General features: G+C 37.7%; 2 protein-coding genes across 3 annotated transcripts; one reads left to right on the top strand and one right to left on the bottom strand.

Annotated features, from left to right (window-relative positions):
* The first annotated feature begins 37,194 nt into the window (after window positions 1–37,194).
* On the top strand, window positions 37,195–199,399 carry ESR1 (estrogen receptor 1). Its single transcript, XM_005150080.4, has 9 exons — window positions 37,195–37,226; window positions 85,301–85,805; window positions 114,286–114,476; window positions 128,293–128,409; window positions 144,010–144,342; window positions 175,503–175,641; window positions 190,080–190,213; window positions 196,894–197,077; window positions 198,379–199,399. The coding sequence occupies exons 1-9, from the start codon at window positions 37,202–37,204 to the stop codon at window positions 198,632–198,634; spliced, it is 1,884 nt and encodes a 627-aa protein (XP_005150137.2). The 5' UTR covers window positions 37,195–37,201; the 3' UTR covers window positions 198,635–199,399.
* An 18,934-nt stretch (window positions 199,400–218,333) lies between these two features.
* SYNE1 (spectrin repeat containing nuclear envelope protein 1) lies at window positions 218,334–462,053 on the bottom strand. Of its 2 annotated transcripts, XM_034060451.1 has the most exons (146): window positions 461,975–462,053; window positions 459,239–459,300; window positions 453,513–453,608; window positions 450,303–450,386; window positions 447,268–447,288; window positions 446,902–446,994; window positions 445,048–445,226; window positions 442,910–443,106; window positions 442,673–442,782; window positions 441,071–441,118; window positions 436,101–436,208; window positions 435,172–435,309; window positions 433,989–434,153; window positions 431,326–431,438; window positions 430,627–430,795; window positions 427,072–427,168; window positions 425,113–425,315; window positions 422,065–422,229; window positions 420,734–420,886; window positions 420,150–420,293; window positions 419,657–419,830; window positions 419,058–419,216; window positions 416,985–417,149; window positions 416,127–416,261; window positions 415,058–415,216; window positions 414,605–414,813; window positions 414,219–414,327; window positions 412,893–413,057; window positions 410,852–411,019; window positions 409,180–409,356; window positions 407,773–407,913; window positions 406,611–406,771; window positions 403,676–403,826; window positions 400,140–400,367; window positions 399,517–399,615; window positions 397,695–397,882; window positions 397,465–397,588; window positions 396,297–396,463; window positions 394,952–395,105; window positions 394,037–394,665; window positions 393,175–393,354; window positions 391,501–391,651; window positions 389,602–389,760; window positions 388,648–388,830; window positions 387,486–387,587; window positions 386,766–386,969; window positions 385,607–385,814; window positions 384,769–384,881; window positions 383,884–384,089; window positions 381,456–381,611; window positions 379,991–380,282; window positions 379,121–379,293; window positions 378,083–378,392; window positions 375,538–375,702; window positions 373,672–374,028; window positions 369,652–369,788; window positions 368,568–368,745; window positions 366,312–366,494; window positions 364,688–364,831; window positions 364,212–364,367; window positions 362,271–362,435; window positions 361,671–361,843; window positions 360,925–361,078; window positions 360,645–360,788; window positions 359,287–359,451; window positions 357,924–358,241; window positions 356,752–356,907; window positions 355,948–356,118; window positions 355,073–355,399; window positions 353,627–353,779; window positions 352,119–352,286; window positions 350,890–351,066; window positions 349,855–350,001; window positions 349,258–349,383; window positions 347,626–347,802; window positions 345,625–345,890; window positions 342,742–344,902; window positions 342,018–342,355; window positions 341,213–341,357; window positions 339,517–339,735; window positions 338,406–338,668; window positions 336,690–336,855; window positions 334,980–335,135; window positions 334,617–334,769; window positions 333,531–333,713; window positions 330,855–330,992; window positions 329,353–329,538; window positions 326,463–326,585; window positions 324,174–324,356; window positions 323,237–323,380; window positions 319,795–319,989; window positions 318,578–318,718; window positions 313,219–313,386; window positions 312,401–312,562; window positions 310,954–311,148; window positions 307,389–307,562; window positions 305,353–305,544; window positions 300,897–301,031; window positions 300,206–300,312; window positions 299,276–299,426; window positions 298,332–298,460; window positions 298,018–298,173; window positions 296,933–297,142; window positions 295,494–295,595; window positions 293,678–293,797; window positions 292,930–293,130; window positions 292,084–292,257; window positions 291,603–291,734; window positions 285,506–285,702; window positions 284,679–284,811; window positions 284,115–284,297; window positions 282,284–282,433; window positions 281,123–281,299; window positions 279,344–279,499; window positions 276,079–276,234; window positions 275,342–275,512; window positions 273,744–273,877; window positions 272,398–272,602; window positions 271,035–271,217; window positions 269,862–270,008; window positions 268,657–268,811; window positions 268,165–268,312; window positions 264,479–264,573; window positions 263,234–263,468; window positions 262,323–262,517; window positions 259,296–259,421; window positions 258,418–258,573; window positions 256,856–257,014; window positions 255,695–255,861; window positions 248,501–248,663; window positions 244,486–244,673; window positions 242,587–242,737; window positions 239,253–239,435; window positions 238,702–238,839; window positions 237,819–238,010; window positions 236,611–236,944; window positions 235,631–235,699; window positions 234,316–234,458; window positions 233,343–233,469; window positions 232,021–232,232; window positions 230,423–230,623; window positions 229,960–230,088; window positions 229,426–229,638; window positions 228,284–228,376; window positions 226,325–226,383; window positions 218,334–219,450 (listed from the first exon to the last, which is right to left on the bottom strand). In XM_034060451.1, the coding sequence occupies exons 1-146, from the start codon at window positions 462,051–462,053 to the stop codon at window positions 219,210–219,212; spliced, it is 26,496 nt and encodes an 8,831-aa protein (XP_033916342.1). In that variant the 3' UTR covers window positions 218,334–219,209. The 2 variants fall into 2 exon arrangements, with proteins under 2 accessions (XP_033916342.1, XP_030905633.2); XM_031049773.2 differs by lacking the exons at window positions 226,325–226,383; window positions 235,631–235,699; window positions 279,344–279,499; ... (111 more) ...; window positions 459,239–459,300; window positions 461,975–462,053 and having other exon boundaries at window positions 276,079–276,177.
* Between the last annotated feature and the right edge of the window lie 62,626 nt (window positions 462,054–524,679).

Genomic DNA, 524,679 nt, shown 5'->3' with positions numbered 1-524,679 from the left:
CCTTGTGTTTTATCTTTGAGTGACAGGAATGAAATGAAGTGGGAGTTGTCCTGCTGCTGTTCCTTTTGCAAAATGGGTTGTCTCTACATTTTTACTCATAAGGGACTTCAGCTTCAAGACAGTTAGCTGGAAGCTAGACAGAGGACTATCACCATTTTGGAGCAAGAGTATTTTGTTTTTAACTTTTTCTTCTGTTGTTTCCTTAGTCTGCTCTCATGCCAAAACAAAAAATTATGTGTTTTCAGCAAAGGGTCTTTCACAGAGCCCAGTCATGCACCTGGTATAGATACATTTGGTAAAATAGCATGTTGTCCCTGGCCATGATGCCTTGAAAAGTTTTCTTCTGGCTGCTGTGTTCCTTGGGCATTAATCCATACTCCAAATAAGTGGCAGTTCTTCTGAGCTAATGAAAAGTTATTTTAGAATGCTTACTTGCTACAGAAAATAGCAGAATTACTAAAGTCTTTATTTTCAGAAATCAATGATGAGGTGTCCAGAACTAATCTTAATCATAAAAGCTTCTTGCCCATCACCCTTTCTGAGTGTTGTTAAAATAAATGATTCTTTAAAAAAGAAACTTGAACAATAAAACTGTTTTAGCAACACACACAAAGATGTTTCTGTGGTTTTAGTTGTCTCTTCCAATTATATATTTTGTATGGATGTGTAAAAAAGATGTGCCTATTTATGTCTGACCATTTGTGGACTTTCTACAGTATCTTAGCAAATGATAGCAAGCTCACAAAAACTGAGCACACTATTTTAAGAAAAATTAGACTTTTTAAAGTAAGTGTGGTAATTTTGGTGTCTGGCTAGGGATTCAAAGTGTTATAGCTTGCTTTTATTTCACTTGCTTCTGAAGAATCATTTCCCAGTGACCTGGTAGTAAAAAATCAAAAAACACCTAAGCTTTTGCAAAATAAGTTATTTGAGGAGATATAGCAAATCGTATATCTTTATGCTCCTGTGGACACTTGGATTAAAATAAATTTTCTCACTTGTTTTATAATGAAATGTTGTTCTTTTGGGATAAAATTTAATAAATGGAATTAATGGAAAAAGATAATATTAAATTATATAGACTTAAACTTAGGAAAGCACACAATTTCAAAGTCAAGATTGAAATGTAAATATTTTTAGGAATGATATGTTGGTTGGGAATTTAGAGGGTAGAAAAGGATGTAATAATTTTTTAATTCTTTATGAGAGTACAAGTAGTTTCAGTTTGTGTTTTGCTGGCTCTATGGGCACTTTTTTCCTGCTTGAGTTATTCCTAAATAAGAAAACCCATTTTCTTGGTCTAAATTATTAAATATTATAAAAAGCATATTGTACCTTATTTTGTAAGTTAAATATATTGTCTTACAAAATTAAGTCCACTAAACCAAGACAGTACATTCATAACTTTAAGAAATAATCTCTGAGAGTGCCAGTCATAAAGCAAGTTTGCATATTTGGCTATATTTTATAGTTGTGAGGTGATTTCTTAATGTCTGCCAGGACACTTAAAATCTCCTTCTGTGCTCATCAGTCCTGTATCCTGCTGCCCATGACCAGCCATTGCACCAACAGTGAAGTTCCAGTTCCACAGCAGAAGCCACCAGCAGAGTTCTCCAAATTATTTCAGAGGAAGCAGGTTTTCACATGAAGTTGATAGCTAGCAGAGCTTAATTACTGTTTTGCATGTTAAGCCAACAGAGACAACAGGTAGTAGAATAAGCGGTTTGTAACGATGTTCTTCAAGGAATATGACTTCCTGGCTCACTGTTAATATTCCCTGAATCTGCTTTACTTTTGGAAGAGTACTGATATCTTTGTCCATTTAACCAAAACAAATAAATAAACAAAAATATAAAGAAGTAATTTGACATGAACAAGTCTCAAGGGATTTTTGACCCACTGACTTGCAATCTTTTTTTAAGTTTGTTTCATGCAGCATTGAACATATTTTTTTCCTTATGGAAAAAAACCTCAACCCAAACAAACCCAAAATAGAACAGGTTTATGAATGTTTTCAAAGTTTGTTTCAAATGCTTTCTTTTTTCTTAAACTAAGCTGCATTCAACACAGGACAGATAAGATAGAAACCTCAAAGTATGTATTAAGGCTGTTGGCAGACATCTCACCTTCAGCAGTTTGTTTTTACAAGGTTTATTTGTTTTAATAAAAGGTATGGAATGAAGAGTTTGTTATTGTTAATAATTACTCTTTTACTGTGGTAAAATATTTATATTAAAAAGGTAATACATGTGAAATCACAGAATGGTACGGATGCAGGGCTAGATTATTCTCCAAATAAAAGCTGAACCAGCTTCAGTGAAGAAAACTTCATCATTTCAGATATTTCATTTATTTCAGTGTTTAAAAAGGCAAAACTCAAGAAATTAAAATGTTGCGATTGTAGATATTGAAATTAATTAATTTACATGCCTTAAACACTGCAATAATAAAATAACAATGCAAACAGAAAAATGAGCGTTATACCATTATATTAAAATATATGCAACTGAATTTTTGCCTGTACAGTGTGTTGCTGATAATACAGTCTGTGAAACACAGTAGAACCATGATTCCTCAAAGAAATTTGGTGCAAAAGCATCTAAATGTTTTGCTGAATTTGAATAGGAAGCATAAAGGCAGATCACAGAGTTTATTCTTGATTTTCTGTTGCTCTAGTTTATTATTACCGTATTAAGCAGTTTTCTTTCTTAGCCACATGTTCTTTCTGTGGATGATGTGTGAATCATCCACATTTTCCTAGGACTGTTCAGTTAATGGATTATTTTGTGCATTATGATGGAGGGAAAATATGGATGACCCAAGTCATAATAGATTTTAACTTAATTAAGACAAAAAACAGCACGTGAGGAGTCAGGCACATTTCTAGAGAAAGAGGCTAGACTGGATCATGTATTCTCTCAAACTTTTTAATACAAAATAGGTGTATTTTTTAAGACTACAGGTGCTGACCATTTCTCTTGACCATTAAAGAGAAAAAGGGGGAGGAATGGAATAAAATGAAGTAAAATTCTCTATGAGGTTGGAGAAAATATATCTTTGATATCAGTGAAGAACAGAAAACAAGTGGTTAACTGTATGGAAAATTAAAAAAAATATATGATAGCTTGCCAGAATAGAAATTGGAAAGAATGTTCAAACATGATCCTTTTCAAATGGAAGATTTCAGTTTGGTTTGTTCTTCTGTCAAAACAAGTAAGAATCCTCTATGACAGTGTTTCCTTATTTTCCTGGTAGAAAAAGTTTAGTTTATTATACTGTACTCATAATTAGTCAGGAATAACTGAGTCAGAAATTAAAGAACTACAAAACAATTGGCTTGAATGAAATAGATTATTTTCTGACAGTTTTAAAGTCAGCTAATGAGTACCGAGCCAAAGAAGAACACATCTTTTCAGAAGGAAATAAGTAAACCAGTTATATTTTCTTATTTGTCTGTCTCTGTGATTACTTATACTTCCATTAAGTAGAAGAAACAAGGAAAAGAAGATTGTAGTGTGAGCAAATGTTCATTTCCAGGAGTTCCAAAACAGAGAAACCATCTATCAGATGGCTTTTGGTAATGGTGGGGATGGGACTGGAGAGCAGGAAGTCTAACCAAGTCCAAGGGCAGCTGAATAGGATCAGGCCCCTGGATATGTATGTATGCACAGGTGTCTTTATAAAATGGTGATTTCAGCTCCTTTTTTTTTTGGAAATGGCATGATAGTGTGTTGGGTGGGGAAGATGTACGCTTGCTTATAAACCAAATATTCAATTTATTGGTAATATTATTTTAAAGTAGGCCACTGAATGTAACTTAATCTGAAAAAGAACCTTAATCTACAAAATACTCCTATTATCACATTTTAGTAGTGAGAAATGCTCTTTAGGGCTCTGATTAAGAGGACTGAATTAAATCCAAAAATGATAAGCTTAGTTTCCCCTTCCAAAATCAGGATGATGCCTGCTGGGGGCAGTTGCTTCTGCCAGGCAGTACAGCCAAACTCTGCCCATGGCATGAGAGCAGCCCTGCAGGCAGCAGAGCAGATCACCAAGGGCTGCCTGCTGCTGGGTGTCTTTGTGCTGCTGCATGCTGCCTGTCCATCAGCTGCCATGTCCCTTCCTCAGCCATGACCCTGGCTGGCTGGGATGCTGTGCTGCTCTTCAGGCTGTGCACTGGGAGCTTGGACTACAAAACAAATACACGGTGGTAGCTGCAGGATGCAGGAAGACCTTCCCCAGTATTGCTAGGAAGGCACAACATGCCAGCAGAATTGACTCAGCCCTTTCCCCTTCTGGTCATGTTTTCATATTGGCTGTCATAGGGCATTAAGAAGAACCTTGCCAATAGGGCTGTAAATCTGGGCAGATCAAATAGCCACCTATGGTCCCAGAGAGTGTCTCCAGTCTTGTAACCTATGCTTCGATTGATGGCCAGACACCTCTTGGATCAAGCTGGGACAGTGGAGAAGTACTAAGACAAGTGTTTCAAAGCATTTCTTCTGTACATCCTTCCTACTGCAGTAACAGTGTAAAACTATGCAGTATAAATTATAAAGTAGCAGTATCAATTGATATGACCAGCCACTTTCACTGCCTTCTTGCCCTTAGGGGTTGGTTCAGAGACAACTTACTCAGCAGGCATCCCAAAGGGCAAGCAGAAATACGTACTGGCAGATAACTCTCAGTCTTTTGTTTGAAGGCATTTGTTGGTTTTTATTAGCCTCCACATGCTTTGTTAAATTTGCTGTCATTAACAATATCTTTCTGACCTTTATCTTTCACAGATCATCTATCTGCAGTGAAAGCTCTGCAGCGAACCCTGTTCTTTATCCAGTGAAGTTTCAATTCCATCCCTTGCAGAGAGCCCTGTTGTAGAGCTGCTGCAGGAACCTGTCCATGCTCTTGCTCTTCTGTCACTTTCTGTCTCTCAGCACTCGCAGGCTCTTCCTGTGCTAGGCACCTCACCTCTAGCCAGGGTGGCATCAGACCTTTACAGCATTGAGTGGAGTTCAGCAGACATCAAGATACAGTTCCCTTTCTTCTGTAAGACTGCAGAGTCTTTTAGACTGCAACTATTAGCAACTATTCATCTCAACAGTTCAAGACAGCAGGCCATGGAGAGGATAGGAATCAAAGAAGAATAAATATTTGAGAAAGCAATCAGTAAACAGAGATGGATTTGGACTAATGACCTAAACAAAAATTAATGTCATGGGTTCAGAGCTGGGTAGAATAATTCTCTAGTGATAAATCTTAAGCTAAAGGCTTTATAAGCTTCTCCTGACTTGTGGATGAGCTTCAGGATAGAAACAAGATGAGGTAGTTGCCCTTGGAAATCTGCCCATGACTTGGAGGGGAAAAAAGGAAGCTGAAGCATGAGGAAGGGCTGATTAGAGTGCCTGGGGACTGCTGCCCAGCTGTTTTTTTAATCACGGTAGGTAAGCTTCCTTTCAGTCTCATGAAGCTCTACAAATGGTGGCAGTTGCTGTACCAACAAGTGACAGAGACACAAAATCTGCCCAGTTCGGACAACATTTTTTATAACAGCTTTTTATTTTATTCTTAAGCTGCATGCTTTAAAATACTCAATACAGTTCTTTAGAGCGGCTTCCTGGCCTCAAAGTCAAAGAAGAGGTTGTATTTCTCAAAAACTGTTCCCTCTGTGGTTTTCCTAAGACACTATTGACTGGTTTGGAAGTTCAGTTTATGTATGTGTCTATCACTGGTATCATTCATTGCCTGTAATGCAGTGTGGTGCTTTGCTTTTACAGGAGAAGTGAAGTCTCCCATGCCAGCTGACAGAATTTATTAGTTTGAAAATCCAAGCCAAAATGGTTCAGTCCTTCCTAAAAACAAGACTAATGGAAAAAACATTATTTGCCTACACCCATAAATAAAAATCTGGCACTTTGGAGTAACTCAGGTTGGAGTAAAAAATTACCTTCTGTATAATGAGTGTCCCTGGCTGCTCTGGGATGGAGCAAAGGTCTCCTCCGCTCAGTGCTTTTTTCACTAGAAACAAGTGGGAGTAGAAAGAGTGGCCCAGCTTAAAGCCACAGGGAGAAGACACTCTCTAACAGAGATTGTTATGGCAGGTTTCACAGGGAAGGGAAGAGAGGAAGTTTCATGGCAGAGACAAAGGGAAGGTGAGCTGTGATTAAAAAAAGAGGGAGAGGTGTGAGTAGCTGGGTAGGGGTGTGGGAAAGTGTGAGAAAATCAGCACTCACCTCTCCGAATGAGGGAGGAAGAGTGGGAGGAAGTAAAGTGACATAGGATGGAATTATCTATACAAAACAGGGTTTTGTTGTGCAGGGACTCTCTTGTTCCATGTGCATCACTGTGATTGCTACATGTGCCTTTATTATAGAGGCATACTGCTGGACTGCCGTTTGGCAAATGCTTTTGGCTTCCTTATCTACCTCTCAAAAGGACTGTCTTCAGTCAAATCTGTTCAAAGAGCACTAATTCCAGCTTTTCACACCAGCAGGAGACTGGACGTGAAGTCTTTGTGAAGCTTTTCCACAGTGTTTATGTACATGCATTCTGCATATTGGAAGGGCTTTAACGTCTAGGTTCCTGAGGTGCAGGGAACCCAGAATAGCTGTTAAAGATCAGCTGGATTTATGATAGTGAATGTTCTCTGAAACTCAGGGATGTGATTTTGAAAAACAGATAAGACCAGAACTAAAATAATCTGCTTCCTGACACTGACAGAATTCAGCAATACTGAATGAAATGTGAATACTGAATGAAATGAATGGAAAATGAGGGAGAAGAGTAAAAAGTATGAACAAAATGTTGGTTTGAGAATGGTCCAAATGCAAAGTGAAAAATAAGTTTTTGAAATGTAGGAATTCCAAGACAGAAATAATTCTCTTTCTCCCACTTAGCACTTTTCAGTTTTTTGCTTACTGTAATGACAACTGCTGCTTCATTTTGAGAAAGAGAGAAATCAGTGGGAAACCTCTCCTGTTTCTCACTGCCACCATCAGATCCTTTCCCCCATTAATATTTAGCAGTTTCACCTCCTGGTGTCTGGGTGCTGTGGTTTGACTCTCCCCAGCAAGGCTTCTGGTCCCTGTCTGCCCTCCACTGCTTGGCCCTTGCAAGACATGAGTCTCCCAAGGACATAGCCAAGATATTAATGAATCTATTTGAAGAGATGCAAAAGGTTCAAAAGGTGGCAGTTTCCATGAAAAAGAGTTAAAATGAGGAAAAGTCCCCTGGTAGAATTTTTGACCCTTTCCTGTTAGGAGAATGTGGGTAAAAACATGAGCAGAAGGATGACACTTTTGTCTCGTGTCCAGTGTCTCCATGAGTTTGCCCTGTTTCAGCTGGATGAAACAGTTCACCAAAGGGTCTCTGCTCAGTACATTATTAAACCCAGAAGATCAGAGGAACAGAAGCTTTGGATAGCAGCTGTGAATCCCGTGTCTCCTCCATATGATAGAGAAATTGGGGTTATAGCTTCTAAATGAAACAGGATTTTAAAAGTCTTTTCCATGTGTATTCAATAAAGGATCATTATGGTTATACATCACCAACACTACTCAAGAAAAAAAATAGTTTAATAAATAAATGAAAAGAAAAATTAAAAATTGCTGGTGATTGCCACACGTCCTTAAAAGCATCCATGGTGCAGTTCACAAAATATACAATTACTGTTTGCACTACTGCTTTGAAAAGGGAAATTTCATGAATGACAAGTATTTTATTGTTCCATTTTACAATTCTCAATGCTCTATATGTTCCCTTTGCCATCCTGCAAGTTTGACAGCTGTTTAGTTACAAACATGTTTTATAACTTAACACTTTTACAAATCAGATTCTGCAAAACTCTCTGAATATCAGAGGTATTTTACATTTTAGAAAGTGTAAGAATATAGGGTTTTATGTACTTCGGCCTTTATCACTGTCATAGTTAAAACCCCAAAATACATTGTAAACTTTTTTTTTCCCTAGAGAGAAATGTATTTTTTTTAATAACAGGAGAACATTCCTTTCTGCTCATGGCCTAAGTCTCCAGTTCTGGAAAGGTTAATCACCAAAGTATTTATTCTCCATTTGAAAGGAAAGTAATCACAGTTGCCAACCCACCTTGAGAAAGTTCTTTAAAATGTTCATAAATTAAGCACTAATGTATTATGCTTTTATACTTGGTTACATGAAAGACTCCCTATAATCTTCTGTGTTTTTTCTTTAGAAAAAAATGGAAATATTTTATGTTATTTGCGTTTAGTTTATAATAAACTGTATTGACATTTATTTCTAAGATAAGACTGTAATTTTCACATCCCCCAAATTGCAGCCTTTTAATGTTAGAAGAATCTTTGCTTGAGCTGTTCTAAAAAGTCTCTTACAGATAACTACTTTCAGTGGCCAGCTGAGCTACTTTGGAGAATAAATTTCTCAACACAATACACTTTAAATAAATATTCCACAAATGAGACAATGCTTGCCTTTACAGCTGCACTCAGAAATTAACACTTTATTTGTTTTACCACTTTGCCGTTCTTCAGCTGGGCATGGTCGACCAGTGACCTTGTGACCTTGTTACTCCATTTTAAACAGAAAAAGCTTTCTCACAATAACATTTATATGTCATCATGAGAGTGAAATACATGATAATGTGTTCATGATGTGTGTGAGTGAAAAATTGCAGCAGCAGTGCAGCTGCCCAAACCTCTCTTGTCCTTTAGGAAGCTGTAATAGTGTTTCTGGAGAAGAATAAAGGTTTTTAAGGGACTGAGATGTGACACTAGCCAATAAGTTTCTCTTAACCATCTTGATTACTTTTTGAGTACCTACTGTGAGAGCAACTCTAACTAATGAACACCATGGTAATGCACTCTGTTAATTGGTGCCTATCCTGTAGACCTTAAGTGCAAGTTTAGCATCATGGCCCATATATAAATTAAATTAACATTGTAAAGAAAAATATCAGAATACAAAAATAGGTGACAAACCGAAAATACACCCCATGTTGTCCACCAAATAATAGTAATAATAATAAACCAACAATAATGCTGACTTATTTCCTATAAACACATTTCTTTGCAAAAGTTTTAATAACTTTCTAATAATTGCAAATATAATTAGACTGTATTAAATGCCAATAAAATAAATCATTGATATTTACTTGTGATTTATTAATTATTAATAATAAGACTATACTCTGACATAGTAGTTTCTATGGCAGGATCTCAAAGTGCTTAACAAAGGACTGCTTGCCCATTGTTTCTGCTTTTACAGACAGAGAAACCACAGCAAAGTGAAGTAACTTGCTGAAAAATGCAGCAAAGCTCAAGGCAGATCGATCTCCACGTCCTCTGATTCTGTGCTGCTGAGCCACACATTTGCACTGCATCTGGACATGATACTTCACTGCTTTTCCTGGGCTACTTTTGCTGTTGCATTTCCTGAGATGAAATTATCACAGAGCACAGATCTTCCTGCAGTACAATAAAACCTCCAATTTAACAATTTCTAAAGGAGCTACAAGTTTGCTCCACTGAAATGAGATTCAGTTCTTCATGAAACATGAGAAAAGTAGTTCAGCTCAGTTGCAGTCTAAATGTCAACACTTAAACTCTGGGCTCCCTGGTAGACCACAAAGTAAGGGGATTGGAATTACACAGGGATTGCATTTAGCAAATTAATACTGTTTTAATTATCCCTTGTAAAATATCTGAATAACATTACCACAAACGTTTGTAAACAATCCTAAATAGAGGGTGTTTACTGACCTCAGTAGGACCAGAAGAATTAGAACTAAGAACAGGATATGATAAAATTCAGTTTATTAAGAAAAAAAAAGTATTTATGCTTCTAAGAGAAAAAAACTGAAACAGGATTTACAGTTTGCTGAAAAGAGATTTTTTTTTGCCACAAGCAAGAAATGGGAAACCACATAATCGAGGAATATAATTTCTAGAAAAGCAAATATATATTGGCAAGTCGATACTATGTGACTCAGTATGTATTGATAAGTGTAAAGAGTCTGCAATACATCTGAAATGAGTACAAACTTGCATAAGGGATTTGCATATGAATATCATGAAAAACATATTTTTAAATTTGTGATTTCATTTTTAAATCACAAAATTTTTGAAAGCTTCATATTTATATACAGAAGTGCCTTTGAAAGAAGCAGAACCAACTTATATTTCAAAGAGGAGTTTATAGGCTGTGTCTGGCAAAGAAGGGGTTAATTCAGGCAGCAATTAATCATGAGATGATAATGGGCCAAGCAGCCGTGTACAAGAGAATCAGAAGAGGAGAGTGAAGAAGTAAAAGCCAAACGCATTGGAAGAGATGAGCACCTCGGGGACCTGATCTTTGGTGGGAAGGGGAAGATGCTCTGGGAGGGCAGTGTAGGTGAGCCTTGCTCTCATGCCCAGCAGTGGCCACTCTCAAAGCCAGTGCTGCTGCATGGCACCGTGGTAGAGAAGAGAAAACTTCCCCGCATGGAATGGTCTTAGCTGGAGCCACCTGCTTACAACCTATATTGTTGAGGGTCTTTGAATTTATAACTAAGAGTAGTCAAAGTATCAACATCTCAGATCTCCTGATTGCCTCAATGTATATTTGGTTTTGTCTCTCTCAGAAGCTTACTGTAATTTTCCAGCTGGACATGTTGGTTTTCGCAGTTCCACATGAAAGCCAATGTAATTTTAGTATATGAACACTGAAAAGAAAAAAAAAATAAAAAGCAAAAGGCCCAGTAACTTCAATTTAAAGAAAGGGTTACGTCGTTCTGCACAAAATATGCCTATGTAAATTAAAAAAAGAAGACCTGTAAAATCCCTGAAGCATGAGCAAGCAGGAGGTAAGTGAATACTGGTTCCTCTAATAAGTGCTGTGGGATGAGAAGAATGGTTGGCCTGAGGAATCAGGGTGTTGGTGGCATAGAGGTGTGTGGTGGGGGAATGGGATCAGATTGCAGAGTGATAAATTGATGCTGGTGTAGAAGACTCGCCTGAACTACTGAAGGTTCCACATGGATACAGAGTATATTCCTTATATATATACAGTCATATGATGATCATTCTTTTCTATAAGTTATGATTCCCAGTCATAAGACTGTAATGTGTGCTTATTGAATAGGGTAAAGGGATGCTTGCCTTATTGAACTTGTTTATAGTCAATTCACATGTAAAATCAACCATATGGTGTTATATCATTTCTGAAATCCAGATAAATTGCCTGCTAGAAACAGACTACAGTCTTCAGTAATCTGTGGTGCCTTAAAATGCTAAAGCCATTTAGGAGTGGTCAATTCTTGTTTCTCTTTAAAAGGCTAGTAGTAGAGGAATGGTAACAGCTTGCAGAAAGATTGGCAAAGAACATACTGTTAGGCCAGTGACAAACAAGCAGAAGAGGAGGGGCTTATTTACTGAGATGGTCAACAGGCTGGGGAAATCTGTCACATGAACTCATCATAGTGGCTGTGATCGAGATGTGACAGGACCTTCAGTGAGACAGATGTGTACATGCCTGGAGAGAATCTGATCATTCCTGTCACAAGAAAGGGACTGGAGTAGATGGATTTCAAGTTTCTTTTTTCCATCCAGATGCACATAATTATGTATTAGAGATCTGTCTAAGGTTGGTAATATTTTCAACAATATAAATAGCCATAGCAGTGGTTTTGCCATATTGTTTTTATCCTCAGTTTTGCAGTTAGAAGCTATAGTTTACTGTTTTACTGATAGTTATTTTTAATGTCTAACTCATAACAGAGTAACACCAGCTTTTTAAAAAGCCACAAAACAAGCTGACAAAATAAGTGGAGGAAATTATATTCTAGGAAATTATATTCTAGAAATAAGTTGAATTGTTTGGCTGCTGTGGAATTTCTTATTAAACTGCTTCTAAATGTTCTTCCCTTTGCTAACAGTCTAGGTAGTCCAAAATAAGTGGAATACAAAATCCCTTAGATTTTCAAGTGTGGTTTCTTTAACAGATTACATTATATGTGTACATGTATGTTTTAGGCTGTACTAAATACTAGCAGGAGACTGAAATCGGTGCTTACTCCAGATGTCATGTTTTACTGACTAGGCTAGTGTAAAGAGCTGTTGTGGAACAGGGAAACATGTTACTAATGTAAGAAATGTAGAAAGATAAATGCAATGCATAATGCAATTTAGAAGCTGGCTGTGTAGGAAAAATTCTGGTATGATTTCGGGGGTGTTGCACACATTTGTGGGATTTTTCAACCTTAATAAACCACCTAACAGGTACAAAGTCAACATGATTTGGGAAGCAGGCAACAGCTGTCAGTGACACAATGCAAGTTCAGAACAAGTGTCAGGAAAATACTTACTGCATAAAGAATAGCCAGAAGAATCAGGAGACAAAATGACAGTGCTCTCTATCATGCAGAGAGACTTGGAGGCTGCTGCCTAGCAGTCTCATGTCGGTACTCCCAAGGATGCTCAGTTGGTACTTCAAAAGGTTGCTGAACTAATTCAATCAGTTGGTCATTATCAAAGAACTACAGGATCAACATATACTACATGATATATCAACAAGCTGCTTTTTCCACTGTCATCAGGTGCAAAGAACTGAGCTCAGCATCATTAGCCATCAGTGGCTGGAGACTTAGTGCATGTATCTCTGGAAAGAGCAACGTCCTGAAGAGCTGAAGGGATTAAATCCCAAGGGTAACAGAAGTGGCCCTGTTAAGGTCAGGTGAGTTTAACCTAATGAAAACTTCAACCTATGTAGGCATCAAAAAGAATTCAGTTGTGGAGTCTCAGTCTGTATGCTAAAAAATGTAGGCATTAATAAGAATAGAGTAAGAATAACACAGTTATTAGTGGAACAGAGATTTCCTTTGTGTAGCCTGCATTTTTTTAGTCCCTTTTGGAAATAGGAAAACAGATGCCCATAGGACGGACCTCTATTTATAGCTTTGGTATAAATCTTCTGATTTAAATCTACTTTAATTTTATCACTAGAAATTTAGATAAATGCTGAGATCAAGAAACTTGATTTTAACAACAGCAACAACAAAAGGACATTGAACTGAAATAGGGTCTGATATACTGTTAACCAATTAACATTATTCTTTTTCTGGGGCCAAGATATACACATTTGCCTTTAACAGAATGACCGACCAAATTGCTGTCAGTCAGCCAATCTGATAAAGGTCAACTACTGAAAGACTACTGAAAGTTTGTGTACTGTTGTTAATACACAAACTAAGTGACCTGGGCAGTCATAAGTTCATTTGTTGTTTTGAAAGGAAAATACACACTATTTGCATAGGTGCATCTGCTGTGCATCAGTTACAAAACCTTTAATGAAATCTTCCGTGAAAATATTAATATCAACCTTGCTAGTGATACTTCTTGTTCATAGGTGATCCTTTAGGTATCTTGACAGCACAAATTTGGTTTAAATAAAGTGATATGCTTAAAATGTTGTTTACTTTTAATTTAGTCAAACAACTTTTCCTAACATGTAAACTGGCTGAATAAAACTGACAGGGACAGAAAAGAGGAATATGGAGACTATTCCTAAGATAGGCAATTATTTTATGTAAAGATTTACATTTCAGATTGTGGAACAAAATTTTAACTGCTTTATGTCTACCTAAATCTGAAAAGATTTTGAACTGGTTTAACTTTGTAGAGGGCTGAACCAGCAAACATAACTGTGGGAGCTGCAGCAGCAGAGCTGATTGATAGCTACTCATAGCCAGTGTTTACTGAAGGAAAGGGCCATGCTGGGCACCACAGATGGTGGACAGTTGTAGAATAACTTTCCTACTCAAGGAATTTTGCACAGGAATAATTTATCAGTACAAAGAAGTTCCCTCATGTTCCTGGTTAGGGGTTTCCTTTTAAGAAAAGAGTTAAAACAGGTCATCCTCTGAATGCAATTGTCTGTGATACCATCAGCTGGACACATGCTTAACTCCAGTGAATAGTTGCATCACCACACTTATCTAAATCTCCCCATGCCATGTCTGCCCTGAGGGAGTATTTTGTCGCAGCATTCTTCATGTCAGGGAGCAAATAGTATTTCAAGATGTATGTAGCTCTTATTATTGTAGAAGTTTTGGGAGCCCAGAACTCCCAGATAAAGCTATCACATAAACTAGATGCCCTGCCAATAGGTAAAAGAGGTATTTATTCTTTTAACACCCATTTTTCTTTTAAAAAGTACCTGAAATGTACATTTTTTGTTGGAAAGAGTGAAGCTGCTCCCACTGCTAAGCTGTGGGTGTCTTTAGCCATGTCTTTTGTCCTTACTTTCCACAGTTTTGGCATCCTTTATCTGAGTCACTTCTTTTGTAAGGAAGGTGTTTTTTATATCCATGCTCTCCTCTTCAAATAAAGGTGAAAACCACTGTCACGATTTTACAAAGATCTTAAAGGACTGAAGATTTATCCTGCCTGTAAAGTAGGATATAGTATTATTTGTAATAGAGATGGGAGCTTAATGTGTAGTTTCAGAGAATAAATTACACAAATCCAGTGTGAAAATACTGCATACAAATCCTCAGTAATAATACTGAATATATCTGCTTACATGATTCTTATAAATAAGTGATTACTTGACAATGCCTGCTAATTCTTCCATTGCTCAAATGGTGCCAGCTTCAGCAGTTTGAAAATACAAGTTTAATGTCATTTGTTAAATCCTGATTAGTTTGTTTTATTTTCTACTTCTGTTTCATTCTTAAGCTGGAGAAAACCAGAAGTGTTTCTGGTTTATGTGCTTGTTTGTGAGCAGAACCTTCACTTCAGCATTACTGTAAAGAAGATGTTGATACCTGTAGGCTGCCAAACAAGCAAGGCAGTTTATGTTGTGACACAGTGCTATGAATGCATACAGGAGTATACATGCACATGTTAGTAGTACTTGTATATGTATGTGTGGCTCTGAGGGAAACGTGTGTGAAGCCAGATTTTTACCTAAGTTCTCTAAAGTGGTTTGATGGGAGTGAAGCTGGCAGTGTTTTGGGGCCTAAGACTGCAGTTTTAACTATCATCAATCACTTTCAGTGTCACTGAGGCTTACAGAGGATGTTTGGTAGCTTGCTCTACCCTTGCTTTCCACTGTCTGCCAGACCTTTGGGGTTTTGTGCCATCTTTGCTCCTTTCTTTCCCATCTTTGTCCTTAGAGTTACCAAAGGGATGTGGGGACAACAGCTGAATGTTTGCATCCTGATAGTTGTCTCATTAGGACTTGCCTCATGCAGCTGTAGAGGAAGGGCTTTATCCCCCAGGTCCACCCAGAAGTTGTTTTCTTGGACTAACACATCCTCCCAATTGCAATTATGTCTCCCTTGCCAACCCCAGCGGCTCAGGGATGTGGAACATGTGGCCTACCCCCAAGCCCCTGAAATGAGAAAGAAAAAACAACAACAGTGCAGAAGCTCCTAATGATACATCTCTTTTTTTAGCCTGGTTTCCTTCTGAATGCATGTGTGTGAGTGATGATGACTTGCAAACTTTCCTCAACCTGGAAAGGGGAAAGACACAAACAATTCTGGCCTGGCATCAGGAAATCTTACTGCCTGCTTATGGTGTGGAGTCTGGTCATTTGCAAACCCCAGACATAACTCATGGTTTTCTGTTTTGCGGCCCCTGTATCTCTTGTGCATATACACTGAGTAGTTTTAAAATGTGCTTTCCACAGCTGACTTGTACCTCAAGATAGTCAGAGTGCAGTTGTTGAAGAGAAGGGAGAACTACAGAAACAAGAGGTTAGAAAGAAGAAACAAAAAATATACACCACTATACCATATTTGTATGTGTCTTGCCTATATGGAGAATATATATGTGTATGTGTGAAGGAATGGAGCAGGGAGACTCATTGTATGATGCCTGCATGGTGTTTGAAGTAATTTGGGTCTGAAAATACTTGGCAAGGATGTAAAAAACTAGTCAGATTGGGAAAGACTACCAATTCTTTCAGTCAAAGTTTGGTTAATGTGGTTGTCAGCTTTGACTTGGGGCAGGGGATGAAAATTTTGGAGACATTTGAGAAATATGGTTTAAGGATTTTCCTGCACTATAAGAGGAATGAAGGCCACTCATGGTGAGGATGTGTGTCAACATGTAATTGAAAGCATGCAGTGATTTTTATTTGTTTTGGTTTGAACTGTGTGAATACAATTTCTGAGTGAAAAGGATCTAAAAGAAGAAGAACTGCTCAGCCAACAGGACCAGGGGAAATGGAATTATGCAAAGACTGGAAAATGTGTTTTGTATACTGAAAGAGTTCATGACAATGCGGAGTCTGACAAGTGCTGACAGTACTTCTCCAAGAACTGGACGGTTTTTAAGGTGGCTTTAGAAATGATTACACAATAGAGAGAAATCTGAGATGGAGAAAATTTCTGAAGAAGGCAATATCTTTAAACCCATTTTTATGCAATGGAACTGCACAAGTTACATAAAAGACACAAAATATTTGAAACCCTCTGATCCAAAAGATCAGTTAAAAAAAAAAAAGGCCGGTGCTTGCCTACTTTTTTTCCACTGTGTCTCTATAAACAGCATAAATATTTGTCTGTGTCCTTTTGTGTATCTAATGCAAAGGCTTCAACTTGTGCATGTCAAAGCTGTTTCAGCTTTGGGGTTTTTCCACAGGGTTTTGCTGGGTGACACCAGTTAAATAGGAGGCCATAATCAACAGTTCTCCTTAAAGAACTCTTTTCTCAGCTTTGTTCTGCATCACCTAATGTGCACTTATTTTACCTCTCAGTTCTGTAATTGAGAAATAAATCTTCGAAATAAATGTAGATGATGCTTTCTTAACCCAAGTAAGTTGAGGCTGTAACAGTGAGAGATTTCTTGGGGAACTTGAGATGCCAGGGAACCAGTATCCACACTGGTATGTGGGACTTAGCCTGCTTGGTAGCTTCAGGTATCCACTTTATGAAGCATTTGGAAGATAAAAGTGTGCTCTTTGTGGAAGTACTTTGTCAGAAGAAGAAATTAAACTACAGATTTGCAACAATAACCTCGGGGTGGTGAGCCTAGTCTAAATAATTTCCAGGAAACAGTTAAAAAGTGGAGGAAGATACACATTAGTTTTATTTCCTCACCCCCTTCTGAACTTACCTTGCATCAATCAATGTAACCTTAAAAACTTTGTAAAAGGGACATTCACGGGGTCATTTGGACCAACAGCAATGTCTTGATAACAGAAAAGTTTATCAACATATTAGTGTGATAGAAATGTTTTTACTAATTCTGAAAAAACACAAAATAATAAAAAAACCATTGTAGAGCTATTTTTTGTGCACATTAAAGCATTACCTCTCCACAGTTGCTTTTCCTTTAAACAGTAAAAGGTTTAATGCACCCATTTTTATGGATTGATTTGATAGCTGTCATCGATAACAGTTACATCTGTTGCTCAAGAGGAGCAAAATGACACTAGCAGGCAGCACAGCAGGTAGAAGCAAATTAGATTTTAAAAGTCTACATCAATTCTGATCTCATTTGCACTTTGCAATAAAGGTTTTGAAATCTGTTTCTTAAGTATCTTTTAAAATTGGACTGTGCTCTTTTACATTGTTTAAATAAGATTTGTGCTACTCTTCTGTTTCACAGGCCACCTCTTTCTTAGAAGCAAACTTAAATCACTTCGGGAAACAGGAGGCAAAAATGGAAACACCATGTGACACTGGGAAAGGCCCCACTGGCAGAGGGAGAGCTTATCCCTTCCAGGGTTAATTTGCAGAAACCCTATATTTCTTAGTGTTAGGATGGCAGGAGGTGACTAAAAGATATGTGTTTTCCAGGGGCACAGTGATTGTCTTGAACTGTTTCAGATGAACTTTGCCAGCCACTGTATGTTCACTGATTTACTGCTTAAATGTCAGTAATATTTTTGTTTATCTCAGATAACTAAAAAACCCCACCCTTGTATGAAACTGTTTCTGCGCATGAAGATTTATAGTACTGGGAATAAAAATCATCATCTGGATGTCATTAAGATTTTCCTGGCAAGTAATTAATGCTTGTTTTTATCAAGCATCTCCAATAGCAGCAATAGCGAGGGAGTTAAAAGCATCTGTCACTATAGAAATAGGTCTACGTGGTCTCTTAAAGTTTCTGCTAGTTTTTCCAGCCCTCAGCAAATGGTGGTGCTAGTACCTCATTTTTCATTCACTGTGTTTCCTCATTTCATGGTCATATCAGCCTCTTGGTGACTGCCAATGAGCGGATCTCATCATAGCTGAAAATTCAGGAACATGTGCAAAGAAACCACCCAAATGGGCAAGAAATTTGAATATTCCCTCTCCTGGCTTTTTGCTTTAAAATGAGAAGACTGCAGGTATGAATCTGTCAAAGTAGGTATTTTTTTTGTTTGTTTCTGTTTTGATTCATATCTGTTGTGACTTAATTGCATGTCTATGTTTATGTATACAGTAAGTCAATGTATGTTTTGTCTGTGCTGTACCCATTGTGCATTCATGTTCTAACTATTGAGAGCAGGACTCTGTCTCAGCCTGCTTTTGGGAGAATTGGCTTCTGGAGCAATAATCAGTAAGATGTAGGGTGCCCTTTTCCCAGAGCAGCAATGACAGTTTGTCTACTGTACTCCAAGCAAAATCCATTGTGTATAGCTCCCTGTGGAGTTCCATGTTGCAGAAATACCCATTGGCATCAAAATAGCCTTTTACATTGTGCACTAGGTTATGGAAGTGCCTAGGAGATAACCCTACCTTTAGTAATACATAATTACTATTGTCTCCATTCAAAGTCTGTTTATTGAATGTATCAGAAAATACCTATCAGCTACCAGTTCAGGTTTGGAGAAATTTCCAGAAATTACTGATAACTTACAGCATTTAATGTAGCAGCAAGTGTACAACACTGTTAATTTCGCCCATTGAAAATTACAAGCTGGAAAAGCCGTTATGAGTTGTTTTGAGAGGTTCATGTTTTATCATCAGCTTGAAATTGTGCCTCTGGCTGTTAGTTACTGGGCTGCCAAAATTCAAGTGGCTTGAAGTGTGGGAGCTACTGGATCTGCAGGGCAATAACGGGAAGGAGGTTGTTTTAGGGCTGATCTCCTTGCATATGTAGTGTGTTTCCCCATGATAAAGTGGTTATATCAGCTCCACCTATTATTAAAGTTGTCTGACACTTCCCATTGCAGACTGTTTTCAGATGTTTACCATGTAGTCAAACTATAACTCAGTTGAAATCTGACTTCCTCTTATGCTGGGGTGCATAACTGATGCAGGTCTGTTGGAAAAATTCTGGCTGAAATGCTTCATGTAGGAAAGAAGTGCAATCAGTCCCTATCTTATTTTGTTTTCATAAGACTAGAGAAATTGCTTTGCACAATAAAGATAATCTCTTGTTTGTGGAACTCTAAATATAGCTGTGGGATCTTTGATCTGCAGGTCATTATTTCATGATCTCATTAGTGGGAGGAGAGTCAGTGTAGGCTTTGTATTAATATAGAAAATGTGGACCCTAATGGATTTTTCACATATACTGTGTGGGCTGCCCAAGGTTTTTTCAGTTCCTTCTTGGCCCTCATTAAAGGAAACTTTCTTGCCTGAGTGCATCTGTGCTTTCTGAGTGGAGACTTCACACTTGGAAGAGAAGTGGCCATTGGCTAAAGGACAGCTTTTATCTCTGTGAAATCAGCCCAAATCTGGCAAAGTTGTAAGCTGCTTAAAGAATGTGTAATTCAAAAGTGCTCACGCTGGCTAGATGTTTTCAGCCTTATTCCCTGAAGTTTATCTCTGCATGCCCAAGCTGGGAAAGTGGAGGGCTGGGCTGATCTTGCCTGTAACTGAAGTTCCTAGAGTGTTGCTGCTACACTGGCTCTAGGCATCACTAGGAAGACAAGGGGCTCTGTCTCTTTACTTATGCTTTATAAAACTATAAGATTATAAACCTGAAAAGAATAAGAGGAGAGCCTGACCTTGGGCAGGGACCAAGGCAAGAGGCTATTTTATAAGGCTTGAAGAGAACTGGGACTGGCAGGTCATACAAACTAAGCAGGTGTTTCCTGAGGGAGTAACTGGAAAGGTGAAAAAGCCATTCCACTCTAGTGTCTATCAGAAGATGAACTCTCATCAGAAGGCCAAGCAGTAAGACCAAAATTGGCTAAGAAAGATGAAATGGGAAGAGTTATATGAGGGGAAGCAACAGCTCAAGAAAGTCTGTCAGAAAAGGGAGAGCATGTAGTTTTGCTGTGGATCCATAGTTCTTAGTTCCTCGCTTGAATTGAGGGTGTCAGACAGCAGCATGTAATTGAAGTTTTGATAAAAGAAGGGTATTAGTTTATTTTTCAAACCTGTGCACAGCACCTGTTTTAAATGCATCAGCAATTCTGCAGTGTCAGGAACTTGGAATGAGTAGATTCCAGATACAAAGTATCCCATGCAGCCTTAATTTTGGCCTTGTTTGTTTACACCCTGAAAACATTTCTCTTTGCCTAATTGCATGGACAAAACAGTGGGATTGAACAGCCTGAACTTCATGTCACAGTTGTTTTAATGTTATTGTAAGGCCAACAGCAAAGGATTTTAGTAAATGTGGCACACCGGCTGGTGCTTTCGTGAGAGAGCTACTGAAGAGGACACCTATTTAAAACATGTGGAGGGGAGAAGGTGACGAAAACCCTATTGTAATGACCTTAACAGTAAGTCAGATTTTAGAACAAATTATGAAAGACTGAGTTATTCAGTTGGAACTAAGAGGAAAATGAAATTGATGTTAAGATGTATACAACACATTGACAATGCAAATGTAAAAATGAAAACAAAGACAACAGGTTTTAGCTTTGATGTTCCCTTACTTTGAATGCCTGACTTTGCAACTCTGCTAATGTTCTTTTAATTCTTGTCTTGGAGAAAATTAGTTGGTTTTCCCCACAAGGCATTCCAGCAATATTATAGTATGCATACAGATTGTACAACAGTGAATCAGTACACAGGAGAGAAACTGGCAGTCACTAAACTGTCACTTCACACACCACTTAAAGGTGTGTAAAAGCTGTGTATAGCTACCAGGTGAATTTGAATTACTACCGCAATGTCTGAGTACTTTTTAACCACAAGATCAGTAATTAATTGAAGCATATTTAAACATGGTGGTTTTTTTTCTCCCTCACAATATTGGCAGGTGTGTGTATAGTTTTATTTTACTGCTTGGAAGAGTGAAATGCTTTGTGTATCTAATTTTTTACAAGTATTTACCTAGATATTTATTAATGTTTCTTACTGGGTAGTTTGTATCTGGTTTTGTTAGAAGATTTTGCCTCCTTTGTAGAACAAAACCCTTACATACTACAATATTCTTTACCTAATGCTGGCAGCTTGCAGCAAAAGAAGGTTCATGCTTTACCTGTTAGGCATCGCATGTGGTTGTCTGCCCAATGGAGAGGGTTTAGTTCATAGTCTAGGACTTGTTTTTTTTTTCACTAATTATATAGGAAGCTAAAATGACACATGCATATCAAGAATGAAGCTAGATTGTCAAATTAAAGTTCACCAGTGTGATACATTTCAGTAGTCATCTGTTAGTATCTATGGGACAGTATTCACACTTGCCACTGCAGAGGTGTCATGAGAAGGCCTTAGTGTTGAGCCTTGTTTTCATTAGATGTAGGTGCCAGTGCTCATGTACTTCTGCTTGAGATATCACAGCAAATTCTGCCACACACAAATGGAAGGTGTGTGACTTTTACAGTTCACGAAGAACTGGAATGTTTACAATTCTGGGGAATATGCTGAAGCTTGAGTTCCCATTAGGTCATGCTAATTGTAATGGGAAGCAAAAAGAAACAACAACCCAGAAATATGTTTTAGCTGGAACAAAGTTGTGATTATCCCTACTCCTAAGACCAAATTCTGTTTGCACTGTGCAGAGAGCCCCCTGATGCACTTAGCAATTTGGAAATTTTGAATTCATAATAAGAGATTCAATGTTATTTCCCCACTTTGTATGCCTTAAACAGACAGGATTGGCAAAAAATGAACAGGCAAGATTTATTTTTTTGAAAGAGGTAACATACAAATAAAACCATATGACTACAAACAATAGCTCTTGTGTCCTATTCATGATATTTGAAGGTCCATATATTGGCTCTTTGGCTAGCTACCAGAACTCATAAAATGCTTTTAGGCAGCTGTGTCCCATTAACGCCACATGTTACATCAATAAGAAACCATAGAAGTGCAGAGCTGACAGGGATTTTAGACTATCATTTACTTATCTCCATAGAATGCGAAAGTATCAAGTATGCCACCCTGGAAGATATTGAAAACACTCAGAGCAGGAGATTACAGATCTCTTTAGATTATTTTGGCATTTCCCTTCCCTGACTGTTAGACAGCTCTTCGCAATATCCAGTCTAAGTTATTCTGCAAATTTTCTTTCTCGTAATGGACACTGTAAACTACTGATTACTGTCCTTTTATAATGCTCTATTACTTATGATAAGATCATTGTCATAACTGTTCCCAGCCTCTGCTTCAGCGAAAAAAACCCAATTAGTACAGGCTCTTTTACCTTTTCACTATCTTCTCTGTTTAACTCCTCTAATGCTGTTACAGTCCCCTGGATTCTGATTTGTTTACATTTTTCTAGAAATTGAAATTAATTCTTCATCTGAGGATCCATCAGTGATAACTTAGCAAATTAATGGCTTTTATGGATACATGGGATGCTCTGACTGCCTACCCAAATATTGTTTTGTGTGTATGCATTTGATTTTACTATATTCTTTAGTATTTTATAGTTTAGTTTTCCTTGTGAAATTAATATAGAACATATAAATTAATATCTGCCTCTTGGCTACAGTCTAAACAAAATGAACCGTAAAACAAGCATGTCTGAGTACTGAAAGAATCATCTTTTGTTTAGAAAACAGAATCATGCACCTGCAGGGAGGATCTTTGTTAGCAGTGCCTCTTAAGTGTGACAGGTTTCTCAGTTTTTGTTCATGCGTGGTGTAGGTTAAGACTCATCACCCTGAAAACAGATTAATTAGGAGGCATTTGATAGAAATCTGCAAAGCTGTGAGTGTCATTGACTGTTTATCGTTTCTTTCACTACACCAAGTCTAACAAAAGCCAGGTTCAAAACAAACAAATTTTTTTAATTATAATTATTTTTTCAAATGCAGCAGTCAATAGATTTCAGAAGCTCATGTCAAAGCCTCCTATGAGTCATTCACATGTATGATAGTTAACAAATATTCAAGGGCAAGCAGATAAGTGGTAGTAGAGGATCTTTAAGGTTCCTTCCAACCCAAAACATTCTAAGTATATGGAAAAGATTATGTACATGGTGAGTAAGTGAATAAACGAAGGTCAATAAATGGATAAACCAGATCCATTTCAGGAAATACCCCAAGATAACAATAGCCAGAGTGTACTAATGTGCTCAGAAATATCCTATGTACTTGTTCCCTGAGCATCTGCTTGTGATCAACGCTGGAGATGAGACACTAAAAGAAATGGACCTTCCATCTGAACCGATGGACAAATAATTCCAATACAGTCATACTACCAGAAGCCAAGACAATTTCCTAACAGCATTGTCTTTCCTCAGAAAGCAGGTTGGGTGTGTCTCCTTCCACCCCTGCCAGGAAGAGGAGAAATACTATCTCCCTTCCTGTGACACCTCTGTGTAAGTTATTTCACCAGGCTCTCTTTTGACCTTCTTTCAGGAGATATTCCAGAGTGAAGTGTTTGGGCGAACTGAGTGGCATAGAATGAAATCAAATATATTAAATACTGTTATGACTAAGTGGAAGAGGAAAGAAGATGGTCCCTCCTTCAGAAACAGAGCTAGAGAGGTATCAAGAATTATACACTAAACACCAAGAGAAACTGAAGAGAATAAACATACCAGTTTATTCTGTGCAAGCTTCATTCAAACCAAGGACAGTATTTCAGAGTTGGGTGTAACTGATATACATACCATACATGTAAATCCTAATCTGTTTTCCCAAATTTTCTCTTTAAAATATGGATACAATGACACAGGAAGATAAGGGAAAGAAGGAAAGACAAGGGAAAGAAGATTGTGCTTGAATTAGAAAACTTTGAAATATTAAAAACTGAAAATAAAAAGAAAATCAATGTTTCCTTTGTCACTAGTTAAGATCCTTTATAATCTGACAGTTGGTTGTATCTTTGTGTATAAATTGTTGAAAAGAGAAACAATATTAAGATCGTCTCTTTAAATGAAGGTTGGAAACTGAAACTAGCTTCTAAAAAGAAAAAAAAAACTGGCAAAAAGAAATCCAACCCTTACCTAGCAAATCATGTCTCGAGGGTGCACCAGTGGGAGACATCAAATTTGCGGTAAGGTCAATAGCATAGAGCATTACCAAAAAGAGACATCTGTGTTTCAAACCTTGGAAAACACATAGCTCTTTAAAGCATTTGTCTGCACTGGTTAAGCTTGTTCATGTGTATGGAGGAGTTGCATTCAAAGATTCTATAAAAAAAATCCAGAGAAAGTAATTTCTGTGTCAGTGGATACTTGGAGAAGGAGTAAATCATTCAAAGAAGCAGTCTGGCATAAAGGACTAACAGATTAGGCCTGCCATACAGCACAAAGCAGAGTATTTGGACAGATTTGTGGAAAAAGGTGTATTTTTAAATTGAGGACAGCAGGCAGAGCTCAGGATGGCTGTTCCTCAGCAATCAGATAAGTAGAAGGCTGTTCATGGTTATATGGAGGTTATGGGACCTTTTGAATTTAGAACTCTAGGTCCTAGAAATAGCAAAGCTCTTCTACAGAGCTTCAGTGCACATTATATTTCAATCCTGCTTATAACTGAACTCAAACTATTTAAATTCATAATAAAATGGTGTACCTGGGCCATTGTTTTGTTAAGGAGTAACATAGCACTGTTTTAAACAAAACAAAAACTAAAGAGATTAAAAACTATTTCAAGTGATTTTTAAAGTATCTTCAGGCATGTTTTCCATAGGTCTGATTATTTCTAAATGTCTGACCTGCTCAAGAGTTAGAAATCTCAGGACACTGGTTGATGACTGCTTTGGAAGACTTCTTCAGAATCAGGAATATTTAATTAATTCCTAGGATTATTCCTACCTTTTCCTCTTAATTTCACCCCACCCTTTATACATATGCTTTTTTTCATGTTCTTAAATATGTTTTCTTCTTTCTTGGTATCTTTTAAATTTCTGAAGGCCACTGATGTGGTCTCAGACATCACTTAGACAAAATAGCTTATGTGATTTTTTTTGTATCTTTCCTTGAGGGTAACCCGTGACAGTAAAAAGGGTTCCCCCAAATGGATATAATGCCCAAAGTCCTTAAGAGAATACTGTCTCATGACAGATGTCTGCAATATAATGCAGCATTTCTTCATTTAGTTGCTGCATGTTTCAAAATATCAAATCCTTCTCCCTGCAAGCTCACAGCTCATCAGAAGAGAAATACTTGAGCTATATGGAAGGCAGCTTAGACCATGCAGTGAAATAATCTCTTTACTATCTGCCTCTTAAGTTAGTAATTCTTGAGTTAACTAATTTCTTATAGGTGTCACAGACTTTCAGGGGACATTCCTCAGCTGGTCTGAAAGATCAGACCTCTGAACAAGGTCAAGAGGTTATTGAATAGCTCATAGGTTCAAGGAAGAACACCACTATGTAGCGGGAAAACTGCAGCGTGCAATTGAATTATGTCCATTCACCAGGGTTTAAAGAAAAATGTTTTTTTTTTATAAGGTTGAAAGGACATTAATGCAATAATTGTCCAGGAATGCCGTCTTCTCTGTCTTGTGGATGTTAAGTAAGACATGTCTTAAAACTTACCCTATTACGGATTGCATTCTTTGTTCTTTCCAAATGTTAAACGTAGCTTTAGATAACTTCTATAGTCACATTTGGCAATGATGCTATCCAGGTCGCCTGGAATTAATCTTTCAGTTATGATTTTTATAATGTATCAGATGCCGTTCTTACTGTCACATGGTAATTCACTTCTTTCACTAATTTTATAATTGATTTTTTGGAAAGAATCTTGGATTTCTGGCGAGCTCTTTCTTTTATGATTTATACTGTTTGATTCACACAATCGTATTGCTAGCCAGTAAATATATTTTCTTTTAGTACTTGTTCCATTTGTTGTTTAACAGTAAAGATAAATTTACAGGAACAAACACTGTCTTGCCTTTTTTCTTTTTTTGGAAAGGAGTGCTTTACTTCTTTATCCTTTCTTCCCCCATCTCCCTAGATATTAATTCTTTTCTAAAGACTGGCAGCTCTTCTCTACAAGATAATTCTCCGAATTTGCTGTGGAGTTCATTGTCTCACTCATATACAGATGTTATAATATTTCTGCTTACCTCCAACTTTCCAACAGGCCTTTCTTTCTAATTGTGCAGCTAGAGAACCAAAGAGTCTGCAGCCTTAGGAAAAATGTGGTCCTGCGTTCCTGGGGAAGGTGGGATTCAATGTGAGTTTTAAGACTGACACAGCCAATTACTGCAGTCTCAGATGCTTTGCTGGATAGAGGGTCCTTATCCCTGAGGCTGTAGCTAAAAACCCAGAAACACATGTAGTGTATTCATGCTGTTGAGACAGGGCGAGTTGAAGAACAAGCTTGGCTATGATAGTGGATGCTTTAATACCAGGTGCTTAAGTATGGCTGGTGACAGAAGTTATAGAGTGGTTTGAGTCTTTTCAGAGTAATTTTGGGATAAAGGCATCTCTTCAACCACAGCTGACCTACATTCCTAGATACTTTGCATTGGCTTTCAATAAGCCTGAAGTAATAACATCTGTGAAGTGATCCAAATGTGTGTATAATGACCAGTCTTTAAATCCTCTGCAGATGTTGTCCTCTGAGAGTTTTACTTTCCCATCTCTGATGAATAGGTGTGATCAGGTCACTGTGGTGTGCACAGATCACTGTGGAAATTCACCAAGAAGTGCCAAGAAGTGCCAAGTGTCCTTTGGAACTGCTTTGCTGCTACATTAACAAGCCAAAGATTGCTTGTCTGGCTCAAACAGTGCCCTACGGTACAATCTATCAAATGTTTATCTCTAATAGTTGTTGTTTAATGTTATCCCCAGTGACTAATGGATTTAAAAATTCTTTGTTGTAACCAGTTATGCAAGCACATAATTCTGGTTTTTCTCCTAAACTGTTCTTTTCTTCCTAATTATCACTTCTATCATCTCCAGATACATTTGGAAGGCAAACAAAAAAAATCTGGCAATAACCCAAAGGTTTTCTCCTGAAGTCTTCAACATTTTTTTAACACTTCTCTGCTCTTTCCTCTCCACGCAATTAATTCTTTCCTCTTTGTCACTGTTTTCTAATGCTCCTGGGAGGAGTGGAAGGAAGGGGAGGAGCCAAGAAAAGAACAAGCACTGATTTTTTTTTTTTCTTTTTCCCTCTTTCTGCTCTTGCTCCTTTCCACTTCATCTAAAATCCTGGCACATTTCTCACTGATAGTCAACCGTTAGTTTAAAGTAAACAGAATTCTTTTCATCCTTTTCATTCTTCCTTTCCCTCTTCCCAGTCCCTGCATCACCCTTACTGGCCTTTTTTTATCACAGTGGAGAAAACTCTCATTCATATTGCTTGGCCTGGGTGGCAGCTTTGGCTTGGACATCCCTGCTGCTGTGCAACCTAAATCTGGATCACTAAAACTAAATCTTTTAACTGTAATTGAATTACAATTAATAAATATAATTAAGTAAATTTAAATTAATCTCTAATTTTATCCAGGCTCTTCTACTGGACACTACTATACACTTACTAGATTTTCAAGCCGATCATGTTTTGTGCTTTCAGCGCACTGATGGCATCTTTCCCATGCAGGAGGAGCTCCTTTTTTTCCAAGAGAAATCTAAAAAACTGCCTTGCTGCAGTGCTTTGGGATCTGCTTTGAAATAGCCTCTCTTCTGGGCCATTAACCCAAATGTGACAGCAAGCAAGTGCTGACTCCCTGTCTGTGTGTTCCAGGAATTAGAAGACAAAGCTTCTGGTGGGCATCACAGGTGCAAGGGGTCTGGGCTGTCTGCCTTGTCAAGGGGCAGGATCATAGAATTATTTAGGTTGAAAGAGACCTTTAAGAGCATAGAGTGTCAACCCAGCATCGCCAAGTCCATAACTAAACCATGTCCCTAAACTCCATGTCTACAAGTCTTTTAAGTACCTGCAGGGATGGTGACTCAATGGCTTTTCTGGGCAGCCTGTTCCAGTGCTTGACAACCCTTTCAGTGAAGACATTTTTCCTAATATCCAGTCTAAACCTCCCCTGATGCTTCTTGGGGCCATTTCTTTTTGTCTTATTGCTTGCTACTCAGGAAAAGAGATCAACACCCTCCTCACTACAATCTCCTTTCAGGTAGTTGCAATTGCAATAACGTCTTCCCTGAGCCTCTTTTTCTCCAGGCTAAACAGCCACAGTTCCCTCAGCTGCTCCTCATGAGGCTTGTGCTCCAGACACTTCACCAGCTTCATTGCTCTTCTCTGGACACACTCCAGCACTTCATTGGCTTTCTTGTAGTGAGGGGGCCATAACTGAACACAGGATTCGAGGTACAGCAGGACAACTAATTCCCTAGTCCTGATGGCTACACTATTTCTCATACAAGCGAGGACGCTGTTGGCCTTCTTGGCCACATGGGAACAAGCTGGCTGATGTTCAGCCAGCTGCTGATCAACACCCTCAGGACTTTTTCCACTTGGCAGCTTTCCAGCCACTTCTCCGAAAGCCTAAAGTACCAAATGTTGTTGTGGCCCAAGTGCAGGACCCAGCAGTGAGCCTTGCTGAATCTTATACAATTGGCCTTGGCCCATGGATCCAGGCTGTCCAGATCCCTCTGCTGAGCCTTTCTACCCTTAACCAGATCAACATTCCCATCCAGCTTGGTGTTATCTGCAAACTTACTGAGGATGCACTTAATCCTCTTATCCATATTGTGGATGGATATTAAGCAGAACTGGCCCCAGTACTGAGCCCTGGGGAACACCACTGGTGGTGAGCTGCCAACTGGATTTAACTCCATTCACTACTACTCTTTGAAGTTCTCCATCCATTCAGGTTTTTATCCAGCAAAGAATACACCCATCCAAGCCATGAGCAAACAGTTTCTACAGGAAAATGGTGTGTGAGGCAGTGTCAGAGGATTTCCTAAAGTCTAAGCAGACAACACCCACAGCCTTTCCCTCATCCACTATGCAGGTCCCTTTGTCAAAGGAGATCAGGTTCATCAAGCAGGACCTGCCTTTCACAAGCCCATGCTGACTGGGCCTCATCACCTGGTTATCCTGTGCATGTTGCATGATGGATGGCACTTAAGATTATCTGCTCCATTATGATCCTGGATGAGCCAAGGATGCCCTCTGCCTTTAGTAAGGCTGGGAATAAGGGGTGGCAGAGCACTGGGAGGATTTGTGAATGCTGGTCAGGGGTAAGCAGGCAAGCATATGAGTGCTGGAGGCAGAGAAAGAAGGCTCATTGATGTGCTTTGACCCCTCCTGGAGGGGGAATGAGGCAGCTCAGGTCAGGAGAGATGCACAATGAGTGAAGGCTGCCCAGTTCTCCAGGCTACTGATTCTGGAGAAAAATTGAGCACGGGTACATGCTGGAGCGAAACAAAGAGTATTGGAAAGGTGAAGAAGGTGAAAGCAAGCAGGCAAGGGGCTTGAGGAGTATGGTTTGGGTATAAGCCTGAGATGGGATGTGGAGGGACTGGGAGGAAGACAGGACTTCTGGCAAGTGGCAGACATGCTGTGTGGTGAGCTGCCTCAGGCTTTTAGTACAAGTTACACAATACGGGAACCTTGTTAATTAAATGCAAAGTCATGCAATTACATTACAGTCCTCATTTGTTTAAGATGGGGTTCTGTTCTTCACAAATGAAGAGTTAGAATTTTTTGCCAAAATGTAAAAAAAGTTAAAAACTCCCCAACATCCCAAATCCTAAGCCATGCCTTTTTTGAAATAGGACATGACTTTTGGGTATTTAGGATTGGCAGTCAGAAGGAATGACAGTTCCGGGAAAACACACCCAAAGACTGGAAGCAAGGAAAAATGAGGAGCTTGTTTGAAGTTGATAAATATGCTTGAAGGGAAGGAAATTTGGCATAAGAACCAAGTTAAATCATGTAACTGTGTGTGCCTCTTGCTCTTTGTTAAGTCCTTTGGCCCGTATGACATATAAACTATGGTAGCATTGGGGAAAGAGCCTATTACTACTAATAAAGATTTCAAAGACAGTATTTCTGAATTCTGTACAAGTTAGGTCAGAGGCTGGGCAGCTTGCTGATCTGTAGTGTAACGGTTTGTCTAAATAAATGTCAGGCTCTCTGAGTTTATGCTGCAGTAACTGCAGCCTTCCTGAACTCTGTACCTGACTTTAACCTGTAAGGTCACACCGAAAACAAAATCACATTAGGGCTGGCCTAACAATTCCTTTTTCTCTTTTTTTGTTTTCCCATTTTTCAGGCATTTCCTTCCTACCTTTTAGGTAAAATTTAGTCACAGATTGCAGTGCAGACTTGCAAGGGCAGAAGTGAATCACACTATTTGTTTTGCCAGTGCCAGAGCCCTGCAAAGGCAGGGCAGCTCCTGCAGCTGCCGCAGTCACCCACCCATAAGAGAGGGAGTACCCAAGTGGGCAGAAGCTGCTGCTGGAGGAAAATCTTGCAGCTGGTGCTGATCAGGCTCCCTGAACTGTTTTGGCAGCCAAGGAGCAACAAAGCTGGTTATTTAGGGCCCTGGGTCAGCCTCTCTTTACCTTATCCTTTCCCTTCCCCTCTCTCTCCCTGCACTTCTGTCCACACACTTATCATCCCTCTCACAGAGCAAACTTGCCTTCCTTTCTGAGAGGCCTGCAGGCAATTTTGTTACAGGGTTAGGTGTGAAAAGCAGGTAACTGGATTTGAGAAAAATGATTTAAATGAAAGGGGCAATGTTATGGTTGAAGTGGCATGCATCAAAGGATTCACTGACTCTGATAGATTCCTGTGTAAAAGTAAGTATATCAGTGTTGCTGTCTGAGTAAATTTGCCCGAGTTGTGCTTCATTGTACCGGTTTATCACTCAGAAGCCTAGTGGGATTGCTGCATGGACAGAGATGTGTAACAAACTCAGAGCAGGATGGCTATTATGTCCATATAGTTTGAATTAACCTTTTAGTATTTAATAACCATGATGCACTCTTTTTCCCTCTGCAATTCACCTTCATTTCACACACAGAAGCACAAATGAAGAACAAGGATTTCTTTTCCATCAGCAATGACCACTTAGGGCACAAGGTTTGAGCAATGGTTTTGGTTTGTGTATTGAAGAAGTAGTCATTGCATAGGTAATTATACAGGAAACACAAAGACTACCAGAAAGCAGTAGCTTTTTAATACATCCCTGTGAACTTTTAAATATAAATTTGTTTCTCTACTTACAAATGTAAGTAGAATTTTTTGCTTACACGCATTCTCCAGCTATACACCTGTAATATCTGTGTTCCTTAATGTCTGATAATTCTTTTATTGCATCCACCAGTGCATGTCTCGAAAACCACATTTTGATTAGAGATGGCCTCTAGTAACATGGAGGTATTGAAACAGCTGAAAAGACCTTAACTCGTTACTAGTTTGTTACTCCTGACAACAGCTAGCTTTGGCAGGAGGTCAACAATGTAGGTTTGAACTTCATGACTACAGATAGCTCCTAATATTAGAAAGATAGATGCATACAAAGAATTTCAAGAAGGTGGATCATCTTTGCCTGAAATTTTAAACTGGTCTTTTTTTTTTTTTTCTGCAGTGGTACACAGGTTTTTATTAACACATTCTCTCTATTTATTTTTTTTTAATATCTTTTAGAAATTGAGGAATTCACAGTTAAATAATATACTTTGTGAATATTAATGAAACCCTAACTCTGCTCTGTAATGTGCATTTCCAGTGTAACATTTTGCTCAGCTTTGTAGACTTTCCTTCCTATATCCCTTCCAAAGACTGCATGTTTATAACTGTATGAAAACAAGATCTGTTTAATCTGTGCCTGATTGTGTACTCAGATTTTGAAATATTAAAACATCACAAGTGTCTAATACCTAACTAGGTAGACCTCTGGGATTTTTCCATTGGTGATAAAGCAATTTCTAGATTTACTAAACCAAATGGGACTGTATTTCCTGGAACATTAGTTTAATGCTAAGAAATGTTTTCAGTTTGTACCTAATCAAGTTTCTATGGAAGACAATAAAGTTGATTCTGGTCTGAACTAAAGTCTTGGCACTAAAGAAAAGGAAATACCCTGTAGCTGGACCCTTCAGAAGTGAAACCCATGCAATTTAAATCATGCTGATTCACCTCCTTCAGGCACCTGTTTTTCTGATTTGCTATTAGGCACTCACCATCTTAGTGTTAGAGGACAGAAAAATGTAAAGAGCTTCTGGGTACTCTTGAGGCTGTTATAAAGCCCATTGAAGGAGAATCTGCCCACTGACTTGAATGGACCTTGCCTCTCTTAATGCTCAACAGCTGTAACAAGGAAATTAATTTGTATAACCTTTTGATTTAAACCATTTCTAATATTATGTTTCTAGGAATTAACTTGTTCATATAAATCCCGACCTTTCTTGAACAGATGGTGATAATGATGACAATGAGATTGTTATTGAATGGCATATGGGAAATGTGAGACCCAAATAATATATTTGATTGCTGGTGATCAAGCAAGAACCTAATTTAACTGCAAGGACATTTTATATAAATCAACCTGTTACAGTCTGAAGTTTTCTGTAAAAGTTTCAATGCTCTTGACCACAGCTAGGCTATTAGGTATGTAGTTGCTTGGTGCATACTCTTTTGAGAATATTTCCCTGAACAAAGGTTTTTAGTGTTGTATTGAAGGCTGAATTCCAGTTGTACAGAGTCTAAACGGGCTAGCAATATTAGGTGATAGAAAAGAAGTGGGTAAGGAGCTTCCTTATTAAAAAGACAGTTTGCAGGATTTACTACAACAAAATAATCTCATGGAGCTGCACTGTTTCAAAATAAATCAAAGTTAAAGTCTTAATTACATTTAAAATACTTATGGCATATGCATATTATTACTTTAAATTTATTTGAATTGAAAAATAATTTGGTACCAATCTTCAGAAATAATATGTAGAGCTTTAGTTTTTTCAACAATTTGGTGGAATAGAAGGTAGTGGTGACATACTGATGGCTGACACAGCAGGCAGCAGACAATACTATAAAACCTGACATTTCCCAGCTTTTTAGTATTTCTTTTAGCAGAAATAAGGAGTGGATGAAAATGGCATCTCTATTGAGAACAGTAACTGAAAGGTTAAAAAAGCTATTGTTTGCTATGTGAAACATTATTATGTATGCAAACAGATTAAAAAATGCTCTTATTTCCATTCTCTTCTTGCAGCACAGAATTACTCAATTAGCATTTGTGTTTCTATTAGGGATTGTGTTATCTGGTAAGGATGGGAATTCGGAATGAATGTTTCTCAAGGAGAAAAGAAGCTTTAGTAGGAACAGTCATCCCTAGAATAGGAGGGATTGGTTTTATTATTCCATTAGAACAGGTTGGATTTATTTATTTTTTTTCTAGAGGGAAGAGATATGATCTCTAAGTTCTGTGTTGCTCCTTGGAGTCTTTAATCATAGAAGGTCACTAAATGGGTTTAAGTGTGTTACATGAGGATGGTGTTTTCCAGGAGTTTGTGAGTTGCATATGTATGTTGGTGTTTAAATCAGATATATTGCCAAATACTAGTAAATTCACATAGATGTGTGTGGTGAATTTAAATAATTAGGGGGGGCATCTGTTAGAGAGGATTAACTTCAGACTCTTTAGAGGCCAATTTTAGAACCACGATTGCTACAGTTTGTTTAAATGGCTGTGGATTGCAGTTATACACAGGAGAGATTAAAAATGTGTGATATAATTTACTTCTGTTTGTATGTTAGTTAAGACTAAGATGTGTAGTAGATTCTTTTTCTTTCTAATGAACAGCTATAAACTAAGTGCATAAGGAAGGCTGAACATGTTATTAATCCATTTTTTGTGTACTTGTACTGAAATTTCCCACTTACTCTCCCTTTAGGACATATGGGAACTTGATAGCAGTAAAATATAGATTTTTTTGGGGATAGTGAAGAAAATTTTTTTTTAGTGTGTATTAGCATTGTGAATAGAAAAGAGGTGCAAATACTGTGTTTAACGACAGCTGTGGAATAACCTGCTGGACCTGCTATTTTGCTTGTTAAGTATTCAACTAATCTATGAAGAGACTCTTTCAGAAAATTGGTTCAATGTAGTCATACTCATGGGACATAGTGAGCCCACAGCATGAAAATAAAAAGAATTGGTTTCTTCTGGCTCAGGCATTAAACTGCCTACCAAGAAGGTAAAATTGGGATGCATGTTCCTACCTATTTAAAAAGGTAAAACTGTTCTGTAAAAAAAGGTAAAATAATAGATGTATATTGGACAGTATTCGAGTAAATAGGTTGAGTATTGAAATGCAGTATTTATCAAATTGCTCATTTGATGAATTCTTATTTAAGCAACCCACTTCCAAGTGCTGGGTCCTGCACTTGGGTCACAACAACCTCATGCAATGATACAGGCTTGGGGAAGAGTGACTGGAAAACTGGCAGCACTGGAGGTGTTGGTCAACAACTGACTAAGCATGATCCAGCTTATGCCCAGATGGCCAAGAAGGCCAAGAGCATCCTGGCTTGCATCAAAAACAATGTGGCCAGCAGGATCAGAGAAGTGATCGTCTGCCTGTACTCACCACTGGTGACGTCCATCTCAAATCCTGTGTTCAGTTCTAGGACCCTCACTGCAAGACAGACTTAATGGGTGCTCACACTTTCTGTTTCTACCTTAGGCTCTTTACTCTGCCTGGTAGATAGTGTACTTCCTCTTCACCATGCTTTTCCCCTACAAGGGTATGTTTCTTTCCCTATTGTGGCATTCCTTTAGCCACTTGATCTACCATCTTTGCCTGTAGGTTTGTTTGTCATATGATTACATTTGTACCCCATTGTGTGGTGGAATATTTTAGCACAGCCCCCACCTAGTGTGTTTTGTAGATTTCATAATTTCAAACTGAAAAAACAAAATGTGGTACAATATGACACAAAACATACAAAATAAGGTATATGTTTGTCCACAGACAGGTTACTGAGATGATTTGCAATTTGTTTGGGAAGTACAGTGAGAATACTGTGAGAAAGGTATTAGCACTTGGCCTTCTCTAAAATATGATGAAGCATGCCATTGTTACATTTAAAATCGATCCAAGAGATCTCCTCTTGGGTTCTTATATCAATGAACAGTATAGCTGAAGCAAATTTTCTTCAGTAATTTTAGGACAGAATCCATTGTTTTGTGTACTGATATCAGTGCCTGGGTACGTCTCTCATAATGGTCCATGGTAAGCTTCCTTTGGCTTCAGTTCTGCCATATTATCTGTAAAATAGCATAATATAAGTAATGAAAAGCTTTTCCTAAGAGTACAGTGATAAAAATCATGTACCTGGTAGATTTTTTAATTTTTTTTCTGTGAAAAAGCTCCAAATATTTCGGATTTAGTAGTTTTGGAAAGATTTCCTTTATATTTAAGTAATCAATGGCAACATCTCTGGTGTATTTTCTACTATTACTTGCGGTCAACAATCATGTTTCATTCAAAACTGTTAATAAGAACAGGGAAAATATGAAGGGCTTTCTATACGACCGTGTTTATGTAGACTAGTACCTCACTTTGTGAAAAATGCAGTGTAAGTATTGGGCTATCTTGTAGAATAAAACAGACTTTGGTTTCGTAATATCAAAAGTATCTATCTTTATTGGATTAAATATCTTCTAATTATGTATATCTTTTGATACATACATATTTTTTGGGGGGGGGGGATGGAAATTTGAGGTTTTACTATTACAAATCACCTTTGTAGGTTTCTTTTTAATGAAAGGAGAATAAATTGGTTTCTTGACTTCTTTCCATGTTATTTTTGTTTTGCTTTCACACCATTAATCTGTCATGCAGAAATTTTGCATTGCATTCTCTACTCCCGTGTTTATCCAAAAGCTCTTGTGAGACATTTGCACTGAAAGGGTGGGTATTTCAATATTCTTCCTTGTAACTGCAAGATGAGGGAGGGTGACTGCCTTGAAGGTTTAGAACAAGAAATTATTTCCTGCCATTGCCCTGTTAACATACACAGCACATTTCTCTTTTCCTTGATCATTTCTTTTCCTTTTTTATACTGCCATTTACATCTTTCAGTGAAGTCTTCTGCAATAACTGCTTGACATTCGTTTCTAAACAAGGAAAAGCTTGACATTTTATAGAACATGAAACTGTAATAATCTGTTTCCAGTAAACTAGTAAAAGGTGAAAATTTATTTTTTACAAAAGGTAACATGTATCCTGTAATCCTAACAACAGTATTTTGCTGGAACTTATTTTCTACAAGTTTTACAAAACTGGAAGGGCTGCTTTCTAACAGTGATATTTAAACAGCAACATCAAAATCAGACTGTATTTGATTGTTGTATCGAGCTTGCATTTTGTCACTAATTCATCTGTTCAGTTTTTGCCTCAGTCTTTGAGCCTTCTCTTTATTTATAATTGCAGATTTACAGTGCATGTTTTACTAATGTACAGATCTGCATCCATAATTTTACTTGTGAAAAAACTGAAAGCAATCTTGGAAATGTGTTTACAGCTCTCCCAATTATCTTAAGAGCATATGCTTTTAAAAAAATTGGTTCCTCTTAAGAAACAAACTACTAAAAGCTTTACCCTGAACATGAAAATGGTTCCAGTGGTGGGAGTTTATTTCTAAACTGTACTAGATTTATTTTTAAATTTAACAGATTGTATTTTTGGTGATTTGTTGAGATTTGTTTGATCAGTTACCAGGTTTAGTTACATACAGACACGGGCTGAGATTTATAGCACAGAACATTTCCCATGTATTGAAAAGGTGGCTGATGCTGGGCTGCAAGGTTCAAGACATTGCTTGTTTTTCAGTACAGTCTAGGTTATTGTCTAAATTTATCACCTTTTGCTGCTAAGGGCGTGTTATTGTGCTTGCAATACGTCTTTTCTCTCAAATGTGCTTCTGGTTCAGCTTCCTTGCTCCCGAGACTTTTCTATTTTGGTTCCTTGAGTCATGTGATTCTCCTGGCCAGTGAGAGCCCCACAGAGGGAATGGCAACAGCCTGCTGGGATCTAAGTAAGTCAGAAAAAGCTCTCGTTTTTTTGCAGTTTTTGTCCCTCACACTCAGCTTGAAATGCCGCTTTTACCCCAAACCTTTGCTGAGTGCACATAGTAATACCTATGGCAATGCTTAGAAGTTAGGGTTTTTTGGTTTGATTTATTTTTTTTACTCTTTCTAACATTACTTTTCTTACTATGTTCCTTTTTTCCTGTGTCCTGGAGTGTAGTTGAGAAGCCTAAAAAAGAAACAGAAAACAAACCAAAAGCATTCCAAGTGTTGCCTAAAGTATGTTTTAAGTTTAATAAGGAATATTTCAGCTGTAGTAGTACTTTGTTTAACATGTGCTATAAACAGTGTCAAAAATCATATGTTGTATTTGAGGAAGAATGATGTGACACTCCCCCCCCCCCCCCCCCCCCCTTCCCCCCTGTTTCCCTCAGGCAAAATTGATCATATAGGAAGAAGGACAATAGTAAACAAAATGACTGAAATCCCATGCTTATGCCTTGGCCAATTGACTGAGACACAGTAGTGAAAGGGCTTAATTCAATTACAGGGTAATCATGTACCCGAGGCAGTATATCATTTTTCTGTGTGAATGAAATGAAATGCAGTATTTCGATCTTGGCTGATGCTGAGCAATGCTTTTACTATATGATATTGAAATAGCATTTGGTGATATTTGTTGTTTTATTGTAGAAGCTCTTCCTGGTACAAAGTGAGAGTCTTTTTTTTTTTAAGACAGGCTTTAAACTCTGTAGGCAAAATTTACCTGGTAATTACTACTGAGTAGTGGCTGTCTAACTTAACTATATTTTGTTTTTTCCTTGTAAAAAATATGATTTTACAAAAATCCTTCCCCCCATAGTAAGATATAGGTATGTTTCACTTCTATTTAAGCTTTTTTGTTTGGTTTTGGTTTGATGTAGTTTGATTTTTTCTTTCTTTCAGATTATGTGTGCTTTCTTTGGAGTTTACTTTTAAATTTCAATGCTTATTTTAAATTTGGATCTCTAAGTGATATGCCTTGATATCATAAAAAAATCTGAGAACAGATTCTCCTGATTTCCCTTCATGGCTTGTAGCCTGGACTGTGTGTGTCATCATTTGGAGGTGCAAGAGGCCATAACCCCACAGTGCTTTATTTTCTCTGTGTTGCTGGTGTATACCCTAATGACCAGGCATTAGATGAAGGACTGTTTTCTTTCTTCTCCTCCTCCTCTCCTGTTTCTCCCCCCATAGATTTCACTTAATGACTGCAGTGAGATGCAAAGAGCAGTGTGTCAGCTCTTCAGCTCAGTTCCTCTCATCATCATAGACACTGAAAAAAAGTTATGTCCCAAATTCTGTGTTGAGTTGGTGCAGTGTCAGAAGTGCAACAGCATCTGTGTGTAAATATGTGACTCACAAGCTGAAAACAATTAGAAAAATCCATCCTTATCGTGCAAACTGGATGAATATTAGGAGCCAGTCTTACAGACTTTAAAACCAGTTTGCATTATTGGGTTTGTTGATAAAGTGAAGCATGTGTAGGAGATATTTTTTATACTCAGTAAAAAAAAAAAGTGTTTGTTCATTAGATGGGACAGCAAATACTAATCCAGCATTGCCCATTTGCCTTTGCTTCATGAGTTTGCACAATACTGACACACACATAATGGGAATTCTGAGACCTCTCAGAGTTGAATTCCCTGGCGCTTTGCACAACTTAACGCTAAGGCTCGTGAACATGAGTCCCCAGTTTAAGAAATGTGCCAATCTCTGTGGTAACCAGAGGAATTGCAATTGGTAAAATACAATGAGTTAAATTAAAGGATCTGTGTTGTTACAGATTTTTTTTTTTCTCCTACTGGTTTATTTATTTAACTTCATCTGCACTCAGCTGTTGTCTTTGTTTCTGAAAAGGATCATAAGAAAATATGAAAAATAAGAGAAAAAGAAAAGTGGGGGTAAGGAAGGAAGCTTTCTTCGCTGTCCTCAGAGGCATTCAGAACCCAACAGGACACAGTCTTGAGAGACCTGCTGTGGATGACTGACTCAGCAGTTGTCTCTGCTAGATGAAAGGGACCCTGAGGTCCTTCTCAGCCACAGTGATCCTGTGCATGTCTGAGAATTTCCCCCCCAACAATTCAGGAAGTAGACAGCACTGTTACTTTGGGGGGAGATCAGAAGTCACATGTGGATTTTAATCTTAGACAGTCAATCTCATATTTTAGACCTTGTCATTTCGCTGTCTCTGTTCAGTCATTAATCATTCATTTGGAGTGATGGCTGTGCATGTCTTGCTGGCACTGCCTGATGCATGCCACCTGAAATGTCACGGCGGAGAGTGAGCAGGGTTTCTTTTTCACCTCTTCCTCACACCTACTCAAAGTTACCTCTGGCAGCAGTTTCTAATCCCATCTCTTTTTTTGCACTGCCTCCTGAGGCACCACAGTGAGCACAGTAGTGAAGGACACATGATGGAAAGAGAATGAGAAAATTAAGAGTAAAATTAATGAGTGCCGGGGACTGGCCAATGAGAGTGTCAATGTGGACTGGCTTCCTACACATCTTGCTACTCTACTTGAATATTATTGTAGAATCTTCAGAAGTTGAGGGAGTGGTACAGGAGCTTGCAAAGGCTGTGCCACGTTGTGTGGAAGGAAGGAAGAGAGGAAAAAGCAAGCTCATAGGAGTCCTTGGAGGCTACATTGAAAAGGAAGTACAGTCCCAAACACTGTATGTGGAATTGCACTCTAGAGGCCTGGTGAGTGGTGCAAGGAAACAAGAAATCACTTGGTAGGAAATGAAAGTACAAAACTAGTCAAATGTGAAAACAAAAATTTATTATTTTATATATATATAAACATGTACACACAATGCGCTTACCAAACATTAAAATGTAGAGAGTTAATTTAATGGCTTTCACACTAACATATGATATAAATTTTAAATAAAAATAGCAAAAGGTAATAACTCTGCATGTGTTTAGGAAAGATGATTTGAAATCTCTCTGCCATAATGCTGTAGGTGATCATTTTGCTTAAATATTGTTTCTCTGGATGAGACATTAATACTTGTGCTGAAAGCTAGTGCTGACACAAAACCAGGCAGGTATGCCTGTGAATAAATTCAGACCAGTGCTGGAAATGCAGATGTGTTCAGCCTTCCAGGGGAATGGTAGGCTAAGACATGTCCCTGTTTTTAAGAAGCACAGAGGGTTGCCTGCTGGAGGTGAAGGCTTGGTTCAAAGTATTACACTCAGTGACTCAGAGGCTATTTCCATTTCTGGCTAAATAGTGTAATTGGAATTTAAACACAGTATTTTTCCTGAAGAAGACACAGTTTAAAAATATGACCATATATTTTCTTGCCAAATTATTCTTTTTTATTATTTTATTTAAGAAATACATGTTCTGCATATATGTACTGCAGATGTACATGAAAAAAATTGTGCAATGCTTTCTTGTAGATGGATATGAGCTAAGGTAGATTAAAAGGACAGAATTTTGTCAGTTCAGCATTTTAGTGTGTTCTAGAGCCCAAATGATAGAGTTTTGTTGTTTTTTTAAAAGTGAAAACAATCTTCTTGTTTGAAAATGTGCTTTTATCAGACTTTTCTATACTTTCATTGCTGTGCAAGTGAAACCAATTGTTTCAGTGTAAAATCCTACAGGTTATAGAAATACCATTGGTCTTGTGTATGATTGTCCTAAAACCTGTAATAGTTAAAGGAGAGTAATCTATAAAGAAGTAAGTTTGTATTTGCATGGATATGTTTCATATATTTTGTTTTTCAAGAGTCCAGTTACCCTTCTATATAGAGCTACTGGTTTTGGATCTATTCAGTTCTAAATAGCTTTAATTTACAATTTTTATGGCTTTCAATATTACAGCACTTACAGGTTAGATGTGCCAAGATAGCCTGTGGACTGTAACTGTCTATTCAGTCATTATATTATGTGTGGCAGCTAATCATAAACACTGTCAAACCAGAATGGGTTGGATTTGAATATTGTAATTTTTTTCAAAGCACTTGGCTTGAAATCCAGACCAACAGAGAACTAAAATGTTCTTTAGATTTTGCTTGTTCTCTGAAAGTTTGGGGGTAACTTCAGTGTAATTGCCTATAGTTTTGCCTTGTATGCTCTTAAAGTGGAGATAAACTAGCTGTATTTTTACAAATAAGATCACTGAGATTTTGCTTTGCAATGATACATTAGAAAAGGTTTCATAGCAGGGTCTCATTTTATGGGCATCACCAATGTTGAGGTAATGGACCTGAATGTTATTTGTGGGCTTATCTTACTTTATTGTTATAAATCAACAACCTGCTTATTCATTCCAAAATACCATTAATCTGAGACTGTGCTGCTGCCCAGTATGCAATTACATTCACAACTGATGCCAAGCTGTGTCCCCACAATCCCAAGAAATCATTCAGTTTCTGCTGGTATCGACATCTTCTGGCTTTGTCTGAAAGCCATTTTCTGTAAAGGCATTGATATTTTGCCTAGTCACTTCTGGATGTGAAAACAACCCTAAACCATTGATTTCATGTGGTCATTACAGAGCTGATAGCACACATCAGAGTAAGGAGTGACAATATTTCTGTCCCAGCCATTATGATTATTCTGTTTTGCAAGCCCAAACTCTTCCTGCTATTTAAATTGGGCACATTTCTTGTGGACTTCTTGCTCTGTCATAGCTATATCCTGTTGAGCAGCTGTTTTGCATGAAACTTTGCTGTATTTCAGTATGTTTCTGTATATGTTGGTGTAGTAAACACACAAGAGCTTGCACATCCATACATGTGCACACTCTTTAAAGCAGGAGGACATCAAAAGCACTACTTGAATGAAATTTTGTAATCTTATGACATATGAATCATATAAGTTCATAATTATATCTTTAGCACCTAATTTTTTTTGGGGTAGTCTTCCTCTTAACAAAACATTTACTGTTGCTCGCTGGCACAGTTTTTTATGGTAAGTGTCCATCATAACCAATGAAAATGTAAATTTAGGGAAAAAGGAAGGTTGGCACATACATAACAGGAGATTGTTTCGCACTTCCTTTTGAACTTCTGATAGAGAGCTCTTTTTAAAAAACATTGATTTGTTTTCTTCCTTTATTTCTTTTCTCTTGAAACCTAGCAACATGAAGCATATACTTGTAGAAATGTCTTTAAAAATAAAACAGAAAAAGCTAGAGAAAGCAGAGTCAAGAGAGACTTAAGAAACTTTATGAAGTAGATGGTGAGTCAGTTATGATTTATTTTTTTTTTAAGGAGGAATAGGCACAAGCAGCTAATCTTTCTTCTCAGAGATTAAACTGAAGCAAGAAGGACCATCCATCAAGCAAATTTGATTTTTTTGTAACTTAAATGATTGAAAAGTAGATGAAACATTAGACATCTCATATTTGAGGTAAAATTTTTGTGCTTGGGAAATATATATGAAGTGAGCCCCTAACAGCTGCCTGGTGTTATAAGACCCTTCAATCCAACCTGTTTTTGTCATTGGAAAAACCCTAGGGTCTTCCTAGTTCTGCTGAATATTGGGCTGGTTTAGGTTCTCCCCCTAGGGTGTCAGGGTTGGGGCAGGACCATGCCTGTGTGCTCTGCTCTCCTGGCATAGCCTTCCTGTTGGGTTTCCAGCCATTGGTGTCCACTTCTGTGAACGTCTGGCAGTGCTGTGATAGGACAGTGAGGTTCTGATGTCACTGGTGGCATATAATGCCAGACACATGGCTTGAGAGTGCCAGAAGGACCAGTCTTGTGTTCACAACCCAATTTCCCCGTGAGGGGCTGTGGTGCATTTGGCAAGCTTCTGGAGCAGAGATTTCATTTTAGTTTTCCCTGAGAGGAATCTGGGTTTTTTTTTTGTACACCCCAGCTGCTCTGCAAATGAAGCCAATGCAAGGTTTGGGGAAATCACTTCAAAACCAGTAATGTAAACAAAACTTATTTTTATTCACTAATTGCCTTCCCCATGCTTGCTAATTAACCTATCACTCAGCACTAGATCTGCTATGGAAAAGCAAATAACTGCTTGCAGAAGACTGGACCTTCACACTTACCTCTGGTGTCATACATACTTAACCAATGGAAGAAGCAGATATTTTGGATAAATCATTTCTCTCAAAAATACTTTAAGTCTAATTATGTCTCAGTAACAGAAGTCTTGTTCATATGCCTGAATTACTGTTTGTTACTTCCAAGACTTCCTGCATGCCAAGCAACTCTCCTCTCTTGATCTAAAGAGAAGCAGAAACATAGAATGGCAGTAAACAGAAACGTATTTCTGCATAGGTAATGCACTAAGACTTGCTTCTTCATAGACACAAGTCATAGTTCATCTGCTGCATGTTGGTAAGTTTTTGCTTTAGTTTCATTTATTGAATCCAGCGTAAGTTGGATAGCTAACCCAGTACTGAGCTGTCATAGCAACCAGATTGTGTAATTTGTTCACAGTGCTTATCCACATTTATCTTAAAGCCCAGTTAGGCTGTTTTTCCTCTTTTGGACAGGCTGATCTAGAGCTTCACCCCTCTGGCAGCTGAGAAGCTTATAATTTCCATACTAAATTTGTTTGCAGTGCCAACTTTCTTTCTTTGGCCTAAATACCTTTTATGTCTTGATGTTTATGCCTTATGTTGTATTTATAGAGAGTAGTCAGATTTCGTCTCATCTTTGCTTTTTATTCAGTCTAAAGAAGCCAGATTTTTAGCAGTCATTTATTTAATATACTCTTCAACCTTCAGGTCTTTATTTAAGCTTTACTCCAGCTGCCATTACATCACTTACTTTAGTTTGTGAAATCCTTTTCCAAATTGTCACAGATGGCCCTCACCCCTTCACCCTTACCCTAACATAGTCACATCAGCAGACTTAGTTATGTCACTGTTCACCCTCCTTTCCAGGTCTCTTATTAAAATATTAGATAACAAAGGCACTAATGGAAAACTTCCTTTGTGACCTCCTTTATGCTCCATCCCTGGCGGTGTTCAAGACCAGGTTGGATGAAGCCTTGGGTGATATGGTTTAGTGTGAGGTGTCCCTGCTGATGGCAGGGGGGTTGGAACTAAATGATCTTGAGGTCCTTTCCAATCCTAACTATTCTATGATTCCGTTGAAAAAAAAAAAACAACAGTGGGCTTCTTTTTTTTTTTTTTGTGCCCAAACTCTAAGGCGATTGTTTATCCTCCCATATAAAGATAGGATGAGAAAGTTGGGGCTGTTTAGCCTGGAGAAGAGAAGGCTGCGTGGAGACCTCATAGCAGCCTTCCAGTATCTGAAGGGGGCCTACAGGGATGCTGGAGAGGAACTATTCATTAGGGACTGTAGTGATAGGACAAGGGGTAATGGGTTAGGGGGAGTTTAGATTGGATATAAGGAAGAAATTTTTTACTACAAGGGTGGTGAGGTACTGGAATGGGTTGCCCAGGGGGGTTGTGAATGTTCCATCCCTGGTGGTGTTCAAGGCCAGGTTGGGCAAAGCCTTGGGTGACATGGTGTAGTGTGAGGTGTCCCTGGCCATGGCAGGGGGGTTGGAACTAGATGAACTTAAGGTCTTTTCCAACCCTAACTATTCTATGATTCTATGATCCCCACAAGACCTGTCTGCAGCATCTTGGCTTCTTTGAGAGCTCTCAGAGAGAGCTTGTTGAATTCCTTAATTTGGTATAATTTCACATTTGTATTGAGTCCAGAATAAAAATTCTTATAAGCAAGTTCCCATGATGACACTGCTACAAACATTGTATTTATGGATGCTCTAATTGTGTTCCTTGTAGCAATTTCTGATAATTTACCTGGTAGGGATATCTGGCCGCTTGCTCTCAACTACATTAGGTTTACCTTTCTCTCCCTCCTTTCCCAAGTCCTTTTAAGATTTGATGTCACATTTTGTATATTTTCTGTCCTTTGATACTGAGGAATTCAAAGAATTCATGTTTGAATTCCTTTAAAATTCCTCTGCAGGTCCTGGTGACTTCTTATTTTTCTCTTTGTGTATTTTTCTGTAGCTTCTTTTACTGGCACTTTAACTTTCAGACAGACCCGTCAGCAACACCCCCCTGGCCCCCATACTGCCCTTCCCCCAAGAAAGGTTCAGTTATTAGAATTTCTTTTAAGGTCCTTGTTATGAGCATGGATGCAAAAAAACTTGAAAGTTACATCTCAAACCTTTTTTGGCTTGACCTACTACATTTTTACTTTTAGTCTGCCAGAGCTTCATTTTCTGTTTCATTGTCCTCATTAAGACACCAACTTGTTTTTGAAGAGCTGCTTCAAATAACCTCTTGCATTGGTAGGTAGATGTACTGGTTTTCCATATGTTTGCCCTATATTAGTATATTCTGTCCACTTGTTAGTGCCTTTATAGCAACTTCTTTATTTCTATGCCATTCCTATTTTCCAATCAAGCAGTATTTTAAGGGGGGTTATTAGCTTTGCTTGCTCATACACAGATGTTTAATTTAAGGGCTTATTACAATAGCTTTTTGATAGCAAAATTCCTACATATGTGGCCTTGTCTAATTAATATTTACATGTCTTGTGGGTTATGTGTTTATCTGCTTCCTGAAACATTCATTAAGAATATCTAAAAGTTTTGTTTTGTGTCATTCACAGCCTTGATATTTACTTGATTTTATGGGACCATTTTCTACCAGCATAGTTTGTCTCATCTCTGAGGTTTGTAAACAGCCAGTCAGCAGCTACAGTGTAGTTGCAGCAATCAGGCATGGTAAAAGCACACTGGATGTTTTCTTTCCTGTTCCCCTTATTGTAGATTTGTGTGAATCTTCAAGCTTTTTAAGAGTACCATCAGTGAGTTTTCCCTCTCCTCCCTTCGCAGTCATGCATCTGAGCTAAGGATGTTTTTTGATAGCCACATCTTGTTTCTTGCTATTCATTCTAACTGTGTCTTCATAAATTGTGCTGTACCATGCATCTCCTGTACTCTCTTCTTCTTAACGGTATGTTCTAAACTATAACAGCTAAATGTACCCTAGAAACATTATTAATTGCTGATAAAGTACTAGCTCAGATGTCTTCTTTTCTGAAAACCCTCCAATCTGACAATATCTTTCTGATTTATGTGGTGACCAAGTTGATGAATTTGATATGCTGGGATCGGGATTCTGCATATTTGAGGAAAGTGTAGGCAAAATAAAGTCACTTTCTTGCACTTGCAGCCATCTGAAGGAGCTGGAAAAGTCTCAGCAGATGTAGGCAGCTCTGAGGGGCATGCTGCTACTTAGGTTTTTCACATCACTGTGTCTTTCAGTTCATCACATTGTTCTCTTGATTCTGATTGCTTTTGGTATCTGGATGCTGTGCGGATTTGTGAGGGGGCCTTGGGGAACACACCTTTCTGCTGTAGTGTTTCCCTTATAAATGATTCCCTGAGCATGAGCACAGTGGCTTTACAGTCCTATTTTCAGAGCTTGCATGACTGCAAAGTTCTGATCTGACCATCCTGGCTGACTTTCTGTGTAGCACAACCTATAGGAGCTTTATGAATTATTTTCATTTTACATTATAGATAGTTTAAGAAGGCAACACTTTGCTTCATTGTGGGATGACTTTAAATCAGTCTGGACAAGCACAGAATAGTTTTCCAATGGGTAATTATCTGTACTGTTTAAAAGTGCTGTTTGTTTCTGGCGTTTATATGTGTTAGCCCAGTGGATGTTATGTCAGTGGCAAATAGAGAATGCGACTGTCGCTATTTAATTTCTCCCTACTGAGCTATATATTACATGAGGATTACTCTAATCCTATGGGCACAGGGTAATATTGGCAGCTCCTGTTCACATCTCTGCTAGTACTCCAAATGTTTGTCCTCGCTTCTCCTCAGGACAGAATACTATTTCTAGGAAATGGCTTGCTTCGTGTGTCTGACCGTTCACCCACCCCTCCCTCCCCCATATACATGCTTTTATGTTTAGCTATAATGGAAGCATTTCCATTATAATTGAAAGTGCATTGTTTCCCTGAAGGAAGGTTATACACATTTCATGTTGTACCTTTACTTAAAAGTAGCATGGAACTTATAATTATTTTTAAAAACACTGTATTTTTCTGCACATCCTGTTAGTAATACTATTATTGTTGCATTCATGACCCTGAGGAAAATATAAAGTCATACAGCCGCCGAACACAACCTGTGAATTGCAGTAGGACATGCTCAGTTGTTGATGTTTACCCATTCACCACTGCAGGTTTTGAAGTCTAATAAACAATTTTCTTTCATTTTAATAAGTGATAATTTGATTTGTTTCATACTTTAATCAAATTGTCAGACTACTCTATCAAATGTCTTACAGAAGCCAAAATAGATTACACAATGCTATTCTCATTGGCCAAATAGCTTGAATTAATAGTTATTCAGTTAATTTGAGCGAAATCACTATCTACTTATATATAGTATACCTATATGACCTTATTCCTTATTTGTTGATGTTATTATATTAGTCCCTAATTCTTAATTAAGCCCATGATTTTCCAAACCAGAACAGGCTTACTCAGTGCTGCTGTGTTTCGTTTTTTTTTTAATTTTTTTTCATTACTGTTATTAAGAATATGAATCTTTCATTTTAAGGATTGTCTGATTCCAATATTAGGATTCCTCTTTGTTCCCTAAATACTTTAGAAAACTGCCTTCCTTGCCTGAGTTTCTGCCTTATTTTTGTGTCCCCTTGTTATTAATATTCTAGAATTCCTGAAATGCTGTCTTATATCTTTTTTGCTTTATGAATAAATTCTCTGCACATATTTAAGCTTGCACTATGTTTGAGAATCTAAAGTTTAAGACTGTTATTAAATTTATAATTTTTCACTTGTTCATCTTCTAAACCAAAGGTGAACCAAAATTTATTTTCCTAGTAGCACTTTGATGAATTGTAGCTTTTCCTAACAGCCAATTAAGTTTGCTTGAAAAGTTTTCAAATACCATTCATTCTTTCTAGGCAAATGTTTGCTCTCAAATAACTTTAATCCTTGTTGCTTTTAAGTCTGTGAAACCGTCCCTTTAAAATTAGAAGCGACATCTACCTATTAATCAAGTCTCTGATTGGGACTTGATGCTATTTACACCTTGTTACAGTCAAATTGTTACCAGTTGCATTTATGTAATTATAAACTAATTTTGTTAAATGATTATCTCTTATCAAGTGATATATAACTTCCCTATGTTGGATGCAGCAATTCTTGATTTGAGAAATTACCGGATGTGATTTTTTTTAGGCTATCCAATGTTTCTTTAGACTTGAAAACTCATAAGAAAGCCCTTGTGATGAGGATGGCTCACATTCTGTGTTTAGTTTGACTCTAGTCTTTTTTTCTGATCTTTGTTCTTCTTTCTTCAAATACCATTGCTCTTTGATTTGTTACTTTTCTTTCCTTGGTCGTTAATTCCTCTGTCTTGTAAAATATATCATTAACTTTATTGGTAGTGTGCTTCATATATTTAATAACATGCTTGAAGTTAAGAGCATAAGAGCTTTTCTGGATCTAGGTCTCTGTTGCTTTCTTTTTTTTATGACTGCTTTTATCTTGCTTTTCAATTTCTCATCACTCATTCTTCTTTTTGTATTATTTCCTTACTTTGTCAGTGCATCCCACGTCTCTCATACAATTTCCTTTCTTGGCTTCTCTTCTCCTCAGCCCTCCTTTTTCAGTCTTTAACATTTTTCCCCACAGTTCATGGCTCTGAAGAATGACTTACATTATCAAAATTACTATTCTTGTCACCTTATTTATTTACACTGCCTCATTAGTATTAAAACAGACTACCTTGAGAAAATATCTGTACTTCTGATGTGATCTGTACATCTAGAAATATTAGGAATGCAGTCATTAACACCCAAGTTTTTTTCTTTCTTGTTCTTATTTCTAGTATAACTTCTGAGTTATTGTATTGGAATTAAGAAAACTCTGCAGATACAGTAATTGATAACGTTTTTGCGACTTGTTCCCTTTCCCTTCATGGAACTGTTGATGGTGCTATCCTGAAAAAAGCAGTCAGTGGGGACATGAAGAAATACTAAGGGTGAAATGAAGAGTTAATAAAAAATGCATTACTGTTCTGCATTGCCAAAGTTCATAGATTCTTGCAAAATCATTGAGACTTATGAACTTTAAGCGGTGAACCTTACTCTTGTTTGGTAAATGACATTATTTCCTGCTTGATGAGTGTTTCTTTTCCTTCTATTTCTCCTTCTCTTCTTCCTCCCTTCCCTCTTACTCCCCAATCCCTTTTTGTTTTTTTTTCCTTTTCTTGTAACAGAGGTGCACTGTTCATAGGATGGCTGTTAAATTGAAATAACAAAATAAGTCGCCTAAGTTGTTTGCTAACTTTGGAGGATGTTAGCCTGCTCTGGGAGTCCTAAAGGAAAATAAAATAGTTATAAAAGAACATGGTGGATTGGTTTCAGCAATTTTCTTCATTTTTGCCTGACGACCAGAACAGGAAAGCTAATTTTCCATTCTGTTGATGGTATGCATTTGAACCAATGATTTCGTTGTCTTGGTTGATCCAGATGTTTCAGCCTGTGAGGTAGAGAAGCCTCCCCCATGTGTTGTGTTTTGTTTTGGTTTTGACCTGTGGGTCACTTTATAAGGCAATGTGATGCACAGCTTAAAGGAGACACGTAGGCCTTCTCCATCCTGGTGAAGGATTTCTTGCAGTCTGCTGACAAGACCGTCCTTTCTGCAGGATGTTACATAACAAATGCTTGTAATGAAAACTTGAAGCAATATTGTCTTTGTAGCTGCCTTTGTTCTGTAAGCAGGGGAAAGTGAAGGAGTAATTCCCCACCAGCCCAGCTGCACTGCTCCCAGTGCCAGTCTAAGGATCCCCTGGTGGTGCACACTCTGGCTTGGCTTAGGCTGGAAGGTGTATTCAGCTTTGCTGTTGCAACTTGTAACACACAGGCTGATGCATTTAGCTGTGGGCTTCCATGACACTTTCCTGACGTAAGGTTGCAGTTACCACTTAATGCTTGTTTCAAGTGGAAACTCTTAGTCCCTTTGCTGATGAACTTTCTACTGGTTGACAGTCACTGCTTCTTCCCTTTTGCTTCTTTCCTTCTCTTTGTCACCCTCTTTTCTTTTTTGCTGTCTTTATTCTTTCCTCCAGGCTTTAGCCTCTGCACTGTCCCTCCATTCTCCCTGCACATTCTGAGCTGGTGAGAAGCATAGCCAAAACAGTGAAATGTTCAAATGGTTCAGATGTGGAAGAAGTTTTGGACTTTTTTTTCTTAGTCTTGAATGGATTAGGAAATGGATAAATTTCATGGTTCAAAGATTGGTTTGGTTGCAAAAGTGTTTTCAGACACTACAAAGAAGTAGAAAGGAAAATTCAGCTGAATTTAACAGCCTTCAATTTCTGCAGCTTATTCTCACTTCAGAGTAAGTCAAACTGCCACAGAACCTGTGTGAAAGAACTGAATCACAAAGCTGCAGTTTTTGCAATTACTTTTGAAACAACTTTTCTTTTTTTCCCTTTGGGAAACTTCTGCTTCCTCCTCTGAGTTTGAACAAGTATTGTGAAAGCCTTAAGCTTCATTCTAGAATGAATGTGTTGTATATAGGTGTGTGTATAAGCACACCTGTGTATTTACATATTTCTCTCTCTAATGAATATGCCACTAGCACAGAGTTAATGTTATATATCAAGACGTTCATTTTAGAGAGATGTTGCCTGGCACTTCCTGCCCTGCTGTCTCTCCAACATCTTTACGTTCAGGCCAGAAAGTATATTTTGCTTTTGTTCTGAAAACTATTGCTATATTCAAATTATCATATTACTCAAATGTGCATTCAATGTAGATTTCTGTGTGTTTTGCTTAGGTTATTAAAGGGTTGCCCTGGGACCTTTGAATCAAGCTTGTGCTGACAAACTATATGATTTAAGCAAACAGTAAAGATACTTGGATGCACATGGGAGCTTTTTCAGGTTATTTTTCTTTTTATATTGGCAAATAAGAGGTTTTCATATTTTGCCTGAATTGCTTTTCAAAATTTCATAATAATTTGTTTCTTGTGAAGGTAGTTGGTGGCTGAATTCTATTTTGAATAAATAGCTGAAGTATTTATAAAATGTGGCAACTGAGACATGCACTCTCTTCAGGTATTTCCTACTTCTAAGTGAGTCTGCCACAGCTGGAAAATTGTAAATAGCAAGAATATAAAAGTGAAGAAATGGAATAAACACCATTTCACTACGGACAGTAGAGGAAGTATTACAAGGGCACAAAATAAAATTTGGGAAGGAATAGCAAGCATTGCTCAAAGTTTAGAGGACAAAATGCTGGTAAAAAGGGGAAGCTTGGTCTAGGGTGCTATGGACAGTTTGATTAATTTAGTTTAAATAAACAATTTATGTTTTATTTATGCCATACAGGGTGATTGGTCTGAAGATAAAGACTGATGTATTGTGGATGTGTCCACATTAGGAAGTAGTGCAGCAGGATAGCAACAGGCTCAGAAAACAAGACATCTGGCACTGAGGAATCTCACCTCCACACTGTGTGCTTCAGGGGATTTGCCTTTAGCAAAGCTGTAGTCTGGTGCTGTGGAGTAAACTGACCCTTAAGATGTAGGAGAGCTCTATCTGGCTTGCTTTCAACCAAATCAGCCTTATAAATGTTGTGGTGATTTACTAACTTCTGTTTATGAATAATAGTTTCATGATAAAAAGCTCCTTGAGATAGCAGGTGAAAATATACTAAGGTCAAAACCTTGGAAAAAGTAAGTGTTTAAGAAGGGACTAAATAACCATTGGAAAAACATGTAAATCTCCTAGCAATTTTCAAGGCAGAGATTATCTTTTAGAAAATCCATTCAGATACACAAGTCATTGTACTTTATCATGATTTGTGAAAGTGAGCAGTGTATGAGAAGAAGATAAACTGACTGCAGTGCAGGGCTTGGAAATGAATATTCCTGGGTGCATTTCACATGTGCAGGTTTTGCCTAGGTAGTAGTCTTTACTACTCCTGGCCCCTTGTCCCTTCACTCTAATTCTGGCTCTGCTGATAATTCCTTGTCTGACACTGGAGCCTTCCCCTTTGCTATTTCTTATTTAGGCAGGTGTAGTGCTAGATGGCTGTGATATGCCTTTAATTAATTAATATCACTAGATTTCTTGAAAGCTTCATGCTGGTAATGCTCTAGTTATGAGAAACCTTGTCTGAGTATTAGTGGGCACAGCTGTTCTATTCACTGACATATCCTTGAATGTTTTAACATTGTCTTCTGTTTATCTTTATCTTTAAAAGGCCATCTACTTTTTCAAAGATTTTTAGTTGCTTGGAAAACAGCTTCTGTATCAAATTCCTCTTCAGATGAAAGCACCCTTTATGCACCTTACAATATTATTTTTTTATTTTGTTATTTTATTTTATTATTTCCAACCATCCTTGCTTTGGTTTTCATGTTTTTTATCTTCCTCTCTTCTCTTGCTTGTTTGTTTGTCTGCGTCCCCTTAGCAACATCTTTTATTAATGGAAAAATAGCAATGCTTTCTGTAGCCTTACTGTGATTGAATCAGAATTTACTTGACAAAACATTTAGGTTCTCAGTCCTGTACTTCCTTCTGTTATCCTGAACATATAATATATTAGCATGGAGATCTACAGATGCTTAATTTGTCTTTTTCATAGATGTTATTGCATTCTTATCTGGAATTACAGAGTGGAGAATAGTCAACTCTGCATGATAGGATCTCTGGATTGGATGAAGAAAGTTTTTGTTATTATTATTTGTATAATGGCATATTATGGCTTGCTGTCTCCAGAAAAATCACTTTGCAGAGTTCCGGTATAGAAGTAAAATGGTCACACAATGAAAATTCACTGTTATTTCATTTAGTTCCTGAGGAATTCTCTGTATGAACTGCAGTCTCAATTTTTGCATCAAATCCCTTAATTTTGGAGGCCAGGGGGTGCTATAGGTATATGCATTATAATCTATGTAGGTTTAGTAATCAATCTAAAGGGGTAATGAAACCTATTACATCTTTTTACTTTCTTGCTGTCCTGAATTCTGAGTCTTATTTGTTAAGGAAATCATTTCAGAATGGGTGTGTGTGTGTGCATGCCCTGATTTGGTTTTAGGCAGGTCCTTGAATTTCTAGTACAATTTGTATGCATATATATCTTATCTGAGTGAAGGAAGAGATAAAAGGTGCTTGGGACTGGGAGTTCAGCCATGGGAAATGATGAACCTTATACTGAAATTACTTTTCTTTTTTAAGGGAAAAGAACTTGCAGCATGGAATGATATGGGAGAGCAATATTTTATTTCCTAGATAAACCCCGCATATATAGATATGTGTAAATAAAAAAATATATATACTTATTTGTGTGTTTGCATTGTTTTCACAGTGGGGAGATTTAAAAAAAATAGTTACCTTTAATCAAATATTTAATATGTAAAAAGTATTTTTATTACATTTAAACATTAAGCAAAACTAAATTATTTGAATTGCGAATTCTCGAACGTGGTTTTGTGAATCAAACACCTGTTATTCCTTTTCTCCTGCTCTAACCATTCAGACATGCCTAAACAGCAAGGAAGTGAACAAATTTTTCAGAAAGTGGTATTATTGCTTACATGAATGTTCATAAGGCCTGAGTGCGAAGGAGACATCAGTAAATTCACACAGAGGATATCACACCTGGATTTGTTTGTGTGGTAGAGTTTCTAATGAACTCATAATTAATTAGATAGATGGTCTGTAGGTAGCAAGACCTGGGCCAAATTTTTTCAACCCCACATTTTCCCACAAGTGGTTATTTGAGACTGCCCAAATTAAACCCTGGGCCTCTAGGTTTTAATTAGCTTACACTATGATTTCTGATTTTCTGGTTCTAATGTGCTACATTATTTTACTGGCCTTTGGAAAGCATACTGTCTGGTTTGAAAAGGTGGTGTTAAAATCAGAATTTATTTCCTACTGCCAATCCAGTTCAGGATTAAATGCCTATATAATTCCTGTCTTCAAGGTAGGACATGAGCATGTTCTTCAGGCATGTATGATGTCTGCTAGCTTTGTGTGTACATACAGTTTATGTATGTATTTATGTAGAGGTGTTTGCAATGTTTTGCATCTTTTTTTCCCCAGGGGATCTTAACAGACTTGCTTATCTTTCATATGCATTTGAAAATCATTGCAGGTGTGGAGGGGTTTGGAGTTGACTTTATATTTAAAAAATAATAAAAATAAGAATTATATGCTAATAAGAATATCCCTTCACATACTAAAACTGATTTACCTGTTTAAAAATGAATGGACTGCAACCAAAAAGGCTGTGAGTACAGTACATGGATATTGACATTGCACAAAAATAAGGGAGTGGTTTCATATGATAAAGAGTTATTAAAGCTGTCTTGAGATATTCCCACCCTCCACAGTAACACAAGGTTACTGTGTCACCCCTTTCATAGAGCAGACCACAGACTACACTGTCTGCTGAACTGTACTGCAATCCAGATGAGGCAACAGATCTAAAAAATACTGGGTTAAAGTGTGTCAAGTATGTGCATGTGTTTGTTTTAAACTTGGATAAGAAAACCATTCAACCTACCAACAGTTCTTCTGGTCCCACTGAAGTAGTGGTTTAGGAAGGAGCCACCAGAAAATGGAAGGCCAAGAATGTTGTTAATCAGAAAATAAGTGTTCTAGAAAGGCAACACATTGTCTAAATCCCACCTTGTGCTCTGTAACAGATGGGTAACCTGAAGTGCCACTGAAGACAGTGGGCCTGTCTGTGCATTAGGAAGTGCTGGCCACAGCACTGCAGGTTAAAAATATGTCAGTAGTGCATGCTGGACTTGTAAATCTAAACCTTTAGTGTCTTTTTTCCCCCCTTTTTAACCTTTCAAAGGAAAAACAAAGGTGCGATACTTCTGTGTGTAGAGTGCCTAGGCTGATATCTCTAGCAATGAATGGAGAAAAGGTTTTGGAAAGTTTTTATATTAAGGCACTACCAAAGATCAGGGAGACTTTTCTCGGTTGATGTGGGTATAAATGGTTTGTGTCTGATTTGGCTGGTCATATTGGCATAAAAGGGGGTTCTAGTATGCAAACTCTGACCTGGGATGACTGCATGTCCTTTTTCCCTGAAGGCAATCACTATTAGCTACATTCAGTGACAACTTAAGTGACTTCAGCTGGAATGCAAGTTGCTTCTTATAGACCTTTCATTAGACAAAATGTGTGATTGTTATTATATCCAAAATTATCTTTCTTTGAAGGTCAACTTTAAGGCACCACCACCTTATCTGAAAGCTGCCACATGTTGTTAGCTACTGTATGTATCTGAACACAGTATAAATACTATACTTTCCTGCAGAAATGATCTGCATCATCTGGGTATCTTGTTTTGGAGGCATTTCTTTTTTTATTCCTGACTTGACCCAGGAAGAAAAGAGGGAAACTAGACAAGGCAGTTTGAAATAAATTCTTGGTGCTGTAGTTGTTTTCAACTGAAACTCAAGAGGAAGATATAAAGACATTTTTGAAGGTATAGTGTGTTGTTATTCTGCAAATGTTGCTCTTTCCTCTTTCCATTTATTTTTGGAATGCTGCTTTGTATGAGAATAAAGAAAGATTTTATTTTTCTTGTCATCCAATTTATTATTTAATGGCAGACATCACAACACTCCTTAGTGTGTCAGACAATGTCTATTGGCACATGTTCCAGCATGTTGCCTGGGACACAGTGTGTTTTCTCCATTGACATTAAGTATTCTCCCAGCTGTGAAACTGCTTTAGGAAATAAAAAACAAAGTATGCATAGATGCTTGTATTTTATGCCTTACTGATAATGTTTTTCATTACATTTTCGGTGGTGTGTTCACTAGATAAATATGGAACATCAAAGCAAAAATATGAAGAATGCAAAATTTGCAAAAACTGTTATTTCATTCTTAAATCAGCTTTAGTGTGTGTGCATATTATATGCTAGAATAGTAATTACACAATTGCATTATATTTCTCATAAAATTTCTCTTCTGGCATAAAATACAAGATATGTAAATGGTGAACAACTATTCTAGGTTTCATCACCATTGGGCAATGTCTGGTAAAATTCTTATTTTAAAAGTTGTATGAAAATATATGGAGACTTACGTTAATTAATTTCCTTATTTCTCTTTGGTGGCTTATTATAAGACAGCATTTCAAAATCACTGAGGCCAAGAGAGCAGTATTTTTTGTATCTTAGGGATCATGGATGGGATAAAAATTTGACTAGTAGAACTTAATGACTTTTGAGATCTTATTTTTCTGAGCACTTAACATTATCAAGGACTTCTTTAAATATTCATATCTAAACCTGAGGCATAAGTGGCATTTTTAAGTTTTCACTTTCTCTGTAAATCAGACATGGTTTCTTAAGTTAAGATTCTGAAGGCGAAGACATTACTGTGAATAATCTAGATATAATTACAAACCCCTTCTTTTCCTGTGTTTTTAGTACTGATTTATGAGACAGGGCAGCCAAAACAATGAATGTATGGACATGGAAATGACCAAGTAAATGTGAAATTAAAACTTAGTTGAGTGTATTTAAATTAGCATGATGAAATAATTTGAGAGAAGTTATTTTTAAGATTCCAAAACTGATATATTTATCATCTGTCAAGTGGTAAATATTTTGATTGTATATTGGCGAACACAGTATCTGTTATTTGAAAAAGAAAATGGCGAATGGTTAAGTACAGTTTGACTTCAGTTATATTGTAAGCTTTAGACAATATTTTGAAAGAAAGAGAAATTCAATACTAGATGGTAAAGAGAAAAAGTAAAACACTTATCTACCAAAAGTTGATTGTGCCACAGTAATCTAATTATTTGTTCGATAATAGATTTTCCAGATACAGAAACCCCAATTGCTTTGATCAACATTAATTGAAGCTTTTGGGGGAAAGCCACGGGGAAAAACCACAGGAAAAACTATTAACTAAATTGGAGAAGGTTAAATTCCCCCAAGCATAAGGTATAATAGCTGAACCATACAATTTACCAAACTCTACAACTGAATTATAATGGTATAAACTGAAAGATCACATATGCAGCAAGAAATATTGTTAGCTGCCTCTATAAACTGAGATCTCCCTGCCTGAAAACAACTCGAGTATTCTTCAGTTCGAGTATACTTAAGTATGTTTAGATATGTAAGCATACATCAATATGTTAGTTGTTAATTGGATGGTTATAAACTGACACTATTAATGCATCTGTAATCAAGGTGAGATGCTCAGTTGTTGCAGTGGATGTTTCAGAGTACAAAATAAAATATGAATATACAGGAGTTGGTCCAGCAAAGGATCACAAAGATGATTGAGGGACTGGAGCATCTAAGGGGCAGAAAGAGCTGTGTCTGTTAAGTCTGGAGGAGAGAAGTCTCATGGGGATCTTATTGATATGTATAAATACCTGATTGGAGGAAGTAAAGAAGACAGAGTCAGACTCAGTGGTGTCAGTGACAGGACAAGAGGCAATGGACACAAAGAGAAACACAGGGAATTCTACATAAACACAGAAAAAAACATTTTGCATTGTGAGAGTGGTCAAACACCAAAACAGGCTGCCAGGGAGGTTGTGGAGCCTCCAACTGTGGAGATATGCAAAATTTGTCTGGCCATGATCCTAAGCAACATGCTCTGGCTGACCCTGTTTGAGTGGGGTGGTTGGGCTAAGCAACCTTCAGTGATTCTTATATCCCTTGATATAGCGATATTGTATATGAAGTTGTATAACATTCTATATTATATTTTATATAATCCTAGTTAGCCTTCTTCAGGTTACATGTGTGCTAGAAAACTGGTTTGAACTAGAAGATGAGCAAAAAAATATAAACTGTAATTTGAAAGGAAGAGGTCTGGAATTGGTCTGAGGTATGTGACAGAACTCTGTAAGTCAAGGACTGTAATCTTCAGGTAATGGATAGTGCTATTTAAGTAAAAGGCAGTGCTAGAATAATTGAGCTGAAAGTTGATATGAAAGTAGATGATGTTCTTAAAACATGTGGAATGAGAATCAAGAAAAATTTTCCTCCTAGACTGGGAGATTTTAGCTTTTTAGATTTTGACCAGATTCAAGTAAAATTACACAGAGACACTGAAGAGCCTCCTAGCATATAAGTCAGCCTCTGTCACATTTTTGATCTCTGCTTCAAAGTATAAAAGTGTGTCACAAGAAAGTGGCAATGAAGTTTTTAATTCAGGCAGAATGTTATACTTTCCTTAGCGCTTTCCTTGGGAATGTCACAGATTATCCATAGAGAAAAATAACCTGTGTACAGCACAACAAATCACTCCAATAAATTCCACTTCAAACTGTTGTAAGAAGCTGAAAATACAAAAAGAACTGTTGCACAATCTTAATTACTGGCAGTGTCACTGAACTTCCTATAGTGCAGTTCTATAATGTTTCTTAAATCAAATAATAATGTTTTGTTAGAGCCAGATGCATACATGTATGAAGTGGTGAGAATTAGTCTTCAGCAGGATAGAACTATTTAATGTATATCACTGCTATTCAGAGCACTTAAGGAAAATAATCGTGTTTTTTAGAAGGCCTTTTGATTATCTAAACCCTTGTGCTCAACAGGACTTGCATTGACAGATACGGATTTAGAACAGTTATCTGTACACGATAGTATTTGCATTTTAATGTTCCGAGACAATCTGCTGAATCTAAAGTTCATTCTGGTGCACTCTAACCAAGTGCTTCTAAAAAAGGCTCATCTACCCTCTTTTGCCTTTCTCATTTTGTACTGAAACTGTGTAGCATCCAGACAGACTTCAGCTATTTGCACATAACCAACAGCACAGCCTAATTGGGGCACATAGCAGTAACTGGAAGACTATGGGATGAAACTGAATAGGTGAAAGGTGTGCTGTGGCACCTTATTTCTACACATGTGCTAGAACCCCTGCTTCAAGTACTGTGGGAAGGTACTCTGAAAAAGCTCAAAGGCTGAGGACGAGAATGCACTTTCACTTCCCTTTAGCCCAATTCTGTTGCTAGCAGGGAGAAAGATAAGAACCATGAAAGAGTGAAAAGTAAAAGCATTTGCTCAGTCTAATATTCTCTCTGCCTTCAGTTAATATAAGGATTTCTTGAGCCAGGTGGAGCTTTTGAGTATTTAGTGAACTTCAAGGGATTGATCTTCTAAGTTTGCTGTGTCCCTTTGAATCCAAGTGAATTAACGATATTTAGAAAAATCCTTTAGCAATCAGCTGTCTGTCATAAGAAGAATTACCTCTGCCTGTTTTAAACCTGGCTCCTAGTGGCTTCATTGGTTGCCTTGTGGTACTTGTATTGATAAACAGACAAAGCCCACCCCTTTTCTCCATGTTGTTTATGATGTGATTGATCTCTATCATTCTACCTCTAAGTTACCTTTATTTCAGAGAGCAATCCTAGTTGCTATACCTTTCATCCCTCATACAAAGGAAGCATTCTGCATGTATTCCAGACCTTTGGTCATTCTTGATTACCTTGGAGGAAGGGACCAAAACTGTACTGGTATTCCAGGTATAGACAAACCATAGATTTATACACAGATTCGTGGCAAAGTTCTCTGTTCTGTTCTCTGGCACTTCCCTAAGAATTCACATTTGATTTGCCTTTTTTTTAACCTAAACTGAGCACTGGGTTGATGTTTTCATGGAACATCCATCATGACTCATGGTAATGATAAGCTGAGTGTATATTATTGTGGCATTGTACATAGAATCATAGAACAGTTAGTGATGGAAAGGACCTTAAGGTCATCTAGTTCCAACCCCCCTGCCATGGGCAGGGACACCTCACACTAAACCATATCACCCAAGGCTCTGTCCAGCCTGGCCTTGAACACCGCCAGGAATGGAGCATTCACAACTTCCCTGGGCAACCCATTCCAGTACCTCACCACCCTGACAGTAAAGAACTTCTTCCTTATATCCAATCTAAACTTCCCCTGTTTAAGTTTGAACCCATTACCCCTTGTCCTGTCACTACAGTCCCTAATGAAGAGTCCCCTCCCAGCATCCTTATAAGCCTGCTTCAGATACTGGAAGGCTGCTATGAGGTTTCCACGCAGCCTTCTCCAGGCTCAACAGCCCCAACTTTCTCAGCCTGTCTTCATATGGGAGGTGCTCCAGTCCCCTGATCATCCTTGTGGCCCTCCTCTGGACTTGTTCCAACAGTTCCATGGCCTTTTTATGTTGAGGACACCAGAACTGAACACAATACTCCAAGTGGGGTCTCATGAGAGCAGAGTAGAGGGGCAGGATCACCTCCTTTGACCTGCTGATCACGCTCCTTTTGATGCAGCCCAGGATACAGTTGGCTTTCTGGGCTGTAAGTGCACACTGATGCCGGCTCATGTTCATTTTCTCATCAATCAACACTCCAAGTCCTTCTCCGCAGGGCTGCACTGAATCTCTTCTTTGCCCAACCTGTAGCTGTGCCTGGGATTGCTCTGACCCAGGTGTAGGACCTTGCACTTGGCATGTTTAAACTTCATGAGGTTGGCATCAGCCCAACTCACAAGCATGTCAAGGTCCCTCTGAATGGCATTCCTTCCCTCCAGTGTATCAACAGAACCACACAGCTTGGTGTCATCAGCAAACTTGCTGAGGCTGCACTCAATCCCACTGTCCATGTCACTGACAAAGAAGTTGAACAAGACTGGTCCCAAAACCGATCCCTGAGGGACACCACTCATTACTGGCCTCCAGCCGGACATTGAACCATTGACCGCAACTCTTTGCATGCGGCCATCCAGACAGTTCTTTATCCATCAAGTGGTCTCTCCATCAAAGTGATATCTATCCAATTTAAAGACAAGGATATTGTGTGGGACAGTGTCGAATGCTTTGCACAAGTCCAGGTAGTCCAGATTTGCCCCTGTCCATCAGTTCTGTAGCCCCATCGTAGAAGGCCACCAAATTGGCCAGGCAGGATTTCCCCTTAGTGAAGCCATGCTGGCTGTCACCAAGCACCTTGTTGTTTTTCATGTGCCCTAGCATGCCTTACAGGAGAATCTGCTCCAAGATTTTGCCAGGCACAGAGGTGAGACTGACTGATCTGTAATTCCCTGGGTCATCCATTTTCCTCTTTTTGAAAATAGGAGTTATATTTCCCTTTTTTGCAGTTGTTGGGAACTTCACCTGACTGCCATGATTTTTCAAGTATAATGGACAGATGTATATAGCTTTCTCATTTTTTCTCATGTTCATTCACCTTTGCTTACTATGAGCTTAATTTGATAGTCTGTGGCCAGTCATACATTTTTGTAGAGGTCTACAGCAGTTTCTCATAGTTGTGGCAAGAGACTTCAATAAAAGGCTTTGGAAAACTGAAATAGATTGTATTAAATGGATCTCAGAATACCACGAAGGTATTAAGGTGGGTCTCTAGCAAAAGCATGTTGACTTTTCCTAATGAAATCACGTTTATGTAGGTGTCTATCTTAATTTTGTTCTCATATGTTCTATTAAACTGGCAGTACAGCCTGCAACTTCACGGACCTATCCTGCAATGTTTTTAAAAAGTTACCATATTTTCCATTCTCATAACATACATACAATCATAACATACAAACATACAATCATACAATCATAACATACAAACATTCATATATACATTCTCATAACATACAACAATCATAACATACAAAGGCAGACTTGAGAGTGTACCACTAATTATTATAACTTAGTTATTTCATTCTTGAGTCCCTTTAGATATTCTGGATGAATACAACCCGGTTCTGACAATTTGTTAATATTCACTTTGTCAAACCTTTCTATAAGTTACTCTACACTCGCCTAATTTCAGACAGGTCGTTTTCAGAGTCCCTTGCAAAGCAAGTTCAGGTTTCCTTTAAAAAAACACAGTTACTTCTATGTACTTCTGCAAAGGATTGTTCTTTTTGGTTTTTTGGTGCCCTGATATTCTGTTGGCCCTACAGACACCTTGGAAGGCTTCTGCTCCTGATGTGTTTCAAGAAAAATATAGGATTAATTTTGCTTCACTGTTTTTTCCTCAAACACTTTTTTGGCCTTCATCATTGTGTGCTTACACTTTATCTCCCAGTGTTCATCAGCCTTTCTGTTTTTTTTCCTTTAGACACAAGTTCAGCTTTGGAAGGTTGCCTTCTTGCTTCTAATCTATCTTCCCTGCTGACTTCCCATTGCCCTTTCCCATGCGTTTCCTAAGCAGCTTTGTGCTCCTGTCATGATGTCCTCAAGCAACCACTTCTAAGGATTTCATTCTCTCAGCTCCACCTTTGAGTTTTTAATATGACTGTCTATGTTTATATCCTTTTGAGGCTGAGGACAACTGTGGGGCATTTAGAGTTTCATACTTCTCCAGAGATTTTGTATCTAGGCATGTATGGTTGCTGCTATAGAAAGGCTCTTCTGCTGTGCAAGACTTTGAACCAAGTACTGAATTACATCTTTTATTGTGGACTATTTGCTCAATGAAAAAATAATTAATGTTGTCTTTTATTGGGTCATTGTATTATATCCTGATATATTTTATATACCTGCGTAGAGATAGCTCACATCTGACATTATTATCACATATTCTGTGCATGTTTCCTCATGTCTCTAAGCATATCAGAAATGATGTAATCATTCTACAGTAGACTTGCACTCATCCTTTCCTGTTTAGGCCAGATATTTCAATCCCTACAGAGTCCAAGCTACTTTTTGAGGTACTTAGCTCATTCATTTGTTTTGATTAGGCTCTCTTTAACATAAAGAGGTATTCTACTTGCTTCTGATAGACTTGATTGCTCTTCCTTTTCCTATGTATTTTGTATGCTAGTATCACAGGTGATTCACTAAGTTTCTGATATGTCCAGGATGTATATCCATGCCTTCATTTAGGGCTAGATATTGAAGTTCTGTCGTCATATTTCTTATGACTTCCAACATTTATGTGAAAGCAAATGTATCAACTTTTTTATTCTCTTGGCACTCTGTTTAAAGTCACAGCTTGGTTGCTGTGCTTGACTTGTTCTTGACTTGTGCTTGGTTGCTTGCTTGACTGCTTCCATCTTCTGATACTATGTTGAACATTCTTGTCTTCATTTGTAACAGAGGTGTTAACTTGTATGGTGTGATCTCTTTTTCGGCATTTCTTAAGTATAAATTTTGGTGCTCCACCTCTCTTTCTGATTCTGAGTAGAATACTGCTAGCATTCAGAAAACACCAACATTGAAATCCTGGTCCTCAAATTGTTTCGTAGAAACCTATTTTTTTTTTCTCTGTCTCAGTTCAGCTATTCTTGTTTCTTAGCATCATGCATTACCTGCATTGTTCAGATAATATGACACTATTTATATGACATGCAATGAAATTAATTAGCTCAATGATTACAAATGGGTTAAAATGTGAAGGAAGGCTCATCTGCTTTTGTAAGCCATTATTGTCCCTGCCCATGGCAGGGGGGTTGGAACTAGATGATCTTGAGGTCTTTTCCAATCCTAACTATTCTATGATTCTATGATTGTCTTGGGCATTGTGATCTGGTGAAATGTCATTTCATCCTCTTGCATGGAGAAATTGGTAAAGGGAAAAAAAAAGGATCAAGCCCAATTAGTTTATAGGAAAACTCTTGGGCTTTTAAGGAGAATAATATTGAAGTGCATAAAAATGTGCATTAGTGTTTCCTAACTACTTGATGTCTCAGAAACACTGCTCTGATTTTCCATGGATCCGTGGTTTAAGAAGGACATTTTAAGGAAAAAATACCCGAAACAAACCCAACCTTTTTTTGCCAGTTTAAAATACTGAAATAAAAGTACAATTCTCTTTCCTTTGGTAAGCTTTAGTAACCAAATAGTGACTGTAATTCTATCAAGATTCTTTCCAAAATTGCCAGTGCTGCCTGCAGTCTTTTCATCTTAACTCTTCAATACTTCCTGATGCACAGTGACTGGCTTCTCTTTTCATGACTCGTAGATGTCACATGTGAAAATTATTTACACAAGCTTCTTTCTGAATTCCAGACAGTTATACAACGTTATGTATTGGTAGATAGAAATGTGGATATATTTTTAGTTTCATTTGCACCTGTGTCTTACTCATGCAAATAACGTGTTCATTCCCAGTTTTAGCTAATCTGTGGGATTCCCTGAGTAATTGGAAGGAATTCACATGGGTTCACCCTGTGAAAACTGGTGGGATAATGGAAACTTTACTGTGTGCTGCTGGGTGTCCCAAGAAGTTATCCCCCAGGACATATATCTGTGGTCTGTCATTTTTCTCAATCCAATCCCTCTTCTTTACTTCCATTTAAACAATACAGTTAGTTCCCGTCTTCCAAGAAGAAGGTATAAGGTTTCTGCTAACTTTTATACTTTACTTCCTTACCCCTTTTTTTTTTTATTTTGGGTAAGGAGCATACTGCTGAATGCTTGGGGAAAAAAAAAAGTAATGTGGAAGACAGAGTTATCAGACACAGGAACTAAAATTTAGGACAAAGACTAGGTGACAGAGAAGTACAAGTATGGCTTGGGTTAGCACTGACATTTAAAGAGAGGTCCAGGTATCAAGATAGTGAATATAATATAAAAACTTATTTAAATAAGTCCAAAAAGACAAGTTGTGGATTTTGTAGGAGCCTTTTGGGGCTAGATCAGCCCTTTTAGTTAAGAGGCATTTGTGCTCCTGTCATGTGGTATGTTAATGGATGAGCAGACCTCAGTTTAGATCTGTGACTAGCCTGTTAGCTGTTTAAAGGGACCTTTTACAATGGGTTGTCATTTTGCTTTTCTGTCTCAAAGGCACATATACCTATGTATTGTTACGCTCCTGATTTCTCTTAAGTTAGCACTTGCCCTTGTTATATTTTACTCATAGTGTTCAGCACTGTTTGCAAACATGAAGCAGTTATGTCTTCTGTCCTCTTAAATGTGAGTATGTCGTTTTGACCGTGGGTCGCTTTGGGCTGCCTGTCACCTGTAGCTGTGGAAATGACTTACTGTAATCAAGACTAGGGTTAGATCGGCCCTCAGAAATCAAGTCTGTGTTGAGCAATACTCTTGCTTTTGTGGCATTGTTTCTGCCCTTTATAGTTGCACACAAGTTTTAGCTACTGGTAATGATTGCTTGGAAGTAGTTTGCAGCTTTTAACAATTTCCAGAGTGATTTATTGATGCTTGGTTTAGAGAAGATTCTCTCTAAGAAATGGCTGAGGACCTTGTGCAAATTTGTCTGTTTTTTATAGAATAAGAAGCTAGAGGGAATATTCTTCCTATACTCCAAGAACAGTGGTTACAAGTGTATATCTGCAAGACTGAATTCTGTGGATGATACAGAGGTTTTCTGGAATGCTTCCCTCTAGTTTGACTTTTCTCTGGTTTTGATAAACTAGTTAAAAATTCATCATATAGGCTTGTTAATTCTTACAATTCTGTGTTTTCACCAGTGGGCATAGAACGTTTCTAAACTACTTCTCTCACATATGTAAGATGCAGTCTTCTTACACCTTTCTGTCCTATAATCTGTGAGATCAAAGACATTTAATTTCATCCATGAAACAGAAGTAGTGTATTAGCCTAAGCAAACAGTTTGTTACGAATAAACTCCAAGAACAAAAGAATGGCTACACTGGGTCAGACCAAATGTTAATGTATCACAATGTCCTGTCTTCAGCAGTGGTAAAACTGGATGCATTTTTAAGGGTATAAGAATAAACAATGAATATTTTCCCAAGAATACTCCTCCAGTATCCAGGAACTTTGCAGCTCAGAGCCTTCCTGACTTAGTGGCAGTACCTTTCTTCTCCAGCGTATTACTAGCAGCATGGATAATGGGTGGCCTGTAAGACAAATAGGTTAATGAAAAGCCAGGTGCCAAGCTTTAGTAACTAGTTGTCAAGGAAGCTAGAAGATAATAGAACTGCCTGATTTTGAACTGAAGGAAAAGGTAACAGTACTCTCTGCTACCCAAAACATGGTTTGCAAGAGAAACAAGTTGTCCTGCCAGGCTAGAACTCTCATTGTGTAATGCCATTCTTAAACCACTCTGAAATGCTAGATCTGTGCGAATCAGAATAATGGTGTTGTTGAAAAGGTGCTATATGTGAGTGGAGAACTTATTTATTTATTTATCTATTTCTTTATCTATTTATTTATTTATTCTTCTACCTTAACAAATTTCAGAGGGGACAAGTTCCAGGGTCTGTCACGGCAGTTTGTACCCGGTGACTTTATTTGCCAGAGGCCAGTTAGGCTAGTGCACTTGTGCCAATTATCTTTCTCTTTGGAGCCACAGGTGACGGCCCTGTTTCCCTCTAACCCATAAGATTGACATTTCTGATAACAGCTGTTATTACTACTGTGCTTCACAATTCAGACATTTATTTCCATTAAAGAGGCAGTTTCAAAATAGTGTTCACTGGTAAAGAACAAATTCCAAGTGCTACTATAGATGATTTTATTCAACACTGTCATTGGGCAGAAGTATTTGCCAAAATCCGCTGAGTGAGAAAAAAGCTTAGGCTTCAGTCAATTTCAGATCAATGGTCACCTAATGCAGAAAATTCTGATTTCATTGCTCACTCAACAGCTCTTTTCTGTACAAATTCACACTCTTCATTCTTTTTTTTTTGTTTCAGTCCCCTGGCACATATCCAAATGCTTTCGCTGATTACCCTCTTCTATGAAGTCTATGTTTTTATGCTTGTTAATATTTGCTTTCTCTTGTTTGAAGCACTGGATAAGAGTACATTACGTAGCATATTCACTAAGGGTTTTTTCCCTTCAAATTTGTTGATGCTTCAGACCAATGTTCCTAGAAGTTTTAATTTATTTATTCTTTTAGTAAGAGGCTCCTTTTATAAACCAGACTTGTGGTTAGTAAGTGGTTGTCTATCACTTAACCCCTCCCATAGCAGACCCATAGCAAACACAACTCAAAGTTACCCCTCTGTAGAGTTTCTGATTGCATTCATAGCACATAGTGCGGGGACTCCTGTCACTCATGTGGCAATGAGGCACAGTCTAAATATATTTAATGTCCTGGATAATGAAAGTTTTGTGTTAGTATACTTAAGTGATAAGACCATGTATATTTATGCCTGGTTGCAGGTGGAGAAGATGCAATTTCTTCTGGGTTCAGAGAAATAAAACTGCTCTGGAAGGTGAAAGCTCAACTGAGTATGTATACATATTGTCTATCCAAAGAGAACCTTTCAACAAATGGGGCTATCAGTTGTGCTTGTGTTTCCTGGAATTCAGCAAAAAGTGCAGTCTTTTCTCTGAGCTGATTGAATCACTACGGCAGTGATCCCAGGAAGTTAAAAGTATGGCAGTGCAGCCACTCAGACCTGAGTGCTGAGTGTGAATCATAGAATGAGTCAAGTGTGTTGTATTTGCACATTTATCATAGTCTTTTTCTGTCTCGGGAAACAATAGCTCTGGGAAGAGTATTGAGAGAACAAAGCAACTGTGGTCTGCCTGTGCAGTATTGTGACAAAACCAGCTAATGTAATTCTTGGATGTTGAAACAGAGAAACAGCATGAAGGATTGAGAAGAGTGCTCAAAGTATACCAGCAGAGAAAACACAGTTTCGTTTGTCTATGATTTTAAAAGAATATTAAAAGTTGAAAAACAGAGACAAAAATTACTTGAAATCTGGGAAATCTCAGAGAATGCAAGTTCTTGGTTTTACCAAAATTTCAAACCTTGATAACACCTTTAAATAATATTGACAGAAGCTTATACGCATGCTTAAAGATCTTCTGAACTGTGTTCATAGTCATTACGCAGTAGCAATGCATCTTTCTTTTTTCCTATACCCATATTAATCAGATACCCATCTTCACAGGACATGACTTACTCTTGTGGCTATGAATATTCCAGCCAATTTCCCAACAGGGTAAGAGAGGAAGAGAGAACAGATGGAGCTTAAACAGTACAGCCAGATTTTAATTAACACCTTTGAGTAACCACAAAGCTACTAAATTACAATGAAATAGAAATAGATTTGATCTCACTACAGGTACATTTTGATGTAGAAGTGGTATGGCTCTGTCTGCATGAAGTTTTCTAAACAGTCAATATTTGTTCCCAAAGTACTAATGCTGCTGGTATCCTTAGACACACTAGGGAAGGCAAGTGTCCAGTATTTTTTTTTTGTCAAATTGCTTATTCCAACTAGGATTGTAGAAAAATGTTATTTGAAATGGTTACAGAGCTATTGAACTGCATGCTGGCTCCCAGTGTGGCTAAATGCTGTGGCAATGGGCTGATGTCAGTGATTTGCAGATTTTCAGCCTTATTTATTTCTAGTGATAAACACCAATTATGATTAATAATTTAAAATCATGTCTGGAATATAGGCAAAAGATATTTTGTAACAATTGCCAAACAAGAAAGTGTTATTTTGAACTAAGTAAATGTTTTTCTTTTTTCTTTTTTCCACTTGAGCATTCAGAATAATGAATATTGTATATGGTAGTTTGCCTGGGGCTTTTTCAATGTATCAGGAGGATTTCTGTATAAAAAAATGACTGCTGTTGCTAAGTAGCTACAAGAAGAAAATTGCACAATTGGAAAATATGTCTTAGGGGAAAATATTTTTTATTTATTTATTGAACCACTTAGAGTGGCTCTTAGACTATTTTGACTAATCCTACCACTTAGCAGTTTCATATGGTTCAGTTGCAGATCCTCTAGTGAAATGCTGACACAGATGAGCAGATTATAGTACTGTGTTATCCTCTCTTATGCTTTCATTTCTGTTTAACAAGAAGTATTTCCATTGATACTTACTTTTTTTTTTATCATACACCAAAATATTAAAGTTATACTTGTAGTTTAGGCATGAAAATAACCATTAGTTGAAAATCTGGCAGGAACTTAGTCATTAGTAAGGATAAATATTCTAGGGAAAAATTATTTCTGTTTTTCAGTCAGGAAACTGTAATTCATGAAAATGTAATACCCTAACCCTCTGGCCAAAACTTATGAGAACACTTTGTAATCACCTTCCTATGTTTTGAATGGAACAGTTGCATATGTTAGTTACCATTGTCATCTAGGACCATACTGAGAATGTGGAAACTCTTTCTTTGACCTCACACTTAGAAATGTATTTAAGGAAGGATGAGTGCAGATAGGGTTATCAGAAGTATAAATTTTGTTTTCTACATGAGAGTTTTGATCTAGTGATCTAATGAGCATTTTCCCAGACTCTGTTTCACAGGCAGAAACTTTGCCTTAATGCTAGCAAGGGAAGACTACATACCCTGTCCCTGGTAGGTTTCTGAGCCTATTTTTCTCTCCTGGCACAATGGGCTCCCCATTGGATGTGTACTTTGCATAAAGCTGTTTGAGCTTAAATAGACCCCAAGAGAAATTATTATTCTTGCATTTTTGAGATTGCACATTACAGTATTCATCTAAACCTTATTTTGTGAGTTTTACATGAAAGCAGACTTTGAATAAAGCACAAAGAGTTCTGGGAGGATTAAAATGTAAGTTTTCATTTTCCCTAGTGAAATTTCTAACCACCAGGCTACAGTCTTGCTTCTACTCATACTTTCATCTCTTAAAATAAAATCAAGGAAGTAACTAACTTTTGTTAAGCTCTCTTTTAATGTATTGCTGTAAGTGTTAGACATGCTCAGAGTGCTCCTTCCAAATTGTCCATACAGAATTTTAGTACTGTTCTGTCTCTTCTTGCGTATCCCAGCCTGACTTAGTCATGAAACTGGGCACCTAGCTGCTAAGGGAAGACTGCTTCAGTTCTGTACCAAAGCAGAAAAATAATCATACATAGGACTTCTGAATAAAGCAGGGAAATGATTAATGACTTTAAGTTCTTCCAGGAGTCTTCACAGTTGATTTGACTGGTCTTTCTGGTTCATGGTCTGGACTTAATGAACAGAATGGATAGGTGTCAAGTAGTTTTTCCAAAAAGAGTATGACCCCTAGGTCATGCAGTGAAGCTTCAAGACATAAGGTTCAGAACAAGCAAAAGGAATTAATTTCTCACATAGCAAGGAAAAGTGATATTCCATGACAAAGGTCGTTACGGATGCAAACAGCTTGTACAGGTAGAAGGAAGAATGAAGAAAACTTGGAAGACAGTTCCATTGAGGATTGTTTACTAGATAACTAGATTATGCTCAAAAAATCCTGTGAGCAGAAAACAGAAGTTCGAAGTTTTAAAAGTATGAAAAGAGCACGAGTAGAATTTATAGCCTTTGTCCCCCAAATCAGAACTGAGTGCTACTATTGATATTCACATACACATACTGTAATATGTATTCATATACATGTTATACATGTATGTGCATATATGCGTATCAGTATAAGCACAGTTACCCATGAGATGTGTCAGTTGCCCACACATAGCTATGCCAGAGATCATAGGTCTCCTCTACTTGGTTGTAAATGCCAGCCTTATGTAGTATTTGGGTATACTAGAGTGACCCAAATAATGTGAAATTACTATATTCGGGCTATAGATTTGCACTCAAAGGACTGTTGTTAAGTATTATGTATAACAGATTGTTAACTATACGGACTGAATGGTAGTATTTCATGGGTCTGAAGAAACTTCTGTAATCCCAAAAGCAAGGGTTACTAACTTGACCCGGTATTAGACCCAAGGAAGAAACAGTTCTGAAGTCTTTGCAAGAATAGAATCATAGAATGGTTTGGCTGGAAAGGACCTTAAGATCATCTAGTTCCAACCCCCATGCCATCAGCAGGGACACCTCACACTAGACCTTGTCTCCTAAGGCTCTGTCCAACCTGGCCTTGAACATTGCCATGAATGAAGCATTCACCAATTCCTTGGGCAACCTGTTCCAGTGCCTCACTACCCTAACAGTAAAGAACTTCGTTATATCCGACCTAAACTTTTCCTGTTTAGGTTTAAACCCACTACACCTTGTCCTATCACTACAATCCCTGATGAAGAGTCCCTCTCTGGCATCCAAATATTTGTAAATCAGTAAAGAAAGTTTACAGATTGGCAGAACTGTAACTCTAAGCAATGTTGTTGAAGCTACCCATGCAGCTGGGTCTCCTCACTTATTTCTTCAGACTTATCATTACAAGACACTGATGTAACAGAGTCAAAAAATTTGTAGATTCAGAAGTCTATCTTTGGTATTACAAGCTGTCTTCAAATTTTGAAGAAAATAAATATTTTATTTGTAAACATTTAGATATGGAAATATAAGACTATTGAATAACATTTTAACATGTTCAAATTGCTCTAGATGTTCATCACAGAAGTTTTGTGATGTTTTTTGACTGGTCATATCTGAAAGTTCTGATTCTGATTTCCCTTAAAATGTGGGTTACTCAATTGATTAATTTTTCTACCCACATATTTGTAATTATCTACTGACAGTCTGCAAATGAAGCAAGATCTGACTACACAGCTAAAATTAAAAAAAAAGAATTCATGTGGAATTCAAATATTCCAGAAAGCAAATAACATGATGCAGTGACAGGCATTAGTAACCACATAACTGAAGATACACATCTTTCCGTTCATTTGAAGAGACAGTAACTTTGCCAGTGTTTTCAAACCTTCAGCTTCCAGGAGATCATCAGGCCTCAATTTTGATCAAAATTATTATTCCTTCCATTTCTAACTTGAAGGCAGTAACCTCTTCTTCTGAAAGCTGGTTTCTGTGATGCTGCCTGTGCTTCCCTCTCTTCAAGATTATAGTATCTAAAGTTTCACACCAGGATTGCTCACACTGTTCTCTTCTGATTGCTTCTTTTGAGTTATGTTTTTAAGCAATGTGAGCCTATGAAAGTTTGCTTGAGAAAACCATTCAAGTTGATTGTGCTGTACTTTTCAATCAGGAAGGGCATGTTAATGGAGCTGCTTTGGCTTAAGAGAAAGGCAGCTGGTGACATGAAGCTATTCAGTAACTTACCTAAAATATGAAATGGCTCAACTGCTTGAATCCCATTTCTCATATCTGTCCTGTGTAAGCCAGATGTATCGACTTGCAAACACTATTTCAACATCAGCATGTTTTGAGGGTTTTCAGAAAGGCTGAAGTGTATTAGTTAGTTAGAAGTATGTTAGAAGGCTTTGGCTATTTTCACCATTTTTGTAGAGTGCTAACACAGCTTCAGGCTCTATTTATTTATTACAATGTTTGTAGCTATAAATCTTTTAAAGTACTCAACTCAATGTTGGTGCTATCTAACATATTTAGCTAAAAATAAAATGCTGTAGGATAGGTATTTATTGTCTCTGAATCTTCTCTTAGCATACAATGGATTTTGATACAAAGCCTATTTTATTTTTGCCAATTGTGATTCTAATCTTGCTGTATCTGTTAAAGAGCATGAAGTGCAAGTGGATACATTTTATTGCTGCTCTGTAAAATCAACAAGTTTATCTAGAATGTGTTTAAAAGGGTAAGGTTATTCTGTTTTCCTTCATGAACTTCTGTCCATGACAACAAAAGTAAAATGTTCTTGGATAGAGGTGTTACAACATATCTCTGGCCAATACTCACAATGTATGGGCGAGTAAATGAAGTGACAGTTTATTCCTTTAAAGAAGAAAAACTGAGGGCTTGAAAAAATAAAAATCATTCAACTTTGCTGGAGTTCAGATACTGGTGATGCAGTATCTTTTATGGTGTTTTGTTTTGTTTTTGTCCTCATTTTAATAGCGTGTAAAGAAGCAGCAAGAGATTCTTGTCACAAAATCAACTGCTAATTCTGTCTTACTGTAACAAAATTTCCCTGTATTTCCTCAAAACTAACATTTCAAAGCAGAAATTTAGTAAAGTGGTATTACTTAGCAGTGGATTTATTTTTTTTCTTTTCATAAAAAGGACCATATTATGTTGACGTATCATTGTTGAAAATGTAGTTGTGGATAATCTTATTAATTTTACAAGGAATATTTATTCACTGATTTAATTTAGGACACAGTCATGCTCATCATGCAAATTAGCCAATTGCTTTTTAAGTTTTGATCAAGTCCATTCAGTTCTATCAAGGGCAGTTTTATGTGGATTGGGTACCTCAGGTAAAATATGTAGCAATCTGCATTCAGCATACATTTGTTTTGTCACAGAGCAAATGCAGATTTTTAATAATGCTTTTATTTTTTTGTATAAAATTATGTTATTTGACAATGAACAATGAAGGCTAAGTTAAGAACACTATGTGGGGAGAAGTGGGTTGAACTGGGCTATTAAGCTGTGTCTGAAGTCATGATACGTGAATTTTCATTGGTAAAATTATATGCTGGAAATTTTTGGAGCATGTATCCCACACAGTGAACTTGGGAGATATATTTACAAGTCATCAGTGTTCAATACATATTGTGGACTGATAAGCAACAGGTTTTGTATATTGCCCAACATACAACCTGACAACCATTGTGGTCTCTGAGCACTACACTTGAAACTGCTGTAATATTGTTAAGTCTAGTCAAATGACATAATACGAACAAATGTAAATCATGTCTCATTTCTAAAACTGATTAAACTGATTTATTGTATAAGTTCAAGAAAAACACCTGTTCAAGTTATCTCTAGGTTCATCGCCTAAATCTTTATCACAGCAAATGTATTTCAAAACCACACAGAGACATTCAGTGGGATCAGTCTCTCAAATGGTTTACTGAAACTTTTATAAAAGAATACAAACTAATTTTCATCCAGACTAGGACTGTGAATATTGAAGGATAAAATTTTGAATGGAAATAGTAATTTTTACATCTGCTTCAAAATGATTTATTGATGTATACTGTTTCAAGACCCAGACCACATAAGAAAAGATAATTTTTGAATGTCTGAAGACTGAAATGTAGGGATCTTTATTGGAGTATATTTCAGCGTCCAAGCTGTTATTTAGGTAGAATGCTATCTAAAGCTCATTCTGTTATTTGGAATACTAAAATTGCAGGGACTGCTGGTAAGGGTATGGAAGTGAGAAGTCATGGGTGTTATGCATGCGCTTTCTGGGTGGTGCAGATTTTGCAGACTGGAATTCATCCTACAGCTTTGGAATTCTTTTGGTTAATAAACCATGTAATAGGTATATGTAGTCATTGGTGTATTTGATTTAATTTTATTGGGCCCAGTGTGAATGTGTGGTGGACAAATGTCCTTTGAGCCATTTGTATCCTTTCTGCTTTGGCTAGTTTTACTTGACTGTGCTGTTAATCAAAGGGCTAGCTATTGCTGAACAAGGTGGTCTCCTTCTTCATTCTGACCATGTGCTCCTGCTGCTATGCCTGAGCTGGCTCAAGAGCTGCACTGACATAATACCTTTCTGAAAACAACCAAAGCTTTCTGCTAATGTAGGTCTCCAGTCTGGAAACATGGAAAGAGGTGTAATGCAAATATGGGAGGTGGTATGTCATCCTTTTGTCAACAGTTTGCTGCTAACTCACTTGAGCAGAACCACAAAACAATTTCTTTTAAATCCTGACAAGTGTAAAAGATTTGACTTTTCAGACTGGTTTCCAGGAATTAGAATTCCCTAAACACTGAAACAGGGATGTCTTTCCTCTGTTCCTTGTGAATTCTCCCTTGACCATTTCAAGGTCAGAAACGCTCAGCTACTCACTGTATATGCTCCTCATGCTTAAACTGCTGGGAGTGAGATATACTCAGGCTTTACCAGTCTAGATATATCAAGATATATCTAGATATATCTAAGATATATCAAATACAACCAAGATTATTTCCAGGCACTGAGACCAATTGTCCTGGAATAGCTTGCATCTGTGCTAATAGTTTCCATGAAGTGGTGAATGGATGCAAGTTAAATAATAGGAATAGTCCTGTAATTTTTTTAATGGCTCAAACAAGTTTAGGAATAGCTTGAGGTAGTGCTGTTTACCACGTGCCAAACTTATCCCAGGAAATATTGCAACAGTTAAAAGTACAATTGCAGAGTCTGGTGGTATGTGTCATATTTTCACTAGAATAGAATCAGCCTAGAGTTTCATCTACCTGTAACTTACTAAAGGCAGTATTTCCCTGAGGAGGAAGCTTTCAACATCTTTATTGTCACCTCTTCATTGCTCAGCCACCTCTGATGAGGATGGCTGACACTGGCCTCTGCATGCTAATCTCTTTATAGGGGCTCCAGCCTTCCTGGTGCCATTCGCAGTGTCACCACATTGGCTCTGGGTTTTAATGTGTCACTAGTCCGTATAAATCTGATGATGCCAGGGCTATTTGTACTCAGGGGAAGAGAATCAGTACAGTGGAGAGTCTACACTACTGTGCATTTTTATTCCTGTCAAGAGGCTTTTCTAAGTGTACCTATCCTATTTGAAGAAGTGTGGTAGAATCATGCAGTATTACTGCCTGAATTAGTGCATATATTACACAGTAGAGAGGTAGTAACTTGCTATACAAAGCAATGTAACCATATTAGTGTTACACTGTCTGTGAAACAGGGGTTAATCATCCAGAGCATAGCATCATGCTAGCAGCAGTCTTTTCATAGTACAGATCTGCCCATTCTCTGTGTTATGTTGTACAAAGGATGCATTGCTGAGGCTTTGGTTATGGCAAGATCTCAGTTAGGAATTTTTAGGAATAACCCTACCCCTTAGTTACATAATCAGAACTTAAATTTCTCTATATTTCTCCAGGAAAAAAAACCAAAAACCAACAAACACAACCAAACTTAAAAAAAATAAGTTAATTTACCACATGTGTAAGAAGTCTGTAGTAGCAGTGTTTGCAGCTTTTAAAGGATTCGCAGCTCTAAACTTACTTCCTTAGAAAAAGTGGCAGCTAGTTAATACCAACTGTGGTTTTCCTACAGTTTCAATATTCTTATCAAATTTCAGTGTCAATATTCTTTTATTCGACATCTCTAATGCCAGTGACTGATGTTCATTCTTTCTGTTTTTCTAATTTATTACTAGTAGCTAATAACTTCTGTGGCTTTTAGAACATTGTGCTAAATGAGTGTATGGAACTGTGTGTTTCACATACCCTTAGAAATAGGAAACCTATTGCTCTGATGGGTTTCTGGGCTTATAGGAAAGCCTGTATTGCAAAAGAACCATTGCATTAAATTATTGACTGTTCTGTTTCAGGAAGACCTCCATCTTGTTGCACAAAACAATGAAAATGGTAGAAGAACAAATAAAGATAGGGGAATGCTGAAATAATAAATAACTTTGACCTTTTTTCATTTTTTTTTCTTTTTGTTGGCATCCAGTTCCTTTCTTTGATCTTCCCTGCCTTAAACAAGCTAATATCTGCCAAGAGAGTACAACTGTTACTGAATCACTAAGGTCCTATTTGTTCCGCTTGACAGATGACAATGCATTTTTGTCTTTCTGCAGAAGCACAGAAGTGACTTTTAAAAGCTTTCACCAACCAGAAGCCTATTTTTTTCCATTTTCTATTTGATGCTGGTTAGACAAAACTGAAATTGTACTATCTTGTTGTTGCTTATGGTCGTTCTGTCAAGAAGCAAAGTCTTCAGCAGCTGTAGCATATATTGATGCTTCAGTATACCTTATGGGTTTTTTTTGTGTTATTTTGCAGTTGCTTACTTCGTAACTCCCTGATTTTTTTGAGCAGTTGCTGTAAGTTCCAATTCTGTACAGGTTTCTTGTGTTCGCAGTTGTTGAATGGTTTGACAGCTTGATCAAAAGATTTTATATTTAGAGTCTGGAAAGCAGACTTTATTTCTGTTAAACAATGCAACCTCATAATGGAAGCAGGAGATACTTTATCAGGTCTTTTTTGATTTTGTGAAGAAATAGAGAAACCCTTCCTTTAAGGATGCTATTTTCAGTCACTAGCGTAAGCTTGGATATTTAAATCTGGGCTAGTAAGTAAACATTCTTTGTTCTAAGTATACATTGTACTTAGTGCAACAAGAACCTAATTTCTGATGGTGCTTTTAGGTGCTTCTGAGTACAAACAACAATCACTATAGAACTGTTTTGCATTGCATTTTGGTTCAGGTTCCATTGGCCATGCTTTTAGGCTTAAGTCAGTTTTAAATTTGGATTCCTTGTCTGGAGTAAGGAGAACACGTTATATCACAGAAACAGAATTTTGGAAAGCTTGCAAGTTATTCCCAAAGAATGAGATATAACCCCGTGTCTGTTAATTTTGGGCTTCTCTGATTGTTAGTGATGATGTGTGTGTGAGGATCAGAGACTTAGGCCTTGATCCAGCAAAGCACTTAAACTCATTTTTGACTTAGCTCATCATGATCAGTTCCACTGAAGACAGTGACAGATTCATATTGTCAGAGAAGACGTTATTTAGAACTATATATTTAATATAATTAATATAATTTTCTTTCAAATAAAAAATGTAGATGTATCAGAATATGTCTTATATGGATTCATTTCAAAATCTTCAGGGTCCCACATGTCTTCACTATGGCTCTTATGGAAGAAGCAGCTAATTACTTCCAAAATACACCTTTTAATAAATGGTACATTTCTGCAACTTAAATGGAATTATATCTTCTGAAGGAGCCTTTTACTGAGACTTCTTTCCTAGAAGGGCTGAATTGTTGTTAGAATTAAGAAATATATTGTTAATTGGTGATTGAGAATTTTAAAAAGTAAACAAGAACAGAAAACACAGTTGCCAGTTACAAAGGCCTGGTGAATTACATTAATAACCCTATACCATCTACCACAATTTTTCTATCTAGAATACTGAATTTGCTGTTTCACTTCAGGTCTGCACAGGATGACTGAAGCCAGTATTTTCCCTGCTGGATGTAATTTTATAACTAACATTTGCTATCTGACCATGCTTTCTAGAATATGTGCCAGAGAGATGACCAGGGGTAGCAGTGAGCCATTCAGATGTGGCTGTAGCTGTTGCTGCACGGTGGTGGCAATAAAAAGTGAGTTCTTGACATCAGGGAGAGAATACTTATAAATGTATAGCAACACCGATTAGTTCAACAACTGATACCCCTTGTGGATTTTTCCTTTTGGAACTGAGGTTTGTGAGAAATAGGCCTAGAGGTAAATTGACACACCTTCCTTGTGTGGCACTGGCAACAGCTCAGTGGCTCTATGGTAATCTCTAATCAGATAGAGAGAATTTAAGGTACAGAAGAGGACTTGATGTGCTGGCTGCAGATTATTCACAGGTACATGTAACCATGCTTGCAGTAGCAGAAAAGATGGATTGATGGTGATTAGTGGAATAACTAGAGAAAATCCAGTTCTCTGAAGATGCCCAGAAAATGGGGGTCTTCTGCTGGCAGTAGCTGGTAACAAGAACAGGTTGCTGAAGCATCAGGACTTTTTTCAATTTGAGGGCTGGAAGGCTCTACAGAGGAATCCAGACAGGTTTTCACATCTCAAATCTTGTAAACAGAACTCACAATTTCTGCTAAAATCACCACATAAATGGGATTAAACATGTGGCTGATTTCTGGCTATTTTTGGGAGCCCAGACTTCGTAATATTTAATAATTTTGAAGATGCAAAAGCTTTAAGTGAATCTCAATAGATAAAAAACTCTCTTCTTAAGATTTTCAAAGCTTTCTTGCCAGGCTGTTTTCAGAATGCTAACTCATTGTTATTGGTCACTTAATTCAGTTTGTCTTTGATACAAACAAGGTAAATGAATATGAACATGGGACATGAAGCTCCACTTTTGCATTTCAGAGCTCATTCTTGGGTTTAGATGATGCTAGATCCATGAGGAATGGTCTGTTAAGTTGTTGTGATTAAGCAGGGAATGTTTCTTAATTTGAAATCATGCTATTGTTTTTCTGCAGTTAAACATCTTTGTTTATAAGGAGTTAACATTCTGTGTATGAGAGAAATGTTTTTTTCTCTCTTTTTTTTCTGCATCTGTGAAAACATCTGCTAACTTTGAATCATCAGCATTTGCTAATATCTTTTGAGTTTGTCCAGAGTACTCAGGTATTTTGGCCCATTTTATACATGTAGTAAGTAATTTATTCTGTATGAGCTGGGCACAATTATTTAGTCTTATCCTCTCTCATCTTTCTTAGGTACAAAAAGTGAAGAAATGCACAAGCTAGTTATATTGCAGCATGTCTTCTACACCTTTAGGAAAAGGTACATTTCTACATGTTGTTTTCTAATGCTGAATTGGAAAGGCAGATGGTGCTCCATTTTGGTGAAGGAAATTCAGTCTGTACATCTTGTGACTGAAATTCAGTATTATAACTGCCACAATAATCTGCATTTTAAGCCCGTTACTCTTACTCTGCCATAGAAGAGTAATTAAAGGGAAAAACTTTTTGCATCTATACTAGTCTGGACGGTAGCATTCCATTGGGAAATTTTGTGCCCAGTCTAGTCAGGACTAGAATTTGTGAGAGGAGAGAGCAGTCTCAGATAGGACAGAGCTTTTAGAAATCTTAACTCTTAAAACACTGCAACTTTTCAAGGGCTGAAAAAATTGGCCAAATGTGGAGGGAATTTCAGAAGAATAGCAAAAGGCAGCTCTGTGACACACAGTTTCAGCTCCTTGCCAGATTCATAGCTCCTGCTCCAAACCCTTGATTTGCTGCAGCCAAGTGTTTCTAATTTCAAAAATGTGTTTCTTGAAGGAAACAAAAAAAAAAAAAGCAAAACATTTATTTCCAATTGACTCAGATACTTCCAAATTACTCTGAGCTCATCACTGACATGTAAAATTTCCACCTGAGAAGCTGATAATGTCATAAATAACTCTAAACAAAGCATTAAAATTTAAAACATCAGAAAACCAAAAACCTATGATAATTTCAATGTATCTCTTAGATATTTTCACACAAAGTATAGGTAAAATGAATGCATATTTGAATGTTGTAGGTTTATATACATATGTGTAGAGCAATTGTATTCCACAGTTCCCTGTTTGGAATAAGAACTATTTTAAGCAAATATTCTCTAATTCTCCTCTTCCACTTGACATATGAGAACAGAAGCTCCCCTTTTAACAGTAAAACAAACACAAAATATAAATTTAGACGTAAAAATCCTGGGCCCAGCTTTTTGGTGCTGTCGCTGGTTTTGGTAAGTTATTTGGCATAGGAGAAAAGTAAAAGGTATCCATCTTTGTATCAACTTATAAAATGTTAAAACTCCCAATAGCAGGGTGAAGCACTTATCTTTACAGAGATGCAAGGAATTTTTAAGCATAGACCTTGGTTTGCATAGTGGTATCAAGGGGGGTGGGTTTACAGAGAAGATTTATAAAGTAGTTGGGTAGATGGTGCTGTTCTCCAGCTGTCTATCTTGACGAGCTTCCTCACTGGACTAAACACAACATAATTTTTCTGTAATGTTACAGTGGAATCTTGGAAAAACATAATGTTCCTCCTGTTATGTGCAATAGATACTTCTTTAATTGCAGCAGCTAAAAAAAGCTTCTATCTTTATAGCTGTGGAACCAAAGCGACGAAGTTTATGGTCTCTTACTGTCAGCAGGTTTATGGAAAATTTATAGTATATGTTCTAAGTTCTGAGTTTACCATTTTTTTTGTTGGATTACTTACTAAAACTAGTGCTAAAAAAAGCCCATTATGGGATTAAGAGTTTTGTTATCTTTAAAGATTCTTGTAATTTGTATAGTCTTTGTGGAGTTTTTTTTTACTTTCATCTCTTTTTCCCTCAAATTGTTTTATCTTGGCCAGAAACAAGACTCTGCTCAGGCTGTTTCTTCTTCCTTTCCTTTTTCCTTTCCTTTCTTTTTTTTTTTTTATCCCCATAAACTGAACTTGTTTGGTTATATCATTCTCTGACTGACTTTAGGGACTTTCAGTTAATAGAAAATTGCTGATAGCACTCTCAACCCCCAAAACTTCTTTAGGTTTTTTAGATAAGTTAGAGGAATATTTTTTATAACTTTTTATTATCTATCCTTTTAATGTTTTTGTTTCTGAGTCCATTTTGCTGGTGATACTTTATCTGCAATCAGTGGAAGGAGGCTTTTTTTAGTTTTGTTTTTTTTTTTTTTTCTTTTTATTAAGCTGTGTTCTAGTTTTGAACTGAAAACACGTTCATGTTGTCTGTTATGGTAAGCATCCTGAATTTGCCTCAGTATCCTCCTGTTTGTAGCTGGTAGGGGTGTTGGATTGATGGTCCAGGTGGACTGAACTGCGTTATGCATGACTCTCCTTGATTGAACTCATCACTCCGGTAGTTTGTTAAGCAAGAGAAAAGGAAAAAAAAGACAGAAATGTAAAATCTAGGAACAAACCATTCATCAATGAATCCAAATAAACAGAATTTGCCTTTAGAAATGTTTCTTAATACTCTTCAGCTGTAAATGATGCTAATTTAACCACAGAGCCACAGAAATGTGATTTAATTTTAAAATTACTGTATTTGGTATTTTATTAGTGTAAGTCAGAGTAAATTCATCACTCTGGAAAATCTGAGTTGAGCACTGTAACTCTGACCGATCTAGAGAAGGAAAATAGAAAGGTTGACGTTTTATAAAGGGGAACACAAGATTTAATCAGTCACTTCTGTTCATTTAATCAGTTTTTTTCTTATTTCCATGAGGATAGTGTCTGAATCATCACTGTTTCAGAAACTCATCTCTTGATTCAGTCTCACTAAAAATCACTATGTCTGAAGAAGCAATTTCTGCTTTGACCCTCCTTGCCAACATGCCTGTTGTGTTCCTCAGGCAGAGTGGACTGTCCTTTCCTGTTTTTTCAGTATTAATTGTTATTTTCTCTTTCCTTCCTATTTCTTCTGTATTTTAACATATGCCCATCATGTTTGCATAAATCTGGATGGATCAAAGCCAACTTTATAATTATTTATAGATTCTTAAACTTTTAAGGTAGATTTTCCATTGACAAGTATTTGTCGAACACTTCTGTCTAGCACTGAAAATAAAGATGCTGCAGCCAGTTCATGTTTCTGTTTGCTCTCTGTCATTACTACATGTGATTTAAAAAAAAATACACAACGAATGAGGCAAGCCCTTCTGTATGAGATCTGCATATTTTAAAAGGCATACATGAAGTGGGATTTAGTGAGGCCAAATTTTTGCTTAGACTTTGTGTCCACTGGTGAAAAGTACCAAATATTGCTGTTATAGCCTGTACATGTTTCCATATTGTGCTCACAACCTGTAAAACCTGATGTCCAGTAGATGAGTGGTGAAATGTGGTGGTGGAGTGAGTCCTGATCTTTAAGCACAAACAGCAAGATTTAGAAACTTAGGTCTAATTTTTCTTGTGGGTGAGCCCATAAGCAGACACATGTAATGCCACCTCTAAAGCAGAGTGAATTACCAACATGTGTTAATTTGGAGCAAGCAGAATAGTTATCACCATGCGGGACAAGAAAAACACCCCTCTGATGTTTTGTTGCATTTCATAGCTTTTTTTTATATCTGAACAACCCACATATAGAGTGAAGAATCAGAAATTGATTTTTTGCAGTATACACAAATAAAATCCAACATCTTCCTGGAATCTGGCTTGACTAACCCCTTGCCTCACCCTTGCTCTTTCTTGCCCTCTGGCTCTTCTTCTGCAGAAAAAGTAAGCCAGATATTCTAGGATGCTATCACAGGGATCCACAGCCAGCCCCTAAGTTCTTGGTGGCATTCACATTTTTCCTTCTGGCATGTACCAGAATGTACACAGAATGCTGCAGGGATAGTGCAGCTATCTACTGCTGAGCCCCTTTAGGGGGCAGGACTGTAACTTTCCACACTGGCTTGTGGAAAGCTGCTCATGGGGTCCTTAGTTAAACCATATGGAGCAGAAGTGATGGTGCTTTTACTTAGCCCTACACTGTGTTTTAATGCTATTTGCACATGGTGGGAATTTTAAAAATATTTGTTTCCCTGAAAATACACTACCCTCCCAAAATAATGAATGAGGTTTTAAAAAACTGCATGCAAGGAGCACTGATATGGCACAGGACACACTCGGAAGTTAATTCCATGCACACTTATATCATCCACCTTCCACGTAGCTGTTATTCTGGAGCATTTTGTTGTGTGCCAATACAGTAATTCTAACGTAGCATGCGTGTTGGATAATGCTTTAAATAAAAAATTAAAGTACATCTTGTAGCACACTGCAGAAGGGGATACTTCTTATGTCAAGGAGATTCATTTTTTCTTGGATTATGCAGTTTAATACAAGATGATGCTTTTTCTATGTATTACTGAAGGACGGAATGAAACCTGTAAGAGTGACTGACTTAAACTCGTACCTGCCACTCATTTCAGTGTGTGTGTAGCCCAGCACACTGGCTGCTGAGAGCTAAGCTTGCTTGCCGTTTTGTGAGCCTCCGCAGACGCACGTTCGCCCACTCTATGCAAACATGCACACACTCTCTTTTTTTTCTCTCACACTGTCTGGCATATTTTCAGAATAACTCTTCGAAGACTTTCTGAACTGCTGGGTATGACAGTCTGATTATTATTTTTTTAGCTGGGGACATGCTTAGTCCGGTGTTATTTAAACAAGCTTATCTTTTCGATCAAAGTCTACAATCTGAAATTTGAACAGGGTAGGGAGGGTGGCTGGGTGGGTGAGGAAATCTATCAAGTACATATTTATGTGTGTGCTTTTTTGTCTGAGTTGTGTGCCTGCGGAGGTACGAATGTATATTGCTTCAGAATAACCCTGCAAGTATAAATAACTGTCTGTTATAGTGGAAGTTCTGAAAAAAATATTATTATTACTAAAATAAAACCATTTCTAGTAAACGTTTCTTGAAGCTGTTAGTAACCTGCATATTCTGGTTTTCGGTTTCTTGGGGTTTATGAAGGTTGAGCTGAATAACTGTAGAGTTGCTTAAGCATAGACTTTGCTAGTATTCGAAGCATACTAACTGGAGCCCATATATTAATGTGTTTAGAGTTGGCACTAACTTATTTCGCTGACTGAACCACAGACCGCAGCAATAAAGCTAGAGATCTTGAAACAGTTTATGGAGGTTTTCATTTAGCTGGTTCAGGAGAACTGGTTTGTGCAAAGTTACAATTATATGGAATGAGATTGCAAGATGAAGCATGCATGCCACACCTTTTCATTATGTTCTCTCTCCTTTTTTTTTTTCATTCTAAATATAACTTTGAGAGGCATTTCAGTTTATTTTAAGGATGATTCCATTTGATTATTTTAGATTAATTTGCTTTCAAGTCTTATTTCAAATTTTAAGTTTGCTGAGCTTTTGTTCACAGGACTGGGGAAAAGAATTTCCTGTATTCAATTCCTGTGTCATGCAATCAAATAATTTTTTCCTGACTTTTAGGATCTTCCTGTGGCAAAGCTTGAATAATGCCCTTTTTCATGTTTTTACACCCTAAAATGAAGCAAACAGAAATTTTTAGGCTAATCTAAATCTTTTTATCACTTTTTAATGTTGTTATTGCAGTCTAGTAATGTCAAGTTGCTATTACTGACCAAAGTATATTATAAACCTTTTCTTCTACACAGATAACATACATCCTTTAATTTTTTTAGTTAGTTTTATTGACTGAGGCTTGTTATACTCACACAGACACATGTGCTTGCACACACACATTCTGCTTTGCTTTATCTCAGTTACAGCATAGTCCTACCCAGGGTCATTACAATGTACACATTACATATTTCTAGCAAACATGAAAATGAATCAAACAAACAGGAGGAGACATAAGCACAGATAGATTGGAGCCTGCTGAGGAAATAAAAGGCAATAATACTCCTGTCTACCAGACTACTCTTCCTGGTTGGATTTAAGTGTTCTTTCCCGTTAGTCGCAGCGGAGCGTTGCAAGTCTGAAGTGAAAAATTAAACTACCAGTAAGAATGAAGTAACATTTAGAGGGACAATTATTTGGTATAACTCCAAACCTAATTGTTTCTGAAGTGATGTTTAAACCAATGTCAGTACAAAGCAAGAGTTCCTGGCTTGCAGCCAGCACCTTGTAACACATATTAGCCCAGATGAGGAGTTCCTAAAAGTTAGAGAGAGAGAGAGAGGGAGGGAGGAAGAGAGAGAGAATGTGTGTTTTCAGTGCTCCCTCTGCATCTGTTTGTATCCTCCTCCTTGCCGAGATTAGAGGAATACCTGTGTAATGCTGCTTTATCATGATTTCTGCTGAGCCTCAGAATAGGTTCTGGTATTTTTTTTAGGTGGACTGCCAGCTGCCGATCTCGCCGTTGAGAGTAAAAGCAGATATGTTCCTTGCTCACTGCCATTAACACTGACCATGACCCTTCACACCAAAACCTCTGGAGTTACCCTGCTGCACCAGATTCAAGGCACTGAACTGGAGACACTGAGCAGACCTCAGATGAAGATTCCCCTGGAAAGATCGCTCAGCGAAATGTACGTGGAGACCAGCAAGACAGGAGTTTTTAACTACCCGGAAGGTGCCACTTATGATTTCGGTACTACGGCTCCCGTGTACAGCTCTACCACTCTCAGCTATGCCCCGACTTCTGAATCTTTTGGGTCCAGCAGTCTGGCAGGATTTCACTCACTGAACAGTGTTCAACCAAGCCCAGTGGTGTTCTTGCAAACGGCGCCCCAGCTCTCACCCTTCATCCATCATCACAGCCAACAGGTACCCTATTACCTTGAAAATGAACAGGGAAGCTTTGGGATGAGGGAAGCTGCTGCTCCAGCCTTCTACAGGTAAATGTTACAGATAGATAATTTTTCTTGATACTTTAAGCAGATGAACTGGGAGAATTAGAATGTGGAAATCTGCATGCCCTAATCTTTTCTTTTTGTGTAAAGGACCATGTGATTTAATTGAATCATCTATGATATCTAGATGATAAAAAATATTGTAGAGCAAAGCAAAACTGTAATTCACAGCTCACTGTGACAGTAAGCTGTAAATTTTGAAAGCTGTACAGAAATGAGAAACAAATTGGATAATGAATGCAAATATTCCCTGGGAAAACATGAAATCAGAATTGATTCAAGAATGGCAAATGACCTCCCTGTTGTAATATATTAGAATTGCTGTCTGAAGTATAGTAAAAAAGACTTCCACCATCACATGTTTCTGGGTGTGAGTGGGGGTTCAGCTCTTAGCTGAGGGTACGAGTATTTCTCTCCTCTGGTTTCCTTTACAGTGTGAGAAGTGGCTTGTGTAGGAAGTAGTTCAGAAGCACAATATCTTCCCTAATCAAATGGTTAGAGTTGACTCTGTGTCAGTATTTGTCTGTAATCACCTTCATAAGCTATCTATCCTAAGAGCTGTGTACATATTAACCCAGACTTTTCATTGGAGGGTGATATATATTAACCATAAACTTGGCATGCTGCATTTAAAAAGATAAGATTTTGAGGAGTTTTGTCCCTCAGTAGAGGGTGGTGTTGTTTGTGGGTTTTTTTGTTTGTTTGTTTTTATTTTATTTTCTAATTTTGTACGTAATTTGTCTAGAATAGAATGATTAAAATATCTTGGGAGGAGGGAATAATTTTCTTTGTTTTATGTGTTTATTATTAGTTGTTAGAACCTTTACTGTTTTTTGAAGGAAGTGGTAGAAATTGATAGAACTGTAGCTTCTAAGAAAACATGGTCATACACACCAGTACCCAGCATTGTTAATATTCATGCAGTTTCAGTAGCATAGTTTTGCATTAATTTATTACACTGGGCTTCAGTGAATCAAAGTGAACAGTTAGGTGTCATTTTATTTTCCTAAACTTTATCTTTTTATTTGAGAGATATAGGTGAGTTTGCTAGAAATTGAATGAATTTTGGAAAATGAAAGCAAGTTATTTTTTCCCTCTTGAAGGTCAGACTCTGTCAGACTTATTTGCAAAAATATAATGTGCTACTGTGAGCGGCAGCATATGTTCTCAAAGACAGGCTAACTCAGCCTAAGAATCTGGTTGCAGAATCTGGTCCAAAAAAACAGATGATGATTACACTTTTTGCAAATGATTAATCGGTTTTGGGGAGCAGATGGAATAAACACTGGTGAAATGCTAGGTAACAGTTATGTCAGACTGTCCAGTACAGTGTTAACTGAATTGGTGCAAACAAAATGCATTTTAGTGCAACCAAATACAAAACCTCTAGGAAGAGGGAATACATGTCAGAGTATAAAGATCCTGAATGATTACCAGTGACTAAGAGTGAGACTGACTTTGTGCTAGATTAAAGGGATCTTTTTACATGAATGTCCGGTGTAAACCTGTGGTGAAAAGTGTGTAACTGACCTTTGGTGTGTAAACAGTGGAGTAGTGAGTTTGTGAAGCTGAAATGTACAGATAGAAAATGCACTATAGTCTGGGTATTTTACTTTAGGAGAAATAAAAGCAAGAATCACCTGGAACTAGAAGCTGAACTATGGAATTAATGTTATTGTATTTTTAAACAGTCAGTTGAGGGAGACACTTAAAAATACAATTAACATACTATTAAAGTTCAGCTGCTGGGGCAAATATGTAAGTCCAGCACTGGATTCCCCATTTCCTGACATTTTTAATGAAGGATGGGTGTCTCCCTTGAAGATGTGTTTTAACCATATGCAGCTGATGAGGCTTAATGCAGCAGTAGTTAAGTGAGTATATGATCTTGGATATGCAGGATGTTTATCTGCATAGAGTGTTATGGAAATGATTTAATGGCCCTTCCAGTCATAATTCTGTAAACAACATCTGATATGGTAGTAAGAAATGTGTATCAAAGCAATTCCTAAGATTATCTTCTGTTAGCAGGCATAGTACTGTTGCAATTATACTGATAAAAGCTTTAATTTTTAAAAAAAATCATTTTTCCAAGGTTGCATTTATAAAGTTATTACTCTCACAGTTTTAAATATTAGGTCTTTATTCTTGTATTTTGGCACAAATTCAATCACAGATAGTCTGTTAAAAGTAATCTGAATAGGTGTTCAATGTCTGAAAAATATTTGAATATCTACTAAGGGGGTTTAAGAATATGTTATTTTAAAAATATTGTAATGCATATATCTTCAATTTGCTTTATTCGTTTGGCTTATCTCGTTGGTATCAGTTGGATTATGGGACGAAAGAGAGCACGGGACAGTGTAGTCTGGCAATGAATAGATTGATGCGGGAGACTGGAAGATGTCTAAGTACAAAAATGTTGAGTTACTGGAACAACCTACCAGTAGGAGTGGTAAAGACAAAAATTCTCAAACTTAAAAGCCCTAACAAAACTTAAAATGGATCATGGTCAGTTTATTATATGGCTCCCTGCTCCTATATAATACGTAATGTAACCTAAGAGCCAGAAAAACTCCTCTGCAACTCTCATTTAGCTTTCTGTATAATAGAATGGTGCTATGGCTTGTAAGACTGAAGTATTTGTGTTGCATGATCCTGTTGTGCTCCGGATTTGAGAGGCAGATGTTGCACTCAGTGATATAAGTGGCTGGGACATCAAATTATCAGTGTAGGTTGGAGCCTAAATTACAATATGTTAATATTTGGATAAAAACTTGTAAAAATTCTCAGTCACAAATCTCAAAATTTACTGTATGTGATAAAACTTTTTATGTCACTTGATTTTGTTAATAAATATTCAAAGTCATGTTCACTCTAGGCACATATACATTAATTCTGAAGCTATATTTTATGTCATTCAAATAGTGTTTCCTTTTTGGAAAAGCTTTGTCTCTTATTGCAGTGTGATGACAGGCCTCTATATCTAGCTGAAGATCATAACAATATATAAAGAAAAGAATGATTTTGTAAAGAATTAACTCTCCCTTACCCTCCCAATCTCTTCCTTTCTGGAGTCCCTAAATCATGGGACATCAGAATCTGAGAAAAAAAGAAGGGGCCTATTTAATTTATATTGTGCTGCCTTTAATTTGACCCCTTTTATCTCTGACCTTGTGGCTGTTTTTATAGAGAGCCAAACTAAAATACCTTTCTCTTGTCTTACAATGTCTGTATCTTACAGTGAAAGGGAGAAGACATAGTGCTAGTTATGTTGTTAATTCTCCTCAAATTTAACTTGTATTTTTTCTTGATTATTTTTATAGTATTTTTGTTTGTTTTATAAAATGATAACTAATAGTTAATTATTATTACAGAAAATCTTGTACTCATGGATATTACAGAAAATTAATGGCAAGGTTTGTTTTGTTTTTAACTATTACGTTTGAGTTCTGGTCATTTCTGGTTATTTTCTTGTGATTCTTTGGGAAAAGCCAAGAAGCCTTTCAGTAGGATAATCTATGTCAGTATATTCCTAAAAACAGCAAAGATTAATCCTTTTTGTTCTGCCAGTATGTGATATTCCTGTGTCATACCATTGAGTTTGCACTTCTTAGATCTAAAGTAAAATCATGCCTGTACTTCAGGCTCTCTGCAGCCTGTGTTTGTTGCTGCTTCCAAATTTAGCCAGAAAAATCAGGTAAAAATGGGCTAGCACCTACCAGTTACCTGATGAGGGAGTTGTCTGTCAGTCTGTAGTGAGTGTCAGAGGCAGAGCAAATCAGTGTATAAACAGAAATGCTGCATGAAAAATCATTCATTGCTCCCTGAGTTTTAGTGGCTGGTTTGTAAGAAACTCCTAGTACCTCAGGTTCTAGGTTTAGGTTAATACAATAAAGTATTTATTTAGCTTTAGGTCCAATTGTCATTCTGAAATTGACTTTAAGAATTTTAAACTTGCTTCCAATGAATATGATCACAGCTTTAATTTTTAATGCTTGTTAAAATTCAGATATATTGCAAATGTAGATTGATTCCTTCTCCTGCTGTAAGTCATAAATCCCTCAGTCCAAAACCCAGTGACATAACTCAATATGTAATTTTTTACCTTGTTTGATTCATTATGAATCTTTCTAGTTGTTCATGTTGAGTTCTTAACAAAGAGTTTTTTTACAAATGTTAAAATTAAAATAATGTTACAATGAATGCAAAGTTGAAAAATAAGTTTTCTTTTTTTTATGTAGTATGAGTTATTCCATGAGATGAGGAAGTACTATGCAAGGTAGTGTTTTAGGGAGGTTTTCTGGCTTTGTTTTATAGGGGTTTTTAAAGCTGGGTTTTTTAATTTTATTTTTTCTCTAAAGCATCAAGCTGTTCTGAGGTCCTCTTCTGAACAATTAAAGTGTCCAGGCAGTTTCTTAAACACTTGGAGTGTTCCTGTTTTCAGAGGCTGTGCTGGTATCTCTGAAAATTTTGTAGCAATAGCTGACTGTAATGAAAGACAGGGAAACACAGAGTTGTACTATCTTATGGAAATGTTGAAAAGATAAACCTGTTAAAAGTTCTGAGATACTTCCACATTACAATTATGAGGGACTTGTACAGTACAGTTTTGTTGTTTCTGAAGCTCTTCTTAGAGAATGTGCTGATGTGGATGGATCCTGCTGCACGTGTGCTTGAGTTGAGGAGCATGTTTTCTGTGCCTCTTTGTGACTCTGAATAAGGCCAGGCACCATTGGAAAAGGGCAAAGGGGCTGTTATGCTTTCTCATTATTCTCCTTTCTTCCAAGGCAGGGAGATGGTACTCACCCCCTCTCTCTGAGCTTCCTTTTCAATGTTTTCTATTTATTGAAGAAAACTTCTTCACTTCTTTAACAGTTGATTTTTCACCTCAACCACAGATCAAGGAAATGCTTCATATACCAAGTCGTTGCCATGTGGATCTGAAGCCTGTGCCTAAACCACATGTTTGTTCAGGTAGCCCATGTGGATGGGGTTTATTTAATCTAATCTAAACACCTAGGTCTTTATTCAGTTTTCTACTCCTTAGGCGCCATTTGAAGGCCATGAAGTCAGATGGGTCAAGTGGATATTGACACAGGACTTACTGTGTAGCTATACCTTTTTGGAGTAGGAGCTGGATGTCAGTCAGGGTCATCACTTAGAACACCTCAGTTGGCCTACAGCATGGACAATGGCATCAAACCCTTACAGGAGTTCCCTTTATAGTCTGTGGAGGCACAAAAAGAAACACACATTATACCTTTCTAAGGTATCCAATTTAAATAGTTCAGGTGCATTAGGCTCTGAAAGTACAAGTTTCTCTTTCTATAGTATAAAAGATGGCTAAAGTGACTCATTCTGGTATAGATATCTACTGGATGAAGATAGATGCCCAGTGATGTCCAAGTTTCGCGAAATTAATCCCACCCTTACATCTCCTGTTTCTAAAGAGTCAAGTGGTCACCATCTGTAATCTCCCTTCAAACAGATACTGCAATATATCCGTTTAGAGGAAGACATGGAATTGACTCTGTTTCATTGGCCTTGATCACTCTTGCTCTAAGGCTATTGAAACGACAAACACTGCTGGCCATATCTGCTCTGATAATGCATTTGTTGTTGGCATCACTTCCTTCAGCAACTGCAAAGTGAACATCAAATGTCAGCATTTTTATTAAATTAACAAGAAAGGCTGATCAGAGCTAAGGCATAGCTCCAAACAAAGATAGGGGAGAAGAGTCCTGCAACTGAAGTGCATCCAGTTCTTCTAACAAATGGAAATTTAGGTAATTTTCGTAATTTGATATTGTTGACCATGAAACACTGAAACTAATCCTGAGCACCCTAGTCTGTTTGCGGGGAGTTTTCTGTTATCTCTTCAGGCATCAGAACTCAGATTAGAGTGGAGATGCTGTCCTTCACCATTCTTATTTAAACTGCTGATTTCATTGCATTCATTATGGGGGTTGTTTGTAAACTTTGCTGTACAGGGAGAAGTCACATCCGAGGTTGTACACTATCCCTGTCTATTTGGGTGGCCTTTTCTGTGAATTGCAAAAGGTCATAACTTACTGCATCTCAAGGAACCCTAATCAATGCAACACTGGGCAGGGCAAGGCAAGGCACTTCTGCTTTTCTACCAAACTTGGATTACAGTTGCTTGGAGGGTTCCTACATCATCTGGCTCAAGATATTTCTTCTTCTGGTATGCATCTAGGAATATCTGAAGTACTGCTTGCCAAATTTATCTTACCACATACTTACAGCAGTACCTGTTAAGAGACAAGATCATCAATTTGTATACTAATCTTCTTCCTTGATAAGATATTGATAACAATATTGGATTTAGAAGTGATCTGGGCATTTTATTTTAACCTTCTTCTAGTCCTCAGAAAACACAGGGCTTAAATGTAACTGTCTAAATACAAATCCTGTTTGATAGATATACATAACAATTGCAGTGGTCTTCCAATTATTGCAGTGATAGTGTTAACTACTGACACAATATCCAAATCCAACATCTATGTAAATAAGATGACTCCCTTTTCCTCAGTGCATGGAAGCCATTATTAAAAATAAAAATTAACAGTAAATGTTGAAAGCCATAATTAACTAAAAGGACTTCTTACACAAGCAACTGGTGACTAACTGCTACCAGCGATGCATGTAAACACTTCACATCCAGTGGGTGGAATTTCAGTCTGCAGCTATTCAGTCTACAATGCTTCAAGAGTGCAGTCTCTCTTGAATGGGACAACATGGGTGGAATTTGTGGCATTCTGTTTTCATGTGCTCCTCCCACAGAGTTGCCAATTGTCAAAACCTTCAGAACCCATGCAAATAAGGAAGCTGCTTTTAAGCAATTTCCTAGGGAAAAGCTTTATTTCGGCTTAGATTTTTTTTTTTTTCAGAGTCTCATCAACTTGTAGTGCAAATGTCCAATTTGATTGCTACTTCTAGTCTTCCCTTCCTCTTATTTTATTACTTGCTGTCATGCAGAAACACTGCTTTGGTCACTGCAGCCTACTTCAGTACCGATTTGCTCTACTGGGACATGACTATGGAAAACTTTCTAGGATGCTACAAAGGGGCATCCTAGGTAGGGGTAGGGAAATTTACTGCAACACAGGAAAAGTCTCAGCTCATGCCAAATAAAAGGAGTTAGAAAGATGCTGTGCATCAAGCAGCAGCTGCAGAAGAAGATGCAGGATAAAATTTAGAACCCAAATCTTAAACCACAAGACTGGAAACTCGTAATATGCTTTTGAGATAGCCTCCACTGTGGTTTTTACAAATAGCCCTGTTAAAATTGGAATATGTAATACCTACAGCTTTCTTTCTATTTAACTTTTTCTTTTCTTTTTTTTCTTTTTTTTTCAGTTTTAATATAGTTAAGGTTTATGAGACAAGATCTATTATTTCATAAATCCATTAAATATTCCAGGTTTTAGAAGCTTACCTTTTCTCTTCAAGTTGATCTGTAAACAGACAGAAGCTTAGAAGCTGCTGACTCTAAAATCATCATTTAATTTCACTGTTGAAGACAAGTACTATAAAATCGGATCTTTGGCAAAAATAAAATGTCACATAATACTTTGTCATCTGTGTTTTCAGTTTATAAAGCTGGTAAACATTTTTAGAACGTTTATTTTGCTCAGCTATCTTGATCAAGCAGCAACTAGTTATTTTTTAATGACATGTATCAGCTAGCGTCTAAAGAAAATGAATTCAAATAAGTGTTCCCTGCTTTTGCTATTAGTTACAACTTGGACTTGACAGCAAGGTCCCTGTTTCAAGCTGCATACCAAATAATCCTTGTATCCAGGAAGCTGTAGCTGTGCAAAGCACAGCATGGCTGAGAGTGTGCACCAAATCTAGATATCTTTGGAGAGCTAAGATGTCAAAGAAGAGCTTTATTTGCTTTCATTCTGCAGTATAATGATACTCCTCCTTCAGTCATATTGATAAACACAAACAAGAAAAGATGTGTATGTTTCCAACATATGAGCCACTGTAGCACATTTATTACCTGAAATAGTTTTGCATGGTTTGGATTATTTCAAATGTTAGCGTTGAAAAGTATTTATAGCTTTGTCTTGCCATGCTGTGAGAAATATAATCCTAATTTTCATCTACAAAAGTATCAATAAGAGAAAAAGCGTGACAGTTCTGAAAATGGTGGTTTAGCGTAATATTAAATACCTGAGAACACTCTAATTAGGTTCATGGAGAAAGGTGGCAAGATAGTAATCCATATAAAACAACACAGCTGAATGTTTTAATGGCAAAAATACCAGCACAATTGTAAAAGGCATGTATTAAGAATGCCTACCAGGCATATTGCAGCTGGAGTCAAACTTGCTAAAGCATGTTGCACATCAATAAGTTACGACTATTTCTTCTTGGTTCAAAAAATAATAAAAAAACCCAAACAAACCCAAAACCAAACAAAAAGTGGAAATAAATCTGATTCTAGTGAGAAATTTTTAAAAACCTCAAAAAGCAAAACTCCACTTTATTTACGCACAGTTCTAGTAACACTACTTATTGCTAGGTCTGCCTAGTTTCCTCTCTTTTTTAGCTACTTGCATTGTTCAGCTTTGGCTCACATTTTCACTGTTAGGTGATCGTCTCAGGTAAATTTTTTGACAACATTTTGACAAAAAGGGTCACAACTTTCTAAGTATCCTGAAGGGAAAAGAATATTTTGCTATACCCATGCAAAAAAAAAAAAAAAACAACAAACCCAACAACAGACCCTCGCAAACACCTTTTCCATATGACAGCCAAAACACCTTTGCTATTCATGGTGGGGCATTTTGTTGCATTTGATAGCTGAATTATATAAGATTTCATGTGCCATGCATGTTCCATCCTCTCCTAGTGATTATATATTGACTTGATTATAAAAGCATCCTTCTTTGACAAAATATGTGAGATTGCTTCATTGCACAGCTGCACAGCTTTTCAACAAGACTTCCTCTGCAATTATTACTGTGGGCTGAGGCAAGTTACTGATAGATGAGAATCACAGAGTGATGCAAGTTTGAAGGGGCCTCTGTAAATTATCTGTTCAACATCCTCATCAAAGCAGGCCTAACTTCAAAGTTAGATCAGGTTACTCATGCTCTTATCTAGTTGTGTTTTGTAGATACCAAGGAATGGAGACTTCATATCCACACAGGACAATCTGCTACAGTGCTGAACCACTCTCACTGTTAAAAACTTTTTCCTAATGCATAATCACAGCATTCTTTGCCCAAAGTGTGTCAGATGTCTCTTGTCCTTTCACTGCGTGTCTCAAGAAACATCTGCCTCTGTCTCTTTAAAGTCTCCAATTATGAAGTTGAAGACAGAAATAAAATCCTGCCTTGGTCTTCTTTTCAGAAGAATAAACAAATTCAGTTCTCCCAGCATGTCCTCATGTCTTTTGTTCCAGCCCTCTCCTCATCTTGGTGGCTGTCCACTGGACTTACTTCAGTTTGTCGCAGACTCTCTTTGCTTGGAAGCCCCAGACTGGAAGCAGTCTTACAAGGAGAGGAGAACAAGCACTGCCCTCAGCCTCCTGTCTATGTTTTTATTAGTACAGCCCACGATGTGTTTGGCTTTCCTTGCTTCCAGGGCACACTATTGACTCCTGTTCAACTGTCAACCAGCACACACAGATCATCCTCTGCAGAGCTGCTGTCCAGCCCCATCTGTATTTCTTCAGGGAGCTGTTCCATCCCAGGTGCATGGTTCTGCATTTTCCAGTGTTGAACTTGATGAGATTCCTATTGGGTCACTTCTCCAGCCTGAGGAGGTCCCTCTGATTGGCAGCTTTGCTTTGCAGCATATCTAGCATTCTGCATATCCCCATCCCCTCCCAATTTGGTATTGCTCATTAACTTGCTAGGGGTGCAATTTGTTCCGTCATCGCTGTTGATAATTAAATATTCCCCTTGGCATTGATTGCGCAGGAGTGCTACTAGTACCTAGGCAAATCTGAACTGCTAATAAAACCCGTTGAGACTAGCAGTCCAGTCATTTTCCATTCAACTTATAGTTTGCCTGTACAACTCATATCACACTACACTGGGAATGAGAAAAATGGTCTCTCTTCTACTTCTAGGATCCTGCTTCTTCTGTGTTAGTTCTAAAGAGTTTGTCAAAAATCACACCAGCAAACCTTTATTAAAAACTAAGCTGGCAGAACAGGAATATAGAACTAGAAGTAAATAAAGGTGGTCTTGTTGAAGAACAGAATGGGCCCGGTGAAGGAACCTGGTGAATCGGATAAGGCAGATACTTCGAATGAAGGTGCTGCAACAGGCTTTTGTGAACTGGCAGACAGAACAAGAATGAAGAGGGAGTGATCTAATATGAGAAAATAGATACCAGCAGGTCAAAGGAGGTGATCCTGCCTCTCTACTCTGCTCTCGTGAGACCTCGCTTGGAGTATTGTGTGCAGTTCTGGTGTCCTCAACATAAAAAGGCCATGGAACTGTTGGAACAAGTCCAGAGGAGGCCACAAGGATGATCAGGGGACTGGAGCACCTCCCATATGAAGACAGGCTGAGAAAGTTGGGGCTGTCCAGCCTGGAGAAGAGAAGGCTGTGTGGAGACCTCATAGCAGCCTTCCAGTGTCTGAAGGGGGCCTACAGGGATGCTGGGGAGGGACTGTTCATTAGGGACTGTAGTGACAGGACAAGGGGTAATGGGTTGAAACTTAAACAGGGGAGTTTTAGATTGAATATAAGGAAGAAATTCTTTACTGTTAGGGTGGTGAGGTACTGGAATGGGTTGCCCAGGGAGGCTGTGAATGCTCCATCTCTGGCAGTGTTCAAGGCCAGGTTGGACAGAGCCTTGGGTGATATGGTTTAGTGTGAGGTGTCCCTGCCCATGGCAGGAGGTTGGAACTAGATGATCTTAAGGTCCTTCCCAATCCTAACTATTCTATGATTCTATGATATTGTATAAGACCTAGAAGATTTTGTGGTGGACCAGAAAGGTAAATATTAAGGAGAAACTCCAGAAGTTTGAACTGGAGATAAATGTGGAATTTATAGGTACTCAGGGGCTGAGACTTGGACTGGGGCAGGGGCTATGTACAGGACTGAAACAGAGCAAGTACATGTTGTAGAGCACCAGGAAAAAAGAAGGCTGACAGGGAGAAGCAGGATATATAGAGATGAGCCTATGTAGAACAAGCTTCCCCCCAGTAGATGTATGCAACTCTTACATTTTATTCCTGTCTATTACAGATTTACCCGTAAGGTAATGGATTAGCCCCAGCTGTTGGCTCGTTCCGGGGTAGAAGAGGTTGGTAGAGTAGGTATGAGCTCCCAACCCTTCTGAAACACTGCCACTCAGAAGGACACAGAGATCCTGGTTTGGGTGTTTGTTTAATTTCTTTAAGGCCTTCATATTTCTAATGCACCTAGAGAAAATATAACGTTTCATCAATAAGATCATAACATCAGCCTTCCCAAAGGTGGAACATGCCATAATTAATTTATGTGCATATGTCTTTTTCTGCTTGTGTCCTAACATGTGAAATGAAGATATTACTGCTTTACCACACAGTACCACTATGAATAAACATTCATTGGTGTCTGTGAAGCACCCAGCTGTTACAATGAAGAATGCTACTGAAAATCACATGTGAAAAATAGGTTGTTTTTCAGAGCAGGCTCGAATAAGAAAGAAGACATGAGGCTACATATGAGCAAGGGTGAAAACATCCAAAATATTGAGTAGGTGCTCAGTCAGTGAGTATGATTTTGGAAACTGACACTGGTATTAATAAACACAGTATCTGAAATGGAAAAAAATGGTTTACAGGCTTGTTAAACACACATACCCAGCATTTTTATTTCAGAAAAAATACAACATAAATATATTTTTATTTCAGTCCTTTTATGGAATTGTATGTTCAGCTGCTTTGCATTTATTTATTTCATAGGTAGATAAAGGATAACTGCACAGAAGCAAGGAGTTAATGCACTGGTTTTTCATGTATTTAGTTTGCTTCTGACATTAACTCTGAGACATGACCCTTAGTTCATTGTACTCCTTACTTAAGATGAAGGATTTTGCTGGTTTTATTTCAGCAAAGCACCAAAGATCTTAATCTTCAGAGTCAGACATGTGTTTCAGTATAAAAATCAGTACATAAGCAAATATTAAATGCTGTCTGTACCCCTTTTCTATCAATAATACTGAAGAAAATTACACAGGCCAAGACTGCCTTTCCCAAAAGATCTGGAATGTCACTGTATGTCTAGCACCAGATTCTTTATTATTTATTAAATGGCAACTTTAGGTATTAATAGCTTCAAGCTGTTTTCATGTATGACCCATTTTATGACTCATACATGCCTTGTTGCCTCTCTAATTCACTTTATTGTCAACAAATGTGGATCTGCCTGGAAATGGCAAGCAACCTGAAAACTGCATTGCCCAAGAGACTGGCCCTGCTTCTGCACTGTTCCTCCAGGTTGTACTAGAACTGACACCCAGAGAACCAGAGCAAAGTAAGTTGTCTTGTTTATTACAGGGGAGATATGGTAAGAAATAAGTGAGAACAAGTCTCCAGCACCCCACTTAATGACTTCTGACAGGAGCCGTGTTTAAGTCACATAACAGTCTAAAATGAATGGAGCAGATTTGATACCAGAACATCTCCTTTTCCTAGGGAAATTCCTCAGGTCTGTGTCTTCTGGTGACTTGGTCCTTTTCTGATGATATCAATGGTGAATTTTAAAAAAAGTCTGTCTCCTTTTGTTTTTTGCATCTGCACACATATTTATTAAGGGTTTAGTTGAATTCCATCTGAGAAGTTCAGAAAAGTATCTCTTGTCTCCCTAAACAAAAGAGAGCCCAAACCATTTCTTAGAAGGTGCTTTAAATAGGAATCAAATCTAAACCAAAACCTACTTGCAGATACCTATTAATACGTTGTAAGTTCAACTAAGAGTTGATGTCTGTTTTGTTTGGTGGATATTTGTGGGTCTCCAAAATTGCATCATACCAGAGATTGGATGCTCTTTATCTCTCTTTCCTGTATCTTTTTCTCATCCACTGAGCCACTAGCATGTGCAGCAGTAACCTTTCTCTTATGCACCATGATGCAGAGTTGCAGGTACTTACTGTTTTGGAGCTTGCTGCTGTCTGTATGCTTGCACAGTTCAATTCCTGCAGGATGTGTGCTCCAGAGTGTGGAGCTGGAGAAGAGCTGAGCTCTTGGGTAGGAATGGAAAAGCTTTTCCACATTTTAGTAGCAAGTGAAGACAGGAATTGAGACTGTATCTCATGCGGCAATTTGTACTGGGATTTGTGAAGCAATGGTGAGGCTGGAGTGTGATGACACAATTACTACATCTTCAGCAGATTCTCTTTCTATTTTGCATTTTATACATTGCAAGATAATCTGATTGAAACTGGTTTTGGATTCTTTATTTCACAACAGACTTGTGTTGCTTAGAATTATTTAGCTCTGTGATCTGTAAATCTATATAAATACATATGTGAAATCAAGTGACTATGGTTTCAAGTTTGGCTATCTATTTGGCTACATGCTTGAGTTAAAAAATAAGTACCAGAGATGCTAGATGGAGCTATGTGAAGAAAGACAGTACAATTTTAAAACTGTTATTGATATTTAAAAATATTTTTATTAAAATTTGAACAAAATTTAAACCAAAACAGAAGTAAATCAAATAACAGAGGCCTTTTGACCTATTTGCCTTACAGAATACTTTTGATATACTTTTGATACGTGGTTTGTTTGAAAATCAAGCATTAATTTGGTCATATTTATACCACAGTAAGCCTAAACAAGAGCCTGGTGCTGTAACCTGCTGTTCATTCAGATAATGTTCTGGAAGAGTTATGTCTGAAATAGAGTGTCGGAAACTTTTGGGATCACTTTGGTGTGAGGAAAAGCAAAACCTCTTAGGTTATTTTCAAGAAAGGTGAGTCATAGCTGCTGGCTTCTACTCAGTGCTAATGCCAGGAGGGACTGTCTGTGATCAAATCCTGCCAGCCTTCCTGGAGTGGGATAAGGAGGGTTGTGCTGCAGTCAGCTACCAGCCTCAGCTCCACTGAGCTGATGCTTTCCTGTTGAGGTTTGGCTGGACAATGGTAGGTTTGTTGTGTAACATCCAGTTTCAACATTCAGCTATATGCAACAGAGAATGTTTTTTGCTAGAAATGAGTACATAGATTATTTTTCTACTATAGGTAGCTATTAAAGAATATTAGGCAACAAACAGAAGTTGAAGCCTGGGTGGGGTTTTTATTAACATCATTTATAAGAAGTGTACATATCTGGTTCCTTGTGTCTAGTGCACTGGTATTATATGTGCTCCGTATGAACAGGTCATAATATGTTTTTAAATGTCACGTTTTAATGACAGAAGTGCAGCTTCTGTGTCCATATTACTGTACATTTAATTCTGCATGAATTTGTCTATTTAATAGACTTTTTCTTTCCTTTGGAATTTATAGGGCAGGGAACAATTGCAGTCTACGGAAAATAAAAAACAAGAAGGCTACTAAGGTCCTATATTATGGCACCTTTGAAGTATGTCAGCTTATTGTCTGTTGCTGTGAGGAATAAGAAATGACACAAATAGATAAGGTGGATTTGTCAAATCAAAAGGCAACTTCTTAAGGTCTTGAACCAACGTTATTACCAACACAAAAAAAAACATAGATTTCTCACAAACCTAATTTCTCACACATTGCTGCACAAGTTACCCCCAAAACACGTCAACAAGCAGTTTTGCAAACACATATTATGTGCAATTTGCTGCATTTCCATTCATAAGCTGTGTTCTCTTTGTTTACTCTTGAGTACATAATCAGCATATACAAATTTATTTATGGATATTATCAGAATGAATAATTTAGATACTTTGAGATAGTGTAATTAGATAATTACACTATTAGATAATTTAGATAATGTAGATATGTAAAACTTAGTGTTTACTATTTGGTTACTACTGGTGATTGAGACACCTGTACAGGAAAGAAGACAGAAAGAAGATAGAGAAGAATGGAGAAAAGATCACAGTCCAGTTTTTTAATCTGCTATTTTAATGCTTTATACTGTTGCGATGTAACCAATACTCTGATCAACTGAAAGATGCCACTGAAAAAGATTTTTCCCCTGTCACATTTCTGGTCACAATTCCTGTGGCTGAATTAGTAAGCCAGTGTGACCACACAGCTGGGATCCTTCCTTCTTCACCCTGCATTATTTGGCCTCCTCCCCTGCCTCAAGTCTTGTGACTGTATGTTGAACAGCATTAATTTGCTACTCTGGGCCTAAGTGCCCATGGCCAGAAATGAAGGCAGAGCAAGACTGTTTGGTCTGGCAGCAGTTTGAAGTTACTACTTCTTGGACATAAAGAAAAATTACAGCCTTTACAGTCTTTAACGCAAAATTTCTAGAAGTGATGTCTAGGGATTACTTAGAGAGGTGCTGAACATTTACAGTTCTCCTTGAAGGAAAGGAGAGCTGTAGGAGCTAAGAAATCTAAAACTTTGAAAATCAATTTGGTGGTGGTGTCTTCAATGGTATCCTTTCAGGAAAAACCTTTCCAGGCTCTATTTCTCATTACTTTTGTTTTCTATTTCTTACACTTTCACTGTTCTGTTTCAAATTCCAATATGCTTATCACATAGTTTACTGTTCATTAATATACAAAGAATGAGCTGGCATGCAGAATTGAATTCAGCACTTTCCAGCTCTGCAGGTGATATGCAGCGCATCTTATGTGCAATGACTGCTCAGTATGATTTTCATTTTTTTAAGTTTTCAGACTGGTTGTTTGTGTGCATTCTGTCATGCTTTTGTCACCTTTCTGTAGTTTGGTAACACTCAGCCATGTGCTTTTGTCCCATCTGTAACACTCGTGCTTTTGAACATATGACTTTCAAGTCATATCTGAATTTTTGGGATGCATATTCCTTCGTCCGTCCACTGGCTAGGACTGGTGCCTCTGTCTTTTCAGCTGTCAATCAAGTGTTGCACCACAACATGCAGTGTACCAGTCTTAGACTGGCTTTTGTCTGCAGCTGATACTGCAGGCTTGCAAGGAAGTTAATCTGCTTGTATTACTGGGACTGTGGGTTACCCTGCTCTTGCAGGGGGGTTGGACTAGATGATCTTTCGAGGTCCCTTCCAGCCCTTGAGATTCTGTGATTCTGTGACTGTGCATGTCCCAAGTACTAGTTTGGTTTGATGAAACTGGCTGAAGCAAAAATGGGTCAGTATGATTAGAAACTTTTTTTCTTTTCACTGGGCACTCTTAGTCCAAGGACTACAGAGGCTATTTTCCTAGGGTTTACTATTATGGTGTAAGAACAAGGGGCTCTGGATAAACCACAGCTTCTTGGGGAAGTACACAAGCATTCTTACATGCAGGTGTCAGATTTTCCCAAGTGCCTAGTTCCTTCCCTGCTGACCATATTGTGTCTTTGGGCTTGAAACTCTGCCTAGCCTTTTTCCTATATTCCTGCCAGCAGCTGGCACAGAATGGCTTGTATGTGGTCTGGGTGGTAAACCCTTTGGGAAAATATTTTTGTCTCTTTGTGCTTTATATCAATTGGTTCAAGAGGTCTGTATACACTTTGAACTTAAAACACTACTTTAAGTAGTCACCAGGGTTTATATTCCTGTGGCTAGAACCCTCTGATTTCTTTGTTGGGACCATATGTGGCTGTAGCATTGTTTTGTTTCAAAAGTTTATTTTCAAATGCAGTGTACCCCTTAAAGTTATATTTTCAGTTTTGAATGCAATTTTAAAGAAAAATAGTCATTTGAAATGATAGATTGGAATTTCTGAAGCAATGTTATCTAAAGTATAATGTTGTGTTATACAGTCTGAATTTCTATTTAACATAAGACTTAGGTTGGTGTGAAGGAGAACATTTATATCTTTCAAGTGTTTTTCTTTAAGAATGTCTTGTTTAGTGTTGGTCATTAAAATATTACACTAGGAATTTAATGAATCATTGGGTAATTGGTTAAACTGCAGTCTTAATGCGTGCATCTGAAAAATTTGGAAAGAGGGCTAGCCCAAGATTAAAAGGAACTCATGAGCCCATAAAAGTCCAACAAAGGCATGGTGAAGGAAGATTTATGACTGATTCATGTGTTTTTGCTGGCATTTACCTTTAAAATAGTATGGAGGTAAGAGTAAGAATCTGACAGCACTTCCTGAAACACCCTTTTCCAATCTATTGAGTGCATTTAACCTTTTTCTGTCAGATGGTAGGATTGTGCTAGTTATTCTGAAGTTAGAAAAGAAATAAAAATGCCTAGTGACTGCATAATTCTCCAGAAAGTTCAGTAGGAACAACAATACCATGAGGAAAGGACCTTCAGGTGTGTTACATTCTCATATGAAAGAATTTTTTTTAAAAAAAGCCATATTTTAATTCTAAGACTCATATAAGAAATGCAATTGTACAATTTTTTCAGCTTAGTTTTGAGGCTTAGGAAACTTTGATGGAGACAGATATTCCTAAAAGTGTAGAAGCTGTAGAAGATAGATATACACCAAAGATTGTCAGCTGGAGCTGGCCTTTTGTTTTTCTTTTCATGCTTCCAGCTTTTCAAACATATTTTATTCTTCAGATTGTTTACACTAAAGTGAGATGTCCTGTGTCCATGGTCTCAGAGTGTTTGCCCACCAGGCCTTCAACTTTAACACACTTGTGGGCACAGCTGATTTCCAAACTCAGGCCCCTGTTTCAGAGTCATACAACCACACACCAACTTGGTATTGCTGCCAGAAAATCATATCTGTGTAGTGCCTAGAGGCACTTTGTCTGTCAGCAGCTTTTTAATCAATTTTGGCATGCTTTTAGACAGTGGATTAAGGTTTTTCCTCAGATTATATTTATAATATTATATATTTATATAAACTATAATATATTATGTGTAATTATATATAATATTATATATTTATATATTATATGTTCACACACCAGAGTCTGTGGGATTGCCTGAGTGAGAGAGATAGTGTCAGAGAGAGTGCACAGGCAAAACTGTGCCTGGCAGGAGGTAGAAATGAGCAGAGTAACCCTGAGCAAGTTGGCTGGTCATTATTTTGGATCCTGGGGAAATGGATCAAAATACTTACTTCACTGGTGTTGTTCCTTAAAGAGTAGGAGGATCATTCAGTGATCAGAGATTCAAAAGATGCATCAAAATAACAGAGAGAGCTGTAAATGAGCCACTTGAAATGTAAGTACGTAAGAGGTGCTGCTTACCAGAACAGAGTCTGAAACATTAAATATTTCTCAAATTCACTAAGGGTCAGTGCAGTGCCCAGCCTTTGGAAATAAAAAATGTAATGCACAAGTAAAATAATTGGGGAATTACTAAACAGGGAAACGGACTGCAGAATAAAAAAAGTTCTAAGGGTTAGAGAAGATCATAAGCTAAATATAAGTCAATAGAGTAATCTTTTGCAGAGAAGGCAAATTTTATTCTGTGATGAGATGAGCAGGTCAATATGCTGGTATAGAACAGACTGTTAAGGCCTATTTCAGAGATTTGTGCTCACTAAGGGGCAAGCAAAGTATGACAGCAGCAAGAGGATGTGAGAATTTCCTTCTGAAAGGAAGGCTGGAGGCTGAGAGGTGTAGAAGGAACCTTACAAAGGGAAAATTTGTACTAGGAGAGCAAGGGATGAATTGTTCTTTGGACTAACTGGAAATAGCTGAGGACAAATAAGCTTAATTTCCAGCAGAGAGTACTTAGGCTGGACATTAGGTACCGAAGCAGCAAAGAGTCCACAGAGACAGTAATTGCAAGTGTTATAACGGAAAGTTAAAGCAAGTTCTGGTTGGGCAGGTCTAGATAAATAGTCTTTTGAGCAACACTCTGTCCCTGCTTTACTAGATGCTAGTGATTGTGGAGTATGTATTTCTGTAGGTCTGTTTACATCATTCACATTGAGACTGCAAGGCAGATTGACTACTGGCAGAGCAGAAAGTTCTGCTCCTGCTTAACACTGCAGAACTGTGCCTGTGGATTTATCCATAGATTCTGTTTGCTTATTATAATGATTATTTGTTTCTTTGTTAATGTGTATTGCATAAAAAGAAATGTTTTGATGTTTAAATATCTGTCTGTTAAAACTTCTAAATGTTGTGATTTGTGCAAAAGGAAAATCCTACAGGAAATATTTTTTCCTTGAAAATTTTAAAAGAGGAATTTTCTTGCCTGAACTTTTACTATGCAGAGACTAGATTTCTGTGCTAATTTTTATAGTCTTAAAAATATTAATAAGAGAACAATGTTTTTTTCTTACTTTAGAAGTGAAATTCTGGTAAGAAATATTATGACATTTGTCTTGTATTATGGCTTGCGTGGCATCTCTCAATTAGTTTTTCAAAGATGTGCTTATGACCCCCATGGGCAAAAGTGTGCTGGCACACAGAACCTCAGGACTTCAATGGGAGTGGTTACTGTGGTGAAATCTTGCCTTATGAGAGGTGCAGTTGCATTCCAGAGGAGAAAAGATAGAAGTACAAATAATATAAAGCAACACATAAATAAAATTTTATACTTTTAAAGGCATTATAATGGAATATTTGTGTTGTTTCTCTGGGGTTTTTTTCTGGTTTTGTTGGGGTTTTTTTAACTTTATATTTTTTTAATTCTGTTTGGACTGCCTTGAAACAGATTTTCTTATTGATAGTTCATAGACTATAATGAGATGCTTACCAGAGGATTTCAGAAATGTTAAGTTCAGCCTTGGTAAAGAACGTATAATTTGTCTTTTAATGATTAATAAGTTATATGTGATCAACAAATGGCAATGCTAAGGTCCCTCAATCCTCCTTTAGTTACAAATTGCAGTATGCACTTGTGGAAATGGTGGGCAAGTCACAGGGAAGTAGGATGGTATATCAGGATTAACAGGAGCTAAGAAACAGGCACCGGAGGACAGGAGGTTGTCCTTTCTGGATAGAGGAGACTGAGACTGGAAGGAAAAGCCCAGAGGTGGAAGTGAGGGTATGAATGGGATGAGAGGAGATGGGTGGATCAAACAAGAGCACTTGATAATAGCTGTGGGAGGACAAAGCAGACATTCCCACTGACAGCAGTGGTAGCAGCCTCTGTGTATTTACTAGCTTTTGCTTTTTCTCATAAACCAGATTAGAATAAAGGACTCGTAGTGTCCCTGTTTACAGCTGTTAGCAGGTATCATTGATAATAGCCTTCTTCTGCTGCTCAGGAATGAGAGTGTTCTGTGATTCTGTGATCTCCAGACATCTCCTGCTGTGTTAAGGCAAATAATAAGAGTTGTACCAATGTGTCCCAGCCCTACTCTCTATGACTATAAATATGAGACAGAAAGATAATACTTTTGGTTTTTTAGATGTCTTCTTTAGAAAAAAAAATATATTATTTACAAAGTTGTATTTTCTATAAGCCCAAATTAAGGTGAGCTGTGCTAATCTTGTTTGGTCCCTTTCTGTCTTTGTGATTATTTTAATAATTATTTTTATAATTGTAAGTTAATCAGAAGTGGGCTGCTCTTTCAATATTATAAAATGATCAACTATGAAATGTGCCATTTCATACAGTGAAATATGTTCCTGTTTGTAAATTCTTATTTCTTACAGAGACCATAAGTTAATAAAAGGAATAAGGCAAAAATTTCAAGAAGTATTGTGTGAAGGCGGCTGATTGCTGGCCTGAAGAACAATGTTCTCTGTCTAATTCTGACACAAATGCTTCTGTGAAGTTTGAAAATAATTTAAATCAAACTCCTCACAAGTATTCTCATGTTGTATTGTAATTTTCTTTGTGCTGAATGGAAGTCCTACAGGATAATTTATGTAAGTGTTGAATATTTACCCTTGCAATTGTAGACAAGGGAAGTAGCACTCTGAACATTCAAAATGTTATTTAATGGTGGGTACTTAAAAAACTCAGGTTGCACATAACTCAGTATATACTTTTGACCTCATTCTCTCTCAGCCACATATTTATCCTTTCAACTCACTAGAGTATTGGAAAATACATTCATTAGCACCTGTCAACCATGCTCTAGTGGCATGGAAATACTGAAAGGAAATTATTTCTGATGTTATAGCTGAATTTGTTTAGTGTGCTGAGAGTAAGGTACCACGCACAGAATAGCCAAGAAGAAAAAAAAAAACCCAAACAAAAATCAAAAAAACAAAGAATGGCTGCTCTTTTTATATATATATATATTTTTTTTTTTTTTCTGTGCACTGATGAGCTGTTACCCTGTGGAAAGTATGGCTGTATAATTAAAGATAACATACATACACGCACAAGAGGTGAATGAAGGTTGCAGCTGCATTTGCAAGGTGCCGTTCAGCCATGTGCTATATTTGAAATCTTAATCTTTTTTTAATGTGTATTCATATAAAGCATCTGTGTGGGTGTTTCTGAGTTCACCTTATGTACAGAAAGAAATTATTAACCTTTTGCATATAAGGGGAAAAAAAAAACCAAAAAGCCAAACAGGAAATTTCCATTACTTCAGAAATGATTGAATTTTGGGCTGCCCTCTGATGTACAGCGACACCACCACTCTTGACTTAAGGGTAATGCAAATGACTGTGAGTTGTAGTTTAGATTGTGAGAAATAGTAGAGAGAAATAGAATGTAACAGAACCAATTTCTCAGTATTTATTCAAATTTTTTTTGTATGAATTTAAATTTCAGACCTTTTGAACCAACAAATAGTTTGAGCTCTTTCCTCTTTTAAACCCACCCCCACCTCCTTGCCATCCCCAAGAAAAACTGCATTTTCAAAAGCTGGATAAACTTCTATGGTGTCAAGGGGACCAGCAGCAAAATGATCAGCTCGCATTTGAAACCATGGAAAACCAATCCCAGGAGTGGAAGTATGGGAGAGGGATATATTGAAAATGCTCAAATTCAGGTATTGTGTCAATGAGGAGCCTGGGGTCCCTTCTTCTCCCTTCAATAGAACCCCCAGAAAATGTGGCTGGAGATGCTATAGACCACATAGTGACTGTAAATAGATGCACCTCTCCAGACTTTAATATTAGTGACAGATCTGAAGAAAAAAAATTGTTAGAAATGAAGAACTGAAAAGGACTGAAAGGATGTGAGAATTTACACTGTCTTCAGCAAATAGGTTTAGGGGAGATTTTTCTTCACATGTGGCATCGTTTTGTTTTGGCATATCAAAATGTAATATTTCAATCACTCATTTTAAAATGAATCAGAGTTAAGGTTGAAGGAAGCTGATAAAACTAATGCCAAAGGAAATGTTTAATTTCATGTTGAATAAGAAGGTTTGATGCCTTAAGAAGATATGCTTTTGTTTTTATATTGACAGAGCCTGTCCTGAGCACTACCATTTCTTGGCCAATACTGAGTCATTTTTCTAAGCTATTTAACTTTAGTTACCAAATAAAATTGTATTTTATTCTAGTTCTAAAGAAAACATTCCAGTCTTCTGACTATAAACTACATTTTCTGATACCTTGTGAAATACTGTTAATATTTTGAGATTATTTAATTATTCAACTTTCATGTTTTCATTTTTTCTTAAATGTCTCTTTGATCACTTATCTTTTTTCCTGAACTTAGACTTGTCCTGTTTTTAGGTGGTTTTCTTGCCATTTTTTTCACTTGTATCTTCTGTTCATATCGACTCTTCTTATTCCTTTATGCCAATTATTTCTTCACCTCATCCATTCACTACACTAGCTTAGGGTTTTCTACACAGGTAGTCCTGCTAAGATGGCCCTGCACTAACCTTGAGGAAGAAGATATGAGCTAAATCCATGAAATGAATGAGATGAAGTGACCAGGGGAGCATTTCTCCAGCATTAAGGTCTTCACCTGCATTGTTGTCACAGCTGCTATGCAGCTCTGCTGTGGTGGCCTTCCTGGTTCTACCCTGTATATCCCCTAGTGGAAAGACTTGTGAAAGCACAGGCAGGTGTGCAAGGCTACAGGAAAGGGAAGAGGATAGTCTGGTCCTGCAGTCCATATGGAAATCTGAATTACAGGCAGCTCCTTCTCATTCTAGAGCTTATTTTCACTCAGGAGTGTCAAACTCTCACAGATATGTTTATGCTTAAATTATCGATGACTTACATGTCACTCTTATTGAGGTAGGCACTAAGCTGGAATGGGCAATGCCATTGTCTACGGGAAATGCTTATTACTCTAATTTTTGGTGCTGCAGTCAGGGACATTAACTTGATGACAATGAGGAAATAAACTGATGATTGTGGTGCAAGAAAATACTGTGTGTATATTGGTTACCTGAACAAGGCCAGGACATTGGTGCAAACACCAGCACAGTGGTTCTCACTGCTGTATAGCTTCGCGTTCCCAGGCACAGTGTGGCCTGGCTGCTTGAACCTCTCCCAGCAGGCAGGTCCTGTGCAAGGGTCCTTCTCCCTTGGCAGCATAGTTGAAACCATCCTGTTTTGGGGAGGAAGAGTTTAGCTCAATGAGTGAAACATGCTTAGAGACATGGATTTGGAATTGTTATCAGGTCTCAGTTTGAGCGCTAGCCGACCTTCACACTGATAGTGGATTAGCCAAGGACTGATGCCAGTTTCTGGCCTCACTGCTGGAACTTGCCTTCATTGCTGTAGCCCATCTTGTGCCAGTGCTGGCTCAGCATAGGTCCTCCTACCAATGCACCATCTATCTTAAGATACCTTGTGATTCTGTCCATATGATATACAACTCTCTGTAAAAGTTTCTCTCTACATTGTCAAGTTGTATTTAGCTTAATTACAACCTTAAGCTTTTTTGAATATTTGTTTAAAGCCAACATTTTCATTCTGATGGTGTATAACTTTTTTTTTCAGATTCTTTAGACCTGTTTTCTGAGAGTACTAGTTTTGAGGTGCTTAATGTACTTCAGAATTTTCTGTTTATTTATATATTTAGTCATTCTTATTGCAGTACTTCTTGAGATGTCTCTTAAGTATTTCCAAGTACTTAATTCTGTTCAAACAGTCTTTCATAACTATTTTTTCCCATATGGATATTCACATTCTAGCAGCAGGTTAATTAATTTCATATTGAATAGTAGAATGGTGTTATAATAAATCAAATCTGTGGAAAAACATTCCTGCCTTTGAAATGGCCATTTATTTTGAGGCTATTTATATTGGGAACTGCTATCCGTTCTGGTAAGAGAGATTTAGCAGCTGCAGATTAAGATTTCTTGTATGAAAGTAAATTCAGAAAACTAGAATATTTCCAGGTGTCTCCTTTAACTGCTTAAATAACATTTCCCTAAACCCTCATCCCTGTGAAATCTCTTTATTTCAGATAGATTGCAATAAAAATTTGGGGTTGCAAATAAATTGGGCCTTACCTCACTGCTGGGTGGATTGCATATTGTGGGTTATCCTATATTCATCCCACCTGCCACTCAGATTACTGTGATGTAAAAAGCAGATTACATTACAAAACTATAATCCCCTTATGTAGATATTCTTTTTATTTTAGTCAAAAAGGGGTTAATGATCTCTTGACTGATTCAAAGCTGCAGGTGATGAGTGAATATTTAAAGCAGAGTTATCTTGTTTGCTACCACATTTATTGAAGAGAAACTCAGCACAGCATAGGTGGAAAAATAAGAAAGTGAGTGTGGAAGACAAGTTTGTCCTACTATGTGGGTTCTAAAATACTTTTCACTGTATGCCTGCTCTGTTATTACATTTGGAAATGCGCAGTAAATTCTGAGGTTTTTTTTGCTTTCTAATCTGTTCTGTTTTGGTGCGGGACTTGGAAGGAGGGTTTTGTCTGGGCTTTTCTTTCTTTTTGATTTGTGTTTGTCTTTGGTAAACATTGTTGACAAGAACTTTTGCTCTTTTTTTTTGTCATTGTTATTGTTTGCATAGATTACAATGGAAATTGTTGAAGAGGTTCTGCTATTGTATTTTGGGAATGATGATCTTGCCAAAGTTGTTATTAAAGTTGGGTTAGGCTGTTGCACTGTGTTCTCCAGAAGGCTAACCCTTGAAGCCTAACTGAAAACTGGATGAAGAACAGACTTCTATTTTTTGTTAGGACATGGCATCAGTGGTCTGTGATATGCACTAATTAACAGCTGATTTCTGGATGAAATTTGAGATGTTTTATTGTTTAGCAAGCTCTGTGTTATTGGGATACTATTTTCTCCTGAAAATTTCCTCTTCACCTACTCTAATATGGACCACAGCTTATTTATTACCAGATTTCATTTCCATTGTATAAATGGAAAGGGATGGCAGGATGTTGTATCTGGGGTGGATAGTGTTAGGGGTGTGATCCTCCTGTGATTCACAAAAGCCTGAATGCGGTGACTCTGCTAGGCCAGTTTGTAAAACCTTGCTCAAGTGACACTGATTATGGGGGTGGGAAGCCAACAAGGCTATCTTTAGATTCATTTTGCTTTGTGAAGGTCTGTTAGAAGATTTATAGTGCTCTTTTAATGCAACGTTTGTGTGTAATAGAGATCTAAGTTGAATATGAAACGCATGGGCACCATGGGGACGTTTGAGCAGTGAAGTTGCTTCCCTGTCTGTGATCCCTTGCACCATGGATTCTGCATGTGCTTACAGTGAGCACACTGTCTAATTGCCCCTGCCTGAAGGTGCCCTCTGGAAAAGTGGCCTCACTGTGTGAGTGAGGATGGACAGAAACTGACTCCCTGCAAGCAGTGTGGCCAAACATCTCTCTCTTTACTGCATCTTACTTCTTAGTGTTTATGTATCTTATTTTCTTCGGAGGGTATATTTTTCATGAGATTTCTTATCTATTCTAGATAGAAAAAATACTGCTTTGTGTTTTTTCTGTTTCAGTCTACTTTTTAGTCATTTTTTATTATTTTTAAATATAATTTTAATAGTAAAGTATTTGTGAACCTAATCTTGATCTGACTGAAGCTAGCTATTCTGAAAAGATGAAATTTAATTTATTTAGGCTAAGTGGTGACTGATAACTTTTTGGTATTTCTTTACTCTCTTTTGCTTTTTTTGCCTTTGCCTGTTAGTTGAAGTGTTTTCTTTCATATCCAGCTAGAAACACATTTACCCAGAGAACTGTATACGTGTGTGGTGCTGGAATTCTACTACATACCTTCAAAAATATGTAACTGTTTTGGTACCTGAATTTTTTTTTCCTTCTACTATTTTATAAAAAGAAAACTTCAAAGTTAGAAGTTTTAAAAATGTAATTTATTTGTACTTCTTTTTGATAACGAAAATTTTGGGAACCTTATCTTGTATGACATTGTACGTGTGTAACAGTTTTGAAAAATACAGTAAAAAATTATAAATATTTATCAGGTGACCATGTACACCTAACAGAGTAGTCTACTGCTGTTAAAATTATATTGGCAGTTACTGGCTTGCTGTTTTACTTCAAATATTTTGAACATCCTTGTTCATGGTTAACTTAAAGTTATTCTGAGAGGGTGGATAAGGTGATCTAGCTGCAGGCAGGGGAGAGTGGCGTGGAGAAGGTAAGAAACAACAGCTTTGATCAATGCTCCGTACAAAAAAAAAAAGTAGTCAATTAAATGGGGCACTGGAATAAAGCAAATTCAAAGGAAGATTCAGGACCTGGAGAAGAATAAAAAAACCTTCCTAGGTTTGGTGGGCTGGAAAAGGCAGTTACATGAGCAATGTATGTGTTGTGGTCATAATGATTTATTAATGATATTGTTTCAACTTTTCATTTTTTAACATCTAAAATATGCAAGTATTTTTCCCCCCTATTTAGTTTGTTAAACTCATATTGTCAGAAATGTGGCATTTTCCAGTTTTCCCATCTCACTAAAAAGCCAGAATTGAGTCATGTCAGCACTTCACCATTTGTGGTTTCTTGTGTCTTGCACAAGTCCCAGGAAAACAAAAAATATTTAAATAACTGTTCAGAATCAACCTGTATATAAGGCCTGGTGAAGTTTGGGCTTAAAAAATGCAGTTTTCCTGAAGGATGTCAGTACCAGTTTCAGGAGCAGTCTGTCTAACACAGCAAAAGCATCATGTTTCTCTAGTAACTGATATTCATTGAAATATATTGCATCTGGGGACAGGAATCATATATAAAAAGTCTCTAGGGGATGTGAGAGCGTTCAGGTGGCTTTCACTGGTAGAAAGCTTTTGAGCATTGAAATGGACTGCAGCAGGAAATGTCAGGGTACTTTGGCTAGATGAAAGAGGATAGGTGAGTGTATGTGGAATAATCAGAAAGCTGCTGGGGAGTATTTGTTTGAAGCAGGAAGGTGCTGTTGGTGCCAGATGCTTCAGTTCATCAAAAAAAAAGAAGTTTTGCTGAGCTGAAGAAAGGTATAAGGCAAAACAAGGTATGCAGGAAGAAATCTGAAAGAGAGCCCCTAGTACCCTGGGCTCAAAACCAGGATATGTTTGTTTGAGAAAATGTTAGGATTCTGAGGAGATAAGAGCCACCTGTTTACTAACCAGCAATTAAAACATGCATAGCAAGTGAATTACTATAAACAGTAGGATTCTTCATGCATCAGCTTGTCTGCTGCTGTCACACCCAATTGTATTTGTCTCCTGGACAATTTGTAGTGCGGACTCTCACTGGAAAACATGTTGTGCAAGAGCTGTTTGCCTTCCAGGAGCAATCCCAGAGTTCGCTGCTGGTTCCCTTGGTAATTTCACATCCTCTCATCTTTTTGAATATTGTTTACTATACCTGGAGCAGTTACTCATAATAACCTCTTACCAGATTCAGCAGATGTGAGTTCATTGCCATTTGCCTATAGATGCATTTGGTTTTCAGCAGCATATTGCACACCTTCATAATGTGCATTTCTGGTGTGTCTAATAACATGTACATTACTAGAACAAAAATTCTTCAGGAACATTTTTTAATACCTTCTGGCTTTTCTTGTTGTGCTAAAACCACTTATTAATTTTAATTAAAGTGATGTTGTCATGAGAATAGGGACTGGTTTATGCAGTATTTTATCTTTGAAAACATAAGGAAAGTTTGTATCTCTAATTAAGCAATAATACTTGAAAATAGCCTGGTTAATAATTTAAGTGACTTGGAAATTTGGGTGCAACAGTAAGTGATTTTTGCATCAGATTCTCAAACTACCTACTGGTACTGCAGTCATGCCAGATGCTTTGGAAAGAAGCAGGTACACAAATAAATGTTGTTTTTTTTTTTCTTTTTTTTTTCTTTGTAATATGTGGAGAAAATTGATAATTTGTCAAATAGATTTTGAATTTTTCAAAGTAGAAAATCTAATAACGTGAGATTGATTTGTGAGAAATTCCCCTGTACCTTACTTGTTCTACACCTTTTCAGCTGGAACAGATCAGAGGGTGATAAAAGATTGGTTTTTGTCCACCTGATGTTTCAAAACTAGATCTGCTCTTCTTACAGTCTGCAGGAGTGGATGAGACTTAAGCTCACTGAAAGAATTATGCTTGGTTTTTTTGCTATTAACAGGCCAACCTCTGATAACAGGCGCCACAGCATGCGGGAGAGGGTGCCCGCTACCAACGAGAAAGGGAGCCTGTCCATGGAATCCACCAAGGAGACGCGGTACTGTGCTGTCTGCAACGACTATGCTTCAGGCTACCATTATGGGGTCTGGTCTTGTGAGGGCTGCAAAGCTTTTTTCAAAAGGAGTATTCAAGGTAATAAACTGTTCAACTGAATCACCTTTACTCTTTACTCTTGGGGATAATGTGGAGCTACCTGAGATTGCAGCCTGAGCCACCGACAATGACATTTCCTGGGTTTTAATAGCAGTTGCTGTGCTTTCCTATGTATTTTTAGCTCTGTATTAGGTGAATGCTTCTAGCACATATCTAATACATTGTTACTTAGTCCAAGATTCATGAGGGAAATAAAAGATTCTCTCTGTTCTACTTGGCTTAGGTATGCCTGGCCATGGAGGCAATGAGAAATTTAATTTAAAAATCTGTATTAGACCAAGATGACCACTCTTTCAGCCTATGTCTATCTCTGTTCTGAGATTAACTTCTAATCCAAAACAGTTTCTTTTTTTTGAGAATTGCCTCTCAGATGAAGATTGATTGATGTTGATTGATTTACAAATCTTAATTTATTTCTCCATTAGCAGGATGCTTCAATCTAAATCCCTACTCCTTGAAGATACGTATTTTGAGAACCAATATTGAAAAAGAATGTTTCCTTGATGAAATAGTATCTGTATCTGTCAGCAAAGCAGGGCTTTGAACTATACACAGAGTGGTTTAGTTCACACTCTTGTTATGGCTAAAAGTATACTGTGCAAGGTGTCAGGTGGAGTAAAGGTCATCTAACAGGAACAGTGTTAATTACCATGACAGAGATAATTCTTGATTTAAATACCTGTGGCTCTGTAGAATTAATACTTTTTAGCTTTGTTCAACACTTCCTAAAATGAGTAAGAAGTAAACAGGATTCTGATGAAAATATGGGCATTGTTCAGTATCTAAGTTTTTTTTTTTTGTAGAAGAAAATAAAACAGGTTTCTTCCTTTCCAAACAGAAAACTGGTAAAGTGGTATGCTTTTGTTAAGTTTCTATAAGGTTTTTTTTTTTTTTAAATCTCTGGGTGATATGTGGGCACAAAAATTCCTGTTTTCTTTTTTGAAGTGAACATAGTGAGGAACAGTTTTTACCTCTTAGCAGGTGTGATTGTTGCCTATTTTGTTGCATGACTACAACTGAAGTGAATTAAATAAGACTTCCAGCATTCAACTCAGACTTTTCCCCACCTTAAAAAAAATAAGTGAAAGATTGGCTGTGGTGTAGACATGAATGAAATTATTTTCATGTCAGTGATTATCTAACAGTTACTTATATTTCTGCTTTTTCAAACTCATTAAAATGATTTTAGAACAGAGAGTGGTTGCAGCCAGAGGTCAATAATAAGCAACACTGAAATAAGAAAGTGTGATATGCTTTTGTCTTAACATCAGAATGATTTACTTACACTTATGTGATGGGTAGAACAGCTCCCTTATGGAATGATTTTCATTATTTTTCATTTTAACTTTCCCTGACTAAATAAGAGTTATTTTTAGAATTTTAAAATTCTGTTCCTGACTTGAACTGAACTAAGTCAGCAACAAAGTGAAAATTGAAATAGTCATAAGAAGAATTAAGAGTTATCAAGTAGTTGTACAGCACAGATCTTCAGCTTGTGGCCATTATGAAAGAAGGAATTAATCTGACCTTTTAATTGAATTCCACACCTTCGCTGCTAACACTTAGATGGTTTTGCCTTAATCTTCATGTGGACAAATGTTGTGGTCCTCACAATGTTATCTATTCGTGGTACAGTACATGCTAATTAGTAAATTTAATTCTTGCTATAAGCATAAGTTTGACAAAATTTTGTAATAGGTAAGCTTTAAAAATATAGATCTTGAATTTTCAGTATCCCATAAAATGACTTTCTTGATCTTTAAGTAATGTTTGCTCTAATTTAAGAACATTGTTTCTTGTGCTGTCCCTTGTGGGCATGAAGAAGGCTTATTACAACAACCTTTTCCATAGTTGAAGGCTGTTATCATATCTTTCCTCAGTCTTCTCTTTTTTAGACTAAACAAATACACTTCTTTGCAGACTTCTGATCTTGTTTATTGAACTCCTCTATGCTTTCCCCAGTTGATCCACCTCTTTTGTGGTTAACAGCTATCATAAAAAATTACATCCACTAATATTAAGAAAGTAATTCAAGAATGTGAGTATTTATGAGAGAAATGTGGTCACTTGATCACAGATGGTATGAAAAGTCCTCTAAAGAACTTTTGAAGTCATAGGTATACAGTCTTGATGAGTTAAGGGAGTTTCTGAATTTCCCACTGGATCTGGAAGCAGTTTCTACCTCAGCAGTTACATGTTCTTGTTGAACATGTGCCCAATTTATGAAAATGACAGTGTTTTTAGATTGAAAATATATGAGAGAGCATCTCATTTGCCTTGTACACAGTAAAAATCTTAAATAAGCTGTGATCAGATATCTAGGAATGAATATGACTAATGTGTAAAAGTATATGTAGAAGAATATGTGAACTAAATATTATTACATCTGCATTATATATATGATATGCATTCCTAAAAAAGAGTAAAAAATTTCATATGAATCATATAATTAAACTGTAGTGAGATGCACAGGACTTGCTTATATAAACAAAAGCAACACAGAGTGCTTTCAGCAAAGGTTTTTGTTCCTCTATATAATGTGCCTTCCTTTGAATGCAAGATAACCCAACTTTTGTGCTTTGCTGTCCTATATTTTACAAGACATAGTATTAGGTGATTGGTCATTGTTATACTTCTCATCAGAGATTTTATAGGAGGATTGCTGTAATGAAGTTTGATGCTCTTAATTGACTGTAGTCAAACATTCTATATGGTCCTTAATACAATCACAGGGAAAAGTGGGTACAGTCATGAGCAATGAACAAGCTGTAGGGGGTAATCCATTTCCTTCCTATGTATCTGTTATTGTCAGTGAAGGTATCTCTGCTTACTTGCATAAGTATATATTTAAATTTTGGAAAAACTCACATCTACATTGGAGTCCCTTACTTGATGTGGAGATGAGTAGCTTCATTTTCATCTAGGGGACCTGGAATGGTTTTGGAAATATTTTATGAATTTTAAATGCTGAGTTGTTTTTCTTTGCTGTCAAATGGCTAAAGCTTAAAAGGCAACCTGGATCAGTAACTGTCTTTCAATATGTGTAACTGCTCAATTTAGTTTAAGCAACAGATGGTTGACGGAAAAACCCAACTGCCTCCTGAAGCTGCCTGTGTCAGCCTATTTTGTTAGTTTATGTCCCAAAAGTGATTAGGGACCTTGTTTTGAGAAAACTCTGTGCAGACTGATATTAGCGTATAATGTTTCATGGGAGAAAAAAATCATGACACCAAGAACACTGTGTTGCTTGGTGATAGAAGGGTGCTTTATTCTTTGTGCAGCATATGTAGCCTTCAGGAGTGTATTTGGCCAACTGATTTGAATCTAGAAGCATAACAAGCAGTCACAACTACAGCACATTGTAGTTCTCAACTAAAGTATTTATGGATTTTAAGACCAAATAGGTCCATTATGTCATCAAGGCTGGTCTTCTTTCAATATAAGCTTTGTATGTTAACCGTGTACAAAGCCCACTAGCTTCTTGGAGGTAAATGTTTTAGAGGATGTTCTGCCTTTATCTGTGGGCTCAAAAGCTTTCTTACAGTGGTTGCTTATTCTAATGATTTGTTGTTGCATCTGCTAAAAAATTACATTTATATCTTGAATTACTTTGGCTTTTACATAGTTCTAACAAACTAGTCTTAGCACGTAGTGCTCTTGTGGGAAGTTCTTTAAGTTAAGTTGTTACAATAACATCACCTTGGTACTGTAAGTGAACTAAAATGTTTGTATCACCTCCTGCTGTATATCTTTCTGTCTTCTGAATCCTTTATTTTTGCACATTTTCTGATCCCCCACACACCCTTAATAGCCTCTTAAAAATTTGGATGTAAGGGTTGGATGAAGTGTTTCAATACCAGCCTTAAAAATGCCATTTACAAATTAAAAATCCCCTTGTGACTCACACATTCTTCCTCCCTCCTTCCAATTCTCTTGTTTCTTGGATAGGCACCAAAGGGTACAGGATAGGCGGGAATTACTCATACCATCTCTGACAAGCATCCAACAAATGCCTGCATATGTGGAGCTAAGAACCCCCAGTGGGATCACAAGGGATTCAGAACAAATGAGTAGTAATGCTTTACACTGGGGTATCTTGATCTCAGAATTGCTGAAGTATTTTACAGATCCCTAGTTCTACTTCCCTGCCTCCTTCATATCCCCTTCTGATCTTTTTCAGGTGTACCTTCTCTGCCTTTTCTTACAGCTGTATGCTCAGCAAATATCTGGTATATTTCACAAACATTCAGTTAAGAATTACTGCATGATCGAGGAAGTACCAGTCCAAAAAGAACAGATTGGCATATGAGAATGGATGAATAGGCATGCTGAAGGATTCCAGAGGCCTGCCATTAATGTGCTGATCACAGAGATATAGCAGTCTCCAAAGTGCAGGAATTCCTGAAGCAGGGAATTATTTTAGTTTTGTAGCTTGAACACGGACTTTATTTAACAGCTATGCCTTTGTCTGATCATCAAGTTGGAGAGTTTTGGCAAGAGACTTTGAGTGTTATTAATTGTTTTAACTTCACAGTGATAGAGCCGTACTTTGTCAAAAGTATGTAGTTCAAACTTTGATGCTAGCAGTAGTGGTAATATATATATGTATTTTAATCTGATTTAGAGAGACTTTAATGCCTAATAATTGGGTGTTTAGGTAATGCTGCAGTGCAGCAATTCCATATGGTCAATTTAGGAGGTTTCTGAGATCTTCCCTTTAACTTTCCATTCCTATTTTCTGCTTTCATGGTATTTTTGTAATCTCTTTGATAACAGCTGCAAATATTGCACAGATCGGGCAGCCAAGAAGACAGAAACTCCCTAATAAGACTGCTTGTACACTGATTCTATGAGTTGTCAGCAGAAAGATCAAAACTACAAATCATGAACTCAAGTGAGACTAACAGAGGACATCACAGCCAATAAACATGGTGGTGCAGACCAGTATCTGGTCTCAGGGTGGAAAACACACGATTCCAGTTCAAAAGGTTAGGTGACTGTAGGAAGTTCAAAGGCTAGAAAATCTGTGTCAAAAGTCCACCAGGGTTTAGCCACAATTGGGCTGCTCTAACAGCCTGTGTTCAGACAGGTTCTTCTGAAACTTCTTTTGGGTTATTTTTGTGGTTTAGTAGTTTTTCTCTAGAGTTCCTTGAGTTAAACACATGCCCTGATCTTTGCCCCCTAATGCGTATTTTTAATGTCAGTACTCTAATTGATGGTGATCTTGTTTCAGAAACTTGTGTGTTATTGGAAGGCGGTCTAAGCAAATTCAGGTTAAGCAAACTTAGGGCTGCAGTGGGCCTTCAGCCATAGTCCATCTTTCTGTCCTGTGATAGGATTAACTGTTGCCTATTCCTTACTTATGTTTATTGAACTACATCTTAAAACCCAGTAGCCTGATCCAATGTTTTCTTTTCCTTATCCTTGAAGGCTACTATGAAATCTGAATCTTCTTTCCTGTGGGTTAAGCTCATCACTTATTTTCCTGTCTATCATGACACAGAAATCAAATTGTTCTCTTTCTGTCTGCAACAGCCTTTAAAGCATGGAAGATTGATATCATACTTTAAAAAATAAATTATTCTGGCTTACCTAATCTGAAGAAACATGTTTTATTCAATTTTTCCCCATAAATTTTGTATTCTAGAGTTCTAATCTTCTAGTTGCTGTACTTTGGAGGTTTTATACTTTGTCCTGGTTTTGGTTTTGTTTTGTTTTTATCTTGATTTACTTCTACATGCTGCTTTATGAGTACTGAACAGAGCAATAGTATTACCATACAAGCCCAGTCAGTGGTAGTTGCCTGCATCTATTATGCTGTAGTGTTTGCCTTATTTACAAAACCATGACACTGTTCACTCATAATCAGCGCATGATGTAAGTAAACATAAGTACACTTTTCTAGAGAAGAAACCACTTCTTTCCCATATTGCTTTGTGCATCTGATTATTCCAGTTTTAATGCAGTGATTTTTATTTTTGTGCTTTTTTTCCCCCATATGCTATCTCCAGTTTGCCAAATAATTTAGGATTCTTATCCTGTAGACTTCTACTATATATTTCAGATTTATTTCTCTCTGACTACTAGAGTAGTCTGGTCTTTTCTCTGTTCTTCTAACTCATATAAATGTCATCTACAAATTAATAACATTTAATAAAATAAATACTCCAGTCCATTGCTCATCAATGAGGAAAATACTTTATAGGCCTGGATCCAGGACAGACACTATGGAGCCTCATTCAATATCAGTTTCCATGGTAAGAGTGAACTCTGATAGCTCTTCCTGAGACTGTTTTTCTGAAATCATCTAAACTATATATTCCTAGCTGACATAAGAAATGTCACCCCAAGCAATGCTGAAACCTCTCTCAAGTTGGGCAACACACTTTACTGGAAGGTAGAGAATAAGCACTGATTGTTACTTGGCACTGATTGTTACCTGGCACTGATTGTTATCTGGAACTGATGGCGTCAACCACTATGCAGCACTCATGGTTGCTCACACTTCCTATGGCCATTTAAATCTCCTATGCTTGCCCCTCTCAATGCCTGAGCTGTGTCAGCCTCTCTCAGGAGAGATGCTGGCTCCTGGCAGGGCCTTAGGCCTCACTGTTGTCTTTGCTATCATGCCTGAATGACTGGGTATCACTTCATAGCACCTCATCACCAGATCAATCAGCAAAAAAACCCCTGAAAATGGTATTTTGTGTAACAAGTGTTTAATGAGTATTTCATTTGGAAACTTGTGATATTCCCAGCTTGTGATATTCTGAGCCCAGCAATATTTCGAAATATTCACACAGGAAAAAAAATAAAAAAGGAGGAAAAAAAAAAAGGAGGAAAAAAAGAGCTTTTTATAAATTACAGGAAAACACGTTTGTTTGTCCCACAGGAAAGTACTTAACTGTTCCACCAGGTTTTAGAAAATGTAAAGGGAAATAAATACCTTTTTTGTAACCTCATTTAGCTCAGGTGAGTATAGTGACTTAAACTGCCTCTGTAAGCTCCCTCTGTAAGCTCCCAAAACCTTACAGAATTTTTGTAGGTGAAGTTGTCCTTTGCAGTTGCATTTGAAAGGTGTAAATCAAACTAGAGAGTGCTGTGTAAGACTGCTAAAATGATATACTAGAAGTGCATGAAGTGATCTTTGACATGATTTATTTCTAAAAGGAGACTATTAGCAAAATATACTGAAGTATGTATACTAGTTCAGAGTAATTGTAAGAGAAGTAACATGGCAATTAATTACTGGTAACACTTAACAGTTTAGTAACAGACATAGTATATATCTTGTCTGAATCCTTTGAATAAGATTACGTATTTTTCTCAAATATTTTAATTTAGACAGAAATTGTTGAAATAGTTGGACTGCCTTTGTTACAAATACGTTACTCCCCACTCTAAAATGTGATAGGAAATATGCAGGAAAACAGACTAAGATCTCTTCTTTGGCCCTTTTGATTATAAAATGGATGAACCTTATATAAAATATGGATCATGTTAGGGTATAAATAATCAAACCAAAGAGCATACATCCACACCAATAATTGCCTGAAAAGGTTTTGCATAAGCATAAAAGAGGCTCTTTTGTCAAAATACTGATATTAGATATCAGTATGTAAATTTAACAAACCATGAGGTGACTGTACTGCAGTTTCAGTTTCACAGAGGTCAATGCAGAAAGCTCACTGTGCTTAGAAATAGAATCATAGAATAGTTAGGGTTGGGAAGGACCTTAAGATCATCCAGTTCCAACCCCCCTGCCATGGGCAGGGACACCTCACACTAAACCATCTCACCCAAGGCTTCATCCAGCCTGGTCTTGAACACTGCCAGAGATGGAGCATTCAGAACGTCCCTGGGCAACCCATTCCAGTACCTCACCACCCTAACAGTAAAGAATTTCTTCCTTATATCCAATCTAAACCTCTGCTGTTTAAGTTTCAACCCGTTACCCCTTGTCCTATCACTACAGTCCCTAATGAAGAGTCCTTCCCCAGCATCCTTATAGGCCCCCTTCAGATACTGGAAGGCTGCTTTGAGGTCTCAATGCAGCCTTCTCTTCTCCAGGCTAAACAGCCCCAACAATGCCCATGTGCACTCCACGCTCTGTGCAGTGAGAATCCTGTCCCCTCCATTCCCCTTTCCATAAAATATAGATACCAGCACTTCTTTTACAAGGATACTGTGTGGATATATTGTAGCTTCTTGCAAGGTTTATGATACCAGGAAATACTCAGGTACCAAAGATCTACATATAAGACTAGCTAATTTTATTCAGTATGTCTCATCACAATCCAAAACCCTAAAATTATACCTGGAAGGAAAATAAAGTTATCTTAATTTTCTTATTGCTAACAATTAACTGGGTTTTAAGTGCACAAGAGTAATCTGCAATATTTTAAACTTTCTGGCCTCTTTATATTAGTTGTATGAGTTTTCAGTAATAAAATTCCACCCATTCCCATTTTAGCTCAAATAAACTAGGAAGCTAAAAATACAAGAGATTTCATTTAAAGTCTATGGGAATAAGGTAGCCATGGCTTGCCTACGACTCTGAAAATGCTTGTTGTCTCTGGAGGGATCATATTAAGATGACTGTGAGTAATATACTGTGGGAGTTTTTTCCTTTAACACAGCTCTTGATTTAATCATGTGCCAAGGATTTAAAACAATTGTGATTTATCAGATTGGGAAACAGAAACTGGATGTCCCACTCCTTGCCAGATTTTGTAGACTGGGATCTGGATTGGCATCATTTTTTTTATTTGTCATGAGGAAAAAATATGCTTCCTATTTTGCCACCTTGTCTTAAATTAAAAAAGATGAGAATGGAGTTGTGGTAGAACATAGTATCATAATCTGAAATAGCAGATGAATAACTAATTGAAATCTTAGGACTAAGGTCAGAAATAAAACCTTTGAAATTATCTGTTGGAGGACAAAACAATTTTATATTTGTAAACTTAAATAGTGGTTTACTTTCTGTATATAACCCTTTCTCAATGTATATGTTAATGTATTATAGAACTGGTGAGATGGAAGCAATGCCCGTTCTCATTCTTCTGTCTTCATCTTTCCTGTTAGTTGAAACAGTATATGAAAAGGTTTAAGGAAAGGGTGCTATCATAATAATTTGGCTTGAATTAACTGCTCATGTGAACAGTGCCATAGATATGAGAAGTGAAGAAGATTACACTAGAAGCTGAATGCTCAGCATGGGAGCTACATGACACAGCTCAAGGGCATAATACAGGGCACATAGATTTTAACCTTTCCTTCTTTCTCATTCTCCAGTGGTTGTATGATCTTTATTTCTGAAGTACGTGTAGAATGAGGACTTGCTTACTGCATGCAAATGAAGTATATTTTACAATCCTATGTGCCCTTTTCCTTATTGTTATGTGTAGCAATGTCTTTGTAGTTTAAAATCAGAAAAGTATTAATCTTTCCAACAGTGCTGGGTAGTTGCTAAGAAAGCCAAAGTTTCAAATCCAAAGACCTTGTGTGAGGGTAATTAGGCTATGAATTTGAGCATCTGTGCTTATAAGGGGCTTAGACATAACCTTCTGTTCTACCATGAAACCTTTTAGGAAAATTGAGATTTTAGAATCCATAAATGCAGTTTTACTGGGGCACTTGAGCTTTAAATTCAACATTTGATCATATTGGGTTGGTGCATGCAACGTCCAGATGCTTTTTTTTTTTCTTTTTGCTGTTGAAGCTCTTCTTTTCAAGGTTTTGTTCTTTGCAGTCTTTTCACTCATCATTTGCTTGGCATCTTAAGGTGTGGATAAAGTCTACACGCATGGGTAATGGCTAATGTGGCAGATGCCGCAAAGAGATAGATGAAGGATAGTTAGAGAGATTCGTGTGGCATGAGGATTGAAAATAAAAGAATAATTAAAGGAAAAGCATGTATTAGTATAAGGATGATAATTATTACCGGTTTTGAAACTTACAGTAAGTCAATTCACCTTCATCAGTATGTGTCATGCAAAATTCACCCTACGAAAATTTTCCTTTATTGGCTTCTTAGAATTGTCATTAAGGATTCTTAAGCTGCCATGCTGACATGTTGATTTCTTCTGTTCATGTTTTTTGAACAACTTTTGTACTGCTGAAACTGATCATTCCCTCATGTTAATCTTAATGGTACTGGAATATGTTTACACATTTAAGAAAGAAAAAAATTCTGTTTTATGTTAATTGCTGTTGATATACTAATACGACCCCAGTTGTTATCCTTACTCATCAAGGACAAAAGAACTCAGCTTTTCAAAGCTGCAATTCAGTGAAACACTCAAGCATGTACTTTAACCATGTATACTGTGTTGCTACTACTTGCTAAAAGTACACAGATGCTTAATGTTCTGCTGGATGTAGTAACACTTAACTTTAAAGAAATATGGAATGTTTTGCTGCCTGAAGTCCTCACAGATAAATCGTCTGCCCACTATGATTGAAACATTTGCTGCTGTTGCATATACCATGGCTAGCCTGAGAACCCTTGGAGAGCGATGAGTCTCTGATCATAAATATTAGCCACATGACTCATGGTGACAAAAATCAGACTGCATGTGCAGTAAGAAACAGCTCTGATTATGACAGGCTGGGTTGGAATAAATTCCGAATGAACCCAATATCAGCCATTATCTTCTTGTTGACACTTTGCTTTCTCATCCTTCCCCCTCCACTGTTGGTTGTTATCATACAGATTGTCACATCTAAAATTAGTGCTTTGAGAAAAGAGCCAGATCTTCACACCCTTAGCATATAATAAAGTGTTATAAAAATACTTAATGTTAGTTTTACTGTTTTAAATAAAGTGTAAGATGTGTAACAGATTGTAAGAAAAAGACCACCCCTCCTTGGTCTCCTCCATTCGCTCCCTTTAACTGTTCCTTTTATAGCTCATGGCAATGTAAGTCATAAAAATGGAGGAGGTTAAAATTAGGAGCTCTACTCCATTGAAGTCACTACCTTTAATTTTGTGCAGGTTATCCAATAATTTATTTAAAAAAACAAAACAAGTCAGTAAAACAAAACAAAACGTAAGTGTCCAAGGGCATGTGCTTCCCTTTACCACTATCAGTGACCACTAAAGACATTTTTTACTCTCAGTATTCCTGATACTGAGATTCCAGATACCAACTACCTAATTGGCTTAATTAACCTCTTTTCTAGCATGTATTACTCTTGGGATATCATGAAATGAGAAGCAGGGCAGCTGGGCACCTGTTGATATGTCCCATTTTGATGATTCTCACCAGTGAGAAATCCCTTGTAGTAAGTCAGATTGTTCAGAATCAGCTTTACAGAGGGATGAGCTTTAAGGATAAACTACAAGGCAGAATAGTTAAAAGACAATTCACTTTACAACAAAGTTATTGAGTTACAGTATTTAACTTTAAACCTTGGTTTTGTGTGTTACCTATTACTTAATTCATGCGAGAAATATTGCATTATCTTCTTCCTAGATTTACAACAAATATGAACTCTGAACAATGATGTTACTATGGCAATCGCAAGCTGAAGAAGCATGCCCCTCACACATAGATCTTTTTTGCATTCAAAATTTTACCGGTTTTATTCTGTGAAGTCTGTCAAGCACTTTGAAAGAAGAGTGGATTGTCTAAGGTGCAGGTTATATACATGAGACAGACTAATTTTGCTAACCTTTAAATATTTAAGATAAAACTTTTCAGTGTAAACATATGAACCATGATAATCTCAATAGGGAATGGAGCTCTATCACAAATAGGATTAGTTTTTGTACTATCATACAAACCAAATGCCTATTCCCAAGTGCTTGCTGTCTGTACAAGGAAATCTAGTTTCAGAGAAAAGGAAAGGTTATCCTTTCTCTGAAAGGATAAGCACTGTGAAAAAGGATGGCTACCCTGCTGATACTGATCCCACTCGAATTTTGACTTTTGCATACTGCCACTTTTCTTGAGAGTTGAGCCTTATGAACATCAGCCGGTCAGCAAAGGTCATAAGCATTTGTCCAGCATTGACCTAAGTGGGAACATTTATCTGCTTATTTTATAGAGAGCTAAATGCTGTTCTGAATTATTTGCTGAACTCAGAACCTGCACTCATTCCCCTTGTGAATTTATCTTTTAAATTCATTAGGAAGAAGATAAGATACTCTGGTGAAAGCTTTTGTTTTTAAAAAGAGTAATTAAAGTTTTCTGTCTTTCTTTCATGCTGTTTCAGAACTTGGTTTACAAAACAAGGCTGGCGATAGAGGTCAGCTGCTGCAATCTTTTGCTGCTGTTTAGTGTGATCTAATAAAAGTGCATTTTCTAAAAATCATAGCTTTCCCTTTTCCCCTATGTCCTGAGTTACCGGCTGGGATTAAACCATGACACCCCATAGATACTGCATTTTTGTATGGTTGAGGCTGGTTTATTTCTGACTCCTTTTTTTTTTTTCCCCTTAGATATGAAATGTTTTAAATCAGCTATAGAACAGTCTGTGTCCTACCAGAGTAACTGAAAATTAAAATGGTCTTTCACACTGAGGCTGAGGTAGTGTTTCTGTTCTACCTTTTTACCTCAGTCCTGGAGCAAAGCCTGTGAATTCAGATTTATCCACTGTTGTACTGTTCTGTTGAGTAGAGCTAAAAAATAATAATTTTGGCTATTTGAGAAAGTGTGTAGTCAGCCATCACCATATTAGCAAGTTTACAGTTTGGGTGCTTATTTAGATTATATCCCAGTTATGTAGAACTAGAGAGCAGATGTTCCTCATGTAATCTGATAGTAATTTTTACTCTATTTTCTAATTTCTAGTCAAGGATAGATGATTTGATGAGACCAAGGCCTCTGTCAAACCTCAACCATACTCCACCTCAAACTGATCCCTTGACCTAAAAAAGGAGCAAACAGCTCTGCAATAAAATTATTTCTTTGTGTACTGTAACTTAGCTGTGTTTAGATGAATGCAGAGCACAAATACGATCGTTTGAGTAGTCTTTTTTGTCCTTGCTAAACTTGTTCTGTAGTTGGAGAAGAATTTTATAGCAGATTGAAGCACACATTTTGTGAGAGAAAATTGAACTAGAGGCTTGTGGCCAGTAACAAATTACAGTATGATAAAAACATTTGTAATGAGAATTGAGATGTAGAGGGTAATAATGAGGAAGTGGAGCTCTGAAGGCAAAGGTATCAGCACCAAACTTGGTTGCAGCATGTGATAATTTGAGAATTCGTTGTGACAAATGTTTTTTGCATATATCAGTAGACATGCAATTGAGAAATAGAGACTGAAGTGAAATTAATTACTGGTTGCTATTTCGATTTAGTGTTGTTGCTGTTTGAGTCTTAATTGCCCTTGATTGCAGTAGATATCAAAAAATGTTCTGTGCATAGGCCTTTTTAATTCTATAAATGCCTAACATTTTGTGCAGTCTATTGATTAAACATCAACACAGGCACATGGACCAGATGGCATTGTATTTCTCAGTCTGAGTGTAAAGAAGCCAAGGGATTTGGTCATATTAAATTATCCTCTTTTCTGACTGCTTTAACTGTTCATTATTTTAACTGTCTACAAAGGTGTAATTTGTGGTTTTAATAGTACTTTTAAAGAATTTTTGATTCAATGTATTGTGCATAGTTGCTAGTTTCATTATCAGTACTGTTATGATAGACTATGATGTAATCCTAACTTCTTCCTGAGATGTTGGATGATGTACTAAATACTCAATAAAAAATAAGAGGGTGTTATAGGGAGTTTTGCTATGTCTGTGTATAACTGTGTCCTTACTTTCCCTCTGGTTTTACAGGGCACAATGACTATATGTGTCCTGCTACTAACCAGTGCACCATCGACAAGAACAGAAGAAAGAGTTGCCAGGCTTGCCGACTAAGAAAATGCTATGAAGTGGGAATGATGAAAGGTGGTATGTACACAGTAATCCACAAATCCTCAACATTGGTGTCTGCCTTGTCTTTTAACTTTATTGGACAGCTGATATGGTTCTGAAAGAAAGAAGCAACTGATTTTATTGAGAGGAAGTGTACTAAATCAAAGAACTGTTAAATAAAAAAATAAAAACCTTCCAAATACTGTGTTAATAATCTTGCCCAAATTTGCATCAAAATTAATAGGAACATTGACTTCAGTGGAATTATGATTCTTCTGTTAATAATTTTAATTCATTACAGTTTTGGTCTTTTGTGGTAGTCTGTATCATGGTGAATGAAACTTAGCCCAAGATTTTGTAGCATTTGGCAGTTCAGTGTGAAAAGCACTGGTAGTCTCAAATCAGTCCATTTTCATGAAAATAAACTCCTGAATATGTAATACTTTTTCTCCAGATTCTCTAAGGGAAAGGCAATTCCTCTATACCAGTACTGCACACATTTTATATGTAAATTAATTTCACCCAACAATAATAAAGGCTCACTCATTTTATAAAAACAGAAAAACACCACTTTCTTAAAACTTATGTATGTAATAATGAGGTCAGGAAAGAAGAATTAGACACTGAGGATAATCAGAGGGCTGCAGCACCTCTCCTGTGAAGACAAGCAAAGAGAGGTGGTTTTGTTCAGTCGGGAAGAAAAGCTGTGAGGAGAATTTATAGCAGTGTTCCAATACTTTAATGGAGCCTACAAGAAATCTGGAGAAGGATTTTTTACAAGGGCTTGTGACGGAAAAAGGGGGAATGGCTTTAAGCTGTCACTGGGGAGATTTTGATTAGATATTAGAAAGACTTTCTTTACCATGAGGGTAGTGAGACACTGGCACAGGTTGATCAGGGAAGTTGTGGCTGCCCCATCAGTGTCAGTGTTCAGGGCTGGGTTGGATGGGAATTTGAGCAACCTGGTTTAGTGGAAGATGTCCCTGCCCATGGCAGGGGGGCTGGAACTAGGTGATCTCTAAGATACTTAAAGTAAATAAAATTCTTTCATTTATATACCCAGTATTTAACTTTTAGAGGCAAAATTAGAAATACATGACAATACTGAACAATTGCTAGATGGAAGAGCTCTTTTGTAACATAGCTTTAGATCAATTATGATATGTGCCTTTCTCCTCTATATTCTAGTACCTGGTGTTTGTCAAAAGCAGACAGAAATTTGTGGTTTGTTTGTGTTTTTGTTCAGTTTGGACTTTTTTGTTTTGTTTTGTTTAAATTAAGTTCTCAATTTACAGACAAGCAGATCAGGTGCATAAATTCTGCCTGCTCCTGTAATACCACTAATAGTTGACTGAAGTCCATTACTGGTTCATAGGCAAGACTAAGAATATTTATTTTATGAAGTCTGGGGAAAAAAATCTCGAGATCCGTCAGTAGCAGGTTATAGATCTGGCATCCCTGCAAATAAGATATCCAAGAAAGGTAAAGCTGATGTGGGAGGAAGTAACACATCCAAGGTTGTGCTGGAGTTATTATCAATCCAATATTGTCCATATAGCTGTGGGAAACAGTAATTCTTTTCTTTAGGTATTACTCGATGATTGTCACATTTCTCTCAGATGGAGAATAAAGGTTAAGTGAATACTCTCGGTATGCCATCTTGTTAACTTTTAAAGTGTTAACTTTTAAATCTTTTTAAATCTTTTCAGTTGGGTTTTTTTTTGTTTTCTCTGAGGAGTTCTTTTCCATTTTATAATGCTTTTCTTCAACACACTTCAATCACAAAATGCTGTGATTAACTCAGGTCCACATTTTTCTCTAATATTTCGTAGTTCTCTTGATTGAATCTTTGAATTTAAATAATGTTTTTTTTTTCGTATTGAAGGGTTTGCCTTGTTTAAAGGTATAAATTCTATCATACATTTGAAAAAGTATCAGTTGTGTCATATATCACTTACATATCTATCTTCACAATTTGCTTATGATGATATACCCTTTAGACATAGCAGAAAACAGCTGTAACCTTTTTCTTCTCTCAGTGTAATCTCAGTTTTCCTTCTGCATTGAATTAGCAGAGATTTCTTAATAAATTTTCAAAGCTACTAACTTGTGATTTTTATCTATCATCTAACTTCTGAGCAATAGCTGATACTAATTATTGAGTTTCACTAAACATGAAGAAAGCTAGCCAGAAACTTGACTAAATATCTCTGGTTAATTTTAAACATAGGTTATAAGCTATGGTTGCTAACATTTTTCTTGCAGAAGGTCACTTAACACAGCATAAAAACGTTAATATAATTTTTAATAGAGGGGACTCAACTGAAGTATGGTTTTGGGGCTTCATTCAGAAGAAAATCAGGCTTAAAGTGTCTCTTTAGCTATGCTGTAGGAACATTTATTTATGAGTTTCTGTGGAAATTTTACCTTTTTTTAATTATTACTATTCCACCGTTCTTTAATTTTGTATAAATTTCTTTTAGTACTGAAGAGTTATTTCCATTCTTTCCTCTTATGTTTGCAAGTGTTTTCTTCTGCATTTGTTACTGTGCTGCTTTGAGAGACAAATGGAATGTCAGGATTTCTGATGATATAGTCAGCATCTGAAGCAGAATTTATAGCTGTTACATTTTGTGCAAATGTTTCAATCTCTCTTTCTGAATAAAACAAAAAGACCTTAAAATTATATGTTAGTACTTAGTCTGTGCACCCCTGTTTGTATGTGAGAATAAAATGCTCACATGGAATAAGTTCCTTGTCATGTCCTTCTTTCTTCTGGTTGGATAGCAGGGAAGAGTAACCTTGGTTTTGTTTGTAATTCACTGATGCTTTCTTGAAGATTGTTTCTGTTATGGTTTGAATTCTGGAGAATTATATTCCAGCTTATTATTTCATGTAATGAGGGCAGGGGCCCAGCTTCCAAATGGAGTTTTTATAGCAGTGGCAATCCTGAAGCTCCAACCATACCTACGGTCCAGGTGATCTATGCTCCAATACAGGTCTTGTTTTCCATTTCTTCATTGCTTTAATGGCTTTCTGATGACTTGGCTCAAAAAAAAACACATTATCTGAAATCAAAACCACCTCATTTTTATTGTAGTTTATTAATTAAGTAATAGAGTGGTAAATTCATTATTATTAGCATGCTACTTTCTTCCCCTCCTTTCAAAAGTGACAAAGCAGATTAATCATCGAGTGCTCTGTGGGAACAGAGCAACAGAGTGCCAGTGGAATTAGTGGCTATGGCAGAAGTTTGTCCTAATGTTGAATGATAGATCCTTAATGAAATATTAGTTATGTTCCTGGTAGTCTGTGTTTCGCTACCTTGAGGCTTACATAATTCTGCCAGTTGTTGAATGCTGATGGTTTACCAACTTCAAGGTGTGTGAAATCTGGCAATCAAGGATTTGAGTGCTCATATGCTACATCCAGATGATGGTTATGTATGTGACCCAGGGGTATTTACTGTCTTTGAACGGCCTGAAATTTCATGTTGTAGATAAAAGATTCTGAGTGTTGTTTCTTGTGATAATGAAATTGCAGCATTCCAGCGCATTTGAGACCTACACCCTTCAGTGTTGCCCTCACAAAGTATCTGAGAACCCTTCAGAGATTACTTCAGTACAGACTAGGAAATACAAGTCTGTGTTTGCTGTAACAGTGTGCTTTCCTGCATGACAGGTCCTTGTAGAAATGTTCATTAACTCATAGCTATTAGAGTCTAGAGCTTGGAGTTTTCCTTTACATTCTCTTGAAATAGTTACCTACCAGTAATCACATGGGAATTCAGTCTGATTCAGTGTGACAATATTGCTGGAGTTTAAGACTAAGTTTTACAGTGAAAATCAAACAAACATTTGGCAACTTTGGCATCCACTCAGAGAAGGACCTTGGTGATTTTTGACTTTGAATGTAGAGAGCTATGCTTCCTTGCTGAATGCTATATCTGTTCATGCTAAGAGGCTAGAGAGCTATTAAAATCATTCTCAAAAGCAGAGGTAAATCGATGTCTGATGCAATCACTGGAAGGGCTCCAGACTTTCTAGTTCTCAATGTCATTATCTTTTAATGAAATACTGCATTAAAAATAGGAATTAGTGAATGAAGGAAAATGTATTAACAATGTGAAACTATTTTGGTTTGTCTATGGACAACCTTTATGATATTTATTAGACATACTGTTCTGTACTCAGCCAAATAACTCTGTAGGTGGGGCCTGATAAATGTATGAGGAAACGTATATTTTCAAGATGTAATTGGTGGGCTGAAAACATGTACTCAAGCAGCGTTTGAAGCAGTTTAGTGAGTTTAGAACAGTCTTCTGGAAAAGAAGATGGAATTGCAACCAGACTTTTCCATGAAATGTTTTTTTTTTTCCCTTTCATACACATGCAAAGTGTATTGTTGCCTTTGATTTTTCCCAAAGTATATTCTATGGTTCTGTCCCCAGAATAAGAGAGACTATTGCTGTGAACACTTTTGCCAAAAATTCTTTATCTTCCTATTTCACTGCATAGAATGATCTGGGCTAGAAGGAACTCCAGGTCTCTTGTCAAGCCACCTGCTGAGAGCAGTTTCAATACTGAATTTAGACTAGGTTGTTTAAGACCTTTGATATTCAGGTGGAAATGGGACAATCTGTATTATGCTTATTTATGCTATAGCTAGTTATGTATTTTTTTATATATTGCAGAATTTTTGATGTTTTACTCTTGAACACTTGCTTGAGATTGTAAACCTAAATATATCCGTATACTTGTTTGCATTAGCTTTTTGGCTTTTATATACTTGAAAATTCCTAGTAGGGAATTATTTTAGTTGTGATATTACTTGGGAATAGATACTGCAATGAAACAGTTCACATCTAAATTGCTGATTAATTTTAAATGAAGTCCAAGATCATTGCTCTGTCTCCACCTCTGACCCCCACTTGTTCATGTTACAGGTACGTCAGGGCGTCACTGTGTGTTCACTGGTTTTGACAAACCTATGCAGGGTAGACAGCTGTTGTCTTCTAGCTGAGCTTCAGAAATTCCTAGAGTTCTAGAGCTTCTGGCACTTTACTTGGTTAGGCATTTACAGTACAATTCTAGCACTATCAGTCCTGTTATATCAGGCCAAATAACTTCAATAGCCTAAGTAATATATCTATTTCTAAAACGTAGCAGTTATACTTTCTCGTTGTCTTTGAGAATTCTACTAATGGACTCACTCCTAAAACTACTTGGCTTTTCCAAATCATGGTTGATATATGGTTTCTGTAAAGGCTTTCTTGTGACCCCTGAAATATCTATGTCTTCACTGTATATTTTGTCTAGTAATGGAACTGTTGCCATACTTACTGTAGCCAAAACTGAGTATAATTTGTGCAAGAGTGTCAGCACTGTGAGATTCATTTGAATGATAGATCTTGCTTCTCTTTTATATGTCCTCTGATGCTCTTTAGAATGTGTGCTATGAATACCAAAGATTGAATGCCAAAATACAGATTAAGATGAACTATGTCTTGCACCTGCATCTGTTATTAGTATATCATTGGTTGTCAAACAGTGAGTTATGAATAGTCATTAGAGACCCCAAATTATATTTGCCTGCTTGTTAACTTTTTTTTTCACCAGCTCTTTAAAAATTTTACATTAAATACATTATTTTATCATCTACATTGTAGCTGATAAAAATGCTGGTGCACCGAGATACGTAATATGATTTATCACTGAGCAAACTGGTGGTAGAGCCTGAAGTTGAACCAGCCCTGGTGCCTGCATCCCCCCCACTGCCCCTTCTCTCTCCCTCTCTCTCTCTACCTTAATAGAAGGTAGTCCTGATTATAGAGGAGGAAAAACCTCAACTGGGGAAAGGATGACTGACACTTCTTAAAAAAAAAAAAAAATTCAAAATAATAAAAAAAACCACAAGAAAAACCTCCCCTCCCCAAAAAATTAAAAACAAAAACTAAAACAACAACACCCCCCAAAACCACAAAACCCAACCAAAACAAAAAAAAACAAACACATATGTCCATACAGCATTCATTAACCACACAGGAGTAGAAACAATTACAACATCGAAGTACACAGACCAAACTCAAATCTGTTATTTATTTATACTACTCAGCGTCTAAATAGCTTGGTCAGAAATTATGCTATTAAGCTCTGTCACTTGAGGCCGGCCTGCTCAAGATTCAACATTAAATTCTGATTATTTTTTTAGGTGATTTCAGACAATGTTTCTCATTTAAATTAATTGTCAACCCACCTGGGTTTTCAGCGCAATTTGCATTTCTGTTTGATTTTCTAAAGAGAGATGGATATGAAACAAGGGATTTGATTGCCTGAATCATATTCAAAAGAAAGAATTTATTAAGCCTATAAAATTGGAATTTGAAAAGCAGTGTTACTTTCCTATGACCAAATCATGTATTTATGTAGACAGAACCAAGCAGAAAAGCTTCCAAAATCTCAAATCTCTCAAAATCACCTTGAGAGAATATTCATGCCAAGATATATTATAGCCTAAGTATCTACACTGAAGTCATAGCTTCAGCAATCTCCATCTGTTATAAATCTATAAAGAATGTAGTTATATTTTTGACCTCTACTTATGTACAGCAGCAAGAATGACCTTGTTTTTAAAGAAAGTTGTGGGATTTTATTTTATTTCCAATGATGGATTAAGACTACTGAATTCAGTGAAGGTGTGCCTAATGAGGTCTATCTGCAAAGCAAAATTACTGCAAGAGGTCATTAGGAGACAGCTACCTTCCTTGCATCCACCTTTTAGACTCTAAATCCAGTTTTGTGTAGATGATACTCAGGTTTGTGCCCATAAGGGAACTTCTGGCATCTTCTCACTATCTTCTTTTGCAGTCACCTTGTTTGGCCTATGGCCTATGGCACCAAAGTCTGGACTGAGTCCCTGAATTCTTCTCCAGGAATTTAATAACTCCCTCATCTATTAGGACATCTGAGAGAGGTCTTTGGATTTCTAATCTCTGCAACTCTCACATCAGTTTCAGAAATTCTCCCCTACTCCCCATATAAGGGGTTTCTGGCATACAAAAATCTGGTTTCTTCCTTTGTGAAGGTTGATATAAGGGATTCATTTAGCTTCTTTGCCACAGCCTGCTCCTCTCTGCATGCTCCTTTAATACTGTGATCATTGACTGAGCTACAGACTCTCTGACTTTTTGAAGGATGCCTTGATATTTATAATTTCTTTTACTTACCACATCTGTTTAGTCTTTTATTCTTGTGAGGTCGATCAGTCTTGAAGAGTATCAAAACTGTTTAGAAGAGAAGGTGTTTCTAAGCACTTTTGAAAGACTCCTATGACAAACTGACAAAATTATAGACTATTAACGCTGCAAGGTTGTATAAGCATGTGAATTGTCAAATGTCTCTTATCATCTGGGGTCTGCTGACAAAGAGCAGAACCATGGACAAAGCGCTTCATTTTCAAAGGCTGCTCCAGACAGAAAGGCTAGTTGATAAACCACTTACCAATTGTTGTTTCCAAAACCAATTACAGATCCACCTTTTAATGTCCTCTCAGAGTGCGGCCAAAACCTGTTGATTGCTCCCAGGAGTTTCAGCGTGGTTCCCACACCATGCTGACACTCATCATCCCCACTCTGACTTTTCCTTCAATTTATTTAGGAACCAAAAGTCTTAATATTGTAATCCCATTTGAACCAGGTGTTATGGTCTTTTCCTGTGGATAAGGCTGTCCTTTCCCATAATGTTTCCACCAGCCCTGTTCTGAATCTGTACCTCCTAAACTGAAATGGAAAGGAAACAGTAAAAGGAAAAGTCGGTATTACCAGGAAGCCAAAAGGACAAAAATCTTCAAAATTAAAAACATTTGTGAGAAAACAGTTTTTAAGTGGGAGCTTCTTCCCTTGGTTAAAAGTTACTTATTTTGCAAAATAGTTCCAGTAAGACATGAAACAACACTGATGAGAAACAACACTGAATGAGAAGATATTGCTTATATGCCTGATGCCTACAATCTAACTGCTTCTCCAGTTCTGGTGCTTAGCTAGACCTTATGTTTTGACTTGTCAGGTTTCCAAATCTACTTTGTTTCCACTAGTTTAAATGCTTGAAATACCACAAGAATATCTGTCAAATATAAAGTGGGGATTAATTTGTAGAGCACTGACTATTGCAAGAATTTGCAGAGTGTTCCTCATGCACTGTTAGGTACAGCTCAAAATTATGTGCCAATGACTTCTGAGCAGAAACTGCATCCTTGTGCTCTTGCCTGGGGCAATGACTGATGCCTGTATCACCGCCTGAGTGGACTAAATGTGAGAACTGTAGGATAGCAAGGAAGTGGAAATAGAAAGATAGTGAACAGTAGTGAAACATTTTCCATGTCATTTACGGGGTTTCTAAGCAGTTAGGTGAAAAAAAAAAAAACAACCAAACCCCCAAATATTGTAATAAGAGATTATTTTTGTCTATGATCTGTAACATTCTGACTAATTTAGTCCAACAGCATTCTGGTTCTCTTCTCTGATGATACTTTGCCAAAAAGGGGGCACAGGATTTAACAGTTCATGGATTTGTTATTTCCGAGGGTTTCCTAGTAACCTAAGCAAGTAGGTTATGTATAAAATGCATCTGGAGTAAATGTAAGTTTTCCTTGCAGCAGTAGAAAACTACCATACCATTACTCAAATTGTGACTATATGTAAACACTAACATTAAAACCATCTGCTGTTGTTTTGTTAAAAAGCCTTTCTGTTGTCACTGAATGACACTGTGGAAGCCAAGACTATCTACCGATAACTCGTTTGTTGGCATGCATAAGGGCTGGCACATGCTAGAGAAATAGTTGGAAGATTGAAATGTTTATTAAGTCATGCACACATGCATACCGACATGAGATTGGTAAGGTTTTTATCAATGGTTGTTGAGGTGTTGCTTTTAATTTTATTGCTTGATCACTGTGTGAGGCCCAAATAAATAATATGCCCCAATCTGTGTTTTGATGGAGATCAATGACTAGTTGTTTCTGCCAAGGCATTTCCTATGAAATTAGAAAGTTATTAGAAAGGATTAGAAAGTTGTTCTTTTAATATGTTAAAAATCTGTAGTGCAGTATAAACGCAGCAAGTGCAAGGAAAGAATGCAGTTAAAATTTTTGGAGGAAAAAGACACATGAAGATATATTTGTTTCAGTCATTGCATAAAAAGAAAAGATAATACCATGTCTTCCTTCAAGATATATCAGAAAGATACATCAGAAACAAGATACATCAGAAGAAAAGATACTAGTATTTAAAATGAATGGAGTGCATCACATCTACAAGTGTATGAAGTGTTGAAAAATTATGCAGGCAGCAATTGGAATTACTTCTCAATCCAGTAATTATGTACTGATTATTAGATACATCCTAGAAGAATTAAATAATCCCATTACCCACACCAGTTCAGTTGTCTTCCCTCCTTCAGTTCTCTATCAATTCTCTTATTAGCTGTTTCAGTTTTTTTCTGTCTGTTCTGCTTTTCCTGTGAACTCTTCAGTGCTACAGCCCTACCTCCCATGGCTAGAAGGAGAAACAGCAGAGCAGTTCCTTGGAAGCTAAGTGTTCAAATAAATGAGTATCAAAGAAAAGTTTTTATTCTACTTCCTCATTCTCCTGCAAATGTTAACTCCTGAAGTGGATTGAGAGCTCTCACCAATCACCTTGCTTTTTCCAAATAGTCCTTCAGGAGGGAAACCAAAATCTTCCTTAATTATGCACATTGAAAGCATATTAATAACAGGTAAACTTGTTTATATAATGTGAAATAAACCCTCCTATTTGCAATAGATGTTATATAGCAGTTTCTAGGACAAAATACTGCCTCATCTCACTGTATGGACCTGGAATTCTGAAGTCAAATGTGCCGTTACTTCTGGTTGTGTAGCATCTGCTTCCTGTACCTGTCTCGCAGAGATCGTTGTAATTTTTGTATGTTTGTTGATAAAAAGTTAGAAAAAGTAATTGCTTCAGAAATTAATATACTTCTATGGTCCAGCTACACAATGACAATGAACACCTGGATTTTTTGAAAGAAGGTGCTGATTTTAAATCTTCATTTCATGTTGTTGTAAGACTCTTCTAAGATAAACAGCATTCAACTAATCCAGTTTTACTGAATTAGATATTTTGATTAAAATATGGCAGCTGCAACATTCTTATCACTTATTGCAAGACAAGGTACTGTTCCTGCCTAAATTTACAATCTGTGCAATTGCATTCTGTCTCCTTACATTTTTCTATAAAGTAAAATAGTTATGTACTCTCCACAACTAGAACAGTGTTGTCAGGTGACCTGTGTGCCATGCAATAAGAACTACAATTAAATTGAAGGAAAATTAATTTCTTTGTATGATAAGTGTTATCATACAAAGTTATGATGTATATTAATAAAGCATATTAACAGTTGATAGAAATGGCAAAATGAAATTCTCAAATGTTACAGAATACAGAAATTATTGGTGTGACCTATATTGAACCACCTTATGGTATGGTCTCATTAGTATTCTTTGACCTTTTATTCTTCCTTTTGTGGGGCTAAGGTGGCTAATGCAGCTATTGCAAAATTTTATTTCTTTTGCCACTGTATCATATGTATCGTGGTCCTAGTAACTGATTTTGCAGAATGCTTGCAAGGTGAAGCACAGAGGTGTATTTGAAACAAACTTAAAGAAAGTCTGAAGTTTTCCCTGTTGTGGACATTGCTCAGGGCTGAAGTTTCACCTTTTTTGAGGTGAGCCAGGAGATCACAGATCAGGGAGAATTTATTTGTGACACTGGGCTCCACAAGTAAAGTGCCTGGAGCTTTCTCAATGTTTGATGACCACTGATATAGATAGTGAAAAAATGATTGCTGAAAATCTGTATACTCAAACACAGTTAGGGGACTAGACCACTGCAGATTTTGGGATAGGTTTTATTAAAAAAAAAAATTGGGGATTTTTTAAAATTCTTTTTCTCTGCATCCACCTGAGAACTTCAACCTTAAAAAAAAGAAAAACCCACAAAAAAAACTCACCTGCTATTTGTAGAAAACAACTTATAGTTTTCACTTGTAGCTAATGGAAACCTGTTTGGAACTCCAGCAAAGCTGAAATAGAGCATGAAGAGATGGGTTAATAAATAGGTTGCAAGTAAATACAGTGTCAGGCAGATGCAACTTCTGTATTAAAACCTACACCTTGTGTGAACAAGCAGAGTGAATGTTATGCATATGAGGGAAAGAGAAGACGAAGGTCTTCTGCATTTTTTGTACCATGTTACTGAAAATAGCACAATAGGTATTCCAGATAGCAGGTGGGTGTTGTAAACAAGACAGAAATCAATAGCTGTTGTGTTTAGGATTTCTGAAGTAGTGAACAATAGGAAGGACATAAAAATATCTTGGTTGCTTCAGCTTCATCAAATAATAGTTTATTTTTTCAGTCTTATTGCCAAGAGAAGTTTATTGGGTTTTCTGAAATGTGTTCCCATTTATTGCAAACAATAAGCATTCTTTACTTAACAAATATTCCTACAAAATTTCTAGTGGTAGAGAATGAAGAATATTATATAAAGCAGCTCAGAGGAAATATATTTAAGTAGAATACAATTTGAGATTACACATATATCTTTTAACCTAAAATGCATTATTCTATGGTTCACACTGAGCAAAGAATTTTTTTTGTATCTGCTCTCTTCCTTTCTTCCTCTAAATATTCTTGAATATTTTATATAATACTGAAGATATAAAGGTGAAGATTTGTTCTTAGCAACAAGTTAGGGAGAAGCTGTCTGTTGGGTGGCTGAGAATCAATATTCATTCAATGCATTACTAAAGTAGGATTTTTATTTTCTTTCATATTCTGTAATATATTTTGGGTTTTTTTTTTTCAGTCAGATGTTGGAAAACACTAGTGGAGTGTTTTATTTAGTTAAACTTGCCTCCGTGCTCCATAAGCAATTTTATTGCTGATCAGCTTCTACAGACTAGAGTATATGATCACTCAGTAGTTTTGAAACCTTTGCATATGAAGCTTTATAAAACTGTGTTTGAAAATCTTGGCTCTTGTAGCTTTGAAACTCAAGGAGAAATTGTTTTAGAGTTTTTGCAACATGCATAGTACTTCTGTTTTTGGTAGAATGTTATTTTTCATAACATTTGGCAATTCAGGTTACGTTATTGGCTGAACTGTGGAATAAAATTAATGCATTCATATATTTTTAGAAAAAACTTACAGGATTATTGCATTTCTGGCAATGAAATTACTGCTTGATAGAGTTGCCTTTTTTGGAATTAGTGACTGACTGTGCATCACTATTATATTTTGTTAAAAGAGATAAAATTTGATGAACTTGAAGGAGATCTGGAGGCTCTTGCATTTTTCTGAGAGATACTCACTCCTATTTTGTCCAAGAAAATGAATAATAAAATCACTATGTTGCTTGTCCATCTAGGGGTTAGGTGAAGAGTTAGTAGTAATTTCTATAAATCTCTGATGAGTATGATGCTTATACAAAGACCTTTCTGTCTGTGATCATAAAAGCTGCTGATGTGATACAGAAGGAATGCATCCTCTTAGAGATTTCTTTTCCAGGTCTGGTCTCCACAAAATTCAGTGTAGGTATATTATGCTTGATTGGTTAGTTTTTTAAAATACCCCGCAAAACATAAAAATATATTTGCATGGGGCACCTCCTCTAAACTGGTTATGTTCAACATTGCTTAATGCTCCACTTCTTTTCAAGGTGAAGAAAGACAGTGAGGAGCATGCAGATGATTTAAAAAAAAACTATTTTTTTATGTAGTTGATTTCTAAGCAGCAAGATATGCTTACATTTGCCACCTTCTCTCTGCTACATCAAAGTCTCATCATGTCCTTGTTTTACTTGAAAAAGCAGGCCTGGAATAAGTTCTAAAGCAAAACCAAAAATATCCTTTCTGATCTTCCAGTAATCTATGCCATGGAGACTTAAGCCCAAGGTGCCTTGTTTGTGTTCATTAATTCTTAATAGATTCTATTCTCTATCAAATTTGGCCTACAGCTTTCTATCATATAGCAATTTCTAATCAATTCTCACTTTCAGCTTTGTTTCAGAATGGTGTGAAAGAGAACATCGTCTGTCTGTCCTTAACCTTGCCTGGGGTAGTTTCGTTGATAACATGTTGTATTAGAAAAGAAGCATTAGTGTTTGTACCTTATTCATCTTCTTACTATTCCTGATTTGTAGTCTTATATCTGGATTGCAGGCCAAGCAGACCTTGTCAATTTAGCTGGTTTATGCACCAAACTTCTTTTGCACTTTGGATCATCTTACCTGTCTTTCTCTTATGCCTTTTTCATTTTTCATATCTGATTTTAGAATGAGATATAAAAGAACTCCACACAGTGTTCATTCTAATGTGCCTCATAAGTTACTAAAATCTGTGATTTATGAAGATGCTTTGTCCTCCCTTCCTCTATTAGTAATTTCTAGCCTTCTATTTACTTTCTAAACTAACTTATCTGATTTTTTTATAGTATTATTCTAACCCCAAGATCTTGTTTCTGAATTATGTCATTTCTGAGTCCATCTGTTTATGAATATGTTGAACAGTACAGGTCCTAAGAACACTTTCAACTCTTCAAAAGGAAATTACTAGATGAGCAGCTGTAGAATTTGGGGTGTGAGAAAATTAGCAAATGTTCTAGTTTGTACAAACCATGTGGGTTTTTTTGACATGATTATGTCTGCATGATTCACAGGGCAGTTTTAATTCAAAAACATTACATTCTTATAAAGCATACAGCAAAAATATCTGTTACAGATAGAGCATACATATTACTGAGTATTGCAATAAGGTAAGCTACCAGTGACGTAACTCTAATAAATTAGAGTCAAAGCCAAAAGAAGTCTTGCATGTTTCCTTAATAGCAAGACTCTCCCCCTCCTCTCCAAATTAGAAACAGTGTAGTGGTTGGAAAAAATTGCATTACTGACTGAAAAATGGGAGGAACAATGCACTTCAGATTTTTGGCTTGCAACTAGTTTAATGAACAGGAAAATGTAAAGATGTTAAGCAGTAGAGTGATGAAAGATTTATTAAACTTGCTTTATCTGGAAAGATTAATAGAATAGAATCAGGAGGCCTACTAGATTTTTAATTAATTAGATGTGAAGTGTATAATCTGCAAGCACTAATTCAGTGAAAATACCACCATATTCAAAGAAAGAGGCAAACACATCTAAAGATCCTCTCTGTTCCTCTGAGATGGGGAAGGACACCTGCTGATATGGTCCAACATTGATTTGAAGAAATATTGGATGTGAGATGAAGATCGTGTTGCTAACAAAGACTGAAAATCTAAAGGTCTAAATGTTTGTGGTGTTAAAAAAGCTGGGCAAAGATTGTGTTTACAACTCTTCTACCCATCAGAAAAACCTGTATTGATTGCTTGCAAGTGCCAGCGGTTCTCAAAGCTGTTTTTGTTTGTTTGTTTGCTTGTTTCCAAATTGTTGTTTCTTCTGTGTTTCTTGAATAGTTTGCATCCTCCTTATCTATAGTTACTTCTGATTTTTAAACTGGGACTAGTCTGCTTTTCCACATTGCATGAGAACTCCCGAATAAGCCCCATTATAAGCTGCCTTCTCATAGCTCAATTCCTTGTGTGCTTTACTTACTACTTGCTCGTCCCTTGCTCCCATTTGATGATTGATTTGAGCTTTTCACTTAGCCTCAAAATGCCTGTGCCTCCTCCGCTCAGAACCAGACTTAATCTTCCCTTTATGGTTAGATTTCGCATGGGCTTTAACACTATATTTTTCTTGTAACCTTTCCACAAAGAGCGATTTTGTTCCACTGTAAGGTCTTATGTTGTTGCTCTAATTGCTGTGTCTGACTTGATAATATCCCAAGGTTCAGGGTCATTCAGTGCTAAGCACATTGCAGAAATGTGCAGTAATGACAAAGACAGTTTCTGTTGCACATATTACAGCCTTTTGATAGGAGGTCTCCCACACTGGATTCTGAGGTAGCATTTATCTTTCCTTTTCTTACTTCTCTTTACCTACTTATTTGGCATTTTTTTATTGCTGTATAAGCTCATCTGATATTTGGAACTCTTTAGGATGGTTTTTATGTAATTATGAAGACCACAGGCTCACTAATAGGATGATGTTTTATTAAAATAGCTGGTCAACTTGAGCAAAACTTTCTTGGATAGTATTTGAGAGCTACTTCTGTGATCCATCTAGCCCACCCAGATCATTAAGTTGATTATTGATCAATTATCAAATAGTTGTCTGCTAGAAGTTGGGACATAGTTTGAAGTTTGTACTGTAAAAATATCTGCTTCCTTTTGTGGAGCTAGGGCAGCAATATAGTGTCACAAGTCCACAGTCCTGTGTAAGCCAAACTGATAAGAATTTTAGGAAGGAGTGTGCTATTCCTGATGCTATACTTTCTAAAATAGCTTTTCTCTCCAGCTACTGATGTAAGATTCCACATATAGGAAGAAGTCTTCAGAAAATAAAACAAGAGTTAGTGCTACCTAGGTCTATCAACAGCAGCTGCTGCTTGCCTGAAGCCATGTGTATGTAACACATGTTTCAGGAAAAGAGTTCATTATGTTCTTTTGTGTCTTTAGGAATCCGGAAAGACCGCAGAGGTGGGCGAATGATGAAACAAAAACGTCAAAAAGAGGAGCCAGATTCAAAGAATGAGGAGGCTTCTACAGAGCTGCGAGCTCCCACAGTTTGGACAAGTCCACTGGTGGTTAAACATAACAAGAAGAACAGTCCAGCTCTGTCTCTGACGGCAGAACAGATGGTCCGTGCCTTGCTGGAAGCTGAGCCACCCATAGTTTATTCTGAATATGACCCAAATAGACCATTCAATGAAGCTTCTATGATGACCCTGTTGACCAGCCTTGCAGACAGAGAATTAGTGCATATGATCAACTGGGCAAAGAGAGTTCCAGGTAAGAAAAAAAAAAACCACAGTGGACTACATGACAAACCAATATAAGAGTGACATAACAGTTTTCACCCTACATATTCTATTTTCATACCAACTGTTCACTTAAGTGAAAAGATATTTAAAAAAATTGCAAATTTTATGTTATATTGGTTGATAAAAGACTATAGTGCGACTGCAGTGAATTTGAAGAAAGATTAATTCAAGCAAAGGTATTTCCTCACACTATAGAATGTTGGACATTTCTTTTATGGTAAATCCTTTTTTTTCAGGTAAAACCCAGCAAAACTAAAGGTAAAACCAGATTACTAAAATCCAAATCTAATCAATTTGATTTAATCAAATTATGTTAATTATTTTGATCCCCTTTGAAAAAAAAAAAAACAGAAAGTTTACTCTCATGTCTGAAATGTAAGCCAAAAACTCAGCATCATTACTGAACCCATCAGTATTAGTAGCATTTATTTATTTGCCAATTTATCTTTTAGACCAAAAATTACAGATCTTCCACGAGTTTTGAGTCTGAAAATCAGAGCTAGAATAGCTTGTTTGGCTTTTCTTTCCTACTGGAACTGGTTGTTTTTTTCTGTATCATTCTGGTTCATCCTGGTTGCTGAGCTATGACTCTTCTTTTCTGGAAAGGAAGAGAACTATAGAATTGTGGGAAGTATGTAACATTTCTGGTTGAATGTATGTTGTGCATTCATTCATGTGGTTTAATTAATTTATAGTGATGAAATCAGAGAGTAGCTTTATAATTAAAGTTCATAATTTAAAATTTTAGGTTTGTAATTCACTGGGATTCTGATCTCTTACATTTTTTTCTGTAGCCATTTATTTCACTAAAATTATGTAGCTGCTTTATGAAGAGATGTTAACGAACACTAATACAGCTCTTAGTCATATAATGCATTACTTTAACAGCATTACACATGGGTTGTGCCATTTTTCTCATTTCCTTCATTTAAACTTGGCAAGACTTTTCCTGGTAAATCAATAACCCATAAAATCTGAGTCTTTTTCAGTCCTCATGGGTTCCCTTTTTACCACTTTTCACATGTCACTTTGTGTGCTCCAGCTATGATCAATGAGAAGCTGTGTGTGTTTCATTTCTCATGGTATCTTAAGAGAAATCGCATGAGAATTTTCTTCTTGACAAAGTCACAGTGGTTAGGGCCTGCTCAAGTCAAGGGCGGGTTCTCCTGTTAATTTACGTATGATTTGGAGCATGCCTCTAGGAAATGCTTTCGAAAAATGAGCATGTGTCCATACTGTTAAACCTATTCACTATCAAACCAGGTAAATCCAAATTGTTTTTCTACTAATTGTAGAGATATAATTAATCTAAGTCTGTTAAAATCCATTAATTTACATTTAACACAAATATGCCACATTCTAAATTAATTATGTTGTCCAACTGAAACCATTCTCTTTCTTTAACATTCGATTTTGAAATTTAATGTAATTAATGAAAATGTGTTTAGATACAAGGCAACTCTGTCAGGGAACTACAGTCTGGTTTTTATTCAGAAATCTCTCTCAAACTGCTTGTCACAAGATTATTACATCTGGTGAAGATCAAAAAACCTGCCTGGTTTACTGAATATATCACTTATTTCCTAAACAAGCTTCTGAAATTGAAAATAAAATGGATACGGTTATCATTTGTTTGTGTATATCCAATGTATTTTACATTTAAATATTGCCTGTTAGTTGTCAGAATAGCTCCTAAGGAGAAACTAAGCCAAATGACTCTGCATATGCATTAATAAGTACTCTGACAGCTGCAGTTTGACATAAAACTAGCGAACTTTGGTTAGAAAGAACCGAACAAAATACCTTCCCACTCACAGTTTGGTCTATTAGGCATTGTACAATTAATCATACCAAAGAAAGTCATAAAGCAGGAGAGACAGAATATGAATAGAATCAATAGAATCATAGAATAGTTAGCATTGGAAAGGACCATAAGATCATCTAGTTTGGGGATTCTGAAAGTGCTGTACACCTAGCTAGTTCTCAGTGTTGTAACTTGGAGGATAGTATGCACCACCAAAAGGGAAGCTATTTTAGAAAGTTTATTTGAAATAATTCAGGCCCCATTGTTTACCTACCTCTAAAATCAGGTCCTCTGAGAGCAGGAATTTTGGAGCTAGGTGCTTGAATCTTTTTTTGATATATCATTTTGTACCTAGAAAAGGTTGAGTATTCTTAGTGGCTGATATTAAATCTTAGAAATACTGGTCAACTTGCAAAAATAGGGCCTTTGCTTTGACTGTTTGCCTGAGTTTCAATCTGGTGGAATGTACTAGCCATGAATGTGCATTAAGAGAAATGTGCCTGGCAATGTAAGTCATATTTTCACTACCACAGCATGTTGCCATTATTGTTAAGAATTGTGCAATACTGCTTAATTAAAGAGGATTTTCATATACCTTATGTCTTACCGGAGGACCAACTGTGAGTGGTTAAAAATCTACCCAGGGAGCACGGCGACCAGGAGCGCAGTGAACAGAGTGGGCAAACAGAGCGGGTCAAGGCAGTTTGCGCGGCAGTTCGTGCAGGCAGGTGAGCGGGATGGTGAGCACTCACCGTACAACCAGGGTCCGGTCTGGGAGCTCTGCCCCGGCCGCCCCGGTGGTGGCCAGCGTAGGCACCCAGACAGAGCCGGTAAGTGGGGAGGTTGCGGTGCAGAGCTTGGAGAGTAGAGAGTGCCTGCACTGGTCTTGTGAGGGAAAGGTGCAGAATGGGCAGGGCTGCGCTCACTGCTCCCTGATGGAGGTCCTCCTGCAGCAGGTGGCTGAGCTATGGGATGCTGTCAGTAAGCTGCCAGATGTCAGGGAAGCTGAGAGGAAGCAGGACTGCTTGCTCCAGGCCCAAACAGCACAGGGGTCTCAAGCTTCCCCTCTACCTCATGGAGGAAAGAAGGAAGCTGTTGATCAGGGTAGCTGGGAATTAGTAACAAAAAAAAAAACAACCAAAGGAGGAAGAGAGCAATTAAAAGCAAGGCGCTTCCTCCTAAATCTGCTGTACCCACCCAGAACCGCTTTGCTGTCCTGCAGGGGGCTGATGAGGAAATGCACTTGCACCAGAAACAGTCGCTGGTGCACTGGTACAGAAGATCTCTACTGGTGCCGCCAGGAAAAAGCGGCGGGTTGTAGTAGTAGGGGACTCTGCCTTGAAAGGGACAGAAGCGCTCATCTGTCGCCCTGACCCGGTCACAAGGGAGGTGTGTTGCCTACCTGGGGCATGGATCAGGGATGTTGCGGAGAGGCTGCCTGCTCTAGTAAGTCCCACGGACTATTACCCACTTCTAGTGATACATGTGGGTGCTAGGGATATAGATAGTAGTAGTCTGAGGAGTATAAAGAAGGACTACAGAGCTCTGGGAGAGGTGGTCAGGGGTTCTGGAGCTCAGATAGTCTTTTCGACAATTCTCCAAGACACAGGGGAGGACCTTCCAAAGGCAAGGAGAATTGGACAGGTTAATAAATGGTTAAAAGGGTGGTGTCATAGTCAAGGGTTTGGGTGTCTTGGACATGGGGCCCACATTTGTAGGCCAGGCCTACTGGGGGCTGGTGGAACTGCTCTGATAAAGAAAGGGAAGAGAGGCTTTGCTTGGAGGCTTGCCAGACTTGTCAAGGATGCTTTAAACTAGTTGTGTTGGGGGAGGGGAGCATCATTCCATCCCAACACACCCAGTCAGTTGCCAGCACCTATAATAAATACGCTGAGCAATGTAGTAATATTCTAGCCGCTCTAGCCACTGAGCTGGCTTCATTTGGAGCTCAACTCAGGTGCCTCTATACAAATGGCCGTAGCATGGGGAATAAACAAGAGGAATTAGGGATGTGGGCACATCTACGAGGCTATGATATAATAGGCATCACCGAAACATGGTGGGATGGCTCCTTTGACTGGAGTGTTGGAATGGAAGGTTATAGGCTTTTTAGAAAAGACAGGCCCGGTAGGAGGGGAGGGGGAGTTGCCCTTTATGTTAAGGATAGGCTGGAGACTATGGAACTCTGTCTGGGGACAGGTGATCAGTTAACAGAAAGTTTGTGGGTCAGGGTTAAGGGGAAATCGGTGATGGGACACATTACTGTGGGGATATGTTACAGACCGCCTGATCAAGAGGAACCTGTGGATGAAGAACTCTACAGTCAAATAGGAAAAGCCTCACGCTCACAGGCCCTTGTTCTCATGGGGGACTTCAACCACCCTGACATCTGTTGGGGCGACGGTACGGCCCGGCACAAGCAATCCAGGAGGTTTCTCGATTGTGTGGAAGACAACTTCCTTCTACAAGCAATAAAGGAGCCAACGAGGAGAGGTGCCCTGCTTGACCTCGTGCTCACCAACAGGGAAGGGCTCGTTGGAAATGTGACGCTCCACGGAAGTCTTGGATGCAGTGATCATGAGATGGTCGAATTTGAGGTCCTCAAGACAGTGAGAAGAGCGTGCAGTAAGCTAACTGCCCTGGACTTCAAGAGAGCAGACTTTGGCCTCTTCAGGAACCTGCTTAGCAAGGTTCCATGGGATATAGCCCTAGAGGGCAACGGGGCCCAAGACTCTTGGTTAACATTCAAGGATCACCTGCTACAAGCTCAGGAGTGTTGCATCCCGACTAGAAGGAAGTGCAGCAGGAGGGCCAGGAGACCTCCTTGGATGGATAAGGAGCTGCTGAGAAAAATTCACAGGAAAAAAGAGACTTATAAAAGGTGGAAGCAAGGACAGGTGGCCTGGGATGAATACAGGGATGTTGTCCGGGTAGTTAGGGACCAAGTTAGGAAAGCTAAGGCCCAATTGGAGCTAAACTTGGCAAGGGATGTTAAAGATAATAGGAAGGGATTTTATAGGTATGTAGCGGCTAAAAAACAGACTAAGGACAATGTAGGCCCCCTCTGTAAACTTTCGGGAGAACTGGCTACACAGGACTTGGAGAAGGCTGAGGTTCTGAATGGCTTCTTTGCCACGGTCTTCACTGGCAAAGGCTCTGACCGCAGCACCCGAGTCCTGGAAGGCGGACGCAGGGACTGTGAAAACCTAGACCTTGGGCCCACTGTACATGAGGATCTGGTTTGAGACCATCTTAAGAACCTGAATGTACACAAGTCCATGGGACCTGATGAAATCCATCCGCGGGTCCTGAAGGAGCTGGCGAATGAAGTTGCCAAGCCACTGGCCATCATATTTGAAAAATCATGGCAGACAGGTGAAGTTCCTGATGATTGGAAAAAGGGAAATATAACCCCCATTTTCAAGAAGGGGAAAATGGATGACCCAGGGAATTACAGACCAGTCAGTCTCACCTCTGTGCCTGGCAAAATCTGGGAGCAGATTCTCTTGGAAGGCATGCTAGGGCACATGAAAAACAACAAGGTGCTTGGTGACAGCCAGCATGTCTTTACTAGGGGGAAATCCTGCCTGACCAATTTGGTGGCCTTCTACGATGGGGCTACAAAAGTGATGGACAGGGGTGGAGCAGCTGACGTCATCTACCTGGAGTTGTGCAAAGCGTTTGACACTGTCCCACACAACATCCTTGTCTCTAAATTGGAGTGTCATCAATTTGATAGGTGGACCACTCGGTGGATAAAGAACTGGCTGGATGGTCACACTCAAAGAGTTGTGGTCAACGGTTCAATGTCCGGCTGGAGACCAGTAACGAGTGGTGTCCCACAGGGATCAGTGTATGGACCGGTCTTGTTCCACATCTTTGTCGCTGACATGGACAATGGAATTGAGTGTGCCCTCAGCAAGTTTGCCGATGACACCAAGCTCTGTGGTTCTGTTGATATGCTGGAGGGAAGGAATGCCATCCAGAGGGACCTTGACACACTTGTGAGGTGGGCTGATACCAACCTCATGAAGTTTAACCATGCCAAGTGCAAGGTCCTACACCTGGGTCGGAGCAATCCCAGGCACAGCTACAGGTTGGGCAAAAAGGAAATTGATGGTAGTCCTGCAGAGAAGGACTTAGGGGTGTTAGTCAATGAGAAAATGAGCATGAGCCAGCAGTGTGCACTCACAGCCCAGAAAGCCAACAGTATTCTGGGCTGCATCAAAAAGAGCCTGACCAGCAGGTCAAAGGAGGTGATCCTGCCCCTCTACTCTGCTCTCATGAGACCTCACTTGGAGTATTGTGTGCAGTTCTGGTGTCCTCAGCATAAAAAGGACATGGTACTGTTAGAACAAGTCCAGAGGAGGGCCACAGGGATGATCAGGGGACTGGAGCACCTCCCATATGAAGACAGGCTGAGAAAGTTGGGGCTGTCCAGCCTGGAGAAGAGAAGGCTGCGTGGAGACCTCATAGCAGCCTTCCAGTGTCTGAAGGGGTCTACAGGGTTGCTGGAGAGGGACTCTTCATTAGGGACTGTAGTGATAGGACAAAGGGTAACAGGTTGAAACTTAAACAGCACAGGTTTAGACTGGATATAAGGAAGAACTTTACTGTAAGAGTGGTGAGGTACTGGAATGGGTTGCCCAGGGTGGTAGTGAATGCTCCATCCCTGGCAGTGTTCAAGACCAGGTTGGATGAAGCCTTGGGTGATATGGTTTAGTGTGAGGTGTCCCTGCCCATGGCAGGGACGTTGGAACTAGATGATCTTGAGGTCCTTTCCAACCCTAATTCTACGATTCTATGATTCTTTCTGTCAGGTGAATTATTTTGTGAAATGGCATTGTGGGATTCCACTCAGTTATTTTCTCAGCGAATTTACAAAGGTTTCAAGAGTTGGAATCAGGGGTAAAACATATTTTTCTAAAGAGCATATGTGATTTTTAGCAGCAGAAAAAAGCAGTTGCAGGAAACAGCCTCTCCTGTGCCCACCTCTGAAGCCTTGGAAGCATTGCATAAGTTCATTTAGCTGAATGCAGGCACTTAGCTGACTGAAAGCAAGGAGCAAAATCAATATGAGTAGCTGGGTTGAAAGCATATTTGTTGAGGAAGAAATTGATACTAACAGACGGAAATACAACGAAAATACAGCTTATAAATAAGTGTAAGGACTTTTAGGGACATTTTTTGAGTTTAGTTTGCTGTGTAGGCTGTAAAGAAGAGAGAGTATGACAAGGAAAGTATTAAAAGCGTTGTTTTGGTCAGCCCATCTCTCTGATGATGTAAATAAGTGGTCATGGAAGAAGAAACAGCTAATTAAAAGATGCACTGAGTAGAAGTGAATCTGTTCTACACAAATGAGTAATGAAAAGTAATTTATTATGGACTGTGTAGTATAATGTAGACGTAGATCTGTTACAAATACATGCTGAGAACAGTCTTCAAAATGAGGTGTCTTTGGAGACAAGCCCTAATTGTGAAAATGAGGATAGGTCTAAATCTTTATTACAACTTCTTCAGCGCTAATTCAAAATTGCTTACATTGATTTTGCAGTCCTGGTGGTGTCAACAAATGGCTCAGGAAAACAAGTACTTGTGGCAGCTTCTTCTGCATAACCTTCAAAAATGATCTTCAAAGTGTAACACATTTTTTAACTGAGGTTATAACAAAATTCTCCCATGACAATGCAATTCACAATATGCCAAGGGCAAAAGAGCTTGTTTTAATTTTCCTTTGAAATCTTGGCCATTGATACAAGTGGGTTTGCCAGAGTACATGAACAAAAATCACATACAGTGTCCTGTCACATATACAAAAAAAACCCTCAGGATGCCTCATAGGACTTGCTGTTTACATGATATAATGGGGATTGGGCTTAAGTCCTCCCAGATGGCTTCTATGAGGCACCAGTGATGCCTTCTGATTGCCCCAGCCAGCTGGAATAGCAAGTAGCTGCACATAAGGCAGGTGTAAACAGACTGTGATGTGCTAGACTTTGAATACTCATTTAAATTGAGCCTTTAACCATTTAATTGGGACAAATCACAAAAGTCACATGTAGGCAAGGTGTCAGTGTATATGAGTAAATATTCTGCTCATTTCTGAATCATGTACCCCTAAAAGATATGTCTATTTTCTTCTTGGTTTATGTAACATATTGGGGATATAGTACCACCTTCAGTCTCATAGAAGGAGGTTTCATAGTTTAATGAATTTTAATCATGGTCTTTGTTAAAATGAACAAAACTATTACTTTGCTTTTCTACACTGTATAATTTGAAATCTATTCTCTAAAGAATTATGGTATTTTCAGTGTAATTGTCAATATATTTTTTGTGCAGAAGCTGGTGAGATGGTAAGAGACATTATGAGCTTATGCAGGGAGTTCATGATAAAGAGTGTAGCTTTAAGGAAATTTTGTTGCAAGGGTGAAATCTTTGGCACTGTTACTACAATCTTGTATAACTATTTACTACAAGTACAGTAGCTGTACAACTTAATAGCCCTAAAATGGTATGCTGGGCATGCAAGCTTTGAAGTTTTGAGATGATTCACGGTGCTGTACTTATTTTATGGCTTCATGAACCGAGGAGATAAACATTTTGGCCCTGTAATTTTTTTTTTTTATTTTTTTTTATTTCAAAGCCACAGAACTTGCTATTTTCTTAGGATATTGTTTTCCTGTTTGACCTTCTAAACTGCTGTTTGTTAAATTAGGAACAGTGTGTAAAGAGGCCAACAATAGCTACAATTTTACACCGCACTTCAGTGACATCAAACCTGCGGGGTGCAGGGGAAGGAAATCAGCCTGCAGTGGAAAGAAAGAAGTCTGATACAAGAGTGATCTGTGATAATAAACCTTTAGATTCAGGACAGTTTACAGAGATTCTAAGTGCTGTGATCCCCTTAGTAACGATTTATACTAAGCTTGAAAAAAGGAATGGTTTGCAATTCCTGTAATAATTTTTAATAAGCCTTCCAAAATATCTGCTTTGTAGACTCTTATCTTTTGAGTGAGGCGCTTGCTGTGGAGATTTGTAAAATGTTATTAAAAAAGATACTCCTCTGCTTTATCTGTTTAGTCTTGTTGAAGTTGTACTCAAACTGCTTATATATGGGGAAAAAGATTGGAAGTAAATAGATGTATAAGCAAAAGAGAAATGATAACAGGCATCCAGGTTTTATTTTATGGCTGCTTGAATTTAATTTCTGTGAAGTTTGAATTCATTATGATGAATGTGAGATATAAGAATCAGCCCTTATAGCAGAATAAGGTAATTGCTTACCATTTGAATTTGAACATCGGGCTGAGAGTTGTCATGCGATAACATGATTATGCAGGGCAGCAGAACTAAAATTGTTGAATATAAAACAAAGGCTTTCCATCTCCGTTTTCTTAGTCTGGGAAGCATCTTTAGCCTTTTATATCTGCATTGTGTAAAAACATATCAACAATCTTTCCATTCTCCCCCCTCCCCCCAGATTCTTAGTGCTGTATGATATGAACCCGCTCTTATAAGCAGCTTTTATTTTTATTATCTATAGAGCTGTCTTTTAGTGCTCTTGAAACGCAGTGAGGTGTATTTTCTCCTGTAGAGAAAATGAGTAAGAGAAAAGGATGAGACCATGTGACACAATGTTTTGCTGGTGAGAGACTGAGGGGAAGATGCCGATTCTAAACGACAGGAAGAAGTCTGACAAAGTCATGGGGAGCTTGTGTCTGACAGGGAAAAGCCAAAGCCAAGAAAGAACAGTTCAGCAGTACTTGGAAAAGAACATAAACTTTGGCTGCAGGTATCTATGGGAACCACAATACAGACAGTGCTTTCACTAGCTGAAGAGTGGAAGAAAATGATAGCAGGAAAAAGAAGGATCAGGGTCTAAATAATAACTGTGGTATTGAAAATTGAAAAGGTATCCTAATGTAATGGTTTTCGTACTCCAGGGAGTCTCTAGAGGTAGGGGTATGGAAGAGGAGATAAATGCATCAGGACTAGGGTTAGCAAGCTGACCAGCATCAAGGATACTCCAACTGGGAGAAAAAGTAGAGAACACACTGAAGAGGACCAAAGGAAAAAATACTGAGAAGCAGTCAGATGAGGCAACAGTAAGTTCAATAGCTCAGGGCTGAGCTACTCTTACCCATTCCTAGGGCTCCTGCTGGAGAACAGTGATTAAGGGGCTCTTCAAAGTGGTCTGGCTGTGGCCTGTTTCCCCTGCCACAGGAAGAAACTTTGGAAGTTTTCTATTCACAGTCTCTATTCATAAGGCAGTCTGTGATTCCCTTGCTTATCCAGGAGTCCATTACATTTATGCTTCCAAACCATAGTATTTGAGCTTCATGCCCCACTCTTTCCCCAGGAGTTTTCTTGCAGTGGGAATTATGAGAATATGTTCAAAGTGGGTACTTCATTTGCATAAAATTTCAATCAAGGGAAAGAGACTTAGGAAAGGAAAAGTAATTAGAAAACCTTTCTTTAGAGTTTCTTTAGAGTTAGATTTTTTACAGAACCTTTGAGTGAGCTCAGAACTATATCTCTGAGGGTTTTCGGATACCTATCTTGCAACATTTCTTACTTCTTGTTTAATTTTACTAGATTTTTTTATAAAAAAATCTCCTAAAGTTAATTCTGTAGCTTTCCAAATTTTATTTTCTTGTCCAGAAGAAGAAAGAGATTCTGAAGTACGTCAGGTGTTGATGCCATGCATCCGATTGTATCCCTATCCCTATTCTAGCAACATTATGTGGTCACAATTAAAAGCTTTATCTCATATGTAAGGTGATATTTTATTCAAAGGCATGATAAATGTCAGTAATTTTTTTTAATATAACAAAGATCCAACATTAGAGTAATTCATATAGGTACTTTGCATAGGAATGTGACTGCCAAAAGCTATTGAATCAAGCATGTTATTCAAGATTCTAGCCTCCCCGAATTTAGGAAAGCTGTGGTAAGATACAAATTTATAAGCAAATACAGAATGTGAGAGTCTTTTATTTATGTTGCATAACCGTAGCTCTCTGTGCACAGGACCAAAAAATAGCTGTGGCCTTTCTTTTAAGTAATTGAGTTTCTCTTCAGAGAGGTAAATGTGCGTAACATTCTGTGAAAATTTGCTTCTTTTTTTCAGATAGTGTGTTTCATATATTTAGAAGAAAGGAAATACATTTACCAACATTCTTCGTTACATTTGTCCAGTAAATCAGTAACAGTTGGAACCTCAGTATATATTTTTAAATATTATAATACTTGTTTTCCCAGAGATGTCTTAGTTTGCTTCTACGTTTGTGGAAGTGAATAGTTTGAGGAACAACACAGGCATCCAAAGCTGTCCACTGATTAATTTGGCAAAATAATTATGTTCTACTCTAGGTGATTTTTTAAAAAAACAGTCTTCTTTAGAGAGGTGAACCTCGAACACATCTCTCCATCTAAATATTGCTGAATGGATTTTGTGCTCAATTTCAATTTAAATCTGAAGACAATCTTAGCTTCTAAATCTCTGTTTCTACAAGTATGCACATATCTAAATGCATTTATTAAAATCATAAAACCACTTCTCATAGGTAAAGATCTTTATGTACTGAGTGGTTTTAAAATCAAGACCCAAAGTTCTATTACAAGCCCGACTCTGTTCAGAACTTTCCAGAGAAATAAATATTCGAATTCCAAAGTTTTGAATTTTTGGGCTTCCCAACAAGCTGTCTCAAAGAACAAATGTCTTCAATAACCAAAATTCAAATACTGTAAGTAATCTTGTTTACCTGTTTTTCATATAATGACAAATGAGAAATAACACCCAAAAGGTGAGGAGCTAACGTTCTTTTTACAAGAACTACTTACATATTAGAGTTCATTGAGCATTCAATAACATACAAATTCATTTGATAATAAATGTTTGAAGACTAAATTCTATTGGTCTTGGCAAACAAAAAGGCAAAAGTGAGCATCCACAGTAATAATTTTTGGTTTTAACTAAAACTTAAAGAAATTAAGCATTTAAACTGTAATATTTTTTTTCTAAAAGAAAATATATTTTTATAAAATACCATTTCCTGCTATTTTTCTTCAGCTGATAAGTAATTTACACTCTTGGATGAACATATCTGTCTTAGAGTCTTCAGCTATGCTGAACCCTGGAGCTTTCCAAGAAACGCTCGTTAATTTCCACTCTAAGTAAACAGTAAGTAATGATACCTCCTGATTTATTTATTTCTTGAAATAATTTACAAAAAGAATATGCGATTGTTGGAAAGCACTGATGCGATATGTATGTGCATGTGCACATATCCATTGTTCCCTGCTCACATAATTCACATCAATTGGCCCTTTTTACTTGATGTTTAATAACTTCAGCCTAATTCTTTTAGTTTCTCTCCAGTATCACTTCTCTGAGCACAGTCAGCTGTAATTCCAGTTTAGAGGTCATTTTAATATCATCTGTATTAGTTTTCTGCTCAAGTGAGTCATTCACTAAAATCTCACATTCAATACATAGGAGTTTTTAAGATACATAGGAGTTTTTAAGACATAGAAATAATTAGGATAGATTTATTGCAGACTTCTGGATAGGCTCTCACCCTCTCTATATCACTGCAGTGGTGCATTATATGACACATCTGTTATGCAGCTCATTTATTTTCTTTGATTATCTCTCCAGGAAACGGACTGTGTGTGTAAAGAGTATGTTGTTTTGTCTGCATGTTAGTTATGGACTGCTGTGAATTTAAGTTAGTGAAAGAAACTTAAAGAATATCCCACAGTGGAAAGGAGAATGAGAAATCTGTGATTGCCTTGTTTATCCAGGAGTCTGTTCTTGGCTAAGAATAGTCATAAGAAGGAAGTCACCTTTTCTGTTCCTTACAGAAAATTCTGTTCCTTTCAAGAAACATAGCTGTCCACCCCAGTCCTCAGCAGGGAGATGGAGATGAATTATTTATCACTGCAGTTAGAGTCTGGGTCTAGAACTAAAGTTCTTAAGCCTCTTGAAAAGAGGAGTCCTGAAAAAAGGAGGGAGGAATCAAGATCTTGTCTTTGATGCATTATCCTGCTCCCTTTCCCCACCTGAGAGGGGCACTGCTTAGGATGTCAAGCGGTACCCAACAACTCTCCTGGCATCTGGTTTTCCTTTTGACCTCATAAAAAAAGAAGCAGTCTGTTGGCAGAAATGTCAGTGATTTTTATCTCTGCAACTTGAGATTTTTTGGTTTGGAGCTTTTTCAATTAATCCAAGAGGCGGTCATGAGGCCTAGAACTGAGGTTGAATATGGACAAGAGGAAAAGTACTGCTCAGAATCTCAGATCCTAGACAAAATGCGTTGTGTGCCTTGTTAAATTACATTCTGGAGTAAATTCAAAAGTTAATATCCAAGAAATCTAAATTTAACTCGATTCACAAAGATAGGGAATATGGCATATGAGTTTAATTAATTTTTTTGCAGAGAATATTAAGTCTCATTAATAGCCTAATAATGAAACATCTTCTGAAACAGCTGCTGTCCCTCAGAAAACATGGCTGCAAATAGAGAAGTGGCTATATGGGCTGCTGTCAAGTGAGTCAAGTGTTTACTAAAACATTGAACAGTCTCTAACCGGGTATGTTCTTTGTATTAGAAACAACTGACAAGAATAAAGCTAAAAATGTAATACTGTATAAATGAATGTACTAGTACTGCATGTTTGACCTATCTCAGAAATCTCATTTGATTGCTACAAAGGAAGAATTTCTTATGAGTTTCACGTACATTTGCAGGACATTCTTTGTGGAATTGTAGTTTCATAAGTATTTCTTCCAGTTGCAATGCCAGCTAAAGCAACCTCTACTTTTCTGCTTCCCCCTGGTTTGTGGCAGCTGTGCAAGTGGTGGGATTGATCTAGGTTAGAAGTAAATTGTGTGTGCATTTTAGGTTACCTGTAACTTGTGAGTTCCCCACTCCAGTTCACCATAAAACAGTTGAGCCAGTTGAAACGTGAATGTGACTATACTGGGACTGAACAGACATTAGCAGTATTAATATGAGGGTGCTAGAAAGAAATATTAATGTACCTGTACTGTCAATAGTAATGTACAGCTCTAACTTCAGACTCTTTCTAATTTAATTTCTCTTTATTTCTACTTCAACAGAGAGCTCTTTTCCATTCTCTCCTGTACAGAAGGCAATAATCTTCTAGTTACTGGCCCCATTTACAGCCTTTAACCTGTTTACTGAAGCAGATGTATAGCTCCTGCTTTGTATATTTCTGCTTGATCTGTACCAAGTTCTGTAATGCTATGCCAGAGCTTTGAGGGGTTGGATAGTCAAAGGGAAGAACGATAATAATTTGCTCCTCATTTAAGATGCCCCCTAGTTCATAAGGGGTCTTTAGTTTGCTTTCATTCCTGGGATACAAAACATTTCCCAGGAGACAAAGACTTGCTGTTAATTTACCTGTGCTGTTTGGAAGACAGAGGAACCGTAGGGCTTTCTTTATCTTGACTTAGCTTGTGGATGTTTGCCTATTCTCGTGCACATTTTTCAGAAGTTATTCTTCAGCCTTTGCTTTCCAGGAAGGCAGTAAATTCTTCTGGAAGTTCTTTGGGCTAAATCAGCACTGTACAAGTAGTAAATGTTGACCTGAAGCATGTGGCAGACATTTTGGAATTGGCAGTTGATTTTTATTCTTCTTCTGTAGCGTGGGAGTTTGAAAAGTCTGTGGAAAAGGAAAGCTCCAATATATTTTATTCAGTGATGATAGAATTAACCATTCATATCTCACACATCTTAAAAGCAGTATATATAGGCTCTCAGCTGACAAAGAGCTGCCCATGAAAATACAGTGTATTTATCCATTCTACTTACGACTTAATTTTTTCTCTCATTTGTAGTGATATAAACAGAGCTGTGGGGAATCGTTTACTTTGATATGATTACCAAATACACTCTCCCCTGCCTCCTGATGTAGACATTTAGGGTTATGTTCTTTTACACTAAGAAATGGGAAGAATGTTGCTTTACCACTGGAAAAAACACTAATTTTGCTTCTGGTTGTACCAGTGAGTTCCCATGTTAGTTTTATATAACTTATACTATGTGCTACAGTGGCTGTCTCAAGAATTTTATCTGCTGCATGGAAGCTGCGAAGAATGTTAAATATCCCCACCATGAAAGAAACCCCTCCTAATTTTAAGATTGTTAGCCTACAGGTATAAGTATGAATTAAATCTGCCTTTTTTCCCCCTAATTCTTGTTATGCTCTTATGTTATGCCTCACCACTATGCTTCTCATCTTTTAAATGTGGCTTATATCTTGCAGAGGCTTTACATGCTGTTTTATCCAGATGTTATGCAAAGCTACCCTGATAAGACATCTTTGATACTATTAAGTATGTTTAAGGAAAAATAAATTGTAACAAAGTCTGAAATTATATATTAAAATTCCAGATGTATTTGAAATCAGCTATGTTCCTCAGCTCTATTTCTTCTCTATATTTGTGGCTTTGTTCTACGCCAGGTGTTGTTGGGTTGTTTTTTGTTTTTCTTTCTGAAGGAGCCTCTCCTGATCAAGTGTTCGAGAAAGATCCTGACATTAGAATGAGACACTGCCAGGCAACATAAATACATTTCCCTTACTGTCTTATTTCAGCAGACAGTTCAGAGTGCTCTTTGCTTTAAATTCTAGATGTGGCCTTTTGTACCTTATCAGTAGTGGGGCTTCTGAGATATTTTGGTAAAAATCCATCACTGCAGTCTGATGAACTCAAATCTGTTCTTCTTCAGCTAACAGTGAATAATTGTTACCAGCTTTCCTAAGAGACATTTTATTTACAAGCAATGCTGTGGAGTAAATTTTAAGTGCTGATTTCAAGTGTGTGGGAGTTGGAAGAATCAGCTTGTCTGAAACAATTCAATGATGGTATGTCCCAAGTTCTCTGTGGTGCCAGTGATAGAACAAGAGGCAACAGGCATAAGACAAAACACCTGAACATGAGGAAGAACTTTTTTACTGTGAGGGTGCCTGGGTATTGGAATAAGTACCCCAGAAAACCTTCTCTGGACATGTTTGAGAGCCATCTGGACACTATCCTGAGTAATCCTATGTGACCTTGCTTGAGCAAGGGAGATTGGATTAGATAGCCTCTGGTGGTCCTTCCAGCCTCAACCATTCTGTGAAGCATAGTATAAAACTAATGAGTTTGTTTTTCCCTTCTCAACAAGCTGCCAGCCTGACATTGTGTTTCTGGCCTTGTGAGTCTCTGAACAGACAGGTAATATCTGAAGTCTGTGGGCATAGTACTGTATTCAAGTGTGTTCATAGGTGCTTCTAAACATACAAGAGCATATACAGCAGTATATAACAAGAACCCAAGAACCTTCTGGATATTATCAGTTGTGGGCAACATCATTTGGGTAGCAATCAGATTACATTTGCTGCTTCAGGGTCCTATGCCTAACACAGTTCTGCCTCTGAGGATAGAAGCCTTCAGCCAGAAAGTCTTCTATATATGAACCAAATTATCCCTTGAGGGTCATTATAGTGATGCTATTTATAAAACAGTCTCCTGTCTGAACTGTGTGAAGTGCCTCTATTTCCTGATCCAAGCTAATGGTTTTATTCTTATCCATGAGGAGTCTGTCAAACTCATATCCTGTATGCAGGTAAAAGAAAAAAAAAAAAAACAAAATAAATCAAGTTTTTTTTTTTCTGTAAATGTGAAAGATGCCCTTTTCGACCTGTTTTGGAAAAAAAAAATCAAATTATAATTCCAGGGGAAAATTGCTGAATGTTAAGTTACACATTTTTCTTCTAATCTTTATTTTCTGCTACTGTACTTACAAGAAGATATTACTGTGCTTTTTTTAATGTAATGGAATTCCATGCAACTTTCCAGTTCTGACAAAGGATGACAAATAGGGTTTATAGGTCCAGTTACTTTGGATGAGCTTGTACACTGTTCCAAAGCTTTTCCAGATGTCTCCATGAGAGTTGTGTGTGAAAAATTAATTTCTTTGTTTCATGGAAGAAAAGAATCATTTTCACTTACTAGAAAATGAGGGTTTTGGACCTTTTTGCCTTGGTGTTTTCTTCAGGTGAAATGAAACACTTTAATATGAAAGGAGTTCATTAAGATTTCAAATATTTTAGTCAACTGTTTAAAAATAAAAGAAGACAATTTTGGAGAAAAGGGTCCTAGGCTTCCTAGATGTTTAGCTACCATTCACAATGCTTAGTAGGAATAGGTGCCAGGTGGAGTGCTGAAAACAAAGATGAAGTAGCTGAGAGAGATACTCTGTGCTCCATGGTAGAAAAAAATCAGTCTGGTATTACTTGCTTATTTTCATTTTGTGAAATCTGACCTGTTCTCCAAAGTGTTTTAAACTCAACCTGTCACATTTCAATGTAAAATGCTCTGTCAGAGTGCTTCCAACAAGCTCTGTCTTCAGCATATGTATCAGTAGGCAGTATAGGAGCTGGAATGCAAGCTTGCGGTTCTTCAGGTGCAACACCTGTGTTTTGACCTGAGGCTGGTCCATGCAATATGCAACAGTTTTCTGAGGCTGTCTGAAGGCTTGCGGATGCTGAAATGTGCCTTGGATTTGTTATCCTTCGCAGGAAAGCAAGCAAGAAACGGGCCTTAAATGAATGATGTACTTGCTAACTTAGTAGATTTCCCTGGACAAGAAAATGAATATAAATGGCCCACTGCATTCCAGTGTCTTGCTTTCCCTGTAATGTATTCCTTTGCTCTGTCATATGAAGACACTCCCACACAGCTGCTAAAATGCTCTTGTTGTTGTAGTGGTTAAAGGAAATTGCTGCAATTAATTTTGCTGTCTTTCTTCTCTTTGATGTGTTATTACAATTTCTCAGATTTTTTTTTCAGAGATTGGGTTCTGTTCAAAACCAGTCATGTAGGGGCAAAAAGGAGGGGAAATAAATATTTGCTTGTGTTTCTGTTTTGATGTAGGTACCAGCCAATGCAAGGAACACAAAACCATACATATATGTACATAGTTTTTGTTACACTCATACAAGTGCAACAGACAAAAATAAGACTTCTCTAAAAGTGAACAATCTGAAGAAGAAAAATGAATGCAGGTGCCTTAGTCAAACTAGTTTTATTTCCTAATGGCTATAAAGAATGACCAGACCATGAACTCTGAGGTTATACTTCATTTCTTGGGTACAGCACATTATGTTCTGAGTAATTTCTATTTGTAGTCTTGAAGCAGTTTTAATCTTCAAATTTACTACAGACTTGACAGTTTTTCCTTCTTTTCCTTGGGTTACAAAATAATCATTTTTTCTGCTAGTTCCAGATGCTGCTGCAATGAATGTTAATTGAAAGTTAATTGGTTCACTGGTGAGTAGTAGATCCTTGGTTGGAAAAGACTGAGGAACAGAATGCTTAATGCTTTGTTCACTGGACTTTGTCCCTAACAAACATCTTTGTCAGCAACATGGACAGTGGGATTGAGTGTGCCCTCAGCAAATTTACTGATGACACCAAGCTGTGTGGTTCGGCTGATGCGCTGGAGGGAAGGAATGCCATCCAGAGGGACCTTGACATGCTTGTGAGGTGGGCTGATGCTAACCTCATGAAGTTTAACCATGACAAGTGCAAGGTCCTCCATCCCTGGTGGTATTCAAGGCCAGGTTGGGCAGAGCCTTGGGTGACATGATTTAGTGTGAGGTGTCCGGGCCTGTGGCAGGGGGACTGGAACTGGATGATCTTAAGGTCCTTTCCAACCCTAACTATTCTATGTTTCTATGACTTTATGAATGAAGAACGGCAGAGCATAGCTCTCCCAAGTTCATCACGTGAAAATTGTTTGAGTAAAAATGTTGTTAAATTCAAAAGTGACATTTCTCAATCTCTTGGGCATGGGGTGGTGATATAATTTGAAATGGTGAAACTGTTTCTTAAAGACTTAATATTATTCCAAATAATAAAAAGTATAAACCAGGATTTTAGAGATATTCAGAAAGGATAGGGTTAATAATCATCAACTTCAGCTTCTAATTCCTTCCTTCAATAATGTTAGTTTAGAAGAGTAGCTGAGGCTGATCACTGCTTTTGATCAGCCTCAAGCCTTTGACCTTGCAAAGGTAATTTTATCTCTTTTTCTAAAATGTTCTTGATTGTGTTATGACTACCTTCAGGTTTTTCATACAGCTCTTATAATTAATGGAACAAAAAGGATAAAAAATGGAACAGTGGAGATCATTTTATACCCTAACATTTGTGGAAAAATGAGGTGCAGAGAACTACAGGTGAACTGTCTGTGGTAGAGTAGGTCTCCAGGCTCTTTAATGGCTAAGTTTTCTTCACTTGCCACCCCCATCCTGCCATCCATGTGGCCACTGGACTGTGTGATATATCTGTGTTGCCTTTGCCCAGCCTATCTCCTGTGGCTACAGCGAACACCAGGTGTGTGATGCTGCCCAAGCCAGTTCTGAGCCCTGCACGGAGCACCTCATGCCTGGCTGCTCTCACTCGAACTGTTAAAGAACTGCCCAATCCAAAGTGCCTTTGCCAATTCAAGTGCTTCTGAAATCAGTGGAAGGATATAGTAAAAGCAGAGTGCACTTTGTAAGAGGGGAAAACAACTGGGAAGTCTCACTGGTTGCTTTGATTTTAAAATTTTCCCCTGATGACTGTGTACTGAAGTGTCAATTTAAAACCTCACAGGGGTATGTTGGGGTCATTTAAAAAGCTGTGAAGAAAATCTGCTTTAGCCTGCTTCCTTTTTCTCCCTCCAGTGACTGTATGTCTGCTTAAAAAATGAAATTGCTTAGAAAGATAGCTTAAAGAGTGATTGCTTAAAGAGACCTTTTGCCTCAAATGCTTTTTCTTGACAGCCAGAAAATCATCACTTATTTACATTTGATTTAGTTTGTGACTGAAGCACAGCCTGGTACCTTAGTAAGGAGGTTAAACAAATGCTGAAAACATTGTGCTCTCTTGGGTGCGGCTGAACATACAGAAAAATCCAAGTCACGCTGGACATGACCTCAAGTCTCAGTGCAGGTTTACATGAATTGTAAACTGTCTGAGGTTGTTGGTACTTCATAGTTGCCCATCGTTCACCTTTCATGCTCCTTCATCTTGTCACCAGTTGGCTGAACACTTAAATCAGCAGAACAGGCCGGGAGACTAGCAGCCTGGTGAGGCAGGGAGGGGAAGGAAAGGGAACAATGAGGTAGAGAGGACAGCTTGTATTTATGAGCATGTCTTTTGAGTTCGTAAAAGTCAGGCAAGAATGCATAACCAGGCCCTTGAGTTATTTTGGCTGGATCTGCTTTAATGGAAAACATTTTGCAAAGCAGTGACCTCTAACAAAAATGACAAATTAAAAAGTACCCTGAAACTTACATGAAACTGACCTGAGAACTGGTATAAATTTAGCATAATGTAATTAACTGTTGCAGAGACAAGAAAGTAGAGATGTACTACTTCATACTGTCTATTTTAGTCAGCAGCTAATAAATTTTGTGTAGTATCATTCTTCACCTGTTCAGGGAAAGATTCAGAGGACACCCTCCAAAAGAAAAGCCTTCGGATGGTCTGTTCACTGGGAAAGGCTGCCATTGTCCTGTTCTCAGTATGTGTACAACATCCTGTGCATTTTATTTGCACGCCTGAACTCCCTGAGAAATAGCATAACTCTCAACGGTAAAAGAACCATAAAGTTGCTGTTGTCAAAGTGTAGGCTGAACCTCAGACGTCTGGATTACAGTCTGGGAATAATTAATATGCTTTAAATAATTGCTATACAGTGCTGCAGGAATTCATGTAATAATGAACATCACTTTTTGTTGATCATTTGAAGTGTTTGTTCTTTTCTACAGAAAAAAAAAACATATGCCTCCCTTCTTGCTTTGTAAAAACAGTATGATAAACTTTCACTAGCATACTGGCAGGCAGCCTTCACTAGCAAAAATCTTATAAAGTAGTTTTTGTGATAATTGTAATTATAATTAAGTTTTAGTATTATTTTAATAGCTTGCAAAACTGTTTGTTTACTGGAGGCATATGATTTTTTTTTAATATAGCCAGTTTCCTTGCTTAGATTAGTGAGTGTTTTAACACCAATTAAGAATTAATGTTAGTTTTCCCTGTATCCATGTTTTATGCCCACACTGTAAACAATTCCCCCAGCTCTGACTTGGTAAGGCTTTCTTTTTTTTTTTCTCTTTCAGAAGAATTAATTTGCTTCCTTTTTTTCCCCTTTTTTCTGATTTACAAGAACCAGCACTTGCACTTGAGTTCAAGCAGGCTTCCCCGTCCCAAAGATTTCTGTGGCCAAAAGGACGAGAGATTGTGCCGAGAGCCTGCCACACCTCAGTCCTAATCCTTCCTCCTCCTGGATGAGGCACTTAACCTCTCTGTGTTCTATCTATAAAATACATTTAATAATACTTAATGGCTCTACTGCACTTTGAAAATGTAAAGTGCTATGTGAGTGCCGATTGCTTTTTATTATGTTCCATGTTAGATGGCCTCAATTTCTTTGTGCTAACTGGTACTGCTAATGCACATTCTGAAATAATCTTTGGTTAACAAAGTGAAACTGTTACAAAATAAAACCTATGTTTTAGCCAAGACAGACTCAGTGACACATACAAGGAAAGTCAGGACACGAAAGCACTTAGCTCCACCGGATATGTCTGTGCTGTGTGTCAGCCATGGGCTTGAGCTACAAGACAACACAGCTTGTCTTCTCTCCAAGCAGTGTTTGTGCCCAGGAGAGCACAATGAGGAAGAAACCTCAAGTTTTGGATGCTCAGCCTGACGATCCACCAACATGTGACAGCTTTTCCCAGGCAATCAAATCCTGCAGAATCATTTGCTTGGGGAGCTGCTCAGTGAGAACTCACTGTCGTCAAAATTCACACCCCAAAGCTAGGGTCTGGCTCCTGGGCTGGGTGTTCCCACAGCCTTGCAGCACCAGACCATGCGCCATCTCCCTAGGAGCAGTGCCAGCCAAGCCAGCGCTGTGCTGTGGTCTCATGTTTCTGTCAGCAAGACAGCAGTGTTTCATTAAAATGTGGCAAGGGTTTGTCAGAAAAAGACAATACATTTGACCAGTGGTGATTATCTGTCCCTACCCCCAGGGTGTTTACCTGGCCCTAAATCCAAATCTTGGTGCAGAGTATAGACTTTGAGTAGGTAACTTCCACTTGGCTAACTTCTCTACAAACTTACATAGGAAATTTGAAATAGGACAGTATTTATTATATGTGATGCATGCAGGATACCTTTGGTTGTAGTTTAGACTGGCATGTACCTAAAGAAGATGGGAGAGGTTGGTGTACTTAACAAGGCATTGGATGTTTGGACTAGGACTGGCCTCAGGAACTTTTTAGTCTCATCCTGAAAAGATATGGACTGGACAGGCCTGAAAAAGTATGCTGTTTTTGTGCAAAGTGGAAAGCATTGAGTGCAAGTCATGGTAACTTTACACATTCCTGGAAAAGAGTTGAAATGGTTCTCATTTACCTGATAAATGCATTTTGAAATCATCACAGTGCAGCTTCTAGGTGGAAACAGACCAGCTGCTAGAAATGAAATCTGACAGAAAAGCAACAAATATGACATCCCTGCATCATCCTGCTCCAGGGACAGCGTCAGGTGGGTACTTTGGCTGGGATGTCATGTCTCTCAAAACTTAAGGCCAGTCTCCTAAGGTGAACTCAGGCAGGACGGAAACCTCCTGTGGAGAAGGGCAAAAGCTCTCTTGATCTAGACTTCCAGTACGAATAGAGGCTGTGAGAGCAGAGCCTCATGGTCTTTCTGACTCTGGGGTTTGCCCAGAACCTCAGACATCCCTAATTTGTATTATGTTTATGCCTGTAAATTGCAATTGTTATTTCTCAGAAAGAAGTTTAGAATTATTAGAATCGAAAATGGCAAATGTGAAATAAGTTGTTTGAAAGGAATTAGTACTAATTAATAGCAGATGCTGTTTTCTCTGATCTCATTTCATTTCTGACAGACTGTTTAGGCTTAGAGGAGACCGTCTAAGTTTGGATTGGTATTCCACTATATTATAATTATAGAAGCAGTTAAAATGGCGAATTCTGAAAGAACAAAGTATTCAAATGCTTTTTAAATTGTGCCATTTGCTCTATGTTTGCCTTGCAGTCTTTTCTCCCTAGAACTCAGAAAATTGTAGTTAATTTTTTTCTGACCACACTTACAGAAACAAAAATAATGTCCCTTTAAAAAAAATGGAAAATGGACTACTCTTTACAAGACTTTTCTTTTTTTTTTTTTCAAAATATTTGGTTTGAAAATGTTGGAATTTAGAGTTTTCTGATGTTAAGTCTTCAAAATAATTCTTAATTTAAAACACTGGAGTTGTATAAACAGGCAAATATGTCCATGCCACACTTTAAGTACCCTCAGGAAGGAGAACTTAATAAAATTTTCTTATAATTTTGAGCTGTGGAAAGAAGTAGGAATGAGTAACATCATAGAAATAGCTGTGTGAACACTGAGACATGGAAAACAGTGTTTACAATTTTCCGATTCGCTTGCCCTTGGGCTCTGTTTTGCTGTACTTTCTGTTGTGTACAGACCAGGCTCTAGTCATGGTGCAAATTTTAGCTGCTTCTTAGTTTTAGCTACCTCTTAAATAAGAGGTTTCAAGGCTTAGCCTTAAGCATTGAAGAGGCTGAGTGATCTGTGCAAGTTCAGATCACACTGTCATGTACTAGATAAATGCATAGATGGGGACTCACCTCACTGCTTGAAGTGGAGAGGTTGGGCACTGACCTCATGGCACTACAACAAGCTCAGATTTCCCTTCTTGATCAGTGATGACTAAGCTATTGGTCCTTTCGTTTGCTTTAGGTTAGGGGAAATGGTTGCTGGTTTTCCTCTTCCTGACTGTTTCTTGAGACCAGAACTTGCCACAGGAATTATTTTTCAGCTCGTCTGTTTCATCTACTTTGGTATTTGTGTCTATATAACCTTTCAATTTGGTTGCATTATTAAACAGTTGCTAGCTATTAGGTTGCAGCGCTCGCCACTACTTCCCTGCTGTCTTTGCCAACCTAATTAGTGTTTTGTTCCAAATGTGGCCTATTACATGACCGTTGCATAGCGGAGATATTGTACTGAGTAGTAAATAACAGCCTTTTCTGTGGTTGTTGCCCTTTTCAAAACACTGCATTAAGATAGAAAAAATAGTGGTTCATCTGAGCAAATTTAAGATACACGATGTAGGAATGTTCTGATTTCCCACAACATTTTTTTATAGAATAACTTCCTATATTTTTTTGTTGTAGGAGCTATTATAAAAATTCCTCTTGTTACCAAGTTAAAGACTTTCCAGATAAGCAGGAAGGACACGTAGGAAAGAGATAGCCTTTGGAGTTCAATAGTTAGACCTATGTTGTTGTTCAGCATATTCATAAGTTAGCTGGAAAAAAAAATGCTCGAATAATAGTGATAAAAATTATGGATTATAATTGACTAAGGTGATGAAGACAAGGGCAGACTGTGAAGCTGTGCAGCCCTAGTCTCACTGTCTCTGAAAGAATATAGTTGAACTGGAAAATGCTCAAAGAAGGACAGGACAGGAGATTATTATTTTCCTAGTGTAAACTTAGAGTGTGAAACTTTTTACTGGAGATTGCCATTTCCAGAGTATATAAAAAAAATCTCAAGTGGATTAAATGCCTAAGTGTGTTCAAAAAGCATCTGGACAAATTTGGAGGGAAAAAAGTTAAGGAACATTAAGCAGAAAAAGACCATCTTTGGCTCCGAAAGTCCCTAAGCCGCATACCTCTGGAGCCTGAGAAAACTCCCTGTAGAAGCATATGGTTGTCCTACTGTATGTTTTACCATAAGCATCTAGTATCAATTGCTGTTGTAAAAAGGATACTTTGCTAGGTGGACCTTTGCTATTGCTTTTAAAACTTTTTACTGTTTTTGCTTTATTCTCCTTCAAAGCACCTGGAGACAATAATTCTTTATGGCACAATGTTTTTTATTGTTTTGCAAAAATTGGCTGAGATTTACTCTCTTCATAGTAATTAGGAAGTATGGTATAAACATATATATAGGTTTATAGTTGGATCAGATGAAAAAAGAAGATTGCTTAATCATTTGTTGTGAAAGGAGGAATAGTCTGGACACTTGTAGTTGTGTCCTAGGAATATTAATAGAAGCTGAAAAATTATGATAATTAAATGATCTCCAAATTGCTAGTAAGTACCCATTAGAGGACTTACTGTTGTAGGATTAAATCTGCAATGACACTGTATGTTTGGTTTCAGAGAATGTTAATTGCTATAGAAATTGTTTCTGATAAAATAGAAAGTTACTTATCAGGTCAAAAGTCACAAAGGCAAAAATAAATATATTAGTTTCAAAATATTTAATTGGCAAAATTTGACATAATATTGATGATTATTGTTCTCATTTACCTAATAAATGCATTTTGAAATCATGCATTTACCTGATAAATGCATTTTGAAATCATTTTTGTGCAAGGTGCACACTGTTTGTTAGTGTAGCAATAAATGAAACCATCTGAGCTTTACGTTGTTCCTAACTGGAATCATGCTTGTGCATAAACCACTTCTCCATTGTCAGGGATATATGTTTTACCTAATACTACTTCCTGCAGTCCTTGTGTTCTTTTATGGAAACCTTTCCCTTTGGGCAACTGTCCAGACCCCAAGTTTACAGAGGGATTTGCTCATACCTGTTGGAGATGGTTGCTGCCTTCCTTTTCTAGGATGGTAGGGTCATGCAATTTTGCATTCCCAAGTCTAATGTCACCTTGAGGGAGTCATGCCTGCCAGAATAGGGGGTTGTTACAGCTTTTCCTCCATGGACCCACTGCCGCATCAGGGTGTCTTATTGTCTGGAAGAAATTTACATCATATCATCACTGATGCAGCGTACACTGCTGCTTTATATTAGGACAATCAGTTTAGTTTGAACATTATAGTTTTGTGTTCTACACACAACATAAATGTATTTGCCACCTACTCTTAGCTGCGTGCTCAGAAGACCTTTCTGGCTTTTCAGAAGTTCATATTTCCATATTTATACATGAGTTTGTGGAACAATCACTGTGTTCTGTGTTGGCAACATTCACAAATACTGTTAACTTATCTGTATGTGAAAAAGAGATGGCTCAATCATGGCTTTTATTCTGTGTCTTTCTTCTGCCAAGCATGTCATATGTGAATGGCTTAACAGCAGTCTAGGTTTTGTGGGTTTTAGTCACACAAGAATTTTGCTATAAGGTCATGCAGTTGGTCAGTCTGTTGCATGGAGTCAGATGTTAGTTATATCCATAAGCTGCAGTTAATTAATGTATCAGCAGTGAAGTGAAGGTCTTTCTTTTTCTTTAAAGCACAATAAACAAAAATTTAGAATTAAAAAATAATTTCTCTTCCAAAACTTGCCAGCATTCAAAAAACACTGATATTTGAGAATGCAGTGCACAACTGCACATAATTTTAGCAACATTAAAGTGCATCATGCTCTGAGTGATGAAGTGACTAATGATTTATTCATCAGTAAATTTAACCTTCTGTAGTGCTATTCTGAATTAGCTTGCTTGAACAAGAGTACATTTTAAAAATAATAATTAAATCTTGATTAATATTTCTAATGATAGCAAATTAATGAAAACTTAGTATGTTGCTTAGATAATAACTACTTTTATTGTTAACAATGGCCCCTCATTTGTAGCCACTTAGAGTAGGTTTATCTTCCAGCATGGGCTTCAGTATGTTATGCTGTTACTTTTGCTACGCCGTTCTTTTTTCTTTAGATAGGTACCCATTGTAGTCTTTTAACCCCTTTAGTCTAGTTTCACGTAGAGTCTCTAAATTACTCTTATTCCTCACTAGAGGGCACGTTTTTCAAGGTTTTATTCACTTTGATGTGTATCATTCTGTCCAAATTCTCACCTTGCTTGAAGAATGGTTACCAGATTCAGGTAACACAGAATTTCCCTGGCTTTTTATTCAGCATCTTTATTAGATGTAGCTTCCCACTGGAAGCTCAAACTGGGCTGATTTTTCTTTTTCCAAGTCCTCTCCATAGCTGCTACTGTTTCCATCCTATATAGGTGCTTAATGTTCTTGGTTTTAAACTTATGTCTATATTTTTATGATGAAGCTGGTGAGTTATTTAGATTGCTTACATTATCAGCTGGATTGGGGTTTTTTTGCGTTATTTCTCACAAGACATCATGACATCTGAATCACAGTTTCTGGTTTTCTATGGCATCATTAAAAAATTGCCTAGGATAAAGAAGTAAACTGTATGGCATTCATTTAGAAACATTTCAGTTACGTTCATTAGCATTTTGCCATAATATACTGAGATGTATCATTTAAAATACTTTAATTTAGTTAATCTGTTTCATATTTACACAAAATCAAATGTCTCATAGAAGTCTGTGTCATCAAAACTATTAACAACTGAAATTATAATGTCACATAAAAATCCATCAAGATAATTTGATAAAGTTTTTTATGAATTACAGTTGATGTGTACTATTATACTACATACTTTTTAATGTGCATTAATCAAGATTTGGTTTAGCTGTTTTGTTATAGAACCTAAAGTAAATGTCAAGCTGACAGATCATTTAATTCTATAAACTATGAACTCACAATCAGTTTTCATTTTTATTCTAGCTTTTTTGCAACTTCCTTAGCTTCTCTGAAATCAGAGTTAATGTTCCAGACAGAAATAATATTTTTGGCCAATCATTTTAGGAATTTTTAATGCAAAATATTTATGCTCATGTACTTTAAAAGATGTTGGTGTTTTTGAGCAGTATATTTTTATTCTCAGAGCAGGCTGACAAAATATCCCTCCTCTACAATACTAGTGTAGTAATTGATTAGCTTTCTTTTTTACTGTCTCCGTTTAGTTTTTGTAGAGATTGCTTAGGCTCAGTGCAACCTGAAATTTTGCGTGTGAAGATGGGGAAAAATAAAGTTAATAAAAAGATAGGGCTTAAAAGGGATTTGAGAATAGATGCCAAAACAGTGTGGAGAACAAAGCAAAGCATTTTGGCATCCAGAATACTGTAGAAGAATGAGCAGAGTTTTACAGGAAAGTGAATTGCCACAGTTGTAACAAGCTCAGCTTTTCTTCAACAGTCAAACCAATCTGCTGAAGAATAACGTGCATCCATGGGAGATGATGGCAGTATAGCTGACTAGTAATGCACTGTTTGCAAACTTCAGACCCCACAGGGTGATTTGTGTCCCTACATTGGTGTGCTTCAAGCACAGATAAAAACATTATTGATATGTGTCGGCATACTAAGGCAATGCTTAATAGAATACATGGTATTTATTGTTTGTACTCCATATAAGGACAGCAGTTCCTTTCTGCCAATTTCATTCTTGAGTGTTGTGATCAGTGCTTTGTAGTTAAGAATGCTGCTCTTTTAGGTTTCAGCTCTATTGTTTCAAGCTGTTTCGTGATTCAGGCAAATGCCATTCTATCAGCCTATGAAGTCTGAAATTAATTTTTGCATTTAATAATAATGGAAAAACACAGGAAAAGACAACACTTGTCCTTCCCGATATTTACCACTTTCATAAAAATAGCAGGTATTGCATTGTTTAAATTCACTCCTAATGATCGGTAGATGAGTTTCATTTCAGACTTGCCAAAACAGTTTCTTTTTTTCTGAAAGGTTCCTTATGAATAGACTGATTAGCTCTCTCAGATGCTTTAATAAAAAGATCGATATATCAACAACTTTTACAGAACATAATATTTTATAAGTTATCATGAACTGTATTTTGTTTAATAGAATCATAGAATAGTTAGGGTTAGAAAGGACCTTAAGACCATCTAGTTCCAACCCCCTGCCATGGGCAGGGACACCTCACACTAAACCATATCACCCAAAGCCTCGTCCAACCTAGCCTTGAACACTGCCAGGGACGGAGCATTCACAGCCTCCCTGGGCAACCCATTCCAGTGCCTCACCACCCTTACAGTAAAGAATTTCTTCCTTATATCCAATCTAAACTTCCCCTGTGTAAGTTTGAACCCATTACCCCTTGTCCTATCACTACAGTCCCTAATGAATAGTCCCTCCCCAGCATCCGTGTAGGCCCCTTTCAGATACTGGAAGGCTGCTATGAGGTCTCCACGCAGCCTTCTCTTCTCCAGGCTCAACAGCCCCAACTTTCTCAGTCTGTTTTCACATGAAAGTTGCTCCAGCCCCCTGATCATTCTCGTGGTCCTCCTCTGGACTTGTTCCAACAGTTCCATGTCCTTTTTATGTTGAGGACACCAGAACTGCACACAATACTCCAAGTGAGGTCTCACAAGAGCAGAGTAGAGGGGCAGGATCACCTCCTTCGACCTGCTGGTCAGGCTCTTTTTGTTGCAGCCCAGGATACAGTTGGCTTTCTGGGCTGTAAGTGCACACTGCTGGCTCATGTTCATTTTCTCATTGACCAACACCTCCAAGTCCTCCACAGGGCTGCTCTGAATCTCTTCTCTGCCCAACCTGTAGCTGTGCCTGGGATTGCTTCTACCCAGATGTAGGACCTTGCATTTGTCATGGTTAAACTTCATGAGGTTGGCATCAGCCCACCTCACAAGTGTGTCAAGGTCCCTCTGGATGGCATTCCTTCCCTCCAGCGTATCAACAGAACCACATAGCTTGGTGTCATCAGCAAACTTGCTGAGGGCGCACTCAATCCCACTGTCCATGTCACCAACAAAGATGTTGAACAAGACTGGTCCCAACACTGATCCCTGAGGGACACCACTCATTACTGGTCTCCAGCTGGACATTGAACCGTTGACCACAATTCTTTGTGTGCGACCATCCAGCCAGTTCTTTATCCACCGAGTGGTCCACCTATCAAATTGATGTCTCTCCAATTTAGAGACAAGGATGTCACGTGGGACAGTGTCAAACGCTTTGCACAAGTCCAGGTAGATGACGTCATCTGCTCTACCTCTGTCCATCAGTTTTGTAGCCCCATCATAGAAGGCCACCAAATTGGTCAGGCAGGATTTCCCCTTCGTGAAGCATTTCCCCTTAGTGAAATTAAGTTTCCTTCTCTTGCTCTTTGTTATTTGAAAAATGCATTTCATAGCACATTGAACTTTAAAAGTATGTGCCTTTTTATTTATTTTTTTTTTCTTTTTCTTAAGATAGAACTAGATAGTTTGTCAGGTGTATTCTTTGGAACTGACTCAGTATATAAACTTAGTGAGGACACAAGGCAGAAGTAAAATCACTGCCATTTACTGGGCTGGTAATGTGTTTTACCCCAAGACTAATATGAATCAATTACAATTTCAAAAGCAAAGGGCAAAGTTATATAATAAGTTTCACTCATAGCACTGAGTAAAATATAAATAAGATCCGTTTTTCGTTTCATTTTAGCAGATTTAAGTTAATTTTGAACTATGAGTTTTTCTAAGGTCTAATAAATTGTATTCTGCAATCTCCCCTTCACTTATATCTTTAGATTGAAAGTAATGTTCATGAAAAATGAGACTCTCAAACAGAGAATAATAGAATTTGTTCTACGAAATGAACACAGGAATGACCATTGTCATTATGCTTTCATAGTTACCTTTATTACTGTTCTTTCATATTCATGTTTTAGTATTGCTATAAGCAACCTCTTAATTTTGCATTTGTTGTTTCTAGAGTTGTTTAACGCTAGAGTAAGAGAGGTCACCTCCTTCCTCCAAGTGCTTTAATCCAAAAGAAATACAAGCAAGGGGTTCATCTGCAAGTTCTGAATGTGCAGGGATCAGCTTTTGCTTCCTGGTTCATTTGAAATGCAGTATTGGGCCCTCTTCCACACAGATAACAACACTTGCAGTATGGTAATTCACACGTCTGTAAAACAGCATTCCACCAGGGTAAGGTGCTGAAGTTAGCTGACTAGAGCTATAATTTCATTTTATATGAGGCATTTTCCATTATCTCTACCTCAGGCCCTAGGCATTAGGGCACTGGAGCAGATGGCTGCCCCTTTCTGCAGTGTGCACCTGGCTTCCCAGGCCATTAGCAACAGGCATGGGGCTGCAGATGCTCACCTGGCTCTTTCTCTGCTCCTTGTGCACGGTACAGCCAGAACAAAACAAGGGGACTAAAAAATGCTGATTGTTTTGTAGGATGAAGCCAAGTGGACCTAATGATAAACAAAACCTAACCTAAAATATAAAGAAAATAAATGTCTGGTTTACTGCTTTTTCCTTTTGGTTATCCATCTTCAATGCATTTTTTAACCTGATTTTCTGAATAATATTGTTCCTCTTATAAAGTTGGAGTGTTTTCACTGTCTCCTGTTTGTTCTTTCAGGATTTGTGGATTTAACACTCCATGATCAGGTCCATCTACTGGAATGTGCCTGGCTAGAGATACTGATGATTGGCTTAGTCTGGCGCTCCATGGAACATCCAGGAAAGCTTTTATTTGCACCTAACCTATTACTGGACAGGTCAGTCCGCATGTTGCTATGAATTATTTAAGTTAATCAATTTCTACTGCAATTTTAACTCATAGTCATTTTACTAATACTACAATTTAAAAGTATTCCATAAGATAAGCAGAGTTACAGTAGGGGAGATTGGAAAAGGAACTCTAAAAAACCTAGAAATGCTCTTGAATATGATGCTGGTAATTTATTAGAAAAGTAACTTATCCAAACTTCAGCTGCTGCTGGCAGCACTTTCAAAGGCAGCAGCAATTTTCTCTAGTAATCTGTACAGCTTGTTGTAAAACTAAATGAAATTAAAATTAAACACTGAACTCTAGTAACTTTAATTCATGTAATTATTTCTGCTTACCTAAAATCCTCTTAATTATTCTTAGTTATAAAGGGTTTATCCAAGCAGCCATCCAAAATGTTGGAAGAAAATCATGGTAGTCTCAATTGCAGTCATAATTATTTGTAGAGAGTACATGAAGATTTTATTTTTTTTTTCCTCCTCAAAACTGGAGTCATGTACGTAAAACACATCTGCTTGCTGCCCTGAGCCATTTTAGTCAGTCTTGCTAATACGTTGTTAGTATTTCTAAGTGAGAGAGAAAAACATGCATCTCTGCCATAAAACAGTACCCTGGATTTTAGCTGAAAGTCCTCACAGATAAAAGCAGGAAGATTGATAGACACAGAGCATATATTCAAATTATCTTAATGCAAAGTTAACTTCACTTTTTTTCCCAGTCATGAAAATTTCAGCCTTGGAAAAGGGTTTTAAAAGAGCACAACCAGTAATCAGGGTTTTTGGCAAATGATTGTGGCAAGTCTAGACAAAGTTACTTAGGATACATTAATCCTATCTATTTGTAGTCCTCTTTAGTTGACGACTATCACCCACCTTAGCAGAGCTGGCAGGAGAGAGTTTATGTATGCACACTGGTCACTTCAGTGCAGAGTTTGGCATCTTGGTCTAAGCAGAAGGTAGAGAAAGAGCTGAGGAGATAGAGTATATGGTGAGGCAGCTATGAGCTGAGCAAGCTTCTTATCACCGTGATGCAGAGGCGGTGAGCTGCAGCAGACAGATGGCAACAGAAAGTCAAGGGCAGGGCCTTCAGCTTCTGCAAACATTAGCCAGTGGGTGAATGAATGGACTAGCTGACCCCTGGTGGTCCCTTCCAATCTCAGGAATTCTGTGATTTTAGTAAAATAACAGTGATAATGCCTAACAGTATAAAATATAATATTTCATAAGAATAGAGAAGTATTTATATATAGTTATTGACTTAGAAAAAAACCTATTCCACATGATCTGTGGAGCTGTGGAGCCAGATATGTATAAAATACATTCTTATTTTGTATACAGAATATATCTGCTTGCCTAAATGTAAGTATAGTCTTCTGAAGGAAACACAACAGTTTTAAAATTATTTCTTAGTGTACATAAGAAGTAAAATTTAAACTGTAGAAAATTAAGCATAGCATATTATTGAAAACTACTATAAATTGTAATATGGATTCCAAAGACTTATCCATTTTTTCAACATTCCATGGTACAGGTTGTGAGAAAAAATTGAAACTGAAGAGCAGAGTCAGAGTAACACTTTTCCTCCTCATAGCTGAGAAAAAAAAGCTAGGGAAACATTGGAAACTTTGGTTTTCCTCAACTAAAACTCTCCATGCTCTGAATAAAATGGAGTTTGAGCACTTGATTCACACAGATTAAGCCAGCTCCACTGGATTATATAAAACAATTGCACGCAACTGGAACTGCATATTACTTTAGGGCTTAAAAATCAATTAACTTAATAATGAAATCAGACTCTGTTTTCTGACTTTCAAACAAGACTATTTCTAAAAATGTAGATCTATTGTATCTTTTCATTTTCAAGTGACAAGAAATATGTTTCTAAGGCACTATACAGAGGCCTCACTCTACTTGGTTGGGTCATTTACTGAAATTAAATGAATAAAATACTTGACCCTGGGGACCACTGATACGCTAGTTAATTGTTGATTTACTAGTTAATTAGTGCTAACAATAGTTCAATATGCTAATTTGATTTCAGCAAGTTGCCTTTCAAAAAAAGGGCAAAAGTATGTTTTCAGGTTTGAGAGAGCAGGTCAGAGACTGATACAAAGCCTGTTTGACTCAATGGAGTCCTTCTACTGCATCAAGTTTTGAGGCAAATACCACAAGAGTGCAAATTATTGTTGTTGTTCTAAATAATGAAATCATCTGATTGAATGACTAAAATAAAGGAAAAGAAGGATGCTGTAGCATAGTTTCCTTTCATCTGTTCTCTCCTTACCCTTCAGCATGTTCTTTACAGGGTACTCTTTTTCAGTGTTTTCATCCACAGCACTCTGTCCTGAATCCCCATCACACTTTCCCTGTTACCTGATTTTTAGGGTTAGTAGCATCTGCATATATTAATTTAGTTACTGTTTATAATCCAGAGTCACCAACAACAGATGGTAAAACCTTAATCTGTCTCTAACCTATGTTTTTCTGGACGTTTTGCAAAGTCAGTATTGTTAATATGGAGCTTTACCAAGTTTTGTGTATGCCTTTAGCTCTCTGTGTTCATTCTGAGGCAGACATCTTCTCTGATTTGCACATCCCTTTCATTTTTCACATTAGGGCTTCTCTTGTCTCTAAAAAACTCTTTCTGTTTAGAAACTTGGAGATAAATGGTCCTTTGTATACATCCATGCATAAAGCTTAGGTCATGTCAAGTTTTATTATGCAACTTTTTTACCTTTTGGCTAAATAAATACTGTCTTTTTCATATCTTTCTGAAATGTCATAGAATTAACATTCCAACTTTGCTCTTCTTTTGAACAAATCTGATTTTTCTTCTCCTGACTCATTCTGTCTACTAGGATCATATTAAACATGAGCTTGTCTTGTCTCTGAAGATTTTTCAGAGACTGCATTATTCTGTGAGCATCTACTTGTTACATTTTCAGATAAAAACCTCTATAATTTTCCTATGTAACATTTTACACTTGGAAGACTCCTTGAAAATATCTGTAAAGCAGCCCTTTGTTATTAATTTTTAGTTCCCTCTTAAAATTTTGGTTTGCTTATAAAAAAAATTATACAACAATTAAGTTGCCAGTATGTGTAGACTAATATCATTCTGTATGGATGAATATCATCACATTATCCCTTACTACTCCCACTCTGCCTTGTAATTAGATAGGGTATTCTGTGAGGTAATGCACCCTTTCTTATTCTGTTATCACACTACAGAAGCACTTGAGTCTTGTTCAAAATCAAGACTTTTAGCAGTCTGCCAGTTAGATATAACTGATACATTTTTTACAGTGCATAAATGACACTATTAAAAAACTTCAAGTGACAATAATTATGAATTAGAAAATAGGCCCAATCAGGAAATACAATGGCACACTCACAGTACTTGCAATTAATGTACAGTACCTGACACATTGAAAGCAAGCCCAGGCTAGATGCAAATCTTTCATATTCCATTTTTGAGAATTGCTATCTTGTATAAGAAGAAGTAAAGGCTTAAGTTTCTAATGCGACAAACCAGATGTTTCCTGTCTGGAGCAGTCCCAAGAAACTATGCTTTAAAAATGTCATTAGAGCAAGGCTGAAATTTGTCAGGCCTGACAATAGGCTGTTTATAATCTTGAAGAAAACGTAATGTTTCTTCATGAATAAGAAAGCCCTATTTTATTACATTTTAAAAGATTTGTTGCATTCATGTATCATGCTCGTCAGAGGCTACTTGAAGGTTTGAAACATAACTGTGAAGAAACTCATGGTAGAAATAGCTGAATTGCTGACTTGAGGTGGATGACTTCTGATCTGAAACATCCTCACTAGCAGCAACATGGGAAACACAGGGCTGCATTTTATAAAAGGTGGGTGAAACCCCTGTCCAGTAAGCCTGGTGACCATTGTAAGGAAACTGATGAGATATCATCTAAAGAAGAAAGGTTGAGGTGTGAATAAACCTGACGTAATGGCAAAGAGTCCTAATGCATTTTGTAAGGGAAAGTCATGCATCGTGAATACATTGGAGATCTTTGAAGAATTAACAAGCTAGTGAATGAGGGAGAACTTGTTGGATTTCCAAAAGGTATTAAACAAGATACAAATCGTATGTAGGCAAATGTGTACTGTGGTATACAGAAGAATAACCATAATCTCCATAACCTGCGTTCTGAATTATCTTTCTGTGTCACTTTACAGTAGTCAGTTCTATGGAATCAGCAGTTCTTTGATCTCCAGCAGTCAAAATGTGAATAGACTGCAACTTTCCCATCCTCAGGAATAGTTGCAACAGGGCAAAGAAAAAGATCATTGTTATTCCCCTATTTAAATCTGTGCTCCATCTATTCTTAGAACACCATGCCCTTCTGATTTTCCTTATCTTAACAGGAATATTGAAAAGAACAGGAAAGGTACCTGATGGGTTACATAAAGCAATCAAAGAAAGAGAGTGCAAGGACTAAATAGACTGGATTTTCTGCCTGGGGTGCACAACAAAAGAAGGGAAACAAAATAGAGAGGATAGGAATTGCATAATGTCACAGACTCATTGGGAATCTACTCAATCCAATGTATGGTAATCCACAAATTACTGTCTCTTCCAATGTAGTACTAGAGGCAATCACTTGAAATCAGCAGATCCAAATGCCTATACACTTAGTCTAGAGCTAAATATACCTTTAATATGAGCCAGTATGGTTATTCTCATGTTACGTTCTAGTGTTATTTTCTTATCATGATTGCAAAAAAAAAGTCCAGCAACTAAAAAAAAACAGTGAAAGAACTTACAAAATTTCAGTTAAGTATAGTCAGTATTTCCCTGTTTCTACTAGGTTATTTCCTTCTTTCTATGGAGAAATCTAGTTTGTTGTTCAGGTTTATGGTTTTTTTGTTTAACCTCTAGTTCACTGTCTCTTCTGGAGAGCTTTTTCTTTCAGATGAAGAATGAAGGATTCTCCCTTACCTGACTTTCATACTGAGTAATGCAGAAGACTATGAATCTCCTTAAACTTCAGCTAGCATGAGTAGGACAAAGACTTAGAGCATTCACTATAAGACTAAGCAGCTGAATAATTTACTGCTTTCATGGCTTTGGTCTCAAAATTTCTCACCACATCTAAAAAGAATCTTTCAAGTTTTCTGTGGAAATAGTGCTTTCCAGTGTTTTGATAGACAGATTAGATACAATAGAAAAGCTTCAGGATGAAATCTGAGTGTGTTTTACTAGTCACTCACCTTGTAAAATGTTCTAAATGCCTGAGGACATCACACCTGTCACTTGAGTAAATGAATGACAGTTTTTTTTGGTACAGAGTAACTGTGGATGCATTAATTACCATTGAGTTATTAGAAAAATGGAAGCAAAATGGTCACAGATACTTGATTCAGAATGCTTCATTAGTGACCTGCTGCTCTTATTTATTTCGAAGGGGAAAAGCCCATAGTCCTGTCAACAACTGTATCCAAAGTTCACTTCAACTTAAATTTGAGAAACTATTGTACATTTAATTTTCATCCTATCTTTAATAGTAATAGATTCCATGCTAGAAGCCCAACTCAAACAATCATCTTGTTGTCAGATTATTTACCTGACAGAGCTAAGCGGATCAATTTGCAGAAAGTTAAGGAATCTTTTTAAATAATTTAATTTCTCTTTCATTTTTCACTTAATTGCTGGATTTTGAGATGCATTATTATATTGCAGACTCCACAGAACAAAAAGAAATAAATCATAAGATACAGAATTATACTTGTTAAATAATGCACAAGGGTAATTTCTGCTTATTGTGTATCTGTCTTGACTGTGCCTTGGAGCAAAATTCAAAGACTAACAAATTTTGTAATTCAAACAACTAAATGTAAATCAGAAGTACCCTTCTAGATTCTGAGGAGTGCTGCTTAATGATCAAAATTAGTAAATCTTAAAAAAAGAAAAAAAGAAAAATAAAAGAAAATCCCCTTTCATTATGATCTTCCCAAATTTCAGCTATCAGCGAAAGACGTTTCCTGGGTGGGTCTGTAGGCACCGAACAGAAGTTTTCAGTGAGAATGAAATAATTTCTGGATACAAGATGGCTCCTACACAAGTTCTAAGATTTCTGGTTCATCTAGTCACTCTGACCTTGGAAGCTCAGGCCTCAGTTCTAGGTCATGTTGAATTGTGATGCTGATCTTTCCAAAATTAAATTTTCTTTGCCCAAGATGAAACTTTCTTTGCATTTCTGGTACAAAGAGAATTTTGAAATATTTTTGGCTCTAAGGTGATTCAGACTGAATATAAATTAAGCTGAAAAAGGTCTTCCTGTCAAAAAGAATAATTTTTTTCAGCCAATTATTGTAATTTTATTATTCCCAAATGGAAAGCCTTCATAATAAATCTGTAATCTAAATGTCTCAAATGCAACAAAAAAAACAGATCAGTTTTGTTAGAATTATTGTAACAGCATTTGAGAGATTTTTGCTGACATTTGTGGATCCATTTCACATAATATTATACCAATAAAATAATTAAAAAGGTAGTTAATAGTTAATTAAACATGTTTCAGGTCTGATTGACTACTTTTGAAATGAGAGAGAAACCTGGTCTAGTGGAAGGTGTCCCTGCCCACAGCAGTGGGGTGGGAGCTAGATGATCTTTTAAGGTCCCTTCCAACCCAAACCATTCTATGATTCTATGAAATTTATAGCATACTCTTCCTTTATCTGTCTAGGTAAATGATCCTCTGTTGATCTAGTCAGGAAAGACACTTAGACTTTTGGTTCTGAGCTAGCTCAAGTAGAAGCCAAAAGAGACAGAGGAAAAAATTAACAGACCTCAGAGCATGACAGGCTGAAGATTTTGTCAGTACTGGAAGAGGCAGGAATTTCCTGTTTGAGCCTAAGTTTCAATCCTAATTGTTGCTTTGCTGATGTAGAAGAGAGAGCTGTGCTGGGTGAAAACTGCTGCTGTGTGGAGGCAACCACTTTTTTCCACCTGTTTTGGGAAGTAATGATGCCAGCAGCAGTAACTCAAAGGGGCTGGTTGTATGAAAGGGTATAAAAAAACTGCCCAGCTCAGTGGAGGATAAGAGAGTTCTCTTAGGGTTCCCTTCTGCTCCTGCCTCTTTTCCTCCTTCAAAATTATGCTTGGAACTCATGTCTCAGTTTTACTTATTTGGCAAATGTCGGTTTCAAGAAATTCTTGAAGAGAAAAAAGCTTGATTCCATGTTAAATTATGCTAATTCCAGTCCAGTACTTCTCTAGTTGCACAGCTGTGATTGATTCTCAGACTGTGATTCATGTGTTGACACTAATGGCACATATTTTTGAGTAAGTAGCCAAAAATACTGCATTTGTTTAAACAACAAGAAATACAGTACCAGTGCTGTAAATCAGCTGAAAATGATTTTGGTGAACTACCCCCAATACCTCCTAAAAAAATAAAAAAAAAATAAAGAAAGACAGCAAATTTAATACTTGAGGGAAATTTCCTGAAAAATGCAGATACTCTCACTTTAGGTTTCCTCCGTCTGGATTTGTTTCCTTACCTCTGGGTAGATAGACATTCTTTCTTGCCTATGCCATGACAGAATACCTTAATGAAATAGAAGTAAATCTAACCAAATATAATAGAAATATGAGAATGAGATGTAAGGAGGATAAAATACTGAGAAGATATGCACTAAGAATGAATAGACTACAATAAATAAAAAGGTTTGTACTCATTCCAAACCTTTCTCCAAAATACAGTCTACACTTAAACTGAAGTGATTTTGAATTATGAGAAAGCTGGGTTAGCATTTACATCTTATTTTTCTTCTATGTTTTATATTCTGTGCCAGATTTATGCATAAAGTGAAGCCAAAATACTGTAAAATTGGCGGGGGGGAGGAGTGATTGTTTTTTTACCGGTGCATTAGTACATAAAGCCTTATTTGCATGATTTAAGGATTGCTTTTATTCTTTACTCAGGTGCTGACTGAATGTTTGGATTCTTGTTTAAAAAGCTCTACACCAGTAATAAGTCCTTGCCTCTAATGGTACCCTCTGAAACTAAACTCTTGCAGGAACCTCTTCAGCAATTTACTGTAGACACAAAATTATTGTTGCAGATCGTCTAGTCCAAACCTGCTTCTTGAAGCAAGACCACTGCCAACACCATCTTAGGCCAGCTGTGTCTTTGCCTAGCTTTCTTGAAAGTCACTAAGAACGGAGAAGACACATCCTCTTTCGGTAGCTTTTTCAGGGCTGCACTACACTCCTACAATCCAGCCCAAACCTTTCAAGCTGTAGCTTATTGCAATTGCCTTTTGATTTAATACTTGCTGCTCCTGAGAAGACTTTGTTATAAGCTGTTTGTAATGCCTATTCCAGCAGTTTTGACTGTCCCCTCCCCTACATACTTCGCTTTCTTCTCATCAGACCAAACAGATGCAGTCACTCACCCCTTCTTGCAGGCCACATGCTGCATGTCCCTGATCATCTCCACAACACAAGGAGATATCTAACATAGTTCTTGAGCTGAGGGGCCTGAAATTGGCCCCTCATAGTCTGCATAATCGCAGCAGGGCCAAATAGAGGTGGAGGAAACATAATTTCTCTTGTTCTTCCAGCCACATTCTTCCTAACATAATTTGCATGCAATTCACCTTATCCACAGAGAATGCTGTAGGCTTATATTTTACTTGGTTTCCATTTTGAAGGAGAGCTGCTGCTTGGCCCTGAGTACAGAATGGTGTGATTCTCTTTGTTGAACTTCATGAGGTTTCTGTTGGCCCACTCCTCCAGGATCCATCTAGCACTGAGGTTGTGCTATATAGACTATCAACCAAGCACCAACTGAGTATCATCCATAAACTGAAGTTCAACCTTTTATCATCACCCAGACTATCGACAAATATGTTAAACAGCACTGGCTCCAGAGTCAACTTGTGGAGTACTTACTATCTACCAAAAAATCAGTGTTGTCATTACAGCTACACTTAGTTTCTGGTCATCCAGCCTGTTTTCTGCTCATGTCTGTCTGCTCAGCCTGTGCTTCCATGGCTTAACATATGATTAGAATGCTTTAAACCAAAAGCCTTACTTCAGTTGATTTATATTGCGTCAACCATCTTCCCGCTAATCATTTAACTGTTTAATCATAGAGGAAATGAGGTTGGTCAAGCACAATCTGGTTTGCTAGATCCTCCGTGATTTTGTCAAAGTTGAATTATTTTTCTACTATTTGTCAGGGACCTCTTTCAGTCTTTGTGACTTTTTTTTTATGTGATAGGTAGTAGCCCAATGGATACATTGACCAGCTGTTTCAGCACCCTGAAATGAAACTCATTTGCCTTCAAAGTCTGGAATTACTCTTCAAAGTAATTACTGGTTCTCTAATTCCCTAACCTGTCAATATGCTTCTGATGGTTTTGCCAGTGAAATCTGTCACACACACAAAAGAATAGCTATTGTTTCAGTCTATTCCATATAGTCAGTCACCAGGCTTTCTCCCCCATTCATCAACTGCTATTACATTTGCTACCAACATACTTGTAAAATCCCTTCTTAATACCCTCTGTGGTCCTCCTTAGTTTCAGGCATAAATGTTCACAGCGTCTTGATACTCCTCCTTTGTTGCCTGCTTTTATTTCTATTTCTTATATGTTCTTCTGCCTTTTAGTTCAGTAAGGGACTCCTTGTTTAGCCAAGTGGATCTTCTGTTGAAATACCTGGTCTTCCTCTATGATGGGATGAGCTTGTTCCCGAGCTCTCTTAAGTTTTTCTTAAAATATTGGTACTTAGCTTGACAATTTTCCCCATCATGTCTCCAAGAATATTCTGCCAAAAAAAAAAAATCCCTATGTAAACTGAAGCCTGTTCTTCTGAAACCCAGAGTTATATTTCTGTTGTTTGCATTTCCAGTCTAACTCTGGATCCTGAGTTCAATCACATCTCATGGTTGCTACAGCCAAATTTCGTATCTGTGGCCACATTCACCAGCAATTTCTCATTGTTTGTGAGGAGCAGGTCAACAGAGCATTGCCCTTGGTTGGTCACTGTGCTGTTTGCATTGAGAAGTTATCATAAACACAGTTCAGAAACTCCTGGATTACTTGCACAATGCTATGTTGACCTTCCAGCCAGTGATTGCAGTCTATCTATGTAAATATCTTCTACAAGACAGTAGACCAGTGATTGGGAGACTTCTATTTATATTATAAAATATAATAATTATTAATAATAAGTTTTTTCTAGAAAGACATATCCACTTTATGCTCCTACTCAGACAGTTTGTAACAACACTTCCTTCTAACTGACGATGTGAAAGTTGTGCATGCAGCTTTCTCTCAATCATACCTTCCCTGTTTCCTAACCTACTTTTATGATTAAGAGCACATCCTGTGACAAGCCTTTTTTAGAGGCTTTGTCACCACGTTACTAATTTGTTAAGATGACCTTCCCTCTCCTAATCTGGTGGATATCATCCGTTCTTTGCAATGCCTTGTTATCAAATGAGGTACCATGATCAAAGAAGCCAGAGAGACAACAAATACATTGTCAGCCTTTGGTCTGTGTCTGCTTCCTGAAACCTGGAAACTTTATCAATGACCAGGAAGAGGAGATGAAATGCACTGTCTTCAGATCTGCAGATGACACCAAAATAGGGCCTGCAGTTGATGTGCTCGAGGGCAGAGATGCCACACAGATAGAAATAGACAGGCTGGGGTAATGGACTGATAGGAACCTCATGTAATTTAGGCAGGAGGAATGCACCTTTACCTGAAATAGACTTAATCTACTGCTACTGTTAAAACTGGGACCTAAATAGCGGGGGAACAATTCTGCCTGAAAAGGACCTGAAGTGCTGACAAACAGCAATCTGTGCATGCACCAGTACTGAGAATGGCAGCAAATGAAGTCCAGCAGTAGCTGGGGCTGTATTAGTGGTAGCGTAGGCAGTAAAGCAAGGGAATGGATTACTCTGCTTTCATTTTGTAGTCATTAGACCATATCTGGAATACCACATTCAGCTTTGCACCCCTCACTGCAGGAAAGCTATTAATAAACTCCAGTAAACCTAGTGGAGAGACACTAATGTTGGAGCACATGCCCTGTGGCTGAGAGAAGTAGATTTGCTCAGCTTGAACAAAAGCGTGGGGAAGAGATGGCGTTTGAGCATGCCTAATCTAAAATCTACAGGAGGTTATCAAAGGTCTTTATTAAGATGCACAATGGAAGACTGAGAAACAGGAGACATAAATTGAAACAAAGGAGGTTCTGACTGGATATAGGGAAGAAAAAAACCACTTGATGTTGAAAATAATTAAGCGAAAGAGGCTGTGCAGTCTCCATTCTTGAAGGTTTTCAAGACCAGGTTTGGATAAAGCCTTGATTGAACTGACCCTGTTTTGAATGGAGGTTGCACTAAAGACATCTTGAGTTACCTTCCAGCCTTGACAATGCTGTGATTCTGTAAACTTACTGAAGTTAATACATGTAGTACCTTTATGCATTAATTGAAGACATTAATTCACATGCTTTACCTTTCCTGAACATATTCCAACAGCCAAATGTTAAGGACCCTTCTGAGAATGCACTCTGAAGCTTTGCAGTAAACGAGCTTTTATTGTTTCATTATCAGTAAGGTGAGAGTACACAAAGACAACAGTGGGATGGTAGGATAAGGATAATTTTCAAATCTATTGCTTAATTTGTCCTCCAGGAAAAGTATCAAGACCTTCCTATCAACCGGTCATACAGCTGTGAAGTGTAATAGTTCTATCAGCTCAGGTTAGAAAGTTAGAAGGCAATCTAGGAAAACTGGAGATTCCCATTTCAGATGGTTTTTGTTGGTTAACAAGGAAAACCAGTATTGTAGCCTAGATATATATAAAAAAATTGGCTAGAAGCCACTCTTTCAAAGACACTAAGCTCCTGCAGTTCCTACTGATTTTAATGGAGCAGTGTCTGCTGTGTAACTTTGAAAATAAAACAGGAATTTCTTATTTGTTGCTTGCACACAACAATACCCAAAGCTAGGTATTTAACTTTAGTTAAGGTTCTTAGATCTACCTAAAGAAATACTCTTTTTTTTCTTATACAGTACCCTGGTATTTCACACACAGTGGAAAGCAGAGCAAATGAGGTTAGGAACTATTTAGATTCTCTTAAATTTTATCATTTTTATTTCTCATCTCCCATATGAGCTCAGTTGGTGGAAAATAGATGCACGTGGAGACTCAGGCATATGAACTATGTGTTGCAGGACTAGAGATTTTTGTCCAGAAGTTGTGCTTGTCAACAAGAGGATCTTGATTGGAATATTGATCTTGTAAATTATAGTCCATTGAACCATTTTTGTAACAAGTTGGGTATAATTCTTACTTTCTATCAAAATATCTTTTCCATCCTGTGAGTCACCATTAGACTTTTGAAAAGGTCTCATTTTACAAATAACTTATTATTTCTTTTTTAAATTGTGGTGTTAGCTATGCAAATTTTTGCAATTTGCTCAGACTATATAGTATTTTGAACTGTTGTGAATACTGGCTGACAGTGGGTTGATGGGTCTTAGGAAGCAAGTAAATAAATGTCTTAGCCAGACATGAAAATATAGGGTTTTCTTAATATAGGCTACTTGCCATATTATTCATTGAAACTTTTAATTTCTGCATAATCCTAAAGCTCTAAATCCTTAAACTAAGCTTTAATGGGGCATTAAGCGAGGCATTTCAGGAGAGCTCAGTAGGCAGCTGCCTGCTAACCCATAGGAATCTAAGGCAAGAAGGAGCAACCCATCCACAGAAAACTCAGAGGACATAATGCTGTTGTAACAATTGGAAATCTTGCTTGAGACTCCCATTTTCAAATGCAAATGCAACAGTATTTTAACCAACACCCTACTGGCTTTTTTAAGGGTGTATCTCTCACTTTGTTTTCTTGATATTGTTCCTCTTTGTCTAAGTATCTCTGAAAACAGGTGAGATACATTCTGTCATATGTCAAAATCACTGGCTTATAGGCACTGCTCTGGGATAAGGGAGATAGATATTTAATTTCAAGCACTGAAAGAAGCTGAACTTGAAAGAAGATTGGTGCACGAGTGCTCACAGACACCCTCTTTTCTTCTTTGACTCAGTTTTAGGTTTAAACATGATTGAAAAGTGCCAAGAATTTTTTCAGCATGTAGTCAGAAAGGAAGATGACTGCTTTATCTAAGGATCCAATGTGGGCCGAGACATTAGCTACAGAGTCTCAACAATATGGTATATCAAGATTTAGGCAGGTGTGTCTATGCTGATAGTCAGTGTTAGACTAGGAGCTGCTCAGTCTGTATTTGTATTACAAATTATAGTGGAATAGCTATCTGATAATTTGAAATTTCTTTTGCATTTTCCTATAGCAATGATTTTCAAAATTTCATAAAAGGTGAAGCTAAAAAATAATATACCTTTAAACAGCACTCTTTGATCAGATTGTCTTACATTATAAAATTTCACTTAGGAAGTCCTAATAAAAGGAAAACTAGGTAGGTAGGTTTTGGTAAAAGGTAGGACCGTAAATAAACTAAACTTCCATAACCAGAAAATCTGCAGGCTAAACTTTCATAAAAAATAATCTGCATTAATTGTTGAACTTCAGGTTTTGAGGACCAGATTAAATTTAGCGAGTAAGAATTCCTTGTATTGTGAGCAAAGTGAGGAGGTTAATTACCATTATTACTGAACACTTTGAGATTTCACAAGCTTTAGCTTTGTTTAATGCTGTAATGTAAAAAAGTATCTGATTTGTGGAATGAAATGCTAGTTTTGATCAGAGTCAGTCATTCATACAGACAAGATTTTGGCCTCATAATTCCTTCCTGAGCTTATGAAGGAAGGACTTCATTGAAAAATATTTTTTAATGGAGACATTAAGAAAAATTATTATTTTTTAAGGAAAATGGGAGAAGCATTCTGGAACATCACAGCTTTCAACGCCAGGTAGAAAAAAGCAGAAAACATTAGGGAGAGAGAAATGCAAAGTATTTGAACTATTTCAGTTAAAGGAAAAAGAAATTAGGAAGAGGTATCTAAGTAATGCTAACAGAACACACACACACACACAAGAAATAAAAATGTAGTTCTGAACAAATGTTTTCCTCAATGTAAATATTTGGTTGACTCAATCTCATACCTTCCACCACAGTAATGCCTTGGTGATGAGTTTATGAAATTGTCATTTTGGGGGGTAATATATTGTTTATTTATTAATTTCATGTAGGATACTGTGAATTCTCCTTTTGTAATCACAACTCTGGTTTTGTAATCACACATACACCAAATAACCACAGAGTATTAAGTCTAGTACTAGCTAGTGAACTGATGAAATCCCATTGTAGAGGAACGATCCAGGGGAATGAAAAGTTCATGCTGCCACCAGGTTAAAGCTATGAATATCTCCCCCTTGATGGTATTCACACAGGAATCAAGGGAAATGTGTAGAGGGCATGGTGGAAATCTTCGACATGCTGCTGGCTACTGCTGCTCGGTTTCGTATGATGAACCTTCAAGGGGAGGAATTTGTGTGCCTTAAGTCCATCATCCTGCTCAATTCTGGTAAGTGGTGTGCTTTGCTGTGCCTCGGATAATTGCTGTTGCTTCTTGCATGTGGTTGAATGCTGCTTGTTGTCACTGCTGATGTTTTCATTTTGAGACAGCAGAAATCGAAAGTGGGGCTGTCAACACAGATGAAGGCAGAACCACCAGGTAGGGATAGAAGCAGGAAAACATTTTGAGTGGGTACAGGCGGGACCCACTAACAATGCAGTAAGTAGCTCATACACTGTGTTCAGCTGATGTGAGGAGTGATCAGAGTAGTGTTTTGAACTAAGTGATGGCAGGTCTTAAAGATCTGGTTACAAGACACTGAGCAACTGGAGCCACACACAAGGGAATCCAAAGGAAATACTTGTAAATCTGTGCCTCCCTTTTGGCAGTGACAAAATGAAGAGGAAATTATGGCAAAAATGTGGACACATTTATCATGGTTTGTATTAAAATACAGGCATCTAAACCTGATGTCATCACCTTCCACTTCCTTTATAATTCATAAGTATTTCTGGTCTGTAAATCTCCACTTCAAAAATAGGTGGCTAAATAGCAAGTGTAGGTGTAGATATAAATATGTAAGGTTAGCTGACTTTGATTCTGCACAAGATGACTGAAAGAAGAAAATTCAAGTTGAGGCATGTGACAGAAAATATCTGTTGCACACCAGATGATCCTTTTCTGTTTGAAATGAGGAAAAAACTCCAGATAATTTATGTTTTAAGTGCAGAAAGGAGATCCATGGTGTTCTCCTGGAAACGGTAGAAGTCTAAATAATGTAGGCACTAAAGAAAGAAGTTTAGACTCAACTTTCTGCTAAGATGTTGCCTAATGCTTAAACATGCCAGTTTCCCAAAACTGAGGATTTATCCACTTGTTCTCCACTTTTCCTGTAGGTTTGAATTTGTAGATAGCATCAATCTCTAGACAAAACAGATGTGAAGGGCTTTATGTCCCTTTTATTTTGTGGTTTAACAGATTGCTTGCCCAAGTTGCATGAAATACAAATTCAGGCTAACTGTAAACACAGCAGACATTGATTTATTGATTGGGCACTTCTTCCTTTATGGAAACTTGGACATGGTTTACCAAAAAAAAAAAAAAAGCAAAATTATGTGTTTATACAATCAAATCCAATGTATTTCATTTATGTTCTATGAAATATTAATGTGGTTCAGGTTTTGTTGTGATTATCATCAATTACCAAAAAGTGACATCTGAGGCAGGCACTTGGCATCTTAGGAATGAAGGGCTGCTGTTCTTATTTTGGATGCCAGGATGTGAAATTGTAATTACTGTTTGACATTTTATTTTCCTTTTATTGTCCTGAAAATTAGAATATTTCCTAGAGTTAAGTGCTCTTCCTGTAAAGGGATGCTCCTCCAGATTTTTAACCAGTATGTTCAAATGTAATTATCCTCTTAAATAAATACAGGACATGTAATTAATTTATATAATATTGAAATAAAATTAGAAAAAAATAGAATTTAATTTTGAATAAACCTCATTAGATGTTCATGTCTTAAACACAAAGTCTTCAAGCCATGCTGTTGAGAGATTTTGGGCCACTGCTGTATGTAATATCGATCCAGAAAACTAAAGCTTTTCCAGGCATCACCACATATCCTTTATAAACACGTCTCACTTTGTTAATGGGATTTTTTGTTTCCCCTAAGGAAAAAAGATATATATATATAAAAAAATCAAGTGATATCAGTTATAATCACAGTCATATTTCCTTCTGCACATAAGTGGGGCTAGGAGATACCAGATCGTGATTTCTCCAATGTTCTTATTCAGCAGATTGGAATCAGTGGTGCTCTATACAGTAGAAGGTCAGAGCTGATCTGCTGAGCTGATAAATGATCTGATTTTGTGTGTGACTTTTCTTTTATATTAAATGAAACTGCATAGATGCTCAGAAGTCTGGTATTTTTACAAGAGTCTTGACAGTGGCAGATCAGAGGGCATGGGGTGGGTTAAGATGTTACAGATTCATGCTGAAAGCAATTTATACCACAGTTATGCAAAACATCATGTATTACTCTGGCTTGCACACTGCACTTATTGCAGTGCACTGTGTACATATAAGTACATTGTAAACTGAATGTGGACGTATATATGGCCACAGAATGTATGCCTGTATTGCTTGCAATTGCCTTTATTCATAAAGCTAATTAAATTTACATTTCAGTTTTTACATTCCTCTAACCAGCTAATTTGATAACTGCCTGAGGAGTTCACTACTAGATGGTGGGAATGTGGACATGAGTTTCTGACTGTCAGACCCTTTAGATGCCCAAATTAGGAGGCTAGACTACACTACGGAGATAAGTAGCATGATTTGGGGTATGTTTAATAGTTGTGTAAGTGTTGTTTGGCATAGATACTCTAAAATGTCTTCTGGAGATGCTTTTCTTCAGAGAATACAGCCAGCCTCTGCATGTAAAGTGTTGGACACACATGAAATACTGTCTGTGTTGTGAAGCATACAGTGTACATGATGTATGAGGAGAGGCTGAGGTTTGTTCATCCTGGAAAAGAGAAGGCTAACGGAGGGCTTAACTCCAGTCCTCAGCTGACAAGCAGGTTACGGAGAAGCCAGAGCTAAGCTCTTCTCAGAGGTGCAAGAGGAAATGACAATCTCCAGTGAAGACAAACTACAGCAAGGGAGAACCTGACTAGATGAACAGAACAAAAAATCTTCCCAGTGAGAGGTTAAGCACTGGAACAGGTTGACCAGAATGCTGGTAGGATCTCCATCACCAGAGATACTCAAAACTCAGCTGGACAAAGCTCTGGGCAGCTTGACCTAACCCTGAAGTTACTGCTATTTCAGCAGGAGGTTGAATTAGACGACCTCCAAACCTCCCTTAAGCTGATTGTTTTCTATGATTGCTCATGTAAGTATAAACAGACCTACTAAAGAAACAGCAGATAAACACACAATAAATTTTTGGCCCTTATGGTATCTGTATTATATATGCATATGATTAAACAAGTTGATCTCAAAATGATTTAAACAAGTGATTAATTAAACAAATGGGACTAATTACGATGCATTTCATTTAAAAGAAGCAGCCTGCGTTTGCATTCTAAAGCTTTGTGCTGATTTAATTAATAGAGTGTACACAAACATTTCTTTATTAAATCCTTGGACATCTGTTAGGCTTTTCAAATGAGGTAGTGCTGTTTATTGCTTTTGTTGGACATTTATTTTCTCTTTTTTCGTAACATCTTTCAAGGATGTTTAGTATTTTTACACTCCTTTTTCATGTGGTCTTGGGCAGAAATGCAAGTGAATTTTTTTAGCTTCACTCAGTGCATGTGGAAAAGATGGCTTTGTTTATAAAGCAAAATATACTTTTACACTACTTCCAAATTTTTCCCGAGATATCAAGGCGACAGCATGTCTGTAACAAGGACAGCATTGTCTAGCTAAATAACAGACCAGAAAGTGCCTCTCTAAAGCTGCAGTAATAAAACTTTTGACTAAAAAGCAAAATTGTATTTTGAAAAACACATTCACCTTAATAATAGAGGGCTGTTTCTTACCACTGGAAAATAAGTACTAGAAACATGAAAGAGCAAGATGGTGCTAGATGTTTTGAGTCTGAAAGGAGTGGTGCTATGTGGCAAAGCAACATGCTTTCATTCTGAAGAAGAAGATACTGGTCACATCTGCGTTAGCAGCCGATTTACCGAATTGGTTAGCTGGTTAACCCATAGAGCTGGAAAGATTTTATGCATCCTTTAGACCTCCTAATACATCATTCCATGTGACTTTTCTCCTGATTTTTCTGTCTCCTGTTAAATTGTGCTTTGTATTCATTTCTTTATTTTGGGGGCTGGATGGTTACACAAGCGCATGGTACAGAGCTGAATTTGCTCATAGCTCAGCTTGGCTTGCTACAAATACAGAGCAGTGGGACACTGTGGAAGAGGAAGAAGAGCCCAGGGTAACCCAGGGTTATCAGAAGAGCTTTGTGTGCCTGAACTATAAATGTAAAGTTATTTTAAATGGGGGTTTATTGTGACAGCAAAGATGTAAAGGGTGTTCCCCTCTACAGTAATATGCGTAAAAACATCACTATGTATAATGACACATATAAAATTATATTACTATATGCCAACATCTAGCACGGTAGCACTGCAGTCCCGAGGGACCCTGTTCTATTCCCATCTTTGTGTCAGGGGCACAGGCCAATAAACTTTCTTTCTTTGCATGGTGGTGCTTTCTCTGTTCTCACTTTCATTGTATTTTACAATACTGACTGAAAGAAAGAGCTGGAAAACAACCTGGTAGCTATTCAATTTAGGCTTGCTTTCAGCTTCAGAGCTTGGGAAGACCTTTGAGACTGTTAAATTTCTCTTTGCTAAGACAATTTTCTGTACTCTTCATCCAGAACTCAGCTTGTATGTGTATGTATGTGATGGATAGCTAGCATTTCTTTGGGGGAAATTTCTGGTCATTGGCCTGGGGCAGGAGCAACCACCAGGGGAGCTGAAAGGAAAACCAAACATCATTTTTCTTGGCAGTTATTGACTGGCAATTGCCCAAAGTCTCTACATTTTTGGGAGAGGGTTTTTTATTTGATTTATACTTTTTAATAGCTTCTGGACTATACCAAGGTGAGAAACAATTCCTCTTAACAGATTTTATTTTTTTCTGTTTTCAAAGTTACGAAATAAGGGCACAATAGTATCCTCTGGCTGAAGTAAGTTGCTCTGCAGGATTCTGAGACTAATGTTACATTCTAATGTTTTTTCTAATGCATTTTGTTAGTAATATATAAAAATCTTGTCCATACAGGCACTTGCTAAGCTAGACAGCCTGGTATTATTGTAGGAATATGTGAGGGTGCTTCTTGTCAGTCAGTTGAGAAAAGCCCCAGGAGCTGTTTGTCTTTGGTGAATTCTTTTCAGTAAAAGAAATGAAAATCATAAAAAGCTCTGTGAGAAAAGAGGCCATTGTACGATTTGTCTACACCAAACCAGAAGTAACATTAATTACCAAACTTAAGAAATCTGACTGACGGTTTTCAGTTGGGCTGTGTTTGAGTTACCCTTTCATTGTTTTTCATTTTTTTTAAAGCAGTGTCTCTCTCACTCTGTCTCCCTCTCACAGACACTCACACCCACATTCACAAACACAAATTTATATTTCTTTCTTTTTAGTACAGAAGATCCAAATTCATAAAGCCTACTTGCAGTTTACAGTAGTTATAGGTGTCAAGTCCTCGAAGTACCAAGATGATATGAGGAAGGTTAGGTATGCTAAGAAGATGGTAGAAACCTCCTCAATTTCCCGGACTGCTCAGATGCGTGGCAAAGTATTCTTATCTTCAAAAATTCTTATACCATCAAATCCGATGGTATAGGCCCAGGCTACAAACAATACAAGCAAACAAGTCTATATATCTGTTCATGTTAGTGTGTGTCTTTTTTTCTTAGTATCACTAACTGCATTGTGTATTGTGCTATGTATGATACTTCAAAGAAAACCAAAATGAAATGTAATTCCAGAAACCACATTTTTTCAAGGACAAAATCCAGTTTTCTTTTTGGCATTGTAAGTTGTTGCAGAGGTTAAATCACAGGATTTGCCAGGTACACTATAGATACAGGGCACTGAACACACTGTGATCAAGACAGTTTAATTGTGTTCCTGTACGTACAACTTAAGCCTTTGTTGCCTTGGGACTGGATTATGGTAATATGACCTGTTTAGAGTTATTGGCTCAATCCAGAATGTTAAAAAACCTGGTGCTGAATGCAGCAGCTGCCTTTTGATGGCACAGTGCTGTGACCTGATTCACACTGGCTGTGTGTTGTTTTCCAGAACAAATTCAAGATAGAAACACACAAATTAGTTGAGAATTTACCATTTACAAAGCTGATGTGTTTCATGCACCCAAGAATTAGTACTGGTAAAAGCTCTTACACCTCAGTTAGTTAGAGTGTTTTACAGGATATGCGGAGCTGCTGTTGGAGTGGGAGTCTGGTTTTGATCTCTGGAAAAATTTCCTTGTGGTTCAGATCTTCAGGCTGCTCACTTTCAGCAGTAAGCAAAAATGGCTAAACTTTCATAGGCTGCTTTGGACATGTCTTTTAAAGGAGAGCTGGGCTTGCAGGTGAAGGAGCACACCTTTCAAGGCTGTTCCTTGGCTGGGAGGGTTTTATTGAGGTGAGTGTGGGTAAGCAAACCCTGATTTTGTTTACATGTTTTGTGGTAACAGTTCTAGACTGACTATCAGATCACCAAAAATTAAACATTAAAGACTGGGGAAAATGGTAAAAATGATGAAGGCCTGGGCTGGTCAGTACACATCTCAGATCTCTCAAGGGCAACAGCCCCCTCCTCAAGGTTTCAGAGCCGAGTGGCTTAGAGGAATACAGCCTTTGTGTAGGTCTAGCTGCAGGCCTGCAAGTGTTGCCTCCACCTGGCCTAGACCGTGGATGGATCCAGACAGGGAAGAGGCATCATCTTCTTCCTCCTGCTTTGCCTGCAGTGCTCTGGGGTTATTCAAACCAATGACCTGACTGGCCAGCAGGAGGACTCACACACCATCAGCTCCCATGGTTTAACACAGCTGAAGAGGCCAGTCACAAGGCGAACCTTGGGCAAATCTTACTCCATCAAAGTAATTTTTGTCTATGCTTTGTTTTCTTTCTCCTTTCTACTCCAGGTGTGTACACTTTTCTTTCCAGCACCTTGAAATCTCTGGAAGAGAAAGACTACATTCACCGTGTCCTGGACAAAATTACAGACACTCTGATACATTTAATGGCTAAGTCGGGTCTTTCTCTGCAGCAACAACACAGACGACTAGCTCAGCTCCTCCTCATCCTCTCTCACATCAGACACATGAGGTGAGAGCAAGCATGTGGTCAGCCTTCCTACACTGGTCCCAGGCAAGGGAGGTTCACAAACACACACAGACATGCTTTTCCTTCACACATGGGAGTGCAAACTGTGTGTAGAGCTGTTACAAAATATGAGATACATATATATATGTCCACTTTCATAAAGACATATGATTATGTGTGCAAAACAGTACGTTGGATTATGGTGTGAGGAGTAAATATTTTCCCCATTTGTTTCTTCTAGTTTTACTTTACTTTGCTTGTTGTTTTGATAGTGCTGTAAAGAGTGTCTACTTTTAATGTTATATGCATCTTCTATCCTATTTGAAAAGTACTAAGTAGAATGCAGCAGTAGCCTAGTTCTGCAAACTTTTAAACTATCACTTTCATGTAGCCACTTTTCACAAGTGGCTTGATTGCAGTTCACTTCAGAAAACAGATTAAGGTCATTATGTGTATTTTATAGATGAGAATAAATGCAGATCTGATGAATCCCAATCTAGAGGATGGTGCCCTTTGCTAATTAGAGGTGAGGTGTCAGGCACTCTTATTAGTTGTGGAAATGATTCTCCCAGACATAATTACCTTTCAAGGTAGCTGCTCAGAGGCTGGAATGTTAACAACATGGAACACAAAAAAGCAGTATAGATTTTATTTTTATGAAGAGAAAAAAAAAAAAAAAAGGTTACACAAGTTTTAATTTTCATCATTTCAATTAATAAAAGAGTAAGCACCACACCAGGACTGCTAAAGATGAAACATGCAGATTTTACCTCCTGGGCTGGTATACAGGTATTCAGGAAAAAGTCACTTGATGTGTGTATGTGGCTTTTTCACGTAAGAAGAATTTGTACAATTAAGGAAGTTCGAGATACACAGTGAAGTGAATAATTTCCATAGTTTAGTATATAGATACTATTACAAGTAAGCATTTGCTAACAAATTGGCTGAGGTTATTTTCCAAGAAAAAGACATGATAATTAAGATTTTATTATGGGGATGCCAAGATTCATCCAATTTTCTTGGTCACAGTGCCTAAATTAGGAGTCCATGTGCTCTAGGCTATGTTTTAGGCAAAGCAGAGTTAAAGATCCACCTTCAGAAGGCAACTTGCTCATGAGCAGTCTGAAATATTCTTTGAAGTTTCTGTCTTCTGCTAACTGTAGCAGAAAAGCACAGCAACTGAACTGGTAAGTTAGCTCTGTACAAGGTGGAATTCACATGAACCTCATAAACATTATCAGCTGATAGGTTTTTTTTCCTATCGCGTATTCGGAAAGTAAACATTGTTTTGTTAAAACCCACAGCAACAAAGGAATGGAGCACCTGTATAATATGAAGTGTAAAAATGTAGTTCCACTCTATGATCTCTTGCTGGAGATGCTGGACGCTCATCGATTGCATGCCCCAGCAGCCAGGAGTGCTGCACCGATGGAAGAGGAGAACCGGAGCCAGCTGACAACTGCTTCAGCTTCATCTCATTCCGTGCAGCCTTTTTATATAGGCAAAGAAGAGGAGAAAGTGGGTGAAGAGTACAATATAAGCAAAAGTCAGCAAATATGATTGTGTGAGAAATCCAGCAGTGTGCTACCTAGCTATTGCTTCATTTCGTCTATAGTGCCACATGTGTAAACACTCCAGTGACAACAGTCATCTGCATTTTCCATTTGAGTGTTTGTCAAGCACTTACCTAAATTGATTGCTTATCCTAAATGGAAGACATTTCATTGCTATGGACAGCCAGCAAAGATTGTTAAGCTAACTTGATTTAAAATTTGCAGCGGTTTTATTTAATTTTGCGTGGAATTTGGGTAAGTCCTAAACTGAACATTCATTTGACTATAAATTAGTAGGCCATACCATCCATGCGTATTGGTATCTTCATGAGATGTAGCCTTTGTTAATATACAGCCCAAATTCTGAGCTTGCTTAATCCTTTACTTGCTTGAAACTTTGAACCAGTTTAAGTAGCGATTTTGGTTGACTTTTTTTGGGAGGGGTGGTGGAGGGTGTAAATGAAAAGTTGATTGTCATCTTAGAGTGCCATAGTGCATCTACACTGCTAGTGACTGCTTTGGTAGCTTAGGTGAATTCCCGCCTCTCTTCTTTGTACAGTAGAAAGGAACCCCTGTTTGAGAATAAAGCTGTTTTACATTGCTGGTTTACATCAGTAGACAAAGCCCTCTCAAGATTACACTGACCAAACTCTTAGGTTCCCTTATCATATCCTCTAGCTGAGTTGCACTGCATGCATCCTATCTTGTCTGATCCTACAAAGCTAAACTGCTCTGTTGCTTGGCAGTGTGTCAATCAAAGGCAAAACAGCAAACAGTGATAACATAGGTAACTATGCTTAAATCAGACAAGATGATTACAGAAATCATCAGGTTTTAAAAAAGCAAATTGTCTTCACTCACATATGTGATCCAGCACTATTTTATGAAACCTCCCCCTCTGCTTTACTGTTCTACAAACCAAGGAGTGAGCACACCAGTGCAAAACTGGCACAGCCAGGTGGGATGGTCCCATCCAGAAGAGTGTAGCCTAGCCATGTATGGGAGGGCTGGCATCACAGCCAGAGCAGCAGGCTCTGCATTGCCTTAGCTTGCTTTGGTTCTTGCTGGGGTATGCTCAGAAATTACTGTCAGGAGCCAGCTCACCTGTGACACCAGAACTGGGCAATCAGCCTCAGACATGGTGAAGACTCTGGGACTGTATGTCTAGGAAGATAAATCAAGCTTTCTCCATGCAAGTGTGTAACTTTTTCATAAGGATTAGTCAGACAATGCAAGTGTGTAACTTTTTCACAAGGATTAGTCAGATTCTTCAGACCAACTGTAAACATACAAAAGGTCCACTGACATCAAGAGTTTTGGTAAGACATGAAAGGAGAGAGACTTAAGAAATCTATACTATGTAGTATTCAAAGTAGGAGTCGGTGCTGCTGTTTGACTGTCTCTATGCTCAAATTAAACCTGTCAGGGAATGCTGCTGGGTACTGGAATTATTACATATACCAGGGATATTTTTTAGTCTAATAATAAACAACTTTGCCTGTGCTATTTGCACTCTGGTTTACAGGTGCAGTTTGTGAGTTAATATGGACTGGGGATTATCCTAATAGCTGGCTGGAAGCAACCACCCTGCCAATAAGGATGTTTCATAGCACATGCGTACGTTGCTTCATAGCAGCTGGTCACAGTGCTAGAGGAGTGTTCAGGGAGGCTTCTTCTACTGCTACAGTTTAAATGTTTATGTTAGATTATGTTGATTGGAATATCCCGTAGTAACTAGATATAGGAAACAGTGAAACGAATGCCATGCAGGATTGCCTATGTCTAATCATGCTCCCTGTTACACAAGTGGAGTCTGTGCCTAGTGAGATTGAGTTACGTAACAGTTGTAGTAAGGCACAGGGCAAGTTTGTGCTCCAAGATAAGGACTCTGTTCTTTACTGAGTGTACATAATGATGTCTATAACAACAGTTTCATGTACATATCTGAGGATACATGCAGTTTAAAAGTCTAAAACTAGATGTTACCTATGTTTAAGAAGATTCCTTGAAAACTCTGCAAGCCTCAACATGTGAAGCAGTCACTGTAAGTTAATGGGCCTTTTATTGGTGCGTATTATAGTGTCATTTTTTTCTGAATCTGCTGAAGGATTTGTCTTTTTTGTGTATTCAATAAGAGAGTGTGTGTGTGTGTGTGTGCTCAAATTTGGTACCAATGGCTTTTGGAGGGCTCCTAAATGCCTTGAAAGAAAATGCACATTTTTTTTTTTTGTTTAGTAGCTGTTTTTCAAATTTGTTAGCAAGATTGTGAATGTCCTGAAATAAGTGCAGGCTAAGATCAATGGAGCACAGGAATCCCTGTAGTTTCATTTATGTGCTTACACCATCATAATTCACATTCACTAACAACAGCACTAGAGCTGCTTTCTAAATACTGTATGTGCAACTTGGTGGTCTCTATGGCAGAACACATGCATCAAGCTCATAAGCTTATGCCGAAAGGTAAACTGGTTTAAATGAATGCCTCCCTTCCCACATCCCAAAAGAGTTCATTACATTGATTCAAGTGTAAACTGGACCTAAAGTAAAAAAAGTAGTTAATGGAGAGTAACTTTAAACAGAGGGTCAGATTCTGATTGTACTTACATAGGAGAAGTACCACCACACTACATTTTTTTCCTGGTGAAGCTGGGTAATGAAGTGGTATGCAGCAGACAGAAGGGTATCATAGCGTGTCTTGGAACATACGTAATTATCAGTCAGCTTCCAGTCTTAATTTTGAATGCTTTCCTAGTCTCAGCCCTTGCAAGGAAGTAATTCAGATTCAACCAGTCCTCCCGTCTTTGTGGAGACAACAGTGAAGGGCACCCCAGAAAGAAAAACAGTGATTTCCCAGTAACAGATTCATTTACCTTGGGACTGTTTTAGGAGCTGTGTCTTTAACTTGTTCATAAGATTTTAATTGAATCAGCACCTTAATGAATATAGTAACCTTCCCATAGTTATCCGTAAAGATGATTGTCCACATATCAGACAGCTGAATGTAGCTATCAACCAATTAAACAAAGTCAATGATATGAACCTGGCAATTCTTTTCATATGTAACTGAATTATGCTCTTGTATATGCAAACAATTGTGCCTGACATTGGTAATAATTGTTATTTCACAGGATGATATTTTATGTGTGTGTATATACATATATACATATATACTTTATATTTGCAGCTGACAAACCAGTACTACCTGAAGACCTGGTGATGGACATTAAATAAAAATATATAATATGTAAAAAAAAAAATTAAGGAAAGAAAACTTTTTAAGGCAGCTAATTATGCTTTTACCAAAACACTCATAGTGATGTATCTGGAGAGATAATAAAAAAAAATTTTATAATTTTTATACATGATTTTTAAAAAAAAAAAGACCAAAAAAATAACCCACATCAAAAAACAAAAAAAACAACCCCCCCCTAGAAAAACAGGCAATGTATTACCAGCACAAGCCAAACATAAGTAAGACCAGATGACCTCGCTTTGCTTGAGAATCTGGTTGTTACAAAAAATGCTTGGGAGGCAGAAGAGGAAACAGGGTGATGTCTTAGTGGAGTTTGAGTTTCCAGCAATGTGTGAAAGCTGCTCTGGTTTGCAATAGTTTGAGCCATGTCTTGATGTTGCAGGCTTTGTCTCAGGTAAAGCTGCCAGCTGGGGCAGTAGGATTTGTACTGGGGTAAAATAATTTAATGAGAATTTCTTGGGATGTGTTTGTGGAAAATTTATGTTTCAGTGACATCTCTTGATGATTTTTTTTCTCCTTCTGTACACTGCAGGTTTTAATAATTTAGTTAAAGAAATAATTAAAGAAATAAACTGAACTGAGCTCCCCAGGATATTCCAAGAACTATCAGTAGGTCACTGAACTTTAAATTGAAAAAAACCCAAATAAAAACCCCCAACATCCAAAATAAAACCCAAACCGCACCCTTAAGCCAAACCAGGGTTTGTACTGAATCCTCCCTTCATTCCAATTGATGCTGACTGATTCCTTAAGAGTTGTGCCATATGTTTAAAGTGAAACAAACTACCATCAGAGAAAAAAATCTGCCTCACTGAGGCCTTAGTCTTATCACAGGCTTTGGTAGGAGCACAGCAAGCCTCTCTTATGTATATAATATCCTGCTTTAAAATTAGAAGGCAACCCAACCTAAAGCTAATGGGATTTTGTATATAAGGTATTCTCAGCTAAATTTATGTGAATTTATTTCTTACTCTGAAGAAAGAGATGTCTATTTTCCATGCTATCTACAACTGTAACATAGCTTTACAGATAGAAATACAACATGTGTAAGAGAAGGGTCATGTTAGAGATGGTATCACAATGCAAACCAGTCTTTGATGTCACCTGCAACTATAGCATAATCTCAAATTGATCTAAGAATTTTAAACTAGTATTTCTCTGATATTAGTGACCTACCTGTTCACTCTGGAGTTCCCTTTCACCTTTTAAATGTAGATAGCCTTATATCCTGAAAGCTGCTTTCAAAGTGATTGTTGCCCATAAGGGTATTTGGTTTTGCACTGTATTAAAAGAAAAAAAAACCTAAAAAAAAAAAAAAAAAACCTTTTGCATTCAGATGTGCCTAAAGAAACAATATAAAAAAATTTAAAAAAAGCTACATGCTGCCATCTTGCAAATTTGTATGCTCTGTACTCCTGTGTGCCTATAATTGGAAGTCTGTTTCTTCAGAAAGTGCCCATTGGAAAATGAAGGGATAGACTGCTGGTCACGAGACTCGCATTAACAAGCCACTTTATATATCACCTTACTGTATATACTATGAAACTAACGCTTTTTGTGTGCTTTTGTCTGTCAATGGGAAGACCTTTCTTCGGTATAGGTTCAGCTGCCATAATGTATTTGTTGAAGTACTCTGTTCTTTCACTGATGCATATAAAATTATTGATGTCTTTGTTTTGGTGAAGCTTTCTTTCTTTTTTTGCACTTAAAAAAGTTCTAAAAAAGTCTAAATGAAAAATTTAACCTGATCGTTGTGAGATTTTTATCAATGTATTTGATGTTGAAAATAAAGAATTAGCCAAAGCACTTTGTTTTATTAGTTATATTTCGCACAGTTTTAAAAATATGCTTCTCTGCTTATTGTTTTCCAGTAACCAGTGAAATGGTATGCTATTTTTCACACTGCATTTTCATCTAAGTGAAAACTGTTCCTTAATTTGTTTCTTCACCTTTCCCAAAAAACAAAAGAGAGGGGCCATTTCAAGAGTTAACAATGTGTTCCAGTCTCTAGTATCCTAAAGACTTTTATATGCTTTATGTTCCTTATTTTGGCTTATGAAACAGATTATGGTGGAAGGGACAAATTGTGTGAACTTCACCTTGAGTAGTTGACTGTCACTTACCATGAGTTAGCTAATATCAAGTAAAATAGCACTTATTTCCCAAGCAAAATCTGTTCCTAAGGGGGAAAAATTGTCTTGGCTAAGCTGTAGGAGGGGGATGAAATGAAAGATAATCTTATTGACATAAACCCACTTTGAACTTAACCCTGTCCTGTCAAATAGTCTCAAAATTGTATTTGATCTTTGCAGAGAATCAAAACAGTAATCTGTGCAGGTGAGTGTCTATCAGTAATATAGAGAGAATACAAAACTTCTTATATTTATGTTTTTCATGTATTTTCTGTGCTGTGCTGGTTCTGAGTAAGACTATTGGCTCGTAAGTTCTTCTCTTTTCCTACATAGATATAAAAGTAAAAACCTTTTGGATTTTTATCTGACATTTCACTGTACATAATAGAAGGAGAAAATTGTAAAATTACCTTAATTCTACCATCTCAATGGTTAAGACAAGACAGGCAAAATACTTTGTTCACATGAAACCTCAACCTATAGCTTGTCAAACATGAAGACAAATAGCCTATTCAACCTCCACAAGAAAGTTGGGGACTCTTGGGATTTGTAAGTGCTGAGTAGAACTGAGTGATGGTTCCAAGTCATATGACTGTTTTGCAACATGCTTTCGTGACAGAGTTTGACTGAGGGTTGCTACATTGGCCACGAAGGGTGGGCCAAAGTAATATGAATTAATTGCACATGTACATGTGCTCAAAATAATAAAACCATTTTCAATGCCAATTCAGTGGGCACAACTGAAAAGCATCTGTATCCCTCTTCTTCATTCCCTCTTCTTCATTCCACCCCATCATCTGTATTCTGTGATGGAAGAAGATGGATGAGTTGTCAACTTACTCAGACCCCCAGAGCAGGAACCTACCAGGGTAAGAGCTGCTGCAGCTTTGCACTGGGCACGTTTCCACAGCCAGGAGCCAGCTGCAAATCCACCTTCATTCCTCATTCCGTACATCTGCTGGCTGCAGTAATTTGACAAATCATACAGGAAGAAAATATCTTTCACTGCACAGCTCTTGCAGCTGAAACTCCTGGCTCACCTTTACTGGGCCCACCACTCTTGCTTCCTTCCCCCAGTGCATACACAGCACCTTGCAGAGCAGCTGCCTACTCCCTTGAGGGAGCTCATATACATGCACACAGCCACTTGCTTTGGGCTCCTTGCAACCCCTAGCTTTCACTCTTTCCTAACATGTAAGTGCTGCATGTCTTGTACCAGTGTATTTTATTCTATATATCTAATTAGAAAGGTATGACATAGTAAAGGCATCATGGAAAAACACATCTGACTGCTTTTACTTTTCTCTTAATTAAGGTAATCCCTGTTCTGCAGTGAACACAGCTTCTTCATGGGCTACAACTTGGTACTCTCAATAATTGGGACACCTGCCCTCTTCAAAAGCCTTGTGGCCAAACTTATGCTTCAAAACGAAATGATGGATTTTTATTTTCTTTTCATCCAGATACTGCCACATTAAAAGCCCCATGCAGCAGCCTGTCCTTAGGCTGGAAAAGTTTTGAAGCTCTTTCCTCTGCATTACACTGTTTGCCTCCACCACCCACCCAGTGAAGAGGAGAAGAAAATCCAAACATCTAAAATAACACTCGTCAGCATGTTCAGAAAGGAAGAATGCCCGTAGGAGAGAGTTGGGTTTTCTTATGCCCAGTCAGGCTCCAATTGCTACCATTCACCATGGCATCCTACAGATACAGAGGTTCAAGTCTAAAAACGTTCATAAAGCCTTCAGGAAAATTGACCATCAAAATAATAACACTTGGCACTTAGCTCAGCAGGAGCAAGGCTAACTAGCTCTCATGCCCCTGTAAGAGCTGTGCGTTGCAGTTTTTAGGTGTCACTCTACTAATGTCTTCATTTCTGCAGGCATACTGGTGACATTAAATCTCCTGCTATTTTCCATTCCTACACATTCATGCACCAGTCCAGTATGCTGCCATTTTAAACAGCTGACAAATGTGCATATAAGGAAAGGTGCAAGTCTTTTAGGATTTGCTTTCAGGATTATTTCTTTTCTTAGCCAGATTTTGCAACACATTCTTGGGACTGTAAGATTTTTAGTTCCACTACACACAAATACTGAGTGTTCTTTTCTAAGACGAAAAGATCTGCTTCTTGTCAGATGTGTTTTTTATTTTCCTCTCCCTCTTGAGAACCTATGTGATCCATGAAAGGTGAAACAAGTATGTTACATCATAGAGGTAAGCAATAAGTGCTTCCCACTTTGCAGTAAGAGTCACAGTAGGGCACATGAAAGTTTGAAAGGTTATGTATTAGTATGAAAGCAGAAAAGGTTGAGTTCCTTTCTGCCTTTATTGGATTATTTTTTGCTGAAGTTAACTCTGAAAAATGGGAAAAGAAACTTCAGCTCCAAAATTTCTTCTTACCTATCTGTCATGACCAAAATGCTACAACATCATGCTTTCTTCCAGTATGTTTTTTCCTCTTGTCCCCACAGTCTGTACACCTGTCTGGACAATGCTTCAGGTCTAGGAAAGGAGTCAAACTGCAGTGGACTCTGGTAGCCTTCCTTCCAGCTATTTTTACAATATCCTTTCTAAAAACAATGAAATGGAAAATCCCACAGTTACAACATCAGTAACAGTCTCCCAGGAACTGCAACATGCCTGAATGTGCAAAGAGCCTGACCTGAGTAAAGTTTGTGCAAACTACATCCACATCACCCCTGACTGACACAGGAATGCTCAGGGGCTCACCTTTCATCCCCCAAGGCCACCTCTGATGATAAAACAAATCAACAATACTTTCCTAAAGCCTCCTTTCTCTTACAAAGCTATATGTGCCATTGTTTTATTCAGACCTCAGTGTGGTTAAATCAACTTGCTACATCGCAGGTCTTTAAATAGATTTTACTGAACCAAGCAGTTTTGACCAGTTCATTTTTTTTTAATATGTTAAGCAGTGCCAAACAATAGAAGTCACAGCTTTCAGGTCCTGTCTGCTTTTAGAGCAATCATTTCATATAACTCAGATTTCTATCATAGTCTATGACAAGTCTTTAGTGTTCAAGCTTGCAGTTATTAATTTCCTTTTATCTTGTTTTCATAGATTTTTGTCTACTGCTTTTTGGTGAAGACAAATTAATCCTTAAATAATTCCTAGTTACTTCTTTATTGTGAAATATTTTTAGAATATTCCAATGTTCTTAAGATTACTAAACCAAGCATAACTTCTTCCAATACAGATTTCACATCTACGTCCCTCTAGGTCTAATTACGGCCAAATAGCACAACAGCAAACTAGAATTCAGCTGGCTGTAGTGCATTTCACAGCATTGCTACCAAGGTTAAAACCAGCCAGCCAGTACCTAGACTAGTTCCCTTGCATAGGGAACATTGTGAATATCAGACACACATATATCCCTCAAAGACAAAAGACAAAATGACCCCCCCTCTCTAACTTCTCCCCCACGCCAACTTAGGTTTAGATGAATTCTGAAGTTGACTGCTGTAATAGCTGAACAATTTTAAAGCCAAACCACCCAGCTTAAACTCAAACTTCAGTATGGCATTTCCTGCTTTTCCTTCCCATAATCTATTGCTTTAAACACCAAATAAAACATGGGAGTGCAACTGAGAAAATAAGTGCTCTCTTCTCTTGCTTAAAAACATGCATTTATTCTCCTTGATTCTGCTTTTACTTCCCAGAATCCTCCCACATTTGTTAAATCCTGATAGCATCTGTAGTTTGAAGACTGTGAGCAACCATTTTCTGTTATGACTTTGAACATGCACACAGATGCACTCAGATGCACATGATGATGAGCATGTTGAGTGATGCTATCAGTTGTAAACAAATTTCTCAACCACAAATAGCACAAGACTGAGAGCTAGGGATGACTGTTCATAAGACTATTTCAGCAGCTTTGTCCATTCAATAACCAGCAGTAGGAGAAAGTTCTATAGAATGAGAAAAACAGACTGAAGCTGTTCACAGCATTTGCAGGGGAGCTGGAAGGGTGGCAAACCAGTGGCAAGAAACTATTGATCTGCTGCAGAATTAAGCTGTTATCGCTGCTGGAACAGTGTGAAGGATAGGCAATGGGTATCATCATGCTCATAGCTGTGAGAAATAAGGGCACACTATTTCTGTCAACTTCAGATCATCTGTACTCCTAACACTGTCAGACATCTCTAAATATTTCTTTTCAGTCTGCCTTCAGATTTTGTAAAGCACAGCCCACAAACAAAACTCCATAAACAGAAGCAGTAAGCTCAGGGCAAATGATGCTCATTATCTTGCACTATTATCATTATAAGTATAAATCACTGCACAGTCTGGAGTTGCTGAGCAACCACTTTCCATTATGCTTTTAAACACCCCCTAGTTAAGAAGAGACTACAGGCCTCTAAGCAGGTTCAGTGTTGCAAGATGCATCAAGCTGTAGGGATGATTACACCTCTATAGAAGCTACTGCATTTATCTATGATAGAAAATGAGGAAGAATATAATGCAGTAATGACTGGAGTTCCCCAAGATGGAAAGTCTCCTTTCTCTATGCTTGAACATATGCCTTCAACACAGACCCAGAATTCTGCAGCTCCCACACTGCCTTTCCTTAAGCTTTGAAGCCAAGAATTAAGTCCCTCACATTTGCAGAGCCCAAGTGAGGCACTTTTGGAAGAAGTCAGATGACAGGTTGCAGGTGGAGCAGAGAAACAGGGCATCTCAAACTCTAATATTGCATTTCTTTAAAAGTTTGTCCTCACCCAAGTTTTGTCTGTGACAGCACCCCAACAACACAGAGGTAAGCAGAGAGAGCAGCTTGACATTATCAGGATGAGAAAGATGCCCCGGGCTGCAAAGCTGGCTAGTGCCTCTGGCTGCAGTACATGACAGCTTTCTGAGTGTGGTTCCCACTCGCCCATACAGTTGACCCATTTAACCTGGTTCATGCTGTGGCGATCAAGGCATGTGTTGATATCAATTCTGGGGCTTGCAGCTCAAGTCACTGCTGCTGTTGGGATGGAGCTTGCTTTAACAGGATCTTGATCATGGCCATTTTTTTCCATTTTGATATCTTTGTGCCAGTTTTTAGAACCAAGATCCAGTTCTGTAAAATCACATTTCAAGTCATAATGGAATTTGTTCAGAGCTGGGAAATTGCTTTTGAAGGGGCCTATTGCTCAAAGCACTTTTAGCTGGTCAGATGTTGATTGTGTCCACCGTTGCAGTTAAGACTGAAAGTCTCAAAAATAAGAAGTCCAAAGTGGCAATCAAGAGCCTCTAACCAGCTAGCAGAAACCACCTGCTATTCCTTTGAGACCTCAGCTTTCAGACTGACATTCCCATATCCTTGAAGGTATGAGGGTTTCAAGATTTACAAACAAGCATTTTTCCTTATCCCCCTTTCCCTAACCCTATCACTGCCTGTGACTTCCTTATTCACAGTTATTGTAGAGAGTTTGGTCTTCACTGGGACGATTGCTCTGTGTGAGCAAATCACTCTGGGTCAAAAGAAAGTTCTCTGTATCTAATGCCTCTTTCAAATAAACAGGCACTATGCTGAAACTACAGTTAGCTCTACAGCTAGAGCTCAGAGCTTGAGGCCATGAACAGAAGCAGCTTTGCTCTGAAACATCTGGAAGGAAGCAAGGCATAGCAGGTACGCTCCACCCTCTAGTTCATCAGCAAGGCACATATACCCTTGCAGGGTAGTCATCAGCCAAAAATGCCCTCAGTTCAAAAGGGATACTGACAACTGACTATGTGACCTTCCAAATTGTTTACTTCTTTTTAATTATCATCAATTCTTTCCCGCCTTAGCCTTAACTTTCAGGAATTAAGCATGAAAAGTTCCTATGATTTCACATCAGTTTTCCCCTGCCTATTTAAACAGCTTAATTTCCGTTCCTCTGTCAGTTCATCACTTCTTGTATTCCCAAGACTGAATATTTCAACAGGTGAGAGAAAATAAAAGGGCATTGACCTTCATGATCAGTATGGAACCATTCCTCCACCACTTCATTTTAGTGACTGCTCCACAAAACTCCCCTGGAGCTTGAGTGAGGTGCACAAATTCTGCTTTTCTTCAGCAGAGGACAGGCCATTCTTCCCCAGGACTCTGAGAAGTGGGAAGCTGGAAAAGTGGGGGAGACATTCAAACTGTCAAGGGAAGCAGAAGCTAAAGAGTGGCACAGTAGCTGGCAAATACAAATGTCAGGTTGCAATTCAAAGCATGCCAAGTGCTACCCTGTATACTTTTGATAAAGCACCTTATTAATTGCATCTGACATAATTCAAACTGATTTTTTTTCCTTGTAATCCCCTCTCCCTCCTAACACCTTTCAGTCCTCCCTGGCTCACTCTCAGTTTTTAAGTATTATAAAGACATGAACAAAGGTCTCACCTGTGACTTTTTGCCTGGTTCCTCCAACGCACTGCTTTTCCATAGGGTGATATTCACAGGCTATCTACTACCCTTTAGATAACATCTACTTCCATGAGATCATCAATAATTAGCTGGAAAATAGGAGACAAAGTCAAGCCCAGATATTTACTTCTCACTAAATTAGGCTTACTCTTTACAATGTTTTCCTCTAAAAGAAAACAAAAGTATCTTTTAACAAAAAATTAACCACCAAAGTAAGGTAGTGGCTGATGGGAGGATTTTCTAAAGCATACAGAGATCTGAAATAACAGGTCTGAGAAACTACCAAATTATACACATAGGTGCTCAAATAAGCAATGACTAAATGATGTCACCAAAGAAAATGGTAAAAGAGAAGAGAGATCAATGTGATGGAATCTGTCAGGTCTTTTCTAACTAACAGCTCATCCTTGTACCCCAAAAGTGTATTCCTTATCTTTGTCTACTCAGGATCAGCCACTATGGATACACAGACCAGGCACCGCTGCAGGGTGTCCATGTTAATTAATCTGTATGTTCGTACTGTATCAGTAAAGGCTTTTATACCACCTACAGCCTGTGTCAAAACCAGAGGTGAAAGAAAGGGGGGTTGGTTCCCTCTGCATGAACTTTGCAGAAATGTCGACAGCGTACAGGATTTCCTCACCATTCCTTACCAATGCACCAAGTGGCGATTGCTGCTGCGCTGCTTCTGGTGAGGTCTTCTTCTTGGAAAGGCGAATTTCAGAAATGTCTCCTGCGTTTGTTTCACCGGGTGTTTAGACACTTGCTTGTGTTTATTAACATTCACGTGTCTAGTTTGGGGGTTTACCTCTTGTATTACTACTTGAATGCAACACTTTACAGACTGCTGCCTAATTCCATGTTCCTGGTAGCTCAATGTTCGATCCCCATTTTGTTTAAACCGTGTGGACTGCGCAGTTTCCCCCTGCAACACTCAGGAAAACCAAGTAACTGACTCAGTTGTGTAGAACAGTTTTAAAACCCTTGGGTAAGTATCAGGTAAAGGTACTGTATAGAGACTGTCAGAGATTTAGAGGTCGGCAACAAATCCCCCCAGCACATTTGTTTATATCCTTGAAATGCAGCACGACCGCTGGTCGCTCTCCCATAGGCTTGTTTCTTGTGGGGTCTACTGGGGGGGGACTGGCCTCCCTTGGGACTGTAGACAGCCCCTCAGACCTATGTCAGAGCTTGTCATGCAGAACTGTATCCTACAGCCCTATATTCTGTGAGGAGCGGCTGAGGAGCCTGGCTTTGTCTGGTTTGGAGAAAAGGAGGCTGAGGGGTGACCTCATTGCTCTCTACAGCTCTTCCCAAGCAGGTGAAGTGGAGAGGGAGGTGCTGATCTCTTCTCACTTGGAACCATTGATAGGACATGTGGGAATGGTTCAGACCCTCGCCAGGGGAGTTTCAGAGTAGACGTGAGGAAGCATTTCTTTATGTAGAGGGTGGCCAAAATCTGGAACAGGCTTTGTAGGGAGATGACCAATGCCCTATGCCCATTGGTGTCTCAGAGGCATTTAGACAGCACCCTTGATAAGATGCTTCAGCTTTTGTCCAGCCCTAAAGTGGTCGAGCGGTTGAACTGAATGATAGTTTTGGATCTATTCCAACTTCCATTTTTTTTTCTCTCTACTTCCTTCTTTCCCTAACAGTACGTTCTGAGGAAATTCTGGATGACATTTCTCCCCAGTCCTGCCCTAGCGGAAAGGATGGAATGGCTATCCTGTTCCATCACAGGCATTGGCTCTGTCACTTTGTGGGAAGGAGGCCTGTGCCTTCTGATGAGGGTGAGAGAAGTAGATTGTCTCTTGATCATTTGAGCATCTGCACAGACTTGCAAAAGACACGTGTGAACTGTTTTTTGAAACGCTTCTGTATTCATCCAGGTTATTTGGGTGTCCACAGGGTAGCAAAAGGCCACATCTCTGACATGAGTGAGGCTCAAAGATCAAGCCCTCAGCCTGAAGCAGGATGTGCTCCTGAGCTAAATGGTTGCAAATTGTGTTTATGTGGGCAATACCTTCTCATTTCCTTGTGATTTTCTCTCCCTCCCAATCCCACCCCTCTCCCACATGCTGGTGTTTAAAGATGCTGGAGTTGTTTCTTTTGGTGAAACAGAACTCAAGAGCCTGAGAACAACACCACTCCACCAGGAGCCCGTCTGGCCCAATGCTCTCTCTCCAGTGGCACCCTGCACATGTCTAAAGGAAAGTATATGAGGGTGCAGGTCTTCTTCTGTCAGGATCCAGAGGGTGTTCATAGGCCTCAATGCCCGGGACCGGCCTCCCTTGGGACCTACACTGCAGATAGCCCCTCAGACCTGCGTCAGAGCTTGTCAAGCAGAACTAACTATATGCATAACACATCATAGCTGTTCTGTTCTATTTTGTTCCGTTGCATTCCATTCTGTTCTATTCCATTCCCTTCCCTGCACTCACAATGAGTTGTATAACGGTGAGACCACTATTTACCTGAAATGCCAAGGGGTTTTCAGCACCAAAATCACTTTCAAAGACACACATCAGTAAGGTTAGAGGTGGAAAAAGTATTTTATTTATTTATAAATAAAATTAGTTTAGTTTAGCTAATTTTAGTCTAGTTTAGTTTAGATTATATTTTCTTTTTCTAAATCCTTCAGAGTAGTGCCGCGATAGCACGAGAGCAGTGCAAGAACCCAGCCAGAATGGGCTGGGGAAGACCTGACAGGGGGTAGTGCTCAATGCTACAGAGGACAGCAGAAGTCCCGGGGCCACGCTGGGGGCCACCCTGGGAGTGCAGAAGGCTGCCTCCCCCCGGATGCGGGGCACGAGGGCCAGCTGCGTGGAGCATGAGCTGCTGCCTTTGGGATACAATAGCCCAAAGGAGCCCCATGAAGGGGCTGTGCTCGGCTGCGGAGGAGGGCAAAAAACCCCGGGGACGCTTGCTGGTCCACCCTGGGGAGAAAAAAGCCCTTCCCCCCCCAGCTGCAGGACACGAGGGCCACGTTTGTGGAGCATGAGCACCAGGCAATAAGGCAGAGCACCAGGACCAGAGGAGCCTTGGCAAGGGGTCATGCTCAGTGCTCAGAGGAAGGCAAAAAACCCCCGGGGATCAGTGCCAATCTGCCCCTGCCCCTGGGGGAAAATTCCTTCCTGACCCCAGCACTGGCGATCGGCTACTCCCTGAGCATGTGAGCAAGACCGGCTCCTGGTCCACGGGCTGGTTATGCCTCCAACGGGACAAGGGGATGCTGGCACTGCCTTTTCTGCCTCCACCTGGAGCCATCTCAGGGGCTTCCAACAACAGCAAAATGCCGCTGGCCCCATCAGCCCTAGGGACAAGAACCCTTCCTGTGCCTGGCAGTAGGACCTCCAAAGCACGGGGGGAGGGCACTGGGCCATAAGCGGATCCCATTTCTTCTGGCTACTGCCACTATCTCTACAAAAGATGAGAACGGCGATCTCCCCGAAGGCTGACGCAGGATTTCCATCCATCCATCCATCCATCCATCCATCCATCCATCCATCCATCCACCTATCCATCCATCTGATAAGCTGTGAGTGTGGCCTCTCCAGGAGCCGGAATTGCAGCAGAGAGCCTCCAGCAGCTTTGGGCAGTCTTCCCTTCTCTGCCCCTCCAAGTAATTCCACTGGTGCCCCAAGGAATTCCCCTCGGCTGCCTGCAGGCTGCCAGCTCTGTCCTGGTGGCAAAGCCGGGCACTCTGGCAGTGGGACATGGGAGGAGGCTGCCTTATACTGCCCCAGAGCATTGTGATGCAGTGTTGGCAGGTGGTGGCATTATGACACGGGAGCTCAGGAGGGGAAGGTGTGCTTGTTTGTGTGGAGAGACGTAGACGAATCGATCGACCAGAAATATCATGATTACAACGCGATCAAAAGCGGTAGTGAGTAATAATGTTGGTATCCAGACTAAGCTTTCCTGCAGATATGCGGCCGTGCAGGTCTCTGGCTGCAGCTTTGCCTGAACCCGGCACTTATATTGAAGGGAGCCAGTGACACTGCTTGTGTTCGCTTTGAGCAAATAAATGATCTGCTCAGGCAGGTGGTTGAGAGTCATCAGGGAATGCGAAAGTGAAATAGATTGGTGGAGCCACACCGTAAGGCAGAGGCAGAGGGAAGTGGTTGAACAAGTGATGGATCCCCTTTCCTCCTACCATCAGACAGAAGGAGAGAACTTATGGGACAAGGACGTATAGAGGGAGGTCCCTCCTCGGAGAGGTAAGCGAAAACCCTCGCAATCCCTCCCTCCCTCCCAGCTGCCCTTGAATAACAGGTATGAGGTCTTGGAACTAGAGGGCCAGGTAAATGGAGATGGAGAGGTACATATATCTAGTGAGTTATCTAGAGCTTGTCACTCACCCCCATGCCTTAGAACTTCCCCAGCCAAGAAGAAAAGAAGAGTAATTGTGGTGGGTGACTCCCTTCTGAGAGGAACAGACAGGCCCATTTGTTGACCGGATCCATCCCACAGGGAAGTCTGCTGCCTACCTGGGGCTCGGATTAGAGATGTTAAAAAGAAACTCTCTGATCTGGTGCAGCCCTCTGACTACTATCCGCTGCTGGTTTTTCAGGTTGGCAGTGATGAAATTATTACAAGGAGGGCAAGGGCAATGAAGAGAGACTTCAGGGCCCTGGGACGGCTGGTTAAAGGGTCTGGAGCGCAAGTGGTGTTTGCCTCCATACCTGTTACAAGCAAGGGTGAAGAGATAAATAGGAAGATTCTGCAGATTAATGTATGGCTACGTGACTGGTGCCATAGGCAGGGTTTTGGATTTTTCAATCATGGGCTGCTGTGAGACACCTGGTTTGCTGGTGGCAGGTGGGATACACCAGTCCCAGAGGGGGAAAAGGGTTTTGGGGCAGGGGTTAGCAGGGCTTATTGAGAGGGCTTTAAACTAGATATGAAGGGGGGAGGGGATTTAACTGGGCCTGTTAGGGACAAGCCCAAGAGAAACATGTTAGGGCTTGAAACATGCTAGGGCTTGAAGGATGGCGGACTAGGGAGGACTATCAATCTATTGTTTCATTTGTGGGAAAGGATAGTTTAGACCCTGTCCTGCAGGTGAAAAAGGGTACTAGGACAAGAGTTAGTAGAGCTAACTCACAGAGCTTCAGGTTAGATTCAAAGTGCCAGGGGGTCGTAGCTGAACTAGTGAGGCATTTTTCTACTATTAATGAAGACCAAAAGGCCTCCCACCTCCCAAGGGTGCCATCAGCGTGCTCTGCTCACTCCCTGAAATGCCTGTACACCAATGCATGCAGCATGGGGAATAAACAGGAGGAGTTAGAAGTCTGTGTGCGGTCTAAAGGTTATGACCTAGTGGCAATTACAGAGACATGGTGGGACAGCTCACATGACTGGAATGTGCTCATGGACAGCTATGTTCTTTTTAGGAAAGATAGGTCAGCAAAGCGAGGTGGTGGAGTTGCTCTTTATGTGAGAGACCGACTAGAATGTATTGAGTTCTGTCCAGGGGCAGATGAGGAGAAAGTGGAATGTCTGTGGGTACGAATTAAGGGACAGGCTGGTACAGGTGATACAGTTGTGGGAGTCTATTATAGATCTCCTGATCAGGATGAAGGAGTTGATGAGGCTTTCTACAGGCAACTGGAGAAAGCCTTAGTCCTCATGGGGGATTTTAGCTACCCTGATATTTGCTGGAAGACTCACACAGCCAATCATTCACAGTTGTCATGGGTTGAGCAGTAACAGTCGTTTTTTCTCCTTCTTGTAGCTGGTGCAGTGCTGTGTTTTGACTTCTGGGCTGGGAACAGTTGCTTGATAGCGAGCATGTTTTGAGGGTGTTTTTGTTCAAGGCCTTTTCTGAGCATGTGCTCTGCAGTGGAGGAGGGAAGTCTGGGAGGAAGGAGACACAGGACACCTGACCCAGGCTAGCCAATGAGCACGTGATGCCCAGGATGCCCAGGATGCAACTGAGGGAGAGAGCTCTGGAGAAAAATGGAGGAGGGAGCATGCGGTGCTCAGCCGGGCAGGGTGGAGTGAGTTATGGGTCGGTGGCTGGTGGGGTGTTGTATTCTTTTCGCTTGTTATTGGCTTTATCACTATTATTTGTACCAGTAAAGCAGTAGTGTTTTGTGTTGTGCCTTAGCAATTAAACCGTTCTTATCTCAACTCGTGGGGGCTACATTCTTTGGATTCTCCTTCCTAACTCTCCGGGAGTTGGGGAAACAAAGGGGGAACTGTGCAGATTTAGTTTAAACCACGACAACAGTCTAGGAGGTTCCTCCAGTGCATTGATAACTTCTTAATGCAAATGGTGGACAAACCAACTAGGAGAGGAGCGCTGCTAGGTTTAGTACTCACCAACAAGGAGGGTTTGGTTGAAGTGGTGATGGTCAATGGCAGCCTTGGCTGCAGTGACCATGAGATGGTGGAGTTTAGGATGCTGTGTGGGAGGAATAGAATACCTAGCAAGGCCACAGTTCTGGATTTCCGAAGGGCCAACTTTGGCCTGTTCAATCAACTGCTAAGGGAAGTCCCATGGGAAAGGGTACTAGGCGGTAATGGGGCTCATGATAGTTGGTCAGCATTCAAGACCACTTCTTCCAAGCTCAGGATCAGAGCATCCCAACGGGTAGGAAATCAAGTAAGGGATCTAGGAGACCAGCGTGGTTAAACAAGGAGCTGCTGGGCAAACTCAAGTGGAAAAGGAGAATCTATGGATTATGGAAAGAGGGGCTGGCCACTTGGGAGGAATATGGGACAGTTGTTAGAGGATGTAGGGAGGCAATTAGGACAGCTAAGGCCTCCTTGGAAATTAATCTTGCTAGTCGGATTAAGGACAATAGAAAGGGCTTCTTCAAATACATAGCAAATAAAACTAACACAAGAGGCAATATAGGCCCACTGTTGAATGAGGTGGGTGCCCTGGAGACAGAGGATACAAAGAAGGCAGAAGTGCTGAATGCTTTCTTTGCCTCTGTCTTTACTCCTGCAGACTCTTCCCAGGGGCCCCAGATTCCTGTAGCCCCAGAAGGAGTCAGGACAAAGGAGGAGTTTGCTTTGGTAGATGAGGATTGGGTTAGGGATCAGCTATGCAATCTGGACATCTATAAATCAATGGGTCCAGATGGAATGCACCCATGGGTGCTGAGGGAGGTCATTGTTAGGCCACTCTCCATCATCTTTGGTAAATCGTGGGAAACGGGAGAGGTGCCTGAGGATTGGAATATGGCAAATGTCACACCAGTCTATAAGAAAGGCAAGAAAGAGGACCTGGGCAATTATAGACTGGTCAGCCTTACCTCCGTCCCTGGAAAGTTGATGGAACAACTTATTCTTGACTCCATCTCTAGGCATATCAAGGATGAGGGGGGTTATTAAGAACAGCCAACAGGGTTTTATGAGGGGGAAGTCATGTTTGACCAACCTTATAACCTTCTATGAGGAAGTGACTAGGTGGAGGGATGATGGTAGAGCGGTAGATGTGGTTTTTCTTGATTTCAGTAAGGCATTTGATACTGTCTCCCACAGCATTCTCATAGATAAGCTAAGGAAGTGTGGGCTTGACGATCAGGTAGTGAGGTGGATCAAGAACTAGTTGAAAGGAAGAAGGTAGAGAGTTGTGGTCAATGGCACAGAATCTAGCTGGAGATCTGTGACTAGTGGAGTCCCTCAGGGGCTGGTGCTGGGACCAGTGCTGTTTAATATTTTCATCAACCACCTGGATGAGGGAACCGAGTGTACCCTCAGCAAGTTCGCTGATGACACTAAATTGGGAGGAGTGGCTGACACAGCAGAAGGCTGTGTTGCCATTCAGCGAGACCTGGACAGGCTGGAGAGTTGGGCAGGGAGAAACTTGATGAAATTCAACAAGGGCATCTGGGGAAGAACAACCCCATGTACCAATACAAGTTGGGGGTTGACCTGCTGGAAAGTAGTGAACCATTAATTTGTTACAGCATTTTTTAATCCATTTTAGAAGTGCAGCATATGTACGTCTTCTAATTTTTATACCATACATATCTCATTCTGAACTTACAGTTTCCATACTTGTCATTAAAAAGCACGTAGACAAAATATTTTATGGTATCTATAATAAATGCAAATAAATCAATACAAACAAAACTTGGCTTAGCAAACTGTACATATATATGTTCTCTATTTTTCAACTTGACATTCAACTTTTTTCCTCATAAAATCTTTTATGATCTTATTTATTACATCCATTTTTTAAACCTTAAAAAAGTGCTTCTCAGATTTACACCTTGTGCATCCAAAGCAAAAGTTAGAACACCATGCCTGAAACAGAAACCACAGGGAATAATACATTGCCATACAAGATCCTTTAAAATTGTATGTTACAAATGCTCTAAAATTTCTTTAGCATTGGTTATTTTGTATACTGTAGATATCAAGAGGGTATTTAACAAAGACTGGCTAATGGCTCATTTAGAGCAGCACACAGGAAAGGATCTACAGTATCAAGTCCTTAGCTATGCATAGTACAGGGCAATGACCTGGATATAAAGTGGCTGAAGATCCAGAAAGCTGGACAGAAGGATATTTCCCTCACACACACCACATCCTCCTCAGTACCCAGGATGTGAGTATTTGAACAATGCTATACAGGTAATACACTGTGAAGTCTGATACTGATATATTGATGTGTCACTAGCTGAGTGCCAGCAAAGAATGATATGAGCACAGCAGCAGCTACTGCAAGTAGGTAAAGCTGCCACACTAAAACCTGCCACCCTTTAAAACCATCCTGCCTCCCAGACAGCACTCCTGCATGGTCACCCGCTGTCTCACAGGTCTCCCTCATAATGGAGGTGGACCATTCATGTATTTTAGCATGGGGTGGAAAGAGCGGGCAAAGTTGTTGGCCATAGTACAGCTGTAGTCCTCCTCAGTCATTGGCACCAGGCAAGCGAGCCCAATCAGGAGCAGCAAGAGGAGCTGAAGTGGCAGAGCAGCTCTGAGGACTCTGAGGAAGAAGGACGGGCGCCGCCATGCTGGCCCAGCCTCAGAAGGGGAGGAACCTGAGCCACCTCTTGTGGACCTGAGAAAAGAGGATGGACAGGTGAATATAGTAAAACATCACTGCAGCAGAGGTTGCTTTGGGCATTCAGTCTTCCCTTAAGGCTGGCTTAAAATTTGTACAGACATTGACTGACAACTGCAGAGGTATTTTTCTCTGAACATGAGAATTATTTCTCTAACATTCTTAAGAGACTGTATTTCTAGATTGGGTAGGAAAATGCCAAATGATCACAACAGAAAGGGCTTTGTGACCCCATAGCCCTTTTGTCAATTACAGGGAAGACTCTCCCTTTAAAGCACTGTGTTCTAGAGAAGGTGAAAATAAAAGGTGGGCTGTACCTGTCATGTGTTCAATGCATGCTTTACAAAATGGAAGCCTCCTTACTTAAATAGCAGTTGCATTTGGTTTGTAGAAGTTTCTATATTTATTTCTGTATATAGTATCCGCAAGGGTGTAATGCATTAAGATTCAGTTACATCAATCTTAATTAATACACCAATATGGAGGCAATGGGGACTCATTTTCTATAAAGTACATTGAATTTTGAATCTTGCACTGAATCAGCAGTTAAAATCTGTTTGCTCAGCTGAGTTGACAACATCCAAGTGATTTTGTCTCGTGTCTATGGATCTGACTGAAATGGTATGTCTATAAGAGAGGCCAGACCTAACACAAATATTTCCAAAGAAACACTTCAAATTAAGCCTCCAAATCCAATCTATGTTTTAATGAGGGATAAAGACATAGATTTTACATTTTCCTTTTTGACTGAAATTGTCAGAGCTCTAATATATGGATGACAGGTTTCAAGATCAGTGAATGACTGGGAAGAGTGATCATACAAGTTAAAATCTGATGGTCTCAGTGTGTTAATTAAATGACATTAACTGTATTTTAGCACTAGCCAAAACTGGAAGAACTTAGAGCCTTCAAATAATTTGCTTCAAGAGTCTTTCATTAAGACATCAGGTCACTAACTTTGTCTTAGACATTTTGCCATAAGACATCCGTGTGGCTGTTATAACTACGAAGCCCCCCCAGAAAAAATCCATGGTTTGCAAAGGTTTAAGAGAGAAAAATGATCATAAGGATGATTTAATATCAACTTGAAGGCCTGGAACATCAGACTTGTTGGCTAAGGTCAAATGCTCCCCTGTAAAGCAAGGCTGGGGCGATCGTTCTTTGCCTTTCCCTTGTCCGTTTGATCCTTTCTCCCAGATAAATCTGAATCTGCATAAGGAAGCATACAAAACCCAAAATATAATTTTCAAAGCTATGCCATGCTTGGCAAGGGTCTCCTTCCCACATGTTCAGAGAATTCTTTTTGTGCTTGAGATTATTTTTACTGTTTTCTTCATATATCATCCCACTATGAAAACTTTAAGAAAACCAGAAAGATTTGGTAAAGTTTGGATGACCAACAGATACATAAACACTCAGGTATGTTAAATAATCAACTTGACCCATCCCAGGAAGAAGCGATAATCAAAACATCAGATTGCATGTTGTTTGAATCCATGTTATTGTAGCTTGGATGGAAAGCTGCTTATCACACAATGTAAGACCATGTTACTATAAAGAACATATTGAAAGGATATGGCACATTTAACAGCATTAGAGTATTCCATATTAAAGTTCAATTAAATCAGGATGTCTGCTGTCCAAGAATGCCAAGACAGAAAGTTAATGGACTTAGGTGGAAACAAAGGGAACAGGGAGAGCTTAATTACCTTCCAAGCATCTGATTGCACAGTTTACCTATTCACAAGGCTCTCATTGTACAAATGTTATTAATCCCAATCAAAAAAGGCCACATTTCTGCAGCTGAAAACTGCTGCTTGATAATAAGTGAAATCCCAATTTTCTTCACTGACTCAAAAGTTACTCTGGGGCAACACCGGTTGTCGGAAGGGTGATTTCCAAGAAGCCGAATCACAAAGTGAGCAAGCAAAGTTAACATCTAATTTTCATTTTCTTTATAGGTTTAGTAGCACAATCCAGAACTTTTTGCTTTGTGCTTTGACCAAAAAAACCCCAAAAAACAAAAAAAAAAAAAAAGAGGAAAAAGAGTGGTATGTGTAAGCTGCATGGCTGATCTCTATAAGGAACACACACTTTGTTTCAAAAATAACAGTTTACGACAAAGTTTTTCAGAATATTTTTTCTGCAGTGAAGTAGGGTATTGAAGAATAGTTTCTAATACTGCATAGAAACAAACAAGCAAATAATGAAACATTATGAAAACATCTTCAGAAGGGGGAGTTCTAAGGAGTTTGAGTGCTGGACTGCCTGTTTATTACAGGTATGCCTCTGTAATCAACATAATTGACTGAAAAATGGAATGGGTCATCTTAGAGCATTTAATGTATTTGGTAAAGAGCGATGGTTAAAAATAAATATTGCTAATAAAAAGGGTCCCTAAGGGTCACTCCTGTTTACTCCAGCAGGAGAAGGGGAAGCTGCACTGTATGCCACTTAGGAGAAAAATGCAATTTCTTTTTCTTGAGCTTGCATTTTAGTTGTCTCTCTTCTGACTTCTCCATGATTTGTCACACTGGCCCCTATCTGAGGCGGGAAGGAAGGCCATTTGCTACTCACTCCATACACAATTCCTACTAACTAGATAAAAGGGGGAGGCACAGCTGCAGACCTGGCCAACAGTAAGCTTCTTTATGTCAAGAATTCTCATAAATTAAGAGCTGTAATCAATAGTAACCCTTACTTTGGGAGTTTGTAATGTCAGTGAAATTGGAACTCTTTCCTAAGCATTTCAAGAGAGAAGCTAATTTACCAGGCTATATATCAGATGGGCAAAATGAACCAAGTCAGATGAGTACCTTATTTTAAAGATGATTGATTTTTATTTTTTTCCCCAAGGAAAATATGGTTAAATTAATTTATCTGTATTGCAGTAAACATCTGAAAGATTATAACAGAAGAATTTATCATTCAAGAGAAGCTGGTATGAAAAAATAAAGTGAGTTTAATGGGGAAGTGACTAATGGAATGCAGACAACAGGCTTACACTGAAAGAGGCACTGCTGGGCTAGTAGGATGTTATTACTTGAGTTAATCGAGGATGAGTCTTGGTTTAATATCTTTATGAAAAGACTATGGCACAGAATATAAGAGGAGAAGATTTCATCTGTATGACAACAGAGGTTGGAAGCCTTTGCAAATACAAAATAGAATTGGCTTGCTCAGAAAATAGGGCATGAATCCAGTAAGTTTAAGAACTAGTTCAAGGACTTTAAGACAGCAATAAACTTCTGCTGCAAATATGGAAGTTCACATTCTGAAGATAATGAGAAGAATCTAAGCTCTTTGACACAGGATAGCCACAAACCAATAATGTAGCTTCTGAAGAGCTGTGAAAAGGGACAAAAAAAATTTAAAAATATATTTCAGTTCAAGATTTCCAGAAGACAGAAAGGGTAATTTTAATGATGCTTTATAAGGCACTAGCAAGATCTCACCTGGAACAGTCTGTGTCATTTTGGTTAACATACTTCTAGAAGAAGAATTCAAACTTACACAAACTTCAAGTAGTCAAAAAAGTATGAGTATTTCTGCTATGAAGGAAATAAAGGGCTGAGTTTATCAGTAGAAGACCTGAGAGATACTAAAACTACCCTTTATAAAATAGTGCAGAACAAAGAGAAAGGTGACCAGTTGTTAAAGGAAGGGATATTGTTAGCACAAAATCAAATTACTGCATCTTACCATGGATATATCAAAGGTGGAAATTATTGTAATTCCAGATAATCAGAGAAATTAAATTCAATAACGACCACTTAATAGACTTTTTATTCCAATGATTTTCATTTTTTAAGATGGACATTGCTACAGTTATTAAGGAGAAGGTATAATACTGTGCCTACAAGAGCAGGCAATGACTCTTGGTGGCCTGACTCTCTAGGAATGACCTTGTTTGGCTGCGTTCTCACTTTGATTCTCTCCCTAGCTGTCAGCACCCCATCACCCCAACCGCAGACTTGGCTTTCCCTGTAAAGAAGATTAATATGTCCATTTCAAAGGCAATCAAATAGGAAGTTTAAGTAACAAGCTCTGAGAGTGTGGGAGATAACTGGGAAAAGAACCACAGCAAGCCAAGCCCATCCCAAGCTTTGTATTTAAGCTGAGTGGCAAAGACTGACATTTTGTGGCCAAAGGCAATGAGAATGCCGTGGCCTGGTCTGTTCCAGGAACAGCAAATGACCTTCAGAGATCTGCTAGTCATTTGGGGAGGCCTGGGGAGAGAAGGAAATGGAGGCTGGCACTGTGGCACCAAGACTTGAACAGAGCTGCTCAAGAGAGACATTGTAAACACCCTGAGCAAACTGAACCACTACTTTAATCTTTTTAACATTTTAATCACTTCAAAAAACTCCCCAGGCACAGATCCTGGTGTGCATTTATGACAGATCTATTAAAATGACGAAGAAAGATGATTTGCTTCTTGGATCTGCTTTTCCCACTTAGCACATGATTACTAATACCACTTGAGCCTTTAGTTAAATCCACAATGTAACATCTAGTTTAAGCTCCTACCTTGCTTAGCATGGTAGTATGTATGCTTGTTTTTATGCCCTGATAATGAGAAAGGCAAAATGACATCACACATGTTATACACAAAACACGGCCCCTCTAATTTTTAAACTAACTTTCCTTCACAACCTCCCATGCCATAAACTTTAAAATTGACTTTAGCTCTCCTGTATTTTAAACTCTAACAGGGTTTGCTGATCCAGTGCAAGATCAAACACAAAGTACTCTGATCAGAGGCATGTCAAAATATTAAAGAACACAGTGACAGCTTGTACCGCTTTATCAGTTAAAACCACATTACACATCAACCACAACCTGTCTGGCTTGCGCATTTGATTAAGTTTCCTATTCAGCAGTGACTCATTCGTATTCCATGCTTGTCTGAATGACAAATTGAACATTGTGTTGTACTGCTACAAGATGTGTTAATAAACAGTGCTGGAAAGACTTGATCTGAAAAGTGCCGCGCCAAAGCCATTGCTAGAATAGAGGTTGTTCTTAAAGCTGCAAAGCATTGCTAGCTGCTCTTTGAGTCAGTGGCTCACACCTACAATCATAAACCTTCTCAAAAGATTGGCATAAGTGGTCTGACTAAACAGGAGAGTGGGAGAGCGCATATGTTTCTTCAGTACAACACTGCCAGTGCAAGCATGCTGACCTGCTGAAGACATCCTCCATTCCTCCTAGCTGTTAATGGCTGCAGAGTAAAGCCCCACTCCTCCCTTTCCCCACTCTAAGAAACACAATGCCAAGCTTCGTAGCAGACTGGAATTGGAAAAAGTAATTCTCTTTCCCCATTAGACAGAAAGATGGAGTGTATACATGTCACCTATTTTTTGTGTGCTTTCCTTATGTTTCAAAGAAGAAAAAAAAGCCCCTAAAAATACAGCAGATTCTTAGTGCCAGTGGAAGCAGTGAAAGATGACTTTACCTGTTCTAATTGCTATGCTACATGGTTTTGCAACTATGCCACCTTGCTGACACTCACTATGTATACATATACATACTGTGTATTGGATATTCACATACACTATTTGCATGAATACACATGTAAGGCAAACCTTTTTTTAAAGAAATGGTTATGTAAATCTCTACATCCTGAGTAGCTTTATTATTTATAATGAGAATAATTTTTCTGAACATAGCCTTGATTTTGCAAATAAAAAAACTACTCGAGGTATATTTATCTGTTTGGTTATTGTCCAATCACTGTATTAAATTTAGTGTCGCCTTCTTTAAAACATCAAATTTTTCACTTTAACGGGAGTTATTTTTAAAATTAATTAGTTAATTTTTGATACACAGAGAATAAATGAGGTTTAGGACTTAACTATTAGAACAAATACATATTTTATTTACACTTCCTGATCATTTTAGGTGTTGCAAAACTGCTGAAATTGCAGAAGACACCCATACATACTGGTCTGTTCATTTTTTTTTCTTTTTTTTAATTTCATAACTATAGAAGCTGAACTGATCAGTGAAAAAGTGAAGGTACACACATCACACTGACAACAACAAAGAATGCAGAAGCACTGTTAGCTGCAGAGGTGACAGGTTGCTAAGGACAAGATGGAAAGCAAAAAGCTGTAGCTGCAAGCCTGCTCTCTACTGGTCAGAGAGAGATGGGGCAGTGCTGCTCCTAGAGCAATACACGGATGCAAGCACTTGGCAAGAGTCATGGCAATGTTAGCATGTTATATTGCAGTCGCCTTAGGAGGGGAGAGAAAGTGACCTCAAGTCTCAAAACTCTCAAATGATGACTTTTAGTTTTGATTCTTAAGTACTGAAAACCCACAAACTGAACAAAACATTTCAGGGAATAAAAAAAAAAAAAAAAAAAAAAAGAAAGAAGAAAAAAAAAAAAAAAAGGATGTTAGTATGTCTCATTCAGATCTGTGGGTTTTGTGGATTCCAGAATACGGTATTTGTCTATTACCTGCCTTAATTTAATATCTAGAGGTAAAGAGGATGATAAAAAGTGTTTGCCATGAACCTACTGGCATTTCTGTTGAATCATGCCAAAATAAATTATTCATTAATTATCATGAGTGTAAACACGCACTCATCCTGATCAGTCATATGAAAAATAAATATGGACTATATGGCATTCCTGGAAAGCAAAAGCTGTAGATGTCCAAGAATTAGCCAGTATTTCTATTTAACAAAGAATTTGAAATAATTGAGAGCCCCTGTTGCCAAACTGTTAACAGAAGAGAAGTTTTCACTTGCTTAAGTCCTGGCCACCTGACAGTGTCAGTGCAGATGCAGAGGAATCACAGCCAATTTCCATCATCCTCTTGGGGTTCTAGAACAGAGTGCGGAAACCAGGAGAATAAGGTACCTGCTATGTGGACTGCTGACAGAGGGTCCAGGCTGTGAGAGACTACATTTGCCCCGTGGCTGTTTGCAATGAACAGGGGGTAAAGAAAGAAGAATGTTCAGTCCAGGCAAATAAAGACAAGCTACTGATGAAACTAAATTAAAAGTGCAGCAAAGGAAACATAAAAAAAAAGCAACCTAACAAAAACAAACAAACAAACAAAAACCCCAAAAACAAAAACAAAGCAAAATCAAGTGAAGAGACCAATACCCATGAACCAAGGAAACTGGCTTTTCTTTGTGCCTAGCAGAGTATGGAAATGACTGGAACATACACAGGGAGCTCAAAAATAAGTTTAGTCATTACATTTATAAACAGTAGCTCTGGATTAAAGAAAAAACAACAAACGACAAAAATCCACTAGTAATTTAGCTCAAATTATTTTTAATATGAAATAGAAAAAATATTGAGTATGGGCAAATATACATATACCAAAATGCAGATGCAGCAAATATAATGTTCTCAAGGAAAAATTGTCCAAGTGCCTCCTTTGATAAGTCTGGCCTCTTCTTCACCTTCATTCTCCACCACAATTTTGAAGGCCAAATAACTGTAGGTGCATTCCTGCACTCACAACTATTTGCTGGAATATTTAATGCAGTCAGATTACTATAATTCTGATTGCATTTTTGTATTAGTATTTATTTATTTAGCATTTGTATATTTGGCACTGAAATTCTAAACAATTTCACTTCAGGCTCCAAAATTGTGGGTGCAAAAACCAGAAGTTTGAAAAACAGACCCTGAGGAATCATACAACTTAGCTATACATTATGGACAAAAATGAAAAAAAAAAAAGTAGTCACGTACATAAACACTAAAAAATTAGAGATAGACAAATGCTCATTAAAATGTTAAGATGAAACCTATTACAATTCTACATACTCTCTGGACAAAATTTTATGGTAAAATACTTCTCCATTTCCTGTAACAGTCAGGCATCATCCAGTTACATCTGTGATAGCAGAGTTTTCATCAGTTATTTAAGTTTATATTTGATGATAAACACATTGACTTCTTAAATAAAATGTTAAGGTTTATATTCCTTCTCCTTTTGAAAAGCCAGTTTTCCTTTACATTCTCATACTAGCATCTAAAAGGAAACTAGTGAATGTAAAAAAAAAAAACAAAGAAATCAATTTTTAAAGCCATAAAATTTATCAAGACAGAACTGAAGAGGCTGTAGAAAAAGTGCAAATGGAATAAAAACCAAACAAAACCAAACAAAAGACCCAACCTGATTCTTTTAAGAACTAAAGAATTAAAGCAAAGTAATCAACCAATAGAATTGCAGAAAAAGATAAAATAATTGCAGTTCCATTCTGGGCTCAGAGTATGGAAGTGTTAAGTAAGAGGCATGTGTTGCTATATTTCTTGAATTTTGTGCCAGCGATGCAAATAGACAACTCCAGAGTTGCCATCACAGCCACTGATTAGGCCCTGTGCAACTAGTTTTGTGTAATGTTTTAAGCCCTTCAGCTCTACTTAGCCATTCATCCAAAGTCTCAATAAGACCATTTGAAACCTGCATCAGAAATGACAAAAAAAAAAAACCTTATTGAGATTCTCGATGAAACAGCTCTGAAGAGAAGCCCAAACAGAAATGGAGTGCTGTTTATACCAGACAAGACCAGACTTTCAGGTGCTGCCATCACTAGAGCAAAATACAAGACACATGACATGCCATACTATGGTAAACCAACCACACTGACAGCCCTGGTTTTAGATAGTATTTACCACTTATTTCATGCAGGATGGGATATGCAGCAGGGTTTGGGCTAGCAGCTGTGTTTTGTTCTTGATTTATGCCATTTCCTTTCCTATCAAGTAAGAAGAGAGGCCTTCCAGCTGACTAGAGCTACTGTAGACATCTAGAGCTGCCACCCATGAGGTGGCAGAAAATACGTAAAATGGAATTACCGTTCTCTGTCTGCTCGGAGTGCTTCTTCCAGATACGGGACTTACTGAGCCTGATGTGTCCAATTCATCAGCAGAAGACCACGAAGACAATTCCTAAAGTTCAGAAGGAATGGAGCTTAGAAATACAGCTACTAGCAGTTCAGGTAAGCAAACAAAAACAAACAAACAAAAAACCCAAAACAAACCACTGAGTGAAATCCCAGCAGAGTTATTTCCAAGCAAATAAATTAAAGCAGTTAAATTCTGTTACCAAATTTTATAAGACTAAGGCATTACATGTTTTCTCTGTTAACCCTGAGGGAAAAGAAAAACAGGTAGTTAAACTTAATTGCTTTAAGTGACACATTTTTCACCAAAGTCAATAGAGATGAAAAAACAGTTGCTCTTTATTGGCCTTTGATTACAAGAGGAGGCTGGTACCACCAAGATTTTACTTAAACAGGCAGAAATTTTCTAGGAAGAGGGAAGAACTGAGTTCTTATGCCTTAGTAACCTAACCTTAGTTAGGCTAGTAATCCAACCATTCTATGACTGAATGTACTTTGCTAATCCAAGACTTTTAAAAATAGGTAAATAAAGAGCCACTTTGAAATCTTTACTTTATACCTGCCACTGTTGGCAAAGATCTATGCATAACTCCCTCTCAAATACCCTGAGACACATGATAACTTGAAGAGATTTGGAGTATAGCTCAAAGCTCAGAAGGTACTATGAGATTCATTAGCCTATTACATTATTTATTTTATGCTTTTTTTTTTTTTTTACAGAGTGAGCATTATTTGCCTCACCAGTGACAACTGACACACTATAATTTTCAGTACTGCAAGTAGAATAATTATTTCATATACTTTGTCAGTTGACTGAATCAGTAATGGCAGGGTAAGCAAACCAAGATGTTCAACACTTACTGCTACACCAAACAGCAAAAAATTACTGGATTAAGAAAACTATCACAAACAATATGTTTACATTATACAGTGTAAGATTACTTTATGATATTCAAGATTACATTTGTCCATCTTGATAAGTACTGCAAACAACAGAAAGAGTGCAGCCAACACCACTGGCTAGAGAAAGACAGTCAAAAAACAGCAGCAAATGTGTGTCCAACATACAGCAAGGAATAAAAAGTTGTTACCTACCAGCTGACTACTTGAAATATCTAGGATTTTCTCCAGGTCTTTAATATGACGTGTGACATCCTTCAAGAGGATCTTCAGTCTGTTTCCAATGACATGCACCTTTTCTTTGGCTTCAAGACAGTCCTCACCTTCAGCATTGACTAGTAATTGGCAGGACATATCTTGTAATGATGCCACCTTCAACTGAGACTCCAGCAGTTCACGTCTGATTTGCTGTTACCAAGGCAAGTGCCAGGTATTTTTAATTAAAGGGTTTTTTCTATTTTTTTTTTTAAGAGGAAAGGAAAAACTTTCTAATCTGCAGGGGGATAGACAGGTGGACAGCAGCCTAGTTCTTGCTTGAGATTTTATATCACAAGTTATGCTATTAATGTAAGTGCTCAGTGTCCCCTACTAAAGTAGTTACTGATATTGGTCCCACAGCTGTGTGTTAGCATGCAATGTACAATGCTAACCCTCAAATGAAAGGAAAATCTGATTAGGTGTTTTTCTGATGATGCATTTTGGGAGAAAAAGGGGTGATCATATCCCTACCAGTAGAAGTCTGTGATGATCCTGCAGCGTATCCACGTCCAGGTTTGTATCGATGGGCACAATCTCATTTTTTCTTCTGTCAATATTCTCTAACCAAAGCAGCAAACCATGGCTCATTTCATGGAAATCCTGCAAGTGATGAGTGATGATTTTAACAGTGTAGTAGAAAATGTCAGTCAAATTCAGTTTTTTAGTTCATCCTACTGTAGGTCCTACTGGCTAAATAACATCACTTAGAATACTATTCCAGAGATGCAAAATTTAGTAAATCTTGTGCTGGAAACACATGCTCCAGATAGTGCAGGTGTGTCTTTCAGACAACACATGCTGAAGCTGTATTTTGGCCTGCGTGGCCATCTAGTTTCAGACTAGATAATGAGCACACCAGGTAACAATATGGTTTACATTTTTGATACGTAGGATGCTGACAGTTTAAAATAAGTGCCTGGCACTTAATACAGACCTGGCACTGCATTAATGCATCCTGTAGTGAGCAGCGCCACTCTTCGATCATACTGCATACGTGGTCCCAGCGCACATTCATCTGAGACAGGCGTTCTTGAAGCTTCTTGCTCTCTTCGCTGTCAGACTGAGTGAACTCTGAGCTACACAGATTGATGGATAAGATGATCGCTTTGCGATTATCAATTGCTTTTTGCAGCTCCTTGATAGTAAAGCAAAATGGGACAGGGGAAGAAAGGATGGAAATCAGTAAAATGTGACTTTCAGAAGAGCCAACTAGAGAAGGCATCACAAGGATGCACTGATTTACCATCAGCAACTGCAGAATAGTAACTTACTGTAACAGTCTCTTTACTCTGGATATGAGATTCCTGTGCTCACTCTGTGACTTTGCAAATGTTCACTCTTTAACATCTACTAAAATTTTACTGTGAGCATAAACTGGAACAAGCCAATTAAACTTGTAAATTCTTAAAAGCCTGAAGTCATAGTCCAGTTTTAAAGATCTGGCTCATGTTTCAGATGTTCTAAAGACAGAGTAGGCACAACAAAATTTACAGAGATGTAGGACAACTGTACTTCAGCTCACAGTAAAACTTTTGCCCTCGCTTCTCAGTTTTGCTGATAAACATAAAATCCAACATGTTTTCAAGAGGAAACTGCTGTCAACAGTATTTTAAAATAAAGGCTTTTACTGAGGGAAAAGAAAACATACAAAGAGTATAAACAACTTACTCCAATTTATAGAAGTAGGACACGTATAAAACCTCTGATTTGTTTATACTGGAAGCCACAAAAGAAACCCCACCTCTTTTGGTTTGGAGGGCACTAATAGGCTTTCCAAGAGTGGGTGTGATAAGAACAGGATTCTTATGAAATGCCCCCTTTTCCACCTATTTTACAGCATTTACTTAAAAGCCTCATGTCACAATGACCTTTGTAGTACTTATGGCAGCTAAATTTGGATTACAGTGAAGATCAGCACTAATATGCTTTTGATGGATTGCTGTTGGAAATAGTCTTAACTATCTGTCCACCTCATTCCTTGCATGGACCACAGTGTATTTTGACAAAGGCTCCCACATTTTTGTGCCCAAGCTTATAAGATGATAGTAACTGAATGTGCAGCTGTGGACCACCACATCTGCAGATCTTTACAGCTATAAAATATACGGGAGAGATCACAATGGCAGCATTCGGATTCTGATACTTCTGAGAAAACAGAAGAATCAGGAATATTGAAAAGTGACACAATTTTTTTCCTCTGTTATACTGGTGACAGCACTGTGCGGGCTACAACCCCTTTGGGCAGTCTCCTTCACACAAAGTAGTATGTCCCAGTGAGGTGTTTTTTTTTTTTTTTAAGTAGCTATTTTGTTACCAGTTTGACTAGAATTGATTTGATTTAACTCCAAAAAGTGATTCATACAATCACTTTATCAGTTACTTCACTTATCAGCAGTAGCCCACTATGTGCAGAATGGAAGATGCCAGCTGCAACTACTGGAAAACTCTACTGGAAAAAACTACTGGAAAACATACCTGTTGCACTCAGATCTGTCTACAGGATAACTAAAGGAAGAGAGAAATAAAACTCACTTTCAGTTTTTTAATTCTGAGCTCAATAGTTCGTATGTCAGTGCTGAGATCTAGGTGGCGGAGCTTCTCCAGTTCCTCTTCTGTTTCTCCCAACCAAACCCAAATGCTATTAAGGTCAGAGTTAAACTGCTGCCATTGCTGAAGGTTCTGCTTCATCCTGAGCTCCTTGCTTAAAGCTTGAGCCTGGATTAGCTCCCATCGTTCAATTACACCTGGAACGGTAAACACCAAATTCAATAAAAGCAAAAGAAAACCTCTAGCCACATACACAATTGCATCAGTTGAATTCCATGCAGGACAAAAAAATGTTCCATAAAACCCTGGAAACCCTAACCCATGACACACCACACTGAAAACTAAGATTGAAGAACATGATGTTGGAGAGAAAGAACAGAGAATCGGGAGGATTCCAGACAGCAGACAATTTTGCCACTTTCTAATGTCAGACTTATATGAACAGAATTCAATTGACACATGCAGGTCTCTAAAACAGATTATACTCGTACAAAGACATCATAAATTAGCATAAAATCAAACCAGACAAGGAATCTGAATACGTCTAACTAGCCACATATTTATTATTATTTTCATTGGTATTCATACCTGTCACAGTTTAATGCTCATACCTAACTATATTTGCCTAAGCTACTGTCAATGCATTGGATACATACCTGTGCTATAAAGAAATAAATTTCTTCTTGTTAGTTATCTTGAAATGCTATAGCAGAAGAACAAGTTGCATCATTCCATCAACTTAAAATTAAATAAAACCCACAAATAAACATCAAGCTAAGAACAGAGACATTGCCTTTAGTTTCTGGAACACATTCACATTTTTACAATGCAATACCTCCCGTTCTACAGCTGACACTTAAAATTAGGCAAATGAATACTTCTACCAGATGAATATATATTTCTGTATTGTAGGCAGAAAATATTAGAAATGAAAGCTAACATTAGAAGAAATGAACACTTATGTGTTTTGTATAGCAATATAAGCAAACATTTCGTCAGAAAACATTCAAGAAAAACATGTTACGTTCACAGAGATTCTCCAAAAGGCTTAGGGTTATGTCTTGTGATATGAGGGGTTCTTAAAATGCACTTCTATGCCTAATCTCTTTATAGAATGTATACAAGGAATACTTACTCTTCCTATTGAGACATTTAAAACAGAACATGGTAACAGAGTCATGTAAATATACCTATATATACATATAGGTAATATGTCAGTAAATAATATCAAGTGTTTATTCAGAAAAACTTTGCTTGTTTGCTACTTTTTGTAACTGCTTTGCAACAAAGAACTAAATATTACTTACCAGCTGTTTGTGTTTCAGTACTGTTCAGGTTAATAAGTCCAGAAAATTTTTCTTCTTCTTCCTTCAGTTTATATCCAAGCCTTTTTACTGAGTCTATGCTTCCACTGCACTCACCTAGTAGCTTCATCTGTGTTAACAAACAAAAATCCCATTTCAATATACAGGTGCATGGAAAATTCAAATTATAGTTCAACTTCCAAATTTTCTTTACTTAAAGACCCATGTCTTTAAGTTGGCTTGAGTGTGAAGATAAAAATCTATTACTCTAAAAATCTGTCCTGATACTAATAAAGAAATGTATATGAAGGCAGTAAAGACTTAAAGCATAAGTTCAGACTAAAGAGAAATAACCCAGTGCCACTGTGCGAAACTGTGCTGGATGACTTTAGGAGCCATCTGTTGTAAATGTTAGGATACTATGGCAAAGATCCTAGAAGATACGATAAAGAAAATAAACATATGTGTGGAAATACTGTTCATCCAAGCAGCTAATCTTTCAGTTCTGCCAGTAATAAAATTAGAACTATTTAGAGAGATTTTTCTTCCAGAAAAAGTCCCTGAGAAAGCTTTTTAATCATAGATTCCATATAAGCAATCTTGCTTACATGATGCACATTTACAATTCATCAGCAAGATGAATTCTCTGCATAAAGCTATAAAACCTGCTTTTAAAAGCAGAGGAATTTTAAATGAGGATATCATCATTAGATAGGTAAAAACATATGTGAGAAAGTACTTTTGGACCTCGGCAAAAATGCAATAGGAATACAAATTCCTGAGAGTCATGTTCCTGTAATTTTCCGCTATTATAAACACACTAACAAACAACAATAGCATGTGGTTAAGGGTGGCAGCCCTATGGGTAAGTTTGAGAAGCAGTAATGTCCAATTGCTTTGTTGTAACAGCTGTATCTTTCAATAGCAAATCTAAGTCTGCAGTGCTTATTCAACTTATGCTCTAAAATACACGCACATATCCTTTGTAACTGGAATCCAGCTCTGGTCCTGTAGGTGTTTTGCTGCGGATGATATTTTCTGTTTGCTGTATTTGGAAACGACTGGTGTCTAAGGCCTTGTCCAGCTGTCGTATATGTGCTTCCAAGGCACCAGGTTCTCCTGTCCCAAAACAAAAAAAGTGACTGTCACCCAAGTTTTCCCAAAGATTTCACCATCTTTTGCCAGGAATGTCAGGAATACTATCTATGTTAGACAGGAAAGAAGATACGTGATTACAGCAGTATGAGTGGCAAAATGTCAAAGCGAACTGATTACATGAGAGGGTGTTAGCGACCTTCAGAAGACAGATAACTATACCAGTGAACAGAATTGCCATAAGCATACTGTCAAGGAGTTCACAGTTTAAAGCAGGCTTGCAAACTATTCTGAAGTGCCCTTTTCTCTCAGAGAATTCCTCACCTCTCTGAAGGAGAAAGTTTGTGGCAAAGTGTGAGAAGCAACCACATTAAGCAGCAGAATTTATAGTATTTTTCCAATTAGGTGTTTGACAAAATTATGCTTAACGTATCTGCAAGATGGTATTATTCATCCAAGCCATTTGGAACTCACACTAATGTTTCTGAAGCAGGACTAACTTGCATTTTCCTTACAGTGGTCAGTTGAGGGAAAAAAAAGGACAATGAACCTGTGCTACAGATGCTAAGAAGTTAAATATTTGCTGTTTCAAATCTGCAACGAAATAATTATTTCAAAACATGAAAACTAAAATCATGAAAGTACTTATAATTGCATCTAGTCCCTCTGAGAGTCATCTAACAAATGAAACAGTAGGTTTAGTGATGTGTAAAGATGCAATGTGAGGAAAACATTAATCTTCCAATATAAAAGACTAAGATAAAGGCATTTGACTACAGTACCTCACCTTGGTATTTTTATACATGGAGCAACCTAAAAGTTTATATCTAAGTAATAATTCAAGTTGTGGTTGTGTTAACAAGTTAAGTGCAAAATCAATTAAGTTTTACTCCACATCTTTTCCTTCTGCATCACTTTTTGTGGAAACCAGAGTAACCTACTGATCAGTTTAGTCTGGTTAGCCAAGGTGGCAGAGCCAATACTTCAAACATTGTTTCATCCATGCACCTAGTAATACCTGTAAGCACAGTAGTAAAGCAGGGTACTTCTATGTTAAAATGTCAGTGCTGCCATGTAAGAAATATTTATCTTGTAAGTTGTGAAAGTTATAGCAGATGCTAAGAGAAGAGAAAGAAGCTACGCTTGTGCACTGTGGTATTCACATCTGGCTATGCTTAGTCTTTTTTTATGCCTACCAGAGATATTTTTGAGTGCGTTTTCTGTGAGTTTTACATAGGCCTCAAGAGTTTCAGGTATCTCTACATCTGAAAAAATAAAAGCACAGTCTAAATCGACAGCTCAGAAACAGCTGTCTCCTTACAACAGGAGTCCTTTTCATGGGATGGAATATAAAAACATTTCCAATAGCAAACATCCTTTCCAGAGACGGAAAAAAAGATGTAAAACTGAAACACAGGGAGCCACTACAAAGTCTCTTAATATCCAGGCAAACCTGACTTTTTCCAGATCAATGACCTGGAAAGCAAAAGGCAGGCGCAAGAACAAAGTATAATATACCAGTATGTCTTCCCAAACATCCAACTGGGTGTATTTGGGCACTTTCACTTGTTCAGACTTATTACACAAAGTACACACAACTTAGAAAGGATTTCTAACTTCACTGGAGAGCAAGACCCAAGATCCTACCTCAAGCTAAACACTCAGTTGCTAGAGTCTTTCCTGACTAAGGACTGAGTCAAGATTTACTTAAGCACTTGATGATTTTGTCTGCAGATCTCTCCCACAGCATTTCTTCATCAGTCTGTTCTGCACTTCTTGCCATACTCAGTATAGTTTCTTCCAGTCAGAATAACTTATGATGCACTGCTGTTACAGATGACATATCCCATCTGGCAGTCCACAAGCATAGAGACATAGCCAATTACCTGTCATATCTTAAGTGCCTTTGCGATTTTCCAAGGCTGTAATCATCCAGAAATCCCCACTGCTGTGTCTAAGGCCAGAAGGCCACTAGGATCACTTAGGGAAAGCTCTTTAAAATCTTCAGGGGCTATTTAAGACACTTTCCCATGAGCATCTTGGCCAAGCAGCAACATACGTAACATTTGCTAATGGCTGGGCTTGATGATCTTAAAGGTGTTTTCCAACCTAAACGATTCCATGATTTGCTTCTTTTTACTAGGAGAGAACAGGACACACAATTTACCACCAATACCTGCTATACCAGCTGCTCCTCTCAGGTAGAAGTCCTTCTCTTGCCCACCATCTTCTTCGTCAGAGTGCAGTGTCCGTGAAATGGCTGTCTCCAGGTCTCTGCTAAGGTCATAGTCATGATCCCATTCCAAGGGAATAGAGTCCACGCTTGCAGGTGTATCTCGCCCTGATCTCTCACTTCTCACAGGCTGGGAAAGAGGCAGTGAAAGGTTGGAAGAAGGATGCGGGGAGAGAACGCTGTCCGCAGATTTGTCATGCCAGTGTATGTCAGAGAGATCTGCTGATTCATCCAGATCCACTTCTCTGTCAGAGATGTCATGCTCATCATCTGTCAGCTAGAAACACAATGCAAATAGAACTAATCAATGAAACGTGCAGAGGCACTGCGTGGTCAGCCTGGGTCAGTGAAATAAAGTAGCATTAGGGAACAGTCACATTGATGGGGTTTCCATTTTGCATTCTTTTGCACCTACCCTTCATTATTTTAGCATGCACTAAAAAAACAACAAAATGTCCATAATGCCACCTCATTTTAACTACTGAAGGCACTACAAAGTCTCACATTAAGCAGATGTCTCCAGACTTCTTACTGATGCCACTGTGATGTAGACATCAAGTTAAAGAAAACTCTGGAATCAAGTCATAGGAAGCATAAGTGAACTTCATTGTGATCACTGCTCTCATTATATTCTTTCATATTTTGAAAACCCTGGGTTTTGTTCCTTTCCTTCGGAGGGGCTGGAGCTACCAACAATCACCTTGCTCTTACTTAGTCAGCTGTACGTTCAGTTCTAGAGAAAAATGTGTCTCTCCTGATGGGTAGAATCATTTTATTGCTGCTTTTAAAACAAAACAGAATTCGGTAAATTGCTAGTGAAACTATCTGACAGAGTAGGGAGTGTTCTTATTATCTGCACCACACTGCTATCCCCATTAATAAAGTTTTATAAATCTCTCATTTACATGGATTTTCATGACGATTCACAGAAACTCCAAATCTGGGTGAGTTTGCTCTCTGAACAGGACACAAGCATGTAATGAGAGGAGGCAGATGGTCAGGGTTGCAACAAAATTAAACCACAGGATTTTTGGAAAGTTACAGAAGTTTCATGTTAGCTTGTTTCAACATTTCAACATCTTTCTCCTCATTCTCACACTTGTAAAATGACAAAAAACGAAAGAAATACGTATGTATGTAAGTATACACACAGGAAGGCGGATAAGTTTCTTGTGATAGCGTTCCACGCGTCCAAAGACCTCTTGACAGTAACGGCGCAGTTCATCCAGTTCTTCTTCAATGACAGCTGCATCCATGGGCTCAGTTTTCTCAATGAGTTGCTCACCCTGCACAATTATCTGCTCAATTTTGCTGTTGTTCAGTGAAATTTCTTGCTGGAAAGCCTGCATAAAAGAAAAGCTTGTGCTTTATCAATGAAATCAACATTACAACAACCTAAGTTATTAAGGATGCAAGTCTTTGAGCTTTTCCAGCAAGAATGGTGTGGGTAACAAACAGGGATTGTTCCAAATATTCTGGCATGAGCAACAATAAGCAATTAAATTTAGAATTCCACAATCTTTCTAGCCAAAAACAGTGATACTTCATGGTTTACCATCTCATTCCTCACTTGTTGTATTTGGAAAGAAAGTTCTCTAAACAAGCCATGTCCATGACAAATGTCTCGAATGAACACAGATGCTAAAGCTAACACACAAATTGTGGATACCATGACATTTAATATTTTCTCTTTAGATAATGATTTTTTAATGCAAAAATAGTTGAAAAAATGTAGTAAGTCTTAGGTTTCAGCAATAATGAAGACTTGACATTAATAGTTTTTATTGACACTTCCTCTCATGATGAGGGTATGGAGACTATCACCCTTGCTTTTTTGAAAATTTTTCACAGCACATAGACTTTCACTTTGGCAGAAAAGTATGTACTGAAACCTGACATAGCCCATAACTTCTGAGGCTGAAGCAGCAGCCTGCAAGCAAGGACTGTATCAGTCCGCATTTTTGCATTATGTTTCTAAAATTCTTTTCCCACCATGAATGTTTTCCCACCTGTTACCACTCAATCATTCTTTACCTTAAGTTGCTTTATCTTTGCTTGGACATCACACTCTGAGAAATGCTCAATATTGGTCAGCTGCAGGTCCATCTCTGTTAGCCATACCAGGATGTTATCACGTGCTGTCTCAAACTCCTCACGCTGGCCAATAAAATGCTGGGGAGTGGAAAACGGAGTGGCATGAAATGACCAAACAACCCCCAAAAAAACAGCAGTACTGGTTCTCAAAAGAAATAGATTTCATACAACTTTCATACCCTTCAAACCTAACCTCAACTTGGTACACGTTCTTTCATTTCCTATATGATTTCTGAGGTTCCCCTTTCAGTAACATCATCTACAGTTCACCTGTGAAAGTTACTATCTATGAAGGAGGTGGTGTTTGAGTTCAGGAAGAGGTTTCCCTACAGACATGCTTTGATTATCTCAGACAAAGTGAACTCATAAACGCCATTCCTCATCCACAGGAAGAAATCCCCTTGAAACCAAAGGCATTAAACTTCTGGAAGCTTCTGGAATACCCTTGACTCATAACAGCGAAACTGAAGGGCTTAAAAATGGAAAAATACTTTTAGCCTGCGAAGGATGGAGGTAACTCGCTTTTGTAAGTTGTCCCATCTCTGGTTCCCTTCATGAACCATTTGCTTGAGGCTGCAGTCAGAGTCAGTGCGGTTCTCTCGGGCCAGGCGGCGATATTGTTTATTGATCAGTTCCAGCTGAGTCAGACTTTCATGCACTTGTCTCTGGAAAGCCTAAAGCAACACACACACACACACACACACACAAAAGACATCATCAGATTTTTAATTACTGAAATCAGGCTATATATACGTAAGTCCCTTTATTTTGATCCTACTTCTACACTCCAACCGGTGTTAGCCGACAGATTTTGCTATGAATACTGATATTCCTAATGGCTATCTTACTGTGAGGCTGCCTTCTAATTAAAATGGGGGCAGGAGAAGAAAGTTTAAAAACCAAACATTGTTCACTGAATGAGAAATTGCAAAATGAATACCCACTACAACAGCAAAATCAACACAACCCCCCCTCCCTAGGCTCCTCTTTCTACTCAATCATAGGCCTTTGCATTTGAGAACAGAAATACAAACAACGAATATGAAACATTAAAAAAAAAAATCCAAAATCCAAGATTCCTGTGGCTTCACTGGATTGCTAAAGTGCAAATGTTGAAGAGATTGAAGCAATTGTTTATCCCAACTTAAAAAAAAAACAAAACAAAAAAAACAAAAAAAAAGCAAAAAATGGTACTGAAGAAATAATCTCTATCTTCAGTATACTGGTATACAAGTAAGTTTTGTCTTTAAATTTTCATGATACGAAAATTTCATGAACATCCATACCAACTTGTGCCTGGGCAAGTGTCTGCACCATGTACGTTCGGTGCTTTCTCTACTGTGTCAAAAGCCTCAGTCACCCAACTGGGGACCAGAAACAGTAGGTGATAGCCTGTGAGTTTCATGTTGTGACTAGCAATCACAAAGCAAGTTGAAGAAAACACCTTGTAAGGAGCTGACTGAATTAATTCTTTCAATAATAATAAGATGAATACTTTTTAAAAAACTACTAATTTTCATGTTGTCACAGAAATAAAAAAGCAATAAATCTAATGAAGACTTAAAAACATAGACTACTCTTCTGAATGCAAGTAGGTTTTGTCTCCCATTGTAATTCTACAAACTTGCTCTCTGATATTCCTCACAATGCAAATAAAAGCAATCTCTCCCAAAACTAGATTCCAGCCTTACTAAGAACTGGACAAATGGAATAGGTAATATACTTCTGTACAGAAATTTTAATTCTAATCAGCCAAAACATGAGATTTCTACATAAACAATATATATTCTTCATCTTGTACCAGTCAAAGCTAAAAATGAAATAAGCACATTTCTGCTCTACTACCAGAGACAATAAAGAAGCTGGTCTGAAAAAAAATTAAAACATCTAACTGTAGAATGCTTTCAGTATAACTATTCCCTTCATTAAATGGCCATCAAATTGAGTAGGGGACAACCAACAAGGAGAAAATGGACAAGCAACTGGGGTGAAATGCTCAACAGAACAGAATTCACTTAAAATTGCACAAGGAGGCAATTCTCATACCAGAGGCACAAATACAACTATATTTACTACAATCGTGAAATCTTAAAGTGTGCAGTTGTTGTTTCACCTGTTACCAAGCCTCATCCAGTAAAATAACAGCTGTGTATTTGTCTTCCAGTTTTTCCGCTCAGCTACACAAGAATTAATCTGTTGTGTTCCTTCCTGTAACCTGTTTTCATTTCTCCATAAACTACTGGAGAGGAAAGAGCCTGATTTTGCACAGTGAAGCCAGTGAGAGCCATCTCTGATCTCTGTGCTCAGGAACTGAAATGCTATTACATGTAGGGGAAAATAAAATTAGAGAAAAATGTCTAGTTGAAGCAGAAACCTGCTTCAGTTATGTATATGTGGCTGACTTTATACTGACTTTGCAGTGAAGTTGCTGAATTCCACTGCATTTCAACACCACAACTTTTGCTGCTGGCATTCCTGCTTTTTGGTAGGTATAGGAACTAGGTGTTCAGATAAAAAAAAAAAAATAAATAAATTAAAAAGAGAAGGAACCAAACTACATGGAAAGCAGGCTTCTGGAGAGTCTGCTAAACTGTTCTCTTACAGCTAGCTCCTGCTGATGCTCTGCAGACAGGAAAAATTCCACAGGTCTGTAGGAGAGGGAATATCACCATAAAGGCTGAAGTTCAATGAAACAGACTTGGGGCAAAGTCGCACCAGTAAAAACCAGACAGCAAAGACATTTTTGGTACTGTTTCTCATACAGAGATTCACTAAATAGACTTAGATCCTGATCACTGAATAAAGGGACAATGGGAAGGAGGTCTGAAGTAGAGTACTTGTGTCCAGGAAGCAAACATTTTTATACTATGGTGACCTACCTCACCATAATGAAGTCTGGCAGTGTTTAGCAACAAAATCTGGCCAGTACATTCAGAAACGTGAGTGTCAAACACCGGAATCAGGGCTTCACAGTTTATGGTTTTGAACTAATTATTAAACTGAAAAGTATTATCTGATCTTAGATATTGTTTAAAATATGCATTTCTTCTTCACAGCTAATATTTCACAGCACCTTTTGACAGATTTGCCTCAGCTATTAAAAATATCTTCCTCTCTCATCTTGATGTACTCCTTGTAAATAGGAAACTGAGCAAATTATTTTTACCTGTGACTAGCCATATGTTATGTGTGTCTGCTTTACACACAGATATAGACTGTTACTACACATTGTAATTATGAGACAAGCCATCACATTGCAGTAGACACAATGGAGTTATGTAACAAACTCTTAAGCATTGACTGAAGTGACAGCTTGTCAATTTTGAAGAATGCACTTAACTTTTAAGTCATGGGGGACACTATGTGGACATACAACAATACTTGCATGAACATGAATTCCAGGTATAAGGATCTAAAATGGTAATATTGTACGTTGCACAAAAAGAGTTCTAAGGCCTGGTTTCAGAGAACTGCAGAAAGAAGAGGTTTAAAATCAGAGCAAAAGGTGCTTGGTGAAGAGAGATTTATGAAGGCTCTGAAGCACCTTCTGAATGGACATATTTAGAAACTGCAGAAATAAAAAAGGTCAGAAAACTAACTTTGGTGAACAAACAGCAAGTGAGAGTGGGTTATCAGCATTTTCAGTTGCCACTTTCCACTGTTTTTTTATTGTGGAAACCTAACACTGAAGGCAGCTACAAAACTATTAACTGCACTATATTAATACAGCATTTCTGCTGAGTGACTTGTGCATGGGAAGGAAGAACACCAGCTGGCTACTGCAATGTGATCAGTAGATATTAAATTTCAACTACCATAAATCACCTCAAATTTCTTGAGTTCTTCCTTAGCAACCGTGTAAACCACACCAGAGGAGCTTGGGAAAGCAGCTGTCATCTCAGAGGTTTTTAGCCAGGCTTCAAATCTAGAGTAGTCATCCAAAAACTTTTGCCATAGCCGCCATGTCTCTTCAATTCTGCAATAGATAATGGAAAATTAGGGAATGCTTGGACCGAAGGGCAGCTGACCTACCAGACTTTAACATCTACAACAGCAAACTAGCACTGTACCAGACAATAGCTGGCTCTTAATATAACTGAGACAGCCAGGCTGATAAACAGACCACACAGAAAGCTGTCTCATTCCAGGCCAAGGCTAGATTAAGATGATGGTGCTTTTTTAATATGCATCTAATTTTGGAATCAGTATAAAAAGAAAGTTATAAGTATGTAATAGGAGCTCTAAAAATCTGAGCACATGCTAAATAACTTCTGAAACACAGCCCCAGTGTAGGTACCTAAGCTGGTATTTTAGAGATTAGAAATTCTACACTACTTCCAATCACAGAACTTTTTCTTACAGAGTGCTGAAGATGTTACAGCATATAAAGTTCTCAGTCATTCTGCAGTGCAAAGAGACACAAATACTTTTTTTTGCATTTGCCAACAATTGGTAAAAGGCTATCTCTCAGTATATAATGTAAACATATTTTTAGTCAAAAATAAGAAGTTAAAAGTTATTCCAATGTTTTAAAAGCCCAATTTTACTTTAATTGAATATGTAAAAATAGTGGCTGACTCTTGATTCTGAAATCAAATTAGCTTAATACTGAGACTATAAAATTCTCAGAACTTCAACACTGCTTTATTTAAAAGAACAGGATCTTTTTCAGAAGAGATTGTGTTACAGCAGAACTTTGTCTCTCCTGTTGTCTCTCCTGACATACAGAATTCATCTTTTACAAATGCCCCTTTCTCCATCCCAGGAAGTGTTCAAGGCCAGGTTGGATATAGTCTTGGGTGACATGGTCTAGTGTGAGATGTCCTTGCCAATCGCAAGGGGGTTGGAACTAGATGATCTTAAGGTCCTTTCCAATGCTAACTATTCTATGATTCTACAAAATCCTAGATATGCAGGTTTGAAAATGACCTGATGCATGCAAAATTTATGCTTTGTTGATAATAGGTTGCTTAACCTGAAGTTTGACATAAAGATCCCAAATACTGATAGCTCAGTTAACTTACTGGTAAAAATCTATTAACAGCTTAAATGTGTACATTGCAAAAAAAAAGTAAAATAGAGTTCAGTGTAAAGTTCCACACTAATATAAAATAGTTCTGAATTAATTTGGTAGACACAAAAGTACGAAGAGCCTCTATATTTTCAAGACAGACTGTAAAAACATGTAATCTGATTTTATATATATATATATATACACACTGTGCAAGAATTACCATGCCAATACTATAAAAATACTTAAAAGATCACAATCTGTGGATATAGAGCAGCACAAGTTGACTTTTTTTTTCATAAGAAAGATTTTCCTGTATATGTCAAGAATATCCCACAAGACCAAATATCATACAAAGTTCAATTCAGCATTTTGAAAAATCATAAACTTTACCTAGAGCTCTTGGTATGACTGTGTAAACACTACAGAAACCAGACTCATGACTTAAAAAGATACAGGAAAGATCTTCATAAGTACAGTTCAAACAGTTATATGTATTATTACTGGTCAGCTCAGAGCAGAAAGCATTGGCCAAATGTTGCCTACATCATTATGGCTGTCAAAATCACAGAGCTATTGGTTTTTATTCAGTGTATGAACTTTTTATGACCCCCTATGCCCTTTTATTCCATACTGCAACCCTATAACATACATCCCATCCTGTATTTGTGTCTGTGGAAGGAAATCTTAATTTGTATTAATTTTAGACTTACTTAAGCCGTCTTTCCATTGACATTGCACAAATGTTCCTCCACCTCCTGTCCAGGTTGCGCGTAGCCTGCTGGATAGAGTCACACTCTGCTTCTGTGGCACAAGCATCACAGTCATGAAGGAGCACTTCACTTAGATTGAGAACAGATGCCACTCCAGTGCTGTGTTTCTCTATGTCTTTTTGAAGTTCCTGCAGGTGAAGAATTAATTCTTAAAAATAATTGCAAACTGTGCAAAAATACAAATGCATTTCTCTTATCTTATTAAAAAAAATATTAATAAGCTTGCAAACAGGAGAAAAACATCCAGTGAATACCTATTAAGACACTGCACCTATGCAAGTGGTGTTGCAATGTTATCAATGAGGCCAGGAGAACCTGGCAGCATGCACAGCTCTCCCAGGGACTATGAACACCAAACCATTATCTGGGACAAACAGCCAGAGCTCTGCATGCTCAGCTGAGCATCTTTCACACACATTTAATCGACATCACCAATAAATGGTGGAATTATTCCCAGCCCTTTCCCATTATCTCAAAGAATGTAAAGCAGAAGTTAGTAAGAAAAGTGTGACAAGTAAATATATTCTTATCTATTGTAAGTGCTTAGTGGAAGAACCCTTTGTGAACTAGCCACAAAGTGACATGTTTGACATGTAGATTGGCAGCAGCACATGTTGAACAGTGCATCTCTAGCAGGAGATATTTCTTCCTTAAACATTCCAATTCTATGGCATTTTCATTGGAAATGGAAAATTCAGGACAACTTCAGAAAATGCACTTACACTGTCCTAGCACTCATATGGAATCAGTATTAGTTTTTCTGCCAGTTTCTTGGTTTCAATTGCTTGTTCTACACTGATGATAATGTTTCCTCTTGAAGCAGTGTTTCAGCTTCAGTTTTGAACTACAGTTCAAGTTAAGCCACAGAAATAATCAGCGATTGCTGTTGGTTGAGTGCAAGGAAAAGAAACCCTGCTTGACTTCTGCCTACATTTGCAATGAATCATCAGAATATTAGAAAAATAAGGATGAACAATAACAAAGCCAAGACAGCATAATTCCAATAGTAACAAAGAAGCACTAATGCAACTACACCAGAAAGTGATATATTGCATCTGGAATACTATGTTCACTTCAGATTCAGGTGAAGAAAAGAGCTATTAGGGCAATTAGAGATGTGGAAGTTTATTTTGGAGAACGAGAACTTGACAGCTTGAGAATGGTTAGAGATAAACTGCTTTTTATAGTTTTGCTAGTGAAGTCAACTATAACATGCAAAAGGAAATATAGTCTCAACATACTGTGCCTACATACATTTAAGGTCTAACTAGAGAACTTTTCTTACAACGATTAATATGATGTTCTGAAAATATCTTCCAGCAGGAAATGGTATATAAACATAGAATCTAAAAACCTCAGCAAGTTTGAACTCGAGCAAGGTCAACTTGTATCAATCATCTGATTTGGTTGGTTGTAATAACTCAGGTGTCACTCAGTGAAGTAATTTATTTCCCCCTTCTTATCCATGAAACAGAAGGCTATTTTGTGAATATCTACATGAGACCATCAAGTGGAAAATCACAATGTTTTCTTCCTCAGAGTGGGCCCTTTCACTTTCACTTGCCTTGAAAAATATTCCTTCATCATGATGTCCAAGTACTTATTCTTCTTTCTACCCATCCTGAAATGTTATATAAGGGTATACACTATAAACAGATGCAGTACTCTGTGAAACATACACTCCAGACAGCTATGAGACTTGAGGTTAAGCAAGTTCAGGTAACATAATCTCCTCTGCTGTTTTGGAGTAGAGCAGTAGTCAGAACTGCCGGTTGGTGATCCTGAGGATTCCTAAAGATTAAACTTCTTTATTCACCTACAGAACCTTTCTACAAGCAATATAGAATCATAGAATAGTTATGGTTGGAAAGGACCTCAAGACCATCTAGTTCCAACCCCCCTGCCATGGGCAGGGACACCTCACATTAAACCATATATCTTCAGGTTTGGGTTTTTTTTTCATCATAGACTTATATTTCTTTCTGAGATTTTAAAATTTTCTTAGAGAACATTTAGCCTTCAAGTTAGCTCACAAAGGAACATCACTTTCACACACTGCTGTCACGCACATAGAGGATTTTTTTCCTTTATCAACCCCAAAGGAGACACCCTTTTCTCCACATTTCAAGGGATAACAGACTGAGAAGTAAACAAACAAGTAAACCTTGAAATGCAGTTTGTGACCCTAGGGAAATACTGCAGTGAAGTTACCCTACTTCCCCCAGGATACCCAGCTTTAACTGTATCTTTCATTTCACTACAGAGACCAGCAATCTGCAAAGCTGATTCTTGGTTAAAGTAGATGCTGAGAAGTAGGTAATGGAGATACAGAAAGGAACTTGGCCCTCCTCTTTCACAGCATAATGTTTTAACATAATCTTTTATAGGAACAACTGGTAGCAGTACTAAGCAGGACAATGGAAGATCAAACATGGAAGAAAACATAAGATCACTAAAGGAAGACAAAAGAGGGATGAAATAATTAAGAAGGCAGCCAATGTACTGGCCTTCTGACAGGTGGTGGATAGTGACAGAGCTTCCAACTTATAAAAACTATTGTTTGCCATCTATTAAAGGTGGATGGAGTTTCTTAATTATTACGATAATTATGGCTTGCAGTGTTACCAAATCAAATTATCATCAGGTTTCCAAACATGTAATCCTCCCAGGGTAAGATTCACCTCTATTTCTCCTCTTTGGAGTTCAAACTAAACCACTACCACTTTTACAGAATATTATGGCACACTGTCACTGTGTGTGGATCACCAAAAGGCAACAGCAGAAGGTGGAGATACACCAGGAGATACACCAGTCTCTGTGCCCAGAATAAGTCCCATAAGAAGTAGGTTTAACAAACCTACTTCTGGATGCTGGCATAGGGATGCTACTAAAAAATCTCAAGTATGTATCTACCCTGTTGATAGTAATGTTTAGCCCTGCCCAGCACTTTACTGTCTCAAAACTACCAAAATTAGTGAGGCTTTTGTGTTATAACTTATCCCCCTGTAAATTACATATATAATATTAACAAGCAATTCTACACAGCCATGTACAAAATCAAGTTTGGGTGCTGGTGAGAACTCTGAGAGGGTTCTTGGGTTTCAGACTCACACTTAGCGTAAAAAGAACTAAACAGTTTGTACACTTCATAAATAAATCATCCCCACACTATTCTGGCACTCCTCTTCCCATGCATTTTTATCCTTTGCAGAAAAACTCAGGAGAGCATCTAACCAATCTGCACTGATGCACTAGGATGGTATCTTTGCCAATAGCCAACAGGAACACAAGAGAACAGTCCTCCCCAGTGATGTGCTTCTAGGTAAAACTACACTGAGGTGAGAAGTGAAACAGGAAAGAGAAAGTACAGTAAATCTTCTTAGGAGTAACACTAGTTTTAATGCCAAACCCTGGCTGCTCTAACATCTTCTGCCCAGTGTTGATTATTTTGTTCTAGAATTGCATGAAGACTTTTGTGTGCTATAAACCAACCAATTTAACTCCACATGTATAGCTCATGCATCTTTGCGTGCAAAGGGATTCTCAAACAAGCTGCAAAATAAAACTGAGTTAGAAAGGTTGCTAAAAAATAGTCATTTTCAAGCATGTGCAAAATTTGCAAGGCCTAATAGGTGTCAGTTTTGCCTCTGGGAACAGACAATTCAAACAAACAAAAACCGCAAACCCCAAAGGAAAAACAATTGCAATAAATCGTTCAGGTTATATCTCTGGGTGCCTTACCTTTCTCAGAAAGGTCAATCAGCTCCCGGTGGATTCGATGTCAAAGCCAGCAGAAGGCTCTATAAGTGACACAGTAAGTACCACTTGCCTTGATATTTAAATACTTCATTGCCTCATGCCCTATCGGCATTGAGCTGGGTATGAGCAGCCCAAAGACTCTCTACTTTGGTTCTCCCTATGTCATCGTGCACCTGATAAGTGTGTTGCATTTTACCTGCTGTTCATTTAGCTTCCTTTGTATCTCCTCAGAGTCACAAGTTTCATAGACGATAGGTTTAGATAGCTCTGATTCAATGTGGGCAAGCCATGATCTCAGGCTATTCATATTTTTATCCAGCTGCTGCACTGCAACCAGGGTCTCCTTCAACTTCTTTATCCTGAAAGGTAAAGAAAACAGCAGCATAAGTATACCCTGATGGAGAAATCCCACATCATGTGTTTTAAGAAGTTTTCAGAGAAATCTAACTTAGATAGCAAGTTCTGTTCTGAAGTTTTCCTTTAATATGTAACAGAAGTACATTATATGTACAAATAGTCCTGCATGCATAGGTTCTGATTAGGAAAAATTAAGAGCTTACGAAGATCAGAAAATATTTTCAAAGCTTCTGTACCTTCATCAGTTGAGTTAAATGTTTATTAAGAAAGGACAACTTTTTAATTTTAATTTAAAAGTTGTTTGTTTAACCAACAGATGACAAAAGTTCATCTTAGACTACAAATAACTTATCCTTTTAACCAGTACTGATGGTAGAGTGAATGAGTGAAAAGGTCTTTTTCATCCCAGTGATTTCTAAGCATTGTACTACACATCATAGAATACTTTGGGTTGGAAGGGATCTTTGAAGGACCCTTTGAAGTCAAACTGTGCAGTGAGCAAGGACATCTTCAACTAGATCAGGTTGCTCAGAGCCCTGTGCAACCTGACCTTGAATGGGGCATCTACCACATCTGAGGACAACCTGTTCAAGTGAGAAGACTCGGTCTTTGAATAAATAAGTTTTAGAGAGAGAAATCCAGCTGAGAACTTTGTGAGAAATCCTGAATCTCAAGGGCTGCTTTAAGGTGTTCTTGGTCTTAATGAACTTCTTCAGATTTAAACAAATGAAATTGGAATGTAACTGCATGATGACTTCTAAGTAGTATTTTTCTTGAGAACCTGACCCTGCAACAGAAATGGCCAGGAAAAATTAAACAGTGGGGTTTTTCTATTCAAGTGAACATTAAGCTTAGAGAGTGAGGAAAATTTGACTAGACCTTCATACTATCTCAACATTTTTTTCCTTCAGCCTGTTTCAGCTGAAAAAAACTGTCAGTAATTCCTTCCTTCCCATTTCCACATTATATAATATACATTAGTGGAATCTTAAATTGCTTCCAAGCCTTTTTCTTTTTCTTTTCTACTTATGCAGTATCACAAACAATTTTGAGTAAGATTCCGTTTTATGCTTCTACTGCTTTTCCACACAAGTGTTTCAACAGATTGACTAAATCAGGTTGAAAAATACAAGACTGCTAGATTTGTCAAACTAAGAAAATGCCACTTAACTATCCTATAATTCAAACAGAGCAATTAACATTTTTTTTCTGTAATAATAACCAGCAAAATTATCCAGTGTTTCCATATTTATATCCATAGTTGCAGTTGACCATTAAGGGTGTAACAAGGGTGGCATTTTCTGACCAAGGAGAAATGCAGAGATCTCAGCATCAACTTAAAAAATTTAAAAGTTGGGTTGGCTTTTTTTTGTTGTTTTTTTTTTTAAGTTGTCTCTTTCCAGCCCTCTCTTTGGATCACAGATGCTAAAATTAAACACGCTTAAGAACAGTTCCAATCCATCTTCCTTGCCAGAGTCTCATGACCAACAGCTGAATGGCTGTGATCTGAAAAAAAAATCTTGGTAATTGTTAAAAATCTAGGCAATATAAAAATATGGCTATGAAGGGACTGAAGTCAACACAATGCTGAAAGACTATCCCAGTCCCCATCAACAGGTTATCACAAAACACAGCTATGTGTTTAGCCTTGGAGAGATACTAGGAGAACAACTGATGTCTGGGGACACCACCTCCTCATCACCTATGGTTTTGCATACAGTGCCTTGCTGGTTTGGCCCAATTAAAACTTGTTCACTGGGGGAGCAAGAACATTGGTTATCACTCACATTTAAATTTTCAGTCTCTGATGTTAATTAAAAGGAGTGAAATTCTGTTAATTTTCTGCTTAAATTTTCAAAATTGGATGCTGCTGATCCTTTGCAGGCATACTGGAGTGGAAAAGGGAAAATGAATCACCTCAACCCTGTGCAGAAACAGTGTCAGTCTATCATCTGCAAGCCCAAACTGTGGACCAGGATTTTCTTGTTTGCAGTTGCATTGTACACTAACCTCTGTGTCAGATTTTGTTATGTATTTTGCCTGCAACACCTGGTAAAGGGCTGGTCATTTACAGAGTGCCCTCTCTGCCTCAGGCAGACTGCACAGGAATACATCGCTGCCAGAGCGGAAAAAATAAAGCAACCGCAGCTCAAACAGAGGTATTTTCAGTCACATGACCTAAACTACTCAAGAAAGAAAACAGACAAAAACCATGACATACTAAAGGAACATTACAATGAAACCCAAAACCTACTGATAAGCCTGCCCTCCTGCCAACTGCCACAATTCCCTGCACCTGAATTCCAAAACGCTTTTTAAAGAAAAAAAAACACAAAAAAGAAACATAAAAACCCTACAAAAAAAAGAAACAAAACAACACACCAAAAAAAAAAAAGGATGTCTTCCTTCCTGCCCCCTGCCACATTTACTGTTAATACTGTTCTTTTTTTGTACTGAGTCTAACATAACAGATTCCTTGCCCATGGTACAAATAGAAGCAAATAAACAAGTGCTTTTTGGAGTATGCTGGGCTGGGTTTTGCCTGAAATGCAATACAGTGTTGTGCCTCTAGCTGCTCTGAAAATGTATCTGTGAACAAATCTCTTGAGCTTCCCTTCTCAATTTTAGCTGGCAGATGCCTATGCTCTTCATCTCATTGAATACCTTGGCTGAGTACAAATAATCCCATAATGTGTTTGCAACAAGTTTTTCAAAAATATATCGGCTCAAAATCCTGTATTAGCATACAATGGCAGGGCCTGAAAGCTAATGAAACTAAAAGTTCTGCTTTGAGACTTGAATGGTTTATAATTTGGCCCATTCAAATATATGTTATCACTAGCCAACTGTACTTTTGACCTTTTGAGATTTTAGTTACAAGATTATGTTTAAACACCTAATTAATCCAATAATTATAATAATTAAATAGTCACACTTCTGTTGCAACACTATACATGCTGCTGCAAGAGACCTGAGAGCTCTTCTCCTTGATAATATAGATTCTGCATTAAAATAAAAGGGAAGCCGTGACATGGTTATTTTAAAGGTTGTTTTTTATGTAACACATGCACACACACATCAGTCTTGCCACATTTTGCTATTACTTAAGACTCTCAGAAGAAATTACTGCATTGTTTGGCTTTATGGTTAACTGACAAAAACTCATCTGAAAATTTGAATGAACTTATGATGCTTATGCTTCTGTGTTCCAATTACTGTACTTCTGTTTCCCCAAGAAAGTAATAACTTTAATGCCTATTTTACAATTAGAAAAGGCAGTGGGGGAACAACTTCAAGCTGAAATTAAGCACAAATAGCTTAAATCAACTAGTTCTAAATGAGACAGCCTTAGACTCCACTTAACCTAAACAGGAACAATCCTGTAAATACATAACAACGCATCATATGGAACTCATAGCTACTGCATTAGTAATTTAGACAGCTGGCTACTAATATTAAACTTTAAAAGCAACATGAAAAAAGCCAGTAAGAGCATGTTAGCTAAGTCTGCACAAAGCTAGGAGAAAGCAGAATTTTTATTTATATTTTCTAAAATATCTACTTGGAACTAGAAAGGAAGTTTCCAGAAACACTATATGAAACAGTGAAAAAATATTACACTATTACAAGAAGGTTTTTTTAAAAAAATCAGTTTAAAAATAATATTTTTATGACTAAAAAAATTTATTGTCCAAAGTACAGTAGTATTAGGTAGCAGGCCACTAGTAATACCAGTTGTATTTGCTCTTCAGATCAGAGTTTCCCTTTCAAAGAGTAAATTGCTAGAACTCTGAAAAACAACAGCAAAACTTCTAGGAAAGACAGTGTGAAGAGGGAGAAAAAGAAGCTGAATCCAAAACCCAAGAGATGCAGGCCGAGTTCAAGTACTGCATGCAGTTACAAAACAATAATTAATGTTTAAAGGAGAGACCAGCTTTGGTAAGTTAAGTCTGAAATACTTTCTTTACAGCTCCTATCCTTCTCTGCCTTTTGTTGTATTCATGCCTCTTTGATGACAGAAAGAGTGAGCAGACAAAGACAAAATCTGCTTTCTCTTGTGTGTACATGCTCTTGTATTTAAAAACAGCAGTAAAACCAGTCAAACACTTTCTTTCAGACACCTAAGAGATTTTACTAGCTTTAAGTCTGCATCAGTAACAAAGAATTATTCTGGGATCCAAAAGTACCAGCTGCAAAACGAAGTATGCTGTTATCATTGTCACCTGTTTTTAAACTGAGCAGAAACCAGGAATTTCTAGTTAAGGTAGTGATTTCTACATATCAATATTTCAATTAGTTTCCCAGAAAGACAAGATTTCAAGAAAGAACCGTATCAATCAAAAGCAAACAAAAATAGCTGCCTGCCTTGTAATATCACAATTACAGTCTGGGAGATCTGAATCCACGCTCTTGTCCTCTGCCATCTTCACAGCATGCAAGTCCTCTGCCACCACCATGAAATTTTCCAGCATTAAAAAGAAGAACTTCCACTCCAAAAGCCTGTAAACACTCTACTTTAGGTGGGGGGAAGAAAGGGGCCACACTTCTCTTTGCTGGTGAGTACTGTACAGAAAATTTTGCACGTCAAACAAATGCTAGCAGCCGTTGCTGGATAACATGAGACTGAATGGTGACAAGTGGTCATGTTTCTAAATAAAACTTGCATTCATCAACATGTGCCAGAACTGATTCTCAGGAATGTGGACTGTAAGTGTTAGGGGAAGGGATAAAAACACATACAACAAAGCCTTCTTTGCAAAGCCTGAGCAGTTGCAGCAGTAGCACTGCTTCCTGGCTGTAAATATCTGCAGCATTTTTTGCACTGGAGTGACATATCAGAAAAATTCATCTGAAAGGATGAAAATGTTCCAGAAGGCCAGAAACAGAAGTCTCTGATGCAGCTACCTTTCTCTATCTGTCTCTTCTTCAGTTACAGATCTCAGAACAGAGAGGCAATTTAAAATGTGGGTAAGGAAACAGAATGTGAGAAAAAAATGAGATAAGCTTAATACAAATGTACGAGGAAGTTTCACTCCAGAGCATAAAATCAACAGGTAAATATGCAGACTGGATGAATATTACCATACTATATTACTAAAGCATTTCAGTAGAGAACTTCCTATTTATTCACAGCTGTAGGAAACAAACCACTAAGAAAAATGCTCTCAGCAAGGAATGACTGTAGCTTCGCAGAAAATCACACAGACTCTAATAATTTATTAATGCTTTCTGGGATCCAGAACATGAAAAGATGTATTTTATTCTCAACTCCAGAAAAAATAAACTGCATTTACTACAGAATTTACTGCTGAGTGCAGTCAGAATCAAGTTATATGATACATTCCAAACTCCAAAATATTTTAACAGGAACACATGTATAACAATATATCATAAAGAGTTTCTTGAGCCTTCTAAAAATTGTCTTGGGGGATGCAAACCATTTTGTCCAGTGGGAATTAGACATCGTATCTGTACTTTGTACATATATTAATCAAAAACTTGGGCTTTCAGCCTCAGCTACAGCTGAACTAGTAAAATTTCCATAACTTCGCGTAAAACCTCTCCACCATTTACTTCCCAACTTCAGCAAAGCAATGTTCAAACTTTGCAGGTTTTGTTTTGTTTTTTTTCACTTGAGTAAGCACTGGAATGGAAAGGGTTATATATTTAACTGCATACAGTAGCGCCGCACATGCTAGTTGAGAAAGCTAAATTGAAATTATCTGGAAGTAAAAGCAAATAAATATTTTGCATAAATTAGTTTAGAACTAGGACATGACACCCTGCTTCATGATAACAGAAAAAAATTAAGTGTCTAATACTGCAGTTTATACCTCTCCACCTCAAGAATTACACAAAATCCATAATCCTTACCTGTCCCTAGAGAAAACACTAATATCTAATGCTGAATAAACAATGCAGAACTTTTAAAGATAAGATGTGTTTTGCAGTTTCTGAATGCAATAGTTTTTTACTGAACCGATTATTTGAACATTTGCCCAAGTAGGTGTTTCAAAAGACAAATACAAAAATATGTCAAGTATACTCTAAGTTCAACAACTGGTGATATATCACATCCTCTGAAACCAGCAGGCTCCTCCACTGCACCACTTCCTCACTTAATTATTCTGTAAGAAACATACAGTGTTCATTACTTTAAAATGAACCGCTATAACAGGAGGTGGAGCCACCAGAATGCTTCTGCCTACATGAAATGTACTGTTCCCACTCTTACAGATTTCAGAACAGGAATGCAATAAAACTATATGAAAAAAAGAGTGGATGAAAATAGATGACGAAACTAAACAAACCCTTTTGCTGCTAACAGGACTAAATTACTACTAATTCAAATGTCTTTATCTCACAGAAATATAAAGTATTTGTACATTTTATGAAGTACAAAATTGTGACAAAATTATTGTCAGTAATGAGAGAGAGAGGCTGTAGCACAGCTCATCAGAAGGTACTGAAACAAATAAACCATTTTTTCACACATCAAACAACAATCATGTATTTCTTTAAGTTATGAAAACTGCTGTTGTATTTTTGACCTTCAGTAAAAAGAAGCTAACCCCAATGTGCACGCATCTACCTGATGTTACTCTTCTCCATCAGTGAAAAAGTAATCAGGCAGAAAACCTAAGACTTAGTTTAGGAACTGCTTTTCTCCAAATACAAAACTACAAATAAGCTGTTTTGATACCTCCACCAAGAATTTTTTTAGAAAAGTTACATTTACAACCAGTTTTAAGCACTAATCCAAAGTAAGATGTCACTGGAGCAAGGCTAAGTAACTGACTGCAACTGATCCTGTCATTTCTACAGATAATGATTTGAAATTGACTCTTCTTGAAGAAATTATGTCAAGTATGATACAGTAAAACACGAAGGTGAATTTCACAGAAACGCTTTGATTGTTAAGAATAAACTAATTTCACAGTTAATGATGAAAAGGCAGACAATAAAAAGATTCTAGAATCATGATGTCTAGCACATTAATCTGTCCCATATAGTACTTAGAAAGAAAGTTTACCTGGCTGCAATAAGATCTAGCAGATGTTGCCACCTGTCATTGATCTTGCTAAGTTTGTACTCAATCTCTGATGCCTTACTCTCATGGCTGGCTTTAGCAAGTCGCTCTCCCATTTCCTGGAGCTGGATTTTGCTTTTCTGTGTTACAGCGATTTCCTCATGATAATCCTGGACAGTAAAAAGAAATCAGAAATCGGGTATTTATTCTGAATACACTCTGCTCTACACTACTAAAGGAACAATACACACAAATGCTGCTTTTCTGGTGACTAATACAGTACAGAGACAACCTTTCCAATATTAAATGTGTAACTGTGAACAACTTTATCACGTTACTGAAACGTTACGGTCTTGACAAGTGGTGTGTGCGGTGGGTGGGGAAATGGCTGACTGGCTGTACCCAGAGGTACCCTGTTCCAGCTGGCAACCTGTCACTAGTGGGGTCCCCCAGGGATCAATGTTAGGCCATGTGAAGAAAGGCTGAGAGAACCAGGTTTGTTGAAGGATGGCTACAAAGAAGATGGAGACTCCCTTTTCACAAGAGTCACATGGGAAAGACAAGGGGTAATGAGCACAAGCTACTCCTGGGGCAATTCCAACAGGACATAAGAGGAAAATTTTTCACAATAAGAAAAATCAGCCATTGGCATAATCTCCCCAGGAAAGCGGTGGATTCCCCAGTGCTGGAAAATTTTAAGATTGGGCTGGACAGGGTGCTGGGACATGTAGTTTAGGTCATGCTTTGCTTAGAAAGGTTGGACCAGAGGTCCCTTCCAACTTGGTATTCTATGTTTCTATGACTGATCAGAAAAATGAAAAAAAAAACCAAATAAACAAAACAACCAAAACAAACCCAAACCAAAACATAAATATATTTGCTATAGTTTAACTCATTACAGGCAATTCTGATCGGACATTCAGTAAACTACAGATGCCTCTGACTTTGCATTCACTTAATTTTCTATCTCCTGGGAGGTCTTACCTCAAGAAAGATAGGAAAGGCTGCATAGCAAGACAACACACACACACACAGAGTCTTACTAGAACTTATAAGCAGCACAAAGCAAAATAGGCATTTTTGCTATTCAGCATCCTATTTTTCAACACAAACCAAGTAAGCAGTTAAAGAACAGCATGTAAGTGTATATGCACTGCACTATACCTTTTTAAGTTTCTCAATCATTTCTTCTATGAGGATGTCACTATTTTGAGAAACCTTACTTTCCATTTGTGTCAGCCATTCACAGAGTTCCTTATTCTTCTCACTGAAGACAGCCCACTCATTCAGCCTCTCAGTAACTTGTTGTCGACGTAAGGATACCTTAAGACATTTGCAGAGAGTAAATAGAAATAAAATAGTAAATGCTTTTAAGAGATGCTTGAAACACTCTGTGTCCCAGTGTGAACTCCTCTGGCCCTGCAGAAGCGTTCCAGGCACATTCTTGCCATTAAAGCAAACTGGAAATGATCTTAAGATCCTCTCCTACCTTAGCCGTTCTACAATTCTCTGAAATTGCTATAGCAGTGGTACCATCTCAGACTATGAATAGTAACAGACAAAGATGGACACTGAAATCAAAATAGCAGCAGAGTGTGAGCAACAAAGCAATCTCTCCAGTTTTAGACACTTGTACAACTACTTACTTCCTCCCTGTTGTAATCTGCATCATTTCTGACCTATCAGCATTTCAGCTAAGATGAAGCCTGCATCTGCCCTTTCATCCACAAAAGTGATGTGTTCTTTAACTACCATGTTAGGTTTAACAGAGGCATATATGTCATTTCACATTTCCTTTTGCGGTTCTAAACTTCCTGGCAGCTTTATAGATATAAGCAATGGTTGAACAAAGTACTGCACTAGGTTACATCCTGAAACAGTATGCACAAAATTAAGAAAAAACCTTTTTACTTGTCTCCCTCCTTTACCATAAACATACATGCAGTGACTGTACCGCAGTTTTAGATATACCTACATTGGCTTATTCAAATGCAACTCCCTCATAATGAGTTCTGTGGTGTTAATTTTGAAGCATTTTTCCTGCTTTAGGGGTGTTTTTGAAGCTTTCACAGGTACCTTACATGCAATAACTATTTAAAAGTTAGCCCCAGTATATCTGGACTGTAATCTCCACATAATCACAGAAATAACATGAGGATACTCTGAAAAGCTGTGTGAGGGAGACTCCACTACCTGGATTTCTAAGTGCAAAATGGAGGAAAAAAGCACACTAATAGCATGTTTCACCTGAAAATTCAAACAATACTCTTCATTTTGCAGACAAGTCATCCTCAGACTAGCAGAAATGCAGATATCAACGTCTGAAGAAGCAGAAGCTACCAGCAGAACTGAAGGTACAACAGAGCTGGGAGGGGACATCCTTTCTGACCACAGTTCCTTCACCAAAGCACAGTAAACTGTATTACTTCTGTGTTTTCCCCAGCCAAGCCATGCCACAGTGTAACAACACACCGTACCACTTTGTTGTTTTTTCAAAGTTGCATAAATATGACCTCAAGGCCATGACAAAGCTCAAGAGATCTAGAAATGCTGGCAGTAACTGAAGGAAGCATTTCAACACTTGTTTTCCCTGATTCAGCACAAGTTGTTTTGAATCTACATGTGCTTTCAAGCATCTTTTTTAAAAGCTGTCACTTGCATTCAGTTTTTCTCCCAACATTTTCGTAGCATGGATACTCGTATCAATACTCAGTAATAGTACTTGCCTGGTGGCACAGCTCCTCCCACTGTCTGTGCAGAAGCTCTATGCGCTCACTGAGGACTGAGATATCATCTGCACTGATATACACAGACAGGGAATCCTTCAGCAAAGAGAGGTGTGCAAGGTCATCTGTCCATCCTTCAACAGCATTCTCCAACTCCTTAAAAGAAGATCAGAAGGAAAAAGGACCCGTGTGCTAACAAATAAAAATATGAATGTAGAGAAGCACAAAGACAAGCATTGCTATGCTGCTGAATTAAAGCTCAGAAGCTGACCCACAATTTCAAGCAGACTGGTTCAGCCCCATTTAAAAGAAAAAGAAAACACCAACCTCACACATAACAATATTTTCATTTATTAGAGAAGTAAATCCCCAATAGGTAATATGTCAGTCTTTTAACAAGTTGTCACAAACTAATATACTACTCAAATCTCTCTAAAGTTCAAAGATATTTGAGAATTTCAAGTATTGGCTTGGACTTCTCTGTATTGAAAATATTTTCAAGTTGTAATTAATTTCTAAACTGAAAAGAATATAGCATAGAAGTGTTATCTAAGACCTCCCCAGTAATCTCCCCTCAAATACAAAGCAATAAACCATCAGTTTAGATACCACGAGTTTATATTTTTGGTTAGAATTTCTGTAATGAAAACCCTGTTCTGATCTCACTTTGAGCAGATCTATATTTAACCTGCGGAATTCACATTATAGTGAGATCACTCAGGTATGATGATGACCAAGTATTACACGGATAGTTTCTGTTACAGGGATGGCTTACTGATTTGCACATCACTAACGTGAAGCCTATTAACAATAGAAGAGGTTAGTGCGCAAAGGCAGGCAAAAACAAGACAACAGTCAACAGAGAACAAGTGCTTTACCTTACAACGAATCTGCTCTGCATGCAACTCATCATGGTGTTCTGGTAAAGGCTGAGAAAGCTTTCTTTTGAATGATCTTAGCTTCTCCAGGGAGTCTGCTATGCCCTTTTCAGATTTTTCCCAGTCCTGAAGGCGGAACGATTATTATATTTCCATTCAGATCTGGATTACGCTTGTATCAGTTGATTTGCCTAACTAACCACTCAATGGTGAAAACTTTTTCATAACAACAACCTGCCCTGAAATTCCCCTCTAAATAATACTCATAGTCTCAGAGCTTGAGTCGTGTACAACCATCATTTTCTTTTGTGTGTAGGTTTCCGCTAGAAGAAATGTGCAAGCCAATACCTCTTGTTATTACAATGTTGTCTAGATCCAATTCCATTCTTTCAGAAAAGCCTCTCCCTGCTAAAACTATTTTCCACTTCCTTTCTTGAATGCCTGTATTACACATGCCATTGTTATTTGACAAAAGCTCCATTCAGGTGCATTCAGAAAAGAAAAATGGTTTGGTATACAGCAAATTCAGGTCAGACTGAAGTACCTGCAGTATCTCCTCAAAATAATGATTCCAGCAGCTGCACCCAGCTTTAGTGTATGTATACTTTCCAAAATTTTTAATGTGTCCAACACAATCAAACCATACCAATCATTTGCCAAGTTTTGGCAAGCCTCACCTGGATGCTAAAGCCTATTAAAAAGGTACTCACAGACAGAAAGGTCTCTCAAAACCCCATCAACCCAAAAAGAATGCCAGCTGTGTGATACCAAAAAATATGGAACTTGTTTCTCTCAGTCTTCTGTTTCAAGATATTCTCCTCCTACCACTACCATTGCCTATTTCTCTCCGCCCTCCTTTCCATATCTATGCCAGTATTTCACGATCGTCTTCAAGATAGAGAATTACAAACCACAGGTAATGCAAAAAAATTCTCTTTAGTGTCTTCTTTCTTCTCTCCTTAATAAGTATCATGTCCTTATGTGACAATAGTCTGTGATATTCTTAATGCAACAAATACTCTTCTAGAACATACACTTGTGCTTCCAGTTTGGTCAGAAAACCAATAAACTACCATGTGTTTACAACCAAGACAGCATAATGTAATGAACACTTGCTATCTGTGAGAAGATTTATGCAATTTGCGTGGTAATTTACCTACTTTCTCATATTCAATCACTAAGTTTCATATTTTCATTTAAACATAACACTACAGAAACTTTAGTCTCTCTAGGTAACAGCTTTCATGGCTAAAACATCCTGACATAATTCCACCAATAGAAGCCAAGTTATGATGAACAAAGCTTGAAAGAAGAAGAAAAATCTACTTATCTGAACTTTTCCAAAATACTATTTTATTTTCTTGCACTGCTTTGATTCTTCCTATTTTACGAACAAACCTAAAGTGTCTGTAATTCTCTAATTCTAACAGACCATTGAAACTACTCTAAAAGCACTTGTCTTACTCTATTAACACATGCAAGTCTAATTTTCATTATCCTCTCTAGAATGAGTAACAGGGAAAAACAAACAGACCAAACTCAAATTCCAGCCTATTATCCTTAGTACTTAAAGTGAAGATAGCACACATTCTGGACACTGCTTACATCAAAACAAAGTTCAGGTCTCCCTTCTCCACGATCCCAGAAGTTTGTCCAAACTAGTAAACATTCAAGGCACGGAAAGGAAATACAGACTACTACATTGCTAGATAGATCTTGATACTGACATGTAGAAGGAATAAGGCAGATCTAATTTTCAACACAGTATTGGGGTGGGTTGACCCCAGCTTGATGCCAGGTGCCTACCAAAACCAGTCTATCACTCCCCCCTCCTCAGCTAAACAGGGGAGAGAAAATATCACAAAAGTCTCATGGGTCAAGATAAGGGAAAGATCACTGACCAATTATTGTAATAGGCAGAACAGACTTGGGGAAATTAGTTGAGCTTATTACCAATCAAATCAGAGTAGGATAATAAGAAATAAACCAAAATCTTAAAATACCTTCCCCCGCCCCTCTCTTCTTCCTGGGCTTAACTCTACTCCTGATTTTCTCTATCTCCTCTGCCCACAGTGGCACAGGATGTCAGGGAATGGGGGTTGTGGTCAGTTCATCACATGCTGTTTCTGATGATCCTTCCTCCTCAGGAGAAGGACTCCTCACACTCTTCCCTTGCTCCAGCATGGGGTCCCTCTCATGGGAGACAGTCCTCCACCATCCTCTCCAATGCGAGTCCTTCCCACAGGCTGCAGTTCTATATGATCTCTTCCCACGTGAGTCCCTTCCAAGAGTGCAGTCCTTCGCCCACAGACTGCTCCAGTGTTTGTCCCTTCCACAGGTGCACCCTTCAGGCACAGTATGCTCCAGTGTGGCTCCCACACAGGGCCACAGGTCCTGCCAGAAGCCTGCTCTAGTGTGGGTTTCCCATGGGGTCATGGCTTCCTTTGGGCTGCTGTTCTCACATATTCTCATTTCTTTCTCTAGCTGCAGTTGATGTAGCACAGATTTCTCCCCCTGCCTCTAAAAAAAATATATTATCACAGAGGTGCTATCACCACGGTTGATCAGCTCAGCCTTGGTCTGTAGTGGCTCCATCCTGGAGCTGTTTGGCACTGCCTCTATTGGACATGGGGGAAGCTTCTGGAAGCTTCTCAAAGAAGTCACCCCTGTAGACTGCCACTACCAAAACCTGGCCATGCAAACCCAATTTCAAGTATGTATAAAAATTAATCATCATTGTGCAAAATAAAACACATTTTTGCTCTGTGTTGAAAATAGGACTGGTAGAATTATCCATTATTGGTGCAGTTCTGGAAATACTAATTTAAAAGATATTAACCAATATACAAGCTTGCTATGAAGTACTACCACTCCCAGTTTCAGAGGTGGCGAAAAGAAACCATTAATTTGCGTAGTGCATGTGCAGTTCCTGGATGTGTGCTTATCCCTTGAGAATGCTTTTCTTCATCAGGACTTACAGTGAGAAAACATGAACTTGCTGAAGTACAGAAGAAATTACACACTTACTTTCAGTAGTAGGACAAGCTGTTTCTTTTGTTGCTCCAGCTGGGTGCTAGCTATCTTCCAGTGCTCCTGAATTTCAGTAAGCTCTGTCTGCAGGGCTGCCTCAGCTTCACTGTCAGCAGAGAGCAGCAGTTGCTTCCCAGCTTCCACAGTGAGGATGTAGCTCCCTTGCTGCCTTAGGAGAACTTTCTCTTTAAGCTGAAAATATTAACAGTTTTCTGCCACTTTAATAATTTTAAAATTAATTTTTAAAAATAAATTATTTTAATTTCATTTTAATTATAATTAGGAACTCAGTATAATTCCTTCTGAAGCCCATACTTTAAAAGATTGGGTACCTTGGCTTAAGCGGGAGCTACTGCCCAAATGCTTTACCCTAACCTGCAACAGACCTTTAGAAAATTTCTCAAAAGATAAAGACATGAAAGACTTCTTTCTTCCCAGCAATATCAGTATCTCAATTGCTCTTAAAAAGAAATAGACCCTCTAGAGACTATTAAAAGCATTATTATCATATGTAACATCCAACCAAAAAGCTTGAAGGCACCAAGCTGCTAAATAGATACTGTTAATCTCACATGTACATATGACACTCAAGGTATCCTTTTTGATTAGGTAGAATACATTTCTCAAACAGGACATCACTGGCTTGTCTTTTTCAAGACAGCTTCAGTGTGACATTAGCTACAAATTAAAACCAGAAACAAATAAGCCTCAAGTGAGAGGGTCCAGTAAGGTCTTCACGTTCTTTGTGAACTCCAACTTCCAGTTCCAAAGAAGAGCTAACATCCAACATTACTTTCTGCAAAGCAGATAGTTTTAATATAATACATTTTAAAGATTTTTTTAAATTATGAAGGCTGTAAAGAAGGTGGGTTTTTTTTTTCCTCTTTCTTCAAACAGATAGGACATACCTGCACTTCATCCAGCAGTGCTCTGGCTTGCTGCAATGGGATAGGAACATTGTGCAGCCCACTCACAGGCTGACCGGATATTTCCACCAGCCACTTGCGCAGCTTCTCTGCCATCTCCCTATAGCGTTGCCACTGGTGAATCTGGCTGTCAATGATCCCTCTCCTCTGCTGTACCCGGCGAATTACTCCTTGCCATTGATTACTTAGAAGAGTCAGCTTCAGATTAAATTCATCCCTAATTTAAACAGATAAAGATACACAGTAATCTTCATACTTTGGTCTATTTTTTAAATAAAATAAACTGAAGGGAAAGGGAAGATGTTTTCTGGCTGTTCAGTTATGAAACACTAGGAGAAAAGCACTGAAGTCTCATGAGAGCTGAGTGAGGATGAGAACTTCACACTGCGTGTACTAGGAGAACCAAAAGGCTCCAATTACTGAGATATTAAAGAAAAAAATAAAAAAATCAAACCTTTAATAGCCAAAACTCTTCTATCTTCTCCCCAGAAATACACAAAGAAACCCCACAAATTTTGTCAGTTTGGATTAGCCAAATTCATAGTAAATAACAGAGATTGCACAATTTACCCCCAGATTTACTATTCGGTTCAAAACAGGCATAAGATATACACAGCATTAACAAAATTCTCACATCCTTATAAACAGCTCATCTTATATTAGGACCATGATACCTTTAGCAAATTCAATGCATATGCACGAGTGTGAAGCCACTGGTGTTTCACTGACTTTCATCCATTTGATCATAAGTGTCTAAAACAAAATCTCAGCAATGCATTCCTATTACATCACATTTAGGCTGCAGGTCTTCTGAAATGGCAGTAGGTAATCCTCTTGATAGAGGGAAATCCCCAGCTAGATATATCATGTGTGACTCACTAAATCTGTCACTGCAGGCTCCTTTGGTGAAAGTAACATTTTTAAAGTACATCAAAATAGACATATGTGTAACGTGCTTGATAATCCAAGCCAAATCTTTGTCAGAGAAGCAGCCTCAAAGCCGTTGTATTCCCAAATGCATTCACACATTCACATAACCCACAGCATCTTACAGAACACTGTCTTACTTAAGAACTCGCTAATTAATAGCTTAACCACAGCTATAGTAAATTCTGTTTCAGTAGAGTGTGATCTGAACACTGACATCTGCTACCTTTTCTGTTTGGAGGTCTCCCACTAGTCTAAGTATTACTTCACATAACCAGCTGAAAGAACAGGAATGTTTACCTGTCATCCACCTGTCCTTGTTCTAAAAGGTGCTGCCCATCAGAGATAATTGAATGCAAAATCTGCTGGCGGCTGAACATCTCTGCCTGGAATAGCTGTTGTGCAGGAGACAAGGATGTTAAAACAAGATTTTACATTGTAATTCAAAGCCAAGATTTTATAATTTAATTCAATCAAATCACACACTGGTAAAAAAAAAAAAAAAAAAAAAAAAAAAAAAATCCAGGTATTTACTCTTATTTCAAATTAATTCAACGAGAGCTTTGTCACAAACTTCAATAGAAACATTTAAAAATATAATTTGTGGAGTTACTTGCCAGTTCTAGTAATTATTATTAGTTGCTTGAGATTTAAATTAAAGCTATTAAAAAGCTAAATGATATGAATAGAAGATATGTTTTATTCTCTAAATAAAATTATGTGATTTGCACTATCATTTACAACAAAATTCAGATAGGGTATTAACTGCATGGACAGAAAGGGCACTTCTTATTTTCTGATGTGTTTAAGAACATTACAGTCATTTGCCTTGTTAAACTGAATTTATGCACAGATTTTGTGTGATAGTGTTAAACAAACTTTAAATACAATTTTACACCACCAACAGAACTTGAAACAACATAAAAATTGTCAGCCATGTGTAGAAGCTAAAAATCACTTTTCCGCTTCTTCCAATTCTTCCAATTTATTTTCCAATTTTCCCTATCAGTTAGAATAAATTTTCACAATACTTCTAAAACTCCCTTATTACTTAAATATTACTTAAGATAAAAAATACCTATGTACTACTTAGACAAGTATGACTTAAATACTGCTTAAATTTACTTTTCAAAACGTATTTTCTTTTAGTAATGGACCATGTCTCTAGATAAAGTTGTTCAGGAATCATATGTTGATGAATGTACAACCAGGCATCAGCTCAGGAGTAGATTGCCTCCATGTTCGAAAGGTTTTCAGAGAGATTAAATGAGAAAGAATACTGGTATGAAGCTTGGGATCTTTTTTCTTCTTTTGTAAGGGATGGTGTTTGCAGTTGACAGAAGTTTACGCTTGCCTGAACTGAGAGCCACTATTGCCCAAATCGAGATTACACTTTTCTTATTTGTCTTTCCACCAGCTTGTGATGTACAAGCATCTGCAACTGCCTGCAAAATAATACCCATTGCCACCTGCCCAATTAAATCCCTCAAGCACACTGTATGTAGTTAAGGACTTCTAGATGACAGATTAATTTTTCAAATGGAATTTTGCCTCTCTGAATCACTGAGTTAATTTTGAAAATGTTGCCCAGGTCACAAATTCTCCACTACAACGAAATAATGTTGTTTAATTTCCTTGCAGAAATACTTGATAGTATTCTTTGAACACCTTGGCTTTTATGAATGACTGAGCCTGAACTAGAGGGAAATTAATTGCTCTATTATCTCGTGAACAGAACCACAACACTGTGGGGCTGAGAATTTCAGAAAGCTGAGCAAAAAGGCAGAAATTGTACTTCCTGTCACATCTATTTCTGTCAAGTTAGGGAGCATGGATGAAGACGAGAAGACAACAACATCCACCAGCTCTGTTGACAGATTGAGACTGAACAGAACAAAACTGAAAAAAAAACCAAGCTGAAGCAAAACAAAATCAAACCCTAAAACCCAAACAAAAGCAAAAACAAACAAAAAACACCACCAAATCCTCAAAAGTGACAATTTTAGTATTTCTTGAATAGGATGGGTGAAAAAAAGATTGTCAAGGATAAGGAACTCTGCTTAGAGTGGAGGTATTCAAGCTCTACCCAAAAGCAGAGAGATTTCTGTCAATATCCACTTGATCTCTACACAGTATGTAAGAGGGATACCCCATTACATGGGACCACATGCCACCCCAATTTCTTCTTATATGTAGATCAGTATGAAACACAGAAATGGAAACTCAAAGGAGAAGGAGGGCAGGTGCTGGAACACACGTTGGCTTGCAAAAATCTGCAGAATTGCACTAGAAAGACTACGAGATCATCTTGAGAGACTTATCTGATGCAGATGCCAGTGTTACTGCATGATATTTGAGAAAGGCACCACCTCCATACTGATGGTTTGTGAATTTAAGTGGCAAGTTATTTCTGCATAAGGCTACTGAGGTAGCTGGGCTTCTTTTTGTATAAACATCAGCAAAATTATGAGTCAGCAGTGGAAAGTTGGTAACAGAGCTGGAGGCAATGTCAATATCCATTCCAATAGCACATGTGGAAAAAGAGTATTATCTCATTATCTTGAAAAATACAACACAAAAGAGCCTGGAAATTCATCTCAAGAAGTTTAGATTTGACCCTTTCAGCTGTGAGGAGTGGGAAGAAAATTCTTCATGACTATTAGGAGGCACTGAAGTACTGAATACCGAGTACTGAAGATATTTAGATTATATAAAATGAAAAAAAGCTTTATTTAAAAAAAATTGTGCCTGAATAACACTCATATGAGCTACGTGCTGAGATAAAGGTTTCAAGAGAGAATTAAGCTGAGACCTTACGACAATTGAATGCTGAGTGATTGCCGCTAACCCCTTTCAAAAATTATAGACATGACTGAATGCAACAATAGTAGGAAATGATCCATGTAGTAATTATTTCTGGACATTCAAATCTTAAACACACGGCATGTCTCAACTTGCAGACACTGTCCAGTTAATGCTAGGAGCACTGAGAGGAAATAAAATGTATAACGTTTGTGAAAGCAGAGACAGTTAAATGCTAAAGTGAATGTATACTAAAGCAAGAAAAAATGGTTGTGAATTACTTTCAGCATCAGACATTAATTCAAACAATGTGCTGTGAAATGTAGGGCAAGGAGGGGGAAGGACATGGCTCTCCCTATGGCCTGGTCTGAGTTTATGTGTAGGTCAACTGAAAAAGTTGTGGGAACTGAAACTCCTGTGGCCACATGGGAGCTTTGGTATGAAAATTGACTTGTCTTACTTGATCTTTACCAGAATTCTTGGCAGCAACAATATGGGTGGAGAAAAAATGTGCATCACTTGACTTTGCAGAAGAATCATAAAGGCATTCTCTAGTAAAAACTCTGAGTCAGTTTTTCCTTGCAGCAAAAGCTGGGCTAGTTCATTTGTTAAAAAGAAACAAATGACTCCAGCACAAAGTGAGGACTGAATCAATTTTCTCTCCAAGGAAATGTTACCAAATAGAGGCCCCATGATGTATTATATAACTCAGTATTTGACAGAAAAGTCTTCCTCTAAAATGCACTTCAGATGCTGTACATGTTGGCATTTTAATAACAAATAAAATTAGAATAAAATGAAAGAACCCACATTTTTATTCAGTTAGGACTGAAGACAAAGGGCCAAAGTGCATGAGAATAGTTAGGCTTTACGGGAAGACCAATGAAAACTTTCATTTCCTTGGTACAAAGCAATGTGAGGCAGGCTAAATGTAAGGGAAAAGCACTCATAGGTATACTTACACATTATACACAAATGCAGACACATACTCATCCTCCCCTGAACTGGATATTATTGATATATTTGCATGCTTCTGTTTTTAAGTTAAGATATCCTCAGATGGTGTAGGCAAATGTAATTCAGTTCAAGGTGTACTATTATAATACTCCACAAAAGAATGTGCATTCCATTTAGGTATAAATAGTATGTGTTGTAGTTACGTATAAATGCATTTGATCACTTGCCTCATGTGCCCTCTGTTGCTCTAAAAGGCTCTGGTAGTTTCCTGAAATCTCTGCTGCCAGCTTTTGCTCAGTCTGAACTAATAAATCCATCCAAGTCTCACACTTCTCCAGGAAGGTCTGCTGCCGCAGCAAGAAAGACTGCAGCTTACTGAAAGAAAGACAGATTCCTCCTATCACACACTGTGTTGTCTCGAAATAACTTTTCCAGCAGAATTACGAATCAGATGGTAACACTTTTCCCACTCAGCTATCTCATTCAATTTATTTAGCCAAACCTTTGAAAAGTAGTAGTCTGACTTATTTCAAACTCTGTTAATTTATGGCAAAGTCAACATCTTAACTCACTCGTTTCACTCTTTACTTGCAAGTATACCCCAGAAACAGAACTTTGGTTAATGAAATATCTGAAACATTTAATATATTCTGCAAAAGGTGTACTTTCTAGCTGTTGTAATCTAAGGAAACTATACAATAACCTTTAGTTGTTCTGACCTGAATCTCTCCGTAGTCTGAGAGGAGATCTGAGACCAATGCCTGTTCAGATTCTGCATTCTTTTGATTTCTTTATCATTCAGAGGAAGCCTGTAACCCAGCTCATTAAGACGGTCCAAATCTGGGGCCATGCTGCTGAATTTCAACATCTGACTCTGCAACAGACAATGAAAGTCATAACCAGCATATTCAGAGATTGCAAAATTATGAGCAAGCACTCAGTCAAATTTGGAATGGCCTTGGCTGCCACCAAGTGGCAAGCAATCCCTATGGCAGGGAAACTCATTTCCAGTTTTCAGCCTCTGATCCCAGACCAGAAGACTCATGTTCATGTTTAAACGCGCACAGAGAAATAAACTGAAATTGCACTGGAGTGTTTTGCTAAATTGGGGATTTCCCCCTCAGAGCTGCAAATGTAGGCTACTTTTGCATAGTTTGAAGCCATATGTTTATGTCAAAAAAGCAAGCCTTTTTCCTTGTTTCTTAGCCTGAATGTTAGGCTGGCAAATTCCCATTGAACTTACTCAATTCTTTATTTTTTTGGTTTTTGTTTTGCAGTACAGAAATATCCAATCCACTACACTAGGAAAATGTCCTGGGTTTTAGCATGCCCAAAGTGAAATTATATGTATACTTAATCCCAACAGAAAAATAATGGAAGATTAAAATGACAAAACCAGCCTAGATGGCAACGTTAATCAACTTCCTGTCAGAGCCTCTGAAAGAAGAGGAGGTGAAAAGAAGTCCCACAAAAAAAAGTGTGGAAGAGTGCAAATGGAGATTACATGGTACACAGTACAAAAGTTTCTCCAGTTTATCAATACACCAAAAAATGGACAACTTTATCCCTAAGCTAAATACAAGTGAGATAGAAATTACAGAAATACAAAAAAAAAGTTGAGAAAAAAAGAACAAAAAGGAAATCTCAAAAACCTGCTAAAATATCCATTCCTATTTTGAGTTTATATTAATTTTATTCTAAACAGTTTTCTTCTCCTTTTTTTCTTTACTCAGGGGTAAAGTAACATTGACAATCATTCTTTGGTTGCCACCAAACTTCTAAGTTCTCAGTCTTGCATGAGCGACAGTTCTTTAATATATATATAATGTATGTATGATATTTGTGCATATCCTGTACTAAAAATAGCCATGCTAACAGAAGAAAAAAAAGAAAATCAAATCAATATCCTGCATCTATTGGTCACCTTGAGTTCCTCCATTCTCCCCTGTATTGCTGAGAGATCAGATGAGTGACTAGGATCTTGCTCTTTTAATATTTCCTCTGCTTCTGTTATCCAGGCCTCAAGGACTTGCAGGTTCTTGGCAAATGTTTGGTAGTCCAGCACTCCAGCCTTGAATAGAAAAGGACCCACAGTTTAAGAACTTTGGCCACATAGCATCCATATTGATACTACACCGCAGTTATTCTCATAGATTTGCAGAGAGCTGTATAGGCTAGGAGCAATTGTGACTGCAGCTTTGCTCACGGACCATGGAATTATTGTTTGTTTTATTTTTAACTTAGAACAGAGGACTTTTGATCACTGCAAAAAGGTAACACTTCAAGAAATTGCATTAAATATCTCCTTGCCTTGAAATAGATAACCTCCTTTAACCTCCTTTTATAAAACTAACTCCTGCTTAATTTATTGTCAGCAGAGAAAACCACTAGCTGCTATAATTGCAATTTGAAATTAAAAACTTCTCTTATGCTTTTTCTCTTCACAATACAAGTGATGCTATAAGGATGTTCTACACAATGCTAAATTTCTTGGATAAATCCTCTTGTCATCCAAAGAGAAGCCACTACCTTCTCACCCATGTACCTTCCTATGGAACACATTCTAACAGTTAATTTTTTTCTCTTTTTTGCTCTAGTCACTTGTGACACAAGTAATTAGCAACATCTACTCATCTACAAATGGTAGATGTCAATCCAGGCACTGACATTAACAGGAATTGTAAAAATCAGTTCTACACCAGAATTATTCAGAATCTCTCATTTGTTTTACTGCTATAGAACTAGCTGGAAAGAGAGCTTGTCTTTAGGGGAGCAGTAGCTGTGGATGCAGATTTTAGCACCACTGCTGCACACTGAAAGCATGGTTCTCTTAGCATTCAAGATAGATGCTTTCCTCCATGAGTGCTATTATCTTCCCAGAATCTGGACCTTCTTACAAGGTTTCTGTAGTTGACTTGAGCATATTTTATACTCTCAGCATATTTTTGAGCATATTTTCTACTTTTTGACTTTCAGGAAAGTCTAGGAAACGCTGGTGAACAGGTAACACCGTCTTTCCCATCCAGTTTTAGCTAATTTATGTGTTTTCGGGTACCACAGGATGATCAGATTCGAGGACTGAAAACACTCTGCATACCTGAAGTACAGCCTGTTGTTTGCGGAGAGCTTGTTCGAGGGTTAACAGATTCTGGTTCAGAGAAAGATGATCAGACTGTATAGCTGCTGCTGCTGAAGCTTCCACCTGGCTTTTTAGCTCCTCTCCCAGCTCTTGAAGAACAACCACTGACTCTTGTGCTGTCTTCAAATCTGTAAGCACATCCTGAGGCAACACATTGAATAAAGATACAAATAGTTAACCTGACACTCTGCAAATGTCATCCTCCCTCTGATTTAAAGGAGCAATTAAATGGCCAAACTCCACCACTATACAAAAAATTTGTATTTACTACTGTATTTCAACACCAAAGTGTCCACTCACACTCTGTATCAAAGGGAAATATTATGCAGAATAAAAAAATATGTCAAAGTACCTGTGCACAGAGGAACAGAAAGAAGTGACTGCTCACCTATGTTTGAGAAAGCCTGAGTTACTGATGAGGCAATACTTGTTGAAACAAACATTTTGAACCCACTGACACGCTGGTCCTAAGCAGTGGCAGCCCTCACTGTGGGCTGATTCATGTTTGACTTCCTGTTTTTTTCTGCTATGAATTACCATGAAAAATGAAAAAATAACTTTTGTAAATGGCCTAACATAACAGCTACAGAATGGGCCTTCAGGAAATCGAGAAATTATTTCATTAAAAATAAGCAATTTGAATAGCCAGTCCAGATGACTATGGCAGCAAATGCCTGAAACACTTATTAATGTGTTAAATTTTCTCCTTGCAATTGTTTTGCTTACAGTGAGACAACTGACATTTCAATGCTTTTGTTGTTGACACTGAACAGTAACTTAAAATTGAAAGAACCAAAATGAAATCATAGACAGAAGGTAAGCTATCCTGCTGTCTTCAGATACACTCTTGAAGAAGAAAGAATCTCGAGATTTCAGTAAATAGTGCTTTTCCATAAGGTAGGATAAAGTCATCCCCAGAACATACTTTTAATTCAGACAAAAATAACAGCCTTGTGTGGTGGGAATACAGTCAAAGGATCTTGTGTTTCTGTTACAAGGAACTCAACAGATTTAGTAGAGATATTTTTCCAAGCAAGAATGCCTTTGACAGAGACTTAAGACTGAACCAAAATATATAATTTATCCACCTTCTCCAGAGAAGCTTTTGAAACGACAACACAAGTACAGAGGGATCACATGGAAAGTGTGAGAAACTCATGATATTTGGGTAACAAATGTAAAGCTCCTGTGCCTGAGACGCATCAGTAAAAAGAAATGTGTTTATATGCAAGTTTCCAATACACTCAGTTTAGTAATGGAGAGCCTCTCATACTTTTAACCCACAGAGCTGTAAAAATCTGCAAAGCTCAACTGAACATACATTGCAGTCCTGAATCCAGGCAGTAACCTCATCGTCAGCAATGTCTTTGCTGGTGGCAGTCTTCAAGAGTTCATTGGTCTGGTCTTCCCGCTGACGGACTGTGGAAGAGCACTGCTGGTAACAGTCCTTGTACCTCTGCCATAGCTGAAGGAGGCCCTTACTTGCACGCAGCCGCTCTGCAATCTCTTGCAGAAGGTTGTTCCACCTGGTGAAGAGATTGAATGCATGACTGAAGCCTAAGAGTCCACAAGAACTGCTGTCCCTCTTCCTCTCTACTGCTCACTATGGTCTTTTGGCTTTTAAAAAACTTGATAATATAAGGTCCAGACATCAGAGCGGGGGGAAGGAATCCCAGAAGTACATTGACAGGCTCTTCTGACCTGTCAGAGCAGATCTGATCTGTGCAACATCTTGGATGCTGTACATTGATGACTGAGGTCAGACAGAGCTGGAGTGCACTTTTTGAAGTGAATATCCAGTTATTTCTACTTAGCATACTTTGGTTCACTGCACAGAACACCATGAATGGCCAGAACCAAATTCCTGCAAGGGCCCAACAAGCCCAGGACAGAAACCATTTATTCTGCTCTGTGTAACTCCCTTTTAAAATACTCCCAGACTTATTAAAACTTTTTGTATTGTTTTATGCAATTCAGTATCGAAACCCCTTTTGAATTCTTGGCTCTAATGGCAACCAGAAACATGTACTTTTCAAATATGCTGTGCAATTTCCTTTCTAAATAAAATCACACTATTTTTCAACTATTATTATATAATAAAAATGGTGAAGTGAAAATTCTATCAGTCATCTTTTAAACTGTTAAATCCCATAGTATCTTTTTAAAATGGGGTGAATAATCCCTCCTTCCACTTCCAGATACTAGTGCAGGATGACCCACAAATTAAAAAATTCTGCCATGATTGTGTTGTCAAGAAAAAAAACCAAAACAACAAACCAAAATTAAATCATTTTCCACCAAAACAGTTTTTAGTTTTGGATTCTGTCTTTCCATAGATTCTCTGAGTAAACCCTTACAGTGGTTCTGGCCTGGATTCAAAGTTGAGGAAGCTGTTTGCCAATCTACTGCTGAAGGCTTAGACCTTCTTGATTATCAGGCTTTGCTGAAGAAAATATTGTTTCATTTACTATCTGTAGTAAATGAGATAGTTCTGCTTCAGCCTTTGGCAAAAGGAATAACCCCAGCTGTTGCCACAAGCTCCCAAACAGAGAAACAAACAAACAAACAAAAAAACCAAACTCAAAATAAAAATTATTTAAAAATGGGTCAATAAATAAATGCCAATTTACCATGAAAAGTAAAGTTCAACAAATAGACATTTTCTACCTCATATTCACTTCTTTCAAAGTGTTGGTAAGTGTTTCAGTCACTGGTGATTGACAGTCTTTCAACAATTGGTTGGTCACAGAACCAAATTTTTGTAAGCTACTTTCTTGCTTTTCCAATTCATCTTGTAGGCTCTAAAACAGATAAAATATTTAAAAAAAAAACCACAAAAAACAACCATAAAATATGAGATATTATAACTGCATGATGTAGAAATATTTCAAAATATTATGTATCAATTATAACATATAGATTATGAATGTAAAAATTGATTTTATGAGTGCATCATCTAAATAGAAGGTTGTTTAATATAAATACTATTGTTAGATTCATTTGATTTGATATCAAGTATAGTGGCAAAGAGTAAATTTTAATCTAATATTCTCACAAAAGAATTGCAAAAGAAATTACTCTAAACAAGTACTAAATCATAGAATGGTTTGGGTTGGAGGGGACCATAAAGATAATCCAGTTCCAACCCCCTGCTGTGGGCAGGGATACCTCCCACTAGACCAAGTTGCTCAGAGCCCCATCCAAACTGGTCTTGAACACTTCCAGAGATGGGGTGTTTACATAGGAGTAAGTGCATTGAACTGACTCAAAAAAAGAACTTAACTGGTGGAAGAAAATAAATGAAATAAAATTATCCTGTTTAGAACAAGATGAAAAAAAATAGCAGCATAAAAAACTTTATTCTTTAAATAAGGCTTTTTAACCTTATGTATTTTTGTGCATATTATTACGGTTTGAACAGCCTAGCAAATCTCAACCCAATTAAGCAGTTTAGTTAAAATCTTAATAAGCAAAAAAAGTAATTTTTTGTACCTATTTTTTTACTGACTCATCCTCTGATGCATAAAAAATGACAACCTAGAAGAGTGGCTGTAAAGGGCATTAACGGATGTTCTTAAAATCTGGGTTTGAAAAGTGCCACTCATAATTAAGGAATTTGAGCTTTATATATGTCTGGATTTCAAGTCACACAAAATATGTGAATGATGATGTAAACTTTTATTTGCCAGCCAATACTAACAATACAACTTGCTGTTACTTTCAGCATCTGGAAATATTTTTTCAAATATTTTTGATTCCTAAGACAAAAAACTTTATTTGCAATAAAAAGCTAACCTAATAGAACAATACTTTTCAGACTTTTAATAATTTATTTTCTGACCGTGGAAAATCACTGAAGTATCTCAGCTTTTAGAACATTATTTTCTTTGATCTTCCATCTACCGCTACCACATGGGTGCACAGTGTCAAAATGTGATCTCAGCATGCACCCATAGCTCAGAAGCCTGATGAAGCAGAGTGAGAAACTTTTAATGCTGATTAGAAAGAAAACAACCATCACCATTTTATTTTTTTGCAAAATTAAAAATGCAGAAAATGACTATTTGATAATATTGACTATTTGATAATGTGTTTTCCTAATGTCACGTGATATAATGTGCCAGGAAGTCTGTACATACTGGTACATTTCGTTTCATTAATTTCTTATGAACCAAAATGTATAGTTCTCTGCATCTATGCAATAAAGACAGAATTAACCCTTGAATCCATCCTTAGTATGTTGAAAGCCATGTTATTCTTCTTACCTGAAGGTTATCAACTTGGACTTTCACAGCTTCCAAAGAACCGGTAAGAAGATAAAAACGGGACAAAGAATATCTGGCTTCTGTCAAGTAGCTATTTAGTTCTTCATAAACCACTTTGTAAATGCTCCACTGATCAAGAACAGACTGCAACAATATTTTCAGTTGGCTAACCTAGGAGGAGGGAGGAAGGAAAAAAAAATAAATTAAAATCACTCAAGATATCTGGGGTTTAAATTATTTCCTTCCCTCTGATCTCAGAGGCTACTTGATCTACATGCCCAATCTTAGACCTGTTGCAGAATGGAGATTTTGCACAACCATCAGCTCGGCTTATGCTAGGTACAGCATAAAGTTCTGCTTGATTTTGTAAAGTTAGGATGACAGAGAATGAGAATATAGAAAATTCATTCTACTTCAGTCCAAAGCAGGATCAAGAAAGCATCTGTGTGCTGGAAAGGGTAGATCTTTACCGATTATTTGGTACCTTTCCACTAAATGTCAGGAATCATCTAAAAAGCTTTAATTACTTGAATTAAAAGCATCCTTGGAATAGGAAACATTATACCCATCTTATGTGAAGTGTGCACTCAAATTTGAGGACGGATGGAAACAGAGATACAATTCAAATCTCTTCCCCTATAATACAGAAGCAGCCTACTATCTGCAAACTGCTATTTCTCCTTCTCCTCCATGCCATTTTCCTGGCATTGTAATCTGCCCCTTGATGATTGTTTTACCGTGTGTTCCAAATTGGCCCAGGAGTGGTTAATTTCTTGTAGTGTTTTCATAACAGCAGAAGAGACTTCTTCCTTCTTGTTCTGTATCAAAGAAAGACCACTCTGTTCTACACTTTCAACTTCTTTTTCTTTTGTTCTTATTGATTCTTCTAATTCCTGAAAAGAAAAAGAAGATACCTGAATATTTTTGTTTGCTTAGTTGGCTGGATAATGCCTTGAGCTAGAACAGATGCTCATAAGCTCCTTATCTTTAAAAAATAGGAAAGTCACACTAGCATACTTGGGCTTTTTATTCTCAAGAGAATCATAACTCATCAGCAATTTTATTTAGTATTTTATCTTCTCTTTAAAGTATAGTTGTTTGCCTTTAATTTAAATAGAAGGATGACCTCTATATTAAACTTGTGTGTAATTGTCTGGTCTCATGTAAGAGTCCATAACTCATTAAAAATAGGACAGCAGTTTGAATACATGGGAAAATTGCTGTGTGTCTTAAACACTGAGGGAGCTTTTTAATTAGTTCAAAGCTGGCTCAAGCCGTGGAAAAAAAAATTAATTTTGCCACCCAAGGAAAATGAAAAAATGACTTCCTATGGAAAGATGTCCATTTGCCATGCCTCCCCACAAGAAGTGGAGAGTTTATTCCTTTGCCAGGTCCCACCAAAGCCCCTTCCCTGAGGATAGCAAGTCTTCTCCTTTTCTAAATGACAAGTTCATTGGAGTCCAGCCAACAACAACACACAACAGACTGAAGGAATTTTTCTTATTGCCTCCTCAAGGTTGCATGCTTTTGGGAGGCATTAATGAGCTCAATAGCATTTTGCTCTGCTCAATGTTCCCACACACTAACTGAAGAAAATGGGAAAAAAATGAATGGTTGGTGCGAAAACAAGCGAAGAAAACAAGGCTGAGTACCTAAGCACTGAGGCCATGACAACTTGTTAGTGGCTTGTTTTGCTACTTCAGGCAAGTGCTGACTGTGTAGTTGACTTAAGATGACCCTAGATTGGTCTTGGAAAGGCTGATTAAGAGTTTGCCAGTTTTATCACATTTTATCAACAAGCAAAGTGCGGAAGCTCTGCATAGCTTCAAGTAACATACTTCAAATGTAATATTTGCTAGTCACAAAACCTGTGATCTTCCTCATGCCTCAACAGCATGAGAATGAAGTTACAAAATTAAGGAGAGAGAGGACAAGATGACTCAGTGAACAACTGAGTTATATAGCCCATATTGTGATCATATAACCTTATTGCTACCCAAGAAACTACTTACATAAATTCACAGCATGGTGCAGGGAGATCCAAGCAAGTCCTCCTATGCCCTGACTCATGTCGAAGCTGTGTAGCATCATAGCGCAAACACTGAGTCTGAGCAGAGGGGGGAAAGTGTTGCTTCTACATTAATTTGTGTACTTTTTAATCTCAGTTATATTTTAACTTCCTGCAAGCCTTTCCTTACTATGAGAGATGGATCATTAAGGAAAGAAAATAACACAACAAAACTGGGCAAACCGAAAACCCATGCCTTTCCAAGAATTACTCTCCCTATGAATCCAAAAAACTACAAGTGAACTGTTGCCATAACAGATTGTACATTTTAGAAAGCAGTGGGAGTATTTGGAACAGAATTCTGCCTAGTCTTGTGAACACTTGCTATTGAATTTATCCCTGCACACATACAACACACCTTTTTCTAGATACATATAAGTGAGAGAATTTTTGCTGTACTGCTTATTATTTGCTTTTTTTCCTGTATTATTTCACATTTCTTCAAACCATGGTCTTGTTCCAGACTACAGACCTGGAGTAACACATCTTTTGTTTACCACATGATAAACAAAGACTTTTAAGTCATACACAGTAAATTTGCTTTTCCAAAAAGGCATTCGAGTTTGTACAAGGTTGCTCCAAAATTAGGAATACAAAGCAGACAAAAGTTCCAACCACCAAGAATAGCAAATATTTCTGGTTCTCTGTGAAAAGGGGCTTCTTATTCATCATCTGAATTAAAGACACATTGCTGTTTCTGATATGTGGAGGGAAAAAAATGGTTGGTTTTACTTATTAATATGAGAACTAAGCAGCAAGTAACATTGGTTAATAAATAAACTGCAGCTTCTGTAGTAGTTGAACCAGATACTGGGAGTGTCTGATACAATTATTTCTTAGATAATTTGTTTCTCTGCTGATCAAAGTCTTGCCATTTATAACTGACTCACCAAGTGTATTTGCTCGCTTCCCTGACCAAAGGAATTGTAAAGGTGATAAATCAGATTCAGCTTTGAACTCCAGCCAAGCTCAGCCTGCCCATTATGTCAGGCTATGCTAAATTATCCTTCCTGCAGTTGTATGGGTTTATTGTGCTGAAACCCTAAAGATACCTTATTTGAAACTAAGCACTGCAATCAGTTTGAGAACTTAGGCCAAGAATTTCAGAAAAAAAAAAGAATAATGTAACATCTCTGGCCTAATCAAGTGTTTGCCTTTATAGAAAGAAAGATGGATTTAATACACTGATGAATATAGATGAAATTCTCTTTTGCATTTCATTTGAATAGATTTCCAGCTGTTCTCTCTGTGAAGACTTAAAAGCTAGATCATATTTGTTTCATTCATTAATGATGCAGGAAAAGCAGCTGCACCAAGATAAACACAGTTCCTTACTCCATTTTAAGGTTATGAGAACATCAAGATTTTGGGCATCCAGTTGTCCTCACAGCAGTATTTAATTCTCTGGATAGCTGAATATTCAAAATCCCCCAAAAATCCTAACATATGTTAATAAAAGCATAATACCTCTCTACATTCTAGTATTTGTGTTTGAATAGTCAATATGGAACATATGAGGTGGAAAAAGAATAGAAAAAAATGGTAGAGCAGAATAATAAGGCAGAAAAAACCAACTTTCTGCATAGTCAAGCATATTGTTCATGACATCAAATTCCATAAGACTCGCTAAAAAGGAATGGGAACATATTCATCTGATGCTCTTCTAGTTCAGTACATCTGGCATGCTTGGAAATGTCCATACGTCAATGCATAGTACAAAAAGAATACCTTTGTTTGCTTTTAAACATCTCTGGGATATTATTGTTCCTTCCTCCTTTCTTATTGCTTGCACTTTAGGAATGAAATCTCTCCCTCACATAAGTAAATAAGAATTCTGTCACTGACTTCATTAATATGAAGATTTCACATGGCTTTACCAAGTGTTGTTTCTAATTGCTGGAAAGAAAATAGTGTTATTTATAAGGGGACTATACCTGACAGTCTTTCAAAGCATTCTGTACTGAAGCCTGGTCTCCAATTTTCTGTTGCTGTTTCAGCTTCTGCTCTTGGATTTCAAACCAAGTTTTAAGGCACTGCACATTATTTTCATATGCTGTCCAGGACTCCTGCAGACTTTCTAACAGCTGGATCTGCAAAGAAATATGAGTATATATATTTCCTCATACACTTACCTTTATTTTTGGGTCAATTAAATAAATAACTGAAGAGCAATGCTAACCATAGCCTTCCCGAATTCAGTGCTTTCAGAACTTCAGAACAGTATATGTACTCAAATTTAAATTTAAATATAGCTGCTATGTGTAAAAGAGTTCATAATAAAAGGCCTACTTTTAGAAATAATTATGTAGAGATAACAAAATATTATGACACACTGAAAGACGCTAACAACTTAGCAGAACATTTTTATGAAGTAGAATTCTTTTCAGAGATCAAAGACATCAGGATTTTCCAAATAAAACTAAGCATGCAAACATACAGTTTATATTCCTTGTGTATATGGTGAAGCAGATAAAGATTTATATGACTTCCTTTGTCAGCTGACTGGTTAAAATTTATTAAGGTTTTTGTGACTATCCTAGGTGTTATTCAGCGGCAAATGAAACAGCACTTCAAATCTCAAAAAAAACCCCAAATGAATCAAAAAGCCAACAAATCAAAAGAAAAAAGGAAAAATTTAAAAAAGGGGGGGGGTGAGGAGGGAACGGGATGACACAGAACAGTGGACTCCCCCCCCCATAAAAACCCCACAAAACAAAGAAAGAAATAACAAAGCAGAATTTGAAAGTGGCAGCATTGTCATAAAGGCATTCACATCACTCTAGGGAATGAACCATCTTAATGAGCTGTCATGTGAATTGGAAATGGTTGAAGATGTAATGATCAACAGCATTGGCCACACTGATGATGAGATAGCTGTGAGTGAAGTAAAGTAAGGAAAGTAAGTAGCTGACTAGAGATCCTTAGAATAACATACTTTGTTTTTTTTCAGGTAAGAATGATCCCATGGGAAGCTGTACTGAAGGACAAAAGAGTCCAGAAAGCTGGTTGATCTTTGAGGACAACTTCCTCAAGTCACAAAAATGACAAATGCACAGAAAGTGGATTCCAAAGAATAGGCCTGAAAGCATGTCCTGGCAATGCCAGACTTATGTTATGAAAGCAGTCTTGGCTGCAACTAACTAGTGAGGGATAAAAGTTCTTGTTACTCTTCACAAGTACATCAGCAACTAATCAGAAACCACAGAATAGTCTGATGTACATGGCACCTTTACTGCTCTGATCTTACTGACCTATGCCTCCCATGTCTTCGTATCAACTAACAAATTTTCGCATATGGAGGTACTAGTCATGATAGAAGAGTTAGAATTAGGAGTTACTTAATTTAGCTGGAAATATAAAAATCCACAGAACCAGACAGGATGCATCTGAAGGTGTTGATGTCATTTCAAGGCTGCTATCAAGTTTAAAAGGTCATGATGGTTGGAAAAAGTTGCTGGTGACTGGAAAAAGGCTATACCGCAAACTCTGCCAGGAGCTATTTCCACATGTATAAAGAACAAGGATGAGGAATAAGCATGGTCGCACTAGGGGCAAATTGTGCCTGATCTGACTGTCTCTGCTGTGATAATATGACTGACTGCATGGACAAGTGAAGAGTTGTAGATGCTGTTCACCTTGGCTTTTGCAAGATTTTTATATGGTATCCCACAGAGTAGCTAGTTTGTTTGGTTTTGGGTCTTTTTTTTCTTTACCTTTTCTGTTATCAGGCCTTGCAGAATCTGCCAACGTCTGTTCATTGCTCCAAGCTGTTCTGCAAAATCAGTTTTGTCGCTCCGTTTACTTTCAACATCCTGGCTGCTAATCTGTAGCACTGACTGGTTCACAAAGTCTACCGTCAATTGTTTGCAATTTAAATCTATCTTGAAACCCTAGCAGGAAAAAGGGAATAAAAAACCCAAAACATAAGTACTATAATTTCTCACCTTCCTGCAAAACAGAGGAAAAATATTCACAAATGAAAACTTCACCATAATTTAGCTTTAGCAATTGGCCAGCAATTAAAAACATTGTCAGTTTCCCCTAAATGTTAAGAAACAAAGAAGCAACACCTTGCCTTTGGAATAATGAATCTGCCTCACCCAAATAATTAAAAAAAATAATCTGCAAACATGTTGACATTTGTCTCATGAATCAGATTTAAAAAAAAAAAAAAAAAAAAACCAACAAAATCAACTCTGTTTTGAATATGAAAAGAATATGAAAAATATTCTTATACACAAAGAAGAATAATAGCCAAGAAGTAATTTTTCAGAAGACTCATGAAACAAATATGACATTGAAAAGAAAGTCACTGTATGCACATCTATTACAAGAGTGCTACTGATCTAGTTAAAGAAGTGAAATTGTGTCATAACTTTATTCCTCAATAGTTAAGATATAGCATCATTCATTTTTGCTTCAGATACTGACCAGAATTACCTTGATGTGTAAACTACTGGACACATTCCATTCAAGAATAGGCTACATTCAAGAATGGGCTACACTTTGAGAAGGTGATATTATGCAGCGAATTCATAAAACAATTTACACAATTTGCAAAGTGCTTTGTGAGCTTAGGTGAAAGACACATCTAATAAGGTTAAATCATGTGCATATTACCTTGGACTTATGTGGAAATTTAGTAAGCATGCTAAAAATTATATTCCTTCCATAACTATTCCTCCCTGCTTTCTTTTCCACAGTATCAAATATCAACCAATTCCAACTTCTATACACTTCTAATCACTCCACTATATAAGGGTTTGTTTTTTGCTTTCTTTTTTTCCTTAAATCACTTATACTTTAAATATATATATAGATATACTTAGTGGGAAAAAACTGAATGGCGAATAGGTAACATTTCCACTCACTACCTTATACTTCTTGACATAATCCTGAATAGATTTCTGTCCTACTAAATTTTTTATATTCTCTTCATCCTCCTGAATGATGTTTTCCATCAGGGAAATCCAGCTCATAACTTCAGTGATAGCATGACGAGAAGGAATTTTGTCCATCTGGAGCTGTAGAGATAACAGACTTAAAATATGTGTTGTGAAGAAAATGAATAAGAACCCCTTATTTTGCATTACCATAGTACATTTCCTTTACCTGCTCTAATTTTATATTATTCTACATCCTCAAGAGACCACTGATGTTTATAAAAAGAAGTGGAAAAAAAAAAAGGTTTTAATAGGAGATATATTGTGTAACTGCATGCATCTTAATAAGAAATGTTTATATTAAAGGCTTTTTATTTCTATTTTTCATTGTGCAAAGAAACTGGACAAACTGAAAAGATTCCATTTCTGAATTCCTAAAGTTCTGCATTCTTATTCCATAATTCTGTATTGAGCTTATGTAAAAGATAACATTTAGGCTACACTTTTCCAGTCCTTGTAAATAGCTAACTGTCATGGTTTGAGCATGTTTTGAGGGTGTTTTTGTTCAAGGTTTTTTCCAGCCAGGTGGAGGAGGGGAGTCCGGGAGGAAGGAGAGACAGAACACCTGAGCCAGGCTAGGCAATGAGGTATTCCATACCATAGCACGTGATGCCCAGGATGCAGACTGGGAAAGAGAGGGCTGGAGGGGTAGAGCTCGGGAGGAAAATGGAGGAGGGAGCACGCGGTGCTCAGCCAGGCAGGGTGGAGTGAGTTATGGGTCGGTGGCTGGTGGGGTGTTGTATTCTTTTCACTTGCTGTTTGCTGTATCATTATTATTTGTAGTAGTAAATGGCAGTAGGGGTTTTGTGTTATGCCTTAGCAATTAAACCATTCTTATCTCAATCCGTGGGGGCTACATTCTTTGGATTCTCCTTCCTAACTCTCCGGGAGTTGGGGGACTTTAGTTTAAACCACGACACTAACGAATAGGTCCATGGAAAGTAATATTATACTACTATTCATTTGTGTTGATTTCCAAATAGGGTGATATTAAATTGCACCTGTTTTTTTTTCTTAAAAACTCACTTTCAACATTTGATACAGTAGTGCTTGTTAACAGTTACTCAGAAATGACATTTTTAGGTAGACATACACATTCTGCATTACAAGATGGTTCAGAGAACTACTGAATGACATTATTTTCTTTTATATAATAGACTCAGTTAACATTTGTTATCCTTTCTCTCTCCCCCTAAATCACAATTGTATTACTAACTCTGAGAACATTCCAAATTACAAATGGAAGATATGGCTTATGCTGATATCCTCCTAGCAACTAAACACTAAACCAACTTTCAGACCAGTATAATTCACTATCATAGCATTAAAAAAACTCCAGAACTACACATGCAAAAAACCTCATGTTCCTATATACACTAACAGAAACCTTACACAATGTCTTTGTCTTGTATTGACTTGAACAGGTTTAAATGAAGCTACTGTCCAAACCTGACAGGGCTCAGGGATGACCTTTTCCAAAAAACATATCAACATGTTGAAAAAAGTTCATCTGTTCTTTGGTTAAAATTCAACAAATGTAACCGTGAAAGTCTGAAATTAACACCAATTGATGTTAGACAGTATGGGTAGGCAGGATTTAGATAGAAGTGTAAGCTTTTCCACATTAAAACAGAAATAAAGTTGCTCCTATCCTGCCTCACATGGATAAACTAAGGAAAGGAGCAACTATCTCCCAAAGGCAGTTCCAACTGTAGAGTCTGAATTTTCTGGAATATCAAAGGCCATCATGGGCCTTTCTTACCTGGTGCAATTTTTCTTGTACGGCTGGGATCTGTGTGAGCAGCTCTGTCCACTGACTGTCAATGAAGGACAAACCTGCACGCAATGCTGCTGTATCCACCTTCTTCATCCTGAGAAGCTGGTTTCCAGTACTCAGGACAGAAGATTTCTGGTATGATTTAGCTTCCACTTCTTTTGAAAATTCCTATAACCAGAATAATTTTTGTGGAAATACTTAACTTCTTGTTGTACTTAAAGCCTTACCTCAGAAAGCTAAGTATATCCTCCCTTCCCTTTAAAAAAAATATACTTCCTGTTAGTGTTTACCAACTATACTTCAGATCAAGTGAGGAAAAAAATTGTCTTCAACCATAAAACTGTTTTCAGAATCATCAAGCTTTAAATGATTGCAAATGGCAAAGAAGTACTTAATGTGCATACACACCAGGTTTTCGAAGGACAGCTCACCTGTAGAAGCAGATTGCGACTTTTTTTGCATGCTCACTACTTAAATGATTGGAAGCATAAATGTTTATTTGTAACTGGAGGAAAAAAAAAAAGTGTCCTAGGTCCATGAATGACTTACCAAAAAGGAATTCAGGTGATCTCGGACTGTTTCCAGTTCCTGAGGAACTGTCAAAGACTGCTGGCTCCAAAACTCAAGTCGGTCTTTTGCAGATTGTAACCAACGTGTCAATTCATTTGATTCACTCTGATACCTGTAAAGATGATTAAAGAAAACTGTAACAGTCAACACCTCTTTTGCCTCCAACTAAGCAGTCTCTCCTCCACATTAGAAGATACAATATGCCAGAATTGATGTAAAAATAAAAATATTTCATTTCCTTTATCAAAATTCACAAAACAACAAGATTTAATTTTAAAGACAGGCATGGTGTCAGGAAGCTCTTATTTCAGCCATTATGCTCACAATTCCTAACAAGTGCCTTTGTATTGGCTTTTAGGAAAGTCTAAGTTTAATGAAGGACTAGTAATTAGGTTACAAATCCATCTGGGCAAACTGTAACAATGCCCTACGCACATAAACAGAGTTTGCTTTCCAGTGGTAATGCCCCTACCAGAACACCATGAGGCTACTCATGCTACTTAGGTAAGCACACATGCTTTCTCATCAACCTGTATGCACGTGGAGCTTCTAAATTAGTCATCTAAATAAGGCATCTTCTGACTTCCTCCCACAAGCTGTTATATCACACATGTTCTATAGCAAATGAAAGAGGATGATAGCAATTCTATAGAACAAAAGTAGGATATTGTAGAGAAGTCAAACTATCACATACAATGCAAAGTACTTTTTTTAAAATGTTGAATCTAATAATTCTGGGTTCAAAATTACTTTGAACTGAACACCAAAGGTGGAGAAGTTTATACTGTCCATTACATCAGCATTACCTTGTCCAGTGCTTCAGTATTGTCTCCAGCCTCTGAAGCTCCTTGCTAACTTTACTGGTGTTACTTAACCAGTGTTCTCCTAGTTGGTTCAGTTGGCTTTCAAGATCTGAGCAGCTAACAGAAAAAAGGAGCCTTTTTCCATCATCTAGAACTTGGTATAATTTAGGTTGGTATTCACTCAGGTTAGATCTCAGATGCTGTAATAAAAGAGGAGATGGTTAGATAGCTTTGCAGGTCTCTGTTACCACACTTTCTCAACATTCAGTTGTCTTTCACTTCTTTTTTGTAGTACATCCAATATCACCATGGCACAGCACATTTTCTTTTCAGTCTTCTCCAGCTCTAGAACACTCTGTGAACCATCAGGCATGTAACCTGCTCAACATCTGAATGTGCTGTCACAACACCCCCCCCACACACACACACTTCAAGATGTCCAGCAATATCTTCTTATTATGAACTCCTCCTTGGTGTAGATAATTTACATCTGAAAATAACAATGTCAAAAGAATCTTTGTGGGGCAATACCATTTCTGAGAGAAATTGATTACAATGTCAGAACTTAGTCTACCATCTGTTGAAAATTACTACAACGAAAGCTAAAGGTGTTCAATATCAAGTTATAGATAGTGGCTATTCTTCAGCCCTTCTAATGCCTATATTCAGCTCTCTGGTCATCCAAGTCTTCTTTCACTGATCTACTATCCTGCTACTCACTGCTACAAAAGAGATGGCCCATCCTTCTAAATCACTGAACAAAGAAGCCAATTGTTATGGCACAAGAAAGCAAACAAGGTACTGAAAAAGAAAGGCTGTTAGCAGTCTTAGCCTGAATCCAACCTGGAGCAGAGACATATCTCATTCAAATGGTGATTTGTAGGTGGGCAAATATATACCTGCCAAATTCCACTATCATTACACAAATAGTATGGATTTTAAAAACATCTGTATATTTCACTAAGCTTGAGCACAAAATGTACATGCATCCCCATTTTTAATTTCCGATGAAAATAATCTGAAGTATAAAAAACTAGTGGTTTCATGGTGAAGTCACAACCTTTCTATCACTCTTCTTATTTTGACTTTGATGTAAATAGAGCTCTAATAACTGAACAGAATGTTATATATGTGTCTGTGTGTACTTCCATACACCATATATACACACAAATAAATGTACAACTCCTAGAGAGTAGCATAAAAAATTCAAAGATAATAATAAACTACTTGGGATGGATTTTCAACATAAATGTGGCCATAACAGAGTTCAAGAATCTGGATTTGAATAACCTAATTTATGTTACTGGCAAGAGAAGCAAAGGAAAACTAATTTAGGGTCAGGAAACACACAAAATGCTTAGCATTAAAGAAAACCAAAATAAGACCCCCACAGAATAGATTTCTTAAGTTCTCATATCATTGCAAAAGCAGAAAGCCATCTGGTAAAAGAACAGTACACATAAATTCAGAGTAGACAAGAAGTCAATTTGCAAGAAAAACTGGCAGACATTTTTCTGTAAAACAAAACAAGAAAAAAAACCAAACAACCCAACAACCAAAGTGTGTGGTGCAGAACAAGACAAAGACAAAACACTAGACCAAAATTCTCATTTTGAAAACAGACCAAAAAAACAGGATGTGGTAGAAAGCCTATATTTAAATTACTAATTTTTGTTCCATTTGAGAAGGCAACTTAGGGAACCACATGCTATTCAGCCTCCCCTTGCTCTCTGGAAAGATCATGGAGCACATGCTCTTGGAATCCATTTTCAAGGACAAAAAGAACCAAAAGGTAATCAGGAATATTCAACTTGGATTCACTAACTTGACCACATTTATGACAAAATTACTGTCTTTGTGAATGAGACCAATTTCACACAGAATCACAGAATCCCAAGGGTTGGAAGAGACCTCTAAAGATCATCTAGTCCAACCCCCCTGCAAGAGCAGGGTAACCTAGAGTACATCACACAGGAACTTGTCCATGTGGGCCTTGAATATCTCCAATGTACCCTTTGACCCTCCTCTAGAAGTGGAGAGGATGTTGGCTGGATAAATGTACTGTTACATGGTTTGAAAATTAGCTGTGTTACCAGTCTCAAACACTAGAGATCCAAGGCTTAATGTCTGGCTGGCAGACATCAGCTACCAGTAGCTGGCAGACATTACTACCAGTAATGTGCAGAGTACTCCACAGAGATTATTGATATTTGAGCTCAAGCATCTTCAAAATCTTCATTAATGGCATGGCTGATGACAGCGAGTGGTCCCTTAGTAAATTTGTTGAGGGCAGTAACGTAGGGAGAGTGGCTGAGACAAAAAATGGCAGACATTAGTCTACAGACACTTCGATAAATTTAAGGTTGGGGCAGCAGAAACCTTAGGAGGCTCAAAAAGAAACACAAATTCTGTGCCTTGGGCAGGCTAACCCTGTTTCTCACTACAGGTTAGGAAGGGAATGGCTAGTATATTTAACCTGGCATCTTTCATTACCAAGACATTACAAATGAGGCAAGCCACAGCACTGGCCTACATCAGGACTATAACCACCTATATAAGTTATTTTATTATGTGCATGGTGCTGATGAGGCCACATCTAGTGCATCTGTTTCTGCTCTGCTCCCACCTCCCACCAGTTTAAGAATAAGGAAGTAGTCAGGGTCTTGTGTCGAGCTATTAAGATGTTTAGAGACTTAGAGCACATGTGCTTTAAAAAGAGGCTAAGGGAGGAGTGCTTATTTTTGACTGACAAAAAAAAGCTAAGGGCCAGTCTAGCAAAGACCTACAGCTATTCGAATACAACTAGAAAGATGATAGAGGTAAATATTCCTCCAAAGTGCCACACAATATAAAAAGGACAATGATGACAAGTTGAAAGTTGAAGGTTTACATTGGGCATTAAAGAAAACTTTTTCAGTATAAGTGGTGCAGCACTGGAGTTGGTCCGAAGCTCAGCTTGTGTTGGGGGAGGGGAGCATCATTCCATCCCAACACACCCAGTCAGTCGCCAGCACCTATAATAAATACGCTGAGCAATGTAGTAATATTCTAGCCACTCCAGCCACTGAGCCAGCTTCATTTGGAGCTCGGATTAGATGCCTCTATACAAATGCCCATAGCATGGGGAATAAACAAGAGGAATTAGAGATGTGGGCACATCTACGGGGCTATGATATAATAGGCATCACCGAAACATGGTGGGATGGCTCCTTTGACTGGAGTGTTGGAATGGAAGGTTATAGGCTTTTTAGAAAAGACAGGCCCGGTAGGAGGGGAGGGGCAACTCTTTATGTTAGGGATAGGCTGGAGAGTATGGAACTCTGTCTGGGGACAGGTGATCAGTTAACAGAAAGTTTGTGGGTCAGGGTTAAGGGGAAATTGGCAATGGGACACATTACTGTGGGGATATGTTACAGACCGCCAGATCCAGAGGAACCTGTGGACGAAGAACTCTACAGACAAATAGGAAAAGCCTCATGCTCACAGGCCCTTGATCTCATGGGGGACTTCAACCACCCTGACATCTGTTGGGGTGACGGTACGGCCCAGCACAAGCAATCCAGGAGGTTTCTCGATTGTGTGGAAGACAACTTCCTTCTGCAAGCAATAAAGGAGCCAACGAGGAGAGGTGCCCTGCTTGACCTCGTGCTCACCAACAGGGAAGGGCTCGTTGGAAATGTGACGCTCCACGGAAGTCTTGGATGCAGTGATCATGAGATGGTCGAATTTGAGGTCCTCAAGACAGTGAGAAGAGCGTGCAGTAAGCTCACTGCCCTGGACTTCAAGAGAGCAGACTTTGGGCTCTTCAGGAACCTGCTTAGCAAGGTTCCATGGGATATAGCCCTAGAGGGCAACGGGGCCCAAGACTCTTGGTTAACATTCAAGGATCACCTGCTACAAGCTCAGGAGTGTTGCATCCCGACTAGAAGGAAGTGCAGCAGGAAGGCCAGGAGACCTCCTTGGATTGATAAGGAGCTGCTGAGAAAAATTCACAGGAAAAAAGAGACTTATAAAAGGTGGAAGCAAGGACAGGTGGCCTGGGATGAATACAGGGATGTTGTCAGGGTAGTTAGGGACCAAGTTAGGAAAGCTAAGGCCCAACTGGAGCTAAACTTGGCTATGGATGTTAAAGATAATAGGAAGGGATTTTATAGGTATGTAGCAGCTAAAAAACAGACTAAGGACAATGTAGGCCCCCTCTGTAAACTTTCGGGAGAACTGGCTACACAGGACTTGGAGAAGGCTGAGGTTCTGAATGGCTTCTTTGCCACGGTCTTCACTGGCAAAGGCTCTGACCGCAGCACCCGAGTCCTGGAAGGCGGACGCAGGGACTGTGAAAACCTAGACCTTGGGCCCACTGTACATGAGGATCTGGTTCGAGACCATCTTAAGAACCTGAATGTACACAAGTCCATGGGACCTGATGAAATCCATCCGCGGGTCCTGAAGGAGTTGGCGAATGAAGTTGCAAAGCCACTGCCCATCATATTTGAAAAATCATGGCAGTCAGGTGAAGTTCCTGACGACTGGAAAAAGGGAAATATAACCTCCATTTTCAAGAAGGGGAAAATGGATGACCCAGGGAATTACAGACCAGTCAGTCTCACCTCTGTGCCTGGCAAAATCTTAGAGCAGATTCTCTTGGAAGGCATGCTAGGGCACATGAAAAACAACAAGGTGCTTGGTGACAGCCAGCATGGCTTTACTAGGGGAAAATCCTGCCTGACCAATTTGGTGGCCTTCTACGATGGGGCTACAAAAGTGATGGCCAGGGGTGGGGCAGCTGACGTCATCTACCTGGACTTGTGCAAAGCATTCGACACTGTCCCACACAACATCCTTGTCTCTAAATTGGAGTGTCATCAATTTGATAGGTGGACCACTCGGTGGATAAAGAACTGGCTGGATGGTCGCACTCAAAGAGTTGTGGTCAACGGTTCAATGTCCGGCTGGAGACCAGTAACGAGTGGTGTCATTCAGGGATCGGTGTTGGGACCGGTCTTGTTCACCATATTTGTTGGTGACATGGACAGTGGGATTGAGTGCACCCTCAGCAAGTTTGCCGATGACACCAAGCTGTGTGGTTCTGTTGATACGCTGGAGGGAAGGAATGCCATTCAGAGGGACCTTGACTCACTTGTGAGGTGGGCTGATGCCAGCCTCATGAAGTTTAACCATGACAAGTGCAAGGTCCTACACCGGGGTCGGAGCAATCCCAGGCACAGCTACAGGTTGGGCAAAAAGGAAATTCATGGTCGTCCTGCGGAGAAGGACTTGGGGGTGTTAGTCAATGAGAAAATGAACATGAGCCAGCAGTGTACACTCACAGCCCAGAAAGCCAACCATATCCTGGGCTGCAACAAAAGGACCATGACCAGCAGGTCAAAGGAGGTGATCCTGCCCCTCTACTCTGCTCTCATGAGACCTCACTTGGAGTATTGTGTGCAGTTCTGGTGTCCTCAACATAAAAAGTACATGGAACTGTTAGAACAAGTCCAGAGGAGGCCACGAGGATGATCAAGGGACTGGAGCACCTCCCATATGAAGACAGGCTGAGAAAGTTGGGGCTGTTCAGCCTGGAGAAGAGAAGGCTGCGTGGAGACCTCATAGCAGTCTTCCAGTATCTGAAGGGGGCCTATAAGGATGCTGGGGAGGGACTATTCATTAGGGACTGTAGTGACAGGACGAGGGGTAATGGGTTGAAACTTAAACAGCAGAGGTTTAGACTGGATATAAGGAAGAAATTCTTTACTGTAAGGGTGGTGAGGTACTGGAATGGGTTGCCCAGCGAAGTAGTGAATGCTCCATCCCTGGCGGTGTTCAAGACCAGGTTGGATGAAGCCTTTGGTGATATGGTTTAGTGTGAGGTGTCCCTGCCCATGGCAGGGACGTTGGAACTAGATGATCTTGAGGTCCTTTCCAATCCTAACTATTCTATGATTCTATGATTCAGCTCTGGCATCTCTGTATTTTGAGGTTTGCAAAGCCATTGCTGATCCAGGCCATGGCAACTGTCCTTCAATTTTGAGGCTTGACTAGATGACCTTCAAAGGTCCCTTTCATCCATTTTTTCCACAAAATATGTCTAAAATGCACCAACCTGAAAAAGTGTAATCCGCTCTGTAAGCCTGTCCTCCGTCTCTTCCACCAAACCAACAGTTGGGATGCTACCTTCCACAGACTCCAACTGCCTGGTAAGTTCCTGGTAATCTTCTTCCAGATGCATCCAGGTCTGTAAGCACAAAATATCCATGTATATGGTGAATATTGAACCTGGGTATCTAGAATTTTTATTACCTGATTTCTCAATCTGAAATCCTATAGCTGCATGGTTATGAATGTACAGAAATAACAGCTAAAGTTAAGCAGCTGTTTTAAAGGTAGAGGAACGTAACTTGTGTCACCTGAATGTCACAGCAATTAAATAGCAAATATTACATGTAGTCTATCAGTGCTCTGTGTGTATGACAAAAAGGACTAATGCCCATCAATTCTGTCCAAGCACAGGAAATCAATGCTATAGATTATATTCTGGTGGTTGATCATAACAGTGGTACAGAAAAGACCAGAGAAATTCTCACCTCTAGAATGTATTCCAGCTCCACACCTCGTTTATGAGCCATCTTTAATACAGCTGAAGCTTGTGTCATTAGCTCTGAACGTGACTGAGTTTCCTTCAAGAGGGCAAAGCTACACATCTTTCTAAAGAGTGTTTCTGTCAGGATCATGTGAGACTCCAACCCCTGAAAATATTCCTGAGAAATTTGGGTGTGGAGTGGGTAAAGGGAAAAAAAGAGAAAGTGCAATTATTATTCAATTCATTACCAGTAACACAACATTATCAGACAATAGTTGTACAATCAAGAATCTGTAGACATAGAATTACATCAACTTATCACTCCACCAACATCTCACAAAATCCAACACACAATTTAAAAAGAGGAGTGGCCTTTTTAAAGAAACAGGTCAGTCATCCTTTCCATGCAAATACCATCCTAACTCTCATTCCCTAAACAGAAATAGCTCAAGTAAGGTATGCAGCAGCAAAAAAATCTGCCTAATAAAAAGAATGCGTAAAAGTCTTGTTATATTCTGGTGGTGCTGTTAGAAAATGTAAATTTTTGTTGTAAAAAAACTGAGTGGTGGTTGAAACAGCTGTGTAGCATGACAGGACAAGAACAGGAACTTGTTATCAGAATAAGGAAGAATATGCAATCTACCTGAGTTCACCTTCAACAGAGCATTTGAAAGTCATTCAGTCAGAACAGTCCATTGATTCCAATTGAAAATACATAAAGTTTTAATATATTCTGATTTAATACTGGCTCACCATTCTGAAAAGCTCATGAACCTTTAGGAACAGAAGGTTAGCAATTTGCTTTGTACACGCTTACAGTCATGATTAATCTTGAAACACAGTTTCTTACCTTATGTTTGTCAAGTAGTGATCGAACCTCTTCCTTAGATGCAACAACCATTTTCTGGTCACCAGCCATCTTTTCTTGGCCTGTTTCTACCAGGTCAGCCAGGTCCTGCAAAGCCCGTTCATACTGCCTCTTAAGAGCCAGATTCTGGTTCAGGTCACTCCGTCTGGATCCAATGATCATCATCAACTCATCATACTTATCCTTGGGGGTAAAAAGTAACAATGATGATTCTTATTTCACACTTTACACATGTCTTCCTACTACTTAAGTATACTCAAGACCGACTCTAACTGAAAGTATGCAAGAACTTGACAGGTTCTAGTAAAAGCAGAACATTTCCAGTTTCAGGTCACACTTAGCTATCTATCCCCTTTCATCCCCCTCTTTATTTTATTTTTTTCAGTGACAGATCTGAGAGAGAATTAAAACTCACATCATGAGACACTTGAAAACAGCAGTCAACCTTCTGCAGACATTTGTGTTAGCATGCGAATCTTTATCTATTTGAACAAAGAGTCAACAAGAGCTGAAAGAAACCATGTTTTTCTGCTTTTATGTGATTAATACTGCTAATAATAGAGATGGCTGAAAATCTGATAAAGCAAAAGTAGAAAAACTAGGTGAATCTTTTATACACACTGAAATGATTTTAAATGTTTTCCTGAACTGCCTTATGAACAATAAAAAGAAGCATACTAATAGCTTTAGTATCACCAGACAGGTCTAGAATGGAAGTTATGATTCACACCTGAATCTTAGACAGCTCTTGCACAGAAGGCTGGTCAATTTGTAGCTTTTCTACACGCTTCTTTAATTCATTGATTCCAGCATCTAGTTCCTTCAAACCTTCTTCTGCCTGCAGTATGACCTGTGTTTGAAAATGACATCATTTAGTTTTAAGGTTTAATGACAGCACCGTAACTGCCATACAGTAATATTCTTTTCTGTTTTCTGTCCAAAGTATTAATCATTCCTTTAATCTGCCAAAATTCTGAAGGATACTATAAAGAAATGGTATTCATTCAAAGCTGGGAGAACCCAGCTTGATTCTTAAAGGTAAATACAATATGGCATTATTTTTTAATAACAATCTGGTTTAGTATCATGCACTCTGTTACACCAAACCTTGCTGTGAAGCTCCACGCTTTTAAGTACACAGCATAGGCACAAAAGGATTATTAGTTGTTCTAACATCTCCTTTTAAAGCATTCTCCTTATTAACAGTCATTCCTGTCATATCCGAGCAACAAGAAATCGATCATCACAGCAGAAGACATGGAGGATAGTGAAGAACTGCGCACAGTTCCCTTTCAGGACCAAAACTACTGTCAACGAAAATTACTTATACATCCCCTTTGCACTTGGAAAACTATAACTTAAGAACACAGATTGGTATTTGCATATGTATGCAGGTGATAACTTGACTTTTCTCAATGGAAGGGATAAGCTTTTTTAAGTCTTTCAGCCTAGGAGTCTGCTGACAAAATGCATGCAGCTATAACAAAGATAAAAGCACTATAGATTGCTGTTGTTAGTCCTTTGTGAAGGCCCTTGGATACTGCCTACCCAAACATGCTTAAACTATATATGCAAATAGAACACCTGACTCATAGTAATGCAGAGTATGCACAATACAGTGACTAAACTTACACTTCATGCAGCTGTTACATGGCTGATTAATGGCCTTATTTCTACCTTGCAATCATATCTTGAGCAAAAAGCAAAACTTTCAAATTTAAATGTTTTATCAGCCAAGGTAGATGGTCAGAACCAAATCAATTTGGTTGCTTTTGTTACCATGCTTTTTCCTATTTGGTAGTAAAATTAATGATACAGGAGATAAACTTCTGCCAATCTTTTGCATCAAGGAAGAAAGAGAAAAAAGACACAGAGTGCCAGCTTTCTTATTCATACAGGAGTCTTAAAATTCCTTCAAAATTTCATTATCAGTTATATAAAGCCCAGTATTTCAGTTTAGCTGAAGGACAAACCTCTTCCTTTTAGTTGTCTGCTGGCACCAGACACCAGCAGGTCTTGGGTAACAAGTAACATCTGCAGAAAATAGCCCTAAGCATACTTCTTTACCTTCTCTTATGTGCAAAACAGAAACAAGAAATCAGGATATATTTTGTCATATTAATAATTAATTATTCATCAGAGAATCCCCGATACAGAAAAAAAAACAATTATTGCTTTAAATTAAAATGAATAATAGTCAAGATATTACTATAAAGTAGTGCAGAAAAAATAATGCCTTTGGTTTTTAATAAAGTATAATAGCCAAATAATTTAATCAAACTAGACTTTTTTTGGTTCATTGTACTGCCCAGTGTATGCATAACTAAGTCAGATACGGAGACAAGAAAGATACTGTGTTGGTTTTTGGTTGGATTTTTTTAAATTTATAAACACATAGTACACTCTTGGAAGTACTCATTTTTGTATATTTTATGTGAACACATCTGTTCACCCCCCAAAAGAAACTGTTCTGTAGAATACATTTAGACTTCGAATAGAAATTTTACCTCTTCTCCCCTCCCAAAGTAACAGATATTGGGTAATACCTGCATTTGTTCTGTTTCTGGTCTCTCAGCTGCCTCTGCTAGTTTCTGCAAAACTAAGTATTTGTTTTCAGCCACCGATGTAAACAGGAGTTTCAGATCATTCTGCAGGGGACAACAACAAATTACAGCCAACCACAGCACAACGAAACTGAAAAATATTTTATGCTCCAAAAAGTTTAAAGTGTTACAATTTTACAACAGCCGCACTAATTTAAAATTGGAAGCATCACAGTTAGACAGTGCAAAACATTTAACATTGATGAAAAGCCATAGCTAGCTATAAATGAGCTAAAAGCCAAAGAGACTCCTACTCAAAACAAAGCACAGCTCTGCTTTTGCCTTACAATTAAATAATTAATTAGCAATGATCATCAGCTTCATTTAACAAAGAATCCGTTTTTCTTGTGTAGTTTATTCAACCACATACACTTGTAAACAAGTTAGGTTTTACTTTTAAGGCAAGTTTTTTCATTAGGAACTTGAGCAAATATAAAAAGAAATAAATAGGGCTTCAACACACTGCAAGGCTAACTACACATTATAACTTTTAAAGTACCTTATCAGACTAGACACACAAATATTATTCAACAATTTTGTCAAGTTACAGTCTATTAATCTTTTTTTTATGTATTCATCCCAATAGAAAACTATCAGGAAAATTATATAAGGGGTGAATTAATGATATATATTTTTTCATGCAGTAAATTTTTAAAATACTAAATACCTAAAATACAACAATAATGCACAGGATTCTAATCAACTTGTCTTTTTTCAGCAAAGTAAGGCCTTTCATTGAAAAATACGTTTATTTTCATTAAAACTAAGCCACAGGGGAGGCTGTATATAATACTAATAGGGAAGAAGATAGAGACCAAGTAAGATTTGAAAGCTTTTCTAAATGCTATTTTAAAAGATTTCTAAAAGTGCATATTTCTCCACTTTTTTTTCCTGCTGTGCTCAATACAGATGGCTTGAGATACAAGCTCTTATAGAGTAACAGGGTGGCTTAAAGGTGATCAAGAAAGGTGGGAATCAAGACTATGCCGTCTACCCTATCTCAGCTAATAAAACCAGTGTATTCTATAATTTATGAAGTTATAAAATCTATAGAGTGGAACAGTCAAGTTGCTACTTCTCCTTTGAGAACAGCAGTCAAGTACTTCCTTTTATGTAATTCCAGCTGGGTGAGAAAACATGGGATGAATGATCACTTTAAAGTAATCGCATGAGTTGCAGAAAGCTTCTATCAAAGAGTTTAACTTTTGGATCAGATTTGGGTACCAAATTTTGCAAAGCTTAAGAAGTAGTGTGACTTTTCAGTAAAAACCTGTGTCAACCTTGTTCATTGATTTGGTACCAAAACTTCTTACTTTGAGAATCACATCCTTTATATTCCCATTTGATGTGTACCCCTCAATTCCTTCAAATAGACATCATACCTTGAAAGTCACTGTCTGCTGGAGCTGTTCTTTCATCTGATGGCACCTCTGGTTTACTACTGACTCCAGTAATGTCAGTCTTCCCAGGAGACAATCCAAAGTGTCTTGTATAATACCCTTATTATCACCATTCTCAGGAAATAACTGTGCAAACAAATTCTTGTTCTTATCCATTTCTTCTGTTATTTCTTTGATTTCTTTGACAAGAGACTGTTTTTTCAGAAAACAAAAAAAGTGAAGAATGTGACAATCAGACATTCTGGAAAGCAGGCAAACATACAGCCATAAGCATTGTCAATTCTGCACTGAAAAAGAAGCTTTTTTATATTGTTAATATAGACACACCAAGCAAAGCTATGCAGCTACACTATCTTTGATAGTAAAAAGCCCCCAGACTGCTCTGAGGAAAAGAAGTGTTGAAACAAAATGATGTAGAAACATAGAATGGTTTGGGCTGGAACGGACCTTTGAAGTCGACCAGTCTACCATGGCAGAAGTGCCATGAGCAGGGACACCTTCAGCATAAACAAGTTGCTCAGGCTCTGGTCCAACCTGACCTTGAATATTTCCGGGAGGGAATATCTATCCCCTATTTGGACAATATGTTTCAATGTTTCACCACTGTCATGGTAAACAGGTTCTTCCTTGTATGGTATATGAATGTACCCTTTTTTACTTTAAAACCATCACCCCTTGTCCTATGGCCTCTCCCTTCCCTTCTTCTCCTGTTCTCCTCTCCCCTCCACCCCCCTTTCATGCCAATGAATTTGTAGCTATTTCTGTACCTCAGAGCATTCTTCCCTCTTTTTCACTTCAACAGTATGGTGTTTGCTAACACTTAGCAAAGAAGTTAAACCTAAGAAAGACTATATTTCTCTTCCAACTAGGCAAAGTTTGGATCAGGTGCTGCTTTCTGCAACATCCTCTACACAGTCAATAAAGTTCTACCACTATCAGGATACTGTTGTTACACAGAGATTATGACAGTAACAGTCTCTTACCCAGGATTCTAGTATTTTCTCTCTACACACTATATAAAAAGCACCCATACTGGCAATTTAAAGTCCAAATCATGGATCCCTTACCTCTTGTTTGAAGAGGTATGTTTCTGTTTCTTCCTCTGGCAACAGAGCTGTAGCAACAAAGACCTGTTCTTCCACGCCATTTAGCCACAAGGATGCGGCTGTGACACCATCATACATCTTCTGTTCAAGATGCAGGCTTTCTTCTGCCTGTCCAACCTGGGCAAAAAGAAACAGAGAAGTCCAGAGAAGAAGTACAAAATACTCTAACATCTTACATCTGTGAGGGGGCTGAATTTCCAGGTGGGAGCTAGAGGAGTTTTCATTGTAAATGTGGCTCTGCTGGAGGATAGGTGTAAAGACAATTGAAAGGTTACCTCAGATGACACATCTTCAAAGACCTGATTCAATTCAACCAGTACAGGTGACACGGAGGATTTAGCTTCATCCTGTTCTTTCTTATACAAAGGCATTCCAGATATCAGTCTGTTTGGTCTGTTATAAAACTGCTGAGAGAGATGTACTAATTAGGATGCTTCCCCCATACACAGGGCATGAAATTCAGCAATACAGATTCTACTGCTGAGGATATCACAAAATAACGATTATGGTTCTCCCATGAACGCTCTGTGTCATGAGTATCTTGAATAAAAGACTGATCACAGGAGGTTCACTAGAACTGTATGATAAATACTTGTGGCTAGAATTAGTAATTACTTGGGTTTTGGTTTATTCTTTTTTAAAAGAAAAATTAATTATTTTTTTAATGAAGACAAGATATTTAGAACTTCGGGAGCGGGTTTCAATGTAATTTTATATAAAGAATAGACCCTAGGTGTATTAGTAATAAAATTCAGGATGTGTGTTAATATAGATCTTGTATCATCCCTGGTTGAGTTGATTAATCCCTGTTTTTTTCAGTAAAAATTCTGTTGTCAAAATAGCTTATTTCTTTGTAACATAATAACCACTAAGGTCAAGAATTGAGTGTAACCAATACAATCTAACTGCAAATATCAGTTTTTCCTCTAAGTTGTTGCCAGAATATTGTCAATTCCAATTTGTTACAGAATTATCCCGTGTTAGATAAGTTGGTCAAAATTTTGTCTGAGCCCCAGTGGTAGGCAATTCAAACCACTTGGAAAGAGAACAGTGCTAGTGCCAATATTCAATATTTTTTAAAGATGTCACAAAAATAATTTGTTCCACATTCTCTGCATTAACTACATCACCTTAATATATCTTCTGTGGACATACTGTACTTCATGCTGTGACAACTGCTTTCATAGAGAAAATGCAAAGAGACATTAAAAATAGCTACCAGCTGTTCTTGTCCCAGAGCTTTCTGCAGCAATCTCTGCTTTGTATGGAATTCCTGGTTCAGGCTTTCCCATTTCACTTTCATCTGTTCTTCAGATGATGGCTTCTCACCTTCCAAGACCAATTCCTCAGAAAGTGTATCAGGCTTCTCACTGAGCGGGAAGATGCATAGAAGTTTAACAAATACAAAAGCTCTAACTATATAAGGTCTTTATTTCATCTTTCAATTAGGAAATTCTACATTTAAATTTGATGATACTTTTTAAAGTTTTGACTTTTTTTGACTTCAGCACCTCCTCTCTCAAAATGCCAGAAATACAAGTTTAGCTTTGGTAAACAGTGAGTGAAGTTTGTCTTTAACAGTTTAATTTTTGTGTTTATTTACATAGTGTAAGATCATGTAACAGAAGGAAGTCTCAAAGAGAGGAGATAAGAACTTTCTGGCATTATAATAAACCACAACACTGAATTAGCACAAATGCTGAGGAAAACACACTGAGTAAAGCTTAAATTCCCTATGCATTAAGTCTTGGTTCTGCTGCCTCATGAACTGCCTTTATGGTCTAGACTTTGGCAGACTACAATGTTTTAAACATTAGCTATGATTCACACACCAGTGCTGGACCATGAAGTTACAGTAACTGATCCACTGCTTGTCTACTGACCCCTACTAGTTTGTAATTTTAGTATGATGCTTGATAGTAAGAATAAAAGAATTTCAAAATGCTGAAGTGATCTATTAGCAGAAAACAGCTTGTATAACTATATTATCAGGCCCCTGAACTGTAAACCATGACTCCAGTACAGTAGGTGCTGTATAAAAATGATAAAACAAAAATTATAGTATTATATGCAGAAGGGGATGTAAACATAAGAATGACAAAGCAGAGTGATAAAAATTTACTTTGCAGAAGAACACATGAAAGCATACCTTATACATACACCTTCTGGAGCACCATGCTGTGTTAAGATTTCTTCTCCACGGCATGCTACTGACCGAAGCAGACTCTTCTGCTCTTCCATCTCTTGCTCCAGTTCCTAGCAGAGCAAGTTAAAAAAACCAAAATGAACCTTAGACAGATTGGTTTTGTTTTGGCAGGATATGTCTGCATTTTATAACTGTCATGCAAAGATAGTTGAGCTATTTCTGATATGGCTTGTTCAAGCACAAAAAAGCAGTGTAAAAACTCTACACAGGGACACAAAAAATGGGTACATAAACTGTATTGTTGAACTAATTGATCAATGCAATGCAGTTTCGAGAACCTAAGCTAGTGAGGACGTCTGTGTATCACAATACACCTTGTAATGTATCTTAGCTTCTATAGAGACAGTGTTGATTTCTACTTTAAGGAATTACTGTCATCTCTTTAGAGTGACTTTAAGGGCTGATTCAGTTTAATTCTAATGATGGACAATGGAAGTACAGAGTGATTAAGTGATCTGACCAGGAAGTCAGGAAGTCTTGTCTGCCTGGCTCTAACAGATATAAAATAGTGAGCTTAGATGTATCATTACAAAAGCACTGAGTAAGGAACTGAAGATTTCAGTGGAAATATTAACAAGAATGGCTCAGCTTAAGCACATCTGAGATGGAAGTAAAAGAAATGCAAAACACTAACTTTCTGTTGCTGCAGGGTGCTCTGCTGTTGCTGTGACCGGGTAGTTCTTGCTTGTGCCAGCCATTCTTGGACACTGGAGCTCTGTGAGGAACCAAAGTCTAGATCACTCTCCTCCTTGTCTTGTAACGATCCCTGCTTTAAAAGAAAAACAAAGACTTTTACAAAATCTTTTTTATACTGCTAGACAGCTGGCAAGTCCAGCTTATCAACACAAATTCACATGTAGTTCCACCTTCCACCTCTCAAGCTACTGGCTCTCATAAATTCTGAAGCAAGAAATTACTTGATTTCTGACTTTTACTGGTTATTGTAGCAAGAAGGCATCCCTAAAAATGTAAAAATAAACATACATCACTGCACCCAGGTGAACCAAAGATCAGAGACTGATGTGTTTCTGAAGTCTACTTCTGAAAACCAGTGCTGATCTGTAATGGAGGATGCAGCTGTAACTGGTGATTCAGGGAATCAAGGGGTTGTTTCTGCCAGGTTTTTAGTTTAATTGAAGCCTTTTTTTTCTTTTTTTTTTCTAACTGAAAAGATAAGAATGCTGGCTGACAATCCGACCAAAATGTATTTATTAATATGTACGTAGCTCCTTCCATGGCTGGCAGAAACACAGCCATGTAACAGGTTATATAACATGAAAAGTAAAGACAGTAAGAGAAGTGAAAGCACAGAATGTTATAATAGAACAACAAAAGCAAGTGATCCTTCACTTTATGCTTCTATCATTTCCAACATGAGTGATTAAACAGGCTTTCTGTTTAAGCAAAGCAAAAAAGCACAAATGCCTTAACTGTCCCAAAGAATGCTTTATCAACTTCTTGACTTCTGAAATGCATGTTGGTTGCGAATCTGAATTATTTGACAGATAATGTATTGCAGTGTAGGGATTTTAACATACTAGTTCTAATGCTAAAGTCAGACTTGTAGGTCTGGCTACTTAGATTTACATGCCTCTCTGTGCCTGCAGGCACACGACTGTAGAGTTTGTGCCTTTTTCTTATTAGTATTTAAAAACAAAAACCAAACAAAAAACTTCAAGAGCTAAAGCTGGGACTTAATTCCTCTCCCCTTTTGGCCTATATATCTCATTCATGTAGGATTCATGTTTTCTCTGTTATTCAGTTCTTACTCTAAATAGAGTAAGAGCACAAATGGTTCAGACATTACATGAGGCTCTCCAACACAGAAAACACATTCTGCCTTTCAGACAGCCTTTGTCTCAAATCAGGCAAGGACCATCAAGGCCAAAAGTGGCTGAGGAAACCTATTTTGCCTCACCTGGTTCTCCTTATAATAACAGCTGGGATGGATCTCTGCCACCAGTGTCCCTGGTATCAAGTACTCAAACAGCAAAGCTTTGCTAATGGTAGAAGTTATGTGTAATATTTCAATTTTGGGGAATGAGGAGTATACTGGAAAGGACTGATTAGTGTTACAGGATACAAACTGAAGATGAGCAAAACAAGCAAGCAGGTCTCTAGAGATGGAAAGAACTATTATCCCTTGCTCTATGAAATAGCCTTGTTTCACTAAGGATTGAGTTTGCAGGTAAACTGTGACACTTCGTGAGAACTGGTTTCTAGAAAAGCTGATATGGTTGGTGTGTAACCAATATGATTATAGGATATCAGATGAGGCAAAGAAAATATTATGGGAGGGATAAAGAGGATCTGTTTTTTGGGGGTTTTTTTCCTACTAAAAATGAGGAAAATCCCCCACTCTTTCCATAAATTAAAAAAAAAAATAAATCTGCTTCTAGTGACAATACCTGTTCACCTTGTAAATTCCTTTAGAAACCAGTATCTAGTTCTTCATTGCAGCCTGGTTGATTTCAGTCATATTTTGAGTTTCCTCTTCTCTGGGAAGAGGGTTGAGAAGCTATGGTTTTGGAGTTATACTAAGGCAAAGAAAGAGTAGTCCCTCAGTTCCTGCAATAGCAGAGTGTAAAAGGGATTGTGGCATTGTGGATGCAATGAGGTTTTCCAAATGTTATCGTACATGCTTTGGAGATAAAAATTATTTGTGAATCAGATTTTATCATTCTCAAGTCACAGAATACAACTTTAAAAAAAAATACACTTGTATTTTCATTTGAATTCTGTCTGACGAAACTGTATGACAGTTAAAAAAGCCAGGGAAATGAATGCTTGAAGCTGTCATTCCTGGGGACTATGCACTCCAGCACAGAAATAATAGGAAAATCTCTGAAGAAAATGTGATAGAATTGATCTTTCAAAGGAGTTTAGAATTGTATAAATTTATCCCAAACATATTTGTCTTGTGGAACTTAAATCATCCCTCCCACAGACACTTTGTAATAAAATGCAGAGAATCTATCTGTTCATTGGTTTTTGAGTTTTGTTTTTGCTTTTTCTGCAGAATCCATTCTACTTCTTTGGGTGTTTTTAAGGAGTCTATTTCTTTTTATTGCCCCTAAGTCACAGAATTTAGTAGCTAACAGTAACAATGCAATGTTTTGTGTATCTTTCAAAGTGCTTGAAAAATGTTATATTTGGAAACAATGGGTCTGGAACACTCCTGATCCAGCAGGTTTTTGTTTATTTTCACTGCTTCATTTTATGAATAAAGAACTTGGGTCTCCAAATCCCTTTTTCCATGTTAAGACATTCATTAATTAAAATTGGAAGAAAAACTGAAATTGCTCCAAGGAAGTCACAGCATCTCACAGTGGCTTCTAAAAAGCTTTGTGCCACAGGAGTAACAGATATGTTGAAATAGTAATCTAAGGAAAATATAACTCAGTCTTTACAATGTTCTTTGTCTTGCAGTGTAACTTGGGAAGATCCTTCCTTTTCTGGGCACAGGTTGCTCTATGCCTCTGGATAATTACAAGGTTATCAGTAAACCTAGAGACATGCATAAGTCTGAGTTTCTGAGTGAGCAACAGCACTGTCAACATGTCACATTTCTCAGAGTTAATAGCAGTAGATAGAGTTAGTGGTTTTTGGGGCATCTGATGCTCTGAGCCTCAGTTCATAAGAAATACTTTATTCCTTGTTCTGAAAAAAAAAACATGATAGAATTTCTCATTTGAAGAAAAATTGATCAATGACAATTTGAAAATGTTATATCGCCTATATCTATTTTCTTCCAAGATCTGTAAGTGAAGTAAAAAAAAAAAGGCTTGCAATTCATAAACTTAAATCTTGCATGCATCTAGCATCTTAAATGATTCATATTCTTCATCCAGAAATTATTTTGTTATTTTCAATATTAGAAGAGCATTCAAAAATCTTAAACGTTTAAGTAAATTAAACCGCACCACTGTATTCTAAAATGCAGCACATTTAAAATGTATATTTTAAAATTAATCAAAAAAGGTTGTGATGCCTTTTCATTCACAAGACATCAGAATATACTGTAATATGCCTATGTGCTGTTGATAACACTTTTCATTTGCCTAATCATAAGATTTAATATGCAAGAACAACATTAAAGTTACTTCATCTCAGAGGCAATAGGAATAAATACCCATTTTTTTCTCTTCCCCTTTATTTATTCTGTGTGTGTGTGCATGTTTGTTTGTTGGGGGTTTTCTTGGTGAAGCTATGTTAAGTTTTATAGTTATCCAGTCGCTTCGGACTAAAAATAGTTCTTAGCATGTCAAGTGACTTTTCAAGCTAACCTTTCAGTAGACTTTAATCTGCATTACAAGCTAGAAATCTTTGAAGCTTATCATGTTTAATTTGCACAGCAAAGCCCAGAAAAGAAGTAAAAGAAAAGGGGGAAGAGAGTCACACCAGGGCAAGCAAATTCAAAACCACTCAGTCACATTACATGGTAGGGTTTCTTGTATGCATTCAGTTCTCCACGTGCTAGTTTAACCTAAAGAATGACCAAAAACAACTGTTAAATAAAGCAGACCAATTCTGCTAGGAATAGAAACCTAGGACAAGACTGAGGTTAAATGCATCTTTTTTGTAATACTTTGTTTGGTATAATGATGCCACTAAGAATTAGACAAATATATATATATATACACACAAATTCAAAATGTTTCTTTATCTTGATGTTGTCTGTTCATTGTGTTGTGCATGCTGTATGGAGGAAAGCATGTATTTAGGATTGTCCTTTTGTTGGGGAAGAGATCCTGCCTCAGAGCAAATGCAATCTAAAGGGAACTTGGAACAGGAATAGAGTATATTCAGACCAAGCTAATTATTTAGTTTCTTCACTTCTGCCCTTTCAGTGAAGACAGTGAGGTTAGGATAGTTTCACCACAAAGTGGTGCTGGCAACTTAGAAATGATTCACTAAAGCTTGCTAGGCAGTTATTTATTTTGGGGTGTGATTCCATTTACTAACTAAAGATTAATAGCTCAGTTTAAATCAGTAAAATATTTCTACTTCTTTGCTCAGTTGCATTAAACTGCTGTGAAATCCCCCAACCTCCTGCCCACCGTGAAAACAGCTGAAAAAAAGACACTTACCCGAATGTTGATTTGCTTATCGTGGAGCACTCTCTGCAGCTCCAGAAGGCTGCCCTTCAGTGTCCTGAGTTTCACAGCCAGCTGCTCTGCCTCGTCCTTGGTATGAGCCTTCCCCTCCATAAGCAAGTTCTCGTTGTGCACAGACAACTCTGACAAGGCTACCACCTTCTGCTCTATTTCAACCAGCATGTTCTGCAGCAGCAAAAACAAAGAACCAAAATCATACATTTCCCAGAACCTGTCACGCTTTCCAGCAAGATGACCTGTGGCCTACCTCACTTGTCACCAAGCTAAGGGCAAGTCAGATTATCATTGCTTTGCCTTCCACTTCCTTTCAGAGTCCTTAGGCATATGCTTGCAAACGTTTGCCTTTGCCATTTCTGTTTGCAACCTTTTTCAAAGCAGGGAATTAAAAAGTTATTTGAAAGAAAGAATTTGTTGTAGAGGAGATGCTCTTTATTTGCACACTAAAGGTAGGGGTGCCTAAGATGCTAGACTGATATCCATCATAAGAAAAAACAGAGCATGCAGCTAGTTACTTTCCTCTTCTTTTATGTACATTCAGTGCAATGCTTCCTACCACCTCCTTTGCGTTGCTCTGGCTAGGTTGATAAGCTTCTCTTCTCACTATTTGCTCTTTCTGATTGGTGCATGATGGACTTAAGGATTTCTGTATAATCCTCTTTAGTCTAAAGAGAGACTTAAAGTGACAAAGCTCTGGCATGTTTATTCTCAAAAGCTACTTCCTTGACATTCCATTAACTATTTGTGTATTACAGACATAGTGCATATTTTGATCTTCCAAACTCAAAGCTCACACAATTCTTGAGAAAAAAACCTACCCTGACATCAAATGTTTTTGCTTCCATAGCAACCATCTAGTATAAATTTACAAATATTCCACCTGAAAGAATGCATACAGGATAAGACGGGCAAAGTCTCTAAGAAGTGGAAACAATATAGAACTTTATATAAAGTTTACTGTATTAAGATGTTAAGAACAAGCAAAAGAACAGCAGTATTAACTTTTCCACAAAGTTAACCATTCTTTTGTGTTTTCTATAAATTATATTAAAAAGAACCAAAACCTGCTTTAAGTTCACAGGTCTTATCCATATACAACAACAGCTCCTAAGGTTGAGTGATGAAAGAACACAAAAGACTGAGATGACTGAAAATTCCAATAATGAAGCTGTTTCAGTGGAAATTTAACCTGATGTTGAATTCATCGTACTTACAGGAACTTAACTCCCGTTTACCCTGAAACAGTCGAGATCCTCAGCTGATAAGAGGCCAATATCCTTTTATATGAAAGGGGATCTTTTGTCCATCTGTCTCTTGTCTATGTTGCAATTTTAATTATAATGGTCATATAGTTCTAAACTCTCATTTAAAAATGGAAAATTCCTACTAATTTGAGAAACTATGTTACAACTGATCCAAGTCTTGTTAACAAAAGTATATGCAATAACTAATGCAGCAAAACGTTTTCCTCTGTTTTGTATTTCGGGCTGATAATATTAACTACTGAGGATTATAGTTTACTTTTGACTACGGCTAGGGATTAGCCCTGAAGAAAATACAACACTGTCACAGATACCGCTGCTACTGTGAGTGTATTCTTCAGCTGGAAAAGGAGGAGTAGGAAAGTTCAATGCAGATTTTTGGATGCAAAGCAAGGTAGCTGTTCAACAGCTCTAGCTGTAGTGGAGTAAAAACCATAACTGCAGTGAACACAAATGTTCTTGCAGTCCAGATATCTTGGGTTTATGCTGCTATATTTGCACGTGCTTTCTAAAGCACTATGCAATATTGAATAAGGAATTAAGAACAGGCTATATTTTACAAATAATTGCTGAAGATAATTGAGCATATAGGAGGTGCTGAGGAGCTCAGAAAATTCTTCCCATTAATATGCTGGCTCATCCCACTCAATAATTAATTGTCTTAACATTTATGATCCATATTTGACTTTTCACTCTGATAAAGCTATGTCAATCCTGTTTTTCTAAACATTCCAGGACTGATAATTTTACCTGACAGTCTACCAGCTGTGCTTCCATGTCCATAGGTTCCTCAGGATCAACCAGAGCACTGTCAAGTGTTGCACGGGTATTCAGCAGCCAGTGGTCAAGCTCATCAGCTTCACAACGGTACCTTTGAAGAGCCTGCTCTTGCCGCTGTTCCTCCAGCTGGTCATTTAGTTTTTCCTAGAGATACAAATTACATTTCATTTTATAAAATGAAATACACTACAACAGTCACTTAAAAAAAAAAAAACACAAAACAAACACCCTCCCCCCCCCCAAACCCCACCCTCTCTTCCTTTCATAACTTCTATATATTATTTTTAAGCTATAATAAGCCCTTACTTTGGTAAGTTGAAAACTTTGACAAAATATTGCTTTCAATTGATGAGCATGAGTTTCTGGTGACTGAAACTCTCTTTCGGTTCAGCCACTGTATTTCTACTTCAATAAATCTCTGCTATTATAGTCTTTTAAAGGTAAAGTCTTTTCTGCCTTCTCTTGCTGCTGTCCTTTGGATTCCCCCTAAATTGATTCAGTTTGCTCAACTAGCAAACTGTTCGTTTACAGAAAAAGATGCACAGGGGCATAGCACTGGGAATGGGCTGTAGGGAAAGGAGAGAAGCTTTGCCTTTTGTGGGAGCTGCAGGATACCTTATTGTCTCTCAAGAGAGACACAAGATGGGTACTTCAAGTACCAACAGAGTACTGGTGTGTCTCTGGTGTAGCTACTGAGCGTAAAAAGAAGTATGAAGAGCTGTCTACCTTGTCTGGCCTATTGAAGGATCCCTGTGCCATGGGATGTGGAAGGACATTAAGGTCCAGTGGCTGCTGCAACAGCTTTGCAGCAGTACAGAGGCTCCATCTATCAGCTGTCTATCTATCTATTGGACAGACAGGGAGTGATTAGCAAGACCTGCTCACCTTTAATAGTTCCACATGAATTTGAGAACAGGCTGAACAGGTGGCCCCAGTGGGTGGAGATCAGGGACACAAAGTCTAGTGAAAGGCCATTAACAACCCTAGCAAATTTACTGATAACACAAAATGGGAGAAGTAGATGGATCCATCAGATGGATCCCAACAGGCTGAAGAAAGGAGCTGACAGGAACATCATGAAGTTGAACAAAAGGAAGTGCAAAGTCCTGCACCTGGGAAGAAACAACCCCAGGCAGCAGTACATGCTGGAGGTCAACTAGATAGAAAGCAGCTTGGCAGAAAAGGATCCTGGGGTTCTGGGTGGACACCAACTTGAGCATGAGCCATCAATGAACCCTTGTGGTAAAGACAGCTAATGATGCCCTGGGCTGCACAAAGTGTTGTGCTGTGTCCAGTTCTGGGCTCCCAATAACAAGTGAAATATGGAGCTTTGGAGAGAACAGAGAGGATTTCAGGAACAGGAAACAGATAGAACGAAATAGTCAGAGGATACATAGATGTATCGGATAATGTGGAACCCTAAGCATGCTGCAAATAGTGTGGAACAAGAGAAGAAGATTGCACCAGATCTGGCTAGGATGAAGTTAAATTCATTGCAGCCTGTAGAGTGCTGTACTTTTTGCAACTGTGGCTAAACCTGTCTGATAACAGAAATGTTTTGGGTATCGCTGAACAATGCTTGCACAGAACTAAGGATTTCTTTCCAACTACCCCTCACAAAGGCCGGTAGGCTGGGGAAGGGCAAAAGGCTGAGGACATAACATACCCAGCACAGCTAAACTGAACTGACCAAAGGGATATTACATATGAGCTCATGATCAGCAATAAAAGCCTAGGTAAAAGGGTTAGGGGAGAGGGGCCATTTGTGGTTATGGTATTTGTCTTCCCAACCAACAATATGGTGAGACCCTACTTTCCAGGAAAGTGTCTAAACATCTGCTTGTTGATGGGGAAGTAGTGAATAAGTTCTTCATTTTCCTTTGCTTGCACCCACAACTTTTCCTTACCCTATTAAGCTGTCATTATCTCGATTCATGAACCTTTTTTTCTCCTATTTTTTCCCCATTCTGCAGGAGAGGGAGTGAGGTTGAGTGCTTGGCTGCTGGCCAGGGTCAACATACTGTACTTCTGTGAGGAAATTCAGACGTGTATGCGCAAGGCAAATCCCTCACACAGGGACATGTTTGCACAGCTTTTCTGAATGCTTAATTTTAATGGGAAATTAATAATTACATGTTATAATAATTTAAAGAATAATGATTGTTGTTAAGAGCCTCAAATAACCCAGAGCTGAACAGTTCTGAAGCTTTAGGTATTTATATTAGGTTCAGAGAAAGAACAATATTAGCAATCCACACCATCAACAGCAACATGTTTCCATTACCTGTTGTATCTGCATTGCTAAATTTATATTCCTGCAGTATCCTGACAGATTTTATCTGTGAAACCAGAGCTACAAAGTGCACAGGTTATATTACTGAATACTGTTTAATTACCATACATATTTGCTATCATAGCGAAGTAACTGTCAGAATTTTAACAACAGTTGACAGCAGTGTATCTGACTCATGCTTTATCTTGAAATTATTAGTTGGCATTTCCTCCTGTCTTACCAAGCAGCTTGTAAGATCCTTATTCTGCTTCTAGTCCCTTATTTTTACAGAAAAGTAATTTTTATTCCAAGAAGGAAAAACTCAGAGCAATTTTTAAAGAATAACAAAGATATTTTCTCTAGACTTATTCAGGTCACTGTATAGAACTAATGCAGCTGATGCACCCTGGGGACTCCCCTGTAACCCAGTGTTGTGGTTTAACCCCATCCAGCAACTAACCATGGCTTAGTTCCACTGAGTCAGTTCTCACTCAGTCTCTCAGAATCAATTGATGCTGGAAATAATAGCAGTTGCTGTGTTTGTGAATTCACTGCTTCAGTTCTTAGCAGGATAGCAGCAAAGCTGCCCTGCAGTGTTCCAAGTAGCCAATCTAATGTAGCCAGCATTACCATGACTGTATGTTCTCACCCATGTAATTCACATGGCAACATTCCTATACACAAAGGACTTTTTAAAAATCACCTTAGTTTTGAAGTATTTTTGGCAAAGCTGGTAGACTAAGAAATAAAGGGGTGCATCTTTCACGACAAAAGTCTGCATACCAATCACTGGTAAGATGAGCACAGACAACAATGGAACAGTTTAGAAGAGGTGTTATTTCTTATTTTAGGCTTTCCCCCTTCTCAGAGAGGTGGCTCCTTAAAATTTTATTGTAGGTAGCATGACTTTTGATACCTGCACTTCATTACTTCTCCTGTGGAGAACAAGGAATACCAAGGGAACCTACTGAGGAAATGTCAATGTGGATATTAAAAAACAAATAAACTTTTATATGTATATATTACATAACTCCTGCAGTGTGTTTCCAAGTTCCTTCTGGTTGATTACCACCTAGTATTAAGATAAGGGGTTTGTTAAAAAAGAGTGATAGTTTATTAGTGAAAGGAACTGTGAGAAATGAGCAGAACTAAATTTACTTTTTCAATTATCATCACTCAGTGGTGACTAAGCTTTGGTGAAAGTACAGGTCTGCCAGAAGTGGCTCTCAAAATCTGGAATATGACCCACTTCTACAGTTGTACCTCTAGTAGTTGTCGTTTTCCTGATGCCTTCATTCGAATTGTGGCCATTCGTTCTGCCAAGACCGTGAGAGTAGATTGCAATGCCAGCTGATCAGCAGCTTCTGCATCCAGTGGTTCTGAAACCAGCTCATGAGCTAGTGATGTCTGAAGCTCAGAGATTTCTTCTTGTAACATCAAAATCTCATCCATCAAAGCCTATTTAGAAATGAGACCAGAGGAAGTATTTGCTTCATTTATCAGTGAAAAGAAAGTATCTCAGGAGGCTTAATAAAAAAAATCAAGATAGCTGCCCCAGGGGAGCATAAGGAACACAGAATACAGGAATATATCACTGCTGGTTTGGTAGAGTCTGAGTCCTGCTTTTAGGTGATTAAGCCAGGATCATACATCTGACAACTGAAATGTGGATTTAATTACTTACCTGAAATTTGAAACATCACCAAAAAGAAGTCTTTTTGAAATATTATGCATACAGATATATTCTTCGAAAAAAAATTATGCAGGGTATTCTAGTAGATACAGTGAAGATGATGAACAAGTTAGCAAGTGTACGTTTGTGAGAGAGAAATAGGGGCATGAGTTAGCTTCCAGCCTGAAACTTACTAATTCCACAAAGAACATCCAGCAATATACATAAACATCCAGGCATTAACTCCATGGTGTAAAAGAAGTTACTACCATCACTGTTATCCCATAGATCAGTTTCCAAGATACCTACAAAAGGATGCTGCAGTGCCAATACCTTAGAGCAGATAATCTGCCTTCATGTCTACCAGTATACATATTGGATGCACAGGACATAAGGCAGTGCTACAAAAGCCAAAAGTTATCCTTTTCAGGTCAGGGAGTTCCTACTGCAACAAAAACTGGCACTACCACATAATTTCAAGCTATCAAATAGAAGGCTTAGTTGATTACAACTTGGACAGATGTCAGATTGGTTAGTTGACAAAATATTCTCTTATTCAGGATGCCATTTCTCAAGACTTCCTTGGGATGGATTTTTTGTATGCTTTAGATTGTTTTGTTCAACAAAGCAAAGATTTTATTTAGATCAATTTAACATGCATCAGTATTGATTATGATCTTAATAAACTTCGAAACATCATAAAGACTCCAGTGTATGCTAGAAGCACTGATATTGAAGAACAGTATCTGCAGGTGGCAGTGAACACCACCTCTGATGAAAGATTTTGCTGAAAATTTTGATTGGACAAACTCTTACTATTTAGTCTACTCTTTTTAAAGGCTCTTTATTAAAAGAACCCACATTACACCATCTTTAAACAGCAGAAGTCCAGAAAGGTAGTTAACAGAGAAGTTTCATACAACTAATACATGTTTTTGAGGCATCCAGCTGTGAAGAATGCTGCTTTCTAAAAAAAGGGAACTAAAGATACATGCGTAATGCATGCCTTCCCTCTAATTGTCACATGTAAATTTTTACCTGATGTTCAGCCATCTGGCTCTCTGGGCTTTTGGCTGGTTCCAGACTCTCATTTAGTTTGATCTCAATGCTCTCCATTTTTGTGGATATAGACTGGAGTGTGTCCTGATACTTCTGCTGACGCTCAAGAGCTTCATAGAGGGTACGCTGCTTTTCACTGATCTGAAAAGAAATGGAATGCATAAATTCTGACCTCTGATATAGAATTTACTCTTTCTTCTGCTGTCTTACAACCCTAAGCTTACCAGACTAAATCCAAGAACTTGCCACAAGTTTTCAAAAGTATAAATTATAAAGGATTATTTATTTTAGATTTTATGCACTCAAACATGTGGATATACACTATCTGCTAGATGTATAGTTCTTAATATCCCATAATAGCTATTGTGCCTCTGCAAAGAATTAAAATTTATAGCACGCAATCAAAACCTTGACCATTGTCATACTTCACTGAATTATTATGCTGCACTACTATGTGGAAATGTGTTAAACTGACGCAGTACTTGAGGAAACTAGATTCTTGGGCCTTTTTTCCAGCTCATTCAGCATGAGTAGATTTCCCTGTTAGGTTATGCAATGTAGTCTTAAGAATAGTTGCCTTCAGAAATACTGGCCATCAGCCTTAATGACTTAATGGAGGTCTATCCAAACACAGGCTTCCAAATGAAGAGCAAAGGTAAAAAAACATCACAGCTAACAATTCTTGTTTCTGCTTGAAACCCAAGAATTGCGGAGAAGAACATTAAATAAAACAGTTCTTCGCATTTTATTCCTTACAAACTATCTAATTTTTTTCAAAACTTCAGATGAAGACTTACCACATTTTTCAATGTTTCCCAAGAACGCTGCAGATCATCCAGTTTGGCACTAGCAGCTGTTTCTAAGCCTGGTTCATAAAACTCCTGGGTGGCTGAAGTGCTGGGTTGAATTTTAGCAGCTTCTGTCTGCAACTGTTCAGCAGATAAGGCTTGGTAATAAGCAATGTCCTACAAGCACGAAGTACATTATGGCACTTTCAAAATGAAAGATACTATGTAACATCCCCCCCGTGTACTGTCCCATTGCATATGTCCATTAAAATAAAACCCCAAAAAAGCCAAAACCACCAGAAAATCTCTGAGCAACACAGCCAATAAATATTAAAGAGTAGAACACTGAGTATGACATGGAGCTTCAGTATGAAGACCACTGTAGATGCATTTTTTTCATGATCATATTAGCTGGGAGACACAGGAGGCAGCTATGGACAGACACTGAAAGGCTGGAAAGGGAGTGCTGTAAGTGGGAGCGTTCTTCTAGCATCATCACAACAGCGGGGTATGGCATGGTAGATGACAATGAATGTAATTCCAACAAACACAGAGAAGGCAACAGAAGAGCAAAAAAGGAATATGTTGAAGGACTAGTCAGTGATGTAAAAAAGAGTACAAAACACTAGCTTACAAAAAATAGTGGGAAAAGGGACTAGAATTGCTACAAGAAAGGGGCAAATGTTCAAACTGCCATTGAAAATTCAGGGTGGAACTGCTGTTTCACAGCAGACATTCCATATACAGTGCATGGGGTTTCCTTCAACTATTACAGGTGACAATTAAAGCAATATACAGAAAATTTAAAATTAAGGAAACATGCACAGTATGTATCTTTAAGCCAGGAAAGCATACTTAACAAGGATTATTTAAAACAAAACCATGTAATAAGAGTTACCACCACATCTATCTGGAAGGTGAAAAATGCTACAGCCTTCCTTCTTCTTAGTAGCCTTACTTTGTGAACTATGTCCAGACCATGCAACACAGCAGCTATTATCCAGTTTCCTCAACAACATTTGTAATTTGCATTTGTAAACACCCCTAGTTGCTCAAAATCTACTGGAAAGTTTGCTTGGAAAATCCTCCTCCAATAATTGCAAATTTCATTGCTCCTGACCTTGTAGGATAGGGATGAAAATTCAGCAGGCTGAGCAACATGACTGAGATAAAACTAAGTGCCTTTCACCTGGCAGCTTACAGAGCTGTGTCTACCAGACTGCAGACCCTTTACTGTACTGAAAATATAAAAGTGTATGTATAAATACAAATTCCCAAAGAGTGAAAGGAGTTAAATAGAGTTGGTGGCTCTTCTCCAGGGCCCAGTACTGGGGCCAGTTTTGTTTAATGTCTTTGTAGCAAGGTGGGTGTTGGTCTCTTCCCCCAAGTAACAAATGATAGGACAAGAGGAAATGGCCTCAATCTGTACCAGGGGACATTTAGATTGGATACTAGGAAAACCTCTTCTCCAATAGATTTGTCAAGCATCAGATCAGGATGCTCAGGGAAATAGGCTCCTGTCCCTGGAGGCATTTAAAACACTTGTAGATGTGGTGCTTAGGGACATGGTTTAGTGGTGGACTTGGCAGTGGTTGATTATCAGCTGGACTCGATCTAAAAGTTCCTTTCCAACCTAAATGATTTAATGATTCTATTTTATACCTGAAAGGAAATTGCAAAGAAGATAGAGCTAGGCTTTTTTAAATGTTGCCTAGTGACAGGACAAGGGACTATGGGCACAAACTGAAACACAGAAGGTTCCCTCTGAACATCAGGAAACACTTTTTTACTGTAAGGGTTACTGACCACTGCAACAGCCTGCCCACAGAAGTTGTGGAGTCTCCATCCTTGGAGATACTCAAAACCCACCCGAATATAGTCCCAGACAACCTGCTGTATGTGGCCTAGCTTGAGGAAGGGCGTTGGAGCATACAGCCTTCAGAGATCCCTTCCAGCCCAAATTGTTCTGTAATTCTATACAGGTGTACACAAGTTAGATACTACACAAGACTATATCTGGGGTACTAGAGCTCCGAGTATAATTAGAATCTTTATTTCCCAATGCAATTTCACTATCTTATCTAATACTGTATGTGAACAAAACAAAACAAGCTCTGGAAGAGTACAGGAACAAGGTCACTCCCATCAAACTATCCAAAAGTGACAGATGAGGTACTTCTTCCAAGGCAATAATAGAGAAAATTGAACAATTCATGATAAATGTTATTTCTGATGTCCAGAAGCTAACAGGGAATAGGTAATAGCTTAGCACTGCATTTGTTACTGCAATTTCAGAATCTTTCACTCTGACCACAAGTGATCTTTCCATATCACAGTGAAAAATTGCAACAGTGCAGGCAACTTCTCATTTTGCCTTATCAACAGCTACTCTCCAGCCCTTAGCTAGCCCTCTCTCAGGACCAATAGAGAAGCTGGGCTTCTGAGACTTCTTTATCATGGTTCCCAGAATAAAAAGCTTGCTTTTACAGAGAAAGAAAAGCAACGCCCTCCTCCATCTTTTCAACTACTTTCTGGAGTATACATGATAGTGTCTTTTTGGCAGAGCTTTCAAGATAATGGTAGTGTGAATCCAGATGTTCTTACAAGTAACAGATTTTGTTGCCCCTAAAAGGCCCTAAGATATCATGCCTGCTTTTGTGAAAATTAGCCAAAGAACAGTACTCAGGCTTTGTTGTTAGGATTTAGGAGCAAAGGGTGTGTTTAGATTTCAAAGGACATTTGACAAGGGCTGTTGCACTCTAGATGAGTTTTGTAAGGGAAGGAGAAAGAATGATTAAGTATGCTGTGTACAAGGAGATAAAAGGACATTTAATAGTGATCCAGTCCTGAAGACCTGAATCACAGCATCAGCTGTGGCTTCAAAGGCTTTCTGACAACACTTCAGCTTTTGCAATTCCACTGTGCTGCATTGCTTATCTGGAAAAAAAAGAGTTTCAAAAAATGTGCTAAATTTTCATCAACTATACCTTTGGGTAAAGGTGAGAAGTTTTAACTCCAAAGGCTTCCAATTCAGTACTGCAGCAGATAAAGTGCCTGATTTTGCTGTGCATCAAAATAAACTGCATTGAAGGACTGTTATCTGTTGCTGAAATGTATACTATGAAATTCTTCAGTCTTCTTACAGTTAACACTTTTATAGTTCCCCACCCACCCCATTGTTCTTAAAGGAGTTCCAGTACAAAACTAACAACATGGACACCTGCTAACAGTGCTAAATCTGTCATTATCTTGTATTTATGGTCCTGTTTTACTCTATTTCAATACACAGAACCAGTATTTCCACTGATACACAGTTGGCATTTGGTTTTTATTTTCATTATTTGTTAGTAATGTAAAACAGTGCAAGGATGTCTGAATTCAGACTAACCACATTTCGCCATTAAGAGACACTAGGAATCCATGAAGAAAGACTGTACAAAGATAGGCACGAGTTTAAAAAATAGCCTTAACATCCAACCTTCTCCTCCTCACCCCCTACTTCATGAAGTCTTTTAATTCTTTCCCAAAGACTAAATTAATGTAATTCTTTACTTTCTAGAGCTCCTGTTCACATGCTTTTTCTGGTACTTCACAGGTTATCTTCCTGTGAGAATTTTTTTCGTTAATGCTGGCTATTTTTTATAACAAAAGATTTTCAAATTAGTTCTGCCAAGTCCCAGTGAATACATAATATTTTTTAACTTATATTTAAGAGCCTAATTAATTAATCTCTAGGTTTTGGGCTTTTTTTTTGTTTTGTTTTTGGTTTTTTTTCACCAACCTTCTTTCCTGAAGTCTCCCTAGGCATTCATCCTGGTACTTTCACAGCCTCTTTAGTTTCCATGTCATGTGAGTGCGAACCTAAGCATTTTGCTAGCCACTGCATTTTGGATTGTTCTTCCGCTTATTGTTTAGCTTGTTCGGATTATTTCAACACTAACCACACTGAAGAAACCTTAATCTCCAGGTTTTTTAGATTATAACACTATCAATTTTATCTCTTTCACAAATACCCTGCTAAATGAAAAACATCATCTTAATGTTAGATTTTGCCCTAGTAGATCTCAGGTTCTAAAATTTGCATTTTTATGTCACCTCATGGTGCAATGGCATCCTTGCTGGGTTTTCCTTATTATTTGAGATACTGGAGCTGTAAGCCTGATTTTACATTTTCAGAAAAATGTAAGGAACCGACATTTATTGGGAAGCAAGACGCTCTTGTTCCTTTAATTATTTCACTGATTAACACTGTCTAAGATTTTTGTGCTGAAATATATAGCTGTCTTTTTACTGTAAGTAAACTTTACTGGAAAATTTCTGATTATATGAAATAACAGAACACTAGAAAAATCCTTCTTATTGATTATATAACTTGTTTTATTTTTCTGTTGAAGATTTCGTCGCCAGTCTTACTATTTTACCTTAATATTCTTCCTTATGTCAGTTCATGAAAATGAATTATTCATATTTAGCAACTTCTGTACCACATATGTATCTTTGAAACTAGTGGAAGGAATCAGTGGGCATCTTGCTCAAACCTTTCTAATTCTATTCAGTCATGCAACACAATGCATTCTACCCCTTAAGTCTGCAGTGGTCAATTCTGGAAGAATTTGCAACTGAAAAAAACAACCAACCACAAACCCCACAACATGATGAATTCAGAGAGGTGGTGACTGCCCCTAAGGCTCATATCTAAACTTCTAAAGCTTAATATTTTTCATGTACTTTCACGTGCATGATGCTCCATGTGCTAGGTTCATTGCTTATTAGAAATGTGAGACTCCTCAGTTTTGATTTAAAAATCTAACTTCAGTGGTTTCACTGATCTGCCACTTAAAATAGACTGTCACAGAAAGCATGGAATGAACAACACATGAAAAAAAAAAAGAAACCAACCATGAAAGTTAATACTTTGAGTGGTATTAAGATATCAGCGTATGACTTCAATGTCACAATGCCATTGATACAGCAAGATAGCTATGTATGGACATAATGCAATGTTTTATTATGTGGAGTACAAAATTGCATTTCTTCTCAGGATGCAAGATTCCATTAAGTATTACTGACAAAATAAAAATAAGGTTATAAATAGAAAACAGTAGTGACATGCAAGAGCTTTGTCAATTTAAATATATTTTTTAAAATAGCAAATGGCTTTAACACCAGATTTATACATTTTAAACTCAGAAGTCAGTATATGCATCCATTCTGAATTAGAACCTGAAGGTTCAGCTAGGTTAGAGGTTAAGCCTCAGTTCCTTGGCACTGTGGGTAAATATTATTTCAGAAGATTAAATAAACCACCTGTGGAATGGAACCATGCATGTCTGAGATTAAAGCTGAATGAATGCCAAGAGGGAGGTACCTGGTTAACAGAAGCATCTGTATTAGCCACAGGTGAAGGAGAGCGACAGGCAGGTGGAGAAGAAATCTCACTGTTGGTTCCCTCCTCCCCAGATTCCTCAGTGACAGGGGAGAGCAGCGTGTGACAGCGACCAGCAGTCATCTGCCACAGGAAAAGCAACCCCAGAGCACAGGAAGAAAATCAGTTACCTCAACTTATGTTTGACTTAGACTGAGATCAAAACAAAAAAACCCCAACACATGGCCAGAATTACCATGACGTTATTTGGTCATACTTCATGCTCTCTCTTTACCAGTTTAAAAACCTTGTTAAATTAACAGTATAATTTACTTGTCATACTTCAGTATAAATATGCTCTCCTGTACCCTAGTGAATTTAAAAGAAACTATTTAGCAAACAACTCAATAATAGTAAATTGGGGTTTGGCTGTATGTCTTCTAATACAGTCACTGCTGCATATGGAAATACTGTGGGGAGCTACAGAATAATGCAGTGTTGGCCTCAGTATCCAGGCCTGGTTAGAACAAGGAATAGACTTGGAATATAAAATACACACAATCCAGTAGCAACATACTATTCTTGCTTCCCCAATGCTGTTATACAATGAAAAATCCTGAAATCAGCACTCTATTTTCACTCAGATAAAAATCCCAATACCATCAGCAGTATATTTGTAATGAGATCCAGATAGAAACAAACAAAAGCAGAGTAATTTAAACACGAGGCCTTTGGCAGTACTTAGCCAGCTTTCATTTCCAATACATTCATCTGAAAATCTAGCAGCATATTGTAAATTATCACATCAACATTTTAAGATAAGAGCTTTAAAAATACAGTGTGTAAAACTTAACCGCTGCAACATTATGAAATAATATTTAATCTGACTTTATCTCATTCCTGCAATTCAGTACTTTTTCAGTGTTTGCTCTTACATGCTGACAGCTATAAAAAAGGCACTGAATTTGCATCTTGTTAAGGAAAACTTCCACTGGTATATGTCTGTTAAATAACTTCATCCTTTATGAAGAAGTCTTGAAAACCCACATAAAGCAAACTACAGGAAGGGGAAGCTGCAACTTGTTTGGTTTGCAACACTTGCAGTCATTTCAAAAGCAAAATGTATATGTAACCTGTGGCAGTTTGCTACACAGGAGTATTGCAATGATGCAAAAGCAAGCAGCTGAGATAAACAGGACTAAGACCAAAGCATTCCTTACCATAACCACCGAGGGATGAGCAGGGTGTGCTGGGAGCAGGTCTGAATCCAGCTCCTCCATTCCCTCTGAAAGCCCCTCCACTTCTGTCACTGTCAGCAGCATGGTGGCATGTTTTGCTTTCATTGTCAGCATCTTGCATTTTGAATTCAAGGAAGCAATTTGCTCCTGGTATCCTTTGATCTTCTGAGCCAGCTCCTGAGGAAACATTTTTTTTTATTCCCTTATGCAGAGGCTGTCCATAAAGGCCACAGGACTCGCAGCATTTCAGCTTTCCTGGCAAATGCAAGCTCTCCCCTCCAAGCCCAGCCAATAACATCACAGCACTGCCTCTCAGGAGCCCTGCATAAGCTGCCGCACTAGCTGACAAGCAGGATGTTGATAGTGGAGGGAACAAGTCAGGCTGCGTCTGGCTGCAGAGCTAACCCGCAGAACCGAGAGCTTTGAGGCAGAACCGGAAAAATGCTGCAAAGGCTCTGTGTGCATGATAATCACAGACCAAAGGGAGGGATAGCTCATGCTCGCATCCAGCCTGAACCTGACATGAAGTTTATAAGCTTCAGACTGCAGCAAAGAGAAATGTGTCTCCCTCTTCCTGTCCTTTTTTTTCCCCTGTTCTATTTCCGTTTATCTGAGGAAGATGAAGTTCCTCCACACAGTGCATGCCACGGAAATGAGGCTATGTGGTAACCACTGTAAAAAATGCCCCATTCAGCTCCTGACAGAACGAATTAATTGTTCAAACAATAACTCACAGGGTCTAGCAAGATCAAATGTGATAGGCACAATCAGTCACATAATAGGATTAAATGCAGACTGGATCACTTTTTGCCACAGTTTGGATAAACTGTGTTTTAATCTTGTTACAGCTATAAAGGGGTCTGTCTGTATGGCCACACACCATTATAAATTTAAGTTGGACAAGAAAGATGGAAATGAACAATGAACAACCTTAGAAACTGACTTGTCTTCTCTCTTGCCTAATATACTTGAAGTAAATAAACAAGAAAGCAATGCTGGAAGATTTTAACATTTCTGCCAAAGCTATTGCTTCTGTTTCCATAGAGATTGAATAATAATATGAATTTTGATCTATAAAATGAAAAGGACATTTGTATAAGCTTGCCTGCTAAATCAGTGATTAGTCATTCAAATATACTGCTTTATTTTTTTAATCTGCTTTTATTTCTTCAACAAACACAAGTACTCAAGGAAAAATAGGAACAGAAGTTACAAGATCTAGTAGGTATAATAAAAAAATAATTAAAATATCTTTTAAAAAGTAAATAAAAGTAATGCTTCATGCTGGTAAAATGATTTTTTTTGGGGGGGGCGGTATAACATTTTCTGAATTTTTTTTTCTCAAAATCAGATTGCAGAACAGTCATAGTGAGGAATACAGAGATTGAAATGGAAGCAGCACAAGAACTGAGGATGACACTTTACTGCCTGTGTTACAATGGCACCTGGGCGCTGTCTGCCATGTAAATAACAAAAGGAGCTCTCTTGAAGCTCCAAGACTTACCTTGGAGACTAAGCAAAGTCTTGAGTATAAAACACCAACTAGATCAATCAAAAACCCAACGGCAATCAAATTAAGCCATAACTTTAATGTCTAGCAGCTGGAATAGTGCTCTCTTTGGCAGGTACCAGTCATTCACTGATGCTTAATGAATGACATCTCTGGGGCTCAGTAAGAAACTATAATCATTCAATATTCTCAATTCCATCATTATTACTGAGAGGTAATAACATTTGTGGCATTAATTTCCAATGCACTGAGTATCTAACATATTGAAAACAAGGAAAAGAAGGCAAAAATGCAATTGTGGAAAAAAAAACCCAAAGTGACTTATAACAGTAATGCCTTATGAAATACTGTATTATCCATTAAAATAATTCACGAGTATGAAGATACTTGCCCACTTTCCATATGAAAGTCTAAATAAGCACAGGTCAATACACAGTTTCAGAGTGTTACATGCATAGCAATACAAGATTCCTATAAATCAAGTTATATTTTGCTTCTACTATCTTTCTCTTAGTTTAATTCTAAATATAACTACTACAAACATCCCTTTCAGTTCTTGTCCATGCAGGCTTCAACAGGGAAGCTGGAACTGAAGTTTTCTTAAATTAAAAACACCTGTAATAAGCATCTTGATGAATCTGCCTTTCAAAGTAGTTTTTGAAGTAATATAGGGTATGAAATATGCCCTTTATGCTATGCATTTCCACAAGTTTTTGGCAGATAAAATATGAGCCAAAACCATTCATCTCAATCTTTCAAAACTACTTACCCCTAAATGTGGAAAGCTTGCAAGTATGAAACCTGTCCACTCTGGCTGATCTCCACATGTGCAATAGAGTAAAGCTGCTGTTTTCCCACAGACATTTAGAAAGAATCATAGCACTGAACTTGTTCAAATGCAGACAAAATTTCAAGCTGCACCCTTTTGAATTCCTCCCTCTCTGCAGCATCATTCCTTCCTCTAGGAACATTACCCTGTACCACTGAAGTCACTTTGCTGTGTTTGCTGTTCCAGAACATTTTACCAGAGAATAGTAGCATTATTAATTCAGTACTAAAACCCCAGAAGTGTTTGTTTAACCAAACTGCTCTGTATTTATACCAAGTAACTTCTGTAACAACTGGATAGTAAATGAGCAACTCATCTAACATTATATTACACCTATAGCACAGACAGCTTTAATTTTCATGTAAAGAAATGGTGCCATCTAGTGCCAACAGTAACACATACAGATCAATGGTACTCTTTTTATCCCAAGAAACACCCGACAGTGGAAGGGGGAAAGGAGCTCAGGAGCTCCAATGCCAGCACAGCAAGAAGGCTGCACAGAGACTATCCTGACTCATTCAAGGGCTGACAATCAATGGGTTTGAGGGCAGGACCTGTAAATCCACAGGCCAAAACTCTTCCCAGCTTTAAAAGCCTTTGGAGTCAACATCGCAGAGTTTGTCTCCAAATCAACTGTGTTTTTCCTGTGATTCATGTCCCCTGGGGTTTTTTTACAGAATGTTACTGGCATGGAAATAAGTAATTACTTGAGGATATGCACATATATAGATATATATTATATATATGAGGATCACTGAACTAGCAGTGCTCACTTGATTAACTGCTCAACATTAACTTCTGGGACTCTCCTTAGTTAAGTGCTTATGTTAACTGTCCCTCAATTATGCAGTGCTTTAGTTTGTCACTATTTTGCCTGGAGATGAAGACATATCTAATTGAACAAGCAAATGAATGCTCCACATTGTACCAATAGCATACATTTCCTATCTGGTATTACATCTGTCTGCTCAACTAGCCTTAAGCAAGTCTGAGAATTTACATAATTTATGACCACTGCTTATGAGAAGTTTTTTTGGGTCCCTGAGCTGTGTTTGACCCCATGCTATTGCATTTTGGTCTCCTACCTCATGACGTGAAATCTGGACCTGAAGTTCCTGGATGCTGCCAGTTGCTATTGGTTTGTCTTGGATCTCATGATGGGCACTCTCTATCATTTGCTGTAAATGTTTCATTTCTTGCTCATATTGCTCATACTGAACCACTGCTTCCTAGAGAGGGGGAAAAGAAAATTGAGTGTCTACATGAATATAAATATTTATTTAGTCCAAGCATGTCTGATTTCCCTTCTGAAGTGCAGCAAACTTAATCTATCTGGTACTTGTATCTGAATATGCAAAGCAGGAATATAGTTAGGAAAAGTCCATTCAGAAATATTACACTTACGTAGCATCAAGTATCCTTAATCACTGAAAATCTCTTGCTATTAAAACCTTATTCTTCTCTTCTTTGGAAATACCTTTTACATGTTTAATTATGAAATCAAACAGTCAAACAAAACCTAGTTTTCTTGTATTTAGCAAGACTTGAAAATGCAAATATAACAGATGCTGAATGACTCCAAAGTCAGAAAGAAAAAATATATACATTTTAAGTAATAATTAGAAAATATCCCAGGAAGCTATTTAATTAACGATTTTTATGCAATCCCAAGCTGTTGATGTTATAATGATATATCAATTTCATGAACTGGATTATATATGAAATTAATCTGCATACACTTTATATTAGCTATTTGTCTAGTTAAACTTAACAGTATTACAAAAAGCACAAGATCAAGGACAGAACTGAGATGAAAGTCTGATGAAAGTCTAAACAATTAACATGATTATGACTATTAGAACCCCCAAAAACAGAGAAATGAAAACTTATTGGGTAACTTGTTAATGGCACCTACATGAAAAAGAGGGATGTATAGAGATATAAAATTCTCTGTTTGCACCACAATTTGTATGGCACTGTTCAAGTTATCCAGAGTAATTTCTGGGATGGAGTGCCACTTACCTGCATGATGTTGCACTGCTGGATGGCAGTGTGCTGCAGGCGGCTGGCCTCCTCCTGGAGCCTGAGGGCACTGTGGCATATTGGCAGACCAGTGACCACCTCTTCAGGAATCCTCAGGGCACTCTGACAGACTTGTACTGCATGAACTTTTGGCTTTAGTGACTCCATTTCAGACAACAGATGCTAGAAACAAAGTCAGTGCCACAATAAGCCAGTTTTGCAGATCTTCCAGAGCATTTAATGCAGCAAAGGAAAAATAATGATGAGTTCCAGGACTAAAGCAAACAAATTTAATTATCAATTTTCTAAATTGAATATAATCAGAACACACTTTGTCTGGAATTATTCATTCTGAAATGAGCATTCTTCTAAATATTAGTTAAGCAAAAAGCCCATGTAATAGGAACAAAAATATTCGTTAAAAAGCATAGTACTAATTATTTCTAAGTATCTAACTACAAAATATTTCTGTTAACATATTTGAAAAAATATCTTTACAAAATCCACAAATCAAAGCAGCATAGGAATCATTTATGTATACACATATTTTAATGTTAAAATCCAACTCTCTGCTAAGACAGAAGTACATTTTCAAATCAGCAAATGAATTCTGCTGTCCTCACAGCCTTCTTTTGAAAATAAAAGCCATGGCTGAAAACATTATTTAAAATGCAAAAGACAATCAACAGAAAGAAACACAGCTACACAGAAATCTTGTTCTTTGAATAACCACTGGCTGGGTGCCTTTGTTAATAGTCTCTATTCTGTTCACGTCCACTCAAGCTGTCTGTTCATATGCATGAGAAGGGTCTAAATGTAATGACTGGTGAATAGATTTGACCAGCATTCTTTTTATCTTCACTGGGGGGTGTTAATGTATTTACAGGTTTAAAAAAAAAAAATAAAGAATATTAAGAAAAAAGAGAAAAAAAAGAAAGAAAGAAAAAAAAAGGCAAAGTTGTTGAGAGGGGCCTTAGCACATTAGGAAAGGATTTCAGCTAGACAATGTATGTGGCAAACAGGGATAAAAAGATTGGTCATCTCCCTTCCCCTATACTATATGCATTAAGACAGCTAAATGGGTCTATACTGTATGCTGATGAGAGGATTATGGTTTACTCTTTATTTCTGTGCCTTCATGGCATATGGTGGATAATCTAAATAGAGATTTGGTATAAAGGCCTATTCTTCAGCCATCACAGGTGAAGCCTCTTCTCTGGCAAAGGTGCCTTTATTGCACAGTCAGCACTCAGAGGTACCCTGGAGGCTGCATGCCAGCCAGGCACTCTCCAATACCCGCTCTGGTCTGATGAAACAGGTTGGCAGTGGCTACAGCCTCTTTCTGTACAAAATAAATCTGTACTGTGAGACCTGCTAGAGCCAGAACAAAGAATACACATAAAAAACAATGTAAACTCCATATTCCTTTACTCTTACAGTGGGTGATGTGTTTCACTTACACTCTTCAACAACACATTGTGAAATTTGAATGCAAGTCCCTAGAATAAAGACTGCATATTTTAATCAAAAGTGAAAGCTCTGCAAATTTACCTTCCATCCAAATGTTTTTCCTGGAGATTTTAACCTTAAAATGGATCTGTTGACATTTCATTTTAACAGCAGACTAAGAAAACTATCTCTATATTAGCCTGCAGCAAAAAACATTCCTTAAGCAACTCAGAAAGCTATAAAATGGGTCATTATTTTTGTCATGAGACTGAGACCAAAAATAACAAATTGACAGATCTCTATAGCAGTCCAAGTGCTGCACAGAAAGCAGCAATATGGCAGTAATTCAACTAAGCATACAAGAAAGGTAACTGAAGTTAAGGATAACTGAATTTTAGGAAAACTGAATTTTCTCTTAGCTTTCCCATTGACTGTTGGGGGACACAGCAACACACTATCTATCTCATTGCAACTCTACCAGTAAACTGTTAATAACAATCTTCCTTTTCAAGTGCTTTATAAGAACCTGTTGATAAGAGCACTGGATGTACTCAGCTTCATTCATCACTGGATGAACTGACCATTATTATTATTATTATTAATATGGATTAAACTTGGATTGGATGTACATTTCTCAGAATCACATCAAGCTAAGTACAGACTCAGAAAGGACACTTCAACCATTTCCTTTGAGGGAATGATTTTTCCTGTTCCTTTGGCAGTTCTAGTCCCAAATTATCACTTTCCTAAGAAACACTACAATCACTCTCACCAGCATTCATTATTCTTTGTGTTACCTCGCACTATTCAAGTGCTAACTTTGAGGTCCTGGCCTTTTACCTGTCTGTGAGAGAGCTGTTCTTTTAAGCTCAAATGTCCAAGTTCTGGAGAGGTCAGTGTGGCCTGGGCTTGCTCCAGAGCAACCTGCAGGGCTCTCAGCTCAATTTCAAATTTCTTCATGTCCTGTAAAAGAACACATTTGATTCAGGGATAAATAAGGAGAGGAAAGAAAAAAACCCAAACAAAAAACACCACCACCACCACCAAAAAAACCTAACAAACCCAAACCGAAAATAAAATAAACAAACAAAAAACCCCAAACCCTCCCCCCAACAAAAAAAAAAAAAAAACAAAAAAAAACAAACCAGGCTAACAACCAGAAAAGAACCCCAAACACTATGAACATTTCTGTCTGGATTTGTAGCTATGTCCCTTATATACAGCACCAAAACTAATTCATAGTTTTAAAAATTAATTTTAAAATATTGCATAAAAATACCAGTCATATGACAGTCTAGAAAAAGACTTCTCAAAGCCAGAGTTATAATTTTAAGTTAATTCCTCAATCTCAAATACAGCATGTACTTTACAAAGCTAATTTCATGAAGTTCAAGACCTACAAAGGAACTCAATATGTCCTCTAGTCATCCTGTAATAAGACAGAACCTAACTGTCTTATCTTTACAGACTACTCTTAAAGACCTCTAGCAGTGGAATCCCACTTACCCCTACACACAACATACTCAACTATTTCAGTACTCTCCTTTTGCATATATATTTTTCTGATGGTGTGAAATTAAGTTGCCTTTTGTTGTAATTTGAATCTTCTGCTTACAACCCCATTAACAACATGAAGTACAAATTATTTTTACTCTCTATGAATACATCATATGTTCAGATAATTTTTTTATGCACCTTTTCTATAAATGTATACACATATCGCAATCATTGCTATCCCGTTCTTTCTCCAGTTAGTCCATGTCTGTTCTTAAGTGCAAAACTGGATACAGCCGAAACGTCATTAGTGATGGGCAAGTAGAACAAAAGGACTAATTCACAAACCTTACAATTCTATACTTTATTTTCTGCATGGTGTTTGGATTTTTTACAGTGTCGTGACATTGTTCACTCATTTTTTCATAATCTGCTTTATTAAACTTAAGACCTTTTAACAGGGTGCATCAAGCCAGTTAGCTCCCATTCATTGGAATACATGCCTGGTCCTTCTTATAAAACATGCCAATTACCTTGTCTCTGTCGATTAGCAGCCTATTTTTTTTCAGGTACATTTGGTATTTTGTAAGCATCCCAAAAGCCATGACTCTAAACCTCCACCCAACCATTCAATATTAATGAAAATACTGAATACTACCAGATCCAAGGGAGAATGCTACAAACCCCTACAGCCCAAAGGCCTTTTGAGCTGTGAAACACTGATAACTACACATCAGAAAAGCTTTCTAGCCAGCTTTACACCTGCTTACTGAATTTTAAACTAGATAAGCTCATTAACTTTGTTAAAAACAGTATCATGTGAAACGTTATTAAAGTCAAGATATATGACATACTGTACATTTATATACAAATCTATTACTTTCACATTAAATTAGACATTTTTATATGGTTTTTATTTCTTCATAAATCTATGTTGGCTTCTATTCATGTCCATGTTTTCTTACAAGAATTTACAAATAGTTTATTCAATTGCTTCAATATTTCTTCGAGAAATGAAGCTAGTAAGTTTCACTTCTAGTATGTTTTCCTGTGTGCACATCTTTGGTTTGTTCTATAAAAATAATAAAGAATAATGAAAGCCTTCTGCTCATATATTGTGGTTTATTGCAAGAGCAAGCAATGCACAAAAGACTTCTGTGCTTTTCCCTGTGTCCTGCACCAGTTACCACACCCTCACACACTTTGGAGACATAATTTGCATTTACATTAATTCATATGGAAATGCTGAACAAAAACGCCAATGACATGGAAAAGCATGTTCATTCTTTTTATTGCACTCCCCTGTAGAGGTAAGTCGTATATTATTGTCATGGGTTGAGCAGTGGCAGTCATTTTTCTCCTTCTTGTGGCTGGTGCAGTGCTGTGTTTTGACTTCTGGGCTGGGGGCGGTTACTTGGTGGCGGGCATGTTTTGAGGGTGTTTTTGTTCAAGGCCTTTTCTGAGCGCATGCTCCAACCAGGTGGAGGAGGGGAGTCCAGGAGGAAGGAGAGACAGAACACCTGAGCTAGGCTAGGCAATGAGGTATTCCATACCATAGCACGTGATGCCCAGGATGCATACTGGGAGAGAGAGAGCTGGAAGGGGGGAGCTCTGGAGGAAAATGGAGGAGGGAGCACACGGTGCTCGGCCAGACAGGGTGGAGTGAGTTATGGGTCGGTGGCTGGTGGGGTGTTGTATTCTTTTCGATTATTATTGGCTGTATCATTATTATTGTGTTATGCCTTAGCTATTAAACTGTTCTTATCTCAATCCGTGGGGGCTACATTCCTTGGATTCTCCTTCCTAACTCTCCGGGATTTGGGGGACTTGGTTTAAACCACGACAATTATGAAACCCAGGTCTGGTCCAGTACTGATCTGAATTAATATAAGCAGGTTTTAGATATCTCTAAACATGAGAATAAAGGAAATTGCAGTGTTTAAAGTACCAACACAGACACTTTTCAAGTATCTAAACATAGGTGCTCAGTGCCATTTGAGAGACACCATGATCTCCATCCGTCCCGAACAGACAGATAAGACAGGATCTGCAGAAAACTTGCCCCACCTGGAACAGCACCTGAACGCATTACCTCAGACACAAGATACCCAACTTTAGACAACACAATCATGCCCTTTATAGACCACAGATAATCTGCATTGCCATTAGTCTCAGAAACATGATGCACACAGCACCCTAGCTGTCAGCTAGCATTAGAAAAACTGCTTTCATATACCTTGGCAGCATCTTGGAGATTTGGTAGTTGCACTTTGATAACCTGCTGCAATTCCTCTGTCCGCCGTCCCAGTTCCAGCACTTGCTGTGACATGCCTTCAGTACAGTATACACTTGCCAGATACTCAATCCGCTCACTCATGGCCTCAAGGTCACCCTGAATCTCTCCAGACTCATCAAGCATGGTCTAGATGGAAATATGAACAAACTGAATGCCAAAGCTGATCTTAAATGCATCTTTAAGTGTGTTCCCCTTCTACAAACTCCTCAATTTGTACACATTGGTAAGCACATGACAAAGTTGTACTGACTTCATGTAATGCTTGGGCAAGATGCTTAATTCTGAGCGTATGCTGAAGTGCTTCAGCTTATGAAGACTAGGAAGCAAAAGAGTAAGTCATAAAGCTTCAGCAGCTCTACTTATCAACTCCTGCATTTTAGTGTTTTGCATTCCCTTTAGTATATACACTAGCCTGTAAAAATATGGCATACACAGTCTGTGCATAGAATTTGTTCTGGAAGACCAATATATCTAACAGGAGGCAGCAGAATGCACTTGGGTGCAGTTTTATAGCAGGGCAGTAGTCATTAACACTGCCTAACACGGCTACTGAAGCTTTCTGTGGCATGACATTGTTTAAGCCTGTATCTCCATCAATTCTGTAGTAGGGAAAAAGCCATAGAAAAACAAGTCAGCTCCCAACTATCCTCAGGATAAATTGCTAGAGGTTCCCATTCAGAATAAGAAAATGTGACATTCTACTTTGCCCCAGTGTAAGTGAAGACAGTTGACAATTAACTAAAGTACATATGAACCCCATAATTAATGCAGTCTTATTTTGTCATTAATGAGACATGATAATCAGTGCTTTGATTTGTTCCACATGGTCATGTGATAGTGGGCAAGATTCAACCTTAAAACTGCTTTACTGATTCCACACATGCACATTCCACACACTGTCACAGGGACAGTAAATGATTCTGGTATGGGATGTCCAGGAAGCAACTGAAAGAAACTGATCCACTGGGTATCATTTTAAGAACATTTGGTGTGAAACACATCAGGTGAGGACAAAGGGTATCCCGATTCAGTGCAAAGAAGAAAAAAAAAAGAAAAAAAAAGGCAAAAAAAAGCCAAACCTAAACTGGAAACTTTGTTTGGATAGCTAAAATTTTAGAGGAATATCAACTGCAATGAGGTATTCAATGTGACAGAATCATGATGTATAGACACATTACCCAACCAAAAGCTACTATGAAGCTAATGTACTTGAGGAAATATGGAGATTAATTTTGAATTGTGTAGTCAACAATATATCTTAATTTCAGTCATCAAAGCAATTGTCCAAAAAAATTAACCATCCTTGAGGTGTGGGGGAACAGTCGAAAGCATTTAAAGACTTTTTTTTTGCTCAAGAAGGCAGAAAAGGTCTAAAAATCCCTCACTGCTTAGAAATTAACTTCTACACACTGCCTGTTAGATTTCACATCTTATATAATCACCTGGTAAGCTTTAAACTGATCACGAAGCTGAGAGGAAGAATTCCATGTTATACTACCATGCACTAGAATATTTGCTTTCTCGATCCATTTCAATATGAACTCCAGCATCTCATTGTATTCTTCCAAGTGTGAAGCAGCCTGTATATAAAAGAAAAACCCACATAAGGCTAAGATGTGATTCTGTACAGCTATCAGAGAATGAAAAAAAATAATTTTGTCTATTGTTTTTAACAACTTTTCCTTACTGCTGAATATAATCTAATTACTTCTGTGTTTATGGAATTAGGTCTGCTTATAGTAACATGGGTATCTATTTCAAGTAAAAAAACGCACTATAAGAATGTACGTAACATTTGGAGAGTGTGCTGATGCTCAAATATATCCCTAGGGGGTACACTTCCCGCACGTATTTCAGCCTCACATGTAAGTTCCAAAATACTTTCTTACTCCAAGACTTCTTTACATCATTCTTTATTTTGCTTTGTCTCTTCCCATGTCGATCCCCAAATCACCTTTTTTTAAGAAAAAAAAAGAAAACAACAAAAAACCAACCAAACAAAAGCAAACCAACCAACCAAACCTTCTTTGTCCAGTTAGCCTGTCATATTTCTAAAGAGAGAAATGTTACCATTTCTCCTGTGTTTTGCACTTTCAAAATACAAGCAAAAAGCTCTACTTTCCAATTATCAAATTTCCATTTAGCAAAGTACTCTTCAGTTCCAATTCTCACTTAAAAGGAGTAATGTCACTGATTTTCATGCATTTTTCCTTTATGAAGCATGGATCAAATCCTAGATGACTGCATTACTTATCAGTTTGTATAACGGGAAGTTGATTTCTTCCTGCTGAACAAAAATATCCTTAAATCCATTCACCAGGTACCTTTGACTGAACTCTTACTGTGATAATAATTTTCTATTTCTTTTTAAAAACAACTTTCAAAAGAAATTGAAATAGTTTTAATTTTCAAGCCTTACAAAAGCTTCTTTATGCATGCAGAAAAGATAACTCATTTATCAGTGTATTGATGGCAGAACCATAGATAACACATGTCTTAGCTTTTAGCTGGATTCTTTGGGGATAACAACAATTAGCAAAAAAAATCACAGAATGGTTTGGGTTGGAATGGACCTTAAGATCATCTAGTTCCCACATCCTTCTTATGCTGAGGACACCAGAACTGCACACAATACTCCAAGTGAAGTCTCACGAGAACAGCGTAGAGGGGCAGGATCACCTCCTTTGACCTGCTGGTCATGGTCCTTTTGATGCAGCCCAGGATATGGTTGGCTTTCTGGGCTGCAAGCCCACACTGCCAGCTCATGTTAAGTTTTTCATCGACCAACACCCATAAGTCCTTCTCCACAGGGCTGCTCTGAATCTCTTCTCTGCCCAACCTGTAGCTGTGCCTGGGATTGCTCTGTCCCAGGTGTAGGACCCTGCACTTGGCATGGTTAAACTTCATGAGGTTGGCATCAGCCCAGCTCACAAGCGTGTCAAGGTCCCTCTGGATGGCATTCCTTCCCTCCAGCATATCAAGTGAACCACGCAGCCCGGTATCATCGGCAAACTTGCTGAGGGCACACTCAATCCCACTGTCCATGTCACTGACAAAGATGCTGAACAGGGTTAGTCCCAACACCGATCCCTGATATTTGTTACCCATCTCAATTTGGACATAGAGCCATTGACCACAACTCTTTCTGTGCTCCCATCCAGTCAAGTTCTTTATCCACCGAGTGGTTCCTGCATCAAATTGATGTCTCTCCAGTTTAGAGACAAGGATGTTGTGTGGGACAGTGTCAAGTGCTTTGCACAAGTCCAGGTAGATGATGACAACGGCTCTGCCCCTGTCCATCAGTTCTGCAGCCCCACCATAGAAGGCCACCAAATTGGTCAGGAAGGATTTCCCCTTAGTGAAGCCATGCTGACTGCCACCAAGCACCTTGTTGTTTTTCATGTGCCTTAGCATGCCTTACAGGAGAACCTGCTCCAAGATCCTGCCAGGCTCAGAGGTGAAACTGATTGGTCTGTAGTTTTTCTGGATCTTCCATTTACACTTTCTTGAAAATGGTGGTTATATTTCCTTTTTTCCAGCCATCAGGGAGTTTGAACTGCAGGGAAGCACCCTTATGAATGCATTATCAGGGCCATTGTATCTATGATTTTCTATTGAAGCTGCTGAATCTACAGATTATATCCACCTTCTATAGATTGTGACTAAATCAACAGAAGTTCTTAGTTTTTGTTTTGTTTTGTCTGTTGATTTTTTGGGTTTTTTTGCTTGGGTTTTTTTTTTTTTTTTTTTTTTTTTTAATTCTGCAAATACAGATAACAGTGATAAGACAGAGGTCCTGAAAAGTACAATGAGATTTTATTTCCAATGAGATTTTATTTCCTGGCATACTAATCTTTGTGAGAAGGCCTATAAACTTTTCAGGGCAGCAGAGGAACCAGCCAGCAGATGAATCATTAGCAGAGGATGTTGAAACATCATAACAAAATTATTCCACCCTCCTGATCTGACCAGTCTGTACCTCTCTTTGAGGAGTGATGCAAGCTCTGACTAATAATATTCAGATGTCCCTTCCTGCATAACTACAGTTAAATAAATGAGAAGTTTGTACGATCCTTCTGGTTCTGACAGGAAACAGCAGAAAGAATTTGAGACCATACCTGACTGAGCTTGGCTGCTCTGTACTCAGCCTGCCGTATAGTCTGTTGGTGCAATGTAGTGAGTTTTGCTATCCTGTTTGCCAGCTGCTTAGCCAGTGGTGTGTTCTGTTCTGCAAAGTCCTGGACTGATGCATCTAATTCCAACAGCTTTATACTGCAGCTGTCCAACTCTTCACCAAGGATCTAGACAGGAAAACAAGAAAATCACGGATCCAGGAAGTGTTAGCTTGATTATTTCTAGTCAAACTCGCAACCTTCAGACCCTGTTGAAAGTTTCCACAGTTCCATTTTTATTCCGTCTGGAAACCAATAATCCTTGTCTATGCAGGATGGCAGAACAGAAGGATGCTTGGTCATCTCCTCAATGTGTGCCATTACTCTTACTTCTCTGACTTTCGGCTGAAATGGATAATAATTTTCCCTACCATAGCAAAAGGGTGAGTCACTTCACAATGTCATTAACCCTTTTTTAGCCATCTTTTTGTGTTTTTGAAACAAGTAGTCAGCACACATTGCCATGACAAGGATTTTTTATTGGAAAGGGGTTTAGTTTAGTTTTGTTGCCGTCTTAAAATATACTCTTACAAACTCAGAAATATGCAGTTATTCATTAATGCATGATATGCATTTTCATTTGAAACCTACAAAAGAACCAAGGGCACTGTCATTACCCTTAACTGCACTGCTAATACTTTATGTCATTGTGTCAAATGATATGAGATAGTCTATGACCTTTCCAGTACAGACTGGAATAAGGAGCAGCCTGGGAGCCTCTCAAACTTTCCCAGGTTTTGGTAATACTCATTATTCAGAGGGAACAGCATAAATTTGTCTATCTGACTCGTGTTTACTCTCAGCTACTTCCTCCAAGTTCTCTTACTCACTTAAATCCCTGTAAGGGCTAATTTGCAAAGAATATACTCTAAAAAATATAAAAAATCTCATCAGTCAACCTTTATTTCTATCTACTGTTCAGTTGAACTACATTAAAAAAGGTGTCATGCAATTCTGCACATACACAACTGCTATGAAGTGTCCCAGTTCAGAAGAATTTGTGGTACAACCAAATAAGGGAAGTGTTCTTACCTTTTGCTCAATTTTAGCTTGTGCTATATCATTTGTTTTCTTTTTCAGTTTGGAAAGAATGGCATTTAGTTCACTTGCTATCTCCTGAATTGTCTGACCAAACTCTTGATTCAATAATTTGATCTGCTGAGTTTCTCTTTCTTTGGCTTCAATCTGTCAACAAGAAGATTTAAATTCAGTAACCAGAAATCTCTCTTCCTGAAAGGAAGTTAACTGTCATTTAACTTACTTTAATTTAAAGAAAGAAGGTAATAAAACTATTCTATGTTGTTGTAGTTCGATCATATCTGAATCCTGTATTTCACTAAATTATAAAGCCTGAAGGGCTACAGATCTGCAATGCATTTATCTACTATGTTTTACCTGATCCTGTACATTTACAAGGGCCAGCCCAACTTCTGATAAATGAAGAGAGAGTTCAGAAGGCAAAATGGTATAAAGTCCCAAATACTTATTCTGTTGTTGTTCAGCCATTTTTTCAACAGCCTGACGATGAGTAGTTACTTCAGCAAGGAGAGACTAATAACAGAAAAACAATATTGTTAAGAACAATGGGAAAAACATCTCTGTGTAAATTTAGCAAAGCTATACATTACATGCTGTTTGCAACAAGGCCAATTGCTTTCAATTTTTTAATTAGATCATCAGTAAGAATTTTATCTTGGGATTCCCTGGACTCCCCCTTATGACTGACTGTCCAGTTCTGTGTTCCTGTGTGACCGCAGGTATACTGAAAATGCCAAGTTTTCAGCACCTCCACTTAAATTAGTTTATTTTTGTTCCAACATCTTTGTCAGTGACATGGACAGTGGGATTGGGTGCACCCTCAGCAAGTTTGCCAATGACACCAACCTGTGTGGCTCAGTTGGTATGCTGGAGGGAAGGAATGCCATCCAGAGGGACCTTGACATGCTTGTGAGGTGGGCTGATGCCAGCCTCATTAAGTTTAACCATGCCAAGTGCAGGGTCCTACACCTGGGTCAGAGCAATCCCAGGCACAGCTACAGGTTGGGCAGAGAAAAGATTCAGAGCAGCCTTGTGGAGAAGGACTTACGGGTGTTGGTCGATGAAAAACTTAACATGAGCTGGCAGTGTGGGCTTGCAGCCCAGAAAGCCAACCATATCCTGGGCTGCAACAAAAGGACCATGACCAGCAGGTCAAAGGAGGTGATCCTTCCCCTCTACTCTGCTCTCGTGAGACTTCACTTGGAGTATTGTGTGCAGTTCTGGTGTCCTCAACATAAAAAGGACATGGAACTGTTGGAACAAGTCCAGAGAAGGGCCACGAGGATGATCAGGGGACTGGAGCAACTTTCATGTGAAAACAGACTGAGAAAGTTGGGGCTGTTCTGCCTGGAGAAGAGAAGGCTGCATGGAGACCTCATAGCAGCCTTCCAGTATCTGAAGGGGGCCTACAAGGATGCTGAGGATGGACTCCTCATTAGGGACTGTAGTGACAGAACAAGGGGTAACAGGTTCAAACTTAAACAGGGGAAGTTTAGATTAGATATAAGGAAGAAATTCTTTACTGTTAGGGTGGTGAGGCACTGGAATGGGTTGCCCAAGGAAGTTGTGAATGCTCCATCCCTGGCGGTATTCAGGACAGGTTGGACAAAGCCTTAGGTGACATGGTTTAATGTGAGGTGTCCCTGGTCGTTGCAGGAGGGTTGGAACTAGATGATCTTGAGGTCCTTTCTAACCCTAACTATTCTACGATTCTATGATTTTGCTGCTTCCCTCCCTGTCCCAGACTGCTGAGATAGAGTGTGAATAGGCAGAATGCGATATTTCTATAGTTCCCCCCTATTACAAATGAGAGGAGGAAAATTACTAAAAAACATGCTAGTATGCAAAACTGTACAAATGCAAATACTTAAATATATCTTAAATATCTTTAAAATAAAATATTACAGCCCATCAGCTACTTCACATTTTATGGAGTTGTCTAGTAGCTTACTCAAAAAGTAATGAATATTGTCTAATTTGAATCTGTGGTGGTTTTGAACTGATTAACATTCACAAGCAGATTACAAGATGACTATTGTAATTTACAAATTGATAAACTTGAAATACCTGCAACTCCTGAAGTTGAGTGTCGACATCTACATCAGGGCTTAATAAATATTCTTTTGTTTCCTGGACCCAAGACTTCACAATATTAATCTCTGCTTCAACCTCCTCACGCTCCTTCAACTCCTGTTTCACCATCTTCACACCTTTTTTCACTTTCTGCTGCATACTTAGGAAATAAACAAAAAGTATTTGTGAAGAATTAAGCAATGTCAAAAAACATTGCTTTGTCAAAACATACTGAATAATAGAGATAATTATTATCAAACATAATAAAAAGTGTTGAAACAGACTACTAAAGCAGCACACTTAAATTTCTCATGTTCATTCTTCAATTCATGCCTTTTAATTACAGTTTTGTGTATTTTGACATCAAGCATACAATTCTTTTGAAGAAATCCAAATTTTTACAACCTACATCTAAGCTCATCACTACAGACCGCCCTTATTGTCAGTGGAGGAAGCAGGCAATTCTAGGCCATGATTTAGGATGATTCATCATCATTCTAAAAGAAAATTTTAAAATAGACCAGGAAATTTGCATCTTATACCTGTCTATTTCTCCACTAATTAGAGAGTGAGAATTAATCCGTTCAGATTTGGACATCTACAATCTAAAACGGCATGAGATAAATTCCACTCCTGTTGATGGGATTTGCATTGGCAAAATACCTGGGATAAGGCATGGATCAAACACCTGAACCACATTTTAGATCCAGGGACCTATCTCCACGCTTCCACTAAAGCAGAATTTCCATACTTTTGTCAAGAACTTGGATTTCCAGTAAAAAACAGAATCTTTTTTCATGACAGCTCTGTGAAAGATCTACAGGACTACTTGTGACTTTTAAGTACATGACATGGATCTTCCTATAATGTTCCCATATTTGATTTATGTTTGTATAACCTTCCATAGCCAAATCATGGCTTATTTACATGAGCATGAGATCATCACAGACCTTATTTCTTAGAATCCAACTATAAGGGAAGTCCAGAATTACAGAAGTGCTAATATGTACATGTTTTCTACAGAGCAGTTGGCTATACATGCACAATGAACTTGGTAGAGGCTAGGTGCAGGCTTTACACTTTTTACATTCTTTATCTCTTTTCCTCTTCCAACCAAGGAGAGGCAGTTAACGGCATCTTAATGCACTTATGAGGTGGATATGAGTCCTGAAATTTTGCCATAAAATTTCCTCATTTTACATGGCAGAGTAACATTTTAGAATTAAATAAACACTTATATAACCACAAAGTGAAATGCTAAGATATGTTTCATTTGGTTATGTACCAAATTCCACTGTAAATTTCATAGGGTACCTACTTTTGGTACCTAAGTGCTTCCAACAGGGGAAACAAAGTGGTAGACTAATCTAAACTTAGGATACAAAAGCATAAAAGGTTATTGCAATGAAAGTGTTTAAAATCAGTTATAACTGTAATGTAGTTTATACAACTTTTACATAAGCTACTGTTACTATGCAAGGGAAGAAGTAGGTGTTCTAAAATGCATACTCCTCCTGATTGAAATAAAAAATAATGGGTAAAACGTATTTCAAAATTAACAATAATTTCAAGTTTCATTGGTACTTAATTATTGTTAATCAATATTTCTTTTAAGCATGGTCATTGTTACTGATAACAAAAATGATAGGTGAACTCTTATTAACTGTAAGGTACTATTTTTCTAGTGAATCCTTTAAAATATTGCCTTACTTGTGACATCGATCTTGCATTGCTTTGATTTCTTGCATGACAGGTAGTTCCTCTTGAGATGGAGGCTTTATTTCCACATCCTGAAGCATGCTGACAGCGTGCTGTTTGAGCAGGCCCAAAGATGACAGCTGGCTCTCCACCTCCAGAAGGAAACTGCTGTGGTAATCCAAGAGTTCCAGGAGTTCTGTCTTGGATGCCTTTTCTACTGAGCTTTCTGGTAAGCGACCTTGTAGCTCATCTATTGCTATGGTGGCTTTCTGAATCTATGGAAAGGAATGTAGTCTTGGCAATAATGAAAATAAAATGAAGCTAGTACAACTGATACCAAGAGGTGCTAAATCCAGTGCAGTACATTTAGATGTTGTAAAACAGTTGTGGTATAGGGTTTGTGCAACAGTTTCTATTGCAGATATAAATCTATACCCTAATGGGCTAGACCTAGCTAACTAGCCCTAGATCTTCACAGTGGACTAGGACTTGGTAAGGGACTTTTTTTGCCAAGTAATGTATGGTTGCTTGTATATTTTAGCATTTAGTATCTTTATTGCCATAGGACCTAGAGCTCTACCCCAAGGTACACCCATATTTGGCATATGTGATACATTTAACAAAACTATTCCCCTCATTCCAGGAGAATCTGAAGTCTGAGCATAAGATTATGGACAGCAGCAGATAAAAAGACAGGTAGGATAGAAAGAAAAGAGACACATGATCAGTGAGCAGTGACAGGCAATGATAACACTGCATAAATTTCAAAATAGCAACTTTATACCCTTCAGGAAAAAAAAAAAAAAAAAGAGGTTGAATTAAAAGAGGTAGAATAGATCATCTGCAAAAGGGAAATACAGAAGATAAGATTCTGAAGAACCCCCAGAAACCAAAATAACTCTGTATTTACTATACATGTAGGCATATAGAAGAAAAGTGCAAACCTTGGAGGCAGTGATTCTAAACCTAGGTCCTCCATGGTTCTTTTTGCAGAATCACAGAATCCCATAACTTGAGAAAAATTACTGCTATTCCTGCTATCAGCTTTTGTTACCAGAGGATAATTAATAAGGCAAATAACAGTACAGTTAACAAATAAGGATTTGCCAAGACCAGAAGTTACCTTATCATTAAAGCCCTTCCATTCCTGCACTGCATCTTCCAAAATTTTCTCTTGTTCTTGGGCTACATTCCTGAGCCGTGTCCAGCGCTGCCAAACTGTTGTCATGGATCTACTTATAGTTGCTTTACTGGCATCATTGCTAACTTTTTCCAGCTGTGAAGTCTTTTCTTCTAGGGCTGTGATCTTCTCATGGAAAGAATTCACTACAGACACAAGAGTCTGAAAAAGCAAAAACAAACTGTTCCACTTTTAGAACAACTCATAACTATTCAACACACTTGCAGGCAGATGAGCTACTTCCATTCACTGAAGACAAAGAAGATGTACCCTATGCTGAGCGAGATGCAGTTAGGTCTGACTTCATTTTTCATAAAATACTTCACCTCATTTTTTTTCATGTGTGATATATTCACGTGTCTCACTTTATTTTTCATGTGTGATGTATTATTTACAGTGTTGTGGTTTAAACTAAATCTGCACAGTTCCCCTTTTGTTTCCCCTCCTCCCCCCTCACCTTCCCACTCCTGGAGGGATGGGAAGGAGAGCCAGAGGAATACAACTCCCACGGATTGAGGTAAAATCAGTCCAGCAATTAAGGTATAACAGAAATCACTACCGGTACCAATAACAAATCAATGTTAGAGGAGACAAACGGAGAGAGAATACGATACCACCCGCTGCCACGAGGCCAGCCCGGAAGAGAAAGCTAACCCCTCCCCTCCTGGCCAGCTTCCAGTTCCCTCCCCGAGCAGGACGTGCTGTGGTATGGAATACCTCCCCAGCTAGCCCAGACCAGGCACCCTATCTCTCCCTCCTCCCTGGCAGAGCATGAGCTACTGCTGAACCCATGACATACAGTTACTTAAGGGACTTGGTCCAAAATGTAAGTCTCTGGAAGCAGCAGAAATCTGGTATAATCAGATTTTTTTCTTTCTTCCTTTGCTAGCCTCTCAAAAGGGATGGATAGTATTCAGGACCCTTCTCATACAAAAGAAAGACTTTAAGAGTCTAAAAAATGAAAGAAGCAATTCAGGGGTTTAAGCGTACATTTATGTCATATTTATATCTAATGACATTTTAGATGTCCAAGGGTATCTGGATAATCTTATGAAGCTGGCAAACACAACTTTACTGTTGGGGAAGATTCCAGCCTTCAGAGACACAGCTGGAGGCCAGTTAGGACATCTACAGTACCACTAACTGTCTATATTAAGGCAACTCATTAACACCCCAAATACTAGAGGAGAAAGTAATTCCTTTAAGTTATATTTTTAATTTTAGACTAAACAAGAGTTAATATTAAACCTGAAGCCTTCCTGTCCTAGTAAAACTATTACACATGATCCAAAGTAGGTAGACATTTCTATTGATCTGGATTTCTCTAGGGTACACAATTTTGGGGCTAACATACCCAAGGCTTTCAGGAACCTTTTGAATACTTCCAGGTCTCTACAGTCACAGGCACACAGACAGATATTAAGCTGAAAAGTGATTAAAAATATCTGTCTTGGTCACCCCACAAATAAAATGCATGTCCCGCATAACACAAACCACCCATTGGTGTGCTATGACACAGTTAAGTGCTATGAGGAAAGATCTAAAAACTCAAATTAAGGTTGCCACAGGTAGGGACCCACATAACATGCATGTATTTTCATGAAAAGAAAAGAATTTCATATACTTTTCAGTACCTTACCTTATGCGTTAGCAATTTCTCTTCTGCTTCATAAGATGAAGCAGCTTTAGTTACTGAGAATTCAGATAATTTTTTCTCAGCCTCATTCATCACTTCAATAACCTTCTGTCTTGCTGTCTGGTACTCCTGCCACTCAGAAGTACACCTTAAACAAATATAGTTCCAGAGAGAACAATTTAATGCAATATAAAACTATTTGAAAAAGTCAGCAATATTATTGCACCTACTTTTCAATGTAACTGCTTAGTTTTGCTGTTACACAGTACTTCCCAAGAGAAAAGAAAGATTATTGAGAAAGAGCATACATAGAAGCATATGCTCCTGACTTTCAGCTGTGCCTTACAGACACAGTCATGCATATAAGAGTCCTTGTTTAACCTTTCTTCAGGGACTTTGCCCAGGTTGCACTTTAAACCCACCAAAATGTTTGGAATACAGAACATTCAGAACTAACAAGTAATAGTTATGCTGGTTAAAAAGCTATTTCCATTTACTTCAAGATGTCTACTTCAATTTTATTTTTTATTGTGTAGTTCCTGTGCCAGGTGGAATAAGGAACAATTATGCCCCACTATTCTTCTCAGTACTGTTCGAAACTTTACATAAATTTTATCATAGCTTCCTCATGATTACATATCTAATCAGTCAGTGGCAGAGGAAAAACAGAATCCGAGAGCTCTGAATCCCAATATCCACTTCTCTCATCAGTAGCACAAACATTTTACATAAATTAATGTTGTGTTTGTTTTCTTTTTATCATTAACACGATGATAAAATAAAAGAAAAATTTAAAAGGTTAACATACCTTTGCAACTGCTCTTGCTGGGTTTTGGCTTCTTGTTTTGTCCCTTTGGCCTTTTCCTCCAATGCAGCCACATTCTGCATTAGCTGTTCTCTTGCTGTGGCTTGGATAAAGGGCTTTATCTCAGACACAAGGTCCTGTAACTCCTTCAAATGATTACTGAATTGACTTTCTGTGCTGAAAAATTCCATGTGGCTCTTTAGGTTCTCCTCAGAGTTCTCAACATCAAGACCATTTCTTGCTAAATGTAGAAATTCCTGAGCATCTTCAAGCCAGTCATTTGCTATCTGCATCACTTGGTAGTATCTTTCACAGAGGCTATGTAATTTACTCAAGGTAGCCTGAAATAAAAGGGAAAATTATACAGAGGGTTACAGACATAAAACAGCAGCAACAAAAATATCCTCTGCTGTGAGTCTGTATTTTTACCATGCTTGCTTTCTTTTCCCTTCACTATATGTAACATACAGGTCCAGAGACTACATGGAAGTAGGTTTTGTGTGAGTTTGCACTTCTACGTGCAGATATAAATGCATATTAAGGAAGCCTTCCCAATGGACACCTCCACCCCCACCCCAAGACATCCATGTCAACTTAAGTCACTAAAAAACCCAAACAATGGGGTTATTAAAATAAAACTTTTCATTATGATTACAAACATCAAGCCACAGAGCCATCTTTTTCAGTTTCGTGAGTGAGAAATTAATGACAAGAAGGGTGCACTAACCTGTCTTGTGTGTATAGCTTCTTGAACTTCACTGTCTAGTTCTGTCAGCTCAGCAAGAGTGTCTTCTAGGTCAGCAGGTATCAGCTCCTTTGCTATTGTATATCTCTCTTTCTCTTTATTGCTTAATGCATTCATTATTCTCAAGCTTGACTGCACTTCTTCCTGATGTATCTGAACCTTTCTGATTTCTTCTTGGATGCTTTGCAGTTTGAGGTCCAAACTTAATGTGCCGTTAAGTTCTGTTTTCACCCATCTCAACCAGTCAAGTGAGCGACAGATTTCTGTCTGGAAGTCTATGCTTTGCACAAGTCTGTTCTCGCACTCCATCACAGTATCACCAATGGCAGCATGCAAAGACTTCAGTTTCTCTTGCCAAGACTGCACTTGTTGGTTTGTTGTCTCACATGCAGATGAGTCAAACTGAGGAGAAATTGCTTCTAGATGTTCAGTTATTCGTTTCAGAAGACTCCCTGAGTCTTGCAAGCTGCCCACCAAAGAATGGTATATTTTCAACTTTTCTTCTATTGGGAGTGTTTCTTCATTTACTTTAATCTGTTCTTTCTTCACTGCCTCTAGTTGTGCCTCAAATTGCACACACATTTTCTCATGCTCCTGGCATGCTTCAATTGTGTCTTCCAACATACTGATTTTCTGTTCTATTTGCCTCTTCAACTTGTGATATAGTGTGACAAGTTTTAACATCTCATCTGGTTGCCATGGCTGACCAGTGCTTCGAAAGGCTTCCTTCTTCTGGTTTAGTTCATCCACTGCTGCACCAAGGCTCACCACTTCACCTAAGAGACCTTTGTAGGCCTGCTGTAGAGACACAGCTTCATTGACTAAAACAGCAGATGGAGCTTTGTCCATGTTAATAAACTGATCTTCTAGTTCAGTCAGAGCTTTACTTGTCAACTCAATCAAAGTAGCATATTCTTTTCTAGCAAAAATTGCTTCCTGAACCTTATATAATTTTTCTTTTGTCAGAGCAGTGACAGTATTGAATTGCTGAGGGAGAATGTTAAGTTTCTCATCTAGATAAGAACGATCTACTTCATTAAGTGACAGTAGGATTTCTTGGCCATCTCTTTGCAGTGCAAGTAACAGATTTTCATATTCTGGAGACTGCTCAAGAATCTGTTGATATTTTGCCAACTGGCTGCATAGTTCAGAGTCAGAATTCATTACGTTGACTTCTGGGAATGTGACAATATCAGCTTGTTTTAGCCAGTGGCAAGCTTTATCCAAGTCTTCTTTGAAATATTTCCTTGAAACCATGTTTTTCTCCAATTCTAACAATCTCTGGTTACACTTCTGTAAAACAGCATCATACACATTCTGTAGTTCTTGCAGTTTACCTAACACCTCACTCTTCTCTTGTTTTGTTGCTTCTTTCATTAAATCCCTTCCTTGAGCCCACAACACTGTGACTTCATTTTGATAGGCCTTTAGGTTAGCCTGGATATTCTTACAAGTCCTGATCTGCTTGTTCACATCTTCTGGCAACAGACAAATGTGTTCCAGAAATGTTACCTTCTTCTCATGCTGGTGAATTTGGTTTGTAGCCTGAAAGACTGCCATGAGAAATTGGGTCTTTTCAGACAGTGCTTTATTCAGGTGCTTTCTTCTCTGCCCAACTAGATTGCTGAGACAAGCTACATGGTGCTGTGCATCGGAAAGTGCTTTCTGCAGCTCCTGCCTTTCATTGAGCCCTAGGTTGGTCATCACCCTGTCAGCATCCTTCACAAGTGTCTTCAGAACAAGCTGCTTGGCTTCAAGCTCACTGCAAATTGTAAGATGATCCATGAGAAGACTCTGAGCCAAATCTGGGGGTGGGCTCTGTTTAAGAGCCTCTGAGATACTAGGCTGCTGCTCCTCTGCCCATTCCATTAGTTCCTGAAATTTGGAATGCACCAAACTCAGCTCTTCTAAGGTTGAAACAGAAGCTTGAATTTTCCTTTTGACAAGGTCCTCTAGCTGAGTCCACCGTTGCTCAAAATGGCCAAATTGCTCCTTTACTAATTCTTTGTCATCAAGATTCAGATGTTCTATCATCTTCTGTTTCTGATCTTTCAAATCTTCCAAAGCAAATCTTCTTTCCTGTAGTGCCAATGCCAGTTTTTGCAAAGCTTCAAGGTGCACATTTGTACTTTCAGCATCAGATCTATTATCAAAATGGACAGGACAGCAATGCATTATTAGATCCTATCTCAGGACAGACTTTTAAAAGTCAGGATGAATTATATGCCCACTATAAACTGAAATCAATATGGTTTAAATACCTACAGTTTTCAGATTCATTTGAAGGTACAAGTCCTGAATATTCATTAAATAGTTCACCATTTTTATCCCTCTCTCTTTCATCTGAAATATTGTCATCAGGCTGACCATACAAATTAACATGAATACTACAGAGCATTCTGGTTATACTGCCCACATGAACAACAGCAAGTACTGAGATTGTTCCACAACAATGATAGCAGCAGTAATATACTCACAATTTTACACACTGCTGGTGTGTTTATGCTACACAAAGCAGCTGCAGCCATTTAGCAGCAGCAGCAGCAACTAAGCTTTAATATTACAGCCTAATAGATAAAACACAGTATCACAATGAAAAACACATACAAAACACAGTAAACAAATTAAGAGTTCAAACAAAACAGTCAAAATTCTTGAAATATCAGAAAATGCTAAACTCTGAGACAGGATCAGTCAGTACTTGCCTTGAAGACAAACACTGAAGATATGGCTTCTCAAACTCTCTTTATTTCAATACAAGTAATTGTCCTATCATTAATATGTGAGGCTTGCTTTTAAGCATGGAAAAAGGGATTTCAGCATCTATGCACTAAGCCAGCTTTGTGAGTGTTACTCCTTTTTTACCTAGCCAGGTTGTCCCACTCTTTTGTAAGTTTTTCCAAGAAAACTTCAACTACGTTCATGCGATCATGGTAATTCCCTGTCCTTTGCAGATCCTCCTCCCTCTGTACGAGCAAACTATGTGCCTGAAGGCAGAGGTCCAGCCACTGATTGCTCAGTTCTCCTATTTCCTTGTGTTCGGGAGATTCTTGCCCTTGTGTTAGTTTGTTCATCTTCTCAGTCACAGAGCTAAGTGCTGACTGCTTTGACTGCAACTTCTGTCTGAATTCCTGAGAAAGACACAAATCAAAAACAATATGGTGACAGATATTGAAAGCTATAAGATGGAATTTAAGAAAAAGCCTGAAACAAATTGCGCAAGAACTAATTAAGGCAACTGCTGCATAGATATAACTGGAAGAAGTTCTTTCTCCCCATCTTCTCAGGTTATGACAGGTTGGTTACAGACAAGAAAGCAAGTTTTCAAGTCAGTGATAAGGAGAAATCGCGATCAAGTCCCACCTTGCTGTCCAGGCTTCCAGACTAGCATAACACCCACCTTATACTAAAACATGCAGGACAGTCTGGATCCCCTGAGATTTCACTTTATCAGCAGTGTTTCTAGTTCATTTTCTTCCTTTTCCATTTGAGTCCATTAGGAAGCAGAGCCCTTGAGTCAGTGAGCCCCCACACATCCACACTTTGTATTGTTCCTACTTCTATAATAGCAACCACTATCGCTGTTATTAATGAAACAAAGCCAGTGATGATCTAGGTATGATTGCTACTTGAGTTAATAAATTCCAGTAAAAGTCTCTCTGCATACATATTTTTTCCTGAATAAGAAGTCACAGAGAACCCTAGAAAAAGGAAATACAATATACGGACAACCGAAGCTAATGAAATAATTTTCAGCCCTATCTAGTGTAAATACATTTTTTTTCGCAAATTATAACTCCAATAACTAACTAAACAAGCATGCCCAGCTCCAGAACTTTCCTGGGATGATGCAATTTACCCTGAGGGCTGGCAGGGGTTCTGAAGGAGAGATGCTACTACCCAGCTCTGCCTCATTCCTCTTTGTGACTGCTTCAAATGGAGTTAGGCATCTTCCTTTCCCAGGACAAATTCAAGCAAAAAAATACTCTGTGCCATACCTGACAGTACAGCAGGTGCCTGCCTTTCATAATAATCCACAGTTCCTGACTGAAATAGCAAATAGAGACTTATGGTTCTTCCTGGACTCTAACGATTGCTAGTGTAACAGTTTTCAGTCCACATTGCCCTGAGGTATCTTCAAGAGCTACGAATTCATTTGTTCATACACTTGCACAGAACAGACATGAAACAAAGTGCTGTTTACTCTTCACCTAACGCATTGCATGTCAGAAAAAGAATGCAAGCAAACTGTAGATCAAAAATGCAAAACCTAAGCATTTCATCATTTAATAAAAAAATAATCTATTTTCCTGTTTCTTCTTGTTACTTTACTGATATTTGTGATACAGAATGGCCCTAAAAATTCTCTCTTCTGTAATTAATGAGTGAAGATCTGAAGGCAACTGTCTCATTATTTAGGGTAAATTAAATTGGGTTTGTGTCATACCTATTCTCCAGTACTTTTCAGAGTCCAGAAGCATTGAATAGCTTCCTCAACTAATACTGACATAAATCTAAATATTTTATAAGTATTGAGAACAAAGAATTAAGCAAGCATGAGCTGCAGAACTTATCTTCAAGTCCACTGTGATCAGCAATTAGCTTATTAAAAGTGAAGACAAATCAGACCAGTATGCAGAAAATTGTATATTGTTAAAAAAAAGAGAATAAGCCAGAAAAATATTAGTGTTTTGCTTTCTGTGTCACCCTGTAATATCAATAAGGAAACACTCTTTTCTCTGACTTCTCTGCTCTTGCTTAGAACATATAAGCAATTGTATGCAGTATGTGCATTTTTGATGATTTTTATCAGCTGCAGGATGAACTTCTTCCTTATGTTCTGTTCTTAACCCAAAGCATCCTTACCTTAACCTGGAGTACCATATTCTGGGCAATGTTTAGCTCCAACTCTGCCCGTCTCCTTTTCAAATTCTGTAGTTGCTGATCTGCATCCTGGAAATATATCCAAAGCTCAGCCTTCATTTGTTTGATCTCCTCCCAGCCTTGAGCCAAATACTGTGAGTGCATTATCTGTTGCTCAATCTGGAAGAACAGAAATGGAGTAGGAATGTTTTAAGGCATCTATTTTTGGAGAATGAAGAATACCATTCCTCCTCCAAGCACAACGCTGTACTAAATCAAATTTCTGCTCTAGATTCTGAAAGGGCTAGTATTACCCACAGAGAGAGTCTTAAACTTCAAATTCATAAAAATCAGACCTATCAAAAGGAAAGATTTTGAGAAAAAAGAGAAACGTCATTTACCATAGAGATCAGCCAGTATATTTCCAAGTGTTCTCAGCCTTCTGTTAAAGCTGAAATTAGTTGTACGATTTAGTCTATTTCATGCCAGGAATACTACTGGACTGTAAACTACATGCCTTTACAATGACCAAATAAAAGCTTAAACTAAACACTTTCATATAATTTGTTCAGCCCAGTTATTTTTCCTATATACATTTTGTAAAATGCCAATAAGAAGAATGCTTACCAGATCTGAGCCCATCAATCACCTTAAACCAATAGTCACACAGCTTCTTTTGCTCCAAATACAGCAGTAGGGTACCTTTAAGGTTTAGACACTGAACCAGCTTAATATATCTCAGCACTGTAATGCCTGTGATTTTGTAAAAAAATGTTTCATTTCTTCATATATAAAAGGAGAATCTTACTCTGATGTTTTGGATTATTTTTCACTACATAGTATTTGGATAGCCATTGTTTTATGGATTACTTGAATTTGTAAAATTGGTTCTCTGGTATGGAATACTGTTACTATATATATTAGATTTTTACTTTTGGTAGAAGTAGTTTCAAAAGTTTGGTTGTGTGTGTATATGAAACTAACATTTTCATGTTTACAACAACAGGAAAGTTCATAATGTTTCTTTTCTAATAACTTATGTTTATAATTTTATTGTAACATGAAGTACTAGGCTACTTGAAAACTTAACATTTGGGTATGTTTCATGAATTAATATATTGAAATAGATGCACTTCAATTTATTAATAGAACCATCAGATTTTTTTATTATGGTTACAATTAATATACTTATATGTCCTAATAAGAACATCAGTCTAGTATTGAATAAATAGTAACAGTAAAATATGTCTAAGCTTCAATGAAATACACAGAAGAATAGACTGAACTGTGTTTCATGAAAACAAATAATTCAGATCAGGTTTTCTTCCACAGAAAGTTATTTGCATGGCTTTAGACAAACATCTTGTAACATGGCCTAAGCACCTTTAGCAACTTTTGTTGTGTGTCTGTATTACTACCTAGATGGCAATATTTAGATTCAATTTAAAAAAAAAATTAAAAAAATATTAAAATTATACAAGAAGAAAGAAAGTAATTTTGAAAAGAAGTACTTAAAATGATAGTAAGATGACATTTCTTCAAACCATTACCCAACATGACCTTTTTAAAAGAGGATAGATCAAGGCAGTTAAAGCTCTAAATAGGATTAAAAGCAGGTTATTGTGGTTATCTTACCATTTGTTTTGTTTGTTGAATATCTGTTGCTGTACTCTTCACTGTGGCATCTGACAGATCACACATGGAACACAGAAGATCCAAGTATGTATTGGCTTGCTCCTGCAGAGCCCGAAAATGTTTTACCTGAGGGAGGACAATCCTCAAATAAACTCTGAGACTGTGGAAATATTACTTTATTAAAATCAGGCATTTTAGCATTTTTACTTTATCTTATTACTTCCAAAAGATGAAATGCAGACATTCATTATCTTATTAGGTATGGCTGCTCTGTCAGAATTACGGACAAGAGCAACTCTTAAAAGCTTGAATATCATCCTACATTGCCTGTAGGAGCTCACCTCTCTCTATGAAATTTCCTCATCACAAAAGAAAATTATTATGTTGGAGTTGACAAGCAGGGCAACGACATACCTCCTAGAGTCCCAGGAAGAAGGAGTGAGTGGCCACCTAATGCAGAGGGTCACTGATGGCTCCTTGTGGGCTACACAGCCCTCTGAATAGGTCAGAGGGTATCTAATTTCTATTGATATAAAAATTCTACCTCAAGTCACCTTATTAAGGAGAACTGAGCATTTTCAAGTGCTGAACTTTTACCTGTTTAACTGCATCTGCCAAGCTGAAGGGTGGCCAGGTAGTTGGCTTTAGCTCTGATTTCACTGTAGACAGCCAAGTCTGGCACTGCTGCAGCGTGTCCTGATGATTAACGTGTTTTTGGAGTTCATTTTCCAAACTCTGGTACACCTAAAATAAACATTCTGTAACAGCACTGCATTTTCACACACCATTATTGGCTCTCTTCTCCAACCTTGAAAATTGCAGCTAGAACAGAATTATTAATACTGTGGTTATTTTAGCCCTTATATGTAAAACTATCAAGGGCTGAAAGCTCCTTAAGCTCTCACTGCATCTTGCTAATTTCTGGAGAAAATGGACAATAAGGCATGGCTTCTGGAAAGTAAAAATAAATTTCAAAATAAAGAGCATTGTCTCTTATTTCTGTATTCACGTTCATTATTTTGCCATTATCTAGTATCAGGTTTTACCTACCTCTATGACTATGCTTTTTGGAGTTTGGTATTTTGTTCTGGTTTGGGTTTTTGTCAGTTTTGGTTTGGTTGGGTTTATTTTTGGTTTTGGTTTTTTTGGGGGTTGGTTTTGACTATGCTGGATTGATCTCCTAATTGGAGTAACAGAAGGATCCAGCTAGCCCTTAACTGTATATTCTCGTTTTACTAAGAGAGGATTTCCTAGCACATACTTAAGATCCATTATTGTACCTATGCAAACTACTGACATCAAGAGTGTGATTTGCTTCCTAGTTCTTGGAGCAGGAATAGTAATGTCTTTGCTGCAGCTTCTCAGAAGCTAGGGTAACTTGAATGTAATGAGGGTGTGGAGAGATTGAGGTAAGAACTGATAGGGAGTTACTTTTGCTGGCTGCAAGGCAACATTCAATTCACAAGGAATTTAGCTGTAGCACAGCAATGATGAAGTGCTACATTAGGAACCTGCAGGCTCAATTTAAATGGAAATAGTGGAAAGTTTTACACCATTTAAAGAAACAAACACAGACATAATAATGCATATTGTTCTTAAATGACATAAAAACATGTTTGAAGGAAGACTTACTCTTTGGGCTGTACTACATATTGCAGAATAGCTGTCTTTTGCCCCCTGAAGATGGCTTTGTATGTTTTGCTTAAATTTTGCTTGAAGATGTTCTGTGCATTGGCTGATCAAGTAGTCACCTTTACTCTTAAGGTTGTTCAAACGATCTTCAAATCCTGCAATTTCTTCCATGATAGCCTAAGAAATAGATAAAATATTTCTGAAGAAATATTTCAAATGTAAAACATGTTCTGCATCACAGCTTTTTAAATAAGGTTTTTTGGTTGGTTTTTTTTTTTTTTTCCTTAAACATGACTTGCCTTCAGATTTGGAAAAAGGTTTTTTTTCAGACAGACTGCATTGTTATACTCAAATTATTAGCATGCATACTCCGTAAAATCATTGTCAAAAGTCTGTACATAAATAGAATGTACAGACAGAAACATCAGTATCACTTCATAATGTGTAAATATATGCTCATGCCCCAAGACTACCCTTAATCTTCCTTTGTTTGCATTCTCTCCAGGGCTCCACCAACTTCTTTTGTGTTTAGTAACAAGGACTAAACCTGATGCTGGATCATGTCTTATTCCATAAGCTACTCCACTGTAAACAGTTCTTTCCATTGACTTTGGCACTACCAAATTTTTATTTAAGGAGGTTACTTGAAGAATAGCACTAATCACAATGAAGGTGATCTCAACATTTACCCTTAGAATCTCAGTTTCAGTGAGCGGTGGGGAGGGTTAGATTTTGCTTTCTTTAATGTTCTAGAAAGCATCAGCTATTGAAGTAGTGAATGATTATAATTAATAGCAACCATAATAATACCTTTAATAAAAGCAATGGAGGAAATATTACAACTTAATGGGAGGCAGGGTGAATTTTGAATATGTAAAATGTTTTTCTTTTACCTTTAAAAGTGCCAGGGCAAAAATGTCTTAGGAGTAAAATTAACAGAACACATTTTTGTGGTCTATTTCCTGGGACATCTTAGCAAAAATCTGACACAGAATTCAGACCAGTGTACAAGAAAACTCCTGTGCAGATGCAGTCTCATCAAAGTAAGTCCTAACAACAAGGTAGATTTGTTAACTGCATTAATGACACTGATGATTCTTTACACAGTTAGCAGTAAGAGGAATAAAATAGGTGAATGACAAATAACTAAAGCTCTGGAGTGTAGACAGAAAAGCAAAGAAAAATTTTATTATACCAGACAAAGAAAGTTTACCAAGCAGCAAACCCACCTTGTGGTTAGCTAGTTGCTGAGTGATTATTTCAAGACTGTTACTCTCCATGAGGTCAGGGCTGACCAGCCTGCTGGACATATGTAATAACCATTTCTCCCCTTCTTGCAAATCACTGTTGTAATCCTCATGTTCTTTTACTCTTACCTCTAAGGTTTCAACATATGCCTGCAAGTCCACAATAAACAAAATTAAATATTACGGTAAGTACAATAATAAAAAATAAAAATAAAAAAAAAAAACAACAAACCAAACCAACAAACCACCAACACAAACCAAAAACTATCAAGAGCTTGAAAACATATAAGAGCTATCTTCTACATTTACATTCCTGTGAGGGACTTTCACAGGATTAGACTGTTAAGGAAGACATAAAAGGGATTATTCTGTAGTAGTAAGCAGTATTTTCAATTCTGATGAAATACCATACTTTGAAGACTGCGGAAACCCCTGAGGATTTACTTACTTTTTAAAAAACAGGAACACTGTCTTGACATTAAGTTCTCTTAGAAACAGTTAAAACATGATCTTTAAGACAATTCACATGACCTATTAAATGTTATGGTTGGACCCCTGCTGCTCACAGCCTTTACATGCATATATTGGCTGTGATTGTGGTAGGTAAATTAAGAATGTATATATTGAGCTAAAATGTATTTATTCTTTTTAAGAGAGATTTTTCATAAGGTCCTCTACATTTAAGTAATCAACATTACACCTAATGCAACCGTTATCAATTTTGTGATATAGATCAGAGGAATGTTTCCAAATAAAAAAAAAGACAAAAAAAAAAGACTTAAAAAAAATCTGCTATTGGTGGACAGATTTGACATTAAAGGTACTTAGGTCAAACATACGGTTTGCAGAGCTTATCCTTATTAGGAGTATAACCTATTAAAAGCTTTAGGAATAATCATACTTTAGAACATATTTGGTACTCTTTAAGATCTAATACTTCTACACATGTGGACTAATGAATCAATGTTAATTAATAATGTCCTTGGCTGAATTAATCTATATCCATCTTGCACTTAATTTTCTCAGTGATTTCCATTCAATAACTAAACTAGATTAAACAGGGTTTGTGTGAGATCTAGCAGAAACAAGAGACAAAATGGCAGAATTTAAGGGCATCTGTTTCTTCAAGAAAAATGTATTTAGAAATATATCCAAAGCAACTAAAAATATGAGCAATAGTACAAACTAGTTGCTGATATATTTCCCCTTATTGCTATAAAGACTCTATCTACCACATTCAAACCTCATTCCAGTCACTTGTTAGATTGTTTAGGTAGACGTGCTTTTCATATTCAAGAATCTCTTTCCTCCCTGTTTCCTCACCCTTAATCCTCCCCGCTACTCACCCCCCCCAAAAAAAGTAATTAAATCTAATTGGCTCTGCGTACAGGGTGTGACATGACAGCATGAAACAAATAGTCAATGACTTGATGAGGGGAATAAAACATAGCAAATTGAAAGAACCTAGAACTTTCTTCCCGACTTCTTACCTTTGTTGTGCTGCAGAGCTCCTGATAACTGCTCTGAAGGTCTTGGATGTTGTTCTTTAGTGTCACATCATTCACCAGATCAAAAAGTGCTTCTCCCTTTTCAATCACTGATTTTATCGAAGGCTCATGGGACAGAACAGTCTGGTGTATGGACTACAATGCAAGCAAGAACTAAAATATATCCATTGAACACTGAAGATCCATTTCACTAACTTCTCTTTGATCTGAAGCACAGCCTCCTATCATGATATATATTCTTCCTTACTAGATGAGAAGAGTTGTGCTACCAGTACAAGACTACTATTTCTCAACCATGTCTTGAGAAAGCAATTTTGTAGGCATTTAAAAGCAATTGTTCTTTTTGTGAGTGGCTAGTAGCACGGATGATAATCTGCAGCTGGTGAAGGAAATGGAGTTAATATGTGTGAAGGGGCTAGTGCTAGGGATAAAATTTGTGCAGAGAAACAAATTCTGCAAATAGGTGGGAAGGCATCAACAAAGCCATGCTCTTAATGAGACAGTGTGCAGACCAGGTGAGTGTGCAACCTGATCTGTTTATGTCACTGTACCACTGACTCAGAGAGCATGGCACATGCCAGCATCTACCAAATGACAGTCAGTTACCAGCTCCCCAGATATGTAGGATGCAAGCACACAGCTATGACATACGATTCTGAGTACTGAAGCCAGCAGGAGGTAGTTAGTTGATGCTGTCCAGGTACTGCTCAGCAATAGTGAAAACATTGGTTAGCAGCACTGTTTTAGCCACAGAGTTACAGTGCTAAATGGGCTGCTATGAGGAGTTAAGCTCCATCCCAGCCAGACCCAGTACACATCTTATGAAACATCTGTAAACCTGAAATATTTTATGAATAAGAATTTTATGAAGACATCATTAAGACAAGAAATGGGGTTTGTTATCAATTTTCTTTTACTCATTTTTATGACCAGAAAAAAAACCCAAAACCAAACAACACAACAAAACAACACAAAAGTTCATTAAAATCCTAACTAAACCCAGAGGAGGCCATAGCAGCTGACTGTCTTAGATGTTGGCCAAGCTAGGACACCCAGAAAACTGATTAAGCCAATATAAATACAATGTCTGCAGTGAAGAAAGACCAACTGATTTCTATCCTTGCTTAAACCACAGTCAGCTCTGTTGGTACCAATACAGTTACTCATATGTCTACTCATAAAAGAATTCTGCTCCATAACAGGAAATATTCAGATGTGGAAGCCTTATTAGGACATTCACATTTCAAATACAGGTGATCATCCAGGTTTGTAGATACAGGTATCATACACAGATTCCTTTTGATACCTATTTGGACATCCAGATCAGAGACATCTCATAAATCTATTGAGAAAACTTGAATAAACACCTGGATTAGAGTCGCAAGGTCAAAAATGATTCCATAGTACAATGATATAATCTCTTTTTACCTTGTATTTGGACAACTGGGCCTTCTTCTCATAGAGTTCACTCTTTGGCTCCACAGGAGCATGTAGCATGGCTTGGTACTCTATGACCCATTGAGTCTGTGCCTTGTACTTGTCTGAGAACTCTTTTGCCAGCTGAAGACACTTCTCTGAAGTCATGTGCTCTTTCCTGATGGAGCCAGCCAGATCTTCAAGTTGTTCCACATGATCTCCAATTTCTTTTCTTAACTGGTCAACTTCATTTTCCTCCATGTACTTTATAGCTCGCTCCCCCTTCTCACGGGCAGATTTCAGCAAACTGTGGCCTATGTCCATATCACTTAATAGCAGCTGTGAAGGAAATGTTAGTTAACAGAAAATGTATGAATTTAGATGAAGTCACAGAATGAACTACTAGGAAAATTTAACGGACTTTTGATTACAAAATTGCCTGGAGTTAAGGTGTGGTGAACTAGAAAGCAGCAGAAAAAGCAGATACTTCTCTGCACTGAGGCTGTGAAGACAAACACAGAAACTGAGGGCTCTCAGGAGAAAATCTGAAATTAATTAAAAATTTTCCTTCAACTCTAAAACGCAAGTTTTACTACTGAGTTATGTCAATGAGGAGAAACAAAAAGCACTTCTTGTCTGTGCATACTTGTATAAAATATAAATGACAGGATGCCTTGCAAGATCTTAAGGAAGGATAGGATTTTATTTTTTAGGACTATTCATAACCTCAACAACCACTGTAGGAAGTTTTATGCTGGGTCATCATTATCCTATTAACATCTCTGGACAAGTTGAAGTCAGAATTTTGAGCAGCTGTTAAGATGCATGTCAAAATATAGACTCTTTCTCGTGAACAGAAATAAAAATTCTATTCAAGAAAGCTGTACCTCTAGTCTCTGCACTTTTTTTTCCATTGCTGTTTTATCAACCACGTCGAACTTGGTGATCACGTTTCTGAAGTTCTTGTTAGTAGCTCCATACCAATTTGTGTAAGCACTAAAAGCCAATTCTGACTCTTCTAGACAGCGTATTTCTTCTTCCAGAAACTTTATTTGCTCCTTAAAACAAATATAAAGGTGAGGAAACAAGAACCGCTCAGATGTTTATCACTGCTATTGACTAAAGATAGCAATAAATTATTATTTATTAATAAAACCTGATAAGAATGAAACAGATTGAGTTTTTTTATTCTAGTGGGTAATTCTCACTAGGATCTTGTCAGGTTGTACAGCAACTCAGTAATGTTAAAACTGAGTTAATACTGAACAATGAAAAGGTACTTACATTTTGCAATTTAAATTATGACTTGAGACGCTTATTACTCAAAGTGACCTGAAGACTGTTCCTTACAAATTTAAATTTTCCCTTACCTATGTGGTTCAATGATAACCTAAAAACATTTCTCTACAGGTCATTTAGCATTCAAACATAAGAAATTCTGAATTTCTCTCCTGAGACTGTTAAAACAGATAGTAACAACATCTGGTGAATACTGAATATTTTGAAAGCTCATTATCTCTATTACCATTATCTAATACATTTAGTCCATATACATGTGTGTGTGTATATATACCAATATTTAATTAAGTATACAGTAATTAATAAACTCTGATAAAGTCTAATTAAGAAAGTCTGTTTATATTTGCTTAACTGTCAATTTATGAAGTCACAATGAATTTTTTATTACTTACTAAGACACGAAGAAGAAGAGTTTGATAGCGTGATGTAAGCTGCGTAGCCTGGCTTCCCATTCTGCTGGAAGTGAGACTTTGCTCTAGTATTTGCTGAGCCAAAACCCCAACTTCCTCCACATCATCTTTGTAGATTGTAATTTCTTCATGCCACTTCTATGACAAAGACATTATCCAGCTTATATGACTGATTCAAACATCTTAAGTACAACAGGAATTCATTGAAAAGGAGAGTAAATACATGGTTGTAAACATGGACTTACAACAGAAAAAGACTTCACAACACAGGTGGTCACGTTTTACTCTTGTTAGCATATTAACACTTTCCTACTATCCTGGTTTTAGCTGAGATAGAGTTAATTTTCTTCCTAATAGCTGGTACAGAGCTGTGGTTTGGATTTAGTATGAGGATAATGTTACTAATACACAGATGTTTTAGCTGTTGTTGAACAGTGCTTAGTCCAAGTCAAGGACTTACTTAGTTTCCCATGCTCTGCCAGTGAGAAGGGGCACAAGAAGCTGGGAAGGAGAATCTGACCAGAACCAGGCAAAAGGATATTCCATATCATAGAATATCATGCTTAGTATATAAACTTGGGGAATTTGGTCACTGCTGGGGGACAGGCTGGGCATTGATCAGTGGGTGGTATTGTGTATCACTTGTTTTTCTTAGGTTGTATTCCTCTCCACTCTTTCTGTTATCTCCCTGTTCACTATTATTATATATTATATTATATCATATTTATTATACTTTATTTCAGTTATTAAACTGTTCTTATCTCAACCCACAGGTTTCACCTTTTTCTCATTCTCCAACCCATCCCACAGTGGGGTGAATGAGTGAGCAGCTGCATGGTACTTTGTTGCCACCTCGGGTTAAACCACCACTCCATGACTTAATCTTTGTTCTAAGTTGTGCCTTCATATACCACAAAGTATATGCATACAAGATTCCCTTATGAGATTTCAACACTGGCATAGACATACCCATAACAGTAAAATACGAGGAACCTGGATCTAAAAAGCACAAAGCTCTCTTGGATCCATCATTCTAGGCACTACCTCAGAATAAACTACAATGCTTCCCTGTCATTTTCACAGTGCATCCAGGAACTAATATGGAAACCTCACATGGTATTTTGTTTAAGGAATGCCTTAACTATATTCTTTACCTTCATTTGTTGAAGCTGCATCTCCTTTGTTGCTCTACCAGACTGCCTCCCAGTCCTGATAGCAGCTTTCCCCTCCAGGTCTGTCAGCCACTCATTAACCTTCTGAAATTTTTTCTCCATTAACCTCAGTCTGCTCACAGCGACATTTAATTGGCTTCTTGCTTCAGATAGTCTGTGTTGATGAAGTTGCCAATCCTGCCGCAAGGATTCCAGGGCTCGATCTTCTATCTGAGGAATGCCCCAGGGAATCACCTCCTCTCTGGCATGGACAGCAGCATTCAGTAATGCTTGTCCTTCTGCACAGTGGACCTGCAGCTCCTGTAAAGGTAGAATTACTAATACATACACTACATTAACAGTTTCCATATACACAAGGCAAACAACGTCCTCGTAAGCAGTTACCTCGCATTATCTAGATACTGCCTTTAGTTATCTATGGTTGAGCGCATATTACTAAGTTCCTGCTAAGTTTATCACCAGTTCTGAAACTTTAGCTGCCTGTGCTGGCATGAGATTAATGCAATCCATTCAGCACAGCCTTACATTCAAACCTTCCTAGCTCTGTGGCAAGTAGACTGTAAGACTGATTCTAAAATTGAATCTGTTAAAAAAAAAGGAACAAGGTGAAACATCTATCTTTTAAAATAAACAAACCTACTGTTTTTACATATGTTTCAGACATAATTCTAAAATAACTCTCAATATCCTTTTCTGGACACATGTGGTATTGGCTTCAGATCACAGAATCATAGAATAGTTAGGGTTGGAAATGACCTTAAGACCATCTAGTTTCAACCCCCCTGCCATGGGCAGGAACACCTCAAGTTAAACCATGTCACCCAAGGCTAACTAACACATAACATGGAAACTACTGAAGTAATAGATTCATCCTTCACTGTCACTTAAGTGATTCAATAATAATCTTCCAGCCTGACCATAGGAGCTAGCCTACATGACTGGAACTGCCTGAAAGTAGACCTATCTGCACTGTAAGCAATAAAAGATGAAAACCCAATTAAAAGAATAATTTTTATATTTTTATGAAACACAGGGAAAAGAAGAGGTAGGCCAACATCTAAAACAAATTCAGTACTTGCAAGAAACAATTATTATGCCTGAAGAAAGGATTATCAGTATGCCTGGAGATTTTATTCAAAGCCTGACACTTCTTTCTGACCATGAATTACATTGTTTCTATTGACTTTACTAGAACCACTTTTGAGCAGCAGAGAACTTAAGATATAATGTGATTCTAAGCTGTTCTGGAGACAACAGAGATGAATTTTTTCTCGGGAAATTGATGTTATTTCATTATTTCGCAAGTAGGATTCTGTTTTTACTTAGACCGTCAGACATTATGTACCTGTAAGTCTCGGAGTGTTGCCTCCTGTTTCTGGGCATCACCATCAAGATGTGATGAATGGTCAAGTTTTTCCTGTTCTTTTTCCAGCCATACTTCAAAGGCCTTCAGATTTCTCTGGTAAGCTTGATGTAAGTGAAGCAGCCCTTCAGCTTTTGTTACTGCCTCCTGTATAAACCAAGAAAACAAAACCTAGACCTTCATCAAGGGGAAAAGTTTGTATCTGATGCTGATCTGTCCTAAAATTCAAGAGTACTTGGATTCTGAGGATGGTTTTATCAATTACTGGGAAAGAGGAGTAAATGTGGAGAATCAGATACTTATCTTGAAAGATTCGTCACATAAGTTTGTGACTTCTGCGATCTGAAGTTTTGATATGGGATCACTTTTAAATAACACTGTGTCTAATAACAAGATCTTAATTTTTATACCAATTTAAATTAACTTTATTGAAGTCATTAATAAGGGTATTAGCTTAGAAAGTGCATACTTTTTCTTCATGATTTTTTTTTTCAATGGAATAATAATATCCTATTAAAAGTATCTAATATCTTTAGGTTTAAAGAGTAACCAAGTCATTTGCAGGCAGTTCCTACAGAACACAGTGAGAAACAGACTGGAAGTCTTCTGTGTATATGGGTAAGCAAACTACAATGATTTCACAACCCAGCACTAAAGTATTGCGTGTCTGAGCATACATTAGGCATAATTTAATAACTACAGAAGAACTTGGGTTAACTGAAGATAATCACCTACCTTTAAATACCTCAAAGGATCACCACTTCTTTTATTATTTCTTCTTTATCCTGTATCTTACATTAAAACCCATCTTGACCTTTATCTGTCTATGCCCTTATCTCTTCCAGTCCTATAATATGAACACTTATCAGTAAACGTAGTACTTATCAGCTGGGTCTTTTGACACTGGATTAAGTTTCCTTGCTAATAAGGTTTGTGTTTAATAATAAGCTTCTGTAGTTGTGAACCACTTGTGAATTACCTATCAATTGGTTGCATTTATTGTGCTTCCAACTTCCAACACAAAGTGCTTCCAACTTTTCAGTCACAATAGGCAAAAACATATCTGCACAGAAGTCAGTGAGACTTTTGACATGAAATTCCTCAGACTGTTCACCTGATGATTTTGCCAAATTCAGATTTTTAGAACCTTTCTGAAAAGATCTGAAGCTTAGTGGTACAAATTCATAAATCACCCTAATAACTTTCTCTTACATTAACTTACAGCTGTGCCCAAACTTGTACTCCTCATTTAACTGTAAAATCGATTACCAATAAATAGACTTTCTCTTTTTCCTTGTTGCCAACAAAACAAGAGTGAGTGCTATCAAGAAAAACTGTACCCTCGTTCTGTCTTTGAGGAACTTATACCGCTCCTGAAGGTCCTGGAGTTCAAGCTGAGTGACATAATGCTCAGCCATCCCACTTCCTTTCACTTCAATTGTCTCCAATAGGCTGCTGTGACTCAACACTTCTTCATTGAGTAGCTGCAAAAAAAGAAGGAGAATAATACATGTATGCAAGGGCAGAATTAAAACAAGACAATAAATAAATCTTGCAGTTATTCGGACTTTTTTGTTGCTTATAAGGGCTTATTGCTGGTTTGTTGTAAAGCAAACACACCTTCGCTTTGCTGAGGGCAGCTGTTTTTTCCCTCAGTTCAGCATATTGCATTTCAGAAGCATTCATACTTGCTTCTACTTTATCCATCCATCTGGAAAACTGACGAACATCATCCTGGTAATTTGTCCATTTGGAGAGAGCTCCTTCCAGTTGACTGTAATGTAAAAATATGGGTCATGATTGTGGATGTTCTCATGCTACATAAGCAGTGAGGTACAGTCATATACATATGGTCTAGTTATTCTAGACAATATTTACAAGAAAGATATCTAACAAGCTAAGCAGCCTGACACAGAGCTATTTAAAATCCTACAGATTTTAACTAGGAGCACTGGCTGATAAAGAGAAATTAAGTTTTCTAGACTTGGAACAGGACATACTTGGAGGTCTGTAAGTTATGTAGCTAGCTGATGTATTCTTGCTTTGATAAATAAAATACAACTGAAAGCATAAGATTCAGATTCAGAAATTTTCTGTCCTTTTGTATACGTTCAAAAGTTACAACAAGATATGGACATGTAATCCACTTTTAAGAGTATATTGACAATAGGTGTTAGCAGTTCCTTCCCTTTTTCTTCTTCAAATGAATATGTAACTTATGGCCTCTAGACCTGCGATGTTAGGCATATGCAGTCATTTTATATAGATTTGACTCTCGCAATAATAAAACTCTGGGAATCAACTTTCCAAAGATTTTGACAGTACTTTATTGCTAAGCATCATTCTGTACCGCATACCCTTTTTACCTCTTGCATTGGATGCAAGCAGACAGAAGAGAAGCCCAGCTGTCTTTCAGGGTTTGCAACTGCCGTTCAATCACTGGCACTCCCTCCAGAGAAGTATTTTGCAGAACAGATTCTCCTCTTGTCAGAATAATTTTCATTTGGATTTCTTTTTCCTGTTTTACTGCTAGCAGTCCCTAAAAAGTGAATGGGTATTATTTTACTTTCATCATTAATTAGGCATGAATATACTAACTGGCTTTACTGGAAAATGAGCTGATCAAATCTAGCAGCTTAATACAAACAGTCAATTGGAAGAGGGACAGTGGGATTCACAGCTGGGCTTTACAACTAAAAAGAGACTTTCAAAGGGTAGGATCAAGCTATCGAAAAATATAACCTTAGTTGACAGGGAAGTTTTCATGAAACCTGTGCAAGTACTTAGAGTATATCAGAGAAGGTACTGTTGACTGGAAAAGCTGATCTTTTAAAGGGAATGTCATTTAGATCAAAAAAACAATGTGATGACAAAGCTTTTGCAACAATTAGTATGAAGTATCGTCTATTTGTATTCTTCTTAACATATCTAAAAAGAGCAGGTTTTGGTGGCTGTTGTTTCCATACCTCTAGCTTTAGCATCCGGCTGTCCAGAACACTCTTGTCTGCAGTGGGATGACAGTAGGAATCCAGCATGTGAACTGCATCAGCCACCCAGTCCTCAAGGTCTTTGATACTGTGTGAGAATTGCTGGTGCTCTGCTACCACCCTATCCATTCTTGAAACTTTTTCCTGCAATTCATCCAGCAATTATCACCAACAGCTATTCAAAGGACTGTTTATTCCCCATAACTACTTACAGACTTTAAAGTTTCATAAACTATACACAGAAATTCTCTTCATATATTGATAATTACAAGTACAGTTACTTAAGCATGGAATGAATTTTGCACGCAAACACACACACACACAGACACACATCGTCCAAGCTGTATACACACATGAAAATTTCAGAAATGCCTTTTTATGGGTTTTTTTTTTTTGGTTGGTTGGTTGGTTTTTTGGTTGTTTTATTTTTTTGGATTTTCTTTTTTGTTTGTTTGGTTTTTGGGATGGTTTTTTTTTTGTGTTCTAAGTGTAAAGCTTCACCTAATTGTCTCCTCTCATCCAAAGTACATGATATTTTTTCCGGTTTCACTTTTTATTAAACATCTGGTAAATCACACCTAAACCCCATGTAAGTGTGGCAATTGAACTTTTTTGTTTTCCTCAATGACTTCCACTGATATAACTGTTCTTTTGAAAAAAATCGGACACTCACACAAAAAATAAATGCTTAAGTTACATTGCTAAAAGGCCTGAGGAAAACAGCAGTACAGAGGAGAGCGCATTTCACACAGTAACAGAGAACTATAGTCAAGCCAGTGAAACACATATAGGAAGTTATAGAGGGATTTTTCCTATTTAAAGAATTTCAGAATTTCTCTCATAGGCTGGATCCTATGTATCCTCTGCCTCAAAATCCTCCTTCTCATCCTGCCATCTCCTACAGGTTCTGTTCACATAAGCCAGTGTAACTCATCCATCTTTCCCATTTTGCAGTCATGAACATTTATTATGGCCATGTACACAATCATTTTCACCAAGTCACACAACTCTAGATATGCTTTATAATTTTTATTTCCACAGAAAAAAGTAGAAATTAAAAAAAATGGCAATTGGCCAAGCATAAATACTTTCTGAATTTAATTGTTATCCTGTAACACACTTCCTATAACCTTGATTATTCTCATTACTATAACTGTAAGACCTAATTCAATACGAAGCCGAGTTTCATGACATAAACTTTGTAAAAAATTAACAGTCCTAATATGAAGACCTTATCTGTTTAGACAATAGAAACAGTAAAACTATGAAACAGCGAAGAAGAGTGTCACGCACCATTCAGCAAATCAGATTAAAATCTTAGTTCCTAGCATGATTCTTTAGTTTGGCCTGTGTATCCCATTGAACCTTCAAAAGCAGCCTAAGAGGAATTTTTTTTAGATCAATCTATTAGTTTTAGATGAAGATGCTTATAATGAAAATAGTTAATAATCCTTATAGGATACAATGAAGTAATAACTTTCATGTATTCTGTATTTAAAAACAAAACAACAAAAAACCCCAAAAAAAACCCAACAAAACCAAGACAAAAAATAAAAAAAAAACTCCGTTCCCATAAATCTTGAAAAATTCTTGTTTCAGGTGTCACTAAAATGTCTTTAATGTTTGAAATAATCAAAATCAAGCTTGATTATTTTATGATGAGGAGGGGCTTACTTTTTTAACCAAAGCACATTTAAAAACAATTTAAAAAAATAAATCATAATTCCATTTTGTTGACAGTCCATGGAATTATCCAGGTCATTACTTCCTACTCTTTAAAGCTAGTGTCAAAGACAAGAGAGCTCAGACATACCACAGAGCAGACAAGCAAGACAGCTGCAGTGTTTCATATTTCCGTCTTTCTTTTTCCCCACATATATCAAATGAGCTGCTCAAAAGCACATACACTGGGTGCATTACCTTTGTCAGATTGCTTAGAGTAAGATATTGAGAAGACAACTGAGACACTCTGCGCATAAAGCTTTTGCTGACAGCTTGTTCTTCCCACAGCTGCTGAGCTTTCTCTTTTAGCCTGTTGAGCTGATGCTCGTGGCAGCTTATTTCCTCAAGGACAGACTGTAAAGCACAAGCACGTTAATATTAAAAGTGGGTGCAAGAAAGCAGGACATGGAGAAACATGAAGGCCCCATGAAAAATAGAAGTGACATATGGCAAGCTTGCTGAGAAAGGCACACCATATGGCTACAGCAATGAAGCAGCATGTTGTAAGAAATGTGAAGATGTGAAACCTGATGGAACAGGATCATCAACAACAATCCTTGAAACCAATTCTCTTCTTGTTTAGAGGTCAGGATGCTAGAATGATCAAGCTTTTGTATGGAATCAATGAGTACAGAAAAGTCTGGCTGTTTTATAAAGGGCTTATAAAAAATTACCTGCAACTTTTGCTGTTCTCTCCTCTTTGAAGGAAGATCATGGAGCCGACTGCTACTTCCTTGTACCATCTTCTCAGTTGTGGTCAGCCACTCCTGCAGAGGCTCAGCAGTTGCTTCAAAGTCCCTCATCTGGATTTTTAAGTTCTGGAAAGACATGCACAATTCTATCAACAGTCCCACTGCACTGGGCATAACTGTAATGCACAACATTACAGCACACAAAAATGATATGCAATTTTAGCCAAATACTACACAACTCCTCAAATAAACACCAACTCTGCTCCTTCCCATCCCACAAACAGACACGGAAAGAAAAGTCTGAGAGAGCACATCATCAAGGGGCAAAATAAAGGCAACAATGTCGAGGGAAGGCTGAAACAAATTTGCTCTGAACTGAAAGCTTTAGAGATCTTATGAGCATTGACTCAATGTAAATCTATCTCACACAGCTAAAGCAGTCTGAAGAAAGGTTAATTTGGAATATGAGTTACCTAACACCTGCCTGCAGTCATTCACACTGGCTGCCACTATTCCTAGGTGATGCATGACTATGTTCAACCCAACCCGGGCGATCATTTCTGATTATATTCTTTTTTAGTTTTAATTTTTCGTTATAAAATTGTGTGCAGGAAGGCATATGTATGCATTCCTTCAGTGCCTGCATATTCTTCTGTAGGCTTTAATCATGCTTAATCTGCATGATTAAAAAAATAGCATCTTAAATAATTCATATGGAATAGAAACTTAAACAGCACAGTTCCTGTGCCCTAGTTATCTTTTTTTCCTCAGACTTAGTTGTCTTTTTAGCTATAGCCTTATCTCTTAAATTAAACATCAAAATGAAAAACTAAGCTTATGAGACTCAAAAATGCTTGGCTCAAGAAGATTAACCTCTAAGAACATCCTCTTCCTATGGCAACTCTGAGATAAAGAAAGCCCTTGCTACCTGAGAATTTTCTTTGAAAGGGTTTCCTACACAATGTATAAAATGTACTTAAATTTTTTCTCAGCTGGCTAGGCAGCATTGGTTTGAAAAAAGAACACCTAGGAACTTTCATTCTCCTCTGCTGTGCAAGGAATTCTAGCTAAGACCTTTTGACCTTAAACCCTAAGACTACTGAAAAAAAAAACACCACAAGGTTTTAAGAAATTCACCCTCTGTGCTGGTTGAATTGTGAGTTCTGAACAGAGAAAAGCACTGGGATTTGTTTTAAAAGTTGCTCAAATAAATCATCACATTTCACCAGTTTGCAATAAAAGAGACATACGCACTGTAATGAGACTATTCAATCAGCAACAGTCCTTAAAAAAGAAAATGTCTTTTAATAATCCATTACATTTGATGAGACTTGTGCTAGTAAATTTGAGCAACTGCTGTCTTTGCTACCCACAGTTATTCTGAAAAACACTTTCCATGAAACACCCCACTTAAAGTGAAATCAGGTCACAGGAATATAGGTAAACAAAAGTAATGCAAGCCAAAGAACAGGACATCTTAAAAACAGCTATTTATTAATTCTGTCACATCATAAACACTTACAGTTATGCACAAAATCTAAACTATGCTGTTTGAAACAAAAAAGAGGAAAGATCCAGTCTTTCCCCACTGTGACTGGTTCGATACCTCCAATGCAGATTCCTTCTGGTGGAGGGTGCTGATAAAATTTTTCCAATCTTCTTTAGCGGTAGCACATTTGTCCTGGATAACTTCAGCCTTTTCTTTTGTTAAAACAGAGCACAGGAGTTCTCCTTTGGATGCTACCAGGTTAAGTTTTTGTTGTCCATTCTCACTTTCCGTTAAGAATTCCTAAAAACAGTAACAAAAGAAGCTAATTGGTGAAATTTGGGTCCCAGGAAAGGTCAATGGCAAGCTTCCAGAAAATTTAACAGGGATAGGAGTTTACTGCTTCTGCTCATTCACATGCTAACACATCTTTTTGTATATTCCATTTTAATATCATTAATATTTATGCAATTTAGGGAAAATAACTTAATCCAGAAGTGTCATGCATCTAAATAATGTATATATTAAGAGTCTAGTATCACCTGTATATTCTTCATTTCATGAGACAACTACTGGTCAGTTTATTGGGTATTATACTTCTTTCAAATCTCCATGGTACAGAAAATGGTAACAGTTTCATTTTGGGGAACTAGAATCCTGGCATAGGCAGCTGCAGGCACCAGGTCCCACCCTGAGACATAGGACTGAAGTCTTGTCCATGGCCAATAGCTACACTGGACTTCTAACTAGCATTGTAGAGGTGTGTGCTGACACTTACTCCCTCAGCAATGCCTAAGGTATGTGATTTATCCTCTGTGTCCTTTTGTTACGTTCCCTGTTTGAAAGTATTTTTCTTCACAGAAATCTTCCACAACGTTGTTGTGCAGGAAGTGTATGGAAAAATGCATGTGTAAGAACTATAAAGAAATTTAAGAAAACAGATGGATTTTTAGATTTCAACGTACTCAGATAATATTCCTCTAACTTGTAATTATTAAAAGACTATGTGAGCTTTTAGGCCTTAATGGAATTTAAGAGTCTAAAATACCAATATTTTAAAATGTTATTATCATGATTATGTGATACAAAAACAGTTTTATATCCATAAAGTTGCCTCTATATTCAGAATTAACAGGCTTGATATAAAAATTACTAAGTCAGGTTCTGATTCTATGTTACACTAGAGGTCTTAGTAGAGAATGCAAAGTGTCTGTAAGCCTTGAGATACTTGGTTCAAGATCGGATTAGATAAAAATCAAACATATAATTGCCTTAGTGATTGACTTATAATTGACTTATAATTGACTTATAATTGACTTAGTGATGTTAAATATGCTAACAGACAGAACTTGTAACTTTTAACAAAGATAAAATTTTAAGTTTATACAGGCTACCAAGACATGTCAGAAGTCCTAAAGCAGTTTCTGCATGTTAAAAAGAGTTTATTTCACTACAAGCAGCTTTCAGGGAGGAGGAGAACAAAGTAAGGTCTTATGCTATGAAGGGGCTGCAACGATGAAACAAAAAAAAATCTTAGAACTTTTGAAAAAAAAGGAAAAAAGAACTCCCAACTTGCTGGATTTTTTACACTTAATACCAAAAACCACTAGGATTTTTTTTCCCCTGATATTTTTTCTAAATAAATATTCTCATATTGGGGTAGCCAAAGATTTGATATATCAATGCAGTATTGTTTATGCTTTTAAGCAAAACATTTAAGCAAAGGAAAGTAAGTTTACCAAAAGGAAGAAGTAATTTGGGGTTTTGTATTTTCTGAGAACCTCATACAAATTTCTGTTACACTAGCCAAATGTTTAACAGTCTCATTACGTAATTCTCATTTTGCTATTTGGAGTTGAAATTAAAGCTACATTCTATTCTTAATAGCATTTATTTCACTCACTTTTCTTAAATAAACTTATAATTGGCACTCTTTTCCACAGAGCTGTTTGGCTTTATGTGAAAATATTATTTTTAAAATGCTTGTTTGTACTGCATACATTTTAATTCTGTTCTCGCAATATAAGGGCTCTAGTCTCATATATGAGAAAAAATATTTACATCACTTAGAAATAATTCCAGGTACTAAGTCCTGATTCTGATATCATTCTGATTTTATAGTACTCTCTGACTTTAAAAACATATTATTTTCTTATAATAAAAAAAGAAATAAACAAGGAAAAGTAACATGAGAGACAATGACTACATATGAACTATTAAACTAAACAAACTAGATTTAAAAGGTGATTTTTCGTTGTAATTAGTCACATTTAGTGATTACATAGCGACATTACTAAAAATTATTAAGCAAACAATTCAACCTGAGCTTTAGATGAAACTGGTTATGTTTCCCTTAGACTAATATGCTACAGTTACCTGTATTTTCTCCAGGCTTGCTGAAGCTTCATTGATATTTTGAGGCACATCAAAGCATTTGGCTGTGGTGACTTTTGCATTGACCAGCCACTGCTGGAAATCCCTGAAAGCCGTCCTAAATCTTTGCTGCAAGATCTGCTCTTTGCTCTGACATCCTTTTGAAGCTTGTAGGCAGAGGCTGGGTTTATCACATCAGGGAAGCAAGAGGGAGGAAGGAAGGGAGGAAAAGAATTACTCTGTTAGGTGACAGTGCTATCACTTAGTTCTCTAAAATACAATGGTAAGGTTCAGTTAACCTGGATTCCTCCTACTCATTTTAAGCACTTAACTGAGGCACCAGGAAATCCATTAGAAGCTTTCAGTTCCTTAAAAGTGAAGCATACAAATTGGGATGTAACTGCCACAGATATGACAGGTGTAAGCACTTTCAGAGAATGACTCAGAGCACCTAAGCATGAACAGTTTCTTTCTCTCTCTAGAAACAGGCTGCGGAACTACAGCAATTACAATTCTAACTTCTGTGGCTTAGTTAAATTTGAAATGTTAGGAAGGATCAATCGAAGATATAACCACCGGCAGGAAACAAGGGAATCTTGTGTTTGAAATGCAAGTGTCACACTCCAAGTAAATGAGCTAGAGTGACCTGACAGAAAGCAAGAAAGCAACCAAATGCTAGCTCCCCTATTTCAAAGAACCAGCTAGTCAAAGAGTAAACTGAAGGACAAAGTTAAGAAAAAGATCCTAAATAGCTGGTATAGCTTGTTCTTCCTTCAGACAAATAAATAAGCTGTAGTGCTACCTCACAGTTTCTTAAAGGGATTTCTCCTGTAACAGGTCAGTTGTGGATATACATTAATTTCAGCTGAGTTTAGTGGCATAGCCTGGCTTTTAGAAAACAAAAACAACAGTGAAATTGCTACTTTTTATAACCTGTATTGACAAAAAAAAATCAAAACAATGATTCTAATAATTGTATACCTCTGTTTCTAATTCTAAAATTCTAATTAACGGTTCCCTAAAAGACAGCTCATGTCCCCTCCCACACACATGGAATTGATTATCTATAAACAAGATGAATGTGTACCTGTTATACTCCTTAATCAACCCTGAAACTTTTGAAGAATAAGAACTCAAATCTCTTGAAAATCTACAAAGATCATTTAACTGTGTTTTGAGCTCATCTGTCATGTGTTCAGCCTTTACCAGAGCATCCAATGTTTCCTGTTAAAACAAAACAAATGAAACAATTACAACAATATTATACCAAATTAAAACAAGATTGGTGAGTAAATGAAAAACTTAATCTTTTGAATCTAAATTTATGAGAATTTCAGTTCAACTTCATTTATGATATATGCAAATTCACTTTCAAGAGTATTTTAGCAGTTAAACCTACAGAAGCTTATTTGAAATTATGAGCTTCTAAAAACCAAATTTCTGGAAGCCTCAACTTTCTTAGCTCACAATATTCTCAAAGAAAAGTTTAAAATATAAATTTCATGTTAGTAAATGAGGTATGGTATTGTCAGTTAGCTGTACAGATATAAAAGTACATACAATTAGGGAACAGCAAATACATGTTTATATACATATAATTAGCCAGTTGGCTTGAGTTTAGCATGTTCAGTAAAAACTGGTTTGAGCTGTGTATTAAAAAAAAATAGTTTATGCACAAAATTTTTAACAGCTTCAACTCTTTCACAGAGGGCTTCATAATGTAAAAATACAGCTGCTTACAATCTCATGAGAGTAAGCGGGTTACTGCCTGTCACTGCTGCACTGGAAAGACTCTTGCTTTGGAGACAGCTAAGCCAGCAAAACCAAAATGCTTTTGTTGGCTTAATTTACATCACTGGAAGAGGTGTGATAACCACTCCAACAAAAACAGTCCTTGTTGACGTCCACAGCATCTCCACTGCAGAATCCTGCCAGCTACTCGAGCATAATGAGCAGCGCAGACTTGGCTCCTTATCTCACTAGAAACTAAATTCTTCAACATTACTCTGAAACTCCCAGGGAGGGGAGACAGTCCTCTAGCTGTGGCAGAAGTTCTTCAGTGCAGGCAGGCCAGAGCATCTGGCAAGTACTGATTAGTTTGTCTAAATCTAAGTGCCATTCTAGAAGAAATGTATAATGTAAACTTAAGAAATGGATCATATGAAAGTGAAGACAGATTTTACAGGGGCATGTAAGTGGGACAAGAAGTCCCCAGATCATGGTTCTGCATATATATAAAAAATACACATAGTAGACAGTTTGTAATAATCTATCCACAGAAAACTGAATGTTTGGGAAAGGTACAAATGACGTACATGAAACTACACACAGAAAGTTTTCAAAATACCACAGTCTACACTGCAGACATAAAAATACTGAGTAGATTTTTCACTGTAAAGTATTAACTAACTTTGCAATAAACAGACATCCCTTTATGTTAATCAAAAGTAAAAGGACATATTACAAGAGTCTAGCAAGGCAATCAATAGACTTAGCAAGAACAGCAAATGTACAAATGCCAGAGATTCAGCTGATGTGCCTGATGCCCTCAAGTAATTTTTTGCTTGTTTCATACCTCTTTTCCTGAACGGTGAAATTAATATTTTAAGATTTATATAGCGGATTTCTGAGAAAGTGAGAAAAAAAATAAATAAAAGGAGATATAAAGATATGCTTCTTGAACTGCCAGGAATCAAAACCAGAAAAATCCATTTAGAGAAAAAACAAAACTACAAACATGCATTGGCTATGAATCACAGCTTGATTATATTAACAGTATTGAACTCTGTTTGCATTTATACATCCCAGGGAAGCCCTATAAAATTAAGTCTACAGACTTTTCAGATGTATTATGTGTACAAACTTTCATGTGTTCTTGTGAGTATGAAGAAATACTTTGCTACAGCAGATTTTCAGGTCTCCTCTGATTTACGTCATTTGTGCTTGTTTTATGGACTTTATCTGCTTTAAGTCATTCATACCCCAGAAATCAGTTCAACCATAAAAGACACTTCAAAGATTCTCACTACCAGTTTGTTTCAATAGCATATAAAGGAGCATTTGAATTAAATAATTATGTAATAGCAATGAAACTTGGGGAGAATGTAAACCAACTACTTTTTGTTTATCTTACTCTACGTTAAACTACACACAAGATTCTTTTTAAAAGCATTATGAATAAAAACACAATGGCTGTTACCTAAAAATAAAATGCCACAAACTGCATAGAGCAGAAATCACCATAATGAAATACTAACAGCTTTCATTTTTTGTTGTTGTTTTTGGTAAAGATAATATGTTCTAAGGGTAGCACAGGGTTAGAATTGCCTGTTTTCAATTATTTTTTTTTCCAGTTTCAAATAGCCTACCTCAATAACTTCTAAAAGGTCATTCTGATGATGTACAGCTTTAGGCATAACCTATTAACAAACAGGAACACTAACCTCCAAAACAGGGTGCATTTAACTGTTACATTTTGTTTCCATACAGAAACACAGATAGCACTGTTTCAGCCACTTGGATTTCATTTTGATTCTGACAATTACCAAAATAATTTGCTGAATTCCAGGTGCAAGATCTGTTGGTTTTATGTTGCACAAACCTAAAGGAATGGAGCTTGAGTACAACAGAAGAGCAGAATGAGCTTGCTAATTCTGAGAATTAGGAGATTCATTTTTAATTCATGGCCTTGGCTCACATGGCAACAGAACCACTGTGAGACAATGGAAATGGAAAGCTGCAGTGCTATTTTATGTTCACAATAGGACCTATCCCTGGGGTCCAGGAATGGCTGGATTACTGTCACATTTCCTCTAACTATAAATAAAATTACATATTGGGGTTGTGCATTGCGAGTCTTGAGATTGCTCTACATTTTCCTCATTAGCTAAAGTTTACAACTGTCTAATCTAAATAAAGTGTTGTTACAGTATATACACGGTATATATGCAATTAATAAAAACAATATCCTTCTCCATTTATAAAATGAAAAATGACTGGTAGTTGTTGATGTGTGTTGATGACAATTCCATATCTTCCTTTCTTTTGTAAAAACATATAAACATGGAAGACTTTGCATATTTGTACCATTATTTTCTCCAGTGTAATGTCAGCTTTGTTACTCCTGCAGCCATGTACTGACACTCAAGCAGGTTCCATAAATCTGTACCAGATTTGAAAGGGGAAGCCACAGAAAAAACTTGGCAAAGCCACTGGAGGAAGAGGTTTATAATCTCAGTTCAAAGGGAAGGTGTTCTGGGTTGTATTTCTTTTTAAAGTATCTTCCACCAAGGGGTCAGAAAGCAAGCATCACAGGCCTCTCTTCCTTTACTTGCTTAATTTCAACACTGCTCTGAAAGGGAAATACACTGTATCTTTTCTCAACACCTGTGCTTCACAGTAGTTGAGATACATACAAACACATCTTGATTGTTGTGAAAATATGTATCTATATTTATATACAGTGTGTGTGTGTTTGTGATACATACACATGATTATGTTGTTGTTGTTGCTGCTGGAAGACAATCAGCAGCACAAATCACCCCTCTATTTCTCTAATTCCACTGCAAAGTAATCATCAAGTGTACCACTTGCTGGTATAACTCCTTTAAATATTGGACAAGATCTCAAGATGCATGACATGAAGGATATTTAAGGAAATGCAGAACATGAGCTCAACACACTCCTGACAAATTATAAGTAAGAAACAGCTCCAGCTGCTACTTTGGTTTTAAGAAATGTTTCTCATGTCCCTGTTCAAGTGCTTTTCAAGTTTGAAACACTGAACTTGGAAGAGAAGTTCCCAACTGGAGTGCTGTAGCTCCTTCCCTTTCTCAGAGACAAGCCCTGTTTTTCCCAGGTGAGATCCAGGCAGCATTTGCTAAGCCTTGTACAGCAGGGGCCAAGGCGAGAAATGTCTTCTGGAAAAACTGCTTGTTGTGATGACAGTTACAGAAAAAGTTTGGAAAGCTGGGATTTCATAGAAATATTTTTCACAAATGCAAGTTACTATTTGGTACACGACAGTCCCCGCTGGCAGAAGCTGTCTGCCCCCGGCAGCCGTGCATTTACAACCGAACAGCAGCTAAGAAAAGAGATGTGGCCTTACTTTCTCCTTGCGCCAGCTTTCCACGATCTCGCCGTCGGTGTGCGCGCTGTCGAGGAGGGCCAGGCTCCGGGAAGAAGCGGCCAACAGCCCGCCGAGCCGCTCCGCGGCCTCCTCCAGCCGCGCGGCCTGCGCCGCGAACTCCCGCTCGGACAGGGTCCTCTGGCTCAGCACATCCCGCAGGCTGCGCTGGCTCCGCAGGGCGCTCTCCTCCCACTGCTCCCAGTCCGACCGCAGGGCCTGCATCTCGGCCGCCAGCAGTTGGCACCCGCCGGCCGTCGTGCCGCGCTTCGCGCCGGGGGACAGCGTCTCCACTCGGCCCAGGCGGCCCGCGCCGCTCTGCCGGGACTCTACCAGCTCCTGCAGGGAAACATCGCCATGGTAACCCTCCGAGCTGCCACCGCCTCCACCGCGGCGGGGAGGGCCGTGGAGTCCCGCCCGCACCGAGCAGCGCCCGCACAGGGCGGCGGCAGCGGTCCCCAAGGAGCCGCCAGGCTTGGAAGGACTGCCGGAGGACGGATGCAAAGAAAACTCGGGCGACAGAGAGAGTGTGCGGGCTGTGCCCTGGGTAAACAGCGCTCCCGAAACTTTCGTAAGCTAAAGTTTAGGGGAGAAAGAACAAACTTCGTTGAAAAACTCTGTTGAGGTTAAGATTCACAAGCAGTTAACTGCTGTAATCTGCACAGAAGCAGCATGGGTATGTAGCTGCTCATAGTGTTAAAAGCACAACTGTGCTGCTCAGAGAAAAGCCATTCACAGCCGTGATCTGTGATGTGCCAGAACTGGTTGCACATGTCTTTTTCCTGGGTTTTTTCCCCCCCTCTCTCCAGAAGTGAATTCTTTCTCCAGTGTCCTATTCCAGTTTCACACATGCTACAAGGGAATCTGGAGACTTTTTAGCTTAAGAGGCTGGAGAATATAAATATCATCCCAAACAACACATGGCTAGACTAATGGTATTCATTCTTTTGTTAGTCTTATGAGCCTGAAACTACTGTCTCCTTCCTTTCCCATTTTATACATGGGGAGTTTGAGCACAAAGGAGACTGAAAACTGAGAGTGTACAACAAATCTGCAATTTGATTTTGGATATCCTGAATCTTCCTCTAGAAGCCTGTTTGCTGGCCCATTCCTACATGTTTAAGAGCAGAGTAAAATGCTGACAGCATGAGTATCTGAAAGTAAACATCAGGCATGAGCAAAACATTCAGTCTGACTTAACACTGCATGCAGAAATACGTATGCTGGAGTAAGGAAAGCACACATAAGGGAGGCAACATATTTCTGCTGTCTTTGGAGAGAACAATCCTTGCACTGCTTTATACATCTTCATTTTGTGCAACTCAGGTTGTTTCTGACTGATTCAGACAACTTTGCTCATGGAGACAGCATCCTCGGCAATGAGGACAGAGCAGTATTCATTAATCAGCTAAGCCACAATCTTCTGTGATGCCACAGGGCTTCTGACCTTGCAAATTGTTTTCATGTGTGTTGTGGCCAATCCAGGTCTGATTGTACTTTTACTCAATCAGTTTAATACAGGAAGGGAAGCAAAAAAATCATAGCTCAGAAAGCTTGCTTTCAGTTCATTGAAATGTAATCACCATTGCATAGGATCATAGAATGCTTTGGGTTGGAAGGGACCTCAAAGATCATCTAGTTCCCCTCCCCCTGCCATGGGCAAGGACACCTTCCACTAGACCAGGTTGCTAAAAGCCGCATCCAACATGGCCTTGAACATTTCTAGGGATGGGGCATTTTCTATGTAAAATACACAGAGAATAAGATCCCACAACTTATTGTTTCTATCCTATTCTATAGCATAAAGTCTGAACTGCAGATGAAATCATGAAAGGTAACTTATCTTACATTGATTTTAGCCAGCTTTTTCTGTATAGTTGCTGTATCTCCAGATGCGTCTGACCAGCGGTGCAGCTCTTCCTTTGCAGACTGCAGCCAGTCTGTGAATTCATGCACAGCATCAAGGTATAGCAAATGGTCCTTCACGATATCTTCCACTTTCCTCATTTTTTCCTATCATTCAGATAAAAAAAACAATAAAACCAAACCCCCCAAAAAAACAAAACAACAACAAAACCCACAAACAAACAAACAAAAAAACCACAAGGTTAATAAATTGCTTAATACTGCTCTGGCTTTAAGTAGGTTTGGTTCAAGCACAGGCATGTTCTGCTGGAGCAAAAGATGAAGCAGTCTTCTGGATATATATGCAAAAATGCACTTTAACATGTCCTTGTACAATGTATGTATTGTCTGATAGATATCAAAGCTGCAGCTGTGACAACTCTTTCTCAATACATCCTTAAGAGGCTTTTGCACCCATTAGCCCTCTCAGGGAGCTGTGTGCTACCAGAAACAACTCTCATTTAGGAGTTTCAAGTCTCTGCAAATGTGAAGCAGAGTCACAGATACATTGCATATGAAGAACACAAAGGAGAACTTCTGCTGTTCAAAAGTGCAAAAGGTTCTTACGGTGCAGAGTCCATTTTAATCACCAGATCAGAAGATTCTCCACTTTAATCACCAGATCAGAGGATTCTCCACCCCAGAGGATGCTTCCCCTGACACAGGCAGACAGCAGCTTCCTGGCTCCATTCTTAACTTTTTAATGTAAGCTTAAATCAGGGCCATTTTATCCTTACTATGAAAAGGTGAAATAGCATACTGGTCCAGCATTGCTTTGGTTTAGCTGAACAAATTTCTTGCTATATTCTTGTGAGCTAACACAAATGTTTATCAAAACTAATCAAAATGAACTGAGCTAATCAAATAGGTTTCTACTCCTATATGAATACTCTAGATTCTAAGTGCCCTTAAACCAGTTTTGAACTAAACCACTTATGAATTTCACTCCAGTTATTTTTAACTTTGAATAACCCAACATTTAACTAATGCTTTTATAAATATAGATTAATAAGCCTTGTTGTTCTCTCTGAAAATAATCATCATAATTTCTCAGAACATCTCAAAACAACTAGACAATGGATAGTTACTAGCTAAACAAAGATGACCTAAAGTTAATCCTCAGAGTTTTTACATCTTAACATGTTTTATGGAACAGCAGAATAAGAAAATGTTCACATGCACTGACTAAATGAAATAGATAGTCCTTTAGGGAAACAAAAGAGACCCAGGAAGGGCAACATGCACCTCCTGTTTATGTTGCTCACACCAAAATATAGCACAAGTAGAAGGGGAGAGTGTAGTCAAAGTGCAACTATAGTTGGTCTCTTCTGATGGGAATAGCTTCTACCAGCTGCAGTCAGTGCTGCTCTGTCCCAGGGGAAAGACTGAAAAGCTTGCTTTCTTGCTTAAGAAATTAAATTTATCAATGCATATTGATTTTATGAGAATGCTGCCATGCTCACTTACAATACTCTTTTCACACAAGTTTAAAAGCACTGTATTGAGTGAGTCAGTAATCTTTACACTGCTCCGAGTTTAACTCTGCTGAAGAAAATGGAGTTATACAAGGATGAAACTGTGCTCATTCTCTAGAATTCAGATTCACAGATAATATTTCCAGTAAAAAAAAAAAAGGCAAAAGTTCATTATTAAAAGAGTGTTTGAATAGATGGTAATTAAAGAATTCATACGCCCAAGATTTAACATTTTTCCCAACAGGAAATCTTTTAGATCTTCCAATAATTCTTACTTTGATACCTTTTTTTGATATATATATACTATGGATTAACTACCTCCAGGCCATCATCACTGTTCTCAGTACATGGAAACCTGAAGCACACTTCCAAGAGATTACAGGGTTTACTTCATTCTCAGATGCAAACTTTCCCATTAGCTGAAAAGGTGGTGATTGTAACTCGGAGCTCTTGTTCACTGTCATGATGTAATTAGCAGAAGATCTCAGTGACCTCACGTATCTTTTCCTTAAGAAACCAGAGTACCTGTGTAGCATGTGAGGTGCTTAGTGGCCTGAAATATCACAAAATATGGGCATATATATCTCTGACAGTAGGATTTATCTTTCTGACAATATGTTTTCTGCTCAGGGAAGCATTTCACTCTTCCCTTTCTAGGTACAAAAAATGTGCTAGGAATGAATGAAAAATAAGTAGATGAAAACAAATCTGGAACGATGTCAGAAATACTGTTGTATATATGAAACTAGGAATAAAATATATGGCCTTCACTTTTCAAAAATCAGAACCATACCAATTTCAATTCCCAATACTTTTTGCATTGCAATGTAATTCCAATTGTAATAAAATGTTTCCAACTTTTTGTTAGACTGAACCAGAAAAAAAGGCAAGATTATTCAAATACAGTCAATCCTTTAGTTACTAAAACATTATGAAAATAAAAACTTTAGCTATATATACAGATGTCTAAACATTTTACTTACTTGAAATTGAGATCTTTGCCTTTATCTTACCTTGGCTACAGTTGTGATGTCATTAAACTGTGTTTTTAATTCTTCTTGAGCTGCTTCTCCAAAAGACTCATCCTCTGTTTTTTCATACAGTTCCACAGCCTTTTCAATGAGTTGCTGTAAATCACTAGAGTGATTCTCTATCTCAGAAACAATAGCCTGGAAGTGGTCCAGCTGAGCAAACTTCTCCTTCAGACCAATCTGTGGTTCTAAGGGCTGTTCCACTTTGTGATCCAATTTCTCTAACCACTGCTCCAGCTGGTTTTTCCTTTCCAGATATTCGTTCCACTGGCTAATGACAGAATCTAGGCAGCTTACATGAAAAGAAACACATACAGTACAGGTAAGAAATTCTGATTTGTCTGGGAAAAAAAAGACCCTGCTTATAGCATAATGTTATACTGTCTCTTGCCATGTATAATATGTTTATAAAATGCTTTTTCCTCCAGCTTGCTTTAGTTTTCTAAGTCAGTTTACATCCAAGTTAGTGAGGAATGTAATTCCCATTCCACTGTACTTAATGATAGACATGAGTTTGTGAGGATCTTATTCAAACATCATGGTCTAACCTAATCTATGGACAAGAGGAAAGCATCTTAATATGCAAGAAAGATTATTTGGCGTAGATATTAGGATTTTTCTTTTTTTTTTTTAATTAAAACAACATACTGAAAGACAAAATTGAAAAAACTTCCTAGAGTTTTGTAAGGAAGAGGTAGATAAATATCTGTCACATGTTCTTGGTCCTGCCAAGTACATGGTCAGTAACTCAGAAAGGCCTTTCTAGGTTTTTCTCTGTATGAATTTCTATGATTTCTATTTTAAAATTATCATGAAGAACCATCCATATGAAATTTGATTAATCTGATAGGATCAACTCATCTTTTTTATAGAAGTATGTATTTTTTCAGGCAATTTTGATTCTCTCTGATAAAGCAAATTTCCCCTCAGATACTAGTAATGAATGAATGGACTCCTACGTGCTGTAAGGTACCATTCTTTGTAAGCAGGGTTTGACCTGTGTTTTCCAGGGAGTTTTACCTCTGCCAGTTCACTGAGGTGCTGATGATGTCATTCCATACACCCTTCAGCGTCTGTAGCTCGGTTTGTATCACCTTTTGTCCTTCCTCACTGCTGCTTTTCAGTGCTTGTTCTCCTTTGCCAATGGCCATGTTCAGCTTAACTTCACCATCACCTTTGAGTAAGAGGATCTCCTGTGAGGCAAAATTAGTCAAAACATCAAATTTAAGTGAGAAATGAAAGCTGTTATTCTTTCAACAGTGGACACTACCTTCTGTGAGCTTATTTATCTTTGACAGCCATACCCAGTATGAACTCCTATGCACCTTTTCCTTTAAGTTCCTGTCCCTTGCTATGTGCAAGTGATCCAGCAGTTTTTCTCACAGCTATGCAGGCTTTTCACTGCATTGGTCATCCTAAGAGATTGCTCACATTGCAGTATTTAAGTAGGACAGGCACTGCACAGAAAGGCAGCCCCACATAGCTAGAACAAATCTCAAGAAAGCCCATGGAGGGATCTCCTACACTGATGACCTTTCTATTAGGATGTTTATCTCACCTGTTCTTGAAGACCACATGTGGCAGATATGTTACAGCCTCTCTGTGTCAATTATTCTAAGGCTTCCCCTCCATGAGGAAGCTTTTCTGTATCTGAATAAACATTTTCATAGTTCACTATTCTTTATTAATATAATATCTGGCATTTGTTTGTATTAAACTTCATCCTGTTTTTCATACTGTACCTCCCAATTTGTCAAAATCAACTTAAATTCTGATCCTCTCCTTCATAACTGTAGTAAGAATAAAATACAAAAACATTTCTCTTCTGCTAATGTGGCCCACAGCCAGTATTGACCTTGATGAGTAATCTCTAGTTGTATCCTTCTTTACCTGAATTTGTGTCAGCCGTCTCTCTAGTGTGTCTTTGCTACCAAGAATGCTCTCTGATGATGCCAGTTTATCTTGAATCTCTTTCAACCATAACCACATACTCTGCAATGCCTCCTCTAGAGTGAGATGTTCTTGGAGTGCAAGCTGACATGTTTGTAGCTTCTTCTTGACAGTTTTGACCATGTTTTGATAATTAGTGAGATGCTGAGAAGCCAGGCGCACTTCCCTCCCTGCACCATGGCCTTCTTCATTTAAAGTCTGTGCCATCTGGGACAGCTTATCAAAAGATTCCCTGGAAGAAAATAATGAGACTGAAAATCATTTTCAGAAAGCATATGATATTGCTATAGCAACTATCAGAAGTTATGAGTGTTGCTGACACAATCATCTATAAGCTCATAGTTAATAGACAAATCAGCTGGGAGAAACTGAAAGGAAATATAAGCAGTGTGTGTTGATTAGTATCTTTACTTGTGTACAGTGTAATTTCTTGCAGATTTTGGCACTCAGAATGGTCACACTGAAAGCTTTGTGTTGTACATTTAAATTAAAAGCTAACGTAATTTTCTTTTCAGCTGTCAGACTTTCCAATTCTATATGAACTGCTACCTTTTTGTATGTGACAAAGCTTCTGAGAACTCCACAGTCTGTCAGGTAGGAAGGCAGAATCGAAATATAAGGACATTTGTCCAGGATTAGACACAGACTCTGAAGTTTAGTACAAGGATCAGTAAAAGGGATTAAAATTCTGGGTTTATACAGCCTCGATTAATTTCCATTTACTGAATCACCCTTCCTGATACCCTGTGATTACAGGGAATTTCCATCAGACCAAAATATCTTGCATCAGTCTCCACGGGATAGGTAGTGACTGGGTGTTTCCTTTTAGCATGTTGTGTGGCTTGAGCAACTGACTACTATTTATGTTCTGTTTTCACCAACCTAATAATAAAAAAGAATTTGAAAACCACTGTGCACTAAAAAAGGCAATTACTTCATCATCTGTTGGCTAAGCCTGAGTTCTAGAAAGATTTCTCAGCCAATGTGGATGCTATTTGTGCTCTTTTATAAAGTTAACTATATGTGAAAAGGATTTGTGCTAACCTGGTTGAATCTGAGTGCTGCAGGTCAGAAAGAAAATTTTAAAACTGATATAATGATATTTTTATTACTGATTTTACAATCGATATAGTTAAGATTTTTTTATGTTTTTCAGTTTCCATTTATGCATGCATTAAGATAAGCTTTTTTTAATGAGAAATGTATCATCATTAAACTTTGGAGATGGCTACAAATTCCAGTCTCCTTAAAACTGGAAGTATCTGGATTCAGCCTCTTTTAACGGAGTATGTTGCAACACCTTTCTCTTTCTTTCACAAACACACTTTACCCCAACAGTTTAGTTTCACTGTTGCTTTAGCAGAGGAAAAAATGAGAGTATTTTAGGAAATGTATTTCATACTACCTTGAATTCAGTAACTCTTCCAGGAACTTTTCAACTTTATGCACCTCCTTTTTCTTCTCAGGAATAAGCTCTTTGTTCTCTCCTAATGCTTCTGTGCTTATTCTTTCTTCCATGTCACGTATCCACAAGCCAAGTTTCTTGTACTGATCTTCAAAACTATGAAAGAGATAAATACTTCCTTAATTTTTTTTTTCTCAGGTAGAGTGAAGTTAGTAGAAGTTGATTCAGTACTTTCAATATCCACAAACCCAGGAAAATAAAGCTAGACATCAATTTTACGCTTCGAGAATAAGAGTTGTACACAAAACATAATTCCACAATGACTACTAATCTAAAAATATTCAGCGACTCTCTAAAAATGTTCAGCAAAATCATGGGAACTACAGTGAGAACAGAACCCTCCAAAATTTAAAGTGACAGTGCTTTTATTTATTATTAGGTTCAGTGAAGGCAGACCAAAAGAAAGTTTTTTCCAAATCCTCATAATGATAGAGTCTAAGTTTAAAAAGTGGGTAAAAGTGGGTTTCTACTCAGTACTGACACTTACAACAACTTAAACGTTGAGCTTTTGATTTCTCCAACAGAACGTAACTGGAATCTCAGGCATTCAGAACTCAGCAAAACAAGTTCTGGCCCTAAATTTTAAAACCTTTCCCTTACATGAAGGCACACCATCTCATCTTGCTGTTTTATCCATTACTGCTACTACTACTAACTTTGCTTTAAGTTAGCAACAGTTTTGAATATAATTAACCTAAAAATATTCAATATCCAAAAATTCTGATCCTGAATAATAATTTAGCAGAGTTTTCTTATTAGGTCCTTAGGTCTTTAGGTCTGTGTGGAATGGGACAGGACAGACACCAGCTATGTAAAAAGCATACTGTCTTCAAAACCCAGGGCACAACTTGAAAATTCATCATACCTCTTCCTTTCAGGCAATTGCATTTAAATTCTGGAGAATCCAACTGCTGATTTGAGATTGCATGAGTTATGCAGATCTGTATATATGATTCTGACCTGGAATTACCTAACCAAAATAATACCCTTGGAGCAAGATCTCCAAGGATTGACATGTTTTTATCAGAGAACTTTATCATAGAATCATAGAATAGTTAGGATTGGAAAGGACCTCAAGATCATCTAGTTCCAACCCCCCTGCCATGGGCAGGAACACCTCACACTAAACCATGTCACCCAAGGCTTCATCCAACCTGGTCTTGAACACTGAAAGGGATGGAGCATTCACAACCTCCCTGGGCAACCCATTCCAGTACCTCACCACCCATATAGTAAAAGAATTTCTTCCTTATATCCAGTCTAAACCTCTGCTGTTTAAGTTTCAACCTGTTATCCCTTGTCCTATCACTACAGTCCCTAATGAAGAGTCCCTCTCCAGCATTGCTGCAGGCCCTCCTCAGATACTGGAAGGCTGCTGTGAGGTCTCTTCTAGGAGGCCTTCTCTTCTCCAGGCTGAGCAGCCCCAACTTTCTCAGCCTGTCTTCACATGAAAGGTGCTCTAGTCCCCTGATCATCCCTGTGGCCCTCCTCTGGACTTCTTCTAACAGTTCCATGTCCTTTTCATGTTGAGGACACCAGAACTGAGCACAATACTCCAAGTGAGGTCTCACAAGAGCAGAATAGAGGGGAAGGATCACTCCCTTCGACCTGCTGGTCACGCTCCTTTTGATGCAGCCCAGGATATGGTTGGCTTTCTGGGCTGCAAGCACACACTGAAGCTGGCTCATGTTCATTTTCTCATTGACCAACACCCCCAAGTCCTTCTCCACATGACTACCATGAATTTCCTTTTTAACCTGTAGCTGTGCCTGGGATTGCTCCAACCCAGGTGTAGGACCTTGCACTTGGCATGGTTAAACTTCATGAGGTTGGCATCAGCCCACCTCACAAGCATGTCAAGGTCCCTCTGGATGGCATTCCTTCCCTCCAGCGTATCAACAGAACCACACAGCTTGGTGTCATTGGCAAACTTGCTGAGGGCACACTCAATCCCAATGTCCATGTCACCGACAAAGATATTAAACAAGACCGGTCCCAACACCGATCCCTGAGGGACACCACTCGTTACTGGTCTCCAGCCAGACATTCTGGCGTTGACCACAACTCTTTCCATGTGGCCATCCAGCCAGTTCTTTATCCACCGAGTGGTCCTCCTATCAAACTGATGTCTTTCCAATTTAGAGACAAGGATGTTGTGTGGGACAGTGTCGAACGCTTTGCACAAGTCCAGGTAGATGACGTCAACTGCTCCACCCCTGTCCATAATTTCTGTATCCATGTCATAGAAGGCCAAATATTTGTGAAGAAAAAAGCAAACAGGACCAGCGTAACTGGAAATAATTTCAAATTGTTCCCTGTATTTCTGCAGCCAGACAATTTAATGCAGTCCACCTATGACTGATCTTACCTTTCCAGGCATGAAGCACAAGCTTCCAGGGACTTCTTATCATTCAGACACTGGTTGAGGAATTCCTGGAAGTTCTGGTTAGACTTCACAATTTGCTCCTGAATATTGCTCACAACTGGTTTAGGTAAACAAGCAGACAAACTTTCTGCTTCCTTGCAGGCAGCATCTAACTTGTTCTGTCCCTCACTAACAGAATCCAGCACACTCTGTGTAATAAAAGAATACAGTTTAAAATGCATAACTAAATTTAATAACTAAAGATAAGTAATATTTCTATTAGAATTCGTCAGTTTTCCCCAAGAAGATGAGACATGTCTAGCTATGGAGAAAATTCTAAGCAGATAGTTCAACTAAAAATTTATTAAGCGGTGCTACAATTCACAAAACTAAATTTTCCTACTTGGTCCCAAGGTAGTCCTGTTTTTGTCTGGACAGTTTACTCATGTCCTAAAAATGTTATATATTCCAAGAACTAGGGTTGTTTGAAGTAGGTGTGCTGCTATTTGTGTATCAAAAATCTGCATAGATAAGCTTTGACATGACAGTGATAATCTGAAAGACTGAATAAGCAACCATATAAGAAAACATAGGAAAAGAAGAGAAAGAAGGCAAAAAAAAAAAAGGAAAAAAGGATTGAAAAACAGAAACAGGAATAGTTTAGTTACACATATATCTTCCAGAAATTAAATTCTGATCTCTCAAAACAACGAACACAGTTTCCACTGTACTTCCTCTACAGTACATATTGCTGTCTTCAACCATTTTTACATTACCTTTTTGGAAACAAAACCAATAAATATTATAACATCTAGTAATTATTTTAGAGATATAATTGGATGAATATAGTTAAATTGCTAATTAATATTTTTTAATTGTTCACTCTACCTGCAAGTCATGTAGCTTTGCCTCTATGGCTTTGCTGTCTCCAGACCTATCAGATGACTCTTTTACTGCAGCCTTCACACCAGAAAACCATTCCTGGAATTCTTGCATTGAATCTTATTCAATAAAAAAGTATAGAGAAGAGAATATTTTTTTAAGAAGCAGCATTATCAACAATACCGTACAGCTGTCTTCCACAGTCCTTTTATTCTTTAGGAACAGTATGTGAAAGCTAATAGGATGAGTATCATTACCTTCAATGACCTTGGGCAGTGGGATTCATTTCACAAAAAGTTAGATGTTTCCACTGTAAACATCCAACTTTGAACAGCCACACTAGCTTCCCTTTATAGTCAGTGGGAAAAGATAGGCATTTTCAGTCTCTTACATATGTCCCAATTTAATGTATAGATTGTATCTGGATTAATATCTTAATATATAAGATTTAAAATTGCTTACTTCTCTCCACTGACTATCCAGGAATCCCAAGAAATACCCCAGTTGGGGACATTTAAACTATAAGCGTCTCCATTTGGTTATATAAATCTCTTTACGTCAAATACACAGTGTATCCGTGCAATGGAAGTATGTACTAAAAGTAAAGAGAGGTGGAACTGGGCTTGACTTTCATGCATATTACATGGTTAAAGTTGAATTCTGTTATAGTAAAGTGCTTTGTTTCATAGCAGTTATCAAATGAACATTTGGTAACAGGACTTTTGAAAGGCTCCATACAAAAATATAGTTGCAATTGCAGTGACATCACTGGAAACTCTGGCAGATTCCAGAATGATTCATGGCTGTGGGCTAACGGTTCATATTAATAAGACTGAAGACTCACCGAGGAAATGTTTTTCCAAGGACTCTTGCATGCTAGCCTGTGTTCTGCAACAGAGCACATTCACAGCTTCATACTTCTTTATTAACGAAGTGATAGTGCCACCAAGAGTTTCCAGCTCTACAGAATGGTATTTGCGACACAGACTGTTTAGGTTCTCACGGGTTGAGTCAATGCGGCTCTGCTGAAGCTGGAGGTCTTTTTGTGTTTCCTGAAAATGAAGTTACAACACAAATATGATGTTTGTAAAGAAACAGAAGAGCCCTCTCTTTTCCTCTTCCCATATGCTCTTTCCTCCTATGGTCTAATGCAAGTCCTAGACACAATGAAGGGAAGAACTACTGGTGCCCATTTCCTAAATTCTTCAAGTGAGATGAATCCTTGAAACTAAAGAGCCATCACAGAAGTGAGAGAAATGCTGTTTCTCATGATTTACTACTCTATTTCTAAACAAATTTCAAGGCATACTGAAGAACAATAGTTATTTTAAGCTAAGTGTGTATATATATGTGAGATGCAACAGGACACTGGCATTTGGTGGGATTTCTGAGTGAAAGGGAGTTTTTATCTGACTGGAGAGGAACATCTGTTTTAAAATTAAATTGTCCAGAAAACGGTCATTAAAATGTACTCAAACCAAAAACATATCTATGTGTTTTGTCACGTTATGAGGATCATAATTGTATTCAATCAAGAGAGCTCTAGGATGGAGACAAAAGAAGTGCTATATATGAGGACTAAGGAGGACTTCTGAGGCAGAAGTTTGTGTTAAAATTAAGCTCAGTCCGGAGCCTTTTACTATGATAAGTTACACATTCATAACCTATATTACAAAGGAGTAAGTGGACTTGTAAACATGCTGGAGTAATGACTGAATAGTTCAATGTAATAAAACCAGTTTTTGTCACAGCGAAGACTATAATATTCATTATAATGTTTTAAAAGTTTTGTATCAAATCAGAAAAAATCAGGTTAACAAATAGATCAGAACTTCAGTTCATTGGCAGAACTTAAAGGGTGTCAGTGCACTATTTGCTATGATTTTAGCAGCTGTGCAGGACATATTATTAAATTAAAATTAAGTATAATGCTTAGCAAAACTCTGCTAAAAACTAAAGACCACTGCATAAGAAAAAGCATATTCATTTTCTTCAGCACTGACCTTCACTTTATTTAGAGCATCAGGATTCAGGTTACGTGCACAGCACAACAGTGTTTCTTCCACTTCTGTTAACCAGTCTGTCATCTGATCAATAAACTTCTGTAACTGCATCTTCTGAGTACTAAAATCTTCCAGTGTCTCTTTTGCTGTCTCTGACATTTCTTTGGCATGTTCCAACTTCTGCCTCAAATCTGATTCTATAAACTAAAACCAAAATGTTAGCCATTAAAGCATTAAAATAAAGCATTTATTATGGTGAATGGTTATTGATATAAATAGAAGATAGTAAAGTGACACAACAATAATTTTACTCTCTTTACATCTATGAGTAAAGATACATAAATAAAACATGTCAACCATTCAGGATTAAATTTTAGATATACTATAATCCAACGAAAGGATACTAATTTATAAAAATCTAGACCACAAACTGCTAAAGTTATCCACTTCTGAAAAATTAAGCAGTTGCCATTAATTTGCCATATAAGCAGAACATGACCTAGATGCAAAAAGCTCCATAAAAAGCATACTTTTTTCTTTTTCAGAAAAAAATTAAGTTACTTAAAGAAATATGAAGAAAGAATAGTTATGATACATATACATAATGCAATATCATCTGTCACCTTAAAAGAAAAAGGCAGTACAGGGGAGACAGAAATTTCAGGAGGAATTTCTCAGTTACTTGAGCACAGTCTCTGATTATCAGTATCTTTATTTTACCTGGAGATCTGCAGGAGGCTCTTGACTATGGATCAGTTCTTTGAGATCTGAAATTTTGGAACTAAGCTGCTCCAACTTCAGCTCTTTAGCCTTGATTTCAGACTGTAAAAGAAATGTGGTCAAAGTTGCATGCCAAAATACAAGAAGGTTTTAGACCTTCAGAAGAATGCTCCATCAATTGCAAAAATGAAAGAAAATGTAAAAAAACATTTAGCAACATTGTTGTTGTACTTGGTTTCTTCCATAAAAATCTCCCATCTCTTCTCCTTTATTAGACATAGTTCAGAGACTTTTTTTCCCCTCCATTAAAATAACCACATACATTTTTAAAATTCAAAGTGTGCCAACAGCTTTTGTTTCTTAAAACCAGCTGAATAAAGATGGGAATGCAATTGTTTACTTGACTGGAAAAATCTACTGTGGTTGCTGGGTTCCACTTAACGGCATACAGCATACAATACATGTGCTTTCTGGTTTTTATTACAAGGAAGTGAGCTCTCAGAAAAAAAATTAGACACAAAAATAAATTTTAACCTCAGAAGGGAACTAAAATGTTCTGCTATATGTGCACTGACATATCTGGACCTTGTAGTTATTATGGTCATAGAGATCACAGTTATAAAGAAATATTCTACTTATTAAAAAAAACCCAACTAATAGCAAAGTGAAAGAGAAAATAATCATTTATATAATTACAGTTTTTAAGTATTAGGCAAATAATTGGTGTGTTTATCCTATTACCCAAGCTTGCTTTCCCAAAAAAAATCTGACAGATTACTCCAATTAAAAGATTGGACAGTAGATTTCAGAAACTACTGATTTTTGCTTAACTTCAGCTGAAATTGTCTAAAATACCCATCAGTTTCTCCTGGAACAGTTCAGTCCAATACTACACTTTCTGCAATTTTTGTGCTTGTAAGAACACATTACCATGTACTGTACTGCTAGAGCCAAAATTACTGTGGAGCTTAGATTTAGTAAGAAATGTGCTGTTTGTGTTTCTGTGAGAAGCAAATGGCTTCAAAAGAGGACCAGAATGCTGTCAGATAGACACTGCTTGAACAGGGGATATGGTGATCTACAACACAGCCTCGTCTATATGCCTGATACCACTTAAGATTTTGGTCTAGAACATTTTTATCACCGATTTATGGGTAAGCACCTGGAAGTCTTTCAGGAGAACCTCCATTCTCTGACTGTTACTTAAGTTGCTGATGCCTTCATTCAGTTGAGAAATGGACTTATGGAGCCATACATCCATTTCGCCTCCAGTTTTGAGGATGTCATCCCACAGAGACACACTTACACTCAGACGGTCGATGTTGTCTTCAATTCTTTCAGATACCTTTCAGGAGAGGAGATGTATCAATACCATTCATAAATTAATTTTAGATTTATTTTGCAGACAATTGCAAGACAAGTGCATAAAAAATGATTAGTACATCTAGACAAAATAATTTTCTTAGAATTAGGTCTAAGTTCTGAATTCTAATTTCAGTTTAGTTACCCATATCATAAAATAAACAAAAATCATATGTGAACGTTTCTAAATATTTGTGTATTTTTTACTGGGAAAGTTTTATGTTGAAATAAACTTCATCTTTAAAAACAGCTAGATTTAACTTTCTTATGTAATGTAGGAATTTCCTAATAAAATTGTATAAATATGAAAATATAAAATATTAGCTTTCATATTATGTTTCTCTGCTATAATGTCTTTCTCAACATACATCTTTTACAGTGTAGCTTAATACAATTTACTGCCTAATTTATTTAGTCCACTTTACTTTAGTAAAGTAATACTTTGCAAATACTTTAATAAAGTAATATGTTTGGTGAGAATCCAATCCAAATTTACACACAGAAATGTGCACTGAGCAAATTTATACTAGTAACATTCATACATTATTATAAGACCTTGTTTTAAATCTACCAAATTGATGTCACAACTTTGTGGTACAATGGATGTCAAATCCCTATGATTAACCCTTTGAGATATATACTTCAAAGTAAACTTTACTAAACAATTGTACTCTAAGATCCTAAGAAAATGTTAATACTGTAACCTTAGCCCAACTTAAAAACTGTATCCATTATACAAATACCAGACTCTTACATCTAGCCATTTGTCCACAATACAGTTCATGTCTGTTTTTACCGCAGCAGAGTCGCAGCTATGTACTCTTTTCAATTCTGCTAACAAATGTTTTCCTTTATTGGTGAAAATATCCAGCTCTTTTTGTTTATCGCTCAGTTCATTCTTGGCAGCTTCGTGCTGTGAACATAAATATTTACTTGTTTAATTAAGCCTTGAAGAAAGAAAGAAAAATTCAGTTCTCCAGGCATCCATCCCTAGCTCTGTGGTATATGTTATGCATTTGATAAGTCTCATTCAGCATGCCATCTCATATTTCACTATGCCACAAAAAGCAGAGCAATGGTTTTGTCATGAGCATAATCAAATAGTATGATTTTTATAAAAAAAATAAATAAAGCAGACAAGCTGGAATAATACATTCTGGTTTTTTTCTGCCACTTGGTAACCAGTTATCTTTAGGACTTAGGACATTTTTTAAAAAAAGTATTTTTATTATTCCCATTCTTCAGAATCTACATGTCTAAAATTGAATAATAAGAACCCATCATTGACTAACTAGTATCTAAAATCAGTTCTGGAATTACAGAAGGGTAAACAGAGGGCGTTGCAAAACAAAATTTAGAATTGTAAAACCTGTTACTCCTAGATAGTCTGGAAAACAAAAGTACAGATGTGTTCAGAAAGAAATTAGACAGTATCTTCAGAGCTACAAAGCCTGCAATTCTAGATGTAGGGAAATCTTCAAAACACTGTCAACTGAAGATGTAACAAGACACTGAGAAAGGATCATAGTAAGCATAGAATCATAGAATAGTTAGGGTTGGAAAGGACCTTAAGATCATCTAGTTCCAACCTCCCTGCCATGGGCAGGGACACCTCACACTAAATCTTATCACCCAAGGCTTCATCCAGGAAGCATCTCAGTTTTTTCTTTAAGAACTATTAGTGATCATCGTTAGAGGTAAGCTATTAATCTGGATGCAGTAGGGCCATGTTGCCATGTCTGTTTGTTATGGTAGAAGTTGTGCAAATTATTTATTATGTTCCAACTCCTTCAGGCTCAGATGTGGCCAGTATTGGAACAGGGAATTCTCCACTCTCCAAGACCCACATTAAGGAGGGGAATTATATGGAAGTTAAATGCATTTCTTTGTTAGACTGTTGAGCTCTCATCTGGCTTTCAGTTTCAGTTAAAATGTCTGTTATTAAAATGTCAGAAATAAACACAGTTTAGAATGAGGTTTATACAGATCTCACTGAAGAATTTTTAATCAATAGCTCACTAGGCTTCCAAATGAAATTACCCTCTGAATGAAAGGAAAGAATATAAATCAGAACTGGTTATCCTGACAGGCTGGTGGATAGCAGAATTTAGAATTTTAGAAACACCAGTAAAATTAATGGAGTGCAAGAATCCAAATTCCTTGTCTCAATGGCTCAATGACCACTATCAACATTGTACCCCATGGAATAAATTATCTTAGAGAAAGAGACAGACATAACCCTTCTTTTGTTGACTTTATTCTACTAAAAACATTACCCAATATGAAAAAAAAACATTAAAGTATGTTGACTGGAAATATTCTCTTATACTATCATAGTAATATATTCACAATATATTTTATATAAGGACCAGATAACTTATGCATTTTGCATTTCTAGGTGTTAAAACTGTAAATAGCAAACTGTTTTTGATAAACACATTAACGGATCTTGCCAAATGCTTAAAAAGGATGGTATTATTTCCTCATCAGAATCTGTACTATTTAAACCCTGAATGTCAGTGTGATCAAAACCAAATCAAAAGATTTGACAGTAGATTCAAGGAACTTAAAACACAGACCAAGGGCACCTTTAAACTTTAAAAAAACCCATCTAAACCTTTTAAATACCTCAAATTAAAATATATATAATTACCTTTGATAAAGTTCGCTTGATGTCTTCACGGTCCTTCCAAATGGATTTGATCACTGAAGCACTGTCAGCACTGTCTATGACTTTCATTATTGTTGTCTTCAGGCTCTGATATTCCTTCATTAGATCAATAAGAATGCAAGATTGCTCCTTTCTGTAATGTGAAAAGGCTGTGTTAAAATAATTTGCTGTCATGTTTCTAAGGGAAAGAGAATATGATGTAGAGATTCAGCATGGGAAAATGAGGATGCAGTGCTAAACTTGTTTTGGGCGGCTAAGAAAATATTTAGGTTTTACAAATCACTGTGGGTCCACACATCTCAAAACACTTCACTGAAGAGCCAGTATATAGATCACCATTGCATATATATCAGATGTCAAAGCAACAGACTTGAGCAAAAGACTGACTGATACTGGAATTCAAGCTTCTCACTTCCTAAGTTTAACAACTTACTGACTGGAAACCACACTGTAATGATGCTGGCACTCACAGCTCTTTTTTTTAACTTGCTCCTTTAACATACAGTTTTTGTTTTGTTTTGTTTTTCCATAAATAGAAGCCCAAGTAAAGACAGACAAAATTTACGTACACTGAGGATGATGTAGTACTGAATGAATCCAGCACTCAACTTTACCATGCAAATTTAAAAGAGAACATTTGAAGTTTCCTTTAAAGATGACAAAGATGGAGGTAAGACAAAGAAAAGGGTAAGATAAAACTTTCTTTAGTTTCTTTAGTTCTTTATCAACTTAGATTGATATACAAACCTGTCATATCACTGATTATACATTGATGATTGTTACGAACTTGGTCCCTTGGGCAAACAGACTTAAATCTAAGAATGATTTAGGAATGCTGAATATTGGGTTGCCAGAAATACATATTCAACAGAGAAGGAAAATACATGCTAGAAGGACAGTATGTATCTCAATGGATACACTAGGAGAGTAAATAATAACATGCAACTAAAAACCCAGTATATCTATAAGCACTGCCCCAAGGACCGGACATGGAACTGTTAGAACAAGTCCAGAGGAGGGTCACGAGGATGATCAGGGGGCTGGGGCACCTTTCATGTGAAGACAGGCTGAGAAAGTTGGGGCTGCTCAGCCTGGAGAAGAGAAGGCTGCGTGGAGACCTTATATAGCAGCCTTCCAGTATCTGAGGAGGGCCTACAGCAATGCTGGAGAGGGACTCTTCATCAGGGACTGTAGTGACAGGACAAGGGGTAATGGGTTGAAACTTAAACAGCAGAGGTTTAGATTGGATATAAGGAAGAAATTCTTTACTGTTAGGGTGGTGAGGCACTTGCATGGGTTGCCCAGGGAGGTGGTGAATGTTCCATCCCTTTCAGTGTTCAAGACAAGGCTGGATGAAGCCTTGGGTGACATGGTTTAGTGTGAGGTGTCCCTGCCCATGGCAGGGGGGTTGGAACTAGATGATCTTAAGGTCCTTTCCAACCCTAACTATTCTATGATCCTATGATTCTATGATTAATAGTATAATCACAAGTATCCTGGTTTATACTGTTTTATCTTCTACTCAGTACTAACATAGAAGCCCTGTTTTTTATTGGCATTAATATGACAAGAAGATATTAAATGCAAATAACCAAGTCTCTTTCCCCCACTAAAAGAACTCTCTCATTTGTCACCTTAAGTCTAAGATCTACTTACTTTTCATGTATAACTTTCTTGGTATCCTCCCACAGAGATTCTAAGCGATTTATCTCTTTGTCAATCTCAGAAGCTAGTGTAATGTCTTTTTGGGCTATTTGTTTTGCTTTGTCCATGAGCCACTGGAGTTTGTGTTGGTGAGAATTCAGTTCTTCATCTAACTGGTTAAAGAACCTTAATCTGCAAGTTAAAAGGCAGATTTAAAATTTACTTAGCTTCACTTTTTTTTGCAAGAGAAAGGAGGACAAAATAAGACTGAAATAGTTGCCGTTACTATGCACCAAGTTCCCTTTTTCTAACATTTCCTACACTATCTTCCAAAACCAAAGTGTTATCTGGATTTTCTTCTGCTACAGCTGGGCTCAGAATGTAATTTTACTACAATACCTCTACAATTATATAGATATACATATACCTTCACCTTACACAGTGACTTGGAAATATACTCAAATATTTTTATAAATACTTTATTATAGTGTTTTCCTTCAGCACATGTACAGTCTATAACTCTGTAAAAGTATAAGAAGTTATACTGTATGGGATGTCTAATAGCTATTTGGAGCTGTTACAAATACCCAAATGTTTCATTTGGATTAAATAAATTTATGAGACAAAGATTTTTTCAACTGTTCTTGCAAAATAAAAGATTAGCAGCACTTGCTGAGTGTTCTGCTCACGTTCTCCCTCCATCCAAATGGCTCACTTATTTACAAAATTTTATTAAGTAGATGTATGAACTCATGAATGCCTAGCAATTTTCCAAGGCAGAAAACTCACACATGCCTCCAATGCATCATAAAAAAATCTAGAGACTGCAAGTAAATAAAGAAGCACCAATCTCAAGCATTTATACTGTTTTTACCTTTGCTGGAGGGCTTGTAGTGCTGCTTCCTTCAGGCCTTCCTTGTCAGCCTTTTCCTCAATATCGTCAATACTCTTCAGGAGCTGTTCTTTATGTTCCATGAAAGATCTTCGCAAAGCTCCAAGAGCTTCTGCCTCACTCTGTTTGGTTCCCAGCAGGTTTTGAACTGTCTCTAGTTCCAAGCACAGATTATCCACTACAGCCCTGCAGGAAGTCCTCTGCTCAGAAATGCTGTGTTTTAGATGATACTGGGCCTTAGTAAGGGAGCCATCCAAACTGATTGCAATAGATTCCAGGTTGTTAAGATTTTGAATTACATCATTGAGTTCCTTCTCCAGTAATTTGGATTTAGCTTTATCTATGTTTCCTGTTTTCTCCACTGCCTGCCTCAGCTGGTGGAGCACTCTTGATGCAGCACTGTGGAGCTCCAGGAATACCCGCAGCTGATCCAGAGCCTCTTGTCTTTGGCTAGTTATTTGACTTGCCTCCTGAAAGATCTGAAAGCAATCTTCAGTCTTTCCCTGCAATGTCTGCTGGTCTTCTGGGCAGCTAAAAGAACACAATCTATCTACATGATCCTTCAGACTCTGTAACTGCTGTTTCTTACTTTCGACTTCCATTGAGTGCTTCTATGGAAAAATAACAAAATAGGGATGGGTTTTTTCTTCCAATCAAAAGGTCAGAAAACATTTTCATACTAAGGAGCAAAACAAGTACTACTGAGGGTTTTTCAGTAAGAAGAGTTCAGTTTTACAGTTTTGCTTTAAACTAGTTATTTGACAGAAATCTGTATGTGACTGCAACACCATGTCTGTTCTCAAACAAATAAATGACCTCATGCTGGTTTTAGATGAATATGTAGCTGAACACACTGTACAATTTCTCTGTCTTTAATATTTACATCCAAAAGTTTACCTTATTGTGAGATGCAGCTAGTTGTTGATCAGCTGTGCTTATCTCTGAAGTGGCTTGTAGTTCAGCAAGAAACTGCTTAATCCAGTCTGAAAACCCGAGCAGGAGCTCATCAAACTGCCTGTGCTCATCAACAAGAGACTGAAGGAAGTTGATCCTATAGGATATCAGATGTAAATATGAAAGCACTTGATGTAAATTAATCATTTCCCATAATGAGAACCACAGCTGATTGGACAGCATTAAAATCAATGCCAGGTGAAAGGAATGAAGGAAATGTTCATTTATGTTACAAATGTGATGACTGCCTTGTTGGTTTATTAAATGGGTAACAACACAACACCTGAAAGCACCATTTTGGCTCTTTCCTGTTTCCACTGTTTTATTCCTATCAACTGTTAGAAGTGCCCAAACAATCAAGGTATGCTCGTCAACTTTTCTTCATGGGGGGTAGTCCCAGCAGAGAGAATGATATTGACAGAAGCTAAGCTTCAGTCTTCAGGCATAGAATTCTTTTTGCCCCATCATCTGCAACACTGCATATAACATGAGATTCTCGCTAATTTAGGCAGGGGTTGAATAACTGCATGTTCAACTTTCATTGAAGCAAGTGAAGGTCAAGTCTGCTCAGAGGAACACAGTTCAAAGGAAGAGTGTGTCCAGTGGAGCACTCAGTACCTAGCAGAACTAAGCTTCTAAACCTTGACCTTAGAAAAAACCTTTTAGTTTAACTTCCCACTTCCCTTAGAAATTTCTCTACATGATTTTCAACATGAAAAGCTATGTACAAGATCATTATATTGTAAAATTATCATATTGATAAAGCACCTCAAAGCTTATGCCGTTGACCAAGGTCTATTACTTAAGCTCCTTTACAAACAGTAAAATATGCATGTTCATCACCAAAGCAATTGAATCTAAATATATGATAACATACCGTTTCAGAAAAGGAAGCTGTGTTCCTGAGCCTAACATAAGCCAGCTGTCTAACAACAGTATTTATGGCATATGAAAACTCCCAAGTAAGTTCAAATAGATAATATTGTGGCTTTGCACAGGATAAAGCATGTAAGTGAAAAGCCACATTATCTTCATTCCCTGTATCACACTTCTTCAAACAGAAATCTTCTATCACAAAAAGATAGTGAGAGATTATTCCAAAAAGACAGCATGATAAATCTGTGGGATTTTCCACACCCTGTTCCCGGGAGCTCAGTGTTCAATATGAATCTTAAACCTTTGTTTTCTTAATGGTAATACTGTAAAAACTATAATTCAGTATTGAAAAGCCTCATCTGAATATTGGTTACTCTCATTTAACATGTAAAAATCATACTGAAGCACAAACCTTTTATCAACAGTTTGTGGTAAAGTTTTCCACCTCTTATCCAGCTCTTCAAATTTTTCCTTTATTGTTTTCACACAATGTCTGGAAGCTGTTGGGAACAGCGACTCATTTAACTGCAATAGGTTTGCATAGACTGAAGCATGGGACTCAGCATCTGCCCTCAAATCCTGGGAAAACATTGGAATGTACAGCCTTTAGATTAAATAAGGCATCACATTATGTAAAATAATAAAAATTACAAAAAAAATCATCTATGGATTTACAGTACACCACTTTGGAACAAGTGAACGAGTACAGTCAAATACTTGGAGGTTTTTTTTTAGGACAAACACATATCAGGCCTCAAGACCCCTCAGACAGCTAAATCAGCAACTGTAATTCAGTAAGTAAAAAAACCCATAGGTGAGTTTTTTTCTCCTTTAGAATCAAGTGCAATCTTTCCACACAGTTCTACTGTATGATGAAAGTGGTTAAAATAAAGACTAGATTTTGCAATGTATTTTGTGTGCAGCAATAATTATAAGGAATTCCAACTGTAAGAAAATGTCACAAATTGGCCCAACTAACCACAGAAACCAAAACCCAAAGCAGTTTTTCTTCTCTTCAGTAATATTTAAAACTGAAATGATGGACTCACTGGCTTCATGGATGGTGAAAAATATTTAAAATTTGGCTAACTGCTTTATATTAATCTAAAAACAAATGGCAAAAATTCCAAGGGAATGCATATTTTAGAATAGGATGAAAGTCTTGTGTGTCTTAAAAGAATCAGAAATCGAGAGTTTCCTTGTGGATTCAAAACCATTGAGCATTTTGTCATCTGAGCAACTTTCCTCACAGGCCATAAAAAGTAACATTGTCTAACAAAGGAGTTTCTCCAGAGAAAGGATCCTCTGGCAAGCAGACTGATATCCTTCTTTGACAGATAACAGGTTATACCAGGGCATTATTTTTCTTGAGCCGGCATATTATATTTGCAAATAACATTTTTCCTGTCATTTTCTTGTATTTGATAGATAACAACAGTGATAACGTAACACTTCCCCAGGATATTTCTTAAGCCCGGAATCAGGTGACTTGTCAGACTACAACTGAGCAAGTCTATGCTTTAAAAGACACAGAAGCAAAACAGGAAAATGTAGAGGACAATCCTTCAGTTGAGACATACCTGCAGTGATTGCAGTTCACTTTCCAGTTTAACTCTGTCAGCAGAAATGTACTGCTCAGAAGGCCTGGCTGTAGCTTCACACCCCTCCAACCAGGTCAGGAACACAGACAACTCCTTCTCCTGCCTAACAAAATCACAATTCAGAGTTACCAGCTCAATCACCCTTCAGTCTTGCACACTGACCACAAGAAGGTGTCTGTATCCATCACAAGACGTGAGAATCTACTCACTTCTGCCACTTAGCCAGAAGAGTTTCTAATAAGGTCTGTTTCTCTTTAGCATTTTCCAGCACCCTTTCATATTTCTGCTGTAATACTGTAACCTCCTGAGCAGCTTTTTCTCTGTTGGCCACCTTTCGGGCACAGGCTGAGAGAGAGGCCAGAGTGTTGCTCAGTTTTTCCACAGTATGACAAAGGTCCTAACGAACATGTAAAAGAAACAGAAGTCAGATGCATAAACAATAGAGCTATGGTAACGGCAACACAAAAAATTCTGTACTTCTACTCAAAGTTTGAAGTGATGCTACATCTACCAGATCATGAAGTCGCTGCATAGCTTACATTTCACTCAGCTCTATCCTAGATATATGCCCCAAGCATGTCAAGAAAGTAGCTTGTAGTAGGGAAAATCTTTCCTAAGAACAGTGTTAAAGTCAGCATCAAAAGGGTCAGATCTTCTGAATGGACATGAGACATGACCAATCAGGACAAAGCTCTAAATTCCCTAATATTTGTCTAAGATTTGCTCTAATTTGTACATGTACAGTAAGAACAAAAGCTCAGTTCAACATGTGAAGACTGACAGATATGCAGACCATGTCATGACATGAGAGGCAGGGAACAATTACTGTGAAATTTTGTCAGCATTTCTTTTCACAGAAATGGCATCTGAAGTTGACTAGACTTTACAGTATCACCATTTCCAGGCAGATGGGAAACTTGTTCTTATGGAAATGACTGGAATGTAGTGCTGTGAGTTAGAAAACACAAAATGAAATTTTTGTTTTAGAATTAAGACCACTAAAGTTCCAACTCAAAAGTGTGCAATAATAACAGTAGTAATGAGTATAATTACAGTCATGAAAGAAAGCATATGTAAGAGGAAAGGTGACTTGTACAGCAACAACCAGCTAATGTTGAAACTGAATAATAATAATTTCATCCTGTTCCCATAGGAAAAACAACAATTTACATTGCATACTCAGTATATTCAAAGTGTTTACAAGCCAGTAACAATAATGATTACATTTGCTGTCTGTAAAATATTTTTCCTCAATGAGTATCAAGCTTTTTTGAAGCAGACAGGTCAGTTCTTCCTTGAATATAGCCTTTACAAGTAGTTACGACTAAGTTCAGAATAAATTACATGTATTTTACTGCAAGAACAGTACGAATAAAAGTTTTTACTATATTTTCTTAGTAGAAAATTAATGATTCTTGTGGGAGAATACATTACAAACTTATAGACACAGATAAAAATGCTACACCAAATTCCAAAATTTGGGATGGATTTTTAGTAGTCCAAACATCCATGGATTTCTGGCATCACAGATAAAAGTTTGTCAGTTGAAACTCTGTCCAGTCTATGCACTGTCCAAGAGAAATTACTCCCAAGAAGATTTTGTTGTTTTTTTTTAAATCACAGATTTCTATAAACTAAGATCCAAGCTTCATTAAAATCTTTGAGGAAAAAATTGCCTAACAGATGTTTCTTGATGAAAAATCTTCTATTTTTCATAACGTTTTAGATGCATAAAAATACAAACAAGAACCTGAGGGATTAATTCAGGCTTTTAGGCTTTCCTTTCTCTAGAGTGGGGAAAAAATCACGCAAGCCTGTTTGAAATGGTGCAAAGAAATAGCTGAGGAAGCCTGCATAAGCCTTCCCTTGGCTGTCCAGTGTGACAGGCAGCCCTCATCTCCTCCTGCTACCTCACTGGCTGGTGTAATATCAGACAGCACCCGGTCTGGAGGTTATTGGCATTTCTGTGAGGAGAGTAATGTGGCACTGTTTCCCTGGACTTGTGTCAGGAATCTCTAGCCACACGCTCACCGTGTAATCCTGAAGGACTGCATATGTTGCTGATGATGAAGAGCATGATGTAAGAGGTTCAGCTAGCTTAGCTTCAAATTCAGACACTGTCTGCTGCACCTATGAAGAAAAGGCAAAGCAGAGAGTCTAAAACCAGCAGGAAATACATAACTGATGCCTTAAATATAATCTTTTAAATATTTAGTGCTAAGAGAATATTATATCCTAAGCTTTTGCAGTGCTGAGTGCCTTTGAAGCTAAAAGATGCTAACTGTGCTCAGCTATTTAGGACTGGGGCAATAATAATATTTAAATTATTTTCCTTATGACTTACTGACAAGCCAAGATTAAACTTAAATTGTTTATAAGAAGTATGGATGTGGTTTATTTGTGCAACATAAAGGATAATCACTAAGGTTTTCTAAAAGAAAGCATAATGTTTTGAGTATGTATATGTTAGTGTCTTCCTGAACCTGCCTTTTAATTTATTCAAAGCACAAATTTACACAGAGGTCTTGCAATTACTTTACAAAGTTACTCAAGTATTCTAGCCAATCCTATAATATTTTATATTTAATTTTGGAAATATAAAGGGTAAATGTATAATTTGCTGCAAACAATCCATTAGTTTTTTCATTGTCTACCTTTTTAAGACTTTCTTCGTATTTCTGCTGCACTGATGCATTCCCTGTGATTGTTCCTTCCAGTCTCTGTGCATGATCTCTTAGCTCTTCCCAATACCTTTTGACTTGAGTCAGTTTGGCTTTAATATGTGCACATTCTCCAGAGGTTACAAACTGGGAAAAAGACTTGGCTTCCTCTTCTAGCTTTGAGATTCCAGTTATTTTACCATCTATTTCTTTATTAATAACCTAAAATGTAAAGTAATAGTAAATAAAGAAGCATAATAGGATTTTAATTATCAGAATATTATTTTTTGCTTCATTCTTTTACCTGAGCTACTAATATTCTTCATTAAAAAAGCAAACAAGAGGAGAGTTCATTGAACACTTGAAATAAGTAGGTACAACAGTAACTAATTAATATGACCTTTAAATTCCTTTTATCTTCTTGAAATTTGCACTGGAAAAGGTTTAGAAAACATTCGCCCTAAAACCAGTATCTATAAAGAGCAATTAGAATTGGCTGAAGAATTTCATAAGCAGACAAGATGGTTCATATTTTCACAGCAAATTAATACACAATACTCTTAAAGATTCAAAATAAATACAAGATGAGAAAAAGTAAGTGTATAATTGAAAACAATATCGCTAAGGAGCTGAATCCTAACAGGTGATCACTTGTGTTTAATAAGTTTTCAAGCCCTTACAAAATAAAACATGCTACAATTTAAAAACCAGTAAAGATTGCTTTAATTTTCTAATTTAAAATTCCATAGCTTAATAAAGAATAAAATAAATTATATTATGAGGTGGGTTGAATGTGCCTCAGGCAAAGGATTAAATAAAGAACCACATTATCGTATAAATAGGAAATCATGAAACAAGGGTGATGCTACTTTTGGTTCTTTTCAGCTGCCTCCTACATCAGTTAGTAAATGCATAAAGCAAACTAGCTCTGGCTTTACATTTTGTCAGTTTTCTATTATTTTGCACTTGTTTTTATTGCAAAATGGAGGCAAACCTGAAAGCTACAACACCCAAGACAGAAACTTGTACTGTTTCATATTCAGTGGCTATTTATTAAGTAAGCATCAGTGATCTTGGAAATAAGATTTTTTTTTTCCACAATGGAATTCTTTTAATTTCTCCTGATTTAGCACGTCCATGGAGTTCTTCTCAGAAGCCGTGACTAACACTCATTGGGAGGGAACTGAAAGAGCAAAGAGTACTCTTTGAAACTGAAATAGGCAATAGCATTCCGACTTAAAAATGTTAAGATACGTATGTAGATGAAATCGACTAAAACCTTCCTGAAAATGCACAAATGCACTCTCGAAAGTATAGAAAGTGCCCGCCTTCTGCTATAATTGTGCTAAAAATATGGTATTTTTCTTGCTGCTATAAAGCTCAGGAGTGGCTTACTGCAAAATCCAGTCTAGAATTAGCAGGATGACAGTACAGAAAAAATGCGGTGCTGGAAGCATTTATAGTGTCTCTTTATGCAATATATTCTGAATTAATTCAGATTAAAAAATATCATTTTTTTTTCATGAGAATATGGTGCTGAGGAAAAATACTGTATTTGCAGCCCTGAAGCTGAAATTATCTAACAATGCAGCAGATACAAATGAGGCAGCACTTTTTTACTCCCACACTATTCTGTTAAATTCACTCGGTTACATAAAAGAAGGTGGATAATTGAGGCCTTCAAACTCTCACCAAGTCTGCCACCAATGGTAACTGCTTGTGAATACTGTCATTTTGTTCCATCAGGAACTTTGGAGAAATGTGTAGGTGAAAATCTGGCTCTGCTGAAGTCACTGGGGTTTTGCAATTAGTGTCACCAAGAGTAGACTGTTATCACCACTATGTATGATAACTATGCTTGGCTGACCCCAGGTTTTTACCTCTTCAGCCAAGATATCAGGGATTTTTTATGCATATGTCTCATGTTTCAATATTCCTTACTAAGGTGTTGTACTAGAAATTATGAACTAAATATGCTAGTTAGCGTGGTGACACAGAGCAACTGATCAGGAAACTTACAACAAAACATAACTGATTCTTCAAAACCAGGAACAAAGCAGTGCTGCTGAAGAAGACCTCAAGCTATGTCTATACACAGAGGTTAGATGGCTCATTTCATGTATCACAGTTCATAAACCCATTGGTTCACTTAAGTTACAACGATGTGCCCTAGGCCTTATCTTGAGGATTTTCTCTATTTTATGTCTGTTCACTCAGACATTTATAAACATTACCTGCTGACCATTTTCCTTCTGTCATGATGTTTAAATGAGGAAAAGTTACAGTGGACTTTTCAGAAACTTGCAATGCAGGGTAAAAATTTCTGCTTATCTGCATATACAGCAGAGAACAGCTTTTCTGAGAAACTGGCCTGAATGGGTTAGTTAGGCTTAAGCAGACTCCATTTAGACAGACAAGAACTGTGACACTGTATGTATATTAATATAATTTGATGTACTTATTTTCTATCTTAAACACTGGAATCCTATCTCCTTAGTAATGAAAGGCAAAATAAAATAAAATGACAATGAATGCCAATGGGATAAGTGTGTATATGTTACTTCACAAGGAAACGGGTTTTGAGTTGCTATGGCAACAAAGTAAGAACTCAAATATTATTTTATTCTTCAGTGATGAAATCAAGAGATTTTATTTATTTGGTGTATGTAAAGATGTGATCACATTAAGAACAGGAAAACCTGCTGCCAAACTGTTTTCTGTCACATGAAACAAGTGCCTTATGGGATACTTTGGAAATATCTAGTGTCAATCTGGTCCATGACTGCAATCAGCTGCACATCTGTGCACTTTCTGACGAGCAAGTAGGTCACAGAATAAAGAAAATGATGGTGGTCACTGCATAATGAAAAACTCTGTCCCCTTAAAAACATGCAGGTTCAGAGAAGGTACATTTTTATTTGCAGTAGGATATCAAGTCAGCCCTTGAAATGCAATGCTTGAAGACAATATGCACCTTTAGTTAGCAATAAAAAAACTAAATCACTATGTATCTACAGGAATGTACACAGAATTTAAGACAATGTAAGTATAATAGAAATAAAAGGTATGTAGTTTTGCAAGCTACCAAGAGCAATAGTTTCTTTATTGTTTCAGCATAAAAGGTACATAAATCAAGTTATATCTTTAGCTTGCAAGATTAAAACCAAGTTCTATGTCCACTAGCTGATGCATGATTAAAAATAAAGAAGCTTTATACACCTTGTATTTGTGTAGCTATTTTGTACACCAGTTGAGACTACTCAAAAAATAAAAAGAGTATAAATTAAATATTTTAACCATACACAAAAATTCTCCATATATGTAAATGAAACACTAACAGACAAGGCAGCCTGTAAGAATTTTTCCTTCAGTTTATGTAAAACTTTACTGCTAGGTATATTTGTGGACAAAGCATGCCATCATTATCATGGTAGTTCTGACACACGTTAAATGTCTCTTCTCCCCTTTGGCTTCTTTCAAAATGACACACAAATGGGCTTTTAATGCCAAATGTAAGAAGAACTAATCACCTTGATTTGGCTGATCTGTATGTCCAAAGGAGATGATGATGTTTCCAAAGTTTCCAGTTCTTTTTCTTGTTCAGCTATCCAGATGGACAGAGCTTCAAAATTACTGCCAAAATGATCCCACTTGTTTTTCACCATTTCCATGCTTTTAATACTAAAATTAACCAAATTAATTAGAGAGAATAAACAGTTTAATATAATGAAGCTGCCCATATACTTGCTAGAATAAAAATGTAACTTACTAAATCTACAGGAGGGTCATTTTAAAAACTGCAGTTTTTAGAGGACTGAGTGGTGTGCCTAAATTAAAACTTGGTTCTTCTCTCTTAGACTGTGCACTCAAACAGTTGCATTAGCCATAGAGAGGACAGGAAGAGGTGAAACAATACAGCTTCACTCATCAGCTGTACATCAAGAATCTCATTATAGCAGGAAGAAAATTAAAAGTTGCACAAATATGATTTCTATTAAATAATATAGAATTATGATTCTATGAGATGTCTAAAAATTGAGATAATAGAGTGCATAGATGTTAGTAATCTAGTCACTAGAACAGAATGAATAAAACCAGTATATTGTGGGTGTGGATAGAATCTTGACTGCTTTATTATAACAGTAATCTTCCCATTTTATAGGAAGCTGGTGTTTTCTGAGGCAATATTAAATATCAAGCCAAAGAATCAACAACAGATACCCAACTACCTCAAAGTTAACAGTTACGTTCTTTGAAACATACATTATAGGTATGCTAAATAGAGACAGATTATGATGTATTCTCATCTATCTTGCACAGCAAACAAAGCCCCCTTCTTTTTGGTCACAAGTCTAACATTGCTGTAAGGCCTAGCAGCACTGACTTCCAGTATACAAGTTTCTGCCCCTTTCAAGTCATTGTAAAGAAACCAGTGCTAATGCAGGCCCTATACGCAGCTTGCAAAACATGCATTTTCTGTTTCATTGAAAATATTAAAATTTCATCAGAGAAGTCTGAATATTATGAAATTCCAAAATACATTTTCCTTTAAATATAGCCTTAAAAACCGTTCCATGTCAAAAAGTTTTTGGTTTAATTCTTTTTTTTTTTTTCCACTTCATTAAAGCTAGAGGAAGCTTTAAGAAAATACATATTCTAAAAATGTAAAATTTCACCTTTTTTTCTTTTTTTAAATAAATAAAAAAAAGCAATGTCAAAAGCCATTTACTGACAACAGTGTATTCAAGTTATTTTTAGGAAAATAACATGCAAAAATATTTCTCTCAAGTCCATTCCAAGAAAATACAGCTGGAAATCAGAATCGAGGGACCAAACCAGTGGCACAATGACTGAAAATCCTTTGCCTTTGTATCTGCCTTCCTTACTGTTGTAAGGAAGCTATAGACTGTAAAGAATATAGTCCCAGACACACTGCACAGCTATGCATGATCTACTTGGGGAACAGACGGACTAAGTTTGCTCTATAGCTAACTATGGAGAGCTGCTCATATTTTAATTTCCCTTTTCCTGTTCATTGGCATCATATATACCATATGTATTTGGAATACCTGCACTTTAAATTACTCAGCCAAGATTTTTATTGATTATGTGAGTTACAACATAACCTTACATGCTTATCATATATTCTGTAGATCAACTACAGAGAGTTGCAAATATTTGCATATTTTGCAGGAGGGATTTATTATTATCTGTCACAGTACCAAAGACATTCTCTATAATTGATACATTCAACTAAAACCTACTTCATATCTATATTAAAAGGCAGTATCATTGATGGTTTTCATTTAAAAATAAATCACATTATTTAAAAAGTGAATATTCATTGTTGGACAGGTGAATTTCTTGAATTGAAAAGTCACATTAGTTTTCTCTCTAATGTTGGAGAAAATTATGTATAAAGTATTCATTAAGATATGGTAGAAATCACGGAGACATTAATGGACAAAAAATGGAAACATGTTGGTGAAAGTGTGATCTAAAATTTAGACCACCAATAATCAGAAAGTTACATCTGCTGCATAGGCTAGTTTTTCTGGTTCTTTTACATTGGAAAAAAAATGGCACCAAATTAGTCAGATTATAAAACAACAGTCAGTAGGAAACTAATCATGGGGGCATTGCTGTTTTCTCATATTCAGATAGAGGTGGTAATACCTGCTTAAATTTATACGTCAGATTATTCTACATGGTAATTCCAGTAAGACAACCACAGAATTGGCACATGTATCCATGATTTGTGTACTGGATATAATATATGCAAAATTACTAATTTCATCCACACATATGAAAGTGTGTGTATATAGATAAAATAAGAATAGCAACAACTGATGTTGAGTAACGAGTTCAATAACAGAATTACTCACTTGAGAAAAGGGATGAAATTCTTACAGATACAAAAAGCTCCAAAATAGTTACAGGATTTAACAACATTTTCTTGGAGTCTGAACTTCCAATTTTAAAACAAAATTTGGCATATGGTGCTTTTGTTCTTTGTAGCAGCAGAAGCAGCTTTTGATATTGCCCATGAAATAAAATCGGGGTATTCAGCTAAGATGAAGGCACTTCTTGACATTCCTATGAACAAAGTGGAATACTGAAACTGAGGCAAATATTGTAAATGTGCTGTTCTCATACTTGCACTCTTCCTAAAAGGGTCTAGTACCTCAAGAATGAGTTTAATTACCCTTCTTCACAGGACTGGGCCTTAAAGATAAGTGACAGGCTAAATGTAACTAGCTGTTTTTATAACCTATGTATTATAAAAATTTATTTTCTTTATTTGTGCGTACTCTTATTACATATTTGGTACTATAACCTGGTTGCTATGCCACTGCAAGCTGTAAATGACAGAGCTGAGACAACACAAAATGCTGATAAGGTATTCTAGAAATCTGATACAATCCTATTGTGGATAATAAATATTAGGACTTGTTAAGAACATACTCTTCTTCAAGAGTAGCTTCCACTTTTTTCACTTGTTCTTGGATTGATTTTGCCTGCTGCTGAAGGAACTGCTTGCTCTTTGAACCAAGCTGTATCTCAGAAGAATTCTTCACCAGATTCTCAGCCTGCATTGCCATTGCTTCAGTCTGCTTAGAAAGTTCCTGTAAGGGTGCAAGATACATTAATACAACTATGAACAGTTTCATATATTTACACAAAATATTTTTCCCAAATGCTTGTGCTTGGAAAAAATGTGTGTTTCCTACATACATGTTTCAAATGTGTAGACACATAAAAACAGTATCTGAAGAAAGTTACTTTCATGCTGCAGTTAAGAAATGTTTATTCAAGCAAACTAGCTTGAAGAAAATTTAGCAAGGGAAACTGCATGTCCAAAAGTTTTAAGCTCAACCAATCCATTTATTCTGTAGCTTTTCAATAAATTTATTGGTGAATTGTGGATTATATGCATCTTTATTTAATCTTTAGATCTTACCCATTACAGAGAGGATTGTGCAGTATCTTGTAGCTTGAACTCTCACTTTGTTTAGGAACTATTTTCTGCCACAAACCCTAAACCTAAACAATGGATAAGCATAACCAAGATATGTAGCATTTAGTATCAGATTAATCAAATGGTAAATCAGAGTGAAATGCATGGCACTTAGGAAAGCAAATCACTATAATTACTTCTACATTAGTAAATAAAATGGGCAGGATAATTCTGTGTTACTAAGGACAAGTGATAAGTTATGGCTCATGTCCATGTTGTAGAAACCTCTCCTTTTCCTCCCAGGGCAAAAAAAGTGATAGACAGTCCATGTAACCTTGTCAAAGAGCACTCTATTGATGTTGATATGCCAGTGCTTGACACTTTTTAATTTACTAATATAGATGATTACTGAGAATAAAATGGGAAGTCCTCAGAGTCGTTTTAACTTCCATACGTGTGCTTCAGACGCAGATCTTGAATAATTCTTCGTATTTTCATAAAATAACTTTTTACCTATAAACAGTTTATGCAGTCTCTCCTCTGTATATGCAACTCGCATCAGCATTAATGGGAATCCATGCAAAGACTGAAGGCAGTATGTTCACTATATGTTAACAAGCAAGGCAGAAAGATAGATATCTTACTTCCTGTATTTCACACAGTGAATACCTTTGTCTGATCCAGTTCTGAGGAGAGGCTCTCTAAACTGCTAAAGTTTAAGATACGTTCAAGTGCAGAGCTTGCTTGATTGAGATATTTTACTACTGTTTCTTTATCTCTTTCAAACTGCTCCCATTTATTTATGGTGACCTACAAAAACAAATAAACAAAACCAAAACAGGAATAAAAAGACAAAAATATCAAAGAGGAGAAAAAAAGAAGAACTGTAAGTTACTGAAGAAGGAAAAAATATAAAAAACTGGCATAAAATAAAACAATTTCACCTGAAATGCCATCTACTCAACAGATTAAGCTGTTGTGAACCCAATAAAAGGAAACTTTTCCCTTGAATTTTAACTGATTCATGCTTCACTGTGCAAAAAAGGTGCCAGAAATATTCAAGTCTTATATTCAAATGTCCTAAAAGAAGTTCTGAAGTAATAAATGCCAGTACTTATGGTGACAGGTAGTCAATGATATCCAAAAGTATCTTCAAGTTCTCTAACGCAATAAATTACAGCAAAATGGTAGAAGAAAATCTCAGCTCATAGGAAACAGACATTGGAATCTATTTCTTTTCTCATAATGTAGAATTTTGATTAACATGCAGCATTTAATCATCAGTCACAAGAATAAAAAAGTATTTTCTTGATTCTGAAGTAAAACACCTAAGTTATGACTTCATTTGTAATTCCTTTGGGGAAAAAAATATTTCTATGACAAATCCTTACATTAACAAGTTACATGAGCTGTATTGATTGTTTTTCATTTTGTATTTATCATGGGAAATAGTTTTGATGACTTTAAACATTTGCTTGGAATAGTGGGCAGCTGGATTGCCATTCTGCTTAGAGAAATGTAAAGGACAACTCAGATATGGGTGCAAGGAGCTATAAATTCTCATCCCAGTTCAGTTAGTGATTAGTTATGCAACCTGGAGCAATCCATTTGATTTCTCTGTGAATTTTTCTTTTTTTCTTCTTTAAATTTAGGATGACAGCATGTATCTCACACAGTACTTGTGAGGATTATACTTGCAGAACATCAAGTATTATTAATCCAATAGCCTAAGGGCTCTCAATTAAAAGACAATGTCACCTTTAGTAATCAGGGAGACAGCCCATCTAAAAATTAAGTCACACATATATTATTTAAAATATCTGTTATGACTGAACATTTGGGAGTTTTAAACACAATAAAATACTGTTTCTTTATTAACTGAGCAGCTTCAAGAATTTTTTATGAAGGTACTGATCATGAAAACCCAAGGAACAATATTCAGAGGTGAGAAAGTGAGTTCAGACTTTTCACATTAAAAGATGTGTTGGTTGTTTTGTTTTGTTTGATCTTTTTCTACTATGTTGAAAAAAAAAATAAGAAAGCATGGTTTATTATTTCCATTTGTAAAAGACCCACCTGAAGTTGCTCTTCACGTTTCTCCATGGTCTGTTGCATGTTCTCCAGCGTTCCTTCTAACTTTTGTAAATCCTCTTGCATTGTGCTGGGCAGCCCACCATCAATTTGCAACTGTTTAGCTTGGGAAATCTGTTTTTGCACATCTTGCCTCTTTGCACGGAGTCTCCTTGTCCTTTGCTAAAAGGGTTGATCCAACAGGAATTATTAGACTTTTCAGTGTCTTTGGGAAACTAGCATAATGAAACCATTTTCTCCTTCTGCAGGTATATGTAATGAGAGCAACAAAGAGATGAACTGTGGCAAGTATTCTTGACAGTCTTATGCACTCATCAAGTACATGCCTTGGGTTCCAAAATGTATGTACACCTTTTGTGGCCATTTATGAGACAGTATGGCCATTTATCCAAAGCAGTCTTTCAGAAAGCCACAACACTCAAGTAACTGCACCAGTAACCACAGGTGAATGTATTCCTTATGACTGCCTGGAAGCCTCCAGGTCCACTCTCCACTCTTTGAGGCACAGGCTGTAGCTTCAGATTCACAAATCGATATATCAGCCTTTATTAGAGAGCATTAGGGGGATGGCTAAATTGTGTAACTCTTCCCTTAACACATTTTGCTTTGTAGCACTATCAGAAACTCCTAAGACAATGTCACATCTCTTTTCCTAACATGCCCAACTCATTGCCAGCCTTGCTAGATAAGCTCACAGCTGCCTGCTCAATCCTACTCTGGTATCTTCAGGTCCTTGTCTAAGTCTGTTTTTACCTTAACAGACTCCATAGCAAAAAAGAAGAAGAGTCTAAGAACTCAATCAGAAGTTAACCATTCCTATTATCTCTTGTAAGGTCGGATAAGGAATGTAGAGTATTGAAAGAACAAATTGAAGCCTTAACACATACAGTAGCCTTTACAAACACCAAAGAGTTTAGATAATACATGGGCAAGACACAGTACTGCTTGGTCAGAGTTAAACATGTCTGACCTTACAGAAACAGGTGTTAATATAAAACACTTATATAATGCCTAAACATTGACAGTAAATTATTCTTCCTAGCATTGAGCAGGACACAGAGTTAATTTATTTCCCATGTTTAACCCCATGATTCTTGCTGTACACAACCCATATGATCTATATTACTGTAGCCTGTAGATGACTTAATCTATTATCAGTGCATAAAAACACTCCTGTTCTGCTCCTACAGACTGGAGGCCCACCTTTTACTGCAGAAGCTACCTACAGGAGGAGATAAGACTAGAGGTACATCTTCCCTCCTGCATTTAGAGTTGGGGCTACATCAAAGCTGCTGAAGTAAAGAAGTTTCCAAACCCAGGATTGGAACCAATTTACCATGAGCAAATCTGACACACAAATTTCAAGTAAATGAAGCTTGGTTTTCAGGTGTTCTGTGTCCAAAAAAACAGTGTCAATAAAAGAATATTCAATAAAAACTGAAAAACAAGCTCATCTTTGAGCATTAACATTTTAAAAATACTAAGTATTTTTTTGTTATAAGAAATCAATACTAGGCCACATGAGACTGTTTCCTTTATAACTATTTAAAGCTTAAATAAAAAGTGCTACCTTAACAAACATAACAAAATTTTGTAATTACATAAATTCTATCTTAAAAAAAAATAAAAATGGATATGGACATGAATAATTTCTTACCTGATGATGAAGCAGCAGTTGCTGAGCTTGTAATAAACTTTCTGTATCCAGGATCTTTTCAGCCTCTGCTTGGGCTTCTTTTGAATTGCTGATTAATTCCTCAATTGCACTTTTAACTTCTTCTTTGTACTGGACACAGTCTCCAACAGTGCCTACAGTCTTTTCTACCTACGATTACAAATAAGTTTAATAATTCCATATTGAAAGGCTCTGTATTTTAAGAGCACATTTAAAAAATATAGTAAATTATATAAATTCAAATCAATTTTGTCTCCAGCATTCTTGACACCTTTAGATTTACAGTGAAAGAGTGACTGTAGATTTAAAATGTGATGTGACCTAGGAGATCTTTGTTTTGTTTAGATGTACTCCCTATTACACTGCCACATGGTTGTCTGTGACAGCCACATATTAGTGATCACTTAGAAAATACATGCTGTCCTCACCTTTACAAGCTGACCCAGATTCTGAAACACCTGCGCTACCAAACTCACAAAAAATCTTGTTACCTTTCGGACCCTCTAGAGCAAAACACTGGTGAATCACAATTATATTAAAATGCCCTGTTACCCTAATTTTATGGACCACAATATGCATGTGGTAAAATATCCAGTTTGCAGAAATTTCTGATGAAAAAGATATGTATATTCAACATATCAGAAAGTCCTTCCCCCTTTGTAAGATTCTAACTACTTGCAGCTGATTCTTAGTACAGGTTCTGTTTCTCAGCCAGTTCCTGTGTTTAAAGTTTTAATCAGAAAGTATTCTAGAACTGAGAAACTCCTTTCCTTCCTTCCTTCCTTCCTTCCTTCCTTCCTTCCTTCCTTCCTTCCTTCCTTCCTTGCTTCCTTGCTTCCTTGCTTCCTTCCTCCCTTCCTCCCTTCCTTACTTCCTCACTTCCTCCCTTCCTCCCTTCCTTCCCTCCCTCCCTACCTCCCTCCCTCCCTCCCTCTCTCCTTTGTCTATATTCACTTTGGAAAGTCATTCAGATCCTAACCATTCTCCTTCCTGTTTTGTAAATGTTTAGTCATTACTCTCCAGAAAACACTGCTGAACTCTGGAAATACCCATCATCAATCCTTGTCCAAACAGTTTCATCCATCTGATTAAGCTGTAAATTTAGCTGCAAAGAGTATCCAGACTTCTAAGATTCAGCAGGCTCTTAACTTTAAAGTGCCATTTAGATTCAAAACAAGTTTAGATTCTAGCTCTTATCATCTTTTTTTATCTTCATGAACTTGTGTTCTCCTTAGTTCTGACTTTTAGAGGTAATAAAACCCAAAACTATTTTAAGATAGCAAAACAAAAGAAAACAATAAAAAAATAAAAAGAAAAGATAGGATCTTAAATTTTTTGCAGTCACCTGGAAATCAGAACATTGAGTGCCCCGACTTTCCAAACACAATTTTCATACCATGGATGTTTAGAGAAGGTTCAAAAAATACATGGAAAATAAATTATTTGGAGCACCTACAAGACTCCACAAGAAATGACATTAAGAATGGAATTTGAAGTCTGAAGTCTTTCTCCATGCTGATCTCCTTTATCCTCATCATTCAGACCTCAGAGAACTGCAGCCTCTTCCTGCAAATTCAGTGCATGACAGACATCCTTAATGATTTGAAACTACCTCACAGTAGTTCCTTTATTAATTCAACATAAAAGATACATAAATGAAGATTAAAGTCAAATTATATATCCAGTAGATGATGTACATGATAGTTTTGACAATGTTCAGTATGAACTTGTTCTAGAAAACTACCTTTCGCTTCTAAAAATATTGACATTTTGATTTCAGAAATATTTACCATGATGCTTTCCAATCCTGCAAAGGCAAAAACTCCATTATAATAATGTCAGTATTTTTTGCCGGTTATTCTCAAGGCTTTGCTACCCAGGGAGTACAAACAAGTTTTTCATTGCTGAATCCTTGCATTTTAATTAAAAAAACACAGCAGGGAACTTATGCCTGTGAAGTCACAATTGATGTAATTTCATGTGACACTGTAAATGAAGAGTTTTTGTGTCCCTCATACTGTACCTCAGTCAGCAAATCTATGAGTCCCTTGAAGTCACTGGAAAGTTTACAAAGCTCATCCTCCGTCTCTTTGGCCTCCAAATCAGGACATGCTGTGGCCAAAACAGCAAGTCTAGATTTCAGCCAGCTGTGATTTTCTCCTTGCTTCTTAATATGATTCCTAATTTCCTATGAGAGAATCAAAAGGCATTTTCTTCAATTAAACAAAATATAACAGTGGCATTCATAGTATCAGTTCAAAGATTAGTAGTGTAAACATACTATCTTTGTTTTTATCTTTAAAACACTAGAAATGTAGTATTTTTCTATTTAGATACCCTATCTGATTCTGTTCCAGTCAAAGGCTAGAAGCTTTACTCCACTACTACTTATTAGACTATTAATAGGTAGTAGTAGTAGAGCATTTTTTCCCTACAAATTAACATTTTTGTCTGTAGATAGAAAGATGGTAGATACCAAGTATAGATATTTGACCAAATTTCTCAGTTACCATTTAAATCCTAAATGCTGACATTCCCAAACACAAAATTTCATGTGGTAGCTTTTGTTTGTATGTTTTCCCTATTTAAATAGCTCTTCCCCACCTCGTTTCACTCAGTATTTCATTTATATCTTTGTGCCAGTGCTGGCAAGAAGTTGCCAGCCCTGAAACTGCATGAATAAATCATATTTTTTGAAGCAGAATTGTTTCTTTGCACAGTCAACCTGCTCATAACTTTCACACAATGTCCTACAGTATGTGCAGCATTTCTGCTCTTAGTATGTGAAATAAAAGAAAGAAAGAAGGGTTACGCTAGGTCCCAAATGACACAATATATTATTGCCTAAAACTAATTGAAAGACTCAATCTTCAACTGTTCTACCATTTCTGTTACCAGTCACCAATGCAACAGTGATTGGTAAAATACATGGAGTATCTTTGCCTCTCCTGTTGTACTCCCATAGAAGAGAATTTTTATTATGGGAGATTTCCATATGTGTAAGACAACAACTTGATCCTTCAAAAACCCCCAGTCTGGAAATTTTCACTTTTCTTTGCACAGCACTTTTAACTGTGCATGCAGCAGGCAAGTAATGTATCTGCTTCTGTATTTTTGATGTTCTGAATACACAGGTAAGGGGATCTTCCATTATTAAAAAATAGGAACTTAGGTCACGATTCGCTGCAGTGTGGAACATTCTCCTGGAAATGTTTTTAAGAATACCATGAATCAGCAGAGCTACTATGGACTCCATAGTAAAACAGTTGCACTGTTTCAGAATACAGTTTAATCTAGAGTCCCAGTAGCGATGACCGTAGCTTTGTTAGAAGATAAGCCAAGGGCTCACCCCCACGGATGCTTGACATTGCTTGTATTTGGCAGTATCATTGACACTTTCCTTTATCTTCTTTAGCTCTCTTTCTGTTGATGAAATCCAACTTGCCAATTCAGAAAATCTGAAATAAAACATCACATCATGCAAAACAAGAAAAGACAAAAAATGCCACCACCAAATGGTAACCTTTTAAGTTTAAGCAAAAAAGAAAAAAACACCCTCAAAAAACGCTGAAAACCCACTATAATTTGTGGAATTACTACAGGAATTACAGTTTTCTACTTGAAGCTGACAATAAAGTATCATCATTCTTTATGTGGTACTGATCTATGATGACATTTAGAGAAGTGACCCATGCATAAGTCTCTACAAGACCCAGCTAGCAATTAAGCTGAAACCTTTTCCTATAGCTCTTCCAGGTGTCCGAGTGCTCTGTTAGCCTTATGTATGTGTTGTTTATCTGGGATTTGAGCTCCTTCAGGATTCTTTGGCCGCTTTCCAGTGTAGCCCTCCTTGGATCAGTAACTGGCAGTTTTTGGCACAGTTCTTCAATCCGTTGTAGCCTTTTCTCACACAGGTGGTAAGGTCCCTTGTCACCAAAGAACAACTGACCAGAGACAAAGCAGAAAACACAATAAAATACTAACTGGCAGAAACCCCAAACATATCTAGATATTTGTTATAAATTGTATTAAGCCCAAATCAAAAAATTTTTTAAAGGCCCCAAGTATTGATATGATTTAGCAATGCACAGAGTTTTTGATGGATTAGGAGTTGGTTAGACCCTCTGTTTATTACTGACATTGAAATGTATTTCTGTAAATGCCCACGTGGTGGCATGTAATTCGTACCATGTGTTCCTCAATCATCCTTTCATTGCCTTCTCTTGATAACACCTTGTTCTGTCGAGCTAGTTCAGCTCTGCACTCCTCCACTGTGACAAGGAACTTGGTTTTCTGTGCTTCAATCTTCAAGTGGATCAAATGATATGGGGCTTCTGTTTGAAGATCCTATGCACCCAGATGGGCAATAAACAAACACAGAGATAAAACACTACTCCCATCACTTCAGTGTGAAGTTACTACAAATAAATTATCTAAAACCTCTTAATAAAGAAAATAAACGTATATATGCATAGACAGATGTGGGGGTTCTCTGTATTCTTTTAAGTAAATAATCAACTCTGACTCCAGTATCTCTTAGATATAAGGTTTTGGCACCAGCATACACATGCACATTACAGAGACATTTTGATTATTGGCAAGATATACCAAATATTTCCTCTATAAAATAATAAAGCAAACAATAATAGTGAAACTATAGTCACAACTGCTTCCAAAGCTTCCTGTTTGCATGCTAGTGAGAAAATGCTTATCCAGAACACCAGCTTTGACCTGCAACATGCATAGCAGGCAAAAATTTCCATAGTATATGGGCAGTGTTTGTTCAGTTGTTAGAGTCTTTGGCTGAAGTCACAATTAAAAGTGATACCCTGATTTCTTACAAATTTATTTAATTTTATTTCTTTTTTTATTTCTTTTATTAAGATTGGTAACGTAACGGAAATCATCCAACATCAGCATAAATAAATCTAGGACATATTCTCAGCAAATGTTCTTAACACAGGTGTCATTATGTATGGCTGCTTGTAGGGAAAGAAATTAAAGTTTCATAATTAATTCACATTTCTCACTTTTGATCACTTGACAGTGCTTTCTCAAGGGGATATTTTTTAGGAGCAACTGTACCTAATGTTGTAAAATACTTTTTTACTTTTTTCTTTTCCTCCCAGTTGCACAGGAAGCTAAATAATACAACACACTTTTTATTTACCTTGTTTTTTTTCAAAATACAGGTCATGCAGAAACATTCCAAAGTTAATAATTAGAACTTCCAGAGATACCATTCAATGTCACTAACCTTCCACTGCCTATGGAGTTTTCTCACAGCTTCCTGCAGGTTGTGCTGCTCTTGTTCTGGGAGGATGTCAGTAAGTTCATCGCATGCTTTCAGAAAGGCATTTAGGACCCTCTGATCCAACTGGTTGAAGAATTCCTGAAGTTGAGGTGAGAAGTGAGGAGGTGAGAAAATGAAGCTGGTTACCAATAGGGTAACAGGCCAAAATGAAGTTCCCTAGTACACTCTGTTACTTCTGCTGCACTGAAGAACTGAAGTTTGAGCTAGGAAAGGGCTATTTCTACCTATTTAAAGTCCAGCAAATCAATTTATTCTCAGCCACTATTGGGTAACAGGCCAAAATGAAGTTCCCTAGTACACTCTGTTACTTCTGCTGCACTGAAGAACTGAAGTTTGAGCTAGGAAAGGGCTATTTCTACCTATTTAAAGTCCAGCAAATCAATTTATTCTCAGCCACTACACTGAGATGGTATTTTAACAAGAATACCTCTTAAAGCTACATGCATAAGTAATGGTTATAATACAGACACAGATACTGATCTGGAAAATGAATAATAAAAAAAAGCAGTGGAAGCATGAGACTGGCAAAATATAGTGTCCTCACTCCCAATGGCTCTACTTGCAAAGCTGATCTTTATCTCTAGGGATTCTTCTCTCTTCACCTTCTGGTTTCTTACGTTCACCAATAAGAGGGGTGACGTTTTTTCCCTTTCGCTTTTCAATCTCAACATTAGTTTGACCTGATCTATGTAACTTCTATATGTGAAAGAAACCCACATCAGTTTTAAAATCAAGTTGTCTTTTCATTTGTATGTCATGCACTCAGAGATTTCCATGAGGAAGGTCAGAGAATTTACTCACGCTATGCTTCCTGAGAAGTTCTTCAGGATTTCCTTTTTCTTTCAAGCAACAATTGGCAATCTGTATTACTTTTTCCAGTTCTGCTCTAGATTCCTCAAATTTCTTCATCAAACGGCTATTTGCTTCTATGTTTTTTCTCCAGTCACCAGCTTTCCTGACCATATTCTGAGTTATAAGCAAAGAAAATGAGCTGCCACTTTCATACTGATTTTTACTTGCTCTTTTACCATGATCTGACAAAAAATGCATGCCATTGGTGTCACTCTTTCAAATATATGCCATCCACAAATGTTTCTCATTTTCATGATCCCATTTTCCCCATTTTTAATACTTATACTAAGGCTTGTGCTAATGTCACCCTTCATTCAACTGAAAATGGGTAGTGATCTAATACAGGTGGCTCTGATACCTTCAGAATGGCTCTGCCATTTGACTAGAGTTTTTTTCCTAAAGCCTGCTTTCAAATCTAAAGCACCTGGTATGGCTAAAAGCTTGCCATTCAATTTTTCCTAGTAGCAGACTACCTTCTCCTACATGAATGTACATGAAGGTGATTTGACCTATGGATTCAACCAGTTCCATGCTGCAGGTCCTCTGACCTGGAGGAGGTTTGTACAATTATCACACTAGTGGACCATTTAAGAAACCAGGCAGAAAGCCACTTAAAAGACAGCAAATTTTGTGGCTAAGTTGCTACTATTGAATCGTCTTGTTTTGCAACCTTATTCACAGTTCTTCATTATCCTGCCCCAGTGAAATGAATTATCCAGTAGTTATAATTCCACAAGCAAATAACAAAATTAACTAGGAGAAACTAACAGTTCACCAGTTCAAGTGCAGAAAGGTAATTCCAGCACTGCTTATTAAAAACATACTTTGCCATCCCCACTGATTACAAACACAAGTGTAAGGAATTGTAATGATTTTAACCAGTGAGCTAATCAAATCTGTAGTTCTCAACTTACATATCTTCCTATGTCTTTTTAAAGTTTCCTGATTAAAAAATTGTGTAGAACAGCAGAATGATATAGGAGTGTATTCCTTACATGAGAAAATGCTTGTTTCCAGATCCATAAATATTTTAACTCTGGTTATGCCACATTTTGTATGGTTAGGCTATGTTTTGTAGGCCTATTTTCTAACACAAAAAGATAAATCACCATCCATCTTTATAAAACCAGAATGCTTATTGTTTAACATGGTAAAATTACCAAGCTACAACTGTATCTGCTTCTGTTATTGTAAGCTAAACTTAAACATTCTGTAAATTGTAAATAATTGCAAAATTCCACTGATCCTTAAGTAAAACCCACAAAATACCACATTTTAGAGACAGGTCTTTACTGATAGATGATTTTCTGTAGCTTAAAATTCAGATTAGAGTTTTATACTGAACAATAATTGCCTGAAACAAATCTAATAGAACCCAATATCTGGAGATCTGACTCCAAGATAATAAATTTCATTTTAGAGGGAGGCTAGAATGGGGCTGAATAGCCCTGAAAATATCATCTTGGCTAGTAACAACACACAGCTCTACAGGTAAGCAGGATTATAGCCCAAATTACATATCTTTTCATTAACAAATGCAAGTATTTGCAACTTTCTATATTCACAATCCACTGCATTTTCTGAGGAAATACAAAGCCCAGCAATGGTAGCATTTGAAAAAGTTTCCATCTTTCATGCTTTGTGTGAAAGGAGAATTATAAGAATATAAGAGCAAGTAATTAGCCAAAGTAACAAAGTCAGGAGAAACAAACACTATTACAGCCCTAACAGGTGGATTTCAGACTCCGTTTTTCCAAAGGAGGATGAGATGTGTGAAAATTCTCGTTAAATCCTGGGTTCCTCTGAGACAGTCACACCTCTAAATAACTGCATGGAGAACATGACCATCAGTCCCCTGACCATCATCGCCTAATGTAGACAAATCCTTAGTTAATAACTTGACACTACAGAGAAGAGCTCTCTATGACAGTAGCTGCAGTGTGATGAAATAGAGATATGGTACAATGGATCAATTGCATAAAGAAGCTTTCAAAACTATGCACTGAGGTATGACATAATTACCTGAAAAGTAATCTGAATTTGTGTAACTTTCTTCTGAAATGTTGTCTGATGGAAATGCCGTAACAATTCACTCGAAGCCACACGCTGCAGGATACTCTGACTATTTCTCTCAATAAGGGTCAAATCCTTCTTGCAGTTTTCTTGATAAGCTACCAAATCCTGAAAGAAAAAAACATATATCCACCCTGGCCTGGAGCAAAGGAGAGAAAAATTTGGCAAAATAACAGGAAGGTATTTTTTGACAATAAGAACAAAAGGGAGAAGCTCAAAGCACCACAACAAATAGACTACACAAAATATTATATGGAATAGCACAGATCACACAATTTTCTCATTATGCAGAGTCCTATACCTAAATAGAGCTCTAGCTATCTATAAAAAAAGACATATATGCAATCCTCTCAGGTAGTTTTGTTTTCAACAAATTAACCTTTCATATCAGCTATTGAAATTCTGATTACATTACACATAGGCTATGCTTGTTGTATGAATATGAAGTAACATTTACTCAGGTTACTGAGTTGCAAAGCAAATTACTAGAAAGCAAACTGTAAATACTCAGAGGCAGCAGATCTTTGCAAGATGCTTTTGAAACTTACTTGCGCTTTTTGTTTAAGAACAGTTGTAGGCTGTGCTTCAGGATCCAGGATAGAAATTATTTCATTGACTTTTTCAAGAGATTCATAGAAATGCGTGATTTGTTTCTCCAGTTCTTCCAGTGGAGACAGCAGATGCTGGCATTCATACAGCAGGGCACAGGAATACTCCTTAACCTTTCAACCATTTTCAAGAAAAATAATTATTAAAAACATTGCAAAATTCAATAAATAGCAGCTTCCTCTTCATGTGGGTTTATAAAGTCGCTACCTAACTCTTTTAAGATTTAGCAATCCTGATCAGGTATTACTTCCTAAATTAAAGAGTATTAAAGATGGTAGTCTTAAAGAAGTAACATGTTCCCCACCCTGAATCTATTGTTCCTATAATCTATAACTATGTATTTGCTCAAATGCATGTATGCGAGCACTTATGCAGGGGAATTTATTCATTTAACAGCTAACAACATATGTAGTAGAAAAAGTATTCTGCAACCTTGCTCAGCTGCTCTTTAATCCTTGTCAAAGTTCCAAGCATGTCATTTGCTTCCTCTTGGGAAACTTCTTTCGTAAGAAGCTGCATTGTTCTTGTAACCACTTTGTACTGAGCTTCCATTGCAGGCAGTTTCTGCTTAATATTCTGAAACAAGCATTTCAAAAAGTATTTCAACAATAGCATTTGTGCATTCATGGGAGATACCAGTCTGTTCTCAAGAGATAAAAAGATAGATATTCTAATTATTAATAGTTTTTATCGCTAATTTCAGTTAACACTGGATCACAATTCAAATGGACAAAAACTGTATCAAAAGGTATCATTGGCTCACCTGAATGTATTTGAAGCTACACAGAAAAAAATACCCAGTGAGACAGTGTTTTGGAAATGTGCTTAGAAATACTACTCATAGAATACAATTGTTTATATTAGCTATACCAGAAATGATACAACAAAAGCACCACTGTTAAAAAAAAAAATAAAAAATAATGGAAATGTACTCTAAAATAATTTTATGCTATCAGAATTAGATAGTTACAAGATTTTCTCTTATTAGGAGAAAGGAATGGAAGGAAGAAACTTACTTCTAAATCTTGTACAAATGTTTTGATGTCAAGGAAGGACACTTCTACAGGGACTGAAAATTTCCTATTGCTTCCATCAATAAAAGCTGTCAAATGGGTAACACCATCCAAGTATTCCTTCTTCATTTTGTCCAGTTCATCTGCTCGAGCATACTAAGAAAATGTAGAATACAAAGAGAATGCCAGACTCTCTTTTGTTCCTAACCCAGAATCAACAACTCAATTAATTCCTCATTGTCTACAGTATCAATTTTGAAAATTCAGCAAAGACAATAGAACAGAAAAAGCCTAGAAAAGCTGAAGGGTAAGGGAAATTTCAGTAAAGGACTGCCAGCTTGAGGAAAGGGACACACAGCTCTTAGAAAGTGGAAAGAGCTGTAAGACAGAAATGGTAAAAAGCCAGTGAGAAAACCATATAGCTAGTACATGAAAGAAACTTTATAAATAGAGGAAGAGACATTTACATCCTGGGCATCACTGCTTCCACAGTGAATCACCCTAACATCAGCAACTAAGGCTTGAGAATATTCTAGTCAACGGTTTGGAAAAGTTACAGTAAAAAAGGGGTAATCATTATTTGCTTTTCCATTTAACAGCAATGGAGATAATCATGCCAGTAAAGAAAACTGTTTCACCATCTTCAAATGCTTCAAGATCTGCTATTTAAAATCACTGGAAGAGGAAAATATCATTAGATGTATATTGACTACAGCAAAGATATTACTTGTTTATGAGGCATGAAATACTTCTGTGTATTTTAGGTGTAATTTAGCTCACATCTTTGTTTTTTAAAAAGCAAATATAGAAACAACAACTCTTTTCCAATCTCTTGAATCTCTTCCATGAAATAAAAGGAATTTTTTTCATTTTTTATCAGTGCCTCCATATATACAAGAAAAAAGTTATGTCTGATGAATTTGGGGAAAACATTTAGTTAATTATCTTGCATTGTACCTGCTTGTGGTCCCAGTAGAGTAATTGAATGCAACATTCATTAAAGAGTGGTAAAAATGTTCACTTTCACCATTTTCACTGTTTAGGTTTACAGAGTTTTTACAATAACAATAGCTATGTAAACCCAATCAAAGATCCAGACAGGAGACAATAAGGAAAAACTACTGCTTATACTAGCTGTAAATGTACAAAAATAAAAGCTGTATAAACAAAAATATGAACAAAGGAAATCCCCAATAAGATAAACCGCTGTCAGGGATTCCTTTCTAATTTAAATAATGATGAACAGTTAGGCACTTTAGTAAGCTGACTTGCTTGTGGGGGAAATGGAAATGACAAAGTAAATATCTAGAAGTAACAACAGCAAAACCACATACCTGTTTAACTTGCATGAACAGTTCTCTCCATCTTCCATTTAGTAAGAGAAGCTGCTGTTTAAGGTCTCTGGAAATGGTCTCATCACATGTTTCAATCAGAAAATTACCGGCATCATTCATGGCTGTGTGCTGTTGGATCCAATGAGGTAAGTGCCGGAAGAAATCCTGATGAAAAAAATAAAAACACCTTTCTGAAACCTTTTCAATTATTCTTTATCTTAAATCATGATATTAAAATTTACTCACCAGCTAATGGCTTGATAAAACTCTTTGAAAAATTATCCTCTGAAGCTCTTAAATATTGGATATGTCACAGCAGAATTTCAATGTGTGCGAACACAGCATGTGGAATTAAAAACTAACACCAGTTTATTTACAGCTTATTCTAATCCAGTGAGTTGTTTCAGTTAAATTAATGGAACTCCTCCTTAAGAGAAAGCTTCATAACTGAAAATACTCTTAGGGCTCATCTAATTTCTGTCTTGTCTTGAAACAGACAAGACTATGTCTGGTAGTAACCTCAGCCATATACAGACTGCAGAGAGATTCTTCACCATATACAGCTTTTCAGAGTCTGCTATCACAAAAGACCTGAGAAGACTGATTCATTGTCACTGCTTTCTTCCCTCTCAGAGTAGATGAAAGTCAGGCTTGCTAAAGGTCAAGAAGGAAAAAAGCACATTAAAAGAACTACTCACATCCTTCCTCTTATGCACATATTCCCATAAACCTTTACCTTCCTCAGACCCTGCTGGGGAGTCTCTCCATTTCAGAGGACATAAAAAATGTGTAAAATTTGGACAACTTTGGAAGGTACCGTGAAGAACACCACATTCTTAATTAAAATTAATGCAGCTCTTTTTAACCCCACATGAGGTGAGGAAGTCCTCTGATAAGCTTTGGATACAGCTCTTGGAAAAAGGTGTGGGAGAATCCAGTTACAACGGGGTCATGATGGGAAGTGCTTAAGACGTACTGCAAGTAAATAAAGAAGTTGTAGAGGAAGCATTTTGTTCATTAATACCTTTACTGTTTAATTTTTAGTATTTTGCAGTAGAAAAATCCAAGCACATACCAATCTTTTTGCATGATCCTCTGTGCTACAGGTTCACAATAAGGTTTCTGAAAACAGAAGCCAATGAGAAAGCCGGCAAACCACTTCCTTTTGCAAAAAGAACAGTGGTACTTTCTGGTCTTTAAATCATACAGAAATAATGGAACAAAGAAGAAAGCATAACAGCATGGTAAAGGGCTACTATGGTCTTTACATAGGATAGAATATGGTGGAATTTAGTAACATAGGTAAGGTTTGCCAATGATCATCAAAGAAATCTTTGTATCGTATTACTGACATATATTCTACAGAACAAATATTTGCAGATGTTTAAAAAAGTTTTATGCTATATTCCAAAAAACAGAGATTCCACCTGGGATTCCAGCTGATGGAATGTATTACTATTAATTGTGGAATACAATGTAAGTATTGTTTTTTGGTTTAATAACCAAATACTAAAAATGGTAGCTCAAAACTACCCTTGGAACCAGGTAAACGTACCTGTGGAGTGCTAGACTCAACATTACCAATTGAAGTAACTTTTAAAATATTTATCTCTTTCTACAAATTATGTTACCTCTCAGTAATCTTCAACAGCTTTCAGCCAATATAATTTTAACAAGAAATCAACATTTTGGGCATAAAAAGGCTTTCATGTCAAAGGTTTTCAACAGGGCTTTTTGAAAGTCTTCATTTATCAGAAACATAACCAGTACTTGTTGGATTTAATTTGAAATCAGAAGCAAGTATATACTCTATGGATATTTTCAGATTTCTGCTATGAAAATATTTAAAGGTAAAGTTATAAAACATATCAGCGAAGTAAATATTTTAATTTTATTCATATATATGGATATAAAAATATTTAATTTTAAACTTTGCCAAGTTACTTACATAAAACATACACATGGAGCTAAGATCAACCTGAACAGCTGAGGTCATCCTTTCTGCTCAGTAATAATAACTGTTGGTATTTATATTATGCCAGGCTATTCAATTCTTTTCACAAGCTTATTTTTCTTTAAAAAGAATATTCCATCTTTTATATGAATTTAAATTAACAAACTTTTACCAACAATTACATGTTCTTTCACGTAAAGTGAAATGGTCATTTCTGACCTAATCACAGAATCCCAAGGGTTGGAAGGGACCTCGAAAGATCATCTAGTCCAATCCCCCCTGCAAGAGCAAGGTAACCTAGAGTACATCACACAGGAATGTGTCCAGGCGGGCCTTGAATATCTCCAACGTAGGAGACTCCACAACCAAATGTCATTTTGGTATCTTTCAACCATACTTTGGTGTTTGAAGATAGAGAGCTTCTACATCGGGATTGGGTGACAGTGTAGCACCTATAAAATGCAGTATTATCTAAGGCAATCTGGGTAATTACTGAAGTTCCACAAACATAAAGCTCAGTGCTCCAGCAATCTAACGTTAGAACAGAAAAAAAAAAAAAACCCAGCAAAACTATTTTTACGATTCCTGGTCCCAAAAGGAACTACCTAGAAGATTTCTAAAATGCCAAGGAAATGGATTAATTAATTACCCATCAAACATAACAAAACATATTAATCATCTTGTCTGTTAAAGGCAACTAATACTGAAACCTGTCATCCATGTGGTAGAAAAATTCATGGAGAAAATAAGTGTCTTTATACGCAGCACATCACTATGCACTTTGGTGTTAAAAGCTGAATTTGCCTTTGAGTGAACCATGTAATATCCCTACCTCTGAGCAACATTGCTGCCCTATTCATGCCTCTAACTGTGCTGCCACAGATGATGTCTTCCCTCATTACATGTGTTATTTGTATATGTCTGCACACTATGTGCAAACATCGAAACACCTATGATGAACGCAGACAATATGCCAGAAATAACTTACCTCTCTCTTGTATGACATTTCATAAAACAACATAAGCAAATGCAAAAGCATATCCCACGTTGAAGAACTTATAAAATAGGCAGATACATATGCTATTACTACATACCTTTTTAGATGGTTCAGGCTGATTCAGCATTTTTTCAGCATCTTCCAGCCAAGCTTGTAAACCTGCCACAGTGTTGCTGTATCTGTCCCAGTTAGCAATCACTTCTTCCAACATGCTTCTTACACTTCTGACCTCTACAGAGAGGTTCCTCCACTGTGCTGTTGTTTCATTCATGAATTTCATGACATTTTCAACCTCTTCCACTGAGATGAAGGACAGACATTTTTTCTCATTACTATTTCTGTAAAGCTTAATTTCATGTTAAGCTTACCCATTCTCATCATAAAATATAATTACTCCAACTTCTATTTCAATAGGCTTTTTTATACAAGTGCACAGTCACAGCTCAATTTTAGTGCAAAACTGCAACTGAGAAATTAAACCTGTGAATTAAAGACTAAGGAAAGAAATAGAGAGAGTGCTTTATTAAAACAGCATATTTCACACTGCATATTCAGCATGGTGCTCATTTCAAATCTGCAATAAAAGAAATCAAGGGAAAAGTTTCCTTAAAAAAGCAGAAAATAATAGAGTTGGATAATGTACAAACACATAGTATGTCTGCATTTAAAAGTACTGATCTTCTGTCACCAACTTTAAAACCAACTGTTGCTAATTTTTTGCCATTTAATTTTTAGTATTTTCCTGACATCAATAAAGGAATAAATGTTTCCTCCTTCTGGAAGAAAAACACAGAAGAAAAAGGACCCAAGCAATTCCTAAAACTTCAGAAAACATGAAAAATATAGAAATTCAAAAAACATATTTTTGCTAAGGTGTCCTCTAATTTGCACCACTGTTTCTGAATTCAGAGAAGTGAGTAGCTGCCCTTTAGAAAAGAAATTGTTAATAGATTTTTACTTTTTTTAATAGCATTGAATAAATCTACTAATTTTAGTATTTGTAAGAACACTTTGTAAAAAATGTTTACTTTTGTAAAATTTGAGTGTCGCCATCATCAACGTAAATTTCACAATTTAAAAATGAAAAATATATCCATTTTCTCTCCATATCTGCTAATCACTTCAGCAGATGTAGTAGTCCTGCACAGATACTGTGTATTATCTACCCAGCAACTATCTGCGTCAAATATTGCCCTCATATATTCTCACTGAACTCAGCAGTATTCAAGAATTACAAGAGGCAGCTGTTGAATCAGCTACATATTTTTCCCATGTATATCATATTTAAAGTATCATTTGGGCTCCTCTTACAAGTTTTCATAGTTAATGAAGAATCTTCAATAAATCAGGGGATACTTTTGCTACTACAACATTACTGGGACCCGCCCTCTATTTGCCTTTTTCTAGTGAAGCCAAGCCAGGGAGTATTTTCAAGCACCAGAATATGATTTTCCCTACACCTAATTTGGTCTCTGACACACTTCTGAACCAAATTAACAAAAGGGGCCTACAAGGATGCTGGAGAGGGGCTTTTCATTAGGGACTGTAGTGATAGGACAAGGGATAATGGGTTTAAACTTAAGCAGGGGAAGTTCAGGTTAGATATAAGAAAGATGTTCTACTGTGAGGGTGATGAGGCACTGGAACAGGTTGCCCAAAGAAGTGATAAATACTCGATCCCTGGCAGTGTTCAAAGCCAAGCTGGATGGAGTCTTGGGTCACGCAGTCTAGGGTGAGGCATCCCTGCCCATGGCAGGGAGGTTGGAACTAGATGATCTTAATGTCCTTTCCAGCTCTAACTGTTCTATGATTCTATGGACTTCTCCCATTAGGAAGTCTGAACATGACTACTCTCTTCTGGAGCTGAAAAAATATAAACAGCTTGAGGGCAGGCTTCTCTGCACCTAATGGTTTCATGTTAGTCTCTGGTGGACTGCAGCTGTTAGAAAGCTCCACTGCATGGAAGAAACAAATACAGGGAGATCTTTTTAGAGGATACTTATGTGTGAAGAGATCAAAATGGTGTCCCCATGACAATAAAAACATGGGCATTTACCTGAGCCATTTGCTTTGGCGTACACTTCAGCTGCTCTTTTCAAGATCTGGTAAGTAACTTCATACTGCTCAAAGAACTTACTATTTTCAATTACAGACTGAAAAGAGAAAAATTAAAACAGACAAAATAGATATTAATAATGATGATAATTTCCATGAAATTACATCAGGACAGTGATGACAACATGTAACTTCATTATTCCTCCATTCATTCTTGTCATTATTATAAAATACTATAAATAATATATAGATTACACCTTTTCAAACTAATGGTACAGGAGAGTGAGACTTCAAAAATACAGTTTATTTACTTTGCATATAGAAAGATTTTTTTAATACATTCTTAGTCTGCTGACTTGCTGACTTACTTTGAATGTGCAGAAACAGCAATTAACTTAGAAGTTATTTAATGGAAACCATATTACACTGAAATTTAAGTGGAATTATTTTAATAAAAGAGAAAATTTAATCCATATAGGTCACCACAAAAATCGAATCCAGTTGAACTTGAAGAATTGTTTCTGTATCAAGCATTTACAAAAAGGCAAGTCTCACTTTAAGAGATGAAAAACATTTGCATTATTCTTCAGTTTTTCTTCACCTCCTTTGTAACTGGTAAAAATACAGACTGGGGAAACACTGTACAAAGAGAGGTTGCTTTTCCAAAATGTGACACAGAACCTTTCCTTTGTGAGTGATGGTTTAGCTGTGTAAATTGCTATAGCGCAATGAGTAATTTATCTGGGAATATACTGGTCACAGATTAATGGCTCTTTATCATCTATGCTTCATTATCCCTTATAGAAAATGATACTGACATGTTTTTTAGATGTCTTTCAGAAATATTACCTCCCTTAAGTGCAATATATAATTATATCTCTATTGTTACCTGAGCATACCATATCTTACATTACCTCTGTTAAAAAAAAAAAAATCTGCCTTTTTTGCAGGGCTTGTATATTATCTTACTTAATGCACTTATCTAGAGTTTTGGGATGTTTTTGGAGCTTACACTACCTCCAATGCCTCCTCAGATACAGATCTATAAGTGTAAGGCAAGTACATCTCATGTATGTCTACATAAGCTTTGGGATGTCAGAGTACACAAAATTCTATGTGTACTAGTGTGATTTTGATAAAAAACAGGTTTTGAATGAGGTCAAAGTTCATTGTACTTTGAAGAGAACAGTCAGATTTTATGTATTCATCAATTCGCATTATATGACATGAAAAACAGTTAAAAAAATGTTAGCCAGCATATATCTAAAAATCTTCTATTTTAAAACCTTTTACAGTTGCTATGTCAAATCACCACAGCTATCTAGTACATAATTTAGAAATGTGTTTATAACCAAGGAAACCAGAAATCCTGGACAATCAGATTCTTTTCTCTGCCTTACTGTTAAAAAAATAAAACCTGGCATGCATAAACAGCTACATATTTTATCATGAATTATGTGAAAAAATCTTGACTTTCATTTTTGCCAAACCCGCACACAGAGACATTTTATCCTGAACTAAAACCTGCAAGACTTCATATGAGAAAATAAGACTCTATCAAACAACTTATGTAATACTGATCTCAAGAGCAGTAAGAAATATTTTCAAAAATTAAATATAGACACCTTACTGATTAATATTGTTTCCCATCTGACAAAATCCTTTATATAAAATATGTAGCTTTTCTCACATCCATATAGCATACACTGCTAAAAAAGTGCCAACACAGCAATGCTAAAACACAGCTGTGTGGGTTTAAATCCATGGATAACTGTTCCCAGTATCTCCATGACATCTGAGACTTTGGTACAGTATATTCTTCAGGTTGATGGTGCACAATTTGTGCTGACCTTCAGTTATATGTTATATGACAGATGAAAAGATGGGATAAAGTAACAACCACCACTTTTCTTTTTAAGCTACAGTATGTAAATATTTTCCAGACATATGCTCTATTCAGATCCTAATTACGCATGTTCCTAGAACACTGACATTGCTCAGTCTGCTTTGGCAGACAAACACACATATATTTTTATCTCCTACTAATACAGTCATTGACTATAAGGTACTGACTACAGCTTTCCTACGTCAGACTCCTAATTTACTGAAGAGTAAGACTTGGCTCTCAGTCCTAGAAAACTGCTACCACATAAACCAAAGCAAATAGTCTCTTTTCATCACTGGACACCTGGAAGGGCAAGAAGCCAAGGCTATCAGGAATAAAGCTATGCTCTGTTTAGACTCTTGTCCCTGTTCCCTCATTTTGACTTGATGTAGTTTCAGAAATGATGCAAAGGAAGCATTTTCTTTTCCATAATGGCTATCTCAGCATTAGTGGTCTGAAGTACAAGAGTAATTCAGGCAATCACAAAATAACATAAATTTGCCACTTACTGCTCATTTTAAAGCAAAATATTAAAAACTTATAGAAAATAATAATCCAGAAGCCGAACTATCCACTTCCTCATTATTTCCCTTGTCACTTTTAAGTAGTTTAGACTGTGACATTCTTACAGAGCATAAAAATGGATTATAAAATCTTAGCTATTGCACATCATTCTAGCAAGCTGTTATTCTAAATATCCATCTGAATTTTGCAAAGCTTGTCTAAACCAAAGCTTAACACCTGAATTTTATATGTCCCTAGCTACTAAAGTTTAAACATAGAAAGGGAAAAAGTGGGAACAGGACTTTAATTCTCACTTCTATTGAGTTTACAGTTTTCTTCAAACCAATGAAAACTAGCAGACTCTCAGGGCATCAATAACTTTTTCTACACAGTGTCCTGGCTCTGAATGGTTCTATAACTGTACGAATTCTTTCCAAACTGAATTTTCCTGTGCAATTTTGCTATTATGGATTAGATAGAAGGATGAAAAAGTATTTAGCCCAGCTCTGCTTTTGAAAGAATCCCTCATGCCCTAATGTAGAAGTGCAGCAGTGGTACTGTTCTACCAGCAACTTGGCACTGAAAGTTTGGATTTAACAAGATACAGCAGTGGAAGACTGAAAGGGAACATACTCTTTCAAAGAATTAAATAAATCCCTTATCAGTATAATATATTGAACAAGTACACAGAGGCAGCATAAAACCTTTTTTTTCTCTCTTCATTTGGAAGACTTAAAAAAAAAAGTACTGTGAGGGACTGCATTCCAAAAACTTTCTCTAACTCTACACTTCATCTGTGAACACTCATTATAAGTGCATCTATGCAGTTGTAAAAGATGAAATTAAGTATCTGGTAATTGTTATCTAAGATAACTAAAAATCTAGGAGCTGGATACGCTTGATAAGTTGATGGTTAGACAGTTAACAGCTGGGACATTATTTCTGCTTTTGAAGGGGTGATGCAAAGATAATAATATCAATTTTTAGCCTTTTAACTGAAGTTCTCCATGGGGAAGACAGATTCACCTCTGGAAAGATACTCCACAAAAATGCAGTCATAAAGTTAATAACTGTCAAGTCTTATTTTGTTTCCGTTTTTTTGTTCATTCCTAGCAACCTTAAATATAGTTCAAAAATAATTATAAAAAGAATACAACCCCAACTTACAATATAATTTTGAAGAAGTAATTCCACTGACTCTCGCCTTCCATATTTGATAATCCATGATTTTAATTTTGATTCTGCAAGAACTAGGAGTGACAGTAGACGGTACTTCAGTTCCAGAAACTCCATCTTCAACAGATGGAGCTCAGATGAAGAGACAACAAAATTAAACCTATAAAATGAATCACACTGTAGTAAAATACAGCAATATCCACTTTCACAGGACAGACTGCAAGCTTTAGTTAGCTCAGATATTTTTTTAATATTTCACCTAATTCAGAGTCTACAAAAAATTAATTATGCATGATGATAATTCTGATGTCTGCTTTTGAATAGAAGAATAACTATATTTCTGTTTATACATAAAAATCATCAGTTTACATCTGTTACTAAGTTTTGCAAAGTCATTTTGTTTTTCTTTTTCCACATGCATCCTGGCTGTTATTACATAACATTTCTTCCAGGGACAAGTAATAAAAAGTATTTATTTCCAAAACCCATTGCTTATTTTGATTCTCATCAATCTGTACAGCATCAGGCTACTCAGTATATTTTTATGTCTATCTTAGGAGATTTTCTCTTCCAGTTTTTTTATGCTTGCCACTTAGAAACATAATCAGACAGTGATTTCTACATGAATAGGTTAAAAAGCAAACCGGTTCCCTTTCACAGAGAGCTTTTATTTCAGATTGAAAGCCTTACCTCTCTGCCATATCCTCTAATTGGTCAGGTGGAACAGGCACTCCATTAACAGACCTGGCTCCGTGGATCTCATGGAATGCCTTTTTGTGACCATCTATGTTTTTCAGCAGATCCTAATTTGATTTTAAGAAAGACAGTGATCAAAGGGGGGAGAAGGAAATGAAGGAGGGAGAGAAAGGGAGAGAGAGTGGGAGAGAGGGAGAAAGGGAGAAAAGGAAGGAGAGAAGGCTCACAGTAGGCTATCTAACTAATAAGCACAATTTTAAGCCTGCACTGATGACTCAATGTAGTTAACTGTTTGATCATGCTTTCACATTTACATGCAAGGTTATGCGTACCACAAAAGCATTTACATCAGCTTGAACATTCACATAGGGAACCCCCTTATAAGATGCTCTGCTACAGCTGTGCCTAACAATTATAGAAGATTTTAAAACAGAGGATACACTGCAAAGCTTTAACAAAACAGCAACTCTTAACTGTATTAAACATGTCTGCAAATACAGTCTCCAAATACTCACAGTAAATACTCAGCCTGCAAAACATTACAACAGCATAATCTTGCTAAATTTACTATTTACATCTTTATAACAGATAACCTCTATTGAGTATAAATTAAATTTTCAGCAACTAATCTACTTTGCTATATATAAGCAGAAAATCCACAGCTCCTTATATAAGTACATATTAAATATTTAGTGAACTTTTCACTCTCTCACCATTAAAAGACTTCAGGTTCGCTCTCTATTACACGAACGAATGCAGAATGTGGTACCTGACCTGTATTCCTGTGATAAGAATTGTACCAGCAAAAGCCTTACAGCAGAGCACATTTCAACTGTAACTAAGCAACGTTGCTTCAAACGGCTTCCTGGAAACTACATATTAAAATGAATGACTGGCAGTAGTCTTTGAAGAGATACTGTAACAATAACGTCTCAAGTCCCCAGTGGCTGAGAGGACACAGAACAGTGGTATTTTACTGCATACAGACAGCTCTTGGCACAAAGCACTCAGATGTCTATTAGCAGAGGAAAATATATGAAGGTCCCCCTTCCTCACCTAGGGAAACAAAACGCAGGCTTGTGTATTGATCACAGATGTCTGCTTATTCCTGTGCTGAGGAAGGGGTTCTCTTCAGCCAACACCCAGTGTTTGCACAGCAGAAAATAAAGGTAATTCACTGGTTCGGCTCACCACATGGTCACACTATCCCCATCATTCCACCTATATTTTCACTGTTTTCCACTTCAACCAACACCTTATTGTGAAGAAAAATGAACTAAGCTTTCTCAGATACAAGTAATGCACTGATTTTACCATGGTGAAAACTCCAGTAAGGGTAGGTAACCTGTGACTAACATGCTGTCACATGAAGGAAAGACTTGGAACACGTATCCTGGCTAGCTGCATTTAAGACCTTGCCAGACACAAAGGGATGCCCCTAACATGCACTGTAAATCAAAACAGAACCCAGTAGTTTTATTCAACATCAACTGGAAGGCCATGAAAACTTTTATATAGTATTCTCATGAAGCAAAATCCCGCTCTGCAAAATGACCCTCAACAAGCACAGACATTGTTCTTAATTTTTAGATCTAGGTGGCAATATTAACTCAAACTCAACTGCTTGCCTGATTCCATGAGGTTTGTTCAATTAAGTTGCTACATTTTGATTTAGTTCAAAATGGCCATAAGCTGTGAAGTTCACTAAAATAAATCATTACTTTGTTTAAATCATAGATGAGACAAAGATACAGAGAAAGTGATGATGCCATCTGAACAAAACCATAACAAACAACCCAAACAACCTCATAAGAAAGAAAGACTGAAAAAAATACACTAATGCACTTCCGGTACTATCCAATAATAGCACATTAGAATTCATCAGTTTAAATCTGAGTGATGAAACTATGTAGTTTTAAAATGGCAGCAATAGGAAAAACAAAACCCAATATAAAACAATAGTCTTACTACTGCAAGTGCACCCTTTCTCTACGCCATCTTTTCATATTTACTGGTTCAGTTTCTTTTATAATCTCACCAACAATTTTGGCCTATATTTTTCTCATATATACTACGCAAATACACAGACAAACCTCAGTTTTTATTTTAAATGAGAACTCAGTCTCTGCAAAGAATAATGATAGAGCTACTTAAATACATATGGAAAAGTTTCCTGATTGCCACAGCAGAGGGGACTTCTCATGCTAACTCTCATCACAAACCAATGAAAAATCACTTCATTCTAAGTTTTACCCCAGTGCATATCACTTGTGTTGACTATCAGCACAGTAACTTTATTTGCATCCTCTTTCCTGTTTCACCTAATCAGTTCATATTAGTTGAACAATGTACCCAGCTTACAAGTTCCCTATGCTATTTTACCCAACAGAAATCCTAGAGTAGGGGAAAAGCTGAAATATTAATACCTGGTGTCTTTCAGCTGGAAGCAGGAACATTCAAAAACAATTCTAAATATTGCTTGTAAGATACACAGATAGCTCAAGTCATCAGTAAAAGACGCTTAGATTTTGTAACCATGAAGATGACGCCACCCACAGAAACTAGAAATAATAATCTTTCTTTGTATAGCATGGATCATTTGCAATTGGAAATTGTATATTAAGTATAATGCACAGAATGAATGCATGTAGATCTACCTTATGCTGCTCAAGCTTCCGGTGTATTGTATTTGCTGTTTCCTCATGAGCTTGCTGAATAGTTACTTCTTCCCTCAGAGCAGCCTCTGCTCTATAGAGCCAAGCACCTATTGTTCCCAAAGGTGCAGGAAGAGATTTATCAAGGTGTATATGCCAATCAAGTAGCTAGGAAATAAAAGTAAGAGGACTGAACATCCCTCCTCACTTAATTCTACAAACAAAAATCTTGAGAAAATTTGACTTTATATTGTAAGACCAAACACCCAATAATACAGTATGTTTGAGACATAACCCTAGGTATATTACTTCAAATTAATTTTGAAATCATAGCATTCTCACAAGCAACAAAATTTCTTTAAGGATTCATTGATTTGGGTATTTTCCTTTCAGAATGATAATTGAGTTACAGAACCAACCACATATAAACTGCAACAACTGACAAGCTAAAGATCTGGAATTTCATCAGTTCATAGGCACAGCAAGGGATGTAAGACCTTCTTCCACCCAATGTCATTTATTTCATGCTTTTGCATAAAATTTTTTTATCTCTGTTTTGAACATATTTTTTATGTGTAAAGGACCGTGGAGTTGAGAATATAGCAGCAAAACATCACGTCTTTTTTGCAATCCTAGTTACAGGAGTGAAAAATTAACAAAAATTATATCACAGTATTTGTGAACAGATCCTCTGTTAAATATATGACATTAAAAAAAATCCATGAATATACACTGAGTAATAATGATTTAATAGCTTCTTATTTGGTACAAACAATATAACTTGCTTGGGATTTTTCATTCAATTATTACAAAATTGGTATAAAATAAACCCTTAATATTAATTTGTTATTATTCAAACCAGATAAAAAACAACATTAAAGCCTCATTTATTGATAATTTATCCAGTAATACACACAATTTTTTAGTTATATTAATAAAATGCTATATTAGAATCAAAATATAGTCTTTATTTTAAAGCTCATAGTGTATCTTTGATGAATGTTAAAGCTGATAGTGCAGCAAATATTCTCAAAACAAATGCAAAATAATTCAACAATGCTAGAAAATTGGTCCATTTTTAGGTTCCTAATGCCAATAAAATCAATAGCAAACAGATGTCTGAATGATTTTAAATTCTTATCCTTCGTTTAATAAAAAATATATAGCATAACAATTTTCAACTTACCCTGGAAGAAACTCTGTCCCATGCTTGTTTCACCATAGCTTGATCAAGTGATAATTTACCATCTTTCCTTAATGACTGGGTTACAAGTTCAATCTGTTTCCTTTTTACCTCATATTGTACTCTGAAGTACTTAAATGACTGCACAAAAAGAAAATAAAATCAATGTTGTAAAGAGTTAAACAAATTCTTCAATATTTATGGAGTACTACTATCTATGACAATTTTGTACTGATAGAAGTCATAATCTTTCCCAAAGAGTAGTAGCAGTAAGCTTATATAATTACACTGAAATGCATTTTATTTAAGGTATATAGAGACTTCAGAATCCTCCAGCGAAATATAAGTAGGACTTTTGTATTTCCCTTCTGTTAGCAGATGCCTGAACACTGTATGAAAGGAAATAATAACTGATCAGATAAACTAGCAAGCAGATTAAATGCTACTTGAGACATACACTGGCTGCTTCTACAGAGCAGCCATGCTTCAGGAGAAAATAGAGGCCAAGATTTTGTATTGCTGATGTAGACATTAACCTTTGAGAGAGGGGTTAAACATTAAGCTCTAAACCCTGTCCTCTCCCTCTGTCACCTCATCCAGCCTTCAGTCACAATTCCCATCTCAGCTATATCACGCAGGATCTGGAACGACTGTACAGACACATGCTCACTTCTAAGTAGGACAGTCTTTCTTCACACTGCTAGAAAAAGCTCTGTGTTAGGCAAACCATCTGTGCACTGTTCTACGTAGGAAAGCTGGAACTGACACTATAATTCCTCCACCAATAAAAGGCAAGACAATTTGTGTCCTTATTTCTTTAAACTACAGTATACTGACTTGCATATATACAGTTTGTACAAAATACTGCAATACATGTTACACATAATGATGACAGTAATGGCTTACCATACAAAATTTTCACTACTGCTTACCTGGTATTTCTCCTGTAAGCTTGTTTCTGCCATTTGTGCTCTGGCTAAGTCTCTTTCAAATTGTTCTGCCCACACTTTTAGGTCTCTCAGCATCAGTCTGTCTTCCTTCTATGATTTAGTAAAACCGCACACATGAAAAATATTGCAACATATTAGTAGAGGTGTCAGATACAGTCCAGAAATTAACATCTTTCTAGTAAGTTTAGGTCATTAGTTGTAAGGAAAGACAATGGAACATCTGGGTCCAATTCTCTTGTCTTCATATAGGCTGACTGAAAAGCACTTCCTGAGTATATGAGAACTCAGCATCTAGATGTGAGTCTAAGAGTGGTGAAATAATGACAATTCAGTACACTGCAGTGTTAAGAGATACTACTTCTAACCTGACATTAAATTTACACAAAATCCTTTACCTATATCTCAAAAGGTAGTTTTAATCTTCCACATATGTGCAGAGTCAATTTTCAGTAAAAGTTAACTGATCTGAGACAGGAGAGGATTTTATCATCTACCACCATTTTATTTCTGATTGACTTCAGGGCAATCCTTGACATCAAGCTTCAAGCTCAGAAGTTGGCAAAATATTTTGATAGAAAAAGTTTTAGCAAAGAAAATGAAAAGAAAGAAAACCCAATTGTATTCAGTTTCTTTTCCTTACATGTATTTTTATGGCTTTGAGGAACAGCCTATTTGTTTTACAGTTTTGCTTTAATGCTTCAGTCTGCCATAGTATTGATGCTTTGCAATGCTGCAAAATTCACTGCAGTATTAAGTGACATGGTAGTAAATAGAAAAATAGCAACAGGAAATCTCAGGTCTGTGAGGATGTTATATGAGAAAGTTTTTTTTGTGCATTGTGTAAGCAGGCTAATCAAGTAGAACACAAGTGTCTGTCTAAGATTTCCAACTAAGGGACCATATGTGCTGGCTGTTAACAGAAGCTACTCTTTGAAACAAAAGAAGCCGTATTACTGCTGAAATTTGGCCGAAAAAGATCTATTACAATGAAAAAATGCAACAGCACATCACATGAGTTAATCACCTAAAATGAGTAATTAAGTTTCAAGCATTACATGAAAGAAGAAAAAATGGGCCATGTGACAAAAAAGAATAGCCACTGACTGTATGCAAGAAACAAAGTACTTTTTTGTAACTTTCTCCGGAGAAAGGAGTCAATTATGGTTACTTTCTTTGAAAGCTGCCTCAAATATTTAATGTATAACTTCCCTTAATAATTTTAAAAGCATTCGACTATTGCCTTATTTCAGCTGAGGAAAGGGTAGGATACTCAGATAGGAAAGAAAGCCTTCTTTCATGTGCTAATTCTCTTGCTGATCCTCAGTACAGTGGTAGTTGTTTGGACAGAATTTGTACAACAGATTGTGCTAGGTAAGTTCTAGCTAGGTAGTTTCAGCAAGGTTAACATGGTATTAGAACAGCTGTGCTGGAACAAAATTTGCTCCTGTCTTCTGACACTCGCCAAAAGCTAGTACCTGAGAAACGTGATAGGACACATATGACGCTTCCCTGCTCCAGCTATTTGTAATGCTAGGGTTTCCTTGACTGCACATACAGTCTCAAGAAGCCAAAACTCCTACTGCTTTCAACTTCTCAAATCATTTAAATATAGAGAAGAAAAATAAAATTCCTACTCTTCTGGTCTAATAGTTGGCTCTATGTGTGGGAAAATAACATCAATATTCCTTGAGACAAACAGTAAAGCCAGAAATACTCTCTCATGGGGAGAAAAATATAAGAGATAATTCTTAACTCATCCAGCCATCAGAAACCTTGGCATTAAATGCCCTCCATTGATTAGAAGTTATAACTTTCGTGATATCTCTATTAGAATCCAACTGTCAGCTCCATTAAGGCAATACCAGTCTATGCATCTTACAGCATCACAGAATCTATTATAGTTTGAATCACAGAATCATTCTGGTTAGAAGAGACCTCCACAGGTCATCAACCCTCCTGCAATCTTAACGGATTGAAAGTCCTATAACAATCCTACTAACTGAAACTTTAAGTATGCCAGTCTGAAGTCAGGAAGAGAATAAGCATGTTACAATGTTCTGTACCTTACTTTTAGTTCACACTATAAATTTAGTTTTGTAAAACACTGGATTTTATTCCTGTATAGCTCACGTTCATATTGTTAAGAAGCACCTTCTCAAGGTCTGCCAGACCATCTGTGTGGCTGCAACTGCTCAAACAGCAATGTAAGCAAAATGGGCATTTTGCAAGATTCCTGTCAACACAGCTTTAAAATTAAATAATGGTTAAAACTGTGTCTGGCCAAATTTTTTTGAAATAGAGTATCACTGCGATGAAGAACACCTCTGGTACCTGGAGAGAAAGAACACAGGAACAGCTGCAGCTCTCTTAAATCATCTGTCATTTTTCCAACATTAAGTGAAAGATCAAGTTAGCAGGTGTCATTGAGTCTTCCGTGATTTGCCCCCACACTATTTAGTTAGACAGGTTTTTGGTTACTTTGTTTAATTGCAGAAAATGTAGGTGTTTCAGTAACCACCTGTTTGAATGCTGCTAAAGACATCGTGCAACAAGGCATGATAAGCATTTTATTTATTTATTCATATATTTTCACAGATTTCCAGTTCAGTGCATCACTTATCACCTGCAAACATGGTTCTATGGTCGCTGGTTGACACAAAGGCATTTTAGAGTCTCAGTTTGGGTAACTGACATCAAATATTCACTTTCTTAGACAGCAAGGCACCTGTCACCAACGACCCCCAGGTTTAATGAGCTATCATTCTTAAAACATGACTTTCATGAGTGCGTAATGCTTCTTCCTCTTAGTAAAAAACAAAATTGAAAGGATATTATTACAGATATGCAAATAATTTTCTAAAGCCTGCATAAAGATCAGAACATAAACCATCCAAAAAAAGTTATCCAGGATAATTATAACCATTTGTGCTTTTCCCATCTTGAGGATCATTGATCTTCGATCACATTTATTTTAGTTCATCTAAGTCACTATGACTTTTTCTGCATAAAGCTTCCAAACAGCATTTTAAAGTATTAATTTATCCTGATACTACTGTATGAATATTCACTGATTTGCAGAGGTGAACAGAACTCAAATGCCAAGGAACATCAAAGAAGGTAATTAGAGAAAAGCATTTATAAGTTCCAATATGATAAGGGGGTACAATTTAAATTTACAAAGGAAGTTTTTGGCCCAGAATCAAAGTCAAAACATTATTTTTTTAACTTATATGCTGGAGTTAATTTGAAAATTACATAATAGAGAATACTTCAGTGTTTGAAGGGCTAAAAATAGGCATCTGTTTCATGCTAAATTTAATTATGGACTGAAAAATTAGTTCTTTGTTAGGTTCTATAATATGTAATTATAAACCAGGTGAACTGTTCAAATTCCCAGAGACAGGCAAGATAGAATTTTCAAATATAAACTTTTATATATAAAAAATTAAGTCACCTGTTTTTAGGGACATTGAATTATTGTATTTCCTGTGCGCTAAAAAATCAAGTCCCTTTAAAAATGTTTATAAATTAATTCAATTAATTATTCTATTCCTTTTGAAAACTCAGGCTTATATGTATATGATACTGGATGTTTATGTGTAACTGAAATGCATGCACTGACAACAGTATCACGGATGCATGGTGAATGCTGAGCCAAGCATCATCCTCAGGGATGAGCCAATAATACCTGTCTGCAAAAGCAAACAGTAAATCACTCAAAGAGCTCAGAAAGTTATTTTTGTACTTTCTGCTCAGGAAATTCCTCTTATATTGGGGAACTATGCTGGCATAGGGATGTTGGAGGTGACAGGAGTATCTTCTGAATTACTTGCTCAGCAGAGCACAAGAAAGGAAATACTTTGAAGAAGCATACTTCCTTATTGTTAAATTTATACCAAAATAAAGAAATTGACAGAACTTTTATCACTTTAAATCTTCACTAGCTTCAGCAGCAATGCACTGGGACTGTGTAAGTCTAAGAATGTACAGCAAGGTCCCATTTAAGCTGCTCAAACTTACTTGAGTTGGTTGGGAAGATGGGAATAATTCTGCTATCAGTATTAATCTACACTTCAACACATATCACTAGTTAGATATACAAAGTATGAGATGAACCCTTGATCATACTTACTTGAAAATAACCTATAGTTTATATATAAAAAAACCCAAACAACAAAACAAACCAAAATCCAAATCCAAAACAACAACAAAACCCACACACAAAAAGGAGTGTGGAACCAAAGCAATTAATTAGATCAGGTCAAACTATAACACTATTGAATGACTGGAGTGACACCTGTTATTTGTTTCATAATATATTCACTTCTGCAGTCTTCCAGTTTCACCTATGAATGTTCATTCCAGATGAACATTCTGTTAATACTAGAAAATTATAACTATCTAAATGTCTAAGGTAATTAAAAAAGAAATTTTTTTAAAAATAGCATTTACATGAAAAAAAGGAGCAGCACATATCATGCAATTACACATGAATGCTCTCTCCTTTCAAACCACAGTCCACATACATCACTTACACAATCATCTATACAATCTAATATCTACTCTATAAACCTAAAGACATACAAAAATAGCCATCTAGAATGAGATTAAATGAGTAGAAACAGCAATCTATAATTTATTTTTCATATTTATATCTTTACTTCAGAAAACCAAAAGCATAGTTTAAAAATTATTAAAGAAAAGTTTACTTGCTTTTCTATATTTTCCTGAAATTATTTGCAAAATTGAGGCTGTTAATATAGGCTCACGTAAGAAAGTAGACTTAGACTTATTATGTTAACCTACTTCCTTTTTTGAAAGATTAATATAAGGCTAGCAAATAAATATACATAAACTCACATAAAATCTGAAGTCAAATAAGTGCAGGATAAAAAGAGGCAACAACCATGAAATGCAGTTCAAGCAATTATTCTGGAGTATATCACCCTTACCTTAAATTTCATAAAAGAAATCACAAAAGTTGGGATTGCTTGAAGTTCCTAGCAATATGAATCAAATGGGAAAGCAAGAAGGAGAGGAAAAAAAAAAGGGCAAACAAAATAAAGCAAAGCAGGCAGGAAGTCCACAGAGAAAAATACAAGAGCCACACTTGTAAGAATACAGGATGTACTTGGAATATTACCAAGTTCCTGTGTCTGTATCATATCTAGTAAACTAGTTTTCATATTAGATCTGAAGCCTTGAAAATGCTTCCAGGGGTGGGACATCCACAATCTCTCCAGGCTACCTGTTCCAATGTCTTACCACCCTCATAGTGAAGAAATTTTTCCTAATATATAGATGTATTTTCCTAATTCATTAGTTTACCTTTCACAGCTCATGTGCTAGAGTGTCTGTGGGTATAGTCAGAGGGAAACAGAGCACGGAGTGGCTGAGTCCTGCACTCTCCTACATTGTCTCTGCATAAACTCAGGAAAAGGTGGTAAGGATGTTCCTCAAAATCCAACCCCAGCACAGGCAGCAGACCTAGCCAAGGCTGTTGTCAGCAGAAACTGCATTGTGTGCCATGGTACAGAGACAATGGAGCTGCCATAGCCTGCATGAGGCTTCAGCGCTCACACCCTCTACTTCAGCAGCCTCACTTTTCAGTGGGATGCTATGGCATTAGCACATGTCTGTCCTCAGACAGATGATGCAGTGAGGAAAACTTAAAACTCCAGTGATCAGGCTAGTGCTTTTGCTGTCACTGAATTTGACAGCAAAGCTGCAGCTGCCTTAGTCACACATCGCTATAAGGAAGGAGATTCACTCCTTTCAAAGCTCTTCTGTAGCTCTGTAGGGAATGCAAAGAAACACAGATAAAAAGTGCTTCCTCTTTCTTTCTTGCTGGGGCTGAGCAGATTGTCTCAGCAGTGTTTCCTGTGTTTGCCATGAAGAAAGCAAATGATCAGGGTTAGGAAGTGAGTCATGATCACTTGGCATCACTGACTATAGCCATTCTAATACAAAGCCAATGCACTAGAGCATACACGAAACAAAAACCAAGAAAAAGACATGACTGAAAACAATTCCTTAGAGCTAACAGTTAAATATCACAGTGCAATAGAAAGAAACCTGTGTCAAAATTGTAACTGCCTCCCAAGCGTAAAAGCCCAGAGGCTAAACCTAAGCAATCTCTTGGCCTATTCTTGTTCTTGTCAAGAAACCAAGTGTGAGAGAAACAAAAGTGACGCAATGCTTCAGGTAACAAATTATTGCAATCTCGTTGGTGTTATGCTTGAAAGTGTCTTTGGGAACTTTAGAATCCATAGGTTTGCTATTATTTACAATAGCTGTTTCTGTTCTTTTTTGCTCCTACTGATGAAAACGGGAAAATCTCTATGGGATCACCATTCTGTTTTCTCCATCTACTAGCAAACATCTGCAACACTGGTCCTTTATTCTCACCTAATGTTTCCCAGGTTTTTTACTGTCCTTGTTTTTCACTTGAACTGCTCATCAAAAGGAAACACAATAAACTTTTAAAAAAGCTATAAAATGGATTTACAAAGCCCCCATAATTATAAACTTAATTGTATACATTATAAACTTACATCATTCTCCTGCACATCAGTTACTGTATGATGAGGATCAGGATAGTACTTCAAGAACTGGGCTACATATGTCATGACAGACTTTTCATCTGGCTTTTCAACATCCACATCTAGACAAGTATAGAACACAGTAAATTAATCTTCAGCTGAATGGCACAAATGTCTAAACAGTATGAACTATCACATCTGGTTTAACCCATGCAAGTAGTTAAAACTTTTTCAACTATGCATAGGTACCTTCTGGATCAAGGAGCCTTGGAATTCCCAGTTCTGCTTCTGCAATTGTGAAAGCTTCTTCCAGGTTTTCTCTATTTGACCTTCCCTTCACTTTCTCCATATCCACTAAATCTGGACGGATAGCATGGATAATAGAATGAAATGCAACACCACTCCTCCAGCTTTGTCCGAAATCTTTGATTTCAATTCCAACTTGCCTGAAAATATGAAAGAAAAGAAAAAGTACTTGCAACAACATCACAACTAAATGAAATAAGGGAGGAGACAGGATGGTCCACCCACTGGCTATCAACTATTAAACCTAAATCACTTGCAGTCTCTGTAATGTTAATCAGGTTGACTGCAGCTCCACTGCATAAATTCATTTCTGCCTATGAAGAGTCAAGAGTTTTGTGTCATATATATACTGTATTTCCCTTCAGTAGACTTGCTAGTGGCAATAAGCCAACGGTATTCTAAACAAATGTAGCGCATCAAGGTTCTCCAGGTTAATGTACAACACAGAGTCTGTGTATGTAAACAGCTCCGTTCACTATTTTCTCCCCCTCACTACTTCATACTAAGTACTTCATATCTCCCTCTGTTATGACTACTGCAGTTCAGCAAGGCACACCAGTATCATAAAAAAAACCCAATCAAAACAAACCCAAAACTTCAGTAATCTGGTGTCTTTCAAAATGAAAGCATGAACACTGACATCACTGCTTTTCAGGTGAAAATGTAGCAGAAATGTCTTTATATTCTTACCAAACTTATGTGTCAACTAAAATATAAACACAAATTATCAAAAAATACTAATATACAACAAGAAAGTAATCAGAACTGAATCACACTCTGACTGCATCTTCTAAAAGTAATTCTGAAAGATATGGGGCTCTAGCAACTGCAAGATTGTTTTTTTACATTGTCTGAGCATCGAAACTTCCTTTGAGGGCACATTTAGACACTACGGTAGCCTTGTCATTGGAAGGCTTACCGCAAGAGTAGCTCTGAATGAAGGCCTCATTCAAAGCTCACTGTAATCAGTGAAAGCCTTTTACTAAGCTTAGTGAGTTTGCAAATTACAGTGTGAAGCAGGGCTAGGCAAAGTGTTCCATCCTTCTTCTAGGCTTCTTTCAATCATTTCACCTACTCTTTCCAATAATGTTGATGGTTTCATTTATGAACGTCTTTCTGTTTTGTTTGTTTACCTGTGTGGAAACTGCAGCTGATCACTTTCAGTTGCCTGTCCCCTACCGACAGCAGTGCAGTAGGAAGAATGCCGAACGCCAGATTAGACTGTACTGTACCACAGATTACTGTATTCTACTTATTTATTGGAAAACTGGAGAAAGTCTGTATCTTTACAATTATATTTCTTTTCTCTGATGCACCATTCCACAACTAGCTATTTTCTCCCTGTATTTTGCATGACTGATCTCTTCTAATAGCAGTGATTCCTTGATTTGAACAATTAAATAAATTTTATTCTTTTAAATCTTTGTTTTTCATTTTCTTATTGTGGAAGCTATCAAACGACACTTGTTTTTTGATCTAATTTATGCATTTTTATGATATTTTGGAAGCACAGCAGACATGGGATAATTATGCTAAATAAAGGAGAAGATTCTTAATAAGAGATAGCAAGCTACCTCTCAAAAATAACTTAAAAAGAATGAAAGTTTGGGGCAACATCTGTAGTAATAAATCCCTTATATCACAAACCTGCAGAAAGATATTCATAGTTTTTTGTCCCCAGCCTCTCACCAGCAAATGTCAGAATTTTATACTCCTACAAACTGTGTCAGTGAAGAATGCTAAGCCACTGTGTGACTTTCATTGTTACATCAAGTGTTTTGGCAGGCCTAATACACTGTCATTCAGAAATCTAATTCCCCTTTCAGTTCCTCATTCTGCCAAAGATAATCCCACTCGTTATTCACAAACTATAAAATATGATTGTTTGTAAAATAATGCAAACCATTATTTATTACTTATTTTATGGTGGTAATATTTAGCAGCCTCAGTTGGCAAAAATAATATGATCCCAGTGAGGTACTGTATAAATACTGAGCAAAAGGACAATCCCTGACTGAGGGAGCTTAGAATCTGAAGACTGCATTTGAGATACAAATTCAGTTTATATGTACGTTACTTACTTTGCTGCTGTGTATTGTATCCATTTTAACAAAGCCTTCCTGGCGCTTCCTTGGACCTTGGTTACCACCTTCCGTTTGCTTGGAGGACTTGCAGTTTCTGAACTGACAACGCTCTCCACAGAGGAAGCACTGCCTGACAATGCCTGCAGCTGTGGGAGGTTGCTGGTAAGCTCTTCAATCTGTGGGGAAATAAATATTAATGGACTGTTTGTAGATAACCTTAATTCTGACCAGTTTCTTAGATAATTTTCTAATGCAACTGACAAAATAAAGTTGGGCAGAAGCTATGATTAACGTGCTGTGTTTAACTGTACATTAAAGTAGCTTCAAAAATGCTAATGTATGTGCCCAGATGTTGATCTTAATTTCAGAGAGTACAAGACATTTAGCAGCTATTGACTTTCTTAACACCTTAAAGCTAGAACAATATGCAAGTTTGTCATGTTATCTCTTACAACAAATTACCACTGAAACCGGAGATGGCTTACATTCAGCTTGAATTCAAAATATAAAACACTTGACTAATTTCAGAGGAGGTTCATTCAATTAAAGAATGGAAGTGACCTCAATGATCTTATCTATCTATCTATCTCTTCATTTACCACCGTACTGTTTTGGCACAAGTTCAGTTGTGATCTTGCTTAGAGGTAACTTGCTAAGTACTAGTGAGCATACTGCAGGGGAAGAGCATTAGTATTGTTTGTGGACAGTGTATGACAGTTATTTGCATCGTGCCTCTCATTAAATGAAAATCATTAACTTGATTCTTCTAAGAACATGAATTTCATTAATACTTTGGTTCTTTAACATAAAAAAGTTATACCTAAAGGATATTGCAACTTTGCCCGTGCTATGCTGTCTACATAAAACCAAAATTTTGCCACATCACAGAATGTGTCTGCCATAATGAGAACCACACCTCTCACGCATTTCTGCTTTCATTCACGTTAAAATGATGTATCTGCTTGTGACAACTAAAGAAAAGCTCATAAAAAAACTCACATAAAACTGATGCAGAGAATTATTAGAATTTCAGTAACCCTGAGAACCATAATTTTCCCCATTTATCTCATTGACCTATAAACTAAAAATACAACGTTAGTATCATTCTGGTTAACTTTTCTTCTGAGAAGGAGATCTGAACCACTGATGTGTCACATTGGTTGATGCTCAGAACAGCATCCCTGAGACATGAAAGCTGCATCATAAGAGAAGTATAGCCAAAGGACTCCACAAAGAAAATCAACAAAATTAGCTGGGTTTTCAATTATTGAGTAGTGACTAATTTTGTTAACTCTTATGGACAGGATTTAGAAAAGCGTTTTTCTCTTCTACCTAACTTCAACAGAATACAAATGATCTCTCCTCTATAAATTCAAACCCCTCTCAACCTCCACCATTCACAGCCAAATTTTATCCTGCATCCCCCAGTGAAATCAGTGTGTTTACATGTATTGAAAATAATTAGCCTGACATTGAGTGCACTAGAATTAGACATACAGCACAATCACCACTGAGGTTACTAAAGGTACTTGTGACAAGAATCCACAATTCTACTATCTTGTTTTGTTGCTCTGCTGTGTTCTTCAGAGAAATGGAAGAATACGTTTCACTGATGACTGAACCCCATCCCTGGCTCAGACCATTCTATTCCAAAGATAAATATGCAATTTTACGCAATGTGAAGCACCCCTACCATCAACTGTTGGGTTTTTTTACTCAGGATCAGATTCTCAGCTACCTGTAAAAGTGACTTAGCTATGGTGAAGGACTGGAACTATACCATTTCATATGAAACAATGATCTGAACCATTATTTGAGCAATCTATACTGAAGTATAAAAAAACGCAGTACCTGAAAATATAAAATTATGGTCCACATCAAGCCAAGCACAATAGAAGGCCTGCCATCAGCAATATCAGTTGAGTTTATGTTGACAAGTTTAATCTATATAGGAAAGAAAATGTGTTACTACCACACACAACGAATGATAGTTATGATATGCATCTCCAAAAGGTTTTATATTTTAACACCTTTTTGTAATCAAATAATGTTTCTTAATTAAAAAAAAATCACTGAATGGTGCAATTTCACTTTTTAGACTAATGAAACATTTAGGCTAATGAAACATTTTTAATACCATTACATGCTATTTGTGGGGAAAATATTTCATTTCAAGTAGAAAGAATAATAAAAATTACATAGAACCCTTGTACGAACCGGAGATCCTCTGTATATGGACTAGCATGAAAAGCAAAAGGAAAAATATAATACAAAAATAAGTTTTAAATTATTACTTATTAGGTAAATGCATTAATTTAATTTTATAATAAAAAGAAAGCACATTCTTGGCACATCTTACAATATAATTAATAAGGAAAGCAGGGATTTCTTGCTATAGCTCTATTAGATATGGAATGAAAAAGTGAGTTTGAGAATAAACAAGAAAAGGAAAAAGGAGCTAGAAAGCATAAAAGAAACATAAGAGAAAAAAGAATGCCTAAGTTCTCCAATAGAGAGTCTCCTATTGTAAAGACATTACCACCACCGATTAAGGCTCCCTTGCAAGACAAACCTGACTGTAGTTCTTTTAAAACAAGAAAAGAGTAGGAAAAAAAAAAATGCTAATCTATAGCATAATCTATAGCATACTCTATGAACAAAATATTACCCTAAAAGAAGCTCATTAGACAAATGGCAGTAAAGGAGCAGATAAAGAGTGTATCATAAAGAAACTAACAGGTAGATAATGTTCAAGGAACTGGAATAAAACAGGTAGTATTGGAAAATTAGCAAATACGTTATTACCTTAGCAAAACTAAGTCTGCCATCAATCGTGATATAAATATGAAGGGCTGCTAAACTGTTCATGCACTGCAAGCTTGTTCATGGACAAAGGTTATGGAAAAACCTTGGAGAATAGGTTAAAGAAAAGCAGGAGAATGACTAGGAGACATCATTTGTCTCACCAAAACAGAAAAAGCTGCAGTTCTCTGAATCAGGAGCTGGAAACCCATCAAAAACCACCAAAGCAAACAAAATATTGTTCTTCTGGGCTGTTTAGTTCTTTTCAGAATCAAAATTCCACAGCCTACTAGGGAAGAGGCAGAGGAGAAATCCCCACAGGTTATATTTCCAATAACCACCAAGAAACCTGACAAAACTCTTACAAAATTGACATTACTTCCTTCTCTACCACTCAGTAAGGAAAATTTTCTATAAACTACCTGAAGAAAAATATATGAAGAATCTCATTTTCTTAGCTGGACCAATTCCAACAGAAGCTTTTCTCTTTCTAGAAAGCAACATTTTTCTTATATGTATTAAAGATCAAAAGATTTACATGGACTCAGATAAAGCTTCTGATTAGGCTACTGTTCAGAAAAGCATAGCCTATCTAGTCCAGTTATTGTGTTACCTCTGTCCTATACTCTATTAAAATGGATCTAAACCTATAAAAGAAACTTTCCAGAGCTGAAAAACAGTTTGGTTCAGAATTCTATCTGTTAATTGCCAGCTGCATTTTTGCAGTATGACAGTCTGTTTGGACAGTGAATATAGGAAGTTGATTAAATGTGTCATAAACTTTACTTATGGAAGTAGTTATGGAGGAAGGAGACCCTGTTGGCACTCCCCAAAGCACTGTGCATAACCACCTGTCCCTGTTCATTCACCTCTGAGTATAGAGCAGGGACTACACACAGCTGCTGAAGAGGCATTTGTTGTCTGAACAGCATTCCCACCTCCTGTGGGAAGAACAGACTGGAAAGATGCATCATTTGGGCTAGATTCAACCTAGAGACCACCTGCTAATGCACACACAATCTACAGGACACACTGCAAGTTTCCAACTCTTTCTAGAAGAAAATCTGTCATATTGATACAAAGTACAGAAAAAAAAAACAACAAACAAAACAACCAAAACCCAAAGGCAAACAAAAAGACAAGTCCAAGTAAAATAAAAAACAAACACTGTGCTCCATTTCTGATCATCTATCCTGCTATATTATATTTGGGATCTGAGCAGGGTTATTGAAAGTTCAAGTCACCCACTATGTTGTGAAATGTAAACTAGGGAAGCATGGGTTTTTTGCTCTGCACCCCAGCTTTGTCTTAGGTTATGCAGGTCTCACACAAAGAGAAAGAAGCTCTCTTTGTATCTAAGCCTCCATGGTAAACCTGTATATGATATGGTTTGCATTAACTGTACTACATAAAATAGTGAAATTGTGCGTGAAAGCTGAATTTTGCTTCAGGAACATATTTGTCTTTGCTTTGGTCATACATTTTTCAATTAAAAAAAAGTTCTCCTACAGATTTCTTTCTACAGACATCTAAGATTGTTTCCTGTATAACAGTAATATAATTAGGTCAAGATACCATATGTTTAAAGAGAGGGAAAGAATATCTAAACCAAACAACTTGTGGTTTACAGCATTGCGGAGGCAAAATTCATTGGGCGTTACACTTGCACTGGAAAAAATTTAACTAAAATGGAAAAATCGGAACAACAAAATACCTGCAATCAAATTAAAAAATTAAAAAAAAGAAAAAATCCCCAAAATTATACAAGTAATTACAATACTTTTTTCATAGAAATACAGAGAGAAAAGTCCGGAAAAAAGGCAGAAGTAGATGACTTTTCTTTGATATTCATACCTAGGTCACACTGAGCTTTTAGGTTTTCTGTGTTTTGTTAAACTTATAAAATACTTTTTTTCATTTCTAAAATGGCCACAGAGCACTGGCTTTCCCAGTATCAATCCAGGAATTAGTCTGAAGTCCTGCCAAGCTAATAAGGGGTTACACTGTTCTAAATTTTCATATCTATACTTTCGGGAAGTAGAGTTTCACATGTACAACCTAGACCATAAATCATTTTTTTTTCATTAGAAATTAATGCCTCTACTGAACTGAAGAGCATTGTTCTTTGCTGAGAACAGCAACAGGAAAGTAGGCAATATGAGGAACTGAGGAGCACATTAAAAAAAAAAAAAGTAAAAGTAAAGGAGATAATCCAAGGTAAGGCTAAATAAAATAAATAAATAAATAAATAAAAATTACCCTATACATTGCTAGATAGTACTGTGGGATCTTGTCACTTCTATTTTCTAGCAGCTTTTAGGCCCTATGTAGAAACTGAAAACCACAAACATAGCTCAAATTGTGCAGAATAAGAACATTCAGGTGGATACAAATCATACATTTAAAGAAAGAAAAAACAAAAGACCAGGACTATGTGCTACCAAACCTACCCGTCTTCCTTCTAGAAACTTAAGAGCTGTGCCAATGTTGGCAACCCAATGAATTCTCTTCAGCTGACGTCCCTGCTCGCAAGGCTTAAAGAGAAAGAACAGTGTAAACTACAATTAGATTTATACTGATTTGCCACAAAAAGATGAAGTTCCAAATAATTCTAAGTATCTGTGTACATACCACAGTCTGATTTACATGTAAAAATGTTCCTTGAAACAATTAAATTGTATCTTGGCATATACTAACAGGAAGGACTAACAGATATAACAGATATATAGGAAGGTAAATTAGATACTTCTATTATGAAAAAGTTATATATGTCTTAACAACCTCAGGATGCAAGCTGTCAACTTCAACCCATAAACATCACTAAAACAGAGAACTTTTGTTTCTTATGTGAAATTAATTGCTACTATTTTTGTACACAGATACATATATATATTTTTTTGAAAGAAGGCAACATTCTCTCAGTAAAATATTTTTGCTTGCAAAAGTAAGACCAGGTGGTTGGTATCTTAAAAATCAGTCTGCAGTGAATACATTTTACCACGAGGATTTTTATCCATTCTCTCTGATATTTTATGGGCAATGAAAAACTCCCAACTATCATAAACCCTCACTGAACACTAAATTTTGCCGAACTCCAGACATGTAGGCTAAAAGAAGACAAGAGTTCTTTGAATTAAATGAAGAACATATTTCAGGCTTCCAATACTCTACAGTGGAATTAAATCCCCCAATTAATCTTGTATTGTAATGTAAATATACAACTACTATCATTTAAATTCATGTTCATAGAGTTACAGATGCATTCAACAATGGCCTGCTATAGATTATAAAATTCCTCTTGCAGATACTATAGAATATTTTATTCTGGTATAAATAAGTTTTAAATTAACCAGATATTATTATTCTCTTGTCTTTAATTAATTAATATAGGCAGGATAAAATCCAATGAATTTCATTGTAACAGATGGCATCATTAAACTTCCTTTCCTGTTTTACTACTTCTGTTTTGCCACAAGAGGGAGACTTTCTGTCTTAGACGAACAGAAAGACAAACGGGTATATTTCAACAGAACAGAAACGCGCTTTGAAGCATAGCTTTTTTCCCATGTTATAGTAAGATCATTACAGCAAAAAATTACTCACACCTCCATGGGAGCTCAGAACCAAGGTATATTTACGACTGTATTTGCTGCTTATTTGTGCTTTACCTTGTGATACTGAAATCTGTATTGTTTCTCATTTATATATGGATCCTGTAATTATATAATCTTTGTCTAGTATTGAAAAACTTCCTGACGATTTCTTTCTTGAAATAGAACAACTTATTGATCATGCTGAAGCTGTCTTGACTCCAATTCTTAATAATGACTCAAGAAGGAGGGATCATAGAACAGTTAAGGTTGGAAAGGACCTCAAGATCATCTAGTTCCAACCCCCCTGCCATGGGCAGGGACACCTCACACTAAACCATATCACCCAAGGCTTCATCCAACCTGGTCTTGAACACCGCCAGGGATGGAGCATTCACAACCTCCCTGGGCAACCCATTCCAGTACCTCACCACCCTAACAGTAAAGAATTTCTTCCTTATATCCAATTTAAACCTCCCCTGTTTAAGTTTCAACCCATTACCCCTTGTCCTGTCACTACAGTCCCTAATGAATAGTCCCTCACCACTATCCCTGTAGGCCCCCTTCAGATACTGGAAGGCTGCTATGAGGTCTCCATGCAGCCTTCTCTTCTCCAGGCCTAACTTTCTCAGCCTGTCTTCATATGGGAGCTGCTCCAGTCCCCTGATCATCCTCGTGGCCCTCCTCTGGACTTGTTCCAACAGTTCCATGTCCTTTTTATGTTGAGAACACCAGAACTGTACACAATACTCCAGGTGAGGTCTCACAAGAGCAGAGGGGCAGGAGCATCTCCTTCGACCTGCTGGTCAGGCTTCTTTTGATGCAGCCCAGAATACAGATGGCTTTAGAAGGGCTAAAAGCGCACACTGCCAGCTCATGTTCATTTGCCCATCGACCAACCACTATTGTCTTGAATCAAATGTCTATTGTTGGAAGGCAATTAGACACTTTTCAAACAACTCCTCCTGCCAACCTTAGTGACTATTACAATCCCCAGGAAGACTGGAAATTCTTATTTGCAAAAATTCTGGAAGCTATATCTATTGTTGAGCCAAATTCTCCTATTCTAGGAAGAATAGCAATTCTATCCTCTGAATTGTACAAAATTCAGGAAGACAATATCCAGAAAGCAAAAAGGCTTTCTTGATGGTATGTTAATGCTTTAACATGGGGTAAATCTGCAGTGGCAGGATATATTGCTAAATTACAGACTTGGCTGTTGACTCTGCCAGCTTATAGAGGAAAAGATGCCCCAACCTCTTACAGCACAAATTCCTACCTGATTTTGGATGTCACCTCCAATCAAAGCAGAGGTGAAATATGGAAAAGAGGTAAAAGTGTGGCATTTGAAAATTGCCTTCATGTGAGGGAACAAGTAACATCTGAACCCTAGAGCAAGCTGAATGACAGACTGTTGCTCTTCTCCTTCAGATGCCAACACCCTATCTGCAAGCTGGTTTGGAAAACATGAGAGCCCTTGGCCTAAAAGCCTTTCGGTTTTGTCCAGCATCACATGCACAAAACTAGCCTGGCTCATAAGAGACAGCTAATTTACCATGAAGCCACTGTGGCTTCTGTATAAAACTTGGCTGTGAAAACGCTATTTGGCATCATCCAAGGTTCTTTACAGTAGCAGAGCAGCTGTCAAGGTAAATAGATATAGGACCCCATGATCTATGAGTGGCTGACATTTCCCCCCCCACCAAGAGAAAGCCATAAATTTAACAAGACTGTCATTATTTCCTCAAGATATATAGAAATAGCTTACACTTTAGACCTTGTTTGTGACACAGAATAACGCCCAAATGAGCTGCAAAGACTAATACAAATACGCAATTTTTAAGAACTATTAAGACAAACAGAAAATGCAAAGTATCAAGAATGTCAGTCTGTAATATAATCTTGTTTGTTTATTTTGTAACCAGATAGCTCATTCTGTGAATAAACTTACTTTGCTATGTAGTAGTAAGTTTTTTTTAATGATATTCAAATATAGAAACATATTAGCAAGTTATATCCTAGAGAAGTTATGCAACTATCTTGTACATACAAAAGGAAGGAAGTTCTTACCAGCTTCTGCCCTGAAAGAACCTCCAAAAGGGCAATTAGCATTACCCCATCTTTGATATCTTCAAACAGATCATTCACCAGCATGGGAGGATTACGCTGAAAGGGAGAAGACTTCAGATATTATAAAGGCTCACCAGTTTTATATCCTGCTTCCCTTCCTTTCCTTTGAAAGGAAGCACAAAGAGTGACTGTTCCACTTCTTTATGTTTTATAATGTTTAATATCAACATGTCATACAACTGTTGCTTTGCCACCGTATTGTTTAACCATTTAATGTTTCTGGCACAGAACTGTAACACTAGATGCTTTCTGCCACTAATGATACAATGGGATAAAACCCTGCTCCCTAAAACCAGCAAAGAAACACCCCAACAACAGCCTATGGGTCAATAAAATACGAACAACTTACAGGTGTACATTTCACACTTCAATCTATCAGCATATTTTGCCTAGTGTCACAGAAATTCCACTCATTCTGAGCAGTACATGGAGCTCTGTGAAGAAGGAAGATCCCTAAAGCAGTGTAGCTGGTTGAGCAACGATGCTACTTTCTCACAGCTGACAGTTGTTACACAAAGTTGATGTATTTTCTCTCTCCTCCAGGCCTTGCAGGCTTCCAGTACCGTTAGCACTGTGTCAGCTTCTACTAAGACAAATTGCTTGGCATATGTCTTTACATTCACAAACACAGCAATGATAATACTGAAAAAATATGTTAACAGATGATGTTTTAGGGATTTTGAGTAACAAGGTCACATCATGAAATTATATCTTCTACAATATATCCCAGTTTGTGGCTCTTAGCTGGTCAGTACTTCAATGATCACAAAATACCTGTTAGAAACAAAAAGTTTAAACTTGTTCCACCTGAAAAAAAAAATGAAATAAACACCCTTTAGCTCCCATGAGATTGTTAGCATTCATATACCTGCTAATTAACAAAATGCTAATATTCATACCTGCTAATTCCCTAAAATGACAATCAGACTACAAAACTATTGAAATTACTTTAGATTTAATAATTTACTTTCAGAGTACTTTTGAAATAAAAGGCAGTTGTACAACAACTTGCTCCATTACTTCAGTTCTGTAGAAACATAGATTTTAAAAACATGAACCTAACAAAAGAAACACTGCTCTTGAAAGGGTAAAATTGCTTTAACAAATCAGGAGAATACAAAGGTTTTCAGTTACCAAAATCAAACCGTTCTGGCTTCATTGTTCAGCTTGGATGAACTATTTATTTTGGCATAAAGTGAAAAAATAACTCCTCTGCTGAAAGTAGTTTTCATCTTAGATCTGATGTGCTCTAATAGCCACAATAATAAAATAGTCTATTTTCTCTTGCATATAAAATAAAGCAGCATTACAACTCATTATGAGGGTATATTTAATCATAGTCCTTTTTATTTCCTAGCTATGCAATAGATAACGGATTGTATTCCTACTTAATATAACACCAGAGAAATCAATGGGGCAAACAGGTCACTGGAGATTAATTTGTCCCCGCATCACAGGCAGTTAACATAAATGCAATTAATTTTCCTCACCTTCTATGCTATCATTTCCTGTTTGAAGTTCAGAGCAGCTTTGGTTTTTATCAGTATTACCACATGACATAATACTGAAGATTTTTTTTCTAAAATAATTCAGCAATAAAAACAAGAGGATTACATCAACTGCTATCCTAATCCAACAGGAGGTGCAAGCCTAAAAAATCTCACCACCTATTAAAATGCCCTAGTAGTGAGGTTAGTCTCTTGAATTTTACTCTACAGTAATGAAAACAGGTTCTTATAAAGGGAAATTCAGGATACGTTTAGATTGAAAGGTGATATTTACAGTGCTCCATAACCCTGGTGGCCATAACATGCCTGCCAGATGATATGCCTTGAGCATAACATAGCTCCCTTTCAACTTAAGCAGTTTGGCATCCTTACATTCAAATTAGGGTACACGCCAGAATTTGCCTCATGCCAACTCATGTTGGCCAAAAGTCATTTAGAATTCATATGCCAATCGAGTCTGGGAAGCACGTCTGGCTTCCACAGTGTATAGCTTCACCCTACAGATAAAGCCTCTAATTACCCATGTCTAGTTCTTCCCCTGAACCACCCTTCCACTGGTCACGTCTCACTGACAAGTTACAAAAGTAGATTTTTACCCTAATTGAGGCATGGTACTATTGTAAGGCTGTGAAAGTACCCCTGAAGACATCATCCAACTAGATTAACACCTACAGTACTTTCCTTTCAACATAAATCAATTATTGTTTTGGGAAAACCTAGAGGAAGTATGAGAAAGCATTAAAGTAAGCTGCAAAGCAGCAAAGAAATTGTGAAAAGACTTACACCAAGCTTAATAAGACCTGCTGCTCTAAAGTGTGAGAATCACAGCAATTGTCCACAAATCAGCAGGTTGAAATATACATTTTGTTTTTAGAAGGCTGCATATTCATAAACATTGCCAGTGTTTAGAAGCATACACTATGTACACGGATAAAACAGCAACAGAAGGCAGGTATAACAGCTCTGTCACAACATCTCCTGCATAAGAGTCCTCTAATATAGAAGATCAGTTAATTATGCAAACTTCCAAGATGTTCTCCATAATATGCTTTACAATATACTATTTTTCACTACACTGAAGATGTTAACACCTAATTACAAGGAGGTAAGACAGTCTTTGTGCTTCATAAATCATTTTTTCTTTTTTTTTCACTACTCTGGGCACACAGCATAGAATTTACCCTACTATTATTATGACTCCAGCCTCCCTCAGAAGTATGGCATGAGTCATAGTTCTAGTGGCATGTACTGAAGAATAGATACTTCTTTTACGTAAGGATTCCATAGATTTAAATCTTATTCCCCATGATGATACAATTCAGGAAGATACATACACTAGCTGACACTGAGAAGTTCATACACTCTTATTTATTATATATGGGCCATCTCACAAGATGGCTCAAGATATTTGACTGTTTTTCCAGGCAGATCCTCTACTCAGATTAACATAACAGTTTCTGTTTGGAATGAATAAATATCTACTCCTTGGCTGCATATATAATGTTAATTTAAATAAAAGGAGAAAGTGAAGCTGTATGGTGCTTACTTAGTCTCCAGAGAAAAATAGAGGGGTTTAAAGATCCATTCAGTTAAAACCTATTGAATACTTTTTATTCTAGAGACTCAACAGGACTTAACAGCTATTCACTTGGCTGCCTTAATGCACTGCCAAAATACTATCTGTAAATTGGTAAAAGCAGAGAAAAAAAACTAATTTAAAAATTTATAATCTTGAAAATGTTGAATGTCTAGTCCCGATTTTGGCTTTTTGCATATAAATGTGTAACTCTAGTAATGCAATCAACTGCAATTATCCTAATGCATTCTATTTTTGTTGGAAAGCCTGTGTGAAGAATTTAATGAAGTAAATTTTAAACCAGAATAAAATAACACTTAAAGAGCATATGAAGTAACCTCTTAAAACCCTATAATACTAAAGAAAAGCTGTTTCCTATAAACTCCTATACTATAACAGTTTGAAATGAAGTCACTGTTAACTTTGAAGCCTATATATATTGAGTCAAATTCAGCACAGGGATTCTGGATTGATGGTGAGAAATAAAGACAAATTCAAACACCTTCCCTGGAGCTACCTTTTTTTTTCCCAGGCTCAACTTAATTTCTTTACTCCCAGCTCTTCTACCCCATAGTGATGCAGAGGGATGGGGAATGGGGCTCGCAGTCAGCTCATTAACAATAACCTGATCATTGAATTTATGGGTTACAATTCAGAACATGAGTGCAAGGGGAGACCTGAGCATTTCAAAGACTCATCAGTACTTCCTACAGCTGGAATGAACTCAGAAGACATATTTCTACACTTACAAAATCTTGACTGACAAAGATTTCAAAGTCAAGGCTTTAAAAATGGAAGTTTGAATGGCATGGGTCACTCCTTCTTTGTTGAGTCTAATCTCAATAATTTAAGAACAATGCTTCTCCTGTGGCAGTGTAACAGCACAAATGGGAAGCAAAGCCAGCTAATCCATATGTTTGGCTTAGGCAGTGAGAAAAACTTGTGGACAGACATCAATAAAAATACATTAGAAAAAACTTTCCTGTTTAAGGGTGAATTAACACCAACCAATCACTACAGGGTACCTCAGGTAACTAAAAGTGAGGCCAGTGGCTGGTTATCTGCTTGGTTTGTACATATTTGATTAATCTTTACAATATCAGACCTATTAAAGAAATATATGCCTAGGTTACACAATTCAAAACATCTACCTGAGCTCTCATGGCCCAGAAGGAACTAGTACAGTAGGTAGTGATTCACAACTCTCAATCCAGAGCAAAATCTCTTGTTGGAGGTGCCACTATGACTTTGTTTCTCCCCAAGGATTACTCACTTACTACTAGCAAATTGTCATTACATGCACACACACACATACATATACCTAACAATATGTACATTTATCTATTTGTCATTTATTATCAAATACTACTGATCAATTATTAATGACATAATAAAATTAGGGAATATAACAACATGAAATAAGAGTTCTTTTTCTCCTCAGACACACATTCACAGCCTGCTTCACTAACACTTTAGCAAATACTGACTATCTTTCCATCTCAGTTGAAGTAAATGGAACACACATAAAGTGCTTAACTTCTCTGCTGCATGGGGGACTTTTCAAAATTCTTTCACAGAGAACAGGGGGACAGATCTCATTCCTAGTGAGGATCCACTGTCAAGAAGTCCTGAAGACAACGTTGTTCTTGCAGTTGAATTTTACAATGCAGTTCATTTCACAGTAAATTCCTCAATTACATTCCTCAGTAATGTAAACAAATGTTATTGCTCTACCATACAGTCTCATTAGACAAAATCACATCATATAGCACTATATGGGCTTTCTGCTTTGTTCTGTTCATTTGTGAGAGCATTTTTAGGCAGTTCCTTACACAGTGTTGCTACAGCTATTCCTTGATCAACTTTCAATTTGATTAATCTTCATGATTAAAAATACGCATTTCAAAAAGCACCTCTGGTGTTTAAAGATTTTAATTTACTGGACTAATTGATAACTACAATTAAGAGTTGTGCTGTATGAAAACTCTGGGAAACACCAAATTAAATCTCACTGCTTATGTTGTCAGATAAAGTTAGTACCAGCTCTATACTTTCAAAATTGAGCGTAAATCACTGTCTTTATTCTGCTAAAACAAAAAAAAAAACAGGATTTTCAAGCTGTGGTAAGAAAAAGCTACCATAGTTTCATGAAAAACCCCAAGATGCATCACTGGATTCGTGGAGCACCATGTATGCTTGTAACCAGATCAGGATGACTCTATCAAACCACACAACAACTGACTCAAGTTTTATTCAAATACACTGTATGTAATAAGACTAATATTTCAGCTTCATAGAAAGCAGTTTCAAATATTTTCTCTGGCTGAAATAGCACCTGCTGTGCTACTTTTCAGTTTTGGCCAAAGAAGCTGGGTGGTTGCCCATAGACAGCACTCATGTTGCTGGAGCTGACAGCTATCATGCTGAAACAAATTCATCTTTTATAGTGTACAGACAACACTTTTTAAGTTTATGCCATTCTGGTCAGACAAGTCAGATGTATTCTGCACTCCAGGACTTGCACAGGCATAGATAAAAAGGGTTGATTTTAAAAAAAAATTATTTTCAAAGCCATATATTACCTTAGCCAGATGGGTGTTGATCCACTTTGTGAAAGTCCTTTTCTGCACTGACTCTTGCTCATCTGAGAAAAGAGAAAAAAAAGGAAATCAGTTTTATTAGACATTGCTGAATATTTTCGGATGTGCATGATAGAATAGTATTCCCTATCAACAACAAATGCATTCGGCATTTGCCAGAAATGCCACTACATTATCTTGAGACAGCTAATTTTGCCCACTTCTGTACATAACAATCATTTTATATTCTTAAAGCTCTGAAACTTGATTATTTGAGGAAAGTCACAGCAAGTCTTAATGCGGCAATGACCTGCAAGAGACCATTTCAAATCTGAATGCCTAAACAAATTTGAATTCTAAGTTATCCAAGTTCTGAGCACCCAGAATTTCTCTGTACTTTTTAACTAGAATCCACGTCTCTAACAGTAAAGTTACTTTTACATAGAAAGTCAGATAGGGACTTCTTAGAAAAAACGCTCTCAGCATGTGCATTTGAAAATATGTAGAATGTTGAATTAAAGATTTGAAATTGCATTATCAAGCTTATTTGTCCTCAGGGTGATCCTGCCAGGAAGGAGCCATTAGCCAGTTCAGGCAGCTTCTATACTGCTACTTACTACTCCCTTAGTCCTGTCCTAAAGCACTTGTCTGGTTTATAGTGAATTTCACCAATTCCCAGATAGTCCCTCAGGAACTGTTGCCAGCTGCATAGACAAAAATAGCTCCTGAATGAGCTCTCCAACTTCAACAGCCAGGGTCACGGCTGCAGAGGGAAGAGAATCACAGCATTATAAGCAATCCACAAAGTCCTGTCCCTTTTTTTGGGGAATCAGTTTTGACACATGGGATAATTTCACAGCAGGGGCATCCAAATATTTATGTTAGAGATTTTTCTTTTAAAAATGAAAGGAAATACCTATGATACAAATCAAATCATGTTATTACCATCATCAGTTCTGAATGAGCACTTTCATTTCCCTACCTAAATAAATAAAATTACTGTTAAATATTTACTTTTTATAAGAACACACGCATATCCCAGAACCTACAGATGGAAAATCTAATTTTAGCTATGGCCTTTGCTACTGACTTGTGCAGTACTGAACTGTGATTTAACCTTTCACATTTATAAAATTAAAAGGGAATACTCTTTAATCCCCTTTAGAATTCTGTTATAGATATCTACTAAGTTTGATGCAGTACTAATAATAAGGTCCCTGATTTACTCAGGCAGTGCTGCTCCACAGTGAGGGTACATAAAGATACAAACTGCCACACGCAGTTCATCAGCCAAAATGGTATCTTAAATGGAACAATGATGGCTCCCTGACCACATATGAGTTTCCAAAAAGTGTATGTGCATTATGACTCGGGGATAATTTCTTTATATATAAACAATATCACAGAGATAAGAAATGCCAGAGGGAAAAAATATATATATACTCACCAGCATCTACTGCTAGATTGGAACACTTCATGTCTAAGAAAGTAATTTTGCATTCTTTATTTTTGTTTTCTTTGATTTCATGAGGAGGACTGTCTTACATAATTTTTAAAACATTCATTACATTCTTTGAATCTACTTGTTGCACTGACAGGCAAATTATGAAAAATACCACTCACAACCCCTTCAGATACTGGAAGGCTGCTATGAGGTCTCCATGCAGCCTTCTCTTCTCCAGGCCCAACTTTCTCAGCCTGTCTTCATATGGGAGGTGCTCCAGTCCCCTGATCATCCTCGTGGCCCTCCTCTGGACTTGTTCCAACAGTTCCCTGTCCTTTTTATGTTGAGGGCACCAGAACTGTAAACAATACTCCAAGTGAGGTCTCACAAGAGCAGAGTAGAGGGGCAGAATCACCTCCTTCGACCTGCTGGTCAGGCTTCTTTTGATGCAGCCCAGGATACTGTTGGCTTTTTGGGCTCAGAGCGCACACTGAAGCCAGCTCATGTTCACTTTCTCATCAACCAACACCCCCAAGTCCTTCTCCACAGGGCCATGAACAAGCTGTTTTCCTTGTGATGTAAGTAAATGTTTACTGTGCTGACAGTTACATATATAGGTAGCCCAATTAGTTTCAATGGAAGTACTTGCACACTTGAATTGGATTGTGTGTGGGTAGGTCTGGGGATGGGGATCAAGCACACAGAATCAGTGCAGCTCTAACTTCATTCACACTTCTGTAACTTAAAATTCCCCAGAAACCCCAACAAAACAGCATGCCAAAAGAAAAGAAACAGGCCTTCAGAAGTCAAACTTCTGATCAAAGAAACGAGTGAAAATGATTCCCTAATTTGTAGTTCCAATACATCTTGGTGATTTAAGACACAGCATTCTGACAACAATTGGAAATCAAACAGCTTCCAGCTTCTAGACATTTACCAGGAGAAGACATACTGTTTCAGTCATATCAATAATCAACAGAAATAGCCTTTCAAAATTATCTGTTTCAATGGAAAAAATATGAGCACTATATTCTTTATGAGCCCCAGAGCAACCATTAATAATTTTACCCTTGTAACATAACACACGAGTAATACATTGATTTTACAAATTTAGAAATTCTATTATAAATATGCTCTTTTCCAAATTTCACTGGAAGCAAATGTGCTACTTCCATTGAACTAATCTAAATTCTCTGCAGAGGCACTCTTTTCCATACCCACAAAACACTTGTCATACAGTTTGTAAGGCTCTCCCCACCTGCAAGGACTGTCAGTTCCTTATTTCCACCACTTACCCTGCCAGTACTGAAAGAACCCAGGAAGCAGATTTAATGATGTAACATTTCTGTCACCAGCACCTTTATAACGAGCCATAAGATCTGCTGCTGTGGCTGCTGCGTCTGCTGCTGCTTTATCTGCTTCTCCTGTCTCGTGCAGTGTGCAGCGTTTCTTTAGAATACAGCCAGAAGTAATTTTTAAAGCACAATCAGGTTTTTCTCCTTCAATGGAAATGCAGGCCTCTTACACAAATCTCTCTACTTGTTCTAATCGGAGAATTCAGATGAAGCCAAACCTTAAAAGCATTGTTATATATTTTTGCAGAGATGCAACAGCCAGACAAAGCCAGCTGTATTGGAAGTAGCAGTTCTGCTGGTCTCACTGCCATCATCCTTCTCCACTGTTTTCCTGTGGAAAGATTTTATTATGCAAGCACCAGCCAATCCGCTAGCAGAAACTTCTGATGTCAAGAGCTTGAATAATTCATCCAGGGACTGGGACAACCCAACCACTCTGCCAGTATCCTAAAGCAGCAAGATGTGTGGCTGCAAAAAGCAATGCAGCCTTCTCACCAGTGCTTTTGTAATAGCATACTGCTCAGTAAGCATAAAAATGGCTGAATGGCATAGTCCTTCTCTAGGTTGTCATACATCAAAAGGAAAGCAGCTTTTAAAAGCAACCACTTAGGTTCATCACGGCATACTCTATTTAGACATGGATGTCCTTTAGCTTTGCAACTGAAACAGTGAAGTGGAAGAAATAGCAAACAATGAATCTGAACAGACATGTAGGCCACTTACCTTTTAATCACATATTTGAACTGTTGTATAAGAAGGATGAACATGTAAAGATGCACAGAATTTTTGGAGCAACTACAATGGCCCAAAACATACTCAAATTTCTGATTTTATTTCTGATAATATGCAAAATTTCTGATAATATGTACTACTTTCATTAAATCAGAGAACCAGAGCATTCAAACAGACTTTGTTCTGCTCTGGCTAAAAGAAAGCAGTTATGAAACACTATGTGTGGAGAATCATATGTTGTTCACCCACAGGGGCCAACAGAGTAGTACACACTATTGAAATGAGAAAAAAAAAGGCCCATCTTCATTAAGCACAATCTTCACTTAAAGCAGCTGTGAAAAAGCTTGCAGAATAAAAGCAAAAATATAGAAACCCTGCTTATGAAAAGGAGCAATATTTTAAGCTACACAGTTCAATAAACACCTCCATAACTGATGGATTACCCCATTCAGGAGTACTGCACAGAAGCAGTGCAGGCTCATTTCTTTTACTTTAAGTCTCCAGTTAATGTTTTTTATGAGACAATGCCAGGAGAGTTTTGCTTTTAAAAAAACAACAAACAAACAAAAACATTGGTGGTAGCTCCAAATTGTTTGTAGGCTGCTAAGTTTAATAGTAATACTATGCAATTTTAGAAGAGAAAAAGGATGAGGGAGCTAGGGGCAGTGGGAGCAAATCAAGGAAGAAAGAGGGAGAAATTGATTTCAGCAGCCACTGCAATGCAGCCGACAGGACTCAGCAGTACTGATCCAAAGAATAGAAATACATTTTTAAATGCCTTATACATTTAGGACTGTTCAGTTTTTTATATTTTGAGAAGAAAGAAAGGATTTGTCAAAGTGTGGCTTTTGGCTACCTGCTTCTATTGAAGCTTCTATTCTATTGTCTTCAGCAGAGACAGTGAGACAGTCTCATTAACAGGTCTGTTACCTAAATTTCCAAGCTCTGAGACTCAGGTGCACACACTAGCTCCACCACTGAGCAACAGACTGTTCCCCATCAGTTTCTGCAGAAAGGAAATCCATGCACAAGGGCTTCAAGGTAACCAGTCATCCTTGGCCAAATCCCTATTCGGGAAAATTATGTGTATCGGCACTCATGGGTTCACACCATCATATCTTGCTCAATCTTGAGATAACCTTAGTATTGAGGTTTAGGGGACAAAGGTTTTATGTAATTTGGAGGAGTGGAAGTAGAGGAAAAAAAAACCCAATCCATACTGGTGGAACAGTTACAGGAAACTGAAGTGTGGAGAAGCAGTCTCACAGCTGCAGAAACACATTGCCTGCTGTGCAGCATGCTGATGGATAGCAGTTGGCACACTGCTGAGAACTCTCTGTCTATCTGAAATGCATTTACAAAATATGTATTTTGATTGTACATATTTCTTATTTATTCTTTAATTTCTAAGACAGAATGTGTCTATCCAGCCACTAGTTAGAAAGATAGATGGAATAATTCATCACAGAAAGAAGCCTGCATTTTAAAAAATTACGTGGGTATAATCAATAACAAACCAAACAAGTCAAATTATTCTCACACAAGCACACTCACCAATCTCTCTTGAAGCACTTGCGAGGACTGAGCAAGCACGTTAAATTTTGAAACCTGGAAACCCAAAAGTTTAGCCAATGCCAGAGAATGTGAGCTGAAACTTGGGCTGCTGGCTCCGTCTCTCAGCAGCACTTCGACTATCACAGAATATGTTTATACTGAGGGACTAGGGAAGTTCATGCCCTGTTGTGCCTATAGTCTCATGTGCACATGTCAAATGTTCCTGCTCCATTCAGGAATGCATTATCTGCCACTTTCCTGTACTCTTGTTTTCACAGGAAGGAACAGAGCATGAACAGAGTACAGTGCACTGATTTAATCTTGATCCTCAAAAGCCAGAACACAGTCCAAACATAGCCGTACTGTCCGTAACCGCTCTTCACTTTGACTAGAAGGGCTTCCCTTCACATTTGGAGAAGCAAACATGATTTCTGCAGTGAATTGGAAGATGTTCCCAAAATGTCATTTTTATGACTTTGTGCATCTTTCCTGTGCCCAGTCCTGACAGCACACTTGCTCATATTTTGTGTTTTCAGAGACTAAAGAACTGTAATTACATTTTCTGTGGCCTATTTTGCCTGGATGGGCTGCATTTTTTTCTTTTCCACATACAGAAACAGAATGTATTCAGAACTAATTAATTAATGTATTTGCATTTTATGTTTATCACACTTCCGCCTGTGCTGCTGCATTACTGTTATTCATGTCATCTCAACAAAATGTATCTTAATCTCTATGTGGCTGTAAATACATTACTCATTTTCACAGTATCTACATTCAACTGTATACAGTCAGAAATGAAAAAAAAAAAACCTGATTAGAAAACAATTATGAGCTCAATTCATTTATAAAAGCAGCATTCTGAAGAAGATATTAACTAAACTCAGGATGCTCAACATTTGAGATGATTATGCACAATGGCTTCAGCACCTTCGGAAAGACTGAGGATTCACTATTCTACAGGTGTCTGGTTTTTCACCATGTAGAATGCCATGGGAAATAGTGAACTTAGTGCTCACACACAGATGCCATTTTCTGCACCATATGCAAGATGAAAACAGCCTGATACAACTGATAAGAACCAATTTAGCATTTGTTCTTTTAATTACTTATTGTCCTGGGTTTAGCAGTAGCAGTCATTTTTCTTCTTCTTAGTAGCTGGTGCAGTGCTGTGCTTTTGACTTTCAGCCTGGGAACAACGTTGATAACACCAGTGGTTTTAGTTGTTGCTCAGTAATGTTTATTCTGACCAAGGACTCTCTGAGTCTCATGCTCTGCCAGGGAGGAGGGGAAGCCGGGAGGAAGCAGAGACAGGACACCTGACCCAAACTAGCCAAAGGGGTATTCCATACCACAGCACATCATGCCCAATATATAAACTGAGGGCAGTTGCCCACAAGGGCTAGGTATCTGCTTGGGTCATGCTGGGTATCGTTCAGTGGCTGGTGAGTAGTTGTATTCTCTTTCCTTCTTATTTCCCTTATCATTGTTATTATTGGTGGTAGCAGCAGTGACTTGTGTTATACCCTAGTTACTGGACTGTTCTTATCTCAACTCGTGGGAGTTACATTCTTTCAATTCTCCTCCCCATCTGTCCAGGAGCAGGGGGAGGAAGGGGGGAGAGAGCGAGTGAGCCAAGTGGCTGACAGGGCTTAAACCATGACACTTATTTTCCTTAATTTTAAAATTAAAAAGATTGTCTGGATGGTGACAGATCAGCTAGAAATCTAGGAAATCCCGTGAGGTTCATTAGTAAGAATAACTATTCAACATTACAGTCAAATTTCAATCCACCCATGCTAACAGGCAGACACACCAGTTTAAGAATGAATTTTCCAGAACGACTTACAGATTTCAATATACTGATGAAAAATCATTCTGTTGCCTATAAACTGTGTCTACTATAGCAGCATCTGTAACGACCATAATAAAAAAATATGACCTACACATATATGTGTGAGTTTTTTTCCAGTTCACTGCAGTTCTGCAGCTGGCATCATGTTACCATTTACACATTTTGCAGTTCTTCATTTGGCATGAAAATCTTGTGTTTGATAACATTCGTGTGTCCGCTCCTCTAGAAGTTCTTACAAAGTCAGATTGAACAAAACATATTTATTGAAAAGAAATTTAATTTTTAACAGAAGTCTTACAGACAAGCAGTACTCTCATCAAATAATTTAAAGGACATCTTTTAAAATGTTGAAATCTATACAGATCAATAGCAGTTATTCTACAAATATCTTTGTTAAGGCTTCAAGTCATCAGACAAGTAGGGTACTTAACATGCAGTTATACAAAAATATCTATAAAATCAGATTGAAGGTAGCCTGTGTTTGAAAATTGAAAGCATAAGCTACAGTTCCATCTTTTATTCACTGTATGGCACTTACATGAACTCCTAAAACAATGAAAAGTTTTGTTTTCTTGAAGCACCATGTCAGGCAGGCAAATTACTGTAAACAGTTAATTTCAGTAGTTTTGCTAATGACATTAATAGCACTATCCATAACATTAAGCACTAGAAACTGGAGAGATTTTGCAAAAATGTCTGAATTTGAATTTGAATATTTAATATTTGAATTTAATAACTCATGGAAACTTGAATGTACTGTACCAAATTAATCACGTGGAGTAAATTTCTACTACCAAAGGTACGATAATTATCCCTTCTGTGCCTACAGTGAGTTCAATAGCCTAAAAGCAGCAGAGGAAATTTGACTTGGACACAGAAGGGCTCAGAATATACTGAAATAAACCAAAACTAATGGAGACATACTAGGCATATGCTATCCAAGACACTAAAACAGAACAAAGGGATGTAACATCTGGAATTTATACATAAATACATGTAGAAAATCAAACCAAATAGAATAATGATTCTTTTCTTACAGAAAAGACATACTAAAATCATATATCAATTTTTTTCATGCCTAAGCTAGCAAAATGACAATGATTTACTAAAGGCCTACAAAAACATAGAATCTTCTATTTATTCTGTGGAGAATCTGGGCATTTTAATTCTTAAGATCACTTTCACTATATTTACATGTATTGTAGACATGAAGCTCTACAAAAGCCTACCTAAGGGAAAGAATGCAATTGCTATTTTTAAATGTTTGGAGGCATGACAATTTTAAATACATTTGGAATTAAATTATGAATATTTATATTTATAGAATTATAGAATGGTTTGGGTTGGAAGGGAGCATGAAGATTGTCTAGTTCCAACCCCCTTTCTGTTGAAGGACATCGATGACTAAATAAAGTACATTCACGATGGTTTCATACCTTCATCTGATTTCCTTTGTTTTCCTAAGTGTCTCCAAGCACTTACTTAAAGAATTATACCACTGGTATTTAAAATGTGATACTTCTCTATCAAGTAATACTGACAAATACTGCCACTTTTACATTAAGCAGTACTTAACTCAGAGTTGTCCCCCTATCTACCACTGAAACTACTCACAAAGTTACTTAGCAGGTACAGAAATCAAAACCACGGCTACTTTGATGAAGGAGCTTCCTTACAAGCTGATATAAGTAGGAACAAAGGTTGGAGTTTCTCAAAGACTAGTCTAAGTCTTTAATACTTTTTGCCATAATTCTGGCAGGAAAATATCAACAGTGCTTGTAAAGTTTACCAATTACTCATATTTGGTAAAGAGCATTACAGTGGAATCAGAGTATCTTAAAAATCAAAGAAATTCAGCTGGCTAAAGACTGGAAACAGATTACTATGTCTAAGTAGCTCAGAAAGCAGGGCTACATAGTCAGGGATTAACACGAACTTTTGCTGTGAAGTGGAAACTCATTATATAATAGAAACTGAAGTAGGCACACTTGTAATTCTGCTACAGGAATGATGTAAGGCACTAGATGTGACAAAAGACAAAATCTTACAATGCTATCAGGTAAGATATAATCAGCTGAACTGGAGAATAAAAATAACTGTACCAGACACAGTAAGCACAGACATGAAATATTACAGAGAGTTCTGGTGACCCATGTTCAAAAAATGTGAGCTTCTGGAATAGATACTAAGATCAATGGGCTGAAAAGCCAACATAAGAGAAAAATAAAACTATGCAGATTGCTTACTCTCAGTCTAGGCAAATATGTTAGAGAAAGAAATGAGCACCAGAAAAGGAAAAAACTCTTTAAATTAAAAACCATGCAAGAGCACCAGAGCAGAAGGTTGCAACTGGATATGAATATATTTAGGCTGCAGTTTGAGTAATGTTTTCACCCTTGAGAACAACAACACTCTGAAGCAATCTCCCACAACTTGAACAGCATTTTATTGGTGTGGTAGCCTATAAACGCAGGTTACACATGACATAGAAGACTTTTTTCAGTGTAAGCTATCCTGTTCACCAGCCATGAAAATACAAACTCCCAAATGAGGTGAAACTATTTACGCAAAAGTAGCACTGCAAGTATGGGAGAAGTGCACATGATGCCATTCTTCATTGTGTTGGTGAATCTGTCCCCCTGTACTGGGCAGCATGTGGCACAGGTACACCTATGGTTTTTTGATGACAAAATTAGCTTCCTTTAAAGTAGTATTTTAAGTCCTTATCACACAGTGATCCAGTTTATCCCCAAATCAGCTGAACAGAAGAAAAGCAAACCAAATCAAAACAGAATTTTAAAAAGCACCGTAATTTTGGAAAAGTTAGCATTGTTACTACTGAATATTAATGAACGGATCTTGCTGGTGAAAATCATATTTGAAAACCAGAAGCTGAAAAATTTAGGCCCACTGCTGTTTAGTATGTTCTGTAGATTTTTGCAGAATTCACTGTAATTACTGTTTGAGTCCATCTGTGGGAATCAGATACCACTGATATTTTTTTTCTTAAATATTTATAAACACACTCTGTAGATGTGAACTACTAAAATTTAATTTAAACTGAGCTACATCAACTGCTGTTAGCAGAATTTTACTGCACTCAGAGAGAAAAATCATATTTGTATACTTTAGATTGGAACATAAATTTTGAAATCTTACATATTTGTATAGAATTTATATGTATAAACAATGAAAGGCAAATAAGCAACACCAAAAGCTGTGAAGTGCTCAGTCCCTAACTGAGCACTTTTTCCTTTAAGTGTAGCAACTTAGGGTATCAATTTTACAACTAAGCACATCTTAGCCAAAAGCAGGATTCCAGTTAACCTCACAGAATCACAGAATGCTTAAGGCTGGAAGAGACCCCTGGAGGTCATCTGGTCCTACTGCCCTTCCAGCACTGGACCACCTACAGCCAGCAGCCCAGGACCATGTCCAAAAGGCCTTTGAGTATCTCCAAGGACTAAGTCTTCCCAACCTCTCTGGACAACTTATCCCAGAGTTCAGTCAGCCTCACAGTGAAAAAGTGCTTTCTTATGTTCAGCGGGAACCTCATATTTTCAGTTTGTGCCCATTTATGTCTGCTCCTGCCACTGGGGACCAGAGCCTGGTTCTGTCCTCTTTTCACCCTCCTTTCAGGGATTTACATGCATTAACAAGGTCTCCCAGAACCTTGTCTTCTCCAGACTGAAGAGTCCCAGCTCTCAGCCTCTCCTCATAGAAGGGATGTTCCACACCATTCCTCATCCTCATTCTTGCAGTCTCTGTGCTCTTAGGGTGACATGAACATCTTTAAAAAAATGCACTGCTTTGACTACCTTGCTGGTTAAGTCCATTCACCATCAGTGAGCTCTTCTCATGAAAGCTGGATTGGACAAACCATTTTGAACTTCAACCACTGTCATGCTCAAGTTAAACACTCAAATATAATATTATATTATATATGAAATATAATGTAATATTAAAGCCAACCATATCCTGGGCTGCATCAAAAGAAGCCTGACCAGCAGGTCGAAGGAGGTGATCCTGCCCCTCTACTCTGCTCTCGTGAGACCTCACTTGGAGTACTGTGTGCAGTTCTGGTGTCCTCAACATAAAAAGGACATGGTACTGTTAGAACAAGTCCAGAGGAGGGCCACGAGGATGATCAGGGGACTGGAGCAGCTCCCATATGAAGACAGGCTGAGAAAGTTGGGCCTGTTTAGCCTGGAGAAGAGAAGGCTGCGTGGAGACCTCATAGCAGCCTTCCAGTATCTGAAGGGGGCCTACAGGGATGGTGGTGAGGGACTATTCATTAGGGACTATAGTGACAGGACAAGGGTGTAATGGGTTGAAACTTAAACAGCAGAGGTTTAAATTGGATATAAGGAAGAAATTCTTTACTGTTAGGGTGGTGAAGCACTGGAATGGGTTGACCAGGGAGGTTGTGAATGCTCCATCCCTGGCGGTGTTCAAGACTAGGTTGGATGAAGCCTTGGGTGATATGGTTTAGTGTGAGGTGTCCTGCCCATGGCAGGGGGGTTGGAACTAGATGATCTTGAGGTCCTTTCCAATCCTAACTATTCTATGATTCTATGAAATATCCCACTGAATATACCTAATTGCCTAAACATTCAAGGAGCCATCAAAGTGGTAAGAATCATAGCCTGGTTTGTGTTTTCAGACAGGCAAAGGTAAAAGAGGCTGTCAAAACTTCAACACAAATTGGTGAGCTACAAATTTCAATTCTACTAAGATTTGTTTCAGTGAAAACATGGTGCCTACAGACAATTTATTATAGTAACTAAGGGCTGACAAGGACTGGAAGGCTGTAAAACTGCTTGTCGTGGTTTAAACCAAGACACACAGCTCGTGCATTCATTCCCCCCCTTGCTCCACCAACTCCCGAAGAGTTAGGAAAGAGAATCCAAAGAATGTAGCTCCCACAGGTTGAGATAAGAACAGTTTAACAACTAAGGTATAACACAAATCACTACTGCTACTACTACTACTGATAATAATGATAAAGGAAATAACAAGTGAAGAGAATACAACACCTCACCACCCGCCAACTGATAACTCACCCCACCCTGCATGACCGAGCACCGACCGATACCTCCTCCAACCCTCCAGAGCCCTCACCCTTTCGGGTAACTCTCAGTTACATCCTGGGCATGACATGCTGTGTTATGGAATAACTCTGGCTAGTTTGGGTCAGGTATCCTGTCTGCTACCCGGCCTCCCCTCGTCCCTAGCAGAGCATGAGGCTCAGAAAGTCCTTGGCCAGAGTAAACATTTGAGCAGTAACTAAAAACATTAGTGTTACCAGCACCGTTCCTAGCCTGAAAGTCAAAACACAGCACTGCACCAGCTACCAAGAAGGAGAAAAAATGACTGCTATTGCTGAACCCAGGACAGTGCTCAACCATGGAAAGATAAAGGGAGCTAGTAAAGAAACTGTCTGATCTACAGCTGTAAACAGTAAAGAAATATAAACAAGCTTATGATTTACTGCAAGCAATGCTTTAACAAGCCAATGGAAATAAAATTATTTTTTGTCTATCTATCTACAAGCTATTTGTGATGCAAAGAGTCTTAATTTTAGATTAGCTGTTTCTTCACTTTTTTCTCAATGCATGAATGAATAAATAGGAACTTCAGAGTTATACATTTGGCAAGAAGCAGAGTTCTGGCTAACTCTGCAAAAATCTATCCTAATTTGTCCAAATTACAAGCCTTTTCACATCCTCACATTTATTTTATCACTTAGACTCTGACAACCCACCTTCACAACCCTGATGAAGCACTAAGCAGACTACACATACACTGTTCCCACAGAGTGGCTGAACATGCTTCAACTCAGGAAATACTGGGCAAAAAACAGTCTTTACTGCCCATAATTGCTTCAGCTTCAAGTAATCCCAGAAAAAAAAAAAGTCTTCCGCATGCTCAACACCTATCCCCACTTTCTCTCCCATCACTATGGTGGCAGCTAGATTTAGCTCTCTGTTTCAGACACAGAAGGGACAAAAGCTGAGTTGAAGGGAGGAACCTGAGGATGAAAGAAGAAAGGTGTGAATTATCTAAAGAGCATGTACCCAGAAGGTGGGAAAAACCTCTGAATGGCAGCTGGAAAAGTGAAAGAAACAGGTTGAATCTGGTCATGCTATTGAGCATCTGTCCTTGAACCCCTGATACTATTATAACTGTCAAAACAACTGGCAGAAGTTATATATGCCATATGTAATTGTGTCTGTACAAACTTTATTTTCTTTCCATGCATGTGACAGGATCAGACTTTGGTTAAACAACCACACAGGTTTCATCCAAATGCCCCCTACCATTTTTGGTCCATAAATATAAAATGGTCAGTTAAGAAACTGTGGGGTTTTGTACTGTTTACAAGTTTGCCCTCCAAGTCAGATCTAAAAAAAAAAAAAAAAGAGAAAGAAAAAAAAAATCCCCAAAGCCCAACTCTTTTGAATAAAAAATGTAAAAGAAAACTCATTAACAATGTTCATGAAAACAATTTAAACAGCTGAAAACAGATCTTGGGAGTGATGGACTTGATCATGCATCAAAATCACAGTCTGGTCTCTGAATATCATTCCACCCCAAAATCCTATAATGTAAGGTGATAATCCGCAGCTGTGTATCTTCACTTATGACTTTCATTTGTTCATATACTATGCCAGCTTATTCAGTGGAATTGCACTTACATAAATGGAATAACTCTGGCATAAAACTGGACGTTGTCAAATTAAAATGTACCTGTCTAGGCATTGATGACTATTTGTAAAGGTGATTTTGAACGCTTCTGTAAAACACCACTATTAAGTAGATCAAACTGGTATTGTCACTACTGCCTTTTCCTTTAACAGTTCTTTCTGTAGTAACACATCACAGACACCACCATACAGGTGACAGAATATCTGCAGCAACTATGTCATTTAAAAGGACAAGAAGCAAAACTCAGTTATCGTATTAGGATAATGAAGTCCCCAGTCTTGTTGTAGGGCAGGAACAGTAGTGGCCACGCCCTGGAGAGGGAAAGCAGCTTCCCTGCCCTTGACAGCTCAGCAGAAACTGAGCTTAACAAATTCAGTGGGGGAGTCTGTGCAGCAAAGCCTGAGGCTTCTGTGTAATGCTGCCCTGAAGGGAAAGGCAGTGGTGGCCTGCAAACAAATAATCCTCTTCATTCCTAATAGTCAGGAACAATCAAGGCTTAACATCAAGCATCTATGATACACGGGGGCTGCCCTTTAGACAAAAATGAGATACTAATTTTGCAGTGGCAATTATTTTTTAGAAGGCCTACTAGGCTACTATCTCTATCTGGTTCTGCCTCCCCTCCCCTTTTTTTCTTTGTAGCAGCAAATTGTTTTCTTAATAATTTACTTAACCATGATCTTAGTCATTATTCATACCCTAATCCTGCACCATGCAAACTAAAGATAATTTAGCAAGTGAACGAAACACTTGTCATTGAAATTATACCTTGCATTGGAAACCATTTCTCACGTGAAATACAAAGGTACACTTCCTTCATATTATTGTTTTACAGCATATTCATTTGTAAAGAGAAAATATTTCCCTGTCATGCAAAAAAGTTTTGCTGTTACTGGTCCCTGCTCAATAAACTTCTGCAATTACCACCTCCTAGCATGATTTTTTTCCTAGAAATTGTATTTTTCCAAGAAGCCCGAAAACTGGAAGATAAACTGGGTTCATCAAGTCCACAGCTTCTCACAGTAACAATTTCTTTCTGTTCCCCTGTGGGAACACTATTCTAATTAAAAACTGACAATCTCATGATTTTGACAGATGTATTATTCTGTATAAAAAATAAGCAGAAGATGGTATTTCCCCATAGAGTATTTCATGTGTACTGGATATCCAAAAATATATTAAAATTGTATGAAAAAGAAAAAAATATAAGCATATTCAGAGCAGGTTGTACAATACACAAAAAAGAACATAACCAACAGCCACCATCACCACAAAATGCATAAACACAAGGACATCTCAAATTTCCCCAGAACCATGCTGTGACTAAGCACTGTTAACATTTAATATATTCCTTGTCAAATGTGACAATTCTTAGTTATATTTTTAATCAGAAAAAATCTTCAAGATTTTATCACAGCTTTTATGTAAGCGAATGACTGCAAACTACTCATGGGGCATCTGAAAAACAGTGAAGGAAAACCTCACTCCACTGAAGCAAAATGATATCTTGCTAATAACAGTAATTGTGGCAGAACTTAATCCAGAAGTTTCATTAAAAATTCCAAACCTAAGACACTAGCACAAGGATTGCAATATGCAGCCAGAACACTTTAACCCAAAAGAGGAGCCTTATGCATATGGAATCAGTGTCTTGCATTAGTTGCCCTGTAAGGAGAAATGAAGGGGCGGGGTCTAGTTCAGCCTAGAGCAGACATGGCTTCAGGGGACCTAGCTGCAGCCTCCTAATAGCCATGGGGACTCCTGTCACAAGATGGAGCTTGGTTCTTCTACAGCATGGCAGGAGGATGAGAGACAGTGGGCAGAAGCTGAAAAAAGAGATATTGTTTCAGGAAAGGAAATGTTTTCTCATTCAGAGGACTGTCAAACAGTAAATCAGGTCATCCATGGAGGCTGTGCAGTCTATGTCCATGGAGATAAAGCACTGAGCAACCTGGTCTGAGCTCACAGATGATCCAGCTGTAAGCTGTAAATCAAACTACACACCTCCTTCCAGCTTGCATATTCCTACCATTATATGGCACAGAGATAATGTCAGACTTCCTGACAAAGAGATAATGGAAATTTCTTTTTATAAATAACTAATAGGAGCAAAACCAAATGAAGTTCATTCAGTTGACTGGCCAGCTGCACAGTAACCATTAAACACACATAGACGTGCTGCTTTAAGGAGGTTTGTTCAACCCATACTGGCATATAGGTGCAGAAGTGAAAGCAGTTACGAGATTGTTCAGTCATGCATACAGAGAAGGAGAGCAGTCAGAACAAGACACATTTAGACAGTTTTTGTTGAAAGTACTATTAAATCTCAGAAGTTTCTCAAGTCCATCTAATTTTCACCTAATATAAGGTTGCAAGATAATCCTGATGAATACTCTCCACTGCCGGGAACATCAATGCTCAGTCTCCAGCCCTGGAACAGATAAACCTGACAGGCATGTTTCAGAGCCCTTGACATTCCACTGCTAGTAGTTAAGGAAGTAACAAGAACATCAGTCTCAGGGAGCATGTGTAAGTTACATGTAGTTTGATTTGCCATATGTTGCCAGAGAAAAATCTTTGTCTTGGTCCAATTCATACTCAAGAGGAAAACTGCAGTAAGAATACATTTTTAAGAAAAAAAAAAAACAACCCTCCTTTCCTTCAGCTCATTTACACCTCACACCATATAATGAGCTTTAGAAGAAACTGCAAGCTAAATATGCACGTGTATGTCAATTTTATAAGGCACTCTGTGGAACTATCTGCAGCTAAGTGACATAAACAATAATTCCTATACCATAAACATAACTTATTGAAATGATTCCTGTTTTGTTGAACAGTTGCATTGAACATTATACTGTTCTGGCTGTATTTATTCATGCCTTTGGTTTGCCCTGATGCAACTCCTCTGCAGAATAGGAAGGTAGAGTAGCGTGGCATTTACTGCACTTTTCTTTACAGAAAGAAAACCCCGAACAGACCTTCCAGACTTTAAATCCATTTTCTTCTGCTGCAGCAATGTAAAAGTAGGTTCCCTTAAACCAAGAATATGATCCAAAGATAAAGTCAAATCAATGCTGTCATGGTTTTAATTTGTTCTAGTTCTCAAACATCTTTGTAATACTCATGCTGTGCTGGCACATGGTCGCTATCAATGGCAATGATTACACAGCTAATTACAGTTTCAGAAGACATTAGCAATTGGTACAATAGGACTCATACATGTTCCGGTGGGCACAATATGACATTTATATTCATAAGTACAGACACAGTAACCTCACAAACTAAGAGACAATACAGCAGGTAGAATATCCACATGCTGGAGGACTTATATCTGCCTACAATACCAGAAAAAAGTGGAGTGCAGGAACATTCACTGTGGAGGCAAAATGTCTTCCCATATCTCCTGTGGGCCCTCTAAGTGTGAACTGAATTACAAACTCAAAATTCTTTCACTTCTACCTAAATTGCTGCGCAAAGAAAGTGTTACAGAGACTCATTGGATATTTTCAATCTAGTCGACCTGGTGGTCCTCAAATGCACCAAATACAAACACATATCCCAACTCATAAGGGCATGACAACTTGGCTGCATTAAGTCCCTACTATTCCAACCTTGGCTTCATTAGGAAAGGGCAGGGATCAGAGAAGACATAGAACAGCACCCAGCTGACTTCTCTTCTGGGTGATCAAGAACCCAGGAATCTGGGACACATACATTCAATTTAGTTACAGACATTACTGCAGAGTCCAACTTTGTCTTCTTTACAAGCTTTGCTTCGTGCTCAGCAGAGTCAGCAGAAAGTATTTATTACTGTGTAATACCATACTTCATCACACCCACTTAACATGAAAAATATTGAATCACAAAAAAGCAAGGCTTTGTGAGAAGCATGTATCTTCTAAGAAATTGCCAGAAATGCTCATTAAAGTAAAAATACAAATGTGGATAAACCCACTGAAATTAACTTCTATATGTACATTATAACAAACTTCACCACTTGCATTATTTACTTTTAAATTAGATGATTAAAGAGTACCCTACATTTAGCATCCTCCCTAAAATTTGTACATACTAGAGAAACATAGGGTAAAAACACCTGAGGAAAAACATTGTTAAATCAATCTTGTTTTATGGCTGAGGTTTTTTTCACTGGGTGATACGGTTTAGTGTGAGGTGTTCCTGCCCACGGCAGGGGGGTTTGACCTAGATGATCTTAAGGTCCTTTCCAACCCTAACTATTCTATGATTCTATGTTTCTTCCTTTAGTTTTCAGTTGCCATCATATTAAAAAAAAAAGTAAATCTAACCTATTTATTTGGTTTCTTTTGTACAACTGCTGTTTTAATTATATATAGCATATAATTCTTGCTTTTCTGTGACACTGTTTCATTATGTACTTGAAGAAAACTTCTAGAAAGCTTAAAAGTTCACAACCTGATTGTGATTCCACACTGAGCTATTTCACTGACATCATTAGGTTACATGAGAGTAAAGTAGAGCATGGTGAAAACCTTAGTGAGCTGAGTTTATGTAGACTGGATTCTACATTCTTTGTAAAGCCAAATTAAATGAAAAGAAAAAACAGATTTAAACTTTACCTTTCTGAAATAATTCTTTTTCCTTTTGTTACTCTCTAGGAAGCTTCTAGTGTATTCCCAAAATAGCAAACCAAAATTATCATGAAAATCCACACAAAGCATCCGAATTTCACAATCAGTAAACAAAAACCCTGTGAGGCCCTTCAGGACGCACAAGAACTCTTCTCAGTTTTATCTAAAGATAACAGAATACTTGTCCTGGGTTTAGCAGTAGCAGTCACTTTTTCTCCTTCTTAGTAGCTGGTACAGTGCTGTGCTTTTGACTTTCAGCCTGGGAACAACGTTGATAACACCAGTGGTTTTAGTTGTTGCTCAATAATGTTTACTCTGACCGAGGACTTTGTGAGTCTCATGCTCTGCCAGGGAGGAGGGGAAGCCGGGAGGAAGCAGAGACAGGACACCTGACCCAAACTAGCCAAAGGGGTATTCCATACCACGGCACATCATGCCCACTATATAAACTGGGGGGGAGTTACACGAAAGGGCTAGATCACTGCTTGGGTCGTGCTGGGTATCGGTCAGCGGGTGGTTGTATTCTCTTCCCTTGTCATTTCCCTTATCATTATTATTATTGGTGGTAGCAGCAGTAATTTGTGTTATACCTTAGTTACCGGACTGCTCTTATCTCAACCCATAGAATCACATTCTTTCGATTCTCCTCCCCATCCCTCTAGGAGCCGGGGGGTAAGAGGGGAAGTGAGTGATCGCCTGCATGGTTCTGATTCACCAGCTGGGCTTAAACCATGACAATAATGAAAGGCAAAACATGAGGTCTGTGCTGTGTAGATCAGATATCACGATCATGATGAACTTGGTGAAAGGTAATTGCAGCTCACCAAAAATTACCACCCTCAAACATTTGCTTATTTTTAGTTTTAAATTAACTTTTAAAAAACACACTAAGATCTGAGTTATGAGGCAAACTATCTTAACAGTTAAGATACATTCTAGCAAAGCTGCCTCTCCAGTCTGAGGTATGGACCCTGTAAGATGCCAGAAAAGAAAGTGTGGCTTCCGAAGAGTCACATCCCTTCTGTTCCCACAGCAGTAGCCACTACCCTGACTCCACAGGGGAAGCAGCAGCTCCAGCTTGGATTTCAGGGCTCTGGCACAGGCAAAGTAAGCAGCACACTGTTGACCTTGTTCCTGTCCAGCAACATGCTGCCTTTATTTTATGTACGCCAAGTGAATTCCTGTTAAATATATGACTTCCTCAAGAGGTGTTAAAGAAGCAGCGTGCATACTGCTGGTGCAGAAGGATGCAATGGCAACAGGAAAGACAGCACAAGAGCTGAATTTAATTTCCTGTTTAGAAATATAGCTGCATGTCCATATGCTGTAACTGAGATGCAACTGTGGTGCTGGCTCATGAAAGCAAAACGTGAACCTGTTTACAACAGTGACAGGTATTTCCTATCAGGCTGCAGCAACTGGTAAATCTTACACTAAACACAACGTTGTAACACAGGAACAACACTTGCCTCTTACTCTCCTTGTGACAAGAATGGGACAAATAGCTGGCATTTATCTTTTAACACTTACTCAAACAAAAGAAAATGGATTTGCTCAGCTCCTCTGCAGTTTGTAGCAAGAATGTGTACCTGGCCTGTCCATCACTTCTATTGAAGATAATAACTAGTTTCAGAGAAAAAGCAAGATCTGTGCCTAAGAAGTCAGCTGCTCATTTTGATTTGTGCATGTTCACTGTAGAGTAAGAAGAGGCATCAGCCCATTTTGAACTAATAAATAAATACCTACCTAATGTCAGAACAAATGAGTATTTGCTTATGATAATTCATATTATGTGGTACCATCAGCAGATCATGCAATGGGTTTTCCTAATTTCAGCATAAAATGTCAATTTCTCCTATAATTTTTGCCAAAACAAACAAGCTATTATAAAATGTAGCTATTACTGACCAGCATAAAACCATACCCCAGAAAAAAATCCCATTAACAAAGAAATGTAGTACTGGGTGAATTTCTTCCACCTCTACACTTCTGGGAGAACCTGGCCCTTTGCTACTTGCTTTTATTTACTGGTGTAGTTTCTACCTGGTAAAACAGACCCTTGACTCATGAAGGGAAGCCATACTCTGGATGAAGCACACACCTCTATTAAATCCTCCTAGAAGCAGCACTCAGAGCAAGCAGGGCAGGGGACACAGAATGGACTGAATAGCCAACGGTGGATGACGCGAGCTGCTGGACTTGGCAGCAGAGCTGGCAAAGAGGCCAGGCACTGGCAGAACAAGCTGGCCCCTGCCAGACTCCTCCTCAAGGGAGGTCTGGCTGTAAAACAACTGCAAGACCTGAATTGTTTCCTACCAATTCAGTGCTGTGTTTCACACCATGGTTATACAAGTTCTTCCTCTACCAGTTCAGTTATTAATTTCTCCTGATGACAGTGTCTGCATCCAAGACTGCACTTCTTAATTTTTAATTATTCCTCTAGTCTGGGAAAGAAATATTTCTTATCTATGACACAGTAGAAAATTTAAATGCTTTCTGCTCAACAAACAAGCCCAAACAAGTCTAACGCACGGCACACAAGAGCTCAAATACTTCATTCAGCTGCTTAACGGGACATAACATTCACAGCATTACAAGTGCTTTCAGCTCACTTGGCTTTTATATCCTTGGCATAGAGATATTTGACTACTGATATTATTTCATACCAGGAAACTAGAAAAACAGACACGGAAATGATTACATGCTACAACCTGCTATCTTGATCTATGCCTCAAAAAACTGATAGCTGCATACCACAGTATTTTCTAATTGTTTTGGCAAAGGAGTTATACTTCCTGAAAGACACTGAAGATTTCAAGTCCTTGGTCCAAGTTCAAGAAGTGTTTATCAGCTTCAGCAGGTACAAACTGTGTCCTAATGCGGAGAGAGCTTAATAGTGAAACGTTATGAAAAATAGTTTCCCATTGCTACTCTAGACTAGTCCAAACTTGCTGTTTGATATAGGAAACATCAGCAGTCAAGCCACAGAGAAATAACCAAATACAGGACTTTTGGCCTATATCCACATCTCATAAAAAAAACCCCAAGCATCTATCAAATATACATACACATTCTGTTTTCTAAGCATAGAAAATAAAATGCATATGCAAATGTATTTTGTATACTTTACATATTCAATAAATAATATTAATAACAATAATAATATGTAAGCTATGGATTTACATACTTGCATGAAGTATGCATGCCAATTTTTACTTAGTTTTAACAAAGATGATGAGCCCATGGGACTTGCTTCTGAGAATATAAACACTTTTGGAATTATTATGTTTGGTTTTCTATCCCAGCAGATATGCAAAGTAGTGCTCTGTATAGAATGCAAAATCAGAAGTCAATCTGATAACATAACATCATTCTTCCTTCTCCCTTCACGCAGCACCACAGGGACACGGACAGTAGCAAGGCGGGGACAGGGAGAACAGCATGACTGAGGAGTTCAGGGGGGAAGTATTCATAGAATGGTTAGGGTTGGAAGGGACCTTAAGATCATCTAGTTCCAATGCTTCAATTCTGTAACTTCTCCTGAGTGCTTCTCTAATACCTTCCCATAATGTGGTTTGACCAGGGATCATTACTGACTGACTCAAGCTGCAAGATAATTCTGTATGCAAAAGTCCCAGTCATTTCTGTGACACCAATTTACTGTATTATGCTCTTCAGTGGCCTTATTATACTACATTTAGCTTACTACAGCATCTATAGGAAACTCCCATTTCAAATTCTAATCAAACATATTTATGTTTTTAGGATGCATATTAGCATTACACTCTAGCAATACAAGCATTTGGTAGGTGCCATATGGACACAAGTAAAACACACAGTGCCTGCTCATAGTGTCTGCCTTGATCTTTCACATGAGTAGTTCTTCTGATATCATCAGCTGTACATGCATAACGATACAGGCTAGCTCCTCAGTGCTCTACTCAAGTGAAATGGAGCAATGATGACTTACTCCGAAATAATTTCTGTCCTATAAGTCTTTGTATTGGGTAAAACATAGCTCAAACACTGGAAAAATAGGCAAAAAATTAGGAGCATAAAAAGCAAACACAGAAATAAATTTACACTTCATTACCAGAGATGCACTAAATATTTGGTTTTACTTAGTGTTTTAGAATAACATGGTTTGTTATGTAATGAACACATAATATAGTATAAAAAAAAAGTGATGTCTGTACTATTACAAATACTGCTTTCAAAGTAAATTTTACTGTGATTTTGCAAAGTGTTGTAAACATTCACAGTGCTTCCTAGATGGAACATAATTGGATGTGGGGAAAGTTATGCTGCTTGGTTTTATGTATATTTTTTAAATTTAAATCAAAACTTCTGATATCTGTTATTTCCTGTGCCAGAAAACAGTAGAGCTTCACAACTTAAAAATGTGCTAAAAAAATAATAAATAAATCTTAACAGACTGGGAAACATGAACAACTGAGTGTGGAAAATTATCTATCTTGTGCTAAATCTCAGCCAGGTTGGACAACATCCACAGATTTTGGGTGTGTGCTCTTACAAAACAGCAAAAGAATAAACAGATAGACAATTGCTGTGGCAATTAAAAGTACTTAAGCTTTCACACAGAAACAGGGAATGCAAAATGGTGGGGTTTAGTAGCTTCCATTATAAAAGCAGGCAGAGTCCTAATGTGCTGTCACATCCAATAGGGTCAAAAGCAGTCTGCTTTCCTGATGAATCAATACAATTCTGCATGAAGACAATCTGAGAGGCAGAGGATATTAAAACCAGTATTCTAGCAGGGAATGCATGATGGGATATTTTGCATGTACCTTAATTTTCTATTATTAGAGAAGCACATGAATCTCTGTGATGTCAAATGGGGCTGAAATTAATTTCTGAAAATAAGGCCACTTTTATTTAGGTAAAGATATGGATATAGCTCTATGGATCCAAATTAAAAAAGTAGCCTTTAAAAAGTAAATGGTGAGGTATACTACAAGTCAAATGTATTGCAGTTAGGCTAAGTAACCTTTAAAGTATTCCCCATTTAAAAAAATACCATTAGCAGAGCTGCATGTGTCTCTGCAAAACAAACTGATTACAGTTCCTTTCCATCCCCCACAGCAAGTAACATTTTAGGCAGGAATAATGAAATATGACAGTGTTTCTGCCAGTGCTCCCGGCTAATACCCTTCAGCTAACATGCACATGTTCATGTATGTATACATGAATGCACAACATAAATAATGCACGTTGTTTGGAAAAGATGCATCTATTTCAGTGACCATTTCAGTGGTAACTGACAATAATAATAGCAACAACAACAACAATAATAATGCCACCTGAAACATCCATTTGAAATGTAGTTTTCTGCAAAAAGAATAAATAAAGAAGCAGATAAACGTGTAACAGTTTTTCAGCGGACTTTGCCAAGCTTTACCTCAGCAGTCAGGTTCTACCAACAAATGAGAACTGAAAGCTGGGATAAACCTTATAAGCCCGTGTCTGGGCTGTGAGCCTGAATAAAGTGCTTCTCCAAACCTCAGTCAAGTCATCCCACCAGCTGTTCCCAGATGTTCAATTTGCCATTTGGCTGAAACACTAATCCTTTTCCTTTGCACTTTCTCCTGCTAACCCAGATCTGGTCCCTGCACCCACTTACCACACATGAAGTTTGCCCAGTTTGACTTGCATTTCCTTTAGGGCCATGCCCTATTGTACATGCTCCCTCTCTGATTCCCAGCGTGGCTTCAGAGTGCTGGCTCACCAGCATCTCACTGGCAGGGTATCTCCACATGTCCTTACTTAATTCTTGATCACAGTTCTGGGGTGCCAGAATCCTTCCCATTGGAAGCAAGTACATACACCTTCAGTGTATTTCTCATCTGTCAACTCTATCACTTTTTTCATACAGCAGCAATTTCTCCACTAACCTTGTTAAAAGGCCTCCCTGAGATAGAGTTTTAATTATAATTATCATTATTGTGATACAATCATATTTGTATATGGCTTGCCTGGTGGGGCTTGTGTCACTGAATCCCCACACATTATAAATATCTTTCACCTATAGCTTAACGCAGATATAAATGAACTAAGATTTTCAACTGAAAAATCCTCTTTAGTCCTGATACAAATAGTTTTTTGAGTTTTCTTTTTTATTAATACAAACACCTCCTTGAATTGGCTTGTGGATGCTGAGGTAGAAAAGCATGACCAAAACAGTGCTGTAGCATACGGGAAAAATAAAAACGGCAATACTGCTTTGAATGAAAGAATCTTTCCCTTCAAAATCTACTGACAAGAACTTCAAAGCTGTAAATTCTAATTTACAAATGAAAACTTGAATTGATAATTTTAATTAAAGGCTTGGATTAACTAATAACAGTTTGCTTCCTAGGTAAAATAACCCAGTTTTCAAATTCTCCTGAACAAATCACACACTGTGTTGACAGTATCATAAAGAAAATCCGCACAAACATAAAGGATCCAGTAATGAGTTCAAAAAAGCATGGTATTAGAAAGTGTTGACAAGGACTAGTGCTGTACAAGTAGCAATGCATGAATTTTGGATTATAAATTATTGCCACTACCTTATCCGGATGTTTTGTATTAAACAGTTTGTTGATATTTACAGACTTTTAAATGTGAATATGCAGAAACACTAGAATTGGTAGCTAATTTAAAGTAAAGAATATGGCTCATCAAAGTAAGAGTCTAACCTTTTCATATGGTGTTATTACTTAAAATTAAACCACTTTGGATATTTTGTAGGATCAGGCTTAATAGATGCTGAGCTATGACTATGTCTGAGTGGTAGGACTCTCCTTTAGGAGCCCCACCTCTCACTTTTTTAGCCTCACCTTTGGCAGCTGCCAAACCACTCACCCATCCCATCCTCCAGGAACCCGGACACCTCAGAAGTCCCCTAAAAAGCATCTCCTAAATTTTCACACAGTCCAGGACTAGTATTTGTGAAACATTTGTAGGACAGTCTCAACAGTTTTCCTCGGAGACACCCTGCCAGATGGAGAACCATACACAGGGACATGTCGTCAAGACTGTCAGTGAAAGTGTTGTCAGATCCCAGACAATATTTCTAGTAATGTTCTGAAAGAACAGAGTGCTGGTTTTGCTGGATAAACTGTGCATTGGTCTTCTCATCAGCTGAATGATAAACACATTCACTCTGGAGATAAATGCAATGGAAGCATCCTAAACACTAAGCCAGTCTTTCTATTTCAGGGCAGATCAGTAGCGCACTGTGGCAGGCTGATTTGGCAGGGCCATGCAGGTCAAGCAGTCCCCCTTATAAATAACTGTGGATTAATCAGAGACTGCCTCAAGCAGCCTGAGGAACTATGGCAATGAAACTACTGCAGTAAAACAAGCTACAATGAAGCACAGAAGAGATACAGATGTGAAGAAGGTAACATAATTCAAAGTTATGAAGAAAATGTACATTCTGCACTTTCAGCATTTCCATAGCTTTCAAGGTGAAAAAAAAAACAGTTCTTTGAATGAAGTTCTATAGAATTATAGTTGCAGTAAAATTAAGACAGCATATTTAGTCTCTTATGGCTACAACTAATTTTCTCAGAAGAGATATTTAACTCCAGTTAGCTATAGTATAGAATTTTCTTTTTCTTTACTCTGCAGTATCATCCTTTTCTTCATATCATCTTAAAATACCAATGACATTCTTTCTTTCCCTAGAGCCAGTACACACATCCATGCTCAGTCAATCTATTTATCTACTCAAACTCACCTTCCTTTTTGCATTTTGTTGCTACAGTCTACATTGTGCTCTTTAATGGATATGGGACGCAACTACTAAAATAATTTCACTCAGACACCTCCTTGATGATGTGATATCCGTTACTGATACCTTCTTTGGTATTCTTCTACCATTTCAAATATTTGTTTGTTTGTTTTTAAAAAAGCAAGGCTTTCCATAAATCATTCAAATTGTCATTGGTTCCTCCATTGCCATTTATGGCAATCTCAACTTTCATATAGTTTATTTCTTTTATTTTGGTTTGCTTTCAGACTGCTCTCCCTATCTCAAATGACTGACTCAGTATCAAGCAGTTCAGACTCTCAGCTTTGACATCACCTTTGAAATTATCTTTCCCTAATGCTCAGAAATACAAAGAACCTATGATATTCTTTGCCTCAATACAAATGCCGAAGAGAGCATCTTCTATCTCTAAAGTAATCTGGTGTGTTTACATACATTTTGCAAACTGAAATTAGATTCTTTGAGTGAAAACTTGTTTTTTCATCTGTACCAGCTAAGTACATAGTTGATGGCACAAAGAATTTGATTAAGATGTTTCCGGATCATCCTTATCACAAAAACACAAGACTTTGCAATTCAGCTAAGACTACCTCTGACTGTCCTTCAAATACTGCACTCAGAAATTTTACCACAGTCACTGGACCCAGTGGCTAACCGATGCTGGAGCAGGTTGCCAGTGCACACTTAAATCTTCTAATTCCTCCATATTGAAATTTGTCCAAATCCCAAAAGAATTTGTGACACCACAGCAGTTCCTCTGCTTTGGAGCGTTTTTGCCAGTTGCCATTGATCTGAAGAACCTAACATTATCACCTGAGGTGGCAACAGTTTTGTAACGTTTTAATAGCTTTTTCTGCTCTCTTCAGGTTTCAGAGAAAAGTTTCACAATAAGAACTTAAAAGCAGCTATGAAGTCTAAATTACATCAGTCTAAACAAATACACAATGTAAAGCTGTACAGCATGCCATAAAATATTTCAAAAATACAACAAAAAATAGCCCTCTTAAATTATCATGTGGCTTATTTTTGTCAATGCATGTAGAAAATAGGGTTCTGCAATGCGACAAAATTTGACATTTTTAAACATAGGGGGAGAGGGGCACAGTTACATTTGCCTTAGGTCACAGAAAACAACAATTTATGATCTCTTGAAGAAGGACCATGCACCCACACCATATAGGTGTGTCACCCATAGGATTGTCCTGTTTTAAAAGAAGACAATATCCAGAACTGGTGGTGCGTAGGACAAAGCCAACTGAGTTACATTATGTCTGCAAGTTTTCACCAATATTATATTAGCTCACAGCCTTCCTGGCTCTGTCCAGTGTTCGTTGTCTTTTGGTTTCATAAGCTCTAAAAATAACCATCATCTGAGGGAGAAGCTCCTTTGAAGAAAACAAACAAAAATCCAAACATAAATTCAACACAAGCATTATTTCCTTCTGATGTTTTTGTCACGATTTCAAGTTCTTCATGAGAACAACAATGGGTGGAGTACCACGGCAACTGAAAGGACAGCTATGACCTCAGTTACAACTCTTGTCAAAGCAGGAGAGGGGTTGGTGCCTTTTCCACAGTTACAGTTTATGGACTGTGAGGCTCTTTATGGAGCATCACTTCCCAGTATTTTTATTTTTATTAATTAAATGAAATGTCACTGCTCATTACTGTATGACAGAGATGTAGGATGAATACAGAAATGTGTTTATCTTTTTTATTTATCAGTCATAATTGTTACATAATCATTATAGAAAAGCATGGAAATCTGCAGCTACAGGTACTTAGCTTCTGCCTGCATCTCCTGTGTTTGATATACTCATAAGCAGGTCTTCACAGACTTTACTCCACAAATATAAGATGGTTTGCCTTCCAAGCAGGAATGTTGCAAAATTAAATCCCTTAAAAATTTGGTAAAACTTAAATAACATAATAGTAAAAATCATACAATTGCAATAAAATTATATGAGTTTTCTATGAATATGATGCTGTTTCTTGTCAGCAGAGTTCTACTTCATTACAGAGAAATAAAAGGGTGTAAATTAGTACTTAATTTAAACATAAAATCAAGTCACTTTTACATTTGCTGTGTTCAGGCTTTTCAAATTAGACACTGTGAACTATATACTCCATTAAGTATTCTTATTTTATATTTGGAATGTAGTAAATGTTTTGGTTTAGATAATAATTTGATCAACTAGACTTAAAGCATCTGTGCCTGTTAATTTATATATATGTGTGTATACATATATAGATTTATATACAAATTTGTTAGATCAAATCTCCAAATTCACACTGCTTAGGAATTTATTTTCAAATTGAAAATTGAAAAGTGGCCACCAGGAGCCCAAGACTTGCTGAAAAGAAGTGCACAGGAGCACACCATTCATACTAACAATAATCATTTAAGTAAACTGAGTGTATCATACTGCAAATCATAGCCAAGCTTCAACATTGAAGCTGTCCCAGAACCTCATTAGCTGAGGGTAAACAGCAAAAAGATCTCTCCCATCCATACAAACTACTCCCACTAAACCAGCGAACTCCACAACATGAAGTAATTATCCTTTCAAACACTTTCCCCTCCAGTATAGTTTTGTAATATCTGGGTTCCATGCTGAGTCTATGTTGAGAGGTGCTGCCTTTTAACAGAGAAAACTTCTGCTGTTTCAGTAAATTTGTTAGGTAATCTGGATTTGCAAAACGTAAATTCCTCTTGAAAGAAGTAAGAGGAACTTATTTGTTTGGACAACTTCCTTTCTATGTCCCTGTGTGTTTCCTCTTTCATTTTCCCAGCAAGGTCTTGAGTATTTTTTGTCTGGATGACCTGAGGTAGCATGTATCCAACCTGCAACTACCTCAGAGCATAAGGAAAAACAGTGTAAAGCTCAGATGAGAGCTTGAGGTCTGTCCATCCACGTGCATCCAGCTTTTCACATCTGTTAACACAGGCATTTACTTCAATGTAAAGTTAATCATAGAATCATAGAATCATAGAATAGTTAGGGTTGGAAAGGACCTTAAGATCATCTAGTTCCAACCCCCCTGCCATGGGCAGGGGCACCTCACACTAAACCGTGTCACCCAGGGCTTCATCCAACCTGGCCTTGAACACTGACAGGGATGGAGCATTCACAACCTCCCTGGGCAACCCACTCCAGTACCTCACCACCCTAACAGTAAAAAATTTCTTCCTTACATTAATCTAAACCTCTGCTGTTTAAGTTTCAACCCATTACCCCTTGTCCTAACACTACAGTCCCTAATGAACAGTCCCTCACCAGCACCCCTGTAGGCCGCCACCTAATAATATTTGCCAAATGGAGAAGAAATTCTCTGTAGCTTTTTTCTCTCTACTTCTCATTTTTATGTGCTCACAAGAGACATACCATCACTCAGGACTGAATTCCGAAAATATATAGGTGATCATGACAGTGATTATATACTCTCCTGGCTTCACTATTATGAAATCTTTCTGTTTAGGTGATAGTCTTATCTGGTGCATCTTGTACTAGCTTCTCCAAAACGTCTGTTTCAGCTTTCACCAAACTACCTAGGTTCTTCCTCAAACACAATACACCTGCTGCAAGACCTGTACATCTTATATATAGCTGTAAGTGGCTTATACTAGTATAATGACTACATTTTCAATCTTTATTTGAGTCTCAGACACAGGAAAATGTTTAGATGTACACATTCTCTTAATTTTGATGCTGAAATGGGTGGAAAAAGGGAAATTAGAGAAATTAGATTATACATTATATCGCTAGCCAACAATTTTTAATCAGATTTTGTTTTTATTGGTGAACAGCAAAGCACAGTCAGTCCTCTCAGTGGTTATGGGGAACTTAATGAGCTTAAACATCTTAAGCTTGGGATCCATTTGCCATAGCAATTTTTTCTCTTTAGCATGAGGTTCATCTCAATCTTATTCTAAAGATTTTTTTTTTCTTTTGTTTTGCTTTTTGTGTGTGGGGAAAATGAGAAAATGTTTCCTCCAAATAAAGCACAGCTTTAAAAGGGTAAATCTACCAAAGCAGCTTATGTCCAACATTGCTGGCAATCAGCCAACAGTTCTGTCCAGTCGCTGAGGAAAAAAAGATTTTTGGAGAACAGATCATCGGCATCCTGCACCACTGGTTTGAGACAGAATGTAAGAGGTCATGTAATTTCAGCATATGGTTTTCAGTGACAGGCTATTGAATTGCATCTTTAGATATCAGCATCTCAGGTTAAATATTTCTATGCCAGAATGTCAATCTAGATGACACTACCTAAAAAATTAATCTGAACTAACAACCACTTCATGGTCTTAACTATATGCTGATATCAGCTACTAGAATGTTGTAGGATCAGGGAAGCACCACCGAGCATCCATCCATCACCCTGTAATTACCAAACAGTCAAATCCTGATAGGGAGCAAGCAACTAACAATGGTATAGACATTTTGATAGTGCTCATAACTAAAATTACTAATTCAGATTAAAGACCTCTCCTTTTCGAGTGTAAGGATTTTGAAACAGAATACTGAGATCATAGTCAGAAATCTAGCTTTGATTTCTCACTGAGGTAAGTCCTCAGAGGAATGTAGATAAACTTCTGCTAGCAGATGCTGTACAGTGTCTCCACAATAAACTACTAGAATTAAACCAAACTTTAGGGCAAGCATATACTTAGATGTTGACTGAGACAGCTCACAACCAGTAACACAGTCAAAATTCTTGCTATGGTATTTTTTCCATTTAGAGATATGAGGAAGCTTCTCTCTTAATTTTCATTTTTCAAAGCAATGATATTGTTCTCAGCATCCAATCTCCTTTCCTCACTATTTTTCTGTTCAGCATTTCTACCTATCAGGAGGCTATATGGGTTCCTTTTGCTTTCATTTGACTCTTTTTTTCACTTCTGTGTGTATTCCTGTGTGTTGTTTGTTCCATTTTCTTGAAAACATTATTTATAGCTTTTACTTAACTTCTAATTACAAGCTTATCTTGCTGCAAAGAAAATATTACTAGACTCTGTGTGTGTGTGTGCACACGCAAAATGAGCTTTTTATCTTTAAGGCTATTTAATCTGCCTCTCAGCTTTGATATTCTGTGCTTTACACTTTCTCCTTTGGCAACAAGAAGCAGTTAACTGTCCAGAATTTTGACCAATCAACTCCAGTCTTTTCCTTCTGTACAAAGAAAGCTCAACACACATTTTCATATAAGTCTGTTTATATCTTTCTTTTGCATTACCCATGCTGTTACCAGAATTCAGCTTGATACTTTTAAATTCCATCATAAACCTGTTAGAATAACACAATCTCTTTAACAAGTGGCACTAATGTTATGTTAATTAACAAAGTCACTGAAATCTGCAAGAAAAATGACACAGACTCCAGATTTGGTCTCATTGAAAGTACCAACATGCTGATATGCACTTCAGTCAGGGAACAATCATTGTATTGTAACATCTGTTGTTTTAAATAGCTGCATATTTGTGGCAATGAGGTTTGCCATTTTAACTATGCCAAGAATATTTTATTATTATTATTATTTAAAAAAGCACTGCAGCCTTTACAATTTCCAAAAAGTTTGGTTACTAACATATAATAATGTAGAAAACCTGAAGAAAATATACTGTTGAAACTTATACTGTCAGTCTTCAAATGTGCTGCTGAATATGTAAGCTTCTATCTTTAAGCAAAATTTCAAGCTACTTCCAATTCCTGATGACACCTTTTCTAACTATTGAAGGCCAAAAATAGCAATCACCAGCTACTAATAATAAATACAAATACCTATTAGTAGCTACCTGTAGGTACATGTGAACCTGGTTTCCAGATAGATGTGTACCTGTTTTGTAGATCCAAGCTGGTACTTAACCACATCAGCAGAATCTTTAGGAACTGATTTATTATTCCTGACTGCAGTAAAGGCCATGTTGCATCCTACACTTTCATAGTAGTGGCTGAGAATGAGACCTTCTTCTATTTCAATTCCTATCTGGAAAGTGATACAACCTGTTCTTACCTCCCTCACAGGCTACTACATCACACATTTGCACATCTCTTTCAAAATCCAACAACAAAAAAAAACCAACAAACCTTGACTATTTAAAAATTAGCACAATGGCATACCATTATCTAATCTCATTCATAAATGTATGAAATTTCCTATTCAAACCTTAAGAATTCTTACTAATAAATACGAAGTGTTATTTGTCCAGACAAAAGTTTCCCCAGGGAGCACAGGATTTAAATGTGCCCAAGATCTCAAGTACAAACACACAGAGACAGTAAGCGTGAGCTGTTAGTCTCTTAGAAACTAGATGTAAACAAAACAATTAACTGTTCATGATTCCTTTTATTTATTCAAATCACTTCTGGCAGTTGGTCGCACCTCCAGCTTTCTTAGTAACCACACAAATGAAAGGGCAGGCTCAGAATTATGAAAGAAGAATTATGCAACGAGGCTGTGTACAAGTTTACCAAAGTGTCCAAACAACAGGCAATTCTGGAAAGCAAGACCAAGAAAGCAGATTATACAACTAAAGTCTTCTCCCTTCCACAACATATTGCAATGGAGAAACAGCAGATTTCCTGCTCCTGAGTCAGTCAAACAGAAAAAAAAAAAAATTATGAACTTCTGTCTCTTTGAGAAGCAGAAAACAGAAGCTTCACAGTAAGATTCAGAGCGTTATATTCAACAAAGGTTTAATTTGAATGAAAAAGCAGCAATCCAATCTTTCATTACAGCTACTGTTTTTTGGTAGGATGGGTATTTTAGAAATGCAAACAAGGTTGTCACATGGCTTCACTTTTAAATAATGGATATGGTATTAAAGAACAAATTAGTAGTTCCAGGACAGCCCACTAACATTAGGTCATAATTGTTCATGAATAAGTAGGTTTCTGAAACATCAAGTATGCAGAGAGTAATAAATACATTTACAAATAACAAATTTCTAATTTTAAATGCTAATACCATTGAATATTTTTTACTCACTTTATTTCTGTTTACGGATCAGATTATAAAGTACTTAAGTCTTTGAAGAGGAAGAAAGGCATCTAAAAAGGCATAAAAGAATGCACATCATGTTTTTTAATGGCAGTATCTATCTCTAAGGGCTCAAACGCCTTTCAAATCTTATTCTTCCTGCATTGCACAACTTCAGTAATGCAAAGCAGCCAGAAATCCAGGTTAATTAGCCTTATGTCCTGTCTAATCAGTCTCAAACCAAGGTATAATTATCCATGTTTTATTACTGCAACTCACATCTGCTAACAAAGCTTTATGCCTAGAAGTCCTCTGCTAAGACAGTGGCTTGATCAAGTTTGCTTTTTCACTGATTTATGATTGATTGCTCATTGATTGCACCTCCGTCTCTCTTGTCTACAAGCTTGACATCAGGCTTCCTTAAGCATCACCTCACCATATTCCAAGTTTCTCCAACAATGCTTTCCACTGGGGAAATAATGCTAACTGGGCTGCAAATCTCTGCAATGCATCCATCTCAACCATTTCTCTCCTTATTTGCATGGGAGCCCAAGCTTTGTGACTTCCATTAAAAGGTATTTATTGTCCTTCTCACTGTAATGAGGCACATCAGATTCAACCATGTGTGAACAGAATAGCAGCATCCAGGCTGCAAACAGCAGCCAAGTACATAGCCAATCCGACTACTAACAGAGAATGATAGGGCTGGTACAGTGTCTGGTTTAGTAGCTCATAACTGATAATTAGTGATGCAGATTCTTGATTCTCTCCTGAAAAACCACAGGGACTATCCAGTAGACCTAAAGAAGCAGGGGGGTCGTTGTTATTAACAGGGGTCAAGCAAGAGAGAAAATTTGGCTGTGTCAGTTTCCAGTCTCAGTTCTGACTCAGTACCGGGAATGGCTACAGCACTTGAATCTGGAAAAGACTAAGGACATTTTGGCAAATGAGACAGTAAAATAGAAATCCTGGCCAAAACAAACAGAATGGAAAGATGGGCCTTTACACAAGCTCAACTGTAATAATGATTTACTTTCATTTCCTTGGGAGACTGAAAGCACAGTCCAAAACCTGAATTTACCACAAATAACCATAATTTCTTACCAACAATTAACTCTGAAGACTAGTCTCCATCACTGAGGTATTCTTTCTTTTTTTTTTATCTTTTGGGCATTATATATAGGCATCTATAAGCAAGCAGATATTCTGCTTTGCTTTTCTCCACTGGTTTGACTTCCTATCTTCTTGAACATTGTGATCTCGGGTATCAGGGTTCTTCCCCTCCAAGACCGGAAAGCTAACACTAATACTCTTCACCTACTATTGTGGTTATAGTTCATTCCCTTCACCTTATGGAAAGAAGATTTCTTCTTTGTTTTAATACGCTTAAGATAAAGCCTTTACAGAACAGCTGCTGCATTCACAAGGTCTGGAAATGAGCAGCTTTCTTGCAATACTGCCTTAAGTAAAGACAGACAGTACACACTGACATACAGTCCTTGCACTATATCGTGAAGCTCTACCTCTCCAGGTACACCATTGATTGATAACCTCCAGGACAGCTGGTGGAGTTATGACAGCCCATGCAGTTATGACAAGCAACTGGATTGTAGGAGTAAGGTGCAGAAAGCATAGGAATGATATTATGTTTGTATAGGACTTCAGCATCTCTGTAAGACAATGATAAATTTTCCTTGGGAATTCCACTAGCATAGCTAAAAAGAAACTTGACAATTTGGGTAAACTAAATTTTAACTCTCATTCTGCAACAATGACTATGCAGTTATAGATGTTACTAAATGTTCCAGATATCATATCAGGCTTACAATGACAGTCTTTAGGCTAAAGATTCTTAGGTTTTGCAGGTTTGTGTCACAAGCCTAATAGTGTTATAAAAAGGTTCCATACATTCTCCATAGACACTTAAACCAATGTGCATTGGTGAGGGCATACCATTAAAAGTACTAAAAATATGTAATAAATACTGAAATGTAATTACACAAAATCTAGTGAAATCACAGTAAGAGAAGTTCCACAAATTATGGCTCTTAATATATTAATGATTACATCCCACTTAATGAAACTCCAAACAATATTTGACAATAATATGTTAACAAAGACTCTTCAGCAGAGGAAGCTGAGAGTGATATCAGCCAGAGAGAATGAGGAAAGCAGGTTGAAGTGTGGGGTCTTGCCCTCTACACAGGCTGTGCCAAGGCTGGAGCCCAGGAGGAACTGTCCTCATTGCTCAATAGTTACTCAGTATTACTCCTTCTTCCACACATACCTTGGGGTTATTTATCCTGAAACATCAAGATGCTTTTCTTCTAGGTCCCTAACAGTTCCTTTATTGAATTAAAATCATCACCAAGAACCCAAAATAAACCTGTGTCTGTTTCAACAGATAGGATGGAGGCTAGCTTTTACAATTGGCCCTAGTTCATTCACACACCTTTCAAAAGAACTTTATATATGGACCAGCCCCCAATAAATGAGAAAAATAAAATATACACAAACCCAAATGACCATAATTTGAATATAAATATCACCTGTGCAATTAAGTAATCAATTATAACTTCCTGTAAAATTAGTATATTTCAAGCATCTGTGGCGAAATAAATTCCAAAGAGCTGGGGGGTGGGGTGTAGGTGGGTTTGCTTTTTTGTTTTGCTTTTTAACTTTTTGTTCCTCTTTCTTCTTTTTTAAATAGACCATTGGATTTTTAATAGGCTGTTGACACTTCCTTCATAAAGCTCCTTCTCATCTTAGATGAAAGACAGAACAAGTGGCCTGTTTTCTTGCACACAGTAATAGATGATTCACTTGGATGCATACAACTGCCATCTAAAAAACTTCAGTGTGGGTCTAAAATAGGATTCTGTGCTATGACTCACAAGAAACTTTGTGACAGAAACTAATATATTTTAAGTAAATGAAGTCTAAAGTGCAAAATAAAAACTACATTCTAAAATAGTCTGTGGAATAAATCGCTAAAAATATTGGGTGTTATTTTTTTAATCTGTGTTTTATCCACCTGCAAGTATATTCTTTGAAGCATATTATCACCCTGATAATTAAAAGTAGTGAGGCCTCTGATTTCCACAAAGGGGCAAAACAGAATTACAGGAAAACAGTACAATTTTCTCAACGAAATATTTTGCCTTTACACTACATAAGCTTACATCAATATACAAGCATGACCACTGATAGTTCCTCTGCAAAACTATTTTAATGCTTATTAATTAGTAACTAGGGACAAGAGACATGTCCTCCTCTAATTTTCAGATCCTCTAGTATTAAAAAACAGCAGAGATGGCATTCCAAAAGGGAAGGCTATTTATGCTGATAACAACTTGTGATGTCCAAATTTAGTAATACACCAAAATGTACAAGATGTATTCTAGGAAAATACTACAGCACAGCTGTGAGAAGATAAAGCTTATTTTTTCAAGCCTGCAGCATACTGTGATATAACACAGGGAATGAATCACATGTCACAAGACAGAAAAATGTCAAATGTCATAACCTGCACAGAAAAACCTGAAAACATATTTTGAAGATATTCTGCATCCTGATACCCCCAGCTCAATGCTATTACTACAATAACTGTCTGTCTAGCAGCCTTTCAGAATAAAAGGAGTGCTCTCAAAAATACTTATCCCTGTAATATTTTCCTTCTCAAAAATCTTTATCTTCACTAAACCCTCAAAACTGACACATTATCGTTCCTATTTAGACTTCATGAAATATCACCCCTTTCACAACAGTAGCAAATATGGCAGATGATATTTTAAGATAAAGTCTTAACTGGAAACATTTTTTGAGCCTCATATAGGGATTTATCACAACCAACATTAAGCAGCTGCCATGTAGATGCCTATATATAAACTTGTCAAACTAGACTGAGTAGAGTGGAGCTGTTGAAGACAGGTTTGTATAAAACACAATTCGCCTGACACATTTTGGATATCCACTATATTTCAGAAGCACTATACTTTTAACTTCTGCCTATAAAATGATCCAAGGAAGATTTTCCTCTTGCATTTTGCCTCCTGAATTTTGTGTAATGAGTCCTGTCCTCAATGTTTAGATTGAAGCATAGAAGAAGAATATAAATTTTTGAACTGTGCTCCTACAGAACCAAATGAAAGCAGTCTCAGTGTGAGACACTACCATCTCAATCATTTTTTCCCCTAAACATAATCTTTACCCTAGGTGGAAATTGGAAAAAATAAAAATAAAAACCCAACCAAACAAAAAACATGCTGACTTTCCTTAAATAGCAACTCAAATACAAATATGTTAGTCATTTATATCATCTGTGCAATCTTTAGTGCTCTGTATCCTAGCTGACCATCAACCAAGTGGAAATAGAATCACAGATTAGTTTACTAACCTGTGAGAACTGTGCTGGGATCACCAAAAGTGCATGCAAGAAAAAAATTAAGTAGGAATATTTTGATTTATATTACATTATTAATTTGGGAAGAAAAAGCAGTAGAAAAGTAAGCAATGAGATGCCAATGTTAACTTACAAAATATTAAAAAATTATTTTAAATCAGTAGCTTGGAAGTTGTCAACAAAAAAAAAAAAAGTCTAAATATCAAAAAAAAAGGACCATGTTTCTCTAAAATAAATGCTGCATTGCACAGACTGGTCCAGGATTGTATTCTCATTGAGAACACAAAATGAAAGCTAACTGCAATAAAACAAAACCATAGAATGGTTTGGGATGGAGGGAGCTTAAAGATCATCTAGTTTCTACCTCCCTGCCACAGGCAGAGACATCTTCGATTTGACCAGGTTGCTCAAAGTCCCATCCAGCCTGGCCTTGAACACTTCCAGGGATGGGGCAACCATAACTTCTCTGGGCAGCCTGTTCCAGTGTCTCACCACTCTCACAGTGAAGAATTTCTTCCTAATATCTAACCTAAATCTACCTTCTTTCAGTTTAAAGCCATCCCTTGTCTTATCTCTCCATGCCCTTGTAAGAATTTCTCCAGATTTCTTACAGGCACACTTTAGGTACTGGAAGGCTGCTCTAAAGTCTCCCCAGAGCCTTCTCTTCTACAGGCTGAACAAACCCAACTCTCTCATCCTGTCTTCAGAGGATAGGTGTTACAGCCCTCTCATCATCTCCATGGCCCTTCTCTGGACTCACTTATGCAGGTCCAAATCCCTCTTGTGTCCCTCCTGTGGGGCTCCAAAACCCCGATAATACAACAATATACCTAGAATTCAGTGCATACTTCAGTCATTTGTGCTACTAGTAAAATGGTTTGATTGTATCATTTCCCTGACGTTTTTACAATACTTACAGGTAGCTCAGAACTTACCTAACTTTGACGGAAAAACATCAGATTAAAACTGTTAGACTCCTTAATCAGAAGAAATCTGAAGTAGATTCTTACAGGACTTGTTTCCATATTCATAAACCAGAATTAAATATTTCTAGCTTAGGTGATTTTACAGCTAGCCTTAGCAACTTTCCTTACCCAATATTAACTAATATTTAACCTGATTACCCCCAGCTGCAGCCTAACCCTTTCACATGTTTTTGTTGGAATAAATGAAAACACATGATCTCTTTTCTTTCTTTTTTTACCCCTTAGTGATTTTCCTTGCAGCTGTGTTTGGGTTTTTTTTATGATCTGCCTTAACCTTCAAACATAAATCATGCATTTCAGTATTTTGTTCTGAAATAACACTAACTTAAATTTTCTCACATTGAAAAAAAAAAAAAGAAAGAAAAAAAAATTTGAAAACCTGGTTGAATTTGTCCTGTTAAGTAACATGTGGGCTGTAATGTCATTCAGATTCCCAGTTCATTATTTAGATCTACCTGGCCTTCAGGTCATACAGTCTACAGAGCCAGTAGAGTCAGAAGAGTCTATTTTCCCTTAACACACTGCAAATGAGTAATGAATTGACTTAGTTACAAGACTTACCTGTGTAATAATTTACACTGCCATCTTTTTTAACTCAAGAATCTTCTAAATACAAGAAAGCTGCAAGAATCAAACTGGGCCATTTCAGAGTTAGATTGCAAAGAAAAGGCTGCAGCACCAGGACTACATGGAATCAGAATATAATAGGAAACTGACAAAAGGAAACCTTAACTGGGACAATATTTGTGATGTGGGCATAAAACTCAGCTGTGCACAGTGTGCAACATGCCCCTCCTGACCAAGCACACCTTTTCAATTGAGCTCGCATTTACAAATGGGATCTGGCCATTTGATTTTGCAGCTAAGAAAATGGTAAATAGCACTGAGAGGGGAGACCCTGCCACTCCAGTTTTTGCCAGGACCAAACCTTACCTCTACAAATTAATTTTAAGCTGGTTCAGGTCCAAAGTAAGAGAAGGAAGAGCACTGGTGTAATAAAATTGGGAACATAAACACAGTGAAGAAAGGTAGCTTTTAGTAACAGGTATATGTTAAATCAGCTTATCCCAATGTCAAACTGTGGCTCTTGGCACTGTTGACTTAGAGTGAAAACAACACTGATAAAGGTACATATTAACAAAGTGCCTATCAGCTAAATATAAAAAGATCTACTGATTAGTTAATGGCTACTATTAGTATGGTTTGGAAAAGAAATGCCTGGATGCAAAAGGAAGAAAAAGAAGAGCTAAAATGGGGAGAAAAGAGGAAGAAGGAAAGACAATCCAGAAGAAAACCAACTCACAGCTTTCATTCAAACTACAGATGATACTCAGCTGTAGGTAACCACATAAAACAAGGATTGGACTACAAGCGGATTTGACCTGTGTGTATTGAAGTTTTTCATGAGTGTATGACAATTACTAGAACTATGGTTCCTTTCCATCAGAGTGGGTCTTCATGAATGACCATGCTTTCCCACCCTAGCTTTTCCTACACAATAAAGTGTCTCGACAGGGAGTTTACAAAAGCCCAAGACACCCACAAGCCAACAGGAGTTTAAGAGCCTAGAACAGTGTTGCAACTGTTTAAGAACAGCGGTGCAATCCAGAAACAAACAGAAGATTGAGAATAATTCTTTTGTGTTTTCATGTCATTTGTAGAGGCTTTTTAAGACAACAAATTGATTGTCTTATAACACTGTATTGTTTAAATAGCTGTACTTTGTATGGCCTGGAACTGGTGCTGCTGAATGGGGTTAAAATGGATAACTGTCTCAAAATATTGGCGTTAACAGAGCAAATTAACCGAGGTGGCATATATATTAAGATTGTAATGCAGACTGAATTTTTGTGATCCACTATAGTTAAGGACAAAAATGTCCTTGAATAATGGATGACCACCCATGCTGCTCAGAAAAATCTCTACCCAGTACAGACTACTAAATGAAAAAAATGGAGGAAACAAAGAGAGGGAAGGGAAAGGAGGAACAAGAAAAGCCTGTGGTTACAGCGACTGTACAACATCACCTTAAAAGCCAGTAACAGCAAGTCAGTATACAGGAGTGACAAGGTATAGCAGAATGGGACATTGACTTTCTTGGTTTTCCTTTCTTTTTTTTTTTTTTCTCCAGAACAGCATGAGCATGATTGCAGTTTGTGTGTAACAGTGTAGTACTTACAGAAAAGGCTGAGTTTCATGACGGCAGAGATTACAAGGAAATAAGAGGTTTACTAGCTTGTTTTCCAATACTCCATGCTTTGAGTTTTGCAGCTATTAAAAATGCTGTAATTATCTTCAGTGTATGACCAGCTTTTATGCTAGTGAAACTTGCACTTTCTGTAAGTTAAGCAGCAGTGTTTTTGTGCCAACTGGCATCTAATTCCCTAAGTAATCCCAAACACAATCCCAGGAATGTAAAATAAATCAGTGGTGTACACTGGTTCTGCTTGGGTTTTGTGAGTGCTTTTATAATATGAACAGGGAAGATAAGCATAAGGTACTGTAGAAAACCTTGAATTGTGCTAGCAAGGAATAAATTATGCAAATAAGTACATGAAAGAATGTCATCAGTTCATTCTGTAGTACTATGAGGTTCCTCATGCTTAAGCTCAGGAATGGAAAACATCAGGTGTCATCTCTGTACTCTCTCATCTCTCTCTTTTGCCAATGAGGATAGAGAAGCACTTTAAGAAAACTAATTACACCCTTCTTACACACCTGCCTTAGGTTGCATTAGATCCTGTAGCAGTCATGCCACCATTTAAGTTCCTGGAAACCAAACTTTCCTGACCCAGGTGAGGTGGACTTGTCAGAGCCCCTGTGCACCAAGCAGAGTAGCATAGTTTGAGCGAGCACTGAGGGAAGGATATGCAGTAAGCAGAAGCTACTGGAAAGATGTTACATGCAGCTAAATGTATGTGACAAACAAGAATGAGACAGAGAGCAACTACGACTTCTGTGGATTTACACCTACCTTCTTATGATTATTATGGAGGCGGCCTATCCACAGATCCACCTCTCCACCTTTCCATTTAAAGTGGTATGACCACCCTTTTCCACACCCCTTGCCTATTTTATATGTTACCAAATTCACAGAATTAAAATATAATAGGAAGGATTTTTGTTTCAAAAACATACCCTTATTAATTAAAATTCAAGTGACAAAGGATCACACTCCTGGAATGGCTTGGCTCTTTCCCTTTAATGCAGACTGAGCTATAATGAATACCCCTCTGTCTCAATTTTTATCAGGATGACAGAGATGATGAAATTAGAGATGGTAAATCTTACTGTCAGTGCCCACCTTTCTCCTGTGCCCTGCTGGCCTGGACTAAAGATCCTCCATACTTCTGCACAGAGAGTACAGTACTACTACAGTCCTTTGACTGGGCACTACAAGATGAGACAGGCTGTATATCCACTTACATACAAACCCACAGCCCAGAACACTGCATTATCCTTATGTTTGTCCCAGGTGGACTTCTGAGTCAGTGATATGCAGTCTTATTCAAAAACTCTGTAACAGTTCCAGAGTGTATTGCAACTGTCATAATCACCAAAGGAAAGTGCAAGGCTTTTTTAAAAACAAACAAACAAACAAACTCAAACAAACAAAACACCCCCCCCAAAACCCCAAACAAGAACAAGAAAAAAATAAAACAAACCAACAAGAACAAATAGAAACCAACAAAACAAAATAAACAAAAGAAAACCAACCAAGCAAACAAAAAACCCAATGAAAACCAAAACAAAACCTACTAAAACAACCCAGCAGAACCAACTTTGTTGCTCACTGACAGTTTTTAGGCCAGTTGATGTGACTCCATTCACTTACAGGATGTACAACAGAGATTTCAAAACTAGTGCTGAGAATCCCAGTGAAGAGTGGCGTTTTTCTGGTCTTTCCTACACTCTCCCACCACAAACACTGTAAACATGTGAGGTGGATATGAGACAGCAGTGTGGAGGAGGGAGCACAGCTTGCCTTACCTCTCTCCAATGCTGACAAATGCCCAGCACTGACATCTGGCAGCTCTGACAGTGTCACACAAGAAGTCTTTTGCCTCCTCTTACAGCCAGGTACAAAAGTAGATGCTGTGAAACACAACTGCTACCTTGGCATTGACTGAGGATCCTCCAAGCCATCCCCATTCCTATTACACTGTGGATACTGTCAGTTCTACTCTCACCTTGAGCTGTGCACGCAGCTCCAACTGCACTGATTCTCGGCTGCCATGCAAACACAACAAGAAACATCTTTGTTCACATCTGCTCCTATTTCAGTTGACTGTAATTTCTGAAAGGCAGAGCAACCTTAATTCACAAGGCCTAATGTCGTCGCACTGCAGACTGCATGTTCATCCATAATGCAGAACTACAGACTAAAAAAAGACTTTGGCTCCAAGCACTCTAATCTTGGCACAGGTGATTTATTGAACTATTGCTTCTGCAGCAAAACTCAGATCCCAGCAACATGAAGCTGAACTGATTTCATCTGAGAAGCAAAGAATCCAGTTATAGGTACAACTATAAACTAACACGCAATGCCAAATTTGCAGTTAAGTATATATCTTTTAAAATGTCTTCACTTAAAAGGTCACTTCATTATTTTTGCTTTATTTCCAAAAGGATGAAGCCCACAAACACAAAGCAGACTGAACTATATGTCAGAATTCAGCAGAGCAAAATACATAAAAGTTAGAAACAATTATGTAAAAACCTAAAGTGCAAATTAACAGAACAGCCTTTTTGTCAGCAACAGCTGCACAGATGTTTAGAAAGTTAGTATGTAACAATCTGATAATTAATAGGTCCACATGCTCTGTAAATACCTCATGTAGCATCCCCCTTACTCACTGCTTCAGAGTACCAGCCTGGATAATCCTCCCTGAACACAGCTCAGCTCCTTGATCCCTTCCTTTACAATATGTCTCCATAACCTCCAAGAACCTCTGCCATTTCTCACATCAATTTCTTCATATTCTTTGGAAAGTCTCAGAATATCATAATTATTTCATGTCTTGCTTCAAAACTCTTTTTTTTCCCCTGGAATTCTTATTAAGAACATGACATCTTTTACATATAGATACACACACACACACACGCACACACACAGAGTTTACTAAAAACCCTGCCTGCTCTGTGGGCAAGGTTGCCTCATTGTACCCTTGCACTCTCATTCATTTGCGTCATCCTGGAGTGTCTTATCCTAATGCTTAAACTACACATTCTCTGGGCAGGGAGTGTTTGTGAGCACTTTGAGCAACCATTTAGTAATACTGCAGCCTAAGAATTAGCCAACACAAATAAAAATAACAAGGGAAAGATAGTAACTGTACAAGCTGCAACAAGCAGAAGCATTTTGGAACTGCAAAAGTGCTGTGGCAGGTCTAGATAGGACAGACCACGCATCTTTGTTTACTCCTTTATTTATATACTGAGGCTACATGGAAGTTATGCCTGCTAGTCTTAGCTGGTTGCTTGGAAGCTGAGTTTAGATATCCTGAACTGAAAAACAATAAATGGAAGGAAAAGCCATGTGAAAATAGATTCCAGATTTAGAAGATGCAGAGGCAGTAAGGGTTCTGTGTCTGTAAGCTTTTGTTGAAGTCAGTAGAAGCTGGTGTATAAAGAAAGAGGTCAGGGATTTATGGTCAAGTTTAAAAGTTAGGAGTGAAACAATACAGCAGCACTGATGTTTTGTTTCTATCATCATTTGAAAAAAAAACATACATTCTGAATTCATGGCTTTAGTTGCAGCAATTAGATACATACCTTCTAAAAAGATATTTTTTAATGCTTCACTATAAGAAGTTAAAAACATAAAGAATACTCAATGAATCCTGCAAAGACATCCTGTAGTATGTTATCTAAAAGGTTACCAAGTTTGGCACTAATAATTAGCTTACTGAGTTATGAATTCTTCGGTGCTTAACAACATAATGACAAATAGCTCTTGTTTAGAGGCATCAAGTATTGCTAAACTATTAGATATTAGTTTATCAGTAGAGCAGATCTACCTGTAGAGTTCATAGCTGAAAAAAGGACAGATATAATTTCTCTTTTCTATGAGAGAACCAATGAACAATTAGATCACGTGCAGGAAACAGAAACCAGTCTCATCATCTTAAATGCATTGTCCTGTTCCATGGATTAGTAATATCTGCTGCTTTTAAACACCTCTATTAATGCTATACTAAAGGACTATTGTAATCAGAGCCCTTCAGATATACTACAAATATTTTCCAGTAGATAAGTTTGGAACAGTTATTAAACTTCAGAAATATTGTCATGACTCTGCACCATAGCAAAAAACAGGAACCTCCATTTATGCATGGATGGCACAGGGCACGAGCCTGAGTCAGTCTCTTACCTTGAAGTCGTTGCATTACATTAGCAATATCTCTTGATCTTGCCACTAGTCGGGATGAAGCCATGATCTCTTTGCAGTGAGTCCACTTTCCCTGACAGAGGTGTCCCTCCAAGACAGTGACCTCAGTGAGATGAGGATCTTTTAGGGTTTGACCCTCTGACTGGGGCAGTCAGATGCCTCCAGTCTAACGCCAGCCCTCACAGCGCCAGGGAACAACACAGGCAAGCAACCTCAGCACCTGAGAAAGAAAGAACAAGGCTTAGAGGAAACCTTCGCCACCTCTGCAAACTAAAACGTCTGAGTCTTAATAGCTGTTTTAATACATAAAGAGAGGTATATTTTAGCCATACAGTACACCCCAGCCAGAGACACAATTAATGCTGAAAGCTTGCTTGGCAATCGTCAGCGGAAAGAAGCTACAAAAAACAAATCATTTAAAAAAATTGGCAATGCACCAGACATCAATGCTTTCCTGAGGATGCTTGTGGATGTCATTTTAGAACTAACAATGATGTTATACATAGTAAAAATAATATTGTAATACTTTCTTGATGTAAATAATATTAGGCGTAAAGGAGGAAAAGGCAAAACACTTGCAAAATTCAAAAGCTGTACAACTCATCCTATTTCACCATGCTGTGAAGGAGCACATAATAGTAACTTGTTGATCAGAATAATCCCTAACTCCACTGGACTATGTGCTCTAATCTGAAATATTGAGATTCATATGCTTTATTATTAAATAAAATCATATTTGCATTCACTTTTCAAGTGTATAAGGACATATTTGGTGTCATTTAACATCAAAAGCTGTGAAGCAGAACTGCTACATGAACTTGATATAGTAAGATCTATGTGACTATAAATCTGGTCTAAAAAAAAATAAAGATCCAATTAGATTCTTCAGATAATGTTATCAATAACGTCTTCTGCAGAACAAGTACATGTTGTGTATGTGTGCAGCTGTTTATACTAAGTGTATAGACACCAAGAATAATTTGATTCATACTATGTAACCCAAATTCAGGATGATATACAGTTGATCAATATCACAAATATTAGTGGGTTTACTGGCACTGTGCACTTTCCTCTTTCCCTAGCCCTAAGGTCTGTCAGAGAACAGAGTCCTTCAACTTCAGACAGACAAGCTGTTAGGCCATACAGCTTTAGGCAGGCTGAACTGTCCCAGAGGATCTATGTCAACATGTAAGGTCTGCCAGAGGAAATCATGTTTCAACATTTCCTTTTCTGAGCCTTCAAACCCTGCTTGATCAAGGGAACTCCCTGCTTTCCCTCTTACTGATATTTTTATTGTATGTTTACCTTGTATTTTGAATACATAAGCATTGCTCAGGTCAGCAGACCCAGGCTGGCTTTAAGTAGTGAAACTGGGGGAAGCACACTTCCTGTGGATCATCAGGTAGGAAAAAGTCCATCATCCACACACACTACACTCCTGCATGCCGTTGCCAAACTGATCCCAGTACCTACTCTGACAGTTACTGCTATCTTTACATACATCTACACTTTGCACAAGACATACAGATGTTCCTATCACCACTCTCTTCCCATGCATGCCTCTCTTCTTCAGGGATCTTCTCCCTTCCATTCCCCTTCCCCACCTTCCAGGCTTTGTCCTGCTCCTTTTCAGGGTGCACAGAGACTGTGCATATCAGTCACCATCTCCCAAACATGGAAAGCACCCTGGCAGGTAGGAAGCCTCACCTTGCAATAGCTAGGGAGAAGAAGGTGCCACCAGCACACCTCTCAGCTGCAACACAGGCTGAGGCTGAGGGTCCTGTGGTGCAACTTAGTTGCCTCACAGAACATTGGCAAGCACAGCTCTTCCACAGCAAACACCAAACAGTGCCTGACTTTAAAGGGGAGCAAAAGGAGGTTTTCTGTTGCTCATGCTCACACATGCACATATGCCAGCTTGGTGACCTTTGCTTTCTTTGTCATAATTAAATGAAACATCGGGTTGTCTAGCCCCATCCAACCCAAAAATATTTGTAACACAGTAGGCTAATGAAGCCTTGCTTCTGCAGCAGTGGCACTGCTAATATTTTGAGCAGTACTGTAAGTGAGGTACAGTAACTTTAAGTAGCAGGCTGCTAAGCTAATTGTTGGGCAGAGATAAGGGGTATTAAAAATGCCTTGTCTGACTGTTCTCTGGCTAAGAGCAATAAAATCAGAACACCAGCCCACTCACACCGTGACGGAGCTGGTGTAAATCAGCTGTATGTGAGCAGATTTAGAGGAGCTGTGGAAGATGCTGATCCAACTCCAAGTTAAAAGCATCTGGGAAATTGTAATTAAGATGTATGTTCTATCTACTCATACAGCAGGCTGAGTCACTGTGCAGTGATAATGGCAGACTTGCAATTAATAATTTATCTAGCTAATATTAAATTATAAGATACATAAGAAGAATCTGTGGTTCTAAATATGGCTCCTCATTCAAAACCTCCTTTGCAAGCAGTGGGAATTAATTCACTTAAAGAAGGCACCAAGTTAGTACAGGTGGGAAGGAGAGATTCTTGTGTGCATAACCACCTCCACAAGCAGAAAAAAAATAGCTAAGACATCATTGGGATAGATGAAACTAAGCTACACACACACTTCTTGCCCGTCTTCAGCCAACATCTAAAGCTCCAGAGAGCAAGAAAAAAACTACACGCACAGTCAGTTATTCAATGCAATGCAGAGGGAATTTTTTTCTGATTTGTACATATAGTTAAAGCCTGCAACAAAAGATTTTTCCTACAGAAAGATTCTGTTCCTCTGTTTTGTAAACATTAAGATCTTCATTAAACCTTAACTAAACATTTTCATAGCTGTTAGACAAAATAAATAAATAGAATGACCTTTTAATTTCAGTGCCAGGCAAAAAGATGTATCTCAGATAGATGTGTTGCCAAAAGGCAGAGGTTTTTAAAAAAGTGTATGGCTTAAATCTCATAAATCTTAGCCTGAACTAAGCCTGAGGGACTGTATGAGCTATTTGGTGATTTAGCATTCAACAAGTGATTATTCATTGTTGCTAATTGTTAATTTCTTGGTCTGAACATATGGGGAATGAATACACAAGAGTGAAATGGAACAATTTTGCATATAAATTAGATTTTTTTAATTACATTTGCCACTTATCTGGATTTAATGAATGAAGTTAGTTACACCGACATTATTTTCTTATATTATTGTCCTGGTACTCTGTTTTTAGATGAAAAGAGGAAACACAAACTTGTCTCATATGAAAGCCATTAGGCCTAGCAATCTGCTATATTAATATACAGTTTACAGTTCTCTGGATTGTATTGTTGCTCTCTTCAAGTCCAGAAAAGGAGGATGCCTGTTCTATGAAAGAGACAATAAAAATACTATATTTATTATGGGCTAATTTTTCTGGTTCCCAGTGTAATCCTTATTTTTTCATTATGCTTGGCAGTGCTTTAAATTACCTGCAATTAAAAAAGAGAATATGTTTTCCCTTTATTGGTAAACCTAGCATACCATTGGCAAGACCAGGTTGTATTTTACCTTTTAGTTCTTAAAATTTATAAAACAGGCATGCCTGTCAGCAACCTGGTTCCAGAAAACCAAAGGGACATCTGCTAGGTGCAGACAACACATGATATTTGCAACAATGGCTGAAGATAAACCTGAACTATAAAAGGGTAAAAAATTCTCTGTCTGTCTTTCATGTTTGCACAAATCGCAGATAGTTACTACACTGGGTTGATGCCACATACAGCAACTTGGGGATAGTTACTACTGATGTGAAAGCATGGTTGTACCAGGAAAGAGTTTTAGACTTCTATAATCTATTATAGCACCAATGGATAAAGAGACTTCAGACAAGCAACGATAAACACTGATAAATAAGTAAAGGTATTGTTAAGAGTGAGAAATAGGCAGGTGGCAAGCAGCAAAAGGACTATTTCTAATCTGTGACGTATAAAACGAGATATTTGAGAGGACAAAAACCACAGAGTAATAAACTCAAGAAACTCCTGCAGCTAGAAGTCAGATGTTACATAGATACAAGAAATACAGTGGTATAACTAAAAGAACTATAGCACTGAACAGAATCTAAAGAATAACAGAAATAAGGTCAAGTGCTGAAGAGGCAGACTTCTCTGGTAAGAAACAGTGGTACAGAACTGATCTAGTCAAAAAACACTTCCAGGAAAGAATTTCCAAGCATGGTTTACTGCTGTAGCACTAGGGGTCCCCTTTGATCCACAGGCTCTGCTTCTGAAACATAAGAGGTCTTGAAAGTGCTGCCAGACTGATAGACACTGCTGGAATGGATGCTGTTCTGTGAGGCAGCAGTGATCCTCGGTGTCAATCAGGAATAAATGATTCACAGAAAGGTAGGAACCAGAATTTTCTGGAAGTCATAACTGCATTTAAACATCAGACAATCACAGAACCAGCAACTTTAGATTGGGCTTTAGTTAGGAGCAGGGTGGGGTAGGGGAGAGAGCAAAACAAATCATGGAAAATACTTCCGATTAAGGAAATGATTGATGTAGTCCACACTATTAGAAGAATAACCAAAAGCACGTAAGCAGGTCAGGAGATTATCTAAAGAGACAGTGCTCAAAAATAAATAAAAGGGAAATCAGTTACAGAAGTCATCTAGACTGAAGAGCACAGGTCCCTCTTCCCTGTGAAACACACTGGAAATTTCTTTAAGTCCAAGGTCCAATAACTATACACTTGTGAAAAGTAGAATAAAAATATTCCAGGCATAACTGCAAAAGCTATCAGTCAGAAATAAGTGGAAAGAAATAAAGGATGAGAAGTTAACTGCTCTCCCATAGTTTGTACTCTCCACAGGGATGAAGAGAGACTTGCTGTAAGACCAGCTGAGTTAGACCAAGGAAGTGAAGAAAGCAAGCAAACAGTTCTTAGTTAAATAAGTAAAAAGGAAGTAGAAAATAAGATCAAATGGAGATTAATTTGCTTCAGCTATTATTATACTGATTTTTGCACTGAACCCAGTTCTGAAAGACAAAGGCACAACAGAAATTGAAAAAGCACCATCTGAAATAAAATCACAGTTAAAAGTGGAAAAAACTTTATAAAATTAATCCCAGAATACTAAAAATTGTGGCTTGGGTTGAGAATCCATTTGTAAACTTATTTGAACAAAATCTGTCAGGCTGCAAGTAATGCCTACTGGACACATTAGAACAAGGAGCTAGGATGAAGAAATGGGGTGGAGTGATCCAAATGATTCTTATTCTATCTTCAAAGAAAATGCAGTACCTCATCACTGGTCTTCCAAAATCCAGGCCAGCAGAAGAGTACCTTTGCTAATTGTTACAGATGGTTGAGATACAAATCTCTAGCTGCTTGCTTAAACCCAATGTAGCCCAAGTCATTGCGTACTTTCCCAAGTCCAATGGAACATAACTGTGCACCACATAAGGTCATGGAAAATGCAATTTTGGCTCTGAAACGTGTTTTTGATAGCACTGTCACTCTGTGCTTCCTTTCTGGAATTGCTTTCATGGATTGCTTTTGAATAGAAAAAGAAGTGGAAGAAGCAACAGGTTATAACTTTTGACAAAGAACACTTTGAAACAGGAACACTAAAATGAGATGTTTTCTCTGACCATCCAACCCCAAATTGACTTATGTGCAGTAGTTACCTGAAGGTATTAAAATCTGTTTGCCTTGGGAGTCTAGGGAAGAAGAGAGAGACAAGTTCAGGTCCTTTCTGGCGGTCCAGATTATTTTGGTTCCTCTAGTCATTCTTCTGCATTACCTGGAGCTGAACAAGAGTTCCTCATTTTGCAGAAGGCTGAGGGTTTGCAACAGCAATTTATTAATTTGGAAAATTCAATTTCATTTGTATATCTGTTATTCAAAACCATTGCATATATGGCACACAGTTTATCTATAAGCTTTATCTATAACTGTATTCTAGTATTTACAAATTATTTGTAGGACCTTAGCCATGCACACACCTATGTATGTATTTACATTTCAGCAAGTGAATGCTTTATTTTTTACTTTGTATTAGCCTTTTTTAGGGATAGGCAAAACTCCAGGGGTATAAAACTCTGATTCTTGTCTAGAAAGCTGTAATTTCATTTGAACAGAAAATGCAAAGTGTTCTAGGAGAAAATAGATGGCAGAGACTTGTTATTTTTTCTAAAAAATTTCAGAACATACATTGTTAGATATATTCAAAGAAAGGTCATTCACTGTCTTTCTGATATGAAATGTTAAATACAGTGTATGGTACACTTTAGTAATCCTGCTATTGAAATTCTTCAGGAATGTATTATAGTCTCTTTAGATGTTGGTAATAGCAGGAGACTGGGTTCAGTAGCTCATAACCTTCTATAAACACAGAACATAATCCTTGCCTCATAGAGCTTACTATCTGTACAAAGCCAGGCCAAGATTAAGATCAGAGGTCACAATAACACAGGCAAATAAGACAGAGTGAAGTCTGGCTATAACGTGTAAGCTGGTTAATGGCAGGAGAGACACTGATGATTTTTCTCTTTGAATACTGATATGGCACCTAGGATTTCTGTGGCATAATATTGCCTATAGCAGGAGGATCTTGCACAGATACATCTGTGGGAGAAAAAAAAAAACCCAGGCCACTAAAATAGAAACACTGAGGTATCTCAGGAAAGGGTGGGTCAAGCCAAGTCTGAGATAAGCAAGTAAGCATCAATTCTTTGGTATTTCTGCACATCTCCCAGGCAAGACAGCTTAGCTTAAGTATAATTTGTGAGCAAGGGGCAAATACAGCTGCCATATGGATGGAAAAGCAGAAACTCTTCTGTTTTTCCCATTAAATCTGTGCCTTTAAGTGAAACAAAAGTTCAGTTGCTTCAGAGGTACACTGCTACTGTTATTTTTGTGACCTCTAAGAAGACAGAAGAGCACTAAAGTTTTGTCACTAGCCATTGTAATGGGTAAGTATAGAAATAATTGTTTATGTTTGATATATGTACTTTCCTGATAACCACAGCCTCTACATGAAAAGAAAAAAACTGAACCACAACTGATTTCCTTTAACAAAGCATAACTGAGCTGTGTTAATGTGATGTCTGTCCAAAGGGTGAATACATGTGGATGTCTCTTGGGGACTGATCCATTGAATGCCTGTAGACTCGCACTGATCACTCTGGCTGCATGGACCTTGAAAGTTCTCCAGGAATTCACACCTTGTTCAGTGCCTCACCCAGCAAAATCCTCCTCAAGGCCAGGCACTTTCCCCTAGTGCATTTACATACTGAAAGGTGCTGCTCCTCTTTTCCTGTGCTCCTTTGCTTTCTCTGACCCAATATTAAAGGGTAAGCTTGAGCAATGTACAACAGCATGGCTCTACTGCACAAGGAGGCCATCTTAAGGTCCCAAAGAAAACAAAAAAATAAATCCTTTGAGGAATTCTTCTGTTTAATAAAGAGAAAGTAATGCTGCATGAAGGTGTACAATCATGATGAGTTTCTCGTGTCTGTACTAAGTGCAGCAGTCCAAACCATTACTGGCACTTATTAAAATTAATTAAAGTAAAAATAAAATAAATAATAGAAAAGTCTCAAATCTGTAAAATGCGTTTAGGTTCATCAGTTATTCATACCTATCCATTCGTATTTTGTACTCAGAAACACAGAATTTCCCCTGACAAGTGTAATCTCTGAAGGTACTATTAAATAACCAACCAAATCACCCCAGACGCTATGAACAGGAATTAAATGAACATAAGGGAAGTAGAGAGATTATTACTTCTACTTTCACACCCAGCAAGAGTTTACAAAGATGAACACTGAATCATTCCAACATGCAGCACCATGTTCAGTCTGGAGAGCTCCTTTTTCCAGGGAAGCTTTGGTGCTTTAAGGAGTATGATAAACATCCCATATGACAATGGATATGGACTCTTACCAGAAAAAAAAGATAAAGTTAATAGCTCTACAAATTTCAACAGCGCACCTCACAAACCAGTTTTGTCATGTCACTCAGAACACAACACTTAGTGCAACAAAGACAGCATTTACCCATTAAAATAACATAGCACCCTGATATTCTCTGCCCAGTGGTAATATTTAACATAGCTCATCAGCACTTATAGCTTGGGATCTGGTTTAAGTGTTAAAGTGCACACAAGAACCATGAAAATAATTATCAGAGATGAGAGAAGGCAGACAATCCATCACTAGTACTACTACAGGAAAGTGTGTGCCTGTTAACAGTCTTTCAACAGGCTCCGGGCTTGAAAAGTGCTGGCAAGCAGCCAGAAACACCACATACTATTTCCCTACGAGCCACATAGGTACAAATCCCTCACAATGATGAGCACTGGAGTCTCCCTCAGCGTCATGTAGGTGATTTACATAAGTAATTCCTCATCAGTTTGCAAAATCTGGTCTATTGTAGCAAATTACAATTAGTCTTATAAGCACTTTTTCCCTGCATGAATGAGGTTGAAAATATGATTCTCAGAATCCTAGTAACAACCTTGTCTGTTAGTATTTCAGCAGGTCTCACCTCCGGGGAGTTACCACATATACCAGAGAACATAGGGACTCTCGATATCATTGTGGTGCACTTGTCCTTTTTGCACCATCACTGCAGAAAACCCAGCCTAACACAGGCTGCTTGGGATTGCATGAGAGTACTCAGATCTTACTTGAAGAACTACATTCTGGCCTGCATTGTGTGACTGAGCATAAAACCGGGTATCGCTGCAACACACACGTGGACTCAGGGGGCGAACCACAGCCCTCCTCCGGGATTTTCCACCTCCGTACTCAGAAAAGCCAAAACCTCAAATCCACGCAGAAAAAAAAGCAGACTCCGCAATCACGGCAGCGAGTTCCGATTAACCTCAAGAGAGTTTGGTTCTGGGGAGAAGGCAGCTGCTGGAGAGGGGTGCAGCCGGCAGAGGCTGCCCCATGGGGGGTCCCTTTTTCCTGACTGCGGTCCAGCGGCTCACCCTGGGTTTACCGAAGAGCCGGCCCCTGCTGAACGCCCGCAGCCCCGCGGAGGGCCGCGCCGCGACTCTGTCACCCCCGGCCCCACGCCGCCGCCGGCACCGCCACCGCCGCTCCTTACCTCTGAGCGCCGCTGCGCACTGTACCGCTCTGCTCCGCGCCTCGGTGCGCCCGGCGTCGCTCCCTGGTTACCGAGTACGCCACGCCGCGCCGGCCCGCGGCGAGGAAGCAGGTGCGGGGGGGCGGAGAGCGGGACTGCGTTTGGGGGCTGCACCGGGGCCGGCCCCAGCAGCGCTTCCCAGGCCGCGGCCGCCTCCCGACTCCAGCCCCCCCCGCCCGTGCCCCTGAGCCCGCTGTCCTTGCGATGCACCGCGGGGGGGCCCGCCTCGCCCCGCCCCACCGCGGCTGCAGCAAGGCCAGGGCGGCTTGTCCGGGAGCGGCTGATTTGACCGCTGCTCTCGAGAACCGGGGGATGACACACCGGCCCCGAGCCTGAACACCCCCCGAACTGCGCTCTGGAGAGGAGCCAGAACACTTCTGAGAATGTATCGGGCTGTCGCTGCTAATTGCTATCACTAGTCGTACTACTGTTATTATTGTTGCATTGCGTACCCTTCTGCAGGGCATTACCTTTAGCGTAGGCTCCAGAGCACCGTCGCGCACAAGGCAGGGAGCTGCACCAGCAAACTGGGACACCACCGGTACTTACATAACAGCGGCAGGACAGAAGGAGCCAGCAAAAGAGGGTCTGACACTTCTGGGCTCAAAGCACGCTAGCCACGCAACAGTGTTTGTGACACTGGGATAAAATGCAATTCTGCCTCTTCAACAGACATTTCTCAGTCCCTGAGACTTGTCTGTGCTTTTCCCACCCGTTCATTTTTATTGATCCAATTAAAGCTAGCTTCATACGTTACACAGAAGGATGTTTTTCTGCTTAAGGGATTGCTCATATCTGGTCTTTATCGCTGTGAAAGAAAAACACTCATATAGAGCAGAAGTTGGGAGAAATGGTGCCAATGTACCCCTTGGTTTTCATCTTTTTGGCGGTGCTGCAGTGATTCTACATTAGCATGCAGGGTGTTTACTGGGTGGATGGATGAAATCCGAGTTAGGCAGCAATGATTACTCAGCACCATCCCTTCCTTTAGTGCTAGTCATGTTCACATTAGGGCTACCCTTCTGACAGGAACACTTACACTTATGTCACCTATCCTGACACAACACACAAGTTACAGATCACACACTTGGAGCCAGGATACCATGTGGAAGAATCAGACATAGCAGTAGGATTCTTGTGAAACTGAGGTGTATATATCTAGGTCACTTCCAGCCATCCACAAAAACTCTCTCTTCATGACAATGAGTGTAGCCAGACATACGGGACCTGAAATTTTCTCCTCTTGAGAGTTGTGGAGGCTTTGTTTTGAGTTGGGCTTTCTTTGCTTTGATTTTTCTTTGGTTGGGGTTTTGCTTATTTTCTTATTTGGCTGGTTTTTTTGCTTTGTTTGTAGTCTGGTGGTTTTTTGTTTGTTTGCTTGTTTGTTTGTTTGTGTTTATGTGGGAGAACTGCAAAGCCTTTTTCATTCAATGCTTTCCTACCTTTGTTTGTCCTCCATCTTTGTCATACCCCATGCTTCTTGCAGCATCAAAGATGACAAAGGAAGTAGATGCCAGATGCCCCTGAGTTTCCCCTTTCCACATAGATATTTTTGGTGAATAAATTCCTCACTTTGCTGTCTCTTTCAGAAAATGCCATTTTATTTTAACTTCCTAGGTTGAGAATATGATTATTAACATCAGAGGAAACATCTTCACCACAAAAGCTTAGATTTCATATAGTAATATTACTATCATTTGAAGCAATTCAGCAAAGAAAAGTAGTTGTTAGAACAAACTTCATTCTCTAAATTGCAGCGCTATCTGCTGCACTGCAGGTTTTAAATGGCTGAGGTATATTGTGCCTATCAGTTATAGCAGGAAGCCACAGAAACCATACTGATTCCTGTACAGCTTGTTTAAGTTTAATATGAAGAAAAGAAGATATGCCTTTTTAAAATCTCCTCCTCTTTATAGATTACACGAGAACATAATGTCACTCCAGTTCATCCAATTGTTCTTACACCAAAATGTCAACTCCAGCTGAGGACAGAGCTGGAGTCCACCTTAAATGAAAGATGTATTCCAGACTAAGGCGGTAGCCACTGTGAGCTTCACTGTGCTTACACAGATTTGTTTTGTTAGAAAAAACTTGTTTTCACTATCCTAGGAACAATGCATTACAGTTTATCATCATTACTTTTCTTATTTTGCTTTTAATTGTTAAAAAAAAGTCATGAACTAAAACTGTTGCCACTAGGGTGTTTGTAGATAGTCCTTCTGGAAGGAAAGGGAACTCCATTTGCTGGTATATAGCAGTTCTGGCAAAGGCTAACCTCCATTTTAATGCAAGTTCTGTCATCTTGACTGGGAATTTGTCAATGGAGAAGCTAGAAACATATTCAGATATTTTTATTAATTTTTAATTTATGACATGTTTAAGCTTATGCTTGATTCCACTATGATTTTAAACATGCTCAACATTAAATGGTCATATTAAGTGAGGATTCTTTACTAGATGTTGGCACTGCTTAAAGTGAGAAATGGACATTACTTCCACTTTAGAGAGACAAGAAAGAAAAGTATAGTAACATAGGCAATTACAGGCCTCTTACTGTGTCCAAAGCAAATTATTAAGCATGCAGCACACTTCCAAGAGCACTCAGGAAAAAGGTCTCCACTAAGGATATGTGGCAGCCAGAGGAACTGCCCTGGTGGATAAGTCTAGCCATGCACTGAAGGGTAGCGTCCCTTCTCAAACAAACACGTTTTCTGACTGCTCTAGTACAGCATTACAAACTTCAAGGAAGTACAGAAGTGTTACTAATGTTGGCTCTGTATAATGAAAGACACAGAACCAGTGAGGACCACTGCTTTTGGTTGGTGCATGGGTGAGGTCTTTGGTAGTGAAGAATGCAGGGCATTCTTCCTTAGAAGAGAAATACTGCCTTCAAAAGAGGTAATGTTTCAGTTTGCCTCCCTGTTGCATCACTCTGTGCTTGGTCCACTTTGGGTCACTAGACTTCAAGAAAGTTTTAAACCAAGTAGAGACAATCCAGAAGACAGCCTTAAGAATGGTGAAGGGTCTAAAAGGTGCAACCCAAAAGACTGAAATAGTTGTTTAATTTAAAGATTGGAAAGTGATGGAATGTATAAAAGCATTCAAAACTATGAATGACCACTACAAACAGAAGGGGATAGTCCCTTCTCCTTGTTCGCAGTGCATAGGACAAGAAGTAGTGTGCCTGCCTGGCAGTAGGTGAGATTCTCAAATCAGAACTGAAAATTTTAGGAGCAAATAAAGCTTTATATCACATACCATAAGGAGGAAGGGGGAAAAAAAGCATCATGGGAGTTTTTAAAGTACAGACTAGGCAAGTGTCTTCCTGGAAAGCATTTTTATTTTTTTGATGCTTTGTCACGCTACAGGACAGGATATCTCTTTAGGTATCTTGATCGCTTCCAAGTCCATTTATTGTGATTCTGTGAATGTTGAGACTGGTTTGAGCAACAGAGCATACCCTTCTTTCTGTAAATTTTGCAGCAAGCAGTAGTTGCCACTTCCTTCCTGTCCTGAACTGCCACCCAGTATTGATGTGCAAGATTAACATTGCCACACATCTCCTTAAGAGATGTGTGCAATTCTACATCTGTTTTTCATGTACTGTATCAAGTATAAATGTATAATCATGAACTCATAGAATCATTTAGGTTGAAAAAGACCTTCAAGATCATCAAGTCCAACCATTAAACTAGCACTGCCAAGTCCACCGCTAAATTGTGTCCTTAAGTGCCACATTTATACATCTTTTTTAAATGCCTCCAGGGGTGGTGGCTCAACCACTTCCCTGGGCAGCCTGTTCCAAAGCCTGGCAATTCTTGCCATAAGGAAATTTTCCTAATATCCAGTCTAAAACTCCCTGGCACAGATTGAGGTCATTTCCTCTTGACCTACTGCTTGTTGCTTGGGAGAAGAGACCAACACCCACCTCTCCAAAGTCCCTTTTCAGGTAGTTGTAGGAAGCGATAAGGTCTCCCCTGAGCCTGCCTTTTACAACAGTGGCCAGATTAAGTTCTAGCTGGACTTTGGCCCTTCTAGTTTTCGTCCTGCTTAACTTCACAAGATCGTTGTAGTCCTCCTGATTTGCCTGACCCTGCTTCTTTCTTTTGTCTGAGTTCTAACAAAAGTTCTCTTTGTATCCAGGCCAGTTTTCTTGCCTGCTGGTTTGTCTTTTGGCACATGGGGATGGCCTGCTCCTGTGTCTTTTAAGTTTTCTTTCTTGAAGAAAATACAGCCTTCCAGGACTCCTTTGCCCTTCAGGACTTCCTCCCAGGGAACTCTGTTAACCAGTCTCCTTAACAGGTCAGAATCTTCCCTCTGAAAATCATAGAATCATAGAATAGTTAGGATTGGAAAGGACCTCAATATCATCTAGTTCCAACCCCTCTGCCATGGGCAGGGACACCTCACACTAAACCATGTCACCCAAGGCTTTGCCCAACCTGGTCTTGAACACTGCCAGGGGTGGAGCATACACTACCTCCCTGGGCAACCCATTCCAGTACCTCACCACCCTCGCAGTAAAGAATTTCTTCCTTATATCCAGTCTAAACCTCTGCTGTTTAAGTTTCAACCCATTACCCCTTGTCCTGTCACTATAGTCCCTAATGAATAGTCCCTCACCACCATCCCTGTAGGCCCCCTTTAGATACTGGAAGGCTGCTATGAGGTCTCCACGCAGCCTTCTCTTCTCCAGGCTGAACAGCCCCAACTTTCTCAGCCTGTCTTCATATGGGAGCTGCTCCAGTCCCCTGATCATCCTCGTGGCCCTCCTCTGGACTTGTTCTAACAGTACCATGTCCTTTTTATGTTGAGGACACCAGAACTGCACACAGTACTCCAAGTGAGGTCTCACGAGAGCAGAGTAGAGGGGCAGGATCACCTCCTTCGACCTGCTGGTCACGCTCTTCTTGATGCAGCCCAGGATACGGTTGGCTTTCTGGGCTGCAAGCGCACACTGAAGCTGGCTCATGTTCATTTTCTCATTGACCAACACCTCCATGTCCTTCTCTGCAGGACTACCATGAATTTCCTTTTTGCCCAGCCTGTAGCTGTGCCTGGGATTGCTCCTACCCAGGTGTAGGACCTTGCACTTGGCATGGTTAAACTTCATGAGGTTGGCATCAGCCCACCTCACAAGTGTGTCAAGGTCCCTCTGAATGGCATTCCTTCCCTCCAGTGTATCAAGAGAACCACACAGCTTGGTGTCATTGGCAATCTTGCTGAGGGCACACTCAATTCCATTGCCCATGTAAGCGACAAAGATATTAAACAAGACCGGTCCCAACACTGATCCCTGAGGGACACCACTCGCAGCAGTTCTGCTGACCCCTCTCCTTACTTCCCCAAGAATCTGTAAGCTGTCTGATTTTTATTACATAAAGGTCTTGTGCATTGTATGTAAACACATTTGTACATGTTTCTGTTCTGTATTTAAATATAACAAAACTTGGGTGAATGTATTTTGACCATAAAGATACAATTAGAAGCCAGAGAACATATTCCCTCCAACTTGAATTATACCAAATTACATGAAGCAGAGCAACAGACCATTTAAATTCCCTTGCATTGCACTGAAATGAATGAAAGTAACGCGATGAAACTAAACAAAAGCGAAGTGGGAGTAGAAAAAAATCAGGAAAAAGTAATTCTTTAAACAAGTACATAATACTGTGATATACAATATGTTCTTTGAAGCTCACAGATTTTGAAGTACAGATTGAGCTCAGTCTAGCATATGGCAAGAGTTGAGCTAAAAACAAATGGCATTTATTTCTAACATTAGTCATCTCATTATTGTTCAGAAACTCATTATATTTATTTGAAATTTGTTGTTGTGCCAGTTTTTGACTCATTTGTGCATCAGAAATTACACTAAATTGGAAAACTTCTCAAAAAATTCAAACTCCTAAACAGGAATGAAAAGTGTATACCCATGTTGCTTAAAATAGGACTAAAACATTATTTAAAGGTCATAAGCAAGCAGAAGTACTAAAAATCGAAAAATCGTAACATTCTGTTAGGAGCTGCCAATCCCAGTACCCCTGTCTACCACAGCTCCACATCCAGCCAGAAGCATGGCTGAGTGTGTGCTCCCAATATGTGCACATACTCACTGTATACATACTCACATGGCTGCACACACAGTTCAACAGGGACTAAAGCCATGGCACTTGTGCAGACACTAATGACGGGACTGGCCTTATCCTGTTTCCTTCCTGGTTTATAAGAGTGAAAGTCTGTTAGCAGAAAATATATGCAAATGTATATCTGTCCATAAAGTGTGGATCTCTCTGGTAGCTGACTATACACTCAACTGGGCCAGTGCCTGGCCCCTGGATTGCAGTCTCCCCAACTGCTGACAGCTGGGCATCCCAGCTCCTGAGGCCTGAATCCTGCTCCACCACGTGGTGCATTCCCTCTTACAAACCAACACAAAGCACACAAGCATTGACAAACACAGGGACATACCATACTCCCCTCAAAGGGCTGACTTCAGCCATTTGGTATCTTCAGAAGCAGACCTCAGGCTCCTCTCCTCTCCCACTTGCAACAGGCACACTCTCTGACAAGAAGGTCTCTCCTGCAGCTGGTTCAGACCTATGGATTTACTGAATCTCAGAGCCTGGTCCCTCCAGTAGCCAACTCTCAGATCCCTGATCTTTCAGTGTTACAGACACTCCAATATTTGGCTGGTTAGCTTCTTATCCCGCCTTCTGGCTGATGGAGTTTGATCTTTGCCAGTGGTTGCACACATGGACATTCACCCCCTTGCATACTATGCAGGTTCTCCATCCTCTCCAGGTGCTGGCAGCAGAGATGCCTGGGCCTGTACTGCCCCATGTCCTGCTCTAGTTGCTGTATGCACCCAGACACATGTAGAATAGGGAACCAGTCACTCAGAAAAATACCCATAAATGGGGTTTAATGAGAAACCAGGGCAGACTGCACCAATCAGGTATAGGGAACAGCCAGGCAAGTGGGTTTACACATTTTGTCCTCTTACCCCTTTATTTTCCCACACTCCTCCACCCACTCTTGTGCCTCCAGGGTCCCGGGTGTTTTGGAGATGTGTCTTTAAATACATAATCTAACATGATAAAATAACTTGACGTGAAACAGTAGTACAAAGCAAACATGATCGGATACTGCCACCACGTGGAACCTATTAGGAAGTTCCTTCCTTTAGCTCTAGGCTAAAAGGATGCTGCAGGAGCAGTGCAAGAAACTTTCAGCTACCAAAACTGAAGTTATTTTTAATTACCTTACATTCTAATAGAAGCAAGATGCCTTTGTCAACTGTGACTTTTAACAGCACTGGGAAGAATTCCAGCTGGCACCAATCTCAAGCAAACATGGACAAATTTCAGGAAAGGTCATAAAAACTTGGTTAATGGTCTTCTTCTTATGTAAAACTATGCAGAAGAATTGTATTTCTTTACTTGTTCAGAATAACATGTGAACAGAAAGATAAATTAGCTTAAAATATAAAGAAATTAAAACAGTTACTTCTCTGAAGTATAATACTACCATCAAACGTCAATATTCCTTGTGGTAAAACCAGTAAGAATGAAAACGCAGAGTATTTCAGTGGTCCCAGCAGAATGATGATTTGGAGACTAAATTGAAACCTGATCAGAAGAGATGTCTCACTTGTAATGCTGGGGACATTAGAAGATGCATAAGTATCTTGTAAGGTTGACTCTGAAAGGACATCTAAACAGCAATAGAGAACAGGGTGTTTAATAAAGGGTGAGCAGCTTGGTATGCCACCTGAGGCAACTACAGCACCTGACAGGAACAAACCTCAGATGGCTGATTTAATCAGTCAGTGCCGCTTGGGAATGCTTTTAAGAAGAATTGAGTTTCTAAACTCTCTGCTTTACTTCAATAGTTGTAAGCAGCATGTGGGTCTAATGTGAGGCTTACCTCCCTGATCATGCAATATTTACCTCATGGAAACCCTGGTCCCATGATGTTTTTATGACCTGTCATCAACATATTTAAGAATTTTACCTATCACTATCATTGCTTTCCTACTGACTGATAGTCAGTGACTATTCTCTGACACTGTCATGCTTTTAATTCAAAATCTATTTTCTGACTTCTGTACTTGTTGTGACACAAAATGTTAAAAAAATAAATATCTAAAATATGTTAAATATGATAAATTACAAGACACGTATTTGGGCCACTGTACACCATGTATGAGTGAAAGAATTTATCCAAAGTCTTTCCTGACCTCATTTTGAATATATCTTAAAGTCATTAGGTAAAAGAAGCTTCTTGATATTCATGAGAACTTCCATGGGCAGAAATCTGTCATCTCTATTCAATTAATCTTATCAGATATTATTTTCTACCTTTTGATGTTGACGGGTGGTGCCAGAAGTTCCTCCGAACAGCATCAGGATTCTTTCTATGAGGCATCTATGCTTTTCATCAGGATAATTTTCATTCAGGAGCCTGAAACTTTGTGTCTTGTCAAATAAAACTTAATGAATAGGAAATTTGGTGTTTTCTATGAAAAGCTGAAGAATGAGGAGACTTTCCTTTTTCTGATATGTTGTTTAAAAGAGTATTACAACTTTTGCAAAAATTGTTTATTTGAAAGATTTTCAAGAAGGAGAATTATAATAGAATACCGGAGCAGTGAAAAATAGGGGTATACAAATCTCATATATACAGAAACAGACAGAAATTTTACTAAGAACAATCACTTTTTGAACTGGTAGATCAAACTGAAGAATTAAATTTTAATATTTCTTATTGTCCTGTGGAAAGGCCAAGCAACATTGAAAGAATAAGTTAGTGTGCCTATGAAATGTTTTTCCAATATTATGAAACATTATGAAATGGCTTTCCAATATTATATGTCACCCATCTTTTGGCTATATCTGTCTCTGTCTCCTGTTTCAATGATGTGCTTTATCCTGAAGGTGGCTGCATTTCATGTGAGTCATTCATTCCTCCAGTGTCTTCAGTATTTTTTCACTGGATGTTTCCCATGTTCAATTGTGACTAGGAGTAAATTAACCAGTTTGAAGACTACAGCTCTTGTGCACTGAAATATTTATTTCAGGAAAGTACTATGCTACAATAAAGAATGCTACATTATATTCAGGAAAAGTACTATGCTACAATAATATAGAATGAGCTTAAAATTCATCAGAATAGTTTTTCAGTAAATGTGCTCCTCCTCTAGGACAGAAGGGGAACTCTTTCTTGCTACCTCCCTGGTTTGGGTGAATTTTTATTCCTGTCTAGGGCAAATAGTTGCTAAATGACGTGCTTGGGAGGACAAGCAAACTTTTGGAAAAGTGCTTCTCTTGACAAAGATCTCTTCTGTGTCTCTCTGACCTCCAAAAAATAAAGTTTATATCTGAAAGAGAAGCACAGACTGGTGATCAGTGGTGATCTATATACTGAGAGTGTTTTACTTTAAAAATAGTACCTTTTTTAAAACTGGTCCTCTATATTATGGGGAGCACTATACATTTTGATATTGGTAGCACAGTTTGCAGATGCCTGTCAGAATTAAATTTATGGGGTTAAAGCCCAGATGCTTCTAGCTTCACAGTGCTTATCTCGAGATTTCTTAAATCTTGAGTTTTCCAGAGGCAGGGATGTTTTTTTGTTTTTGTTTTTGCTGTTTTATACAACAGAAAGTTGTAAAGTTCAGACAGGTATAAAAGGCTACCAGAATAGAATGGCCTGATTTTGTGTTGCATTGATGGGGATGACTGTACCAGCCACCAATTTGACTGGCATCTCTGAGTCCGAATTGTGGCACCACAGAAATAAAAGGGCAACCTGCTACAGGTTTACCTGGATCACCAATACTCTTGCAGTGCAGACTTGCTACAGGCTCATGTCCTCTGGACACAGAAAAGAATTAGCAATATCGTTGCTAGTGGCTTACACAGGGGAGAGAATGAGAGTTATGTAGAACTGACTATATCTCCCTTTTTCACTGAATTCTTTCTGGTCATTTAGCTCCTGACCAGACTTTGACAACTCCAGGCCACTCTGATTTTCCATTCTTCAGTATTTCAATATTGTAAGCTTCAAGGTTTCAGTTGTTATGATGAAAACCAAATGACAGTGAGACATTTATATTTAATATTTTGAGTCTTTATTTTGATTCAGGAGCTCCCTCTGACTACTGCCAAAGCATTTTTGTTTTGCCAGTTTCTGGCAGAATATAGGCTTAAGTATAAGGCTCTGAAATGATGCTTAATTTTTAACTTCAAACCAGATAATGTATCCAGTGGTCCAACAATCTTGAACCCTCTCTAGTCCCACAAATACTTCTGCTGATCCAGCTTAACCTGGTTCCTTGGTCCTCCATCTGTGCCTTAACTTGCAGCTTTAAAAATGAGCTACCTGATAATTTTCAGAGTAAACTAGGAAGGACCCAGTATTGTTTCTCTCTGAATCCTTGGGATTTTTCTGTTTTCTGTTGTCTTCTGATGAAAACCATATTAAATGCTTCCTATCCCTTTTCTTTCATCTTGAAATTTCCAGCCCAACTCCAGTCAGCTCAACCCATCCCAAGAAAAATCCAAACAGATTTCTTTCTGTCTCTGAGGAGTAGGAGTATCAAATCTGCCTGCTTAGTTTGTTGACTATTCTTCAAAAGAAGGCAGCAGTAAGTGATTAATCAGACAGTCAGAGGGTATTTTCTCTGATACTGTCTGAAGATCAGATGTAGGTTGTCATCACCAAACAAGAATCTTTCAGAATATACTCCTGAGAGCTAGCAACACTCATTGTTTCAAAAGATATGTGATTATCTTTGTCTCTACGATCTTTGTCTTCAAAAATGAAAAGTGAAAGCATTCTTGCTGACATTATTCCCTTATTACTGCTTCCCCTTACCATTTCTGACAGCTGTCTAGTTAATGAAATCTCCACAGTTTTGCCTATTTTTTTAATTTCAATCCATGCCATGTCAGGACAGTCATATTTATGCCTTAGGACTGTTCCCTGATCAGTCCAGAGCTCTTTGGTTATGATAAGGTGATCTTAACTGAAAGGGTCAGCAGTCATTTCTGGTGTATCCCCTTCAATACCACATTTTAGTCTTACTGAATGCTTTCTTTCTGAAGTTTGGCCAGTGTCAAGGCATCATATTTTTGATTGCTTTACTTTTGTAAACTATATGCTTCACTTTTGCAAGCAATTTGTTCCCTTACATTTTTATCATCTCTCACCATTTTATTTCCTGATCTTTCTAATTGCTCAGATTATCCATGCAAATCAAGTACTTTGATTTACTGATGTTTTTTTCTGTATGTTAAAAATCTGCTTCAGAATTTTTACATCTTAAAAGTTCTCATCTCCCATTTCTGCTGAATTTCACCAATGTAAAACTAAAGCACGCATTAAAATGTACATGAAACCAGTATCAAGGTCCTTGTGCTTACCGGTAAATGATCTTCTACATCTGGAGTTTCTGCGATCATTCTGTGCTTGTATGCCTATGTCCGCAACTTCTCTCCCTTACAGCTCAAGATTTATTAAGCTTAC

This window comes from Melopsittacus undulatus, chromosome 3 (genome assembly GCF_012275295.1).
Source record: "Melopsittacus undulatus isolate bMelUnd1 chromosome 3, bMelUnd1.mat.Z, whole genome shotgun sequence".
Taxonomy (NCBI): Eukaryota; Metazoa; Chordata; class Aves; order Psittaciformes; family Psittaculidae; genus Melopsittacus; species Melopsittacus undulatus.
Note: the sequence above shows the minus strand (reverse complement) of the source record. Positions and strands in the feature narration are given on the sequence as shown.

Coding starts and splice junctions, on each gene's coding strand:
- ESR1 (XM_005150080.4), top strand. CDS start 37,202: ATGGCAACAGCCTGCTGGGATCTAA. Junction 114,477..128,292: donor TTTCAAAAGGAGTATTCAAG/GTAATAAACTGT, acceptor CTGGTTTTACAG/GGCACAATGACTATATGTGT. Junction 190,214..196,893: donor CATCATCCTGCTCAATTCTG/GTAAGTGGTGTG, acceptor TTTCTACTCCAG/GTGTGTACACTTTTCTTTCC.
- SYNE1 (XM_034060451.1), bottom strand. CDS start 462,053: ATGGCTCGTTATAAAGGTGCTGGTGACAGAAATGTTACATCATTAAAT. Junction 403,827..406,610: donor GAAGCTACTCTTGAAGAAGA/GTATGTTCTTAA, acceptor GGTTAATTTTAG/TATTAAAAGCATGGAAATGG. Junction 360,789..360,924: donor CTGCCCTCAGCAAAGCGAAG/GTGTGTTTGCTT, acceptor CTTTTTTTGCAG/CTACTCAATGAAGAAGTGTT.